Raw genomic sequence first — 475097 nt, forward strand, 5'->3', positions numbered from 1 at the left:
AACAAATATAATATGTAGCTAAAAAATGGTTTTGCCTATTATTGACTATAATAAGGAACAAAATGAATTTAAAAACTGAAATTAGTCCCAAGAAGCCCAAGGGTAATGACCACTATTGCACTGATAAAACTTTTTGTTTTTTATTATGTGCACTTGTTACACTGATGTTTTAATAACATAATTACTTTCAAGGAATACTTAAAATCAACAATCTTACTAGCTGGTTCAGGAAAAAAAAATCTGTGGAATTAAAAAAATACTGGAAGAAGCTCTTCCAGTAAGAGGTTTTTTGTTTTTTGTTGTGTGTGTGTGTGTGTTTGTTTTTTTTTTCCTGGCGGCAGAAACAAGAACCTAATCACACCATCTAATTTCTCAATCTTCCTGTTGCAAACCTCCAGCTCCCTTTAATGGAAGTCATTAATATTTAAATAACCAGGGTAGTAACAACACTTCCCTTTGTAAGCAGATGTTGACTCAAAGATGTTAAAGAAGGAAAGAGGTAAAACTCATCTTGTTTTAATTGACATAAATCTAATACGTAAAAGTAAGAGTTGGGTCAATTTAGCAGATCTCATTAACATTTAATCAAATAACTATTAGACTCATGGTTTCTCGTGTTGGTGAATTAAAGCAACAACATACTTCATTTCATAATTCCCATTTAACCATCAGAAATCCTGAATTGTGCTTGGCTGTCACCTCTCCTCACAAAAATGAAAGCTATAATCACAAATGGAGAAGTTTGTTTTTTTTTTCTTAAATCCTTATCAAATGTTTTTGCTTATCCTAAATTAGCCTGAATCTTATCATGTATTGAACATTTATTGAGTACTTTCTAAACAAAAAACCTGGTACTAGAAGCTATTGCCCACAGAAAGTGAAAAAAAAATAACCATACAATTTATCATGTCTATTTGAAATAATATGAAAACATTGATGCTATTTCCAGTTCAAATACATCATATTGAAGGATTCAGGCACACTGTTCCTCCTAATGTTTAGAAACATAAAAATCTAAGTAAATACAAAGCAACATTGGCAGAATTAAATAACCTAAAGGTCAAAGTAGACGATTTGCTAAAATTGTCTTACTAAACTTTAAATATTACAGTTGGCAACCATATGTCCAAAGTACAATGTTTTTCTATAAGCACAGCTATTTATCATAGTGTTCCTTAGAATAATAAAAACTGTCAACATTGCAAACAATTTAGAATAAATAAGTTGTTGTACACCCAAAAGATGGAATTATATACAGCAATTCAAATGATGAGAATATTTTGGAAAATATATTAAAACATTAGGAAAGAAGACCAATTATACTGGATATATGGTAGTTTCTCCTTAGTTAATACTTCTTTGAAATTTCTAAATTTTCTACAAGAATTACTCTTATAATTAGAAAAAATTAGTTTTTGGTTTTGCTTTTGTTAAGATAAAGTGAAGCAACTGAGAGACATGGCAAAAAATGCTTGTTCCTTATTCCTTGTTATACCTGGTTATGACCTCTTGCGTTTCCTAGGAATAAGGGTTCTGTTTGTTCTTTATTAACATTCTTCTTTCTCTAACATTCTATGAAGATGTGTCTTGATCTCCTAGAGCCATGGAACCTCAAGACTCAAAGTAAACTTTCTCTTTGGTAAATTATAGGGCTCTGCATAAATGTGAGCTGCTTTATAATAATAATTCCTATTACTATATTGTATTTAATTCTGCCTGGAATAGAGTCCGTAACAAATGTGTACATAATTGGTATTGGCATATATTTGTTGAATTGATGTGTCTAAATAGCGAATCATATTTTTGACAGATATGAGATATTAGATATTCATGTGGCCCAATTCTTTCATCTTGGAGACTAGAAAACTGGAGTCAGAGAAGTACGTAAGTGACTTAAGATTACACCATTGGCAAGTAGTAGGGCCAAGACTCAAAGCAAGAATTTATTTATGGCTCTAAATCGAATCTGCTTTCCACACTTCCATCTTTGGTCACAATTATATTCAGATAATTCTGTTATTGTCTCAATAGAAAATTAACAGCCTGTAACACTCCTAAATCCCTTTCACAGATCATTACAGCATGCAATAAAAAATAACAAATGGATAAACAGAAATATTAATAAGTAAATCTTCCTAGAGAAATTTGTTTTTTAGAAACAGTTGACCTTAATCCAGGTTTTGTCAACTAATACACTGACACTTCAGCAAGACAGTGGACTTCTCTGAATCCCAGTCGATGCTTTTAAAACCAATGGTTACTTTCCAGGATCTTTGAGAGCTAGTTGTTCAACAAAGCCATTGTTAGAAATTAAACTATAAAAGCTTACCATGTAATAAGTTTTCTTCAAAAACATAAGTAATAAATGCCTAAAACTCATCACTTCATAAGTATTTACTACATTTTACCAGAACTCCAGGGTTACGGTGTTTGTAGGGGTGGGCAGATGACATAATGGTTTGCTACAGTGCATTTCTTTCCAACTCTGTGAAGTCTTGTTGGTATCCTGAAATCTGCCATGGTGGGAGTAGTTACACCTCAGAAATCAGCAAACACCCCCACTCCCAGAGAGCTGGTTTTTAAACATTTACCTACACATGGTGATGTCATGCTCCTAATTTGAAAAATGAGCTGGAAACTACTTTCCATCAACTCACACTCCAATTCCAATTGAAGTGATCACCATTAGAGACAAGAGAGGAAAATCCTGCCAAGTTGTCCTCTGTGTTTGAAAACAAGCATGAACATGATCAGATACAAGGCTTCTAGAAAAGAAACCTGAAAAAGCCACTGGAAACTGTGGTTTAACAAGTGAAAAAAGAATCAGGAACTAAAACTCCAGAATGAGGACAAAGAAACAAAAGAGCAAATTATCAAGCCACCCCTGTTCTCTCCTTCCTGCTTCCTTCTTTTATATTATAGATTATTCCAATCAAAGGATAGGAATCGTTCACGTAATAAATGCTGTATGTGCAGTAAAATAGCTATTTGGATTCCAGCTCCATTTTAACTGTCTTTAGTAGCTCCCAACATAGTAAAAACATTCCCCCAAAGAAACAAAACAGGCCAGCTAGTAAAAGACATTTCCGTGAAATTTGTAATAAAAGAAAGGTACAAAAAAGTGGTTCCTCTACTTTAAAAAGATTTAAGCACATCTCAAGATTATTCAAGCATATCCAAAGCACCCGAATCCTATAATGAAGAGCTATTGTGCAACCCTCACCTAAATACCAAATCTAGCTCTTTTGCTAAAAGATTTAGATGTAAACAAGTGGTCTATTTATTTATACAAACAAACCTTTATCTAAAGAAACAAACTTCTGTATAAACAGACTTTTATTTTGAGGGATCCACTACTCATTTTCCTCAAGACATCATTTGAATTTCTCAAATTGATATTTGAAGTGCTCTTTTCCCAGGAAGGACATAGTACTAGACACACAAGGTGAGAGGTGATAGGCAATCTTCTGCTGAGAGGGCAGTGAGACCATGCTTATCTCCTTTTCACAGGCCACCCCTCTGGCATCAGACAGGGGTGTCTAATCTTGCTAATGACTTAGTTGTTCCCATTCCCGCCATCTTATTTTTGGACTCAAGGGAAAGGGAGTTAAACTTGAGTTATGCAGCAGGTAGAGGATGAAAAGAATTAGGAAGAGGAGGAATAATATTATCTGACACAGCAGGAGGAAGCTTTACCTTGAAGTCTCACTCCAACCAGAAGGAAAATTTGAATGGGGGGTGGTGGGGTGAGTAAAAAGTAGACATGTCTCAAAATGTTAATAACAGTTTTAAAACAGAAAGACATCCTCATGAGGCCTCGTCATAGTAATACCAGTAACAGCTACCAATCATTGAACATTCTCTATATACAAGGAAATGTGCTAATTGCTTTATATTTTTATTTCTAGCCTTCATAGGGCAGGTACTATTATCCTCCCACTTTAGAGATGAGAAACTAATCCTCAGAGAATTTAAGTTATTGGCCTAAGTTCACACCACTAATAAATGGTAGAGCAAGGAGTTAAGGCCAATTATAATCAGTCTACAAAGAATATTCTACAGTCGCAATACTGGCATCTCCCAAAATGTGCTATATGGGCCAGGGCCCCTCCCCCTTATTCAGGTAAATCTGGAAGTATTATATATTATATCCCTGCAGAATTAAACGGTTATGTTGCTAAGAAGTTCTGTTGTAAATAAATCTCTTAAAACTTTAGCCCAGTATTTCCCAAAGCAATAATTTTTGATCAGGAAAGAGCTCTTATTTTTTCGTAATAACTAAACATTTTACGTAATGCACTCTGTGACCTTTATTTATTCAACAAAGCATGGTGGTGAAACATCTACACCCTTGGCCCTTCCTGCTGGGCTAACACTTCAGTTATGGTCTGAAAACGTCTCTGAGTAGAGCTAGCTTTAAGGATACAATGCAAAAGCTCTGAGGTACGACTAAGTTTTGTTTGTTGTTGGTTGATGGGAGTACAGGCACATGATGAGTTCAGAGGGTCCTCAGGGCCAAAATACATAGAGTTTTAGCTGTATTCATATTCATTAGCATTAGGGAATATTAGGTCTAATCAGAATTGTGATATGTGAAATGATGGCTCTGGCTGGCATCTAGCAAGTAGACTACAGGAGAATAAGGCCAGGATATCAATTAGGAGACTGATATAATATTCCAGGATAGATGGCAGAGGCTCAAGCTAGGAAGTAGCAGTGGGAGTGATAAGTGTGAGCTACATTTTGTAGGCAAACCTACTGGTATTTATTAATAGACTAGATGCAATGGCTGAGGGGAAGAAAAGAAGTAAGGATGACTCCTAACTTTTTTTTGCCCAGAGCAACTTCATGGATTGTTATGGGTGGCATTGTGTCCCCAAAAAGATATGCTGAAGTGCTAACCCCAGGACCTCAGAATGTGACCTTATTTGGAATTAGTGTCTTTGCAGATGTAATCAGTTATATTAGAATGAGGTCATACCAAATTAGGATGGGACTTTAATGCTATGTAACTGGTATTTAGCAAAGAAACACACAGAGGAGAGTGCCATGTAAAGCCAGAGAAGACAGCCAAGTGACAGTGAGTGCAGAGACTAGAGTGGTGCATCTAATGAGCCAAGAATTACCAAGGATTGCTGGCAAACATCAGAAACAATAAGAGTCAAGGAAGGGTCCTCCCTCTACCTCCTTCTAGAGATTGCAGAGGGACTATGGCCTTGCCAACATCTTGATTTTGGACTTCTGTATGAAACAATAAATTTTGATGTTTTTAAGCCTATCGGTTTGTGGTACTTTTTATAGTAGCCCAAGAAAACTAATACATGGAAAGTGGGACTAATAAACAACTGGAGGCTAAGAAAAATGTGGAAGGAGGCAGGATGGAGGAGGTAAAATTTGAGTCATCAACAATAAAATGGAAAAGAGAAGCTAAATTGATTTCTTATTAAGATATGTCTGGTATTATTATAAGTCAGGATTTCCCACGGGATCCTTCATGAAATATTAGTTCAGTAAGATATTAATAGATTTTAAAAGGGCAAAAGTTTGAGAAAATTTGGGTTAAACAAACTGGTTTCAGAACATCTCAGAGCCTTTAATTTGTTACTGGGCAAATGTGTTTATTTGACTGTGGTACTATTCTTAGAGAGGTCCTGACTCCAGAGGTTTATACAAGACCTATTCAGATGAGGACACTAATTCCTAGGTAGAACAATTTTAAGTCCTGGGCTACTTTTCTTAAGCCCCCACTTAGCTATTATTAGACAATAAAGCTGGAATTTGAAGCCAGATCTAGATGATTCCAAAGTCCATGTATTTTACATGTATCACTGTAAAAATGATATAATATAAGAAAATCTGCCTCCACATAACTTTTGACATTATATGAAAGCAGAATTCTGGGTAAACTGGATTATCTCAGCATTTGCGAAACTTATAGGTGCTAAAATTGCAAGTGATTTAAGGGCATGTTTATCTGCAAAGCAGTGAAAATCACATGCCCAGAGAATGCTTTTTCTAGTGTACGTCTTTCAGTTTTGAAAACAATTTTTTAGGGGTAGCTGAAGCCCTCGGTCCTTTAGGACTTGGGGCAAAAGCACTATCTTTCAATGAGAAATACTTGTTCTGATGTAAATTAGCCCTATCCTTCTTAGAATTAGCCTCCTTTTTGCTATCTACTGTGACTAAATTTCTCAAATAAAAAATTAAGATACATGGTGTGGCAAATACAAGTAGAAGACCAGGCACAATGGATGAGAATATTTTAAATGAGGATGGTCTTGGGAAATTCTTCAATGTCTTCACCTTAACCACCGCTCCCTGAGATGACAAGAAACTGTTCCCTGATTCCAAAACAGACATATTATTGCAGAGAGTAACTGCTACTTAATACTCCCTATAGTTGAGTCTAATATTTCCTCATCTCCTTTTCCACACATTGTTTCATCTGGTCTTCAAAGTAGATAGTGGCTCTCTAACAGAGACCCATGTTGATGGAGTAGAGCTGAGGTGGACTCCAAGTTCACTGGACCATCCACTCAATAAACACATATAGTTGACCCTTTATCAACATGAAGGTCAGGAGTATGAACTCCTGGACAGCTGAAAATCCATGTATAACTTTTGACTCCCCCTCAAATTTAACTACTAATAGCCTACTGTTGACTGGGAGTCTCACCGATAACATCAACAGTCAGGTAACACATTTTTTGTATGTTATATTATACACTATATTCTTACATTAAAGGAAGCTAGAGAAAATAAAATATTATTAAGGGGCACCTGGGTGGCTCAGTGGGTTAAGCGTCTGCTTTCAGTTCAAGTCATGATCCCAGGATCCTGGGATCAAGCCCCATGTCAGGTTCTCCCGCTCAGCAGGGAGCCTGTTTCTCTCTCTGGCTTCACTCCTGTGCTCTCTCACTCTCTCATTCAAATAAATAAAATCTTATTTAAAAAAATCAAACCATCCCAAATACCTACACACAGGTAATCAAAGAACAACAAAGTCATGGACTACTTAGCAAGAACAAAGAAATACAGAACTGAACTCCTTCATTATGTATTTTAAAATCAAGTATGCATAGTATTCAAAGTGGAGACCATAGAAAAAACCCACAGGCTTGCTGATCTGGTTCTCCTGCCTTAGAACCACCCTCTACAATTATCTCTATAGCTTCTGAAAAGTAAAACAAAACAAAAAATACTATTTTCACTCTCTTCCTTGCTGCATTCTCACTTCTGTTGTACCATCTTTCCCCAATCATTAATGATTCCCAGATTCCCAAATTCAGAGATCTTTATCTTAATTGCCTTCTCTGACACATTGACATTACTGTTTTAGCAAATTTGCCAAATCTGTGTAATGTGTGCTTTCATGGGTCTTCTAGAATGTTTTCTTTCATGGTTCCCTCTTCCTCTGCCTTCCCCTTAAATATTGGGTTTCCTAGGATTCTATCCTTGGTCCACAGCTGATCTCCCTCCACACATTCTCTCCAGGGTGGTCCCATTACTCTAGGTAGAACTTCTACTGACAGTATTCAAATAACTGCTCTTCTCTGAAGTGGCAGGCTCATCTACCCAGCCGCCTGCTGACATTTTCACTCGATGCCCAATAGGTAAATTAAACTCAACTGGTCAAAATGGAACCTGATAATTCTGCTAAAACACAGTGAGTTGAACACATTTATTTCTGTTCCCTCATGAAACCGCTCTATTGTGAAATCAGAGACATTTTTTTAAAGGTATAAATCTCATGGCCAAAGAAAACAGCAAACATGGCCGATCAAAATTTTGTTGTTACTGTTAGATGGAAAGTGAACAAAGTTTGCAGAGAATGAAAGCAGAGTATCAATGGGAAACAAGCTAATTCACGTCCAAAACCATAGAAAAGCAAATGGTAAGTACCAGACACTGCAGAAGGCAAGGGGCAGCATGGCACCAAAAACAGAGGGACAGGTTGAAGTCTGTCACAGAGGGTAAAGCCTCAGGCCCCACCTGACCCTGGCAGAGGAAGAAACTCCTTCTACACAAAACTTACTCTCTGAAACATCAAGTCAGAAACTCTAGACTTCAGAATATGAAATACAGGAAAAGTTAGAGGCATCCAGTTTAAAACTAAGAAAATCTACATACTAATTGCCTCTGGCCTCTCCAACATTCAGCTCTAAGAAAGCTGGCAGCCAGGACTATATGCCTCTATCTGTCACCCTATGCAAGAGAATGAAGGATTCTTCTCTCAAATATCTAAATCTACTGGAAGAAAAGTCCTATACACACTTACTTGTACTCCAATGAAATATCTTGGACCCCACTAATCAACTTACCAGGGAGCCAGTGAACTGCTGGCAAATCCCTTCAACACAATGGAGCTTCCAATCAGCAACTTTCTCACACTTAATATAAAACTAGAATCAAAGAAATGCTGGACATTGGAAGAAAGCCTTTAATTTGAAGGAAAAAGCAAAAGAAATTATTTGAAGGGAATAAGATCAGAAGAAACAAAAACATGAGTGGAATAACTCTTCAAAAATAAAAAATATATATATCTTCAAGGAGATGAGAAGGTATTGGATTCATTAAACAATAGAATACTGCCTTATAAAGGAATGAAGGACAAGAACATGCTCCTGAAACATAAGACGGTAGCAATTTTAAGGTTTTGATAAAAGAGTGGGATAGTAAATACACATAAATCTCCTAGAAAATATAACTCAAAGGAAAAGGGCTTTAAAAAATAGGAAGAGAAAAGATAAGATAATTCGGGGATTGGTTCTGGAAGATCAGCATCCAACTAATGAGAGTTCTAGAAGAAGAAGGCAGATACAAATCAGGGGAGGAAATTATCAAAGAGAGAATACACAGACACATAGCAGAGGTATGACTCTCAGGTTTAAAGGGACCACGAAGTTCCTAGATTAAGGAAGGAAATGACACAGAACAGATTCTAGAAATAAAGAGACTGTCACCAACTTCTAGAGAGAGATAAAGAGAGAGACATAGAGATATCACAAAAGAGAATCAAGGACCAAGATGTTATTAATCTTTTCAATAGCAGCAACAACTAGCAGCTGGGAAGATATGCCTCCAAAATACTAAGAGGAAAATAATTTTCAAGTTAGAATTACATGCTCAAACTATCAAACAAGTGTGAGGATAAATCACAGAAATCTTCAGGTAGATATAAAGTTTCAAGAATTATTTCTTACACTACTCAGCAAGCTACTAGTAAATGTGTTCCACCAAAACAAAGAAGAAAACCAAGAAATAGGAAGTTGGAAATTTCACTAATAGGGGAACTAATGCAGAAGAGAAAACCCAAGATGACAGCTGAGCTACAGTGCAGGTCAGAGCAGCAAGACAGAGCAATCTACCAGCAAGATCCCCAAGGGAAAAAAAAAAAGAAAAAAGATACGACTATCACATGAGTTTCTGTAAAAAATCATATCTTTTTGTTTTGTTTTAAGTACGATTTGCCAACATATAGTATAACACCCAGTGCTCATTCCATCAAGTGCCCTCCTCAGTGCCTGTCACCCAGCTACCCCAACCCCCCACCCACCTCCCCATCCACAACCCTTTGTTTCCCAGAGTTAGGAGTCTTTCATGGTTTGTCACCTTCTCTAATTTTTCTCACTCAGTTCCCCTCCTTTCCCTTATAATCCCTTTCACTATTTATTATATTCCACATATGAGTGAAACCATATGATGACTGTCTTTCTCCATTTGATTTACTTCACTCAGCATAATACCCTCCAGTTCCATCCACGTCGAAGCAAATGGTGGGTATTCATCCTTTCTGATGGCTGAGTAATATTCCATTGTATGTATAGACCACATCTTCTTTATCAAGGGATAAAAATCATATCCATAAGGATACTACCATTCTGTCAGCAGCTTTGGACAGAAGTCCTGCTAGTGTCACAGAAAACTAAGCAATCCAAAAAGAGGCAGTTAGTCACTTGATGAAGAGTATATAAAACTGCAAGAGAAAGGCAATGCAATTAGAGCATATTACCTGGCTCAGCAAGAAGTAATACCTGCATCATAAAGTAAACATCAGATATGGATTTAGCAACAATGAGACAGTCTATAGCCAATGAACAGGGTGGGGGGCAGGGAAGTTGAGATATAAGCTAAGAGTGCTAAATTCCCACTTTAATAAGTTTATAGAAAATATTTCAAATTGAGAAAAAAAAATGTAACTCTTAAACCAATAAGTCAAGAAATAGACTGAGTAGATTAGTTAGAAATTTGGAGTTAAATACTAGAAGAAACAGATAAGAGTCAGAGGACCTGAGTGGTTCAAATTGGTTAAATGTCTGCCTTTGGCTCCAATCATAATCCCCAGGTCCTGGGATGGGGCCCCATATTGGACTGCTGCTCAGTGGGGAGTCTGCTTCTCCCTCTCCCTCTGCTGCTCCCCTTGCTCATGCTTTCTCTATCAAATAAATTTTAAAAATCTTAAATAAAAAAAAATAGAGGAAATCTTACAGATAATGGAAGGGTGGGAAGTGATAGGGAAAAGGACTAAAATTTTTTTTGATAGGAAGTGTAATAGGACTTCAATTTTTCACCTACATTTGTGTATTATGTTGATAAAAATCAAAAGCAATTAATAAGAACTCAAACACCAAACTTAGTATCTTCTTCCCTAAACATGTACCTACTTCTCTGTTTTCTGTCTTCGTTAGAAATACCGTCCAAGTGCTAATACCTTATGTTTTAACTATATCTCTCAGTTAAGCTGACAGTCTGATCCAAAGGTGGGAAGGTAAAACACAAAAAACCACAAGCACAAAATGACATCACTTAGGCCAAGTCCCCAAACGAGGGCTTAACCCATAATCTAATTACAGTTTCAACTTTCCCCATAAATGTAGTCCTAACTAGTCAGTCAGGGATTTTCTGATGGGTACTAGTGAGTCTTCCCCCATGGGAAGATGAGGTCATCTGCATGATAAGACCCCTCCCCTCTCCCCCTAAGAGACAGATGAACAATTCTTTTCTTTTGCTAATAACTTTCTTTCCCCACTCTCCTATAAAAACCTTCCATTTTTTACAGCTCCTCAGAGATCCTCTCTACTTGCTAGCTGGAATGCTGAAATTCAGAAATCACTTAATAAAGACAATTAGATCCTAAAAAATAAAAAAAAAAAAAAGGAAAGGACAGAAAGAAAAGAAAAAAATAAATACTTTCAAAGCACTGAAGCTAGAAACTCCAGATTCTTGATTTCTCTCTCTCCTTGCTGCCTTCCCACAGCCAATCAATCATCAACTGAGTTTCAGCTGTCTTTCAAATTTGCCCTCTCCTCCTCCTTAGCCCTCCTCCTGTGTCCTAATCCAGGTCCTTATCATGATTTACCTGTACCACTGCAAATCTCACAGCTGATTCATGACCCTGACCTTAACTCCTAGTTAGATGAATTTCCCCACACTCTTCATTTGCTGTTGTCTTTCCTATTTTCTTGGGCCAGGGGTTTTACACCTCTTCAAACTCTGTTACTTGGCAATGGATAACCAATACTTAAACAAGGTATCAGCATAATAGGGCAGGGGAAGTCAATAGAGGCCAGATCGCAGACAGCCTGGAAGCTCTTCAGAAACTTTATCCTCTAGTGACTGGAAACTACTGAGTGCTCTGTATTTTGAATAGAATATTACGATGGCTGTAATAGGGATGGATTTATTGAAAAGAGAGAAGGCATAGATACCAGTTAATAATGCAGAATTAAGAAGATGGATCCTAAACCAGGTAAAGGCAATAGTAAAGGGTGTGGACAGGGCAGATTTAAAAATACTTAGAAGGTAAAACTAGCAGAACCTTGTGAGTGATGAGATATTATATGTCGGAATAAAACAGAATGTACGCTGATCCCCAGATCTGACTTAGATGGCTGGGCAGATGGTGGTATAGTTAACTAAGATCTCCCACTACTCGATTTTGCCATGAATTTAACTAGCATTAGTGCACTAACAGGTGTGCATGTATATAAAGGGAGGACTGAAGAATCTGAGAAAGCGAAAATCAGCCCTTCTGATTCTCACAGTGTTCCCAACAGAACAGTGACAATGTTTCTACATGGCCAAGGCCACGCTGCAGGTGCAAAATGACTGACAATCCTTTCTGGAGAGTTGCTGCTTTCTTTTCTTTTTTTTTTAATAATAAATTTATTTTTTTTATTGGTGTTCAATTTGCCAACATACAGAATAACACCCAGTGCTCATCCCGTCAAGTGCCCCCCTCAGTGCCAGTCACCATTCACCCCCACCCCCCCCCGCCCTCCTCCCCTTCCACCACCCCTAGTTCATTTCCCAGAGTTAGGAGTCTTTATGTTCTGTCTCCCTTTCTGATATTTCCTACCCATTTCTTCTCCCTTCCTTCCTATTCCCTTTCACTATTATTTATATTCCCCAAATGAATGAGAACATATAATGTTTGTCCTTCTCCGATGGATTCATTTCACTCAGCATAATACCCTCCAGTTCCATCCACGTTGAAGCAAATGGTGGGTATTCTTTCTTAGCAACGTGTCCCCAGCCCCACTTTGTTCCTCCCACCTCCTGAACCAAGACTGCTGTGATAGTCAGTTGCTGAACTGCTTTGAAAGCGAACACCACCCCCACTTCCCTGAGCCCTCCTTTGTCTCACTTAGCACAAGGCCAAACCTTTCACAGGCCTCGTCCTATGTGCCCAGTCCCTTGGGTATATGCCCTCCTTTGCTGCAGGTAAGCAAATAAAACTAATTTTGCATCATTACAAGTGAAGACAAGTCAGAAAGACCATACAATCAAGGGGGAAGAGACAATAAATGTAGAACCTAGAGGGCTGCTGATGGCTCTATATATTATTCTGTGACAAGAAAGCAAGTCTTTGCCACTATCCTGGAATGTACAACATTTGATTATAAAAATTTTCAAGTTCTCAGAAAAGATGAAACAATTGTACAATGTATACCCCTACCTAAACTCTATTATCATTCAACTGCTATTGATTTAGTGCCTACTATTTGCCTGGAGCTAGGCTTACCTGTAAAGACATAAAAAGCAGAGTGAAATTAGGAAACAAGGAAGAGTTTGATTTGGGTGGAGCACAGAGTTTGTAAAGGGGTCATGTGACCTTGGTCTGTGCAGTCATGTTGGAGTTGCATGGAGGACATTGAATTTCAGGGTAGGAAGTTTATACTTCACCCTAGTTGTAGTCAGCAGCCACTGAAGACATTTAAGGAGGGGAGTGTGTTGTGCTTTCGAAAGCTCATTCCAGCATTGGTGCTAGGCTGGAATGGAGAGAACCTGACATCTGAGAGCTAAATTAGGAGATTTTTGCAAAAGTCCTGGGACAAGTAAAGGTTGAACAGCTAACAGAATAGATTGGAGAGAGAGGAAAATGAGAATCGATCTTTTGGGAGCTGGGTTTACCGACTCCCCCAGAGAGCCAAATAACATATGTCCAGTGGTCCTTTTGAAAGATAAATAATGGAATATATGGAGTCCCAAAAGAGAAGGGAGGAAAGGCTAACCAGGATGCCTACATAAATATTTTGACCTGTAAATAATGCTAACAATTTAAAAACAGCCACCAATTAGAATCAGCATATGGAGAAAAAGTTAAGAGATAAGTCCCAAGGATATTGGGAAGATAAGATGCCAAGAATTTGCTCTTTTAGGCCAATAGATCAAAGGACCTAAAGAATTATCCCCTCCTGTTCTCACCTCACTTCCCAAGTTCTGGTTTAAAGCAATAAAAGAAAAGTATATGGTTTCAAGTACAAGGCTATTCCTACAATATCTCCAAGGGAGACAAATCTCAATGGTCTGGTTTCAGTTCAGTTATGCTTAGTAGTTGGATTTTATGATGAAAGCACCTGATCACTGTGAACTGAGTCCATTATTGCTTAAATCTTTGGACTTGCAAATATATAGCATAAAAGTTTACACTTCGTTCCTAGTTTTGGCCAAGGTACAGTTCTTAGCACTCTGTCCAGCTTACTCTCTCCCAAATCTATGTAGATGTTAATGAGTCATTCTTCCAAAGGCACCTTTCAACCTATGAGAAACTTACCTACTTTCATTCTTTTAAACATTCTTAGTTCAGCCCATGAAAAACCCATATTATTAACCCCCTGGGAATGCTAAACTGAAATAGTCACATTTGCTCTTTAAAATGAACTACACTTCTTATTAAGAATGGGTCATTACCTGTTTACCTTGGGAATTTCAGTGTTAATAAATGGGTATCTGATGTTATCTGGGGCAGTAATTAAGCTCTTCTCTATCTTCCTTCAGTACATACCAGTATTGTATTCAACACGCAATCTTTCCTCTGACAAATCATATGCTTTCCAAAACAAAAACAAAGTCATTAACAAAACACTGTCATGCTCTTTGCTTCTTGTTTTTATTTTCTCAAGGGGAGTGAACCGCTAAGCCCTGTGAACTTCCTAAATGCTCTTCTAAGTTATTTGAACTACCTGTCAGTCAAAACCCACTTATTCCTCAGGCTATAAAGTCAGTCTAGGAGAACCCCACCATAAACTGGTTTATAAGCTAGACTCATATATTTTGTGAGACCAGTCATGCCCTTCCCAAAACCCCAACTCCTACTAAAAAAGAGAGAGAAAGAGAGAGAGAATGTAACAGCTTCTCGCTAAGAGCACTAGCATTACATTATGAAGAGTTTCCACTGGACTTAAAAGTGGCCTGGAGTACAAATCTAGAAAGCCCAAACAGCCAAAGGGTCTTGACAACTGGTACAGACTTCCACATGCCAACAAAGCCAATGTGACCTACTGTTGCCAAAAGTGTAAAGGTTTCTGAACTTTCAACTTTCTTACAACTTTCTTGAAAGTTACTTTTCAAGTTAGCAAACTACATTCTAGCTGGATGGGTTTCTTTTTTTCTTCCTTACATCTCCGTTTTTTCTCATCTCACACCAAAAATGGTAAAAAAGCTAATGGTACATATAAGGGGAGGAAAAAAGACAAGTGTCTTTAAAACGGGGAGACCTCAGCTTAGCAAACCTAAAACATTTGCTCAAAGTCACCAGCTAACAAAATGTATGGCTGAGATTTGAATCCATAAATATACCAAAGCCTTTTTTTTTTTTTTTTTTTTTTTGCCATGAGGCCAAAGCTGACCTAAAAGGTACTGGATGCTTCTATTTTGCTTCTATTTGTCTTTACGGGGTCCCACTGGCTCCTAGGAACTTCCCTGCAAGGGCTGAACCCACTTGGCTGGGAGTGTCCTGTGCACCTCAACCCCCCCCCCCCCCATGAGTTTTCTCCTAATCCTGTATTCCAGGTCTCTCTCCTGTGCTTTGCTTCCATCAGCCCAAATCCCCTTTCGTGGGGCGCTCACACCAAAGGCATCTCCGGCTTCCATTCTCCCGCAGCACCCACGTTATCAAAGCATCCCAGAGAGACGCGCTGAGCGCTGAGGCAGAGGAGGGTCCCCGCCTTGCACCGAGAGTCACGGGGGACCCCAGAGCTTCGCGCACCCCGGGCCGACTCCTGAACAGGGAGGTTTCCCGGCCTGGACCTGGACTAATCACCCCCCACCCACCCCACCACCCGCGCGCGCGAGGGCCTCAGACTGTGCAGGAGCCTTCGGGAATGTTCCCCGGCCTGGTGCACCCAGAGCCTAGTGCCAAGCATCCCGCAGTTCCCCAAGCTGGAAAACTCGGAGCCGGCGGCGACCTCCCGGTGCACGCGACCCCCGCCCCGCGCTCCCCGCCCCGCGCTCCCCGCCGCCTGGGCCGCCGCCGACCCCGCGCGCCCTCGGCTCACCCCAGGCCTCCTCGCCCCCGCCGGTCACCTCTACCCTGCGGGGCGCGGCTCTGCGCTCCTCCCGCGCCCACGTGACCCAGACCTGCGGCGCCAAAGGCCGGTCCCCACCTCCCCTCCCGTGACCCGGCCGCGCCCCCCGGAGAAGCAGCAGCGGGCACCCCAGAGGGGGATCCTGAAAGGTAACGGAGACAGGCGGGCGTAGGTGAAGCTCTAATTGGTTGGTTCCTATTTTTGGATTTTCCCCTCCCACTGTTTTAAAGCTGCTATCAGAATCCCCTTTTAAGATTTTATTTATTTATTCCTGAGAAACACAGAGGCAGAGACACAGGCAGAGGAAAAAGCAGGCTCCCCCCCCCCCCCCCCGATGTGGGACTCGATCCTGGGACCTTGGAATGGATGGAGCCAAAGGCAGATGCTCAACCACTGAGCCACCCAGGTGCCCCAGCTGCTCTGACTTTGAACATTGTATTTATTTATTTATTTATTTATTTATTTATTTATTTATTTATTTATTTATTTATTTATTTATTTTTAAAGATTTTTATTTATTTATTCATGAGAGACACAGAGAGAGGCAGAGACACAAGCAGAGGGAGAAGCAGGCTCCATGCAGGGAGCCTGATGCGGAACTAGGTCCCAGGTCTCCAGGATCAGGTCCTGGGCTGAAGCCAGGCACTTAAACCGCTGAGCTACCTGGGCTGTCCATGAACATTGTATTTAAAAGTTATTCCTCAGGATCCCTGGGTGGCGCAGCGGTTTAGCGCCTGCCTTTGGCCCAGGGCGCGATCCTGGAGACCCGGGATCGAATCCCACGTCGGGCTCCCGGTGCATGGAGCCTGCTTGTGTCTCTGCCTTTCTCTCCCTCTCACTGTGTGCCTATCATAAATAAATAAAAAATTAAAAAAAAAAAGTTATTCCTCACACTGGTGCTTGCTAGTCCTGGTGCTTGCAAGCCTGGTACTTGCATCTGGAAACCCGAGTGGTGTTTTACTGCCACTGTTGAGAAAGGCCCCTTGCAGTCACCCAAAGTCTACGCTTCCAGTTGCGCTGATCCCCAGAGCTCACAGGGTGCTGACATTGCATCAGGTGCTTTTCCCACAGTATCGCGTGGGAATCTTATATCCTAAGATATATTCTGTACTAAGATGATCTCCGTTTTGCAGGCAGGAAACTGAGACTTCGTTTAAGTGTCCCATTCAAGGTCACATCTCTTGTAAGTGACCGCAGGGGATATTTTTAAGCTCCTTCAGGTACTGGGGCACTGAGCCAGACCCTGGAGGAAGACAAAATCTAAAAAGGTAAGGAGATTACAAGAGCAAGTTAAGACAAAATGGGGGAATGTCATCATTCCCACATTGAAGTGTCCCCAAATACCCTATGGCCCAGACATGGTTATTGAGAGCACCCCGAGGCAGGCCATCTGGTTTTAAATTCTGGCTCGGCAGGCAGCCCGGGTGGCTCAGCGGTTTAGTGCCTTCTGCAGCCCAGGGTGTGATCCTGGAGACCTGGGATCGAGTCCCACGTCCGGCTCCCTGCATGGAGCCTGCTTCTCCCTCTGCCTGTGTCTCTGCCTCTCTCTCTGTGTGTGTCTCTCATGAATAAATAAATAAAGTCTTTAAAAAAAAATTCTGGCTCAGTTACTTAGCTACTAGCTCTGATCTACTATCTTTAAAGATGATCAAACCACCATGCAGCCTTGTGAGGTGTTGTCTCCACTCTTCCCATCAAGAGGTAGAGTCTGTTTTCTGTCCCCTCACTGAATCAAGGGCTGGCTCTGTGACTTGTTTTGGCCATTAGAATGTGGGCAAATGCTGGTTGCTTCCAGAAAATCAAAATACCTTGCAGCTTCTGCTTTGAGGCTGTGGCCTTGTGACCACCATGCCAGAAGCCAGTGTTGCTCGTGGGGAGTGAGAGGTCCTATGCAGGTAAGAGAAGCCATAGGGTTCCAGCACCATTTACCCACTAGCCTAGCCGAGCCCATGAGTGAGCCCTGGCAAAACCAGCAGCCGAATGGCCCAGCCGACCCACTGAGCAGGGAAAAAAAAACCCAGTTCATTGTTATTTTACACCATTTACATTTTGGGTGGGTTCTTATGAAACTAAGGCTAACTAATTTTGTAACCTGGGACAAATTACTTAATGTCACTGAGTGTCAGTTTTTTGGAGAAGCAATCTGGGGATCATGGACACTCCGAAACAAGGTTTGGGGAAATATGGATTTGTGGCAGGTGGCACACAATGGACTCAGTCCCATGGATGCCTCACTCTATGTAGAGGAGTACTTCCAGTGGAGGGCCAGAGGGGGGGGCCTTCTAAATTGTGGACCTTAGCTCAAAGAAAGCTACTGGTCAAGGAATACTGTGCTCAACATGGAGCCAGTTAAATGAAAACCAAACTGAATTTTACAGTAAATAGAAAGTGCATCATACTTATGCACATGTATTCAAAAAAAGGGTGTCATCATTTTACTGCAATCTTAATAACTTCAGAGGCATAAATGCTGTAACTTACAAAAACATCACTTGAAAATTTAATTAAACATATTTTATACTTATTCAGTTTTGTGAATTTTGAGTAACACATTTTCAGTTTTAATTTTTGTTTCATTTCCCAAGTGAAAAATGGCATACATCGATTAAAAGGAAAAAAAATTACATCTATTAAAATAATGAAAACTTAGAGCCAAAAGAAGTAAACTTTCAAATGACAGTTTTGTAACTGTGTGGCATTTATACTTCTGAAGTTATTAAAGCCTAAAATTGCACTAATGTACTTGAGGCACTCTGTACTTGAGTTTGCAGTATGTGGGGTTTTGTACTAGAGATTAGCTTAGATTTTTAAAACAAAACAGTGCGCCTGGGTGGCTCAGTTAGTTAAATGTCTGAGTTTTGCTCAGGTCTTGATCCTGAGGTCCTGAGGTGGAGCTATTGGCTCAGTAGGGAGTCTGCTTCACCCTCTCCCTCTCCATCTGCCCCTCCCCCTGCTTGTTCTCTCTCTTTCTCTCTCTCTCTCAAATAAACAAAATCTTAAAAAAAAAAGGAATAAATAAGAAAGAAGCAGTCTTCTTTAAGAAACCTGAAGTTGAGTTGGAGAGAGGAACCACTTAAATTGATCCCATAATACAATATCATAAGAGCTCTAAGGGAGGCCTATAAAAAGTACTGCTGGTACAGAGAACAGGTACCAAGTGACTGGCTAAGGAGCCAGGTGACATGAGGTGACATGAAGCTGGGCATTAAAAATGAATAGACATTACGGGGAAAGGGTGTAACACAGGCAAAGAAGATAACCACTTGTGAATTGCTGTTGTATTCTGGGAGTGATTGACTATTTGGGGCTACTGGATGCACTCAGGATGGGTTAGCAGTTGGCTAAAACAGAAATCAGAATGGGAAATATATACAGAATGGGAAAATATACAGAAATCAGAATGGGAAAAGTTTGAATGTCCAGCTACAAACATTGATGTCATTCAGTTAGTAGACTGGGAATTCAAGTTTTTTTTCTTTTAAGTTCAATGTGCCAACATATAGTATAACTTCCAGCGCTTATCATATCATGTGCCCTCCTTAATGCCTGTCACCGAGTTACCCCACTCCTTCCCACTGTCCTCCCCTTCTGCAACTCTTTTTTTTTTTTTTCCGGAATCACAAGTCTCTAATCGTTTATCTTCCTCTCTAATTTTTCCCCACTCAGTTTTCCTTCCTTCCCTTATGGTCCCTTTCACTATTTCTTATATTCCACATATGAGTGAAACCATATGATAATTGTCTTTCTCCAATTGACTTATTTCACTCAGCATAACACCCTCCAGTTCCATCCACATTGATGGAAATGGTAAGTATTCATCCTTTCTGATGGCTGATATATTATTTTATATATATCACATCTTCTTTGTTCATCTGTTGAAGGACATCGTGGCTCCTTCCACAGTTTGGCTATTGTGGACATTGCTGATATGAACATTGGGGTGCAGGTGCCCCTTCAGATTACTACATTTGCATCTTCAGGGTAAATACCCAGTAGTGCAATTGCTAAGTCGTAGGGCAGCTCTATTTTTAACCTCTTCAGGAACCCCACACTGTTTTCCAGAGTGGCTACACTAGCTTGCATTCCCACTAACAGTGTAAGAGTGTTCCCCTTTCTCTTCATCCTTGCCAACATTTGTTGTTTTCTGTCTTGTTAATTTTAGCCATTCTCACCAATGTGAAGTGGTATCTCATTGTGGTTTTAATTTGTATTTCCCTGATGCTGAGTGATGTTGAACATTTTTTTCGTGTATCTGTTGGCCACGTGTAGCTTTTCTTCAGAGAAATGTCTGTTCGTGTCTTCTGCCCATTTCTTGACTGGATTGTTTGTGTTTTAGGTGTTGAGTTTGATAAGTTCTTTATAAATCTTGAATACTAGCCCTTTATCTGATATGTCATTTACAAATATCTTCTCCCATTCTGTAGGTTGTCTTTTGTTTTTGTTGACTGTTTCCTTTGCTCTGAAGAAGCTTTTTATCTTGATGAAATCCCAAAAGTTCATTATTGCTTTTGTTTCTCTTGCCTTTATAGATGTATCTTGCAAGAAGTTGCTGGGGCCGAGTTAAAAAAGGTTGCTGTCTTTGTTCTCTTCTTGGATTTTGATGGATTTCTGTCTCACATTTAGGTCTTTCATCCATTTTGAGTCTATTTTTGTGTATTGTGTGAGAGAATGGTCCAGTTTTGTTCTGCACGTGGCTGCCCAATGTTCCCAACACCATTTATTGAAGAGACTGTCTTTCTTCCATTGGATATTCTTTCCTACTTTGTCAAAGAGAAGTTGACTACAGAGTTGAGGGCCCATTTCTGGGTTCTCTATTCTGTTCCATTGATCTATGTGTCTGTTTTTGTGCCAGTACCATGCTGCCTTCATGATCACACCTTTATATTATAAAGGAGTTTGAAGTCAGGCATTGTGATGCCCCTAGGTTTGGTTTTCTTTTTCAACATTCCTCTGGCTGTTTGGGCTATTTTCTGGTTCCATACAAATCTGAGGTTTATTTGTTCCAACTTTGTGGAACACAAAGTTTTATTTTGGAATTATTTGTGGAACACAATTTGTATTTGTAGAACACAAATAAACAAAGTTTATTTGTTCCAACTTTGTGATCACACCTTTATATTATAAAGGAGTTTGAAGTCAGGCATTGTGATGCCTCTAGGTTTGGTTTTCTTTTTCAACATTCCTCTGGCTGTTTGGGCTATTTTCTGGTTCCATACAAATCTGAGGTTTATTTGTTCCAACTTTGTGAGGAAAGTCCATGGCATTTTGATAGAGATTGCATTGAATGTGTAAAGTGCTCTGGGTAGCATAGACATTTTCACAGTATTTATTCTTCTAATCCATGAGCATGAGCATAAGCATGTTTTCCCATCTCTTTGTGTCCTCCTCAATTTCTTTCATAAGTGTTTTTTTAGTTTTTAGAGTACAGATCCTTTACCTCTTTGGTTAGGTTTATTCCTAGGTATCTTATGGGTATTGGTACAATTGCAAATGGGATCAATTCCTTAATTTCTCTTTCTTCAGTCTCATTGTTAGTGTATAGAAATGCAACTGAGGAAATCATCTTTCTTAATGAAGTAAGATAGAATAGAGGAGGTATATTAATTTCCTAGGACTGCTATAACAAAATACTAATAATTGGGTGGTTATAAACAATAGAAATGTATTGTTTAACAGTTCTGGAGGCTGGAAGTCTGAATTAAGGTGTCTGCAGAGCCATGCTCCCTCTGAAACCTGTAAGAGAAGGATTCTTCTCCCCTCTTCTAGCTTCTAGAAGCCCCAGGCGCTCTGTGGTTTATGGCAGCATAATTCCCATCCCTGCCTCAGCGTTCAAGGATGTCCTCATGTCTCTTCACATTATCTTCCTTCTATATGTGTCTGTCTCCTGTCCCAATTTCCCCTTTTGATGAGGACACCAATCGTATTGTATTAGGACCCACCCTAATGACCTCATTTTAACTTCATTACCTCTATGAAGACCTCTTTCCAAAGAAGGCCACATTCTGAGTTACCAGAAGTAAGAGTTAGGACTTCAATGCATCCTTTTTGAAGGACACAATTAATCCATGCAAAAAGGAGAGAAAATATCAGAGCAAGTCATGCTTTGTGACACTTTGTTTCAGTGTATATGTGTGTGTGTGTGTGTGTGTGTGTGTGTCCTAAGTCATTGTATTAGCTTACTATTGGTAGCATACCAAAATTACCACAGAATTAGTGGCTGAAAGGAACACATTTATTCTCTGGGGTTCTGGAATCAGAAGTCTAAAATTAATGTGTCAGGAGGACTGCATTCCTTCTCGAGGCTTTAGGGAAGAATCTTATTCCTTGTCATTTTCATCTTCTAGAAGGTGCCCACATTCTTTGTCTCCTGGATGCTTCTGTCTATCACTCCAACCTCTTGTTTCTGTCCTCATATCTCCTATAAGCTAATCCTCCTTGCTCTCTCTTAGAAGGATCATCGTAACCACATTTGTCCCACCAGTTAATCCAGGATACTCTTGTCATCTCAAAGTTCTTAACTTAGTCACATCTGTGAAGTCCCTTTTGCCATGCAAGGTAATATATTCATAGGTTCTAAGGGTTAGGACATGGACATCTTTGGAGGGAGGCATTAGTCAACCTATCACAGTCATAATGCAAGCTGTATTTGTTACTATGAGATATGGCCAAAATAGCTTGAAAGCCACAGCACTGGAAGCCTGAATTTTTTTTTAAGATGTATTGCTTATTTTCTTCTTATGAGCATAATACATTATCATTAGAGAAATATGAAGATATGCAAAAAGGTTAGATAAAATTTTTGTTGTGACTTCTCAGAGATAACCAAATGATGTATTTTTATTAAATCTTTTATCTGTACAAATATATGTTATAAACAAAAATGGAATCATATCATATGGAGTTATTTATCCTGCTTTTAGCAGTTAGCATTATATCCCAATTATTTCACACGTTGTTAATTCAAAAACATAATATTAGTGACTGTATAATGTTGAATCATATGAGTCTATTATAATTTATTCAACCATTTCCAACATTTGGTCATTTGAATTGCTTCCAATTTTTTCATATTATTAATTCACTAAGAAATATTCTCATATAAATAATTATGTGCATCTGATTATTTCCTTAGGAGAAAAATCTGGAAAGCAGAATTACTGAGTCAGAGGGTCTTTGGAAGGTTATCCAAGTTCAAAGAAGAGAACTCTGTTGGCAAAATAAAGTACATGGAGCAAAGGTGTGGATGAAGGTGACAGCCACGGGAAGAGCCGAGTTGGAAGAGTCTAGTACAAAGTACAGATAATCCCTCCAAGAGATGATGAGCTCTTGGGCCAAACTGTGTGTGGTAGTCCCTGTATGAGTTTCCTAGAACTGCTGTAGCAAATTATCACAAACTGGGTGGCTTAAGACAACACACATTTATTCTCTCACAGTTCTGGAGAAGTCTGAAATCAAGCTGTTGGCAGGGCTGCTCTCCTTCCAGGGACTTCTGAGGGAGGATTTTTTGCCTCTTCCAGGCCCTGGGAATCCTCAATGTTCCTTGTGTTGTAGCTGCAGGTCTCCAATGTCTGTCTCCTTTTTTACATAGCTTGTTTCTCTGTGTTTCTTCACGTCCTCTCCTTTTCTTGTTTTTTTTTTTTTTAATATTTATTTACTTATTTGGGGAAAAAGATAGTAGGAGGAGGGGAAGAGGGAAAGAGAGAGTCTTAGACTTGATTTTAAAACCCTGAGATGATGACCTGAGCTGAAACCAAGGGCCCAATGCTTAACCTCATCTTGAGTAGTTAGCTCTGCAAAGACTCTCTTTTTCAAATAAGGTCACAGTCTGAGGTTCTAGGTGGGCATGAGTATTGAAGGTGATACCATTCAACCCACCAGAATCTCTGTGGAAAGGAAGGTACAACTGTGGGAGATATTTAGATACACTGAGAGGATATGGGAATGGCTAAGCATGGGGTGGGCAAAAAGGATGAGTCTGTATATTTTCATTCATTAACACTTAGCCTGTCTTTCTTAACATCCATTCTTCAGTGGACTCAAGCATCTAAAGGCGCGCATCTGGTGAACCCATGCACGATTCGGTTCTGAAGCCACCCTGCAACAGAGATCATGTGTGCTTACAGCCAGACTGTGCAGATACAATTGTCAGTAGCATGAGAGAGATATTTTAATATGTGTCTTTTCATAGAGAAAAATGTCTCCCTTCTCTTCACTGCTCACTAGCATATCTTAGTATAGTTGGCTGAACGTTTCTAATGCATAATTTTACATTTCTCCCCAAATTACCATAATTGTAATCAACTTAACCATTGAAGAATCAAAATATGGAACTGTAGAGAAGACTCAAACTACTGAAAATAATATTTTTAGCTTCTTTCTTGTCCTGAGTACTCAATAGTGGACAAAAGAATGGCCTTGCAAAGAAATTGGTTAAACCTTCTTCTTTGATTGGCTTTTCTGAAAACAAAGTTTTAAAGTTGTCAGGTTGGGCAGATGAATGGATAAAGCTGGAGATATATATATATATATCTCCAGCTTTATCCATTCTTAAATTGATAATGAGCTATTAGCCATCAAAAAATGAAATCTTACCATTTGCAACAACATGGATGGAACTAGAGGGTATTATGCTAAGTGAAATAAGTCAATCAGAGAAAGACAATTATATGATTTTACTCGTATGTAGAATTTAAGAAGCAAAACAGATGAACAAAGAGGGATGGAGGAAAGACATAAAACAAGACAAAGTTAGAGAGGGAGACAAACCATAAGAGACTCTTAATCATAAGAAACAAACTGAGGGTTGCCAGAGGGGAAAGGGTTAGGGGGATGGAGTGACTAGGTGATGGGCATTAAAAAGGGCACAGGATGTGATGAGCACTGGGTGTTGTATAAGACTGATGAATCACTGATCTCTACCTCTGAAACTATATATTAATTAATTGAATTTAAATTTTAAAAATATATATTAAAAAACCACAAAAACCCAAACAAACAAACAAAGAAGCAAAGAGTTGTCAGATTGGAGTGCCTGGCTGGCTCAGGTGGTAGAGGATGTGACTCTTGATCTTGGAGTTGTGAAAGCAAGCCCCACGTTGGGTGTAGAAATTACTTAAAAATAAAATCTTTAAAAAAATAATAAAGTGTCTTCACTTGAACTTAAAATAATTAAAAAAAAAAAAGAAAAGATTGGGTTCATCAATCCAGGTGACTTCAGGGTTCCCCCAAGCCCTTGTATTCTATGCACTCACATATTCTGGGGAGACTCCAGTTTGTTAAGCCCTAATGGTTTAGAACATGAGTTGGACCCAGGTTCAACTAGAACCTGCCATCTGGTGACCTCAAGTAAGTGACTTCATCTCAGTTTTCTCATCCATACGTGGCAAAAAATAGTATTAACTCCCTTGCAGTGTTATTAAGAGGGTGAAATGAGATAGGGTACATAAATACTTGTCATACAGAATGGGCTCAATAAATGGTAGCTATAACAATAATAATGATGATCACACAGGCTTATGACTGTCATTCTTTCCAGCTGTCTCACCCAAGATCCTGAATTGCATCCTCTCTCTCACTGTATTTCAGTGTATCTGGACACCACAGAAAAGCGTGCCCCTCCCTGACCTATGGCCATAGCTTTGCAGTGTGCCTTATATTCCAATTAAGAAGACACAGAGAGGAGCCCATTTACACGCCTCCATCAGGTAAATACAATTCCAGTAGTCTAGCTTCGGAGCTTTGATTTCACATTTGTAGCTGCTGCCACCCAAGATAAATGTGGACCTGTAATGAAAACAAGGGGAATTGATTAATCTTGTAGACAATCATGCCCCTCTTACAAGTGTCTGTGTCTCTCCCTGCACTTGTCAAGGCTTCTGCCATTGTTCCTTTTCAGTGTTGTTACATATCTTCGACAGGCAACCCACGGCTCTGAAAACAGCTCATGGGAAAGAGGAATGTCACAGCCTGCACACGGTATTAACTTATTCAATAAACCATCAACTATACTGCTTCCGAAAAGAAGCTAGATATGTCACATTCACAAAGTTGCAAAAACATCATCATGCTGTTGAAAAGGAGGGGAGCAGAGATGCAGCTGATATGACCCCATGGTGTTTCTGCACCTCACCCATAGCCTTGAGAGGTAGACCCAGATGGCCCTGACCCCACTGTAAGACGCAGCTGCTTGCCCTGGAACCTTAGGGAAGGGCCTCAGTCTCCTTACACTTTGGTAAGGAAGGGCCACCTCCTAAGACTAGCCGCAGGCTACAGACCCAGGGAAGTTGTGGCTAATTACATGGTAATTACGTATAATAAGTGCTTCTGCTCCCAGCATGATTATTCTTCCCTGGGTTGCTTGCCTCCTTGTGTCTGGTTTATGTGGGGGAACAATGCCCAAATTAATCTAAGTCTTTTGTGAGTGAATCAGTTTATGTTTTGATGATCCAGCACCCTTTGGCAGCAGGTGTTAAGCCTTTCTAACAAAAGACATATTTTTGGTTTTCCTTTGGCTGTGCTGAAAGCCGGGCAAACAAGACTTTGGAGGATTAAGGATGAATTATGGGATTAATATAGACTTGGCCACCAAGGACCGTAGTGCTAGCCCTGTGTAAAGCTGTGAGAAATCATCACAGTGAACCTTTGCAGGGCTTCATGGTTTACCTAGCACTCTTCCTATATATCATATCTTTAATTTGCACAGCAGTCCTGCAAAGTATATATTGATATTATGATGAACCTGCCCGTGTGCGCAGTATAATATCTGATTAAGGGCACAGCGAGGCTTTAGGAGTAGACTGGTAGGGATTTGAATTCTAGCTCAACCACTCATTAGCTGTGTGACCTTCACCATGTTAATTAACCCCTCTAAGCCTTAGCCTTCTCATATATGGAAAGAGGACAGCCCTACAGGGCTGATCTGAAGATTTAATGAAATTATGTATAGAGCTGTTAGCACAATGTCTGGCCCATAGCAAGCAGGCCATTCATTGGTTGAAGGCAAAAAAATTTGTAGATGATAAACAGAGATCAAAGAAACTAAGGGGGAAATGGCATGTGACATCTCTGCTTTTTTCTTTCATTCAAATTTTATTTTCTTTTCCTCTAATGCAAAGAGTGGTTAGTCCAGGTGCTCTACTTACTAATAAAATATTAAGCCTATGATTAATTGGATGATTCAAAGCAGAGTTGACCTAGAAAAGTGACTTTGCTGGTTCTGTTGTCTCTTGAGTCTGTCAAGAACCTCAAGAACTAAGTAGTATCACCAGATAAAGGAATGCAGATAAAATAGGTGAAGGATAGTCCTTGCTAGGAATACCTAAGCAATTACCTAAAACCGTATGTTGTATTTTATGTATGGTGGTTCAGGCTAAACTGCTCAGACCCTCCTGCTTGGCTAACTTCTATGGATTTATTTATTTTTTTTAATTTTTTTTTATTTATTTATGATAGTCACTCAGAGAGAGAGAGGCAGAGACATAGGCAGAGGGAGAAGCAGGCTCCATGCACCGGGAGCCCGACGTGGGATTCGATCCCGGGTCTCCAGGATCGCGCCCTGGGCCAAAGGCAGGCGCCAAACCGCTGCGCCACCCAGGGATCCCCACTTCTATGGATTTAAAGGACCATTCCCTGACTTTGAAATGGCTGCGCCATAGTAGCATACAGCAGCTGGGTGGAGAGGAAGACCAGTTCCCAGCTCTCTTCCTTTTCTAGTCTTTGTCCCTAGCTACAGTCTTTCTCTCAACCTTGGCTTCCTTATCTGAAAATGGAGGCTATAACACATCTCCTATTCCATCCACCAACCAGCCCCTTGGCCTCAGAGGCTGGTGAAGCATAGGCGAGATGAGGGCTATTAGGGCACTAGGCAGACCGCCTAGTGTATGTCGTGTGTGGCACAGTGGTCACCAATGTGATGGAAATTGCCTGTGCTTAATTTGTATCCCCTCCAGCCTACCCAGAGATCTATCAGGAAAAAGAGTAGAAAAGGAATGATGCCTTCCTTCTCTTAAACAGACTCAACACCTAGGTCTTAAATTCTAGACTTCTTTGCACCAAGATGGTTGGAAGAATTATTAACCTCACCTTTCCTCTTTTTGTGCACCCAGTTGTTCATTTCTCTCAGGAAATTAAAAAAAAGTTTATTTGTTCATTTGAGACATATATATGTATATATACATACATATTTACATTTATATATACATCAAAAAAGTTTATTTGTTCATTTGAGATATATATATATATATATATATATATATATATATATATATCCCCAGATATGGGGCCCAATCCCAGGACCCTGGGATCATGTCCTGAGCCGAAAGCAGATGCTTAACTATCTGATCCACCCAGGCACCCCTCTCTCAGGAAATTTTTGACAAAAATGAGCGAACTAAACAAAAATACAGTCTATCCTCATTGTTTGTGGATTCTGGATTGACAATTTTGCTTCCATGTTTTAGATAACAGGGCCCTCAGAATTCCTCACCCACCTGTCTACAAGAACTTGCTTCCAGAGCCTGCGGAGATTCATTCTTCACCTGGTTGGGGAGGCTCCTGCTATGGGGGTTGGATATTCAGGCTGGGCTGTGCGGGAGCAGGACAGGCTAAAAGACTGTCCAGCTCTATATCACCGTGTTCCAGCATAGAACCTCAAGGAGTCTCAAAATTCTAAATTCAAATCTGGTTCCCCAGGTTGTTATAATGGCATGTTTTTCAAGATAAGAGGGTAGAACATATTTCATTTAATAGTTTGTTACCTTAGTTTGTAACTTCTAAATATTTGGACACTTGGCATGTGGACCTCCATTTATACTCTTATCCCAGGTCTCCCAAGAAAAAAGCAGACTTGGAAAAAAATAAAATTGTTGTTGATTTAAGCTGCTAATATTTGGGGCCTGTTTGTTACCACATCATAACCTAGCTTATTCTGACGTTTGTAACTGAAGAGATGGTGGTAGGTTTTTCAGTTAGAGAAGCTTTAAAGCCATATGTTCTGGAATGTTGACATGGATGCGAGGAGGGACTCAATCCAGGGAGCAGTCCTGGGAGACTCTGAGAGCATTCCTGTGGTCTGTGGTACAGACTGAGGGAGGGGTGTCTGTGTAATTTGCCTGGGGCGGGATGCCAACGGATGAATGAGCATCAGTCAGCTGCACTGAGTAAGTGAAGGAAAATATGGGCAAGGGAAATTGTGAATCTTGGGGATCAGGCCCCTTCCCGTTTATATGAGGGCATAAGCCAGCATGGGTGTCAGATCTAAATGAGAAAGCGATATTCTCTCTCTCTCCTCCCTACCCTCTGAACTAATCGATTTTGGACTTCTTGCCAAACTCCACAACTGTGAACTCAAATTGGATTTTTTTTTCAAAAATATAAAAAGATATGACATTTCGTATACTCCAAATGTCACAAAATAGTACACATTTGACCAATCTATAAAGTGCTATTGTTAATACCTTAACTTGGTTTACACCATTTCAGAAAAAACAAATACATTTTCATGGCCTAAGAGAAAAAACAATTCTCATAAAAAGTAAATCTCTTTCCAAAGCTAGAAGGAAAGACCAGGGCAAGAGAAGAGAAAGGAATAAGAAAGATATTGAGCTTTTACTATTGGCCAGAAGCCATGCTAGGTATATCATACGTGTGATCGCACTTAGACCTCACCATATCTCTACATAGTTGTCATTACATTCTCCATTTGAGAACAGAAGTAACTAAAACACAGAGATGTTCAAAGTTTGTCCACGGTCAGAGAGCTACTAAATGTTAGAATCTAGATTCAAACACATTTGATCCCAAAGCCCTCATTCTTTTCAAAAGCTTCAAATAAAATTTGGGCTTTTGACATCACCACTCTGCTTCTGTTTCCAAGCCCTGTCCCTTTAGCAAGGTCAGCAATGGGCAGTTCTCCCTCATTTGGGACCAGGAAGTTGGGCTGACTGGAGGGGAGCAGTTGACAAATGTCGTCTCTGTGGTGGCTTTCTTATACGTGCAGGGCAACTGAAGAAGACAGTCCCTAAATATCCTCTATGTCCAGACAGTATTAGGGTTTCCTGTCAAGGTCTGGGCGCTGGGTGATGAGTCCTGAACTAAAGGGTCCAGAGGAGGCTACATGGCTCCTACAGAGCACACCAAGCATTTATCCTTTGGCTGTTGGTTAGAAAAGTTATTTTTACATTCAACCATGTTTTTCTCTCCTTAAATCTGAAGAGGCCCAAGGGATGGAACAGCAAAACATGATGAGGTGGAGAAAAGTTTAGATAATGTGTATAAGGTTATTCCTAGACCTCAGAGGGAGGCAATTTGAAAATAGTATGTTTAACTTGAGTTTTTCTGACTTCGAGATCTTTTCTATCTTCCCTTCCTTCCCCCCTGGACTAGTCTGTTTTTCTCCGTTTGTAAATCCTCATGTGGCATGTCACCTTCCTTGCAGATCTGTGACAAAGTAATCACATCTCAGTGTTAGGTTCCATGTTCTAAAAATGTCAAAACAAATCTCAATGATTAAATGCCATGAATTAAGCTTGTTACTTACTTCTCTAAAATTGATATGAAGGATACATTTTAATTAGAAAATTATAAATCTAGGCTGCAGTACCACCAAGCCAACTGCAAAATCGGTATGAAGTTCTAACCCTGGGGAAAAAAAACAAAACACAACAGTTAAATCCTCTCTAAAGACAACGATCTTGTTAAATAACCAGCTGCATCTCATCTTATTTCATTTGGGTTGAAATTTTTCCCTGAGCTATGTGAGGGTAAGATATCTCTTATAAAGGTCATCTATGAGTAAACCTTTGAATGTTTTCTCTTTAGATGTCTATAAACTCTAATTAAATCGGCATTTGTCAGTGTGATTTTTGACCAGGGAGCTTTTCATTAGTATGGAAGTGACTGTTACTCTCCAACATAGCTTACACAGAGCATTACACTAAATTTTCAGACCTTTTATTCTGTGTAGCTAAAGACAAAGTCCAAGAAGTCATAATTCTTTATCAAAACTGAGAAGCGTTTTGTGCATCTGGGGATTTGTCCAGAGAACCCTGCTCTACGTTTTCAACATTAAAATCCTGCCACTAGCTGCCACTAGCCCCATACGTTTAATTTTAACACGAGAAAGGACGTCTAGCAAACATCAAAACAAAAGCTGCCCTTCAAGCTTAATTTTCTTTTTCATGCATTTGGCCACCACACCCCTTTGGTATCAGCAGGAAGTAATCTCACCTATGGAAAGGAAGCCAGCACCCTAACTGTACTGACAAATTGTAGGGAAGTGAAAGGCTTAATGACTGCTGAATGTTATCCCTTTTTATTTCCACAAGATGACTAACAAAGACGTGGATGGAACTGGAGGGTATATGCTGAGTGAAATAAGTCAATCGGAGAAGGACAAACATTATATGGTCTCATTCATTTGGGGAATATAACTAATAGTGAAAGGGAATAAAGGGGAAAGGAGAAAAAATAAGTGGGAAATATCAGAAAGGGAGACAGAACATGAAGACTCCTAACTCTGGGAAATGAACTAGGGGTGGTGGAAGGGGAGGTGGGGAGGGGGTGGGGGTGAATGGGTGATGGGCACTGAGGGGGGCACTTGACGGGATGAGCACTGGGTGTTATTCTGTATGTTGGCAAATTGAACACCAATAAAAAATAAATTTATTATTAAAAAAAAAAGAAGACTAACGAAGAGCTTTCTTTGCTCTCACTTAACATCCTAATCGCCCATGTCTTCAGTTTACACTACTACTACCCAGGCTTCTGCAGGGGAAGGAAAAATAAAAGAGAATGAGATGCAGCCCCTCCCCTCCCTTGCCACACCCATTGAAACCTGTCGTGCATCCTTAATCAATCCCCCAAATTGCTGTGGGACTGTACAGTCCTCCCCCATCCAATGCCCAGCCCCTGCTGGTGTAGGGAGCTACACAGCTTGTGGTAAACTGCTATCCATTATTCCTCTATATTTAGAACTTCTCTAGAGAAATGGCATTATCTCAGTCACGAAGCTGAAAGCTACTTAAAGTTAGTTTTCCACAATTATTTATCCACAGTCGGCTTCCTGCACCCTTCATTCACCTTGCTTACAAAAATATTCACATCGATGCCCAACTACAGAAGCCCAAACTATTGAAATATCACCTCGTAGAAAACTGACAATGATTTGCATTTTGCTAATGTTGGAGCAGGTCTGAACGTTCTTTCTCTTCTCAATAATGTTTCATGGAAGGTAAATACTACCCCTTCCACCAGTGAAAGGCTGCTCAATGACCTGAATAAGATCTGGTGATAGAAAACATATTTTCAGTGATACTGAAGTCATTTTTCTGCCAGAACAAATTAGTCAGTAGGTATTGAGTATGTCACAGAGATTTTCAAGAGGCACTTAGGAGGATGCTAAAAAAAATATATTCCTCTATGTAGATTATTAGAAATGTCATGGTGCTAATGTAAAAACGTGGTGGTAATCTTTCCGTTTCACTCTTCCCTGTGAAAATACCGTTTCTCGCTTGTAATTCTGCTCCTGAAAGAGAAAATGTCGTTTGAAAATGATTGCAAAGAGAACAAGAAAGGAAATTTTATAATTTAAGCTGGAAAAGCACAAGATGGAGGGGTAATCAGATAATGGAGGCAAAGACACAATTGCACTATTTCTCTAGAGTTCCCATCTCTACCTAGAACTGAATAAGGAAGGGGGCCTTGGGCTGGATTTCTAGGGAGCTTTCCTGGGGAAGAAGTGTGTTAAAAACAGGATGAGTTCCTGAATGAATGGATTTATAAATGAATGGATGACTGGAAGGCTATGATGGAGGATTGTCTTCCTTCAGATACTCTGGCATTTGAAGGAAAGGCAGTTTACAGCACACATAACATCTGGGACCTCAGATCCTACCATTATATAGTAGAGCGGATAACTGCTACTTTTCTGGGCATTGAAACAACTAAATAAGATAATGTGAAGAAAGCATCTAAAGTGATGTCTCGTCCATAATCATAGAAAACTAGAGTAATGTGTCAGGCTGTGATGCATGTGTGGGGTGGGGGTAGTAGTTAAATCCTGAAAATTCAGGCAGAGGGGCTGACTTTCTTTTATTGTGTAGCCCGGTCTTTATGTGAGAGCATTACAATCAGAGTTTGCCAACCCTAGAATAAAGGGACTCCTTGGCATCCTCTACATGATCCATTTTCTCATTTGTAGAGTTGACTGTGTGCTTGTATGGACAATTTAGGCATTTCTCCCAACTCTGCTATAATTTGATATTAGATATGACCATAGGGTTAACAGTTTAACATCATAGTGTTGTCTGGGATTTTGCTGGTTCCTTCTGGTTTCTACTCAAACTTAAAAAAGTATTAGTAGTAGTATTTGTGATTCACCATTTTCAGTATTTACAGATGCTTAACTCTTGGTGAGATTCTTTGACACTCTAACAGATTTAAACTCTACATATAAAACATTCCTTTGGGGACTTTTATTTTACTCTGATAGTAAAAACTTCCAAAGAATGTGACTTTAATCTGATTTCCAAATGAAATCTTGTCTAGCAATCGAAATATCCTATGTGTTTATTACCCTGCTGGAAAGTACACTTTACCCTAGGGTATGTGCTATAAGTGAAAATTAAAACCTAGCTGTCTATATTAAAGCCCCCTAAGTCATTTGGTGGCTGCGTTCTCCTGCTGGGCTGCAGCCTTCCCAGAGCTGGTTGAGAAGGAGCTCCTGCAGCCTCCCACAAGCAGATCTCTTTATCCAGGAATCACAGTGTTGAGATCTGCAGTGGACCTTGGGCATCATTCTCTTCAGTTTCCTCAATCCGCAGAAGAAGAAACTGAGCAGAAAAGAGCTTACATGGTTTTTCTAAGATCCATAGTTGGTTAAAGAAAGAGTCAGAGTTACCCCCCAGAATCCCTGCAGCATTTTGAAACTGCAGAGCCCACCTGGTCTTGAAGATGAGAGGAATTATTCTAGGCCAATATGCTGTGGTTGATGGAATTAGAAAACTATCCCTGTTGATGGTTGCTTCAGATGGAATAAAAACCTATTTTTTAAAGTAAAATATTTAGAATATGTTTTACTTTGTAACATACAATGTACTGCCATTGATCCTGGATCCCACAGTGTTGTGATGTGCATTTAATCTATGTTTTATATTTAAAAACTTCCAGTGATCACCCCCTTAAGACTAACAGTTTGGAAAGCAAGGTAATTCAAAATTATTAATTCAATTCTTTTGAAAATGCACTCTAGCTCACAATAAATGTCTCCTTCAAAGAAGCAGAAAGTGGAATCTGCGTTAGCTTGAAACTCTTTGGAGTAAAAGGATTTTAGAGCTAATCTATCAATCTCTCAATCAATAGACCCAATTTATCAGCCAATGCAGCCTTTTGTTTTACAGAAAAGAAAACTCAGCCCCATTGAGTTTACCAAAGTCACACAAACCAATAAGTAGCATAATTGGGATGTATAGACTGTGCTCCTTTCCTGTTTAACTGAAAAGTCTCACTTAGAGCAGGGTAGAATCATGACTTCATAAATATTTTCTAAATTTGTATAAAATTTATAACTTAGATCTTAAAAACAGTTCGTTGATTCAGCTTACTTGTCAGGGACTGATCATTTCCGTGGCATTGTCCTGATTACAATTCTCACAAATAAACATTAACTAGAAAAGACATATTAATGTGATAATAACCAGCAACAATAAAATTAAGGAGATTCATCCTTAATTACTTAAATGCTAGTGCTATATTTTGGTGTCAAGTGTGAGATGGCAGTGAAATGTAAAATTGATATCAAAGGGAACATTGGAAATAGGCATATGGAGACCCCCAACTTTGTTTCAAAGAGAAGCAATGGCTCACTTCCCTTCAATATAGAGATTATCTCAAGCAAAGGTTGGGAGACCCATGTTTCTAGAAGTCTGGAGGCAGGGAAGGTCCCTCTGTAGAATGGAAAAATGGGGTGTCTAATATTAGGTAAACTCTTCCCACAAGTGTTCTCAAGGCTCTCCTTCACCCCCTTCAGGATTCTGCCCAATTGCTACCTTCTCAGTGAGATAGCCCTGACTACCCTATTTAACCTATCCCCCTATTTAACCAATCCCAAACTAGGACTACTGATCCCTTTTACCCTGCTCTATTTATTTTCCCTAGTACTTATCTCCTGCTCATTTACATGTAACTCACTCATTATTATGCTAGAACATAAGCTCATGACCACAGGAAATTGTTGTTTTTGTTCACTAATGTACTAGAAGTGTCTAGAACAGTGCCTGACATATAATAGGTTCTCAAAAAATATTTATAGAAGGAGTTAATGGGGATCCCTGGGTGGCGCAGCGGTTTGGCACCTGCCTTTGGCCCAGGGCGCGATCCTGGAGACCCGGGATCGAATCCCACATTGGGCTCCCAGTGCATGGAGCCTGCTTCTCCCTCTGCCTGTGTCTCTGCCTCTCTCTCTCTCTCATGACTATCATAAATAAATAAAAAATTAAAAAAAAATTTTTTTAAAAAGAAGGAGTTAATGAATTGTCCCCAAATGGCCTTCTTTGGATTTTGAAGACTTTTTCTTCTGATTGGTGGTTTGCTTCTTCCTGGGTATGCACTGTCTGTCAGCATAGTAAGGGTAGACAAGCAGGCTTGATTATTATCTAATTTAGTGAAAGATAAACATTGTTTCTCTCTGGCTTCCTTAATATCAGTGTGATATTTCAGCCTTCGTAAATATTTCTACATGTTTAAATCCTACTCAGTTTGCTACCTTCTATATTCAGCTATTCTAAAATGTGTACTAAGCACTCACAACGTGCAGAGTTGGTGCCAGACATTCAGTGGTGACAAGCAGACATGAGGGGAACATTGTGAGACTTAGACTGGTGTTGCCTAAAGCTTCCCTAATTTCCTGATATTCCCCTTGTCTATGCTTTTGTATTCTCTGTGGCAGACAAGATTATTACTTGCTTATCTATCATTCATTCTTCCTGTTTTCTATCTCAGTTTAGTTTGGGCAACAATGTGCCCAGAGCTGAGTCATGCTGGCCTCAGTTAGTCATGGCATCCACTTCCTTTTTGCCAGAGATTGTTCTGCAAGTCGGTATATAACCCAGTCCTGGTCAGTGAAATGTAATGAGAATTCCAGTGGAGGGCTTAAGAAAGATTTTTTTCTCTCTTTTTTCTTTTTCTTTTTTTAAATGCTACTATTATTTTTTAAAGATTTTATTTATTCATGAGAGACACACAGAGAGAGGCAGAGACACAGGCAGAGGGAGAAGCAGGCTTTATGCAGGGAGCCTGATGCAGGACTGGATCCCTGGACCCTGGGATCACAACCAGAGCCCAAGGCAGATACTCAACCGCTGAGCCACCCAGGCGCCCCAATTTATGGTTTTTCTTGTAATCCTATGGCTCTTAAAAAACCTTTCTATTTTAGAAAATTTCAAACATATACAAAAATAGAGAGAGTAGTATAATGAACCCTCATGCAGCCATAATAACCCAGTTCCCACAATTATTGACTCATAGCCAGTCTTGTTTCACCTGTAATCCTCATTCATTCCCCTTCCCTGTAGACGACTTTGAAAAAAATGCCAGACAGCATGTAATTTCATCTATAGGTCTCTGAAGATAAGAACTCTTTGTTATTTGGAGACTCAGCTTTGTATTCTAATCCATTCTATAAAAATCAAAGTTTTGGTGATTGTTAGAACATCATAAGGAAAATTAACTCAAATTATGGCTTGATTTTCATCAAGAAGTAAAGAAATTTATCTCACAGGGAATAAAATGTGGGCTTTTCTCTTTTACTCATTTCAGTTTTCTTACTTACATACCTATTCTAGGTAATCTATGCATCGTATGTTCAGCACTGTTGTTTTTTAAAGGTACTTAACTCAAAATATATGGTTTTGTGCTATGGATAAAGGCATTACATTGTTACAATTATAGAAGAATCTGGAAAGAGCATTCCATCATTCAATCCCTTCAAATGCATCATCAAATTACATCTTGTAAATTATTCATGGACAATGTATTCTGTCTCTCAGAGTTTAACAATCTCATTTGCATACCTCTCTAAAATGGTGTTTTTAATTGTTATTTTTAAGCAACACTTCATTAGTGATGTCTGTTTTTATAAAAATGTCTAAATACAATGATTTTCTGTTAAAAAATAAATGCAACTGTTTTATTGTTATATTATCTTCCACTTAAAAGGGAGGAAAAGAAGATTAAATAGCTGGCTGTATATTGAAGAGCAACTGAAGAGAGCAACACAGGATCACTGGCTTTTTCTGCCTTTTCTCCTCTGGTTTCATATCCTTGGAAGGCTGGGATTGTGTGCAGCTCTGTCTCTTTTCCTGAGGGCCTGCTTGACACATTTGATCCCACAAAGGTCCTCCCTTCCCTCTGATGCTGCTTGCTACAGTTGCTGTGCCTGTAGCTCTCCTTGCCCTCATTCCGTGGTTGTCTGACAGGGATAAATATGATGTCCTTTCGATCCTTGTATTTGACCTTCTTGATTCATCTGGCACTCCCAGACTTCCAGCTGACGCCCATTCTCTGGAGTTGTACATACTCCCTAAGAATCTTATGGAGTAGAAAGAGTTCTCAGAGCTCTTGCACCTTGGCCACTAGGTGCTCTCTTGGTCACCTTTTGTCTAGCAATCGACCACTGCTGATCTAATTAAACTCTTCTTTTGTTTTAATATCTGACATATTTCTCTCCAATCTTCATTACCAGAGCAACTCTCAGGAAGAGGGAATCTTCAGACAGGATTTTATATGCTTCTGTTTAAGTCAGGGTTCCTCAGAGAAACAAAACCAATAGGGTATGTATATAGATTTGTTATGAGGAATTGGCTTACACAATTTGAAGCCCAAGAAGTCCCATGATCTGCTGTCTGCACGTTGGAGATCCAGGAAAGCCAGTGGTGTAATCAGTATGAGTCCCAAGGCCTGTAAACCAGGGGAACTGATGGTGTAAATCCTGGTCCAAGGACAAAAGAAGATAAGATGGGATTCACCAGTTCAGCAGTAAGGCAGGTAAAAAGGGATAGATTTCTTCTTCCGCCCTCTTTCATTCTGTCCAGGCTCTCCGTGGTTTGTATGATGCCCAACCATGCCGGGGAGAGCAGTCTTCTTTACAGAATGGGCACCAGTTCAAGCGCTAATCTGATCCAGAAGCACCCTCACAGTAACACTCAGGAACAGTGTTCAATCTGGGCACACCGGAGCCCACTCACATTGACACAGGGAATTAATCAGCACACTTTTCTTCATACCAATGTTCCTTTTATCTATATCCTTGATAAAACATTTGTTCTCTTTGATCCAAGAGATTTGCCTTTCCTTTAATTAATTTTGGGTATTGTAAATATTAGGCACCACCTCCACCATGCATTGTTCATATTTTCTCCAATTATTCATCCAATGGCTCATTTAAGCAACTTGTACCTATCCCCACTTTATAGTGGCGTTTGCATATTTAATGAATATTTTGAAGAAAGACCATCATTCATGACAAATATGTGTCTTCTAGCACCTTTGTTCACAAGCTCTGTGGAATGCTTCTGAGTGACTTTCTGTAATATCTAACCTCAGGCAAAAGCAACTTACACTGCTCTGTGACTCAGCTGGTCCATTTCTCTAATGGATACAAACCCACATTTCTCTTTTTGAAAATGACTGTTTATGAGGTTTGTCAATCAAGATGAAGGGTGCTGAACATAATGAACTGTCGGTTTGGCTCCCAATTCTGACTCCTGATTGCGTAGTCCTGCTACTACTTATATATGCACTGCTTCTTCACATGAAATAATGGATGACACCACCTTACAAGCTCCCCGCTACATTCTTTCTGCCACACTCCTAGAAACTAAAAAGCCCTTAGGAGTACCCAGGGGATCTCACAGATCTGTAAGAAGAACAACCTGTTAATTGAGCTTGGTTATTCTATGGGGAGATCATCCAACATAATACATGCATAATGGAATAACATACAGCATTAGCCAGCTCTGAGCCCTCAGGCTGAGCTTGCCAGAAGAAAGAGCACCATGTCATGAATAAGCAAAGAGGGTGGGGAATCCCAGAGGGAATGGAATTTGCCCAGAATCCTCCTCAATTTAGCCCTGAGGTTTTTATCAAGGGTCTTCTGTGTACAGAACGTAAGGTTAGAGACTTTTAATATTTCTTTCACTTGTGGGCAGGGGAGACAAGCTCTAAGACCTTATGGGATGCCATTTAATAAAATTCCACAAACTAAATATTTGCCAAGAGACAATTCAGAACATAGAATTTGTTGCAGCCAAATCCAGGCGTGAGTTATAATTAAGAAAATGGCCAGTATGTCTCCAAATAACACTATTTCATTTTTCCATGTAAACACACACTAAAAAGGACTAGGCCAATAGCAGGTTCAAATGCCAACATTGCTATTTTAAAGATAGCCATTCTTTGATTTGGAAAATATAAATATGGTCCCATCTCTCACATGGCTATTGTCTCCAGTGTATGTAGTATGACAAATAGTGTGACAGGAAAACAAATAGTATCTACCAACAGTGCAGAATAACAAACTGGTGTTACTCCTTTTCCAGTCAGAGTTATAAGATTTGGTTTTTTTTTTAAGTACAAATATATGAGCAGCACCCTATCTTTTGAATGAATGGAATGATAATTCTCTTAAATAAAATTTAAGGGATACTTATAAATGGACAGTCCAAAATGTTTTCTCCATATTTGTATTACCGTACCTGAAATTCACTACATACTCTTAGGAACTAGCATATCTTTCAAGTTTCAATCCCTAATATTTTTAATGAAAAAGATAATTCATGAGCACATTAATCAACATTATCATCCTACTGTGTAAGATTTTCCACGGAAACATGTTTCCTTTTTGGGTCCTCAGAGTTTGAGATTGGAGAGAGGAGAGAGGACGATTCACCTAGAGCATGAAGTTTTCCTTGGGAAGGACCACAAGATAAATAAAACTGGTATTTGAGGTCTATTATGTTCCAGGTATTGAGCCTGAGGCCATCATGATCAGCACATGTCCCTTATGATCCTGAACACTGATATTTTCTCAGCCAAGCCTCTTGTAGTGGCAGAGAATGAAATGGAACTTAAAGGGTTGTCTTTGTTTTAGTTTTTTAAGTTAGATAATTAAAAAGTCTAGAAGTTATTTGTTTCAGATACATCTGGTTCTGGGTGCTTGAGCTATGCCTTTAGAATCTCTACTTTTTTTCCTTTTTCTTCTGAGATTTTCTTATTCTCAAGCAGGTTTTCTCCTACACAGAGGATCTCCAGGTTTTCATGTCCTGTCTTTTGGTTTATCTTCTCAAGTGGAGAAACACACTCTTTTTCTTAACTTCTGTTAATCCCAAATAGAACTTATAAGGGACTTGAATGGGCCCTGCTTAGATTTGTGTTCACCTCTGTGGTAGGGCTTTCTAGACCAACACAAGAACCCATGTTCCACCAGGAGACCTGGGTGGAGTCAGTACTGGGCAATTAGAGTGGGCAGAGACATGAAAACAGAAAGCTATGTTAGTTTGTACCAGTATAACAACATACCATAAATCTGATGTCTTCAAGCAACACAAATCTATTAGTTCATAATTCTACAAATAAGTCTGATCTGGGTCTTACCAGCCCGAAATCAATGTTGTCTACAGGGATGCATTCTTTCTCAAGGATCCAGGGAAGACTCTGTTTCCTTCCTCATGAAGATGTTGACAAGATTCAGTTCCACGTGGTGATAGATCGAAGTCCTCATTTCCCTGTTGGCTATTGGTCATGGTCACTCTCAGCCTCTGCATTTGCTTTCTCATGGCCTCTTTCATCTTCAGAGTCTGCACCAGTGGGTCAAATCCCTTTCCTGTTTTGAATCTCTCCTGCTTCTTCTTCCACTGGATTTCTCTCACTACAGCTGGGGAAGGTTCTTTCTTTTAAGTATTCTTTTGATTAGGTTGGACACACTCAGATATTCTAGGATAATCTTCCCATCTCAAGATCTATAACTTTAATCATAACCACAAAGTCTCTTATGCCATGTAGACTAACATATTCACGCGTTTTAGGAGTTAGGATGAGGACATTTTTGGGAGGCCATTATTTAGCCTGTCAGAGAGGGTAGGAAAATGCCAAAAATAAATTATCAAATCCTTATTTTTAAGGAAGGAAGTATTGTAACTGAAGCTTTTCAAGTATGCCCTCGAATATAGTTCCTACAATTGGAACTTAGCTGATTTAGTGGGAAGCCCCCAATTCCTGTATCCTTGACTATAAAGAACAATCAGTTCCATTTGAAAGGTTGTCCTCCTCAACTGAGTACTCGGTGTGCACAAGAGAAAACCCATGGATGATGAATGAGGAAGGAGACAACCATCTAGTCAACCAGTCAGCCAAATCATGTTAACATACTTGGATAACATTGCCGCCTAAATGGAACTCAGAAGTACATAGGACTTTTTTTTTGGGGGGGGGGGGAGGAGGATTTCCTGCAATGATTCTGTCCTTTAATGAAACATCTTAGTTTAAACCATTAAAACTTGGCATCAGCTTTTCTCCAGGATGCAGTCTCCCTGTAGTCTTAGTAGCATAGGTGTGTAGGCACTTGGCTGATTTCTGTTATTTGATTGGTTACATCTAATTGACCAACTTTCTGGCCCAGCAATGCTCTGACCTCTAAACTCAGACTCACCTTTGGTTATGATAAGATCAGTGTCTAAAGTTTGCATTAGTATACTATAACAACCATCTATTTATTAATCTGTATATCTATCATCATGTAACCATCCATTCATCATTTGTCAAAAGAATTTTGTTAGAAAAAACTAAGCTTTTGGATTCAGAAAAACTCTCAAAATCAATTTTATTTCTCTTGCAGTTGGAAAATGAATTTTAAATTATTCATGTTAACACCCTCCAGATAAATTGAACTTCTAGAGTATTTAAGAGTATTTAAGAAAAGGTTAGTAAAGTCAGTCTTTTACATTAATGGATTTCATTTTTAAAATATTAATTTCACATTAACCATTGCTTTTTTACTTCTGCAGCCGTCTCATCAACAATTTCAAGAATCATTAATGTTAGTAAGTAAAAAAGTAAATTATTACAATTTTAGCATTATAAAACTTTTTTTTTTCGACTTTTGTTTCTGGCTAATGACTCACTAGCTGTCTGGAAGAGCCGTTCTGTTACAAATCACCTAAAAAATACTGGATAACATAGCTTCTTTTTTTCTTTTTCTTTTTTTAATCATAGCTTCTTTAACAACAAACAACAACAACAACAACAAAAACACCTTTTTAAATGCATCTTTGAGCTTATAGGAAAATAAGGGAAATCCTCCCAGGCCAGCAAAATAAGACAACAGGAACCCAGAGAGGCACTGAGCCCTGCAGCTGGCATTCCCCTGAAGGCATCTGCCAGGTGCTTGTGGCTTTGAGCTCTGGCCTTATCTTCCATGGCCATGTAACTTATCCCACAAACCAGTGTCTGCAAAGTGAGAGGTGGTGCTGCTCATAATAACGTTCTTGCTTAGGATACAGAAAGCTGCAGGAGAATGGAACTCCCATCTTCATAAGAAAATATAGAACAGTGTACAAAATCCTAACTTTCCTGAACTCATCAGAAGGCTGAGGCCATAAGGCAGTCAGGAAACTGAATTTCAATAGATAAAAAACAAAAACAAAAACAAAAAACAACCCTACCGCCACTTAGAGGAGAGTCAGGGTGCGTGAATTGTTTTGCCTTTGACAGTGCATGGGAGGGAGAGACAGCTACCATGGAGTAGGGAGGAGATATTTTTAAAAAAATGAATTGCTAAAGGTTGAGTATCAGTTTAGAATAATCGGGTGCCCAGACACAATGGGAGTTGTACCCCCTACCAAGTTCCAAGTTCTTGAGAAAAATTGGGATTGGCCCGGAGGCTGGAGAAGACCCCCTCTGGGTGGCACAGAATGCAGGAAGAAGTTGCTACTGATGTGCCTTCCTGCTCCTCCCCTAGGAGGTGGAAGTGCTAAGCTATTGGGGAAGCAACAGCAAACCTCTGGTCTTCAGTGTTGCTGAGGAGGAAACAAGCAAAACCACATGCCTCTGGAAGGACACACCCTTTTCCCCATATCAGCATTCAAAGACTTACTATTCCTGGGGAAAGGTCAGAAGCAGAAGCCATCTGCCTTCTGGGAGACGCAATGAAATTCTTTTGGGTCTGACTGCTGCACAGTAGCAAGCAGAGATCTGCCAGGCTTTGGGGGAGAAGCAGGAACCTCTCTGGACAAGGGACCCCGTCTGTGTAGTCCAGCTCTCAAGCTCTCAGGGCACAGAGCAGGGTGGATTATGGGGAAGGGGGGATTTAGAAGGGGCAGAAAGATCATTAAGATGATTAAAAGAATGTGGGAGAGAATCAAAAGTTAAAGGACCAAGACACTGAAAAACAGCCCAAGAAACTTGAAAAATCATGAGATGAAATCCTAAAAAATGAAATATTAAAGAATTGAAATTATATATTCAACCAAGTTGATAAACAGCAGATTAGATAAATTGATATTTACTTGATGGATAACCAGCAGAAGAGAAAATTAATGAAAGGGAAGATAAATCACCTACAATAGAGCACAGGGAAACAAATAAATGAAAAATATGAAAGGCAGGTTAAGAAGCATTGAATGGGAAGGTTTAACATATGTCTAAATCGCTGAAGGTTTTGAATAGGTAATATTCAAAAAGTTAACAGCTATTTTCCAGAAATGAAAAAAGACATGGCTCCTCAGATTCATGTCAGTGAATCCTTAATGGAATAATGTCACACCTAGACATACTGTAGGAAAACATCACAACCACCAAACAGACAGGGGAAAAAAACTTTTAAAAGCAACAAAAAAGAGAATATAGCCAAAAATAAATAATAATTAGATTAATAGTAGACTTCTTTTTTGGCCAGAAAACATTGTGTTTGTCAGAACACAATGAACTATTTTCAAAGTGCTGAAAGAAATTAACCTTCAGCTTGTATTCTATACAAACCTACATTTTTATTTGAAAGAAAAGACCAAATTAAGACATTTATAGACAAAAATTGAAAGGAATTACAACTAAGAAATTCTTTTTTTAAAGATTTATTTATTTATTTATTTATTTATTTATTTATTTATTTATGATGGACACACAACGAGAGAGAGAGAGAGAGAGAGAGAGAGGCAGAGACACAGGGAGAAGCAGGCTCCATGATGGGAGCCCGACGTGGGACTTGATCCCAGGACTCCAGGATTGCACCTGGGCCAAAGGCAGGCGCTAAACCGCTGAGCCACCCAAAGCATATGGTTTAGGAAGAAGGAATACAGAAAGAAAGTCCAAAGGACAACAAAGAATTGTGAGCAAAGAAAATCAGAAACTTCTGTTTAAATCTAAACAGCATCAATGCAAAACAGCAATAACAATGTCTAACTTCCTGTGTTGAAAAAACGAGATTGAGCTAAAATACTAGAAGAGCAAAACCTAGGGAGCCAGGTAACTAGAGTTAAAGCAGATTCGTGCCCTACTATTGATGGTCTGTATGGTAAGGATGTAGATTAATATTAGGCTTTGTTAACTCAAATGTGTATCTAAAAATGTCTATGGCATTTTTTAAACAGATAGCAATAGTTTATAACTTCCAAATGAATAGAAAGAAAAATGGAATGAGAAAAATTCAATTAGTGCAGAAGAAACCACCAAGAAATAAAAATTCATGGAAAGAAGAGATAAATATAAAAAATTATCTCCTTGAGGTAAATTTTTTTTTAGCTAGCAAACATTGTCTTCAAGCACAGAGACAGTAAGAAATGCACTCACTGTGAAACTTATTCCTTTCTAATCTTCAGGTTGTTTAAAGTTATTCATACCATTGGGGTGCCTGGGTGGCTCTGTTGGTTAAGCGGCTTTTAAAAAATATATATTTTATTTATTTACTTGAGAGAGAGAAAGCACACAAGCCAGAGGAGGGGCTGAGGGAGGGGGGGAAGCAGGCTCCTCATTGAGTTTATATTATTTTTTTATATTATTTTTTTCTACTTTATAAGATGTTTAAGTAGAGTTAGTGCACATGAAGATTTATTTACTATTTCCAGCCAATTAATTCAGGAATTACAAAAATTACAAACTTTATCTAATCACCATCTTATTTTGAAAATATTAAAATAATTTTACATTGTTAAACATTTGAACAATCTTCTGTTATTTATTTGTCTTACATTTTCAGTTTATTGTTTTTCCCTGAAGACAGTGGAAACACCATTGAGGATTAAAATGTCCCTTCATTAAGTAGTTTGTTTAATTTCCACATAATCACATATCATGGTTACATATGTTTCATTCTTAATATTCCAAAGTCAGTCTTTACTCCAATAGTTTATTTTTTAGAAAGGAAAATATCATTTCACACCAAGCATTTTAATTAATACCATGATTCAAATTTTAAACATTTAAAAAATATGACAGAAGTCTAATATACAAGTCAGTAAGTTAATATGGAGACTTAAATCTATAGTACATCACGTTAAGGCAAATAATGAGCCAAGAAAAATACCTTTGCCACAAATTTGACCAAAGTTCATTATAATTACTATACGAAGAGTTATGACAAACCAGTCATAGAGAACACTGACATACTAATGAAGGAGCACCAAAATCCAGTGATAAAGAACTCAGGCTCTAGAGGTAGTTCAAATCCAAGTCCTATCAATTGCTGTGAGATCTTGGCAAGATCCACAACTGCCATTCACCTCTTAGAGTTCTAATTTATATTACAGAGGTACTAAAACTGACCTCTGCAGTATAATTGGGAAGAATAAATAAGATCACACACCTACAACTCTTGGTGCTGTCACTGGGACTCAGTACTTATGATTATTCTGGCAAAAGATGTGAATAGGCAACTTGCAAAAGAAGAAATATAAATGATTAATAGGCATAAGCAAAAATTTAAATATCACTATCAATCAAATAGATACAAATGAAAACAGCAATATGAAGCCATTTTTTCCTCACAAATTTGAATTTAAAAATATTTCTAATTCTCAATTTTGATATGGATGGGGTGAGTCCTGGGAATGAGTATAAATCGGGACAATTTTTTCAGAAGGCAATTTGGCAATTTTTATCAAGGCCTTTAAACATTTTCATAGTCTTTGACCAAATCCAGTCATTACTCTACTGCAGCGGATACCACTCACATTGTGTTTTGAATTTGCACCATTTGTATAGGATGCACTGTGTCTGTTGCTCTCTAGCTGTATTCAGCTGGTGGCCCTACCATTGACATGTTCAAGTTATAGCAATCAAGCCTAAGAAAATAAGCATAAAGTCACCCACGGATTTATGTGCAAGAATTTTTATCCCAGTATGAATCACAAAAAGCAAAATCTGTCCAACAGTTTAAATTTCAATCAATAGAGGAATAATAAATTAAATTATATACAATGGGATTTCAGATAGCCATTCAACATCACATTAAGAATATGTAATGATGGGCAGCCTGGGTGGCTCAGCGGTTTAGCACTGCCTTTAGCCCAGGGTGTGATCCTGGACACCCGGGATCAAGTCCCTCATTGGGCTCCCTGCATGGAGCCTGCTTCTCCCTCTGCCTGTGTCTCTGCCTTTCTCTCTCTCTGTGTCTCTCATGAATAAATAAATAAAATCTTTATATATATATATATATATATATATAACAACATGGAGAAATTTTAATGACTTCATTCCAAAATGAAGGTAGATTTCTCATGGTCTCCAATTATAAAAGTAAAATATAATCATTTAAAAATTTACACAATATAGAAAAACTAAAGTAGTTATAATTTTTTCAACACACAAAGATAGGCACTTTTGATATAGGTTCTAACAAGGTTTTTTTCTACATGTATGTTCATATTCCTACATAATATAAAATGCAGAAAACAAACTAAAAAACTGCTAATCGCTCCAGGGAGAAAAATATGACAACAGCATTAATGTATTTATGCATGCTGGTGGGAATATGGACGTTTTTATTTTTACTTATCTCTCTTTCACCTCTAACATGCCCACAGTTAGCATGAGTATGTATTTTATAAGAAAAACATTTTAAATAACATATATGCAGTAAGTGATTTTGATATTAAGCTACCTTAGGACTATTTTTTTCAGTACTCTGAATAAAAAATATAGACATATTCCTTCTGTGAAATGAGAAATAGCACTCATTAATCATTTTGCTGTCTTCCTCTTAATGAAGACATGCAAATGCATATGCAAACAAGCTGAACTTCTATTATGAGACTATGACAGGGAGCTCTGAAAAAGAGAAGGTAATGATACAGTTTGAAAAGTAGGAGGGCAGAAGAAGGTTAGCAGCGGAAAAAGATTTCTACTCTGAATGCCTTAAAAGAACTGTATAAACCTGATAGTGTTCTAACAATAATAAAATAAGATCGCAAACAGCATTAAGAGACGAAAGCTAGTCATTAGGGTATCACACATATAGTTGTAACGGAATGGGGACATGAAGACTCAAATCAGAATGAAAATGTAGAAAGTTGTAATATTGCTCAGTCTTTTCCCAAAGTCTTGCCAGATCATCATATTCAACTACTTGTCAAGTTCCGTCAATATTACCCATGTATAACTCTAGGATATTTTTATCCAATATCACACATTTGGATCAAAACTGAAAAAATCATTTTAACATTGAAACATTTTGTCTACACAACTGCATGTTCTCACGTGTCAGGAAACACAAATTGAGTAAACTCGGTTTCCCCCAAGATCATTAACTTCCAATAGGAAAGGCCTTAATGTCACAGGAGGGTAGGAAGCATTACGCTTCTCGATATAACTGTCCCAAAGAGAATTGGAGCTAGGCTTATAGAAAATTAAATTCCTTGGACAGGGCAGAAGACAGTATCAGAAAGCATCCTATCATGTTAACTCTGCTTCTGCCCTTTTGTGCAGAAAATCAGGACAGCCTGCCACCATCAGATGGCTTGGGAAACCAGAACAAAGATAAACACTCAATTGAATTTTACAAACTTTTTTGAAATTCGTTTACAGGAAAGATTGTTGGGTTAGGGAAGGGAAATGTAAAAATGGCAAAACACCCTTGATGCCCTCCAGAATCTTCTCATCTCATGAGAAAGCCAGGTGGAAAGACAACTGCAAAACGCAGCAGAATTTTTTAAAGGGCTGAATTGGAGGTATAAACACAGGAAGAGATGAAAAGACAGTTCCGTAGAAAGGGGCTGTAATCTCTCTTACAATGATCATGGACCTTACCACTCAAAGGATTCTCAGAGTAGCATCACCCAGGAGCTTGAGAGAGAGGTAGACACTTAGCTCCCACCCTCGGACCTCATGAATCAGAATCTCTGAGGGTGGCACCCAGTCTTAACAGATCTCCAGGTAATGTTTATAGGTTCTGAAGTTTGAAAAGCAACATTGATGGGAAGTAGAGACACTTGTGATGTAAGAAGACATGCGCTTTCCTGTTGCTTGTTTAATAATGCATAATTTTAAAAAATCAATGATTATATATGCTCACTGTAGAAAAATTGGAAAATCTGGAGGGATGCAAAAGGCGAAAAAAATCACCCTTATGAATTATTAGGATTCTTCAGAGAAATAGAACCAATAGGGTATATAGATAGATAGATACATACATACATACATGTCTATATATACATGAATGCTCATGGAAATATATATTGGCTCATGCCAATTCCTCTGTATATGAAGGCGCATGCATGTAGAGTCTGGTAAGTCCCAGATCTGCCGTGTGAGTCAGCAAGATAGAGACTTAGAGAGCTGATGGTTTATTTACAGTCCAAAGCCCAATAGATTTGAGTCTCAAGAAAGCCAGTGTTTCAGTTCAAGTTCAAAATCAACATAAGAGTGGATGTGTAGTCTGAAGGCTGTTAAAAAAAATTCTTTCTTACTCAAGGTAAGGTCAGCCTTTTAGTTCTAGTCATCTTCAACTGACTGGATGGGGCCCACCCACATTAGGGAAGGCAATCTGCTTTACTCAGTCTACTCATTTAAATGTTAACCTCATCCAAAAACTCCCTCACAGAAACACCCAGAATAATTTTTGATCAAATACCTGGGCACCCTAAAACCCAATCAAGATGACACATAAAAATTAATCATTATACCTGAATTAACTGCTCTAAACATTTTGGTTTATTTGACTTGCCACCTTTTTAGTTTCAACCCCGAGGAATGGGAGTATATGTGGATGGGGATACATTTTTTTGGCTATAAGGAGTCAGCTAAAATACTTTGTCTCTCTGCAGCAAACACCACTGGAAGTGGAAGGCAGGTGAATTCACCTTTGATACCACCGCCTCCTGTCCAAGCTGAGAGCTTCATTTTCATATATTCATAACACATAAGAAGTTGAGGGTCTTTTTTTTCCCTAAAGCAATTTTTTTTAGCTGTGGTGTGAAGTATTTCTCTGGCATAAATATCACCCTTCAACCCCATCTGAGCTGAAAATCCCATTTCTAATCTTCTTTCTGATTGAGAAATGATAGAGTGGATTTGCCGGCAAACATCTGCCTCACTGACAGCTAGCTGCTCCTAGTGGGAGTGGCTCTGAAGTAAGTGAATGCTTATTCATTGAGAAATATATTTTAAAAATTATAATGTGGACAAAATTTGAAGATGAATTGTCCCATGTTGATTAAGAAATTCTTTTTTAAAGACTTTATTTATTTACTCATGAGACACACAGAGAGAGAAAGGGAAAGAGGCACGACACAAGCAGAGGGAGAAGCAGGCCCCATACAGGGAACCTGATGTGGGACTCGATCCCGGGACTCCAGGATCACACCCTGGGCTGAAGGCAGGCACTAAACCGCTGAGCCACCCAGGGATCCTGGACCCTGATTAAGAAATTTTTGTGTGAGGGACGCCTAGGTGGCCCAACGGATGAGCATCTGCCTTAAGCTCAGGGCATGATCCTGGGTCTGGGATCAAGTCCCACACTGGGCTCCTTGCAGGGAGCCTGCTTCTCTTCTGCCCATGTCTCTGCCTCTCTCTGTGTGTCTCTCATGAGTAAATAAATAAAATCGTTTTAAAAAAATCTTGACAAGAACTTGATTCTTGATCTCTCCTTTTATGAGCAGAGACAGTCCTGGCAAAATCACAGAGCAATGTTAGCTCCTGCCATTCCCTGTTGACCTCTTTGATATTATTATCTTTTCTCTACATTCCATCTTTCCTGTCAGTGGTTCCAAACTTTAGCAGTATGTTAGAATCACTTGGAGGTTTGTTTGTTTGTTTGTTTGTTTAAATACTGATGCTTGGTTCCCACCCACTGGGATTTTGATTTGTTTGTTTTGGGGTGCAATCTGGGCATTGGGATTTCTAAAGGCCTTCTGGGTGGTTCTGATATGCAGTCAGAGTTGTGAACCATTGTTCTAGGACCCTCGTTACTCAAAGTGTGCTGATGAACCATTTGGCATCACCTGGGAACTTGTTAGAAATTCAGATTCCAGGTCTGCCCCACATCTGCTGAATCTGAATCTTTATTTTAACAAGACCCCCCCCCCCGGGCAATCTATAAAAGTATTAAAGCTTGCATACCCCTGTCCTATGTGTTGGTTTTCCCCTTAGTATTAAAATCAGCTTTTGGGAAAAAAAAGAAAAATCAAAGAAAAATAAAAAAAAAATATAATCAGCTTTTGGGATAAGGAAACTTACTCAGGTGAAAATAGTTATTTGGTTTAATGTCTTAGTTCCCCCCAAAATGATTGATTATAGCATTTGTTCACAGTGCTGTTTAAGTCAAAGCAGTGAAAGTTCTAATTTTGGAACTTCCAATATCTGGAAGCTGAATATGATGGAGTTTTTGATCAGAGAGCATTCTTGGTTCCCTGAAATCCCCTCACTTGGGCAAACACCTTCTTATTCTCCCTAACACTATGCTGTTATGTTATATGTTAGGACTTATGTGTCAGAACATAAGTCCTGCAAAGTCTCCAGAGTCTGGCCTGCCCAACTATTTGTGCTTTAGGCAAGGAATGACAGTATCCTTCCATGAAAAACATGAAGCAAGGAAGATGTATTTTAAAGATTTCATTTCTCTCCTAAGTAAAGGCTCACACAGGAAAACACTCACCAAAAAAGCAAAAAGAAACTTCTAAAGGTAATGTTTTTTTGAGCATGCTCTGAAAAAAATCAGCCAAAGCTGGGTTTGAATTAATGCCTCTAACCTTGATCAATTATTTACCCTCTCTCATTTTGGTAAAGTGGGGATGATAGTACCTACTACCAAGGTTGTCGTGCACGTTGATTAAGATGTAAAGGATGGCTTTTGGCCTCAGTTTCCCCAAAAGGAACATGAAGATCATGATTTTCCCTTCAGGCTGGTTGTGAATATATGAGAAGGTATACAGAGTGCTGAGCGTGGTCCTGGCACACTGCAAATGGTTATTATGTGGCAGGTAGCAGTACTTAGAGGGGTAATAATACTAATGGCAAGGGACGCCTGGATGCCTCAGTAGGTTAAGCGTCTGACTTCAGCTCAGGTCATGACCTTGAGGTCCTGAGATTGAGCCCCACGTCAGGCTCTGAGCTCAGCTAGGAGTCTGCTTTTCCCTCTCCCTCTGCACCTTTCCCCACTTATGCTCGCTCGCTCTCTCTCAAATGAATAAATAAAATCTTTTTTTTAAAAAAAGTAATGGTGGTAATAGCAAGTCATCAGATGTTGGTTTTCTTCCCTTTAGCTTATAGATATTTGGCAGAGAGATTAAGTAACCTGTCTACCCACTGTCACTGTACCATACTTTAACATTCTATGAGGATTCTTATCCAGGGAAGCTGGTGAGGAAACGTCTCCATGTGAGGCATTATCATCTTGTGTGGGGTGTGTGTGTGTGTGTGTGTGTGTGAGAGAGAGAGAGAGAGAGAAAGAGAGAGAGAGAGAGAGAGAGAGAGAACCTGAGTGTACTTTCTTTTCTTATATTCCACATACTACTCCCTGGAGATTCTGAAACACTCTGCCCTAGCAACACGCACTCATTCCCCAGGAACAGTTATAAAGTACTTGTATATTAATATTATTTAGGACACTCATACATTGTCTTTTATATAAAGATGAGGCATTTTTATCCACATTTGAACAGATAAGTACACTAAGAAAGAGCAAAAACGAAGCTCCTTATCCAAGGTTACTGGGTGGTATGGAGCAGACTCAGGATTTGAACTGGATTTATCTCCAAAGCCCAGGCCTCTCTCCTATGTCATAATGTCCTCTCATTCGAGTGATCTAACAAGCAGGGGTAGGTGGAGGTGAAAATGACTTTTGCATCAGACCATTATTCTCCCAGCCGGCTCTGGGAAAGGCTGTGTGAGCACACCATGCTTTGCTCTTAGGCCCAGACACCCAGAACTCCTAACCGGGCTTCTATGTGGCAGACACGATACTACATCTACTTTTTCACAAATTCTGTGAATTAGGTGTTATTACCTCATTTTAATGATCAGAAAACGAAGATAAAGTAACTCGCTCAAGGACACAGAGCTAATAAATAAGGAACTGGGATGGAATGGGATCCGTCTGACTCCATAGATACACATTAAACTTTTCCGAAATCATTTCTTCATGCATAGTTTTACAAACCAATCCGGAATATTTGCAAAATGCTAAAATATGTTTCCTATGCCAGAAGACTGACCCAGCTATTTTGTCTCTTAGCTTTCCTCCAATGCCCACTTACCTTCCCTCCTTAAAAAAAAATTAAAAAGATTTTTCTGTTTTGTTATTGAATCTATAACTGCCACAGGGAAAGAAATGAAAATATTGATTCAGAACTTTTTCTGGAGGGTGAAGGCACAGAACGTTCAGAGTATCTGCTTGGTTTCCTGAGCTGACAAGCTAAAATCGTGGATGAAAAAAATACCAGTTATCTAGAAATAGACTTTGAGTCTTGGAGGTTTTATTTTTTAAAATATGCTGAAAAGAAAGCTGATACCAGAATGGATAATACCTGTATGTCCCCATTAGAGTTCATTTCCATAACTTGAAACCTTGTCCCAGCAAAAAATGTAAATGTCCAGAGGTGGAGGGGATCGTACTATAGAATACCCCAGGGCAAGGATGTAACAATCCTGTATCTCTCTTCCTAGGACCCACTATACTCTCTGACACATAGTGAGTGCTCAGTAAACATTACTGAATGAATTACTGAATGCACAAATTCAAGAATAGTTAGCAGAGAATAAATGCATCGAATACTTTTATGAAAGCAGTTGTTGATAGGACAAGAGCATCAATCCATAGGTATCCCCTAGATGATAATGAGAAACAAACTCACTGCACGCTTCTGCCCACAGGAGACTTAGAGCACTCTTCACTTTAGTTTATCCTAGATTTCTCTTAGGACATTGAAGGCAGAAAATATTTTTGTGATCTAAAATGTCAGAGAACAAGCCAGAAGATGCAGCATGCAGAAGAAAACATACTTCATGAGTTTCTGCATTCTCTCGTGAGTTTCTAAACTGATATTTTTTCCTTCGGAGAGAAAGAAAAGCTCACTTCTTTCTTTCTCCATCTTTCAAGTCCAAGAGTTGTAGCTGATGGTGTGACACAAATGTAAGTCTGTGTGTTTACACGTGTGTGCCTGTGTTTGTGTCTGATCCTCCCTCCTCCCCAAGTTAAGTGGTTAAATAGGAAACTCGGGGGTGATACCCCAGGCCCCTCTGCACTTCAGTGAGGAGAGTCAGAACACCTGTGCCTGTGGCATATCTGTCGCCACTAGGGGTCCCCAAGCAGCAAGCGATGTGAATTGGGAATTGGGTAGCTGAGGCAGTCTCCCTTTGTCTGCACCCCAGGTGTGGACTCCTTTTGTTCAGAGGCTAGGCTGCTACCTGCAGCGCGGGAGCTGGCTGCTGGGGAAGCCCCCCCTGGGCTGCCTGCACAAATCTTCTGAGGAAATGAAGGCTTTCTCAGCTTCTGCCTCTAGTTATGCCTCATGTTACTCCCCAAGAGCCAATGTTTTTCTCTTTAACAGAACTAGGGATCTTTGTATTAGAAACACAGCTTAAACTACAAAGGGGAATGTTTCTCACTACAACAGGGAGTCTATCGATATTGAGATGTTGAGAAATTGATGGCAAAAAGACCAATTTCTAGGGTACAGTAGAGTGTTTGCCATAAAATATTTAAAGCTAGTTGACAAATAGCCCCACTATTCTTCCTTGAATGCCGGCCACTGGATTAATCTTGAAAGTAAGGAATATTTCATTCTGTGCTTAGCACAGAGGGAAGGAGTGACCTTCACAAAGAAACACCCCAGAGTGCCTGAAACATGGGAGCCCAGCTCCAACCACGACAGTCACTTCACCCTGTGGTGTTTTCTTGTCTGCTTTCAAACTTCAAAGGAACAGTAGAGCAAAAATAAACAAATTACAGCAACATAAGAGCTACTCTGTAAACAAGAAATTATATCAGTTGTAACAGCTGGTGGTTGGGGGTGGGGATTACAAACAGTCGCTCCATCAAAATTGTATGCCTCTATTTTCACCATTTCAGTTTTTCTTGTTCATAGCAAAATAGTGTCATTACACGCCCCTTAACTTCTTTTTGCGCTCCAGATGTGTTACTCATCCTGTTGCTTGGTGGTCAGAGCTACTGATGTGAAAAGTCCCTGGAGAACACGAGACCCATTTATGGATTTATTAGTTCCTTGGTTTACTCACTCCACAAATATCTCCTGACTACCTACTGTGGGTAGAGCCTGGTAGAGAATACAAAGGCTGGCCAGACAGGGATCCTGCTCCTGGGAAGCTTCTAATAGAGAAAGGAGATAAAATACATGTTCCAAGATTACCATCAAAACAAACCAGAGCGTCTGCCAATTGAGAGGTATCACGGAAAGACTAGAGGGATTCAATAAAAGGAAAGCTGGTTTCTGGCTTGGGGATCAGGGAAGATTCTCCAGGAAGGTGCATTCTACTTACCTCCTCACAGCATAAGATGCTCAGCAGGGAGGACATGGGAAAAGGCCAGTGTTGACAGCCCTTGGTTGTACTGGGCACCGTGAGAAGGGGTCGCAGGCGTGAAGGGGAGAATAGGAAATACATATGGAGAGGGAAGGTGGGAAGGCTTTAGATGCTAAATTAGCTTTCATGCTAACAAAATGGTAATTGCTAATAATCCTCAACAGACCAAAGTATTAACAAAAATTCTTTCCCCGCCATAAGCCTTTTAATATTTGAAGAAAGAGTAGACATATCTTTTAAAACTCCTACTTTTCAAACAGGCCTAAGATGTTTGCAGCACCAGTATTCCCTTTTCCACTGACAAATAGGCATAAGCTAGAATTAATACCCATGAGTGAATGTATGAATGAATGAAATATATGAATTGATATCCTTATTGTCTCATTTGGAGAAATGCTTTGGAAGGCCTACAAACAGGTGTGTGAGCCTACTGAAGAGGGGTTAGCATCTTATTTCAGCAACCTTTTCCTAATTTACTGATATTATAAACATTTTTGCAAGGAACAGCCAGCCAGCCTTTAGGTCTCTGAAGCTAAGAAAAATGATAGTGAGGGATCATGCCTGCTGAGTTTTCTCCATTTGTTGGGGCTTTAACAATCTAAATTATTGATCAACTTTCAGATTTTAGTTCTGAACCTGGAGCTTTCCATTTGTTCTTCAAAATAATAGGACTCTCATTTATGGTTCATCTCGTACCAACAAGCTGAACTTCCCCAGTCATCCTGTCTTTATTCAGTGAGCATATTTGTTGGCCTTGTATCCTTCTTCTGGTCTCTGAACCCAGTGGAAAAAAAGCGAGTCTCTGTTTCATTCTACTTTTGTACAGCACAGGATGGCGGTGGGGTAGTACCTTCACAACAAGTGCTCCTTTGTCCCTTTCCTTCATATTATCTCCAGTCAGTTTGAGGTAATAAAAGCAATCTACTTCACAAGGCCATGCTTTACTTTCCCTAACTAAAGACTGCAAAGCTCTGTGAAGGTAAATAGTATCATCAGACTACAGGAATAGAGCTTGACATCCTTTCGTGAGACCTCAGGGATGAATAATGAAACCTGTTGGGTATTGCCCAATTTGGAGCAAGAAAGATATAAACCTCGGGCCAAAGATTAGACATTTCCTCTGGTAGAAGAAGTCACTGCTGATTCGTTATCTCCAATGCAATGGAGAAAGCAGAAGTTATTTGAAGCAAAGATTTGGCCTTTCCGGTACACAATTTATAACCACCTATGGAACACAAACTGTCTGCCAGGTACACTGTGGCTTTATACACTTCATTAAGTCTTTATAACACCCTACATTATCAGGATTTGGGTTGCAGGTGGAGAAACTGAGACTCAGTGAGTGTAGGTAATTTGTTTAAGGTCACGTAACTAATAAATGGTGGAACCAGAGTATGAATTCCTGTGTTGTTTTTCTTCTTCTTCAAAGCCCGATAGGTGTCAACTCTATTGGGTGACAAAGCCAAGCCAGTCTACCTTCTAAAGATCTGGAGGGATACATGGATTGCTAGTCAAATAGTAGATGTGTTTTTGATCAGAAGAACTTTGGGAAAGCAGGAAGTCAGTTGTGATGGAGAGGTCAGTGTGATGGGCCATATATCCCTGAAGGATTCCAGGTTAGCCTGCTTTGGGGGTGCATTGTGCAAGAAGAGAAAAAAAAAAAAAAGGACGAGTGTGGGTGCCTGGGTCTCCTTATACCAGGCAGGGATGTTCCAAGTTCCATGTAGATGAGGGTCAGGAAGATTCAATGTGGCTAAGGTGGGTTCATGAGCCCTCAACTGTTGAGAAACCTGCATTTAAGAAAAGAGAGAGAGAAAGAGAGAGAGAGAGCTTTTTATTGGGAAGGTGAGCTGGGATGGCATCCTGAAGGGAATTTTTTTAAAAAAGTTTAAATCAACTAGAAAATGTGACATGAGTGCATATTATGATTATTCAACATTTATCATTCACTGTACATTGGATGCGTGGTTGATGTGAGCCCCCTAGGACTGTCTGCTGTTCCTGTGTCACTCCTGATAATTTTTAAATTGACTCTGTCCTTTTAACCACGTTTTAAAAAATTGAACTACCCCAATGTGAACACTTTCCACTTTGCTACATAATGAGAGTACTTTCGTTCCTTTAATGTTTGCGTTTTCCTTTGATCTAACAATTTCTCTTCAGATTTCACAGTTTTCTGTTGCTTCAGGATTGAAAGCACCGATTACCCTGCTGGGAGCGTGAAATAGATTTTTTTTTTTAAATCCGTATGATATTTCCTCCCAGTGAAATTAATTTACGTTTAAATACAGGGGAAAGGTACACACCGTGCGCTCAAGTCTCTTTCTCTCTCGCACAACCTCAGCAAGTCCTTATCCTGAAAGGAAGGGCTCGGGTGGACCTGCTGCCAAGTCTTTTGTGAGGATCCTTTACCAGACGAGTCAGAGAACCTCTTTCTTTGGACACCCGGGCTTTGTGTGGGCCTGATGACATATTTGGAACATCTCTATTTCTTTGAAGGGCAACCCCAAAAGCCCAGTGGAGTGTCCAGTGGCTGGGGCGGGGGGGGGGGGCGGGAGGAGGAGGAGGGGGGCGCCCCCGGAGAGGTGTACTTAAGCGCCTCTGGATTGGGCTTGCTAGGGTGTTTGCAGGGTGTTTTAGGAAACACACCTTCTTGCAGGGCAGGGACCGCAGCTGCAGAGTAACAAAGGACAATTTGGAGGGGGGTGCAAGAAGCGCTCCAGGGCCGCTCGGGCGCCCCAGGGCCCCCTTTGCCCGGCACCGTGTCCCCGGTGACCTCGCCCTCGCCCTCCGGACCCCCCACCCCGGCTGTCTTGGCCGGGACGCGGGCGGCGAGCCCCTCCGCCGTCTCCCCACTCCCGGGTGCCCCCAGACCGCGGAGCAGCTCCGCGCGCGCCCCGCGCCCCCCGGCGGCCTCCCGGGCACCTCGGGGTCCCGCCCCCCGCCCCCCCGCCCCGCAGCCCCCGGCCTCCTCCCGCGGCCCCGGGTCTCCGGAGCTGTCAAGCCCGCGCGGCGCAGAAGCAGCCCCCGAGCTCCCGCGTCTCGGCTCCTTCCTTTGTGTGCGCGCGAGCGGAGCCGGGGCCGAGGGAGGGGGGGAGGTCGCTCGGAGCGCCTGGCTCCCGCCGCCGGGCCCGGGCCGCTCGGGGCGCCGCCGGGGAGGGTGCGGGAGCTGGCGGGGCGCCCCCGGGCCGCCCGGGCGCGCGCGGGGGAGCGCGGGGCCCCGCCGGGGCCCGGCTGGAGGCGCACGGCTCGCCCGCCCCGGCCGCCCCCAGCCCCGGCCTCCGGGCGCTCGCACCTACCCCCGGGCCCCGGAGGGAGCGTGCACGGGCGCGGAGAGGGACGGAAACCACAAATAAATAGCGGCGGCAGGAGCGCGTCATCTGGCGGAGCAGGAAGTGCGAGCCGAGTCCGGAGGCTGGGGCTCGGCGCGCGTCCCCAGGACTTTGCCATGGGCTGGGGGCCGCGGAGGCTGCGAGCGGCCGGGCCGGGGCAGCGGCGGCGGCGTCCGCACCCGCAGCGGGGCTGAGCAGCAGCGACGCGCGGGGCGCGAGATGGCAGCGTCCAGCAACTCCAGCCTGTCCGGCTCCTCCGTGTCCTCCGGTGAGTTTCAGCCCGTGGGACGCGGCTGCCGCGGGGCTCTGCCGCCCCCTGCCCGCCCCGCGCCCCCTGCCCGCGCCCCGCGCCCCGCGCCCCGGGATGGGCAGAGCCTACCTGTGGCCGCCCCCCGCCCCCCGTCCCCCGCATCCCGGGCCACCCCGTCTCTCCCGGGGCGGGCGCCCGCTGGGACACTTGTCCCGTCTGCCCGCTGCGGCACCGCGGCGCCCGGCCTCCGGCAGGCGGAGGTGGGCGAGCGGCGGCGCCCGGGGGTCCTGGGGGCGCGGCGGCCGCGACAGGCGGAGGGAGCCGGAGCCCCGCGCACCCCGGCGCCTCAGGAGCCCGGCCCGAGGGGCGCGCACGGCTCGGGGGCGCGGGGCGCACGGACCCGCTCGCGGCGCGGCGCCCGCCAGGCCGGGGGGGGGGCCCGAACCCGAGGCTCCTCGCACACTTGATTTTCTTTGTTTGTTTCAGAAATTAGCTCCGTGGAGACACGAGCGCGGGGGCACGGTTTGAGACCCGGGGAAGGAAGGGACACGTACTGTCGCTCCGGTCCTGATTGAATTCGGGCGACTTAGAGGAAGGAAGGTCGAGCCCAACCTCTGACAATCTGCCGCTTTACAAGTGTGTGTGTGCGTGATTTCCCTCTGTGGCCTCTTGGACATTTTCTTATGATACTCTCTGTAATTTCACTTTCCAGGCGTACATTGGGTTGTCAAGTGGGGCTGAGCAGAGGGAGCGCTTCTTTCAGCTTTTATAGGGTTGGTCAGCAGGTCTCCTTGAAGGGGAAAAAACTGCTAATGAGTCTGAAGGACTAGGGATCAATAGGAACGGACCCTCTGGTTCCTGAGTATGACAGGTTTCTAATCAGAATGATGCATTAGGTAGGATTCTTCTACCACTCTGGTCGCTGCAAACTTTAATGACAGACCCTAAAGGCACAGCTGAGAAGACATTGGAGTGTGGCGAACAGCGTTCAGGGGTCTAGATGGTCTTGAAATCCTAAGGAAAATCCTCAGTATGTTAATATGGCATTAAATCCTAGTGTGTGTGTGTGTGTGTGTGTGTGTGTGTTTGTCGTTGTTGTTGTTACAATTACTCAATCATTAAACTCAGGTGAAGAATCACCTGGTTGGGACCATGGGATGGGGCAAGCCTGTCCTAAATCAGCCCAATCTATAGATGTGTAACTAACGTAACCATAAATAGGAGGGGAGTTTGACTAAGGTGCGATTGTGATGGGACACAAGGTGATCCCTTGAAAGCCATCTGTTATCTTTTTTGGCAGGTTCAGTCCCAGGGAAATAGCACTTCCTTTCTTGATCACTGCCAACTAATCAAAAGCACAGTGTTGTTAGGCATATGATATAGTTCAAGTTTCTGGTAGTAGCAGCCAATGGGGCAGAACAGTCATATCTTATTAAGAGCAGCAACAAGTTGACTGCCTGTGGTTTTAATTCTGAGAACTCAGCAAATGCTACAGCGTATTTTTAGTGCCCCCAAACCACTGCTGCTGCTTTTCAATTCATTTTGGTTGACTAACGTTGAATTTAAAGTACAGTGATGTTGGCTTACGATTAGCATATGGTTATTCCTCTCAGAAGACTGCCCTCTAGAAAAGGGACTGGTAGGGGAGAGGTGGCAACGGGAAAGAAGAACGAAGAAGAGACAAGAAGTCAGTGTTATCACATGATTTACCGATGGCAGAAATTACAGATGCTGTGGCATCTGAGTGTTCAGATCTTGGTGTAGCTTAAGAGACCTGATTGAAAAATTGAATTCAGGCTTCAGAAAAATACGTGGGTTTGAAGTCACACAGAACTCGCTTTAGATGATGGCAATTGCTTTGCAGATAGGATACGGGGAGCTTAGATGGCTCTCCTTCCTGCGGGAGTTACCACGATTTTAAATCCTAGTGGCAACTGGGAAATGACATGGGCACCGACATTCAAAAAGTGGGCAGGGATATATGGTTTTGGCGTGCATCAGACTGGCCCATGAGCTTATGTTTTTCAATATACCAATTAATGAGACCCTTCGTCTTGAAAAATACAAGAAGCTGTAGTTCTCTTTTTAAGCACATTTGCCCGTGGTGCGGATCATGAATAATTCAGATGACACAAGCAATTCACACCTGTGAGAGGTGTTGGGCACTAAAGAATAGAGCCTGTTTGTGGTGACAGCTGCGGCACTCCATCCATCAATTCATCACCGTTTTCACATAGGGCCTACTATGTGCCAGGAAGTAAGTTATAACCCTCAGCTTCAAGGAGGCTGAGTGAGGAAGGTAATTTTAGGATTCTGTCTAGTTTTGAAGTTCTAGGATTATTGTTCTTGCATTTTGGCTGCATCATTCACCAATAGGGTCAATTGGAGAGAGTCACTCCACTTTTCCCAGCTTCAATTTCCTCATCTGTAGATAAGGCTCATGTTAATAATGGGACCTACTCATAGGAATGCTGTGTGGATTCAATGAGATAATGTGTGTGGAGCATTTAGCACAGGGTATGGCACTCAGGAAGTGTTTGGTGTGAATACATTTTGCTCCCTTGAGGAATGAAATAGAAGGCCCTTCATGGCTCAGACTTCAGGTGCAGAAAGAAATCCAACACACATAAAATTTGCCTCTTACATTGCATGTTAAATTTGTTCTTGAGGTTTGAAGTCTATTAAATAAGCAGTTATTAAGCGTATTTTAGGTTTTGGGCATTGTCCCAAGTGTTTGGAATAGAAAGACGAATTAAGATCCTTTGCCTCGTCACCCAGCAGCAGAGATGGACAACAAAATAGTAACGTAGGGGCAGCCCGGGTGGCTCAGTGGTTTAGCTCCTCCTTCAGCCCAGAGCCTGATCCTGGAGACCCGGGGGATCGAGTCCCACGTAAGCCTCCCTGCTGGGAGCCTGCTTCTCCCTCTGCCTGTGTCTCTGCCTCTCTCTCTCTCATGAATAAATAAATAAACTATTAAAAATAGTAATGTATATTCCTGTTGGATAAAATGAATTATGTGGAGGAGAGTACAGGGAAGAGTGATTCCCTCAGTATGCAGGGGTCAGTGGAGGTGACCTGTGAGTTGGGACTGAAAGGATGAGTGGGTTATTTTTCCAGAGAACAGAGGGGGGAAAGATATTTCAGGAAGAGGGAAGAGCTTAGGCAAAGGCCTGGAGATGGGAAGTCCAGAGCCTCATTTTCAACTTCCTTTCTTAGGGCTATTGATCCATTTTGTAGGGGGTATCTCTTCCCTGAACAGTTAAGCTTATAGATTCATTAGCATCATGCAGAGAGGTGTTAGATCCCTTGGTGTTACTGCTGACGGTAGGTAGGGGGTTTTCTTTCCATTCAGGTAGCTGTGAGTTTGATGGAACAGCTCTGGAAGCTTTAGGACATACTGGGGCAACTGAGCAGTATAAAAGGAACAGTGGATTCTGTAGCGAATAAGCATATGGAGAGGTGAACTCGAATAATATGGGTTAAACCTCTCTTGGAGAAATAGATCTGCAAGATTTAGGTTTGGTTGTGTTCGCACAGAGAGTCAAGATCTAATAATTCACTCAATATTAAGCTCAAAGTTATCTGATTTTCCTGAGAATATGTTCTCACTTGCTGTTGTTGAACAACAACACCCAAGTGTGTCATTTATTCTACTTTGCAACTGAGACATAACAAATGAAATAATCAGGTTAAAATTAATTTTTAAATACATTTTCTAAGAACTGTTCAGAAATTTTCTTCTGGAATATTCAATTATGTGTAGAAGAAATTGCTTTGCCTTTGTTTTAATGATAACTACTAGTAATTAAATTTCACAATCACCTAGATTGGCAGGAAGGTTTGATTACCTTTATTATTTTAAGTGGGAAAGAAATCACTGTCCTTAAGATTTTACTCTAGCCTGTGGTACTTGATTGTACTCTGAAATAAACAATGGTTGATTTGCAAAATAGTTTTCTTAATAATCATGGGTTGTATTGGCTTTTGTAATTGAAATAAGAACTTTTTGCATTTTAGTGATGTGATTGCCAAATGGGTAATTTCACAGAAAAAAAAAAGAAATAAAAGAAATAAACTCAGGTAAAGTAATAAATAAAAAAGCTATGAGATGTTTTCCAGTAACTGAACAAGGTAAAAATTAAATATTAAAGGGACCTCCAGGATAAGAAGTTGTTAAGATTTTAAGAACACAAATACACTGTATTATAAAAATTAAATCAACATAGACTTTTTAAATTAACATGCAGATGAAAAAAGATAAAAATCAGTATTTATGTGTAGAGTCATTGAAACCTTAATTGGGAAAAGAACATTCCTAAATGAATTGAGGCATTTATTTCTCCAGATTCTATGCAGTAGTAATGTGGACCAAATAAATAATGCTATTTTGTGCTGTCACACTGGCTTGATCCTAGAAATGATAAACAGGAATTTTCATTACTCATTATTGGAGGGTCAGAACCAGTGACGTATACAAATCTTTCATATCCCTAGATACAGAAGGTAAAACTGAACTATAATAATTCTGCCAAGACATATATATATATAAAATTAGAAACTCCATGGATCCAATACTACAAAACAATATCTTTGTTAAAACAGACACTCACACTTAGAAGTCTTCTCTTGGACCCCTGAATTATTCAGAAATACTCAATACCCAATTTTGTGTGAAAGAAATGTCTTTACCTTTGTTTCAGTGATAACGGCTGGTAATTTAATTTCATAATTACCTAGAGGGTCGGGATGATGATTTTTGTCGTTTTAACTCACCCCCAAAAATTACTATTTCAAAAAAATTGCAAATTAAAAAAATCACAAAGCCAAAACTAATGCTCTGAAAGAAATCATTCACTCGGATGGAGGGAGTATTGTTCTTTGCTATTTTTCTGGTGACCTTCCCACATCTCCTTTTAACCTATTAGATTTTTCACTGGCCCTTTGAAGTAACCCAGATGAACCCAGCGATAGAGAATCTGAGAGCAAAGACTTAAGCATGACTGCATATTTGCTGTGTTTGACAAGGGCCCACTGATATGTGTACATTTGCCAAAATGCCATATCCCCCCCCCCCATTCCCACAAACCCAATGAAGTGTTTTAAAAGACCCTGCCATTTGTTCAGCTTTCGGGGGACACAAACACCAGGTATTTTCTGAGGCCGCTCCATGTGGGATTTAACTGGACAGTGTGTTCTTTGAGCTGCAACCTGGGGCTTGGCCCGGGTGTTAGCACTGCTGAGTGCCGGCTGCTGCTCTGCAGGATCTCCTGTTTCTGCACAATGGTGAAAATAACCGGACATGGGGTTTGGAACACCTAGACATGAGCAGTGTCACATATATTTTGAAAAGGAGTTTTTCTGCCAGAAGATCAAGATTCTTGCCAAGATGGTTAGAATCAAAGAAAGAGAAAGGGACCTAGTGATAGACCTATTATGATTAACAGCATCCATCTATCACCCACCCATCATTTATCTTTTATGAATGTATTCACATTTCATGACTCCTGAAGTGTGTCATTTAATTTTCAAAATGAATGGCTTTCTTTCTTCCTTTCCTTTCCTTTCCTTCCTTCCTTCCTCTCTTCTTTTTGTTTTCCTACCCGTGATTATGTTGGTCAGACTTCTATTTAGAATTTTCTTTTTCATTAACCCTGTGCTTGGTCTTACTTGACTATGAGTTTCCAAATCCTCTTCCAAAGCACCTTCCTGCTTCTCTTTACATTTGCTCATTGGAAATGGAAGCTGGTATTCTGTTTCTCACATGGATTCTGGTCAGGGGATCAGATGGATGCCTCTATCTCTGATGCAGGCTGGTTGGTGTGACCAAACACACTCATGTGTCTCAAAGTTACTAACAAAAGCAAAGGTGTTTTTAAAGCCTCCATGGCCAGAGGAAAATCCAGTTAGGAAAGTGCTAGTCCCCCAGGCAGTCCGCTCTGCAATGGGACCCATGTATCTGTTCCCTGGGATCTGAGACTGAGGACCCGGCATGTGTGCATTGCCACGGGGCGATAAAACTTTGCAGCTCTGTACCCACCAAGAGTTGTGCAAATAGCCCGCTTTTCCCCTCATTTATTATTAATCGAACACCTTTGTGGGGGCCAATCTTTGAATAATCTTTACAGCGTGGCCTAATTACAGCCTTGCCTTGCTTCAGTAGCTTGGCCTGTCCAAGTCACCCAACCTCAGCCATATAAGGAGTTATTTTAAATCATCCAATGCCTAAGTTCCCATAGACATTCTCTAATAAAGGTTTTCAGTGAATAACCTTATTTAAAATGTAATCATGTCAGGTCAGAGGTTATACAGATAAGATTCTTGGAGTTGAGACATCGTCTACACGTTATGTAGGCTGCCAATCACCCCTTGCCTTGGTGAGCCTGCTGGGGAGGACACTTTTGCAGCAAGAAAGGCTGGATGCCACTTTCCTGCCGGAATCCACTAGATTTGGAGAATCAGTCAGCTTCCTTAGGCTGGCAAGAAATCTCCCGTTCTGACATGTGTCTTCATTAGATATTGCAGGCGGAGCTCTAAACTCAGAGTCAGAAGATCTGGATGCTGAAACCTTTAACTAGCGCATTGACCAGGGCACTTAAACCCTTAACTAAGGCTCTTCAAGAGGCTTCAAGCCCTGACTGTGACCCTTAAACCATTAACCAGGACTCTTGAACCCTTAAGGAAAGTTCCCAAACCCTTAACCATAGGCCCTTAAACCACATACTTAACCAAGCTATACAACTAGCTAAGGATGTGTGACCTTTGGTAAAAATAGCCTCTGAGCTTTAAGTACCTCACTGCAAACTGCAGATATGACAGCCTGTTCCCAGAACTGATGTGAGCACTAACAGGGTAATCGAAGTATTGTCTCCCATAGACCTGGCTATCCTATCTGCTCCGCAGATGCAGATTCTTCCCCCTTCCTTCCCTCCTGCCCTGAACATCAGTGAGCCTCAGTCCTCTTGTCTTTAAACCAGAAATAGTGGTATCTGATGAATTTACCCCACAGGGTTGTCATTTCTGAAGCACTACTTGGGAAAATGCTTAGTAAACTGAAAAGGCAACTAGCAATACTGAATGATTACTATGTCTCACTCTGTTTACATGTAGTCCTTGGAGTATTTCTTTAAGGCAGACCAGGTATCCCCTTTTGCAAACAAACACATAGGTTCAGAGAGGACATGGGGCTTGGATTCGAGGTGGTAGGGTTGGAGGAACGACTCCTTAATTTCAAAGATCAGGTTCTTTCCTCTTGAAACATAAAGGGTTGGTTTGTGTTTCTGTGTATGTTTTGAAAGTGTCTGACATTAAAGTTTAAGGCTGAAATGCATGCTCATTGTTAACAGAGAAAATACAGTAATACATCTGTGCTTTATTTTGATGCCCTTGGTAGTTATCCAGACCCACACTGAACCTGACCAAAGCTTAATCTCACTACCGTTGGGACCTGGGAGATATTACCGAGTGAATACTCTGTAGAGAGATCGCCTGGGGAATTGGAATTATGGATATCTGCTCTTAAGAATAATCTCACAAGGTGAAGGGTCTATAGGTGTTCATGGTACTATTCTTGCAACTTTTCTAAGGTTTGAAAATTTTCCAAATGAAAGAAGACTGAGGGGTAGAAAAGAATAGTACAGTTTGCCTCCAATTGATTGTCTTCACTGAAGTCTTAAAAGCATTCCATCTCATGTGAGCTTATCTAGTCTTGTGATCACCTCATGAAACTCCCAGATTCTGAATCCTCAGGGGGAAGAATATATATTTCTTAGCTTATATCTTAAGCAAAAAGTAAAGGAACTGAAATTATGGAAGGCATTCAGGTAGAGCTATGCAACACTCCTACCTGAGAAAATGTCTTTTCCTTCCCAAGCTCCCTTAACTTTACATATCATTATAGGTTTCAAGTGAGGAGGGGGGCTTGCAGGTTGTTTTAGCAGATTCCAGAATTACATACATAAGAGAATCAGGGCTATTCAGCTAGTTGGTGGTGGAGCGAGAGCTGGAACTGGCAACTAGGACCCATGTTCCCAGAACATTCATTCTCCATCCCCTTTCCTGGCGCATCCTAAGGAGTAGCATTATCCTTAGAGAATTTCTTACAGCTGCTTTTTTCTGTCTGGCTTCATAAAGGCTGTTCTGTTTAATTATTTAATATTTTCAAAAAAAGAAGTCATAAAGTGCTTTGTATTTTAAATGAGCCTTAGATCTCAAGGCTGTTGTGCCAATAGAGGCACAAGGACTTAAGTGATCTAGCGTCTGCCCTAACTATATATAGCTGTGCTGTCTCATATGGTAACCACGAGCCACATGTAGCTGTGGTTTAAATTTAAATTTAAATTTAAATAAATTCAGTTCCTCAGTTGCATTAGGCACATTTCAAGTGCTCAGTGACACATGTGGTCCATGGCTACCATATTAGACCATGAAGAAATAGAACATTTCCATCATCCTGTGAAGATTCTTTTGGTCAGCTCTGGTAAACAGGGAAGGTGGTTCTAGGACAGGGACCTTACTAACGTAAAATAATAAGCTACAGATAGGAACCTTGATAGAATGTTCTCTCATTCCTGTATTTGCTTGTAGTGCTGCTTTGGTTATATTTCACTAATTTTGCAAATTGTTTTTTTTAAAAATAATTTTTTCATAACTTTGAGGGGAACTGTGGAATGACAGCTAGAGGATGATGTTAGGGAGTAATTAAAATGTTTATAAACTCTTCTAGTCTTGAAATTGGATTCAAGCCTTTTAAAAAATTGTCTCTAATTTCCCTAATGACAAATCCATCTCTTTTTTAAAAAAAAATCCCACAGTGAGCTATAATTTTGCCCTCAAAGAGGAAAAAAAAATGCCCATGTCCAGAAGTAGTTTGGATCTTATAATTGTATCTCTTCCAAAACATCATAAAGAAAATAAGAAAATTGTGAACGTGTGGACTGAGGTTGCTAGTGGCATATCCAAGCCATGCTATTTAAATTTTTTTTTTAATTTTTATTTATTTATGATAGTCACAGAGAGAGAGAGAGAGGCAGAGACACAGGCAGAGGGAGAAGCAGGCTCCATGCACCGGGAGCCCGATGTGGGATTCGATCCCGGGTCTCCAGGATCGCGCCCTGGGCCAAAGGCAGGAGCCAAACCACTGCGCCACCCAGGGATCCCCCAAGCCATGCTATTTAAAGGAGGTTTTCTACCAACTTGCCATCAGCAAACCATTTGCCTAGAAGTATTTTACTGCTGCAAAAGGCCCACATATGGGGCAAAGCAAATGCACTGGTTTTTAATTTTTTTTAATTTTTATTTTTATTTATGATAGTCACAGAGAGAGAGAGAGAGAGAGAGAGAGAGAGAGAGGCAGAGACACAGGCAGAGGGAGAAGCAGGCTCCATGCACCGGGAGCCCGACGTGGGATTCGATTCCGGGTCTCCAGGATCGCGCTCTGGGCCAAAGGCAGGCGCCAAACCGCTGTACCACCCAGGGATCCCAAATGCACTGGTTTTTAGAAAATAAAGTTAGCTTTGAGAATTAGCACATTTAATTGGGAGAAAATGAATGCAGGTAAGATTCAGAAACATGACCGTTCCTAAGAAAAGGAAGCTGCCCTCCTTGAACTTCTGTTACCATCTTCAAGGGCAACCAGAAAATGGAAAGGTAGATGGTATCTTTAAAGGGTCAAACAACCATCAAGAAAGAGGTCAATGTTGAGGCCATTGGATTCAGACATAATAGCCAGAGGCCCGTGGCCTGTATGGCTTAGTCCTTATTGACATAACTCAGATCATAAATTTAGGGTAGTGTGAATCACAGTATCACTTGGGTGGGTGATGACCATTTGCAATTCTTTTCTCTGATCAGACGCCCAGTACCTGGATTTCATCTTGCCCTCTGTACTCTCAGGACTGGCTGAGCACTGTGTTCTTCAAGGAAATAAAACCTAGCATTCCTTATTTATTTCACATAATTGCACACTAACAATATAAAGTGCTGTTTCTTTTTTCTTTTTTTAACGATGTGTGTATTTATTTGAGAGAGTACACTTCAAGCACATTCCTCACTGAACTTGGAGTCCATCCTGGGGCTTGATTTCACCACCCTGAGATCATGACCCGAGCCGAAATCAAGAGCCAGCCACTCAACCAATGGAGCCACCCGGCTGCCCCTAAAGTGCTTTTTCTTGAATAGTTTTTTTTTTTTTTTTTTTCTTGAATAGTTTTGCTTCTAAGGAATACACCCAAGAGATCAATGTTTGGGACAAGAAAACAGAAAATAGGGACTATGGGTTGAAGGGTGAATCTTCTGCAACAAATACTAGAGTGTGTGGCTGCAACACGGGCCTACAATAGTCTGACCTATAAGTATCTCAAGACTGAGGCTTGCACTGCCCACATGGGCTGTTTAGCTCTTGAAATGTGGCTAGTGTGACTGGACATGCACTGCAAGTGTAAAATACTTACCAAGAGTTTGAAGACTTAGTACAAAACAAAAAAATATAAAATATCTCACTAATAACCTTGTTATGTGGGTTATACATTGAGATGATTATATTTTTTGGATATTAGGTTAAAAAAGATATTGTAAAAACCAATTTCAACTGGTTAATTAAAAAAAAAAATGTGGTGAGGCACCTGGGTGGCTCAGTTGGTTAAGCATCTGACTCTTGGTTTTGGCTCGGGTCATGATTTCAGGGTCTTGAGATCAAGTTGGGCTCTGCACTGAGCATGGAGTTTACTAAAGATTCTCTCTCTCTGTCTGCCCTTTCTCCTGCTCATACTTGGGTGCGCGCGCGCTCTCTCTCTCTCAATAAATAAATAAATAAATAAATAAATTCTTTAAAAAATTTAATGTGGCTGCCAGATTTTTTAAGATTAGATACATAGCTCACATCATATTTGTATGGGACAGCCACTGGTCTGGACAACTTGAGTGAGAATGTTCTAGCCTTTATCAGAGAATGTACCACACGAAACCTGCCGATTCACTGCTCCATGGCTCCCATAGTTGCTGCACTGCACACTCTCCAAGCTAGAAAGATACCCTCTCTTCTGTGTGGCCCAGTTCAACCCCCAATCTCAGGTCCCTGTTTTGCTTTAGTGCCAGACATCTAGAGATGTCCTTCATTTTTCTGGGCCTGTACAGAGATTTTGAAATGAGGTAATAGAGAGAGAGATGGAATTGAGCTCCATCAGATTCTTGTTGATACAGGTTTTGTGCTTTGTTTTAGGCTTTACTACTATAATTCTAGACTTTACGTATTTACTTGTTAGATTTATGTGTACTCCTCCTCCAAAGAAAGCCTGTAATGCTAAGAAGTTGGGTGAACAAGACACATTTTTCTCCCGACCTGTGTAGGAAATTCTTCTCTGATAATGTTTGTACCGAGGCTTCTTGCCATGAATATGTATATGTGTATAAAACATGTATATGTGTGATCTATGTCTATATACATGTATATATGTCTATATGTGCATGTTTGTGTGTATACGTAACATCCAGAAAGCAGAAGGAGATGAGGTTTCAAGCAAAAGTTATTTCCAAACCAAATATATAATATATAAAAGTTAATATCAAGGGAAAGGCAAAGTCAAGCCTAGCATTACTTTTAGTAATGAAAAAAATACACTTGGGATTATGCTAATGATGTGTAGATATTAATACACATAATTCGGCTGCCTAATATTGATTTAAGTTGCTCATTCAAATTCACTTTATTATAGAAAAATTAGCCATTTTGTTTTATAGTGTTTGTCCCTGCAGACAGTGGAACTGTTAAGTCATGTTTATTGGGTAAATAACACTATTTTGCTGACTTTCATATGCAAAGAGAGCATTATCATGTCTCCCACAGGAAGTGCCCTGTGAGTTACTGTTTTCTGGCTGGGGACCTGCTTAGTTCAAGCCAGGTGTCCTCTCTGTTATCTCCCTTAGGATCAATGTTCAAGGTTGAATGTACTGTCAGTGGTCAGGGCACAGAAGTTTTTCCTCCTACGTGACGTGAACATCCGAGGCCTGAACTTTATCCACATGAGAGCCCCATGCTTGCTTTAAGCAGCCAAACTAACCCACATGCCTTTTTCCTTTTTTTTCCAAATATGAATTCTTCCTCAGAGAAAAAAAGCAATTGACAGGGGCTTTCAACTCTCTTGAAATAATATTGGATTAAGATTAGGAACATAACCACAGCAAATCCTGGGCAATTACCAGCGGAAGACATGATTTGGAATTAGACAATGTAATTTGTCATAAGAATATAATAATTGCCGTAGTACTTATTTGGTTCAGCATTCTAACCCCAATAATAGCACTAAGAGGTATTTTATAAAAATGCTCAGCAGACTTTCAAGGAAGAGATGCCCTGCAGACATCTAACTTTTCATAAATAGCTGAGTGTAAATCTGTCATTCAGGAATTCATGTAGACACGTTTCTGAGAGCATATGTAGTTTCAGCTTGTGATCCTCCTTATAGTAAGGAGTTCCATCCATTTTCCACCCCTAGAGTGGACTGGTATTTCTTTTCATTGCTTTAAATTTTCGTCTCTGAAACTTATTTCTAACATCCACTCTTGGGTTTGGTAAATAAGTGTGGGTTCATTTGAACCCCAGACTTCAAGAGTGGTATTGTGTGGCAAGTATTGGGAAGCTGAGTTGCTGGTCCAAATACCAGCACCAACTGGCTATCTTAATTTGGGTCCATCTGCAATCTCTTGTCCATAAAATGGGCTAATAATTCTTATGAAAATCAAATGGAATAGTGTCTGTGAAAGAAATTTGAACTTGGAAAACTTGTGAACAAAACATAAAAATCTCTGATCTCATGAAGTTTCAGTCATATATAGACGCTCTATTGATTCCCCTCTTGGGTGATAAACAATCACTCAGAGTTCATGATTCTCTAATATAACTTGAAAAATCTCATGTAAATATATTACCTTGCTCTTCACCAACTTTTCAAAACCTTGAAGTGTTAAGCCCATTGGGTTAGAATTTCTCCATTCAGTGTATGATTCCATTGTGCATCCCACTTTCCCATAAACATTTTAAATTAGCTCAGACAAATCTCTCATTTATACTTTCTGATCCAGTGGAGTGGCTCTTTTTAAAATTAAATTTGATGTAATATCCAATCTATGCAAGTAAATCTCTGCCACAGACATGGAAGTTATAAAGCACAGCAACAGAACTCTCATACGGAGTCACTCAGTCTAGGAACATCACCTACTTTCTCCTTTCCATCCCTGTCTTCTTTCACTCTCTTCCTGTAAAGGTAACCACTATGAATTTCTTGTTTACTATTACCTTCATTTCCCTTCTTTCTTTAAGTAATTGAAAGAAATAATCCAAAATCTATGCTTCACAAAGGCAGATGTTTTTGTCTGTTTTGCTCACTGCCAATCTCTAGTACCTAGAACAGTGTGTCGCATGCAAGAGGCACTCAATAATTGTCGAGGAATGCCACTTTAGCCCCTCTTTTACCTCTTATATGTAAATCAGTTCTGTAAGGTTCCTGTCTCTGGTTCACATTAGCTACATGCCTTTAATGATTTTTAGAAAATTAGGGGTCTTTTAAAACTCATAATATGGATTATTTGCACTTAAATGCAATAGGAGACTCCCAACAAAATCACATGGACTTCTCCGAACCAGGACTGCTTCTTAGAGTTGATTTGTAGTTCGTAAGTACTTTTCAGGAGTGAATAGTGAACCACTCAAGGAATATAAGTAGTAAAGCTAGAGCTGAACAGGGAGAGCCACAGAAAAGATTTTAGAAAGTGATACAGTGCACGTGCTACAGCAGGTGTGAACCTAGAAAATGTTATGTGAAGGAAGCCAGTGGTAAGAGACCACATATTGTGTGAGTCTACCTATATGAAATATCCAGAATAGACAAATCATAGAGACAGAAAGTGGCTAAGTGATTCCTAAAGCAGGGAAGGCTGGAGGGAAACTGGAACAACTAACTGCCAATGAGTATGGGGTTTCTTTTGGGGGGTGATGAAACTGTCTGAAATTGATTGTGGTAATGGTTGCCCATCTCTGTAATATACTAAAAGTCATTGAACTGTACACTTTTAAACAGGTGAATTGTAGAGTCTGTGAATTTGATTTCAATAGAGCTGTTGTTAAGAGAGGCAAAAAAAATTGATAGAGCAGGGCTGAGAATGGGAAAAGGTTTAAAGTGAGCAGACAGGGAAAAACCCCATAGATCAAGTCCTTCCTTGATGAATACTCATAAACAGATAGGAAACTTTTTTTTCCATATTCACTGTTAGCAACACACGGGGGTAGCCCTCCTCTTCCCATTTTTATTCCTATAGTTGTCTGTTTCTACTGACAGCTCCCCACCTCCTCAGAAGGTTCCATAGAGATGCGTTCTCTGTGCTTGGTTCCCGGGGTCAGCTCAATGATGCCTCTTTCCCCAGTGTCCTCAAAGGCTGTGATATCCTCTCTCTGGCCGAGGAATGAGGGCCAACAGCAGGTCTTCTCTGCTGATGCTGGGCAAAGCAATCAGTGCATTTCTCATGACTGGTTAATCAGATTTCTGTGCAGATTTTCAAGCCCTGGGCACAAACTCTTGACACCCTCAAAGGGGAATGTGAGTCATCTGGGAACCCAGTTTCCTACTGTGTAACCTGGGTACTGCTGAGTTTACTAGTACAATGATGCTTCTGTTGCTGCCTCCAGGTACCCTCACTAGATGGATGCATGTGCAGGCGTTTCCCGGGGTATCATCTGCTGGCTCTTATGTTGTTTCTAATCAAAGAGTGGGCACACTTTGATCATGTCAGATCACAGCATTGTACTGTAAATACTTCGTCAGAAATATTACACAGGTACAGTTGTCTTGGATGTTCCAATAATGTTTACTGTAACTCTGAACAAGTAAAGAAACATGCATTTGCTCAGACATGCTATAAAATATGAATATTTCAAATATGAAGTCTTCCAGAATCACATATAGTTCATGATAATGAATCCAACCAATCAGTATTTGAAAAATACCTGCTGCTTTGGAGTGCAAGGTTGTAGAAGTCCCTCCCCCCTCCCTGAGAGTTTAGTGACTGCTAGAATAAGATCCACTTTCTGCCTCTTAGAGGAAAATCTGGCTCTGGTGGGGAGCTTGTGGAGATAAAGATTGGCATCTTGGGGGGACAGAGTCCCTGCATGGCCACTTTCATGGGCAGGCTTCAATCTTCAGTGGCCTATAGGAGTTTATAGCAAGGTTGACTCCCCTTCAAACTATTCATGGCTTGTCCTTACTCGTCGTGGCACAACAAAGGTGGGCACCCTGCACCCCCAATACAAACAGATACCTATTGATGGGAGTGTGGAGGCAAAGCAAGTACTGAAACATCCTCTTCCTTAGGTTCTCATTTGGAGTATTTTCCTGGCACCCAGGGGAGGAAGTGAGTATGCAAGACGGTGAATTTGTTCTTTGGTGTCCTCTCCCTGGGGGAAATCTGGCTGCCTTGGGTTCCCTACCCAACAGCACATGGAGGCCAGGGGCATTGTGCCTGGTATTGGCCTCTGTACCTGCTCTGACATTTCACTCCAGGGGTGGATTTTATTCCCCGGTCCTCCTGTAGCGGTCCACCTTGATCCGTGGTTTTGCTTTTCATGTTTTCACTTATTCATCATCAACCATGTTGGGAAGCAAACTCCTGTTTCTGATGAATCAGCGGAAGGTCAATAGTAGCCTAACTCTACCTCGCAGTGCTTACGTCATCTGCCTCATCTCAGCCTGGTACAGGTCATCATCTCAAATCATCCCAGGAAGAAGGAGGGTGAGTCCAGTGCAATAACATTGAGAGACAGAGATTGCATTTCTGTAACTTTTACTACAGTATATTGTAAGTTTCTATTTCATTCTCAGTTACTGTTTTTAATCTCTTGCTGGGCCTAATTTATAAATTGAACTTTACCCTAGGTTTGTATATATAGGAAAAAAAACAATAAATATGAGGTTCTCTCTGTGGACTTAGGAACCCACTGAGGGCCTTGGAAGGTGTCTCTCCTCCCCCATTGGGTAAAGGGGGGACTGCTGTACTTTCTAACGTCACAGGCCAAGCTTTCCCTAACAAAAGGTGCTCTTCATGCAACTTTCTCTTGCTAATGTTCTTCCTCCGTAGAACATTTAAAGGTGCAGTTATTATATGGGTTAGGAGGTTTCTGCTGCAAATACAGAAATACTGCAATACAGAAAATACTGCAAATACAGAAAACACTGAAAAGAAGTGGAAGATAGGGTAACCAAACACTGTGGCATCTGACTCTGTTGGCTTCTCTACAGTTCTCTTGGCTCTGTCCTCTTGGTGGAGGAGCTTTGCCCTGAGCTTCTCTTTTCTTTTGATGTCAAGATGACAACAGTACTACCTGGCATCACCATAGAAAGAGTAAAGAAGTACAGGTTTCCCCCACTGTCTGAAAGTAGATTTCCTATGAAATCTTTTGTAAGCCAAAATGATACAAAGTGAAGAGGCATTTTTTATTAATTTATATGGAAAAATCTGTGAGCATTCCCAGGACCAAAAAATAACCTCTCTTTGACTTTTCTGATACCTTAGGATGCAAGATTGCTAATAGATGTACAAAATAAATCAAGACAAAACACAGATGCTCATAGATACCATTCAAAGCTATGTGGCTAGATGCTAAGATGCTGAGTCTAATTTTGGGAATGGAACGTGTTGGGACCATTCGCACTGCTGGGGGTCTCCACTGCCTTTATAACTGCAAAACTAATGCTGAATACTATCTTTGCTTTTCACCCCCTTTTTTTTTGCAAAAGCAAAAATCTTTTGGGGGTTTCATTTGGTTAGTGAAAATGTGGGTTAGTGTAGGTCTTTTGTAAAAGAGAAGTTGTGTAATGCAAACTTTTTTTTTAATGCAAACTTTTGAACAACAGGGGATACCTGTAATCTCTTTCTCATTGCTGTGTGAAAAGTGAGAAAGCCTTTCTCAGAAGCTCCTCTTCTCCCAGCAGACTTTCCCTTGCCTCATTGCTCACAGTTTTGTCACATGCTCATATGCAAGGCAATCACTGGCAAGGAGATAGGATTTCCATGATGCTTTCTCTCTAGTCAATGACCTCCTTCCTGGAAGGGGGTGGGGCTAGCGTCTCCCAAAGGGGTGAGGACATCTGAACAGTACAGGGTTCTGTGAAGGAGGACAGAGGAACCAAGAGTGTCTGGCACAGTAATGTCATGAAGATCCTCAGTCTTTGAAATCTCTAAGGCCACCACAGAAATACTGAGAGTTCTAAGAAACCTGGCCCCTCCCACTCAAGGGACTTATTATAGTCTAGTTGAGAAGCAGAAAATTGCTGAATGTATTTAGCCTGTAGTAATACTCACTCTGCGACCAGAATGTTTCTGCTTCCCTTCCAAATTAAAGTGACTCACAGCTTTTACTGATGCCTTGCTTTTTCACATGTTAGTGCTTTGTGAATTGAAGCACTTTGTTTTATGGTTATGGAAAAATATTGAGTGTGATTCTGGATAGATTCCTTAGCTCTGATGAAAAGTTAGACAGGAAGGACTGAAGGTTTTGATTCTTGACTTTTTTTAAAAAATATATTTTTTAATTTATTCGTGAGAGACAGAGAGGGGTGGGGGAGGCAGAGACAGAGGGAGAAGTGGGCCCCCTGTGGAGCAGAGAGCCCAATATGGGTCTCAATTCCAGGACCCCAGGATCATGACCTGAGCAGAAGGCAGATGCTTAACCTACTGAGCCACCCAGATGTCCCATTCTTGACTGACTTTAACATCCCTGGGCCTGGTGTAAGTTGGAATTGTTTTATTAGAAATTCAGAGAATAATAGTAGATAATTCAACCACTCCTGGTTGCCATGGCAAGGAATTTTTTAAAGCTTTGATTTATGAGAAATAGTGATCATTAGGAGCTCTTTGTTTTTAAAATAGAGAGCCCTGCAAATTGTCAAGCCTTGAGTGCAACAAATAGATGATTGACACCTAATTGGAGAAAGAATCTCAGGTTATTTCCAAAGAAAGAAGAACAGACAGGCTTTTGGAGCACAGATTCCCGTTTTTTATTTTTATGGCAAGCCAGAGTGTGTAAAGATCATTGGACAAGAAATCATGTGGCCAGGTCTGTGCCAGCTCTAGCCCAGTGTTTGCTTTTCATATGGCCTGGGGCAGATTACATTATCATTTTGTAACTTTTTGATGCTCGTCTGTAGAATTATTAGGTTGGACCAGATCATTTTGAGAGTCTTGAAAATTTTATGATTTTCTGACTCTTGCCTATTTCTTCTTGCCAATTTATGGTACATTGGTGGTATCGCCAAGGGAACAAGCCTCCCACCCCACACACATACTTCACATAGCGATTACCATTGGCACCATTTATTTCAGGCACTCAGGGTATAAAGCATCACTACTCTTGGGTATCTGTGCTGCACTCACATTTCAGGCCTCACTCTGAGTAAAGCCCAGAGATATTCCAAGTGTGCTCCAGGGCAGTATTATACAAGCCTTTCGGAATGCGACCCACACTAAGAAATACATTTCATATCACAAGCCAGCATATATACACACACATACCATCCACACACACATAATTCAGCATATATTTATTTATTAAGTATTACCATGTTCTAAGTGTTAGAGATATTACTGCAGTGAAGGAAAAAAAGACAAAAAATGCTGCTCCTTGTGAAGTTTCTAAATACAGAGAGATGATAAAAGAAAATATATGTAACCTATCAAGTACGTGCATCATAATTTTATATAATTATGATACAGGTAATTCATAGTTCATATAGAATGTTAGAAGGTGATAAGTTCTATGGAGAAAAATAAAGAAGGAAGGGAAATAGGAAATACTGGAGTGGGGGTGGGTCTGAATGTTACATTGTGTGATCAGGGAAGCTCTTACTGAAAAGCTGACATTTGATGGTGAGGCAGCCAGCATGCAGATATCTGGAGGAAGAGCATTCCAGACAGAGGGTAATTACAGATGTCCGGCTGCAGGAGTGTGCCTGGTGTGTTCCAGGAACAGAAATAAGGTCAATGGAGCAGGGGTGAATAGGAGGTAAATAGAACTGGGCAAGAATGGGGGGCAGATCATGGTGGGCCTTGTAGGCCATTGTTAGGATTTGGTACCGAGTGAGGTTGGCTGTCCCTGTAGGGTTCCAGAAGAGTGACATGATCTGACTTGAGTTTTAACAGAACCACTCTGGCTACCATAGTGAAAATAGATTAAATGCAAACACTGAGTATGCATAGGCACTCACACACATACAGAGACACCAGCTCTGCAAACAGGGCTTCCCCCTGTCCGTGTGAGGTGCTCTGATATTTTTTTTTCTATCATATTTGAATTCATTCATCTAAAAACTGGTCAGGGCCCACAAGTCGATTTCAGAATCCACTATAGGATGGCAACTGGCAATTTGAAAAGCAGATTATAAATTGGCTTAGAATCCCAAAGATGTAGTAGATCGAGCTTTCTTGGTCAAGGCATAGTTATAGTGTACATGGCACCCAATCGAGGCCTCATCTTCATATTTAATAATGGTTTCCAAGGAGCTTTTGTTCATTTTTTTAGCTTACACTGAATAACACTATTTTATTGAATGATCATTTAAAAGTTTCATGTTTTCCTACAGTTCATATCTTAAATAACTTTTTATATAGAACATTTCAAATGTATTTAAAGAGAAAAGTATAATGAACACCCCTTTAACTGACTTTAACAATGATCAGTTTATATCAGCTCTGGTGTCCTCTAAACTTCACCTGCATCATTTGGATTATTTTGAAGCAAATCTCAGGTCTAGTATCACTTCATCTGTAAATATTTCAGTTGCTATCTTGAAAGATAGGGACTCCTTTTTAAAAAAATGTACCACATTACTATTATCTTGCATGCGCACTCACACACATACACACACAAGTCATAACTCTCCCTCTTAGTTTGATCAGCAGTGCCTGTGTTCACTATTCTGAGGAGGGAAATACAAGTGACTTTAATGAAAGGAAGCTGTGGTCATACTTTCTCAGTCCCATTTCTGTAGATGGTGTTTCTAGACACTGCCAATACCTCTGTTTAAGAAATACTTTCTTGCTTTCAAAAATGAGTCAGTTTGATCCTGTTTCCCGTTTGTACTTTCATTTCTACTTAAATATGGCCTCCTTTCCTGTGGCTCCTGCCTAATCAATGGTAAGCTGCTTGAGAGAAGGTCCTGGGTCTTACCGTCTTTGTACTGCCTAGTGGCTTAACATGGTTCCTGGCACACAGCACCCCTCACACTTGTGTTAATGTTTTACTTCCTTTCTAAATGTGGGGCTGGAGTAACCTCTCCTTGGCCCTCTGGCCCATGACTCCTTTGGCCATAGGTTGCAAAACCTGACTTTTCAAACCCAACTTTTCTAGGAAGCCTCACCTCTACCAGGATGGAAAGCTTTCTGGATCAGTATTGACTTGTTGACAGGAGCCTTCAGGTTAATATCAATTCTTACAGAGCAGTTTTTGTCCTTTCTGTTCCTTGAGTTTATTATCCTCACTCAGCAGGGTGTGGTGTTTGTCTTCCTGTGGTATCTGCCCTAATCTCCACCAATTTATTGACCAGAGACCAATTTGATATGAGCTCCATTACTAAAAATATTGTCATTTCTGAATATACATAATAGTCATAACTTCAAATGGAGGTAAGTAAATATTTTTTATGTTTAAGTATATGGTATATATGAATCCTGTGTTGAGTCTCCCTTATTTGCCTAATTAATTACCCAAGTATTTTATCTATAAAATTGGTAAGGTAGGTGGCAGCATTCTGACATCTTCTTATCCTTGCTTTCTCCTTCCTTTTTCCATTGTCTCCGCTGTAAAAATTAAGTGCATATTTGGTGTCAGCCACCATGTGTGGCTCTGGTGACATAAAGGGATAGGAAGCAGCCTCCTTGTAACTTCTTGTTCAGAGTGTGTCCCCAGCGCATTGTCACTCCATAAAGGCAGGGACCCTCAGATCACTAGCAGAGGGCCTGCCACTTCGCAGCTTCTTCAAAACATTTTTTTGGATGAAAAATTGTATGAATGGAGACATAGACCTCATCCAAAGGTATCTACAAAGTCCAAGGTGTGGTAGTGAATGTGGAACTTTGTAGAACTGGTGAAGTCATTCTCAGTTACGAATATTTATAGCTCAGAAGACTTCCCTTAAGTTGCTGCTGCTCTTGGCCGTTGTCTTCTGAGTGTTTTGTACCCTCTTCAAGATGCCAGAAGTTCTGCATGGGGATCCTTACAAACAGGGGCACAAGTCTGGTCTCTAGACTGACAACAAGACAAGTGGGAGGCTGTCCATCGCACTCACTGTCTCCCTCTCCTGCATATGCAGTTCTGCTAGATGAAGCCCTTCCAGCTTCTTTCTCTCTGGTTCTGTAAGTGTCACAGTCTTAGGAGGCCTCTTGGATGTCCTGATTAAGGGTCTTGTTTAGCTCAGAGGCAGCCCTGTAGTTGTGACTTCTTACCACAAGGAAAGCATTTTTAAAACCATCACACAAGTCTAAGTCGGTTTCCCCAGGCTTTTTCTTCTGTAATTCAATTTTATGTTTATGCTGTGCCAGGAGACATTTACTACTGGTTAAGCAGGAATTAAAAATACTTGTTGCTATGTCATTCCAAGGATTTGCTGTGGTTAAAAGTAATGTCTTCAGTGTGTGTGTGTGTGTGTGTGTGTGTGTGAATATCTGTGTTTATGTACGTGCCAGGGTGTGTTGGTGAGTTCTGTGCATACACATGTGTGTGTCTGTGTCTGTCTAGGTTTGTGTGTGTGTCAGTGTATGTATGCCTCTTTGTGGGATGTGGGACGTATGTGTGTGTTTGTGTCATAAGGCAGATTCAATTTCCAGGGGAACAAACACATTCCGAGGACCACAACCCTATGGGACAAGTTTTTAACTACTATATTTTCTTTTGGCTTTAAGTTATTTACTCTTCTTCCATAAGCAACTGATTCTGAATATGCGAGTTCTTTTAGAGATTGGAAATGATATCATTTATCATTTTAATGGTTATATATAATTAATCTTATTATGTAAACCAATTATTCTTAATCCCCAGGTGAAGTTTGTAACTAAGCCTACATGTAATTCTCCAGATATGATGAATGACAAGTCATAGAATCAAAATTTCAGAGAAGCAGCTATTTTGGGGGGCTGGAACATCTTTTTATTTTAAATAGGCATTTTAGTTGCTTGAAAGAGTCCTTGTAGGTTTCCTGCAAAATTAAAAAAGCAAGAGGAAGAGGAAATTACAATTAATAGTCTTAAAATTCCAATTAATCTCTCAAATAGTGATTAATTTCCAGAGACATGGAAACTCTGCAGTATATCTGAGAGAAAGGAAAAGACAATTAGGATTTGGGAAATTGATAGAGGACACGCGGGTAGGTGGAAGTCCCATCAGGATTGAAGATTGCACTAGCATTGAGATAATTGACAAGGTTGGAAGCCTGCCAAAACTGTATCTTGTGTTGGCTCTTAATGGGACAAATGTGCCCATTTTGAAGCCCATTGACCATATTTCCTAAAACTGTCTATTGTCTTTTTGGAAGTACTCAAATAAGATCTGGTACCAAATTAGAGTACTTTCTTTGTCACCTTTTAGCTTATCATTTGGCTGAGGTTTTGTTCTCCACCCTTGTTCATGCTCAAGGGCATACTTGGGGCTCTGCTCTTCCTTACAATCAGCATCTCACAAGCCGGTTCAAGTCTGTGTTGGTTTAAGATAGTGGGTGTTTTAAATTGCTGAGACCACCGACATAGCTTGGAAATCACAAGGACCAGTTGATGCACCAACTTTTTCCTCTATAAATAGAAAATTGCAATTTTTTGTGCAAATTATTGAGGACAGGATAGATTGGAACAAAGGGATAATTAGCATGTTCTCAGAGAACTGGCTCTACTTATAAAAACTACTGATTTTTAACATGCAAATGCTAAGTTCAAATTATTGAGTGAATTCAGTTTTGAATCCTTTGGAACCTATTTGTATGTACCTGAAGGTTTAATTACATGTAATAAAGATGATGTTAAGTTTTTACAGTAGCATGGCTTTTGATCTGCTCTTTCTCTCCAGTCTACTAACAGTCCTCATTAGGGGAAAAAACCCTTCAGAGAATGAGACATATATATCACAGTCCCTTGAACTTCTAAACATATGCAGCACTTCACAGAAATAATGGGAGTAAACTAACCATTTGTGGTCAGCTGGAAAACTCAACTTTCAGAGGGATTTGACCAGCTATACTGACCTAGAAAACTAAATAAGCAGTTTGGAAAATCTGGTTTGTACGTATAATTATTTTTATATTATATCAGGCTGTGCCTTGCAAAGAGCAAACCACAGTAGTTATCTGACCTATTGCTCTACCCTTGCCTTTTCTCCAACACAGTAATTATGTAAGACTCAGCATGTTTTTCACTAAGTATATGTATACGGGACATTCCTTAACTCCAGCAGCCCTCTATCTGGAGGTTACTCAAGTGCTCTGTATCAATCTGTCAGTCTGAATGGAAAAGAAACCTTAAATCAGGACCAATGGTAACATTTATAGACAAGGAGGACCACTGGGAAAATAAAAGTATTTGGCACTATTAGCTGAAATGTCTCAAAAGTTGTGATGAATGAGATATTTTTAATTAAAATAGAAAATTAATCTTCAACATGAAAGAGTCCTAACAATGCTTTTCATCTGAATATAAATATTTGGGTGGGATATAGGTAACAGGATGTCTGTAGGGCCCTATAGTCCTTTGGGTTTACTGTTTTTAATTCTGGTTCTTCTTCTAGTAGCTTGGAGCAAATAACAATGATTTCCTTTAGGTTGTATGCATGTTTCTAAAAGACACATTTCTGGTAATTTACCATCTCAGCTTCAACTCTTGAGCAGCAGGCTGAAATGCAATAATTTATCCTGAATGTGAATTAATGCACATGTGCAAAGAAGGTATGTGTCTCTTCCTGGATTTGAAGGAACTGACAGTAAAGCAGTTTCATCAGTATACCCTGGATGGCTTATCATTCCTGATTAGCTAGCATTGCAATTAGAAGACATTTGCCTTTTGCTTAAAACATGACAGTGACTAGTGGAGTTCAAATATTCATAAAACAAAGCTGAGCTTTAACCTTCTTAATCTTACATTTGAAAAAAAGTTCAAGTGAAACAATGAATTGGAAGTAATTGCAAAGCTATAAAAGGGCCCTGAGTCATTTTAGTCATATTTGGGATTGTGACATCTTCCACCCACCCCGCCAACCTTTATCCCCACCACACAGCAGTACCTCTGTTCTCAGCTTCTGGGTTGGCTCCTTTTTCTTCTTTAGGTTTGTGCTACAATCATAAATGCTAGGTAGTGTAAATTATGCTTAGTGAAGGTGGGCATGAGGATTGGTGGAATCACATAATGTCTGTGTTAAAAGGTGATGTTCTAAAAACCTTTAAAGGATCAAAGACTGATCCAGTGGTTCTTAATCCTGATTCACCAGAGATAGTTTTGGAAAAACAGTGACCTAGACCATATTCAAGACCTAAAACATTAGAGTTTCCTAAGGTAAGGCTGAGTGATAATAAATCAGTCAAGATAATAAAACTACTCACTATTTCCCTAGCATAATGAATGGTGAGTCACGTAGAGTCATGTAGAGCCTGGGACAATCAAAGGGTGGTCCCTGATGCCTGTACCACCTGGAAGTTTGTTAGAATTGCAGAATCTCAGGCCCACCCCGTACCTACTGAATCCGAGTCTGAGTTTTAACAAGATCTCCAAATATTGTTTATGTACTTTAAGAAGCATTTACTAAAAGCTATTAAATAAATGAGAGGGAAATAAGATAAGGAGTGATTAGGACCATGATTAAGTGAGGAAAAATATATCCATAGAATGAAATTTTGCTAACTTCAATGAAGTTTGGGAAGCGTTTTTGATGACTTAGGAAATGCTTATACTAGAAACTTAACTGAAAAATAGAGAATTGTATCAATAGTATTATATAATCTATACACAAACATTTAAAGAATTTCCACTTTGGAAGTCCTGGAAACAATGGTGTAACTGGCATTGGACTTATCCTCCTGTTATAAAAAAAACTGTAAAAGCTGAATATAAACAACTCTTTCAAGCATTGGATGACAACCAATACAGAAATACAATTAATTGAGTGCGAGGTAGGAGAGTTCCCTAGGAGATCCCACATGCACTGGCTTTCCTTTGAGAGCATTTTTCAAACCAAGGTCCAGGAAAATAGAACCCAAATAGAACTCCTATCTCTAGGCAGAGGAAACAAAGGTCAGGCATTAAGGATTTGAGGGTCAAAGTCCCAGAGAGGAAGGAGCTATAGAAGAGAAGCCCTAAATCTATATAAACATCTCTTTAGGCTCTTTGGCCACCCCATAAACTGCATGTTGCAGAGTGAAATCAGGAAAGTTTGACAGAGAGAAGGCTGGTGGAAAAGGCTAAAGATTTCAAAGGCTGTTGGTACTAGAGAGATGTAGGAGTTTGGGCTCAGGGAGAGTGGCCAGACCTGGATGAGTACTCTCAGCATTCATCTGAGGCTCTAGAAGGCTGGTGTGTGTGTGTGTGTGTGTGTGTGTGTGTGTTTGTGTGTGTTGGGGTGGGGAGTCCTTGGGAATAAGGATTTTACTCATGCCTTGATAGGATCATGGTGACCCACAGATTATTTGACATCTGAACATACAAAACTCACTCAACCTTCCATAGAGAAAAATGACATAATGCAGTTTACATAATATTACATCTATGTTGTACATCATAAGGTTATTTCAACTGTGAAGAAACATAAAGGTGACCAATAATAAAGCAGGCATAAAAATAGACCTGGAGATGAACCAGAAGTTGAAGTTACTAGAAATGGGTCTCAAAATACTTATGATTGTTATGATCAAGATAAATGAAAATGAAAGAAAAGAAAGAAAGAAAATGTCTTCAGGTAAAAGGAAATTGTCTCAAATAGGAAAACATAATTACAGGAAGGAAAAAGACCTCCAGAAATGGCAAATAGATGGATGAGTATGAATAAATATGGTTTATAGCAACAACAACAATAAAAATTTTTGTGTTTTTTTTTTACAATTTTTGTGGTATTTATAACATCTGTAAAAGTAAAATAATAACACAAAAGATGGCAAGGGTAAATTGAAGTTAAACTGTTAAAAAGTTCTTGCATTGCTTAGGAAAAGGTAAAATTACAAATTTAAAGAAGACCAAAATAAACCAAGGATGCACTTTGTAATGTTTACAGTAACAATTAAAATGATAATTTAAAAAGGGTAGAACTAAAATGCTTATAAGGAAGAAAAAAAATTTTGAAGCCATTTGATTAATTTGAAAGGAACTGATAAAGAATGCAAGAGCAAAGAATAGATGGAAAACAAATTGCAAGATAGTAGATTCAAAAGCAACCATATTAATAATTACATTAAATATAAATGTTTTCAACATTCCAATGAAAAGATAAAGAATGTCAGGAGGGATAAAGAAAACCAACTGTAGTAGGTTTAAATTTAAGGCATTTTGTAGGGACACAGAAGGGTTGAAAAAAAAGGTTAGAGATACATATACTAGGCAAAAACTAACCAAAAGAAAGCTTATATCAACATGTTAATATCAAAGTGAATTTATTTTTTTTATGTAGCTTTTTTTAGTAATCTCTACACCCAACATGGGGCTCAAACTCATGACCCTGAGATCAAAAGTCACTTGTTCTTCTGACTGAGCCAGCCAGGCACTCCTCAAAGTAGATTATAAGGCAAGAATTATTATGAGAGATAGGAGGGACATTTTTTAAATGACAAAAGGAGATTATAACAATCCTAAATCTATAGGCACATACTGATATATTTTCAAACTATATAAAGCAAACATTGGCAGAACTCAAAGGAGAAATAGACAAATCCAAGGCCCACAGCATTCTCATTATCCAGATAGATATAGACAATCTACTTAGGCTTCCAAAGAAACAATGAGTTGTCATTACTACTAGTCCCCAAATTAACTGCTATTCTTTCTTGTCATAGATTAATTTGCATCTATTTTTGAATTTTATATGCATAGCATCATACAGTAATCACTTTTACACTCTTTTGTATTGAGATTCTTTCACTCAACATTATATCTTGAGATTCATCTATATACTGTACCTACCCATGGTTCATTCTTTTTCACTATTCTGGAATATTGCAATCTCTATATACTTACATTTTCTTTTCTTTTTTTTAAAAAAAAGGTTTTGGGGGGAGAGGGATAGAGGGAGAAGCAGACTCCCCACTGAGCAGGGAGCCCAACTCGGGGCTGGATACCAGGACCCTGGGATCATGACCTGAGCTGAAGACAGACACTTAACATGCTGAGCCACCCAGGTGCTCCTATTACTTACATTTTCTGCTAATGATAGACTTGGGTCATTCCCAATTTGGGCTTACTATGAAAAAATAATGCTATGAATATTTTGGTATGCATATACATACGTTATCTATTATGTATATGCCTATAAGTGGAGTTGGTGGGTCATGGGAGTGCATATATATTGAGCTCTACAAGATACTGTCAAAAAGTTTTCAAGAGTAGTTTTACCAGTTAATACTTCTACCCAACAGTATATGAAAATTTTAGTTGTGATATGTCTACACCACTCCCATGTCCCATTTCTTGTTCACTTGGTTCTCTAAATTCTCTAAAACTCTACAAGCAGTAATATCCAGTGCTTTTCTATTTCAAGAGCAGGAAGCTTTTCATCAAATGAAAAGTAATTACATTTGACCAATGTTAAAACCATGGCAGTAGCCGAAGTAGCAAACAAACATGACAGGAGAGACAGTCCCAAAGGATATTCTGAAGTTAGATCATCCTAAGGCCACTTTCTGAAAGAGGAACAATTAGGTGGAACTGCTCTCCCAATTAAGAAGGCCTTCCTTCTTAATCATTAACTTAATTTCCCCCCCCAGAAATGTTCCAATTATGAAAAATTATGAAGCAATTTTTGATAAAGTGATATTACATGTGAACACAGTAAATGTAACTGAAAGGGATAGATTTTTAGGCCATCATCAGATACTACTAAATTTTAACTAAGTTACTTACACAACTGATAAACATAACTAAGTTAGGATGAGAACAGACCTCACAATGCAAACACTTTTTCTATGTTTGTTGAATGCACAAATGGTTTGTTTTTAAAAACCCTGTGCTGCTTAAGGAGAGATCCCAGGAGACAAAGTCAGAAGCCATTTCTGTTGTTAAGGTGTGACCCTAATCACTTAATATCTCTGTACCAGTTTTTAAGTATCTGAGAAACAATGGAATATTATATCCTCTCTGTTTACCAAAAAGATTATTGTGAGGAGCAATTGGCATGTCTGTAAGAACTAATCCATGTGGAGATTTAAAGTCAACAAAGCATTTTCCACATATTTTCATTTTTATGTTTAACATTATCGTATGGTTGGTAAAATGCTATTCAAATGTAAGGTATGTTTTTTATATGATAAGTCATATTTTTCATATGATAATCATATTGTTATGCGTCTTCTGTCATAAGCAGAACCCAATGCAGTTTAGTTTATAAGTACATTTTGTTCATTCTCCTTTGCCTCAGTAGAAAGGGATGGAGAGTATGATTCATAATGAGTAAAACACATATCATCTCCTGGAGATAGAAAATAAGGATAAAGGCAGATTTCCATTCAGGAGAATTTATTTGGGCTTTGGAAGTAATTTAAAATGGCTATTCCCTCTGTTGGCAATTTGTAGCCTGCCTGAGTTGACACCTCCATTTTCAATCACAGCAAGATTGCTTTTAGTTGCAGGGAATTGCTAAAGCCAGAGCTCTGAAACTCAGAAACTGGACCCTTTCAAACTCCTTATAGATTTCAAGCAGAAGGAATAAAAACTTGATCTTCTTTCCTGATTGCCATCAAATGCTTCATGAATTATTTAAATTAATCCAAGATTTGTCTAAATCAAGAGGGGGAAAACACAGCCTAATTATAATATTGTCCTGTTATATCTGGACATAGTGTGTTAGCTGGAAAGATATGTTAGCTGTCAAATAGGGAAACTTTATTGTAAAGTAGTTGCTGGACTTTTTATGTACATATGAGATCTAAAAAAGACAATATTGTATATTATGATTAAGTTGCAGGTAAGTCAATAAAACCAATATATGAGAAATTTTTTTTTGTGTGTGTGTACCTTCTGATTGTCCATCTGTATGGAGCTACGTACACATATGTTTAGAGCAATACTTCCAAAGATTCTTTTTGTAAAACTGAATTAGAGTCTATAGGATTAGCATTCCTTTTGGTTTCTATCTTGATTTTCCATGATGTAGAAAATCTAGAAGTACAGCAAAGCTGGTAATCTCACTACTTCTCTAAGGTAGAAGGAGTCTGAAGCTCATCATCTGTTATGAGCTCTTTGAGACCCATTTTGAGGCATCACCACTAATCACACAGGAAAAGGCAACTTACCTCACATGGGGGACAGTTATAATTATTGAGTGGGTGTTACAGTCACTGAGCTTTACTGTAGTTAAAACATTATTCTGAGACATGTCCTACAAGCCATGGGATTAGGCCTTTATTAATAAAACTCCCCAAATGGTATTTGCAATGTGTCATTCCACTTGAGAAGATAAATAGGGCGGAATTAAACTAACACAGAAAGATTACTTATCTTATAATTAAGAACATTGTACAAGAATGAATTTTGAATTTATAGCAGTTTCTGGGTTGGCTGAAGAGACATATTAAATAACCTTCCTTTTTAAAAAATATCTTTTGAGACATAAATTCTCTGTGGGGAAAAAACATGGAACAATGAGCTGTCTTTTTTCAGTTGATTGCCTGTAGTGTTACAAATGCTTTGAAAAATGAAGGGAAATTTAACATTTCAAAATGATCTTTCAGAAATCTATTATTATGAGTAGGGAAAAATGAATTAAAGTCTTAAAGTATTTAGACTTTCTGGAAACTTCCATGATGTAAGCTAGGTAAGTCTAGGATAGACCAGCCCACAGAGTGTGGTGACATGAAAACACAGACATGAGTCACTGATTTTTATAGTCAGCTAGAAAAGAAGCACTTTTCATGTAATTAAAAAAAAAAAAGAAAAATAGACACTATTTCCTGACATGAACACGGTTACTATCTTAGTTTCTCCTTGGAAACTTTACAGAGCTTTATCCTGTTTATTTACCGTGCACGGTGACGCAGAGCATCAGCTTGGGTCTGTGATTTTTAAGATCTTGGCTAAAATGTTTTATATGTTCTTAAGCAAAGCAAAGTAGTGAGTTAAACAATAGCCCAGTTTATACCATTAAAGTAAAAATATCAACATATGCAAGTCAGAATCAAATTCATACGGGTTTGCCTATGGTATGAATTTTCAGGTTTTTTCTGGAATTATCCTGGGGATCTTAATATTTTAACTTTTTTATTACTTTTAACTTTCTCAAGATATGTCCAGATAATTAACATGAAGAAGATAGTTTTATTGTAAGGTTAGAAAATGGATTTGGATGATCTACTTTTTCTCTTTGTTCCCCCTAAAATGAATTTAAGTTGGTCTTTAATTTTCCCATCTGCAAAATGGAGGAGTAAGCCTGTCCAAAGCTGTGAAATACATAGAGGGCATTCGTGTTTTCAGAAGCAAGTTGTAATGTGTACATATGGGCATTTTCTATCATTTTGTGCTTTTGAAAGGAATGATAGGAGTTCCCCTATCTCAGGTCATTAGATCTATGGTAAGATGTGACACGATGATGTCATTTTGTTAGAATATTCTGGAACTATGTCACCTCAGCTTTACCATAGACTACGGCTGTTTTGGCAGAGATAGTGGGTCTTGTTTCCCTATTAGCTCCCTCTATAACAGCATCCCACTGGCAGCAGGAAGCTTCTTGAAGAAATGTCTCCATGCCCTACTGAGCACTGTAGCCCACATAAAACCATAAACTTTTCCATTTTCATTCTTTTGGACTTGCAGTCACTTTCCCAACTCAGTGATCTTCTTTCTGTCATTAGCCACCCGAACTCCATTAAGTTGTTCTTTGTTTCAAGGAATAGAAGCATTGAGCTTTTTGGTAAGGGTTATCTCCTGTCCAGCATTACACCTCCTCATGGCAAAAGCCCCCCAGCTTTCTTATGGGTGCCCACTTTTTCCTTTTTTTTTTTTTTTAATTTTTTTTTTTTTTAATGATAGTCACAGAGGGAGAAAGAGAGAGAGGCAGAGACATAGGCAGAGGGAGAAGCAGGCTCCATGCACCGGGAGCCCGACGTGGGATTCGATCCCGGGTCTCCAGGATCGCGCCCTGGGCCAAAGGCAGGCGCCAAACCGCTGCACCACCCAGGGATCCCTGCCCACTTTTTCCTAACCACTTCAGTCCATATAAGTCCGGAGCTTCTGAGGGTTACCTGAGTCCAGATTTACTGAGAAGAGCTTCCAGGCCTGGGCTAGAAGGGGCACAGGACCCAACCGGAACTAGTAGCTATTTACTCTGGCTTTCACTTGCTGGATTGAAACTCTGGTCATTTAGCTGTCATCCACCTGGGACCTGGGATGGACTGCACCTCTGTTGGGGCAGAGCTGAGAAATGGAACACTGTGTCCCGATTCATGGTTTCTGAACTTGAATCCAGTAGCAGCTGAAGCCTGACCCCTGACCTTTGAGCTACTACAGCTTTTTTCCCTTTAGTTTAAATCCACTGGAACTGGGGTTTCTGTCATCTGTCATCTGCAAAAGAAATAATGCTAAGTGATACAAGCCTAGAATCTATAGTCCAAGTTCAAAAGAATTTCAGAGTTCAAAAGTTTTTCAAAAAAACTTCTTTGTTTTATACTGTGTATTCCCACTAATACATCAAGGCTGCAAAACCATTCTTTGCCTGTGGATGCTGGCGCTCACCAAACTGACTGTTGGGTTTGAGGCCTTGAGTTGAACAACAGATTAAATTCTCAGCCCTGAATATATTCTAAGTGCCAAACATAGTATCAAGTTCTTTAAGATCAGAGTACCTACCAGTCCTTGTTTCTTTTTTCCTTTTTTTAAAAAAGATATTTATTTATGTATTTTTATTTATTTATTTATTTATTTATTTATTTATTTATTTATTTATTTATGAGAGAGAGAGAGAGAGAGAGAGAGCATGCACACATGGGGATATGGGAGTAGAGAGGGACAAACAGATTCTGCCCCAAGTGTGAGCCCAATGTGGGGCTTGATCTCACAACCCTGAGATCATGACCTGAGCCAAAATCAAGAGTTGGACACTTAAATGACTGAGCCACCTATGTGCCCCTACAAGTCATTGCTTCTAATTCACAGAGAAGCTGCCTTAAAAAACATATATATATACACACAGAAGTACATATATAGATGTACATATGTATATGTGTGTGTTATACCTTTAGAAACACAAGGCCAACAATATTTGATTCATTTCACCTGTTAGATTAAAAAACCCAATCTTCCCATTGGGCAATACTAGGAAATAAATACATCAAGCTAGAGGATTTGATGTGATCAAAGTCCAAGATGAGTTGGCTGCAGGCACAGTAGGAAAGGGGGTTGTTTGTCTCCTGTGACCCCAGGTTTCTAGGAGGCCAGCCCACCCACGCATGCCAGGGCAAGGTGCCAGGTGATTGAGCCTCTGGCACTGGAGCCCCATTCTCCTTCCTGCACTCTCATTTCACGCCCTCTCTTCCGTTTGCTCCCACTCTGTTCCAGTTTGGCCTGATTTGCAAGCAGAGTGACGTGCTTTGGTTTCTGGCCCATGAACTCAAGGATGGTATTAATATCCGGTTTTAACCCTTAGAGCTCCTAGGCTCCCTAGCCTGTTGAATCAACTCCTGTCCACTCTTGACCTCTTCCCTGGGCTGGGAGTGCTATTTCTGTCTTCTTTGCAAGCATCCGGTGCAATGAGGAAGAAGATTGAGATGAAAGAGTAACACATAGAGAAAGGACAAAGGTAGTATCTTCCCACACGTGTCTTTACCTTATCTAAAAATACTTCCAATAGGGCAGGCATGATGAAGAAGCCAAGCATGTGGCATATGCTTCCTAGTGTACCAGACTGAAATATTATACACTTGGATGACAAAGTCTGGATATTACAGCCATAAACATATGTAAACATTTTATGTTTTGCTAAGAAGGAAAAAAATCACTGATGATATATTATCTCAGCTGATGATGAAGATCAATTAATCATATTCCCAAGATCTAGATAGGAGGAATGACAGCCACTTTAGCACATAGCTACAAGAGTAAGTATGATGGTATTTTTTAAATTTGGCTTGATTGTCACCATTTGCTACAGCTGTGTTTTATAGATTATAGACTCCTAGTACTGGAAGGAACCTTTAGCTGAGGGATTGGAAAATGAAAGCCTCCTGGCCCAATCCAGCCTGCCACCTGTTGTTGTAAATACAGTTTTACTGGAACCCAGCCACATCCATGAGCTTAAGTATTGTCTAAGGCTGCTTTCACATATACCAGCAGGGCTGAGTATTTGTGACAGTGACGATAAGGCCAACAAAGCCTAAAATATTTATTCTCTGGTCCTTTACAGAGAAAACGTGCCGCCTTTGCTTTAGACGGTGATCTGAATTCATTTATTTTCTGGGATAATTTTTTGTTGCCTCAGAATAGTATTTTTTTAGTAGGGAAAGATTTCTGGGGATGAAGATTATATTGCCTCCTTGTATTCTGACTCTTAGCAACAAAAATTTTTTGTAAAGGCAACTTGCTTAAATCTTTCATGACACAATGTAAACCTGGTTCCTCTTTAAAAAAAAATCTAAAAAAAAAAAAAAAACAAACTTTAGTTGGGTTGTTTTGTTTCAGCCACTCAATGAAAGCTGTTTGTGTATTTAAAGATTATCAAATGGCCCAGTTTTTGTCTCTCCTCCCTCACTCCCCACCAGGATGAAATCTATACCTTTTTACATTCCCAAACCTTGGAATTTCTTTGTGTGTGTGTGTGTGTGTGTGTGTGTGTGACTTATCTATGAAAGCTTTTCAGTTCCTTGTAATGATATTTCTTTTACCTAGAACTGGACATTGTACTCTGATAATATTTACCCGTTACAAAGTACATTAAGGTGTATAATCAGTTTGCATCTTGGAACGCCTTGTGAGGCCAGCTAGTGATTTTACTATGCCCCTTGTGCAGATGAGGGGCAGTGAGGCTCAGCAGGTTAGATATCTGGCCTGGGATCACACAGCCAGGAATTGATAAACCATTTGCTTTGCAGTGAGCCTGGCAGGAGGACCTGTAACTGTTCCAAGCTATATTGCATGTGTCTGACACAATATTGCTTGCTTTGGGGGGCGTTATTTTGTCCTTCAGTGTGGGTCTACTGGCTCAGCTTCAGCTCACTGTTGTTTGTACATGGAGCCCATGTGAAGTGAGCCCTTGGTCTGCTATTTAAGTATCGTTACCATGTTCTGAGGCTACGGCAAACAAGCTATGTGTTAGTGGAAGAACTGGAGGAGAGAAGGGTTAAATTGGCAAAAATGCATCACCAGTAGGAGAAAAGGTGTGTGCTTTGCAGGGAGGAGGGTGTTCAGTGATGCAATCTTTCTCTGAAAAGGGCAATATTATTTAGGTATCTTTTCAGCATTCCTCAGAGCCAGCCTATCCCCATGCTCTAGCCATTTGTTTTCTTCCTCTGATGTACTGAATTTAGTCAGTCTGCCAAAATTACTTTGATTTTGGAGTCTAGCTTTGATGATATTCTCTGCAGTTCTCTTTTCTCATTACCATTTGGTGTTAACACGAAATTCTCTCAGAGTCATTAATGAGGATGTTAAGCAACAAAAACAAAGAGATATCTCCTTAGTAAAAATATATTGTTCTCAGCCAAGTACAAAGACAGCATAGGGACACTGCTATGGAAATATGGGGGAAAAAACCCCAAAAACAATCGTTGCTGCACTTTTGGGGGTGGATGTTTTCTGACTTATTTACTTTAGCCTTTTCGATGTTTCTTTGGGGACCAAATTATAGCCCTGATACTATCATTAGCACTTTAGATTATTGGTTACAGGGTATAAGGGAGATGTAAGCTGCTTCTTGAACATTATGCATTTTTAGTTAAATTTAACAGCATTTCCTTTTTTGGTTGTATGTTGCTTATTGTTCACCTTTTATCATGGTGTGTGATCATGATTCCTATATGCAGAGATCATCTTAGTAATTGAATTCCTCATTGTATGTCTTCAGGTTATTATAGTTTAAGTATTTATTTTTATTACTAATAATATTAGTCAATCATTTGAAGCATAAACCATTTTTCCTTACACAAACAGTGGCAAAATTCCACCTCCCCTCCCCCGCCAATGTCTTTGTTGCTGAATCATATAATACTAGTGATTGCTTGGAGCAGAAAAGGCACACTTGGACTACTGAGCCCCCCCCCCCCCCCGCAACTGCGGCTGAGAGAGGCCAGTAAGGAGGTTTATCTTTGGGTTTTTAAAGCAGATTTGTAAACCTAGGACATTTTATGAGGATGTCATTGGGAGAGAATAGATTCAGGACCTTGTCATTTTTATAGAATTAGAGTGAGATGGGACTTTAAAATAGGAATTTCTCTTTTCTTACCTTTCTTCCAGTCTCTCTTTAAAAGCTACTTTTAAAAAGAACATCATTCCTTTGTATTTCCTTAACCTTCTCTCTAGTTGAGTGGCCAGCTCTTATTCTCATCTGGTCAGATTTCTTCTCATCCTTTTATGTGTACGGCCAGGAAGCCTTCCTAAATCATTCTCCCAGACTCACAGCTGCCTTCTCCCTTTGAGAAACAATATACCCTAGCTCTTCTTCTTCTCCTCCTTTTTTTCCCTGTAGAGTTACATTCAACAGATACAATTTCCATGTCTAAGAAGCAGTCATCCTTAAATTTTGCAGGCTTAATTTCATTCTGGTAGTTTCAAACCTACAAACCACATAAGTGACCTGATATTTATTTCCATCTGAGAACAGAGCACATCTTTTTCAAAGTGTTGGGATTTGACTGAGGCCATTCCTTTCTGTCGGAGCTGACTGCGTGTCCCCTTGGTGTGCACTCACATATTTTAGACTTGTCAAATGTCCGTTGAATGCGGATGCCATTAAATTTTGCAGGCTTCTTTCTAAACTGTTATTTATGCACCCTATGAAAACTTCAGGTATTTTTATGACAGACATTATTTTAAAGGAACAGTGATGACAATGGCTATTCAATGATTATTTTCAATGAATTGTCCTTATGTCAGTAATACAGTCTTGAGTTTCGTTGTCCTTTTTTGCTTGAAGGTTTTCATTATTTCTACAATTTATATTGTTTTTATTTACCCCCCAGTTAATGCCCTTTTTCTTTAATTTTTCTCAATATTACATTTAAGAAGAACAAATGAATCATGGAGATTCAGAGCTTAAGTTCCAGACCCCCCTCCTGTTACCACACTTGTTGTATGACCTGGGCAAGAAACATCATCTCTTTGTGCCTTAATTTCCTTTTCTCTAAAATGATGGGAATAAAATTACCAAACTCTGTCAGCGGTTACAGGATTAAGTAAGCCATATAATGTGTTCAGAAAGGAGCCTGGCATATAATAAATGCTTAACAAATGGCAGTGATTATCATCATACTTATTATTGCCTCCCAAAGAGTAAGCATCAAGCCAAACACATTGTATCTTCAAAATCCCTTTCAAAATCTCTTAAAAAAAAAAAGATTTATTTATTTATTTGAGAGAGAGCGTGCACGAGAGAGAGCATAAGCAGTGCAGAGGGCAGAGGGAGAAGCAGAGTCTCCACTGAGCAGGGAGCCCGACGCAGGTCTCCATCTCAGTACCCCTGAGAACATGACTCAAGCTGAAGGTGGATAACTGATTGAGTCACCTAGGTGCTCCCCCTATAAAACCTCTTAATAGAAGTATGTGCTCAAGGAATGTGGTAAGTAACTGTGGTAGGCACAATACTAGCAAGATGCCCATATCTTAAACTCTGGAGCCTATGAATATGTTACATTACATGGCAAGGAAGACTTACGACTGCAGGTGGAATTAAGGCTGCTGTCCGCTGACTTTGGGGTGGAGAAATCATCGTGGATCTTCTGGGTGGGCCCAGTGTATCCATAAGGATCCTTTAAATGTGGAAGAGGGAAGCAAAGGAGTCAGTGTCAGACGGATTTGAAGTGAGACAGTCTCAAAGGGCTATTGCAGGCCTTGAAGATGGAAGGGGGTCACCAGCCAAGGACTGTTGGCAGCCTCTAGAAGCTGGAAGAGGCAAGGAAATGGATTATCTTTTCCCTCAGGCCTCCAGAATTAACACTTCTCTTCCAACACCTTGATATTAGCTCACTGAAACCGATTTCAGTCTTCTGAGTACCAAAACTGTTATATAATAAATTTGTATTATTTTAAGCAATCAAGTGTATGGTAATTTGTTAGAGCAGCAATAGGAAACTAATACAGTAACCAATTGACTAGGTAAAAAGATGAATTATTTAAGACAATGACACCAAAGAAAGACACCAGTGAAAAAACTTGTACATTAACAGGATATAATGGCTGGAGCCATTTCTTAAAGCAGTGGATTCTAGACCTTCATTGATCACACTCACTCCTTTAAATTATTAGTTCACACACACAAAATATTAGTTCACACACAAAAAAATATTAATTCACATACACATAAACATAAAATTTTTTTTAAAATCTTATGCGGCCCACAAACCACACTGAAGCCCTCCATTGACCCCAGATTATGAACCTGAGTTTGCACGGTATTTGTTAAGACTTAGCAAATGACAAGGTTTTAGTGATGAGCCCTTCTGTACTCATATTCTCCCTTTCTTAGGAAAGACTTATCATCACTAGAGTAATTAAACTGACGTTTTAAAATGTAATTTGAAAACGAAGATAACACGAGAGTGATGGTTACCTTCAGTATGCCTTATTTCGAAGGTCTTGTTTGTTTTAGAGCAGTCATGGAAACAAGTTTCGTCTCCATATCTTAGCAAGTACTAACGTTTAAATAGAAGATAGCACAGGTATTGTGTCCAATAGCATTATTTCGTTCATTCATTCAGTAAGGTTTGATCCAAGACTGATTAAATACTTGGTATGGTATGAGGAAGGAAGGATGCCAATGATAAAGAAGCTGGATGTAGACCTTGTTCTGGAGCATACAATCCTCTTCAGCTCTTTGTTAAAAAGTAAATACCCTCTTGGAAGTATGGCTTAAAGGTCACAGTCATTGTACACTTTATAGTGAATGAGTCTATCAGATCTCATCTTGAAAGAAAGCTTTCACTGGAGTAGGATAAGAAGTTAGATGTACACCACAAGCCTGAGGAAGAAGAGTGGGATTTCTGTTAGAAGATAAGAAAGGATGATAAGAGCATCAAGGGCCAGTAAATAATACCTTCTCTCATCTTGGATTGCTCTTCCAATAGTTCCTATTCTTTAAAAGTCTCTGTAAAGAATGTATAAGTGACAGAGAGGCTAAGGGATGGTCACAGGCCATCAGGGTGAGCCCAGACCTGGTTTGAAGCCCATCCTGGTGATTCAGTGAATACATGGGCCACACTAGTGTGTCCGGCATTTCTCACAAGCCTGTGCTGGAGCTAGCCTTGGCTGTTCGTGAAGTTGTTCTTCTACAGGTGAATAAGCCAGCCACAAAGTGAGCTATGATTTCAGGAACAATGCAACATCTTTGACCTTAGCTTGGTTGCATGAACACCTAGGACATTCTCAACCAGGATTTGCCAAAGGACAAATGTGGGAGTAAAAGCAAAACCTTAAACTCCTTTCCGATTGCTGCTCTAACAAATTACTCCAAACCTCATGGTTTACAACACAAGTGTGGTCTCTTACAGTTTGAAGGGTCATAATTCTTAAATGGGTTGAAAGAGCTGCATTCCTTCTGGAGGCTCTAGGGGAGAATCTATTTTCCTACCTTTTCCACCTTCTAGAGGTTGCTCACATTCCTTGACTCATAGCCCTACATCACTCTGCCTCTGCCTTTGCTTCTTTTCTTACATCTTCTCTCTCACCTCCTGCCTTCCTCTTATAAGGGCTTGTGGGATTATATTGGGCCTACCTACCCTGGTCATCTTGGATAATCTTCCCATCTCAGAATCCTTAACGTAATCACATCGGCAAAGTCCCTTTTGCCATCTAAGGTAACGTATTCACAGTTTTTAGGGACTAGGATGTGGATGTCTTTGGGGCCATTATTCTGCTTACCACAAGGATGACAGCATCAAAATAGCCAGAGTGCTTTGCTAAAGGCCTTCAAACTAATGCTTCAGCCCAATCCAGTTTTGGAGCCAGAAAACCTTTATAACCCCAAGATGGCCCATTTTCCACTATAATCTATGTGATATAAAATGTTTTAATGTGATTAGAATTAGCTATGTCTTATCTCACATTTGGCTCAGTGGGGAAAATGGGAAAACAGCAGATTTCTAGGCTCTGTGCCTTGCCTTTGCAGGTCTGTAAATTCCTCATTAGATTCCTGACTGTTTCAGTAACTCCTCATCCCGTTGCCTTTTAGAGTATGCTTCACACTGCATTTTTGGACAGATATGACATACCTTTTCAATATATGTTTTTCTAAAGCTGTTATGAAGATTTCAACGTAATGTTCTCATAGTTAGGTGTCATCATGAAGCTTTGTATTTATTTTTCCAGATATCTTCAAAAGTCTGGTGGAAAAGAGAAAGGGGGAGGGTAGCATTTCAGTGGAGCAAAGATTTGCCAGAAACTTTCATGGGTTCCTTTCTGTCTTAACATCTACCCTCCAGGCTTAAGCAGAGAGTAAAGCAAGTCTCAAGGCCAAGCCTGGAGGTAGGAGATCAGCTGTGAGCCAGGAGATTAGGCAATGGAGCTGGAAGCCTCAGGACCAGACAAATGGATGTTTCAAAACCAGAGAAGAAAGGAAGAAAAATGAGACAAAGGAAGGCCTGAATAAAGTGTACTGTAGAATGGACACATCTTGTGCATGAAAAATTCTGGCCACAGTCTTTTATATGCGATTCCAATGGGCCACGGCAAGGTCTAAAAGGAGCAGGCTTGGTCTTTATACTGCACAACACAGTGTTGTATATATGGTGTTGTAAGTTGCTGTCGCTCAATCATTTGAATCTGTATTACTCACTCACACTTTGACACCCACCCTTTTTAAGGTGAAAACTTAAGGCCTAATATGTACATTATCCCCAAATTTAATGTTGTCAGGCAGACTACTAAATTTTTGTTCACTGGGAATGATATGTAAGCATGCTCTTAAAAAGATATATATAGGGGATCCCTGGGTGACTCAGTGGTTTAGCACCTGCCTTCAGCCCAGGGCGTGATCCTAGAGTCCCAGGATTGAGTCCCACATCGGGCTGCCTGCATGGAGCCTGCTTCTCTCTCTGCCTGTGTTTCTGCCTCTTTCTTTCTCTCTGTCTCAAATAAATAAATAAATAAATAAATAAATAAATAAATAAATCTTAAAAATAGAAAAACAAAAAGATATATATTATATTTATATATATTCTTATATTAAAAGACATATATATTCATTTATCCAACAAATATTTACTGGTTATCCAATAGTTATTATACTATGTGTTAGGGATTCCTCTAGGCACTGAAGACACAATATTTAGCAACACACATTGAAGTCCTGTTTTTGAGGAGTTTCTATTCTAATTTGGAATAATAGATAACAAATAAAACAAGGAAATTTAGAGAAGGAAAAATAGGGCAAGGATGGGGATGTCGGGTATTGAGGAGGGTTGAGTTTGAGATGGATGATCAGAGAGAGGCTTTCTGAGTTGGAGACCTTTTAGTAAAGCCCAAAGGAAATGAGGCTGGTTGTGGATATCTAATGGGGAAGAACCTCCTAGACAGAAGAATGGCAAGTACAAACAACCTGATGGAGCACCATGCCTAGAATGTTTGAAGAACAGGTCAGTGTGGCTCAAGTGGAGTGAGTGAGAGGGAGGGAAAGTAAGGGATGAAGGTGACCTGTGTGAATGGAGTGAGATTCACAGATCATGGGAGGTCTTAGAGATTACAGCAGGGGCTGTGTCACTCCAAGTGAATGGAAAATCATTGGAAGGTGCTGGGTAGAGCAATGGTGTGACCTGACTTTCATATTCATAGGATTGTTTTGGCATCTGTGTTGAGAATGGATTGTGGGGTGCATAAACAGAATTAGGGATAGCATTTGGGGGACTATTCCAATAATCTAGGAGGGAGAATGGCTTGAACCAGAGTGATGTCAGTGGGGCTGGTGATGTGGGGTTGAATTCTGGGGATATTTTGAAAGAAGAGCTAGAGGAGGATTTGCTGATGGACTAGACATGAGGATGAAAGAATGTGAAGTTGGGGGTGACATCAAAGTTGTTAGCCTGAGAAACTAGAAGAAGAAAAGGAGGTACATTTATTGCAATGGACGAGATGGTAGGAAGAGCAGATTTGAGAGGAACCATCAGTGGTTCAGTTTGGATATATTCAGTTTGGTGTACTCATTAAACATATCAGGTCGGCATGCCAATATATGTATGGGTCTGAAATTCAAAAGAGAGATCCTGTCTGGAGATACCATAGAGCCACTGGTTCTTGTCTTCACTATTGCACTTCCTAAAAACCATTAATTCTGGCTTTCACTTTCACGGCTTTTCACAGCACCTTTACATTTGGCCTAAGTAACAAAGGTCTTAACTCTGTTGTCCCCTTGGTTCCAGGCTTCTGTCCATATTCTGGTCTGGTTTTTCTAACTTCCATCTGCTTCCACCAATGCTTGGATTTTCTTGTTGAGCCTAGACACAGGAGGCTGTGTAGTGTCCAGAGAGTTAAAGTTCTTGAGTGAAGTGGAAGACATGGTAGATTGTAGAACATGTGCCCCATTTACAGAGGGCAACACTGTTCTGCTCCCACTGGGTGTTCCAATTAGGGGACCCATTGTTGCCAATTCCTCTAAAAGTTAAGCCAGAAATCTAGTTTTTTTTTCAATGTGCAGTCTCCTAATATTTAAACATTGGCAGTTAACTCACACATTTTTCAAGACTGTGGGCCAAATAAAATATATTTGGGGACCAAAGCCAATCCACAGGGCAGTCAGCCTTTCACCACTGAGGAGCGTCTTAGGCCAATTGGCTGGGTTTGGGATTTGGCCCCAGACAAAACCTCTTGGATTGTCCACCTTGGTTTCCCCCAGTGCAGGCAGAGGGCATGAACTACCCACCTTAGGGAGTTTCCAAGGGACACTCTTCCTTGGGCCTGGCTCCTAAGGGTCCTGCTTTTTTGGGAAAGAAGACAAGACACCTTCCCCAGGACCTATCTAAAGAACATTCTGTGGCCTGTTCTCCTTCATCCCTTTCCCTTGTAATATTGTACCTCACTTCAAAAACAGAATGAGTATTGATCCCATCTTGTAGGTGAGACAGGTAGAGACTATTGAATCAGCACCTCTGTCTTAAATCGTTGATGGTAGAAAAGATTGCAAAATAGTAGTTGAATGACAATCTGAGGGAGAAAGTTAGTCTCAGGACAGGTAGAAGAAACTATATATTTTTTCAACAATTATATATTGAAAACCCGCTAGATGCCAGTTCTTTTACTATGTGCTGTGTGTACAGAAAAAGGATAGAATGCAATCTGCTCTTAGGAGAGTTACAGCCTAGTAGAGGAGACAAATATGACAAGAAACACATCCTAGCAGTATGAAAAGAGCAGCAGGACAAAGATGCCACAGAGCAAGGACCAGGAGTAGAGGGAGGATTTTTTTTTAAAGGTTTAAAGGTTTTAAAGGCAGTGATAGCTGGGCCAAATTTTGAAAAACGAAGTCTGTCATGTTGACCATTGGGGGGGAGCATCCTAGAAAAATGAATAGTATGTGTAAGGCTTGAGAGGTATGGAACAACATGGAGGAGTTTAGGAACTCTAGTCACCTCAAGAGCTTAAAATGTGAAGAAATAGGTAAAGCCAGGTGTGATAGGACAGGGTAAGAAAGAATACGAGGTCCTGGGTCCTGAGGGCTTTGTCAGAGAGGGAACACTCTTTTCCCTTCTTCACTAGAGGCTTCTGTGTTGAGCATATCTTGGTTGAGAGGCAAACAAACAAAAATCCCATTAGTCCTCCAAAATTTATGCCAAGAGGAGAGCCACTATCCATCTGAAGCCATCTAATAAAAATTTTGATGTAACTTTGATTAATTCCCATGAGACCTCATGCCATTCATATAAGACATGGAACATAATAATATCAAGTGCTTATATGGCGTTTACTCTGCAAGACATTGTCCCGAGGGTTCTATATACTGATGCATTTATGTAATTCAGTGAATTCTCAAACCACCCTGTGATGTAGTGGGTCTCAATGTAGTTAAGTGACTTGTCCAAGACAGAGCAAGCATGAAACCTATGCAGCTGCCTCTAAAGTTCTTGCTCTTAGCTATTTTTCTATAATGCTTGTGTCCGCCATGATGGTCTTTCTCACCAGAGGCTTTGGAAGGTGAACAGTAAATGTCCAGCAACCAGAGATAGGGCTGTTGGGTTTATGTAAAACCACCTCTTTGGCACTGTTGAGAGTAACAGTTATAAATGCAAATGATCAGAGATCCTGCCTTAATTCAAAGGCAGCTGTGGCTGCCCTCTGTCTACTGCTGGCTTTGGTGTCACGTCCATGTTTATATAAAACAGTGCAGCCCACAGCCACATATTCTAAGGCAGTCAGTGGTCTGTCTTGGCGGAAACAGAATCCCTCCATACTTCAGATAATTTTCTTGAAAAACTTCAGAGGGCTGGGTTCATGTGGGTAGACTCTTTAAATTGAATCCCTTATGTTCAGAAAGCATTGCAATTTCTCTTTTGATTCTTATTGTGCATTAGTTAAAAGCCATCTTGGATAAAGAAAGGCACAAGCTTACATGCTGAAATCCCAAAGTAAGATTCTTTGACCATTGTCTGAAAAAGCCTGCAGCACTGACTCTTCTTAAAAAAAAAAAAGAAAAGAAAGAAAGGAAAAGGAAAGAAAAGTGAAAGAGTCAGATGGTATGGTATTTCTATGAGGAAAGCAGTAAATGTGGTTCTCGGAGTGAATGCATGTCTTTTTCTAGCATGACAACTTTTTTTTTTTTTTGAAACCAACTTCAAATCTTCCACACACCGCATTAAAGATATTCCCATGTGTAGGGAAACAAATTCATTTTCATTAATGCCTTTACTGCTTATATAATCAATAAACAAACATGGAAATAAGTATCACTGTGGGAGCTATTTGTAAAAATTGAAAAATAGACATATTTTGTGTTTTCTGTGGGGTAGCTTGGTTATTTTGGAATTCCATTGGAAGATAATCAGTTGTTAGTATATTTTAGAAATATGGTAAGGGGAGGAAATTACTTTTCAGAAAACAGAACTACCTGTTTTTTGTTTTTTTTTTTTATGCTGTGGAGAAATGCAAAGAACAAAAAAAGTGACCTTTTATTTCTTCATCTTCTGTTCTTATGTCTCATTTTCCATAGAACACATCTAATTTTTGACATTTTTCAGCAACTTGAGATCACTATAGCTCACCTAATGTAGGTGCACTTCCCTTTGGGTCACAGGCATAATCCTGAAAAGTTACACACAAATCAGTTTCCTAAGTTGAATCATTTAAAATGCACTCACACAAAAAGAATTCTGCATTTGAAAGGTATTCTATGGAGCATCTTTTGGAAAAGGTGTAAAAAACATTTAAATGAAAATATCTCAATTTCCCTATTTTTAAAATCCAGATTTCAATATTTCAGTTTGTCATAAAGCAGGCATGTTTGTATTTATAAGTGACATAATTTTACTCTGGGTATGCTATACAGATTCTGAATTAGAAGAATCTTAAAATACTCCAGAAACTTGCTTGCAAAATATGTGCAGGTAGGTGTTATCACTTGTAGTTGTTATCACTTGTGAACAAATCACAACAGTGAGACAAGAAGAATTGCAGCAAGCCTCAAGGCTATGGAGGGAAGAGAATCCAAAATTCCCACATTTTTTGTTAGTGTGCTTGCCAGTATGTCCTTTCAATCTAAAATTATATAACTTAAGTAAGTCTGAAGTTAACTGTGGTTCTTTGCTCTCATAAATCTATTTTTAGAAACCAGAAGTGCACCCAAGTCAAGCTACCAAGCAGGGTCCTGCAGGAGCTGAACATTTAGTGCCTCCTTTTTGAAAAAGAAGTTGCCCTGAGTAACAGCACACTGGATTGTTCTATTGTTAACATTAAGGAGGGGACTTCCTGATTTTTTTCCCCTCATTTTTATTTGGTGGATTCTGAACCAAAAAGGAAACATTGAATGGTGCTTAATTTCGAGTCTATGGGTTAATATATTATTTTCTTCCCCCACACCCACTTTCCCTTTGCCCTGCATATCATAAGTGGTGAGTTTACTTATTTATGCTCTTGCGCTCTCATTTCCGAGTCTGGGATTTCCCCTTCTCCTTCTTGGTTGTAATTTTCATGTAGAAGAGAGACTGCTGGGAGAGAGAAGGTGGCATAGAGAGCAGAGGTGACCATGGTTAACCACTCTCCTTGGCTGGAGAACAAAACATCTGTAACTGTGAAGACACAGTTCACCTCCCACGCAGAGGGATGCATTAACCAAGTGACTCTTGTAGGTCACTGAAGCCTCCCCTGACATTTCCATTATTCTCTGTAAGAGTTTTTAAGTAAGTGTTCATATATTAAGACAGGCTGACTCCAGGGTGATGGCTGGTGGGTCTTGTCTTCGGGAGCAATGTAATCTACTGGCAACACATGGAGGGGTGTGTTGAGGATGGGGAGGCTCTGGTCTGGACTCAGTAGGAAAGAGTGCCCTGATTGATTAGAAATGTCTGCCTTGGGTGAGGGATAAGGAAGTGGTGGTGTGTACACTAAATAGTGTAGTCTCCCTGCTGTGGGCGTTCCAGTTCCTGACTGGTAATTGGGAAACCAGTGATTTTATCTCAGTTCTGCCCCTAAGTTAGCCATGCAGCTTTGAGCAAATTCACTTCCCTTGGCCTTCCTCTCCTGGTTTCTCAGCGGGGAGTAGACTCTATGAGCCTTCCAGTTATCAAATTCTGTGATCCTGGGCCAGGCTGCTCGTGACTGTCCATTGTTCATGAAATATATTCTCAGTCTTCGTCTTGCCCTTTTAGGTTTCCCTCAGTCTGACCGTACCCTACAGGCCATGTTTTCAATTTCCTATCCATACTGGCCAAGCCAGATACCCATGATTTCTCAAACATGCTTCATACTTTTCTCTTATGATCTCTTTTCTTCACTAATCTATCTCAATATAATGTCTGTGCCTTCCCTCTTCTCTTGATTGACAAAATTCTGTTCATTTTTTAAAAATATTTTATTTATTTATTCATGAGAGACACAGAAAGAGAGAGAGAAGAGAGGCAGAGACACAGGCAGAGAGAAGCAGGCTCCATGCAGGGAGCCCGATGTGGGACTCGATCCCCAGACCCTGGGATCACGCCCTGAGCCAAAGTCAGATGCTCAACCGCTGAACCACCCAGGCATCCCCCTACTCACTTTTTAAAGACTCAGTCTCAGAAATTTTTCCCTTGTGGAACCTTTAATGCTTGACAACCTATGTGTCTGCTAGGTTGCATATGGATCTTGTCCCAAGTTCATGGTGGGCAGAATTTGTGTCTCATGCACTCGCTGTCTGTGGCTCTCTTCAGTCTCTAGTTAGGCTAACAAAAAGTAGTAAACATTTCTTTAAAGAGCAGAACAAAAGCAAAAGCACAGCGATAGAAATAAAATGGCAAGGAGAATCACTTAAGTCAATACACTAGCACCTGCTGAATTTGGCAACATAGGATGGCAGGTACTTCAATGGGAACAAGGAAGAGTTAGAGTCTCTGCCTTCAGCGAGCATGTGGCTTATCAACCTCAACATTGTCATCACCATCATTCATCATTCCATTTATTAATATCTTCCATTTATTTAGTACATATTCTTTACCAGATCTCTTGCATACATCCTAAATTCTTAGAACAGCCATACCGGGCGTCATCGCCTCTATTTTAGTGATGAGAAAGTTTACCCAGAGAGTTTAAGGGACTTTCCCAAGGCTGCATAGCTGGTATGAGGATGCCTGGCTTCATAATCTGTGCTGATTCTAGTATATGCCATTGTCACCCTAGAAGGGAGCATATGACCGGGACGGGCAGCTTGCTAAGCATGCTTTCTACTTTCTCATCTTCAAGCCTTTGCTCATGCTCCCGGGCCACTTGGAATGCCCTCTCCTTTCACACTTCTCAGCTTGTGCAAATGCTTCCCACACTTCAAGTTCATCAGTCTCAGATATCTCCTTCTTGGAACCTTTCCTGTCTTACTCTTCTAGCTGGGCCCCTGATAATGTGGGACTGTCTACATTTAAGTAAAATTAATGGATTAATGCCAACTTCGTCTCTTTTTTCATTACAAGGGTTCTAAGGCTGAGGTAAGAACATCTAATGAAAAGTGACCAGAGAAGGCTGTTCCATTCAACGAACATCTGTTGAACACTTGGCAAAAACCTTGGTAGCATACAGAGGAAGACTCTCCCAGTATTAGAACAACTGTTCTCTGCTTTATAGGAGAGGCTGTGTTGACACCCATGATGATATCATCGTCTGGGATTTATATTGTATGGAGAGAATTACTTCTTGCCTTGGGCAGAAGCAGAGAGGTTCCCAGAGTTCTCTTGTCCTCTTCCTGGTCCTGATCCATACAGCCCAGAGCAGCGAGAGATAGGCAGTGGGGTGCAGTGGACAGAATCTTAGAAGGATTTACTTGCTGGAAGTTGCAAAACCAGAATAAGTTTCTGGAAGAGTGTTAGAGCTTCTTCCCTCCTTCAGGAGTGAAGGGTCAAAGTGAGGCCACTATTGGCAGAGTTTATATTCATTGATCTTCCTATGAGTAAATAGTGAGATTGGTGTATGGTTTCTACATCTTCCACAGGGACCATTGAGGCACTGCTTCTAAGTGCTGTGGATTCAAAAGTAAATAAAGCACAACTGTGGCCAAACAGCAGCTCATGTAGCTTAAATACAGTATCACACACATCACTTGGGTCATGATGGGGGTGTGCCCTAATACTCTTGGAGGCAAGAGGAAGAGGCAATCTGTTGTGCCTAGGAGAGTTGGAGAAGATTCCACAGAAGTGGTGACACCTTTGCCTGGACTTGAATGGAATTTTCACCAGGCTAAGAATGGGTGGGGTACAAATGGTGGAGGGCATTCTGGGAAGAGGGAACAGCAAGCACAGAGAGTAGAGTGAACAGGATGGCATATCTGGAGCTAGGAGACTGCAGGTGTGTGGTCGGTCCCGTGAGAACCACAAATTGTGGATTTTCTGTTTCAAATATTGCTGATGTTTATGCAAATAACAGAGTCACCCAAAGAAGATGCCAGAATGGGCATCTCCTCCCTGCTATATCAGGCACACAGGCATGCTGTCAGTACCTCCCTCCTCCCCCCTTCACCATTTATGAAAGTCATTGCCCAACACCCTCCAGAGAACAAGTGCCCATTTGTCTTGTGCCCACATGCTTCTCCAGCCTTCTGCCCCTGGCCAGCCTGCCCCGCTTCCTGCTCTTAGTCTGCCAGAAGGATGCAGGCTGCTGCGCCGTGCAGCTGCAGGGGCATCATGCACACAGACCACCCTGGCACCCCAGCATTGTGCTGTGCCTGTACCGTGGCCTAGAAGTGGCCAGAACTTGTTTTCCTTCCTTACAACGACTGCCAGCCCCCGAGTAACAGAAAACAAAACAGAACAAACAAAAGCCTTACTGGCCCTGATGGTACATCACAAGTCCTGACCTTTTATTAGCCAGTTTTGACCTACATCGTATCACAGCCTGATCCATTGAGACAAGAGCGTTGACACTGTTCTGTTGTTTCCTCTGCCAGCTTTCCCTTCTGTGGCTTTGCTTTCTAATTAAAGACAAGACAAGGCAAAACAAGAATCAAACCCCAAATCTTTCCCAACTTTTAATTCTCAGGTGGTCAGTGTTACACATTTTATTTTTGTTTTGTTCTTGCTGTCATTTTTAGCGAAGACATTATTTTGAAGAAAGAGCATTATTGCATGTGGAGCTGCGTGCTTGCTCTACCTTGTTCAGGCACCCATGCTTGGGGTGAACTAGCACACCATGCCTGGGGAAAGGAAAGCTCAGAGGCCAGCCAGGGGGTTTCACAAGGGGCTGGGGGTGCCTGGAGCTTGGAAAGCAGACCCTGTCCATTGCAGGGAAGCGCACTCATTGGATCTGACTTTCCTGCAGATGATGGGAAGAAGTCTGGCCGGGCATCTGGAGGGGGAGGTCCGGAGGGCCTGGAGGCAGTACTAGAGCAGGCAGTGATGTCAGCAGGAAGCGACATCTGATATCTACCCAGAGACTGAGCTCCAGACTGACCACCTGGACACTGGGCCCTCAATCAGACTTGCCTTCAGACTGCTCACCTGCTAATTGGTATCTCTATTCTGCCTCCAGCTCATTACCCAGAGCTTCCCCAATTCTCTCTAGTGTCCTTTTCTTCCTCTCCACTCTGCTGCTGTGACCTTAGTACAGGCCCTACATTCCCGCCCCCCCCCCCCTACAAGTTATCATTATTGGCCTAGAGAGATAAATTCCCTGACTAGAGACTTTGCCCATCACATCTGCCTTTGGACCCCCACCAGATGTCTTTACCTGAAACACAGCTCTGTGACCTTAGTACAGGCCCTACATTCCCGCCCCACCCCCCTACAAGTTATCATTATTGGCCTAGAGAGATAAATTCCCTGACTAGAGACTTTGCCCATCACATCTGCCTTTGGACCCCCACCAGATGTCTTTACCTGAAACACAGCTCTGGTCACATCATTCTCCCACCCATCGATCTGGTGTGGTTCCCATATTCTTAAGCTGGGCATTTCAAGGCCGTGGTGGTCTGTGTTGCTTCTTACTTCACTCCCTGTCTCATCCTCTGCTTGGAAAATGACTGCCTCTTGTGCTCTGAATATTTCCTATAGGTTCCTACTCTCATCTTTTTTTGTCCCAGGAATCTACCGAGGAGCTTGTTAAACATACAAGTTCTCCACCTTGAGGGGCACACACCGGTAAACTGGGACTGGAATCTGGGTACTTCATGTTTGAAACTCTGGCCCCATGACTGAATGAGCCAGGTTCAGCAACCAGAGCCTTTATCATATCTTCCTGTGTCCTGGAGTCCTGGGGTGCTGTCTTCCGTCGCTGGGACTTTATCAGTTCTTCAGTGTTCAGATCAGATATGACTTTCTCCTTGAAGAGCTTCATGATCCGAGCAGCCAAATATGAATTCTTCTTTCACCCTGTAGGTTGGTCCTGTGGCCTTTCTGCTCTGAGCCTTTTGTCTTTTTTTCTGGTTGATTATAAGTTCCTCAAGTGTAGGGAGTATATTTTATTCATCCATGTGTATCTTGAAGCTTTTAGCAAAGCAACTTATATTTAATAGCTGCTCTAATGTAAAAGGTGTCATGCAATTGTACAATCAAGTAAAACCCTACTAATACTACATTCACGTATGTGGTATTTTATATCTACAAGAAAAAAAAAAGGAGGATATCTCAGGAATGGTAGTGGCATGAGTATCTTGAATCAACTCTTTTTTCCTAAATTTAGAAATGTGAATTTAAACAAATAGCACTTGTAGTTGTTAAACCATGTATAAGAATTCTTTTCTTCCACCGTTTTTCCTACTCAAGAGAGAGTATAAAGCTTCTTAGTCTATCTCTATTGTCAAGACCTTACTGATGTAACCTTATATAACATGGGTTTATGATCTTACTGTTCGTCTGCAATCATTTTTTTCTGTTATATCTGCATTTGTTCACCGGCAGAAACACCAATTAGCTCAGGTTTCTGTTAACAGGCATGTTTTATGGCATTCTCTGAGATGAAAGGAAGATATCAGGAGTCAGCTGTTTATAGCTTTTATAGCAACATCTTTATTGATACATTCCCATTTTTAATATCCTTTTATCTGCATTTCAAAAATGAAATTATATATCCATTACTAAAATTAGATAGGAGATTTATTGGATTAGAGGTGCTTTTTTCCTAATCCTTAAATGAGCAAAAGGTACTTCTTTGATAATTCTATAAGAGAGTTAAAATTCCTTTTTATTTTAAAATGTTACAGATAGGAGATTAACCTAGTTAGCTTCCCGGATAGAAGGAGTGCATGTCTCCAGGAACCAGGCAAAGCCAACAGAGGTTTCTGCTTCAGGAATGTACAGAAGATATGGGACTTGCATGAATTATAGTATGACTCATTAAAGAGTATAAAAGTACTTTACAAATAATTAAATATTTTAGATCAGGGACTGAATTCCCGTTAAACCTTGACATTTCCTACTATGAAGGTTCTTCCCTTTTTTGCATGCCTGAAACTTCTTTACAGTTTAGAATATTTCCATTGTATATTAATTATGGGCATGGATGGTAAAATTGAATGACAATAAAAATAACAAAAAAAACCCACTTCTGATTTATGTACTTACTGTGCAGGGTATGTTGCAAGGGATTGTGATTTAAAATATTTGCCTTTGATAAGACCACTTTTTAGGGTTGTTATAGAAATAAGATGTAGTAAAATACCTAGCATGTTGAATGCTAAATAAATGCTAGGTTGTATTTTTTTAAATTTAAATCCAATTAATCAACATTTAGTATATTAGTTTCAGAGGTAGAGTTTAGTGATTCATCAGTTGCGTTAACACCCAGTGTTCGTTCCATCAAGTGCCCTCCTATGCCCATCCCCCAGTTACCCCAGCCCCCAGCCCTCACCCCTCCAGCAACCCTCAGTTTGTTCCCTGTAGTTAGAGTCTCTTATGGTTTGTTTCCCTCTCTGATTTCGTCTTATTTTATTTTCCCCTCCCTCCCACTCGGTAGTATTTTTAAGATAACTTTGTGTAACATAAGTGCAGAATATAAGAGAATAAGTTAAGACAATCCACACATATTAGTAATGTTTGAATAAACAGACATTTCACTTTTTCTTCATATACTGTTTTAAGATTCAAACATAAGGAAATATATCAGTATGTGTAAACTGTGAAAGTTTATTTTCAACTATGAAAGTGAAACCAAATCTAGAACTAGTAAGGTTTGTGTCATAGAAGTAGAACTTAGGGGGCCTGGGTGGCTTGGTTGGTTGTCTACCTTCAGCACAGGTTGTGATCCTGGGTTCCTGGGATCAAGTCCCACATTTGGGCTCCGTGCTCTGGAGCCTGTTTCTATCTCTGCTTCTTTCTCTTTCATGAATAAATAAATAAAATCTTTTTAAAAAAGAAGTAGAACTTAATTATATATAATTCAAGACAATATAAGACTTGGTACATGACACTTATCTTAAAGAGCTAAGAAATTAAATCAGGTGACAGTGGTTTGTTGTGTTAGCTTTTTGCAGGTGTTTTGAATTTTATATCTCAAGAATCCTACATGCTGTATGTACAGGTTTATACATAAACTCATTGTCTTTAACCTCCAAACAGCTGAAGAAAAGCCCTGAGTAAAGGCTCTGCCACTATAGGGGATTAAGAGCAACCCCCCCCCCCAAAGTTCATGTCCACTTGGAATCTCAGACTGTGACCTTATTTAGAAATAGAGTCTTTATAAATGTAATTAGCAAGGTGGGGTCATACTGGATTAGTGTGATTCCTAAATTCAGTGTTACTGATGTTCTTATAAGAGGGTAGAAGACATAGACACATAATCAAGAAGGTTGTGTGAAGACAGAGGCAGAGATTGGAGCAGCACTGCCACAAGCCAAGGAGCACCAAGAATTGTCTTCAACCACCTGAAGCTGGAAGAGGCAAGGCAAGATTTCTCCCTAGAGTCATCAGAGGGAACATGTACCTCCTGACCCCTTAATTTCAGACTTCTAGCCTCCAGAACTGTGAAAGAATGAAGTTCTGTTGTGCTAAGCCAGCCAATTTGTATGGCTCTCTTATGCCAGTCCAAGAAGACTAATATAGCCACATATCAGGGGTGCAGTGAAATGCACACTATTTTCTATCCTAAAATAGGCACAATAAAACCAACCACACAGGATTACAGGAAGATTACATGAGACCGTCTGTGTACAAGTATTCAATATGTGGCTCTTTGTTTTAAATTCTGTTCCTATGCACTGAAGTGCTATCTCTTGTATGGGATGGAATTTCACTTTAGGGGGGAGAAAACCCTATTTTCCACAGGGCCATCCAAAAATGTAAGTGACATCTTTGTGCAATCAGCTTCCCGTCATAGAAAAGATTTAAGCAGAGTCATAGGCATCCAGGGTGTTGAGGACAGTGTATTAGTTAGAGAATGCATTTTAGTCCAAATAACAGAAACCCAACCACAGTGGCTTACAAAGTAGGGATTAACTAACAAAATTCTCACATAATAAAATATCCTGAGTTAACATCCTTAGTTAGGATCAAAGCACCAGGGTGCCATCAAGGACCTAGGTTCCTCCTCTCTTTCTGCCCCTGCCATCCTTACATGTCCTTCATCCTTGCTGCTTGAAGTTGGCTGCCCTACCTTTAGCCCCACATGCTCTCATCCCAACAGAATGAAGAAGGTTGTGTCCATAGCCCACCCACATTAAGAAAGCAAAAATTTTCCAGAAATCCTCAGTACCTTCAAATTAATTCTCACTGGCCAGAATTGAGTCACGTGACATCTAAATGTGAAGGTACCCAGGAAATTCAGTTTTTAGCTGGGTTCAGTGCTACTTTGAACAAAATAGGTCTTCTATTTGTAAGGAGGGTATCATGGATTTAGGGTAGCTCCTTAGCAGAATTAGCCATAAAAGAGATTCTGGAATAGGTAGAAGATTGGAGGAGATGAGCTCTTCTAACTATAAGGATTCAAAGATGCAGTGAGTAAAACATTCCCTACCCTGAAGGCATTTATAGTATATATTGGAGACAGGTTCTACAGTCCCCTATATGGGTTTGAATCACTGCCCTAACCCTTACCACATGTATAATTCTGTCCTCTCAAAGCCCTAGTTCCTTCATCTGTAAAATAGGAATAATAATATCCACTTCACACTTTTTTTTTTGCAGATTATAGTAGTTTAATATTTAGAGTGTTAATTTTAGTGTCTGGCCCTAGTAGATGCTAAATAAATGTAGCTACTCTTTTCCCCACTAGATGGTAAATTCCGTGAAGGCAGGAATTGTGTCTGACGTGTTCACCATGATAGCTCAGTGCTTAACACAAGTCATCCTTTAACCGATCTTTGTTAAGTGAGCGAATGGTTAAGGCCACCAGTGCTAATGTGAATATAACGCACACTCAAGATAAACGAGATTTGTCATTTCTCAGGTGAGGTTTTGGTGCACGTATCTGAAGCATCTTCTGTAAGTATGGGGTGGGGACAATCTACATTAAGGGAAAAGAATGAAAGAATGAAGATAAGAAGTTGTTTTGATCAATGTTACTAGCTATAGATAACAGAAGCTACACTACCACATTTAAGCAGAGAATGGTTTATTACAAGATATTACGAACCTAAAAGAACCACGACTCCTCTGGCAGTTACTCCCTTGCTAATACTGCTTATACTCGGCTTTGGTGTCACTATGTAGTTGGACATAAGAATCCACCATAGCTGCCCCAGACAATCACACACACACACACACACACACACACACACACACACACACACACCCTAGGTCTATAAGAAGAGCCAGTCTCCCTGTACAGCCACTGCTCTACATCTACTCCTTCCAAATCTCATGTAAATGTGTCTGCTTGTCAGAGTCTAGAGTCCATGTCACATGCAGACCTGTAGCTGCAAGAGACACTGGGAAATGTAGTTTTTAGCCTCCCATCCTCTGGAGTCAAGGCAGGTTTGCTAAAAGGGGATTGGGCAGGGTACTTAGCTAGCTAAAGCACAATATCAGGCACAGAACTTGTTCTAAGCAGCTGTGTGAGATTGTCCCAACAACACAGCTTGTAGGTCATAGGAGGGTGAGGCCATGTGCAGGAGGCATTGGAAGACCAGAGGAACACAGGGAAACATTCAGGCCCACTTATCCCATGAGCTTGCAGAACAGACACCCATGACTGGACAATTGGTTGCTATTAGGGGACACGGAGAGTCAGGGGGTGAGGAGAGGTGGAAGTAGTTGTCCCTGGGCATGCATGGGTAGATTGTGTGCAGAGGAAGATGTGCTTCTGCATTCCCCTCTGCCTGGGCACTGACCCAGCTGCCCACTAGCACACAGAGCATTGGGTCCAGGCAGCATCAGCAAATTCATCTTGCTGCCCAACCAACCTCATCCATCCCAACAAAGCAGGGATGGCAAGGGAGCAGCTCATGTGGCAGTTGTACAGTGTGGCTCCCTCAGCCCTGGCCTGTTTGACCTTCCAGCTAGTCCTAAAACGTGGGCTGTGGGAAGGAATGGTCAGGAGGCAAGGAGGAGAACTTTTTGTTAGTAACTCTAGGTCATGAGGCTGGAAGGAATAAGCTCAATGATTTATCACAAAAAAAAAAAAAAACAACAACAAATACCCTAGAAACTTGATGGAGATGTGCTTTTCCTTCTTTTTCTCCTTTTGTCTTTTTTTTTTTCAATTTCAGTTGTGTTTTATAGACTTGTATGATATAGGCAGTGGGACAGCTGAGCAATTAGTTGAAATTGATCTTGTAGACAGCCAGTGTGACAAGCTGGATGATTCTGGTTCAGAAAGGATCTTTTAGAGAAAAAAAAAAAACCAAAACCAAAACCAAAAATCCAGTCATGATTTATACCCCCTGCAGCCCCACTCCTTTTTACATACTCTTTTCTTATAGGGCTTATGGAGGATTTGACTGATTTCTTGATATCATTTCTTTCTTGGCAAGTCGCGTACATCTTGGTCCTTCACTTGGTATACCTTCTGTAAGGATGGGATCTATAAATGCAACTTGCGGTATGCAAACATCATTTTCTAGAAGCAGATTCCATGTAATGCCATTAAATGCAATCAGAAGTTACCAAGCATCTTACTGGAACTCTCTTCCAAATGTACCTAATCTAATTTACCTTTCCTTTGGTATTTAAGTCCCTGACAGTTGAAGCGGACATTTCTCAGAGCAGTTTGGCTTGTAACAGGTGCCCTGTTTTATCTTTCTTTCCTCTTCTTTGTTCATTTCCTGTTAATACCTCAGTGTGCTGTTACAGGGAGCATTAACCATTGGGTCACAGTAAGTTCTAGACACATGCTGTCATATCAGAAACGTTCACTTGACTGCAGTGTCATGGGTGTGTCAGATGTTTGCTGGGTGAGTGAATGAGACACAGTCCTGTCCTCAAACCCTAAATGACTTCTCATCTTTTTTAGAATCACAGAATCTTGTGATCATGTGAGAACACTTTAATAAACCTGGAGTTTCATTACTCATCTGCACATGATTTTAGTGTTTTTCAGTTGAAAATGTTCTTTTTTAAGAAAGAAATGTTTGCACACAAACATTTGCAAAGAGGGAAAAAGCCATTTCCCATACTTTCTGCTTAAACACAATTACAATATTTTAACTCTCACCTCGTGGTTTAAATTTATGTAGAGCAACATGCCCCTAGGTGATTTAATTATCTGCTTCTGATCTCATCAAGAAGACGTAGTGGAAGCCTGGGGGAAAAACTTTTCATTCCCCAATATCTTCTGCTAGGAAGCTGGTGCTCGAGGATGATTTGTTCAAGGAATTATTTTAAAGCCCATTTACTGTTCAGCATAAATTATAACTGCATCAGGCTGGTCTAGTAAGGATGCTCTTTGATGATCTTTTGAGACCTAGATACATGAACTCTAGGGCAAGGGAACTCGAACATCTAGGAGTCAATCCTAGAGTGTATGAAGAGAAGCTGACAGCCCCTGGACCCAAATCTACCTGTAGGACCCTCCATTAACCAAAGACCTTTTAATGGTAAGGAGTTCTGGCTGCACATCCTTTTTGTCACTGACCCAGTGATAAACATAAAGGAGTAGACGTGGTACTTGCTAAGACTCAAAGCCATGCAGGTATAGGCATGGGTTTACCTTAAATACATTCTGAATAGAAGCAGATTTCCTTCAGAATTTTTGGCAATGGCTAGGACTGTCAAGTGGCCTTGCCATTAAAAACCTATGCTGGGGGCACCTAGGTGGCTGGGTTGATTAAGCATCCGACTCTTGGTTTTGGCTCAGATCATGATCTCATGGGTTGTGAGATAGAGCCCCATGTCGGGCTCTGCACTCAGCTGGGAGTCTGCTTAGTGATGTTCTCCCTCTGATCCTTTCACTCCAAAAAATGAATAAATAAATCCAAAAAAAAAAAAAAAGAAAGAAAGAAAAGAAAACCTATACTGCTTTCCCAGACTGTCTGCCCTGAAGCTCAGGCTCCCAGTCTTCACTTATTCACCTGCGGTGTTTGCATCAGACCTGAGCACTGTGAGTGAATGACCATCTAACCTCACTAAGGCTATTTGCCACAAATCTCTTGTGTGGTCCAGCCCAGGCCTTGTTTCCATTTGGCTTGGTAACATCATGGTGTCTTTTTACAGTATCTTTTTTTTTTTTAAGATTCTGTTTACTTATTTATGAGAAACACAAAGAGAGAGAGGCAGAGACATGGGCAGAGGGAGAAGCAGGCTCCCTCCTGGGAGTCCCATGTGGGATTTGATCCCAGCATCCCAGGATCACACCCCGAGCCAAAGGCAGATGCTCAACTATTACTGAGCAACCCAGGCGTCTCTATAGGTATCTTTAAATCACCACTTCTGTGGCCTGCTGTCATCTCAAAAACAGTGTATAAAGCTGACCTCACAGGATGTGTCACAATTCAGCTCAATAGTCTACACACCTTTCCTACACCAGCAGCAGCAACAGCAGCTCTGCTCTCCTTGTCACTCATGCTCATCTGTTCTGACGGCTCCCTGTCTGTCACCATCCCTTCATCTTGTTTTCCTTTCCCTTCATCCACATGTCCCTGCACCTAGATTGTAGCAATAATCTCCTCCACCCTGAAGTGCTAGAATTGGAAGGGCTCGTTTGCAGCTAATCCAATATCTTCAGTTTTCAAATGAGGAAATGGCAGCTCCAGAGAGGTTACATGAGTAGCTTTGTTTCGAACTCATCAGGTCTACTGTCTTTCCCCTGGGTCTTGTGTTCCTTCCACTCTGCCAGCTGATGTCCTGGTCACCTGCCTCCAGCCTCCCCTCCTTCTGTCGTTCTGTGTACCCGGTGCTCACATTTGCTTGGCTGAAATATTTCTTTCATCATCTCTCTCTCTCATCTGCAGATTTTTGGAGGTCTCTACTGCCAGGACAACCCTGGATATGCTTTATCATCCAAACCGGGATACTTGAGAGTAATAGAGATGCTAGGACAACAGACACCTACCAGAACGGTCCTGGGCAAACCAGGACTCGCAGTCACACTTCATATAGCCTAGATCAGAGATTCTAAATCAGAAAGACCAAACTTTGCCCTTTGGAATTGAAGGTTTTCCACATTTGGGTCCCAGTTACACGTCTAAGCTCTGTCCTCAGTAATCTACACAGTGTCTTGCTGCAGCTGGCTTGCTCATCCTTCTCCGCACACTTTATGTGTATTTCTGCTTGGGAATCTGAAGGTTTTCCTCTGCTGTCTTCAAGGGCCTCCTCAAGGCCCTTTTCTTCCATAAAATCTTCTTCTCAGTCAGTTGCGTCTCCCGAGAATGTCTAGCTCCTCCACAGTCTCGCACTTGCTGTCTCTACTACTAATTTGATCCTTACAAGTGGTGAAACGAGGTGTTTTGATTTTTTGCCTTCGTGGTGAGGATAGTCTCTCATCAGATCCTCTATAAATTTAATGTCTACTTCCAAAGAAAGAGACCCACAAAATAACACAAAAGGAAAACATGAAAATGAATAAAACATTCAAAATGGAAATCAGAATTTTATTTTACTCATGAGTGTTGGAGACTGCTCAACCTTTGCTGAGGGGACTCCAGCATTATCAAGCAGAAGTACCAGTGCAACCGCACTGCCGTCTACATGCTGTTGAGACAAAATAGGTGTAGACTCATTGTCCGGGCATTACTGTAACCCCAGAAGCTTGGAAACAACCAAGTGTCCAGCGATGGGGAACTAGTTGAATAGACTGTGATATAGCACACAGTGGAGCATCGTGTGGCTATAAAAGAGAGTGAGAAGGAAGATGCCAATGTAGGAGTATGGAGAGATTTTTAAAAAATATTTTATTTATTTATTTGAGAGAGAGAGAGAAAGCATGAGCAGGGGGAGGGGCAGAGGGACAAGGAGACTCCCCACTGAGGAAGGAGCTTTTTGCAGGGCTCCATGCAGGGCTCGATCTCAGGACCCTGAGATCATGACCTGAGCTAAAGTCAGATGCTTAACTGAGCCGCCCAGGCCCCCCCCCCCCGAAAATGGAGAAATCTGTAAGACATAACAAGTGGGGAAGAACAAGGAATTGTGTGCTACCACCTAAATACCTTTAATTTAATAAATACCGTGTTTTGTGAATTTCTTTCTTTTATAAAGTGTAAAGTGTGATTAATTTTGCTTTTCCTTCACTAGCACTATTTTCATGCTTGAATTTGAGGAACTGAGGAGCCATCCTGGAAGGGATATTAGAGCTATGCTTTAGAAAATTCTTTCTGCCATGAGTGAGCACACTTTGGAGTGAGGAAGGGGGAAGTCTGGGGAAGGCAGGGCCACAGGGTGGGATCAGTGCCCAGGCTCCCATCCTGCAGCCCTGGATTTTGCTCTGTTGACCACATTTCCTTATAAGAAGCTTATCTATTTGTTGGCTCCATATCTCACTGCTCCCCTCTTATTGCCCCTGGCCTTCAAGAGTTTAGACTTTTGTTTTCAGATGAACATTTCATTCAGCAGTGTGATTTTCCAACCGGGTAATTTTGGACACCAGACTTGTTTTATTTGGTGACTGATGTGGTGGTTTCCCCCAATAGTGGAAGCAGGGAAGAGACAGATCCTTTGTTCCTCTCATTGCGTTTCATTCCATGAAATGTAATTTACAGATTTTTAAGAATGTCATTTGGAAATAATCCCCAATTAATAAGCCACATTGCAATTTATTCTATTTTTTCCTAACAACTTTGACACTTGTGGGGAAAAAAGTTTAGGACGTGATTTTTTTTAAAGGCAGATATCTAGAATGACCTGTTGCAAGAGGACATGATGATGATGATGATGATGATGTAGGAAATAATGATTCCTCACTCCCAACCCTCAGGTCCAATCAGTTATCAACCATAATAATAGATGTTCTTGATGAAGTGCCTTCAGGAACACTCTAGTCAGCTGGCTTTTTACTTTTCTTATGTTTCATCGTATGATCTTATATTATTCTTCCAACAACTCTTTTATGAAGGAAACTGAAGCTCAGAGACGCTTAGTAACTTGGCCAAGGTCACCCAGCCTATATATGACAGGCCTGGGTTTGAACTCAGGTCTTCACACTATAGAGCTGGTGTTTGCACTGTATACACTGCCTCCCTAACTGCGCCAAACTCTATCACTCCTACCTGTGCTAGTACCTTTCACATCATTTTTCAACCCTGCTGAGAACAGTTATGAGCATCATCATTATCTCTCCCCTGAAGTAATGTGATTTCCTCTCAGTAAGGCTCCTTCAGATTTTTTTCTCTTATAACCTGAAGATCCTCCTTACCACCCTGAGTTCCATCTCCCTAAAGGACCACAAGAATCATTCCTCCACTTCATATATATTTCCAGAGTATCTACCCAATATATGGTGGACTTTTTTCCTCAAAACACTATTCCTCAGAACATAGGACTTTGTTTTAAATTTGAGTTCTTGCGAACTCTTGTTTTAACTAGAATTAGAGCTCACTTATTTAGAATCACAAACATTGTTAGGGCAGGACACAATAGCTTGAAATTACTTAAAATAAGTACCAGCATTGGATGCCCATAGGGGTCACCTAATGGAATGAAATTAAAGGAAGCAAATTTACATAGCTTTAGTGTAAATTTCATGGGCTCTGCCCTCAAAGAACTGCACATTAGATAGGATTGTACACAAGCCTTTTCAGATCATTTTTGAAAAGCAGTAAAGTGGTGATCACTTATTTTGTAGTGCTCACAAATACGTATCAATGGGCAATAAAATAAAAACTAGCCTTATGTTATATAAATGCACAATTGAAGCTGTATAAAATTTCCAGTGACAGCATCATACACAGATTCCAAAGTGCTTTATCTCAAACCAGGTGAATGGATGTGGAGATGGAGGGCTCCAAAAATCCATTAGATGATCAAAAAGTAACTCTTAACAATGACCAAGAATTGACAAAAATGTGTATCAAGAGTTTAATAAAATTGTTTCATAAAATGTGGGAAAGGAAAAGAGCCATATTTCTAAATATGTTATCTTCTACAATGTGTGGTTGTGAATATGTACATGTAAATTAAATATTATAAATGGAAAATTAACTATTTCATCCTTAGCCTTGAAAGTTTATATGTTCAAGCTAACCAGAAAGCTCTTTTCCTTATTTTCTCATTGACAAAGCAGGGAGTTGCTTTATTTTCAGGGTCACCTCATTTTCACAGATCAGCACTGTACTCATAGAAAACCAGATACAGATCTTACTCTCAGGACACTAACAATCCAGGAGAGAAGTATAGCAGTTACTATTGCCATAAACCTCCTCAAATTTAGTGACATAAAACAATAACCATTTTGTTAGGTTCATGGACTCTGTGGATCAGGAATTCCAGAAAGGCACAGAAAGGACAAATCTGTGTTAATCCATGATGTTTGGGGCCTCAGCTGGGAAGACTTGAAGGCTTAGCTGCCATCATTCAAGGGTGTCTTTACTCCCTGGCACTGGGCTTCCTCACAGCATGGCAGTCTTAAAGTATTCAGACTTCTTACAAGGTAGCTCAGGGATGCAAGCACAAAAGTTCCATCAAACAAGGTAGAAGCTCCATTGCCTTTTTCTGCCCTGGTCTTTCTCTCTCTCTCTCTCTCTTTCTTTTTTTTAAAGATTTTATTTATCTGAGAGAAAGAGAATATGAGTGCACAGGAGAGTACACGCAGGGGGAGGCAGAGGGGCAGAGGGAAAGGTAGAAACAGACACCCCACTGAGCAGGGAGCCTGATGTGGGGCTCAATCTCAAGACTCTGGGATCATGACCTGAACTGCAGGTGGACACTTAACCGACTGAGCCACCAGGTGTCCCTGACCTGGTCTTTTTCTGATAATGCTTATTCATTGTTATTCCTGCCAGTCTTTTGATTACGTTCAAGTCAAAGGTCTGTCCAGATTCGGGGGAGGAGGCCTAGACCCCACCTTTTATGGGAGGAGGGAAGCATCAGGACCACATTGTAGGAGATCACGTGGGATGGGAAATACTATTGCAGGCCATTTTTGGAAAATACGATCTGACCCAAAGAATTTTGGCAGGCCCATATGTAACAAAGAAGATAGAAAACATAGCAGAAGTGGTGTGGCATTAAAGCAGAGTTGTATGGATGAGGCTTGGGCAGGGAGAAAAAGGGGGATGTGGACACCTGGGAAAGTAGTGACAACAGTCAGATGTAGAATTAAGAGAACCAGGCAACTGGATGAAGATGTAGGGTTAGGGAATAGATGGCTAGATATTTTGGAGTCTGGGGGTCAGGGAGAAGGATGTACCTCAGGCAAAATGGGGACACAGAGGCAGACAAGTAGATGTGGGAAGGAGGAGGTCCGGCAGCTGTTCACACTAGCACTTACCATGTTGAAACTCCATCTATCTCCTCATTTCCACCCTCATCATTCTGCACCCATCATTCCTGAGACCCCTCCCACATACATACCTCTTTGTAGTTTCCTCCTAACGGCTGCTTCCATTGTCCTTTCTGCTCTCCTCACCTCTGTACGTCTACAGTATCCGTCTGCAGCCTGTCTTCCAGCAGAGCATGCTTGACTGTTTCACAGGTTCTGCTGTCTGCTCTTAACCATATCCAATGCCATTGTTTGGTGCATACATAGCATCTGACTCTGTACTACGCTTTTCTCTTAAAATCCTCCCATTTCTTGGCTTCATTTGGCTCTCCTTCCAACTGTCTAGCTGCACCAACTCAGTCTCCTGGGTTGGCTCCTTTTTTTCAGATGGCTCATTATTTTTTGGTGTTCCTCAGGGTGTTTTCTTTGGCTATTGTCCCTGCTTATTCTGCGCTCAGCATGTGAAGGTCAGCTTCTGGTGGACCATGGGCCCCTGCAATAGGATAAGAATTTTGCAAGCATATGGGAGTAGACATATATCTCTAGGGTATGATCCATAGCTTCGTCACATTCTCCAAGTCGTTTCTGAATTAAGAAAAACCAGAAGGCTGAGACCTACTGCTTTCTGCATATTTACTTCATGGCCTCAAATTGATATTCAGCTCATGTCACTCCCTTAAACTTTAGGATTCCTCCTTGGTTACATTCGAGGCTCTTCGGGGAAGCTTAAAGAAATGCTGGTAATCAATTGAATCAGAATCCTGGGTATGAGGTCCAGTGGGGTAATACATTTCAAAGAGAATGTTAATCCTGTTTTGTGTCAGTCAGAAAGATAACCCTCATGGTTAATACTTTAAACTATTTTCTCTTTACTAGGCTAAAATAAGTTACACCACCTTAAAGAGAATTGCATTATATCAAGATTAGGCTGTCAGTTTAGGTGACAAAGATCTGGACTTTTTAAAAAAATCAGTACTATAGAGATTAGATAGATTATAATTGTTTTCTTTGGGTTGACTTCATTCTGCAAACTAACTCCTTTATTCTTTGCCTAATTGTTTCTTTTATTTTTGTCTATGAAAATGAAACTTCCTTACTAAAAAGAAAGTAGATTTTATTGGGTACAGTTTTTAGTTTTGCAAAATGAAAAGAGTTTTGGAGATGAATGGTGGCGATGTTTGCACAAAAATGTGAATGTGCTTAATGCCAATGAACTATACACTTAAAATGGTTAAAATGGTATGACTCATCCTGTGTAAACCACAATTTAAAAACAATTTAAAAATTTTGAAAATGGATGAAAGAGTTGACTGTTAATTGCAAAAAAAAAAAGCAACTAGATTTAAATGGAATAAGTCATTGGCCTTTTAAAAGAAGGTTTGTTATTTCTCAGGAAAAATCCAATCCATTGAGAAATGATATCAAATCTATTTCTATTAGTCACAGTGAAATCATGCGGTTGGAAAGTACCTAGAGAATTCCACAAACAGGCAAAAAGAAAAAAACCCTGTCTCTACCTAATTCAGTTCATGCTAACCAGACCATAATTGCCCCCACCACCATGTGTATTTCCTAGACAAAAAGAAAATGAAAACTCACTGTAATTTAAGAACCAGCATAATTCCTAAATATACTTTCAGTTGGGATGGGTATATTTTAAAAAGTGATCGAGAAGTTACCCAGAGGACTGTAGTCCTTATGGTTTATGTGGTATAGTGGTTGAGCTCACAGAATCTGCAGCCAGAATGCCTGGGTTTTATTCCAGAATACACTATCAATCATCAGCTTGATCCTCAGCAAGTTGGTTTACCTGCTTATGCTTCCATTTCCTCACCTGCCATATTGGTACCAACCTCACAGAATGAAATGAGCTAGTACATGTGAAGCACTTAGGACAGAACCCAGAGTTATTACTATGTCCTCATCACATTGAGTTTTAGGGGGCTCTGATTCAGCAAACATCTCCTGACTGTTGACTATACATTGCTAAAGAATCACAGAACATACCATGAAATAGACTCTCCTTTGAGAACCTGAACATCCTCCCCACCCCCACCCATGAGGTGTCATGGCTATTTTGCCAGCACAGTCCATGATGCAACCCTTATTCCTTCCACTTGCCTAGACACCACTGAACATTCACCCATTTATCAAGCTTCAGGTTTTCTGAAGGCTCTGAGTTGCCTCCTGACTGGATATTCCTCCTCCTTCCTCTGGGCACTCTTCCTCCTCCCTTGGGAAGCTGCAGTCTTTGGGCCTTCGATTTCCTTTTCGCCAAACATCATAGAACGTGTTAGTGTTCATCTTCTTCAATGAGTTTTTGAGTCTTAGGGTTTCTGACTGAAGTCGGTTGTTCCTCTTTTCATCCATTGATGTTTTCAGACAAAGTTTATAAAAGATGTCCTCTTCATCAAAATAACATGAAAGGATTTGCAGAATAATATTGCTCTGACAAAAATGTGTCTCAGAACCTAATTGAGATTCCATCTTGACAAGAGAGAGCAAAAGTAAAAGAAGCCGCAAGTACTGGGACACAAGATAAGAGTGAACACAGTGAAGAAATCACCCATTTTCATCTGGGGAAGAGGAGGCAGCAAGCATATTATTTATAATCTGATGCCAAAGAAGACAGCACAAGTTTCATTTGCTCTTCTAGACGAACCTGACCAAAGTCCCTGACCAAACGCATAAAACCTCTTGAAACCTTGGTCTGTTCTGAGTATTACTTTTGCCTCCTTAAGGATCCTGACTGTGGAGCTAGGCAGGCTGCTAATTAACTAACAGAGCTTTGTAAACTGCTTAAGAGATGTGAGTGGGCAATAGGGACTCCTGGAGCAAAGACAAGATGATTAAATAAAAATCTTCTCTGATTAGGATAGATCTACCCTGCTTGTCACTCCCTGGATCCAAAGGATTTTACTGGAAATGGAAGGAGTCTTCTCAAGAGAAATGGAATGAAGGGAGTCTTTCTGGGTCCTGGAGCCCAGCGCCTCTCTCTAGCATGTAGGGAGGAGAGTCCTGTAGCCTGGGCAGTGAGCAAGAGCTGAGGAATACAGAATGTTGATGCCAACTAGACTAAGTACAAAGGACACCCCTTTCCATGGTGGACGAGTATAACAAGAAGGAAAAACCTTAAATTTTGAGTCAACTCATAAAGTCTGATTTAAATGATAAAAACTTGACTGCCACTTGAGTGAAAATTCACCTCAAAATTACCTAATTCAGATATTCTGCATGCCATTGGCTGGGTGACATATTGCCCAAATGACTGCCAGATGTGTGTGTCTTCTACAAAGCAAACTGCTGATACGCTTACAGCATGAGGTCTCTAAGCAGAGTTTCCTAGGAAACTGGGCCATCAGCAGAGCTTTCTCACTGAGCATTCACCAGAGGGGGAGACTCAATAAATAGTTCCTTTTTTTTCCTTAAGTTTTCCGTTCCCACCTCCTCTCTCTCTATTTTACCATCCCTCATGTCAAAAAAAAGAATGGATGATCTAATAAGATACTAAATAAGTAGTATTATTACCTACGAATGGAAAGAATGTATTTCCTAAATTTCGATTTGGCCATATTGCCTATCAGATGGACCAACAAGATAAGAGTTGTAGAATTATGCATTTTCCAGAAAAATCTATCACTGGTGTTCCCAGCAGGTGGCAAGATGATGTGAGAAGAGTCAAGTGAGATCTAGCATATATTGACTATTTGTATGCAAGATATTGTGTTTGGAGGTATAGACCCATTACTTAATGAGCTCCCTACCTGACAGGCATTGCCCTATTTCACAGTCCGGGGAAGTGAGGTTGGGAACTGAGGGTCACCTAGCCAGAAAGAGTGGAGCAGGATTTTGAGCCCAGGTTCACTCCCCAAGAGGTCTCACTGTGGCCCAACCTCCATGTGAGTGACAGGCTGGTTCTGAGTGCTGCCCTCCTGTCCCCTGCTTCCCATCCCTTCCCATCCTAACTACTGACCACACAGCCAACAACAAGAACCAGAGCCCCCTCCAGAAGCCTCTACCAATTTGAGCAGTGATATCCCTCACATCCAGCCCTGGCCCCGATGATCATCTTTTGCAAAATAACAAATTGACTATATTGGCTTTTCTCTCTGTTTAAGGTGGGAAGCTAACGTCATTTTTTGAAGTTCTTCCTATCTCTTAAGGGAAGGACCCAGTATGGGTCAACTCTGTCCATCCCCTTGATGCTTTCCTGCCTGGCTCAAGTCCAGCTACCCCTTGGCTCCAGGAGCACTTAGAACTTTGTACTCATTTGACATTCTCACAAGTGCCTCTGACCTCTCCTGTACTTCTCCATGGCAGGCATGTTGTTGGGATCCACTTCTCTGTACCTCTGTGGGACAACCCAGGACCTTCTGCCCACGAGGCACTAAATATGCATTTCTCAACAGTTTATTAAAAGAGGCAAAAAGCAAACTACTTCTCTCCAGGGAGGAACTGGAGGGATGTGAGTCCTAGCACCCAGAACCAGGCACTGGTACTCTTAAAATTTCTCTCATTTTTCCATGACTTGGGGGGCCAATGTGTCCCTGTTCTGGGAATCTTGTATTTGTTGCCTGTGTGAACAGTCTATGTTGAGTCAGGCCACAGAATCTTCCCCATACCATAGAATAAGGAGAGGCTCCAGAGCATTCCATCTACATGTGCCAGGATCACCCAGCCCATGTTTTGGCGGCTCTGTAATTTGGATGACTCTCCTTGAAGCAGGACGGCCAAATCAGCTTCCTGCTGATAACAGTAATCAGATTTCATAGCAAAGTCCCCAGTTAGGCAGGGCAAGCAGAGAGGCAGCCTGAGCTATCGATTTGTGTTGGGGAAGGTTTTTTTTCCATTGAGATGGCTGAATATTTTGTGCTAAATCCTTTTTCTTCCCCATACCCTGCATATTTTTCCTATGCATGATGTGGGACAGAAGTCATTTTAATTATCTTCTTTATTTAATTTGCTTAGTTAAAACCCCGGAATTAAGGTTTGGGAAACAAACTGTCTGTATTTAATATATGTGATTGGCTCAAAAGTGTCATTTATTTTAGATAACATGGGAGGAAGTATAAATTATTTGATAGTGTAGCAGCATTTTCAATGGTGCTTTTTATGTCTTTTGTATTTCATGCCATTTAAAAAATAGTGTCTTCCTGGGTACCAGCATTGGTTACGGAGTATGTTTTTCTTTTCTTTTTTTTTTTTTTTTCAGGAAAAATTACTAACTATGCCATGCATTTTAACTTCTCTTAATCTTTGCATTTGGAAGAGAATATTCTCTAGGTAGTTTTGAAGATAATAATAGCACTGAGAATGCACGGATGCCTCTGTACCGATTTCCAAGGAAGGCTTCTCCAGATGTGGAATGCCATGGGGAGTCAATCTGGTTTGCATAATTGACAGCTGCCAGCCTGTAATCCTCTGTGCTAAATTGGAGCTGCGGCCACAGAAGGCAACACGGCAGCTGGGCTGCTGGGAGTCAAGTCCCTGCACTTGCATGACTTTCCTCCTATCACCGTGGGCAGGGTCCCGGCCCCTAACACAGGGTGCACTGCTCAGGAAAGGAGGTGACCCTGTAACTATTGCCTGGTAAGCTGAGGGGTGGGGGGCGCTTTGATTCACTCACCTGGGCCATAGTTGGCTAATGGAGAGTTACCTTTTATTGGATTGACTTTGGCATTTTAATCTTAAATTCTTCAGAGACCAGTTCTTAAGATGAGGCAGGGCCATGGATTAGAAAGACTGAGGGTATCAGCCAAATGGAGAACACTGTTCCCTTTCAGGGAGCCATGTGGCTCCTGTTCTGGTCCCCTCCACTTAATGACTGTTAAACCTTACACCAAAACCATCTTAAGAGCTTTCTGGCCCTCTGTCCCATCCTGGTTTGTCAAGTAGGATGATACCATCTGTCCTACCTACTTCACAGGCTTGTTCTGGGATCAGAAAAGTTAATATAAGTGCTTTGTCCACTGTGAAGCCAATTTAAACAATGCACAGATGGATCAACAAACAATCTCTGGTATATATGGTCTCTGTCTTTCTAATTCTCTTCCTCTTTTGAATTTTATGGCTTCTGTCATCAATACTTCCTGATAATAATGATAGGTATCATTTGCCAAGCGCCATTCATGTGTGAGGCATTGAGGTACACGCTTTACAGGCATTATTTTTATTTAATCCTCACAATCGCTTTGCTGGTTGGCACTCATTGCTTCAGTTCACATAAGCACTGCGTTCCAAATCCATCACGGCCTTCTATAGAAGCCCATCGCACTAGCCTTTAAGCTGCTTGTGAAATGAAGGAGCTACATTCTTCATTTCCAATTTTGACAGTTTTCAAATGGCTTAACATGTTATCAATTGCTGAATCATTTTTTTTTTTTTTTTACTGAATCATTTTTTAATGTTTGAGTGCACCATAGGCCAATAAGCATGGAGTCTATTTGTGGCGACAGAGCAGAGAGAGAGAGAGAGAGAGAGAGACAAAGGGAGAGTGAGAGAGGGAGAGACTCTGAAAAGAGAAAAAGGGAGTAGGGGAGAAAGGAAGGAAGAGAAAGAATGTGTGACTGACAGAAAAAAGATGTAATTTTGGGGCACCTGGGTAGCTCAGTGGTTGAGCGTCTGCCTTTGGCTCAGGTCATGATCCCAGGGACCTGGGATTGAGTCCCGCATCAGGCTCCCCAGGGGGAGCCTGCTTCTCCCTCTGCCTATGTCTCTGCCTCTTTCTCTCTGTGTCTCTCATGAATAAAAAAATAAAATCTTAAAAAAAAATAAAAAGATATAATTTTGTGTGTGATAGGTATGGCACTTTTCTAATATGCAGATAATCCTTAAAAGCATAGAATTAATTAGTTAACCGGCTTTTGATGTTCATAGTGCAGAAGATTTGGAAGTACATGATCTTGATAATCTTCATAAAAGATTAGAAGATGCTTAAGAAAGACAGTTCCCAGCATCTCAAAACCTTGCTGAACAGAAATAATGACAGTCGAGATGGGGTGGAGCAGGTGAGAGGCAGGGGAGCGAGAAGGGAGGGGGATGGGTAAAATGGTTTCAGAGATGCTTCACCAGCAACGCTCCTTCTATCTCCTTCCTCGTCCCCATGTATTGCCTGCCTTAAATTCAGCTGCGGAGAGCAGGTCCCCGCCTGCCTCTGACAGCAAGGACACAAGTTCCAGGCACCGGTTGTGTGCTTCCAGCCTGTTACATGGACAGGTAGTCTTTAGGCAGCCCATTTTAACATGGAACCTGACGATTCCAGAGGCTACTTCAAAGATGAAGCATTCTGCCGTTGGTAAATGTTAGAATTTAGGAACTCTTTCCCTTTCCATCTCGCAGATGCCCTCTGGGCTGGGTGTCCCACTGGCTGGATGCCTCTGAAGGGCCTCTTAGGTGAAGCCTGCTTGGGAACCTGAGCATAACCAGGCCAGATGTGGGAGTTTCGAGTTGGGTAGGAAACCAGGTTCTTTCTGTCCAGGCCAACAATTGAATTTGAGGTTAAGAAATAGCATTTGTAAAGAAAAAAAAACAAAACAAAAAAAAAAAAACAAAGAGTGGCTTCTCTTGCAGAATCATTTCTTTTGTTTCAAACGTTGATTATCCAGTCTTGTGCATTATTTAGGGCTTCTGTTTCTGCGCTTTCTTTGGCTGCTTTGCCTTCTCACATTGCATTCTTCCATTCTCTCTAGAAAATAGGCCAGGTAAGAGACATGAGCTAAGACTCAAATCTGATCATTTTGCTGCTAATAAGCAGCTCCATTAACGATTTTTTTCTTGCTCCTGGAGTGCAGGGAAGGGGCATTTCTGATTAATCTTTGTACTTCTTCCCGCTAGCATTTTACCCAGGTGTCTAGGAGGAGCTCAGTAATTGTTTACAGGTGGGTTAGATTGAAGTGAATATTTTATTCTGATCTGCAGGACAGAGATGGAGACAGTGCTCCAGCCTCATTTTGTTTTTGTTTGTTTGTTTGTTTGGTATTTTTTTTATTGGAGTTCTATTTGCCAACATATAGTATAACACCCAGTGCTCACCCTGTCCAGTGCCCCCCTCAGTACCCATCACCCACTCCCCCCATCCCCCTGCCCACCTCCCTTCCACTACACCTTGGTTGTTTCCCAGACTTAGGAGTCTCTCATGTTCTATCACCCTCACTGGTATTTCCCACTCATTTTCTCTCCTTTCCCCTATAATCTCATTCACTATTTTTTATATTCCCCAAATTAATGAAACCATTTAATGTTTGTCCTTCTCCAATTGACTTCACTCAGCATAATACCCTCCAGTTCCATCCACATTGAAGCAAATGATGGGTATTCAGTTTCTAATGGCTGAGTAATATTCCACTGTATATAGAGACCACATCTTCTTTATCCATTCATCTGTCGATGGACACCGAGGCTCCTTCCACAGTTTGGCTATTGTGGACATTGCTGCTGTAAACATCGGGGTGCAGGTGTCCTGCCGTTTCACTGCATCTGTATCTTTGGGGTAAATCCCCAGCAATGCAATTGCTGGGTCATAGGGTAGCTCTATTCTTAACTCTTTGAGGAACCTCCACACAGTTCTCCAGAGTGGCTGCACCAGTTCACATTCCCACCAACAGTTCAAGAGGGTTCCCCTTTCTCCACATCCTCTCCAACATGTGTTGTTTCCTGTCTTGTTAATTTTCCCCATTCTCACTGGTGTGAGGTGGTATCTCATTGTGGTTTTGATTTGTATTTCCCTGAGGGCAAATGATGCAAAGCATTTTCTCATGGGCTTCTTGGCCATGTTTATGTCTTTTTTGGTGAAATTTCTGTTCATGTGTTTTGCCCATTTCATGATTGGATTGTTTGTTTCTTGGGTGTTGAGTTTAAGAAATTCTTTATAGATCTTGGAAACTAGCCCTTTACCCGATAGGTCATTTGCAAATATCTTCTCCCATTCTGTAGGTTGCCTTTAGTTTTGTTGACTGTTTCTTTTGCTGTGCAGAAACTTTTTATCTTGATTAAGTCCCAGTAGTTCTTTTTGGCTTTTGTTTCCCTTGCCTTCATAGATTTATCTTGCAAGAAATTGCTGTGGCCAAGTTCAAAAAGGGTGTTGCCTGTGTTCTCCTCTAGGATTTTGATGGATTCTTGTCTCACATTTAGATCTTTCATCCATTTTGAGTTTATCTTTGTGTATTGTGTAGGAGAATGATCTAGTTTCAAATTGGCAAAGAAGTCAAACTCTCTCTTTGCAGATGACATGATACTGTACATAGAAAACCCAAAAGCCTCCACCCCAAGATTGCTACAACTCATACAGCAATTCAGTAGTGTGCCAGGATTCAGAATCAATGCCCAGAAGTCAGTGGCATTTCTATACACTAACAATGAGACTGAAGAAAGAGAAATTAAGGAGTCAATCCCATTTACAATTGCACCCAAAAGCATAAGATACCTAGGAATAAACCTAACCAAAGAGGTAAAGGATCTATACCCTAAAAACTACAGAACACTTCTGAAAGAAATTGAGGAAGACACAAAGAGATGGAAAAATATTCCATGCTCATGGATTGGCAGAATTAATATTGTGAAAATGTCAATGTTACCCAGGGCAATTTACACATTCAATGCAATCCCACCAAAATACCATGGACTTTCTTCAGAGAGCTGGAACAAATCATTTTAAGATTTGTGTGGAATCAGAAAAGACCCCAAATAGCCAGAGGAATATTGAAAAAGAAAACCAGAGCCAGGGGCATCACAATGCTGGATTTCAGGTTGTACTACAAGCTGTGATCATCAAGACAGCGTAGTACTGGCACAAAAACAGACACATAGATCAATGGAACAGAATGGAGAACCCAGAAATGGGCCCTCAACTCTATGGTCAGCTAATATTCGACAAAGCAGGAAAGACTATCCACTGGAAAAAGGACAGTCTCTTCAATAAATGGTGCTGGGAAAATTGGACAGCCACGTCCAGCCTCATTTGTAAGGGGAGTTCTGAGATCCTGGAACCTACAGAGAAAGTGGCTACCTGCAGCTTTACTCTATCACAGTCTTTTCACACATGGAAGGGGATACCTGATCTGTGTGGTTCTGTCTGCCTACACAGTGACAGGCTGGCATTTTGTGTCCACCATCACAGACACGGGGCTCCCTCTGTGTGGCCTAGGCGCCGGCTCATCTCTGAGCCCCTGGGTCTGTGTGCCCCTTTCTCCCATTGTCAACCTATCGATGTGCACCTGTCACAATCCTTTTGAATCATTATTTTCTCTCCAGCCCCTGTCACAGCATTTGTTGATTGATGGTCCAGGCAAAAGTGGCAGCTCTCACACACATCTGGGCACTGCCTGATGGAGAGTAGAGTGGTTGTGGAAAGCTCCTCTCTCTGCCTTGCCAGAATTTCCCGAATCCATGTCATAGGCAATTCAATAGTACGGATTTGGGTGTAAGGCAGGTAATAAGACTACAGAGGAGAGGACCTGCACCCAAACTAAGAAGGTGGTGAGTCTGAAGCAGATGGATGCTTGGCTGGGAAGCTAGGGAAGGAAGGCATGCTTCCGCCAAGAGAAAAACATCAGGTTCTTCTGAATCCATGGTTCTCGCACTTTTTAGGTTCAGGACCTTGCCATTCTTTTACAAATGATGGATGGCCCCCAAATACTTTCTATGGGTTACATCAATTAATACTTACCATATTAGAAATTAAAACTTTGAAATTGAAAAAATACATTTCAGATCTTTTTGAACAACATGCCAATTGTATGTTAACATAAATTATTGTTATTAAAAAGTTATGTTTAAAAAAAAATAAAATAAAAAGTTATGTTTTCAAAAAGTACTTAGTGAGAATAGCGTCATTGTTATACTTTGCTGAAAAAATCTCTTTAGCATCTGGCTTAGTGAGGGACAGTTGGATTCTCTTGTCTGTTGCTATATCCTGTGTCACGTATCTTCTGGGAAAGTCTACTGTACACTTGAGAAAGAATGAGATTGAACAAGCCAGATAATGTCATAATGTTTTTAGGAAAATAGTTTTGACGTCTCAGACCCCAAGGTGGTCTTAGGGATTTCCAGGGTTCCCCAGACCATCCTTTGAGGACTGCTTCTCTAGGTGTAAACTCCCAGAAATTTACCTCTCTCCGTGCTTAACATGTGGCCATCTTTTATAATGACATTTCTGCGTTAGCAGAAAGTGGGTAATGGTGAGCCAAGCGGATAATTCTTTTTAAATCTTTTACCCTTTGAACAGTGCATGTGAACATTCCACAAAGCATCACAGAGGCCAACTAGAATAAGATTGACATTGAATGTCCTGTTGGGCAGTCTGGACAAGTTCTTGCTCATTAACTGGCAAACAAGATAATCCAGAGCATGAGACAGTCTCTTCTCTGTGCTTTTCAAAATGTGAATCTCAAATTGTGTGAGCTCCACTTGGCCTGGCCAGCACATATGTTTTTCCTCTCTACGATCATGGAAAGCTTTATAAGAGAGGAACAGCTGCTCCATGGCCTCTCTGAGCTGTGTGTTTCCAGGACCCCAGAGCAGCTTAAATCTGCTTTCTAAGTGACCAATAACTGGGCAGTTTACCGATTCATCTGGTACTTCCTGAGCAGCACAGATTCATCTCACTTCATCTTAACGCCCTTTTTCATGCGCTAATCAAGATAGTGACAGCAATGTGACACCAGCAAGATGAGCATGAATGTAAAGTGATGATTTATAGGGATCGTGATCTAGCCTTGCTTAGGCCTAGACTCTCCTGCTAGGGAAGGACAGTGGGTCCGACCAGTCTGCAGCCAATGTGCAGATCAAAGAAAGGCTGCTAAAAGACAAAACAAATCATGTTTTTATGTTCTAAAGCTGGAAGATATTTTAAATGTGTCTAGGAAAAGATTCAGGGTCGCTCTCTGTCCTTTGAGAAGACCACACTGGTACTCCCTTTATCCATGGTTTTGCTTTCGGAGGTTTCGATGACCTATGGTCAACCACGGGTCAGAAGCAGATGCTCCTCCTCTGATATATCATCAGAAGGTCAGCTGTAGCCTAACTCTATGTCACAGCCTGTGTCATTCCCTTCACTTCATTTCATCACATAGGCATTTTAGCATCTCATATCATCACAAGAAGGTTGAATATAGCACAATATGATACTCTGAGAGAGAGACCATATTCACATAACTTTTATTATAATACATTGTTATAGTTGCTCACTTTTATTATTAGTTACTGTTTTCATAAATCAAACATTGTCATAGGTATGTATGGAAAAAACATAGCATATGGTTCTGTACCTTCTGTGATTTCAGGCATCATAGGAGGGAGGGTCTTGGGACTCACCTGGTGGGTAAGGAGGGACCACTGTACATATTTCAGTGCTCAGCCCTCTCCAAAACTGGCAGAGGGATGGTTTCTGTAGATTCAGCTACAATCACAGAATTTTTTAGTGAGAAGGAGAGTTAGAGATTCTCCTGTGTGAAGAAAAGTGTGTGTGTGTGTGTACGCACGCGCAGGGGGGACAACGTAAGAACAGTGCCACCACAGCAAAGGCCTATGGATATTGTCTTTCTTTGCTGACCACCAAACCTAGTTGTGCAACTCAGGCACCACACTAAGGAAGTGTCATTATCCATTTCCCATTTTCTCTATGAGCCTGCCTCTTAGGTGGTTTCTTAACCTGGGTCTGTTTCCCTATCTATAGAACGGATGTAACAACAACCTCTATCTCATAGGGTTGTTTTGAAAATCGAAAGTCAGCAAATATAAAAATTCCTTAAAGCACTGTGTAATATACAGGAAGCACAAAATAAATGTTAGTTACCATTTATTATTATTAATTATTATTATTATTATTATTATTACTTTACATCTCTGAAACTGCAGTTTTCCATCTGCAAAGTAGATTTTCCAGGTTAGTGTAGGGATAAGTTAGAGAATATATTGCCAAGTCTTAGGAAAAAATGTCAAGTGCCCTTAAAAGTAATACACTGTATTTTGGGGGAAGTTGACAGAAGAAGTCAATTTTTGTACCTGAGTGTTTTCTCATGTGTAAGATTCCAGTCCTTGAGCAGTAACACATGACTTTCTGCACTGTTTTGAAAATAGCACAGTTAATTTTGATCAAGTGAATATATAATACCAACCGGAGTAGAAGCAGCAATATAATCTCAACTAGTAATAACGGTTAATATTTGCAGAGTGTTTATCCTATGCCAGCACTGAGCGAAGTATTTTACATGTAGTAGATTGTCTTACTTCTCACCGTAGCTTCTTGAAAGAGGTGCTGTTATTATTTCCAGTTTGCAAACGAGTAAAGTGAAGTTGATGGTTCACCAGCTGGGCCAGGATTGAACCCAGGCAGGCTGGTTCCCCAGTCAGGGTAGTTCTCCTTAACCAGTATAGTAGCAGAGCTGGGAGGTTCAGAAGGACGTGAACAGGGATTACATCCTAGTTTGGTCTCAGCTGGCCACAACGTTGTGCTCTGCAAGTGAAAGAATTAGATCATTCATCCTCCTTAGATAAGGTGAAAGATAGGACATTTTATCTATCATCAGTATTTATGAAGAGAAGGTGTCTGCTGCTTAGCGGAGTAAATTGTTACCGAGACATAACCCAGGGATTGAGCCAAGGATAGATTCGTGAGATGGAGGAGATCAGATGCAAGACTCTAAGAGCTCTGAGGAGACCCTGAGATCCTATAAAATAAGACACAGAGTCTAATTCAGGGCCGAGCCCCTGGCATGAGGTAGAACTTTCACAGGCAAAGAGGTGCAGTTTTTCTCGAGTTGACTAGGAACTCTCCTAGGGCGCATGGATATCATTTCCCTGTCTCAGTCCAACATTGTTTGGTGGAACAAGATTATGCCACAGCAGAGGCATGGCTAGCTCCTTCTGGGGAGGCTGTACAACTTAGGAAAATAGAATGGGAGCTTTAGAGTTAGAGAGGCCTGAATTTAAATCTCAGTTCTGCCATTTAAAAGCTAGGTGGCAGGACTCCTGGGTGGTACAATGGTTGAGTGTGTGTCTTCAGCTTAGGGCATGATCTTGGGGTCCTGGGATCGAGTCCCGCATCGAGCTCCCCGCAGGGAGCCTGCTTCTCCCTCTGCCTATGTCTCTGCCTCTCTCTCTGTGTCTCTCATGAATAAATACATAAAATATTTTTTAAAAATAAGATAAATAAAAGCTATGTGCTGTGCAACTATTTCATTCTCCAAGTCTATTTATTTATTTATTTATTTATTTATTTATTTATTTATTTATTTATGATAGTCACACACAGAGAGAGAGAGAGGCAGAAACACAGGCAGAGGGAGAAGCAGGCTCCATTCACCGGGAGCCCGACGTGGGTTTCGATCCGGGGTCTCCAGGATCGCGCCCTGGGCCAAAGGCAGGCGCCAAACCGCTGCGCCACCCAGGGATCCCCTCTCCAAGTCTTCATAGAATGGCTATAAAGATTAAATAAAAATTGCATGTGAGTAAATCTCTTTGCACTTTATACGCACCCAGTAAATGAAAGCCATTAGCATCAGTGTTACCAATAGGATGAGAACTTCCTACTGGCTTGTTCCTGGATTTTCCAATAGTATCAAGAGACTGTCCCTTAACCATGGCTCGACCCCCACCTGTTTTAGGTCATCATATGTGATGCCAATTTTAGGTTCAGGGCTCCGTGGGTAGGGGACTGGTATGGTTCTAAGCCTCCTTTCCTTACACATACATGTATTAAGTTCAGGATGGTATTGACCAGGCTTTTCTGGAACTGGCCACTCAGCTTGATCCTGTTCTAGCTCAAGCCTGAAACCAATATGCAGGAAAAGATGTCCTACTGCAAACAGAGTCATGCTGTGGCTGAGCTCAGGGATAAAGGTCATGGTTTACCATTTCCTGATTTGGAGAGTCACCAAATCCTGCCAGGGTTCCCAAGAACTCTGGTTATACATTTGAGGGCCCACCCATCTTTACAGCAATTGGGAGAGGTTACTAACCCTACAAGACCTAGGCCTTTTTGTGAAATGAAGGGACCACCCTACCTGCCCAATGCAGGTCATTAGCTGAGCAAGTAGCCCTGAGAATTCTGTAGCATGCATGCCCTCCACATGTTAGTTGAATGGTCGAGGCACAGATATTGTTGGAGCACCTCTAGGGGCCAGACTGTGTGCCCAAAGAAGTCCTCTGTGTGGAGGAGACCATAGCCCTCCTTGTATCACCTGGGTAAGAGTTTGACAAACTGATATCAAACCCAAACTGGCATGGAGGTCATGCAAAGGTGGGCAGAAGGCAGATATCTGCAGGGCAGGTACCTACAAATGTGCCCAGCCCCAGCATGTAGTCCAAGCAGCAGGACTTGGGGTTTGGTCTCTCACAGGCATTCACCGGACACTACCAGAGCCTTGCAAGAAGACAAACTGCTGCTGTCCATAATGTGAACCAGGGCTCCAAGACAAGGAGCCCCAGAAGCAGGAGCAGATGTGCACAGAATTTAACCATGGGATGTGTCTCGAGCTCCCCTGGACCGCACACCTGCTCATGCAGGCTGGCAGTTTAGTCCTTGCACCTGCACCGTGGCTTTTCCCAGCAATGTCTTAAAGATGCTGCTTAGCTTCTGACATGAACTTGTCTCCTTGGGCACCACATGTGGCAGCCTTGAGAGTTCCTCCGGGTGCTGTAAGCCAGGATGGAGTTAGCTTCTCAGCCCATGTCTCCCCCATCCCCTGTTCTGGCTACCTTTTATCAAGTGCAGTCATATGCCACACCACTGAGAGCTCTACCAGCACTCATCCCTCTGACCCTCCCAGCAATCTATGAGGTAGGTTTTGTTACTGTGCCCATGTTATACATGGAGAAACTGAGCTGTTGGGAGTTATGTAGGTCAGATAGCTGGTGAGTGGCAGAGTGAGGATGCAGCTGAGGGATTTCTTTCCCCAAAGTTTAAGCACTGAGTCACCCTTCCCTCTGACTTATTCATCTGAGATAGAATCTGATTCTGCGACTTCTTCAGATGCCTCTCAGAGTTGCGGCAACAGGCCGGACTAGGGGTTTGCAACCTTGGCTCCACATTGAGATAGTCTGGGAAGCTTTAAAAAGTACTCATGCCTCAACCTTGCTACCAGAGATTCTGATTTCTGTTGGTCTGAGAGGCAGCCTGGGCATTTTCTGGACCAAAGGTTGGCAAACTTTTTCTATCAGGGGCCAGATAGTACATATTTTAGGCCTTGCAGGGCCATATGGTCTCTGTCACAACTACTCATCTCTGCCTTCATAGCGTAATAGCAGCCATGAGCATGGCTGTGTTCCAGTAAAACTTTACAAAAACAGGTGGCTGGCCAAAATGGGCTTGTGAGCCCCAGTTTGCCAATGACTGATCAAATCAGGCAGCTTGTTAGTAGACACTACCCATCACCAGTAAGATTCGAATTCATCTTACTTCGAAGGATCTGGTGTCTGTGGTGTCTTGGGAGAGCGCGCCAAACACCCCCATACCCTCTCATCCACTGCCTTCCTTCAGGCTCGGTGGTGTTGGCTCACTGTCTCTCACTGAGCTTCTACAGTGGCCTCTTTTTTTGTGGAGGACCTTAACTCCCCTCTGCACCACTCCTCCCCCCAGGGTCTGAAATCTTGCCATGAACCATCACCTGTTTGGCGGGGGTCTTTTCTGGCTTGCTACACTTTTCCCCATGAGGAGTCAAATTGCCCCCCTTGATCTTGGCTGGAGGCCAGATTCTCCGTAATTAGGAAGATTAGCCGGATCTGTGAGGCTGCCACATGTTTGATAGGAGGACTGCCCCTGTATGAGCATACCTCCCCTTGCTGGCTGTCCCCCTGGCTTGTCTCCATCCAGAGCAGTCCCCAGGGAGGTCTAGCCCCCTCCTCTCCTCATCCAGAGCCCCCTTCTTTCCCTTTCCAACTGACCTTCCTTGTCTGCCTTGTGCTTGTAGCTTGAGTAATAGCATCATTTTCGCCTGAAGAATTCAGTCTATCAATTAAGTTTTTTTAATGGAGTATTAATGTAGTATTTCTGAAATTGTGAGTTGTAATTATTTACAAAGTCAAAAGGACAGCGGGAAAATAAAGCTGGTGAATTGCTTGTGGTGATTGAAATTATGCCCCAGCCTCATAAAAATATAAAAACCAAAGCATGCCTTCTTTTATCTTCCCTCATATGTCAGCTGTCCTTGGTAATGGGGTGCACAGATACCACAAACATGCCAGACTGAAAGAAAACAATTAGTAGAGGTAGCACCTAAAATATTACCAGTTCATGTACACGAAGTATCCATAAGTTAATTGTTTAGACATCGAAATGCATTTGTTCGACAAACCTTCACTGAAACCCTAATTTGTTCTGTGTGTCAGGGATACAGGGTAAGGCTCAGGTGCTAACTAGAGAGAGAGAGACCATCAGAGAAAGGAAAAACTACAAACTACAGCAGAAATCCTGTAATAGGAGCATGACATAGCTCTGTGGGCATGAGAGGATGGAAGTTTGAAATTTTAGGGAAAGCTTCTCCCTGGGTGTGTGAGGTGGGTTGGTTAGAAGAGGTTCCCACCTGGAAAACAGGAGGAAAGGCATTGTGAGCAGAGGGACCTACAGGTCTCAGGCAGGAATAGGGTGTGGTTGTGTGATGGGAGTGTGTGGTTCTTAGAATAGTGTAGGAGTTGAGTCTGGAAAGCAGCAAAGGAATGTGTAAGCCAGTCTGAGAGTTCAAGCTTTACTGGTGACAAGAGCCAAAAAGGCTGTGTGTGTGTGTGTGTGTGTGTGTGACCTACTTCAGTTGTTTTCCACTAATTTAATTTAATTCCATCTAATTTAACTAACAATATAAAGCCCAGCATGATGTAAAACTATAGTAACAGTCTTCAAAATGTTTGTTGAGTGAATTAGTGAAATCATTCCCCAAATTCCTCATTTCACCCATTATTTCTGTGTCTTTTGTGTATTTTTCTTGCTCTCTCACTCACATTGCAGGGTTCTCATCACATCTCATCATTGATGATTCTGGGCTGTCCAAGGATTTCTGATCTAAGCACTAGGAATCTTGTATGCATGGGTAGTGCTGCCTTTGTAGGTTTTTTTTTTTTTTTTTTCTGGAATTCCAGGGTGAGCCATCCATTTCATTTCATTCATTGAGCCAATGAATGAAAAACCCCAGAACTTTTCTCTGGGATTGTTTAATGTTGGTAGAAAAGAACCCCTCACTGTCTGGGGGGATCATTAAGACTCCTAGTATTTTAATAGAAGGCTTTTAAGTAGGGGATTAATGCAATCCAGTTTCTCTTTTAGAAGAATCTTCTGGTAGCAGTGGGATCCCAAATCAGAGTGCAGGGCAGGGAGGGAAGCAGAGGCCCTTTTAGGTTTTCAGCTAAGAACGTGGAGGCTAGGATGGAAAGGATCCGGAAGTATGATTCCTCTTGAGAGACTGAATTAATTGGATAAGGCAGGTGAGTGAGGATGAGTTTTTTGTGATTAGAAATATAGAAGAAGTAGTTCTTTCAAGGGGTGGGGAAGGTCATAAGCTAGGGCTGGGGCCTGTTGAGATTGAGGAACATACAGTTGGGGTTTTCCATTGCTAGGGCTGGGGCCTGTTGAGATTGAGGAACATACAGTCGGGGTTTCCCATTGCCTTTGGGTGATGAGGGTTGGAGGTGACAATGAAACATGGGTGGTAACTACATCTACGGAAGTGAATGAATTAACCCAAAGACAGTGTGAGAGAGAAGGAAAGGGAAGAGAACAGGTCTAAAGCAGAAACCCAGAGAACACCAGGATTTAAGGAACTACACGGAGGAAGAGACGAGAGAGCAGACAGGCTTTCTGGGTGAATCAGTTATGAATGGGGCAGCGTCGATTAGGGTACAGGGACCTATTTACACCTGGAACTGAAGTAAGATGTACCACTCGATGAGCTACAGTGTATTTTGAATACCCTGGGCACCTTGCCATGACTCCTACATTTAGGATGTAAGACTCCATTCATTTGTTCTTTTGTTAGTTAATTGAGCAAATATTCTGCTGATTATAGAAGCTGGGCATTGGGTGTAGACCTGGTTTCTATGCTTTATTTCTTATAGTTTAGCAAAGAAGACAGACATTCAGCAACAAATTTGGAAGCAGATATTTTCATGGAAAGCAGTAATAGTTATCCCTACAGATCAATCCCTTGGAGCCCTATCCACCCATAGCCTCTAAGAGATGGGCTGTTTTTACATGGGTGTGTGTGTGGGGGGATGCCTCTGTGTCCTAACCTCCCCTGAGTTTTGCAGATGGCCCTGGGGCCAGTGCTTCTTCCTGGTGTCAGCTTCCTGGCACACGACCTGCACTCTGCCTGGGTTTGCTGACAATCCAAGAAGCGCCACCAGTTTCTGCTGCCTGGGGCCTGAGGATGCCTGGAGCGGTGGGGACACTCTGGACTCCCTCCCCGCCTCCTACCTAAGGAGGGTAGAGACAGTCATGTTGACTCTCAGTGGCATGATAGAACCAGTCAGAATGGGAGCTATGACCTCACCTGATTTTCGCCGAGCACGGAAGATCTAGCTGATACTGCGTGTCAGCTCATTTGTCCATACAGGCTGCCTGTGTCGAACCGTATTCGTTACTACTGGTTCTTCTGTTTGTTTTGTAAACTCTTTTCGTGTTGGAGTTCAGAATCTGGTAGAAGAAAAAACTAATTAAATGGATTCATGGTTATCACTTATTGAGACATCCCCTCCATTCAACTCAGAAAAGTTCTGCTGAGTACCTACTGTGTGCAGGGCGCAGGGCTGAAATTATATTTTGCAGGACTGCAGACACCCACAGCACTGTTGGCTGTTTACGTTGACTTCTGTAGAGTGAAATTGCTTTGCCTTTTCCCTTCGCTGGCCTCTCATAGTTTTCATCAGCAAACTAGATTGCAAACCAGGAGCGATTCACTTTGCGCAATAGAAGGTTCCTGAAAATTGTTTTTGAAAATGAATTGTTACCAAATGAATAATGTTTTAACTGTACTAGGGGATTTTTCTATGAGAAGGAAGTTCAGATGCTGAATTGTTTTGAAAGGTGAAACATTATTTTCTGATTTATCTGCTTGGTAAAGGAGAAATTTTAACCTACAGGGAAAATAAGTCAAAATTTAATAACTTCAAGAATCTGAAACAATATCAAACCAAACCAAAACAAAACACAAAAAAACAATTTTTAGGGCTGAGGCATAGTGAATGCCAACAAAAGGAACCAATGTCATGTAGACCACATCTTAGAATGTCAGCTGATCTGAAGACGTGGTCTTATTTGTGGGGCTAATGGCAGCAAACGTTGCCAGCGTAATAAAGATAGGAATTATGAGAGAAGCAATGGAGAAAACTGACAGGGGGAAAAAGCACAGAGAAAAGAAGAATAACAGTAGGTGGTAGAGACACCCAAAGGGGCAGAGGAGATTATAGCCAAATGGTGAGAGTGGCAGCAAAGAGAAAGGCTAGCTGATAGGACGGAGCGCAGAAGCCGGCTCTCTATGGAACAGCCCCTGCCTGCAAGCACGTTGACCACAGGACGTCTGACGACCCATGAGTTGTCATTCCCAAGGACCCCATTGTGGATTAATTCCTTTAAGCCTCCTAGCAACCTCTTGAGGAATTGATGGTCGAAGTAACTAAGACACAGAGAGGCCAAGCAGCTCTCCTGAGATCTGAATCTGTGAGTGGAAAAGCAACGTGCGATTGGGAGACTTCTAGGGTGCCCCCCCCCAATTTCTCCTCTTAATGTGGACGGGTCTGGTAAAGATGGCAGGCTTTCACTCTCTTGATGGTATGGCAGGGAGAAAGTGATTTTGAAGATGTAAGTGTGGGCCTTCATTCGTTGATTCTGAATTAAATCAAGAGAGTGAGTCCCAGGGTGGGCCTGACCTAATCAGGTGAGCCCATGATAAGAGGGTCCAGGCATTCCCTCCCTGGAGGGAGAGAATCAAAGCAAGTGGTTCTTCTGCTGATCTTGAAGAAAACAACAGTCATGTTCTGAAAGTCTACGGAGGGGATCACGTGGCAAGAATTAATCCAAATGCCTTTAGGAGCTGAGAGTGGTTCCTGGTCAGTAGCTCCCAAGGAAATGAGGAGCATGGTCATCAGCCTCAGGGAAATGAATCTTGCCAGTTTGGAGGAGGACCCTGAGCTTGAGAAAGAAATACACTCCAGCTGACATCTTGATGTGAGCCATATGAGACTCTGAGTAGAAGACCCAGTTAGGCCCTACCTGCGCTTCTGTCCTATAGAAGCTGTGAGTTAGTAGGTACCTGTTGTTTTAAAACACTAAGTCTGTGTTGCTGTGTTTTGCACAGCAATAGAAAACTATTGCACTAGGATTTGAACTCAGGATTCCGGCTGCAGAGTGAACCTAGGTCCCCTGTACTCCAGCGTGCCTTTTAGAAGTCATGTGTCAGAATCATTACTACCTAGAACTTCAGGGTTGAACAGGAATCTTTGAGATCAGCCAGTCCAGCTGCCACAGGTCCTCTCGGGCACCTGTCACTGCCACTGACAGCCCAGGTCCAGCCATAAGTGATACAGAGATCAAATGGAATGCTTCTTTCCCAAGACAGCTTATCACATCCTTAAAGACAGTTCTCATGTTTCACATAAACATTTCTCTTTTCCAAGTAAAACATCCTCATGCTCTCCCAGGAGTTTCTTAGTCCCTTCACCGTAACAGTCACTCCTTTCCTACTGAATTTCAGGTTGCCCCTGTTTTTCTCTTGGAATACGGTCAAGGACTAAAGCACAAAACTCCTGGTGTGGTCTGCTTCACATAAAATACAGCATACCCGACACAAGCCACAGTCCAGTTGTTCCGTTGCCTTCAGGACAGCATAAGACCACATTAGATTTTTTTGGTAACCACAGTACAGTGTTGACTCATACCATGAGTAGAGTCAACCAAAACTCCTTTTTTTCACACACAGACCTGCTGAGCTGTGTCTCCACAATCAAGAACTTGTACATGTTTATTTTAACCTGAATACAAGCTTAACATTCATCACTAATCTGTCTCATCAGGAATCTGGTACATATCTTGCTTGATCCTGACTATGTCATCCAACACTATTACTCTTCTTCCCAGCATCCCCTCAACTCTTAATTATTTGACCAGTGTGCCATAAATATCCTCATGGAGATATTGACAGAATTCTGGAACTGGACAGCGCTGAGGTCAGAGTCCTCTGGCACCATTTTGATGGCCCACTTCCAGTGCTTGGGTCCTTCAAATAGTCACAAATCCAACTAATTGTATCATCTGCTGGCAGTCATCCAACTCATAAAGGTACCCTCAGAAATGTAATGAAATATTCCCTGGAGTCCAGATACAGAGTATTGAGTCTTGTTCCCCGATCTCCCAGCCAGGAGGTCCTGATAGTTCCTAGAGAATGCTCACAAACACTTTGCAGCATCAGTTCCAGGTTGGGCATCACATGCACTGACGGTGGCCTGGTCCTCCTTGGATAAACATTTCCTCCTACAGCCCCAATCTCTGTCACCTTTCTTTGTTTCCATTCAGACTCCCAAGGGAAAAGATAAAGATGATTTAGAGGAGGATAGTCGACCTTGGGGTGCCTAAACAATTGAGGCTTCAGAGAAGGACCAGATCCTAAGTGTTTTATGATGAGAAGTAGACAAGGGGTTCTGGTGTGACAATCAGGACACACGGAGAGGTGCAGTTATAGGCAAGATTGGCACCTGGGGATGGGGTGGTGAAGGAAATGAGACAGGGCTGAGTACGGTCCTGCAGTTTCCATGGGGCAGAGAAAAAGGCAGGTGTCTTTTGTAGTATCACCTTTCTTTCTCCTGTCCTTTTGCCCTTTCTCCACCAGCCCTGCCTTATATGAAAGGTGAGAAACAGACCTACCTTATAAAATAGAGGCTATGGTCTTTGGCAGCCCTGGGGACAGCCTGTACTCTGTGTGAGATCTTGGGGTGGATGAGCCCCCAATATCCCCCCTAAAGAGAAGATTCTGATTCCATGGGTTCATTGAGGAATCCTAAAACTGATGTGAATGGGCCTGGTAAAGGTAGTCCATGATCATAAATATACCATGATTGTCCTATCTTGGTTGATTTTTTTTCATATACCTTTCTTCTTTGTACAAATGAAAGTTGCCATGCGTCTTATGGAGTACTTCAGGAATGATTCCTGAAGACCAAGAGCTCCTATTGGGCAATTGAAAAAGAAGTGTTTTAATTCTTGTGGTGAAATTTTACATTGTAGTGTTCACCAGTTGTGTCTACCAGCCAGTATCCATTAACCATCTCTGTTAACTATTCCAGTTTCTCTGGGGGTGTTTGGGGGAAATGTCCACTTTCTGTCCATGTGTTTTTGGTGGGGTTGCCTCCACCTTTCCTGCTCCATGGGGGTAGGGGACCCAGGTTTGGCCAGTCAGAATGTTAGCATTCTCTTATATTTGACTCAAGCCACTGAGATGCAGGGAGACTTAGGAAAAAGAAACTCTTGATCTTTTTGGCTGGACCTTGGAGCTGTCAGGTTTTGAGGCTCAAGTTGTTTTCAGCTATCTTGCTTCCAGAAGGGGAGAATCTCAAAGAGAATTGAACCACACAGGCAGCAGAGATGAATGATAGAGGAAAATTGGACTCTGGCAATATGAAAAGGCCATGATGAAAATCTAGACTTTGGTGATAGGAGGCAGTGATGAAAATCTAGACTCTGGAACAAGGCTACTTGAGGTTGAATTGCTCTACCGTCTACCGTCTACTAATGGGGTCACTCAGGACAAGTTAGTTTCCGTGCCTCAGTTTCTTCATCTGTAAGGTGGGAATCATTAATAGCTACTCAGACAGTTGTGAAATTAAGCCGGTTGTGTAAAATACCTAGAGTAGCCCCCAGCATGGATCACATAAGTGTTAGTCACCATCTGAATTCTGTGTCAAGCCATGCCTGAAATGAGACCTACCTCTGGATCTTTCAGTTCTTAGAACATCATATTCTTTGTTTTGCATTAGCCAACTTAGGCTGTCTTTTCTGTCACTTAACCCAAAGGGTTCTAACTAGTAGATCCATTGAAGTCAAATTCTTATTCACTTTTGTGTTCTGTCTTCCTTAATAAAACTAAGATAAAAATAATCCAAAGTCAGATATTCCTTTTCTGACTGTTACCTAATGGTGAGTATGATCTTGGAACAAGTCAATTCCTTCTTCCCATTTTCTCAGTTGTGTTTGTTTGAAATTTCCTTTTCAGAAGTATTTTTTTTAAGATTTTATTTATTTGACACAGAGAGAGAGCATAAGTAAGCAGAGTGGCAGGCAGAAGGAGAGGGAGAAGCAGGCTTCCCTGCTGAGCAGGGAGCCCGAAGCGGGCCTTGATCCCAGGACTCTGGGATCATGACCTGAGCTGAAGGCAAATGCTTAACTGACTGAGCCATACAGGAGCCCCTACTTTTCAGAAGTTCTTTAAAAAATACTTCAGGTGGGTTTTCTAGGAAAACTCCAAACATTATCATTAGATTTCCCTAGCAAGCATATGCTTTATCTACTTTCCCCTGCATCTCATGCAACGTTCTAAATAGTTGATATAATAGAAAACACTGAATTGGGGAACAGGATAGTTGGCTGGGGATATGAATAGGAAGGGGAGAAGACCAGAAAACCTGGGACTCTAACTTGGCCTCAGCCAGTTCCTCTCTGTGTGGTCTGGGACCAGCCCTTCTCCCTGGTTTCCTGGTCTGTAAAGCAGGCAAGATGATGCCTGAGGTATCTCCTCCCTGCCTTACTGATTTTGCAATATATGAAAACTTTCTCAAGCACCTTCAATAGTATATTTCATTCTCTGTGGTTAAAATGATGGAAAGGAAATTAGAAAAATAATAAATCTTAATAAGGCTCACCTGTATTTTGCGATTACTTTAGAATTTCTAGGGTATGTCACAAAGTACGTCTTCTCTATTTTCCTTCTGTGTCTGAAAGGTTTTTTTTTTTTTTCTTTTTCCTACTTTCTTCTCTCTAAAACTCCCTGAGTCCTCAGCATCCTTAATAATCAATGAAGATCTTGGCTAAGTAAGCTGAGAATTGCAGCAGAGGCCCTGGGCCTCTAGTCCACTTTAATTAGCAGTCAGTTTGCAGAGAGAAACAATAAGGAACCAGAATAGAAAACAAATAGTAAACAAGAGAAAATGGAGACAAAGCAAATGACTAGAATTAGCTCGGGGAGCTGGGAAGAGGAAAGCCATAATGCTATTCTTCCTTTTTCTTAGAATGTGAAGCCAGGCCTACTGTGTAGTGGGCATCAGTGGGTGTTTGCGAAGCGAGGGAGCGAGGGAGCGAGGAGGTGAGTGATGAATAGACGTGAGTGAGCATTTGGCTGTGCGTGGACACACTGGATCCTGCCAACCCAACTAGCCTGGGGACGGCAGAGGAAGGAAATGACAAAAGAAAACTCAGGATACTCATGTACCAATGCAAGACAAATTGTCCACCGCAGACATGAAGATATCCAATGGGCTGAATGAGGAACAATGTGACATTTGAGAAAGCAAAGACGTTGTGGGCTAACCCGAACCAGTGCATCATTGCTCTTTGAAATGCGGTGCTTGTTTGCAAGTAAGTCTTCATTTCATGCCTCACTATTTGGCTTTTAGGTTGGACTTAATTAAAAAAGCTGTAGCATCTTGGAGTCCAATTTCCTCTTTTCACATAGCATCTGTCCCTGACAGCTTGTGTGAGGCTCGGCCACTTGTTGAGGCCGAGGCTGGAGGAGGAAATGACAGAGGAGAGGCGAGGTGGACAGACGCCTCTTGTTGGAGGTGGCACTCTCTGATTCCGCACGGCCCAGTCACGTGCTTAGGAAGCGCCTTGCTTTAAGCAAGGCAACAGATGTCTCCGAGAGGGGGTTGCTGGCAGCCTCACAAAGGCCAGCATGACGGAGGGTAGGCATGAGTGCACTAACAGGAGAGCAAAGGCACACATGCTTCTGCCCTCTGCTCAGAGCTGGAAAAAGAGGCCAAAATTGGATGCAAGCAAACTGTAGAACTGAACAGAGAGCAAAGACTTATTTCAAATAAACATTATCATCTGGCAGGGGCGAGGTGGGGATTAGGACCTATTTCCAAACACAAATGATTTCTATATTCAAATAGATGGCATAAAAGATAAAAGTCTATACTGGGGTTGACTGCCTAGAGATACACACCGCTGCGTGGGTTTTTTTTTTTTTTTTTTTTTTTGCAAAGGGTTGTTTTGTTTTGCAAAGCATTGCTGCTACCTGTTTATGCATTTACTTGGAACTGTGGTTTTGAGTGTGACCAAGAAAGAGAATTGAAGCTTTCTTTTCTCAGATCTGTCATTCTCATTTATCAAGAGAAGCCTATCAGTAAATCCAAACAAACTGGGATCTCATTTTGGAACAAGTAATTGAGTTTGTGGTAAGCAAGCTCTTACAGATGGAGCATGCACTTAATCTACTTTCTGTTTGATGTTTTTAGTGTTGCTTTTAAAGCAGTTTGTTTGAAGTTCAAGGTATTAGAATTTAGTTCTTTGGGGACTTCATTCTTAATTTAAAAGAATCTTTGGAAATTGCTTAGGCCTTTATACTGGGTCTTATTCTTGAAATTACCTGGAATTTCCCTGACTGTGCTGTGCTGTTTTATAGCACAAAGCCCACTCCACCAAATATGCACTGAATTCATGTTCACTTTCTGGGGTTTTTCTCATTTCTCCAATGTGCCCCACCCTTTAAGATAGATATGCTGGCTGCATTTTGTTGCCAGATAATTCCTATTGCTTTCATGGAAAGCAAGCCAACATTGACATATCCCACTTGAAGCTTGTAGTTAAAGCCTCATTCTTTGTGGTTCTGTGGGTATTAGAATCTGCTGCTGTGCTCCATTTCCTTGCCCTTGATGCCTGAAGAATATAGTCGACCTGACTGTGAGCAGATTGTCAGAGATCTATGGAAGAAGGTGATGTCTGGGCCACATTAGGGCTTTGATACTAACATAACCACATGTCTAGAAAGCAAGCAAGGTTAGGAGCCATAGCATTTTGCCAAGCCTATGAGATTTGAGTGCCACCATGAATAATGTTTAGTAACTTTTAATGATACATTTCCAACTATGAGGTTAATAAAAGGTTGCTTATGGAAAAAATAGAACAAAATACTGATGAGCCAAAAGGACAGCCTCCTTGAAAATCCTGTGTTTAGAAACAGTCACATAAATCTTTTGATGTTTATGCTTCTAATTTCCTTCTATATATATGTAAATATGTATTTTATTCTTACAAAAAGTGGTCAGACCATTTATATTATTTTTATTTCAAAACCCACTGTGAATGTATTCTAGAACTTAAGTATTTGACATAATTTTTAATGGTCATGCATAGTTCATTTGTATGGATAGAACTTTTTTTTTTAAACAGCCACCTGTTGTTAGATATGTAGGTTGATTTCAATTTTTCTTTCTAAGAAATCATTCTGTGATGATTTCATTCTTTTTTATGGCTGAATAACAATCCATTAGATGGATAGATTGATAGATTGATAGATATACCATCCATCTATTATCCATCTATTGATGGATGCTTGGGCTGCTTATAAATATCGCTGCAATAAACATAGGGGTGTGTGTATCCCTTTGAATTATTGTTTTCATGTTTTTTGGATAAATACCCAGGAGTGCCATTCCTGGATTGTAGGGTGGTTCTAATTTTAATTTTTTGAGGAACTGCCATACTGTTTTGCATTATGTGGCTGTACCAGTTTGCATTCCCACCAACAGTATGAGGAGGGTTCCTTGTCCCCCACATTCTCACCAGCATTTGTTGTCTCTTGTGCTTTTGATTTTAGCCATCTGACAGGTGTGAGGTGATGTCTCATTGTAGTTTTTATTTCCATTTCCCTGATGATAAGTGATGTTGACCATCTTTTCATGTGTCTGTTGGCCATCTATATGTCTTCTTTGAAGACATGTCTGTTCATGACTTCTGCCTATTTTTAATTGGATTATTGTTTTGGGGTATTGAGTTGTATAAGTTATTTATATATTTTGTCATTTGCAAATACTTTCTATTCCATAGGTTGCTTTTGGTCGATTGTTTCCTCCACTCTGCTGAAACTTTTTATTTTGATGTACTCCCAATAATTTATTTTTGCTTTTATTTCCCTGAGGCAAGGGACTGTTGGCATGGCCAATGTCAGAGAGATTACTACCTGTGCTCTTTTCTAGGATGTTTATGGTTTCAGGCCTCATATTCAGGTCTTTACTCCATTTTGAGATTATTTTTGTGTGTAGTGGAAGAAAGTGGCTCAGTTTCATTCTTTTGCATGTGACTATCCAGTTTTCCCAACACCATTTGTTGAAAAAACTGTCTTTTTTTCTCATTGTATAGTCATTCTTCCTTTGTGGAAGATTAATTGACTATGTAATTGTGGGTTTATTTCTGGGTTTTCAGCTCTATTCCATTGATCTGTGTGTCTATTTTTATGCCAGTACCATACTGTTTTAATTACTACTGCTTCATAATACAACTTGAAATCTGGAATTGGGATATCTCCAGTTTTGTTTTTCTTTTTCAAGATTGCTTTGACTATTCAAGGTCTTCTGTGGTTCTGTACAAATTTCAGGATTTCACGACTACATCTTGATGCATCTTTGATATTTTAATATTAAATTCTATAAGGTTATTATTTGGTCAAAAATTGCCACAATTCTTATAGAAATCTGTCATATATGCCCTTTAGGATGCAGAGAACATCTGGGTGACAAAAATTGATGATTAATGCTTCTCAAGCTAAACCTGACATATGGAAAGAAGAGAGAGGGATCTGTGGCCTCTACTCTCTAGGAAGTTTGCTATAAATTTGAAAAGAAGGACTGGGTCCTCATTTATTTTGGTTGTTCCAACCCTAAATATTAGTTCAAATGTGTTTAAAGTATGAATGACCAGGCTTGGACACTTTTTGTAATGACATTTTTACTGTGCATGTCTCTACTTTATCTCTAAGAGTATCTGTAATTGTAGTTACCAGTGGCAGAAGAGGGAGAGAAAGGGAAATCCCCTTAGTTCTTCTCTCTGTTGTGTAGAGATGCACATTTTTGGTATGCTGAAGACAGTTACTGTAAAATGCAGACTAATAGTGTTTCACTGGAGAGTAGAAAATACTTAGTGACGATGGAGTGCTTTGAGCAACCTTTCAATCCATTTATCAAAAGAGCTTATAATGGAACTCTCATTTCAGGGGAGGTCAAACACTAATAAATATTGAGAAAAGAAAGTTAAAAGGACATCAAGTTAATATTTCACTATCCATTCTTTGATCTTGGAAAGCTTGAAATATTTTCCACACTAATTTTGTGATTTATTGACTCATTCCTGACAATTGGCTTATTGGAACAGATACAGATGCCTTGCTTTTAACTACAGCTTCAATTTCTACAATGCTTTATAGTACCAACAGATTTTTATGTGTTCATTGGCCTCACTTATTGACATTGCCACAGTTCTGGAATAGTCTTCGCTAGTTAAAAACCGGATTATTGTCAGTAAAAGCAGTTGAAATGTTACTGCTTTTTGGCTTAAATGCAACAACATTTCTTGATTTTGTTGTATTCCTTTGGGTGGAAAACAATAAAATACCCTGTACTTCATTGACTCTTCCATATTTAGCTGCATTCAAAATATATTCAGAATCTGATCATTTTTCCACTTCAGCTGCTACCACTGTAGTCTGTGAAAAAAGCCCATGGACTTCTCATCTTCATCCTGGATTATTGCCATAACCTCCTAACTGGCTGCTGCTCTGCTTCCACCTTTGCCTCCCTTCAGAGCCCACATACCAGAGGGAGCTTCCAAAATGCAGGTCAGATCATGTCGCATCTCCTTCTTACTCAGCGCCCCAGACCCTGCTTGACCCACCCTTGTCTTACTCTTCTACCATGTACCCCCTGTGCTGTCCCATATTTAAGAGGACAGAGCTGTTGGAAGAGGATCTCCATGAGCTCCAGGCACTCATCTACATCCCAACCTTGGTGCTTGGATGCTTTGCTCCCTCTTTTTTTTTTTTTTTCCAGGCCATGAACTGTCCCTGTTGCTGCCTAAGATAATCCCATTCACTTGTCCACTAGATCCTGACTCTTCCAACTCTTCCCCTTGTCTCTCCAGCATCATCAATTTTCCAGTCTACTGGATCCATTCCTATCAGCCCACTAACAGGGTATTACTTCTCTCACTTAAAAAAACAGGACAAAACAGAAAGGATCAATCAAACAAAACCAGCTTTTCTTTCTTTCTTTCTTTCTTTTTTATTCCTCCCACCCAGCTTTATCTAGATATGTTGACAGATAACATTGTGTGTAAGTTTAAGGTATACAACATGATGATTGGAAATTATATATATGTAATATATATAATATATGATATATATAAATATATATAATATATAAATATATATATATATTTACCACAATTAGATTAATTAACATGCCCATCACCCAACATAGTTACTTTTGTGGGGTATTTTGCCATGAGAACATTTAAAGTCTATTCTCTTAACAAATTTCAAGTATATAATACAGTATTATAACTATAGTTGCCATGCTGTATATGTTTCTATGAGTTCAACTTTTTTAGATCTCATATGTAAATAAGATCAAGAAATGCTTTTATTTCCTCTAACTTATCTCAATTAGCATAATGCCTTCAAGATTCATCCATGTTACTGAAAATAGCAGAGTTTCCTTCTTTATGGCTGAATACCACAACTTCTTTATCCATTCATCCATTGAGGGACACTTCAGTTATTTCCATATCTTGGCTACTTTAAATAATGCTGTAATGAATGTGAGGTACAGACATCTCTTTGAGATAGTGATTTCATTTCTTTTGGATAGATACCCAGAAGTGGGATTGCTGGATCATATACAGTAGTTCTATTTTTAAATTTTTTAGTAACCTCCATCCTGTTTTCCATAGTGGCTGCACCAATTTGCATCCCTACCAACTGTACACAAGGGCTCCGTTTTTTCCACATTTTTGCCAACACTTGTTCTCTTGTCTTTTTGATAATTTTCATTCTGACAGGTGTAGGGTGGTATCTCACTGTAGTTTTGATTTGCATTTCCCTGATGATGAGTGATGTGGAGCACCTTTTCATCTACTTATTGGCCATTTGCATATCTTCTTTGGAAAAATGTCTGTTCAGGTCCTTTGCTTATTCTTAAATCATATTATTTGCCTTTTTGCTATTGGGTTATATGTGTTCCTTATATTAAAACAACCTTTCTTGGCAGCATTTCCTCATGACCACTCATTTCTCTGCTCCCTTTTTAGCAAAATGCTTTGTGGTCCATTCTTTCCCTCCCTTTATCCATTCAATTCTCCACAGTCAGGCTTCTGCTCTCATCCCTCCAGCTGATACCTTCTAGTCAGGGTCACCAAACACCTTCACAGCGTTGACTTCAAGAGTACATTCTCAGCCCTCACCTTACTTAACCCCTCAGCCATATTTGTTAATATTGATCACCCATTTCCTCCATCATGAAATACTATCTTCTAGTTGCTTCCATAATCTGCATTGTACTAATTATCCTCCTGCTCCAGCCTCCTGATTGCTGCTGAGTCTCTGTCCTTACATCTCACTACTGTCTCCTTCTCTCATTCAGCTTTAGGCATCCTGGGATCCTCACATGCCTCAGATGCATTTCAGGGCTTCTGCATTGCTGTTCCTCCTGCCACCATTGCTCTTCTCTTAGATATCTGCACAAATCTCTACTTTTCTCTTCCTTCAAGTATTGGCTCACATGTCACCAGCACTACCTAAGTTCTTTTCCTTCCTCTTATCTTCATAGCACATCTCATCATCTGGCTTACTCTTTTACTTACTTGCTTCATTCATTGTCAGTCTCTGCCCATTAGCCTGTAAGCTCCACAGCGGGTCAGGATGGGAGGCTATCTACAATCTAAGCATTGGGGATAGGATATCTATGCCTAGAACAGGTGCCTGGTGCATGATGGGTGTTCAGTAAATAGTTGTTGAATGAAGGAAAGAATGAATGAATGCTGAATGTTCTCTTTATTGTTAGCAATGCACTTGGAGAAATACTACAGTAGAACCACTTGAATTTTATACCTTATAGGAACTTAAAAGATTCCTAGTTTTCTTATAGTTATATGAGTTAGGAAAAATGAGTGTTTTGGGATGTGGAGTGCCTTTCTTGTTTTGCCAACCTTCCTGTGTACACAGAAACACTTCCTCAGAACTCTAAATTCCAAGTATAATCCTTAGAGTTTGTCTTGAAAGTGCCATTTTTGTGCCAAACTGAATGACAAGGACAGAATCAGAGAGACAGCTGAGAGTTTGCCTTAATGTGGTTCATTTTGATTCAGAGGCATTGCAAGTGCAGGTTGAGACTGCTGGAAATGTAAAGGATCCCTCCTGCCTGTCTTTGTTGCCTCCTAGCCAGGTAAAGATCTTATAGGTTGCCAGTTACATTACCTATATACATCAGTATACATGGGACATGCCTTGCGCTATCTCCACTCCCTGATTTTTCTCAGGTATTTTTTTTCTTTCTTCCAAAATCCCTTCTCTTCTATTTCTGCTTGCTGAAGTTCTATTCCTGTCAAAGCCTAACACAAACACAGATTTGCCCGTAAAACTTTTCTAGATCCTTGCCAGTCAGCTACTCCCCGTGTAGACCCTGCTCCTTAGAATAGAAAGCTCCAGTGTACCTTAGTTTAGCTGTGACCATAGACACATGGGCATAGACACACACATATACACACATATAGTCACAACACACAGACACACCCAAAACATATACACCAAATGTAAGCACACTGAGGTCAGGAATTGTATTTTATTTTTCTAGTGTTTTTAACACCTAAAAAGTGCCTTGGACAATGAAGACACTCAGCATAATTAGAACTGTAATAAAATGGACATAAGTTCCCCTCCTGCTGGTTATTTTCCTTTTCCTCTTGTTTTGTGTCTATTTAGACATTACAAAGAGAAAGCACTTGTGTACCACAACAAAGCCTCCTACTTAATCCAGGACATAACTGTACTTCTTGCCCAGCTCTGTGCACTTGTCCAGGTACCCTCAGATGAAACTACAGACAGAGGCCAATGGGAGCATCTCATTCTTATTTGGCAAAGGAAGAAACAGGTTAAGTAACTTACATAAGATTGTTTTATAACACGGAGCTGGATTTCAACTTCTGCTTTTCTGAAATGCTAGTCTGAGGGTCTAAGAATAATGTTGCATTTTTACTATGGCAGTTCTTTTTCAGAAACCACACAACTGTAAATCTCAGGAGTCTAAAAAGGTCTGTAAAACCACAAGACCATCCATTCATGGTTATTGAGGCTTTTCTACCAATATTTTCATCTGGTAGCATAGATGAAGGTCAGTGATACTTGGCTGTTGAGCCTAAATTTACACATCTCTTCATATTTGTTACTAAGATCAGGAAAAGTGAACACCTGAGAAGCAGATTATTGACTAATGCAGATCTGGCCTCAGTGGCATTATTGCCTTTGCCAGCAGAAAGGATTAGGCAAATTAACAAAGGGTTGTGAGCCAACAGGGTCTTGTGGGAGGCCTCACTGATGTCTGAGATGTTGGGCGTTGGGTCCCAGAGGAGGGAAAAGTGGCACGATCTTGGCTGAGCTGTCCATGGGCACCACATGCTATAAATTGTCTGTGTTGAAGAAATAAGCGCAAGGGCTGCAAGCGCAGAGCCAGTATTACTTCAAAAAAGGAAGGTTTATGTTTAATCATCTTTAAAAAATCTAGATATATCAAATGTATTTTATTAAATATATGCTAAAATGTTCTATATGTAAGGATCCCCAGTGTGTTGGGTAAATAGCTTGTATGCTGCTGAGTGCTATGGGGTAGAGCAACAGAGAGCTTTTGGACACTCCAAAAGGAATAAAAGAGAGAGGCAAATCCTCTCTTGGAGGATTTGCCTAACAGACTGTGCTGTGCTGGCTTTGGCCAGGGTATTTGCATGCTACAGGGCTGGGTTCCTTCCCATTGTGTACTTTTTTAAAAATGCTCCTTTCTAATGGCTTTGTGTACTCCATTGAAAAAGTGATGGACAAAAGAGGTAAAGTGCTCTAAATCTATTTAGCAGCACTAAGAGGCATAATGGAAGCCATATATTCAATGAACTTCTTATGAATTGCTTTGCAGGGATGAAGAGTGACTTATAACAGGTAAACACCCCTTGGGATACTTTGCCACTAGCCTGGGACTGTGTACAAAGTTACCTCAATGACAGGAGCTTGGCTGGAGGTGAGGTTTGCACTTGGGAAAAAGGCAAATCCAGGCAGATACCTGTTAATGGCTTCTCTGGATTAAAAAGGAGAGTCTGTCCTGAAGAACGTTATTAGTAGTGATCCTCAGTAATTTCTGTTGTCATGGGAGAACATATTCACTCGTGTTTCATCTGAAGTTTTGTTAATCTTGACCCTCATAAATCAAGACATTCCTGAGTTCATAGGTAGTGCTGTCTGGAGACTAGCGAAGGGTGCACAGTCAGGCTGAGCTTCATTTTTGTGAATCCTTTATGTTTTTTCTAACACTTTCAGAAATTCCTGTTTATCTGATACAGCAACACTGGTTTTTCCCAGCTCTTTGCTTCATATTACTCATATGTCAAATGAGGATTGGAGACGTCACCTTTTTCAGAAGTCTTGCGATAATAGGTAATAGATTTGGAAAGCACAGCATGTCCTCTGTGTATTATTTTATTATTATTGCACATAACTCAAAACTCTGACTTTTCATAAGAGTAATACAATTATAAAACAAGGTTACTGATACCACTTGGCATCCTATGATTGTTCCTGAACTTTTATTAGGTAGGAGGCATGAGGGACTGAGATACAAACACAAATAACTGACACATGGAGTAGAAAGTGACAAGCATTTTAAGAGACAAATCAATAACTCTCTCTATGAGAGTATAGATGAGAGCCTGAGTTTCCAAGAAGGAGAAACAGGGAAGGCATAGAAAATAGCATGGAGTGAAGATTTGGAGGCAGGAGCCCAGAGGGAATAGATTTTATGACAGTTCAGGGTGCATAAGAAAGAAGAGTGCAAGTTAGATTAGGAAAAAAGATTAGGGGGTTAGATTATGGAAGGTTTTCCATGTCAAGCTGAGGAGTGTGGACTTCAGAGCAGAGGCAATGCAAATGATGATGAGACTGGAGACAACACACTAAACAAAAGTCGGTGATGTCTTGAACGAGGGCATTTCAGAGAGAAGAGAATGAGACCAGAAATACCCTGAAAAGAGAAGAGACAGGAATTAGCCGTTAATGAAATAGGAGAAACAAAGGCGAGTTGGTGAGAGGAGGTCAGGAGAAGATGAGACAGTTCATTAAAGCATGAGGTCTCTCCCTGGGCCTTTGACAACTGGCTTTTGTATGGACAGTCTTGGAAAGAAAATATTGCCCTTTTACATTCTTTCTCAATTTTGAGTGATGCTCTTTTCTACTTTTGCATGTGCTCAAACCAGCCAAAGATACAGGATAATACTTTGAGCCAACAAAATAATATGATGAGTCCAGTTGGTAAAGTTTTACAAAAAGAAAGTGATGATTCATTTTTCATACTCTAAGAGCTTCTCTTTTTCAAAAAATGCCAGACCATGAAAATCTGAAGTAGATAAATTAACAGGTGATCATTTAAATAACAAAAAGTATATTTTCCAAAAGCTTTTCTTTAAGGATTCTTTAAATAGTAAGCACCTTGTCTTCATCCATTTAAATTTGATTTATTTGTAGGCATTTGATAAGACACAAGGATAAGCTTATCATATGAAACATGATATTCCTTAGAGCTACAGGTTACCACACACATTTTATTTTTAAAATGATTACTTATATATGTATAAAGTTAGATATAACCAAAGTATTCTAGGAAATTGAATGAATATATTTTCATGTTCTGTTAGCCAATTTTGATAATTAAAGCTATAATCTTAACATTAAATATATAAATGACAGGTGTAAAATTTGGTAATAATCAAAATAATTAATCTTTCATTTGTATAGTCCTCTAATAGAGTCTAGAAAGTTCTTTGTCATTTTTCTTAAAAAGTTTGCAATAAGAAAAGTTTTATAACATCAGCTCTGAAAACCTTAATGATGGCTTCCTTTTTTAATCCTTAAGAAGGTAAATTTAATTAGTTTAGGTTTTTCTAGCAGTTGCTAGTTTTCTTCTACAGAATACTTTTTAAGATTACTCTCTGCTACCCAAAAGAATTGAAAGGAAGGACTTGAACAGATTTCACATACCTGCCTTCATAGCAGCATTATTCACAGTAGCACAAAGGTGGAAATAACCCATTATCAATGGATGAATGGATGAGCAAACTATTACACACACACACACACAGGAATATTATGCAGCCTTTCAAAGGAATGAAATTCTGATTTGTGCACAATCATGGATGAACCTTAAAGACATTAGGCTAAGTGATAGAAGCCAAACACAGAAAGACAAATACCGTATGATTCCACTTATATAATTACATAGAGTGGCCAAATTCATAGAGACAGAAAGTATAAGAGCGGTTGCCAGAGGCTGGAGGGAATGGGGAGTTCTTGTTTAACGGGTTTAATGAGCTTCAGTTTGGGGTGATGCAAATATTCTAGAGATGGATAGTGGTGGACCTTCTACTGGTGCTGCACTTGATCTCAACTAAATCCAAAAATGGATTTGAGAGCAGAGCTCCATATCAAACTCAGAACTGACGAGTCCTTCACTCAGACCAAAGTTCTGGGTTTCCAGGAGTCCTTGGCTTCCTCCTATCTGGATCAGACTCTTTGGGGCCCATCTCTCCAATCTGTCGCAGTGCTGCTGCTCAGTGTGATGTCCCCAAAGGCAGCGTGCTTAGGAGTCATGCTAGTTCCCTAGGGCCGCTGTAACAAACCATAACAGGGCAGCTTAAAACAACAAAGTATATTCCCTCACAGTTCTGGAGGCTAGAAGCCAGAAGGTATTGGTGGGGCTATGCTCCCTCCAAGGGCCATTGAGAAGAAAACACACTGCCTCTCTTCTGGTTTCTAACAATGCCCAGCAAGCAATCCATGGTGTTCCCTGGCTTATAGCTTGCTTCACTCCAATCTCTGCCTCCATATTCAGAGGGCATGCTTCCCTGTGTCTCTGTATCTCCGATTCCTCTTCTTACAAGGACATCAGCCATTGGATCCAGTATGACTTCATCTTAATTAGTTATATCTGCAGACACTTGTTTCTAGGTAATGTCCACATTCCATGTGGACATGAATTTGGATGGGGGGCACTATTCCCCCCACTACAGTGGCCAAATACAGGCTATGGGGCCAGTGTGCTTAGATCTCTGTCCTGTTCCTCTTCTAGGTCTGTCCAGGTTCTGAGGGCCTCACTCAGTACCCCTCATCGGGGCAGTGGGCTGACTTCCCATTGCTGTCATGTGTTGATGCTGGCATCTGTTTCCCGGTCCCCAGTCATCTATTCCTGAGAGTCATTGCTATGTTGACCCACATTCTCCACAGCAAGACACCTTAAGGTCTATCTCTCTTCTGAACTACTTTCATGATACACTTAGTTCAGAGAAATTGTTCTTTTCCAGAGATGAAACTTTGCAGGTTGTATAAGGTTTATCTCCACTAATGTGCTACCTTTAGGAATCATTTACCTGTTCTTATTATGTGTTCTGGCATTAAGGTCCATCTGGGGCTGCCTCAGTCACTTGCCCAGGCACACCACACACATCTCCACCCTGGCATCTTCTCTTCCTTCAAACAAGGACAGGTAGGTACAATGCTCCTGGACTCATTTTCCCTAGTTCTACCAGAGGATTTCCTTTATCCACTCCTCTCAGGGCTCTTCCTGGAGATAAGTGGGTTTGTGGCTGCTTCTTAAGGACCCCAACCTTTCTACCACCCCGCGCTGGTCTACTAACTTCCTTCCTCTGGCCTGTGCAACTTGAACAGAGTTTTTCTTATTTAATACTCATCCTTCCAAATCTTCATCCCATGCCAGGCCCAAGATTTTGAAATCGAAAAGAATCTATTTCTTTATTTTCTGCCATTATGCTGTGTCATCCCTTCTCTCTAAAGTAATAAAAGCAGTAGTCCTAGCTGACTGATGGGCAAGGGTCACTTGGGACAAAATACAGAACAAACACACAAAAAGTCACTGGAGTTAGTTCCTAAAAATACTCTCCTAATTAAAATATTTCAATTTTACAGTTTAATAGAAGTTCACGGAAAAAGTAGAGAACATAAATAGTGAACCAAAGCAAATTTGCAGATGACTAAACCGGATCCTGTGATATCCCTGGGAGGTTTATATGATACGAGCCATAGCTGAGAGTTAAGAAACCAAAAATGGCAGAGGGAGCAAGTAAAAAACATATCCAGAGAGACTTAGCCAAGCTGTGATTTGTAGAGAGAGAGGATACCTCCTTACCAATAGGTAAGAAAAATGGTAAAATATGATCAAGTGAATGATCATTGTCTTGATTAACCTGCTTTGGAAATCTAGATCTTCAGGTTTTAGTATAAAATGGACTGCTTTTATATACTACTATATGAAAAAGGGACTATCTTAATCTCAGTGTTGGCTGAGCACCCAATATAGTAAATGTGCCATTTCAAAATTTGGAAAGACCACCAGACGGACACAGAAAAGACATGAACACAAGGTGGCTTTATGACTCTTGACCCCTCACCCACATCTGGGGGGGGTGTAACAAGGCGAAGAGTAAGAATTTTGAAGCAAACTATGCACCATGCTCTAAATCTGACCCTCTCCAGAGAAGATGTGGAGGGTGTCTGCCCTTTTTTCTCAAGGGCAGGGACAGTAGCTTCACTTGGCCTTTCAGAGGGTTTAATAAGTGTCCTCTGCACTTTGGGGAACGCAGTGGGCCGGGGTCTGACTCACCCCTAGCCAATCTAAAAGTCAGGTTGCTCTCAGATTGTTGCCTCGAGGGCCCACTGGGTGTCAGGGCAAAGGAGTGACTGTTTCCCATGAAGCAGATGTAAGGCAGGCTCAGGGAGAGCTGTCCAGGAGAGTCACATAGAAGGTAAAGTGACACCAAAAGAAGGTGGGCGTCCAGTGGCCGAAGGAACCCTAAGCAACCAGCATTTATTAGAGGTGACAGATCCCCAGTGATTTCAAGGGTACATGTGAAATTACCCCAGGAGAAGAGTACATTTTACAAACTTGCTGGGAGAGCACCTAAGCCTGTTTTAGGTACGAATCAAACAAGACTTTTCCCACTCCTTTTCTCTCCCCTCCATCCCTGACAGGGGACCTGGTGAGATGGAGGGAAGGGCAGGTGAGAGAATAGATTTCTTCCACCTAGGGCAAGTAGCCAGAAATGAACTGAGTCCAGACGTGGGGAAGCTCTGACTCTGAATCAAGTTCAAAATATTTCACTGGACTGAACATGTTAAGTACTCTACTTTGTTTTTATTGAGTTGAGTTGCTGACAAACTTATTATTTAAAACTAATCCAAAGACACGAGATTTGCCCTAAATATCTTTCAAGGCAGAGAAAGAGTTCACCTAATAGAATTACATTTAAGGTGCAGAGTGAGACAAAAATAAAATTGTTGATAGCCATGAATGGCTTGTTCAAAAGATGGCTACATATATCAAGGTTTCAAAAAAGATATAAAACAACTTGATCCAACACATATTTTTGAACCTTTACTATATCAGGCAATCCTGTTTCAGGTGCTAGGGGTAGAAATGGCTTTGAAAGAGCATCCCTTCATCTGCTGTTCATATTTTCCTTGCTTAAGATCATAAAACAACTATTCTGTATCCAGCATATCAATATGGACAGTCTCCTCTATGACAAAGATGAATTTTGTTTTAATCTAAAAACAAAATAGGTTCACAATAGTTCTGGCACTTATCCTGATTTATCACAAAGCTTGTGATTTGTTAAAAAAAATTGCATTTGTTAAATCTTGGAGGCATGATAAAATGGAAAGTTGAGTCAATAGCTGGATAATTTTTAGAGACCAAGTAATCAAAGCAATTGTACAGTTGGTTGTCTGGTTTGTCTTGCAGAGAATGAAAAGTCTGATAAATTTTACTTGCATAGAAAGCCATATGGACTGCCAGAAAGTAACCCTTCAGGCCCAAATTTTATTCTTCTGAATAAGAAAGCACATCTATGTAATGGTGATCTCCCTTGACTTGCCTTCATTTCCCCTTCCTTCTTTCTTTTTCCCCCGATTCTTATACCCTCCTCTCCCTCATCTCTCTTTGTCTCCTTTCTCTCTTCCACTGCTCCCCTACCCTCCACCAAATGCCTACTTGAATCTTAAAATACATGCTTACTTGAATCTTATTTGTGTTTCAGATTTCTGTGTTTCATATCTAGAGTGCTCACGTTTAGTGGGCAAAATGCAGAATTAGTGTTGAGCAAATATCTCAGGATGTTCTGAGTACTATGATCGGACTTTGGTCCCAGTGTGAGTTAGCCCTCCTTGGGATGCAGTACGGAAGCTAGTGTGTGAGTATTCACTGCTGTAGCTGGTGGCACACAACGTGAGCCAGCAAATCTTTAGTCCCTAAACTGGCTGTGTCTTAAGAAGCAGATTTGAAAGCATCATATTGTTTTATTGGTTTCCTGGGAGGGTGTTTCAAGCTTAAAAAATATAGTCAATATAAACATTTCCTGAGAAGTTAATTATAGTATCTCCTGAAAATGGAAGTCCTGGCATCATGTAAAAGAAAGAATGTTCTGATTAAGTCACTTGTTTAATAAACAATAAAGAGGATCCACAAAGCAAAAAAATATAGAAAGAGGCTAGTGATGGGAAGACAAAAATCCATCTATGATGTATCACTACAGACTGTGCTGATTGCCAGGAAGGTGGGTGTGACCTCAGGGACCTTGTAGGGAAAGGAGATCCTGGGTGCTGAAAAAAAGAAGAAAAGAGTAGAGCAGGTGCTACATAGACTGCTGTATCCTCGTCCTGTGATAAATTCACCCTCCAAAAGCAAAGGTCCAGGGAATCTGCTGATATCCAAGGTGATTTTTCAAGTGTTTTATTATTTAAATGTGGTGGGAAATCACTTAATCCAGTATAATCAATATGTAAGAACTGTTACAAAGTCCCTCCTGTCCCAGCAGCTTTGTTAGCATCCTTGAGGGACGACATGGGAATGTAATCAGGTGAGCTATGTGGAATTGCTCTGGGTGATTTGCATTCTGCAGAGTTGCCAGATTCCTGTCCTCTAACACAATAATAAACCTATCCCCCCAGAGGTGTGAAGTGTGTATAATAATTAATCCTCTGTGATTTAGATGTGATTGGTTATGTCCAAGCCTCTTAAGAATATAATTTTACTGTGATGACATTTTTAAGGGAGCAGCCCCCAAACCCTATTTTAGGGAAAACAAAAGGGGAATGTACCCAGATACATTTTATCACTGTTCATTGTTTCCTCTTCTGTTAAATCCTTTGCCCAGACCTAGGAAATTGAGATTTGAGAAGCCCAATTTTCTGTAAGTCTAATGCCCCCGATTCAGGATCACTTCAAATATTTTTTAGAGGCCTGCAAACTCTTTTTTTGAGAGAGAGAAAGAGAAAGAGCACACACAAGGTGGGGTGCGGGGCTACAAGGGGGAGAGAATCCTAAAGAGGCTCCACTCCCAGCCAGATGTGGAGCTCCATCTCAGGCCCTGAGATCATGACCTGAGTGAAATCAAGAGTCGGGCGCTTAACTGACTGAGCCAGCCAGGTGCCCCTGCAACCTCTTTTTATACATTTTGAAAAAATCTAAATGAAAACAAATCATTATGCCTAAATAATTACATAATAACTTCACTTTGTTTTGGAAATCAAATTTGGTAAAATCTTCAGTTTGGGGGGAAATAATAAAAGGAGTCTATGAGTTACACAGTTGATGACTATGGTTTAGTTGACTTCAGTTGACAACTATCATGGCATTTCTAGTGTGGTGGGCAGAATAATAGCCCCCCAAAGATGTCCCCATCCTCATCCCTGCAACCTGGGACTACATTGTTTCATGGCAAAAGAGAAGTAAACAGATGGAATTAAACTGGCTAATCCACTAACTTTGAGATGAGGAGATTATCCTGGATTATCTGGGTGGACTCCGTGTAATCACGAGAGTCCTTTTCAGTGAAGAAGGGAAGCAGGAGAGACAGGGTCACAAAGAGATTTGAGGATGCTATGCAGTTGGCTTTCGAATATAGAGGAAGGGACTGGGAGCCAAGGAATGCAGAGGGCTTCTAGAAGCTGGAAAAGGCAAGAAAACAGATTCCTCCCTAGAGCTCTGGAAACAACCCAGCCTGGCTGACACCTTGATTTTAGCCCAGCGAGACCCATTTTGAACTTCTGGCTTCCAGAACTATACAGGAATAAATCTGGGTTGTTTCAAGCCCATTAAGTTTTTGGTAATTTGTTACAGCAGCAAGAGGAAACTAATACACTTAGTGTTGTATCTTTCTGGATTTTGGTAATTTTAAACAATCAGTGCGTAGTGTCTACTGGGTACCCTGGCATACAAATAACTGGATTGGTGGAGTTGTAAAATACGGGGAAAGTAGAATGAAGCCAAACTTCTTACCACTGTCTGCAAGTCTGTAGCACCTGCCCCTCCTGTCACTGCAGCCTTACCTTATCTTGCTTTTTCACTCACCTGCCTCCAGCTCTTCCATCTTTCTGTCAGTTCCATGGGCTTCCTGCCTTGACCCTTGGTTCATGCTGCTTCTTCTGCCTTGAATGTCATTGTTCCAGGTCTCCCAGCAGTTGACTTCTACACATCCTTCAGGTCTTAGCCTAACCTTGCCTCCTCTGTTACTTAGAATGATCAATCGTTTACAACTCCAAATCTTAGTGATTTAAAAAATAAAATTTATTTGCCTTTAGGTCATCACCCAGTGTGGTTGGTGTGTGTGTGAATCAGAAATAAGAATGGGGACTTCCCTGTGTGCCACATGGCCACTTAGTCATTCCAGCACGTGACCCTGCCAACCCCTTGGCTTTCGGGGAATCCTCTGCAAGACCACCTACATTCACCTGGTGAGAAATAGGAACACATGGAGGATTGTTTAGGCCAGACCTAGAAGAGGAAAGCATTACTTGCACCCACATTCCGCATTCCCCACCCACCTGGATGCAAGAGGCTGGGCATGTCGTCTTCCTGTATGCCCAAAAGGAAAACTCACCAATTGGGTGACTAATAGTCTTATTGTGCCTCTTCTCAGAGATGCCTTCTGGAGATACCTAAGCAGGTCTGCCTCACTAGTCTCATGATGGTACTTTATTTATTTCCTCCATAGCACTTTATCCTTAATAATTTATTTGCCTGTTTGTTAATTGTGTTCTCTCCACAAGCCCGGAGCTGCATGAGCACAGGGATCTGTTCTGCCTATGACCATCCGCACAATACCTGGCAATGTCATGTCCCGCACAGAGTGGCTTACCATCCAGTAACAGTTAGCCAATGTGTGATGAATGGACAAGCCAGGGGCAGCCCGGATGGCTCAGTGGTTTAGCTCCGCCTTCAGTCTAGGGCATGATCCTGGGGACCCGGGATTAAGTCCCACGTCGGGCTCCCTGCACGGAGCCTCCTTCTCCCTCTGCCTGTGTCTCTGCCTCTCTCTCTCTCTCATGAATAGAGAAATAAAATCTTAAAAAAAAAAAAAAAGAATGGACAAGCCAATGATCGCATAAATGAAGGATTAAAAAATATAAAAAATAGTGAAAGGGAATAAAGGGGAAAGGAAAAAAAATAAGTGGGAAATATCAGAAAGGGAGACAGAACATGAAAGACTCCTAACTCTGGGAAACGAACTAGGGGCGGTGGAAGGGGAGGTGGGTGCGGGGGTGGGGGTGACTGGGTGACGGGCACTGAGGTGGGCACTTGACGGGATGAGCACTGGGTGTTATTCTATATGTTGGCAAACTGAACACCAATAAAAAATAAATTTATAAAAAAAAATAATAAAAGAGACCTTAAAAAAAAAGGAGAGACCTTACCTGGAGGGTATTGCCACTATTATAGCAATACAGAACTAATAGGCCATAGACTTTTTACAATAATACATTTTAAAAAGCAAACCAAATCTCTCTTTGAGTTAAAAATAATAGACTTTGTAGTGGGATTCAAAAGAGTTTGGAATGGCACTGCTCTTTTGGTTTTAGCCCAATTTAGCTTAGTTCAGTTCTCCAGATGAGCACTGGAGAGAAGCAGTGCTCTTTTTCTTTTTCTTTTTTTTTTTCTGTTGGCTTATTCTACTATTATATTTCTGAGTGGGGTGCAAACCCCTCAGACACCCTCCTAATTTGTCTGGCCCTTCTCCACTCACAGAAGCCAAACCACGTGCTCATTTCTCCCCGCCCCTCCTCTATCGATATATTTAGAGCAGCCCAGGGGATGGATCATGCCATCTCAGATGAATGAGTTTTCTTATCTTGCTCCTCCTTTTCCTTCCCACTGCCACTGTCTTTCTTGGCATAGCATGTGCTAGGATATGCAGCAGAGATGCAGAATGCCCAATCCGAGGCTACCCCTCCTGCACTCTGTACAGGGCTCTAAGGAAAGATGCTATGTCATGCTTAGCTCCTTTGCTGTGAAGGCTAGGCTGTTGCCTGTCTCCCGGAGGGGGACAAAGGGGAAGCCCATCTTGCCTGGCTCAGCGACACTGCCCCAGTATGGTTCCCAACTGGCCAGGCTCTGTCAACATAGCAGAGTGGGGGGCTTGAGTGCTGGTTTCTGGAACCAGTGGTCAAGCAAGATGCTCCCTACTTCAAATGAATTTCTCCCACCCCTTTCCAGCCCCTCTGGGGCAGGCACATGGCCTTTCCAGGGTGGAGGGGCTTGTGGTTGGAGTAATTCCTGTGAAGATTACAATCAACTACTTTATGTATTTACTTCACTTTCCTTCCCTCATCCTGACTTACTGTGCAGATGAAATACATGATGAACACTAAAATCAAGGAATGTGTGCAAAGATGCATCCACAAGAATGCTCAGTAATAGAAAAAAATGGAAGCAACTTAAATGTTCACATAGGGGAGTAGATAAAAATAAATTATGATACATCTATATAATGAAATACTTGAAAATCGTTAAAATTGATCGTGTAGAAGAATATTAAACGACATGTAATCATGTTCACATTTAATTTAAAAAAATCAGGCTGTAAAGCAGTGGACACCGTATGATTTCATTTTTGCAATTAAAAAACTTTTTAAATGTATAATATATAAATGATGAGAAGGATAAAGATCAAAACGGAATAGTCATTGTAGTCAATGGGATAAAAGGTGAAGTTTTCTTTTACTCTTAGTGCCCAATGGTATTTTTAAAAATCTCCTGTAATGAACACGTATTTCTTTCGAAAAAGGTCATAAAAATCTATAATGTTGTTCACAATTTAAATGACGAACTCCTCCAATAAACACTTTTATATAAAAGTGACTACTGACGGAAGACTAAACAACAAAACAAGTCATTGAGGAGCAATAAAAGGCAGCCCAATAGCCCCATTTCTGTCTTTATTCCCCAACCTCATCCTTCACCCTTTCTCCCCCTTTCCCTCCTGCCCACATGGAACAAGGGACTGTAGCTCCCCCGGGGACTGGCATTGCTTAGGCTCCTCGGCATCTTTGGTCTCCACTGTCTGCATCACTTTCCCACCACCATTGCTTTAGTTGTGTCCCGGGTCATCTTCTGATGGGACTCACCACCAGGCAGGCCTGGGCTCCCATTGTTCTGGATTATGCCAGCCTGTCCTCTGACAACCTGGCAAATGGGGAGCCACATTAGGAGACCCCCCCCAAGAGGGCAGGTGTTCTCTTGGAGTCTTTCCTGACAGTGGCCACCTCTGGTCCCAGAATCGATCCTTCTTTACGCCCCATTCTTTGTTCTGACATTTTAAATGCCTATTGCACATCTTTCTTTTTTACAAACCAGTTTACTGAGGTGTGATGAACATGCAAAAAGTTGTACATGTTCAATGTATACAACTTGAAGAGTCAGGATAAAACCATCACCACGGGATCCCTGGGTGGCGCAGCGGTTTGGCGCCTGCCTTTGGCCCAGGGCGCGATCCTGGAGACCTGGGATCGAATCCCACGTCAGGCTCCCGATGCGTGGATCCTGCTTCTCCCTCTGCCTGTGTCTCTGCCTCTCTCTCTCTCTGTGACTATCATAAATAAATAAAAATTAAAAAAAAATTTAAAACCATCACCACCCTCAAGGCCACAGTCATATTCCAAAACTTCCTCCCGCCCCTTTATCATTGTTACTGTGTTTTCAGTTGCACTTCTTGGCATTTATTTTCTATCAGGTACTTCACACATCCCCCATAGTAATTTCTGCAATCCCCATGAGAGTGATAACCCCACTTTACAAATGAGAACACCGAGCCACAGAGAGATTAAGAAACTTGACCAAGGCATAGCAGGTAGAAACTGGCAAGAATGGGGTGAAGCCCAGGAAATGCAGCTTCAGCATCTCCATGCTTAACATATTTATGTGCTGCTGCTTCTCTTACTTATGTCTTTCACATGTCTCTCTGCCCCTACCACATTGTGGAAGTGGGAACCAGGTTTTATTAGGCTTATCTTATTTTATTTTTTTTAACTTTTTTTAAAGTAAACCCTATGTCCTACATGAGACTTGAACTCACAGCTGTGAGATCAAGAGCCACATGATCTACCAGCTGAGCTAGCCAGGCACCCCAATTTTAATTTTATTTTTTAAAATTACTCAGTGTTCATCAAGGTCAGGGTACTCTTAATCCCCCTTATCTATTTCACCCACCTCCCGACTGACCTCCCTCTGGTAGCCAACAGTTTGTTCTCTATATTTAAGAAACTATTTTTTGGTCTCTTTTTTTGGTTGTTCTTTCTTGTCTGTTCATTTGTTTTGTTTCTTAATTACATATACAAGTGAAATCATATGATATTTGTCTTTCTCTGAATGACTTAATTTACGTAATGTAATTCTCTCTAGGTCCATCCATGTTGTTGAAAATGGCAAGATCTCATTTTTATGGTTGAGTAATCTTACAGTGTGTGTGTGTGTGTGTGTGTGTGTGTGTGTGTGTACCACATCTTCTTTATCCATTCAGTGGATACTTGATTTGCTCCCATATCTTGACCATTGTAAATAATGCTACAATAAACACAGGGGTGCATGTATCTTTTCAAATTAGCGTTTTCATTTTCTCTGGGTAAATATCTAGTACTGCAATTGCTGGGTCATAGGGTACTTCTATTTTTTAACTTTTTGAGGAACCTCCAAACTGTTTTTCATAGTGGTTGCACCAGTTTGCATTCCCACCAACAGTACATGAGAAAATGCTCCGCATCACTTGCCATCAGGGAAATACAAATCAAAACCACAATGAGATCCCACCTCACACCAGTGAGAATGGGGAAAATTAACAAGGCAGGAAACCACAAATGTTGGAGAGGATGCAGAGAAAAGGGAACCCACTTGCACTGTTGGTGGGAATGTGAACTGGTGCAGCCACTCTGGAAAACTGTGTGGAGGTTCCTCAAAGAGTTAAAAATAGACCTGCCCTACGACCCAGCAATTGAATTGCTGGGGATTTACACCAAAGATACAGATGCAATGAAACGCTGGGACACCTGCACCCCGATGTTTATAGCAGCAATGGCCACAATAGCCAAACTGTGGAAGGAGCCTCGGTGTCCATCGAAAGATGAATGGATCAAGAAGATGTGGTCTATGTATACAATGGAATATTACTCAGCCATTAGAAACAACAAATACCCACCATTTGCTTCAACATGGATGGAACTGGAGGGTATTATGCTGAGTGAAGTAAGTCAATCGGAGAAGGACAGTGTATGTTCTCATTCATTTGGGGAATATAAATAATAGTGAAAGGGACTATAAGGGAAGGGAGAAGAAATGTGTGGGAAATATCAGAAAAGGAGACAGAACATAAAGACTCCTAACTCTGGGAAACGAACTAGGGGTGGTGGAAGGGGAGGAGGGCGGGGGGTGGGGGTGAATGGGTGATGGGCACTGAGGGGGGCACTTGATGGGATGAGCACTGGGTGTTATTCTGTATGTTGGTAAATTGAACACCAATAAAAAATAAATTTATTATAAAAAATTTTAATAAAAAATTTTTTAAATAGAAAAAAAAAGAGAATTCCTTTTTTCCCCACACCCTCAAAATCACATTATTTCTTGAGGTTTTTGTTTTAGCCATTCTGACATGTGTAAGGTGGTATCTCATTGTGGTTTTTGATTTCCATTTCCCTGATAAGTGATGCTGAGCATCTTTTCATGTGTCTGTTGGCCATCTGCATATCTGCTTTGGAAAAATGTCTATTCAGTTCCTATGCCCATTTTAAATCAGATTATTTGTGGTGTTTTGGTGTTGAGTTGTTTAAGTTTTTAAATGTTTTTGTATATTAACCCCTTATTGGGCATATCATTTGCAAATATCTTCTCCCATTTAATAGGTTACCTTTCTATTTTGTCCATGGTTTCCTTCCCTGTGTGAAAGCTTTTTATCATGTTTTAAATATATCTTTATTTCTTTGGTGCTAAACTCAGAGCTGGCCTATCATGATCTCATAATAAATATTGATTGAATGACCGTTTATGCAACAAGTATGTTACGAGCTTCTACCACATGTCAAACATTGCTTTAAGCATTTAAAATAAATAGATAACAAAATGGATCAAGATTCCTGCCCTTAGTGGGGGATGGAGGGTGACTTAGTCAATAGTGAAAATGTCAAGGTCAAGTTGGATGTTTCAGGAATTATTTATATGACATTTTTAATTCTTATGTGACTATATTTCACTAGATTACGTTTTAAATTGGGGGGGTATGATTTGTGACAACTACAGTACTAGACATTAATACAAGCCCTTCCTTTGTCATATCAGACCCCTGCACCCAAATGTAATTGATCCATCAGTGGTCAAATCCTGACAACCTGATGTTTTGAAACATATTTTTTGAAACTTTAATGCTTATCTGAAAATATCACCTTTCTTTCACTTCCTTATGTTCTTTCTCACTCATCATTTTTACTTTTTCTGCTTTCTCCCCTTATTCTCTTGTGAAACTGTCTCATTGCCTCTTGCCATTCCTCCCTTCCTCCCTTCCTCCCTGCCATCCCTTCTTACCTTCCTTTTCCCTCCACCATGCCAGATTTGTATTCTTGAACAGTGGATCAAATTTCATACAGAACATGTGATTTTCTTTTTCAACTTGAAGGGTAAACATGGTGAGGAATTAATATGACCAAAATTTGTGTCACCAAGGGCTATAGATTTCATTTTCAGGGAAGAAGGAAGAAGAGAGGCTAGCTTTAGCCGTCTGAGGAACCTCACAGTCGAGAGATTATTTCCATTTTATTAATAACAAAGCAGAGCTTTAAAGGGATTAATTGTCTATAAAGAACATGTAGAAGATCATGTTCTACAACGTGATGCTTACCACCTTATGTAGAGAGAATTCTGAAAAAAAAAATTTCTTCTCCTGCTTGAAGAATGCGTTTTTCTGGGGTTCCATTTATTAAAATGTAATTGGGGTATTAAGGAACTCGACTATTCCCAAATAATGGCATTATTTTAAAACAAATGGAGTCTTACAGGAATAGAAATAACCTATTATACTTGCAAAACACTATCTTAAAAATGTAGCATCAGAATATGCTATTTCTTCATTTTTTCTTCCCCAGGCTCCAATCTCTACAAATGGAAATTACTCATTCCTTAGATCCTGCATTAAATTCTAATGGCCATAGTGCGGCCACAGAAAGCTTTTGCATTTATCAATAGATTCCCTGTATCTTGAATGATTGGACAGTTCAGATATCCAGAACCTTATCATTTGCAGTATTCTTTTTATCAAACTCCATTCCAAAAACATGATCAGCATTTTAACCATTTGCAACTAGACTTGAGCCTCACAAAATCAGCTCACAAGTCACTGATGACCTGCTCACTACCAAGCCTTTTGTGCTCCTCAGCCTTCTTGACATATATTCAGTTGCTGGGTTAATGCCTACATTCAGGTTTTGCCCCGAGAACAAACAGTCCCATCTTAAGAAGAGTTGGAGGAGAAATACCCACGGTCCTAGGATTCCCATGAAACAGAGGGACCATGAAATAGTGACAAAATGTTCACAAAGCAGGTGGGGCAAATGGTTTGCCGGCTGAGCTCCCAAAGGTGTCTGTTCACTCTCAGAAACATGCCCCACCTGAGGCCTTACTGTCCCCCGTAGCCCCACCGTCCTCTGTCAAGCACTCTGCAGACTGCTAAGCAGGGATGGCCCATTATTTAGGCGAGGCTATAGTCTGGGAAAGCATGCATGTAGAAAAGTGTGGTCTTTTGGACCATGGTACTTAGCCAAGCCAGAAGCAAAGATTAAGCCTACTGAACACATAGTCATTCATTACTATGATGCTCCACTTGGGAACATTTCTCCCAGAAAGTTTTGTTAATACCTGCTTCTTGATCTCTCCCTCCTGTCCCCTCTGGCTCTTCATATCTCTACCTTATTTCCACTAGGGCATAATGGGGTCTTAAGGTAGTTTATGGGACATAACTCACTATGCATGTTTTCATTTTTGGAAATTGTACCCAATGCAAGAGCTCCTCAGAGTCAGGACAGGGTCTCAACATTCTGTCCAAGGGGTGCCTTCCCTATTTGATTATAGTCATCCTGTCTAGTGTCTTCTGGGAATCCTTCTTTTTCATCTCTTATCTCTAGTACTCATTAATATATAAACCAATGTATAAATATGAACTATATATAAACTAACATGTAAACTAATGTTAATATTATAAACTAAATAATATAAAAACAATGTCAATAATATCCACGGGCAATATGATCCAGGAGTTGCATTTCTGGGTATATATCCAAAAGAAACAAAAGCAGGATCTCAAAGAGAGATTTGTACAAGCCATGTTCATAGCAACGTTATTCACAGTAGCCAAAAGGTGGAAGCAACCCAGGGTCCACGGACAGAAGAACTGATAAACAAAGGTGTTATATCAATGTGATAATATTGTGCAACCTTTAAAAGAAAGGACATTCTAACACATGCTACAACATGGATGAATTCAAAGACATTAAGCTAAATGACATAGGCCAGTCACCAAAAGACAAACACTGTATTATTCCACCTATATGAGGTACCTAGGTAGTCACATTCACAGATACATAAAATAGAATGGTGGTTGCTAGGGGCTGGAGAACAGGGAAATGGGGAATTGTTGTTTAGTAAGTATATAGTTTTAGTTTTTCAAGATGAAAAGAATTCCAGAAATTACTTGCACAATAACATGAACTGTATACTTAAAAATGGTTAAGATGGTAAAAATCAGGGATGTCTTGGTGGCTCAGCGGTTGATCGTCTGCCTTCTGCTCAGGGCATGATCCCAGGGTCCTGGGATCGAGTTCCTCATTGGGCTCTCTGTGAGGAGTCTGCTTCTCCCTCTGTCTATGTCTCTGCTTCTCTATGTCTCTAATGAATAAATAAATAAAAGCTTTTTAAAAAAAAAGATGATAAAATTCATGCTATGTGGGCTTTAACACAATTAAAAAGAAAATACAAAAAATAAAAAATAAAATAAAATACAACTTAAAAAATATTAACCTGGGAAGAGTAATTGGAAAGTTAGATCACCAACAACAAAATTCTAATCATTCACTTTCAACAAATATTTCTCAGTGATTAACTATATACAATAAGCCTGAGCTGAGAGCCAAGCAGGATGATGAAGATGAATACAGTATGGTTCTTGTCCCCACGGAGATGTTGATATGGTCTGGGGAATAAGATATGCACAGAATATTAATTGACTGAAAATTCTAAGAAGTGGAAATTCTTGTCAGGTGAGAGTTGGAGCATTTGAGATGACCATTTAAGGTGAACTAAGAGAGGTAGGTAGGAATCTAAAGACGGAAACAATTTTTAAAAATATCTTCCGGGATCCCTGGGTGGCACAGCGGTTTGGCGCCTGCCTTTGGCCCAGGGTGCAATCCTGGAGACCCGGGATCGAATCCCACGTCGGGCTCCCGGTGCATGGAGCCTGCTTCTCCCTCTGCCTGTGTCTCTGCCTCTCTCTCTCTCTCTCTCTCTCTGTGACTATCATAAATAAATAAAATTAAAAAAATATATATATTTAAAAATATCTTCCCTCGCATTGAAGGATGAATAATTAAGATTTACTGCCCTTTATTTTTCTGCATTCTTATAAACTATTCTGAGATGGTATAATTCCAGGCATCCTCACCATAAAGTGTCGCTTGATTAAATCAACATTGTGGGATTACGTGGGCATGATAGTTCTAAGTGCCACCAAATCCCTCAAAGTGATCAAGGTGTGTTTTTTTTTTTTAAAGATTTTATTTATTTATTTGAGAAAGAGAGAGAGAGAGAGAGGGAGTACAAGCAGGGGGAGAGGCAGAGGGAGAGGGAGAAGCAGATTCCCCACTAAGCAGAGAGCCTAGCCCTGGGCTTGATCAATCCCGGGACTTGGGGATCATGACCTGAGCGGAAGGCAGACACTTAACCAACTGAGCCACCCAGGTGCCCCCGAATTCCAGTTTTAAATATCAGCATTCTCGGATAAAGAAGATGTGGTTTATGTATACAATGGAATATTACTCAGCCATTAGAAACAACAAATACCCACCATTTGCTTCAACGTGGATGGAACTGGAGGGTATTATGCTGAGTGAAGTAAGTCAATCGGAGAAGGACAAACAGTGTATGTTCTCACTTATTTGGGGAATATGAATAATAGTGAAGGGGAATATAAGGGAAGGGAGAAGAAATGTGTGGGAGATATCAGAAAGGGACACAGAACATAAAGACTCCTAACTCTGGGAAATGAACTAGGGGTGGTGGAAGGGGAGGAGGGCGGGGGTGGGGGTGAATGGGTGACGGGCACGGAGGGGGACACTTGACGGGATGAGCACTGGGTGTTATTCTGTATGTTGGTAAATTGAACACCAATAAAAATTAATTTATAAAAATAAATAAATAAATAAATAAATAAATAAATAAATAAATAAATATCAGCATTCTCAATATAGAAGAATAAATTTTATAGTAACTTAGCATTCAATTGTGAAAATTTCCTAAATTCTTATGGAATTATGACTTTATCGTATTCCTAGAAGACAAAGCCATATGTTAATTTCTACTTTTCTGATTACCTCACAAGCAAGTATAGTAGATGAGATACCTGGTATCAAGTATGCTTCTAATTCAAGGATCCTCTCATAGTTCTGATGCTTTACTTTGTAACGGGTATGTCTGAGAGAGAATATGTCAAAATTGCCTGGCAAAGCATGCTTATTTTGATCTGCTCCATCTTTCTCAGCTTTGGCAGGCCAGCCCCCAAATTGCAGTTTCCCTCTCATATGAAACAGATTGCTGAATCATAAGAGTCCTAACTGCCGGCTGAAGGTGAAAATGATTCCTTCTGGGAGTAATGTATATGTACAGTCTACAGAATTAAGCTGATAAGCAATGACATTGCATTAGGAGGTTACAATAATAGGATCACTTTAAATTAAGATCCCTGAATGAATAAAATAAACCTATTACTCTGAGGTTCACTTCAGCCTTGTAAAGTGCCTAGCACATCAGAGGTTCTGGGAAAATGTCACATAGATGACAAAAAAAAAATGGATAATGCAGTGATAGGTTTGAGGATTATCATATATGATTCATTTTTTTCATTCAACTAGTATTTATTGACCTCTGGATGCTACTCTAGGTGATATAGCAGTGAATAAAAGAAATAAGTCTTCGTCCTTAGGAATCTTACCTTCTAATGGTGGAGACAGATGATTCAAAAAAATTTGTCAGAATGCCAGAAATAAAGAGATAAAGCAGGAAGGGATTTCTGGAACATCAAGATGGATGTTGAAATTTTAGATAGGGCAGTCCACATATGAATTACAAAATTTCTACAAATTTGAGCATATAAAAGATTATGATGCATAGCACCATTCAATCAGACTGCAAAGGCCATTCATGGGGGTAAAACTGGACAACTGGGTTGTCTTGTCACCCATTCACTGGGCAAGTGAATTCTGAATTCAGGACATAGTTGTCACATGTGCAGATTGGACCATGTGAGCCCCCAGTCTCTGTGAGCTCTGGAATTCCCTAAGTCTTAATGTTTCTCTGATGACTAAGAATATCCTTCAGGATCTTTCAGCTCCCCAGAATTATCAACATGAAAACCAATTATTACCGAACACATTTTATTTGCACTTTCTGGTCATTCAGATTTTGGAAAATAGGAATTTTTGCCATATATCTAATGCATGATGAAATCGAGTCACTATAGTCTGAATGTCTGTGTCTCCTCCCAAAATTCACACGTTGGAATCTTAACACCAATGTGATGGTGTTAGAGGGTGGGGCCTTTGGGAGATGATTAGGTCATGAGGGTGGAAACTTCATGAATGGGATTAAATCCTTGACAAAGAAATTCCAAAGAGCTCCCTTGTTCCCTTTCACTCTGTGAGGACATAGCAAGAAATCTGGGACCCTCACTCAGCCCATTCCCTAATCCAGTACTTCAAGCCTCCAGAACTACAAAAAATTAATTTCTGTTGTTTATTTATAAGCTACCCAATCTGTAGCATTTTGTTAAGGCTGCCTGAACAGACTAAGACAGAGATACTATACATTGTTTAACAGTTATAAAACTGCCATTCTTTTGTGATCATTTTCTTCTGTAATTTCAGGTACGGCAATTTGATTCTCTTCATTGGAAATAAATATAGAGAGAGTGCAATTTATGCAGTATGACTTGATTATAGTGCATTTTACTACAATTTAGTAGTGAGAGTGAAGAAGTCTAGTTAGAACCACATACTCACCATGACACCTATTTTCTGACACAATTCAATATCCTTAGACATTGTCAGAGGAGATATAATTATCCAAAATTCTGAGATTACTTGGTTAGACTAGCCCACATGCTATGCACCCATGGCATCTTTATACTAAAAGCCAGTTTCCAGGCAAAGTTGAATGTAGCCAGGGCTGCTGTCCCAGTGTGATATCTAACTTAACTGAATTCATACAGAGAAATATGATTTTTGCCACAATGTCAGGATCATACTTTTAACTTGCCAAAGCAAATAGCTCAGCTTTCACGGAATATGGATCCTTCCCCATCACCTTCGTATATTTTACTTCTTCTTCTTCCTGTTTGGTGGGGAGGGACCTTAGGGGAAATTGGGGGGAGGGCAATCATGTGGTCCCTGGGGCTTTGTAAACAATTATTTGCTCTGCTGATAAAAAAGTGTTTTGTTGCTATAAAAAGGAGTGTAGGTAGCCTGAAGAGAGGTTTCAATTTGGTCATTGTACTAGAGTTCTGGGAAAACAGACTGTTCTTTTGAATTTCTAAACAATAATAATTTGTTTTAGACATTTGCACAATCACGATAAGTAACACATCTTGATAAGAAAGACTTGCATTGGCAGAGCAGCTGTAGAAGGACCACACTACACAGATAATGAGCACAGTTATGTTTAAATTAAGTGGGCACTGAGGGATAGGAATAAGTAAGGAAGGAAGAAGTAATTGAAGCAGCAAATAGTCTGATGCATAGAAATGAAATGTGGATAAACTGCAAATTTTAAAGTCATTTGGTGTCATAAGCTATTTTATTAATTTCTCTAGAGTTTTGCATAGGTACAAGTAATGATTTAATGAAATGACCGTGGAAATAAATCAACAAATGCATCAAAATTGAGGAAGAAATCTCTTTGTACATGCCTCATTAGGATCAAAGGTGTTTCCTAGATTCTTGCTACTCAAAACGTGGTCTGGGGACCAGCAGTATTCAGCATCCTGGGAGTGTGATAGAAATGTAGACCCCCCTAGACCTCATTTGGGACCTACTGAATCAGCATCTGCAGAACAAAGTCTCTAGGTGATAATATGGATATCAGAGTTGAAGAAACATTGCTCTAGAGTTGTTACAACAGTCCATTCATTCAGTGAGTGTTCTTGGCAGCCTTTTCCACATGCGCGACATTAAACAATAGAAGGGAGAGATAGGAACAAACATGAGTAAGACATGGTCCCTGCACTCAAGGGACATATAATTGGAAAGGAAATATGAGACATAGTGAAAGTTGGAGTTCATAGAATTTGTGCTTGACTGGGAGATGCCAGGGTGGGGAATGTGGATGATGTCCTAGTGTTAGCACATGAGTGTTGATGGTGTGTTTACAGCTGACTAGGGGTAAAAGAGAATGTGTCTAACCTTTAAAAGTTGAGTTTTGAGGTAGCTATGGGAATTTGCAGATGGAAATATCTAATAGGCATTTGAAACTTAGAGCAGGGCTTAACAAGCTATGGCTGCACAGACCAAAGCCTGCCCTCTCTTTGTTTTTGCAAATAAAGTTTTATTGGAATACTGCCATGCTTATCGGTTTACATATTGTCTATGGCTGCTTCCATATTATAACGACAGAGTTGAGTAGATGCATCAGAGGCCAGAGACCATGTGGCCCACAAAACCTAAAATATTTTCTCTTCAGCCTTTTACAGGAAATGTTTGCTGACTTCTGTCCTAGGGCACGGTCCAGAGATCTGGGTTAGAGACAGCCATGTAGCCATAGCAGTCAAGGGGAGTAGATGAGACCATCCTGGGAGGACATTCAGTGAGAAAAGGGCAAAGTCAGAACCCCTAAAGAGACATTCTTTCACCTGCCTTTCGTGCTTGGGGTAGCTCCCCTGGCTATTCAAATTCTATTTTTCCCCTTGGCACTTGCAAATTTATTAAGCCCAGAAACTTGCAATGGTTCAGTGAAGCATCCTGTATGTAATTTATAATCCTAATAATTTAGCAGATTCTCTATGGTAATAAATAACCATTACCTTTCCATGAAAGCTGCAAGTAACATAATAGTTTGGGCCTAATAACAGAAGAATGTCATCATCTCATGAAATAGAAAGGAAAAATTTCATCTCTCATCAATTTGTTTGGTCTGACTCTTGTGGGTGGCAAGGCTTTCAGAGGTGCCTACCTCTGCTGCAAAGCCTGCCCCCTTAATATGGTCCCAGAGCTGAGCTGACCACAAACTGACATGTTCTCAGGGCTTTAGTCAGTCGTGAGGCTGCCGTTCCCCTTAGATACACAGAAGAGAGTTAGACAGAGGGGAGCTGAGAGGGGAAACAGATGCCCCGGGGGCAGGAAATTGTTTAGGGCAGAAACAGGGAACTGTGTGTGTAAAATCTGCAAATTTAAAATTCATTCAGTATCATAATCTCTTAGATATTCCTTAGGAGTTCTGCATAGGTCTTTGTGCATAAAACATTTTTAATGGAGTCACCACAAGAAGAAAGGGATTCAGGTCTCAATTCTTAACCTACCTTCCTTGGCTAAATAGCATAGACAGTGTTAAATCCTGGGCTCCAAGGTGAGGTTGAGTGGTCTCTACATGTTGAGGTGAGGAGGAGAGAGAGTGTGGAGGTGGAAATCGGCTCAGCACCGTGCAGAAATCCCATTTTGCCCTAATTTTTATACTAGCACAAAGGAGTTCTCCATATTCTCTGGGGCTAGGCATGGTGGATGGTGCCTTCACAGACACTCTGTGGTTTAACATCCTTGCTGACATGATTCAGACATAACAGAGCTGCCAAAATTGCTGACTTTAATTTGATGTGAGATATTTCTGATCAATTCCAGGGGTTCTTTCGATAAACCTAGGAGACAGCAGTAGGTTGGCATGGGATTGCAGCGCTAGGTAGAGACGCTGAGTTTGTCTGCATTTCCACACAACTACTCATTTTCAGCATTTCTCTCCAGTTCCCATGAGTGCCTAAAGCTGTCTGTTCACAATATTGCAGTGTTGGGAGTTTTGTACAGGGCGATGGCTCATCTGGGCATTTGTTTACTCTGGAACCGAGTGGCACCAAACCCTCTGTCACATCTCGCTTTTTCAGGGTGAATGAGCCAGTGTTGCAATGCCCAGCTCCTTTGTGCAACTTCCTCTCCCCTGCCCTCACCAGCCCCTATCTTTTGGTTATTTCTCCATTTTTGTGACTCTCCATGAGAAGGTAAAGAGGAGGATTGATGGGTAGAATGATGATCATCAATATTTAGTGAGGAACTGGGCTCAGCCTTTTACACCACTGAGCCCCCCCCCCCCCAGTTCCTCTGGGGTAGGTCCTATAGATTTCTCTATTAAAGAGGAAGTAATGGAAGTGTAGAGAACTTAAACAATTTGCCTGAAGTGATACAGACAGGAAGTGATAGAGTTGCATTAGTTGCATTAGAACCACATCTCATCTGTCAGACCAAAAGTGTGGCTCTTTATCACCATGCCGATGGACAACATGACTTTACAGGCTGGAGACTGGAGTCCCAGAGCCACCAAACTGTAGCTTCTGAGTTTTGCACTTTCTGCCTGCAGGGAAGATATCCATTTGTCACTCTCCTCCGCTGGGGTTAGATACACTGCTAACCAGGGGTGATAGACCCTGCAGTTCTGAACAAGGGTAACACGGAAGTTTGCCAAGGTGGCTTTTGGCTGGCATTGTCAGATTTGTGACTGAATATTTTCTGCAATTTTATGATAAAATATTCTTTTATTGAACGAGCAGAAGCCAAGTAAATATTAAAGAAATGTCGAAACCAACAGAGCAACTTTTAGCAACTGTCCTCACTAACATCTAACAACAGTTGGACAACAGACCCTAATTGGAGTAGTAGGATTTGTTATCAAAACTGTCTTGCCACACACCTAGATGCACATTTCCCTGGGGTCTGTCCTTCCCTGTGTTTCTCTTTCTCTTTCTTCCAATGCTCTGTGAATTGCTTCTTGCAGGCCGAGGAAGACAGAGTTCTCTCAGGTGGTCATCATGTGGTCTTCTCCCTCCGGCCTTCCAATGTATACCTTCTTCCTTTTGCCTCACATCCTGTTTTCAAGGGTGCGTCTCTTGCAACCATGGAGACCACATTGGTCCCATCTTTACTTGTTTTCAAACTTCAGAATCTAAATCACTTAAAATTAGACCCAATGCTGGGAGCAATTAGGTAAATTTCTCCCTTGTGGCAGAAAGTGGCTTTTTAAAAAAATTTATTTATTTGTAGAGAGAGAGAGAGAAATAGAGTGCAAGCCACCGGCAGAGGGAGAGGGAGAAGGAGACTCCTCGCTGAGGGTAGAGCCCAATGTGGGGCTTGATCTCACCACCCTGAGATCATGACCTGGGCCAAAACCAGTAGCCAGACACTTAACCGCCTGAGCCACCCAGGCACCTCAAAAGTGGCTTTTTCTAAAACTTACTGTAGAATGACGTTTCTTGGGCACCTGAGCGGCTCAGTCGGTTAAGCATCTGCCTTTGGCTCAGGTCGAGATCCCAGGACTCTGGGATCAAATCCAGTTTTGGGCTCCCTGCTCAGTGGGAAGCCTGCTTCTCCCTCTCCCTCTGCCTCCTTTCTCTCTCTGTCTCTCATGAATAAATACATAAAATCTTTCAAAGAAATGACATTTCCTCAAACGCCATTATCTCTTCTACAAAACAGCCTAGAGTAGATCCTTACAGATTACTAGCAATCCTGGTGCAAATCTTCATTGGTGGAAAATAGTGGGGATTTTTGGGCAGAAATTAGACTTCTGGGTTATCAGTGCACTTCATTTATGAATGCCTTCCTAATATTGCTCTCTGGTGCAGACAGCCCACGATCTTATGGCAGGCAAATGGAGAGTATATTGGTTTTGACCACCAAGATGAGGCCTTGCTGTGCTCTGTTGTATACGGACAGCGCAGTGATAACGGAGGCCAACAGGTGAAGCACACACCCAGGGCCAGGCACTCATAGATGAGTTCATCTCCTCCTGTGAGGGAGGGCGTCCTCTGATGAGCCCCATTTTGTAGATGGGGAAACCGGGCACAGAACAGTTGACCGACTTGCACAGAATCACACAGCTCCTAGGTAATAGAGACGGAATTTGAATCTGGGCAGTCTAGTTTCAGAGACTCTGCCTCTACCCCCTCTTCTGTACCTCCTGAAGCAAGGACAAGGAAGATTTAACACTTCCTTTACAGATTTTAGGGATTAGTCAGAGAAGCATTTGCCAATCTAATTTAAGGCATACTGTGTTAAATACCACGGTAGAAGCATAACATAGGGTGGTCTTAAGCCCTGGATATTTTCATGTGATGTTAAAAGCCATTTTTGGAACTGCCCTCTGTCCCAGAGAATTATCAACCCCTCAGATAATTGAAGAAAATGAGGTAAAATAAGGAGAAGGGTCCTATCCAAGCCTGTTTTTCTTGTAATTCACCACTAATAACGGTCAAATGGCTTTCCTCACGCTGTTTCTAACAGCTCTGCTTGTCTCTGCCAGTGGGTCCCTGCTTTCCTGGAACCAAAAGTTCTAAGCCAGTCCCTGTTCACTGCTGCTTTCAAATGTCCTGCAGAAAAGTAGAATGTAGCCTTTACTCATTAACATAAGAGATTGGGAAAGAACAAGATTACAAATTCCAAATTTCAGACTCCCATCACGATGGAACAGCCCTTGCCAAATCTCAAGCTTTCCTGGCTACAAAATGAGCAAAATAAAACTTGCTTCCTCCTCCTCCTCACCTGGTGGGAGTATTGTGAAGATAAAAGGCAATAATTGGTGTGAAAATGCCCTGAGCTCCATAGATGAAAGCTCTATATAATCCCAACATATCATTAAACGGGCTTTATTGGGATTTTGATACAGTTCTGTGGCTCAGAGAAGTAGGTCTTTCAGCTGGTAGTATGAAGTCTCGAGGCTTTATTCCAGAAAGAGAGTATTTACTGCAAATACTGTCGGTAACACTAACCGAGTCAGAGCCAGCCTGGTTAGAGGATGGGTGTCCCCCTTTTGGGAAGCACTGTCCACCATGCCTGAAAATCTCCTGTGGTGGGGAACACACTCCCTCATCACACAGCCACTGGAGACCGTTAGAAGTGCTGCCTTGGATTTGCATTAATTCCATGTCTCTGCAGTTCTGAACTGCACAGAACATGTCCATATCTGGCCCTTAAGCTATTTGAAAACATACGCCATGCTTACTCAGAGACAGGGCTAACTCAGCTCCCTCTAACTGTGTCTTACATTGTGAGGGGTTGATTCCTTTCATTCTCCTCATTGTCCTCCAGACATATTCCAGTTCTTCCCCAATATCGTACAGTGCAGGCCCCAGAACCACATGCAACGCTCCACGTCGTCTGACCAAAGCAGATGGCCACCTTCACATTAGCACAGTCTAAGATCAGAGTTTTCTGGTAGCTTTGTGATACTGTAATGGCTACTGAAGTCGCTCCAGTTATAACCTCTGCATCTGTATCGTATGTGCTAGGTCAAGTCTCTCCAACATTGGCAATGACTTTTTTTTAATTCTTGGCAAAAAGTTACATTTATCCTCTTAAATTAAATTTTATTGAATTTGGTGCTGGACTATTCACATCTTTTTAAACCCATATTTTGCCATAATTCAAATTTCTGGATCTTTATTCCAGAAGGGAGAAAGGGCATACTTCTTACAAATATAGTGACATTTAATTAGTTCTCCTGTACACAGGCAATTTTGATAAGCTCTCGCTTTTACTTAAACCATTAATAAAAAATATTGCCTGGGATAAGTCCAAGAAATATTTTTTCATCAACCGTTTTGTGCCCTTTGTAAATTGTCAATAATCAAGTTATTAATCTGCCTAATTGCACTGATCTCTAGCCTGTGTTTTGTAACCTTGTCCAAAATGCTTTGCAAAAGCCCCTCTTAGCTACTTCATTTTATTTCATATCCCAAACTTGTGACTTTATTCTGGAAAGAAATTCCTGGCATTACTGTGACTTGGGTTGTTCTTAGTGAAACTGGATTGCCTTCTGTGGCACCTCCATGATCAATTCCTTTTACAATCCATCCCATTTATAATTTCTGGGCTCAATTTCCAAGTCAACCTCCAAATCTTGGAAAATGTTCCTTTTATCTCTTAAAAAAATCGACACATTTGCTTAATTCCTTGCTTCTGGCCCCACACTCCTGGATCATGTCTTTCTCAAAGGTCTCTGCCAACAAGTTGTCCATCCCATTTGCAGATTTCCCCGGAGCCAACAGAACAGGTATGAGATTTGAATTCAAGTATGAGATTTGAATTCATTAGGAGCAATTAGTTGTTCTCTTTAGTATGTCACACTGGGGTTCTGTTTCCTTTTTGCAGTATTTCTATTCTTTGGAGTGCAAAGCCTATTCTCCCTGGTAGGGAAGACAATGGCAACTGGCAAAGGAATTATGTGTCTTTTTGACATCCATCAGCATCACACCAGGGATGCCAGGCAGATGACCCAGGTCTTCTTTGATGTTCTTCTGATTCTAAGCCTCACCAATTTCTTTTATTTATTTATATTTTTTAAAAAAATTTTATAAATTTATTTTTTATTGGTGTTCAATTTGCCAACATATAGAATAACACCCAGTGCTCATCCCATCAAGTGCCCCCCTCAGTGCCCGTCACCGAGTCACCCCCACCCCCCCACCCACCTCCCCTTCCACCACCCCTAGTTCATTTCCCAGAGTTAGGAGTCTCTTTTGTTCTGTCAGGAGACACCAATTTCTTTTAAATGCTACTTTGAGTCTTTAAGTGACCCTCATTAAAATGCAAATATCTTTGAGAAGGGTCACCAAGGTAACTCAGCCCTTGCAGTTTCTTCCCCCACACCCCCCTCCCAGTTTCTAGAGCTAGGGTAGGTTTCAAGGGAAGCCACCCTTAACTGCTCCTTCATGGCTGGGCTGAAATATTCACCCTTTCTGAGACTCCTAACCTGGTTCCACTGAATGGAGAAGAACCCGATCCTGCTTCATTTGGGGGAGATGTTCCATTCCTAGAGTATTATCTGCAGGAACTAAAGGAAGAAGAAGTTTTGCAGAGAGATATGTTGATTAGGAGTTAGGAGACTTGGGCCATAGTCCCATGACTTGCTCTGAAATAGGCTCAGAGAACTCTGTATCATCATCTATAAAATGAGAAAGTTGGACCAGCTGAAATTCATCTGTAGGGTCATTCCGAGCATGATTCTATGATAATCCAATCCTATCCTTTCCACTATAGTTGACTCGGTTTCCTCTTTGCAAGTTGTGTCATCTCTCTGGGTCAGTTTTAAGAAGAGAGGAATGGGGCAGCCTGTGTGACTCAGCAGTTTAAGTGCCTGCCTTCCACCCAGGGTGTGATCCTGGAATGCCAGGATCCTGTCCCAGGTCGGACTCCCTGCATGGAGTCTGCTCCTCCCTCAGCCTGTGTCTCTGCCTCTCTCTCTCTCTGTGTGTGTCTATCATTAATAAATAAATAAAATCTTAAAAAAAAAAAGAGAGAGAGAGAAGAATGGCTAGTTCTGTGGTTTTCTGAATGAGCAAGACTCACAGAAGCCTCGGAAGAAGTGGGATAGAGATGGGGAAGAGGGACTTTCTGCCCACACCTTCCCTGTTCAAGCAGAACAACTCTATGTTTGACTAGTGGTCTTCTGCATAGGCTTTCATCAGAGCATTGTTGCTGCTTTGTTTTGTTTGTCTGCTCTTCTTGCCTACTAATGGGCCATATCCATACAGTATAACATAGATGACCCTGGAGCCTCCATCTACCTCAAAAATTAGATATTACACTCCTTGAAACCGGGATTGAGGACTTGTTGTCATTACATCACCATTACCCTTCGTAGAGCCTATAGTAGATGTTCAACAAATGATTGTCGGATAAATATATGATGATAATAATGATCATTCTCAATGAGTTCTCATTCCATGCCAGGCATTCAGTGCTTTAGTGGATAATTAACCCTTAGATTAAACGTACGGGGCACATATAATTTTTGTCTCCATTTTATGGATGCAGCAAAGGAAGTACTAAGACTTGGGCTGAATAGAGGCAGTACTAGAACCGAGACTCTTCATCACCTTGTTACATGACCTTGTTTATGTCTATGGGACATACTGAGTAAGCCTAGGGATAGGGAGGCTGAAAAGTAAGGCCAAAGGTAGCAGGGAGTGGTCAATCTGAACATAATACCTGGGAAGGGGGATGAGACAGGTGTATGGGAAAGTGCTTAGACCCAAGGGGGATGGTCAGTTCTCTGGAAGAGAGTCCCCCAGATGGCCAGCATGAGCAGCACTCAAGAACCTTTCAGAAATGCAAATCCTCAGGCCCTAGCCCTGAATCCAAAAAGCCGGAGGTGGGCCTCAGAATTTCGTGTGTTAATAAGCCCTCTGGGGACTCTGATGCATGCTAACATTTGAGAACATTTGAGAACCACTGCTTTGGACCAACTTGTGTTGACTTTGGTTTTGACTCTGAAGAGTGGTGAAACTTCTGTTTTTTTTCGTGGTTGTAGTAAAAGTTCTAAATTTACACCAATAGTTGCCTCTTTGGTATTTTTAGAGGAGACTGTACAAGACATTTGCTTGGACTGAGGGATTCTAAGTAGAAGATTCCTTTTCTACCTTCTGTTCTTACAGATTGTAAGCCGAAGCCCCTCCCTTAACTTCTGATTCTCTGCCTGTAAAATGTGCTTAATGATGCCTCACTCTCTTATTGGGATAGCCAGCGGGTTGTGTAATTAGTGGTTGTGAGGCACCTGGAGTGCCATATAAATACTGGAAGATAATAACCAGTTTATGGCCTAAGTGCCGCCTACAACTTGACACATTTAACATTTCTTTCCTGAATTATAAAGTTTAAAGTGAATTTAACAGTTTGATATTTGTGCTTATTTTTTATTCATTCCTTAGGCTGAAATTTTGTGTTTGTGCGTGTGCTTCCTTCAACCATCCAGAAAAAGTGGATTTTTAAAAAAAGGTTTAAAAAACCAGGACCTTCTGAGAAAATAACCACTCCAAAGCATGGTGTTTGATTGATTATCAAACATCGATTCTACAAAGCTGAAAGCAATTCCTTAGGCACAGAGGTAGCTGGTACCTATGGTAGCTCTGGTTCTTTGAGATTCCATGCTGCAGCTATATAAAGACAGTTCTTGTGTAATGGTTTCATTTCTGCTCATCTTCTTAGCAGTGACCCTCTTTTCCCTATTTAGAATCCAAGAAGTCTGAATTTTATTTTCTACATGGTCATTCTTTATTCAACTTAGGCAAATACTTCCTTTTTTAGGCAAGACTGCTTGTCCTATGTATACACTCATTTTAGATTAGATTTACAAGAGTGCAGGCTAGTCTCTTTCACTCTAGTGTAAAGTCTTTTTTTACTTTCATCTTAAGCAGATAACTGGCCAAAAAAGACCCAGATGGAGACACAGCAAAAGCATGTTTTTTGAGAGTTTGATTAGGGCTGAATTCATATGGAAGATACAAATGTGGATAGATAAGCAGAGATACGTGGATAAAAGAGGTTTTTTTTACCAACAGTGTGGTACGAACAAAAAGTCTAAAAATTTAACCATAGTTTTAATTTTGTGCATTAAAACTTTAATATTGGAACATAATTACTGGGCAAGGGAAAACCTCCACCCTTCTATTACCATTTCCTGACATTTTTAAATTGTACAGTATTATTGAGTTAAAAAAAAAAAAAAAGAGCAACAGAATAGAGATCATCCGGACCCTGAATCAATTCACTAATTCATAAACCAAGTCTCGAGTAAACAGGCTTGTTTCTCCTCATGCCTTATGCTGGAGGTCAAATGCTTACAATAGCCTAAAATAACAAGTTGAGACATGTTTTCATAATTGGAAATAAGAAATTCAGCCATCTGCTAATGGAAAGAAAAGTTTTGCAATAAAGCTAACAGCTGCTGTCATTTCTCAAGAAACATCTCTAGATTCTTCAGAAGACAGTAATGGTGCTTACGACAGCTCAAAATCATTCAGGGTGCCGTTAACTAATTATGAATTACCTGGGAAATCATGCTTGCACTTCGAAGGGCCACATGGAATCCTTTTAGAAGTCAGTCTAACTTCACAACTGCCTGAGGTCATTCACTGTAGACCAAAGTGTCTCCTTTTCAAGTTCAAATAAGTCACAATGAATTGGACAACTGATTCCCTGTAAGGGACAAAGAGACTGTGCTTTTCTTGAAAAGCACCGGCTAAACCCAAGAATGGCTTCTGTTTCCACCAAGTTTAATGGAAATTTGCTAAGCACTACGGTGAAATAGTAGCAGGGCTGGCAGATTTTGAGGGTTGACAGCAAACAGAAAGGAAGAGTTTAGCTCCTCCTCATCTTCCAAGCTGGCATTAAGCCTTCAGATAAGGCAAGAAAAATGGTCAGCCATAGGAAAGGTCTGCCCCTCATAATAGAAGATGAGCCGGCCAGCAATATTTTCTCATTTCTCTGATCACCCATCTTCTCAGGGCTTGTCTTTTCTTATCAGGTGTAAATTATTTGTTTGCTACATTTCTGAAATGGCTCTAAGAAGATCAATAGAAATGTGGTGAGGGAAGAAAATATAATTTTACTTTCCTCACTTCACTAAAGGCTGCCTATTCTCACATTGTGTAGATTTCCTGCCACCTCGGTAATAAGTAATGCAGCGTGTGTATGTAGTCTGTAGAGACTTATCAAGAAATCAGTGTATTTAATCACTGTTTGGATGATCCTAAAGCATTTTGATATTACGGTGTTGAGTCACCAAACCTCTGCAATAAAGAAAACATATTGTTTGATGGAATTGGGTTATTTAAAAGTTCCTCTTGTAATTTTTTAAAACAGGAACTGTTGCTTTTCAGGAAATGAATGTTTTTTTCTCAAGGAATCGGTTGGCAGTTTTCTGTGGTTCCTCTCTTTTTGAATTCCCAGAGCCCTCTCTGTCCAGACTTTTCACTTCTTCCCCTTCAGTGCCTATTTCCAAGGGTGGGGGGTTCTCTTTTTGTGTCCTAACCTGACCAGATTATAAACTTCTTGAGGGTAAGCATCATGTTTCATATTTCTTTATTTTTCCAAGTGTCTACATCGGTAGCTTGTCAGGCTAGAACCAGATTTTATGTATTTAATCACATTTAATGATCTGATCCATTTCTCATGAAAATAGTGAGCGCCACCTCATTCTATTTGAGTATCATAAAGTCATCTTGAAATGTAGTATGTTTGCCAATCTCTTTTCTAAAATGACCCTGGCCTTGTTCAGCATTGTGGTCTATAGTAAAATTCTTCAGTCATGGGCTCTGGAGATATAATGTAGTCTGAGTATTATACCTAAAAAGCCTGATTTGAACCAGTGTTACATAATTGAATGAGCTTTATCCCAGTGCACAGGGTCAGACTAGGTAATTTCTGTGTGAAAATAATTGGAAATGGTTGTTCCTACTCTGAGAATCTGCCATGAGTGGAGAACATAGGAAAGAGAGAATGCCCCTCTTAGGTGGATGTTCATTTATTTATTATAATTAATAAAGGATTAACGAAGTTGGCCTTTCTGAAACTTGTTTCTGGAATTTAATTTTGGCCCCTAGTTGACCTTCAGGAGACAAACTCATGTTCTTGGGTGTTGTGTATGTGTCTGTGAAAAACAAAGGAGTCAATTTAATATCAAGGACATATCATTTAAGTTCTTAGAAATCCCATAATTGCAAGTTGTGGCATGCATATTATATAAAGAAAAATAGCCACCTAAACTTTGAGGGCTTGCTTATGCCCAGAATATATCACAAAAGAGTAAAGGGGGGGAGTTGGTGATGTTGTTACATTTTATTTTTAGAAAACCCAAGAGCTCAGATGAGAGCTTCCTTACATTGAGTTACTTTAGAAGTGGTATATGGTATAGCATGGGAAGTTCATTACAGATGTGAAATTATGCAGTTCATATCAAGGGTAAATGTTTATTCATTTTCTAAATTTAACCCACCAACATTTAAATGCTGCAATTGGAGGTAAATTTACTGTTTTGGCTTATGAATTTGAAATTCTCCCTACATTGCCATGTGGAACAGAGGCATGGACACTGGAAGGATATCAAAGCTCCCTCCCCACCTTTGGACAACATTTTTAATTCTATAAAAAGTGAGTCAAAAGGCCCTACAAAAAAATAAAGACATTAATCCTGCTCAGGTCTTGTTTCAGAGTATTTTAACTCTTCCTAAAGTCTAGGGGATGCTAAAAGGTATGTCAGGATCCTGGCAAGGGACAGAAAGCATTCTCAGCTCTGCATGTTGAAGAGATGCTAATGAAGGGACTTGTTCCAGAGGAGTAAGCAGGCCAAGAGAACCAAGAGATTCTGAGGCCCCCAGGGATTGTCAGCAGTGGGAAGCTGTGAACACTCCTGGGCCTGAAAGGTTAACTGGAGAAAAACGTGTTACTGGAGCCTGAGAAGGGGAGCAAGGAGCAGAACAGTGGTCTCTGGTAGTTGGGGAGGGCCATATCTGCTGGCTACAGTGCAGTACCAGAACAGGGAGAGAAATGGAATAGCATCTCTCTTCTCCCTTTCCCCCCACTTTCTATCCAGGACTCCCATTAGCTAAACCCATTTAGAAGTCAGAAGCAAGAGAGTCTAAGTAACGCATTTCTTAGAACTTAACCTCTCCCCACACGTACACTGAGAAGACCCCTGGGAGACACAAGAGCCACTCCTGTCAGGGAATCAGTTCTTCTCTTCGAAAGTGGGGTTGCCAACACAGTGGTTTTTTTTTACTGAATTGGCTGAGGAATAGGGATTGATTGCAAGGGATGACAGAAAGACAATAAGCAAAATGTCTCTTTAAGAAACCAGGATTACGGTGATTTGAAAAAAAAATTATGAATGGTACAATATGATTTATATCCATAAAAAGGAGAAAACGAACCAAGAGCTGCATGGAGTAATAGTCAGGAATGCTTGCAAGGGATTGAGACTCTCTAGGTGTGACCCCCCAGCTTGGCCTCTTGCCAGCTGGGCTATCTGGGGCAAATTTTTCTCTGAGGGTCTGGTTGCATATTTTTAAGGTAGTAATAATGATCATGCCTACCCCATATTGTTCTTGGAAGGCTGAGTGAAAAGGTAATTGTAAAGTTCTTGGCCTGGACATAGTCAGCACTCAGGAAATACAGCTTGCTAGCTGCTAATCCAAATTACAGAGAGGAAAACTCAATCTTGGCTTGTAATTCTGGCCCGGAAGGTGTCCTTTCTTCTGCACCAGGAGTCAGAATGTGGGTGAGGAAGAGCATGAGGTATTTGTGTTTATTAAAAGGAAGCATGGGCTGCCATCAGCTGAGAAACACCCACTTGCTCCTCCATCCTTAGCACTGAGGGAGGGGCTTGCTTATCTCTCCAATGGTGGTAGGGAGGTAGGGAGCAGAGAGAGTAACTGTGGAAGGATGTGTGCTAAGGTACCTACCTGGTCAGGGTTGGACCCGGGGTATGCAGAGCACCACCAGAACTGGGCAAGTCCACCCCGACTGTGTGTCCACTTTCTTCACTGCCTTCTCCCACTGGGTCCTAACCCACTCTTTCTGAGTTCATGGCCTCCATAGCCTCATGTTGGGGCTGCTGTTGAAAGGAGTCCCAGGACCCTGCTCAGAATCTTATTTTGAGAAAACAACCACTCTTGGGAGAAGAGATGACAGGGTGTCAGTGGGAGAGATACAAGCAGCTAACAGCAGGTCAAGAAGAATTGGAGCCTCTTGAGAAAAAAGAACGTAATAGAAAAATCTAAAGATGGAATTGGGTCCTCTAAGTTAGCTGGCTTTCCATTATATTTTCAGTTTTTAAAATAAAAACTGGAAGCAAGTTGGATGAACATAATGGCACTAGCAGATTTGGGAATTAGGAGCAGAATTTTGCTCTAAATTTATGAAACCATGGCACAGTTTCATACTGAACATGTTCTATTCCCACCACTAGCATTTCCCTGGCTGATTTCTTCTCCAGCCCTAGACTTCTTTCTGGTTTTACGATTTATGCCTCCTCCCTCACCCTCCCCAACCTACCTGCAAGCCAGCAGCAACAGAGGCAGTGCCTTTGAGCAGAAATCTCTGAATTTTCAGCAGTAATGGATGAGAGTCGAGAATGAGATGAGCGCGTGTAAACTAGTGAGAAAGGACCCAATGATGATGTGCTCTGGGGCTGGCAATCCTTGACATTTTGAAGATTACCTGGCCTTTGACAATCAGTAGATTTGAGCACCCCACTCTAAGATTCAAACATGTCTTAAAAAGCCGTATGGTAAATACACTCAATCTCGTAATGACTATTTCACCATACAAGATGAGTGTAGAAAATTCTGACCAAGTTGTGTCAGTTTGACATCACAAAGCTACAATGGGTGAGGAATTAGGAACATTCTTCTTGTAACTCTATTGGGAAAGAAATGGTTTTAGAAAATGTCCATCGGATTTCATGCTTGTCACATATCTGTCTCCTACGGGTAAAGATTAAGGTCAAAGGACTAGAGCAGAGTGAGAGAGTGAGATGCAGAAATATGCCTCTGTGTGGATCCAGGAAGCCCATGCATGGGGTGGAGGGGAGCTGTATACATACTGTTTGTATTTTGTTTAAAAGGCAGTATTGACACCTTGCGTCATTTACCAAGTATGAGAGATAAGTTATCTTCATCAGTGGATACCTTTTAAGCATACTGTGAGTGTAATAGCTTTGAAAATATTGGTGATATTAAATGCATTTAGAAAGGTATTTAAAGGGGATCCCTGGGTGGCGCAGTGGTTTAGCGCCGGTCTTTGGCCCAGGGCGCGATCCTGGAGACCCGGGATCGAATCCCACATCAGGCTCCCGGTGCATGGAGCCTGCTTCTCCCTCTGCCTGTGTCTCTGCCTCTCTCTCTCTCTCTGTGACTGTCATAAATAAATTTAAAAAAAATTAAAAAAAAAAAAGAAAGGTATTTAAAATTCCATAGTAAAAAGCTCAGTGGTGGTCAAGATCAGAGGATACCTTCTTTCCGCAATTATTTATTCAGGGCAGTGGTGCTCACAGGAGTGGAACAATGGAGTCCTCTGTCACTATGGTGGCACATAAGGAAAGCCTATTACAAGGTAACAGATGAATCCTCAAAATAGAACCAATTCCTAAGAAGCCAAAGGTTGCATATGAAAAACCCACAAACAGCTCCTGCTGAAGGCTGAGCCTCTTGACCCAGCAAATTAGGACTAGCTTGGCACAAGCGTCTGTTAGCACACAGAGGAACACCCACTTCCTGCCGGAGGATACACATCTCTGGACATGGGGAGCTCCCACCAACTGCTTGGACCCAGACGCTGGAGATAAAGGATCTTTCACTGTGTTAATTAGGGGCTCCAGATCTAGTCATTTCTGGCTGATTTCTTTGCTTCTTCCTTTTCCAGTTTTTGAGTTCTGACAGCCAAATCCTAGCTGCACTAGTTAGTGGTCTTTATTAGAGGCAGGTAAGGCACTCTACAAATCCTAGCTAGGAAGGAGACTTCCAACATGCTCAATTGTTGTTTTCCTTTCGAGTCCCGTCAGCCAGCCTGTGACAGGTCACATGGGCACTGTGAACAGTGGAGATGATTTGCCTCGCTTGAACCTTGCCCTGCAAATGCAGTGCTAATGGCTGGAATAGATGTCCTTGAGGAGCTTCTGATTTTTTTTTTTCTCTACTTTGATAGTGGCCACTCGGTCAGTCAAACAAGCATGAACTGAGCACCTGGTGTGTACAAAGCTCCACTTTGGGAGGTGCTAAAGAGAGTAAAGCTGCAGGGGAGCATAGGGTTTGGGGGACACCAGGGTGACTTTCCCCTGGGGCTCATGTCTCGTCTCGATCTCACTCCACTGAAAGCCAGAAGACACTCAGTTGGAGTGACGATGGTGGAGGTTCTGCTGCAAGCCACAAGAGTGAAATGGGGAGACGGGTTGTCTTTAAAGAATTTTCCTGTGACCCTTTCCTTGCCCCTTAAGAGATTGCAAGTAGCCTTTCCATTCGAGTCTGCTGGTCCCTCTTGTATTTGCCCATGCATTACAGGCAGGGAGAGATGGCTTTTGTTAAGGCACAAACTCCACGTGGAAATGGTTAACTAGCTTTTGTGAGAAAATATTCCTTTGTCAGAAACGCTCACCATACAAGCCAAGAAGTCTCCTTCCTTCTCAGGATGTCTGAAGCAAAACCAATGTCCCAATTGTTCCCTTTTACCCCTATCTTCCTCGCCTTCCCCGTAACACAGCCTAGCAAACTCCTACTCATCCTTCACCGCCCAGCTCCAATGTGAAGTCCTCCTCATCACCTTCGTTCCCCGCTGCCAAGGGCCTGGCTCCTTCCTTTAGGCGCCCTTGGCACTTGTACACATCCATCCCACAGACACCATTCAATTCTATTCCCTCTACAAATGGGAGCTGCTTGAGGGAAAGTAGTTTGTCTTACTCATCTGTGTGCACCCAGCACCTACCCTGGGCTCAGGAACAGAGTGACGGGGTAAATGTTTGTTGTGGGTACACATTAGGGAATTGACAAATGATCTTTGATAAAGGCACAGGTGTGTAAATATACTATTCCTCCTACGACAATGCTGCTGAAAATAGATAAGCAGAGTTTGCAAGTATGGACAGCCTCAGGCAGGAGGATAATATTAAGGAAAGATTTGTTTTAATATTTGGTTTCTGGTTCTGGTAGTAGAAGCAGGAACTTTCACATACTGTGATTAGGAAGACAAACGTGCCACTGTACAAACAGCAAGAGGATATGACCCTCCCGCCAGCACGTGGTACAGCTGTCCCAAGGGCTGTGAAGACAAGCACCACTGAGATAACAGCGGGGGACGGAAAGGGGGGATCTATTCTTCTTGCTCTGTTACGTAATGTAAACACTTTCTCCTTCAGAAATCATTGGGACCACTTTTTGTCTAATTCTTAACCCTTTCATTGTAGACCTGCTGGTGCTGTCACCCACCGTGCCTCAGCAGTGACAGGAAGGCCCTCCTCCCTGCACGTATCTGTTCACGCACTCCATACAAGTGATAAATCCATGCTCATGCAGAGTTTCATGTTGGACTTTAAATTAGCATCTTGCAGGTTGGGAGGGATTGGTTGGACTCTCAAGGGTTCGCTCTTGTCTCTCTTTCCTGTACACTGCAGTTGCACTTCCTGCGCTGTTTTCGTCGCTGTGTGGTATGGCTGATGAGATGTCTGAGGTGTTGCGTGTGTGTACGTGTGTGTTTGTGATCTTTAGAAATATTTTCTCTGTAAGATGTTACTTTTAAAGCAAGTGATAAGAAACCACAGAGCACTGAAACCCAGGAGAAAAGCAAAACTTGAGGTTCTTGTTCTCAGGAGGACTCAAGTATCAGCCCCACTAGACAACCTGACTGGGCCTCATCCATGTTTACCTGGCTGACAGGAAAAGGTTGAGTTTAGGTTAGTTATACATGAAGACAGAATTAATATAACCTTAGACCTACTGCAAACAGGTTTAATATTGTAAAGCAGATGTATTTAATTCTTGTGGTAGAACATGATGGGTCCACCTTCCCAACACAACCGTTGGGTATATATACACAGTATTGTTTTTATGAGGTACAAATAAGTTGGCCAGTTTTGGGCAAGGTACAGTCCTGTTGGTCCTCAGATTCCATATCTGTAAAATGGAATAATAATACCCACCTTTCAGTGGGAAATCCTGTGTTATAATATTTCTGAAAGGCCCAGAATGTAGCAGGGATCAGTAGGAGAAACAGGATTCTATCATGGAAAAAGCATGGTTTTCTGAGTTGAACAGACCTAGGGTGGGAAAACTCAGCTCTACTATTTATTAACCCTGTGACCCTCGGCATCCTCACTGCTCCTCAGTTTACTCACCAATGCGACAGGACTAATAATCCATGTTTTATAAGCTTGTGAATATTAAATAAGACCACACGTGAAACACCTAAGAACATCGTGTAAAGAAAGCCTTGTCAGTAGCGGTTAAGATATCTCTCCGTTTCTGATATAGCCCCAAAATTATCTCTCAGAAAAGAGGGTGTCATTTGAAATTTTATTTTATACCAATCTCTCTTATTATAGGATTTCTCTCTCAATTCCTTTATTTTGAACACCTAACTACTTTCTGAAAAGGAGACCCTAGACCTGAAATCACCATAATCAATGATAGTTTTACCCACTTGTAAAGGTCCCTTAATGCAATCCTTTTTTTAAAAAAGAGGCTGAGAAATTTTGTCCTTGAGAGAGTCCCAATTACAAATGTTAAATGTAATTGTACATAAACCTTTTAAAAGATTTTTTCTTTTTCTTTGTAATCCCAATGATATAAAAGGGTTCACAGTGAGAACCAGATCTCCCTGCCTCTCCTGACCCTTAGTGCCCCGCTTTCTTCCTGGGACACACCAATCTCAACCTGTTTCTTCCAGAGCTGTCTTCTGCTGTGCACATTCTACACTGGCTGTACCTTGCTTTCAAATGTAACATCTTAGAGAGCCTTCCATATCCGCCATCTCATTCCTTTTAGCACCTTCGTATTTTTCCATACACAGACTTATTTTTTTTTATTTTTTAAAAAATATTTTATTTATTTAAGAGAGAGAGAGAACGAGCAGGAGGAGGGGCAGAGGGAGAAGCAGAGGGAGAAGCAGGCTCTCCGCTGAGCAGGGAGCCGACCTCGGGACCTGAGCCCAGGACCCTGGGATCATGACCTGAGCCCAAGGCAGATGCTTAACCACCTGAGTCACCCAGGTGCCCCTACAGAGACTTTTTATTTTTATTTTTTTTAAAGATTTATTTATTCATGAGAGACACAGACTGAGAGAGAGAGAGAGAGAGAGAGAAGCAGAGACACAGGCAGAGGGAGAAGCAGGCTCCATGCAGGGAGCATGTGGGATTCGATCCCGGATCCTGGGGTCATGACCCGACCGAAGGCCAGCACCCAACTGCTGAGCCACCTGACTTTGGAGTCCCAAACTTTTTAAAGATCACTTTAAGAAGCAGTATGGCCGGTGGGTGTGTTGCGGAGACCACCTGCAGGATGAATAAAAAGCCAGGTAGCTACTCGCATGTCATGTGAACACTTGGATGGGCTGAGAAGACATCCAGTGGCATCATCATATATGGACTTTTGCAGTTTTTACTCTGAAAAGGCTAACGTGAAAATAGTATGATGTACTTTGGGAAAAAATATCTTAGGTGACTCAAAAAGTGCCAGAGATACATATGAAATATTTATTTTTTTAAAAGATTTTATTTATTTATTCATGAGAGAGACAGAGACAGACAGAGACCCAGGCAGAGGGAGAAGCAGGCTCCATGCGGGGAGCCCGATGTGGGACTCGATCCTGGGACTCTAGGATTACACCCTGAGCCACCCAGGTGTCCCCACATGGAAAATTTAAATTGTTGTTCCATAAAATGCAAATTGATGAAAACAGTATCTCTAAATCTGTGGATTATGTTATACCTGATTTTAAATATGCATGTATAATTAAATGAATGAATTAAATATTACAGGTAGATACCTGACAATTTCATTGATATCTTTATAAGTTTAAATATTCAGAAAGTTTGCGGGGCAGGGTGTGGGGGGGGAATCTTCTCCTTAGGAAAATGGAGGCTGCCTTCTGCTACAGGTTGCTTGAGGCCCAATATTTAGCAGTCCTATTCTAAACAAGCAGAAATAACAATAGGCACGGGCTAAAATGTCGCCTTTATTACCAGGGACAGACAGGAGGGTTGTTAGCTAACCACTGAACCCCAGCAGCAAGCAGGCTTCCCTGTCCCCAGGTACTATAGAGCCAGACCACCAGTAAGGCAGCCCTCCTCCTCTAGGGTAGTGCTCCCAAGGGCTGGCACAAAGCCAAGAGGCAGATCGCTTCCATCTCCCCAGGACACAATACAGGCCCAGAGAGAGCCCAAGAATTCACTTACTGAGGGACTAGGCCAGGAGTAGAGAGGGGGCCTCCCCCACTGACATGGTATATTGGGGCATCTATTCCTCTAGACTAATCCTCACCACTTCTACAGGGCACGGAGGTTGCTCTATGGCGTGTGAAGGGTCCTCTCGTTCCCTCAGGGCAGGAAGCATGTCTTCACCAGAATTGTTGGCATCAGCATCCTGCTTTTGACCTCCAGGTCAAATGAACAGCTCTGATCAGAGAATCCGGGGCAGCGAGATTGCAGCTGCTTCATGATTGAGAATTTAAGAGATCTTGCAGCGGCTGCACATCACCCAGGAGACTGAGAGATTGGGGACTTTTCTCAATTATAACACTTTCCAGAGTTTATTTTAATTACTTGTTTAATGTTTGCCTTCGTTGCTGGACTGAAGGTGCCTTGAAAGCAGAGACTGGGCTTGCCTTGCTCGCGGTGTCATCTTTATCATGCAACACAGTGCCTGGCACATAAGTATTTGCTGAAAGGATGGATGGATGGATAGATGGGTGGGTGGGTGGGTGGTTCGATGCGGAATGTGCGGAGAGATGATTCAGGAAAATTGTAAAGATTAGAGATAACGCATATAAGGGACCCACCTCAGAATCTGGAATGTACCAGGCACTTAAAGATCCCTTTTCAGGTTTGGTAGAAAACCTCTCTTCCTCCTCTATCTCTGCACTAGGACTTTCTCTATTTGACTCTCAATATAATACAGCCAAGAGATCTTTCTTTCCCAGCCAGTAGTAACATTGCCAGGACCATGATTTATGAGCTGCTTTCATGAGAATTTAGTCTATCACTGCTCCAACCACTATTTTTCCGAAGAGACACAAATGCCCTGTTGTAATAACAGAAGAAAGTGGCTCTTCTAAATGATAAGAGTGGATCTGGCTGGACGTATAGCTAACTTGTCTTCTCTAAGGAAGAAGACATGCCTTCCTCAGGAAGGAGATGAATATAAGAATAATTGTCAAGAAATAACCGAGTGCAATAATCCCTTTTCCCTGACCATTTCAACAGCACTTTTTGATCTAACTTTGCTATGTAATGTGCCACTTTTCTACCTTGTGCCCCAGTTACACGCACCTGTGGCCAGGAGCCGGATGCCCAGTAGGCAGGCAGTTCACATTTGTTGAATGAATGAATGCGTTGATGTCTTTATTTCATCTCCCTAACTGATTCCTTGTGGTTAGATTCTGCATCTTGCCTTCATATCTACACCAGTATCTAGTGCAGTATTTTGTGCCAAGTAGGCTGTAAGCTCTAGGTAAATATTTGTTGGATGAATAAATGAATGCCCAAAAGGGCTTCTGGAGGAAAGCCAAGAAGACATTCCTCTGATGAAAAGAATTTGTAAAGAGGCAGGCAGATGCTGGAAGGGAGAATGTGGGGGTGGGGGCTGGAGGAGGAAAGACAGGCCTCTAGGCTGAATGGAGGTAGTGGGCGTGGGGTGGTCTCTAAAGAAATGGCAGAAAGGGAATGATAAAGGAGGAAATTATCCAGTAGGAAACAGCTCCATCATGCCGGGAGGAAGCTGCATTTTGTAGAAACTTAGGGCAAGGAAGTAGGGAGAGGGCGACCCGGGACATGCGAGTGGTTTGGCAAGAGGTAAAGGCTAATGATGTCCAATGCTATCCAAATTACAGCTCCTCCATCTTTTTCTTTCCCCTGGCCCTTGGCTTGGCCCCTTACTGGAGAGAGCTATTCACCTCCATATCCCTGCCATACCTGCCTGAAGAGCTACTCATACTCACAGATTCTATTCAACAACTTTCATTCACTTACCCCATTTCACCCACCCACACTGCTTTGCAGGGTCATCAAAAACCTCCTTGTTGCTGAAGCAGTGGGTCCTCGTCCTTATCTCACTCAAACAGCTTCTGACACTATTGGCCTCGTCTCCGTCTCTAAATGTCTCTGGCCTCGCCTTTCATGTTAGTCCATCTCGTGGTTTCTCCCCTATCTCTCTGGTCCCTGGTCATTCCCCTCTTCCTCTAATCCTTTAACTATTGGTGCTCCTTGGAGGTTCTGTCCAAGGCCTTCTGTCCTCACTCTGAATGCTCATCTCAGGTCATGTCGTCTACTTTCAGGCTACAGCAGCCATCTGCATGTTGGGGCTTCCGTTTCTAGATCCCCAGCCCAGTTCTCTCTTCTGAACTCCACACCTCCCAGATATGTTCACTTGGCAGTCTCATGGGCGTCTCTTTCCAACAGGGAAAAAGCCAAATGCATCACCATCTGCCAGGCCTACTTCTTCTCTGGTCTGCCCTGTTTCTGTGAATGGCATCACTCTCCATCCAGTTGTTTATGCCAAAAACATTTGTCTTCTTCTGTCCAAGCCCAGTGTGATTTTCTCTCCTTTCCTCCTCTGTTCACATCCAGTTCATCACCACGTCTTGTGGATTCTATCTTCTCAGTGCCTTTTGAATCCACCCCCATTTTCTCCATCTCCATTGTCACCATTGAGTTGAAACCACTAGTGTCACCCATCTGGGTTGCTGCCTAGCTCCCTCATCACCCACCCACCCCCTCTTTTCTTCCCTCTTCTCATCTTCTTTCCTTCTAGTCCTATTTCACACTGCACCTGGAATGGTCTTCTTAAAGTACAATCTAGATCCTGTGTCCTCCCTGTTTATATTTCCCTTTCCCTTTAGAACAAAGGTAAGCCCTTAGCATGGTTTTAAAAGCCCTTAATTATCTGACCCCTACTTATCTCTCTAATTCTTAGGTACTCTGAAACCTTCACACACACACACCCCATAGTCTATGTTTCAGCCAGCAGGCTAAACCACTTCTAGCTGTGAATGCCATGTTCTCTTTAGCCTCTGGTCCTTCCAGGCCATACCTTGGTCTGTGAGTCATACTCCATGAGCCTGTTTGTCCACAAAGGCACTTTTTGCTATTGGCTACTGTAGTAGATGTCCAGGTGATAGAGCAACTCTCTGACTAGGCTTAATGTGCTATGGTACCAGCAGTTAGTTATGTTTCTCTCAGTCTTTGGATCCTATAAGCTTTCACATTAAACTCTACTCCCCTTGGACTATTCTTTAAGGAGATCTGGACAGAGCTGCTGAAGGCCAGATGTAACTGACCAAGGCATGGGAAGGGCCTAATTGCCCTAGCCCCACTCAGCCTTCTAAAAATTGGCAAGTTTTGCCACAGACACCCTCCTATACATCCTCTTGCTGTATGATTGTCTCTTTATTTATCCCTTAGCAGAATTCAAGTTTTGAGTCAGGGAATAATATCTGTCTTTCACTTATCCACTCATTATTGAGCATCTATATATCCTGGGATACAACATTTAGGTTCATTCCTGTTGTGCTGTCTATGCCCAGCCAAGGGATGAGTTGGGGCTAAACTCAGCCTGGACTCTCCTCACCAGGCCATGTGCTCTGTCTCAGGGCTCTGCCTCCCAGAGGAAGCATCTTTCTCACACAAAGGTGCTGTCCAATTGCCAAGGCATTGCCAAACCTGCTTGAAAAGGATGCCTTTTTTAAAAAATTTTTATTTATTTAAGATAGAGAGAGAGAGAGGCAGAGACATAGGCAGAGGGAGAAGCAGGCTCCATGCACCGGAAGCCCGACGTGGGATTTGATCCTGGGTCTCCAGGATCGTGCCCTGGGCCAAAGGCAGGCGCTAAACCGCTGTGCCACCCAGGGATCCCAGGATGCCTTTTTCTAATCACAAAAGGTACTTTATAGGCTAATGGTGACCCAGGCATCAGAGAACAAGATAAAGCACAAGCTCTTGCTCTCATAGTGCTGTCTGAACAAAGAAATAAACACATAGTAAAATTAATTCACATGGCAAAATGACTCTGCAAAGAATTAGGGGCTATCTGAAAGACACCTTTAGATAACATGGTCCAGGAAGACATCTCCGAGGAGCCAGAACATTTAAGCTGAGATCCAGATGTTAATGAGGCCAGCCATGTGGAAATCAGAGGAAAGAAATTGTATGAGAGCTGTAAGACTGCATTGATCTTAATGGATTCAAGAATGGAATGAAAGGCCAGAGTGGCTGAGGTATAGTGAGCAAACAAAGAGAGAAATGAGATGACCAGGGAGAGGGCCAGGGGCCACATGACGCAGAGCTCCATAAGCCTACTTGCCTTATTCACTGAGGTGTCCCCAGGGTCTGGGTCTTCATTGTGTTCAGTCAATACCTGTTGAATGGGAATCTCCTCTTGCTCTGTATAGCAAACTAGTGGCCCAGAACTGAAGCTCTGTGTGACCCCAGTGCCCTCTAGTGACCACAAACTCCAGCCCAAGGCCCTCAGTAGCTTCATCGTCTTCAGAAAATTCTCAGCTTAGCGTTGTCCTTGGGACCCAGCCAAGTTTCTGGAATTTGTCTTATTAACTTACTACTTTCTGTTAGTTTCTGGAATTTGTCTTATTAATTATTCTCTGTAAGTAGGACTAAATCGGTTACAAAATCTCTGACATACAATCCACAGTAAGATTGACACCAGACCTTCATTCTTTACCCAAGCAGCAGTTTTCAGAGAGAATACATGGTTGTCTAATTTCTCAGGGGAATGCAGGGAACGTGTACAGCTGGCAAGCATTAGAACACATTTCTGTATTCCCTAGCCAGTGTGACAACCAGAAAGCTCTGCAGCAGCCTCCATATCTCAATGTGTTGTGGCAGTTAGGATGATCTCCAGGCCATCATGCGGCTCAGGTGTGGCAGTGATTGGCTAGAATGGCCTGACAAGACCACAGCCACAGGCTACACACTAGCTTTCACATGACTTCTGAAGACCCAAGCTTGGGCATAGCGTGCATGTTGAGGGCATATTGCAGCGTGTGCACAAATGTGACATACTACTCATCCTGTCGTCGTTCAATTTCATTTGGATCCCAACCCACTCTGGGCCCATTAAGCTAAGCACCCAACAAATTTTGAACTGTGGTCTCATTGCAAGGCTGTCCCATGTATGATTGAAAAACCTGTTTTCCACCCAACTTCCCTGGAAGGAGCTCACTGACTGCAGCCTATTTGCAAATGTGTGCATCAATTAATCAAAAGCGACAGCAGAGACCTGGCTCTTCTGAGAGAGGGGATGGCAGAAGGAGGGGGCCAATCTTTTCACCCTCTGTTTCCAAATAATCCCCCCACTGCCCCATGCAGTAACTGATGCAGATTGATTTGAAGTATCCTTAAGGATGGGTCATTTCCAGCTTTCCTGGTAGATCATTTTCTCTCTAAATTGGTGAATCTTTCACTGCTCACATTTTCCAGAGGCGCCACATGTGTTTTTCTGTTGGTCTAGTCATACACCACTGAGCCAACCAAAGGAATCTGGCTCTCCTTGATGTATACAGGTGTTTCCTCCTTAGTTGTCACTTACTCAAGTGTAGCACATGGCGTTCTCTAAATTTTCTTCATTAATCAGTCCCCAAATTCCTTTACATTTTCTCCTCCGGTGATTCCACCAAGTCAACATATTTCTGGAGCTGAAAATGCCTGGAAGATTAGAGCCTTCCAGCTGCAGCTACCAAAATAAATGGGATTAATGTGTTTCCACCTCACTCCATGGCCGTATGTTTCCACAGGTTCACTCCCAGGAGCATTCTCTGCTTCCATTTGCTTCCCTGCAAATGCACACTTAAGCTTATCTGTGTATTTTCTAATTGAGTCTTAAGTGCATAAAAATTGAAATGTATACTGATGATAGCCAGTGTTGTTGAAGGTGTGGGAATACAGGCATTTGTTCACACGTTGTTGAGAGTTCCAACTGATACAACTTCAGAAGGCCTTTATTTATTTATTAGGGCGGGGGGGGGGGGAGAGAGAGAGAAAGGACAGTGCCAGAAGGAGAGAGAGAATCTCAAATAGACTCTGAGCTAAGCACAGAGCCCGACTCAGGGCTCCATCTCAGGACCCTGAGATCATGACCCAAACGGAAACCAAGAATCTGTCACTTAACCAACTGAGCCATCCACGGAAGGTTATTTTAACAGCTTTTGAAACAAAAAATACAGAGACCCTTCACTCAGCATTTAACATATCATTGCAGCTTTGTTTTTAGTAATGGATACTTCAAAGTAGCCTAAATGTTCATCAGCTGGAAACAAGCATAAATGAATTAAATACATTTGAGTATACTCATAGAGTGGAAGACCAAGTCACAGGTTAAAAAAAAAAAATGCCAATACAGATCTCTGTGTACTGACGTGGAAAAGATGCCTAGGGGATATCATCAAGTTTAAAAGCAAATTGCAAAACAGTGTATGTGGTAGGAGACCATTTTTATAAATTTTTATTCCAGCCATTTATAGGACAAAATCTAGGCAGAGTCATAAATTGATTAACAGTACTTTTTGTGAGGTTGATGGCTTTCTAAGATATACATTTTTCAGTTGTTGGAATTTTTCTGTTTTTCACCAATATGTATTCCTTTTAAGTTCAGTAAAAACAGTGGAGATCTTAAATTATTTTTGTGATGCTTTCAATCTAGAAAGATGACTTTTTATGACAAGTGCTCTGGATGGCCCCTGTTGCCCTGTCCTTGGGTCTCAGTTGTGGAGGAGCTTTCCATGCCCTGACACCAAAATTCTTTGTCCTTCCCCCAAAGCTCAGAATGGCAGTGCTTCTCCTCAGAGTTTAGTTACTTATGTTACTTATTTAACAGGATTTAGTTACTTTAGTTAATTAGCTCAGCACATAAGTTTTTCTTGATTACTTCCAAGTTTTAAGGTGCACCTCCAGGTCTCTTTAACCAGCTCTGCTTTGCTTTTTGTTTAGTATGTTTGGATTATTTATTGATTATTTCATGTGAGTGGTCTTATGACCTGTTTTTGTAAGATTTTGGTACTTTTCTAAAGATCTATCTTTTTTCTCTCCTTCCACTCCCTTTCATGAGAGGAGATATCTGCTTCCCAACCTGTTTAGAATTGCTCATTAATATTTATTTCACAAATTCTTTAAAAGAGGGCCAAGGGGATTTGGCATGGCCTTCTGCTACAGAAGCCCTTGTCTTGTTTCTTTTGCTTTCACTCTTAGCTCTTCCTGAACTAAAACTGTACATGCTGCCTGTGTTATTGTAAGAATTGTTTTTGTTGAGTCTTTTTTACTTCTCCTTTATTTTCAGAGTGGTGATTGATTGATTGATTGATTGATTGATCTGAGAGAGATAGAGAGTGTGCATACTTGCACACATGTGTGGGGAGGGACAGAGGGCAAGAATCTCAAGCAGATTCCTGGCCCAGGGAGGAGCCCGACACGGGGCTTGATATCATGACCCATGAGATCATGATGTGAGCCAAAACCAAGAGTGCCACATTTAACCAGCTGAGCCACCCAGGTGCCCCTAAAAATAAAATCTTAAAAAAAAAAGAGAAAAATCACCTGGCACTCCAGTGAATTTATTTCTTATTTATTTACATTTTTATACAAGCAATATAATCAGAAAATTAGAAAATGCAGCTGAAAAAAATGAAGAGAAAAATAGAAATCACCTATATTTTCACTATCAGTCATAGCAACTGTTAATAATTGAGTTTATAGCCTTATAGATAATTTATATATATACCTATCTTTTCTAAAAAAAATGGGATTATACTTACTAAATTATTTTATAACCTGACCCTCTTTGTTAATATTTTTCTTTATTTTGTCTTTCAAGCTTCACACGAATCAATGTAACAAACCTGCTATACAATGTGTATTTTTCTTGATTCAATACATATAAATAGGGGTGGGATGCCTGGCAAAGTTGTCTGATGGGTCAGAAGCCTGGAAGACAGAAAGCTTCCGGCTTTTATCCCTCTTTGGCCTCTTCCTTGTTTATGACCTTGAGAAGGCCCACTTGATCATTCTGTGTTTCATTTTCCTCATTTGCCAAATGAGGAAGGTGAACTAAATGACCTAGAAAACCTATTCCCGGTTTGAAAAAAGAAAAAAAAAGTGTCAGGCTATCCCAGTGTAAAGTAGAGCTTTGAAAAGTATTCCATGAACTCAGAGCAAATGTGCATGCTGGTAGGGCAGTGTTGGAGGCAGTTTAAGATGTATTTCAACATATTAAAAATATTTTGTGCCTTGTCTCTTGACCCAGGTCTCGTAACAGTGTGCTTTAGTGGTTTGCGAAACATGTCTCTAAGACCAAGGTAATTATAGATGTTCCACCGAAGCATGACAAATGGTCTCTCACTTTGAATTCTTTAATGGGAAAGAAAAACCTTCCATGACAACAGCACTGGAACTTAATTACAGGCTCCAGATCTAGGGGTAAGAATAGAGATAGTCGTGGCTATGGCTTAGGGACAGAAGACAACTGGGAAGAACCAGGAGAGGGGTGATGTAACACTGACAACACAATGATGACATCAGTGGGGCTACATGAAGAACTTGCTATTTGCTGGGTGCTGTCCCAAGAACTTGAAATCCCGTATCTCATTTAATTCCCACAGTGACTCTAAGAGATAGATTAGGAAGTAGGCACTTTTAGTTCTTCTGTTTTACAAAGATGCGTATTGGGAGGCTCTTAAAGAAGTTAAGTAACCTGCTTCAAGTTATTCAGCCAGTCATTTCAGAGGTAAAATTTCAACCTTGAGAGTTTTCTTACTTAACACATGCTATTTGAATGTCTGTTACATGCCAGGCACCTGTCTTGGGGCTGCAGATGCCAAGAGTGAATGAAGCAAAGTTCCTGTTTACATGGAGTTTGGCTAATAGTGGGATGAGCCCAGTAATAACAAGCCAACAAATCAATAAATCATTTCAGACAGCAATAAATGCTATGAAGGAGAGTGACCAGAGTTGGGGGAAGGCAGCTTTACACAAGATTGTCGGGGAAGGCCCCTGGGAAGTGACATGTGAGCTGAGCCCTACATAATGGAATAAGTCAGCCATGCAAAGATGTATTAGAGAGCATTTTATGTGGAAGGTCCACAAGAGCAATGGCTGGGGACTTGGAAGAGCTTGACTTGCTCTAGAAATAGGGAAAGTTAGCATTTCTGGGTAAGTGTAAAAGGGCAAAATGTCTGCAAAATAGGCAAAGAGCCAGCCAGGGACCAGATGACCCAGGATCTTGTAGACCACAGTAAGGTTTGTATATCTTATGCCAAATGAGGAAGGAAGACATTGCAGAATTTTAAGCAGGGAAGACCTATGATCTCTAGTCTCTGTAGGTGGCCTTCTTCACCTCTATGTAATATTGCTAACAAGGAGCAATTAGAAAGGAATAAATTGTTCTGTAGCATGCAGGGCAGCCTAAATGAAAGTTATAAAGTTCAGAGCCAGTGTTTCAGAAGAAACAAAATGCTAGGTTTTTCACAAAACAGCAAGACTCTATGGACAGGGAGAGATCCTTTAATCTAAACTTCTGACTTTAGTTAAGAAGACCTTTGGGGCACGTCGGTGGCTCAGTCAGTTAAGCATCCAACTCTTGATTTCCACTCAGGTCATGATGTCAGGCTCTGCATCATCAGGCTCCATGCTCAGTGGGGAGTCTGCTTAAGGTTCTCTCTCCCTCTCCCACTGCCCCTCCCTCCCTCTCTCTCTCAAGTAAATAAATAAAGCTTTTTAAAAAGATAAGACCTTAGGAGATCTATGTGGATCATGTGAGCTATATTTAAAACCTACATTAGGAAGACTGCTGCTTCTCTTTGGGGACCTTCCCTCAACATGCAGAGAATTGCACTCTAGGTACTAAACATTCTTGACCACATCTTGGTCTGGGGATTATGCTTCCTCACAGAACAAATCTCATCCCAAATCATAAGACATTATAGCTTTGTGTAGATGGCATCTCAGGGATTTACATTTCTATACAATCTGGGGTGTGTGTGTGTGTGTGTGTGTCTGTGTGTGTAGATCTTTATCTTTGAAAATGTTGGAGGGGAAGTGTGGGGGAGATGGGATAACTGGGTGATGGGCATTAGGAGGGCACTTCAAGTAATGAGCAACTGATGAATCACTGAATTATACCTCTGAAAACAATAGTACAGTATTTGTTAATTAAAATGAATTTAAATAAACAAAAATAAACTCACCTAAAAAAAAATATTTTTGAAAGTGCCATCAACATTTTAACATACAAGACCTGACTTTTCTGGTGAGGTGACCTTGTATAGATGTTTCTATTTTTTTGTAAACTTGGCAACTTGATTTATTTCATTTGAATGGTTTTTATAAACAAATACTCAGGTTACTTCATTAAAGTTGGTTTCTGTCATATATAGGGTGAAATTAGTGGCCGGTTTGGGGTAAAAACTCACTATTACAAGATATTGTTCTACTTTGATGAAACTATGAAGCATTTCACTTTTATGGGCAAATTAAGTTTGAATAACAGCATAAACCATTATTAATGCACTGTTTTTGAGTGTGCACTTATGTGGCTGATTATCCATAGTAAGTTCTATACAGACCTAACAATATGGATTTATTTGAATGAAACTGCATTTGGAGGCATTTAGTTGCCTCTGTGATTGGGTGGGCCCCAGAGAGCAAGACATTAATTGTGAAAGAATTTAATTTAAGCTACACAACTGTAATTAAGTAGGATTTGGGGAAGTTCACCACTCTTGCATTAGCTTTTCTATAAATAGCATATTTGTTTCTCAGGAGGGGAAAAATTCTCGAACTATCTTGGTGCATGAAGTCAGAGAAGATCTAGTCCTTGGCATGAAAGTAGTATGTGACAGTAGCACAGGGACAAAGGTGGTAGGAGGATGGCTGTCTGATGCCTTGGGGGTACAGAGTGACAAAAACAGTTCCCTCATATAAAGGTGCTAAATTAGAGAACTCTTAAGGCTCCCCTCAGCTCAGTGTTCTGATTTGAGGGAAAGGATTCTCCCCTCTGGCTGTTTAGGCTAAGTATGTTTTACCAAGGCCTTAGCTACATGTTCAGGATGGCTCTAATAATTCCGTCAGAATTATAAATTCAGCTGTCAGCACTGGGATTGTTGAATTGACTGAACAAGCAGATTTTCTCCCATTGTCTGTTTTCTAGATTGATGAATAACAATTTTATCCTCTCCGTTTTGTTGTAACTCTTTCACTCTGACACTTCTGATTGCTGAGAGGTGTTCTAGAAATTTCCTAAGTCACATATTGGAGTAAATTCAAGGAGATAATGCAATTCCAATTGAATCATCAGTGTCTCTGCTGTCAGACCCAGTCATTTTAGGAGTTCAGTTGGTTGAGTTGCACAACTTCCCAGATTTAATATTACATACTTGCCACTTTACGTCTTGCCCTCAAGTCTTAATAAATGGGCTAAAGGTCTGATGGGAAACTGTGAGATAAATTATATGTTTATTATGCCAAGTTAAGTAAATACTGTTTGAAAGGATTACTGGAGGGTACAATCAAGTTAATTGCTTTAAAAATCTTTTCTGATTTACTGGGCTCTATGAAAATGGTTAAGCAATTGATTTCTGTCGTGGTAAGTGATCTGAAGAGAGTGGTGTTGAGTCCACCAGGGTTGCCATGCGCATTTCCTTCCTCATGGCTGGAATTGTCCCATAAATGAGCAGAGAGGGCCCCCTGGGACCAGAATGCAAGTACTGCTGACAGACTGTTGTTCCTCCAAAGAAGACACATGTTGACAGTTTGACGTTCAGGATGACAGATTGATTTTTTTTTTCTTTTTTATTCTAGATGCTGAAGAATACCAGCCTCCAATATGGAAATCATACTGTGAGTATTTGAAATGAGAATCTCCCCAGAAGTCTTCAGTAGGTCTGCCTTTTGAACAATTCTTGCTGTTGATTTAATGCACACAAGGAATCCCACATCACGGCACTGAAAACCCAAATCTTTCTTTTTCCACTAAGGAGAGATTTTAGTCAGAGTGAGCTGTACAGCACTCTCCCCTGGCCAGGACCCCAAAGGGCAGGCTGCCTGTGACCCCCTTCAGGAGTACTTAGGAAAAAGAAATATGCATTCTAACTCCCTGCCTTTTGATTTGGGGCTTTCCTTTTTTTTTTTTTTTTCCCCAGAGTTGGTCAACAAGGGCAAATGTGCTGACTTCCGTGAATTACATTCTTAGCTGATCATCCTATAGCTGTAATATCATATGACATTTACCACAGAAAATAGCAACAGATAGTAAAGAATAATATTTGGTCACTCAGGGTGACACCTTAGAAACAGATCATATCTGGTCATCAGTCAGCAATTCAGCTCCCTTCAGGAAGGCAGGCAGTTGTCATCACATCAAGCTCATTTTCTCTTTCCTTTGTATAATCTGCCTAAGTCATTCTCCAACAAGAGAGAGAAGGAGTGTGGTAGATGGGAAACCCACTGTGCTGACAGCCAGGAGACACATGTCCTTGTTCAGGCTCTGATTCTGGACAGCAATAATAAGAATAATTATTACCATCATTATTGATGTTACCATTGTTTCTACCACCCATGAGACCTGCCCCGTGCCAGCTGCTGTGCCAGCTGTGTGCCTGAACTCTCAAATTCTCACCACAGCCCTAAGCGACGGCTGCCATGATTACCCCTGTTTCGCATACAAGGAAACCACAGCTCAGGGAGGTTCAGTAACTTGGCATATGGTCTGCATCTCTGAGTGCATGGGACTGGCATGCAGAGTGAACCCAGAAGCAAGCCTGACCCACAGCCTACAAGTTTTCAGGACTTTTTTTCCCTTCCAATTAACTTTTTAGAAAAGATTTATTTATTTAAGAAAGAGAGACAGGGCGCCGATGTGAGGGGGGCGAGGGGCAGAAAGAGAGAATTCCTAAGCCAGCTCCTCACTGAGTTTAGAGCCCTTCATGGGGCTTGATCCCATGACCCTGAGATCACAACCTGAGCCAAAACCAAGAATCATACTTATAACCCACTGAGCCACCCAGGTGCCCCTCCACTTAAAATTTTACACATCAGGGATCCCTGGGTGGCGCAGTGGTTTAGCGCCTGCCTTTGGCCCAGGGTGCGATCCTGGAGACCCGGGATCGAATCCCACTTCGGGCTCCCGGTGCATGGAGCCTGCTTCTCCATCTGTCTATGTCTCTGCCTCTCTCTCTCTCTCTCTGTGACTATCATAAATAAATAAAAAAAATTTTACACATCAATATATGCATACACACAGAGACACATATATACATATGTTCATGTATAAATCTGTTACAAAAGCAAAACAAAAAAGCAAAATAGACAAAACATTCCAAAATGCATAAAGCTGAGAGTGAAATGTGTCATAATTGACAAACCAGCCTCTACCCCATATTCCATGTCTCCTTCCTACTTCCCCGTCAATTTTGGAAGGCATATCCTTCCAAGTGTTCAAAATATATTTGCCTAATATTAAGGCATTTTGCTGTTGTTCCCTTTTGAAAAAAAATGGGTTATGCTGTACTTGGTGTCCTTCAACTTGCTTGTTTCACTTCACAAATACCTTGCTTTTATCTTTCCATGTCAGCATATATAGAGGCACCTCATTCTTATTACATGAGTCTGTTCTTCCATCTGTGAAATAAAGGGGTTGTGCTGGGTCTCTAAGGGCTCTTCCAATCTAATGTTCTGCATTCTGATCTTCTATTTTAAAAGGCAGTGCTAATGACTTAGTAATTGGATGTTTTTGTTTGTTTGTTTCCTAATGGAGTGTGAAGAGCTCTGACAGTAAATCAACAAAATATCTGTAGTGAGAGGCACTGGGTGTTCCATGACTTACTGTGCTTTGCACACTGCTTTGCACACAGCCTTGCATACATTAACTAGCCAATAAATATTTGTTGAGTGAATGCCACCGCAGAGAGCTCTGCTGAAGCGAAAAGATGGCATTGGCTCAAATTCATTTTGCCTTTTGCTAAGAAGCTTTGGCCACCCAATACACCTCTTAAAAGTGCTGCTGTGTCCTAAGGAAGGTAGAAAACACATTGCTAATTACATGTTTACAATATCAATTTCACCCTAGTGTATTGGTTTTAAGTTTGATCTGGGGGTCTAACCGAGTTGTGCTTTTTTAAAAAATTATTTGCTCTGAAATCACAAAACTTTAGACAGAAGGGATAGTTGAGACCATTTAATACAAACTTAATGGCATATATGAAACTGCTTTTTATTACATCCAAGTAATAGTCATCCTGGCTCTAGTTAAGGGCCTCTAGTGATGCAGAACTCCAAAACTGAAAGGAGTATGTGGCCAGATGTACCATTCATGGCATCAAAACCACTTTGCCTAAAGGTATATACAGAGCATCACTGAGAAAGAACTCTCTTTTGGCTGTCCTGGATCCATAAATTGAGTTTGAGTGCTGGGTCACTTATAAATTCACCTGACCATATTATTCCCAAGCTCATGCTACTCTTATTCCCAAGACTATCATCCATTCATTTGGTCTTTCAGCAAAGAACAGGAGTACCTCTTGCATGTTAGAGCATAAGTATTAGGAATCAAAAATGACTAACTTGTGATCCATACTTTTCTCCAGTTTACAGTCTTGTAGGGGAGGCAAATATAAACTAACTATAATGCAAATGGCTTTAGTAACAATATACTACTCCTCCACTTCCTGGAATTAGAGAAGGCTATAAACAGGTTATATTTGCATGTGGGTCTTTTTTTTTTTTATTGCAAATAGGCTCCACACCTAACATGGGGCTTAAACTCATGACCCTGAGATCAAGAGTCACATACCCTATCTACTGAGCCACAGACGCCCCTGTATATGGGTCTTGAAGAATGAACAGAAGGAGGAATCTTAGGGGCTTGCAGAGCTTCATGAGATACTTTTCAAATTCAAATATACTAAAACTGTAGCATTTTCCTGATCTGAAAATCCAAAAAATTTCAGAGTGTGATATTTGCTTTATTTTAAATAACCTGCTGTTAAACCCATTTTGAACTTCAGGAATCACCAAGCCTTTCTCTTTGAAATGTTCACAAACCATCCTTTGAAAGTTAATTTTAGATATTGATGTCAAACTCATTAGCGTATCATTTATGGAATACACGTTTTTCCATCACACACACTTTGTTTAAACTCTAGTGATTATTTGGTCCTATGAAATCTTTCATATATTTACTAGAGGCAGTACATTTTTACCATATTATAGGACTTCATTCTAAAAATTATGATTTTTAATTGTTATAGAAGTGTTTAGGTATGTCTTAGATTTTATTGCCTATTATTAGGCATAACTTTCACTTATTTGATATCAGATTCTTAACATGAGGTGCTAGTCCCAATTATGACATTATTCCTAAAGAAAATTCGTCTACTTGATGACAATCCACTTTAAAAAGTGGTTTCTAAGTTTTAATGCTAATTGCAATGCTCTTGGTTGCAAGTATCTACAGTTTACTTTCCTGATACTTTAAGCGAAGTCTTAGAATTGAGTCTCAGTCTCGACTGACCTGCGTTACCCATTCCTAACTCCAACGCTGTGGTCAAAGAATTGGAATATGCTGCTGCCCTGAACTAATCAGGGATGAGCCATATGTAATCCACATAACTGGAAAATTATGAGTACTGTTGGGATGGGAAAGATGGAAATGGATGTTGGGAAGGCAACCACAAATGTCTGGCTTAGAAATTTAGAGGAATAGGAACCTTAAAAATCAGCTCTCTCACTATTTTATTTAAAGTAGATTGTTCATTCATCACGCATTCAGCAAATACATATTAAGTCTTTGCCTTAAGCCAAACACTGTGCTTAGAGTTGTGAGACCAAAGGGATGGATAAACCCCGGTCCTGACTCAGAGAACCACGATGTCATAAGATGGTGTCCTTTAACTCCCTGCATTCTCTGCTCCCTTTCCTTTCTCAAAACCTAATGCTATCACTTACTGAGCTGTCTCCATAAGAATAATTTTGTCCTAAAGTATCATATATCTGCAGCTAGTCCTTAATATTCAAGACCAAACCTCAAAACATTGATGAAGGCCCTAAGAAAGTTTTGGTATCAGTTTTTTAAAAGAAAAGCTATCTTCAAGTTCACTTTAAAAAAATTAAACAAGCACATGAGAAAATGCTCTGCTTCACTGGCCATCAGGGAAATACAAATCAAAATCACAATGAGATCCCACCTCACCCCAGTGAGAATGGGGAAAATTAACAAGACAGGAAACAGCAAATGTTGGAGAGGATGTGGAGAAAGGGGAACCCTCTTGCACTGTTGGTGGGAATGTGAACTGGTGCAGCCACTCTGGAAAACTGTGTGGAGGTTCCTCAAAGAGTTAAAAATAGTTCTGCCCTACGACCCAGCAATTGCACTGCTGGGGATTTACCCCAAAGATACAGATGCAGTGAAATGGCAGGACACCGGCACCCCAATGTTTATAGCAGCCATGTCCACAATAGCCAAACTGTGGAAGGAGCCTCAGTGTCCATCAAAAGATGAATGGATAAAGAAGCTGTGAAAAAAAAAAAAAGAAGCTGTGGTCTATGTATACAATGGAATATTCCTCAGTCATTAGAAATGACGAATACCCACCATTTGCTTTGACATGGATGGAACTGGAGGGTATTATGCTGAGTGAAATAAGTCAATCGGAAAAGGACAAACATTATATGGTGTCCCATTCATTTGGGGAATATAAAAATTAGTGAAAGGGAATAAAGGGAAATGAGAGAAAATGAGTGAAAATATCAGTAAGGGTGACAAAAAATGAGAGACTCCTAACTCTGGGAAATGAGCAAGGGGTAGTGGAAGGGGAGGTGGGCGGGGGGTTGGGGTGACTGGGTGATGGGCACTGAGGGGGGCACCTGGCAGGATGAGCACTGGGCGTTATGCGATATGTTGGCAAATTGAACTCTAATTAAAAAAGTAAAAAAATAAAAATTAAAAAATTAAAAATAAATAAATAAATAAATAAGTAAATAAAGCCACATTCTAAACTTCAAGCCAGAAATGCATGAACTGTACATCCTAAGCAGAGACGTTCACAAGTCAACCACCCTGAGTATACTCTGAAAAGTTTTATTTTCTAGGAGGCTGAGTGCCAATTAGACAGCAGATGCTGGCTGGTGCCAACAGCTTTCCCAGGAGACCCTCCTGGTCAGTAGGTCAAGCAGTCACAGCTTGTGCCTATTTTCCTAAAGAGGAGTTTAGAACCTCAAAACTCTGCTCCACTAAGCCTCTGAATCAGAATCTCCTGGGGGGAATATTTATAATAACAAATCATCAGCCCTACGCCCCCCAATTTCTGAATCAGAAGAGTGGGGGGGAATCTGCAATTTATCACACCCCATAGGTTTTTCTGCTGCACACTTACACCTGAGACCCCTCATTATGAGGCTACATAGCCTCATCATCAGGTATTTCACAGTGCCATTAGATGAGAGGAGAACTTGGTCCCATTAAGACTGGGCATTCTGTTAGCAAGATTGGAGGCGGGGTTAAGACAAGAAGACAAACACCTACTATTTCTCACTCACACCCATGGGTTTTTCCCATGAAGACTGCGTAGACATGGGCAATGATCAGGGTGGAACTGGCTCAGTGTCACAACCAAAAGGCTAGGTTGGACTCCTGGATCTGCATGCCTTCTTTAGAAAGAAGTGGCTGTTAGAGGCCGTTCTTGAAGGGTCTTTAAGGAGCTGATAGGTGTGACCTGGACTTTAGCCTCACCCAGGCCACAGGCTTTCACTTGGCATCCACAGGAAGTGGGGTAGTTATTGTTAGAGGAGAGTGAGTTGTTTTGTTATTGAAGAAAAAGTAAAACTTTCTTTCAGTGAGCTCTGGGTTTCTCAATGTGCTTCCGGTTGCTGGGGGAGCAAGGACTCCTCTTCCCCACCTCCATGTTCTCCAGTGACCACGCCCCCCTGCCAAACAGCTTATTTCAGCGCTAAGAATTAATCATGTGCAGTAGAGTGCCCAGGGCTGAGGAGTTGCCTGGAACATGTTTGGAACATTGCTACAGCAGCAGATTCCATCATATCACCTCTTAGCCCACAGAACCACCCAAGAAGTGACATACGTCATCGCATTTTGCTTGTGATATGTGTTTGTTGAATGACAACAACAACAAAAATTCAAAAAGGGACACTTTCAGATTATGTGACATGTTCCAGTTTGTATTCAATGTGCCTCAGAGGTTTTTTTTTTTTTTTTTTTCACGGATGGTGGTTTTGTTATAGCTAACCTTGAAATTGAGGGACAGAGACCCTCACTCAAAGCTAGGATAGGATATAGGGCCCATTTTTTATATGGCTACCATTGCAGTCGGTTGCCATCTCATTATCTTTATAGAGACACATAATCCAGATGGTTAACAGGCTTCTGTGCCTATTTGCCAACTTCTGTTGCTTGGAGCGGCACCAAACAGATCGGTTCCTGAGACCTGCTCTCTGAGAAATGGTAATCAATTGATGATGTGTGCTGCCCAGGGACCAGGAAGGAAACCTGATGTCTCTGCTTTGAGAGGTTTGCAGGGACCCCCTCAAATTTGCCCCTGCCTCAGACTGTTCCTGGTTTTGAGACTGGCAAACTACAACATTTCTTTTTAAATCTCAGAGGATGCAGCGATGGACTTTAGCCTGTCCAGAACCTGTATCCTCTGTGACTGTTAATGGCATCACAGTCTCTCATTGTTTCAAGGTCCTTCCCTCCAGGCAATCTGTCATTCAGCCCTGTCCATTCTCCTCTGCATTCAACTCACCTTCTTATCTGCCTTTCTACCAGTGTTGTCTTAACACACATTTTCATGATCTCCTTGATGTACAACTAAAATACTGTTCTCTCTTGATTCCCTGTCTCCACGGCTCCTCCTCTGATCCTTCCTTCAGTGAGGCAAAGAGCAGTGACCCTACTCCTGGCTGAGCATCAGAATCTCCAACAAGCTTTAAAAAAAAAAAAAAAAATTAAAAAAACAAATTTGGGGGCTTTTTGCCAGACTGTCAGAGTGAGTGTTGTCAGTGAGCAGCCCCATTCCCACATAGGACCCCTCTACCACATGCAATGGGGAACCACTGGCAAGGCTGAAAATTACAGGCCTTGGAATCTGGAAATCAGGCTTTAAATCTCAATTTCATCATATTATCTGTGTGAGCTTGAGCTTCTTCAAAGCTTAGCATCTCCACTACTTTAGTAAGGGCAAAATAATAGTTACCTTGCAAGTTTGTTGGAAAGATTAAAAGAGAAGATATAGATAAGGTATCTGGCACATAGTAGGTGTCCACAAAATGGCAGTTTCTATTATTCCGAATAGTCTTTTTATTATTATTATTATTATTATTATTATTATTCTGAAACAGGCCAGATCATGTCATCTCCCTCAAAAAATGTCACTGCCTTTCCGCTGCAGACAAAAGAACATCCATGCTCCTTGGCATGACCTTTAAGAGTTAGCTTTATGTGACCTCCTCCTCCATCTTTCCATCGTGGTGGAACAGCCACACTGGACTCTTACTGATCAATAAACATGCTATTTATTTCCTGCTGGGGCTCTTTCTTCACCTATAACTGCTTTTCTCTTCTCTATGTTCAGAACTCCTCTAATCTTTCAAGAAAAGCTCCGTGCTTCCCCCCTTGGGAAGCCACCCTGGCCACCTGAGTAAAAAGAGCTACTTCCTCCTCACCCCCTCATTAAAGCCTTTGGCCTACTCTGATTTTGTTTCTCTATACAAGTTTCTTTCATTGGATCAGAGTCTCTTGGAGACATGAATTGTGACCCATGAGTCATTGGTTATGGTCCATTTGTTCACCAGATATGGCATCAAGCATCTACCATGTGCCAAGCACCGCTCTAGGTGCTGGGGGTACCAGTGGACAGACCAAATCCCTATCCTCAAAGAGCTTACACTTTGCTCAAGGGAGATGGTACACAAAATAAATGAACAAAATGTGTTAACAGTAATGAGTGTTGTGAAGAAACATAAAACAGTGTAAGGGAGCAGGATAAAGGGAGGTAATTTTACACCAAGTCAGCCAAATCAGGGAAGACCTGAATGAAGGGAGAGAAGGAGCCACAGAGATATCTTGGGAGAGAGCAATCCAGGTGGAGGGGAAAGCAAGTGCAAAGGCCCAGGAGGCATGGAAAAATAAAGAGGGCTCTAGACTCGAAAGGATAGCTGGATGCCCCAGGACAAATGTTTAACTTTCTTGCACTTGTCTGCTCATCTAAAAAAAAAATGATAATAATACAACATTCTTTTTTCTGAGTTCTCCTGAAGATTCAATAAAATATTGTTCCTGGCATATAACAGGCACTCGATATGCTGGTTCCCTTCTCTTCTCCCCTTCTCTCCATTCATCATAAAAGCCTCCATGTAATGCTGACTGTGGTATCTGGCCTATAGCAGATGTTCAAATATTTGCTGATATGAACTACAAAGGCACACTTAGCAAAAAAATGCTTCTATCTTACAACACATATACTTCCTTTGTCACCACCTCCAAGGAAGGCATTAAAATGGTGTCCAGTGTATCCCCACATTTATCTGTTGGCTTCAAGAGGCATTAGCAATGGGAAGAGAAGAAGGGGCAGGATTCTCTGGATGTGGGTTCTACAGTTGCCCTTGGCTGGAAACTCTGATTTTAGGAGTTGGCCTATTTGGGTCCCATTACAATCATTAATAGGAACACAATTGAAAATCAATGAGTAGGTGTCTGGGGCTGATTTGAGAGGTAGAAAGGATTCCATGCAGCCTCTCTCATGATTTAAGGAGAGCATGGGCACTACTGGGATAGTTAGTGGAATGTCGACAAGTATTTCTCTATCTTTGGCCAATTCTTCATGTTTCTTCTTTGACAAGAGGCCTGCTCTGTCTCTACCTGCCATATGTGGGTACAGTTGTCCTTACATGACACAGGCATTATCATTAGTGTGGGCAACTCATTAGAAATGTGGCCACATTAAAACATGTACAAGAGGGTTAGGTAGTTTCTTCTCTGTGCAAAAGCTGGGCAGTCTACCCTTAATTAGGTAAGAAAACAACCATGTTGAGCTAAAGGCATTGAGAAGCCATAATTACAAAATACATCCCATCCTTTCCAGCACTGTTTCCACATGACCATCTGCATTTCAGTTAAAATTTCTTCTTTATTTTTAGACCTAAGAATAAATCAGAAAATGTTGCTTATCTTACTTATTGCATTTTCTAGAAATACTTTATATGATTGAATTTTAACTTTTCATAGATTTATTCCATCTAAAATGAATTCTTCCTTCTTTTGAATATTGAGGATAACATGATCATGGTTTTCAAAGAGGTAGAGCCCACAGGTACCTGCATAGGGTGGCTTCCTTCTAAGAAAAATAACCAGACTAGCTGAGCAGCAGAAAATCACGCGTTATAGCCCAAAAAATCACAGATAAAAGGCTGAAAAATTTTATTTTTATGTAAATTACCTTCATGTCCAGGCCTGAAAGTCTGTCTTTAAAGCAGGATAAAAATAAATAAATAAAATAAAAATAAAGCAGGATATAAGAGAGTTATTATTTCTTAAGATATTAAGGGGCCCAAGAAAGAGGAATGCCAATGGGTGGAGACTAGTCACGTAGATAAGAATGCATGGTGATAGGGCAAAAATGGAACTCATGAAAAGAGAGGGGAGGACAGCCGCATGGCTCAGCGGTTTAGCGCCGCCTTCTGCCCAGGATGTGATCCTGGAGTCCCGGGATCAAGTCCCACGTCGGGCTCCCTGCATGGAGCCTGCTTCTCCCTCTGCCTGTGTCTCTGCCAGCCTCTCTCTCTCTCTCTCTCATGAATAAATAAATAAAAAAGAGAGAGAGAGAGAAAGGACTCAGAGTTTCACTCACAAAATCAGTGGTGTCTTGGTACAGAACTGTAACATTTCGAAGAATAACATTCTTCTGCAAATGCCAGTCTTTTGCTGATATGTCAGAAGACATCAACATTTAAATTCAGAAATCCTATTATATGATCTTACTGCTTAGGTACTCACAGGTAGAATTCTGTTCTTAAAATAGGAGAATTTTACTCCTACCTTCCAAGAAAGCCATAAAATGAACAATGCCAGTAACAATTATGAAACTAAATTGGCCTTGTAAGAGAATAAAAAAATCAATTTTGCCAGTTTACATCCATGGTAACTAATTTCCATATAAATGAGCTGACTTTATTCAGTCTAAAAATGTGCCTGTATCCTCTTTGTTTTTTCGTTTGAAATATTTGCAGTTCTTCAGATGCACTTAGGTGGGACTATTTGAAGACATTTTGGTGTGTGTTGTACTTTCCTAATTATAATTATCTTTTTCTTTTTTTTCCTTTGGCAGTGTATCAATTACAGCAAGAGGCCCCTCGTCCCAAGAGGATCATTTGTCCTGGGGAGGTCAGTACTCAGCTATTTTCAACACACCTTGTTAAATGTGATGAATTGTCAGTGCTATGTTGATATTGGAGGGCTTTCAGGTTTCCTGGAAGTTGACTTGTATTAACGTTTGTTAGAGTGTCCCCAAATCTAACACCTGAATAATCCATATTCTGAAATCAAGTGTTATTTTGAAAATATTCACAAACTAACTTGAAATCAGAGGTCTCGTGTTTTTAACGATTGCAGAGGCATATTAAGCCTCCCTGTGTAAACCCTCTAAACTGCACATTTTGGTTGTTTTCCTTGTTTCTACTGTTTTGATTCTTTTATCATTTTTTTTGGTATGGAATGCATCTAACAGAATAAACACAGAGAATAATAAATATCTGGGTACTCTCAACACTCATATTTAACAAACCTTTATGCTCTGTCACATTTACTTGACATTAAAAAAAAAATCTTGGGGATCCCTGGGTGGCTCAGCGGTTTAGTGCCTGCCTTTGGCCCAAGGCACGATCCTGGCATCCCGGGATCGAGTCCCACATCGGGCTCCCTGCATGGAGCCTGCTTCTCCCTCCTCCTGTGTCTCTGCCTCTCTCTCTTTCTCTTTCTCTCTCTCTCTCTCTCTCTCTCTCTCTCTCTCTCTATGTCTATCATAAATAAATAAATAAACTTAAAAAAAATATAAATGAATAAAAAAAATCTACAAGGAGGGTGGCTATGTTTTTATTCTTGGAAATAAGCTTAAAAATATATCGACTCATAAAAATGCTTAGCAGCCCAGAGAACTTCCCCCAGTCATCCCTCACTAATCAGTCCTTTTCTCATCTGGGATGCCAGCGAGACTGAAAGGCAGTACTACGGCTCTATTTTCTACTTTTATACTGATCAGTTGCTGCAATAGTCAAATTAATATCATTCACACAAAGATCCATGGGTCCTTCCTTATTTTTGATTTTATGACTTAGATTAAATATAGAGTAGCAGATGCCTTTTAAAGTGTCACATCTACCTTATCTGGAGGAAGAAGGCTCCAACTCCAACACTCTTGAGATTCATCCTTGAACATCAGTACTTTTTGGCTACCAGACTTGACTGGATCTGGTTTTGAACCTGTCTCAAAGACTTAGGTACATACCTACCCACACTCAGAGGTGACTTCTCACTGGTAATAAATATTTATACAGAAAATTTTACTTCTGTTGAGGGACACTGAAAATTCATCAAGTAATCTGAATATTAACACAGAGTAAGCATCCCATCCCAGGAATATGGCTTGAGAAGAGAAACTATCTGATCCTTAAGGAAAAATCCAGTATGAGGTCCACTCTTTTTTTTTTCATTAAAGATTTTATTTATTTACTTATGATAGACACAGAGAGAGAGGCAGAGACATAGGCAGAGGGAGAAGCAGGCTCCATGCAGGGAGGCCGATGTGGGACTCCATCCCAGGACCCCAGGATCACGCCTTGAGCCAAAGGCAGATACTCAACCGCTGAGCCACCCAGGCGTCCCTGAGGTCCACTCTTTATCTGATACTCTGATCTCGTCCTGCCACCAATCCTGATGACTTTTGTCCTTTTTTATTCAACAATATCTAAAAAAAAAAAAGAGAGAATAGGATAAATAGAAAATATTTAACGAGGTGCTTGGACTAGAGTGTCTGGGGGGATGAGTAAGAAACAAATTCCTTTAATCCTGGGGTGCCTGGGTGGCTCAGTCAGTTAAGCATCTGACTCTGGGTTTCAGTTCAGGTCATGATCTCAGAGTCATGAGAACAAGCCTTGTATCATGCAGTCTGCTTGAGATTCTTTTCCTTCTGCTCCTCCCCTACCTGTGTACATTCTCTCTCTCTCTCTCTCTCTCTTAAATAAATCTTTTTAAAAAAATTCCTTTGATCCTATTTTACATTTAGTATTCCTCCAGGAGAAAAAATAGAGCTTGTGCAGGGAGCTAGAAAAATTCAAATGTCTCCATGAAAAGAATGTTTTATAAAATTAGAACACCTCTAAGGGCTTTTCCTAGGGTTATTAATAAAAAGTCTCCAGGCAAAGTTGGGTACCAGAACTGAAACCCAAGAGGACAGTAAATAGTCATTTGCTCATTTATTCAACAAATGTATATAAAGAGGCTACTGTGTTCTGACTTTCATCTAGGTGTTGGGAATATAGCAAAGAACTGGGCTATTAATACTTTGAGTGTCATATCAAAAGAAAACAAAATCATGATGTATGTAATTAAAGATAGATCTAATATTTTATCTCTGCATGTGTGTACACATGTGCATATGTGTCTGTATGTGTGTGAGAGTGTGTATGCACTTTTCTCTTTCTCAAAATCTTTGGAACCATATCAGTTGTCCTCTAAGCCAGGTGGAATGTTAGCAGTGGAGATGGGTAGATTCAGATTAGCTTTACAGAAGCTCTTCCTAGGGGTTAGCTGAGACTCTTCAGAGATCTAATGGGATCTGAAGGGACCACAGATCTCTTTGCTGTTGCACTTGCATTGGAAGGCAATGCCACAGATATCTTAGCAAAGTAGAGCTGTGTGCCACAAGCCATCACCATCTGCTATAACTAAAAAACATAGTGCACATATAGCTTTTCTTTCCCCTCTTGTCTGTCTCTAACCAGCTTTTCACCTTTTTAAAAAAATTTTTGAAGAATTTTATTTTTTTTATCTGAGAGAGAGAGAGAATGAGCAGGAGGAGGAAGAGAGAGAAGCAGACTCCTCCATGAGCAGGGAGCATAATGTAGGGATCCCAGGACTCTGGGATCAAGACTTGGGCTGAAGGCAGCCACTGCACCATCCAGGTGCTCCAACTTTTCACTTTTTGAACTTTAGTAGTTTGATTCATTAATAAGTTATCTGGCTGATGCTAGACTCAGAGGTTGCTTGCCTCTAGAAATTCCACATCCCATTTCTACTATGAAACCTTACGTGCAATGGATATTCATCAGCTCCATTTCCTCAGCAGGCAGCATGGGGCCCATCCAGCCAGGCAGGTGTCAGGCAATAAAGGGTCACATGTGCTGGGGGAACAGGTGCTGCTTAGATGAGTGCCAGCAGGAGCAGCTTCAGCTGCCTTCGTCTCCAGTGCAACATTAACTGCAAATCACTCCTGCCCAAGTTGCTTGACCTCCCAGGACTTGCCCTCCCTCAAGTGAAGGCATGGCCTACTCTTGGACACTGAAACCACTGCTTCTGCTACAGGCAGTATTTGAGCAAATGTCTCTTTGCCTTGTGCTGCACCTACGTACTCAGGGGGCATGCCTAATGAAGTCAGAAAGCCTTCGGTTTGAGTATGTGGCCAGAGATTGAAGCTTTCTTAACACATTTACATAACTCCATAAGCTATTTCTTTTGAACAATGAGATAATGACCTTTTTGTCTTTGCTATCTCACCCCTGGAGTCCATGTTTTCTTTCTATACACAGTCCTGCTGCCCTCCTTCTTAGTCTTTAGCCTCTCTGTTGTCAGCCACCATGTCCCTGGCAAGCCTGCACAGCAGTGTATTCCAACATACTCCATCTCTTTTGCTTCTCTGATGGCAAATAATGTCCCAGGCTAGGGGCGCCTCTTGGGTTAGGATCCTCCCATGGAATATGATAAGGACTTGCAAGAGGGCACCAAGTAAGTCTGTAGTCACAGAGATATAGAACATTGCTGCTCAAAGGTAAAGACATAGGCCAACATGACTTAAAGAAAGGCTTGCTAGTTATCAACACCACCTAACAGACTTTGCTGGGGAGCTGGGTGAGTGGAGGACACAGCCTGATTCAGCAGGCAAAAACCAATGAGCTTTGTGAACCCAGGCAGGGGAGCCCAGCTAGAGTCAGTTGGACTTGTTTTGAATTCATGCTCTACCACTTTCTAACTACTTCACTTAGAGCCAAGCACTTACTTCTCAGGGAGATGAAGGTCTCCTCTACTCCAAGGGCCAATATCTACTTGATGGGGTGCTATAAATGGGATATATGTGTCAAGTGTGTAGAATAGTGCTACATAATAGGTAACTCAAGGTCCATGATTCAAGACAGATTCAGAAACCTACAAAGAGGAGGCTCTGAGATGCTCATTAGGGACAGAGTCAGAGCAATGACAGTGTTCTCTGAATGAGCGAGCCGAAAAGACAATGATCAAGAACAGCATGATACATGGATCAGGAATTAAACTACCAGGAAAAAAGATGTTGAGGATGTGGAACAGAGGGTACAAGCATCTGAACAACAGCTCAGGCGCCAATTAAGCCAGGTATGGTCAGTTAGTGAAATAATAGTTCATTGCTTTCTTGAGATTCATTACTGTAAATTAATATTTATCGAGCAGCCTCAGCACCTGGCACTCTACTAGCATTTCCTGAGCACTCCTTGCCAAGAGATTCAAAACATCTTCCAGTATGCAAAATTCTCTCTTGCCCTTTCCAGCAGTTATCAGTCAGTCATTTCTTAAGCAATTTGCTAATTATGGAATGTGTACCTGGGGGATCTCGCAGGAACTATGGTTGTTGACTCTCAAATGTGTACCTCTAGCTATGCCTTCTCCCCTGGGCCCCAAATACCTCGCTCCATCCATCTCCTTGACCTCCTCAAGTAGATGTCCCACCCCACCCGTAGCCTAACATTCAAAATAGAACCAAACCCCCTACTCCACTAAGTGGCATCTAACTTCGGAGAACCGGATTCCTCTCTTCCCACCCTCACCCTTTTCTCTAGCGATTGTCAAATTTACCTCCAACTGTATCTTGCACTTGTCTACTTTCTCCTTCTCCATGAATGCCACGTGGTTTGGGTCACGGTCATTTCTTGCCTGGATTATCGCTGTCAGCAGCCTGCTGGCTGATCTCACCGCTTCCACTGCTGGCACTCTCTCTGCAGCTCACCCCCTCCCCCCCAACACACACACCATTCACCAAACAGGAGCCCAAATCATCATTATTGAATATAAATCTAATGGCTTTAACAGCTTCCCATTGCTCTTAAAAATAGAACTTCTTGCTATGCCTTTGAGCCATTATGGGGCTCCTGCACTGGTCACTTCCCTGCCTGTACCATTCTTCTTCTTCTTCTTTTTTTTTTTTTAAATTTTATTTATTTATTCCTGAGAAACAAAGAGAAAGGGAGAGATATAGGCAGACGGAGAAGCAGGCTCCCTGCAGGGAGCCCAATATGGGACTCCATCCGAGGACCCCGGGATCACGCCGAGCCAAAAGCATATGCTCAACCACTGAGCCACCCAGGCATCCCTCTACCATTCTTCTCAGAGTGCACTGCCCTGTAACCCGACCAGCCTCTGCTCCCATTCAACAAATCACGGCTACTATCTTCAGATCTGCCCTTTACTTGGAATTTTCCAATATTCTCTGCATGTCCAGGCCTCAGATCAAAGTTCACCTAATAACAGAAGCCTTCCCTGAACCCCATAAAAATTAGCACTTCATGGCACAGTGCTCTCTTCTGAACACAAAGCTGGCACTAGGTGTTGCTTCTGCAACTACCCATTGCCATTGATGGTCGTTGTTCTCCTTTGGGGAGAGTAAGAGGGAGGAGGACCCAGTCTGAGTGGTTAAAAAAAAAAAAAAAAAAAAAAAAGCACCTCCCAACCGTCAGATCTTCTTTGTCACATCATCCCATTTATTTTGTTTGTAATACGTAATATACTATCTAATATAATTTCTATTGTATTTGTTTGCCTGTCGCTTATACATCTCCCTCCAGGAGAATTCATCCAGAAACTTCATCGATCATAATTGCATGGACTCCTCTAGAATTGAACCCAGTGCCAAGCAGCAGTGGGCAATCAGTAAATATATGGTAAAATGATGAAAAAAAATAGAGAATGCTAACATAAGGAATTTAGAATTCTCAAACGATTACTAATAGCATATCAGATTTACCAAATGCTGTTATTAGGGTAGTGACTTGGACTTTTGGCAGTTAGGGCTCTTACTTAAACACAGGCTAATATTTTTTTCCTGGAAATATTCTAAATTTCTTTTGGCCTTTCTAAAAGGCCAAAATGTCAAGATTTACTTGCATGACTAATTTAAAGTCAAGTTCCACTGGAACTACCTAAAGAGTATACAATAAGTAGAAATTCTTTTGTGACTAAATGATTTGCTGTCATTTGTCTTTTTTGAAATTGCTGGAGTGAATTTCAACTCAAAAAAGTAATTTCAAAAAAAGGGAAATAAAACTACATACCATTATTTCAAATCGTTCTCCCTTTAAGAACCTTCATTTCCTCTCCATCTTCGCTATAGAATACTGTATTTTGGAAGATTTTTTTTTTAAATGCAAAAGTGATTTGTAGAACTGAGGTTTCCAGCTTTCACCTAGGACAGTGGCCTATCTTAAACTGCAATAACACCTTATTTTACTTTCTAGTGAATTGTATTCACTTTTTAAATATCACTTTAAATGTCCCATTTTCTCTAGTTGTTGGTGTCCTTAAGTATCTTCCCATTCCACTTTCTTTTACCTTTATTTGTAAAAACTGTTCTTTTAAGCTTACAAAAGCATTTCACTTTATCATTATGCTTTTAAATTTTTGATTCGCCATACCTGGGTATCCTGCAGTCTTATAGTCTTGTAGCTTGAGGCATTTATCTTGTCTTAGGCATATCTGGAAGATCTTAACAAGCCACATTGATTGACTATGTCATTTCAACTAACTCAGTACATTTCAAATTAGATTTAAAGTAAATTTTACTATTCTACAATCCTCCCCCTTTTCTTATTTTATTCATTGAAAATAAATGTTTTTAAACATATATGCATTGGGGGAACATGATAATTCTACTGATTCAAGACATTTGGACAAGGTATGTCTCTAAAGTAATGAGATTGATTTTGCAAGCCACAAACAAAAATCAATCCCATTACCTTTTAATTGGCTTTATGTGTAGTAATCAGGAGGCTATTTCTTCTCTGGTAAGGAAAATTTCTGTTCTTTTTATCCTAGACTTTCCCCACAGATCTCCTTCTTTTCCCCCTTCATATTGACACAAACTAGAATAAAGGGCTTTTTCCATCATATTTCTCCTCAGCTTTCAGCTCATTCTGTAATGTACTCAGGTTTTTACTTAATGTGATTTCATCCTGAGCTTGACTTGCTTTGGTTGTAGACCTATCATTACCATAGTCAAGGGGGAAAACCTTCCAATAAAACAAATGTCAGAAAAAAAAATTTTAGACAGATGAATTTTATTTTTTTCCAAATATAGAACCGAAAATTTTGCGATTTTTTTTTTTAACGAAAACTCTCTTATTGACAAGTACTACCAAAATATATGGCCCTCCAAAAAAGAAGTCACTCTCTAGAATACTTTGAACTTCTTCTAATGTAATGCAGACCTGGCATGTTTGCAGCTATAAATATTTAGTCATTTCCAAGTGGTGTCATAAGCAGAGGATAAGGGGCTCTTGAGGACAAGCTGTTACAGAATTCAGAGACTCAGGAGCTCTGAGCCAAGGGGACAGGTGGGCTGAACTGGAGAGAGCCACCAAAGAATAGTATATATGCTGAAGCATAAATTGAGGCAAAAGTTGAAGGTTTCTTCTTAAAAGAGTAAGGACAATGAAGGGGGAGATTAAACAGTGATTGATAATAAGTAAAATTTCTTGGGAATCTTCCTTGATCTCTTTAGGTGATTTTTATCTCTGAAAATCAAACTTGAAAATGTATATTCCTTTATATAATTACTTGAGGTGAAATACTACATCGTGTAGTTAGTTGTTTTAGGAAAAAAAGAACAATAGCATCTGGCATTACAGCACATGCTCTCTTACCCTTAGTTAACCCATGACAGCTATAACCCAAAATACATCACTCCCTGATAAGGGGCAGGAGTTGGGTGGTCCAGGCTGCAGCACAGTAGATATGAGGAGGTGCTGACTTTCATAGGGCCAACCTTATATATCCAAACAGGAAGCACATATCTCACCTCCACAGCAGTTGCTATCTAGCTCTAGCGCAGCGCACAGTATGTCTGCTCTGTGACTCAGAGGTCAAGTCCAGCAAAATCTCAGGTGTGGCCAGGTTTATCCAGGAAGGAGAGCCAGGTACAAAGCACTGGGTGCATTAGTGGGGTTTTAAAGATAGGCTTCTTGGTTGCTCACCTGGTTAAACATTAACTGAGAAATAATGCTGATAAAGGTTAAGCCACACTTTGCCTTGGGCAAGGCTTGTCTCTAGAGTAGTAAGGCCTGGCTAACCAAGCAGTGAGAGGTTAAACAGATTTGTAACACTGACTCTACTTTCCGTCAGAAAAATGTGGGTAGTATAATCTCAGAGCATCCCAGTCCAAAGGGACTACCCTAAATGATATTGCCGAATTATTTACCCATCAGTCTTTTCATAGTAATGAGAATTAACACACTTGGAGTGTTTGCTGTGCCCTGAGTGCTGGGTTAGTTTTACACAGGTCATTCCTCATGGGAATTCCAAGAGGAGATAAGACAAGCAGCGCAGGAGCAGCAGAGTCTGAGTTACACCCAGACCAAACCTCTAGCCAGTGGTTCTCAGCTGTGGTCCCAGGACCAGCAGCAACAGCATCCATCTGGGAACTTGTCGGAAATGCAGATTCCCTGGCCTACCCCAGACCTTCTGAATCACAAACCTGAAGATGGGGCCCAGAAATCTGGGTTTTAACCAGATTTAACAGTTTTAACAGTCCTGCAGGTCATCCTGATGCTCACTCAAGTGTGAGAATCATTGTTCTCATTCTGTCTGTTTTTTATGTCCTGCTGCTTTCCCTGTGCTCTAGGATAGAAGAATCAAGATGCTCTGTCCCCTAATGATGCTTCCTGTTTGCCTAGCACTGTGCAAGACTCTACATGGACTTCAAAGTAGATGCCAAGTCACCCCATAGCCTTCTTTTGTTGTCTACACATACTTCCTCCTGGATGTTATTTTCCATCCTTTAAAAATATTTTGCTTTTGCCTTTCTTTGCTATGTCTAGCTTTCCCATACCCAAGAATCTTGCAGAAGCCAAATAACGGATCCTTTTACGAGTGCTTAAGTTAGTACTTAATTGAGCCTAGTTTCCTATACCCACCCCACCCCCTACTCATGTTTGTTCATATTCAGTATATACTATTTTGAACTCCAGCTGTTTTTAGTTGTTTTTCTCTTTTTGTGACTAAAGACAAACTCTTGATTATTCACCCTTGCTTTTAATGGACATTTGCATTAATGAAAATCACCAAATCCATTATCATTATGTCAGGAATACTTTGAATTATATTTCTATATCCCAAGGTGGTAGTCCCTTTACTCAGAGGTCATCTGTGTGCTTCATGAGCATTTCCCAATTCAGGACTGTAGGTGGCTAATTTACTAATAAAAGTCAGTCCGCACTGGTATTCTCCTGGCCTCGCCTCCTTGCCTCAACCTACCACTTCCCTTCTCATCTCCAGGTCAACATTGAGCCATTGGTAATCAATCACCTATGGCTGTGTCCTTTAACAAATCACAGTGTCACTTGACATTAGCTCTAAGTACACTGCATCTCTGTCTTGTCGAACAGAACAGCAATCTTTGCTTCAGCGATGGTATCTCTCTCTTTCTTCCTCCTTATTTACATAGCCAGTGTCATCACCTCATTCACTGTGGAAGGAAATTGAATAGGCTTGGCATAGTTGGACAAAGGCATATTGGTTGCCATCCAGCACCTTGTGTTCTTCTAGGTAATTACACGTCAATTGTTTGAGGAATTGTTCTCAAATTTCCCCAGCTATTTCTACCAAGTCTGTAACTACACTTTTCTAGGTTGTCTTTTTGCTGTTGTTGTGGTCCTCAGGGTTCCATGATTTCTCAAAGACCATGCTTAATGATATTTCCACAATATCTTTCATTTCAGGGATGCAGGTCAGGTCCCTTAGTGCTTTGGGCTTCTCAGTCTGTTTAACGGTATTCTTCAACCATGTTCTGCCTTAGTTCAGCTTGATTTTCAAGTTGGCGCCAGTATCTCATGGATTAAAAATTAATGATTCTCTCTTCCCACTACGGTAAGGGATGGAAGGGCATGAATACAAAGAAATGATTTGACCCGCCATTAAACAAAAAGGCCCTAGAGGCATTGGTAGGCTCTGAATGTTGAGCTAACAATAAGATGTCCTGACACGGATTATAAAGAATGGACTCCAATATTTGTTAGTCTAGCAGAGGCATTGGCAAACTATAGCCTGTCAGCTCTTTTGGTAAATCAAGTTTTGATGGAATACAGCAATGCTCATTACTTGACAAACTGTCTATGGCCACTTTCATGCTCCCATGGCAAGTGGAGTGCTTGAAACAGAGACTGTTTCAACGACAATGGTCCTCAAAGGCTAAAGTATTTGCCATCTACACCTTGCCAGAAATAGTCTGGCAGCCCTTAGTTTTGCACTACAAGTAACTATGAAGAGTGAGTTAATATATGTAAAGTTTCTGACAGTGCCTGGCATTTACATATGGGAATTATTGGTCTTTAATTTCTACCATCTCCCAAGCACTATAACAATGTTAGCAAAAGAGAGGGAATTTTAGAACTGTTATTTGATGAATGAATGGATGAATTTGATCCCAAGCCATTTTCAGAAACATTTTGGCTTTCATGTTTAACACATGTAAATTGATGGACACGGCCAAGGCAGTGACAATAAGCAGGTACTCTTTCACCAGCTTTCTCATGGCCACTTTTTTCTCATCAAGAAATGGTAGCCTGTTAGAAATGGTGGCACACTCCACAAGCAGGAAATTAAAAAGGTATGTAGAATCTGTTGACTCGAGAATGACACCTGAACATGTAAACAAATTTGCTTTCTTTGATTTCAAGAACAAAGCTGGTATTATTCTCCTATGAAAAGTCTATATGTTATTGAATTCTGACTAATGATTTGCACGCTGAAGCATTTGAGGGAAAGAGTGCTATATCTGCAACTTACTATGAAATACATCCCCTAAAAAAGTTGAATTAATGGATGGATAGAAGAATGGATAAATAGGTATATCATAAAGCAATTATAGTGAATATTATAGAATCTAAGTGGTGTATATGAGTGCTTGCTGTAAAAGTCGTTCAGTTTTTTGTGTATGTATGAACATTTTCATAGTAAAAAGTCAAGAAGAAAAAAACAAGGGTTGTTTGTGCAAGAGGAGTAATGGCAGGATGTGCTCTTGCCCAGGGAACAAAGACAATCTCTTGGGTGTACAGCCCTGAACAGCAGGAGAGTGTCTCATGTCAGGGCTGCTGGAAGCACCATAAAGCTAGCTCAAGAATTTTTAACATGGACTATTCATCAGAAAAAGAATTCAAAAGCAAGGACACTTATTAATAAGGCACTTTCACTCTTATTTATTACCGTATTGGGAATTATTTTAGGGGGAGTGCCTCTTTCAGAAATGCTAAATTAGGTAATTTTTAAAAATAATGGAGAACAAGCTTCCAGATTTTATGGCATCGTCACCATATAGAGGAATGAGTACTGGACCAGAAATCAGGGACTGTGTTTCCTAAATCTGCTGTTAGCCCTGGGTAGGACTGTGAGCAAGCTAATTTACCACTCTGAACTGCAGCTTTCTTGTCTATTAGAAGGAGGCAAAGATACATATTCCACATTCCTGTAGGGAGAACAAATGTTAAAAGCATTCTGAAGGCCACAATGATTTCACCAGACAATGAGTTCTCAACTGGGGTGATATTCATGCTAAGGGCCAGGGGGGCACATCAGTTCTTAAGGGGGCACACTCTTCTAATGTGTAAAGCACATAGAACATAAAGATATGTGTAAAGCAGAGATACACATATAGAACATAAAGATAGATATATAGTCTATCTGTAGTATTAAAATTCCATTTGGGGGAAATGATTAGGAAGAAAAAAATGTGTGAAATGGCTCCAAAGAAAGATTATAATGCAAAAAATATTGAGGACATTTCATTAGAAAGTCTTTCATTTCTATCACCTCCCAGGTTGTTTCCACCTTTCTCTTTCTTGGGGTAGATTAATTTTATTCATCAGTTGGAACACATACATTTGAATACTTACACTGAATACTTACATTTAAATATTCCTATTCTAGAAGGAGGAGGGAGGAAAAAAACTGAGGAAAAGAAAGAGAATGATGGGCTTTCTTTGCCTTTTCCAAAGTACATACAGGACCACTTAACCCAAACACTATTAAGCTCCGAAGGAAGGAATTTACTAACAAGAATGAGGAAGTAAATGAATATACTCACCCAATCTTTTTTCCCCCTAGAAATTTAATAGAAGCATTAAGTTTTCCTTGATTTGATTCAATTCTGTTGGTTACTTCAAGCTTTTTGAACCTAAGAGGTATTTGGAGAATTTAAAAAGAGTTCCAAGGAGAATAATGAAGATGAATTAAGGATTGGAAATAAGATCTATTAGAAAAAGTTAAAAGAACAAGAATTATTTAGTGGGAAGAAGAACAAGCAATTAAGTAACACAGAGATGGCTTTTAATAGTGGAAACTTTATCCTATAGAGAACAGTCTCATCTGTACCAAAGACCAAAGGAAGGGGGAAAATGTATTTTGAAGCAAGAAGAGTATGAGATTAGATGTTAACCTAAAGTTTCTATTTATGATTAAGTCTTGCATTTTTATTCTCCTTTATGAGATTTTTTAAAATATGGTGTCGATCTGTAGAAAATATCAGGAGGATGGACAGATGGACCCATCATGTTTGATTCTCCTGCCCTGGTGGGAGGCCGATCAGCCAGTCTGGCCAGTATCACTGACCTCCATGGGATTTGGCTTGATGGGAATAAAGAGCCATTTTATGTGAAGCTGTGGCTTCAGGATGCCAGAGGATGAATACAAAGCTCTAGCCAACAGTGTCAGGGCAGAGTACAGTACACCTAATTGGGTTGTCCACACAAGGAGAGCTCAAGGTAGATGGTGGGGGCCAACACAGGAAGCCAAGAAATGAGTACCAGGGAAGATGTAGCAAGGAAAACTGAGTCAAAATGAGCTGCTAGAAAGATGCTCTGGGCCAGCCAGAGGGATGAGTATGACCCATGGCGAGGCTTTTGAGTATTCTTGGAAGCCTACAGTGGGAGTAGGATCAAAATCCACATAGAATGGGTCAAAATCCACATAGAATGGGTCAAAATCAATATAAAAGTGTTAAGGGGGTGCCTGGATGGCTCAGTTAAGCATTTGCCTTCGGCTCAGGTCATGATCCCAGGGTCCTGGGATCAAGCCCTATGTCTGGCTCCCTGCTCGGTGAGGAGTCTACTTCTCTCTCTCCTCTCCAGCTCGGCTCATGTTCTCTGTTGCTATCTGTCTCTCTCTCAAATAAATTGATAAAACTTTTAAAAAATAGACTTTATATGTATATACATTTATAGACTTTATATGTACATACATATAAACTCTTTCCCTCAAATGCCTTAGCATGCGAATACACACACACACACACACACACACACACACACAAAGTCTTAGGAAGACATTCCAAGCTTCCAGGAAGGTATTCATTCCCTCTGTGTTTTGGAATTGCTGCCCAAATTTGTGCTTCCCAGTACTGATATGTGTGTCAGAATCTCCTGTGGAGCTTGATAAACTTTGTAGCCACTCTGCCTCCAGCCTTGGAGATTGGGATTTAATGGGAATATCATTTAGGATTCTGTTGTGAGCAATAGAAATCAATTCTGGCTAAATTCAGAGAGTGAAAAAAAAGATGGAGGATGGAGGGTAGTTGGAAGGATATGAATAAATTACCTTTATAGAAAGAAAAGCTGAACAAAGAGCTTTGGGAAGGATATGTGAAGCAGGACATCTCCAGGGATCCAGGAAGCAGGAATGATGCACTTCCAGACAACAGTGTGATGGCTAGGGGCCCGAGCTCCAGAATGATAAGGCTTATTTTTCTACTCCGCTTCTCTGTGCCTCAATTCATCCTTTGGAAATGGGTGTAATAGATCTTACCTACTGGATACTCATGAGGATTGAATGGATTAATACATGTAAAGAGAGTGCTTATGACAATGCTTGGCACATTAAAAGTTCTTAATAACTATTAGCAATTATTACTGTTGTTGTATTGTTGCCATGCATGCAGATCAACTTCAACAGAGCTGTCTTTCAGACAATCAGTTACTTCCACTGAAGCAGAGCTCTGTGCAACAAACTCTGTTGGGTACCAGGACTAGAGAAAGACAGGAGCTTTTCCCTCAGGGAGCTCATTTCTAGAGGTCACAAAGGCCAACAATCCTAATCCCACTAAGATTATGGCCTTAACTCAGGCCTTTAGTTCAGAGGGAGGATAAGAAATAATACCTAAACTGGTTCAAGGCAGCCAGGAAAGATTTTCCCAAGATGGCAGCATTTTACCTCATATTTATTTTTTACATTTATTTATTTATTTGTTTGTTTGTTTTAAATATTTTATTTATTTATTCATGAAAGACACAGAAAGAGAAAGGCAGAGGCATAGGCAAAGGGAGAAGCAGGCTCCAGGCAGGGAGCCTGATGTGGGATTCAATCCCAAGACTGCGGATCTCGCCCTGAGCCAGGGGCAGGTGCCCAACCGCTGAGCCACGCAGGCATCCCTCATTTATTTATTTTTACTGAATTATAGTTAACATACTCTTACATTAGTTTCAGACATATAACATAGTGATTCAACCCGTTTTTCATTATTCTATGCTCACCACAAGTGTAACTACCATCTCTCACCATATAGTATTGACTATATTTCCCCTGTGCTGTACCTTTCATCCCCGTGACTTATTCATTTAACAACTAGAAGCCTCACCCATTTTGTCCATCCCCCCACTCCCCTCCTTTCTGGCACCATCAGTTTGTCCTCTGTATTTATGGATCAGTTTCTACTTTTTGTTTGTTTATTCATTTGTTTTGTATTTTAGATTCCACATGTAAGTGAAATCATATAGTATTTGTCTTTCTCTACCTGACTTATTTCACCTAGCAAAATACCTCTAGGTTTGTCCATATTGTCACAAATGGCAAGATCCCATTCTTTTTTGTGATTGAGTAATATTCCATTGTGTATATATAATATATACATAACATATGTAACAAATGAAATAACAAGCATTGGCGAGGATGTGGAGAAAAAAAAAAACCCTCATCCACTATTGGTGGGAATGCAAGCTGGTGCAGCCACTGTAAAAAACAGAATAGAGGTTCCTCAAAAAATTAAAATTAGAATTACCATATCATGCAGAAATTCCATTACTGGGTATTTACCCAAAGAATACAAGAACACTGATTTGAAAGATACATGCACCCCTATGTTTATTGCAGCATTATTTGTAATAGCCAAGATGGAAGGAGCCCAAGTGCCCATCAATAGATGATAGATAAAGAAGACGTGGTATACATACACAATGGAATATTACTCAGCCATAAAAACAATGAAATTTTGCCATTTGCAACAACCTGGATGGATCTAGAGAGTATAATGCTAAGTGAAATAAGTCAGTCAGTAAAGACAGATACCATGATCTCACTCATATATGGAATTTAAGAAACAAAACAAACAAAAAACAGACTTTTAAATACAGAGAACTGGTGGCTGTCAGAGGGGAGGTGGGTGAGGACATGGGTGAAATGGGTGAAGAGGATCAAGAGCACACTTATTGTGATGAGCACTGAGTAATGTGCAGATTTGTTGAATCGTTATATTGTACACCTGAAATTAATATAGTACTGCATGTTAATTATACTTGAAAAATAAATAAATAAATAAATAAATAAACAAACAATTTACCTCTTATTTTTAAGATCAGTGAGATTTTGTCAGGTTAAGGCATAAATGGGTTGGAGAGCAAGTATTAGAATTCCAGGCAGAGGAAATATCCTGTCCAAAGAATGATCGGAATGTAAGACTAAACAGGATGTGTTTCAGAAACTACAAAGATCTCTGTGACAGGAATGTAAAGAATTGGGGAACAAGGATGTGGAGGGCAAGAGTGTGTGTGCTGGTAGGGACATATTCTGGATACACAAGCAAGACCATGCTAGGAAAATTCTGCATGTCATTCTTTTATTCACTCCCCAAATATTTATTGAGTACCTACCATGTGCCAGCTCTGTTCCAAACTCTAAGGATAATGGCAATAAACAAAACATAAAAGTTTCTATCATTGTGTAGTTTCCATTTGAAGGAAAAAGATTGGAAATACACACACAAGTAAAATACATAGTGTCTCAGATGATGACAAGTGTGATGGGAAAAAATAAGCCAGAAAAGAGAGATGGGGTATGCCAAGGTGAAGAGGTACCACTTTTAAGTGGGGTGGTCTGGGATTCACTGAGTTGTATAGGTTTGACTACTTGGCAGTGGAAGCCAGTGAAGAATTATGAGCAGAGAACTTGATGAGATCCACATTTTCTGACTTCAGTATGAAAGACAGATTGGAGGGCAATAAAAGTATAGAGAGGAGAACCTGTAAAATGTCTATTTCAATGGTTTGGGTGAATAAATAGCCCAGTGGACATGGAAATAAAGACATCATTTCAAGAGTAAGGAATTACATGGACAGGATTTAGTAACAGAGTACAGGTAGGATTGGGAGAGAGGAGGAATCTGGGATGTCAGTTTCTAGCTTGGACACTGGGTAGATGATGCTCTGGTGGTACCATTCAGAGGGATGAAGAGTAATGGAGGTTGGCCATCACATGTGATAGAAGATCTGCTGGTAAAAGTCAGCTCATGCAGGTCTCCAGAATGGGCAGTTTTAGGAGTTTAACAATTTTGGAGTCAACCCATCTATTTATTATAGCAGAATCAGTGTTTTTCATGAGTACGTCTCCTCTGTTGTCTCCTGGACGATTTCCCTTCCTTTTAGTGTAAAAACAAGACTACGCACTCTGGCATCCATAAGATGTTGGTTTGGATCTCATCTCCATGCCACTGTATGATCTTCAAGTAATCTAACCATATGGAGTTTTCTCTCCTCATCTGCAAAAAGGGAACATCAATTGCAGTGTGACTTGCCTCTTGGGAGGACTCTAGCACACACACTGAAGGTGCCTGTTAAGTGCTGGATCCTTCTCTGCTCCTTCCAAGCTCTGCCCTTACCTTGGTTCTGTGTCAGTGTCAGTAGGTCTGAACCTGGAGAAAATCAGAGTGGGGAACAAAGGACTGATGTGCAAAGTGGGGTATTTGAATGTGTGTATCTGGGTGTAGTTGCCCTGCCATTATTTTTCAAGTCCAAATACAACTAATTTGGGCAATTCACCTTCCTCTTTTATGATGAGTATTTTGTATGGTTGCCTATAAAATGAAACCTAGGAAATCGGGACATCACTGAGGTACTGCACAGCCAGCCGTTTCAGACAATGCTTCAGCTCCCTGGGGCAGAGAGGTTCCTCTGTGACTGGGGGGAGCCATGTGTGGTGGAAGTTTCGTTTCCAACCCAGTGATCAGGGCAGAGTTTCAAAGGAACATGCTGTGAGGGATGAAATCCCATAGCAGTAAGGGATTTAAACATTAGTTCACATGTATGCATAGCATGGATGGTTACTCCCAAGTAATAGCTTAAATTTTTTCTTTAGTGTTTTCTATATTTCGGGTTCTTTACAAGTTTTTCAATGGGAAAAAGGAGGGTTTCCTTATTAATGTTATTGAGATTTTGGTCTGTTAAGTTTGGTATTTATGTGAGCTATTTCCCTGAGTAGTTGGAAGTGTCTGTCTTTTCTTAAAAACTACTTTTATAAATTATCAGTGTTCTCATAAATACATATTCCCTCTTACCTTCCTTTTACTCTATGTTGCTTTATGTATTTAAAGCACTTATTGCTTATTTATATTTTAGTCCAAAAAGTTTTTTTGAATAACATTTCTTGGGAATGCTCAAGAGTCTAGAGTTCTTTCTCATCTAAAACAAGGTTTCTCAGGCTCAGCGCCATAGATATTTTGGGTGGAATATTTCTTTGTCGTAGGAAGGCTGTCTTCTGCATTGCAGGATTTTACCAGCATCCCTGGACTCTATCCACTACATGCTAGTAGCACCCTTCCCTTGTGACAATCAAAACTATCTCCAGACGTTGCCAAATATCCGCTGGAGAACAAAAACATCACCCACCCTGCCAGTTGAGAACCACTGGTCTAAGAAAATTCTCTTACTTCTTATTTGTTCTAATATTATCACTGATTTTTAAATCACAATTCCTGGAAAAATCTGAAGAAAAAAAAGGAGACAGAAAACAAACCAAATGAATGGGAACTGCTTTGGTCCCGAGCACCCCTAATCTGATATATTGTGTATGTCTATAAATTAGCAGAATTTATTCATGCTAGGTTACTAAATAAACTTGTATATACTTAACAGAACTTTGAAAAGCCATTGGTGACCTTTTAAGGAGGTTTATTATGGAAAGACTGGCCAGTAGATATTTTTATAATACGTTGCAATCAAGACAGGAAGGAATTTACCTCATCAGTGCCCCATCAGGCTTCTGCCCTGAAGCCTTAAAGTAATGCCATAAGGAAAAAGAAGGCCTTTGGTTCTAGATGAAAAGAAATAGGAGATTTTAAAGTTTGCTCAGTTTTCATTCTATCTATGCACTTTGACTACGAGAATATAATTTCAGTACTTGCATTTTCTTTCTGTCCTTTTCAATAGAGAACTTTGATTTTTAATTAGAAAGGAATTATCCATATTTATTTTTTTCTGGATAGAATTGCCCAATATCACCAATATAAATCCCGCCATCAAAGCCTTTTCTTCTGACCTTGAACTGTATCTCAGACAATTCAGCAGTCTAACTGTCCTGTGTAGGAGGTTGCTAAATTAGGTTTTAAAATTATTTCTATTAAGTAAGAACTTAACATATACCAGCTGCTAAGGGATTATAAAAGCTTTGTTTTTTCAATAATTGGAAACCTTGTTTACAGAGGACTCACAATATTCTTTAAATGTCTTTGTGTTGAATATAAAGGAACTTGTGTTTATCTAGGCAATGATAATCTGACTATAATGCAAACTCATTTAAGGATTATGCTTCCTGTCTCTCACTATGCAGCTGTCACCCTACTGTTCTCTCAAGCTTTGCAAAATTCTGAGAATTATTCCTTAAAATTAGAAGAATAAATTGGAAAATAAACCAGGTAGCTGGGAACACAGAAAATTTTAAATTACAAGGAAGTAGTCGAGAGACCCACCATATCACTACCTGTAAGCAAATTTATGACAGATTCCTCCATTTGTTATCTCATTGACAGAAATCAGCTCATTCCAAAGAGATTTTAGAGGGTTCAATCCTGGCAAAGAAAAGTTAAGAGCAATTCAGATAATCTAAGATTTAACCAAAGTGGAGACTTGTGTGCTTGCAAACAAAGGCACCAGCATTGGCTGGTATCTGCTAGGAAGAAGCTGGGAATCACAGTGGTTCAAGGTGTCTGTGTTGGATCTGAAGCTCCTTACTAGCCCCATGACCTCGGGCAAGTTACTTAGCGGCCGTCTGCAAAATAATAGCATTCACTTACCTCATAGGCTTGTTTGGGGACTTAAATGAGATAAACATGTGAAACTCTAAAGACAGTTCCTGGCAGAGAGTAGGCACTGGATAAATGTTAACCTATTACGGCAATGTTTTTACATGCATTATCTCATCTGAGCTTTATTAAAATAGTAAATTTTTATAACTCCAGTTTTATTGAAAATTGAGGAAAATGAGATGCAAAGAAGTTTAATAACCTACTCAGGGTCACACAGCAATTGAATTGACATCAGGCCTCTGCCTTCTTAATCTTTGCCTCATTCTGCAAACATGTAATGAGCACAGGCATCCTTTGCTCTCCAAACACTCACTATCAGAATATATGCTATACCAACTAAACAAAAGATTTACATCAAAATCATTCTCCCAGCTACAACCCTGCTGTAACAAGTTCTCACCTGCTACGATAAGTTCTCACGTTCCTCGCAGCTTCTCAAACCATAATGTGTACATGACTTCCTTCGAAATGCAAATGCACTATTTCTAACAAGCTCCAAGGTGTGGCCAGTGCTGCAGGTCCCAGGATCACACTTTGAATAGCAGGGAGCTAGGAGATGGAAGGGGGCTTCTTGCATATCTTACCGTTTTCCTGATGGACCTGGTTTTGTGTTTAAGCACACTGCACATGATATCCATAATTCTACTTTTTCCCTGAGGGTTTAGTCCCTTGGTATTTGTTTAGGGCAGATACCAGGGGGCATTACCAATGCAGGTCTAATCCAGATGGTGTTTTTTTATGGTACCTGCTTAGTATAGGAAAATGAGGTTCCTATCCTCTTCAGCAGTGGACTGCACACAACTCTATCTGCTAATTATTCGATTAAGTGTTAAACGGTTATGTAATTGGGCTTTAAATGTTTTATACTAGGAGCAACCTTTATCAGATTATTATATAGTTATTTAAAGGCATGCTAGTAATATTTGAGAAATCTATATTTTTGAATACATTATTTTTTTCTATTTAAAATAAGGGAATATAGGCTCTTGCTGTTTGACACTTTGGTGCCTGACACATTTTTAGGAGTAGGTTAGATTCAGAGAATGCAGGCTTACACTCATTCTGTGCCAGACCAGAGGCAAAATCCTGGGAATGTAATGATGATGACCAAAATTACTGCTTCAAAAAACTCATAAAGTAGTTACAGAAGAAATGGGCAGGTATATATTTAAAATATAAAAAGAGTTATGAGAGCACAGAGAAGAATGGGCCTAATATAACATTATATGTCAATTATACTTGAATTAAAAAATTAAAAATAAAGAATTTTTTTAAAAAAAAGAATGGCCTAACTTTTCTTCCTGTGCAGGGAGGCCCTTTCTGGATACCAGTAATAGCTTAGCCCTTTATCTGATATGCCATTTTAGCTAATAAACATTGGATTGCTCTTTGTCCCAACCACTGCTACAAGTATGCTGCACATATATACTCATTTAATTATTACAACAATTCAGTGAGGCAGGTGTACTTTTATTATCATGTCCACTTCAAAGATGGGGAAACAGAGGAACAGAGAGATTAGTAATTCGCTTATGGATTTAGCATCAAAGCCAGTCTGAGTCTATAGCCTGCCCTCTCAACCATCATGTGATCTGCCCCTATTTTACTAAAAGAAAATTCAAGACTTTAAGAACACGTGACAAACATGGACTTATTGGAGAGAGCAAATTATAAAACTGCAAGTAACTGTTTCTTTGGAGCATAGGACAAATGCGGCGTGAGGAGACCATTTGGTGGGAAGCCATAACATTTGCATTGGGTGTAGATAAGTAAGAACATGGTGTGTGGAGGGTATAAACAGGACTAGACAGGATTAAAGCCACCAACAGTAGTCACAGTACTGGCAATTATTATATTTGAGGTGTGACTATAAAGTCATAAAATAGATTTTGTGTTAACACATGTATTATGTGAGTGTGGTCCCTTTCCAACCCATCTTGGGAAGCCGTGTTTTATTTTCTGCCAAGTTCCCATTGCTCAGAGCATGTTGGGAATGTCTCTTCTAAAATATCTTCAGAACAAGACACAGTGCAGATTTTACTATCTTAGGGTCATGCCTCTTTTTTGTCTCAAATCTATTTCCTAGTTGGATCACTTCCCTTTTTTACTGAATTTGGCTTTGAATAACTTCTACTTGTCTGCTGAAATAATATCCACTCCCAATTCAAGAAACAAATATATAGTTTCCATATAGTGGTGACTCTGACTTTAGTGTACACTTAAACATTATCTATGGGCTTAATCAAATAATATATTGTGGCGCCCCCTTCAGGATTCTAGTTCAGTTGGTCTGAAGTAGGGGCCATAGTCGATTCCTAATCGATAATCTTTAATAAGCATTCTGAAGTTTCTGTTTTCAATGACCAGACCACACTTTGAGAAAGGCAGCTCTAAGGATATTCAAAAGAAAGCGTGATAGGTCTTTAAAAAGTTCCAAAAGAGAAATTCCAAAATATTATGATCAACACTGACATTGATGGCAAGTATTGCCCACCTTGGAAAACTATTCTCCCATAGATGATGCTTACCTAGGATAAACTCTTCAATTATGTTTTTTTTAATTTTTTTTTAAATTTTTATTTATTTATGATAGTCACAGAGAGAGAAAGAGAGAGAGGCAGAGACATAGGCAGAGGGAGAAGCAGGCTCCATGCACCGGGAGCCCGACGTGGGATTCGATCCCAGGTCTCCAGGATCACGCCCTGGGCCAAAGGCAGGCGCCAAACCGCTGCGCCACCCAGGGATCCCTTCAATTATGTTTTAAAAAATAATCTGCATGGGTACACCACATATACCGAATTCACCTGTGCTTCTGGAAGAGCCATTTCATGTGTTTGTTTGTTCACTGATGGTCTGCTCTGTGTTCTTCCTTAGAGAGAAACGTTCCTTTCTGAACCAGGTGGATCACCTAAGGATCCAGTATTTTAGGGTTCAGCACTATATCTACAAATTATTCAATTTTTTTTTGTTTTGTTTTCTTAAAATGGTGGGCTTCTTTCACTTCTTGGAGTTGGAGCAGTAAGTCCCAAGAGCAGGCATTGCAGATCCAGTTTCTGTTAGTTATATCCACGGTAACCAGGTTCACCAAGGTTATGGGCTGTTCAACTCCAGCTGTTATCCTGAGATAAGCAGTAACAGGAATGCTCCAGAACCAACCTTCTTTCATGTTGGGATATGTCACATTTTTGTCCCTTGCTGAATCCATGTGACTACCTAAAATTAGCCCTATATTTTTTTTTATCAAGTTCTTGATTTTAACAAATATATTCTTCAATGAGAATGTGAAGAGCTTCTGAGCTGCCTTACTTTTTATTTATCTACTGTCTTCTGTCTTGATCACTGAAGAGAATCTCGTACAATTGGAAACTGAAATTTCATGCCACATCTTCCTTAATCAATCCGCATTTCACAGGTTGGCCCAGCTTCTACCCATGGCTTCTACCCAGGGCCTCACCTGGGGACTGAGTCAGGCTTCCTCTGGGCATTACTTGGTCACAGTGTCGAGATAGCTAGACTGTCTAGTCAGGTCCTTTGTTCCCACAAGCCCTGACACTCAGCTGACTGAGTTTTGTCTAGATATGAGGATTCAATATTATCCACTGAAAATATGTGGATGTTCTATGATTTTTCTAAGGCCATTTAACTTAATTGAAATTCTTGACAAGTTAAAAGCTTAGTGAAGTGTGGAGAGAAAGGCTATGTTTAGACCCCTTTGAGCAAAAAGTTTAGGAAAAGAATAGGTTTTTGTTTGTTGTTGTTTTTTTAAATCCCAGCCACTATCTCTCTACCTTTAACAAGGACAGCTATATTATCTTTAAGAAAGGCAGAGACAACAAAGGAATCCAAGATGGAATCAGATTGCTATCAAAACAGCCCCAATCAAGGGAAGCAGTGACCTGATGAATGACCACATCCTCTCTCTTCATTGACTCTGACTTCCCCCTTCCCCTCTTCCTAGGTAGAGTTGCCAGATTTAGGAAAAAATAAAAACTGGATGCCTAATTCAATTTTAATTTCAGGCAAAAAAATTCAGTGTACATTCATGCAATATTTGGGACCTATTCCGTGGCTCTATTTCATGGGTAGTCCATCCCACACAATTCAGTGCTTTTGTATGTTCTTGTGGTTTTCATAAGCAGATTTGTCCCTCAATTAGATCAAACTGTCCTCTAGGCATGATTATTCGGTATCCTTCAAGGCACCATAAATAGTGACTTTTCTATTTGGGGCCTATGTTAGATTTCTCAAGTGAGTTTCCTCCTGCTGCAAGTGCAGAACAGCCCTGAGCTCCTCTTACCTTTCTTCCCCTACATCTGTGAAGTTATTTCATGAACTGTGACAGGGCTGAGCCCAGAGCCCTGAACACAGTAAGAGTGCCGTATATTTTTATGATTGATTAATGAACTCCAAGCAATTTGTTTTTTTCTTAGGTGTCAAATTCAACATTCATGAATTACTTCCCTGCATGCCAGGAGTTAGTAGTAGGCTCAATCTTCTATGCTGTCCATCTGAGAAGTTGGATGAAATTACTCTTTCTTTTTGGGGAGATAAGAGGAGAGAAGTGGGGAATGGACTAAGGAGCTACACCCAGATTTGCAAACGTGTTATGGTTCAGCCAAAAAGATGGAAATAGAGTTGTCCTTACATATAGGGAATAATTTCAAAGGAGTGGAATATTGACTCTCAAAGATTGGAGAACTATCTTACCCATTGCATATTATTTACTTACACGGACTTCTCTAGTTTAAATTTCTTCTATGGCATGTTGGTGTTGCAGACACATATCTACAGTATCATAAAAGTCAGAGAGAACTTTGAAAGCTAACAGAATGATATAAATGGCAAAATATTCAACTCATTAAAAAGCCTACCAGCATGTAGAGTAATGATACACATCAGATAACAAGGTGTCTTTTACACACTTTGTGCTTCTATTAATGAAATTATTTAGATCTTCCTTTGTAAATGACACTGAGCAGATTTCAAACCTTGAAGATTAAGAGCTATGAATACCCCTTCTTGGTTCAGTGCTTTTCAAGTGTAAAATGCACAGAAGAATGAACATATATCCAGACGTCTAGATGATGAGTTTTATGCCAGCGACGCTTGTCCAAGGCTAACTTGTGAATATGGTCCTTGACTCTCCCTTTTTGAACCTTTTCCTTTGCTCCGTGGCTCCTGACTATACTCTCAGACCCCCTGCATCCTTTGGAGGGTGGAGGGAAGCCAGGAAACTAACTGCCCAGTACCTTGAAATCCCACCAGTGTGCCTATGAGCCCTGCTGAGAAAACTGCCTATTTGATTGTGGACAGAAATGACTACAAATGAAATGGCTGCCAGACTCCCATTCTGATCTAGTAAATAAACAAACTTGCTCTCATAACCCTCAATGAGAATCCTTAATTTAATATGGCTCTACTGTATTTTCAGTGTCCCTGGAGTCAGGTTAGAAGACCAAAAGCTGAGCATGAGAATTCATGTTAATTTCTTACCAACTCTAACACCATGAACACAAAAGAAGTGTTCTTATCAAATTAGATTATCATATATATGTGATAAAAATCCAATGTAATAATCTCCAAGCTCAAACTGTGATTGAAAAATATTTTCTGGGATGCTTATGATTTTTAGTCAAGTCATAAATCTTGTCCCCTGTATCTTGTACTTCTGATGTCAAGTGAATTTCAGACCATTAGCCATTTGTTTAAAAATAAGAGTATTGATTTTATCTGGAAACAGACCAAATGAAACTTTAAATCCAGGTGCACTTCTTATTTTTATTGTAAATACATAATGAAACAGTTGGATGAACATTGAAATAAATGCTTAACTTACATTTTACTCATTTTTTAGGATGTTGTCTTGTAATGTCTTTATAAATTTCTTATTATTTTCCCTTATTTCCTTTGAAAATCCTTTTATTGGGTGATTGGGTTTAGGTGGGGAATGATCCTGATGATTAGAGAAATATGATGACTCCACATCATTCTATCCAAGATAGAGGAATGCATTGGCCAACTCTGTGATTTCATGGATCTGTGACTTGGGGAATAAAAATCATAAAAAAATTACTACCAGGATTAGCTATGTTCATTTGAATAGCATTTTTATCTATCCGATTTGAATTCAAATGCATTATTAATATTTTTCTTTCTCTTAATATAGGTGGAGAACAGACCAAAATATTATGGAAGAGAGTATGTATCATGCTGTTCTTTGTTTAATAATGTAATAAGTAGTCATTTTGTATGTCGTTTAAATATTAAATCTCTTCTAATATATAGTCTTCATCAAATGTCCATTGTGCAAGTGTTTAATAATGACAAATGCAATCAGACCCTTTTGTATTGAATTTCCTTTATAAGACTCAGGTGCTTGGCTTCCATGAATGTGGGAGGGAAAGTATCTTTTATAGGAGCCTTGTCACTGAGCGCCTGGCAAGTATTTGAAACTTAAGGCAGTATTGTCCATGACTGAGGCTCTGTTAGTATTTGATTTCACTTTCTACCTTGATACTATATAAAGATTTAGAGTGTCAGGCTGTGAATTGCCTGGCTAAATTCCTTACTTTCACATACCTCAGTAAATACAATATGGGGAAATCACTCCATTTCCCTGCGGTCTCATAAAACCAAAATGATGATTTCTCTGGACTTGGATATATTAGCCAAATTGCCTCAATACCATAATGATTATTTCCTCCCATTTTCCTCTTAATTTCAACTCTTGGTTTGTCTTACATTCCCCAGAAGCCTACCATAAAGCAAATATGCATCCCATAGAAAGAGTCCTCAGTCTCTGTGGTGCGGGGAGCAGCTTACAAAACAAAAGCAGAACAACCTGCACTGGAGTCAGGTGCACAAATCCCTTTTTTCTTACGTCCAACCTGGAGGACTTAGGAGCCACAGTCTCTTTGAAGTCCAGGTCTCCAGCTCTCCTGGTCAATCCAAACCGTCTTCTTCTATTCCCTCCCCATCAGAGACTCACCTTCATTATGAATGACCCTCTGATGTGTCCCAACCCGGCAGTGACTTCCTAGTGGCCACGACTGCATTTCTGAACCTTCCTTTCCAGCCTTGGGAATTCAAGGTATTCCAGCAACCCCTGGAATACCTGCTGAGGAATGTTGGCCTTTGCTTTCAGCCATCCCCACAGCCCTAGCATCTCAGTTAGTCATGGGATGCTCTTTTTTTCTTTAGTATACTGACTTGGATTTTTGCTCACAGAGAGCACAATTAATGAGAAAGAAAAGAAAAGAAAAGAAAAGAAAGAAAGAAAAGAAAGAAAGACCTACCAAATGGGACGCTTTTGCACGTGAATTCCCAAAGGAGCTCTATTGTGCATTTTCTTTGTTGCATAAAAGTTTTGTTGAGTAACCTTTAAGTTCTCATTTTTCAACCCCCCAGTCCACACAAACTACATAGTGAGAAGACAGTAAAGAAACATTTTCTTAACCACAAAAAGGGACTGTTTTGTATTAGAGGGAAATTAGCTTAGAAATTTCAGATTCTGTGTTTCCTTTTTTAAAAAATAAAAGGTTTTTGGTTCCATTTGAAAAGTAATAACATGTTTCTCTTCAGGAAACGTACTTTTTTTCCCTACTAGGAATCACAAGAAATGTTGACAATGGATACCTTGAGGGGAAGAGTTTTTCTAGCCTGTACTTTTTACATTTTTACCTCTTCTGTACCTTTTAGCTTTTGAATTTTCCCACTGTGCAAAGATTACTTTTATTCTTAAAACATGAATAAATTAATATTGCTGATTTGAGAAAATTAGAAAATATATAGATACAGAAGGTGGAGAACATCCTCAGCTCACTATAAAAAAAAAATCATTGCTAACCTTTCCCCTTCATCTCATCCCTTCTGATGTTTTTCTGTGCATGCTTTCTTTCTACAAAGAGGGGATCATAAGATAGATGATAGATAGATAGATAGATAGATAGATAGATAGATAGATAGATAGATAGATCATGGATGTTTTTAAACTCACACATAAAGGAGGTGTTGAGCCACAGGCTAGATTCACAGAACCAAAGTTTTCTTCTTTTGAACGATCGAGTTCAACTTGGTTCTTGACATGTTATGTCTGCTGCTGATTATCAGCTAAACTGTATCAAGGGAGTTAAGGCTGAGCTGCTTTCAGGTTAACTGCCTGTTTGGGATATCCCTCCTGGAGAGTGGCCTGTGCTGTTCTGCTGAATGTGCCTCGTCCTGCTGTGGTCACCACCGCCCCACCCCTGCCCCTGGCCCACAGTCAGGTCGTGTCCTGGATATCCTAGCCACAAACTTCTCATGGCATCAGCTTTTGTCCTTTCTGACTCCAGTGTGGGAAACTTTTTGACACTCAATGCCCCTCCAACCCTCTACCATGTCCCTGTCATCACATGTACACACATGAGCACTCCCTCTCTCTCTCTCATGCACATTCTCAAACACACACTTGCTCTCTTTCTCTTATAAACACACTCACATACATGCTCTCCACACATACTTCCCCTGGCCCAGTGTCTGCAAGGCTCTCTCAGGTCTCTCTGCCCATGCTGTTGTCCAACCCAGCTCCTAATGCATAGGAGATGTCCCCAAGGGGTTCACAGGAATCAGTGGCCACATGCTCAGTCAAAGCTCCAAACACCTCTGCTCAGCTCTGGAATCCTATAAATCCATCTAGGATCCCATAAATCCACCTGGGATCCATCAGTTCCAATCCTGAGTCTGAGCTCTGTCTAAATTCCTCTAGGTCTCCCTCCTGCAAGAACTGGAGACACTGGTCTGTTTTGGGGCAGACAGGTTGCTTGTATGCCTCATACATCCTCACTTCAGAAAAGTGCTTGTTCCATGATCTCCACATGTTGGCTCTTGAGATTTAAAACTAAAATTTGGAAAGCAGAAAACCTCCTCCCACCCTATCACCTCATTAGACTTCTGAGAGTTGATTTTGGGACTTGAAGCCACAAGCTTTTTCTGGCCTCTCTCCCCTAAGACATAAGTTTCAGTTTATAAGGTCTACTTGTTAAGAAGGACAGAAGGGAATTAGGAAATAAATATGGCAATAGTCATCCCCCCACAAACTATTTTCATGCTACATTTATCCTCACTTAAATCTTCACATTCCTGGGGGGAAAAGGCTAAAACTTGTCTAAGCCAACTTCCTCTGCCCTCTTTTCTGGTTCTAGGAAGGTGAAATGGGGAATCTCTGTCCAGAAAAATTTCTTCTCTAGTTTATACCCCCAAAGATCTTCAAGTTTGGGTAATCCTGGGCATCGAGTATAATTCCCTGTCCCAGGAGCCTGGGGTCCCTCAGCACTGGCCTCAGCCCTCAACCCAGCTCCCCCACCTTCTTATGAAACATGGGTTAATCAAATATCCGGTAAGTGGTGGTGACTGGGAGGAAGCTGTCTTTGCTTCAAGGCAACAGAGAAAGTTTCCGGGAGTCACTGTCCACTCTGTAGGGCTCAGGCGTGTGCCTCTAGAGCAAAGCAGTCATTGGCCAAGCCTGCATTCTTCCCAGATATGTTGTGTTTTCTAGATGCATGTGTATTATTTTTTAAATTGCAGAAAAAAATAATAAACTTTATCTTTAAAAAAGAACAATAGTAACATTAAAAAAAAAAAAACCATATCCCTAAGCAATTGCTCTCAACATTATAAGGAATGGGAGAATGTTGATGATAGCTGGCTATTGTTTCCAGAGAAGGAGCCCCTAAAATTAACAACACTCTGCACCTGAGGTAAGCACGTTGCTAATCAATAGTGTTCATTAGCAATCCGGACAATGCACAGTTTCTGTGTTTGAGCTGAGAGCTAAATTGGTAACTGCTCTTTTGTTACTCCTCATCCTGGCTTTTTGTTTTGACTTTAGCTTTCAGGTTGAGAGCAAAGACAGGAGCAGAAAGCCAGGTGGACTGGGCGCTCTTCATTTGGTTTGGCCTACCTACCTGAATATGAATACTTCTTACATGTTTGGGTGCATGCGGAGAAGGGTTCTAGCTGCATCTTTATGATATATGGTATTTCCGTCCCCTCTTCACCCAAGTGGGGGACACAGTCAGTTCTGGGTGGCCCCCTTTTTTAGCCTAACTCTTTGGGGTACATACTTTGTATTGGTCTGCTGAGAACAAAGATGGCCGGTCTCTCCTCAGGTTTCACGGGATCATCTCCCGGGAACAGGCAGACGAGCTTCTCGGAGGCGTGGAGGGCGCCTACATTCTTAGAGAAAGCCAGCGCCAGCCAGGATGCTACACATTAGCTCTCAGGTGAGCTTGATCTCATCCACTGTTGCGGCCGCTTTACAGGGGACCTTACTTATTTCTCCACCCCCCCCTTTTTTATTGCTGTTAAATACACATAACATAAAATTTACCATCTTAACCATTTTTAAGTGTGCAATTCAGTGGCATTAAGTACGTTCTCAGTGCTGTGCAACCGTCTCCGCTATGTGTAGGCAGGACTTCTTCATTATCCCAACCAGAAACTCTGTACCCATTAACGAGTCACTGCCCATTCCCCCCCTACTTATTTTTTATTGTCGCTTTGCTTACAGAGTACCGGTAGCCTATTAGAGGCTTATACACTTCCCAGGCCACAGATATTATCAGTAGGTTGGACACAGAGGCTCTGTTTAGGCACATATGGTAAACTGGAGAATTAGCTGGAAAGTTAGTGCTCCTGTACCCCCTTCTGCCTAAAACTGAGCCAGCTGTGGGAGCAATCCCTCTGCCTCAGTTAGTTCCCAGGAGCCCTGGTCAAAAGTCTTCACCTCACAGTGTGTATGTGTGCCTGGACTGATGTGAAGTTTTTCATGGGTTCTCTCTTGGGGTTTATAACATTGACCCAAGGGTCACATTGACTCCCAATGGCGGTCATGACGCTCCATGCCAGCAAGCCATCAGAGCAGAGTTCTCATGAGCCTTTTATCACAAAATCACAAGAACTGGAAATCACAGTGCCAGAAAAGCACTGCATTTTGTGCACTTTCCTAAACTGGATCAAATATTTGATGCCATTTGATCCTTATGGCAATCCCATAAGGCTAGAGGAAAGTATCCAAATCCAGAATCAAACTGTCTTCTAAAGTTCACTTATATTCTTTGGAATTGGGAAGGCTTTTCTCCATAGAAGGAATGATATCAATGGAAACACTTTCCAGGCCAGCCCACAATGATCTACATCTCAATTCTGTATCTGTAAAAGGATACTTCCCAAGTTGCACCTAGGGATGGCTTGGACACACATCTTAGATGATGTCATTATAAGGAAGCACTTCAAACGTTAGTAAGCACTCTAGGTATGCAAAGTATTTTCCTGTCCCCCCAGCCCTACAGCAGCAGTCACAGGCAGTCCCAGTGGGGAACCAAGCAGGGGCTGTGAGATATAGGACCAAGGTCAAGAGGGGGCAGCCAGTGGTAAAGCAGGAGGACCTTAGAGGTTAGATCCCTGGGATGCTGGCAATAGCAGCACCAGCAGGGAGCTTCCATCAGCTTCCTTCATCTCCCTGCTGTGACATTAGCTAGGGTGGGAGGCATGAGGTGCTCTACTGGCAGTGGTCAAAGATGTAATAATAAGGGGACTCAGGGCCAGTGGTGGTAGTTCCCCTTGCAGAGGCGATTGCCAAATATAATGGACAGGTAGAGAGCTGTGGCTGGTTTTCTTTTTTCTTTTTTCTTTTTTTAACATTTTATTTATTTATTCATAAGAGACACAGAGAGAGACAGAGACACAGGCAGAGGGAGAAGCAGGCTCCATGAAGGTGCCCGATGTGGGACTCGATCCTGGGACTCCAGGATCATGATGCCCTGAGCCAAAGGCAGATGTTCAACTGCTGAGCCACCCAGATGTCCCAAGTGGCTGTTTTTCATCAAGGATATTTAAAAGTAAAATATGTGGAAACAAGACTCTATCCACTCACATTTACAAATGAAAGTGATAAGGATTCAACAGCATTAGTGATTTCTAGGATCCAAAGACATCCTATGACTACCAGGTGTTAAATCCCACCCCTGCCTCTTTCCAGGGGTGTAACTTCAATCACATACCCAATCTCTTCAAATCTCAGTTTCCTTAGCCATAAAATGGGGATAATAATTCTACCTGTCTCAAAGCCTCTCTATGATAATTAAATGGGAGAGGGGAGGAATTCATGCCAAGTGCCTAGTTCAGTGTCTGACATACAGTACGCACTCAAAAAAATGTTACCCGCTACTGTTCTTCCATGTTCTTACTTCTAACACCGTTGTGATTTCTCCTTCTCTTGGGGACCAGATTTGGAAACCAGACTTTAAACTACAGGCTCTTCTATGATGGAAAACACTTTGTGGGCGAGAAGAGGTTTGAATCGATTCACGATCTGGTCACAGATGGCTTGATAACGTTGTACATAGAAACAAAGGCTTCTGAATACATTTCCAAAATGACAACAAACCCCATTTATGAACACATTGGATATGCCACTCTACTCCGAGAAAAAGTATCCAGGAGGCTGAGCAGGTCTAAAAATGAATCAAGAAAAACAAGCGTTACAAATGAAGAACACACAACAGTTGAAAAGGTAAGCTACGTGTGTGACAGAAACAGTCTCTGTTTTTAATTTATGCTGAATAACTGCTTGATTAGTATGTGTGTGATTGGCCAGAATGTTGGTAGAGACCCACCCTCACCCAGAGAAATCTAGAATTTTCTGCTAGGGAAGACCTTAGAAATCTTCTGGTTCAACTAGGCCCGGAAATGTGCATTGATTTGCCCAAACGCATACAGTCAGAGCCAGGGCTTCACAAATAATTATTTGTGGGTTTATTTGGAGTTTGAAAAACAAAAGTTTATTAATGTTTTATGATATAAATAGTCCTTGGTTTTCATTCCATTTGAGGCTCTACTGGCTGTCTCCAGGTCCACCTAGCTATGCAAAATATGCAAATATGTGGTACTTGTATCTGCTTCTCTTAGGACCGAGTCACCATGTGTGATGCACAGGTCAGCCCTCTCCTGAATGTGGTCTTACCTAGATAACAGCTTTTACTGACAGAGATGGGAGCATTATCGGTGATGATGGCTATCTCTGGGAGGCTTAAAAGATGGGCTGTCCTTTGCCCCAAAGGAAGAGCTATCATGCCTCGCCGAAGATTAGAAACTCCCAAGTGGGCAATGTTCAAGCTGCATGGGTGGTGGCAGGATGTAGGGAGGGAGCTCTGATTTTCCTCTCCAGTAAGTTGCTGTTTATTTGAAAGACACCACCGCAGTTTGCTAGCAGATTTTTTGGATGTGCCCCTTTAGGAACCATCTGCTTTGCCTGGTCCTATCTATTTTCCACTGAAAGAAAGTGACAGCCAGTCACACTGGTCAACCCCCCTGAGTCTGTACTGAGTCTAGTGTCAAAGGCAAGCTTGGACTGGGACAGATATAAGTAAGGGGAGCAGAATGGTGGGTAATGCTCCTTCTGATGATTGCTAATCCTTAATTAAACCAGAACGGCACCCCCACACTCCCCTGTTATCCAGTGAGAGCATAAAGCAAAGGAACCTCAGGTTGATTGGCTGCCTTGGCTTTGGGACAAGGACACACCAGAAATCACTGGAATAGGGAGGAGGGCAGAGGCAGGCAGCATGGTCCTGTTGGCAGAGACGGGCATGATCTTAATTGATTTGCTGATTGAATTTTAGAGCCTAGGAGAACCTTCCCCAAAATCACATCAGCTGAGCAGCTGGCCTATGAAAAAATTATTTGCCATTTTCTCTTTTATAACTCTGGTGTCTCCAAGGCACCTGTTATTCTTTTACAAATAATTGATTTGGGAAATGGTGGGTTTTCTGATTGTTTGAATTTTACCAAGAGGGAGGGAGGGGACATGAGCCCCAACTTTCAGAATCTGTTCCGGTCCAGGCAAAAGCCATTCCTTAGTCTTTTTGTAAAATCTGTTCAAAAGTAATTTAGAACAGAAAATCTGGAAGCTGACCTTCCCAGCCATGACAAATCAGAAGATGAATTGTAAAATAAATCCCTGAAGCAGTGTTTATATTTCCGAGTCAGAGAGTAATGCCACCAAAAAGGCAATACACTGCAGGCTACACACTAGAACATTTCCAGGAAAAGAAGTGAGGACAGAGTGTCTCTTGCACGTTTGTGATGAAAGTTTACATTTTGGGTACTGAACTGATACTTCTAGAGCCTTGTCCTTCGCCAAGAGGGAAGTTTGGTCATGAAAAATTGATATTTCTAGGTGATATTCCCACAAGGAAAACTGTGGGACAAAATATGTCCTTCGTTGTAGATCATTTTTATGTATTTATTAAAATTAAATTTGGGGGGAAATTAATAATCAGATTAATAATAACTTTAAATGAGCTTCCCAGTACACTCTTCTTAGGTAAATAAAGAAAATATTGAAAGAAGTCATCCAAACTCAGGGAAGGGTTTGATGGACAGGTGTGTTGGTGGCATGGATTTTCTTGGACACTAATGATGCAACGTTTGAATTTCCTGGGGCAAACATTCGGAACGCTGGCTCTGGTCATTTGCTAGAGGTTGCTCATTTTGTTAGTAAGTTTGTTAAGTAACTGGGTACAAATCCATCTCTTTCTCTCTGACCTGTATTGACAAGTGGAATTATTAAAAGTCTCATTCTTGCCAGAAATTCTATTTCCCCTAAGGGCAGGTCAGTGGACGGTTGCTATGGAGGCAGTGACTAGAAAAGAGGTAGCAGAAACTTGAATGGATTTGCTGAGAAGTGCCCGGGGCACCTGTCTGCTTCGATAATGGTGCATCTTGAAGGTTTTAATGAGTGAAATGGGTAGGGTTTCCTAATAATTCTCAAATCCAGACAGCCTGGCATTTCATTTTCCAGAGTACTTAAACTCTGTTCACCCATTTATTTTATTGACCATCTCCAAATGAACCCAGAGCGACTGTGTCACCTGAAAATCCGAGAATATTATCAATGTTAATTGGCCTAGAGATATTACCTACCCCATCAGATCCGAGGGGTTTCCAGATTTATCTCATGTCAAGGTGGTTAGCAGTGAACTTGATTTTAATAACTATAGATGAGACAAGGAGGTGGGAGGGTGCAAGAGAGAAAACAAAGTTGTGGTGGTTAGCCAATAGCAGTCTCTTTCCTTACTGATTCATTTAATTGATTTTTAAAACATTATGATATATAAGGGCCACCATTTGGTACATTTAATTAAAATGGTCATGCCTGGTGTAATTTCTTTTGTGAAATTTATTTCAGAATTGATTCCATAGATGGATTATCTACTGACCTCCAAAACCAGCACTGTAAGCAATAGAATGACAACAGGATTTACATTGGTTCAGACATTTATGGTTTACAGATTTCACACATGTGAAGTAATTTCCCATTTTATCCTCAGAGCTACTTTGCCAGGTACACAGAGCAGGAATCATTGTCCCTACTTTACTGAAAAAGTCCCAATGGCAGAGTAAGGAATCAAACCCAGATTTCTGAGCCCCAAGTTCAGAGCTTCTTATACCTACAGAGCAACAAGGTTCCATTCTGTTCTTATTGCCCTTATTGCTTTAAGCAAACACCCTTGGTTCTCCCCACACCCAGCCAAGTGATGCTAAGAATCACTTATTTATGTCATCTGTTTTGAAAAACCCACTACTATCACTAGCTGTAATAACTAAGCTTTCTTATGAAGGATACTTTGCTGAGTCAAATATATGTGACAATCGTGTTTTCCATGGCACATGTTTATTCAATAAATGCAGCTTGCCTGAATTAAACTGCATTTACATTTTACTGGAGAAAAACCATCTGTATCCTTGATATCGTAAAAGCATAGTTTAGAATATATTATATCTTACCAGTTTATTCATTTCACTAATTTTTCTAATAGCAAAAGTTAGAAAATAGCCTGTCTGTCCATCAGTTGGGGGCTGTTTAGATGAATTAGGGCACACCCATATGAAGGAATACCATGCAGCCACAGAAAAGACTAAGAATACTCGTACGTGCTGACAGGGAAAGATTATCCAGAATTATTAAATGCCAACAACAACTTGCAATGTAGCATGCATAATCCAATTTCATTTGTGTGAACCAGAAGAAAAATGGTTTTACGTATGTTTTTTCCCCACAAAATCATAAGCTATCCCTTGAAGGATACAAGAGCTGGTATCACTGATCGCCTGTGGGGAGGGGAGGTGGGTATCCGGGAGGTAAGGGTGGGAAGGAGATTATTCCCTGCTACTATTTCATACTCTTTCAATTTTGAACCATGATAAATGCAGCATTCTATTCCAAAAACTAAAGAATAAGAAAAAAGAACACATTAGATTTTAAATTCACATATGTTAGAGCAAACCCTGAGTGAAACGTCTTCTGCACTGAAGGTGTCACACACACATACGGAGAGAGGGGAGCCTCTGGATCCAGGCTGTTTTTCCCACCCCTTGGCACAGGTTCCCTTCTCCATCCTGAAAGCTCCCTTTCCTCTTCATCTCTCCCTTGGATGCTTAACAGAGTCAGTGTGTAGCAGCCTATACGGTTGGGGCCCGAAGAGGGTAAAGGACCAAAATCACCATGTAAAGACTTTGATGTGACTGTCCCTGGAAATGGATTAGCTCTTGCTTGCCTCCTCACTAGCATTGCTGCCCTGGGATCCTGCCCAGCACTCCCCCAATTTTCCATGCCCCCACCCCCACCCCACCTCTGCTTTCTGAAGCTGTGAAGACCAGCTCCCACATTCCACTCACTTTCCAATAGCAGCAAGAAAGCCCTCTTTGGTTTCTGCTTGTCTTCCTGTGAAACCAGGGGCATGAACTTTTCTCTCCATTGAAGGACTCTGGGCCTGGTTAGGACGTCCTTCTCTACAGATGAGCTGTTTCAGACAGGAATGATCTCTCTCCAACCCCAATCCACCATTTTTGTTCTTTCTGAAATAATTCTCTTCTTCACATCCAGGGGGATCCTCTCATTGTTTATTTTGCTATTTCCACTGTAAGAACCAGCTAGCCTGCCAGAGATCTTTCCCCAGCAATGATACTACATTTCCCTCCACTGCCTGGGAGCAGGAGGGGGTAGCCACACCAGGAAATGGATCTCCAGGCCCCACTGACCAACAGAAGCCCCACAAGTCAGTTAGGCTGAGACTGAATGGTTCTCTGCCCCAGTCCCACAGTGGTACCTAAGTGTTAGTGACCTTTGGTGACTTGTTCATCAGAGTGTTGCTCTTGCTTTTGCTGTTTTCATCTTGGAAACATGATTTGCTTTGTCTGCAGGACAAAGTCCAAATTCCTCAGCAGAACATTTGCCGTTCATCTGAGCCTGAGCTCCCCTAGAAGCAGAGCCTGAGACAAGGGTTTGGTACATTGGCAATTTGGGAAGGCATCCTAATGAGCAGGAAGGAGAGGCCAGGGAAATGAAACAGATAAGAAAAGAAGCTAATAGGAATGGATATTATTGAGTTGGGGATCTTCTGAGAACCCATGTAGAACTGCTTCTTAGAGAAATTGGGGAGGGATGCTGTTTATCTACCACCTCCTGTCCTCTATTGTCTGATGAGTGCCTGTGAGCTGTTAAGTACCTCGCATACCAGGCTATGCATGTGGAGAGCCAAGTGGGTGCCCATGGGCATTCCAGACAGTCATGTCAGGGATCTCCCAGACAAAAAGCAATAGGTACACAGTGAGGACTGGGTCTAACAGGCTACCAGAAGGCAAGTACCACAGCAATCCCTGGTGGTTAGGGACACTCAAAATGAATGGAAGTGTCCACTACAGCACAGCTCCACCTCTCCCAGCCTGTCTCCCACTGCAGGCCTCCCTCATTGGCCAGTGATCCACAGATATTCCTGTCCTCGCACTTCCCCTCCCCCACACCTGTGTCCAAAAGCATTTCCCTTCCTGTGATAGGTTGGTTCCTGGGTTCCTGTCCATCCAGCACAGCCTCTCTGGTAAAACCTGTTGGGGCTCACCCTCCTTCACAGACTCTCAAGGAATTGCTTCCACCACAAAACAATCCCAGAGCTTTATATACTCTTCAAGATAATTTAATGTGTTGCATCCTAAGTGGTTGATTAGACCAGTGGTTCTCAAAGTATGACCTTCAGGAACCCAGGAGATGGATTAGAAGCACCTCTGCTCAGGTGCCCCCCGCCCCCACACTGCTAGATTTGGAACCCTGGGGGTGACACTTCTGTGTGAGCCAGCCCCCGGATGGCTCCAGTGCACACCCTGTGCCACGCACCCTCTATTTGGATGCCTCTCCTCCCCAAGCAGTTGACTTGCCTGAGGACCAGGTCACCCCAAGTCTTACTCCCTAGCTCTAAAGCCCGGCCCATGAAGGGCTCAGCAGAGGACACACTGCCTAATGAACAGCAGATAGCTAACTTTAAAATGGAACACACTATATCTTATTCACTCTAAGGAATATGTATCTCAAATGCACCAACACATGTGGGTATCTCACACCCTGTGCCCTTCCCTCTGGTGGGCTCCTTCCTCCCTGGGCTAATTCGACTCACTGGGCGTTAGGAGAAGCCAGAGCCTGGAAGAGAAGGGTCTTGGAGACCATTTTGTGCAGCTCCTTTGTTTTACACAACAGGAAACTGAAGAACCCAACTCATTAGTCTTGGAGTATTTCAAAGACATCCAGAGGTCACGAAGGCTTAGATTAAAAAAAAAAAAAAAAAGGCTATAAAGTAACCTGCAACTTAGGAGTTCTCTTAAAATTAAGATCTTTAAGGATCTTTAAGGAACACAAGTTACACCTCCAAGACTTCTATGTGAATGACTGAAAAGTGAAAAATGAATTCAGATTATAGTTAGTCTAGAAGGTACCCCAGTGATCAGAACCCAGCAGGGAATGGAAGACGTTATCACTGGGATTTTGAAGAGAATTTGATTAACAGGGGATTTTTTTCCAGGGACTGGTAATAGTGGGAAGCAGTTACCTCCCCAGTGCTGCAGGGACCTGAGAAAGGCACTGGGGTCAATAGTGTCTGATGAGAGCTGGAGTGGGGTTTTCTGTAGGAGGGGGGCTTGCATGAAGAAGGGGCTCCAACAGGAGGGTGGAGGGCTCCCACAGAAGGCAGGGCTTACATAATAGGAGAGTTCCCACAGGAGAGAAGGTTCCCCCAGGAGGGGGACTTGCATACAGTAGGGAGATTCATACAGTAGGGGGCTACATACCATCAATCAAGGGTATAGCTATGCAGCCCCTGAACTGCCATATTACCCAAAAGGGAGGGGGTGGGGAAGAAATAACCCAACTTCTCTCTCTTCTACCCTTTGCTCTCCTGCCTATACCCCCCATTGGACAAACTCAAACAGAAACCAGAGAGCAAAAGCCTGGGGATACAGGCCACACGAGTCAGTCTCGTGAATGAATTCACGAAGGAGGGGAGTAGAATATGGCAGAGAAGAATCAATGCAAGGAATGAACACGGACCAGTTCCACTGTTAGCACTGTTCTCATTACTGTATCAAGTTCAGGTCCAGACACCATAATTGGCATTAATGCAAGATAATGAGGTAGCCCTTTTCCTGGAGAGGCTCCTGGGCCATTATAGAAAGGATCTTGGTTCTGGAGGGCAGACAGACTTTGTGACTTTATTAAGGACAGTTGATTCAAACATAGTAGTGCTCAAAGTCCTTCACCAAGCAGAGCTGCTGCTTTCATTTGCCAAAGACGCTGAATTGTTCATGTAGAAAGCGTCAAGGAACTGATAACGACCCGCTCATATTTACAGGGTCTGGAAAACCTGTAGATCTGCCCCACAGGAGGTCCCTTGGAAATAATACGTAACTGATATAACCAGTCTTTTCTCGGGAGTCAAGGATAAATGGAGATGAGCATGACTTAGCTAGTAAAAATGGCAGGTACAGTAATGACTCTTCCTACCTCGCACACACAGGGTCATAAAATGGAATGGGATGTGATGCTGTAAGAATGGATTTGAACTTAGATTACATTTGCTCATGAAACCAGGTTTTACAGAGTCTTAGTTTACATGAGTCCCCTAATGCTGTGGGATTTATCGTGCAGTCTGAAAAACAGTTGATTTGGCTAGGTCAGTGGTCCTCAAACTGGCTGCATCCTAGATTCACCCTGGGAGCTTTAAAAAAATACCCATGTTTGGCCTCTCCTGACTTCTTGAATCAGAGGCCTCCCACCAGTAAAGTTCAGGCATCTCTATTTTTAAGGCCTGGACGGTGATCCTAAAGTTCGCATCCCTTGGTTAGATGAAAGGTGAGACAGGAAGTAAGGGTTATCAGATACTTGGGGGAGCACTTTCTCTTAGTGATATCTGTGCTATCTCTTCTAATGCCTCTTCTGTGTCCTAATTTAGACGATGGGATTCATCCTCTACCTTCACCTACACGTAAAAAGTCCTCTGTGAAAACATGTTTTAAGGTAGTAAAAACTCTGGTGGTTCAGAGGTTTGCTTTGCTCCTTTCTTCCTGGCTCCTTTTCCCAAATCATTGGCTAAGATTTAAATGAAAATCAACTGGAAAAAGATTAAAAGAATTTAATGAAGGGACAAGGAAAAATCAACACTTCTTCCCTGTAGGCCAGCTGGTAGTTTCTTAATGATACAGTTTATAGGATTATGATTCTCAACCTTGGCTGCCCACTGGAATTTACTGGAGAGTTTTCAAAAATACCAATTCCTGAGTCACACTCCCAGAAAGTCAGATTTAACTACTGGCATTGGGCCTGGCACCTGGAATTTAGATGCTCTAGGTGATTCTGATATGCAGCTAAAGCTGAGAGCCCTTGCTTTAGAAGAATAAGTCCACTGGATTTATCTTTTATCAGAAAGATCCCCTTTTTGCCAGTCCCTCATTATCAATGACCTCAAGGTTAGAAATTTACAGAAACAAAAAGGAAAGTTATCCTAGTACATTCAGGATTTGTCAGAATAAGATGCGCCAAACCCTCTTTATTCATCCCCGTCCAAAATCTAGAAAACAGCTAATTCAGAGGCAGGCCTGGCTCAAGCAATTTTGTGTAAGCAGTGCCATCTAGTGACGTAGAGGAGAGTTACATGCTGGTGACAATCTCGAAGGACTACACTTACCAGATGTGGGAGTAATGAGCAAGAACAAATTTTCAGCAATGAATGCAATGAATCATTCCCATTTCCTCAGATTTTATAGCACAAATCAGGTTATTCAATAGCTAGAGGGTGTCCTTTTTCTGGTTTGTGCTCATTCTCTGTGCAAGCAGGTAGGCAGGTCCACCAGCTTGGGACACTTAGATGTAGAAATGGTCCCAGTGATCTGACTCACTGGGATTCTGGTCCAGAGGTGTCCAAACTTTTTGGCTTTTTTTATATACTCTTTAAAATTTCTAAGACCCCCAAAAAGCCTTTCTTTATATGACTTGTGTCTCTTTATATTTACTCTATTTAAAAGTAAAACTCAGAAAAATGTTAAATATTCTTTTAAACATAACAGTAATAGGTTCATTGTGTATTTATGTAAATAGCATATTTTTTTGTGTGAAAAATAACCCTATTTCCCAAAACAAAAACTGGCAGGAATATTGGCATTGTTACATTTTTGTAAATCTCTTTAGTGACTGGGTTTAACAGACAACCTATGGATGCTCACATTTGCTTTTGTATTCAACCTGTGATGAAATATTATTTTATTTGAAGTATAGGGAAAGACTCTGGCCTCACACAGAGCTGTGTCATTGAAAAAAGGAAGAATGTGGAGAGTTTTTGGTAGCCTTTTCAAGTAAATGTGATTTAAAAAAAAAAAAAACAGACCAAAACTTAACAAATGAGAGTTTCTTTTTTCTTTTTCTTTTTTTTAAAATGATATTTTCTTAAAGGATTGTTGCGATGTCTATCAGTGAACAAGACAATTCATAAAAATAGCTTGACCACACAGATTCTGACAGTTTCTTGAAGTCCCTCACATTTTGAGAAGTGCTGTCAGCAGAACTCTGATGGATAAAAAGCATACCTTTTAGAGAAGCTTATATTTGTATGTCTGCAGGCAGGTGTTTGAGGGGAATCCGTATGCCATTTTCACCACCTTTGACTCTGGGTGCTAAATGGTGCTGTCATCTAGGACTGCTGTCCACCTGCAGTGGGTACTGCGATGCTTGCCCTGACTATGACCTCTGAGCTCTTCCTGTTGGCTTTCACTGAGGGTGGGCAGCAGAAATGACCCTGGGTCAGTTTGAAACCACTTTCCAGGTAATCCTGATATATTGTCCCAAAAAAGAACCCTGGATCCAGTCTTACATTCTTCCCTACAGATGTGAGAAATAGGCCCAAAGCTCGAGGTGACGTGGTGATGATGAACACTGGTGGGAAGAGACACAACTTTAGGGAATCCCACTATTTCCTTTCTCTGTCCCCCCCTTTCTTACTCCTCTAGTGCTTCCCCTTCCATCATCTTTGCATCTCTCTGATCAAGATAAGCAGTCTCTCCCCTGCCTCTCTTTGGTGAGTAGCTCTCATCTTTGCCATCTAGAACATATGAGCCCTCTTTGGGAAACTGCACCCAGAGCTGTCTCCTCTCCTACTTTCAATTTATGTGCTTCTGGTAGAGTCAACCCCAGCCCCACTCAAGACTGAGCCAAGGGGTCACATTTCTCTGGCCACTGTGGTTGGTTCACGGGTGGGTATGTGGTCAAGTCAGAGCTACTGGAATCAGTAGGCTATCACTGTGAATTTCAGAATGAAGGCCTATTGCCCTTTTTTTCTGCCAAGTTGGTTTCAGCAGGTGTTAGAGTCTGTGTGGCCAAAGCCTTCCCTCTGAACCCAAGAAAGTGGAGCTGGAAAGGGAGAGAAACTGAATCCTCAGAACTTGATTTGTGGCTGCCGCTAGAGCCTGCCACCCTCTGCTGGATATTTCCAGTCTGTCAGTTATGTGAGTCAATTAAATCCTGTATAGCATTTTAGCTATGGGATTGGGAATGTTTGGGTTGAGTTTAGATGTCTACTATTTTTATAGCCAGAAGAACTCAAACTCATACCACCCTGTTAGTGCCCCCCACACCCTCTTTTATCCTGCACTTACTGCCCATCTTACTTGTCACCATTATTGAGAAAGCAAAAGCTCAAGTCTTCAAATTCAGGTTTATTTTAATTTTGATCAAATGATCCACACTATTCTTCTTTAACATGATGATGTTAAATCAGAAAGGGGGACATCTAGTGTTTACTGAAATGGGTAGGAATGTAGGACCTGGGTTACCAGATGGACACAGGAAATAACCCCAAAACCATTTCTGGAGTGCATTTCTCCAATCTTCTTGCCCCCTGGCTCTGCCATAAGCGTATCTGTAGACTTCTTAATAATTATATGCACTTAAATAAGATTAAGGCAAAATGTTAGAGTCCTAGTGAACTCTGATAAACCAAATTTTTATCTATTCATGATTTTTCCAGGATTTTTTTTTTAACAAAATGGAAAGAAACACTCTAACTGGAGTGTTGGATCTGGTCAAAGAGAGCCTCTGTTGAACATGAGATACCCCTGTGCCCCACTCCCGCCCCCCCCCCCCAGGTTATCAGCAAAACAAATGGTATAAACTGGAAACCTGCAGCAAAAAGTTATCAGTAGTATTTATGAATTAATCATCTATAACAATGTGTGGGTTTTTTCCCCAGCTGTGGGGAAGAAGAAGGATTTTTGTTTCCTGAATAATTTCCATTGACATTAATGGAAATGAAATGATCAAGGCTACATCTTGGGTTGTTTGTTTTCATTGTCTCTGGAGCAGGTTGCAGGACTGGCATTACTCATTTCTCAATAATGAAATGTCTGGCTGGGTTTTATGATGATAATTTATAAATGTCCCAATTGGTTTTGTCTGTCCTTATACATAATCACTTTGAAGTTTCCAGAAAGTTAATATTTCACTTTGTACCTAGTCTCTATTTATGAAGCTAATGAAGCCCAACCATCAGAAGAGTAAGTTAAAGTTTACGAATGCAGCTTTTACAGTCCTCATGTGACTTGGTGGCTTTAAAAAAAAAACGATTAAGAAGCCACTTCACTGTCACTTGCAACAAATCCTTTGTTAACACTCAAATTGAGAGTCAGAAATATGACGCATAATTATGAGCTATGCGTGTCCCAATGTGCCTTTAACAGAGTCAGGGTAGTTACACCGTATTGCAGTGTATATAAATGATGTGTAACACAAATCAGGATATAAGTGATTTCTATTATTTTTAACCCTGAATGATTTTAGGAAAGTTGGAAAAACAACATTAGAGAAACAGCATTAGAACATTAGAAAAACAACCACAACAACAATGCCAGCTCTACATTTATCAAGCATGGCTTAGTTTTTAATCCATTATAAACCAATATTGTTTCACTCAGCTTCTTAAAAATCTTTTAGTCTTGGGCTCCTACTCTTTTCAGCAAGAAGCAAAAAAAACTGAGGGTTGGAGAGAGCCAGCGATTGGGCCAGGGTCAGAAAAGTAGTAACTTGCAAGTCATATAACTAGTAACTAGTCACTACAACATGGCTCGTTTGGCTACAAAACTTCTGTCCTTTCTCCTCTACCACACTGAAAAGGAAACTGATATGCTTCATGCCTAATTTTAAAGCTTCTAAACAGAGAATTATACTGGGAATTATTTCCCTCCTCAAATATAAGTTCTCCATTCTCTCTGTGGATGATTCTTTTTTTTTTTAAGATTTTATGTATTTATTCATGAGAGAGGCAGAGACATAGGCAGAGGGAGAAGGAGGCTCCCTGCAGGGAGCCCAATGCGGGACTCGATCCCAGGACCCCAGGATCACACCCTGAGCCAAAGGCAGACGCTCAACCTCTGCGTCACCCAGGTGCCCCTCTGTGGATGATCCTAATCGTCTTCTGCTCTTGACTAACTTGTTCATATGAAGAAATATGTGTGGCTGAGGGAGTTCCTTAAGAAGACAAGTGCTCATTACAGAGAAGCATGCCTATCTGTGTGATTTCTAAAAGAAATTCCCTGTGTGCATCTTTAGCCTGGAGCTTATGTGAGTTTAAAAGGATTTGGCAATATTGAAAAGCTCTATATACCTTCACTAAATCCCAAAGTGACAACTATGATATGTATGTTTTCAGCTACAAGCATCTCACTTCTAATTGTGATGGGAAAAATCAAGGTGAGAAAACTGAAATCACGGTTATCCTCATGATTGTCAAGAAATAATGTGAGACCCAGGTTCCACTCATGGTAGCTTCGAAACACCAGCCGAACCCTGGGGTTGTAGGAGGATATACATGGGGATCCCTGGGTGGCGCAGTGGTTTGGCGCCTGCCTTTGGCCCAGGGAGCGATCCTGGAGACCCCGGATCGAATCCCACGTCAGGCTCCCGGTGCATGGAGCCTGCTTCTCCCTCTGCCTGTGTCTCTGCCTCTCTCTCTCTCTCTCTCTCTCTCTCTCTCTCTCTGTGTGTGTAACTATCATAAATAAAAAAAAAAAGCTTTTAAAAAAAAAAGGAGGATATACATGGAGATTGTAATGAACTGGGTTTGTCTTCCCCCGGTGAGTTAAATGTAGAAATCCACTGGATCACAAGGAGAGGAAGAAACCGGAGAATTCACTGAGTGTCTGCTAAGCACCAGGGCTATAGGGGTGCTTTCCGTTGGTTCTGTTCAGTCCTCACAACAGCTCTGAGAGGGAAGAATTGGAGTAGCTGGAGTAACTTATTCGTGACCACTCAGTTGGTGAGCCAGGACCCAAACCCTGGGGGGTCCTCACTTGAAAGCCTCTTTGAGAGCTCCTGGCTACCTGAGAGTGAATTTCTCGGGGTGGCCTTTTATGACCATGTCCCCTCGCCCTAGCACCCTGCATGCACGTGTACACATCTTGCCCTCATCTACTTCCTCCCCCAAGCTGTGTCCAAGAGCCCAGCACTGCTGACCCATGGTCGCTTTCTTAGCAAATGAGCTGCTTTCACACCCTTCAGCCTTCACCCAACACCCCCCCCCTTCTCCTGTGTGCATCCTCTCCTCTCACCCAGCTCCCTGCCTTGACTTAGGGAATGCTACCTATCTTTCCAGACCAAGCTCAGGCATTTCCGGACCTGCAAAGTCTTCCTCAACTCCGCCCAAGCCTTCCTGGACATGCCTTCCTTTGGCTGCCTTGCTGTGGCTTAGATATGACTGATTGCACTGCACTAGAGGGGTCGTTCAGTCACTTATTCTTAAACTATTAATAAATACTAATGACAACTAAGTATTCATTGGGCACTTAATCTGTGCCAAGCACTGTTCTTCTCATAGCAGGCCAGTCATACTTACAAGGACTAGCTCAGGATGGACCCATGTCACAGGCACAGAAAGTGAGGCCCTGGGTCTCTGCTAGTACAATTAGGGAAGAGGCATGTTCTCCTTCTGAAGAGGGTCATTTGAGCAGTTCAAGCCTGGGTCTATGAGCCAATATTTCCCTTCCTTTTTGTTTTAGTGCTAGTTTGGGTAGAGTTCCTGTTTCCTGCAGCCAAAATAGCTCTAATGGAGTCCCAAAAGAAGGCAGGCCCGTGTCTGGGAGAGAAGGACCTTCTAGAACAGGGAGGAGTGTGGTTTGGCAGACAAGAGGGTCAGGTAGGGGAGAGGAGGCTGATGAGTTGGATGAGCTTGAGAAGGGACACGAAGGCAGGCTGAGAAGTGGGGACTTTATGTCTGAAAGCTTGAGGAGCTGCCAGAGATTAAGTTGTGGAAAAATGACTTGATGTTAGTCAACATGGCAGATGGTTTGGAGGGGAGAGACATCAGGGCAGCATAGGAGGCAGATGTGGGAACACTGGCACATCTACAGCTTCAGGTTCAACAGCCAGCGGCTTTTGGCAGTAGCTGTCAGCAAGTTTTTAAAAGCCAACCTTTTCTATTTTTAAATGGCGGCACTTTGACCAAAGCTCATGATCATCCTACTCTTCTGATTTCAGAAAGCCCAGGTGTGGTAAATGGTTTCTCACAAGTTTCTCTAGGTTTGGGATGCTAGGAGAGAACTGGAAACCCATTATCACACTTTTGCACACAGTTTGGGTCCCACAAAGCTGCATTGGCCCAAAGAGCTTATCTGTTGAAGATGTGACCCTCTATTCTCAAAGCCCTCTGCCCATGGCTCTTCAACATACGCTCCAAATAAGTGTTTGTTAAACGAATGAATGTGTTTGTATTCATCCCTCTTCCCACTGTCCAGTAGCAAAGAAAGAAATAAAACGTGTGCCTTTCTTTAAATACTGTGGACTTTAAAAATAACCAATATTGAATTTGATAATAAAATAAAAATACTCATTAACCTGGACTTCACAAATCCTGACCTTTAATACCTACAGAAAATTTACCAACTAATTAAATAGTTTACAGGATATTAAAATGGAAATGGTTATTACTTAAGAGAGCAAAGGTTTCCTTCCGACTCCGTGAGAGTGTACAGCTAGAAATGAGGGTAAAAAGAGGTCAGCAGTGTTCAGGCTGCTAATCACATTTTCTCTAATCCAGTGCTTCTCGGATTTTAGTGTACATGAGAATCCCCTGGAAAGTTTGGTAATACACAGATTTCCAGGCCCCATCTCCATCTGTACAGATTCCAGGCCCCACCTCCATTCGTACAGATACAATAAGTCTGAGCTGGGGCCAAGCTTTCCAGGACATGAGGGATGACACCTTGAAGCCACTAGTCTAAACAGTACAAGAGGACTGTTATTAACTAGATAAATAACTAGATTAATCAATGATAGTTGATTAACAACACACATAATTATTATACATTTATAATTATTATATATAATTAATTATCATGTTGCCCTAGTCCCAGAGTGCTTTATATATTGTATAATGTATTATTATATATCAATATATTTATATTATATATAATACATACTTGTTGAATATTATCAGTATAATATAGTGTGTGTGTGTGTGTGTGTGTGTGTGTGTTCCCAGCATTCTTTATTCCTCCCCTTCTAGAACATAAGCAGGTATTCTCCATTGCTTTCGTGTGACTTATTTTCTTCTGTTACGAGACTTTCTTTGGTGGCCTCTGAAGGGCATCTCCTGGTAGAGGAGGTGCAGCACAATGGTCAGAGTATGGGCTCCAGACCCGTGGCTGGCCGTACGGCCCTTGGCAAGTCACTTCGACTCCCTGTGTCCTCAGGGGAGAAGGATTACAGCACTAGCCTCGTGTTTCTCCCTTCATGGTGACCTCTGAACACCCCATGCACGTTCCAGCCACTGCGGCACTGCCTACCATGAGCCCCTCTGCCAGCAGCACGCTCCCCATCCTGAACCCCACCTGCAGCTCCTGCCATCCCTGGGATCTGCATCCCAGTCTTCCTTCTCGCCTCTGACACTGCGTGGTGCTGGCCCAGAGCAAACCCTTAACCAACAGAGGGCCTGCCCCACCCTGGGGCACTCTCCCCAGCCCCTTCTCCTTCCTTACACGCCCGTCAGCATCCTACCCACATCTTCTAAGGAGCCCCAGCTATATTCTGCTGTTAGTTGTTTGGGGCAGGTCTCCCCTGCTCTGTCAGGAGAGTTAAAAGGGCCACACCGTAATCATTTCTGCCACCTCGTAAGACCTACTACAGCCAACAGACTTTTGTACTTGCTGGACACTTAGTGTTGAGGTGAAGGAAGAGAAGGAAGGAAGGAAGGAGGAAGGCTGGAGGAGAGAATTTTCCCACACTGATCACTGTCTGTGTAATGTTTTTACTGTAACTTTTGAAACTAGAGGAAAATCTATTAGGTAGTAAGCCTAGAAAGGATTTAGGTTGAACTATATGAAACTGTTGATGTTTGATCTTTTTTTTTTCCTACAAATAAGGCAGTTTCATGGGGCTCGAACCAATACCTATTTTTTTAAAAAAATATTTTATTTATTCATTTGAGAACAAGAGAGAACGAGCAGGGATTGGAGCAGAGGGCGAGGGGCAAGCAGGCTGTGCTGAGCCTGGAGCCTGATGTGGGGCTCGATCCTATGACCCTGAGATCATGACCTGAGGTGAAATCAAGAGTCAGATGCTCAACCAACTGAGGCACTCAGGCGCCCCCAAACTGATATCTATTTAATAGAAGTGCTTTGATTGTAGTAAGTATAAAAAGTTATACTTGCTCAGCATATACTCAACACACAGAATATTCATCAATAAGTCTACAACAAGAACAGTGATGGACTGAAATTCTGGGTTCTGAAGGGCCAGATGGGATGATTTATTAGAGTAATAGAAATCAGTTGGCACTAGGTGGCACATCTTTTAAAAATTTTTAGGAACTGGTAACTGTTACACCATTCTGTGTGTGTGTGTGTGTGTGTGTGTGTGTGCGAGTGCAGGTGTAAAACATCTGTAGAAAACCCAAAACCCCTCTCAGGGTCAGACATCTTAAAGGTTTGTTTGTTTATTGGTTGGGTAGAGAGTCGGAAACACTCACCTGCCTTCTAGACCCATCAAGGTGTTCTTTTTTAAAAAAAATTTTTATTAAGATTTTATTTATTTATTTATTCATGAGAAATGTGGTGGGGGGGGCAGAGAGAGAAGCAGGCTCCATGCAGGGAGTCCAACATGGGACTCAACCCCGAGTCTCCAGGATCACGCCCTGGGCCGAAGGCAGCGCCAAACCACTGAGCCACCCGGGCTGCCCCCATCAAGGTGTTCTGAGTCTACGACCATATTAAAACTCAATCTGCAGAAGCAGACAGGTCCAACACCTTCCCTGTGCTTTCTGTGCAGATCAGCTTGGGTTCATTTCTCTCACACAGTAATTGTTGTCCTGCCATAATCGCTGAAGGCTGACCCGCAGCCTGAGACCTGCCCCCATGCACAGTCAGCACCGCTGGGCTGTTCAGGAGCTTTTCAGTCTATTCAAGGTGGACTCCCCAGGTTATAAATTACCCCTGCCTTCCTGCCTTTGGGCTGTTTTACTGCTTCTTAGACATGTCACCAGAGGAAAGGCTCCGGAAAGAAGTGAAATTCAAGGCAGAGCTTGTAAAAGATTTTGTGCAAAGAGGAAGCTGAGGCCACTGGTTGAAAATCAGTGGGTTTCAAGGAGCAGTGCTCCTGTCACCCTAACCACATGTCATACAAGTGAGCACTGGGGCGAGCAAAGTTCAGGAGTAATTAGGCCTCCTCCAGCTTTATTTCCTCAGCTCCAAAGGGGCTTGTTTTGACGAGAACATTCTAACTTCAGGAATGTGACCTAAAAATTAAAACTAGCAGTTTGGGGTGAGCAGAGGGGAGGCGAAGGGAAAAGTGCTGAGAAATGTGTACGAATAGGACGCATGCAACCACCTACAAAGGTGATTGCCTGTGCATCTGACCCACCTGGGCAGGTGCTGGGAAAAGTCATCCCAGTGGGAGCACCAGGTGCAGGTCCACCGTCTGTCTGAGGGCACCCCTGTCCTTGCCACAAGCACATAAGGAGAAAACAGCTATTTGAAAACCACCCAGTATTCTGATCTGCGCTTTTGGGAGAGAAGACCTGAAAGACCTCAGGAAAGTAGACAGACAGCTTTTCCAGCTAAAATGCTGTCAGGCAAGCAGAACGCAGAGCTTTCTGTCAAATGTTTGGTGACTGTTAACGTGGAGAATGCTCAGTAGAGACATATGTTTATGCCCCATATGGACATGAAATTCCCTGCTGTTGCCGAAAAGTGTGTAGCGTTCTCCGAAATACCTATGGTCAGTTTTGTTTAACTCAACAAGTACTAAAGGTTGGGGTTCACATACTATTTGTATTCATTCCCCAAGTGAGCATTTTTTTAAGTGGCTTTCCCTTCGGAGCTGTGTTTGCTAGCTTTATTTTAATCATGATTTTATCCCTTCCTTGTGGTTACTGATCCATTTTAAAAGGATGGTGTGACGTGAAGGCAGGGGAACAGAGCGGTGCAGCCAAGAGCCTGGGCCGAGGAGCCACACTGCCCCAGTCAGATCTATCCCTTCTGGCTGTGTGGCCACAGGGTGTGCCGCTGACCCCCCCTTTCCACCTGAGCATCCCATATGGTGACATCATGTAGGGAAACACATTCAGATGCCCCAGCTGCCACCTAACCAGGTGTGCTATGAACTCCAGCCACTCTACCGCTAGCGTAGAAGGCAGTTCCAGAACCTTAGTTAAAAAAAAAAAAAAAAAAAGGATCTGGGTGATATTTCCTATATGGTTAAGCTGAAATTTTAAAGTCGTTTTCACATCTACTAGATGGCCTGTCTCCCGCTGTGGCTAAATGTAACTGACTCTTCATAGTTAGAGAGAGAGCCTCAGCCAAAGCTGTCCTCCTAAAAAAGACACTAAGGGAGGCAGGATACTTCACATGGTTACTGATATTTTCAAAAACGAACATTTACTTAGGGAAAAACAACACGTTCGTAAACTGCTTGCTTTATACGTCTTAATGCTCTGGAGTCATGCAAGCGTTTCCATGAGATGTGAAAGCTATTAGCTGTGGTCACGTGTTTCTATTTTACAAAGATGAGTAGGCTTCTTTTGTGCGGGACTGCTCCATAGGGTTGCGTAGGTCAGGAATCCCCAGGAAGGATCAGAGTATGAGTGGTTCCCGCATTTATCTGCCCACAGAACCCTTTCCATGCCAAGCATCTCTCAAGAGTGATGTCCTGAGAACATGCTTTTGGAAAAGTGGAACCAAAGGAAATGAATGGACGCAATGTTCCCATGATCAAGGACATACTCTGTAACTCACAGTTATGGTTCCTTTCTACACATTTCCCTTGTGAATTCCACTTCCTTCTTCAGTCTGCTGCAGGCGATGTTCCCCACACGGGCCTGTCCATACAAGGCTCCAGCTATCAAAGTATTCAACAAAATGCTATGGACAAGACCTTGCTATTGAAATGAATGCCTCAGTTCCAAGCATCATAGAACTTTGGCCATGCAGAGGGGAGAGAAGAAAGCAATGAGTCTGGCATTTATTTTGCTGATTACGTACCAACCCAGGGATGGCCACACTGTACAAAGTGATCTCACTTAATAACCAGTGGGCGCTGTAATGTATCACCCATGGGCCCCATCAAGCCCAAAGGGCTCATTCCTCAGTTGTGAGTATGTTCCTGCCAGAAGCCTTCTGCTGAAGAAAGGGGCTTTGCCCAAGCCCTTTGGGACAGCCCATACCCCATGACCTTGACCTGGCAACATGAAAGGACAGACCTCAGTTTCATTGCCCCAGTCCAGGACACCACTGAAGGACCAGGCTCACCTTAGTACTCCCTGGATCAGCAGAGTCCTTCTTGAGCTTGTGTCCTAGCACCTACGGGCTCATCTGTCCAGTCCTGCTTCTTTCCCTTCTCCAAAGGAATGGATCGTGAGACTGCCCCCCAAAACCATTCTGTACCTTATGCTCACCCCAGAGTCTGCTTCCCCGGGAACCTGACCCACAACAACATTACAGCCTCGGATCTCAGGCTACACCCTGGAGCCTGGAGGTAGAAAGGAATCACTCGGTCTCCTTTTAAATTGAATTTAATTTCCACCTCAAGCTTCCATTCTTCCTAATAGTGATGCCTTAGTCTTTGTCAATTCAGGGGTCCCCTCTCTCCTCTTCTTTGCAAGTTTACATCTTCTTTTCATGGACCTCAAAACTTGTCATTTCTCTGTGCCGGCATCCACTGAGACTCCCATCTGCTCACTAGTTTGTGGTCCACACCACGTTTGCAGCTACCTGCTTCTTGGCTCAGCTGTCAGTTAGTTCTCTCCCAGCTGACCCCTCCCAGTGCCACATCCATGCCACTTGCAGCTGCACAGGAGGGGACAATCTGTTGCCTCCCACCGTGCTGGACTACTTGAGGACAGTGTGTGGTGGCTGAATTTGCTGCTATAGAAATCATTCTTGAAGGGGAAAAATGTGCCATGTGGTTATAGTTCTACTGTTTAGCATAGAAGATTCCATTCAAAGTTAGCAATTTAGATTTGTGCAGAATGTTCTAAAAAAAACAACAATAATTTTTTGTTGTCTCTGGGCAAAAAGGTGCATCACATGTGTTCTCCTTCTGCAGAAATAGGTTTTAAATGAGTTCCATGCAACCTCCCACATTCCTTTAACATAATTTATCGAGCACCTTCCATTTGCTGGACCTCCTTCAAGATTCTGGAGACACAGTGGTAAACAAATACAGGCAAGTCCCCTGGTGGAGTTTAGAATTTCCTCCGCCTTGAGTGTTTCAGGTGGGCATTTGGAACCTGTAGAACCAAGGCATCCTCAGCAATGCTTTCAACATTGAGGTCACCAATGAGGCCGCATTTGTCCTTCACTTGCCCTGTCGTAGTTGTGTGAAATGTCACTTTCGGTGGCCCTCTCCCCAGGGGACATCAACACTCCCTTCTGCTCAGTTGACTGTCACAACCGATGACTCTGTGAGGAGTCAGCAACATCAAATTTCTCCATGAAATTGGCAATCCACAGGCCACATCTGGCTGACAGACATGTTTTGACTGGTTTTCACATTGTTTTTAAAAATGTCTTAATTTTGGAAATTTTACAGATGAACCCGGATTTCCAGCTTCTCTTCTTGAAAAAGAGAAAAATCGAAATATCTAGTAGTCCAAGGTTAATAGTCTCCTATTGCAATAAAATTATTGAAAGTTAGAATCCCCCTTCCCCTTCAGAGGGGGCAGACATTTTCACAGTTTGATATAGTTTGGTCAACAAGCCATCTTCCCTCATCTACTTTACCTCCCTGGCCACTGGAGAGCTGTTTCTAGAGGATTTTTACCTTCACATTTACCATGACTGACCAAGCTGCATCCTGGGTCGTATGAGATTGGCCTCACCTAGTGTGCTGTGTACCTATCTTTTGCATGATACTTCCCACCTTTATAGAAAGAGTGTATAAGAAATGGTCATAGGACACTCACTCACTATTAACTGGGATATGCTACACTGTGTCACATACTTTATAATGACCCCTGTGGTAGTCATTAGTACCCATGTGAGATATTGCCTGTTCACGCCCCTTTCAGGCAAAAATAGGATGTTCAACTTGGCCCCTTTTTGGTTAGGTAGGGCCACATGGCTCTTCTGGCCAGTGACATATAACAGGAAATGATGGATATCATTTCCAGAGCATAGCATTATCGGGTGTTTTTAGACCCTCCAGAGTGCTCTCTCCTCCTGTTATAGTAACCAGAAACATCTGAGATGGTGGCTGCTGCCAACTTCAGTCCCCCCCAAAAAATGAGACATGGAGCAGAGCCCCCAGCTAAACTATAACAAAAGACATACGGCATGAATGAGAAATAGATCTTTGTTGATAAAAGTGACTGAGGTTTGGGGATTTTTCTTAATGCTGTAGCAGACCCTAACCTATATTGAGTGATATAGCCCATAAAAGAGATTTCTCTTGGAGAACTAGGAAAATTCTTCATCTTCTCAGAAACTGATTTTCTTTCATCTTATGGATGCTGGGAAACTTTTTTAGCTTTTGAGAGTCTCAGATCCATCTCCTGTGGAAGTCTAGGACCTTGTAACCTTATGACCTTGTGACCTTGTGACCTTGGTGTATAATCTAACTTTTCCCCTAAACTTAATTTTATTTTTTCTACTTCTTATCTTATGGTAGGGAAGACCATAAAAATCATCTTTTTTTAAAAAAAAAAAGAAAGAGCAAGACATAAAAATAAACAAATAATTGTTTCCAAATGGTTTACTTCCTTTTTTTTAAAGATTTTATTCATTTATGAGAGAGAAAGAACAGAGCAGTGGGGAGGGTCAGAGGGAGAGGGAGAAGCAGACTCCCCACTGAACAGGGAGCCCAATGTGGGTCTCCATCCCAGGACCCCAGGATCATGACCTGAGCCAAAGGTAGACACTTGGTGTATTAATATTTATTTAACATAAATAAATATTATTTTATAATATTTAAATATATTATAAATACAATTATTTAAATACATTATTTTAAAATATTATATTATTAAATATTATGTTAATGATATTTAAATATATTATAAATATGATTATTATAAATATTTTATATTATTAAATGTTATTAATATGTTTATATTAAACTGACTGAGTCACCCAGTTGCCCCAAATAGTTTACTTTCAAATGCATCTATATGTCTCCCTTGAAAAAAAAATTAGTATATACTGAGATAAAAAATAAAAGCTCTGAGAATCTGCTGCACACATTTTACAGGGTCTGTGCATGAATGTGGTGTTTAATTCTGGGATTTTCCAAGACTTCTTCATAAAAGTGGACCATAAGAGGGGTGTCTGGGTAGCTCAGTCAGTTAACCATCTGACTTCAGCTCAGGTCATGATCCTAGGGACCTGGGATTGAGCCCCAGGTTGGGCTCTCTACTCACTGGGGAGTCTGCTTCTCCCTCTACCTCTGCTGCTCCCTCTGCTTATACTTTATCTTCCTCTCTCTCATTCTTTCCACCAAATAAATCAATAAAATATTTTCTAAAAAAAAGAGTGGACTATGAGAGAGGTGAATGGATTATAGGACTTCGAATTTTTACATCAGAAATGTTGCCTTTAAAAATGTCTTTGCTTCTCTGGGTTTATAATAATAAACTACTATGGATTACTAGTTTTAAAGTTGCCAGTGGTAGATTGAAAATATTTATAAGAAAATATGTGGCTTGGGTTTTTTTTTAATTCATTTTATTTTTGTAGGAAAACCTGCTGGTACTTAGGATTGTTTGTCACTAGTCCCTAGGAACAGAGACAAAAGCAAAGGCATTCTTGCTTAAGCACATACCTTGAGGCAGATACAATCTCTCTTGAATGCTCTCCCTATTAGTTTTGTATTGCTTTGTAACAACTTACCAAAAATTAGCAGCTTAAAACATTCATCTATTAACTCAAATTCTGTTGATCAGAAGCCCAAGCAGACTTTTCCCGGTTCCCTACTCAGTTTTGCAAGGCCCACGTGAGGTGCGGATAACTGGGCTCTTCACTGACAGCCCTGGGGAAGAATTTATTCTTCACCTCATTCAAGTTGTTGGCTGAATTCACTTCCTTGCATTTGTAGGTCTGAGATTCTTATTTCCTTTGCTTGCTGTCCAGTGGGGTGTGGTGTTTGCTTCTCGGGATCACCTTTAGTCCTTCTCACATAGCTTCTCCATCTTCAGACCCATCAGTGAAGCATCGTCTCTGTCAAACTTCATATCCTTCTGACTTCTCCTTCTGCTGCCAGAGAAGACATTCTGCTTTTAAAGGACTCACGATTATCCATCAAGATAAGTTCTCTATCTTAAGGTGAATTAATGAGTGTCTTTAATTACACCTGCAAAATCCTTTTTGCCTTACAACGTAATCATGCAACTCAACATCATGGAATATCATTGGGAAAGTGACAGCAAGTAGCAAGGTCATGAGGTCATCTAGACTTCTGTCTACCACACCCCCTGATCACTGTACTACCTCTCTGCTGTAGTATTCAGGAACTCCTTTTCACTTATTTCCTACCATCTCTCATCTCTTCTGCACAATCCCAAACTAGCTGCTATCCATATTCTGTGGCAAGCAAGCAAGTCATTAGTGCAAAGTACATGTCCATTTTGCATGTCTCTGTTGCTTGGCTTAATAAGGTGGGAGATGGTGCTGGGAAGCACTTAGGGGAGGGTGGTAGGCAGAGCGGTGAACTCTGGAGCCAGACTTGTTTACTAACTGCAAGACTTTGTATAATACACTTTACTTGTTGGTGTCTCAGTATCTTCACCTCCAAAATGGAGACTCTAAAAGCAACCCCTTCATAGGACTGTTAGAGGATTGAGTAAATTCAACAAAGCCTTGCACAGGGTTGCCACCACATGAGTTAATGTTTTCATTAGAATAATTGCAAGCTGCTGTAACACATAAATCCCAAATCTTAGTGGCTTAATGTAATCAAAGCTCACTGTTCACTTGCATTATGGTTCAGTGGGGGTTGTTTCTGGTTGTGCAGCCTTTCATATGGTCAGTAAGGAGCTGAGACTCCTTATGTCCCAGGGCTCTGTCTTTCTCTAAATCGCTGGGTCTCAAAGCTACAATCCAAGGACCCTACAGTTCCTAAGGCCATTTCAGACTATTTTCACCCCCCCTTTTCCAGCTCTTTATCTGTGAAGGTCTGATTTTTTTGTGTGTGTTCTCCAACCAAAACAATGTAACAGATGGAATATAGAAGCACATATGAGAATCCAGCTGTCTTCTATTAAGTTAGACAGTAAAGAGGGTTGCAAAAATGCCACTTTTTCATGAGATTTTTTTTGGAAGGGGCCAATATTGTTAATTTTCATAAAAACATTATTCAAGCCAATATTTAAGGTGTATAGTATTTATGTTGTTTATGTTTTTTAATGAATTAAGATTTGAAGAGTTTCTTGGTAAGTCTTAATAGATGTACCTCATATAAATGAAAGATTTGGGGGTCCTAAATAAATGTTAATAGTGTAAAGGGGTTCTGAGACCAAATATCGGGATGTAGATCATAAGAGAATCCTCCGTTCGAATGGCAGAAGGAGCTCAGAGGATCATACTGGGAGGTGTCTACAGGCCAGTCCTGGAAGTAGCACATTATCTCCCCTCATATTTCATTAGCTGGAACTCAGGCGCATGGCCACACCAAACTAAAGGGAGGCTGGGGAATGTAGCTGACTTGCTCGGGAGAAGGTGGAAATGGGTTTGTTCACCACCTCAAGAGTTTTTACCATATTTGATTGTTACCAAGGGCTTATTGAATCTTACCCTCCAAAATGTATCATAAGCATCTTGTTTAGGCATTCTCCAAGAGCAATAATATTTGGCTAAACATGCTGAGACGACTTCAAAAAAATTTACAATTGTAACATGAGCTTATTTTTTGCCTCAGCAGTGTAGAAGTTGGCAGAGATTTATCTGAAATAGCAATGCATGCACTTAGCCAAAGAAGTAAAAAGAAGGGATATCAGTCTTTTCAGAACCAAACCCAATCAGGTGATTAAACAATAACAGTGAAATGTTCTATAAACACTCCTGATCTCTTTGGAAACGAACAGCAAGGGATAGCTGGAGCTAGACTGCGAGGTTCTTTTGGCTTGGTTTTGTTTTGTTTGTTTTTAGTTGGGTTTGGTTTTTGCTTTGATATCTTACACCACTCACACAAAATCTACTTTATAAGTTGAGAAATTGATGACCTTTGACAACCTACATGATGGATCAGCCATCTCACATCTTTTGGAGCAAAACAGGAGTTACGCACATGCACACGCCTCTCTCAGAGTTCAGTTGCCTGGAGTGTGTGGTTGAGTTCCATAGCACTACATCATTAAGAGCATGACTTGGGTTGATACTAATACAGGCTTAGATAAAATTTTAAGGCGGAAATTTGATTTTTAAATTTGTTGTGACTAGATGAAATTTAGATGTTTGTATTTCATATAAATTTAGAAATTCACATGTAATATTAGATATATTTTTGTGATGTATGTGAACATCATATATTAGAGGTCCTTATGTAATCTGCATATTGCATAATGATTTGTAGCTGCACCTTTGCTTTCATATGTTGTCTGTGCTGTAATTTATTGGTGGTATAAGATGTTGATGAGGTCTTGGTAAGCATGCCGTTCCTAGTAGAAAGTAAATCCACTTTAGGATTTTCCCCTTTTGTGAAATCACTTCCATTGTGTTTGGAAATAAGCAAGCATTGCATAAGACATATATTTTAGTATTTTCTTAGTGTTCGGAGATAGCAATTCTTTGTAACTACCAGAGTCCGGCCAATGGATTTAAACCTTTAAGACAAAAAAAAAAATAAAAATAAAAAAAATAAACCTTTAAGACATTTATTGTTTCCTCAGCAGAAAGGCCAGCATAGGTGGTTTTAGGATGGGTTGGGGCCGATGGTTTCATCTTGGACCCAGGATCTTTTAATTCCTCTTCTGTCAATCTCAGCACATGCTTTCCTTCTCAATTTGGTCAAGGAGCACATAACAAGATCACTGTTGTGTCACAGGCATCACATGATCGTGTCCAAAGCACAGGACAGGGGAGGTGACAGCAAAAAGAGACTTCTCCTTTCTTCCTTTCACTGGAGAAAACCTCTCCCCAGCACTTCTTTCCATCCTGTCTCATTGACCAGTTCTGGTCCCAGGCCCTCCCATAGACCAGTCATTGACGAAAGGAAACAAGATTCCAAAACTGGCTTGGACCAGCCTTGATCGGTTCTTTGGGTCTGGACACATTGCTCTCCAAACCAAGTCAGGGTTATGTTGGCAAGTAAGAAGTGGGGAAAGCCACCGTCAGGCAGAAAATCAAGGTGATCTGCCCCAGAAAGAAGCCAGCGTAAGTGTGCATGTGTGCGGAACAAACTCAGCTCACAGAGATGATTGAAGTGCAGCTGCCCACTTAACATCTTTATAGTTGGGGACATTTTTCTGCCACTCCTGGGATTAGTGCTGCCACTCCCCCTGAGGCATCTAGCCACTTGCTACTGATAAAAAGCCCTACTACCATCACTCTCAATCCCAAAACAGTCTTGTTTTAGTAACTAGAATTCCAAATCCTGAATAATAGTTGAAAATCCTAATTTGACATAAAGGTAAGTCTCTCTCCCCACCAAGCCGTGGCTGACAGAGAGGATGCCCACCACCAGGCAAAGGATTGTGATCAGCTTCCCTTCTTCTGCACTCTTGTTCCCAGATCACTACCAATAGGGTAAGGATGCAGAGAAGTGGGAGAGTTCTTATTTGACTGGTACTATCGTAAGAATGCTTCATACTCAGAACGTGGTAGGCACATTTATGGGTCACTAGACCCCCCAACTACAGCTATTACCACAGGGGTAATGTGCGGGTGACCATGTAACTCATCTTCCAAACCAGACAGGTAAAGTTAATGTAAACAGAGTGAGGACAGAGGTGCAGTCATAATTTTACCAGGCCAACAGTCAAGAACTAGGACCATTAACTCGGGCAGTAAGATGAAATGGTCCAAGGTCCACCTTTGTCATGCACTAGTGTCTTCAGTGGCCACTCCCCTTCAGCCTCTGCTTTTCCAGCTGTCCCCTTCACTGACAACTCTCTCTTTAAGTTCCCTTAAACTTCCAGATGATGAACTTCCTGAATTTGAAAAACTCCTAGATAACCCTCTGCTGTGTGACCCACATCTGGTTGCCCTGAGTTAGATGGAAATGCTATTTCTTCCCAGAAACCTTCCTCTGATCTCGCCCTGTTGAGCCCACAATCACAGGGTCTCACCTTGAGAGGATTCAGGTAGGACTGATACTGGTCAAGTACCCTCCATGCCTGTGGGATTCAGGGGTGGGACTCACACCTGCCTTAGCCAAAGTGTCTCCTCATGTATTCCTTCCTACTGTTCAACAATCATCTATCTTCTTAGCTGGCTGGTGTGTGTGTGTGGGGGGGGGTGGAAGAGTTGTGAGCTGGTTTTCCCTGGTTTCTTTCACTCTCTGCCTTCAAGTAGTGTGCCCTACTTGGAAATTCCATATCTATCCCTAAGGAGAAATGTCCAGTGATAGCATCTTCACCCAGAAGCATTAATTATATGTTTTGCTACAGTACTCTGATATCCCAAAGGCTATTGGAGTTCTGTAGGGCTGCAAGTTCCCTTAACAAACAGCCCCAGGCTAGTGTTTGCTGTTCAGCCCCTATTGTCAGCTGTCAGGTAACCACCACTGCCCTCTTCCCATAAATTCATTGTCTACTCTACTGGCTAGAGCAACCCAGAAAGAAATGAAGCTTTTCAGGTTAGCCAACTAAAAGATTGTGACTCAGAAATCTCTATTTTACTCATCGTCTCAGTCAGAAGTACAGTGTGTCTCATTTCTCAGAGCTGTCATCTCCTGGTTTTCTTTTGTGTTCTGGGTACCTGAAATTGTTTGAACTCTCATCACCACAGAACTAAGGCATAATTACAACATGATACCTTACCCAATATGCAAATAAGTCACCACGAATTTTGCTAAGATCCTTGCATATGCAAATGTGATTGATAAATTCATTCTTCTCTTTAATTGGGAAGTCTACAGAAGAAATGGGGGGGCTGTTTGTGTGAATGTGGGTGTGAGAGTGTGGGTATGTGTATGTACTGGAAGGAACCAACACTATTAGTAAATATATATGGAAATGTGATAGATTTAGCTGTACCTGTCAGTTAACCGGACCAATGTTTAACTAATATTTTAAAATTGGAGAACGGAAGACAAAAAATAAAAAATCATTTTATAATAGTCTTGGGAATATTTTGGATTAGCTTTGCATCATGGGTAATCCTCATTTATCTCTTGTTGTTCTGTTCATAGTTAGGGTATTTTCAGCTGCTATCCCTGGCCTTTTGGATATAATTATGTTTTTCTCGTGAGCTATAATTTGGCTGCTGCAACCAGAAGAAAAAGGCTTGTGTGGAATCAGAGCTGACAAGTGGGAGGCTGTAGCTCCTACATTCCTCTGTTGGCTGACAGCTCTGTAACTCCTAGTATATAAAAAGACATTCCAGAAAACAGTTACCAAAAAGAATTGCAGCCCTTGCACCGATATAGTTTTTCCATCAGAGAAACAACTCTTACTGGCAGACATGTTTTATTTAGTAGCATTTCTCCTATTTAGTGTTTAAGTCAGCACATATTTATCATGCACCTCTAGTGCTGAATGCATGGTGCTGCATCCTGTAGAAGTGGATTTTTTTTTTTAAGTATACTTTGGCAAAAAGTGATGTATACACAAAGAAGTAAAACAGTCTACAGTTGACTTATGCTCTGCAGTTCATAATAAAGTCCAGAAATCCAAGAAGGACCTTTGGAGTATCAAGAAAAGCCTTGCAAGTGAAATGAGATTAGGAAGATGGGTAGAATTAGGAAAGATGGGGCTGAGGGCATTGGCAGGAACCAAAGTCATGGATGGGGGGAAGCACGAGGTTATTTTCCTTGTGTTGACCATAAATGATCATTTATACTAGTGTGACTATGTAAGGTATACCCAGACTTTTTGGAGTGGAAATGAGACATAATTTACAGAAGTAAACTGGAAGTGTCCTGGACAAACTTTAGTGTCTCTTGATTTAGAATGAACCTCACAGTTCCTGTTAACCCCAACAACTAAAAGACACAAACTGGGTAACCTGTCCTATGTGTGCAGCAGGCATTGATTCAACACGGAGACTGTTTCCTCCTACCTGTCTTTTCTCTTTTTTAAATCTGACACCTTATTTTTCTGGTAAAATGAGAAATGTATTAAGGTAGATTAAGTGGTTAGAATTTTGTACCACACCAGAAAATTCTATGTAGTTTTAACCTTACTTTTTAAATGTCTACATCCTTGGAGCATCTGGGTGGCCCAGTCAAACAGGTGTCTGACTATTGATTTTGATGTAGATCATGATCTTGGGGTCATGAGATGGAGCCGCATGTCTGTGGCTCCATGCTTGGTGGGGAGTCTGCTCCGCTCCCTCTCCCTCTGCCCCTTCCCCCCAGTGCTCACTCACATTCTCTCTCTCTCTCTCTCTCTAATAAATATTTTTAAAAATAAATAATAAATGTTAACATCCTTTGCCCTCCAATACCACACCAGTCAGCTCTGTGGTTCCAGTTACTCTAGGACTTGTCTACATCTCAGAGAGTTACTGACCATGTGGAACTCATATTCTTTGCCTGGAAAATGCAAGGGTCAGTATCAGCTTCCTGGGGCTGCCATAACAAAGATCCATGAACTGAGTGGCTTAGAACAACAGAAATTTATTTTCTCAATTCTGGAGGTTAGAAGTCCAAGCCAAGGTGTTTGCAGGGTTATGATCTCTCTGAAGGACCTAGGGGAGGATCTTTCCTTGCCTCTTGCCAGCTTCTGGTGGTTTCCAGCAATCCTTAACCTTCCGTGGCTTGAGGACACATCACTTCAATCTGTGCCTCCATCTTCACATGCCTTTCTCCTGGTGTGTTGCCCAGTTCAAATTTCCCTCTTCTGGTAAGGATACCATTCATTGCATTAGGACCCACCTAATCTAGCATGCCGTCATCTTAACCCAGTGACATCTGCAAAGACCCTATTTCCAAATAAAGTCACAATCACAAATAGAGGGGTGACCATATCTTTTGCAGGGGACACTATTCAACTACAACAGGCCTGAAGACATAGTCCATGCCCTCAGGAAATTTGCCATTTGCAGTCCTTGGAAAAGATTTAAGCAAACTATAATGAGAGAATGAACAGTAGAAACCAGTAAGCATATCTATCAGTTGGTCCATCTATCCAATCAATTTTTTTTAAGGCCACATGAGAGAAACCAAAAGTTAAATGGTCTAGGAGAAGAGGGAAGTTTCCAATCTGTGGTCCAGGGACCAACAACATCAGCATTGACTATGAACCTGTTAGAAATGCAGCTTCTCTGCCCATCCCTCCCACCCTACAACCTACTAAATCAGCACTCGGGGAGTGGGGCCCAGCAATCAGTATCTTCAGTCCTCCAGGTGACTCTACTGCAGGCAAAGGTTAGGTAGGAACCACTGGTCTAGAACTTCAGAGAATTCACCCCTCTCAAAGCTGGATGGATAAGACTTCATGTAACACCTACAGAAGCCATTCACTGAGAGAATTCATGCACACTTCTCTAAAACCTACTGAAAGAGTCTACCGTATATTTTCATGTTTTGAATTATAGTGAGGGCTAGCCATTGGATTGTTTAATTCTAGGATAGAGTTAATTAGACCAACATATTAACTAAGATGTGGAATGAAGTGGTCCTCTATCCCTAGGTTCTACTTGTCCTAAAAATGTAGCATCCATACTGGAAGAGGAGCATGTGTGCCAAGCCACGGAGTGAGGCTTGAGTTGGAAACCACAGAATACTAGAGTGGTGTACCTCAAGCTTTCCTATTCCTACCAGTCCTGGGAATCTCCTGAAAGACAGATTCTGATTTGGTGGGTCTGCTCTGAGTGCAAGATTCTGTATTTCTAACCAACTCCCAATAATGCTGAAGCTACTGGGCCCAGGGGTGCCCCTGGGATGCCCTAGTGGGTCTTGGACATTAAGTCTAAGCAGCATGTGAAGGACCCCACTATTTATTCACACTTCTTAAAATGGGTAAATTAGCTTTTATATGTCTGGACTTGTATTTGAATATTATGTTTAAATGTTGAATTTTATATAATATATTTGAACGTTGATGAAACAAAGCTATCAGTTTTTAAAGACTCAATAAGCATTTGTGAAGGTAGAGTTTGACCTCATTGGACTCAATGCCCATCCTCACTTGGCCCTGAGAAGGGCAGCCTGACCTTAGGATAAATAGAGGCAACCCTGCCTTCTGCCTCTGGATGGCACTTGGCCTTATGTGCCCAGAAGGGTCATATGTGATACACACCATGTAGGATACAACCAGAGGACACATTCGAGTTTTCTAGAGAGAAACTGCAGTTAGTAGCATTTATCCAGGGAGTTGTTAACCAATTGTATCTATACAAACCAACAAGGTTCTAAAGCTTATGATTCTCTCTTCAGTGGATAGAGAGAAGGTATTTGAAGCAGCTACTTTATTTCAAGTGGATATGCACTGCAAAGGGTTTTTATGTATTGGACTCTTTTTTTAAGATTTTATTTATTTATTCATGAGAGACAGAGAGAGAGAGAGAGAGAGGCAGTGACACAGGCAGAGGGAGAAGCAGGCTTCATGCAGGGAGCCCGATGCAGGACTCGATCCCGGGACTCCAGGATCACACCCTGAGCTGAAGGCAGATGCTCAGCTGCTGAGCCACCCAGGTGTCCCCATATTGGACTCTTAATACATGCTCAGAGTAAATTGCCAGGGTTTCAGATGCTTATGTCCCAATCCTAACTTTTATTTTTAATGTGAAAAGTACTACTAATCTAAATTTTGATTTCAGATAGTTGTTTTTTTGTTAAAATTAATAATAATAAGGCTTACTCTTTGATCCTGTTGTTACGTAATACTCACTGAGTAATAAGTAGGAAATACAGAGAAGCAGAAAAGATGATAATGGACATTTTTGTAATCCACCACATGGGGATACTATTTATTTCCAATGTTTATGTAATAAAAATACTGTACTTGCCTTTTCCTTTAAAAATTAATTTAAATTTAAAAATAAAATTTTTCTTGCAAAATAATTTAAATATTACATTTTCACTGCATACAAATTGGAAAACATAAATTTTAAAAAACATTTGTGAGCATCCATAACCTGGCCTTACACAGACATCTACTATTTTCATCCACCCAGCACTTATAACATTTAAAACTGTAATAGACCACAGTGGCTTCTTCCTGCTAAGGAGCTTAGCATAATTTCTGTCCTGGGTAGATAAACCTTTCTTTAGGAAAATACCTTTATAGGTCATTTATGAAAGGGAAAGCTCTGAGGGGATGGTCAAAAAAGAAAAAAGGCAAAGTAGAAAGCTATCTTAAAGCCTTTTGGAATATATCATTGTTTTGGGTCATAGAGAAAAAGACCCAGAGTGCCTAGATTGTTGGAGGTGGGGGCGGAGCAAGAGGAAGAGCATCGTGGGGTTGTCAAGACCAATGAGAATGAATCAGGACCTTCAAATAACACAGATGTCTATATACAGTTCTGAGGGGTATGCTAGGTGGCTTTAGAAATCCTGCCCCCCTCCATCTCCTATCCCCCCTAATCTTTGGTAAAAATCTGCTATGCATAGTTTTAGACTAGAATATGTGGGTAATAAAGGAATTGTAGCAGTACTATAGCATCACCTGGGAGCTTCTAAGAACCCTGATGCCAGGCCATACCTCAACCAATTACACCCAAATCTATGGGTAAGGAACAGAAACAAGCATCATTTTTTAAGCTGTCAGGGTGATTTCAGTGTATACCCAAGAGTTAAGACTCACTATTCTAGACTAACTCTTCAGGCCAAGATATGGGTAATAGGAATTAGATTTGCCTTCTAAAATAGTCATAAATGGATGGATGGATGGATGGATGGATAGATAGACAGATAGATAGATAGATATCAGTGGTTTATAAGACACTAGACATCAGGCAACAAAGGATAGCGTCAAAAAACAAACAAGATGAACCCTGCAGTTGCTGCTGCTTACTACCTTAAGAGAGTTCCAGGGAGAACCCAGACGACTCACTGAGATGGGAAGATGGAGCCTAGAGTCCAGGGAGAGCAAGGAACTGAGTTCACGGGACCGAGTAAGGGAGATGAGAGAGCTGCACGAAGAGGAAGCTGGAGATCTGGTAGGTTCCCTGGATTTCAGCGCAGCCCATTGAAAGGTATCAGGGCATGCATGTGAGGAAACTAGCCGAGGCTAAGGAAAGAATCAGGTGAGAGGATCAAAGGAAACAGTGTGGATGCTCACACTGGGCCAGGAAAGTGCCTCTTTCCACCAGGCAAAATGGAAAGTCCCATAATTCATGGACCATTGAGTTGAAAACTCAAGTTTTCCTGCCTCAGGAGTGGGGCATAATTAGCCCTAGACTGAGCCCTGCACCAGATGGGCTGAGAAAATTATGAAAACAAGACATAAAAGGACTAAACTCTTTCCAAGCAACTTAACTGCATCCAAGAACAAAGCTGAAGAATATTTATAGGAATACTAAAATAACCAGCACTCAGAAAGTAAAATTCAGAATGTGTGTCATCTAGTAAAGGATGACAAATATGGGAAGAGGCAGGAAAACATAACCCATAATGAAGAAACTTACCAATCCAGAACTATCAGAGGTATTAAGGTGACCAGATAAGGACATTAAAATGGGCATAACAACTGTATTCAAACTATATTCCATATATTCAAAAAGTTATGTAGAGGAAGAGGACATATAAAAAAATCCAATTCAAACTTTTAGAGATGAACACTACAATGCTTGAGAGGGAAAATACACTACATGGTATTAACAGAAGACTAGAAATTACAGAAGAAAAAATAAGAGAAATTAAAGACAGAAATATAAATTGTCTGAAAAGAAATTATTTTTTAGAAAATGAATAAAGGCTTTATGTGTGGGACAACTTTACATAGTCTGTTAGAGGTGTAATTGGAGTTCCTGAAGAGATAAAAGAGAAAGAGAAGACAGAAAAGAATCTTTAAGGAAATAATGGCCAGAAATTTTCCAAATTTGATGAAAACTGTAAACCCAGGGATCCAAGAGTCTCAACAAAGGCCAAGCACCAAAATCTACACCAAGATACATTATAATCAAATTGCTCAAAACTGGGGCTCCTGGCTGGCTCAGTCAGTGGTGTGTGCAACTCTTGATCTTGGGATTGTGGGTTCGAGCCCCACATTGGGTGTAGAGATTACTTAATAAAGATCCTTTAAAAATGCTCAAAACCAGTGGTAAGAGGGAGGGATTATCAGAGAATGCATGGAAACTTTGGGGTGATAGATAATGTTCATTTTCTTAAAAGTACTGGTAGTTTCCTGGATGTGTATATTTCTTGATTGGTGATATGAATGATAAATGAAAAAATTTTTAATTATATACTTTAAATATGTACTGTTCATTATATGTCAGTTACTCCTAATTAAAGCGGATATATTTTAAAAAGCAAATAAACAAACAATAACTCAACCCTGGCTACACATTAACATCACCTGGGAACTTTGTAAAAATGTAAGACTCTATCCCAAGAGGTTCTGGTTCAGTTAGTCTGGAATGAGGCCCAAGATCTGTATTCTCAAATCTTGGCAGTCAATTCTTATTGGCAAGCTTTTTTGAGAAGCACTGCAAGCAGAGAATTTTAGAAACTTCCCCGTTAACCCGATCCAGTGGCTAATGACCTTTACTCTGAATAAGTAGCTTTATATTTCAGGGATATGGCCATTTGATACACAATGTTAATTTCTGAGCTCTAGGTTTCCTGTATCTAGACTTTTTCTTATAGGAATCCGATTCCCTTATTTTATTAAAGGATAGGATTCTGATAGCTTTTTCCTTGTTTTCTAAACTGGGAATTTTTTTTTTCTCCTTGGAACATCAACAGCTTCTGATACTCCCAGAAATTCACACTGTCATGCTCCCATTGGTCCCTTTGACTTTAGTGCTAAGAAGTGATTCCTTAGAAGCATATTGCTGGTGTTACAGGTCATAAATGTTTAGAGCGAGGACTTTTAAACTCTCTTAAAGAAGCACACAACAGCTTTACCTTAATTATTTTATTAGTTTGTACCTTCACGTTTATATATCCTATCATGCCACTATCCTGCTTCAAGCCTTCCTTCACCAGCACCCACCCAACTCCAAACTTCTAGATGCAATCCCGTCTTTCTTGGTATCAGGTAAGATTGAACATGACCGGATGCATGCCTGCCTCACTCCTTGACCTTTTCATTTCCAGTCATTCTCATGTGATGGATCACCCTCTAATCTACGTCCAACTCTTTGCAACCTGTTCCCTCTCCCTAGAAGATGCCCTGGGCTCACTCTCACTGCCCGACTCTCTCCTTCCCACCCTTCAGGTTTCGGGTGACCTATCATTTGTTTGGGGAAGTCACAGAGGTTTCTGGGGTCCCAGAGCACACTACACCTCCCCCACCTGAGCCATTTCTATGACTGCATAAATTATATACAATTATATATCTTATATATATATAAAACATGCTATATAATTCAAAATTATATCTTGTAAATTATGTTTATATATAATATATTATAGATAAGTATAGATTATATAAATATAATTATATTATAATTGCCTATTAACTTCTGTTTTTACCAACCTGACTATAAACTTCTTGAGGACAGGAATCGATCCTAACTTCTGGCACAGGGGCTGGACTGATGATTCGTAAATCACAAATGCTAGGTTGGATAAAGTACTGGGTTGTACCATTTTTTACAGTACTTTCCTGATTCATAAATCCATCTGGGCCCTGGAAGTTAACACTAAAATCCAGCTATGGGAGCTTCGTACTACAAGAGGCACTTGATAACTTTGGGAAAATGTGGGATTTTTTTTTATAGCAAGCCTAGCAGAATAAACCCAGATGGGAAAAATGAAATTATACCCCCTTATTTTACGCAGGGAGTTCAGAAGACAACTTGAGAACTATAGGAAAAACAGGGGTCTCTAAAATATTAAGTTTTATAAAAATTCATAAACTCAGTGAGTATCTGAAAAATAATCTAAGTGTCAGGAAACCTGGTTTGGAGAGGTAATAATGGAAAGCAAATTTGAAGTTGTCCTTAAATCAATAGAAATGGTAAAACTTCTTATGGTGAGAATAAGAATCCGTTCTTTGGACCTAGGGCAGGAGTAAATAAACTTCGTCTTGTAAATAAAGTTTTTCTGGAACACAGCCACACCCTGTTGTAGAGACTATGATTTCCGTATAGACAATGGCTGTGTTCATCCACAATGGCAGAGCTGAATATGCTGGATGGGACAGAGAATTTATGGTTTGCCATCATAGCACACTTACCACAGGCACTTTGCAGTGGCTGGCCCTTGGCCTCGGAATGAATGATTCAGAATGAATGAATGATTCTGAATCTCTTATGGAGCCCTGCAATGTATTGAACACAATACCTGACATGCAGTCAACCCCAAAAAACACTGGCTGCCATTGATAGTATGGTTGGGTGGACACTGATGCACCAACGCTGGGTGCAGGTAAAGCTCCAGCTGTGCTACAGGAGGCAGGAACACAGATGTTCCCAACATGTGCAATAGTGTGGGCAAAGGCCAAGCAACCAGAAAAGGACTACAGGTGGGTGGTAACCTAGTGTTTATCCCGCTCTAAAGAAAACCACTCTTGGGACATGTTTATATCACTCCCTTTTCTCTTCCTCCAGAGAAAATGATCGAGGGCCAAGCTCAGTTTGTGGTTAGTCAGTATTCCACTCTGAGTTTCATGAAGTGGCTTCCAGGATCTTCCCCACTGGGTAGAGGAGAAGTTTATGAAATTTAGGGCATAGGGGCACCTGGATGGCACTGTTGGTTGAGCGTCCAACTCTTGATTTCAGTTCAGGACATGATCTCATGGGTCCTGGAATCCAGCCCTGCACTGGACTATGTGCTCAGCAGAGAGTCCGCTTGAGATTCTCTCCCTTTCCCTTTCCCTCTGCTCCTCCCCCACTCATGTGCTTGCTCTCTCTCTCTCTCTCTCTCTGTCTCAGATAAGTAAATAAATAAATATTTAAAAAAAAAAAAAAAAGAAGGGATCCCTGGGTGGTGCAGCGGTTTGGCGCCTGCCTTTGGCCCAGGGCGCGATCCTGGAGACCCGGGATCGAATCCCACGTTGGGCTCCTGGTGCATGGAGCCTGCTTCTCCCTCTGCCTGTGTCTCTGCCTCTCTCTTTCTCTCTCTCTCTCTCTCTGTGTGGCTATCATAAATACATAAAAATTAAAAAAAATTAAAAAGAAAAAAATTAAAAATAAAAAAATAAAGAAAAATTCAGAGTATATTTTACTTTGTTTGACGCATGTCTTTAAGGCAGATAGGAAGGTTTGTTTCATCTTTTTGCAGAGCACCCGTCTGCTTGTGAGCACCGATCATGCCTCCCCACCATGAAAGCTTGCAGGAAGGTGCAGACTGTGAGTGAGTGAGTGGTTAAGGACGTTGTGGCAGGTGGAATAAGGGGGCTCCAAAGACAGCAGGTCTTTGTCCCTGCAACCTGTAGATGTTATCTTAATTTGGCAAAGCATCTTTGTAGGCGGAATGAAATTAAGGATCTTAAAATGAGATTATTCTGGATTATCCAGAGGGATCCTAAGCACCAGCATGAATGTCTTTCTGAGAGAGAGGCAGGAGGGAATGCACAGATGGGCACAGAGGGGCCATCAGTGTGAAGATGGAGCACGGGGAGATTTGAAGAAGCTGGAAGGGCACAACCACAAGCTGAGGGATGTCAGCTGCCCCCAGAAGCTGGAAAAGGCAAGGAACAGATTGTCTCCTAAAAGCTCCAAAGGGCTGGGATCCCTGGGTGGCGCAGCGGTTTGGCGCCTGCCTTTGGCCCAGGGCGCGATCCTGGAGACCTGGGATCGAATCCCACGTCGGGCTCCCGGTGCATGGAGCCTGCTTATGTCTCTGCGCCTCTCTCTCTCTCTCTCTCTCTCTCTCTCTCTCTCTCTCTCTCTCTGTGACTATCATAAATTTAAAAAAAAAAAAAGCTCCAAAGGGAGCACAGCCCCTGATGTCAGCCCAGAGAAACTAATTTCAGACTCTAGCCCCCAGAGCTCTGAGAGAAAAAAACTGGCATTGCTTTAAGCCACCAATTTTTTTTTTTTTTTTTTATTCGTGAGAGACACACAGAGAGAGGCAGAGGGAGAAGCAGGCTCCATGCAAGGAGCCCGACGTGGGACTCGATCCAGGGTCTCCAGTATCACGCCCTGGGCTGAAGGCGGCGCTAAACCAGGGCTGCCCCTAAGCCACCAATCTTGTAGTCATTTGTTATTACAGCAGCCACAGAAAACTGATATAGATGAATTAACCCAATGAACAGTGTGTGCATGATTTCATTACCTCGTGCATCACAGTAAACCAGAGAGAGAGAGAGAGGCAATAGGCCCCCCACTTTTTCTTTATCCATGCAAACACAAGTAGAGGCAGATGATCAATCCTACAAGTTACTGAACTGGGGATGGGGGTGGCCGCTGGGGAAGAGCCTGAAGCAGAGAGAATCAACAAAACGATGGTGGAGGCCTGGGAGGAGAAGAATCCACCGAGGCTTTAGATATCTGGGCAGAGATTCATGGCTCAGCCATAACCCCTCTGCTCTATGTTATACAGTTCTATTTATTTTATAGATCTATATTTATTATTTTATATATTTATATATGTATACTTTTATACTTACATGAATTCTATAAATACATATAATATATAAATATATACATAAGGTAATGTAATATATTTAATATATAATATATATTTAATATAAATGTATATCTATAATATATAAATGTATATTCTTTATTATGAATATATACTTATTTATACATATTTACATATATTCACTTGTTTAATGTCTGTCTCTCCCTACATGACAGCATAATTTCCATAAGGACAGAGATTTTTGTCTATTATGTTCACTGTGTCCCCAATTGTGGGAACAGTGCCTGGAACATGATAGGTGTTCAGTAAATAGTTACTTAATACATAAATGAAATCAAGTCAGATAAGGTTTCAAATTAATTGTGAGCTTGTAATTGTATCGAGACCCCAGAGTAATGTCCTGATTAAAGTGTGGCAGGCCTGGGGCACCTGGGTGGCTCAGTCAGTTAAGCATCTGCCTTTGGCTCAGGTCAGGATCCCAGGGTCCTAGGACTGAGCCCTGCATTGGGCTCCTTGTTCCCTTGCTCCCTCTCCCTCTGCCTACCCACCCCTCGCTTGTGCATATTCTCTCTCTCAAATAAATAAAATCACTTAAAAAAATTCTGTGGTAGGCAGACAGATCTCTATCTGAGAAACATTTGTTATCAATCCATGCTAAAGTAGTACAGAAGTCTTCAGAATTTTATCTTAGTGCTTTTTTTAAAAAATCCACTGATTGACTCTCTCTGTCAAATAAATAAATAAAACTTAAAAAAAAGAAAAGCAGTCGTGGTATCAAGCCCCAGGTACGGCTCTGAACTCAGTGTGGAGTCTGCTTCAGATTCTCTGTCCTTCTCCTTCCCAGTCTCTCTCTTTCTCTCAAATAAATAAATAAAATCTTTTTAAAAAATCTACTGACTGAAAGAAATAGCACAGTTGATACAGAGCTACTGTTAATTCAGTATCTTTTTAAAGATTTTATTTATTTATTCATGAGAGACACACAGAGAGAGGCAGAGACACAGGCAAAGGGAGAAGCAGGCTCCATGCAGGGAGCTGGACGTGGGACTTGATCCCGAACCCCGGGATCATGCCCTGAGCCGCAGGCAGATGCTCAACCACTGAGCCACCCAGGCATCCCTAATTCAATATTTTTAAATGAATTTGTATTTTCATTAACCACGACATATTTACCTCATTTTAAAATGGTCATTTATATGAGGAAGAGACAATACTTTGAGGGAGGCTGTACTTATTCTAGATATAGGTAATTCTCCAAGAACATAGGTAATCATGAACCCTGAGGAATCCGTAGCCTGAAGGTTCAAAGTTATAAGCCAACCCAAAGGGGGAAACCTACGTGTAAAGGCAATTCTGTGATCGGCCCAAGGTATTATAACCTACTTAGTGTCTTGAGGACAGGACCACACCCAGGCCTTCTATATCCCATCCAGGTACTATTTCAGTGGCCACTGATGAGATATCTCCATAGTTTCTTGGAGGTCACCTCCTAGGCAACTGGGTGTGTGCTCATAGCTGAATGTGGCTAAGGGAGGATACCTGACCAGGGGCCACACCTACAGTGGAGGACAGCCAGGTAGTTAGGGCAGGCACCGGGCTGGTTTCATGGGTGTGAGGCCCATGCGGCCTCCCAGAGCCCGGCGCTTGGAAGGCCCTCACTTAGTTTAATGTTCTTCTGTCACCTTCTTGAAATTCTTAATCATTTTTGAAAAGGGGGTACACATTTTCATTTTGCACTGGGCCCTACAAATCCTGTGGCTGGTCCTGTCGGTCAAGACAGTTTTATTTCTAGTTTCCTTCTGATCTCATTCTGGAGATACAGCTTTCAGTTTTGCCCCTCAGGATCTGATGGACCATTAGCACTGGGATGGGGAGACTTGGTATACTGAGGCTGGGACTTGGGTGAGGCAAAGGAGGGGGCCAGGGCACAAAACGGAAGAGGTGCCCACTCATGGTGTTTTTACAGATGCAGCACTTGGGAGTGAGTGCCCCTCGCTTGCCTCACCCGGCCCCACCGTGCGCTACACCTGCGCCACACTATACTCTCCTGCTTCCTTTGTCTTTGACAATGACTGTGCACATCTGTGGTCACTGAATTTTCATCAGCTAGGTCAGATGGCACACGGAAGCCTACCAGGTGGACTTTTTCTGAAAGTGTTCTCTATGTGTTCAGACTTTGTTGAGGGAGAAAGGTATTTCCTCTTTCTCTGCAAGACCGGCCGTGGTTGGCTGGTGCACGCTCTCCTGTGTAAATGTAATTTGATATAAAGCTGAAGTCAATACCACGACACATTTTACAGGAAGGGTGTAAGAGTGGATAGCACTTGTGTCACCAGAGAGCAAGAGCAGCGAGGTGTGAAGTCAGAAAACCTTGCTTCTCAAGCTGAGTCCACTGCATATGCTGTATGACCTGGGGCAAGGCTTCATGCCCTCTCAGCCTCAGGTCTTCGACTATAAGATAGGGAGAATAAAGCTTTCTCTAGATCCCACGATGAGCGTGAGGGGATGATGAATTGATACACCTGAATGTGGTTTGCAAATTATAAAATGCTTAGCTGGTTGTTGGCGCTATTATTCCATTTTTGGAGGGGTGTTGTTTTGCAAGATGGGTCCATTCTGAGTTGCCAGCTGTCATCCACCAGGATTAGGGGTGAATTCCACAACATCACACGATAGAAGTTAGGCATTGGAATAGGCTTTACAAGAAAAGAAGGAACTGTGAAAGCCAGGGTCAGCCAGATAAGAGAGGATGGAAAGGCCCACTGAGACTATGCCCTCCGCTGGCTGGATTTGTGTTCCAGGCAAGGAACATACCCCCACCTCTGTTTATCTCCCTTTTCATAGGGCAAGTGTGAGAGGAATTTTGTCAGTGGGGAGATAATGAAACTACATTGGCACCAGGCAGTCTGGATTTGGGTGCCAGCAGTTTACAAGAATTATCTGGCAACGCAAGGTCTCAGCACCTGGGGGCCTTGGGTTGCTACCTGGAGGGAGGACACCTATCCCATGGGAAGAAGTGCTTGGGTACAGCCTCTCCATCTGTGAAACAGATTTAGGATCCCACTCCCACACCCTTTAACCAGATAAACTAGGGTGAGCACCTAGAGGCACTTTCAAACATCCTGCTTCTATGACATCAGGGAAACAGAGTCCATCATACTAACCCTTAAAACCTAACTAGGTCATGTCAGGGTTTAGAGATGGTCAGTTTAGATTTAGTAGAGAGATCAGGGTCTTCCCAGGCTAAATCCAGATCCACCTGTTAATGAACTATTTTAAGTGGATGCTGTACAATTTTAAAAGACTCACTTGGGCCTTTGGTCTAAAATGCAATCACGGCTTATTCCTTTAAAGTAAACTTACGTTCTTTGCCTTCCCGGAATGTTGTCCTCACTCACTGTCTCCTTCCTGGCCTGAAATCCCACCCTATATAAGCACTGCAGTAGGTGCATAGTCCAGTTGTGGTGACAGATTGGGGGGACCATAGAAGTAGACAAATAACAACAGGACAATATACATTTTGCGCTAAATCTCTGGGAGCTTTGCAGAGGAGCAATATTAGAGAAAGGGTTAGGGACACTTCAAAAAAAAAAGATGACATTCCAGCTATATCATAGAGGATAAGTAGGATGTTTTTGGATGAAGAAAGGGGAGATGGGCACGCTAAATAGGGGAAACAGGGAGCAAAGATATACTTCAGATGAGATAACTGCAAAGTATTGAGAACAGTATGTGACGCATAGTAGATGCTCAGTAAATGGTAGTGGCAATAGTAATATGTTCAAGGAGTTTCAGATACTCCGGATGGTTGGAATATTGGAAGGAAAGATCTGGAAATGAAACCAGAGGAGGTAGTTTGAGATCTTTTTTCCATGAAGGACTCTGCACAGTATGCTAAGATAGTAAGATTTTTTTTTATTTGCAGAATTTTTAAGTCAACTTATTTACCTGCTTTGTCATTCACACAGTCATCACTGTCCCAGTGGGAATGCTCTAGGTTAGGATGTGCTAACAGCCCCCAAATATCAGTAGCTTAAAGGATCAAACATTTATTTCCTACTCATGTTCCATACCCATTACAGTCTATACCTAGTACTATCCTTTTTCTATGATTGCTGCTTCCAGCTTCTATCTGAAAACGATGCTCATTACCAGTTCCATTTCGTTGGCCAAAGGAAGTCACATGGCCATGACAATTTCAAATAGGACAAAGCAGTGCAGTCCTCCTATATGGTCACAAGTACATGACTGTGCACATATGTCAAAACTCACAGAACTGTGTACTTAAAATGAGTGAATTTTACTGCATGTAAGTTATATGTTAACAATTCTGACTTTAAAAAAAAACCTTCCGTGTATTTTTTAAATAGCCAGCTATAAAAAGTATTAAAATCATGATCCAAACAATCACTTAAAATACTATTTTATTTCTAAAAAGTAATTTTATGGATCCTTTTAGAAACACCATAACCTGTGTTATGCTCCTAAATGTTTAACAACCTGGAATGTTCTCCCTGTGGGAAAATAGAAGGAATCCTGATGTTTGCGTATTTACCTTGTGTTCATGCTCTTACCAAGGCTGATTTTCAGCTTCCAACATGATGTCACTGAATCAAGCTAGGAGGAGATGCACACATTTGGAGCCAATTCAAGCACACTACTAAAAATAATAAAATATACTATAATTTGGGGTGCCTGAGTGGCTCAGTTGGTTAAGCATCTGCCTTTGGCTTGGGTCATGATCTCGAGGTTCTGGGATCTAGCCCTGCATCGGGCTCCTTGCTCAGTGGAGAGTCTGCTTCTCTCTCTGTGTCTGCTCCTCCTCTCCCTGCTCCTGCTCTCTCTCTAAAATAAATTAAATATTTTTAAAAAATTAAATTTAAAAATATACTATAATTTAATTATAGCATTATAAGATATTATTATAATAAGCAGCAACATAATGACTGTCTTCATGATGTTCCAGGACTCCCTTGTACAAATTCTCAGTTGGCTAGTAATGCAGAATTAGTAGTAACAATAATAATAATAATAATGCCAATTAGATACTGAAGTTTTGAAAAATAATCTGGTAGACGCATAAATTTAAAGCTACCTGGGCCTTAGAGATAATCCAGTCACTTCACATTTGAGGACATGCAGAAAGGTAAAAGACATGCCCAAAGTCACCCAGCTGGCTGGTGGCAAAACCAGAATGAAAACACAGGTTCCTGACTTCCTTTTTAATATCTGTGTATGGTTTTCCCCCTTCACTGCAGGAACTGTAGGATTTCAGTTTTTGAATGGGTACCATTGTTCCTAGTCCACTTTCTGATATCCATCTTACAAGTATTATTTTTAAAAGCTCAAACATGCAGCTAAACCATGCCTGTGGTGAACAAGTGGCAGAGACCGGGGGGAGGGAGGGGTGTCAAGTGTTATTCAATAGCTGTTGGATCCAAACAATGCATTTCACCCCAGAGAGAATAGAGGATAATCTGACACCTTGTCTGAGGACTGTGGTTCACCCCAACCCACATGGGAGCCAAGTTTCATGGGTTTCCCTGACAACATGCCATCCTAGCCTTTCTCTGCCTACCCCCCATTTCACCCCGAATTCAGAAGAGGGCAGCCATATGCTCAAAGCTAGACCACTAAACATTTTCCCATCTCAATTAAACTTTGACTTTGAGAAGAATTTTCAGAAGAATGAATCCATTCTGTAGGTCTCAGGGTAGAATCAAAACCCATAATAATGAAACTCTTATCAGAATAATGACTATTTGGGGGCCATATGCCAAACTTGTGATATACTTCAAGCTTGTGTGGTTCTGGTTGTACACTTTTTAAATGCCTTTTCCTTCTTTCTTAATCTAATAAATTCTTGCTCTTCCTTCAAGATCCATCTCAATGTCACTTCCTCTTTGAAGACTTCTGATCTTGAACCTGAAGTACCTCCCAACCCCCCTTTAAGTTTATTATTTTTTCCACCCTACTCCTGGGACACTTTGCACCTACCTTTACTACAGCTTAACTCATAGTGTTTTATGATTACTTGTTCAGAGGTCTATCTCCTCAACTAAACCAGATATTTGACCCCTGAAGCAAGGCCCATCCATGTCTTATTCATCTTTCATTTCCTGCAGCCTCATAGTGCCTGCCTAGACTGTAGTAGACACGAAAGAAAGAGGATGGGGGAGTGAAGGATAGAGGGACAGAAGAAGGAGCCTTCTGGAACTGAGAGCAAACTCTCTGGGAAAAGTGAAGTTTCCCCGTGCCCATGCATGCTCTGAGCTAGCGGATGACCATATACACTCCAGGAGGCCAAGTCTCAACCTTACTGTGCATGAACATCATGAGACATGTATAAAAAGTGCATTCCCGCCTTCCCTCCCCTACCTCTCCTTTGGTTTATAGATGTGAGAAGCAGGCCAGAAATATGATATGTTCTTCAGATGATCTGCAGGACACTTTTGTGAAACCCTGGTCAGATGATTTCAAGAATGCTGACAAGATAAGGGCCGGGGAAAGCTGCAGACTCCAGTGTAGTGTACATACAGTCCTTGGGGCAGTGCTCCACAACCTTCCCTGTTTCTCCAGAATCACAGAGAACTGTAAGAGCCTCGGGGAGTCATCTGTAACCCAATCTGACTCACTCATGCCACAGTCATACAGAAGCAACATGGCATACCTCTTGGTCCAGAATATTTGGCAGACTTTAGGCTCATTAAGGGCACATCTGAAGATTTTATTTTTTTAAGATTTTATTTATTTACTCATTAGAGACACACAGAGGGAGAGAGCACAGCAGAGACACAGGCAGAGGGAGAAGCAGGCTCCATGCAGGGAGCCCGACGTGGGACTCGATCCAGGACTCCAGGATCATGCCCTGGGCCGAAGGCAGACGCTCCACCCCTGAGCCACCCAGGGATCCCTGAAGATTTTCAATTCTAGTATGTTATTTGATTATTCTGGCCTGTGGAATAGCTACCTGGGGTCCTAGTGCTAGTGATGGTCTGGCTCAGGAGCATGAGATGTGGCCCTGGTGTCAAGGACCTCCCTCGAAACAGTGACTGTGGCCAGTGCCACTGTTGGAGCTCTTCCTGGCCTGATTGTGGGCCTCCTTCAAGCTGGCCATCGTGCCCTGGCCTCAGCAATAATAGCACAGTGCCCTCCTGTCAATCATGCATAACTCTTGAAGCTGCCACATGCACAGCGCCAGCAGCCACCTCTGTCTTTGAAGCTGAGTAATAATGAACCTGTCACTTCCTTGGAGAGGGCTGTTCCCAGCATTCTCAGCACCTGAGAGCTTCTCTAAGTCCTTCACACTCCTGGACACCCACCTGAGCAGATCTCAGAACTGAACTCGAGAAAGATCTGACAAGTGCTGAGCAGTGCGTGTCACACTCATTCACATCACAAAGTATATTTGTTTCCCAGAAGACGATCGTTTTACATTCCTACTCATTAAGTTACTATAATTATACCCACATGGGGTATAATTGATTTTAATTTTCACTCTGAGGTAGCTCCGGGTTACAGCCATGAGTCTCTCACCTTGGAGAACTCGCTCCCTTTAGTTAGCATTTAAATGAGTATCAGGAGGGAAACACAAGAAGTAATTATGAGGAGAAACCAAGTGTTGAAAGGGGCAGTTTTTGAAGTGCTTGGACGTCCTGACATGGCAGTGCATGGTTCCAGTTCAGTACGTGGGAAGTCAGCGGGGTGGCCCAGGGAGCAAGACACCCCAACATTGATGAATTGTGCAGCTGTACTCGGGGACCCAGCCTTCCTCTCTGTGCTAGAGTTATTACAGTGTGATGCCTGCCCGTGGCTCAGTAGCCTCTGCTCACAAGTTAGCACGGATTTTAAAAATCACATGTTTTACTCTACCTACAGTCTACAAACAAATGATAGTAATGCTACAATTTCAATTGCCCACTCTTTTTTTTTTAATTAACAATTTTAGTGTGTTATATTCATAGATCCACTGTTAACCTTTCAGAGTCCGGCCTCCTGTATGTCCCAAAAGACAATGTATATTTTTTTCATTTCTGTTTAACTTCAAACTTTCCCCATGATGCACAGATACAATGGTTGTTACCACAGGCTATGATTAGTGGTCTTTGTTGGATAAAATGGAAGCATAAGTCCCCATTTATTTTTTAGATGGTGAAGATTCTAGAAGTAGTGGGGTGTATTGGTTCTATTTGAGTCTCTAAACTATGAGGCAAATTATACAAGTAAATAATTAGTTTACTAAGGGAATACCACTATAGCTGATGGTGTAGCACATACACACACACACACACACACACGCATCACATAGGGTTCTGATGTTGGCTGTCCCATCTCTGTTCTCTCATGGCTTCAGTATTATATCATTATCTGGTTACTTGTCGCATCCCCATCCCTCACTTTAACATTTCAAGAGCATCTGTGGAACTAATGTTAAAGTTAATGTCTTTTGAACATTTGAAGATGGAAAATGGTTTCAGCTAATTCCTCATTTGAAAGTAAGGAAACTGAGGCCTTAATACATCAGGTTTCTTGGCCGAGATCTTAGCGGTCAGGATGAAAAAAAACAAAAACAAGTGCATGTGTCATAAGCAGGAGACTTCTCAATGAAATCAAAATATTTATCAAATATCCCCTCTCAGAAGTCTTAGTTTCCCTCAATCACTTGGATATGAAAGGATGTGCTTTAGTCTGGCAAGTACGCCCAAGAAGATAAGTCCTATTGCTTTGGCCTTTCGCTTCGTCAATCTCATCTGCAAAGCTCTTGGTGTAATGATCCGGGGGTGTGAAAAAAATATCAGAATTCAGGAACAGACAGCTGTAATGCCCAGAGGACACACTGGTGAAATTCAACCAGCTAAGAACTCTGTTGCCTTGAACTGGACAGTGATTCTTTCACAAAAACGTCTCCCCTGCATTTGAATTAAGTTACACAAAACTGGGAGAGACCAGTTCCCTGTTTCCTTTTATGTGGTTTCAGGTTTGCCCAGGAATCTCGCATCTCTCCCGTTGCGATGCTCCTTGCCAGGAACATGGTGGATCAGGAATCAGGTTCTCCCCCACCTCAGAGGGCCCTGAAAATCTCAGGTCCACACACTGTAATTTTTATTTATTTATTTATTTATTTTTTAAAACAACTTTTATTTATTTTTATTTATTTTTATTTTTTATTTTTTAATTTTTTTTTATTTATTTATGATAGTCACAGAGAGAGAAAGAGAGAGAGGCAGAGACATAGGCAAAGGGAGAAGCAGGCTCCATGCACCGGGAGCCCGATGTGGGATTCGATCCCGGGTCTCCAGGATTGCACCCTGGGCCAAAGGCAGGCGCCAAACCGCTGCACCACCCAGGGATCCCCGCACACTGTAATTTTTAAAACATTTTTTTTTCTCACATGTCTTTTCAAAGACTTGTAGGCTTTTTGGAAGAATTGTCATATTTCTTCTTTCGTGTGCTTTTTATCCTCACTTCTTTTTCACATGGTACTAATTCCTTTTCTCTTACTGTGCTTCCCCATCATCTGGTTTCACATGTAATTTGGAGCTTTCATTTTTTTTTTTTTTTTTTTTGCCATTGAATGGGGAAATGTCACACTAGAGAAATCAGCCCAAGGTGATCCTAGCCTGCCCTTCTCCCTGTACAGATCAAACTTTTCCAATTCACCCCAACTCCAGTCCTTTCTTAGGTAAGATTAGGTAAAACCGTGGATCAGCCAGGAAGGCCCCTGTTGCCTCAGGATACAAACCGTCTGGTTAATTATGCATTGGGAGAGGGAACAAAGAATTCCTTTCTGAGGTCAACCTCCTTTCTCTGTCTCTAAGGCAAATCACGTACAGTTGCCTCCTTTCCAAACCAGCAGCTCCCAATCTCACTGCAGCCCTTAGTGTTTTTTGAAGCAAATTTCCCTTGGCACGTGCACATTGGAACTACCTGAGCATCTTTTAAAAATGTCGATGCCTAGCTTCTGCCCCCAGACATCCTGATTCAGTTGATCCAGGATGGTAAGTAGACCTCTGAGTTTTTAAAGCTCCCCAAGCATAGTTTGGGAACCACGTCATTCCTAATGCCTGCGCCTCACATACCCTCAGAGCAGATCTTGGGGACAGGCCCCACTTCCTCCAGGACACCCTTACCCTATTGTAACAATAGAAATATGGGGGCAAATTCAAATCCAGCTGATATTTACTGAGCATCTATTATATGTCATGCCCTGCGCTGGGAATTTCTTATGCTTTGTCTTGTATCTTACAGGGGGATTAGGGGCAAGTGCCCATTTTAAAGGCAAAAAGCTGTCTTGTGAAATAAGGGTAACTGTCTGATCTTCATGATCTATGGCTTCCTGCTTCCAGTATGCTCCTCAGATAGAGTGGTTTACTCTGTGCTCACTTCAAACTTGAGGAAGGATGGTTTTACAAGGCCAGAAATGGGGAAGAGAGTGGGAAGGAGTGAAGACCCCAGGAGTTTGTCCCATCTGCATTCAACTGAACCATGTTTACCAACTTTGAGCAGCTAATTTTTCTATGAAAAGTACAAAAAATTGTGTAAAGGTAAGAGATGTGGGACACAAGCCAGACCAATTTTGGCCTCGAAAGCCAGCTCTGTTCCCTATTAGCTGTGGGGCAAGGCAAATTATTTATCCCCTAAGCCTCTAAGATTCTACTTCTTGGTATCTACCTCCTGGGTAATGAAGTAAAGGCGTGTCGCGTAGAGAGCATGATGTCTCTAGAAGCATAATCTTTGATTACCAGTATCATCACCCTCAGTATCATAACATAGCTTCAGGGAAGTAAATGTTGAAAATGGTCATCAACTTCTTAGCCTTATGAACAGATAGATATATGCCTTTTTTTTCTTTTCTTTTTTTTTTTTTTTTTAGGTTTATTTATTTCAGAGAGAGAGAATGCAAGCGAGGGAGTAGAGTTGGGGGAGAAAGAGAGAGAAAGAGAGAGAATCCTCCAGCAGACTTCCTGCAGAGTGCAGAGCCAGATGCAGGGCTCAATTCTGGAGATCATTACCTGAGCCCAAATCGTGAGTTAGATGCTTAACTGACCGAGCCACCAGGTGCCCCAGCATATGTGCCTTTTTCTACCAATCTTATGTGCTTACTCTTGCACACCTTAGAAGTGTTTACTAATTAATAGCTGTGATTCTCTTCATTGTGACCTTTCTTTACAATATGAAGAGAAATGACTCAGCTCAGTCTTTGGCCCAGCTCAGGTACATTGATGGTTTGTACCTGAGCTGTGTGCCTCCTGGAGGAGCACCAGAAATGTTGACTTGGACCAGAATCTTTCAAAAATGTTAAGATGCTCTTATTATTCTCCTTTTCATATTTTTAAGCCTAAAGCTAATAACCCAAAGCTCTGGAGAGATATTCTTGTTTAAGACATGAAACTCCAGATATCATAATTTGATTTTTTTTAAGGTCAAGAATGATTTATTTTAAATCATCTTGGCTTCAGAACTTCTTATTAGAGCATTGATAAATCTTAGATTCCAAAACCTTTCCCGGTATAGCTTCTTTGGATAGGATCATGCTCTGACAATGGGAGCAAGCAATGGTTGCTAATGGCAGGGAGATGAAGTAGAAAGAACAGTGGATTGGGATTCCAGAAACCTCGTTCCATGGTGCTATTTTGCTACCAACTTGCTTGGGAACCTAGAACAGACTCCCGCATTGCTCTGAGCCTCCATTTCCTCATCTGTAAGATGAGGAAGTTGCTCTAATAACTGCTTACCAGAAACAGTAATTGATCTCGTCTCACTGTATTGTTTCATCTTATGATAATGATTTACTCTACCTTGTAGAATAAATTGTCATTCCATTGTGTTCTCATGCAGAGTAACTAAAACCATACTACTTCCTCTAGATTCTTAACCAAAGTAATAAATTGCAGGGGAAACTCTGTGTTCTAAGCAGCCTGTCAAGTATATATTTCCCAAGAAACTGCTCTCAGTTTACTTGCTCATCTGTTTATTCATTCAGAAGTATTTATTGAACACTCTACAGACAGACAGTGTGCTAAAGGCAGGAATACAGCGATGAGCAAGACAGACATGGCCATTTAGGATTTAGGACCAAACAGTGCCAGAAGAAAAACAAGTACATAAATAATCGTCTGTGCTAAGACAGACACAGAGAAAAGCTTTCTGGGGAAAGTGATGAATGGCCCGGGGGAGGTTAGAAGGCTGAATAGGAGTTAGCAAGGTGAACGAAGAAGAAGGACAATGTCAGATGGGACGGAATATATCCTGAGGAGGTCCAAGTTTACAACTGTGGTCTCAGCTTACTGGGATTTTATGCATATACTTATATAAGCGCTCATTTTAAGTTATGTACTTAGCAGAAGAATTTATTTTCAGGCAGTAAAGGTTCGTATTCTTAGAACAATGCCAACTATGGAGATTACTCAAGACTAAGAAATAGGCCTAGAGGGAGAGGAATTTTCAGATGTGAAATACAGCGGTGATGAACGGCACAGCCCTCTCTGCATATGTAAAAATTCCTGGGCTATATGCCCTTTTCTTAGTCTTTGAACTGCCTTGAGTGAGAACAAGGACTGGATCTTATCTTGACTTTGGGTGCCCAGAGCACCTAGGACAGAGCCTAACACTTAGGGGGTATTCACTTAATGTTGGTCAGTTGTTTGATTGATTTGTTGGTTAATTGGTTTGTTGTTTGTTGGGTGGATGGATAGATGACAAATGGATGGGAAGATGGAAGGAGAAAGTGGTCAAAGGATGAATCTGGATAGATAGGTAAATAGGTAGGTGGGTGGGTGTGTGGATGGTTGGATAGGAGACATAAGATACGAAATGTCCAAAATGGTGTCATACATACATAATAAACTGTTAATTACATATTTCTGTTATCCTATAGCATAGAAATAGTGTTTTTCATATTCATTAAAACATTTGTGCATCTATAAATTCCCACTCGTTTAACCTATTTTTATACTGTTTGTGGAAGACTTTTTTTTCTCATCATGGAAAAAAGTATACCAGTTGTTTCACATTTATTTTATTTGTACAGAAAAACTAAAATACAAATGCATTATGCATAAAGCTTAGCACCATATGTAACAGTGCCTGCAACAAGGCAAGCAAGCCCAAAGCAGTGATACCCCCTCAAGCTTCTACTCACCCCACATATGTACTACTTCTCCTTAGGGTCCTGGTGGTTGGTTTTTGGGCTTTTGCCAGAATGTAACAGGTTTTGGAAGGATACAGAAAAACAGGCAGGAGGGCAGTTTCCTCTAGATTCATATTGTTTAAGACATGTCATGTGGGGCTAAGAGACTGTTCTTATCCATCAGAGGGCTTTTGAAAATAAGATGAGTGGATGCCAGGACCTTGTGTCATGGCCCAGAGATCCTGGGAATTTCAGACTAACTGGCACCAGGGAGCTGAGAGGTCACAATGTGGAATGCTAGGATTCAGATGGCACCCTGGGTTCCGTCCATTGGGACACCACAGCAATTCTTAGGGGCCCATGGGAACCAGCATGTTGTGTCCAAGTTCTGCTGGTATACAGACCCAAGAATAAGTGCCCAAAAGTGGTGGTGCTTCCTGCCCTGCCTGCCTGGATCTAATGTCCCAAAGTGCTCTCTAGGCCATCAGCCATCAGCTGTGGCCAGACATCCTGTGCTTTCTCTTCCTCATGTTTTCTCGTCCACTGGCCCTGAATGACTCATCCTGTGGAAGAGAAAGGACATGTAATGCCCCTCTGCACTCCCTACAATGTCACCCAGGTTTCTTAGGTGTGCATCATTCAAGGATATAGCAGGACCACTAGCTAAGTTTATTTAAAGAGTACTTGTTATTAATAATAGTCATAGCTAATCATAGATTATTAATAGTAATCATTATTAATAATAGTAATCATCATCATCATCATATTCAACCTTTACTGAGCCTTTGTTGTGTTTGGGGCACTGCAAATTATGTGCACTATTGGTTTGAATCCTCAGAACGGTTCTAAGATTTAAGTGTCAAGTATTAGTTTCCCAAACACTAGTATTATTAGATACTCATTAGCCTTACATGGTTACAACTAAGTGGAAAATGCTGATACTTCTAAACAATAATATAAATAGTAATTTTCTAGGAAAAGGACATATGTAGAATTTTTTCATTCTTTAAATATAGAACAACTGGAAGTAACTAATATTATAAGGAATACGAGTCTGAAACCTGAGTGGATGGTATAGAAGGGGGTCAGCACAAACTATGCTTCATGTCCTATGAGTAGTCTGAGAACAATTAGGAAGTAGGTATAAGTCTAAACCATCACAGCTGGATTTGATGTGACTGTCTTTGAAAATGGTTACTCATAATACATACCAAGGGTGGCCCAGTGATTCCCAAGAGTCACTGAGGGTGTGTTTTTAGAAATGTGCCCTCTGCTCTATGGTACTCAGAAAAGTGCTCTGTCACAGGAGCAAGAACTCCGTCTGCTGCCAACACCCAGTCATATGGGCAAGGTAAGGAAGTTGAAAGTGAAGATTTTTAGCCCATTCACATTTTCACAGGCTGCCCTGCTGCTGTTCATCACATTCCCCAAGAGTCCAAAAGGCTCTTTCCTGAGTAGCATGCTGGAGCCCAGGACCAAACTACCAGTCATGTTTCCATCCAGGACCAATATAAGCTCTAATTTCTTACTCCATGCTGTTTGCTTTCTATAAACTCTCCCCCTACAGGGATCCCTGGGTGCCTCACTGGTTTGGTGCTAGCCTTTGGCCCAGGGCGCGATCCTGGAGTCCCAGGATCGAGTCCCACGTCAGGCTCCCAGCAAGGAGCCTGCTTCTCCCTCCTCCTGTGTCTCTGCCTCTCTCTCTCTCTCTCTATGTCTACCATAAATAAATAAATCTTTAAAAAAAAACTCTCCTCCTACAATATACCCTTTGTACCATTTTTCCTTCTGATATCAGAATATTTTGAGATACAAGCCTGTTTTTGCAGCATTTACACATCTTCAATGCAACTTCATACTCCCTGTACCATATGCCAAGAAGAACTGTCCTTTGTGGTCAAAACACTTCCACCTTAAACTCAACTCTCTGGTGATTTGGTCAAATTAAAATAACCCTATGCTTTTTAATCATGGCTGATCAGAAAATGATTTTTTTGCCATATACATAAAGGTAGTCTTAGTTATACTCACATGTCAACACCTTCCTAAGATTAGGCCTTACTTTGAAAGCATCACCTGCATAATCATTAAAGTTAATTTATTCATTAAATTATATATGCATGCATACATATAAAACGATGCCAGGCCTAGATCTGAGCAATTTACAGCTTACAACTTAAATTGCACACTTAATCATCTGTGAGTACCTACTATTATTATCTACATTTTACATTTGAGGAAATGAAGTACAAAGAAGTTTAGTGACTTGGCATAAGGTCACCAGGCTGAGAAGGGTTGGAGCAGGAATCTGAATCCAGAGAACTTGGCCCCAGAGTCTACTCATAACAAGGAACTCTTAGCAAAACAAACTTTTCACCATTTTTAGAGTTTATTTACCATTTCTCTGACCATGGGGTTTGATAACCACACAGCAACACAGCATTTTCAGCTGAAATAGCACATTGCCAATGACAGTGGTAGCTTCTTAAACATTCATCAGGAGATGGTGGGAAACCTTTAGTCATTGATAAAAATAAAAAATGGAGCTGTGTTTCATTTTTATTATGGTAAAACTGAAGTAAAAAAAAAGGTTAAACTAGAAAAAATTTCACTTATCTCACATAGAAGTTCCACTACCCCAAATCATTACTGATATATTACAAAATCTAAATTCTTATAGCTATACTATACATGTTAAGATGTCATTTTCTGAGTCTAAAATGTATTTAGAGAAAATCTATGTTATACAACCATAGTTAGTCTTTATTCCTTTGGTACCTGACTGCTGTTACAAACAGTATCTATGACAGAAGCAGAATTTCTATTTTAAAACTTGCATTGCTCTTGGCTCAAGGTCAAAATCTCTTCAGAGATTTAACCTAAATCTTGTGTTTTTATAGAATAATGTTCTCATGTATTTGGGGAAAATTTTAATTCATATCAGTAAATGCCATTAAATGGCACGGTTTGGCTCCATAGAGAGTGAATCCTTCCTTAATACCTGTTAGATGAAGAGTTTTCATTTCCAATAATGTTACTTAGCCACTTATGCACATCTGAGACTTTCCTTAAATACAGCTATGAGATCCACAGAAGACTCTAAAACTTTATATTCATCCAGTTTCTAGTTATGTTTAAAACCAACCTAATTTTTTCTCCTAAGGTAAATACCTCCTGGTACAAAATGAAACTGATGCAAACTGGAAAAAAAATTTTTGTCTCTCTGTGGCAAAAGTTTTCTTTTTTCTCATCCCAGTCATAAAGGTAATATAATTAAAGGAATTTTGAAAGATAAAGAAAATACAGACATCAGTCTATTTCCTTGCAGCAACTTCCATTTGGATTTTTTTTAAGATTTTATTTATTTATTCATAGAGACACACACAGAGAGAGAGGGGCAGAGGCACAGGCAGAGGGAGAAGCAGGCTCCATACAGGGAGCCTGATGTGGGACTCGATCCAGGGTCCCCAGGATCAAACCCCAGGCTGCAGGCGGCGCTAAACCGCTGCGCCACCGGGGCTGCCCCATTTGGATTTTTAAATATATTTGCAAGCATAGTACATTTATAATTTTATATCCCACCATTTTGCATAGCATATTATAGCCAAATTACTATAAACTCTTCATAGACATCATTCTTGATTGTTGCTTGAATCTAATACTTGTTTAGCTATTTCCTAAAGTTAGGTTATGCTCAATATATTCCATTTTTAATATTAAAAATAATGCTGCTCTGAATACCATTCTGTATTTAGGGTCATCTCCTTAGGATAGATTCTTAGAAATTGAATTATATAAACTTAAAGAAATTAATATATTTTTTAAAGATTTTATTTATTTATTCATGTGAGGCATAGAGAGAGAGAGAGGCAGAGACACAGGCAGAGGGAGAAGCAGGCTCCATGCAGGAAGCCTGATGCGGGACTCGATCCCGGGACTCCAGGATCACACCCTGGGCGGAAGACAGGTACTCAACCTCTGAGCCACCCAGGGATCCCAGAAGTTAATATTTTGAAACTCTTGATGTGTATGTCCAAATTACTAAGATGATTTTAACGATGTACATTGGCTGACAGTGTCCTGCCTGTGTTTGATAGGCGTGTGTGTGTGTGTGTGTGTGTGTGTGTGTGTGTGTGTGGCCTAGCTTGTACAGCCTGGGAGAGCATGGGCAGAGACCAGATCTGCTGTAGCATAGTGGAAAGAGCTTGAACCTGCCATCCAGAGACCTGGCTTTTTGTTCTGGTTCTACAACTAACGGGCTCCGTGAAGCTGTGTAGCTGACTTGCCATCCTGCTGTTTGTGAAATGGGAAGATTGCCCCAGACACATTCACTTATTTAGAAACCGTGGTTGAGTGCTCTTGATAGTCCTTTTTGCCAAAGAGATTAGAAAATATGGATGCAGTAAATCCTTCCTCAGGACATGGCGCCCTACTGGAGGACAAAATGTGGAGGGCGAATCACATGACCTTTAGGAGGAAGAACTACTGAGCAGCTGCTCGGTTGTTCAAACCTGACTTCTTAGTTGCACGAGGATAGAGTAGTGAAAACCCTCTTAGCTTCGGTTTCCTCGTTTACGAGATGGGGATGATACTACCTATGGCATGAGCCAGACGAAAGGAGGCAGTGGTTAACGGGCCTGGCACAGTATGTGCTCAACGGTTGTTAGGACTCATTTTTTCTGTTTTGTTGCTGATGTCATTCGAATATATTTGGTAAGTTTTGAGTGGTGGGGAGCATATTGCAGAGGCGTGGCTTCACAGAAGCATATCATGTGTTCAGAGAATGGGTCCCAGGTTCTAAGCATTGACACAATGTGGGAAGCAGGAAGAGGCCCAGCCTGCGAGGGAGGCCACTGGCCACATCTAAGGTGCTTTCTGGTTCTAATAGGCTATGGAGGCCACTTCACAGAGGGGGCATGGACGCCCCACCCAAAAGTCGGTTTGCTGTTGAAACTGATGATGCCACATGCCCATCAAGAGGATATGAAAAGTATAATTACTCACATAATGAGATTCCCTGGGGCCAGCAGGATAGACTCTCCAGAAGCTTTAAAAATGGCTGGAGAGAGCTTAAAGGGACAACTGGCTTAGGGTTTTAGGGTGCCTAGGGGGAGATTTGCATGGTTTTGACTTCTCACTGGCCTCAAGGGACGGGGTGTGGGGGCCTTCTGAAAGCCGTCAGCAGTCAAACACCAAAAATGGAGTCAGGTTCTTTAGTACATGGCTGTGGTGCATTTATGATGGATGAAGAAAATCTCAATAGCTTTCTTCCCTTCTTAAAAGGAAAAACAGTCTCTCTGGATCCCACTTCTCCCCACCTCTTTCTGCTGCTCCCCTGGCTCTCCGTGCTCTCCAGTACTGATTCTACAATATTCTACTCCAGATGTGCTCTCCCCATTCTCTCCCAAAGCTTCTACAATCAGGTTTCCCCCTATCACTCCTTAGAGACTGCTCCTGTTAAGGTGATCACTTGGTCTCTCATGGTGCTAAAACCTTTGGTTCTTTCTTAGTCTCCATCATACCTGGCCTATCAACAGCATTAAATACAATTGATCATCTCTTCAATCAGCTTCCAGAATATCAAATTTGCCTTTCTCTTTTTCTTTGGTCAGTTTCTTCTGAATTTCCTAACTTCATAATAGTTGGAGTGCCCTGGGGCTCAGTCCTGGGGCCTCTGCTGTTCGGTGTCCACTGACTGCCTTGCTATAAATCCATCTCCCCAGGGTAACTCCCAGGGGTGTATCTCCAGCATCTATCCACCCCCCCCCAGAACTCCAGGTTCTTTTTTTTTTAAGATTTTAATTATTTATTTTTAAAGGGGAGCAGAGGGGCAGAGGAGAAGGGAGAAGGATAACCAGACTCGGCTCTGAGAGTAGAACCCAATGCAGGGCTTGATTGCATGATCCTGAGATCATGACTTGAGCTTAACCAACTGAGTTTGAACTCAGGTTTCTAGGCCTACTTCATATTAAACACACCAAATAGAGTTCCTGACCATCTCCCTCACTCTTGCCCCTTTCGTGATCTTCTTCCTCTCATTTATTTTTTTAAAGATTTATTTATTTATTTGAGAGAGAGTATGCATGTGAGTCGGGGGAGGAGCAGAGGGAGAGAATCCCCAAGAGGACTTCCCACTCAGTGCACTGACCCCATGACCCATTAGATCATGACCCTAGCCGCAACCAACAGTCAGATGCCCAACCGACTAAGCCACTCAAGAGCCCCCTTCTTCCTCTCATTTAATGGAAACTTTATCTATTTAGTTGCTCAGGCCCCAAACTGTACTGTTATCCCAGGGTCCTCTTTCTCTCTTATACCTCACATCCAACCTGTCAGCTAGTCTTATGAACTCTGCCTTGAGAAAATACGGAGAATCTGACCACCACACACCACCTCCACCACCCCTACCCTGGTCCAATCCACTGCCTTCTCTTCGCCTTTGAGTTGCCTCCCAGCTGACCTCTCTGCTTCCACCTTCATGCTCCTGTGGTCCTCAACACAGCAGGCAGAGCAGTGCTTTTTAAGAGTAATTCAGATCACACCACAAATCCATGCAAGGCCCTACAGTTGGTGGTCATGCCACTCAGAGTAAAAAATGGGAGTTCTTACCCTCTTCCACAGGGCTCTGGGGGGCTTGCCTCTTCTAGCACATGATATGCTAGCCACTCTTCATTTTTGCTATTTATTTTTTTTTTAAAATTTTATTTCTTTATTCCTGAGAGGCACAAAGAGGCAGAGATAAAGACAGAGGGAGAAGCAGGCTCCCTGTGGGGAGCCTGATGTGGGACTCGAAACCAGGACCCCGGGATCACGACCTGAGCTAAAGGCAGATGTTCAACCACTGAGCCACCCAGGTGCCCCTATCTATGCTATTTCCTGAACATGCCAACCTCACTCCTCTCTCAGGTATTTTGCATTTGCCATACCCTCTGCCCGGAAGGCTTTTCCTGCAGATATCAGCATGGCTCACCCCGTTACCTCCTGCCAGTCTTTTCTCAACTGTCACCTTTTCAGTGAGCCCTCTCCTGATGATTCTGCTTTAAATTGCACACTCCACAAATTGCATCCTCCACCCCTAGCCTATATTCTCAGTTTATTTTTCTTCATGGCACTTATCCCTTTTTAGAATAATCTATAATATAAGTTTTGTTTGTGTCTGCTGTCCAAGAGAGTGGAGATTTTTGTCAGTTGTTCACTACTCTATCCCATTGATGTTAAACAGGGTCTGATATACAATCAGTGTCTAATAAATTTTTGTGGAAGGAAGGAAGGAAGGAAGGAAGGAAGGAAGGAAGGAAGGAAGGAAAAAACTATGTTTGAAACATGTCCAAGAATAATTATGTTGCATTAAAACGGAGTTGAGGTCAAAGTGGATGTGGTCGTTTCATACTGAGCTATCCCTCTGCAGCATGGGTGCTTACACATGAGCATGACAGTCTGTCTTCCCAGAGCTGGCACCTACTGGTGGAAGTGTCTGCATCACCCCACATACTCTGACATTGCATCTGGGAAGGAGCTACAGGGTCATGTTCTTGGCATAAGGCTGGCCAACACACAGATATGAGGACCAACTGTAGAGTTTGAAAATCCCAGTCACACAGAAGAACAGAAATAAACTTCAATTCACATTTGGAATTTGCAGGCATCCATATTTCAAACTGCTGGGTTCATAAATAGCCCCAGGAGCTATATCGGGCAATATCAGCTGCACAGCTGTGAATGGCGTCAGAGACTATTTTGTTTGGGTGATTGCTCACTGTAAAAGCCCAGTAGGGGATTTGAGATTTTTTTGTGTGTGTGAAAATTTGAAAAGCCATTTAATCGGAGTCTTTGTCCTTTGCAACATAGGAGAGTTTGCATGCAGAAAACAGCTGGTCAATTCGATTTTTTTTTTCTTCCAGTAAAGGTGCGCCTTTCCCCAGTTGTTTACCAAAGTACCTGGTGAAAAGTAGTTTGGGACTCTCTTTGGCACATTTTGCTCTGCAAATTGCCAGGCTGCAGTATGACGAGAGAATGTAATTCAGCAAACCTATAGCCTCTGGCAGAGATTTCTCAGGCTCAGCTGGGTGAGCTACAGTGGCGAGGAAAGTGTAAGAGGAAGTACAGTTGGGTTCTACTATACAGTTGGGTGCCATAAGCCAGAAATGGAGCATCTTTGACTTTTGTAATAAAACACATAGGTCGATCATTCGGGGCAACTGCTTCTTTGGCCTGATGGGGGGAAGGTATATGACAGCAAGGGAATACAAAGAAAAGGAAATGAATGTGGACTTTGAGAAGAGGAGGAAGACAGCAGCTGGGAACTTTGTAATAGCAGCTTCTCCCTTAAAATATGTATTGTTTCTCTGGGTCTTAGTTTTACAAAAGGTTACCTAAAATATTCTAAAGCAATTTTAAGGCACTTGATTCAACAAGTGCTCCATTCTCTCAAAAATAACCCAGCCAGACCTTCTTAAACTTGGCATATAAGAAATCTGAGAGAGATCCCTGGGTGGTGCAGCGGTTTAGCGCCTGCCTTTGGCCCAGGGCACAATCCTGGAGACCCGGGATCGAATCCCACATTGGGCTCCCGGTGCATGGAGCCTGCTTCTCCCTCTGCCTGTGTCTCTGCCTCTCTCTGTCTCTTTCTGTGACTATCATAAATAAATAAAAATTTTTAAAAAAAAGCTTAAAAAAAAAGAAATCTGAGAGTCTTAAAGTTCTCGTTTAAGTAAATGGATGACTACAGTGATGTATCCACTCTATTCTTCCCTCTTTTAAAAACTGGGCGCAAAAACAGCAACAACTATGGGTTCAAATGTGTGAGATGCTTAACACAACCTAGAGAGTCTGTCTCTAACACAAAGGATTTTTTGTGTCCACCTCTGAGGCGTCTGTGAGAGACATCAGCAATTAGCCAAAATCGTTGACCTCCACCCCAGTAAAACAGCTGGAGAAGTGATGCAGGGAGAACAGCGATGATAACATTACACACTCGGTCAACCCAGGAAGTATCAGATTATTCAGCTGCTTCCAAACAAGGTGTTTTGGTCCGTTTTAGAGACCACACAGGCCCTTCAGTTTGGGGTGAACACTGACTGCTGTGGATGAGGGGAAATGAGTCGTAAAAGACCGGTCCTTCAGCCCTTTTGTGCCTCTCGTATTGAGAGTGGCCATCTGTCCCTGGAGAACAATTGGAGTGGCAGCTGGGCATGTTGTACCATCAGAGATAAAGGCTCCTTCTCCTCGGACCAGAGCACAGCCGTTTTGGAGGTCACCGGCAGTTTTAGGAGTCAGCCAGGGCAGCCCTCAGTCCCTGGTGTTTTGATGGACTTGATGACACCAGGATTCTGCAGCTCTGACCAGCACGTGGGCAGGAGAGATGGCAGGGTCCCACCTGCTGGTCCCACCTGCTGTCTCACATTTTTTTAGCAGTCATGGGATAAGCTTGCAGCTCAGCCACATCCTTGTATTATCTTCCTCCTATTTCAGGGCTTAAAACCAAAAGCAGAGAATATAGCAAACACTGCTGGGGCAGTTCTTAGGAGGAGCAAGGAAGATTTATCTGGCATTGGTAGTGTTCAGAGTACATGGGATCAACTAGGCTGGGCTTAGTGGCATTAATAAAAGGAAACCATCCCTTTGATTATCATTCAGGAATCTGGGCTTATTTCACTTAAAATTTCTGATTTTTTTCACTTGTCATCAGGAATAGAGAGGCACATCTAGGATGCCACAGCAAAAATTGTAATTCCTGCCCCATATCCACCAGTCCTATATGTGTATGTGTGTGTATGTATACATATAATGTATATATGTATGCGTGTATATATTTTTATATTTTTTGTTTTGAGCTGACTAGATGCCTGCAGCATTTTACTGAGTGTCTCTGGGCAAGGTTTAATGTTTTGTGGCTTTGGGGAAATAACATGCAGCCCAGACTCATCACCCAGACATATGTGTGGTAAGTGAATGAAGGGTCTAAGAAAACTATAAGAACATGCTGACTTTTTGTAAAATTATAAGTCATTTTGATAGAAGGCAAGGAAAGTAGAAATACTGCGAAAAAAGTGGGTACTTATTTTTATGCAACAGAGTTTTTGTGAGTGCCAAGCTAGTGTTGGTCTCATGTTAAACGCTGGAGATATGTTCATGGAAGAACTTTGGGGAGTGCCCCATGTTAAAAGTTTCTAAAGAGCCTCTGGGAACAGAGAGGAGAGATGAGTCCTTGTGTCAGTGAGCTGTTAGCCACCACTGCTGATCTGCCACAACCGAAGTGTCAGGCATTCCCATGGAAAAAGAATCAAGACACTGGATTCTATTCCCCTGGACATGCTGTTAGCACCTTGGTTTCCTTAACTGTAAAGTGAGGATACTGACACCCACTCTACCTTCTTGATACAGGAAAGAATGTGTATAGTGTATATGTTATGCACTATAACATACCCCACAAATATGCGATGCTACTTTTAATATTACTCTACTGCCAAACCTGGTTGTATCCTTCAGGGCCTGACCTGCAGGATCTCCCCATTTCCAGGGCCTCATCCTGTGACACAAGGGATCTGACCGCTTCATCAAAAGAAAACCCTAAGTGCATGGCCAGTGGCTTTTATATCAGAGACTCACAAGAGTACGACTAGATAAGCAGTGATGATGATGATGAGCCTCTGTGGTGGTCCTTTGACCTCAAGATACTTTATGGCCATGGACATTCATTGATTCATTCATTCAGCAAAACTTAGTAAGAGCCTACTTTGTGCCCAGTGCAAGGTATGGCCTTGGGATCTTATTCGTGATGAGAGCAGACACAGCACCTGATGTCATAAAGCTAGCAGTCTAAAAAGGGTCATGAACAATAATTTAAAAAGCGTATCAATAGTCTATTGTTATAAATTCTCAAGATGACAGGAAGAAAGGGAAGGGAAGCAGGGCTGGAAAGGTGGCAGGGGCCTACACAGACCCCTGTAGGCCATGGTTTGGATTTTTGCTTTTAGCTTAAGAATCCATGGAGGTTTTAAGTAGCACAATAGCAGGTGGAGGTGGGGTGGCATAGAAACATGATCACATGTTTGAAAAGATATTGATTCCTTGTGGGAGGGGAGGATGCTCAACAGCATTTAGCACTTGGACACCTCCATCTTCTCTAACAATTTCCCTGGATTGAAGCCCTTGAGACTCGTACAGCAGCTTTCAATGCCTGGAGTGTATTTGAATCTCCTAGAGGATTTCTTTTTTTTTAAGTTAGGAGTCCATCCCCAGAAATTTGGATTTAAGGGGCCCTAGATGGAGCTTGAACATGGCTTTTGTTTTGTTCCCACGTAAATATCATCAAAGTTGAGACCCATAAATTCGATGGAAAGCACAAAATGGGTCTTCAAAGTGTGGATCAACATGAGCAACACCTGGAAACCTGTGAGAACTACAGATTGTTAGGCATGCTCTCCCACTGACTGAGTCAGAAATGCTGGGGCTGCCCACGGTCTGTGTTTTCACAAGCCTTCTGGGGGCTCTGAGGCTAGCCCCAGTGTGAGAAGCACCAGCTATTGACATCTCACAGGCAAGAGAACCAGAGCCTGGATCTGGTTCTAGATCTAGTTGTAGAATAGCCCTGTGACACGTGGGAATGGAGCGGGTGCAAATCATGAACTTCTCAGACCCTCGGTTCTCACCTGTAAAAACGGCAGGCAGGATTGGATGAGCTCAAAGGTCATCTATGATGTTATGGATTTATTATCAAGGCACACTAAACCCAACAAACTTTTTATAATGTACTTTTACAAAATCCACATTTTTATATAATGGAAATAGAATGTGATCAATGTAGGAAACTCCAAAATTAATGAATAAGAAGAAAGTAAATGTCAGTTAAAATTGCTTCACCCAGAGGTGACTGCTGCTTATCTCCAACAGTTTGGTGTGTTAGAGAAGTTTTTTCTAATATTTCCTGTGTCATCAAATTAACAAAAGTGGGAATCATAGTATAGATGGTTCAGGAGCCTACTTCTTACCAAACTTCATTATATCAGGAGCATATCCCTTCATCATTAAAAGTCATTTTAATCATCTTTGTTAATATGTATATAATATTCCGGGCAGCCCGGGTGGCTCAGCGGTTTAGTGCTGCCTTCGGTCCAGCGCATGATCCTGGGGACCCAGGATCGAGTCCCACATCGGGCTCCCTGTATGGAGCCTGCTTCTCCCTCTGTCTGTGTCTCTGCCTCTCTCTCTCTCTCTCTCTCTCTCTCTCTCTCTCTGTCTCTGTCTCTCATGAGTAAGTAAATAAAATCTTTAAAAAATATACGTGTATAATATTCCATGACATGTTTACACCATAATTCAACCTCTCCCCTCTCTTGGACATGTAAGGCTTTTCTCATTTCTCATTAGTAGTGTTAGGATAAATATCTCTTTATGTATCTTTTCTAACTAATTCATCTGAAGATCTTTGGTTGGTTGGGTGTTTTGTTTTGTTTTGTTTTGTTTTGTTTTGTTTTTGCGGGGTAGAGGCCAGGGGAGGGGCAGAAAGTGAGGGAGAAAGAAAATCTTAAGCAGACTCCGTACCCAGCACACAGCCTGACACAGGGCTTGATCTCATAACCCTGAGATCATGACCTGAGCCAAAATCAAGAGTCAGACGCTTACCTGACTGAGCCACCCAGGTGCCCCATGTCTGAAAACCATAAGAGAATCCTAGAAATAGAATCATTTGATCAATGCACATGAGACATTTGATCCATGGCCAGCTTTCTCCCCAGACACGAGCTACCTCATCCAAACACCAGCAGTACATCAAAGAGCTCTCCTCAGGACACCCTCCCAGCATTAGTGGTATCGATTTCCATTTCCAATACTTGCCATGAGGCAACAGCTGCCTGTAGATGCAGGGTAGAGCTTGCAGCCGGGGTGGAGCTCAGGCTGTCACCCCCTAAGGGGGACTCAGACTCAAGGGACAGAGAAGCCCAGGAACACAAGAGCTGGGGCTGGAATAGTGGAGAGAGACTCTCCAGGGACGGATGATGACATTTTCAATGAACCTTCTTTAAAATGCAGAATGGGATTTACTTGAAGTCTGTGGAAGAATGGGAGGTTGATGATAAATCACCCTTTCTAGAAATTAGTACTAAAAAGGCAGAATGTCATGGTCTCCTAGAGATGGGGCTGCCTGAGTCATGTGGAGAGAGGGGGCCTCTGGTGGACGAACTTCTGAGGTCCCGCTGGGCTTATGATGCTAGATGACTAAAGTCAGCACAGAGGGAAGGGTATTCCTCTTTCTCCCACCGCCCCTCTCTCCTGAGCACTCTGCATGCACATGAGCACCCCAGTGGGCTTCCTTTTTCCGCATCTTCCTGCCCCCCTGCCCCACCCTTGCCTCTTTGTCTTCACCTGACACCCTTCCACTGCCTTCTTGCTACCTGATTCTTGGCTTCAGGATCCTCCTCATAGAATGAAGGGCAGTGAGAGGCTGTAAAAAAATAGAATCCAAACCTTTAATTTATAAAAAGGAAAAAGGAAGTGGTGAGCTATTTCACTATTTATTTATAGCCCCACCTACTTCCAAAAGCATCTTAAGTAGCACCTGCTCTGGAAGAGGCTTCAGGGAAAACAAAAGTCTCCTCTTTAAAAAACAGACGAGGAAACACCAGCCCTGGGAGCTGCTAATGGTTAACAGTGGGGAAGAGAATAATTTGGGCCTTTAACCTCTGGATATTTTTAAATGTGGACCTTATTTCAATGAGGCCATTTCCAGGGTAGATTAAATTAAAGATTTATTGTACATCCAAAAGAAGTGAAACTAAGTGTTCAAACAAAAACTTGTTAGCACTATTCACAATAGCCAAAAGGTAAAAACAGTGCAAATGCACATCAACAAAATGTAGTGTGTCCATACAATGGATTATTATTCAGCAATAAAAATCAATGAAATATTGGTACGTGCTACAGCACAGATGAACCTTGAGAACATTTTCCTGAGTGAAAGAAGTCAGTCCCCAAAGGCCATATATGGTATGATCCCGTTTATATGAAATATTCAGAACTGGGAAATCCATAGAGATAGAAAGCAGACTTGTGGCTGCCAGGGACCAGAAGGAGAAGGGGATGGTGAGTGACTGCTTAATGAGTGTGGGGTCTCATTTTGGGTGATGGGAATGTTCTGGAGAGTTGTAATGATTCCAGAGCATTAGTGAATGTGCTTAATGCCACTGAATTGCTGAAATGGTTCAAATGGTAAATTTTATGTTACGTGTATTTAATCACAATCAAAAACAAACTTGGTGTTATGCTGAGTGAAATGAGTCAATCGGAGAGGACAAACATTATATGGTCTCATTCATTTGGGGAATATAAATAATAGTGAAAGGGAATAGAAGGGAAGGGAGAAGAAATGGGTAGGAAATATCACAAAGCGAGACAGAACATAAAGACTTCTAACTCTGGGAAACGAACTAGGGGTGGTGGAAGGGGAGGAGGGCGGGGGGTGGGGGTGAATGGGTGACGGGCACTGAGGGGGGCACTTGGGATGAGCACTGGGTGTTATTCTGTATGTTGGCAAATTGAACACCAATAAAAAATAAATTTATTATTAAAAAATTAAAAAAAACTTGTTCATAGCAAAAAAGAAAGAAAAAAGCATAGACCTAGTTAGTTGTGCCTGGGTTCTAATCTCAGCCCTACCACTTACCTGCTGTGTGACCATGGGCACATCACTTAAACTCTCAGTTCCCATTTCTTCATCTGTAAAGTGGGGATCATTATAATAATCCCTACCATATAAATCTCAAATGAGTCAATGTATGTAAAGTACTTAGTACCACACCTGGCACATAGGAAGCATGCTGATAAATATTTGTGTTATTAACCTAACCCAGGTATTCCCCACTGTAGGTAGTTTTGCCCCAGAGGAGAAAATTTGCCAATTTTCTAGACATTACTCAATGTCTAGAGAGATTTTTGATTACTACAGTTGGGGGGTTCCATTGGCATCAGCAGGTAGAGGCGAGGGATACCACTAAACACCCTACTGTGCACAGGGCAGCCTCCCACAACAAAGATTATCTGGTTCCAAATGTCAGTGGTTCCACGGTTGAGAATCCCTGATTTACATGGAGCATGTAGGGAAATGTGCTTCCTCTAATGAATGTGTAGACAAAACTAGGTCAGACAGAAATTTTTGCTAGAAAGGACTGTCAGCAAAACTATTAAATGTCCACCGTGTATAGAGAACATGGCTCAGTCATTATGGGGGCTATAAAAGAAACCAAGGCGCTATCCTTGAGATGCTTGGGCGAAGAAGAGCTCTGTGTGACGGAGTTAAGAGAGGAATTTTACCAAGAGATGTTTGTAATGGTTTTTCCTGTAGTAAGAGGGTGATGTGGGGTCATCCACACTACTCACAATAATGCTCACTCAAATGCCAGCACTTCTGGTTCCTTGTAAAGATGCATCTTAAGTAGCCAGTGTGTGGTTCCTTCACGTGTCTGAATGCATCTTGTGTTTGGGTAAATTCTATGGAACAACTATCTGAAAAAGAAGCCAGTGTCACAAATAGAAGTAAAAATTACTTGTTATAAGTAAAGGCACAGACACAAGAGAAAATATTAAATCTCCTTGTGTTCAACCACCCATGTACCAAAAGGCAAAGGAGATCCTTTTTGCCCACTTTCCATTTAAGGAGTTGTTTTATTAGATTCTAAAACCATACATCCATATAATTAGCCTAGTTTAGTTCAGAGAATCCATTTTACACAGAATGGCTCACCACCAAAAGGCCTCTGTGGACTAGCTAGCAGTGAAGGTTTGGGAAGGGACGCTATTCCGTCTCTCTCCCTTTCTGCCTTTAGGCTAAAGATTACAAGCCTTTCAAAGATATACCATGTTTCCACTCAATCCCATTGAGTGACAGATGTCCTTTATGATTAGGTGATGAGCAGTCTGGTGGGGCCCATCAGCAGATCGGCCCAAAGCAGATCACTGGAGGTTTAGGTCCTAGGAAGCTAACGCATGGTGATGGGGGATCATAGGATAGACAGGAGACCCTACCCCATACAGTCACTTTTGCACAGCTTCCTCCACAATGCTGGCTTCCCATAGGTACAGGTAGTTCCTGGCAACTTATATTAATTCAGTGCCTACCATGGCAAGGAATTTTATTAGGTACCTGTGAAGAAGAAAAAGGTGAATTAGACAATAGAGCGTGTCACGATGATTTCTCAATGGGGCAGGGGCAAGCATAAATCGCTGTCATATAAGTTAGAATGCGACAAGTGAAATCAGAAAAATGTGGAAAAGGCTATTTGGGATTTCAGAGGAGATAGCCGGCCTCCAGTGGGGAGTTTAGAGAAGACTTTTTGGAGAGGGTGGCATTTGAGTTAGAAAGTGAATGTTGTTGAGCCTATCAACATGTAGAATGATACTGGAAGATGCTACAAGACAGAGGCAGCTACTGAGGTGAGGGGTGTGTCAGAGAAGAGAGGTTTTGTAGGATTTATGGAGGGGAGTGCCGGCAAATAGATGAGCCGGGTAGATTGAGACAAGGTCATGAAAAACCCACAATGCCCCCAACATGGTTAGGCCGTGGAGAATCACTGACCTTTTCTGAGCTGGTGCATCCAGACTATGAATACTGTGCCGCCACGTGCCGTGTGCTGCGGAGATACTGTGGGGCAAGACTGGGAAGAGGGGCAGACTTGGCCAGTATTTCAGATCAAGCAGGACACAAATGGCAGGAAATGGCACCATATCAGCTTATCTGGGCCAGGACCTGGTGTTCAGGAACACAGGCGCTGGACACAGATACTTTGGGTTCGAGTTCTGGGCTGTGCCACTTAAGCCAACGGCCTGTACTTTACCTCTTGGTGCCTCAATCTCTTCATCCAAAAAAAAAAAAAAAAATGTGAGTCAAAGTCTTGTTTCTCATACACATGAGCTGAAAAGTAAACACGTAAGTGCCTTTAACACATTGCAGATATCACCCTGCACAACGTAAGTTATCGTGCTCAGTAGTTCAATGTAAACATTGACTCTTAAGGGCGCATGGGTGACTCCGTTGGTTAAGCGTCTGACTCTCTTGGCTTCACCTCAGGTCGTGATCTCAGGGTCATGAGATCGAGCTCTGCATCAGGCTCTGGGGGTGTGTGTGTGTGTGTGTGTGTGGAGTCTGCTTAAGATTCTCCCTCTCCTTCCGCCCCTCCTTGCCCGTCCCCCCAAAAACAAAAAAAAATTGGCTCTTGTTACCCCTGAGAGTAACAAGGGTGACCTGAGAGAATGCACTTCTGAACTACAGTAGGACGATGGTAATTGTCAGGAATAAAGAATTCCACAGGAAAACAGCAACCTCGCTTTATTCTCCACAAGGCTGCTTGCAGGGGCTGGAACGTGGGGCCCTGTCTCAGTAGAAGCCAGGATGGCACCCCTGGCCTGTGCATCTACCCCCACGGCCTGGCTACCTGCATTCTCCCCACTTTCTAGTTCCCACAGCATTGATTTTACTTGCGGGCATTAGCTGCATTAAACCTTGTCAGCAGACCAGGAGTTCTCCCCAGACATAATGATTTCCTCACTGCTACAGTGACGAGACTTGGGTCCAAAACTTCTGGTCCCAGGGGAGCCCATCAAACAGATGATGCTTTCAAGAAGCATCAGGCTTGGGGAGTATCAGGCTTGGGCGCTAACAGAATGAACATGCAAGATGTCATATTTAAGATAAAGGCAACTTTGACGTTTGGGTTTTAGTTAAGGAACACCTGTGTCTCCAGTGTGTGTGTGTGTGTGTGTGTGTGTGTGTGTGTGTGTGCGCGCGCGCGCATTGGTGGGGAGGAGAGAGACTAGGAGCAAGACATCCCATGTCTTCTGTTGAAACCCTGGCTGTAGAGCTGAGCTAAAATGCCATGCTCTTTTTCCGTGCCCAGTCACTGTTCAGACTGCTCTGATTTAATGCATGCATAAGAATAAAAATTAAGCTTCAAGTGCTAGGGCAGTTTTTTTTTTTTTTTTAAGCGAGGCAGGCTTTATCCCCATAAGATTAAACAATCATCAGGGTTTAAAGGTTTAATCTGGTGGAGTCCAGCCCCGGATGGGGTTCAGAGCCCCAAAATAATTGGATACAGCCCCAGGCTTTGAACGTCAGAACGAGTAGGGGTGTGTGTGTGGTGTGTGTGTGTGTGTGTGTGTGTGTGTGAAATGTGCACACAGGCACGAGGGGTCTGTCCTGTGGCGGGAGCCCTGAAGCCGCCTGCCCCTGCCGCCTCCCCCGGGGCCCGGCGGCGCCCGGATACAGCTTCTGGGGCTTGCTGTGCACATGAATGTGCGCTATTGTTCAGGCACACGTCGGCCCTAAGAACTAGCACCGAACAGCCCCGTCCTTATTCAGACGCAGAGCCCCCTCCATCACTCAAAGCAGCCCGTCCAGGTCACATGCCCGGGGCCGCTGCCGACAGGACGCAGCTGCCTCGAATCTGCTGCCTGACATTAGCCGCGGTTCGGAAAACCTGCCAGCGCTGAGCCTTCACGGGGGAATCTAGAAGGATGTGGGGTGCAGGCACTATGTTCTCCGAGGAACTGTGGCCGGAAAATGAGAAAAAATGTGCGGTGCTTCGGAAGCCTAAGCAAGGCAGGAAACGCCAGGAGCTGCTGGCCGTGGCCTTGGGGGTGAAGGTGGGAGTCAAAGGCGCCTTTCTCTGGCCCCCTCTCAAACTATTTGCCTGTTCGCAGATCTCGTCCCTGGTCCGAAGGGCCGCCCTCACGCACAACGACAACCACTTCAACTACGAGAAGACCCACAACTTCAAGGTAAGCAGCCGCTGCGCTCTTCCTTCTGGGGTCAGAGGGGCAGGCCCTTGGAGGGGTGCCCTTGGAGGTTCCCGGCTCGTCTTGGGTTGTGAAGCACGGAGAGGGCACACTGCTCAGCTTTCCGCGTCTGGCCCCGTGCATGACCTCGCACCGTTGCTTTGTATCCAACTGGAGCCCCCACCCAGCAGTGTGCTCCGTGCTGACACCTAGAAACACCTTCATGGGGGTGACATGAGTTGCGGGCAGCTGGGCCCGTTGCCGCTGCAAACCGCTGTCCAGCCGAAGAGCGGCAGCGCGGGCCAGGCCGCGGGCATCCGGAGGTCTTCTGGAACGTCGGGCAGTACTTTTCCACTCAGGGTAGCTCTAAAGACTATTGCTGTCTCTGAGCAACAGAAAACAGTTGCCCATTTCACAGTCTGTGTTCCGTCTTTGTTTTCAGGGATGCTAACTCCTTTGGTTTATGTGTCGACAGCTGTGAAAGCAAACGATGACAGGAGATACCATCCAGTAGCTTTTGTTTGCGCTCCAGGTCCAGGGGGGGCACCCCCCCACACACACACCCCGGGCAGCCTTGCCAGGCTCCCTCCCGGGGCAGCCCTGATCCTGCTCAACAGACCAAACAAAAAGATAACGGAAAGCTGGTGGGGGCTTTAGTGGATCTTCCCCTGTGTGTTTATAAACTGGAAACACTGCCGTCTTCATTTCGGACTAGCGCTTGTAGAAAAGGGCCTAACGTCAGAAATCACGGCCTATTTCCTTTGCCCTAATGTGTTTTCCAAGCAGGGCTGCTGGGGGAAGATTCTGATGCCACATTGCCTGGCCGGGGATGCTGTGGAGTGGAGGAGGGATGGGATGGAGTTTGAGGTTTGACCCCAATTATCGGCAAATGGGCTGACAACTTGGAAGTTGGAAAGTGTGGAGATGGAGAATCCAGGAAGAAAAGAAGAGGCGGGGGCAAGCAAATTATGAACTGCTTTTTTTTTTTTTTTTTTTTTTTTTTTTGTAGACTTGCTTCCTTTAGGACCAATAGCCTGAGTAACTGTTGGAACCAGAGGGCCCTTTGTCAGAGGTGACCAGGGAAACCTCTTTTATTCTTTCACTCTGTCGCTTTCCAGTTCTTCATAAGGACAAATATGTGTCTATTAAATATACATTCATGTCAGTTCAGTCTGTTTGCCCTGCTGCTGTTTTTAGAAAGTGAGCGGCTCGGGCATTTGCATGCTATAATTGAGCTGAGGAATGGAATTATCCAGCTCTCCATATTTAGCATGAGGATGAAGAATTGCATTATATAGATCCTCATTGATGCCAAGGCTCTTGATATTTCGCCCATTGCTGAGTAGTGATGGGCCTGATTGGGGACATAGGAAGCCGTCTATGTTTTTTCTCTCTTTTCTCATTTCTGTATTTATCCATATTATTTTTTTTGCCCGAAGAAAGTATTTTTTCTGACTTTGGGCAGAAATCCTGATTCTTTGCATCCTGTGGATGCACCACTATGGACTGGGAAGAGGGATCTTCTTGGACTTGCAAATTCTTGTCCTTCCTCTTGAAAATTCCACCTCTTCTGGCTTTAAGGAGCAATTGGACCTATGCGTTTACTGCGATATGTGTTTGCGTGGGGATAGCTTCTCCCTCTGTATATCACGTCTGAGCTTGTGTGCAAAACACACAAGCATATTTAGTTGATTGACAATTCCAAAACCGGTTTCAGTTTCTTTCATCTCGGATCTCTGAAGGGGAAACGAAGACATCTGAAACAAAAAGAAAGCTGAAACTCATTTTCTTAAATAGTGCTGTTTCTGACGCGGTCTGTACTAATTATTTACCACTGGAATCCATCAACGGTGTTTTCAATGTTTGCTTGAAAAGTCCATGTCTATTTGATGTGATCTCTTCGAACATAGCTACCGAGGAAGAAAAGGCAGAGAACAGACAAGTTGTTAGAAGAAAATACATAAGCCAGACAAAGCGTTTCTCTTCCGTGTTTTAAATAGACATCTTTGAGGCATAGCAGGTCCTCGAGTCTCTGTGTCACTTGATTGTGGCTTTCAATGGTACTGCTCGTGCCACTATCCTTAAGATTGAGTGGCAGGGCCAGGAGGGGGTGGTTCCCGCTGTCACTCCTCGCCCCTGCCACCATCATTCAGCCTTCTCCTCACCCCCAACTAATTTTAAGTGGGAATTTTGCATGGTCTTTAGAAGAATACTCTAAAAGCTGGTCAGTGCTATAAATAGAGCAGTGGGGTTTTAGTGGCACTACTAAATCAACAGAACAAAGAAAACTCTTATCAAAGGCCCCCTGCCATCTGCTTGGAATTAGTGTAAAATTAAGACCCAAAACACAAACTTGTTCTCTACGCTAACATCTAATAGGCTTTATTCGGAAACTCTCTTGATTTCTCTCTCTTAATTTGGGTTATTTGAGAGTACTATGTAAGGCATAAAGTAAGTATTCAATAAAAAGAACAAATAATCACATTTTCATGATTATCAGCAAATAACCCTTGCTAGGCCCTATCTGCACTCTTGCCCAGGAGCTCCTATGAGAGATTTCAATCTGCCAACAGATCTAAATGCCTCACCCCACAACAAGATTTTTTGCCCTGTTAAGGACTACTTCTCCAGGTAAAAAGCCATCTCCTGGCTCTCCCCCTCCCCAGGAACTTCATCAAGAGGAATGAATAGAAACTCCCACCCTGGGGGCACCTGAGTGGCTCAGTTGGTTAAGCATCTGCCTTCAGCTCAGGTCATGATCCCGGAGTCCTGGGATGGAGCCCCACACTGAGCCCCAGAGCCCCACACTGGGCTCCCTGCTCAGCGGGGAGTCTGCTTCTCTCTCTCTCTCCCTCCTCCCCTGCTCGTGTCTCTCTCTCAAATAAGTAAATAAAATCTTCAAAAGAAAGAAAGAAACTCCCAGCTCTTCCCAGTGCTGCTCCTTAATACCTACATACTCTCCATGTCTAGAAAAAGACAAAAGTTAGCTCTGGGAATAAGAACTTTTGGAAGCAAAGTAAAGTTATGCTTCATCTCATACAATAATTATGTACTTTCAACACTACATGCAAATGCAGTTGTTGCTCATTTAAATCCTAAATTCTCTGGGATTACTTGCACATACCGGAATCGGGAGGTGTTTGTTGACGAAATTATGAAAATGACAGGATCCTCTCTGAAAGGAACACTCTTTGATAGACAGAAAAAATGCTCCTTTATTTAACTTATTTTACATCTGCATCTCTTTATCTAGTTGACTGGAAGAGACACTGTCCTGTAAGTAGAATAGCTCTCTTTGAGATGCTCCACCCTAATGACACCTTGTGGCTAAGCTCCAACATCTTCAGGCTAATGAACTCCAGAGCCCCAACAATCTGGAACACTGTCCTTCCTTCCTTCCCCACTTAGCACAGCAATGATGTTGGGGTGGCCAGCTTGGTTCTCCTGGCCACAACTTGACTTTGGGTGAGGAGTTCCTGCAGCCTCAGTTTCCCTATCCGTAGAATAGGAGTGTTGTAAGATTTAAGGAATACATGTGAATCACTTACGGTCTATGGCATCCAATTGGGTTAGCCTTGGTTATTATTTTGCTATTCATCTTTTTGTCTCACTCCTCTCTTGTACTTTTGTGTTTAGCTTTCTCTGTTTCTGTATTTATTTTCCACCCTTAACTTCTTCATGCCCTTCCTTCTTTTTACCAGCATCTGTCTCTTCTGTCTCATTAATGACATGGGATAGAAAGATGCAAGAGTGTTCTGGGCAATGCAAATGACATGAGTGAAAACTTGTGGTCAGAAATGAGCCAGAAGTGAACAGGGTGCAGAGAAGAAACCATTGAGGGGGAGAGGTGCTCACCTCACATGTGGGGTAGGCCAAATCGAAGCAAACTGAGGATCCTAGGCATTTTCTCTGCTCAGCCTGCTTGGATACTCAGCCCAGTATACATGTGCATGTACATCACTCCCTCCTTCTACTGAATTCTCTCCTCCACCTAGGCCTGGCAGGACACTCCTCTTTCCTTATATGGAATGTGGATGGAGAGCAGAGGTCCAGAAAGTTCTAAAAGTTGAAAAGCAAACCACTGGACCCCCACCTTATCCCATGTTCCCCATCCCCTGTCCATCTCCCTGCCGCTTCCACATCCATCCTCTTCATATCCCCCACCCAGCCCTTCCCCACCCTCCTACCAGCTTTACTTTTCTCCATAGCACCCACCACTGGCACGCTACACATTTACTTGTGTGCTTGCTTTCCCTTTACCAGCTGGAAACACTCACTCCTGGGGCTGGGGGCAAGGATTCACACCCCTATGTCCAGAGCAGGGCCTGGCCCAGAGCAGGCCATCAGTAAATACTGCTGGAAAGCATGTGTAGCAGACATCGCTTGGCCCTGCCTGAGACTATCTCCCCACTCGCCACCCCACCGCACAGTTTGACCTCGGTCATGGCTTGTCCCACTTTCGTTTGCTGTGCTCAAGTACTTCCAGGTGCAGGCCCTCATCAGGGTCACCAGATTGGGCCAGGGAGGGGGACCATATCAAGGTACACCAGCCATTCCCTGTTTGGCCAGTGGGTCAGGCTGAGCAGTGCTACCCAGTGTCTTACACATGGGGGAAGTGGAGGAGACACATGCCCCGGCCTACTCTTCTTGTCTCAACTTCTTGTGCGGTGACTCTCAAAGGTGGCCCAGTCTTGGACATGAGTGAAATGGTTTCCCAACACACCCTCTGATGCCTCCCACTCTCCATGGACCAAGGCTGCACAGTACACCCTATTCCCAGGTATGCCACGTATACAAACATGCTCCTGCACCAGGTTCCTTCGGTGCATGCCTACCCACCCCGTAAGATCCTGGGTTCCAAGACCAGAAGTTCGGGAGGCTGAGCATGTCCTAGACCTACAGCCGGGACACCTGTCCAGGGTGTGGCAGCACCACCACCACCCCATGTGGGTGATGTGGCCTGTTTCCAAATTCTCTGATTATCATTGCCCTTTTTTTTTAGTTTTTTTTTTCTTTGAAGATTTTATTCATTGACTCATGAGAGACAAAGAGAAAGAGAGAGAGAGGCAGAGACACAGGCAGAGGGAGAAGCAGGCTCCCCACAAGAAGCCCAGTGCAGGACCCAATCCCGACCCCAGGATCACACCCCAAGCCGAAGACACTCAACGGCTGAGCCACCCAGGTGCCCCATGCTTTTTGCATTCTTATCAATCCAGTGGTCATTTGCTTTGGAACAAGACATTTTTGCTTTCCATATGCAAACCCCTCTCTTTGTCTCATCCTCCTTGGCCTCATAAACATGTGTTAGCCCTTCTTTGTCTCCACTATTTTGCCTGTCTTTCCAACAGCAGAGTCTGGTGGAAGGAGGATAGATTTTTGACAGCAAACCCAAGAGGGACTCCTTGCTTAGGCCACACACCAGGGAAATGACGTGGTGACACTGGTCCTTAAATATCAATCATGTACTGATGAGTCTGATCAAGTGCATAGCTGTTATTAATTTTATCTTTTGTTTCATGCCAAAGGACATATAATTCAAAGGGGCTATTCTAAATGACTAAATGGCTGATTCTAGCATTTTAAGTCCAGAGAAATACTCCTTTTGTGTTTTGTGGGAAGAAAAATAAAAGCTCCAAAGATTACTGTACATATTAGTTGGGTATTTTTCAAAGTTCTAAGAAGAGGAAACTATTTAGACAAGCATTTATTTTTTTATTCAGCAAATATGGACTGAGGGCCAGTTATGTGCCAGGCGCTACTAGGTACAAAACAGACAGTTGGTGACATAAGAATATGAGCTCTTCTTCTAATGGGCAGTTTTTAACCAGAATGGTTTTGCTCCTCTTTGGGCATCAGGCAGTGTCTAGAGACATTTCTGATCCTTACAACTGGGCTGTACTAATGGGGTATCATGTAGAGGCCAGAGATCCTGCTAAATATCCTACGGTGCCCAGCACAGGACCCATCACAAAGAGTTACCCAGCCCGAGCATCAGTAACACTGGGGTTGAGGAGACAAGCACTAGACAATGGAGGAGCACTAGAAGTTTTTAGGAGGGTGGGCAGGGAAGTGTCAGAGGAATGTTGGCACTGATACCCTCATAAACCTGAAAGGAAGTTAGTGCAAGAATGTATCACTCTAGGCAGTAGGGAGGATTCCCAGAAAGTTTTGTGGCAGTGTTTTAGACATTAGATCCTATTTTAAAGATAGGAGAACAGCTGCTGAATAGACAAATCTGGGAGTGAGTGGGGCCTTGGTGGAGAAACCCAGCTCTCTGGCAACATCTGCTGAGCAGGCCTCTCAGGGCAACCCAGTCTCCTGTCACAGACTGAGCAGTTCCCCTCGGCTGTTTCCCTTACATCTGAAAAGTTTCACTTTAAGGTCAGTATTTCATCTGATCCTGCAAGAGGGAAAAGTCCAAAGTTTAACCTAATTTCTCATGAGTTCAATGTCACATGATTATGGGAAAAGCAGTAAAGGACAGGAAAGACCCTTGGCTGAGCTCGGGAGGCCAACTGGAGCTGACCCTCCGGGTGACCACAGACAAGCTGCCGGCCCTCCAGCCCTCCGGGTAACTAGGGCAATGACACCCAAAACCCAATGACTTGTAGTTGGAAGTGACTTTAGCCACCTCTGGTTTCCTCTTTTGTGCATATAAAGGAGCTAAGACAAAACTGCCTTGGACCCAGAGTCCTGATTTTTACATCCAAGTAAAAGAATAAAGTTAAAAATGACCAACTGAGGTGATAGGGTTTTAGTTTATACCAGTGACTGTCTGTCTATCAGGGTTACTTTTGCCCTCCCCCCACCCCCAGGGTATTGGCAAAGTCTAGAGGCATTTATGGTTGTTCTAGCTGAGGGGTGCTCCTGGCATCCAGTGGGTAGAGGCCAGAGGTGCTGCTAAACATCGTCCAATGACAAAGATTTATCCAGCCCAAAATGTTCATAGTGCCAAGGTTCAGAAATCTCGATGCTCCCTGACAAAGAAAAGCAAAATTTCTCAACTGTAGCACATCACAAATAGCACTTTCTTTTACTTACAGTCTAGAACCTGGTTTGAGCTGATTACACACTTGGATGGTGTCTACATTGACCCATCAAAACATGCTTGTTATGAAACCATCAGGGAATACCGCCTTCCAGATTCAGCAGATGTGAGACAAATAACATCCTGCTCATTTAGAGTCAAGTCAGAGGATACTCGCTAAACGCCTGAGATTTTTCTTCACAACTCTGGCTCTTGTTTTCACTAAGTGGCCATTCCTGGGCTATTTGTCAAACATACCTTATCTCCTGTAATATCATCTTTTTCTGTTTGGTGTGGTTTTGGAATTCCAGGCAGACCATGCCCAGTATAATGGTCTTGGACAGACATTCTTCCTGTCTGGGGTATTTTCTTCCTGTCTAGGGTATTTTAGTTACTGCCGTAAAGTTTGCAAAATGTTCTTTTTTTTTTTTTCTGAAAAGATATTCTTGAAAATCAGTAAACTTCACAGAATGGAAAAAGCAGATCAGTGATTTTTCAAGATATGGGGTATTTCATCGGGAGAGTCGCCATCATAACTCAACCCCAAATAAAATGCGTTCAGAGAGTGACCTCAGCTTTACATGGAGCCTACTGTTTAGAGATTGTCCTTGTGGACTCTAAAGAAAATTGAACAATATATCAGCCATGAAAATAAACAGTGGCCCATCACAAAGAGGAAGTTAGGCAGTGGGCCTAAAATAATGTTTAACTAACTTTACGTTCCCCTCGGTCCCCATTTTTTTTTATTTCTGTGGGAATGTGGATTTGTGGGGACACAGAAGTTATTGGCTATTCAAAAAATATCTGTCTGCGTTTGGCTGGAGAAATGAGATAGAAGGCAGTAGGGCTATCTCGATGAGAAATGATGTTGGGAAATATGGGCAGGGCTAATAAGCATTAAATGCAATTTTGATATGCATAATTATTTTAAAAACTATTGACAAAAAGTGAAATTTTAGGAAATCTATGGCTGGAATTTCCTGGATTTTTCCTGAAGCAGTCAAGAGCCTAATTTCTATTTTGTCTACATCAAGTAAACATTATAGCTAGTCTCCAAATTTCTAAATATTGTTATTTTCATTTTTACCCCAAAGTATGGAGATATTTCCCATGCAATTTGTTATCCACTGGTGATGTTCCAGACAAAAATTCGTCACTCCTTTTTTGCATGACCAGCAAGGAAAGAATGCCTTTCAAAAACCAAAGCCACCCTCACTGGCCTCTGGCCATGCCATTTTCTCTTCTTGTGATGTCCTTAAGTCATCTGCCACGCCAGTCAAAACTACTTCCCCACCAAACTCCATCATTCCCAATCTGGTGAACTCCTATCCATCCTCAAAAACCCAGTTCAATCATCATTTTCCCCAGACTTCTCAGAAAGAATGTATTATAATCTCCATTAGACTGCCATAGGATAATTATTTAGGTTGCCTGTTGATTCTTATCGATGAGATCCTTGAGTGCAGGGAGGTCTGTGCTCCCCTGATTTAACTTTGTATATCCAAAGACTAGTACAGTGCCAGGTTCAAAGTAGGCAATCAGCAGGTAAGGTATAGAATAAATGAGTGAATAGTGAGTGGGTGGATAGGTGGATGAAATAAGAAATAATTCATCTCGCCGACATCCATTTCCCACTGATTTGTAATGCCGCTTCTGAGATAAACCAATTCTCCACATATGTGTGACTTAGTCCCTGACTTTTCTGCTCTTTACCACTGGGTCTGTCCATCCTGCAGTGTTTTACTTTTTTGTAACTATAGAAGTCTCGATATATGGTCAGATGTGTTTTCCTATATTCTCCTCCTTATTCAAAATTATCATGGCTAGTCTTTTGGCTTTATTCTTCCATGTGAAGAATAGGGCCATCTTGTCAGGTGTTGTGAAAAGCACCGTAGAGATTTTGACTGAGATTGTATTGGATTTATAGATTTATTTGGAGGATAATTGACATATTTATGATATTGAGCATTGCTATACATGAATATAGAATATTTCTCTTCTTATATTGTCCTTACTGTGTTTATTTTCTAGTTATTTTAGATTTTGTTTAAATGGAGTCTAATTTTATTGTCAGTAAAATGAGTTATTGCTCATGAATAGTAATACTGATTGCTTCATATTGCTCTTGAATATAGTAAGCAAATTTGATGCCCTCTTTCTTCTTTCAATTATATATTTCTTTGTCTTGTTTTATTATGCTGGCTAAACTCTGCAGGGTAATGCTCAAGAGAAGCATACATAGACAGCCTTATCTTTTTGGTGACTTTAAAGGAAATTATTCTAATGATTCCTCTTTAAATGTGATGACTATTATGTGTGTATCAGAGATACCTCTAATCAACTATTTTTAGAAGAGTTCCTCTATCCCTAGTATGCTAAGTACTATTGTTATGAATAGATGTTGAATTTTATTGACTGTTGGTATTCTGATTTTTGAAATGATTAGGTGGTTTCTCTCTCTCTTGTTATTGTGGTGAAGTCTAGTGATATGTCATCTACCTTAAATTCCTGAAATAAGCCCCCCTTGGTCATGAGATTTTAAAATAATACTGCTGCATTCAGTAGGATCTCTCTCCCTCTCTCTCTCTCTTTTAGGATTTTTACATTTATGGTCATAATTGAAATTGACCTATAATCTTACTTTCATGCTCTTGTATAGTTTTTGAGTCAAGATTGTATCCATAAAGTGAATTCTGGACCTTTTTTTTTTTTTTTCTCTCCAGTCTGGAATAATCTATATTGGTTGGAGATGATTCATTTGTTAAGGATTGATAAAATTAAAATCATTTGGGACCTTTAAATATTTGAGGGTAGAAGTTTTACTATAGATGTAATCACTTAATGGATGTAATTGAATTTAGGTTTTCTATATTATCTGGGGTCATTTTTTATAACTGATATTCTTCTTTTTTAAAGGTTTTATTTATTTATTCATGAGAGACACAGAGAGAGAAAGAGGCAAAGACATAAGCAGAGGGAGAAGCAGGCTCCCTGCAGGGAGCCCAGTGTGGCCCTGGATTCCAGTATCACGGGACTCCAGTATCACACCCTGAGCCAAAGGCAGATGCCCAACCACTGAGCAACCCAGGCGTCCCTATAACTGATATACTTTAAGAAAATTATCCATGTCATAAACCTTATAATTTTGTTAGTATTAAGCTAGTGTTCTCAAGATTTATATTTCGTATCTTCACTGTGTTTGCATTAAGTTCTCTTTATCACTTGTGTTTTTCTTCTTGATCATTCTTGCCTAAGGTTTGCCTATTTTAGAAATCTTTTAAAATAACTTCACTTTTAAAATTATTTTTATCTTTTCTTCCCATCTCATTATATTTGGCAATAATGTTTATTATTTTTTGTCTCACTTTGTTATTTTTCTAGCTTCCTAAATGTATACTTAGTTTGCTAATGTTCAACCTTTAAAAAAAAATTCAACCTTTATTTTTTAACATATGCACTTAAAGTTTCTGTACCCCATAAGGAGTGTTTTATTTGTCTTTCAATTTCAAATATTTTGTCATTTCTATTAAGATATTTGTTGCTAAATTTTAGAATTATTTTAAGTTTCCAAATACACTTGAATTTGGCTGGGCTACTTTTGGTCTTTAATTTTATTGAATTGTAGTCAGAACAGTCCATCTCTATCATATTGATTCCTTCTATATGTTGAGGCTTGGTTAGTGGTCAGTTTGCATAAACATTTCATGCATTGTTTTAAAAGAGTACATATTCTATGAATTGTTGGGTATGAGGTCCCTTTTACAGCCAGTATATTAACTTTATCTATTTGATCTATTAATTTCTGTGAACAGATGTTAAAAATCATTATGATTATGGATTTGTCAATCTCTCCTTGTAATTCTTAACACTTTTGCTTTATATTTTTTGAGACCATGTGCATAACAGGTTAGGATTATTATACCTTTACAGTAAAATTAAATCTCTATTATATAATGACCATCTTTATCACTAATAAAGGAAGTATATTTTTTATCAGGATATTTATTTGGAGTTTCTGTGGACTAGCATTTGCTACACGTTTTTTCTCTTCACTTTCAACATTTCTATTATATTATGTATTGAGTGTGTTTCTTGCAAAGATTTTTTGAATATCTGAAAATTTCTGTCTTTTATTTGATATTAGAGCCATTGATATGTATTATGATTAGAAATGTATAAGGAGGGACGCCTGTGTGACTTAGTTAAATGTCTGCCTTCTGCTCAGGTTATGATCTCGGGGTCCTGGGATCAACTCCCATATCAGGCTCCCTGTTCTGCAGGGATCCTGCTTCTCCCTTTGCCTCTCTCTCTCTCTCTCTCTGTCTCTCATGAATAAACAAATAAAATATTTTAAAAAGAGAGAGAGATGTATAAGGACTTTTCTTCCTTTTTCCCCCTGTACTTACTGTGCTTTTTTATGGCTTTGTTTTCTTCTTCCTTGCTTTTTATTGGCACCATCAAATCTATTTCTTTTCTCTTATGCATTTTATAGATTCCATCCCACTCTTTCTGCATATACTCAAAATTGTAATACATGTGTAATTAACTTAAAATCTTCCTCAATTAGCAGCTTTACTTACATACTCCAAATTATGAGAACCATAGAATGCTTTAACATTTTTAAGCCTCCCCAGTCTTTCATGCCATTTTTTCAGTTTGTTTTTAAGTCCCCTGAAATTAGTTATCTTGTTATTGTTTCATGCAGAGCTTGATTAGATCGACCCTTATTGCCAATTTCTTGCTCACCATGGCTTCTTGAATCCTGTTCTTTTCCACAGGTTCAGTATGCTTCCCTCAGACATACATGTTTCATTCTGTTTCTCAGAATGAGGATCTATGAGTGAACACTCATGACATTTGTCTGGAAAATATCTTTACTTCATCCTCACTCTTGAATGGTAATTAGCTGGGTATAAAAGTTAGGTTTGTAGTAATTTTCTCTGAGCACTTTGCAGAAATTTTAACATAACCTACTAGCTTCTTTTTGCTGAAGAGAACTGTTTTCATCATAATTGCTGTCCTTTTACAAAAATAACCTGTTGGGGTTTTGTTTTGTTTTGATTTTGGTTTGGGGTTTTGTTTTGTTTTGATTTTGGCTTGGGGTTTTGTTTTTTGTTTGTTTTTTTCAGACTTTGCTTGCACTTTAGTATTCTACAGTTTCTATATAATCTATATAGGTTAGGTTATTTTTAAATTTATTATGTTTGAGTCTCATTTAGCTTTTCTGAATCTGAAGATGTGCTTTTACTAATTCTAGAAAGATCTCAACTGTTTCTCTTTTTGAACATTGTTTCCATATATGACTTAAACCCTGCATCTCTCAGCTTTTCAAGATCATCACTCCTTCACTTCCCTCTCTTCTTCATTTCCAGTCTCTCATACATATTGCATCAATTCCATCCACAAGTGAACATGCCCTGTCTCCCATCTTTTATTAAAAAAAAAAAAAACCTCCCTTGACTCCATATCTCCCTGAGGCCATTTCATTGCTCTGCTGGACATCATAGGCAAACTTCTTAACAAATTTGCCTCCACATTTCTCCACTTCCATACCTCCCGTTTATTCTTCATGTCACTTAAGTATGAATTTTGCCCTCACCAATCCAGAGAAACTGCTTTTACAAAGGTTAGTAACAACTTCATGTGTCTGAATCACTGTTCAGTCCTCATTTAACTTGGCCCTCTTCCCAGAATTGAACATGGTTGACTACTGCTTCCCTAAAATACTCTTCACCTTTTTCCTTCTGAAGCACGTGACTCTCTTGCTCCCTAGTGTTGGAGCTCAGAGGACTTGGTTTGAGCTCTATTTTCTTCATTTTCTACTCTCTATTCCTAAGAATTTTTATCCATTTACACAATTTTAAGTACCATATTTGTCAGGGGTGGCCAGATATAAGCCTCCAGTCCTCACTCTTCCTCTATTAAATTGTGTGAATTCCTGCTCTCAACACATTTAAGTTTAAACTGTGCAGAGCTGAAGCCTTGAATTTACCCCCAAAAGAGTGTCCTCCTTATCTTAGCAAATGATATCCCCATCCACCTGGTTTCTAAAGCTAGAATCTAGAAGTCATTCTTCATTCCTTTTTCTCTCAAAGATTCATATTTACTTTATTATAAAGTCTAATGAAGTCTGTCTTAAAAATATGCCTCAAATCCATCCACTTCCCATCTCCATCTCCAGCAGCCTGATCTTGGCCTCTATCATTTCTCAACCAGAAACTACTATCTAGTTCCTGAATCCCTGTCACTATGAATACTCTCCTATCCATTTTCAACATGGTGGTCAGAACATCTTTTAAAAAAAAATATCTTCCTACTTAAAGTCCTTCAAGAGCTTCTTATTGGACTTAGATTAAAAGAAAATCTATACTCCTTAATAAAACCTTCAAGGCCCTTTCCTTCTTTCAACCTCAGCCAAATTCTCTCCTCTCCCTCTAGCATTCTGGCTACTCTGGCTTTCCCATTCCTTAGTCACACCAAGCTCTTGGTCCTGGAGGGCCCCCATAGATTCCTTCTGCCTGGAATGTTCTCTAACTCTGCCCCTACCAGACTGGCTCTTCCCCTGCTTCATCAAGCAGCATGAGATCACCTTACAAGAGAAGCTTTTCTGACGACTGTGGATAACATAGGGCCTCTCTTGTGTCTCTAGTAACAACTTTTTTTTTTAGCTCTTTCCACACATTGTTTCCCTCTCTTTCAGAGTTGTATGATCTTATTTTATTTTATTGGTCTTGCAATTTCGACAGTATCTTAATAGTCAGTTTTGTTGCCATAATTAACCAGCCCCATCCCTTTAGAGGCTTTCAAGTAAAACAATATTAAGAAACCTTTGAGGGGATCCCTGGGTGGCTCAGTGGTTTAGCACCTGCCTTTGGCCCAGGGCATGATCCTGGAGTCCTAGGATCAAGTCCCACGTCGGGCTCCCTGCATGGAGCCTGCTTCTCCCTCTGTCTGTGTCTCTGCCTCTGTGTGTGTGTGTGTGTGTGTGTGTCTCTCATGAATAAATAAAATCTTTTTTTAAAAAAGAAACCTTTGATTGCTAAATTTAGAAAATGTTCAACTGCCAATAGAACCCCTTACTGAGGGATTCTTCTAAGACCACGTTTAATCTGAGGGGGCCTCTAAATGAACCATGGTATCTTGGCTCTCTGCAAGTGCAAGCACTCGCTGGGATAGATTCTCTGCATTCCTACAAGAAGGCTTTGTCGTATCTTAGTGCCATTTCCTTACAGCACAATTAGCCAATTTTAGTAAAAACAATTCTGAGAGGGTTTTTTTTTCCATTGTTTTTTCAGAGCAGAAATAGTATACTGGACAGTTTGCATGTGACAAACTAAAATACCAAAACTTAGTTTTGCTGCAGAGAAACCATGGTTATAAGTTGTTTCTTTTGATTTTTTTAACTTGCTTACTCTCTCTGCTTTTACAAATCTTTAAGTTCCAAAAGGAGGGAACCAGGTCTGTTTTGTTTGCCACTTTATGTATATAATTAGTGGCATACATAAATAAAGATCTCAAATTGATGCTTTTTTTTAAGTAAAGCTCTGATGAGCATCTTCCCAAATTGCATCTGTAGTTGTCATCCTCCTATTTTTTTTTTGGTTAAGTAAAAGTAGCATACTGAATTACTGAACTCTACCTCTGAAACAAATAATAATACACTGTATGTTAATTGAATTTAAATTTTAAAAAAATAAAAATCTTTTAAAAGTAGCATACTGGCCTCCCAGTCTGTGAAAAAGATAATTATCGTCTGTATTTCTTTTATTTGTTAATGGAGGCTTAAAACTTTGAAAGTCCTTAGTAATGGCTCATAATGTTTCAATTTTGTAAAAATTCAGAACATTTACACATGGGTTTGTATGTTTCCAAGTAGACTGCCTTGGTGGTTTTTGGCTTACCATGGCCACACTTGCTTTCAAGGAATCTCCTAGTCTGTGTCTTGAAGCTCGCTGGTGCTAGAGATATGTATTTTTGTTTAGTTTTGCTTTTATTTTAATTCATGACTTAATACATGGTCTTGTCACAAGAGGACCTGTATCTGAATAATTAGAGATAAAACCAGCCTTACTTCATAATACTCAAAATATTTAGCTGGCTAGGACACCAACCAATGAGACTTGCACCTGGGCCAATCAGAAGGGACTTGTCGGTTACACACCTATTGGCCACACCTACAGGCCACACCTGGTGTGCTGAATCCAGACCCTGTCTCTGGGGAAGGAAATTCAATAGACCTTACTGGTGGCTTTCATTTTAGCTAACTCCCTCATTTTTTTAATGCCTGGTTTTTGGTTTTAGGTTTGGTTTCATTTGTTCTTTTTTGGAAGTGATTCAAAGCCTTGGAACCTTCTAATTTTCCCATAATCATATCTTATTTATACCTGTCTGGATCTTCTACACAGGGAGCAACTTTGGTCAAAAGGATACAGTAATTGAGTTCTGCTTTCCAGAACTTGCTGAGTTAAACGCAGGTTATGGTGACCGGCCGGGGCTATCTTGGGTTTGTCCACACAGTGCTTTGTTTGGGGTGGTGAGAGTCTCATTCCTTAGCTGATGGCATGGCCCTATAATCTTACTGTTGCTCCACATTCCTTTCTGATTCTGGCCTGAGGCATGGTGGATCCGTGGAGGATTTTCAGAGATCAAAGGATATCTCTGTTTTCTCAGGTCTGTTTGTAACTCCACCTCACTGGGAAAAAAAAAAGGCCCAGTGAGGGATCTCACTCCCACTGAAGTCCTTGTTTCTTGATGTCATCTATGTGTTTCATGTCCAAGGCCACCTGCCTTCAAATAAATGGATTTTCTGACATTTTTCTTCTTTTTGAATCACAGGTCCACACATTCCGAGGCCCGCACTGGTGTGAATACTGTGCCAACTTCATGTGGGGGCTCATTGCCCAAGGGGTTCGGTGCTCAGGTAGACACAGAACTTTCTTCATCCTTTTCTATTTATATCAAGTGACATAATGTTGAGCTGGAGATCATTTCTCCAGAGGTCGGAAACAGATCCAGATTAGTTCAAGAGTCTGGCTTTCTGGAAGGTTCAAGTCATCTCTGTGCTTAATGGAGAACTGTTCTAGGTGTCTGCTGAAACAAAAAGGAAATATCATGTTTATGCAAGAAAAGAAAAACATCCAAGCAAGTACATTTCCTTATGAACCTTCCTGCCACCCAAAATAGGCAGCAGTCCTTAAAAGAAAAAGAAATCAATTCCAATGGAATGGCAAAGATAGAAAAACCACATTTCTTTCCCATCCCTACTTTATTACAAAAGGCAAGACATGAAAACAGAAATACTGGTGAACCTTTGCCACACACCAGGCATTGAGTTGAGCACTTTCTATTTATCATGCCATTTAGCCTCACCAACAGACCTTAAAGAGATACAATTATTCTCCCCACTGAACGGATGAAGAAACTGAGGCTTAAAGGTAGTTGTTAATTGCTCTTGGCCACATAGTAAGTGGTGGAAAATTGATTCAGCTCCAGAACCCATGCTCAGAATTTCTCTGCTATCAGATTAGCTGTGCAACTAAAGACCTTGATTGGATATCACATATTTTCAAAGCATTTTGAAACCCTGGGTGTTTTTCTACCTAGAACTGGGCACACACACCCGGTGTTAATGGCACATAACACATCTTATTAAAATACAGCTAACAAAAGAGCAAAGAATTGCCAAACTAGTGTGTAACTAGTGTGGCTTCCTAATTCATCTCACCACACTTTTTCTGGCAAGCAGTCCTGGCCAGGAGCAAGAATTGCCTCCTGTGCTATACTGATTGGGTTTCCACCAACACCATGATTGATTTCTTCCTTGCTAGGGAATGATTTTTTAAAAAAAATTCTTACAGAGCATTTAAAATAAAATAAGCTAATGATACTACGTTAAGATAATCTATTTTACCATACTGCCCATTTTGGTTCAAAGGACTGTGAGACCTTAAATCCTTTCTCTGTTCAGAAGAAGCCACCTTAGCTTCTACTGTGTAGATACAACCGGTAGTGGTACCTGGAGGTTCAGGTATTGGTTGTGTATGTGGTTTACCGCTACCTGCCCCCATCACAGATGAGACAAGCAGCAAACAGGCTCAGAGACAGCCTCTCTAGGAATGTTCCAGATACCCCAATGAACACAAAAGACTTACTCACCTGGGAGTTACGAAGCATCTCACAGCTCAACCACTGATTAAAATGGTAGACCATCTGAATCACCCAGTGGTAATTAATTCAGGCTGTCCAGATTATACCTACCAGAAATATCCTCATTGCGGATATTAACCAAATTGAGCAGCAAATTGGTCCAAAGAGAACAAAACTCTAGAATTTGGATTAGCTGTGAATAGCAACCTTTTCTGGGATAAAAAGTGTTTGTTTTTTCTGTTTTTTTTTTACTTAAACATATTCTGAGGTTATAATGTTAATATTCTCTAGTGGCCACTGTTTGGCCTCACAATTTCCTCTGAGCAGCAGGAAAATCAAAACCTGATCATTGTTTTCCATATTTTAAGTATTTTTTAAAATGAACTAGACTTTATTTATAGCATATGGAGTTATAGTAGTTTGCAAATACTGAATATTTTTATATATTGTAAAACACATTAATTTTAACAAAATGTCATTATTCAACTCTAACAAAAAATGCTGCTGCTTCAGATCTTAAAATGGAGTTTATATGGAAATTAAAAATAGAATCATCACATAATCCAGCAATTCCACTTCTGAGTCTCTATCCAAAAGAACTGAAAGCAGGCACTCAAACAGATATTTGTCCACCTGTGTTTATAACAGCACTATTCACAGTAGCCAAAAGGTAGAAGCAACCCAAGTATCCATCAATAGATAAAACAAAATGTGCTATGTCAATACCATGGGGTATCACCCAGCCTTAAAAAAGTAAGGAAATCCTGTCATATCTTGTAATACTAACGAACCTTAAGGACATCCTGCTAAGCAAAATGAGCCAGTCACAAAAGGACAAATGCTAATGATTCCACTTATATGATTTTCACTTTCCAGTAATCAAATTCATAGAAATGGAAAGTAGAATGTGGTTGCCAGGGGAAGGAGGGTCTGGGGAGTTACTGTTTAACGAGTAGAGTTTCAGTTTTGGAAGCTGATGGTTCTGGAGATGGATGGTGGTGACAGTTGCTCACAACGTAAAGGTACTTAATGCCTCTTGAACTGTACACCCAGAAATGGTTAAAATGGTGAAATTCATGTTAGGTATATTTTATCACAACTTTAAAAATTTTGTCTTCAAAGACACTTATCAGAACTTAATAAAACTTACTAAAGGAAATAACAAGAATAGCTGGCCAGGTATCCTTATATTTTCTCACAAATTTGTTTTTTTTTTTTTTAATTTAACTCTTAGCAGGTAATGTTCACTGCACTTCAGAGTTTACACAGATTATTCAGTTGATCCTTATAATAATCCTAGCAGTAGATGCTAATATCATCCCTATTTTATAAAAGAGAATCCAAACAAGAAAACAAACCAGTTCTATTTGGTTCACTTTGCCCAAATTTACATATACAAATAGATCTATCAAAATACCATTGAAGTTTACTTGAGCTGTGTTGAATTTCTCATGTTGATAAAACCAAGATGATTTAGAACTGGTTTTTCCTTTGAAAGGAGGGTGGACAGAACTCAGCCTAAAAATTACACGAAAACCATGTAATGATTTTGCAAAAATTTTTTTTGATGATTTTATGAAAGTTTAGATTTTCTCAAATCCTTGGTATGGATGGTTAAGTGCTTTTTTGTTATTTGTTAAATAGCTGGTGACAATATTCATTATTATATATATGTAATATATATATATATATATATGTTTTGAATAGACAGCACATCAACTTTGAACAACTTAAGCATTAAATTTTTATTTTCCAGACTGTAGACTGTGTCTTGTCATTATTAGAGAAATTCTGTCAGTGGATACCAACTGCTAACAAGGTTTTTAATGTGTTCATTGAACTTAAAAGTACCTTTTTAGCTTTGGATCTTGATATGAGCTTTATAAATAATTAATCATCAAGTTATGTGGCATTGTTCTGAATTGTAAACTCTCAGGTACCCCCACTGGTGTCTAGTTAGACATTATTTCCACTCACAGGTGTCAAAATAAGGCAAGTAGAAAGAAAAATGGCCAAACCAAACTGCCCAACAAGGAGAAGGTACTAGAAACTATGGGCAACTCTCCAGGAAATGGGAAGGAGATGCCAATGGTCATGGGTCCCTCAGACCAAAGATTAAAGATTCCTACAGAGAGAGTTATCATGTCTTCCACAAAAGGAAAATCTAAGACTTTAGGAAAACAACCTAGCAGAAGTCCTAAGTACCCAAATATGTGGACCCAAAGTTTCCAGTCTGAAAAGAGGGAAAAAAAACATACAGATAACCTAGCTGATTACCAAAACGATCTCAGTGAAATGTTCTATTATTTGTTCTATTATTATGGTCCAGCAACAGAAAAAGCTGAGAAAAAATGGAATTATTTAAGTTTTGTGAGTAAAGATGGATCTCATGGAGAGTATCACCTCTACGTGGGATAGGTGTGTTCCAGAAAGATACAGCAAACCCTTGGGTGTTTTCAGTTTTATTTTTGGTAACCTATCATTTGTGCTGGGCTTTGACCAAAGGGCCGGGCAAGGCTAATGTGGCTTCTTTGTTTACAGACTGTGGATTGAATGTACACAAGCAGTGTTCCAAGCATGTTCCCAACGACTGTCAACCTGATCTCAAGAGGATTAAGAAGGTGTACTGTTGTGACCTCACAACACTTGTGAAGGCTCACAATACTCAGAGACCCATGGTGGTAGACATATGCATACGGGAAATTGAAGCAAGAGGTTTGGAAAAGACTCTATACTTATAGTGATTTTGTTTTCACTGTTTGTTTTTACTGTTGTCAAGGAGACTTTTTTATAATTGTTAAATTGACTCTCTCTCCACTATCGATGTTGGGGAGACATTCTGACCCAGCATACACACACACCACACACACACACACACACACACACACACACATACATGCATACACACAGAAATAAGCTAAATCTAGCCATTACATCAGTTTCTGTTTTATACCTAAACCTTGCATGTAGGTATTCAACCCATGTTTGCTAAGCATTTATTATGTGCTACACATTGAGAATATAAAAGTCACAGTTCTCACCTTCCAGAAATCCATATTGTAATATGCAGAATCAGAGGGGTCAGTAAATAAATGTTATGGGTGTGTGCATCCAAAATACCATGGAGTCATAGAGGAAGACATTTCAGTGTTATTTGAGGACAATTCAGGAATGGTTTATGGCAGAAGTAAGATTTGAATTGAGTCTTAAAAAGTCACCCCACTAAATAAGGAGATAAACTGTTGATCAACACATACATTTTATACCATAGAGAAATTCACTGCCAGTATTGGTTCTGTTTATTTCAAAGAAGAGAGTTAAAAGAGTAAAAAGATCTATGCAATGAAAAATAAAGAAGCCATTGAGGAAGGGCACCTGGGTGGCTCAGTTAGTTAGACATCTGACTTGATTTCAGCTTGGGAGGTGATCTCATGGTCTGGGGATCAAGCCCCATAGCAGGTTCCACTCAGCAGGAAGTCTTCTTAAGATTCTCTCTCTCACTCTCCCTCTGTCCCTCCCCTCCACATGCTCTCTCTTTTTTTAAAAGATCTATTTATTCGTTTGAGAGAGGGAGAGATAGAGCAAACAAGCAGGTGGAGGGGCTGGGGGAGAGTAAGAATCCTGAGGCAGACCCCATGCTGACCACGGAGCCTGATGCAGGGCTTGAACCTAGGATCCCAAGTCCTTGACCTGAGCCAAAATCAAGAGTTGGCAGCTCAACCAACTGAGCCACCCAAGCGCCCCAATGAATAAATATTTAAAAAAGAAGAAGGCACAGAAAATAGAAACATTTCAATGAAAAGGTTCTCTATAGTATGCTTGAGTCACCCTTCCTTTATCTATGTTTTGTTTGGCTACTCCTCAGTATCAGAATGTTCAGTGAGATGGTGGGTTGAGTCTGGTTGGGGAGAACTTGGATTGCTGGATATAACTTGGATAATTGGACCATGTATAAAGCCCAGAGGCTTTAACCATTTTTGCCATGTAGGTACTCTGCTAGAGTTGGTATCCATTATTGTGTCCAAACTGGTGTAATGTATTCTACAGATTATTTATGCATTGGCTAACTACTACATTCTTTCCAAAAGAAGACAAAAGAGGACATTATAAGCTTGTTATCCCAAGCCTTTTAGAGACAGGAAAAATCCCTTTTCCGTGCAGGATGAAAACCAGAGCTGTTCTGTCCCCTTCAGATTTGCTCATTTAATCTCAGATTGTAAGAAGTGCTTGCTGCCTTTTGACTGCTGTGCCTGTCAGCTTAGTGGGTGCTTTGGGATCTGGTGAAGGTATTGCTGCAGGGCCTGGGCTGAGTAAGAGTTAAGACGGGGTGCCCTGACCCTGGGTGAGATGCTGGGGGAGTATCCCTGGCTCCTATCATTGAGAGGGCTCTGCAATTGGGGGTCAGATGATCAGCCTCCCTGGAGCCTCAACTCAGGACCCCAGCTTCTCTGGAGAAGCTGGGATCATCTCATAATGATCCTCATCAGAAGCGACTGATAGATAACTCAGGCAGAGTTACCACCGTGTCTGACATCTTACGTGTCCGTGGGGAGCACGGCATGAAGCATGCCTGGAACAAGAGCTAGAATGGCACAGATCAGGAATTTATGCCAGGGGACTGAAAGCAAAGGGATTGGAGCTGCAGGCATTAGCATCCTGCGCATGTGAGCAGAATCAGAGAATGGGCTGGAAGAAATTCACATGACTCCCATCCTCTGCCTCATTGCCACCCCTGCCAAAGTCTTACCTCACTTCCATCCATGGCAAATTCCTTATTGTTCTGCAAATGCTCTTTCATGGCCATTTGTTTCTGCATGATGTGGCAGGACGAAAAGATCACGGACGTGGAGTTAGATTCCCAGCCCTGTCTCACACTCACTGTGGCACGACCTTGGCCAAGTTACCTGCCCCATTTGAATATGTTTTCTCACCCATAAAGTGAATGGAATCAGTCATAAGCTGACTGTGAGAGTTGAAATGAGTTGATCCATATAAATGACCTAGCACAGGGCCCAGCATAGAGGACTCAAACTATGTTCTTCCTTTTGCCTTTTCTTGGAATGGCCACCTATCCTAACTCCACCTCCAAATGTGTCTGTCTACCACCTTACTTCACCCATGTGTCTCAGTGCTATCACAGAGACCCCAAACCTTAGTGTCTATAACAAGATAGAAATTTGTTTCTCTCTCCAGTAACAATCCAGACACTGGGAGCAGTCTAGGGCTAGGTGAGCAGCACCCCAGGGGCAGGAGCCCAGGCCCCGCAACTTGTTGCCTGCCATCCTCGTGAGCTGCTTTCATCTGCATGGTCCCAAGTGGTTACCACCTTCTCCTCTGCATTCCAACCAAGGGCAGAAGGGCATGCTCTTTCTCTCCAAGTCCACAACCATGGCACTATATACATCACTTCTGCTCTCTTTCTATTAGCCAGAATTTACTGGCCATGGCCACGGATGTTGTTCTAATCGAAGGTTCCATTGCAGCTGAGGAAGAGGAGAGTTGATATTACAAGGAGAGCTGGAAGCCTCTGCTACTCTGGCAAACTCTAGTCCATCTTTCATGACTCCTTGAAAGATTAGCTCTTCTGTAAGACCTTCCCCACAAACAGTCAAGGATTAGTGTTCACAGTACTGTGCTCCCATGTGCCATGGCATCCTCACCCATGTGCCACGGCATCCTCACCCATGTTGCATGCACGCATTACATGTACTGAGGCACGCTTACATGTACTGCCAACTAGAAGAGGATGACTCCAGGTCTTCTCTTGTGGGCCAGCCAGTTGATCAGTATTGGCAGCCTGGGCAACTGTACTGAGTCGAGTTCTGAGAGTGAGTGGGGCTCAGTGGGAGATGGAGCCAAGGTCAGGGAAGGTCTCTTACAGTCCCAGGAGGAAGAGCAGCGGGGTTGATGCTGTGCAGTTGTTCTCTGATGCAGACCCTTATAGATGGCAGATAGCATACCCCTGATCCATGTTGCCCTAATGAAGAACAGAAAAGTGTGTTGTTAAGAGCTTGACAAGTGTATACCGCACCAGTTCTATCAGCTATTTGTTTGCTTGTTCTTGCTGTAGCTGGAGTTTGATAGTACCTGGCTTCTGACCTGCTAGGTCTGGAATCTGGCCCTCTATCCCTTCTGATGCTTTTGGGACCTGGCTAGGCCTTAGGACATTTCTTAATAAATCAATAAGATCTAGGAGCAGAAACAACATTTCTGTCTCAGCCTAAGTATACAGTGGTCATGTTTCCAGAATCATCACTAAAATTTTATTTTTCTCTAATGTATGAACATTTATTTGAAGGTATAATAATTAAATCAATCGTATTGAGTTAAACATTGAGCATATTATCATAATTATAATTAAACATAAACATAAAAGGCTATAAAATTCAGATTGTTTCAATAAAATCAAGATAGTATGCAAGCATCCACGTATGTATGTGTTCCTAGCACAGCCCTGCATGCACATGGGATAAGATGATGCTGGGGAGGAAGCAGGTTGATGCCTGGGGCAGTGAAATCTAATCCAGCAGCCTGATGAATGAGGAAGCAGGAGACCATGGTTGATGAGAATCTTAAACAGGCATCTAGTTTGCAAAGCCAGGCAGGAAGAAGACCAGAGCCCTGAGGTCTCTACTGCACCACAAGCACATCCAGACAGACTTGCCTGGAAACTGAGATGGACAAGTCCACTTCTGACATGATCGTGTATAATATACAAGAGCCCTGGCTCTCATTTGCTCATTTCCTGATACTGTACAATGTAAATACAGAATTAGAAATTAGAGTCATTTGTAGATGTTTCAGGGAACTAAAGTCTCTTTTTATCAACAGGATTGAAGTCAGAAGGCCTTTACAGAGTCTCTGGGTTCACTGAACACATCGAAGATGTCAAGATGGCATTTGACAGAGGTGGGCTTGTGCTTTTCTGAATGCTGGGTAACCTATCCTTAGCACCCTTTCTCTTGGAACCAGACTTTATTCATAGTGCAGATGGGTTTCAGAGCTACTGAGAGCTATTCCTCAGGAAGCCAAGGAATAAGTGTCTCCTTAAAAGTTTTAGACCAGGGACCAGATGGAAATGTGAGTTTAAAATATGGGATGCCTGGGTGGCTCAGCGGTTAAGTGCCTGCCTTTGGCCCAGGGAGTGATCCCGCAGTCCCAGGATTGAGTCCTGCATTGGGCTACCTGCATGGAGCCTGCTTCTCCCCTCTGCTTGTGTCTCTGCCTCTGTGTGTGTGTGTGTGTGTGTGTCTTTCATGTATAAATAAATTTTTAAAAATCTTTTAAAAATTGTATTAAAATACTTCTTGGATGGGCAGCCATCATTTGGTGCCCTTATGATTCTTGATTTGGTGGCCAAACATTTATGGTCAGTCCACGTGGCACCAGAGTGTCCTTACACCCCCAACCATGGATCTCTGTGACTCTTTTCCTTCTCCCAAAACTCCAAATAAAACAGCATAGGATGGCAGTATGCCCAGCACTGAAATAAGGGAAGCCAGGGGAAGTTTAGAAGGTAACACCTTAAAAAAAAAAAAAAGAAGAAGAAGGTAACACCTTTTGTTATTTATTTATTTTTAAAGATGCTCTCTAGGCCATACTATCTCTTAGGTCAAAGAACTTGGGAGCTCGTTAAAAAATGCAGATTGCCAGGGGACTCATTCCGAAAGCTGAGCTCAAGAATCTGTATTTTCTTATTAGTTAATTTTTATTCAATTTATTTTTTTAAAAAATCAGCTCACCCATTTCTCTCACCCCTCACAGCTTGTCTCCTGAAACCACCAATCTGTTCTTTGTATGTATGAGCTTTATTTTGTTTTGTTTTGTTTTAGATTCCGTGTATAAGAGAGCTCATACAGTATTTGTCTTTCTCTGTCTGACTTCTTTCATTTAGCATAATTCCCTCGAAGTCTATCCATGTTGCCACAAAAGGCAAGATTTCTCTTTTTCTTATGGCTGAATAGTATTCCATCATTTATACACCACATCTTTTCTATATTCATCCATCAGTGGACAATTAGATTGCTTCCATATCTTGGCTTTTGTGAATAATGCTGCAGTGAACATGAGGGTGCATATATCTTTCCAAATTAGTGTTTCTATTCTATATTTCTACTGAATAGTCCAAATAATTGTAGTAAAGCCAATCAAGGGATATAACCCCTAGCCTACTAGTTAGAACTTTCACTCTGTAGAACAGTAGACAGGTCTCTGATGATCTGGCCACCCTATCTTTTCAGGCTCAGGGCCAATTTCTCTGCCCTGTATACTTTATGCCCCAGATTTACTGAAATACACCTCACCTGTTTTCATGAACAACTACCTTGGCTCACATTGGACTGTCCATCTAGAATGTGTTCACATCCCTGGCAAACACTTACCTATTGATCAGGTGTCCACTCAAGTCTTTCCTCTTTTCTGAATCCTCCCTGAGTACCTCAAGCTGACCTAAGAGTCCCATTGCCCTTTCCTCTGTCCACTTCCAGCCCCTGTGTTTTCACATATCTCCAGCCTAGCAAGCTTCCCGTTTCCTTGTAACCGTGGAGTTGCATGCCTGACTCCTAGACAGACTAGAGCCATTTGAAGGGAATATATCTTTTCTTCTCTGATTCATCAGAGCTTAACAGTGCCTGGCACACGGTCCAGTCTCAATAGATATTTGTTAAATATGTAAATAATGGGATCGGATAACCCATCTACCGCACTCACTGTTTTCTGTACACCAGCTTTTTTTTTATCCTTAGAACCAAATTTGCTAAGACGTTTGTACTTTATTTCAATTCTCTATGTCAAAGAAAATGCTAACCATCTCAATATGATTGAAACTACCGTATCCAAAAACTTTAGTCTGTGACAGTTAAGTTGGACTGATTTTTACTAATGGTAAAACAAAAAGTCAAAGAATGTCTTCAGAATGACTGCAAACACGGTTAGAATATAACGTTACCCATACCTGAGGGAAGGTCAGAGTTTCCCAGATTAAAGCCTCAGGGACAGAAGAGAAAGAACCAAGATAAAAGTAAAACGTCAGCGAGCCTGCAAGAGACGAGAGAAACTGAAGACATTGGCAGTTATGTTGTGTATGTGATCTTCAAATCCAAATCCAAAGAATACTGGTGCAGCTATATAAAAGCTTGATTTTTTATTATTATTTCACATTAGATTGTTATTCTCTTATGAACGTTTCTGTCTCAAACATAAAACTTACTATGCTAAGTTTCTCCCCAGCAAATTACCAGAGGCTGAGCCCCCAAAGAACTATAAGAAGTTGATTTCACACCCTTTTTGGCTTCGCTTACCCTCAGACCCAAAATCACTCTCCCCAAACTTCTTTTTGTTACTTCCCGCACGTCGGTGTTATTAGAAGCGAGAGGAGTCAGTTGGGACTTGTCCGGGCACATTGCATTCACTGTAGGATCTTTTTTTCTTTCTTCCTGGGCATGCTTTCACTTGGCGAAATAGGTCCTAATTAGGAATTGGATCATTGATTGTTTTTCAGATGGTGAAAAGGCAGATATATCTGCCAACATCTACCCAGACATAAACATCATCACTGGAGCCCTTAAACTATACTTCAGAGACTTACCCATTCCTGTTATCACCTATGACACCTATCCCAAATTTATTGAGGCAGCAAGTAAGTACTGAGAACTAATTTTTTATTTGTACCAAACTGTTAAGTATAATGCTTTTAACTTCAAGAAAATTAAAACTCAGAACTGTTTCATTCATTCCATGGGCACTGGCTTTGCCAAGCAAGGGCACAATGGTACAGCTAAGTGAAAACCAGTCAGAGTCCACCGGCTGAGTTGAGCCAGTACCAAGCCGACTCCACTCGGCCAAAGCTGGGCACTGGGCAGTTCTCTCTCCCCTTTGTCCCTTCCATGCTGGGAACTGGCACAGTCGGGGATACTCAGTTATATGTCAAAAGCAAAAATGTTTCTATGGTAAAAAAAAAAATCAGATATTCTTCAATGAGGACCAAATAGATTGGCTACTTTCGTCCATTAAGCACACTCATTGGTAATCAATTAAAGTTATACCCCAAGATTTGTCCACCAATGTTCAAAACTGGTATTACTATGTCAAGTACTATCCAGGACCTCTCAATTATATCCTCTAGATTAAGCTTCTCATCTACCTAGGGGGCAAATATCGTAATCCCATTTCACAGGGCAGGAAAGCTAGTCTCGGAGAGCTGAGCTCATAGGGCCGGGGACAGAACATCATCATTGCTGGTCTTCTTTCAGACCATGGTCGCTCATTCAGTATTTGGCACTTGGGTTGACTGCTGTCAGGAGAAAGGACCATATTGGGATGGGAGGTAAGGGGTCAGAGGGTGGGAAGTGGTGTTGCACTTTGCCCAGGAAAATGGGAAGGAAAGGGAGAGTCAGATGCTAGAATGCATGACACAGAAATCAAACACACTTTGAGGAATTTTTTTATGAAAAATATCATTGAAGGTAAATATAATAAGATGCCTGATGAGGATAAATGTGGGCCAGATGGGATTAGTGCAAGATGCACTCTCCTGATGAGGTATGGCCCCACTTCCTGGTAAGAGCATACTTTCCTGGGTCCTGGTGGTCCTAGGTGAAGAAGGTTCTGGCAGGTGGGTCTCCTGTGCCCCAGGAGGAACAGCAGGAGAACTTTCTTTGAATGGCTGCCAATACCTATCAGAGACCTAAAAAGCAGAAGCATGCATGTTTCCTCCCTTTGTGAATATGCTTAGTATCTACTTCCTAACCTGGACTGTTAGCGGGGTTCAGCACTTTGGTGAGAAGTGCCATTAACGCAAGCTGAGTTGGTAGGCTCATGGGCCAGAGCCCTCATGTTGTAGAGTGTATTCAGTTACGGAGCCTTCCAGTCATACAACTTCCAGAGAATGCTACCAAGTGTGATCTAGTTTAAAGCTCGTGATAGTGAGATCTCTAGCAAGTCCAGCATTCAGAAGATGGGCAAAGCAGTTTGTGCCACTGGTAAACATCTACAGGGCTGCAGATTCCTGGCGGGGGAGAGGGCGGGGGGGTGACTAGGACTATGCCCACCCTCCCATCATCCACCCAGCGGACGTTCAATACATGTGTGGTTTCCAACCCCAATCATTTCTGGAATAAGGCAAGACACAAATGGATGGACTAGTTTAAATGAAATGTTACCCAAAATTGCATGAACTTATTAAGACTTCCCCTCCATCTGTAACCAGAACAAACCAAATTTCTTGTTACTTCACTGAAAACTTGAATGTGGCAGCGCTGTATCAACTCCTTATGTGTATTCCTACAGAAATCTCCAACGCAGATGAGAGACTGGAAGCCGTCCATGACGTGCTGATGCTGCTGCCCCCTGCCCACTATGAGACCCTCCGATACCTGATGATCCACCTCAAGAAGTAAGCTCACACCTCCTTGACACGTCTTCTGTCAACTGCGCCTGCCTGGGACAGTGACTGTGTTAGGAAGAGTTCACAACCCTCCCTCACCCGCTGAGAGGACAGACTCTCCTTTAGAGTGAACTATGCTGCCTTTGCGAGGCCTGCCCCATTCATAATTGCTAGAACACTCGCTCTGTGCCAGCAGGTGCACCACACAACTTTATATGTGTTGTGTCTGTGAGGTGGGTATTGTTAGGGGCCTCATATGACAGATGAGATTGCTGACATTTAAGGAAGTAAAATAACCGATGGGAAAAGAGGTAAAGTGAAGCCAGGATTGAAATCCAGGCAGTCCAAACGAGAGCCCATGCTCTGCCTTAACCATTCGTCTACGCTGCCTCCGTATCTGCATCTGCCTCCCACATAAGCCCCATATTCTGTGTTCTGGTCTTCCTCTTTCAGCTCATTCTAGTTCCAGACTCCTGAACCTGCCTTCTTCCGGGCAAGCACATTCCCATTCTAATCCCTTGGTTTTCTTGATGTATTGGTGACCTACCACCAAGTAAGAAATTGTCCCAAAAGTTGGAGGCTTAAAACAATAAATATTTGTTATCTCACAGTCTCTGTGATCAGGAACCCAGGTGTGGCTTAACTGGCTGCCTCTGGCTCAAAGCCTATAATCAGGCTAGGGCTGAACGGACAGCCAGGCTGCAATCTCATGTAAAGGCTCTACTAGGGGGCACCTGGGTGACTCAGATGGTTAAGTCTCTGCCTTTGGCTCAGGTCATGATCTCAGGGTCTTGGGTCAGTGGAGAGTCTGCTTCTCCTTCTCCCTCAACTAGCGGACAATGCTCTTCCAAGTTCACTCATGGGGTGGCTGGCTGGATTCAGTTCCTCGGAAGCTGTGTGACTGGAGGCCTCATTTTCTTGCTGACTCTTTGCTAGAGGCCACCCTCAGTTCACTGCCATGTGGGTCTCCCCATGGGCAGTTCACAAAATGGCAGCTGGCTTTCCTCAGAGCCAGTAAGCAAGAACACCCAAGACAAAAGATACAGTCTTTCTGTAACCCAATCTCAGAAGTGATATCCAGCTGCTTTTGCTATATTCTGTTGGTTAGAAGTAAGTCGCTACTGTCTGGCCCATGAGCTCGGGGAAGGGTTTATATAAGAGTATGAATTTCAGGAAGCAGGAATCACTGTGAGCCATCTCAGAAAGTATCTACCATGGAGAGCTATCCACTACCTTATGTGTGACAGCACCTAAGACAGGTGGAGATGTTTGGGTATTTACAGGACACTAGAGCCTCTGGTTCCAAACTCTTTTACCCCAACTGTGGATCTCTTTCCTTCACTGTACATATATAATGAGGTCAGTGAGTTGGTCTTTGAGATATTGGAGGGCTCAGGGCATTTCTGTGTGCTCTCCTCTATGTTTTTAGAAGACACATAGCAGTGGCCCATTCTTAGAAAAATGAACCAAAAGTTGTCTGCACTGACTACAGATCCATTCAATAAATGAAAGGAAGCAAGTTGATAATACTGTATAAACACTAGGTGTTAAAGTTTTTGTTTTTTTTCCTTTATAAAACATATATTGTTGCTTTTATTCATGGTGATCAGAGCCATAATAACATTTAGCTCAGAGACTTTCCATTTTGATTAATTTATTGAATTTAAGAGTATGAGTAATTTTTGGATAAGTAACAGACTATGAATGCCAGCCTGGCTTTTAATTAGCTATAAATTATTTCTTTAGGAAGAAATTAGTTCTAATTGTTATTGTTTGGAAGGCAAAGTATCATTATTAGGGAAAATGCTGATATGTCCCAGTTGATACTTTAATGCCAATAATTTAGTATTTTTATCATGGAGGGTTTGCTATCCATCTTGTTTGGCCAGGCATGGTGCCTGACTTAACGGGAAGATGTGAACTCTTTGTGAAGAATGTTCCTTTTTCCTACCTCCTTAGCTTTGCAACATGAAAATAATGCAAGCTGAATTCCTAGAAGAATACTTCCTAAAGTATTCTTCCTAAAAGAATACTAAGTAGCCAATCTTAATTAGCTCCAAGAAAATAGAAACAAAGGGATGACCTTCTTTGTAGAATCTAAACATGTTTTAATTATATTTTTCCCTGCTACAGAGAACCTATAGTCCTTTAGATCTATTACAAACATCCAAAAAAACCTCAATTCCTTAAGAATCTAGGAGACTGTAATTTTATCCCACTAGGAAGGTATTAAGCCAACTCTGGAGTTTGACTTTTATTCTTAAAGGCTTTGCTGTTCTCATCTGGATGTTGAAATGATGATTTTCAATTCCAACAATAATTACTGCTCCAGACCTCATCCTGTGGGAACTAGAAATAATGTCCAACTGCTTTCCTGTTTGGCCACATTCCAGCCATTCCCCTGTCCCGTGATAATGGTCTGGCTATTCCTACACTCGTGGCAGCCCCATCCTACAGTAACCTTGCTCCTTGGACGCTGGGCTGCCAGCAGACCAGGAGTCTGCAATCAGCTTCCCTGCTTGTGAGCACGCAGACCAGTGGGAAGAAGCTATGGGAAAGAGAAGACTTCCACACAAGCTTAGACTAAAATCCCTCTGCACTATGGGTCAGCTAAGAATCTGCTGCCCCTTCCAACCAATATTCCCCTAATCACAGTTCCACATTTCTGTAGTAAGAAGGACTGATTTTCTCTTTTTACATATATTTTTAAAATGTTATTTATTTGAAAGAGAGAGAGATAGAGAGGGAGAGCACAAGTAGGGAGTAGGTACAGAGGAGAGGGGAGCTCAATACAGGGCTCAATCCCAGGACCCCGGGATCATGACCTAAGCCCCAGGCAGACACTTAACCAACTGAGCCACCCAAGTTGTCCCTGAGTTTCTAATTATAAATATGTGTCTATACCAGATTCACTAAGTAATTCATTTCCACTGCCTAAATGCAATGTCAATAATCTAAGAAAAATAAAGTCACCTTTAAAAAAAAATACTTATTTTAGAAAGAAGAGAGCATGTGAGAATGTGAGCAGGGGGAGGGACAGAGGGAGAGGGACAAGCAGACTCACTGAGCCTAAAGTGGGGCTCCATCCCATGATCATGGAGGAGGTCATGGCCTAAGCCAAGATCAAGAGCCATGCATTTAACTGACTGAGCCACCCAGGTGCCCCCAGAAAATTATCTTTTTAAAAATACTTAAAAAAATTTTTTTAAAATTCATTTGACAGAGAGAGAGAGCACAAGCAGAGGGAGCAGCAGAGGGAGAGGGAGAGGCAGGCTCCTCGCTGAGTGGGGAGCGTGGGGCTCCATCCCAGGATCCCAAGACCGTGACCTGAGCCAAAGGCAGACAATTAACCATCTAAGCTAACCGGCCCTCCCCCACCCTCACTGCCCCCGGAGTGCTTTTCTATAGTTCTGATTCTTAGTCTTCTTTTACAACTTACTAAACCAGAGAAATTGGTGGGAGCATACGTGCATAATCAGTATATCAATTTGTCTGCAAGTCCGTGTAATGTGTCTGTGTATATGTCTGTTTTGCAGGGTGACTATGAATGAGAAGGACAATTTCATGAATGCTGAAAATCTGGGGATCGTGTTTGGGCCCACACTGATGAGGTCCCCTGAGGACAGCACCCTCACCACCCTCCATGATATGCGGTACCAAAAGCTGATCGTGCAGATTTTAATAGAAAATGAAGATGTTTTGTTTTAGTCCTCCAGGGAAATGAGCCTCATGGCCCCAGCCCCATCTAAGTTGATAAGGCTAGAGGAGTAAAAACATTTCTTACACTTGATTCGTTTTCCAAACAAATGAGAGAATTTCCTGGACCACAGTGGATTTGTCAAGTCGGCTACTGTGTCTCATAGACACTCGCCTCCTCCACGTAAGAACAGCAGGGGTGAGAGTGACCAAAGGCCTCCTCTTGGGTCTTTGCTGTGCCTCCTACATATGCCTGTTTTGCTGGAAGAGTGATTAATAAATCTTTCTTTAACTTATTAAAAAAAAAAAGCCTAGATCTTTAAGCTTCCGTCTTATCAGTAATTAAAGGGAATTTAATTCATAGAGGTACTTGATACAGTTATACATTTTCCACTTACAGAAAGAAGACAATTCTATGTTAAATGTTAAATGAAACTTATATTGTAAAATGTATTTTTATTTTAGCTGCAAGAATGTTACTTTATTTCAGCAAATAGAACTCAATGCAGTGCATTGATTATGACCCTGTGTACCTTGTCCTGCTTCTTGCTGTGATCCCTGAAAAAGTTTACCATGAATGCAGTATTATCTTGACATACCTCTGTCCTTATCAGTGCTTTGCAATGAAAGTTCACCGGCCACCTGTGTCCCTGCTTTTGATAGGTTTTGCTGTTGAGCACTGGCATTTTGCAGTCGTACGGTATATGTTTATAGCAATTGTAGGATGGTCTGAAACATCCACAGATTTTCTTTCCTTAAACATTTTGTGAAATCCCAAAGTATGTTTTGGCTTTGGTCAGAGTCTCTCTGTATCACGTGTGTATATCCCAGAACATGCAGAATGTGGTCATTTTACATAAAATGATGCGGGATGGTTAAATCTGGGCCATGTAAAAAGTTAACACTTTCCCTACGTTCTTTTCGGTCCAGCACTCTGAATTCACCTATTAATGACAATTGTATTTTTGTCACATTTCTGTATTTGTGAAAAGTGAATCTGCAGAAAAATTACTGATTTTTTTCCATTTTTGTTTTATAAACAAGCCTATTTTTAAAAGTAAGAATGAGCAAGTTTGGTTTTTACAAATATTTGTTCCTCCTTGACAAAAGTAGCTCTGTATGGATAATTTAATATGATTTTATCATGATAGTTCCATCTTCTTGGTTATATTTATCTTAGCATGAGCTTTTCACAGCAAGATTTCTATATTTTGTAACATAGGTAAAATTTTAAAGCATCAAAAACTGTAAATCTAAATTTTTTTTCTGAAATCCAACCACAATGTCTTTTCCTCTGATTGTCTAAGATGATCCATGTACTTACTCACTAGTCTTGTTTTGGAGTGACCAGAAGAGAATTACTGTGTGATAAATGAGCTGGAATGAGGAGGGCAGTGCAATTGTTGTCCTGGACAGTCCCAAGGGCTACGCGGATGGACTTCGTTGGCACACCGGGGGGGGGGAGTTAAAATGGTTCTGCTGGGTCCCTGCTATTATTGTTCCTCCCAACTGTACAGATTTGTTTGTTGTAGCTTATGTACTTCTTGATACTGTCAAAAAATTATCTGAAAATGGTTTTATTTTGTGAAGTGAATAATACTTTGTAATTTATGATAGTGTAAATGGAAGGAAAAGCATTAAATGTATTAAATTCTTCTGTCTATCATCCTGGAGTGTGCAAAGAAAATTGGTGTTGGGGAGTGGTGGGGTGGGGGAACAATATTTAAAATATTGCTCCCAGATGGGTTTTGGCAGGAGAGTTTCTAGCATCACCAAAACACAAGGAGGAAACAGAAACATCCCACTGAGTCCCCACCTTGCTGACCAGCCCTCCTCCAGCATCCCTCTGGAGAGCCTGCTTGAAATTAGGATTCTAATGCTCCACCTTCACTGTCTGTAAGACCTGCTGCATTTATGTTTTTTTCATTAAGAGATAATAGCATTTAAGGGAAATCCCTCTAGGTCTTCTGCCAGAGAGCAGAACAAGAGTTTTGCAGCCAGAAAGACTGGAGTTCAAATCCCAGATCTCCCTGTTAGCAGCAGCAGATGACCTTGGGAATTAGTTTGTTCATCTGAAAAACTGGGGAAAATATTCTGGTTGTGACATCTTAGATGAAGTGATGACCTAGAGTAATAGTAATAGTATAGTTATTGCTTCTTATTATTATCATTATTAAGAATGATAACTTAGCAAAGGGAAAAGATATTACCTGGTGTAGAAGGCAGGAGCATGAGACGAAAGGGGCTTGTCCCAGGTTAAATCCAAGTTCAAGTAATAATAAGGGGTATTATAACAAGGTTCTATAATGTGTAATGAGGGTCACCTGACTCCTTTTCTCGAATGTGATTACAACACCTGATCCCATCTCCCTTGCTTTAGTCTGAAGCCTGCTCACCCACCCTTATCTCCCCCACCATCTGGTAGCCTGACATGGCTCCTCTTACCTGGCTTGAAATTCCTACCATTGGAATAACTCTAGTAGTTAAGACCTGAAAGGAGGCAGCATTGTTTCCAGAAACGTACTGCTATTTGTCTACAAGTGGGTTGTGGGAAGTGAGACAGGGGCAGAGTGGGTGGGAGAAGAGAGTTCTGAGGATGGGAGGAGACCCCTTTTCTTTCTCCTATTAACATAAATGGGCACCTGACCTCCACAGCTGGGAGGGGGCTGGTGCTGAATTGCAAGGATAGCAGGCTGGACGGGCAGAGGGAGGGAGGCAAGGAGAGCACAGGACAGTCACAGTCCCAAACAGCTCACCTATTGCCTGGGCTGGCCTGATTCCTACCAAAAACCCACCTCCGTTAGCTTACACATTCTCAAGATCTACCAATCCCCAAATTTATAGTTAATCTTTTGATTTTGAAAATATAATGTTCATTAATTTTCAACAAATGTTTATCAAGCATTTATTAATGGGCCAGACACTGAGTACTTGGAGATAAGGAGGAGGCTTGTCTTGCTAGAGGAATTATTTAATTTTTAAATAAATTTAGTCTTGCTAGAGAAAGAAAGCCGCTCACGCTGAGGATTTTGGACTCTAACATCAGGGAACTGGGTGCCACTAATTTTTTTTTAAAGATTTATTTATTTGAGAGAGAGAGAGCATATGCACACAGGAGAGAATTTCAAGCAGACTCCCCAGTGAGTGCAGAGCCCAGTGAGGGGCTCAATCCCACCACCCTGAGATCATGATCTGAGCCCAAAATCGAGTTGGACACTTAACCAACTGAGCCACCCAGGCACCCCCTAATTTTTTTAAAATAAACTTAATTTTGGAATAGTTTTATATTTACAGAAAAGGTACAAAGATACTACAGAGTTCTGTGTCCTCCTCAGTTTCCCCTAGTGTTAACATCTTATGTAACCACAGTACAGTTCTTATCAAAACTAAGAAATCAATGCTGCCATATTGCTATTAATAAACTCAGAAGTTATTCAGATTTTCATGGGTTTTCTACCAATATCCTTTTCCGTCCTGGGGTATAATCCAAGGCACCACGTTGCACTAGCATTAAAGGATTATAAGGGACAGATGACACAATCTAGTTTGCATTTTTAAAAGATCACTTACCTGACTGTGGATCCATTGGAGAACATGTGGCAGCTGCAGGCAGTGAGGGCGGTTGCAGTTAGGTGTCCTCCTTGTCATAAAGGACCACGGTTGAGGTAGCCTGCATCCAGGGTGGGTAGCAAGGCAGAGACAGTTAGAACTGGGTCCTACTGAAGAGCAGAGTTGAAAAGGTTTGGTTATAGCCTGGATTAAAGAATCAAGGATGATTCCCAGGTGGCTTGACTTGACAGTTGGATAGTATCTACCCAAAAGAAGAAAGAGGAGCCTGTGTCTCTGCCTCTCTGTCTCTCTGTCTCTCTGTCTCTCTCTCTCTCTCTGTCTCTCTCTCATGAATAAATAAATAAAATCTTTAAAAAAAAAAAGAATGAAGATAAGCCCTACAGTCAGAAAAAGAGATGAAGCTCTCTTTCTGTAGGCTTGTGCACCTCATATATGTGGTAAATCATCTATGGGAGCACAGTTTTCATTGCTGCCCAAAAAAAATTATTGCCTTAACGTACTTTCCTGAAGAATTATATACTTCAAAATCTTCATAAAGAGTTGACTGAGTATTACTGGAACAGATTTTTGGTCACTCCAATTAACCAAACATGATACCTGGTTTTTTTCTACATCCTTATCTGTAAAATGCATATAATCCTGGTTTTGTTCTAGTTCCCTAGTCTGAAATGGGCATAATAACAGAATATCTGCTCTTCCCTCTCTATCAGAGGGCTTCTAAAGATCCACTGTGACCTTGAATGGGAACACGGAAGGCTCAGTATAAACTGTATAGCAATGTACGGATGTTAATTATCGCACATACACAGGACCACCCTTCCAAAACCAAACCTCTGTGGGGCAAGTCCACATTAGTCCACTAATTGGCAGGGTCGGAGGACATGGAGGGGTGAGATGGAGTGGCACATTCCCATGAGGGGCACCATGGGGTTGCAAGAATCAGAGGTGCAGGCCAGCTAGCCCAAAAGAAAAGACTTTAAGACCCCAAAATCCATGCAGAGAAGACCTGTGGCAAAACAAAAATAGACCTCATCAAACCCAGAATTCAGGGCCAGGGACCAAGTCAGGAAAAATGCACATGCCTCTGTGGGGAGGGGGCAGTGTTTGAGAGAAAGGGGTTTGGGGCTCCTTTCCAAAAGGTCACTGCTAAAACCCATTAGGTCTTTATGGGCCAGCAAGTTCATGACTCTGGGATCTGCCAAACTGATTGCCCCCCACGTCAGGAACAGTCCCAACCTGGCAAGATCAATATAGTACCAATAACCCATAGGACTGCTTCTTGAGCATGGATTCCTTATTTCTGATAATGAGATAATCACTAACCTATAAGAAGTACTAAATTCAACAGTCAGGAAAATGACAGCTGCACATCACATAAAACTCAGATACAAAGGGCTTGACAGTAAGGACAGTAATTCTCTCCACAAGAATCCAACTGTAAGGCATTTCCAAGGCTGGTGCTGTTTTTCTACTCAAGCAGGACAATGTCATTCTTTCCATGTGTGTCTTGTGTGTCCCATTTTACAGCCAGAGAATCTTTTTCCCCCAACAAACATCCCTTTGCACCTGACTGGCCAGAAGTGCAGTACATGCTTATGGCTAAGCCAGGAACTAGGAAAGGAAAAGAGATCATTCCGGTTAGCGTAGACCAGCGTTTCACAAAGCAGAGTCCCGTGGCCAGCAACATCGTGACCTGGGTCTTGTTAGAAATGTCACGCCTCAGGCCTGACTCATTGAACCTGGGGCTGGGGTCTGGCAATCTGTTTTTAACAGGTCCGCTGAGTGATTCCAGTGGAGGATAAATTTGAGAAGACCTGGTTTAAAACAACCACAGTTTCACCTGAACTGGAGATAAAGGCACCCTCTCCAAGGTGTTTGACTACATGCAGCAAATCAAGATTTGTTAACAAAAAGGGGGCAATGGTTTTGCAGTATTGGGAAGGTTGTTTGAACTCTCATAGGTTGCAGAGGACCTTCCATACCCATAGACCAAGGTCTCCATGGGCCTCACCCCCATAACCATAGAACAGACTCTAATAAAATATTGTCTCAACTGGAAGCTTCTGGTCCGCTCTGCTCACCACTCTACCCCAGCCCCTAACTGGCACTGTGCCTAGTGTACAGTAGGCATGCAAACCTTTTTTTAAAAGATTTGTATTTATTTATTCATGAGAGAGAGAGAGAGGCAGAGACACAGGCAGAGGGAGAAGCAGGCTCCATGCAGGGAGCCCGACATGGGACTCGATCCCGGACTCCAGGATCACGCCCTGAGCCAAAGGCAGACACTCAACCACTGAGCCACCCAGGTATCCCATCACCTAATCTTTACCATATTCTTTCTTCTTCTGTCCAGTAGGAACAATCGTGAAAATAATTCAGTTAGGAGACTCTGAAAATCTAAGTCTTTAGTTTAATTGTGGGTTATACAGCAAATGGTAGCTCTCTTTGGCTAGGATCCAGGGCAATGTAGACTAGAGGAGGTCGGGGCTGCGTCCCTGTGACCCCCTGTGGTTACTCCGAGCTCTACCACTTTCTGAGTGTAACTTAGGGAAAGTTCTTTTACTTAATTAAGCTTGTTTCTTTGTCATCATAATGAACTACTATTGGCACCTATTCCATGAAGTTTGTGAGACTTAAGGTCATCTACATATAACACTCACTATAATATCTAGGGCATGGAACAAACGTTTGTACGTACAAACGTTTGTCTAAAAACTCAACCACTTGGGGAAACTCTTAGGAGAATGCTTAGACCATTAGTATCCTTTCTTCTACACTCTCAAGCACTATCCCTTATTGCTGCCTAGCAAATTAGAGGCAAGGAATTTTAGCCAGTTACTGCCCATGAGTTTGTAAAGTCAAGCCACACCTGGCCAGTGGTGGGATGTGGTGGAAAGACAGCATGGTAGCCCTGTAAGAGCACTGGATTTAGAGCCACAAGGCCTGGCTCGGTCACAGATTGAGGCTTTTAACATTTCTGAGCTTCAGGTTTCTCCCCTTTGAAATGTGAAAACTAATGCCTGCCTGCCTGCTTGACCCACCAACCTCACAGGGTTATCGGCGAGGCCAGATGGCGTGGGAGCAGGTGCAGAGGTGCCGTCACACACCTTCACACCACCCTGTCCAGCTCCAGTGCTGCCCCCGCCCCCAAGCGCTCTCCCTGGAGCCCCAACGACCACCCTAAAGCTTCAGGTTTCCACTGACTGGGCTTCTCAGTGGCTGGCACAGTGGACCACTCCCTTCTTCTCAAACCCCTTCCTTTCTTGGCTGCTGTGATACCACCCTCACCCCCATCCTCTGCTTGGCTCCTTTGCCCATTCTCCCTCTTAACTGTCCAAATCCCTTGGCATGCCCGCCAGCGCTGCTTCTTGCCCTACTTTATCCACAGTCCATCACAACCACTCTGGCTCTGAATGCCATCTGTCAACAAATAAACTAATCCCGAAGATTCAATAACTACCTAGTGGCCTGTAACAGATCCCTTCTGCTAAAGCCGGCTAGCATGTGATCTACTGCCCATAGCCAAGGCTCCTGATGAACACTCCCAGGACTCCATCACTCAGCTCTTTAAAATCTTCACTTCCACCATATTGGCCCTGCATCAAAAGAATTTAGAAATTCAGAATAAAAAATCAGTACAATATAGTGATCCAACAAGTCTCTATATTACTCAGGGCTCATCATGGTAAGTGTGCTCTTATACCCCATCACCTATTTCACCCATGCCCCTACCCACATCCCCTCTGGTAATAGTTTGTTTTTTATAGTTAAGACTCTTGGTTTTTCATTTGTCTCTCTTTTTTCTTTGCTTGTTTTGTTTCTTAAATTCCACATATGAGTGAAATCATATGGTACTTTTTGTCTTTCTCTGACTTATTTCACTAACATTATGCCCTCTAGATTCATCTATGCTGCAAATGGCAAGATTTCGTTCTTTTTTTATGGCTGAGCAATATTCCATTGTGTATAAATAACGCATCTTCTTTATCCACTCATTTGTCAGTGGCACTTGGGCTGCTTCCATAATTTGCCTATTGTAAATAATGCTGCAATAAACATAGGGATGCACATATCTTTTTGACTTACTGCTTTTGTATTCTTTAGGTAGATCATAATGGCATTACTGGATCATATGGTAATTCTATTTTTAATTTTTCAAGGACCCTCCATACTGTTTTCCACAGAAACTACCTATATAATTTTAGGAAAACTTTTATCTAGTCATATGTATTAATATGATGCTTTAAAGAACTGTACATTAGCTCACTCTTTTCTATTTTAGAATTTTACATCAAGTCTTACATGTGAAATTGAAATTGCTCTATAACTGTCATTGCTTGACCAGTCCTTATTCAATTTCCTGTCTCATAAGTAAAGTGACATAACATTATTTTTTTTCTCTGAAAGCATTTGAATAGGATTCATAAGGTAGGTAGTCTTAGTTTCAGCTGCAAGTATCAGAGAACCCAAAGTACAATGGATTACATGAGATGGAAATGTATTTCTCTGTCATTTAAAATTCCAGGTGGAAGCTCTGGGTCTAAAATGATAGCTGCATACTCACTGAGGTCCCGGGTTCCTTCTATCTGGCTGTTTTAGCAGAAATCTCCCATTGGCTCCCTCACACAGCATTGCCTCCTCCTACAGGATTCATTAAACTGCACAGTGCTAGTTTCCCAAGGACCCCACCCCCTGCCCTCCCAACATCTGTCTATGTTTGGATCACTAAGCCTGGCTTGGGTCCCTTGCACGTCTAAGCATTCCTGGAGTCCCATTTAGCCTGCAGAAATGCATGTGCCTCTTCCACATCATTGGTAGAAAGCAGATCATTCCCCTCACCATAGCCCTCTCCTTTTACCTTTAGCATCAATCAGGTCATTTAAAGTCCCCAAACTCTAGGAGACACACATTAAGCTCTCAGAGGGGTTCTGTGAAATTTCCCCAAGTTTAGTCTTTCCTTCACCAAAGAACATTCCCATAGCACTCAAAAGTTCTCCCTCTAAATAAAATCCTATTAAACCTTTTGCTCATCTGGGAAATACAAATCCAAACACAATGAGATACCACCTCACACCAGTTAAAATAGCTAAAATTAACAAGTCAGAAAACCACAAATGTTGGCGAGGATACAGATAAAGGGGAACCCTCTTACACTGTTGGCGGGAATGCAAGCTGGTGCAGTCACTCTGTAGAACAGTGTGGAGGTTTCTCAAAAAGTTAAAAACAGAGCTACCCTATGACCCAGCAATTGCACTGCTGGAGATTTACCCCAAAGATACAAATGCAGTGATCTGAAGAGGCACCTGCACTCCAATGTTTATAGCAGCAATGTCCACGATAGCCAAACCATGGAAAGAGCCCAGATGCCCATTGACAGGTGAATGGATAAAGAAGATGTGGGATACATACACAATGGAATATTACTCAGCCATCAAAAAATGAAATCTTGCCATTTGCAACCATACAGATGGAACTAGAGGGTATTATGCTAAGCAAAATAAGTCAATCAGAGAAAGACAATTATCATATGATCTCACTCATATATAGAATTTAAGAAACAAAATAGAGGAGCATAGGGGAAGGGAGGGAAAAATAAAACAAGATGAAATCAGAGAGGGAGACAAACCATAAGAGACTCTTAATCATAGGAAACAAACTGAGGGTTGCTGGAGGGGAGGGGGTTGGGGGTTGGGGTAACTGGGTGATGGGCATTAAGAAGGGCATGTGATGTAATGAGCACTGGGTATTATATAAAACTGATGAGTCACTGACTTCTACCTCTGAAACTAATAATATACTATACGTTAATTGAATTTCAATTTAAAAAGCTTCTTCCTCACTCCTCTATATCCCCCTATATATACCCACCAAGATGGGTGCTAAACTAAGGGTCACAAAAATTTTTCTTATTCTTAGCATTCTCTGCACCTTTAGGCTATCATCTATTGTTCTCAGTCTTTGGGGCCTTGGTTGAAACTTGGTGACAACAAGAAAAGTCTCATTCAAAATCCTGTAACATATATATTTTCAAACAAAGATATATTACTCTGACAAACAGAAAAAAAGGCAGATTTTGAAAATAAATATTTAGCAGTTTAAAATAGATTATCTAGTTGTAAGAAATAAACAAAAGTGCAGATTCGCCTGACAGATTATTATCTATTGTCAAAGGCTATGAGATCACTCGATTTTTTCCAGAATTCACCATTTCAGGAAAACTGAAAAATAATATAATGCCTATCAACAATGGATTTGTTAAGTCACCCATGGCATTGCTACCTAATGGATACTACTCGATCATTAAAAAGAATATGTTCCTAAGTTTATTAACTTGGAAATGGTTCACAGTAGCTGACTTGAAAATAGTTCTCAGTATTGAGTAATGAAAGAAAATACAGACTTTGACTCTATAACTATTTCTAAAAACCCTCCCAGTGCTTCTAGCTCATGCAACGTGAAAGGAGTACACTGACACTGTCATCCCTGACTCCATTCTTCTCACCTACCACCAACAGAATAGCAGGGAAGCCTATTGGCTTCACATGCCCATAACCACCTCCTAAGTCAGCTTTTTCTACCCTTGCCTCCGGCTTGCAGGAGCCTATCCTGGTCCAACAATCAGAGGGATCCTGTGAAAATGTGAGTTCTGGTCCCCACATTGCCTAGAATCCTCTGTTGGTTTCCCCACATCACTTATAATAAAAGCCAGTCTTCACAGTGGCACAAGAGGCTTACAGAAATGACTTATCTGGATTCCTATCAGTGCTCTGATCACCCCTCCTGCTACTAATGCCTACACTCACTGCATTTCAGACCCAGACATGCTAGGCACACTCCTGCCTTGGAGAGTCTTGGCAGTGGCTCTTCCTTCTGCCCCATTTGTCCACCTGGCTCCCTGCCTTTCCACCTTCAGGTCTGTAGATCAAAGAGCTTGGGCACACACCAATATGCAGTACTTAGAATGGGCTGGAACTCATGGCAAGAAGGATTAGCAAGAACAGAGTCCCCTTCTCCAAGTACTCAGTAGAGAGACACCTTAAGTAGAGGCCCAGATGAACACAACACTGTGTGTTGAGCTGCAGGGCACCCTTTTATCGGGAAAAGGTAAGAATGGCCTCACGTGAGAGGAAAGAAAATTTTAGATTCAGGCTGCAGCTTGCCTAGCACGTGGACTTCCTGGAGGCTCCTGGTCCTGTGAGAAATTGAGTCCTGGCACAGTCTTTCCCACTATGGGAAAGAGAAAGAGCCCTAGAGCCATCACCAGACAGTCCTGCTTTTCACTCCACTAGGTGCTGAGTGTTTTAAACTTTTTATTTTTGAAGTAATTGAAAGTTAAGAAACAAGAATCTGAAGTACCATCCTCTCTGCTTCCCCAGTGGTGACATCTTCTATAACTATAGTTCATTTACCAAAACCAAGAAACGGAGTTGACAAGACTACAGACCCTATTCAGCTTCCACAACTGTCTAAGCCCACATTTGTATTCACATATACATGTGTGTGAGTGTAGCTGGATGCAGTGTTATCCCATGTACAGATTTGGATAACCACCACCGAAATCAAGATACGATCTAACTTCTTCCTGCTGTCTCTTTGTACCCATGCCCACCCCCAGCCCACTCCCCAACCCTGTCCCCTACAAATACCTGTTCTCCAGATCTATAATTTTGTCATTCTGAGAATATTAAATCAGTGGAATCAAACAGTATGTAACATTTTTGGCATTGGCTCCTTTCACTCTGCATAATTTTCTAGAGATGCATCAAAGTGGTTGTGTATATCAAGAGTTTGTCCCATTTTTATTGCTGAGATGTATTCCATGGTATGGAGTTACCACAGTTTTACCCTTCACCCAAAGGAAGGACATCTAGATTGTTTCTAGTTTGGGGCTATTACAAATGAAGCCATATGAACATTCACGTACATACAGGTTTATGTGTGTGTGAATGCATGTTTTCACTTCTCTGAGATAAATGCCCAGGAGTGCTACTGCTGGGTCACATTGGCATATTTATTTTTTTAAGGCAACACCCAACTGTTTTCCCGGGAAGCTACACCATTTGACATTCTATCACCCCCAAAAGTTTTCTTGTGATCTTTTAAAATCTCTCTCTCTCTCATTTCCCTCCCTATCCAACTCTGTCCCATATATTAGGTTGCATTTCCTAGAATTGTATACAAGTGAAATCATATAGCATGTACCCTATTCTAGTCTAGCTTCTTTCACTCAACATCATTATTCTGAGATTCGTCCACGTTGTAGCATGTATTAAGAGTTCATTTCAATCTCTTGTTAACAGCGTTCTGAAGTATGGATAGACCACAGGTTGTTTATACATTTCCCTATTGATGGACATTTGGTTTTTTTCCAGGTTTTTGGCTACTGCTAGAAACATGCAAAAAAAAAAAGTGATTCCGTTTCTCCACATTCTCACCAGCATTTGGTATTGCCATTATTTTATATTTTAGCCATTCTGATAAGTGCATACTGGTATCTCATTGTGGTTCTAATTTGCATTTTGCTAATGGGTAATGATGCTGCACATCTTTTCATGTGTTCATCTGTCACCTGTGTCTCCAGTTTAGTAAAACATCCGTTCGTGTCTCTTGCCCATTTTATTTATTTTTTTTAAGAGGGAGAGCACATGTGGGGTGGGGGTGGGGGGGCAAAAGGGTCAGAGGGAAAGGGAGAGAGAGAATCTTAGGCTCCATGCCTAGCACAGAGCCCCACAGGAAGCTGAATCTCACAACTCTGAGACCATAACCTGAGCCAAAATCAAGAGGTAGATGCCTAACTGACTGAGCTACCCAGGTGTCCTAATGCCTATTTTATAACTGGATTTTTTTTACTATTGAATTTGGACAGTCCTTTATATATTATAGGGATAAGGCCCTTGTCAGATATGTGGTTTGCAACTATTTTCCCCTAATCTGCAGTTTGTCTTCAGTTCCTCTTAACAGAGTCTTTTTTAGAACAAAAAGGTTTTTAGTTTTGATGAAGTCCAATTTAGTAATTTTTTACTTTATGGATCATGCTTTAGCTGTGTCTAAGAATCCTTCACCTTGCCCTACATTGCAAAGAGGTTCTATATTTTATTCTAAAAGTTGTATAGTTTTACATTTAAAAATCATGATCCCCCCCCCAAAAAAAAAACCATGATCCCAGATGAATGGATAAAGAAGATGAAGGGATATATAATTTTTGGAAACACACCTTCCAGAAAGAAACATTATATATATATATATATATATATATATATATATATATATATATATGTGTATGTGTGTGTGTATATGAGTGTGTATATATATATATGTATATATATCCCCCACATCTTATATATATATCTCCACAATGGAATATTACTCAGGCATCAGAAAAGATGAATACCCACAATTTACATCAATGTGGATGGAACTGGAGGGTATTATGCTGAGTGAAATAAGTCAATTGGAGAAAGACAATCATCATATGGCTCCATTCATATGCAGACTATAAGAAATAGTGAGAGGGATTATAAGGGAAAGGAGGGAAACTGAGTGGGGAAAAATTAGAGAGGAAGACAAACTATGAGAGACTCCTGACTCTGGGAAACAAAGGGTTGCAGAAGGGGAGGAGGGTGGGGGGGGGGTGACTGGGTGACGAGCCCTGAGGAGGGCACTTGATGGATGCACACTGGGTGTCATACTATATGTTGGCAAATTGAATTTGAGCAAAATTTTTTTAAATGACAAAACTAAAAAATTAATATAAAGAAATAAAATCCATGATCCATTTTGAATTAATTACAGTGAAATGGGTGAGGCAAGGTTCACTGAGTGCCTTTGCACAAAGGAACTCTCCCAAATAAGGGTGGAGGGAGGTCCCAGGGGGATAGCTGTGTGCAAGGCACAGAAGATACAGTCCAGGCGGAAATACATGAAAGAGACAGCCATACTGAGGACTGCCATCACCATGCCTTCTGCAGCAGCACCATCTGACCATCACCAAAGCCAGGGAGTCCAGCAGGAAAGAAGGCACTCAAAGTCCAGGAAATAGGAAATCCAACTCAAGGCATTCCCAGGAGGAGGCAGTGAAGCAGGCCAGAGAGAGAGATCGTTTCATATGGAAGGAGATGGAGGTGTCCAGGAGTGATACCTTGGGGAAAACTAAAATGGAGCACACATATATTGATTTAATTAGACTTGTAGAAAAGTGTACTAAAAAGCCACTGAGAGGCATAAGAAAGAATTAGAAAGAGGACCCACTGAAAGGGAGGAAGAGGGCCATTATTAACTTCAGGAAAGGACATAAATAAGAAAGCAAATACAGTGATCTGTACACTATAATGCTCGGTCTGAACAATATTTATACGGGCACAATAATATAAACATGGAACAGTTCACTGAACAAAGCCTGTAATATGACTCTAGTGGGAAACTGGGAGAGGGAAACAGAAGGCACAGTATAAGAGAACCAAGTCCTCAAATACCATAGTAAGAAACTAATAGAGGATGTCAAATATTGATAAATCAAAAGAGAGCATTATATACATATTATTTAGAAATACAGAGATGTGTTAATGCCAGGAATGAAAAGCCAAAATTGTTGAAAGTGGTTGGGGAAGGGACCAAGGGAAGGAATGAGACAAGAAACTCCCATAATTGGCTGGCTATAAGCCCTTTAATAACATTTGGCTTTTACCCTACAAGTGCATGTGTCACTTTAATAAAATAAAAGCTAATTTTTGCAAACAAGAAGTAGTGCCATGTTGTCTAACACAGCAGAGGACACGATGCTCTTGTTCTTTCCCTCCTTTGGGCACGACTCGCTGATGCAGGTTATATATCAAGATTCCAGGAACTAATGGGGCAGCACATGTGAAACCTATTCCTTGGCTTGTGCCCTAGCCACCGCCTGCTAGTGACCTTACTTCTAAGGATTTTGTCTTATGATTTGCTAATCCTTTTCTGGTAACATTGCTTCCAAGCTTAACTGAACACACTTCCTTCTTTAACTACAGGTAGTGCAATTTCAGTGCAGACAGGATAAAGAGCATTCTTGAATCACACACAGAAAACTTCTGCTAGGTTTGATTTCATCATTAAGTGTGTTCCTGAAAAAAGTCAGATTCAGAGCAAATTATTGTGTATTAAATACTCTCCAGTAAATTTTAACATTATGTTCTTAGGAGGGGGAGAAAAATCTGACCCCAACCAACAAGGATGACAGTGCTTTCTCAAGACTCTCTATAATTATTTTCAAAAAGCCCTTAGAAGTGATTGATTTATACAGTTTGTTCACATAATTTTCCCACACAGCCAATGAAAGAAATTAGTCAAGGAGAAACTAACATTTGCTGAGTGCCTATTATATGTCAGGCACTGTGCAAGAGACTTTAATAAATGTATTGTCTACTTTTATCTTGGCAACCACCCAGAGAGGTAGATAGAATTATCCCCACTTTACATTTAAGGAAACCAGAGCCTAAAGATATTAAGACTAAAGATTTTCCCAAAGCCACACAAGCTAGTAATTCAAACCAACCATCAAGTCTTTTCACAAGAAATGTATGTAATTACAATTCCCAGCGTTAATTTGAGCTTTGAGTGCTCTGTGATTCCATAGGGCTTTAATATTTAAACAGCCACATATGATTTAGCAATTGTTCCAAGCGGGAAACTCAGAAGACACTGACCTCATCAGAATTTTTAAAGTATGACAGTCTCTTTTGATGTAATAGTCTTGAAACCAACAAATATCTATTGATCTAATGATCAATTAAAAGGCAATATGAGATTCAAATAGCAATATGAGAAGAACACTGTTTTAGGGACAGAGTAACTAAAACCAAATCAAAATAAAAAGTCTTGTGACCTTGAGCAAATCGCTTCAGCTTTGTGACAGGATAAAACTGTCAGACTTACCGGAGCTATCCTCAAGGTTCTTCTGCCATTAAAAAAAAAAAAAAAAAAGTGAAAAGAATACTATCCACTTTTGGATAAGCCCACAATAAAGTGAAAAGCCCATAGCAGGAATTTCAAACTTGTCACTGTTATAAAAGGTTCAGAGCTGCAGTTTCATCAAATTTCTCCCACTACGTAAATGAAATGACATCAAATGGATAAACCTAAACACTCACTAAGAATGTGCAGTGTGAGATTTCCCTCTGTGAGCACCGAGCAGAGCTGAGTCCCAAAACTTTCCTCCTCTGACAGCCTGACACTGATAAAGGCAGCTGTTTCTTAGCTGTTTCTTTCTAACTATGTAAGTTTGACACTGGCCTCGATGCAGATGGGGAAACCAAAAGATTTACCTCCTGCGTCATGTTACCCTTCCATCGCATATTCACCTTCTACCTGTATGCGTGACGTAATGAGCTGACCCACAGACAAACCACAAAAGAGAAAATGTAACCTGGCAAATGGAGCATAACCAAACCAACCCCTTGAAAAGAGAAATTAACAACAGCCAATAGCAGGTCGCCTTTTAGGGGAGCTGGTTTACCCCAGCCGTGACCTGGAAACAGGTGACCAGCCGGAGAACATTATGTTGGATGGTAACACATGATTTTTATTTACATGAATGATTTTCTAACAAACAATAAAGTTGAATTACCTTTTTTATTTCCTGAGTCAGGATGTGCTGTGGAGTCTTCCTTGTTTCAAGACGTCATGTCCTCTAGATCATTCATTTATTCCTTAAATACAATATTTAATAAAATCTCAGCAACCATCCTCTGGTGTTACATCACTCTACCCCATTCATGTCCTACCACCTAATGCATCTCCTTCAAAGGGTTGCAACATGAGAGTGGTCTTCCAATTTTGTAACAAGAACAACAAAAACGTATCAGATAATTGGGTCTTCTCACACTACTCACATCTCAGAATTAAAATCAGGTTATTTTTACATGTAATAGCCGATTGATATTTTATTACATTGCCATTTTCATAGCATTTCTTTTTATAAGTCAGTCATATTACAACCAACAAAGCATTTATATTTATGCATTTGAGGGTCACTCCTTCAACAATATCAAGAACTTTTATTGCCCGGCAACATGCCACGTCCTGAAGTTTCATTAATGACATGTCTTGGCGCTCATGCAGAGACACATGGCACAGGGACTACTAGTTCGGTTCCTGGACTGTCAAGCCAAGTTCCCCAGGGTCAAGTGCTGTCTCTGATGCTTACCAGCTGGGTGACTTGGGGCAAGCCACATAAATGCTTAATGTCTCAATTACCTCGTCTATAATCATAACGGGGCCTACTTCACAGGGCTTTGGGGATTAAGTGAGTTAATAAACAGAACTGTACCTCATACATAGGAATTGTTATGATCACTATATAAATGATCATTCAATAAAACGGAATTCCTTTTCTAGCAAGGGAGTCAGACACAATAAACAAATAAGAAAATTATACCTAATGGTGTGAACAAACACCAAGGAAACAACTTACAATATAATTAAAACATACCCGTTCCTGTCAGAAGCAGCTGTTATTTAGATGAACTCCCCTGCTAAAAACAAACTGGGCACCGAAACGAATTCAGTTTTTGATAGCCTCATGCAACAAAAGGGACAGAATTATAGGCATAGGGCTCACCCAAAAGCAGAACAATCCTTCTGTTGTTCCCTAAAGGGCCATAACCAACCTCAGGGCTTGGGCCACTTAGGAGTAAGATGTCCCCATTTTTCCCACCCTCCACAGGTCTGCACGGACAATCAAGCTGCTTTAGAACAGGAGAGATCTGCTAGGGGGATCTGTTTAGATCATGAATGCATTTGTTCCCAGAAGGTGTGTTCTTAGGGCTCACATAGATCCCTGGCTTTCATCGCCCCAAACTCCTCAAGCCATGAACTTAGTGCAAAGGAATCCTGTCTGGTAATGCCCCTAACTAAAACCCTAAAAACTCTTTCTATAAGCCGCCTTTGCTTTAGGCCTTAAATCTTCATAGAAAGAGTTTCCAAATGAAAATGAGGAGTATACAATAATATCCAAGAATACAAAGAAACAAGATTGACAAGTAGGAGTAGGAAGTTAGGAAGAGTCAGCTGGTGTTGCTTGAATTTCAGAGAGAGGTGCCACCGTACTCATCGGCCTTGCTCAGGTCAAGAATAAAACCAAAGGGACTAGTAATATTTTGTGACTTGCAATTTGCCTACTTCTATGATATGCATTCGTGTTAACCTAGCAGGGTACAGGACGAGACGCTACAAAAAGCGGATCCCAACTTCAGGCACAGGTGTTAAGGCCCACTCTCTGAAGTTTATAAACTAAGTCCAGCAACACTGATGTGAAAACATGGAAAGGAGAAAAGGAATATCAAACTACCAGGACACTGGTGATTAGAAAGGAAAAGGCCATGGGAGATGAGCATCTAATTTTAAAAAAATGGAAGCATCTGTAAAAGAAAGGAATGAAGGGGGGCATGTGGCTGGCTCAGCCGGTTACACATCCAATTCTTGATTTCGCCTCAGGTCATGATTTCAAGGTGCTGAGATGCCCCCCAAGACCCAGAGGGGCTCTTCACTCAGCAGGGAGTCTGCTTGAGATCCTCTGTCTCTCTTTGCCCATCCCCCTTTCCCCTCCCCTTGTGTGCACGCCCACACAAGCTCTCTCACTCTTTCTCTCTTTAAAATAAATAAATAAATCTTAAAAAAAAATAAAGGAATGAAGGGAGGGAGATGAAAAGAGTAAATGTAAAAATAGGGGCAAAAATAAAGAAGGACTAAGCTTACCCCAGTGTTAACTGTGTTAGTCCTGGATGAGAAGAATTATAAATGATCTTTATTTTCTTCATTTTGATTAGCTGTATTTCTTAAATTTTCTCATTATGTGTTTTCCATTACCCAGTTTCCACTATAAATGCTTTAAAGGAAAATAATCAATTTTCCAGCCTCCAAAGGAATGCCAGGTTTGCTAGGATTGCAAAGGCCAGGTTTAACCTTGAAAGTTCTTATTTTAATTTCTAGTATGCAAATCTTCCCCTCTAGGAATTCATTCTCTTTTGCGTTTGAGTATTATCATTTATTGCACTTAAAAGTGCACCTGAGAAAGAAGCAATTTAATTAGAGAGAAAGTTTATATAAATAAATAAATAAATAAATAAATAAATAAATAAAAATAAAGTTAAAAAAACTAGAGAGAAAGAGAAGGGGCGGGGCAGGCTGGGGGGGGGATGCGGAGAGAGACGGAAGAAAATGTCCTTACTCAAACCATCAACACATTTTTGAAAAATAAAAAAATGACAAAATAAAATATTATTAAGAAAAGTAAGCATACTTCTAAGCATACTTAAATTCTGTATTCAGAATTTAACAGTGTATTCGGTTAAATTCTATAGCATTAAAAGTCACCTACTATTCACTGGATAGATAAATTAACTTTTCAATCAAAGTGGCTTATTTTACAGATGCATTCCCTGACTCTATAAGCTTTCCCATTAAACATTTCACTGAATCCTCATTCCATGAAGAACTTTCCAGACTGGTCCGAAAAAAAAAAGTGACAATACTGGGGCACCTGGGTGGGTCAGTGGTTGAGCATCTGCCTTGAGCTCAGGTTGGATCCCGGGGTCCAGGGAGCCTGCTTCTCCCTCTGCCTATGTCTCAGCCTCTCTCTCCAGGTCTCTCATGAATAAATAAATAAAATCTTTTTTTTTTAAATGTGACAATTCTACCTTTTTTCCCCCTTTGAACAATATCATTTTCTTCTATACCTCTAATAGACTGTATCAGGGAGGAATACTTTTTGGCTGCTAGTAACAGGAAACTGTATTTAAATCTGTGCTTAAATCATAGGAATATATATTATCTCACTCAACTAACAGTCTGGAGTTAGATGGTTCCAGGGTTCTTTCAGGGGCTATTGATATCATCAAGACCCAGACACTTCTCACATTCCCCTGCCATCATCCTTAGCATGTTGGTTTTTATGCCCATGCCTGTTGCCTCACTGTTGCAAGACGGCTGCTGCAACACCAGACATCACATCCTCACGCTGTGCTTAAATGTAAGAATCAAGGGTATAGCACAAAATATTCCTCTCTCAGAAGGCTCTCCCTTTATCCAGGGAAGAAACATTTCCAGAAGTCTTCTTTTGGCCCCCAGAGTCAGAATTGGATCACCTGGGTACTCCCAGTTACAAGGGTGGCTGTGAAAGTATCCTCTTTTTAAGCCTTCCTCCTCGACCCAGTGTCTTCATCTGTAATGGGGTGGCACTGTGATGACTTATCCTGTCCTCCCCTCCCAGGGGGGTGGCTTGTTTCAGTCCTGGTGCCCTGACTGAACGCTTACTCTCTGAAACTAATTGCAATAAATAAGCGAAATTGCATCTCTTTCAAATATACACTGTTGTGCATATCATTTAAAAATCCAGGAATGGGGATCCCTGGGTGGTGCAGCGGTTTGGAGCCTGCCTTTGGCCCAGGGCGCGATCCCGGAGACCCGGGATTGAATCCCACGTCGGGCTCCGGCGCTTGGAGCCTGCTTCTCCCTCTGCCTGTGTCTCTGCCTCTCTCTCTGTGTGTGTGACTATCATAAAATTAAAAAAAAAAATCCAGGAATGTTGGGCAGCCCAAGTGGCTCAGCGGTTTAGCGCTGCCTTCAGCCCAAGGCCTGATCCTGGAGACCCAGGATCGAGTCCCACGTTGGGCTCCCTGCATGGAGCCTGCTTCTCTCTCTACCTGTGTCTCTGCCTGTGTGTGTGTGTGTGTGTGTGTGTCATGAATAAATAAATACAATCTTTTAAAAAAATAAATAAAAATCCAGGAATGCTCAATTAAGAAGTTAATGATATAAAGTATCCATACTTTAATATTTCAGGCATTGAAGTACTCTACAAAAATTTCTTTCCACTAATTCCACATTGTCATTATTTCTTTCCACTTATTTCCACTAATTCCAAAGGCATTGTCATTGCCTTTCATTATTTCTGTGCTTCACAAAGTCCTCAGAACAAAGATGCCCAGACGTCGGTTGCTCTATACCCACCCCTTGGAAGGGAGGAGTTTCCCAGGACCTCGAGGAACATCAAAATAGTGCTTTGAAAAAGAAGAGCACCCCAGAAGCTGGTGCTGGTTGTACCTCCGCCTTCAGGAGTGAGAACGACCTACAGCAATCAATATTTCTGCCCAATCAATAAGCAGCAGCCCCGGGTCCCCAGGAGCCAGAAGCCTCCGGAAGCCCTGCAGAAGCGCCCCGGTTCGCTTGCCCCAGCGGCTCAGGGCTGCTGCGCGCCCCCCAGGTGGAGTGCCGTCCCCCGCACTTCCAGACCTGAGCGAAGCAAATGCACATCCTCACTTAGTCGTTTTGAGAGCCAGAGACCGGTAGGCTTGGGTCCAACGGGCTAGTGAAGCCCGCGGGAGCTGGAGTCAGAGCTCCTGGGTTCAAATCCGGCTCTGCCACTCACCAGGCACGCAACTTGGAGCTACCAGTTAGCTTTCAGCGCTGGGGTCTCCTCGCCTGTCCAGTGCGGATGACGGCAGCCCCTGTGTCCCTAGGGCTCCTGCGAGGAGTACAGGAGTTCAACCCCCTACCCCGCCCCCCAGAAAGCGCTGGAAACAGAGCCCGGCTGGCACGCAGCGAACTAAGTGCCTGCGGCTCCGCAACATTTTGCCCGGGTCTGAAACGGCTCCTGTGCGTTACGAAACTGGAATCCTGGGGGCTGCGTGGCCGAGGCTGGGGCCCCGGAGAGCAAGGGAGGAAAGAAATGAGGGCAGGGGCCGGGGAGCCCACCTACAGCTTCCGTCTCCCCGCCTGCCGTCTCCAGCGTTTCTTCTTCTTCTTGGAGGAGCCGGACGGGCGAGCGGCGCCGCGCAGCGTCCCTCCAATCAGACACCCCAAGGCCGGCGCCACGTCCGCGACCTGATCCAATCTCGTCCCCTGGAGGGCGGGAACGCCAAGTTCCTACCTGCACCTGTGGCCGCTGTGGCCGCCTCCTCCGTTGTTGTTGTTGCTGTTTTTTTTTTTTTTTCTCCACCTCCTCCTCCCCCCCCACCCCCCACCCCGGGGTTCTGGTTTCTCGAATCACTTGGCGAATAACCAGCAGGTGGGCAGATAGATGCCTTTTCCCCGTGCAAGGGACCGACCAGAGCGAGCCTCCGAGGGGCCCCCTCCCCGCGCCTGCCGGGCGGCGCCAAGCAGGGAAGAGGGGCGCGCGCGAGGATGAAAGGCTTAGAGACCCGGGCGGCCTGCCGGGGCTTTCACCTGCGCCGGTGAGCCCCGCACCTGCTCGCGCGGCGCCCTCCGCCCCGAGCCCAGCGCGCCGCGGGCCCAGAACGGCCGCCACCGAGGCGGCGCGTGCAAGTTGGAGGAGCCAGCGGAGGCCAGCAGCGGCGACCGGCTTAGCTGGACTGCAGAGATTTCGGCCCACACACCTTCCAGAAAGAAGCCCGACCTCCCCAAGACCGCGCGGAGGGACGCTGCGCCGGGCTTCCAGGTTGTCCCCAGCGCACCCCCTCCGGAGTCGTGGGATCCTGGGAAGCCGGAACAGGTGAGCGATTTGGGGTGATCCCGCGTCGGCCAACACAGACCCCACTCCGGGGTGTCAACCTGGGGTGCTCCCCCCACACACACACCCCTCCTCCCCCACCCCGGCTGGGGGGTGGGGGGGGGAGTTGAGAGCCGCAGGCGCTCTGCGTACATTTGCGTAATTTGCAGTCTTTTCCTTGCGCAACTAGTGCAAAGCCTGTCCGCGCACAGTTGGTTGTGGAACAGAGAATGCAGGGTGGGAGACAGAAGGCAGCCATCAGGACCCCCCCCCCAAAAAAAAACACCAATAATGGATAACTTGGGGGTACTTCTCCGAGGCGCAAGATAGAGGGAGCGGGATGTTTGCAAACCCAACTGCCCACGGTGCCAGGGGGAGTGGGCGCCTCCTGACGGGAAGAACTTTCGGCGGGTTTAGCTTCTATTGTTTTCAGGTCGCAGCTCGAGCGTGCCCTCGGGGCGTCCTGGGGAGGAGCCCCGGCCCCGGTCTCGGCTGCGGAGGCCGCCGCGCCGCCTCGCGTGGGCGCTCCAACTTTCCCCGCGGTTCCCGGAGCAGAACCTCCAAACACCAACACCTCCAAAGTTGCGCGGCCCGGCGCGCCCGCAAATCCCCAGAGCGCCAGGCGCGTGGGATGGGAAGGAGCCCGGAGGAAACCTGGCAGCGCCCCGCGGCGCCCCGTTCGTCGGGCGGGCGCCCAAGACCCAGCCCAGAGAGCGCGCGCGGAGGCCGCTTCCCACACCCGCACGCTCAGCGCCGCCCGCCGCCCCTGCGCCCCGCGCCGCGCGGTTTTTAAAGCTGGGATGAAGCACAAAGGTTCGGAGTTCCAGGCTGCGCGCAGCGGGTTCCTCTCTGGAGGAAGGAATCGCGCAAAGAAAGAACGAACGAACCAGGGATCTTTCATGCGTGACCCAAAACCTCGGGAGTTGAATTGCGTGGAACACACAAGACCCACCTCGTGCGCCTTTTATTTTCTTTATTTTTTAAAGGTTTTATTTATTTATTCATGAGAGACACAGGGAGGGAGAGAGAGAGAGGCAGAGACACAGGCAGAGGGAGAAGCAGGCTCCATGCAGGGAGCCCGACGTGGGACTCGATCCCGAGTCCCCAGGGTCACGCCCTGGACCGAAGGTGGCGCTAAACCGCTGCGCCACCAGGGCTCCCCCCGGGGCGCGTTTTAATACAGAACTCAGAGGAGGGGACATTTGCCGCCTGGCCTCGTCTCGGCCATCGGTGGGGGGGAGGGGGGCGCTTCAGAGGGACGTTGAGATTGGTCTCTGGGGAATAAAAGGAAGCGTGGGGTGGCGGTTTTGGTTTTCAAGGGAAGCTAAGTCTACGCATGCTTCTCTGAAGGCGACAGGTAGACGTTGTCAAAAGCATAATTTAAAAGAAACAAAACACCATGAGCTTGCCTCCTGGCGCTTAGGAGCACGTAAGTCCCCCCCCCCCCCCGCCACACACACACACACACCCTGCGAAGAATCACATCGAGAAGGATCCTGTAGCAGAAACCTATGGGGGGAGAAAAAGCCTTCGGGGGAAATTTCTGGAACTGTTGATGGGGGCGGAAGGAGGGAGTCTAACATTCAGGGCTCACCTCCGGCGGGGACGTGCTCGCTGTGGCGCGCCCTCCTCCCAGGTGCGCATCCGAGAGGAGGCCCCCCCGGGCGGCCCCTGCAGTCAAGGCCACAGGGCAGGCCTGCTTCCCTCTGGAGCAGGTGCAATCCAGACGCCCGGGAGCCTCCCGGGGGGTGGGGGGTGGGGGGTGGGAGGGGGGTGCCCCGCGCGCCGACCCCCTGCACCGGCCCCGGGCTTGAGGGACGGGAGTGCCAAGCTGCCTGGAGACCGGACGGTGGCGCCCTGCAGGCCGCTGGTCCCCGCGCCCTCGGGGGCGCAGCGCCGCGGATCGGGGCGGGCGGGGCGAGGGGAGGACGCGCGGCTCCGGGGCGCGTGGCCTGGGCCGACCCAGTAACCGAGTTGTGCTTGCTTCCCCCGCACAGGCCGCGGAGCCCCGCGCCGCCCCCCCCCCCGCCCCCGGCCCGCGGGCCATGGCCGACAGCGGCGGCTCGGGCGGCTCGGGGCCCTGGTGGAAATCGCTGGCCAACAGCAGGAAGAAGAGCAAGGAGGCGGCGGGGGCGCAGCCGCCCGCGCAACCTGCGCCCGGGGAGCCCGCGCCGGCCGCGCCGCCCAGCCCGGACTGGACGGGCGGCTCCCGGGAGAACCAGCACCCCAACCTCCTGGGCGGCGCCGGCGAGCCGCACAAGCCGGACAAGCTGAGCGGGGAGAAGTCGGGCAGCAGCAGCCGCCGCAACTTGAAGATCTCGCGCTCCGGGCGCTTTAAGGAGAAGAGGAAGGTGCGCGCCACTCTGCTGCCCGAGGGCGGCGGGGCCGCGGAGGAGGCCGCCTTCCCCGGGGACCCCCGCGACGACGCGCAGTAGCGAGCGGGGCGCGCCGGGCCTGCCCCTCTCCCCGCCACCCTCCCTGCCCCCCAGCTCTGCACCGCCCCAGTACCCCGCGTCTCCGCCCGCCAACCTCAGAGGCGTGCACACGAGGCCTCCACGCTTTGGTTTTCCTGGAAATTGAAGTGTCCGCTGAGCTTTCAGTGTTTCAGGACTCAAGGAGGCATCGCGTGTTTATCTGTGCTGGGAGAAGGGGCCTGCCACAGAGCAAGTTGGCATCATCATCTCTATCTCCCCCCCCCCAAAGTTCTCCCGTGGCCTCCATCCCTTGTGCCACCCGGGGAGTGAGAAGGGCCCTTCTTCGAGTTGGTGGCCCAACTGGGACTGCGCAGCCGGGACACCCAGCCCTGATTCAGGACTCGCTCTCCGAAAGCGAATCACAGTGGCTGCTTTCAACGCCAGGGAAATGCACTTTAGACGTACTTGGGTAGCATCCTACTTTAAGTGAAGGGACGACGGACGACGAGAGAGGGCAGGAAACCTTCTTAGGTAGAAGCATTTTAAGTAAGGCAAGAGATTGCTTGTAAACGTTGAACCACAAAACTGTACTGCCTGTTTTCGTGTGGGCTTATTAAAATTGTCGCACTGTAAGACTTAAGGTGACTTTGGTGTGTTTTCCATGGCAAGACTGAAGTCCATCCTACTTAAAAGCTGGCATACAGAGGCCAGACTGACAGAGTTAATCATTTGCCACACGACATAACAGCTACTCTGCGATCTTGCTAGAAGGAGGAGAACATTTCTGAAAACTAACATCACCCAGGCTGGAACCAGTTGGCGGGACATCTCTATTTACTAGCTAAATTTAAGGAAGGGAGGGAGAAGCCCTATAATTACTCCCAAATTCTCTTTGTTACCTCAGTACATCTTCACACAGTAGAGGAGCTCACACTGCCAGTACTAATTCTTTTTAAAAGTATCCATCATTACCGTTGCTAACAATTGTCTGAAAATACTTGCTGGAATAGATGGACTGAACTCTTGGTTTGTGCAAAGCCGGCCTCTCTTCCCACCCCTTTGCTTCAAAAGCTTATTTCTTTAGTCTGACTTATGCATTTATCTGGTTTCAAAGCCTTGAGATGTACTAATCTGAAGATTCTGAACAAAAATCTACCTGTTTGCTTTTGTTACAAACTTCAGGAAAAGGAGTAAATAAATCCCACTTGCTTTCAGCAAATTACAAGGGAGTTATTGTAGTTGTTAAGGGCCACTGGGATCATTCCCACCACAATTCCATTCATTTATAATCATCCAGAAACACATAGCAAGGAAATTGTAGTGGTCAAAGTGTACATGTATATATAGTTTAGATAATTACAAGCAAGAACTTAACTGGAGCTTCTGAATGTGTTATATAGAAAGAGGCAGGTTTTTCTTTCTCTCAGGGTAGCAATTTATAAAACAGAGAAACATTCATTGGCTAAAGAGATTGAACAAAACCAAACTTGCTGAAAATAGCTAAAAGGGACTTAAATTAATCAAGTTTGGGTACCAGCACAATAATAGAATTTACCATTTGATACATGAATTTCCACATACCAAAGGCATAAACGAAATTGTTTGTATGAGGATTACAAACACTTTACGTTAAAAGAGAAAAATCTATGAGTTTTTTTCATCATGAAAAGACTTTTTTGTTGTGTATTTCGAACTGGGAATATGTGACCAAAGTCTCATCAGTGTGAGCCTCCTGGCCGAGGAAGACTTTATACCGGTTTTAAGTGGGCCTCCCATCTCGAGGCTCTGATGAAGACGAGGGAGAGGAGAATCTGCTGGGGAAGTTCACAGTACGGAGGGAAGAGCAGGCTGGGAGCAAAGCAAGCAAAAGCTGCCAAATAAAGCTTTGAAACACAATAAAGCTCCACTTTCTCCACTTTGTAGAAAGTAATCAAAATTAGAGTCAATAGCTATCCAAAATACTTTTCCCCTTCCAGGAGGACCAATAAATTTATAAAGTTAAACCTGCAATTGCATACTTCTAAAATTTTACAGTAACTCTTTCATTCATGGTTTTATTGTTTTAAAAAAAACTTTTTTTTCTTAAAAATTCCTTTTGATTCATGAAACATTGGCATTTTCCCAAGTTCTGTATCTTGTTTGGGATCCCATCCAAATCTATAATTGCTGCAGATAACCCATAGCAGATACATAACAGTGGAACTTATTCACATGACATCTTTACCTCACTGTTCTGGAAGAATTGAAAACCATGCTAATGGCAGTTATGACGGTGAGTGCAACACACAATCCACAGTTGAGGTTTGTAATTACAGAGTTTTAAAGCAGTCCTAATTATGCAGTGGGAGGGATGCACTGATTTAATCCCAACTCAGTGAAATCAGAAACCAAGCAAAATTGGTGGGATGAAAAGATCATAGGTAAGATGAGATAATTTGACAAAGTATCTTGCTGGGATTTATATGCTTTACAGATGATTAATTACATTCTTGTAACATGTATACAGATTTAAATTTTTTTAAACCTCAAGATAATTTATAGTAAATTGAGGGAAAGTGTTAAATTAAACTTGGAGTTAATTAGATTAGAGGCTTTTGCTTTCTTTAAACCATCTTACAAATGAAATTTCACCCACACGTTTGGAAACCATTAGAGAAATTTTAATACCATGGTTCCAAATGATATGGAGGGGAAAGAGATAAAAATCTAGTTGTGTGTTTGCTAAATGCTCTCATAACCATGATAATTATACCCACAGGGTAGTTTTCGCTTCTGGACTCTCCTTGCCGAGCAGTGACTCCTATCACGGGGTCATTTGAACATCCCTTTGTGTTCATACTTCCATCATTCATCCCATTCTGACTTGCATTTCAAGAGCATTTCAAGAGTTTTGTGGATGTAGTTAGGACATTCTGCTTTAGTATAACACTGGGAAGTATAACGTGCCTTGAAGCATTATGTGAATTCAGCAAGCCTGATTTTGCCGCATACTTTGAAAGGAACTAATAAACCTAGTGAACAGTAGCACTGGCTAAAGCTTTGTCAGAAATAGTTCTCCCAAGATGTTCAGAAGAAAATGTTTGTGCCTTCAAATAAATAAATAATAAAAAGTGAGCAGAAAAAAATTTCAAATAACAAGTGAATCAGAGGGGATCCCTGGGTGGCTCAGCGGTTTAGCGCCTGCCTTTGGCCCAGGGCGCGATCCTGGGGTCTCGGGATCGAGTCCCGCATCGGGCTCCCGGCATGGAGCCTGCTTCTCCCTCTTCCTGTGTCTCTGCCTCTCTCTCTCTCTCTGTCTATCATAAATAAATAAATAAATCTTTAAAAAAAAGTGAATCAGAAAGGAGGAAGTAGGGGCACCTGGGTGATTCAGTGATTGAGTGTCTGCCTTCGGCTCAGGTCTTGACTCTGGAGTCCTGGGATCAAGTGCCACATCAGGCTCCCTGTGAGGAGCCTGATTTTCCCTCTGCCTATATCTCTGCCTCTCTTTCTGTGTCTCTCATGAATAAAAATATAATTTTTTTAAAAAAAGAAAAGAATAAGAAAAAGAGCGGGATAGTAATATCCAGTGATCACAGGACCCGTTTATGAGGAAAACAGAGAATATTACTTTTTTCCTAGCTGAGTCATGCCAACCAGACTAGAAACTCACACTCAGAAAGCTGGCCTGATAAATACAGTAAAGGGAAACTGATCTTTTAAAAATGTATTTGGTTTATGGAGCCTTTCATTATAATTTACAGAAATGTAGGAGATTCTTTCTTGGGATAAGCTCAAGTTTATCTCCATGGTGAGTAGAAAGTGGAACGAGAGATATTTTATACCGTTTTAGTGTCAACATACAAGCACCTTAGACTGAAACAAGCATGCAGCCCCGGGCAAACTTTGTCATTTTTGTCATTGAGAAGCAGGCTGTCCATTAGGCATTCTTCCTCTCATCTCTTCTCTGTAGTCGCCCACCCCATACCCACTTTGCCTTGGAGCCATTGCACATCCATTTCCACTAAGCTGAGTCATAGAAGAAGGGGTGCCAGGAGGCACAGGGGTCTTCCCTGGTCTCCTGCAGGCAGAGCATGTTGACAACCACTTTGTCCAAAGATGGCCCTACAGATTTGGATTATGGGAAGAAGAGCGTTCATGATGAGAGAAGATTATCACGGAGATAGGATGTAAGGAAACAAGACAGGCCTTCCCTAGCAGAGGACAGCTGACCATTTGTATAGAAATGGAAATAGCTATAATCCACGATAAGTAAGAGGACATAAGCGATCCTTCCACATGTTCAAACCAAGAAATTCAGCCATACTTCCAGACCAACTGCACTATGAGTGACACATCATGAACTGGTAATTATCCTGTCAGAGTTGTTGAAAAACCTCATGCAATAAAAAAGATCCATGAGGAAGTGTCTTGATCTGAGATGTGTAACAAGATTGTTACCCGTGAGACAGAAATGTCTGGCCCTAAAACTAGAGAGCATCATGTTCAAGAAGCTAAAGGTCCCTATCCATGAAAGGAGCCACCAGTTGAACTGTCTGTTGAGTGGGGACTATGGGGCCCATCTTGCACCTCCTCATGCCTTTTATGAAGGGATTTTCCTTGAGTTACAATACCCTGGACTATTAATTTCTTTCTAGTTCCAGTCAACAACTGCTGATTCATACCCTACAAGGATGGCAGCAAAAAGTTCCCGCAGTTTTCCAAGATGCTTTTTTTTTTTTAAGATTTTACTTATTTATTTGAGAGAGAGAGAGAGAACACACACAGAGAGAGACAGAGGAGCAGAAGCACACTCCCTGCTGAGCAGGGAGCCTGATGTGGGACTCGATCCCAGGACCCTGAGATCATGACCAGAGCCGAAGGCAGATGCTTAACTGATTGAGCCACCCAGGTGCTCCTCCAAGACAGTTGAACATAGTTGGCTCTCTGACTTGTTCTTGAGTCTTTGACAATCCGATGTCAGTTTATTATACTGTAAAATGATGGGATGGAGTCTATATTCCAGCTTTAAAACTCTCTTGAGGGCATCCCTGGGTGGCGCAGCGGTTTAGCGCCTGCCTTTGGCCCAGGGCGCAATCCTGGAGACCCGGGATCGAATCCCACGTCAGGCTCCCGGTGCATGGAGCCTGCTTCTCCCTCTTCCTGTGTCTCTGCCCCTCTCTCTCTCTCTCTCTGTGTGTGTGTGACTATCATAAATAAATAAATTAATTAAAAAATAAAACTCTCTTGAGTATTCTATTTTGAGCAACTGGTTGTAAAAGTAGTTCACATACTCACTGTTTACTATAAAACACAAAGGCACCACCTTTTCAGTACTGATGGTCAGGTGGGAGCCAGGGAGGAGAATTATAAACCATGAAAAGGCTACCTACCACCTTAAGGTGTGGTGCTACCAGAACCATGACATCATCTGCCCCAACAGTTGGGGTGATTCTGTTCTACAGGAACATTGAGGCTCGTTACTCATGTTAGAGTCAAATATTTAAGTTTGTCCTGTTACCTCTGCTTGGCATATCCTTTGCTCACCACCTGCCTGGCAAAGCCTCAATATACCTTCAAGCTTCAAGAGTCTCCTTCCCCCAAAACACAGATATTGGGAACATCTATGAGTGATACCGTCAAGCCCATGTTGCTCACCACCCACCACTGACCCATATTAGGTGGATGTGATCATGTGTCTCCCTGTCTCTTTAGTCAGAGAGCTCAGGGAAGCTTGAGGGGCCATACTTATTCTTCATTCCCCTGCATGAAGTCCTGGATAACCTACTAGGACATGGACCTTGCAGGTAGCCTGTGCAGCTAGCATGTAGCTCTTGACAGGGCCATAATCTTTTCTCCTGTAAGGAGGCTATCTTATGTCTTCCTGGTATAGAAATAATCTGAGTGTTATTAATCGGTCAGAGTCTAATCAGGAGAGAGAAAACACAGAGTAATTTAAACAGGAAGCATTTAATATAAAGAATTATTACCCATAACAGGGATGGCTAATAAGAAATAATGAGATTGGCCAGTAGGAAGTAAAAAGAAAAAAAAAGAAGTAAAAAGAATCCCCCCCCAAAACACAGGAATAAATAAAGATACGGGGCAGCCACCACCCTGAAGCTGAGATAGTTTGCTCTTCCTTCCAAACCCCCTTTCTCTCCCCCCCCCCCAACCTTAGTGGAAAAAGTATGGCTATGAACCACTGATAGGCAGAGAAGTCGCTGTGGTGCACACCAGCAGAACTTGCTGGAAATATACCTTCTAGAACTGCTACTATGTGCCAGTGGGCACTAAAGCACAAATCACTAAATTATTGGAACCCCGTGGATAAAAATGCAGGAAATATCACTGCATTAATACAGTGTGGGAAGAAATTTAGGTTTCTGTAGGTTGGCTACATTAGTTTCAAGAGGGCAGGTGCTTGCCATAAAGTGCTTTTGCAAAGTGAGAAAAAGTTACTCCTTCCTCTGGGTGGACTTCGGCCCTGACACATTCCCATAGCAGGTACCCTTGTGCACTAAACAACCTACACAGCTTTACAGGGCAGCTTGTGGGTCCATGAATAGATGGAACTATGCCCAAAAGGTGATAGGATCCAGTAAAGGATAGATTGGCCTGCTTGACAGGAAACCCAGGTTCTAAGACCCAGTTCTCTAACCAGTAGTTGTGTGATCTCAAGCAAATCACTTGCCTCTTCTGGGCTTTCATTTTTTTTACTTATAAAAATGAGAAGTTCAGATACTGCAAGTTCCAAAATTCTATTATTGTAATGTGTATATAAAAGATGTGGTGTCTACCTTTATATTTAAAATACAGATTAGACCAGGGCACCTGGGTAGCTCAGTCCGGTAAGTGTCTGCCTTCGGCTCAGGTCATGATCCTGGGGTCCTGGGATTGAACCCTGTGTCAGGCTTCCTGCTCAATGGAGAGTCTGCTTTTCCTTCTACCCCTCCCTCCTGCTTGTGATCTCTCTCTCATGCTCTTTCTCTCTCAAATAAACAAATAAAAACAATCTTTAAAAAAAATTAGATCTTTAATACCTGCAACAAATTCCAAAGAAGCATTGCAATCAACATGGTGCCCCTCACCATTGACTTACTTGCTGAGCAGGGCGGGGAGTGGGGGGCGGGGGGAGGCTGTGATTAGATCTACCTGTATCAGCTCTTCTAGCTACTTGAACTCTCCTCCTTTTATACAAAACAAATCATAATATAGCTCCTACTCTTCCTTTCATTTTTAACTATGATATTGGATGCTCCAGTAAGAGCCCTCGGATAGAATTAGGTCCCCCCACCCTGTCTGGTTTCCTTCAGTGGGCCACACAGAATCCTATCCCACAGACAGTACTGTCCCTTCCTCCATCACCAGATGGTAAGATGGTAAGCTATTTCAGGGAAGAACTCTGAATCCTGCTGGCTCTGCTGTGTCCAGCCCCATGCCCAGCTCATAGGACTCACTGATAAACTCTTAGTAAATATTAACCATTATTATTATAATCAAAATTCAATTATATTTAAGCAATATTTGTGCAGGGGGGGGAAGTGGGAAGGTAAAATGTGCTCGTCCCAAGCCCCATGTAACTTTGAAGATCTTGAAGCAGCTTAGAAGTTCAAAGCCTTTCCTATAATTTTATAAATCTGGGATGGCTCACGTGAGCTCACTCTGACATCTGATCATCTGAAACAGCATCATCTTTAGAACCATTTCCATGTTAGGAAGGAGAAGTCACAGCTGTAATGGCCTTGCTGATCTAAAAGGAAAATCAGTTCTCAGGATATAGCCGGAGTCTTTTTGTTGCAGTCTTCAAAGAGATGATTTTCATTTTGCTGATTTTTTTCTTACCATGCTATTAATACCTATTAATACATATCATCACCAATCCTTTAGAAAATGCTAAGTAAAAACTTCTCATTACCCCACTACCCAGCCTAAGCCCCTCTGAGTGTATTTTCTTCTACTCATTTTTTAAAGCATCTATTATATGTAGAAGTTTGTAAATGTATGTAGAACCCTGAGATAAAGCTTTATTTTTAATTTTTTCCCCCAGCAGTGTGAGGGCTGATGAGGAAGGAGAGGTGAACACCAGCCTACAATGACTATTGTGTGATCATTATGTTGTCCCTTTGGAGACCAAACCATAAAAAGCCTCTGTGCAGCACTGAACCCTGTTGACACATTTCTCCTGCCTGCGAGTCTCCTGTGAGCACCTGTCACTCAGCCTATCCAGAATTTCCTCCTTCTAGTCACTCAAGCCAGAAAACTGGAAATCATTCTTTGTTCACCAAATTCATCAGTCTGTTCTGTGTTTCTAATAAACTTTCTCCAATCTGAACCTCTCTCTCCATCTCTCCTACCAGAGTGAAGGCAAACACCCATTTCTCATGTGGAGCCCAGCCCAGCAGCCTACTCACCGGCCATCTGTCTCCACTCTTGCCCCACTGTGCTCTGTTCCCCAACTCAACCTGGAATGGAACTTTTTAAAAAGTTGAAGTCTTTTTAAAAAGATTTCAAAATGTTTCCAAATAGAAAGCTAAACCAACGCTTTCTCTGTTTAATGCTCTCTGATGAGACAATAGCCTCAGAATAAAATCTGAAACCATTAAAAGTGCCTTAAAGCGCCTGCCCTGCAGGATGGAGCCCCCCAGCCTCCCTTGGCCAGTGCTCTCTGTCCGTCCAACCCTCTGAAGCAGGTCTGGTTCACTTCTTTGAGCAACAATCTCTCTTCTATCATCAGGTCCTGGATCATGGTCTCCCAGCTGCTGGGAACCCTTCTGGGGGTCAGGTTGTTCAAGGACCCACAAGCTTGATGAACCCCCTTAGATCAGCTTTTTCTTTGCAGACTTCCAGTGCTTCAGAGGCTACTTCTGCTGCTTGAGCAGCCACACCAAATAGAACTCCAGTGGGGTTATCGTCCCTCTCTGGCTGCTTTCCTTGTGAGTATGTGGAAGTGACAATGCCACTTTGTGGTGTTTTTGCATGAACTAAGTCCACATAAAGTACATCTCTGACAGATAAGCTGCACAGCTCAGAGGAAAGCCTCAGTCATATGGACTGATGTATTCTTACTGCTGAGTGGTGGGTTGAGATGGCCTGGAGGCATTATTGCAGTGGTCTTCCTTAGAAACTGTCTGGAATGTGGAGACTCTCCACATTCCCAAGGGATGTGGAATTCCATAAGGGAATCCCAAGAAGTCTGTGTTCTAGAAAATTGTGCTTATGTCCTTATTCCAAAAATTCAAGGACAGATGGGCATGGGAGAGGGGCTGGGCGATGGGGAATAAGAGAGAACCCCTAGAGAACCTTTAGGCCCTGAGATGAGGATTCTGTGTCACAATCTTTATATACAAAGATGTACTCTAAACCCGGGATTATTTGGTGAAAGCATTTACAGTATTGCCAGACCTCCAAAGAGGGAGGAAAATCAGAAAATGAAGAGGCAATTAGCTTGGTGAGATGCAATGGTGAGTTTCAGGAATGCAGAGGCATGACTAGGGTGCCTGTGGGGACACCACTTTGTGAACAGCAAAATCCCTAAAGCCTAGGGAGTGACCATTCTCCCTGCACTTCTGATTTAGGAGCCTAGGGAAGGTGAGGAAGCAGCTTCATCCTCATGAGCCACAGGGTTTACTCAAGCTATCCCCTTTGTGTAAATACAGTGGGGGGGTGGGAAAAGAACACCTGGAACAATTTTTGCACAGATGACTATGCTGGGAATTTGGAGCAGGCCTCAGGTAGCTCACTGGTGGTTCCCTGGAGGGTTTCAACACCCCTGAGCCTCAGCTGATCATCCCTCGCAGTAAATCTCTGTCTGAGTTTGCAGAAGGATGTGTTTTGATTAAAGGCAGCTATTCATACCTGCACCCTTGAATGTATTCTAAGTTTCTTTTACATTGAGGCCAATTCTCAGGAATTAGATAGAGAGACTGAGATGGGGTCGGGGGAAGGAGGCAGAAACGGCCACAGAACAGGAGAAAGAGCCTCATGAGGGTCCCAACAGGCATAAGGGTTCTGAAAGGAACTACCTGACGTCCCCCAGTTGATCATGATAAGAATATGGGTGTGGTCACCTCTGATCCTGGTGTAGCTGAAACCTCAGGCACCAGGAAGGGAGGAAGACAGTTCTTTCCAGTCTACAAGGGCCCAGAGCTATGGCTTTTCCTTCTTTTCAGGAAGGGAAGGTTGGATTTTACCCAATGCACCTTCTAATTCTGAGGGCACTTATCTGTCTTATTTTTGCAATGTAATATTTAATTGAGGGGATCTCGAACTTCTGCACCAATCAATAACTATTTATTGTCTACATCCTACATGCAAACTCCTGTATAGGCCTTGAGACAAAAAAAAAAACAAAAACAAAAACAAATAAGACACAGAGGTTTTAGTGCTTCACATACTTCATAAATGTAAGCCCTGGTTGTGCCCTTTCTTTTTTTCTTTTTCTTTTTTTTTTTTTTGGAAAATGTGTTTATTTATTCATCAGAGGCACACACAGAGAGAGAGAGAGGGGTAGAGACACAGGCCGAGGTAGAAGCAGGCTCCATGCAGGGAGCCCAATGAGGGACTCGATCCCGGGACTCCAGGATCAGGCCCTGGGCTGAAGACAGCGCTAAACCACTGAGCCACCCAGGCTGCCCCAGTTGTGCCTTTTCAATAATTAATTACCTCCATAAATATTTATTGAGATCATTCATTCTTTTATTTATTCAATATGCCTCTTAGGTACCAAACAATGAACTAAACTGCAGATGCAGAAAGAAATAGGATCTTAATGTATACGTATTTATAGCCTCAGTGCAATACAGTGTAATACAAACAATGATAGTTCAGAGACTGGTGTTGGATCATTGAGGAGTCATCCAGGATATTTTGTTTTTTGTTTTGTTTTTTTTTTTCATCCAGAATATTTTGATGAATTAATTACATGTCAGGAATTGTGAGTAAACTGAAGGTGTTAAATATGCTCACAATCCTGATTGACTGACCCCCTCTCCCTTTGCTTCTAGATTAACATCACTGCATATCTGAGCCAATATATAGGAGATGCCACCAGCAGATGTGACATTCTGCCTTTTAAGTCCTCAAGTGTGCAGAGCTCCAAAGAGGTCAGAGTCTGAAGCAGCCCTTGTTGGGGCTGGAGGGCTCTTCTGTGAGATCTCAACCCCTTTGACTTCTCAAGATACACAGATTCACTTCCTGGGAGCCAGCATGTCTCCACCCCACAACAGAGCACCATGTCTACTGTCACCGACACACAAATCCTGAGATGTGCTGTCTTGTATGGTTTAACCTTTTCTCAGTTCGAGCAGAAACACCAATCAGCCAGACCATCGACCTCGACAGAATTAGCGTTATCACAACTGTCAGTTGGATTGCTGCTTGTAATTCTGTGCAAGGACAAGGGATGACTAGGGAGTTGATGATGTGCTCTTCCTTTGGCAGTCAATCTATCATGAAGGAGGGCTCATGAATGCAGATGCAGTCTCAGGAGCAACTGAGTGGATTGCAGTGGGAAGAGAGTCTGATGCTACAGCACAGACCTGCCCACCCCAGCACATACCTCTCTGACTCAACAGCCACCTTTTCCTCTTGGGCTCTCAGGGAGATAATGAGCCTGGCTAAATTCACTGAGGCCAACCTGATTTGCATCCTTCCTTTCTACTATACATCCAGCCATCAAACTTCCTGTTCCTGAACTCATTGATTGGGATACTCATTCAAATATTTGTTTCCAGGCTTTTCAAGCTATGAAAATGCTGTCTTGCTTTCCCAAACCATGGCTACTTCTCTGGTTAGTTTTAAGAATTCTAGGACTCCTTCATTAGGCAATGACTTTTACTAACTCCCCAGGAAAAATGTACTACTCAGACATATCTACCTAACCACGTCACCTTGTACTTAAGAAACAGTCACAACTACTGCCAAGCAGGACAAGATGCTGAGGATAGTTAGCATTTATACAGGGCTTCATGACTGAGGAAGCACTTTCATATCCATAATTTCATGTGATCCACACAAGAATGGTGTGTGGCAGATGGTTGAGATTATTATACCTATACCCTTGCCCCTCTGATATGTGACTTTGCAGCTCCTCCCATCAGGATATGGAGTCCACTTCCTAGCTTTTTGTCTTTGGGCTCATCTCTAGTGTCGCGCTTTGGCCAATAGAGTATGGTAGGAGTGACATGCCACCAACTCTAAGACTGTCATAACAAAATACATTGGACTGGGTGGTTCAAACAACAGAAATTTGTTTTCTTACACTTCTGAATAACTGATCACAAAAAAATAAAATAAAACAAAAATAACTGAAGTCCAGGATCAAGTGCCATCAGAGTTGGCTTCTGGGAAGATTTTATTTCCTAGCTGCCTCTACACTGTATCCCCATATGGCCTTTCCTCTGTGGTCCTATGAAGATAGGGAGATCTTTGGTGTCTTTGCTTCTTCCTAGAAGCATTAAGATTAAGGCCCTTCCTTCATGACCTCATTTAACCTTTATTGCTTCTTTATAGTTCCTATCTCCAAATATAGCTGCACTGGGGATTTAGGACTTCAACATATGAATTTAGGAGAACACGGTTCAGTCCATAGCACCAAGACTAGGCCTCCAGGGGCCTTGTGAGGATAACTCTCTTTTGGGACCTGCTGCCTACTTGAAATAAGTCTGGGATAGCCAGTTGGAAGAGATACATGACATGAAGCAGAGATAAACTGTCTCCCTAAGGCTACCTGAGACCAGATCACCACCAGGAACCTGGGCACTGACTGCAAATGCAGGAGGGAGCTAGATGAGCCCAGAACCACCCAGCTGAGCCCAGTCCAAAGCAGTGACCTGCAGAACTGGGCACAAATTAGTTGTCAGTGTTGTAAGCTACTAAATTCGGCTTTGGTTTGTTAGGCAGCAAAAGCTTACTGATATGGCAGGTATTTCTTCTGTCCCCCAATTTGTTGAAGAGAAATGGAATTGCAAAGAAAGTAAGTGATTGCTCAAGGCTTAATGAGTAATATGTAAGAGAGTAGAGATTAGAGTCTTCTGAATTTGAATCCTTTGTTTTTTCTACTTCAAGAAGGAGGTATTGAGTCTGGAAACACAGATACATTGCTATGGGCTTTTCCTAATAAATTGATGTTTAATGGGCTGCACTTTAGAATAAGGGTGTATGTGAATGTATGTGTATTGTGTATGTGTGTGTGCATATATATACGCCTGTATTTCCTCTGAAGGGTACAATCTGAGTGTTTATCAGGTTTTTGTTGTTTTGTTTTGTTTCATCCCAAGGAAATAGCTTTATTTGGCTGTGATGAATCCAGGCCCTGCATATCCAGGCTGCTGCATGAGATGCTGGAGACTACTATAGAAACCGAGGTCAGGAGGAAAGCAGGGCTGCAGAGAAACACTCACTGGGTTGGAATATGTTTGCTATTTGAGGAAAATGATGGACAAGTGCCTCAAAGGGGGGACTTGACTCCTAGGACCCCCCATGAGGACTTCCTCAGGACTGAGCTCTATCCCTACAGTGACAGTCATATTCTCCAGCTTCCTAATAGCAAAATCTGTGGTTTATTTCCAATATTTTGCTCTTTATGACAATGTGCTAGAGGATAATTTGAACACAGATCATTTCACACCTATATAGATTTTTCTGTAAAATAAAATCCTGGAAGTAGGCATGCTAAATCAAAGAATGTGCATTGTACAATTTTTTATTTTTTATTTTTATTTTAAAAAATATTTTATTTATTTATTCATGAGAGAGACAGGGAGAGAGAGAGAGAGAGAGAGAGAGAGGCAGAGACACAGGCAGAGGGAGAAGCAGGCTCCATGCAGGGAGTCTGACATGGGACTCGATCCCGGGTCTCCAGGATCAGGCCCTGGACCAAAGGTGGCGCTAAACCACTGAGCCACCGGGACTGCCCTGCACAATTTTTTAATATAAAAGTTTTATAGATGTCCAATTGCCACTGTAAAGGTTGTACCAATTTACACTCAACAGCAATGTATGAACTGATCATTTCTCTGTAGCCTCACCAAGAGGCTATTGTCTAACTTTTGGGTTTTACCTACAAATTACATAAGAAATGACATTAATAGCAAAGTAATTTCAGTTTGCATTTCTCTTCTTATGAGCAAGTTTAGTATCTTTTGGGATATTTAATTCATATATTTTTATGTGAACTCTCTGTTCATATCCTGTGTCCATTTTTCTACCATGATATTGTTTTAATTGTTCTTTCGCCATGAGATATGCTAGTCCTGTATCTCTAACCAGATTGCTTTTAATTATATTTTTATGTGACATTACTGAACTACTGCATTCTTTAACTGTCTTGAATTATGTTGGATTTTTTGTGAAATTGTTTTTTTCTTTTTTCTTTTCTTTTCTTTTTTTTTTTTAAGGATTTATTGTGAATCTCCAATCAGTCCATCAATTCCCTAAATATAGGACCCATGAACTGCATTTATTTCTCATTTATTCTGTTCTAGTGTAAGTCTAAGTAATAGTTCACCACCAGTAAATGTTGGCATTACTGAATGAGTAAGAACGGAAGAACTGAATGTTGTCTGGAGGCTGGGATCTCAACCATCATGGGTTGAATGGTGGCGCCTACAAAGCGTCTGTCCTAACTCTCAGGATCTATGAATAAGATCTTATCTGGAAAATGGGTCTTTGCACACTCGGAAGTTAAGAATCTTAAGATGAGATCATCCTAGAGGATCCAGGTGGGCCCTGAATCCAATAGTGTCATTGAGACACACAGAGGAGGAGCACACTAGAAAAGGAGGAGAGAGAGGGCCACAGGAAGAGGGAAGCAGAGATTGGATGCAGCCGCAACCCAAGGAACACCAGAAGCCACCAGAAGAGAGGCGGGAAAAGGATTTCCCCTAGGACCCTCAGAGGTAGTGCGCCCTGCCAACAATTTGATTTCAGCCTTTTGGCCTCCCCAACTATAAGAGAATAAATCTGTGTAGTTTTAAGCCATCAAGTTGTGGAAGCCACAAGGAAACGCACCCATCAACCTTCACTCCTTTGGTGTGCTCTCTTACCACTTTCAGGAAGCAGGGCTCACTCAGCCCCTACTGTGAGACAGGGAGAGGGCTGCAGGAGACAGAAAAGCTTGGGAGAGGAGAGGAGGGGACACACAGGGCGGGCAGTGCTGCCTGGAGAATGAGGAGAGAGAGAGAAAAAAAAAAAAGAAGAAAAGAGGACAAATTGAAGCAAAAGAAAAAAACAAGGTGAGAATGAGTTGGCCTCTGCTCAGACACTCGCCTGTGTCCCCATCCTTTCTCTAGTCTCTCTCCTTCCCTCCCTCCGCATCTCTCCGGCCCTCAGGCATTCTGCTGCACTAAGCTAGTGCATGTTTGTGCTGCTTAGAGTTTCTGTCCTGTCCCACATTTCTGGTTATAATCTGCAGGCACCAGTGAGAGGGTTAGAAGCTCGAGGAGAGGCACATGCTCCCCCAGGGAGCACCTGCTCCACCAGCCCACGTTGACCCTAACCCAGCATGCTGGCATTCAGGGTCTCTTGCGCCCAGACAGCACCCTCCAAACTTAACTGTGGTTCCAGCGTCTGCCTGGAATGCTCTGTGGGCATGCCTTTCTGCCCACCCTACCTTCCCCCTAGCAGGAGTGCATGAAACAAAGGAAGGAACCCAGAATTGCAAATTGTGCAGTTCCAAAATTTCCAAAGGCTGGATGGAGATTGTGGTTATTTCTGCTGTTCACATTCTGGGTTTGCCTGAGGGACTCTAGTCGTCTCTGTGCTGCCTCTAGTAGTCACTGGTAGTAGTGTTCCCTACAGGGTGTCCTGGTCCACAAATTTCTCACCTTGTTTTTAAATTTTTCCATGTGTTTTTTTATTAAGATTGTATTTATTTATTCATGAGAGACACACAGAGAGATGCAGAGACACAGGCAGAGGGAGAAGCAAGCTCGCAATGGGGAGCCCGACATGGGACCCAATCCCAGGACCAGTCCCTGAGCCAAAGGCAGATGCTCAACCGCTGAGCCACCCAGGCGTTCCTCTCTGCATTTTTATGTAGGAATTTTATTTAGGATTATTTTTACATAGAGAAGTCTTAAAAGCATTTTTAAAATTAATTCCTTTTTTTTCCTTTTTGCATATTTTTAAAAATCATTTTAAAATTTACATGAGGTTCAATTCCCCTCTTTCAGTGTACAGATCTGTGAATTTTGACAAATTATAGTATGCTAGGGGATCCCTGGGTGGCGCAGCGGTTTGGCGCCTGCCTTTGGCCCAGGGCATGATCCTGGAGACCGGGGATCGAATCCCACATCGGACTCCCAGTGCATGGAGCCTGCTTTTCCCTCTGCCTGTGTCTCTGCCTCTCTCTCTCTCTCTCTCTGTGTGTGTGTATGTGTGACTATCACAAATAAATAAAAATTTAAAAAAAATTATAGTATGCTATAACAACCATCACAGTCAGGATACAATTCCTTCACTCTGAAAATCTCCCTCATGCCTCAACTTTGTAATCAACATTTCCCCTTCACTCTTAAATCATAGTAAACAACCTTAGATCTTATTTCTATCCCTACAATGTTGTTCCTTTCAGAATCTCACATAAATGGAATCATACAGCCCTTTTTGAACCGCGCTTCCTTCACTCAGCATAATGCATTTGATTGGCATAATGCATCCATGTCGCTGAGTATCAACAGTTCATCCCTTTTTATTCCTGAGTAGTGTTTCATTTAATGGATGTACAACTGTTTATTTATTCAATTACCCAAAGTAGGATATTTAGGTTGCTTCGGGTCTTGGCAATTACGAACAAAACTGCCACAATTATTTGAATTCAGGTTTTGGTGTGAGCATGAGTTTTCAGTTCCTTAAGATAAATACTTAGGAATAGGATTGCTACTATTATATGGCAAGTGTATGTTTAATTTTACAAGGAATTAACAAGTTGTATCCCAGAGTAGCTCTCTGTTTTCATTCCCATCAGTGATATATGAGAGTTCCAGATGCTCTACATCCTCACCAGGACTCGGTATTGTTAGTTTTTGGTTTTGTATTACACATTTTAAAAGGTGTGTAAAGGTATTTCATTGTGATTTTTCATTTGGATTTCACTAATGACTAGCAATGTTGAGCATCTTTAATGTGCTCATTTACTATCTATATATCTTCTTTGGTGAAGTGTCTGTTCAAATCTTTGCCAATCTTTTAGGGTTTGTTTTCTTATTGTTGAATTTTGAAAGCTATTTCTATATTGTGGCTATAATTCTTTTGTCAGATACGTGATTTGCAGATATTTTCTCCCAATCTGTAGCTTGTCTTGACACTATCTATCACAGAGTAAAGTTTATAATTTTGTGAATTACAGGGGACACCTGGGTGGCTTAGTTGGTTAACTGTGCCTCTGTCACCATCCTGGAGCTCTGGGATCAAGTCCCAGTCGGGCTCCCTGCTCAACGAAGAGTCTGTTTCTCCCTTTCCCTCTGCCCCCACCACCCCTATTCGTACTCTTGCTAGCTTGTTTACTTTCTCTCTCAAATAAAATCCTTGATATCTTCTCTAAGAACTCTACCAATCCAAGGTTATAGAGATTTTCTCTTATGTTTTCTTCCAAAAGTTTTGTAATTGTATGTTCTACCTTTAAATCTATGAACAATTTTAAGTTAATTTTTATGCAAAGTATGCATTAGCATTCATTTTCTTGGCATATTTGTATTCAATATATATATTCCAGTACTGTTTGTTTAAAAACTATACTTCTTCCAGTAAATTGTCTTTTCACCTTTGTCAAAAAATATATTGGACATATTGGTATGAATCTATCTACCGACCTATATTCTGCTCATTCATCCATGTGTCTGTCCTTTTGCAAATGCCACACTGTCTTGATTACTGTCATTTCATAGTAAGTTTTTATTTTTTATTTTATATTTTTAAAAAAGTATGTATTTATTTGAGAGAGAGAGAGAGAGAGAGAGAGAGAGTACACTATGGGGCAGAGGGAGTGGAGGGAGAATCTCAAGCAAACTCCCTGCTGAGCATGGAGCCCAACACAGGGCTCGATCTCATGACTTGAGATCATGACCTGAGCCGAAATCAAGAATGGTCACTTAACCGATGGAGCCACCCATGTTCTCCCATAGTAAGTTTTTAAATCAGGCAGCATGAGCCTTCCAATCTTGTTTTTTTCTTTTATAAAATCATTTTATTTATTCTAGTTTCTTTCACTTTGCATATAAAGCTTTATATGTAAAACTCTTTATATAAAGAATTATATTTTCAATAACTAAAAAGAGTCCTGTTGGGATTTTTATTGTTATTATAATAAAACTATGCATCAATCTGGGGAGATCTTCATATTTAGTCTCCTAGTACACAAACACAAAATATCTCTTATTTATTCCTCTCTGATTTCTTTTATCCGCATTCTGTAGAATTTAGCATGCAGAGTATGTAACTATTATATTATATAAGTATTTCATTTTTTGGAGCCATTGTAAATGATGTTTTTAAAAATTTCAACTTATAATTGTTTGTTGCCAGTATATAGAAATATGATTAATTTTTAAAATATTAACCTTGTAGCCTATGACTTTTTTCAACTTACTTATTATTACTTACTAGTTCTAGGAGTTTGTTTTTTTTTAACATATATCCCTTGAATTTTCTACATATAAAACTATGTTGTCTGCAAGTAGTAGTAGTTTTCTTACTTCTTTTATATATGTAGGTTTTATTTCTTTTCCTTGCCTTATTGCACTGACTAGGACTTCTAGTATGCTGTTAAATAGGAATGGTGAGAATCTTGTGTCAATCTTGAACTTGTTCTAATCTTAAGACAAAAGTATTCAGTCTTCATTATGCATAATTTATAATGTATAATTTGTAATGTATCATGATGTATAATTTAGATTTAAATATTTAGCAGATGCCTTTTATCAACCATAAATAATTCTTTAAAGAACTTAAGAATTGATTTAAAATACATTATTTTATATTTATATATTATTATAATATATAGCATTATTTTTTGTAGGCCAACGTTTTCATCTGGTAACATTCCCTTCAGCCTTGTTCTAACAAAAAGTGTAACTGGAGTCCCAGAAGGAGGAAAAAAAGAGAAAGGACAGCTTTTATTTATTTGAAAATACCCTCATTTCACCATTAAAGGGGAGCAGAATAAGCCACACCAAGATGTGCCACTTTGGCAAGTAGATTGTTCTGAGCTGAAGGCAATCAAGACCTATCAGATTCAAGAAAAACTTCACCTCCCCTAAACTACCTAAAAAATTTAGCTATGAGGCCTGGCCCAGAAAGGGAGCTGGGGGTAACTTTTTATCTGAATGACCTATCTGTATGGCCAGGCAAACATCTGATTACCAGACACCTGCTCTTCTCTTCCTCCTATGAATTACCCTCCTGCCCTTTGGAGCCTCAGGCCCTTAACCCATTCCTTGGCTCAGCATAGCATACAAGGCTCAATTGTTTGGTTTGTTCTTGAGTCTTGTGTCTTTGAGCTCCCATATATATGTAATTAAACTTGTCCTTCTCCTGTTAATCTGTCTCATGTCAATTTATTAGATCAGCCAAAAAAACTAGAAGGAAGGAAGGGAAAAATTTTTCTCCCCTACATTATCATTTTAGAAAAATATTTTCACTGGATATAGAACTCTAAAGTCTAGTTATGGGTTGCTGGGTTGGATTTTTTTTTTCTTTTAGAGTTTTTTTCCTTTTGGCATTTTAAAGATGCCATATTATTATACTTTGCCTTAAGTTTTTAAAAAAATATTTTTTAAATTATGGCAAATATGCATGACATTAAATTGACCATTGAAACATTTTTATGTGTACAGTTAGTGGCATTAAGTACATTCACATTGTTGTGAAAGCATCACCACCAGCCTTCCTGATAAAGCTCTCTGCATAGCACTTATCACCATCTGATATTTTTGTTTATCCTTAGTTTATTATCTGTCTCTCCCCACTGAAATGTGAGTGTACTAGGGACAGGACTTTGTTCTATTCACAGCTATATCCCAAGTGTCTAGAGCATGATCTAGTCCATCCATAGTAAGTATTCAGCAGGTACACATTGAGTAAAGGAAAACATAGCAAGAAAACAAGCAAAAACACTATTCTCCTGTATAATTTTTTTAAAGATTTTATTTATTCATGAGAGACAGAGAGAGAGAGGGAGGGAGGGAGGGAGACACAGAGGCAGAGGGAGAAGCAGGCTCCCTGTGGGGAGCTGGGTGCAGGACTCAATCCCAGGACCCCAGGATCACGACCTGAGCAGACACTCAACCTCTGAGCCACCTGGGCACCCCCTCTTGTATAATTTAAGGAAGGTGATTTACAATGACAGGACTTTGAAGTGTCTTTGGCCATATGAAGGAATGTGATATTATCTGGGTTATTACTGTTTTTTCTCTGAGCATACCTGAAGGACACAACCCAAGACAAGACGGTGAGCCTCAACTAGAAGGGATGCCCCCGCTGAGGAGAATATCAGAATATGGAGGGAGGAGCAGGACTCAGGTGAGAGTTTATGGTTTGAGAAATCCTTTCAGGTGATAAAGCTTTTCCAGGGAAGCATGTTCATGGCCCTCTTTCCCTGAGCTCCTTCCGTTCCTACTCACAAACCCCATTTAAAGAATTCCGACCTGTTCTCACTACTTACTTTTAGACAGTGACCCTGAAAGGTTAAAGATTTGCCCAAGGTCAAGCAATTAATGACAGAGCTGAATTAGAATGCAGGATTCTGATACCATTTTATAGATTCAAATAAGGAGCAAAGAAGAAAGAACGTTAAGGTCCATGTCCCTGGGGAAGAATTCTATAGTGATTAAGAGCAGAGAATCTGGAGCCAGATCATCCTGGGCTCAAATCCTGTCTGTGTAACCTTGAACAACTTAGTAATCTCTTAAATTTCATTTCCTTCTGGATTCATTTGAATATCCAATGGCCATCTAAAACTCAGCACAGGGAAAGAGCACTAAATGTTCTATTTTCCCTCACCCCAAAACCAGCTCCTCCTCTTCTATTCCCAGTTAAATGCCAGCCTTACCTCCCCAGAAATCTATGGCTGATAATTGACAATACCGCTCTTCCTCAAGTTCCCTCACTAACACCGAGGCCTACCAAATCTGCATCCCAGACGCCTTGCCAATCAAATCACATTTCATCCTTTCCCATTGTTTCTCCCCTAGCATTGGGCTATCATCATCTTTTTTTTCCCAAATGACTTCGAGTTGACTAACTTCCTTTGTGACCAATGATCTTGCCCCCTCCCATCATTTACCTGCACAGTAACAGCATAATCCATCTAACATCCCCATCAGATCATGACATTATCCTCTCTGATCCCAAATCTCCACTCCTCAAGCATGGCTTTGATGAGCAGCTCAAACTTCCCTTCAGAGCTTGCTTTTCATTATCTCCATGTTTGCATTCTCTGCTTCTCCATATTGAAAATTTTTCAGTCCTCTGAAAATGTTATGCATATTCTATCCTTTGGATACATCTTCAGGCTTCAAGTTTTCTTCTGAGAATATTCTTGACCTTCTTTGTGTGGCCAACTCATACCATTTTGATATCACTTCATCCAGAGAGTCTCATGTGACCCACAGCTTTTCCTAGTAAAATCTGAATCTGGCATCACTCCAGTGTGCTTCCATGACAGCCTGTACTTCCCCATCACATTCCCTCCACCCCATATGTTGATCTATCTACACCTCATCACTAACCCTAAACTGTAAATCCAGGGACTGTGCCTCATAGATGTACTATTGTACGTCAGGGGCCCAGCAGTGCTAAGTACATAATGGCTGCTTAACAAATGTTAGCTATTCTCATAATCATCACCATAATGATTGAATAAACTCATAGTTTCAAAAAGATGCTAAATATGATGTACAGTTGCTAGTTCTAAATAATACTTTTGACTAATATTTTTCCTCATTTTTCCTCCAAAATTTAACCTTTCTGAGCTCATCTATTATAACAGAACTCAAGGAAAAACACAATCACATCTCTTTGGCATCTTATCATAAAATAACAAGTAATAACAATATAAAATATAGAACATCTACATGTATATATATATATATATAGATGTTCCAGTGATATTTTCTCCTCAGATTCACTGATGTTCTTGAAGAGGAGCCAAAAACTTACTGGGAGTTCTCTTATACTTGTTGACTCAATCTAGTAAAGGTCAAAGATTACTTTATGTGTTTAAAAAATTCTTTCTGTGAACAAATCATTTAAACTTCAACCACACCTAACTATCCCAAGAACAGAAACATTCTTATTTGATGAACAGCTGGTAACAGGCATCCTGATCTTTCCTAATTCTCTTCTTTGAGCATAGCATTGAATGGCAAAGGTCTTGTTATGAATATTGCTCCTCCTTCTATAAAGTTGGGAGAGGCCAGTTAATTACGATTGAATTTTAAGATAATACAAGATCACACACACTAAGGGACTCCATTTAAAATGCTGACTTTCTGAAGCAGAAAAAAAAATCAGCAAAATTATTCAGCACAATCTTATTTTCTTTGTACTAATTCTAGAAATACACTTAAGACAATTTTATTTCTATGGGAGATAAAAACTTGAAAAGACTACTAATTTTCCTTCTGGATAAATTTTAGAAGGAACTGTTGATTTTGGATTCACAGTGAATGTCATAGAGGGTTTTTTTTTCCTAATTAGCAAAATTAAATGAGAACAATGCATCATAAAAAGCCATTTCTATACAAAACTCATTTACTTTATTTCACAAAAAATAACGTGTTGAATATTAATGTTATATTTTTTGTTAATTTGATTCCATGAAGTAAGGTTATACAGATATATGGTCATGTTCTCTCTCTCATACCTGGCATCTTAAGCAATTAAAATATTTCTGTGATAAAATCTTAACTTCTGTATTTCAATACTCCCAGGAAACATTACTTATCAAAGCTATATATCTGTAGATATATCCCAGTGTGATAAACTCTAAGTTAAGAAAAATCTGAATGTTCAAAGCAGATGAGTTATAGGTAGAAATTATTTTTTATTACCAAAATACTCTACTAAAAGATTTGTTAACAGTATTCTTGAACTCAGAAATAAGTGTTTGTATCAATGTTTGTAAGAGCAGAGAAAATGCAAGGGAAGACTGAAGATCTGAAATAAAGTGGAAGGTAAATTTATGAGCAAATAAAAATGGTTTGACTTTACAATGTAAATTGATGGAAAATATATGATTTGCTTTGTCAAGCACTGATTTATATAGGAGATAGTATAAAATCTAATAAAAGAAAATGCAATCCTTTACCTAGCAGATTACATACTTGGAAGATTTTGCCTCTCAAAAAAAGATATTTTACCTAACTTCAGTTAGAGTGAAATATAAACAGACTAGACAACATGAGCTAAATTGATGCATAGAAATGCCACCAATGTTAACTAAGCTAATCATTTATTTCTACCTTATCTCATTTCACAAAGAGTGTTGAAAAGCTTATAAAAATAACAAAAACAGTAAAGTAAATATTTAGGCACCTGGAGCAAAAGAAATCATAGCTTTATAGTAAGCTACCTAAGAAATATTTTATATATTTTTTAAGGATTTTACTTATTTATTCATGAGAGACCGAGAGAGAGGCAGAGACACAGGCAGAGGGAGAAGCAGGCTCCATGCAGGGAGCCCAATGTGGAACTCGATCCCTGGACTCCAGGATCATGCCCTGCGCTAAAGGCAGACGCTCAATCACTGAGCCACCTAGGCATCCCACCTAATAAATATTTTAATAAGTACTTAATCTTAAAATCTTAAACTTAATAAACATTTCTGACTGATTTGATAATTGATTACCAAAAAGAAAAAGAAAAGCCCTTAATCTCTAGGACAGAAGTATGAAGGTGAGCCAGGGGTAGCTGCTTGGGGGGAGGAGGAGTCGTTTTTAGGGTCCCTAAAATATTTCTAAAATAACTAAAAAACATGATCCCAGTTAACTCAGCTTGCCACACACAATTTCTTGTATGTAAAATATAGATGATTCCATAGTTTCAAAATAAATAGAAAAACATTTCTCTCATTGCTTAAAATGTTGAGCATATTTTAAAAGAATATAATTTGATAAGGTATTGAATTATTAACCTTAAAGCACAGAATTATCAAACTCTTATCTTGGTTTGACTTAAATATGGGGACCATATCTTGTTTTTTATGTGCCTACAACACTGTGGGGCCTCAATAATATTTGTTGAGTGCATGATCTAACAAATTAACAATACTTGTGATCTCTGAGGATCACATGGAGGAAAACTAATATCTTCAGCCAACGGAGACCGAATGGGCCAGTTGTCAGGTTGAATGTGAAGTGTTATGTTTGTTTATGCATTTTGCAGGATCTAAAGCACATAGAAATCTTCCTAAAGTCAAGATGATCTAGAAAATCCCAATATTATCCTGAATAGTCCAGCTCAAAGCATAGAGTCTAGGTATTGTTCATCTAAAAGGGACTCTAAAGACTGTTCTTACGATCCCTACTTTTACAGATCAGGAAATCTCTGCCTAATTGAGTCATTTGCCCAATCAACATAGGTAATTAACAGTCTCAATGGAAATTCCACAACACTGGCTGCTTTTATAATTTAATTAGAGTGATGATCAAATAAAAAAAAACAGCAACTTTGTCTTAGTCTGTACTGTTTCTTTTTACTAAATTTCTTCCCTAAATTCAAGATGCCTTGAAGCTGGATCTGAGCAAATGTGGAAAACAGGGAGATTCTGGGAAGCTCCTGGAAGCAACTGGGGCAGCAAGATAAATGAAACTGTCAAACACCTTTCTTCTCTCCCACATGGTAGCAGGAGGGGAGTGGACTTAGGGAGGATTCAGGTTTGCCTTTGAAAGGGTCTGACTCAGTCAGTTGTTCGTTAAGGATACTGTCTATGTTGACATAGAGAGATCTGGACAGACTATTATGTCCAAAAGTCCATTTATCAACTAGATAACAAACTCTTGGAGAGATTTCTGAAGTAAAAAATGTTGCTTGGAATGTAGCCGTATTCCAAGTAAGTGCTCTTGCAGTAACATTCGCAAACCATTATAACCCACGTGTCCTCGCTCTTCCAAGCAGTAGCTGAGCAACATTATCGTGCTGGTGCAATCAAATTATTGCTGATCGAAATTAGTGCGGCAAAACAAAAGACCAATTATAGGACCGTTAAGCCCTAATTAAGAAAAATGTACTTTATTGCATGGTAACAGTTTTCTCCAAGTATCATTTCCCACTAAATTATACAAAGTTTTCAGGGCCTCAGTGAATTCAGATAAGGTACTGTACAAGTACACACACGTGCGCACACACATATGCACACACATACTATGTATATAAGCATACAGCTAGTTCTTGTTAGTCACAGTAGTGATGGTCTATGGGGTCACCATGAACACTGGATTAGCATATATTGACCCATTGCTCCTTAGGAAAATTCAGGGGTAGGTTCCTATGGGCCTCTGGGCACAACACTTTCTTGAATTGATCAATACATGACCTTATTTTCTGTTGATTCTGTTTAAAGACATTTTATTTAATATATAGTGTTGCTTTATTAATATTGAACTCAGGATGAACAGTACTAAAACTCATACCTGAATGAATCTTACCTAACACATGTATTTTCTTTAGAGGGCACATCACAGCCCCATGTATACTGAGGAGGTCATTATAAACAGCAAAACTATCAACAAAAAGCACATAACAAGCTACTAAATAGACCATGAAAGGGACACTTGTTTATCGTAAGAGAGCTGAAACAAGGAGCCAGCCCATCATCCTGTTCAGCCTCACTGGGAAGAAGGTGTGTATCAGGTGACTTGAATTGGTTACTGCTCTCTGCCTACCTGTAAATAGCTACCAAAGTGCCCTCAGTATGGATTTGAGGGTTACAGATAAATTTTAGCAAATAAGTGGATTCATGAATACTGATTCTGTGAAATAATGAGGACCGACTGGACACAAACTACGTGCATCCATGGTGTACGTGTATGTATTGGTGTGGGCATTTCTCTGATGATCAAGTAAGTTTAGTCCAATGTTGTTGGCAGTTGTGACTCTTAGCAATCACAGTGTCATTTCTAAAATGTAACAAGACCATGTTATTCCTACATCACAGGTTAAATATGTAGGAAACCCTGTGTTCTGGGGACAGGGGGAGAGGGGAGTTTAGGCGGCTCTAAATTTTCCATCCTTCTTAGTCTACAGAGTTAGAACTGTACCTTTTCTTGAGCCTTTCAAAAACCGCTTTATTTCTCTTTGTTATGCTTGAATGAGACAATATTGTGGTTCTTATTTTGTTGAAAATAGAAGGAAATTGGAAACTTGGAAGCCTCCCCTATCTTTCTGGAGGAGGGAAGAGTGTGAGCCTCCAGCTCTGCCCTGGTCGACAGCAACTTGGCACAAATCCATGTAGAGAGGAAGGGGTATATAGACTTTAGATCTATTTATTGCCTGGCTCTCTTATTTTCTGTGTGATCTGCATCTGTAAGATGAAAATTATAGTGTCCACATCATGGTAGTGTTATGAAATCAGTAGAAATCATTTCTGTTAAGGACTTTGTGTTTTGTTTTCATTATCATTAACAGTAGCAATCATCATTGTCATGTGAAACATGGAGAGCATAGCAAATTCAACCCCAAAAGAGATACAAAGGCAATTTGACAAAATCAACATCTCCCCAGTCATCCTAGATTTGAAAGTAAGTCTACCGATATGAAAGTAAGCACAGCTGGTATGTGTCCCTAGAGAACCTTGTCATGATAAGCTTGACCCTCTGGCGGGACTACTTTCTCCAAAACGCTTGTGTGCCAATCACTCCGGGTTGTCCAAGCCATCAGCTGTCCCAAGAGCATTAATCATCGCCCCACCCTCCGCAGAGCTCTGGTGTTCAAGGTCCACGTAAATGATTCCATAAGAGAGCTGATCTTAGCTTAAGGTCCTTGATTTTGCTGTGATTCTCATCTGCTACTGCTAGAACATAAAGAATAGAAAATTTTGAGGCTAAGGAGCTGTGATAGGGAAAGAATGTTGCTTGAAAAAAAAGATAGAAATCAGAACAGAAATGTATATAATAGGCATATGTTAATACTGCATGTATTATATATGAAATACTATATGTGTAATATAGAGAGAGATCCAGGCATTTGTTATAAACAGTTATCAGAAAACAAAAGAGCAAAACTGCTAAAAGTCACATTTTCCTGCACAGAAAATGGTAGAGATCCACAAAATCACGAGCAGCTTTAGATGATAATGAGTTACCTAACACTTGAGATGACCAGAAAAGACTAGGTGCGCAAGTTGTCGATCATGCAGCAATGAATGCTGGCTCATTCTCTCATTGAACTGGTCATCAGTCACAGAGCTCCTGTGGGGTGGCAGTCACTGCAGGAAGCAGTGCAGTCTTTGCTTCTGAGGAGCTCATGTCCAGGGGCATCATTCAGAAGATTTTTTTAGAGACTGCGCCTATCTCTCAACTCAGGGATTCTATAATTCTATTTATGTTCGCAGCTGCCACATAGCAGGTATGCCCTAGGCTATTAAGATATGGAAACCCTATTGGCTACTAAAATACTAAAATTTTTCCATTCTTGGTAAACAGCCACTGTGGCAGCAAATTTAACAGAGGACCGAATGAGAGGACTCTGTGGGCTCTCGAGGAGGAGTGGGAGAGCCTTACTGTTTTAAAGACTCTTTGCTGTTATTCCTCCTTACTTTGAGGGAGTAACTGCAGAATTTTTCCTTGGAAGTGATTTTTCTTTTTTAATGGGAAAATGCTTTAATAGACTTTACACTTACACCTAATCTGGGCGGGAGTAGTTTGGGCAGAACAAGGCCAAAATTTCTCTATGTAAAAATGCTACCTTCCTTGGACAGTGATGCACATCTGTTGTGCTGTGGGCTTTTGGGTAAGAGGCAGCACGGGAGACCAAGGAGCAGGGACTCAGGGAGAGGCAAAGATGGGAGAAGTGGCTCTGGCTTGCAGGAAGTAGATGCCAGTGATTTGCAGGAAGGCGCACATGGGCCGAGAGTGGAAGTATCTGTAATGGTCATAAGCTAAGACCCTGCTGCCTTCCACTGCTCTCCTTTTCTGCACTGCTAACCCCCCCATGCAAACCTCCCTTCTTTAGTCAAGACTGTGATGCCATCTGCCTCGCTTAGTGATCCCTGAGGGATTAGGAAGGGACTGGGGAGAGAAGTCTTCAGCTTGCAGGTGATGACAAGGACACCAGGGGTAACCAACAGGAAATCTGGAGCCACTGAGCCGAACGAGACAGGGTGGGTGGCAAGCAGAAGCTCCTGGGAAGAACTTCTGCGATGAGGGCCAAGGCAGTGTGTTTGGATATGAGAGGCTGGAAAATGTGGCAACTTGAAACAGTCCCATTTTCTTGGCAAATATCAAATTGTAATAATCTTTAATAACTTTTTAAGGAGGTTACCTGTTGTACATAACTAAATTCTTAACATAAAAGTGAAATCTTTGGGGGTATGTATCGCTCACCCATAAATACCAAAACCATGACCAAAATAAAAAGACTTGCTTTTGTTTGTATCAGCAAGTGGGGTCTCTTGGCCTCCACCCCTTGCCCTGCCCCAGTGCAGTGTGGACCCTCTGGTCTATATGCGGGCTGCCAGCTGCCTGCTTTCTCCCCCCACCCACACCTCCACCATGGTCTTACAGACAGTTGCATCCGGACTTAAGGAGCCATTGTGTTAAATTAACATTTTTCAGGTGCTCACCACCAGTGCCCTCGAGGCACAGAACAGTTACAACTCTTAGAGATCAGTCATAATCACAAAACTATAGCTTTTTTTGTTCATTCTGACTACATAAGGAACTGTGCTTTATAGTAATTCTGGAAAATACTAAAATTACCAAGAAAATTTTAACGTTACCTATAATTTCACCCCCTCAAGTCACCTTAATATATGTGTGCATTTCCACCTCCCAGACTTTTTTCTATGCATTAAAAAAAAAAGACCAGGATGATACATTATATGCAATTTTATATTCTGTTTTATTCTCTACTTACTATGTAATGAATATTTCCATCATTAAAAATCCTTTGAAAATAGAATCTATAATGACTACACAGTATTTTTGTATGAAATTTACTAAACATATTAGAAAAAAAATTTTAGTGTTATAAACACACCCGAAAGAAAAATGTGCAAATGATATGAACCAGGAGCTGGTAGGATTTAAAGTCTAAATGTCCCACAAATACAAAAAAGATATCTCAGTGTGTTAATATTAAAGAACTGCAAATTAAGCACAATAAGAGAATATTTTTCCTTATAAATTGCAAAACATTTAAAACACTTGATAACCCCTCGTGTGGGTGAGGACACAGAGAAATAAATATTCTCAAAAAAATAGCATCTTCTAGGGTATTATGACAATTGCAGTATTGTTTGTAACATAGCAAATTGGAAACAACTCAGATGTCCACTAACAGAGGATTAATTCGACAAATTATAGTAAGTTAATACAAAGAAATGTTATGGAGTCTTTGGAAAGAATGAGATACATTATGCACATGCCAACATGAAAGATGTCCAGTATGTATTGATGTTTTATAAAGTTAAAAGTTCAGGGAATCCCCGGGTGGCTCAGCGGTTCGGCGCCTGCCTTTGGCCCAGGGTGCGATTCTGGAGTCCCAGGATCGAGTCCCACGTCAGGCTCCCAGCATGGAGCCTGCTTCTCCCTCCTCCTGTGTCTCTGCCTCTCTCTCTTTCTCTATGTCTGTCATGAATAAATAAATAAATCTTTTAAAAAAATAAAGTTAAAAGTTCAAATAATGCTGCAAAATACTTTGGACTCTATACACATATTCTGTTTAGTGTGGGGAGACTGATTAGTTTCTGGAAATGGGAGCTCCCTTTGAGTCAGACGGTTATGCAAGTCATTACAGCCCTGTACTTTGGGAGCTGAATTCTTACATTCAACATTGGCGATGGCTTCTCCTTGCTCAAATTCCTTGAAATAGTTGCAAGATACCAGCTACAGTTTACGTAATTGGAGGCCCATTCTTCCAGGCTAAGGTGTTATTTATGACGGCTTTCATAATGTCAAAGTGTTCCCAGAGTCACCAATTGCCTGTTAATCTTTATCCTCTGCTTCCTAGACCACTGTCATTAAATGTACCATGAAGGTTCAACACTTTCATTTTAACTACTAGCATGATTCTCTTCTTTTGTTTCTTTGGGCCAGGTGCAGCACCATGGATACCAACAAATGTTTAAGCATTTACTGTAAGTATTAAGCACCAGTAAACCTTTTGATAGTCAAGAGTAGCTTAAAGTTTCTTCCAGAATTCAAAACAAATAGTAGAAAGAGAAGCCCAGGAGCACAAATAACATGTATTGCATAACAACCTGTGGGAGACCTATGGAACTCTCATTAGTTAAGGGCAGTTGCAATCTGGAGCAGAAACCCTCACTGGCCAAAAATGTGTAATCGAATCAGCTCTGCTGGCTCTCACTAGGGTGAGAACAGTACACAGTATAGAGGAAATATGTGGCAGTAAACTGTAATCATATACTAAATGAATATGTATTTTGGATAATATTCAAGGGACAAAAGATGGTATTTCAAATCATCATCATTTAGGTGAGTTAAATGAGATGCTGCCATAAGCCCATTTTTTTTTTAAAAAAAGAGAAATATTACATGAGTAATAATGCTGATATATGCAAAGAAAACTATTTGGAGGAAATTATAGCAAACAATCAACATTTATGTCCAGAATATGGGAATATGAGATACCTGTAGCTTTTTCATTATCCATTGCTATACGTGCATGCATGTCAGGACAATATCATTTCTGTATCCATGAAGAGAAAAAGTTATTACAGGGGAATGAATCAGATTCATTAGTTTTACTTCTGCTGCACTAAATATCAATAAACAATAGAATTCCTAGAATTTTGAGGTCGTGAATTTAAAAAAATGTATATCTAGTCAAGTTGTCATTGGTCTGGAAAAGCAATAAGTATATGCAAGAATTCCATAAACGTCTCAACTGAAACAATTCCTTGAAAATGACACTCCGAGAGATCACAAATTGAGAACTCAAGCATAGAAACTCAATACCAAGAGGTTAGTGGTGACCTTTGAAACCCATGAAATCCTAAAGAGTCATTGTACAAATCAGTTACAAACAAACACAAAACCTTAAATCAATTCTTCATAAAGAAGATATATAATTAAAAGATATTTTAATAATGACACCCTAGGTTTGAGATATACATATACATATATATATATAGCCTTCATATAAAAGAACAAATAAAACATGGGGGAAAAGACGACAAGATAAAATAAAATGATAAAAAACGGTGTGTCTTGATAGAGCCAGTGTCAAAAAGCATCATTTTGGTAATGAAATTATTATTTCAAGAGATATAAATTAAGTAATATTGCTACAACTATTAGAAATTTGTAGCTGCTAGAGTAGATTAAAAACAAACAAGATATAGTTTGTACAGTAAAATGACCATAAAGAACAAAGAAGTATTAAAGAAAAACAGAAAACAGTATGATAGCAATAAAAGTAACCCGAATGATTGCAACAATTTATATAAACAATAAATATAAATATAATAGATTTCAAGAAATCTAATTACATAGCAAAAACTGTTAGTTTGGGTTGTTTTGTGTTGTTTTTAAGAGAGATAGTACAAGCAGCAGAGAGAGAGAGAAACTTAAGCAGACTCCATGCCCAGTGCAGAGCCCCACTCGGGGCTCCATCTCACAACCCTGAGGTCATGACCTGAGAGCCAAAATCGAGAGTCGGACCCTTAATCAACTGAGCCACCCAGGCGCCCCAACAAAAACTCCTAGTTTGAGTTTTGAAATGCAGTCACAATTACTGCTTCGAAGAAACTCAAAATGACACAGAAGAAAGAAAATTCTCTAAAGCAAAGTTAACAATATAGAGGAGGCAATATTGTGGATGCTGGTTGATGTTCATAGGCCCTGACAAATTTCTCACATGTTCTTTTTTTTTAAGGATTTTACTTATTTGTTTGTTTGTTTATTCATGAGAGACACAGAGAAAGAGAGAGAGAGAGAGGCAGAGACACAGGCAGAGGGAGAAGCAGGCTCCATGCACGGGAGCCCGACGTGGGATTCGATCCCGGGTCTCCAGGATCGCGCCCTGGGCCAAAGGCAGGCGCCAAACCGCTGCGCCACCCAGGGATCCCTCTTTCTTTCTTTCTTTCTTTCTTTCTTTCTTTCTTTCTTTCTTTCTTTCTTTCTTTTTCCTTTTTTCTTTCTTCTTTCTCTCTTTCCTTCTTTCTTTTCCATCTGGATGCCAAATTTCTTTATTTGAAGGACGGGACTAATGAAAGAACTTTAAGTAGATGTTTCGAGATGGTCATTTCCTAAGTTTCAACGAGGGATGGAGCAAGGTAGTATCAAGATTTCTAGGCATTTCAAATCAACAGTTCTCTTCCTTTGTCTTGGAAGTGAATGGGTCATCCTCTTATCTGACTTTGGTGTATCTGTCCTGGACCCCACCTCCACCCCCCGGAGAAGCCTCGGAGAACATTGGCATCTATGGATATAGCTGTCACAGATTAAATACTGGTGATTTTGGCCTTTCTTCAGCCATCCCAACGGTACATGACACATGGAAAGCTGTCATTTGACTGGGGCACAAATTCGAATTGTCTGCTACCAGGCTGGTGTGTGGCAGCACTAATACAGCTACTGAATGAACTGGGTGACCGCCCAGCACTCACATCCCCGTGACTTTGTTGTCTGCTCCTCACTAATGAACACCCAGCATTTCTGCTGAAATGACTTTCTTTCATTGCTTTTCTTCTTGGAAAAAGAAACTACCAGTAAGTGAAAGAGAAACGTTTTAATGATGGTTGAAATGGCCTGAGATGTGAAGTATGCAAGCAGAATATGTGAAGGGAACATGCTGCATGAGAAAAATAGGAGCCTGCAGAAACATCTTTGTAGGTGCAAAGTTAGGTATTACAGGAAACATTAGGTCCAGATGCTGAGGGTCCACCACACCATGTAGCATAGATCCAGTTAAGTTCCTATTAGTTATTCCGAGTGGAAGTTATGGGAGCTGTAAATGTTTCGATCCAGTTCCACGGTTGAGGAAGGCAGCAGCGAATAACGTGTGAAAAGAGCAGGTTTTACCACTATTCTCATCACTACCAGTTATGGAACCCTTGCTAAGTCCACAGCATGTGTTAAACTCAATTAACTTAATTCTCAAAAATATATCCATCAGGTTTGTATTAGGATCTGCAGTTACACATAAAGAAACAAAGGCTCAAGCAAGTTAAGTGTCTTTCCAGGGCCACCCAGCCAGACAGGAGCACAGTGGAAATTTGAACTCTTCAGGACACCTGGATGGCTCAGTGGTTGAGCATCTGCCTTCAGCTCAGGTCGTGATCCCGGGGTCCTGGGATCAAGTCCCAAATCGGGCTCCCTGCAGGGAGCCTGCTTCTCCCTCTGCCTGTGTCTCTGGTTCTCTGCATCTCTCATAAATAAATAATAAAATCCCTAAAAAAAGAAAGAAAAGAAAAGAAAGAAAGAAAAGAAAAGAAAGAAAAGAAAGAAAAGAAAAGACATTTGAGCTGTTCTAACCATGACATCTCATGGCCTCCCTCCGGGGTACTAACAATAGCCTTTAAACTATACTCCTACTCACTTAAGGGAAGAATCTGTAATGGGGGCTCCATTTTAGCTATAGGGCCAGTAAGAGTAGAGAAAAATGTAGTGCTTCCTAAGAGTAGGGTAATTCGTCTTATCCAGGCTACTTTGCAACAGACCATCAGAAGGAATGAGGTGACAGGGCCTGGAATGGTACTTGCCCTGGTCCCGGATTACACACAAAGTCTTTTACTTTCCCTTTTCCTATGACACAACTGCACCCCACTGTTGGCTCTCAACACAGATGTTGAGAATTATAGAGCTGGGAGCAAATTTAGAGCTCCTCCAGGGAAGACCATGTCATGTTATGGGTGAGACAATCAAGGGCAGAAAGATGAAGGAGCGGGTCCAAGGCCACAAGGCGGTTAGTGAAACAACTAAGACTAGAACTCAGGCCCCACGGTGCCGTGTAAACAGTTGTGTAAAGCAGCCCTTTGCTCTGTTCTACCATTGACGTTTTCATAAAACCCGTGCGTCAAGTGAACAGCGAATTGGTTCATTCTTCTTCGCTTTTAGCGAGCAACATTCTCCCAGGACCATTTTCCAATCTCACAAGGAGTAAACGGAAGCCATAGAAATCGAATGGACAATTTAAAATGAGACATGTGTTAGAAGAAAAAGAAAAGGCTCATAAGGCTCTGTAAAGGAACACACGCCTATAGCACACAGGGTGACTCAGAGGGCGTGGTGAGGGAGCAGAAAGAGAAAACTGCTAATCACCGGGCAGGCCAAACAAAGCGAATGCCATGGAACCTCTATTCTTCTTGCTCAGGGACAAAGGCTAATAGGCATCTGGTGCTCCGAGGCTGGTATTACATCCCCTGCAAGGAAGAGGTCATGGACAGGAGAGCTGAGTGTATGTAGCTGAGAACACTGCGCTCACACCCTCCGCTGCCCTCCTCTCCAACCCCTTGGCCCTGCTCTGGTGTAGGCCTGGGCTCTCTCAGTTGGAAACGGCCTCCATGCCACGTCACTGACTGCAGGGATGTGTCAGATTCATGCCAATTTGTCAGCTCAAGCCAGGTGGTTAATACCTCACTGTATCCTACAGGACAAAATCTAAGCTCTTTAGTTTAAGACTGGCAGTAATCCAGACCTTGGCCAGGTCGGGTGATCTCCTGTGTTCTGCTCCGTGAGTCCCCATCCTATTGGTTGGCCTTCGCAGTGTGCCCCAAATATGCATTATACATTTCCTACCTTTACTCCCACGACCTGAAATTCTCATTCCTTTCTCTCCCTCTTTCCCATGTTTTTCTGCCAATCCCAAACTACCAAACCCTTCCTGGAGCTTTCCTTGAGCATCCTATACACCACGTTAGTGACTCTTGGGGCTGCCACTGTGGTTACAAACAGATAAGACACATTGCACGTCCCTATGGCAGGCAATGTCCATAGTGCTTCCCGATGAATTATCACATTAATCTACACAACAATGCCATGTGGTGGGCATTGCTTTCTTGGTGGTGAGTGGTAGGAACTCCAACTCAAACTGGATTAACACATTAAAAAGTTATTGTCTCACCTAAATGGGAAGTCTAGGGACAGAGGATGACTCCAGCGATGCCACCAGGAACCAGGCTTTCTTCAGGTCTTGACTCAGCTTCTACAGTGTGGCTTCTTTGTAAGGCTCCGAGAGGGAATGTGGAGCTTCAGGCTCTCACCTCTCAACACCCAGTCCAGTGGAAGGCAGTGGGAATCTTTGCCAGAATGTCTCACAAAGGTCTCCTATTGCCTCCATGCTAAGAAGAGGTGATTTGGCCATCTCTGAGCCAATTGTTATAACCAGAGGAATAGGATTTGAGCCTGGCTTTGCCCAGTCTCAGAGGTCTCCTACCACCCCCACTAAGCACACAGGCCAAAACTGGTGAAGAAATGCTAGTGTGGGGGATCCCTGGGTGGCGCAGCGGTTTAGTGCCTGCCTTTGGCCCAGGGCGCGATCCTGGAGCCCCAAGATCGAGTCCCACATTGGGCTCCAGGCATGGAGCCTGCTTCTCCCTCCTCCTGTGTCTCTGCCTCTCTCAGTCTCTCTCTCTCTCTCTCTATGTCTATCATAAATAAATAAATCTTTAAAAAAAAAAAAGAAAAGAAGAGAAATGCTAGTATTAAAGGAAACAGTTACCAGGAAGCCAAAAACCACACGTCACATGGGAGTTCATGAGACATTTTGACAGTGAAAAAAATTCTGCACATTAAAAATAAAACGGGTTCTGTCTATCTAGACAACATGGGAAATATCTTTATTAGTGAATCTGAATGACAGAAAACCATTTGGAAGTTAGCCATCAGCAACTATTTTCTGAAGTTGTCTTTGGTTAGACCAGAAGATGAAAACCATGAACTCACTTTTCAAGTCACCTCATAAAGCATTGTTTGAAATCTGCTACCATAAGATTGCATTCTATTGTTGGAACTAATGCAAAAATGAACTTAAAATGTGTTCATTTTTTTCTCAAAGAATTATTAGACTGGCGATCTGAGTGAGTTTGCTATTATTAGTTCCAACCAACTCAGATATTGTGGTAGCCAAGTGCTTGCTGAACGTATATCTTCATGGCTACTTAGCATACGGTGGTTGCAAGGCAAATTTACGTGCCTGAGTTTTGCTGCTTACTCTTGCCATGAGACAGCAGCTCTTTCTTCTCTTCTTGTGTGCACTTTATCATCTAGCTAACTCAGCACTACAGCACTTCTTGAGTCCTTTTGTATCTCACTGTACAATTGTTTGTCTCTGCCTTGCAAATTGCCTTTCAAAATCAATAGTAGGGCAGCCCCGCTGGCTCAGTGGTTTAGCGCCGCTTCGGCACAGGGCATGATCCTGGAGACCCGGGATTGAGTCCCGCATCGGGCTCCCTGCGTGGAGCCTGCTTCTCCCTCTGCCTGTGTCTCTGCATATCTCTCTCTCTCTCTCTCTCTCTCTCTCTGTGCCTCTCATGAATAAATAAAATAAAATCTTTAAAAAAAATCAATAGTAAATTGACCTCTATAAGAATGCATAGAAATTATTCCAATGTTCATGGCCTGGTATCTTCTCTAAACCTCCTTTTGAAATATCACAGAAATGCAAAAGAAGTTTCTTACATTATAATAATGTAACACTAATAGGTCTGTGTCAGGCACTGGACAAAGTCTTTTATATTATCTAATCTACTCCTTACAGGTGCTCTGTGAAGCATGAACATAACTTGGCTCCATCTAACAGATAAAGGAACTGAGGTTTGGTGAGATTATCAAAGTCAGTTACCCAAGGCCACTGAGTCAAGATTCAAACCCAGACGGTTTGCCTGCAAGCTCCTTAACAAAGATTCTAGAAAATGTGTTATTGACAACTATGCAGTCTTTCGCTATAGTGAACATGCACTAAAATAATAATAACGGTGAGGATAACGCTGAAGGAAAGAAGCACTTTGATTATTCATGCAGTGAGGCATGTTTTCCCTCCAACCTCAGGAGACCAGGTACTCCGTGCTCTTCGACTGAGTCAATTGCAAATATTTAGTTAGATTCACATTCTCAAAGTGGCAAGTTCCCAGTTGGGCTCCCTTTTAGCTTTTCCCCCACTCTGTGGACCACGCAGTAAATCCCAAGCCCTCCTCCCCTCACCCACCCCAACACAGAGGGAGGTGAAGTCTGCAAATGTTGGCATCAGAGGCAGGAATGTGTACATCTTGCCTTGAATGGTTGCTGCCTCATTCCCCATACCCTCCTGCAGCCCCAGATTCAGACAAAATGGGCGAGATGTGGGCAAGGCCTGCCACAGCTAGTCTTGTTTTCCATGTTTTTGAGAAACAAGGTGGCATCAGGAAGGAGTCTAAGGGTCATCTGGGAGACCCTCCTGCTCAGTGGGTCAGGATACCCACCCAGCACACCCGCCCTGCCCAGTGGAGATACCCACCCATCCCCAGCATCTGAACAGGTCAGTATTTAACGTGTGCCTGACTCCTCCCAGCGACAGGCAGCTCACTGTCTTAAAGAATCAACCTGGAGCCTCAAAAGGGCTCATGCCCCATGAATAGCCCCTTCCTTTGAATATCAGAGTGAAAAACCACAATGATGGGTACCTTTCCTCGTCCTCCAAACCTCCCAATAGCCTTGATTTCTGTTCCCCCTTATCCTACTTCTGCAAGAGAAGATACCTTTGACAGGTAGAAGGTAAGTGGGGGTGGTGCCCATCTCTGCCTAGGTTTTATGTACCTCCGGCATGCAGAGGCTGGCAGCCAGGAGCATTCACCAGTTCCGTGGACTCAGCCCTCAGAGCCTCTTGGTTTGCAGAGGAAAGGACAGATCTCTTGGCTTCAATATAAGAAATAAAAATAAAGCCTTCTCCCTTTTAGTCAAATATTAACTCACTTCCCCTTTCCTTCTCCCAGCCTCAGGTAAACATTGAGGAAATGAGATGGTGAATTCCCAGGCGCTTTTAAGTGGTTGCTGCAGGATTCTCTGAATTAGCCCCATCTGGTGGTTTGCTGGAGTATGATCCGCAGCCCTAGTTTCTCCCCAGGGTCAAGGGCAGAAAGGGGAGAAGCTGAAGGTAGCGCTCACGCTGCGGCAGCCTGCACTGTGCTGGGCAAGGTTATGTCCCTTATTGTCTTGTTTAATCCCCACAACCCCACAACCTTGTGTTGGAGGTGTTATGCTCTCTCTGAATGAAGCACCAGGGGATTAAGCACCAGCTGGGCCTGGGACCCTAATCCTCACCTGCCTGACACCAGAGCCAATATCCTTTCCATAACACACCCCAGAGAAACCATCAAGCAGCATAGATGTGGTTTATAGGATTCGGAGACCAGAATTTAGTAGGGGTAATATTGAGTTTCTCATGATTTTGAGTAGACTTTTTAGTTTGGGGTGGGGTGGGGGAAGGGAGTTGTTTTGTTTTTCTCAGTTTAGACTTTAGGTTAGATTTTTAATAATTTTTTTTAATTTTTATTTATTTATGATAGTCACAGAGAGAGAGAGAGAGAGGCAGAGACACAGGCAGAGGGAGAAGCAGGTTAGATTTTTAGATTTAGTAGATCTTTAGTTTGGAAGAGGAAAATTTCATAAATTAAAAAGTCGAACAGCAATACACATTTTAGATATGTGGCTTTCTATTTCCATAGTTGAAACCGATAGAATTTATAAGATCCACTTCTGTTTCCATTAAGACTATTCTTCCCCTAATTCTTTCATTTTCAAATGGGAAGAATGTTTACATATCAGGTCCCAGAATTGTGTCAAGTTCATTTTTTTTATCAACAGTAAAAAGAATATAACACCTCCATTATCGCGTTTTTCAAGACTGAGAAGTTCAATTAAATGTCAACATTTACCACAAAATAACCAACCGAAAACAAATTTTGGGTTGTCTTGATGTAATGTCATTAAAGTTCATTAAATGTAAACATCAGAATCCCCTCATGGAAATCCACAGAAATAGAACTGGAGTCACCTCAGAAGACTGCCATCCAGATGTGCTGATGGAGTGTCCAAGGTCACAGTGGTCATTGAAATAAACCTGATATTCATTGGTCCAGGGGACTGGTCTCAGTTGAAAAGGGACACTACATACGTTCTAGTTGCCATCATGTTTACCTAAAGGCCTTTGCCTTGAGTGCCCATCTCTCTATGATTGCATGGAGAAGCACCATTCTCTGTGGCTGCCAACAACTTGATTCCTTTGGCCCCATCCTGGGAGACAGCAGGAATGGCTCTTCCTCTCAACCAGCATCATGCAAGCCCTGCTAAGTTACCAGTACATATTTATGACCACCTCTTCTCCCACTATGGGGGAAAGAGAAGTCTTCCTCATTGTGTTTTTGTCAAGAAAGCAGAACACTGGAGCCTACCACCATGGTTTTTCTTGGAATGGAGATTCACTGTCAGTCATGTGAAAAGTCCTTATAGATGAACTTCTCTGGGGCTCTAAGTTTTCTGAGACTCCCAACCTGAGTGATGAGAAGGGTCTCAGAGAAGACTTTGGTATATAATGAAATGAAGGTGAGCAGGTCACTCCATTTTTCTAAATTCCTGTGAAATTTAGTTCTGGTTTATTAATGATCCTACAATGTCTCCTTTCAGATTGACCACGATACTTGAAACAAAGTTCTCCAATTTCTCTCTCAGGTATCAGAAAGAGAGAATCCAAAGACAGTAATCCAACTGACTCATGATATCCAAAAACAGTCTTGGCAGGAATGGGCATAAAGAAAATGCCTTGCACCTCTCCCAGTCCTCTAGGGCAACAGCTGCTACATGTTTATGTTGAGGATTCATAGAGACAGGTACATCTACCTGGGCACCTGGTGTATCAGCAGCTAGTTGGAAAGCCCTTGAGCAACTTTTGGGTAAAGCCTCCACATGCAGAAGTGGGAGAGAGAGAGAGAGAGCAGAGGAGGAACAGAGACAGGTGGGAGACCTGGAGGAATGGGGAGGAGGAAGAAAGGGAGGGGGGTAGGAAGGAGGGAAAAAGGAGAGGATAGTATGAGAGAGAAAAGGAGGACGGGAAGGAGTAGGGAGACAGAGCCGAGAAAGAAGACAAAGGGGAAAGGAGAAGCAAGGAGTGAGCCAAGGCTCATGACATCCATCCTTCCAGGCTCACTTGATGAAGAGACAGTCTTCTGAGCTGCATGTCATGAAGCCGGGAGGATGAGAGGCTCTGTGTGCCCGGCTGGGCTGTCTCCGGTTTCACAGTCTGGCTGGCCAAGCCTCTGGGAGCAGGCATGTCACCTGGCACCTCCCTTATTCCGTTTGTGTGCCAACCGGCCCTCCTAGGCCGCCGGATGGACAGTCCTTGGGAAAGCAGTGGGAGAGCCCCCCCGGGAGTGGGACGTGGCTTCCCACTGCACTGTCAATGCCGTGAGAACCTCAGGTGCAGGTGTCAGGTGTCCAGCCCTTGGGAGGATGGCAAAGAGGGGGAAACACAATGGTGAGGCTGGCCAAAGGGAAGCTTCTGTGCTTTGCCAGTTCTGTTTTCTTCCAGGCAGTGAGAACTCCTCTGTTCCTTTCAATCTGCTTTGTCCCAATAGGGGACAGATGCTGCTCCACGCTGGGATATGTGAAAACAAGAACTTTTCTTTTTCTTTTTTCTTCCCATGCCCAGCCACCCCCCACCCCCAACCCTGGCTCGACAATTTACAAGAAAGGTTGACTCTAAGCCTTTTGGAAGTTTCTAGAAACCCCAAGTGGACTGTGAATCAGAGAAAACAAAAGACATTAAAAAGAAGAGAGGTTAATTAGAAAGAGAAAGAGATTTTTGAAAGGGTCAGAAGACACAGGTCATTTACATTTCTGGTATGAGCTTTAGCCCCCTAGAAAACAAAGCAAGAATAGAGGGGGCACATTTTCCTCCATCTGTGTCTCCTGTGCGCACAAGATCTCCAGCTACTGTCCCATCAGAATCTAAAATTCTCAAACTGAAAGTGACCTCAGAGATCATTTATTCTAATCTTTTCATTTTCAGGATATAACAAACGAAGCCGGTGAATCAAATCCCCTGTCCCAGGCTGACCAGCCTCTCCGCGAAGAAGCTGGCGGTGGCATGGGATGCTCCTTTGTTGCACCAGCCCAGGCGACTGAATGGGTCACTGTGCCGGGGACAATGGGGTTGAATTTCTACAGAGAGCACTTCCCGCATTTGATACAGGCAAAGGGAAGAGGGAAAGGCTGGCCTATTCCCCGGGGCTTTTTTATTTAACAGCAGAACATCATGAGAATCTGCCTACACTTTTGTAGTTGGACTGTTATTATTTTACCCAACACCGTATCTGGTGCTAATGGAGGTACAGAAAGAAAAGAGGAGGCATCTCGTGCTTTGTAAGATCCCTTGGTGGCAAAGAAAATACTAGAACCACTTTCTGCAGCATCTGACCTTGGGGAAGGCGCCTAACATTTCTGGCTTCAGTTTCCTCATCTGTAAGATGAAGCCGCTGGAATTCCCGCATGGGCAGGACTTTGTTAAATTGATGTTAATCCAGGACATGGCCCCGTAACTGTTGTAAATACTACACATTTCCGTCTCGGTGCTGTTACGTGTATCAGTGTTGTGAGGCCTGTTTTTATCTTCTGGAACCAATAAATGCTTGTGGAATAGAGGAATGAATGAATTTTAAACTTCCTAAGGTTAAGTCTTTCCAAATCATACTCTCTTGCTTGTTGAGACCTTGAATATAACGAGTGTGCTGCTATCTGGGTGTCCTCACAGGACAAGTTGGCATAGGACAAAAATTATAAGAAGATAGAGATCAATGCAGCCTCCATGGAGTACTCCTTTCTCACTAGAATAAAACCCGAAGTCATGAAATGACTTACAAGGCCCCACATGATCTGCAGGGCCTCCACCTTGACCTCCCAGCCTGCTCTTTCTTCTGCTGCTATTCAAGTCACTCTGGCTCCTTGGGCACATCAACCAGGCTTCCACCTCAGGGCCTTTGCACATGCTCTTCCCTCTGCCAGAAATTCTGTTTCCCCATTCACTCTTCTCCGTCACCTTCAAAAGTCACATCAGTGATGCCTCTCAGGAACGTAAGATTTCAAATGATCCCACCCTATCCCTGCCCATGGCACTTAATGTTCAGTTGTGAGTCTCCTCCAACTGATATACTATATATTTTACCTCTTTATTTTGTCATTGGCCCTTCTGCCCTCTTCTCACTAGAGAGCGAAGAATTTTGTCTATTTTCTCACTGCCATTTCCCCAGTACCCAGATCAATGTTTATAGCACACAGTGGGTACTCAGTACACATTTGTAGAATTAATGAATCTTGTAATTTTTTTTAAAGATTTTATTTATTTGTTCATGAGACACACACACACACACACACAGAGAGAGAGAGAGAGAGAGAGAGAGGCAGAGACACAGGCAGAGGGAGAAGCAAGCTCCACGCAGGGAGCCCAGGTCTCCAGGATCACTCCACAGGCCAAAGGCAAGCGCTCAACCACTGAGCCTTAGGGGATCAGATAAATAAATAAATATAAATAAATAAATAAATATAAATAAATAAAGTTCTCACTAAGCACTTTCTAGGTGCTTCTAAGTACTTTCCATATGTTCATTTAACCCTTAAGACCTATGAATGAAGAGCCCTACTAATTAAGGTCTGTTATTTCCATCTGCTTGGCTGGTCCCTCTAATCACTCGTGGGCCTTAGGATCAGTCTCTGAGCCTCTCCTATTCTGTGACTGTACTCACTTGCTAGGTGCTCTCATCCCTTCTTGTGACCTCAAATATCCTCTACGTCCTGACTCTTAATAAATGTACACCTCCCACCCAAGACCTCTCCCCCAAACTCCACATCTGTTTATCCAACTGCCTACTCAGTACTCCTCCTTCTTTGGATGTCTAGGAAGTATCTCAAACTTAACATGTCTAAATTCAAACCCTTGGACTGTAGCTCTTCTCTCACTCTGAGAAAGGCAATTCTATTCTTTCGGTTTTTCAGGCAAACATTACAGGATGGTAGAAATAGTCTTTATCGTGATAGTGGTGATGGGTTTACGAACTATATGAAGTTGTCAAAACTCATAGAGCTATACAGCAAAAGAGTGGATTTAACTGTATGTAAATTAGACCTCTGAGACCTAACTTTTTTTTAAAGATTTTATTTATTTATTCTTGAGAGACAGAGAGAGGCAGAGACACAGGCAGAGGGAGAAACAGGCTCCTCAGGGAGCCTGATGTGGGACTCGATCTCAGGATCTTGGGATCATGACCTAAGCCAAAGGCAGATGCTCAGCCCCTGAGCCACCCATGTGCCCTGAACTTAACCTTTAAAAGAGGGCTGTAGAGAAGCTATGACTGAAAGACCTTATTTTGAAAATTGTCCTCCTGTCTTAAATTGATGGTGGTTTCTGTTGTCCTGAGAGCAATATGCCAGTGTGTCTCCTCACATTTGCAGTAGGAGGGGAGCTGCCATCAGGGCGGTGTTATGACTCTCGCGGGCCCCCTCCTCCATTAGAAAGTTACTAAAGATGACATTTTATGACTGTGTTGATACAACTTTTTTCTTCAGATTTTAAAAGAAATTTACCTTTAATTTAAATAAAATGACTGGATTTAATTTAAACTTAAATTTTAAAATTTTATTTTATAGATTTTCTTCAGATTTTAAAAGAGATTAAAACTTTTCTGTGGGCCCCTAAAAGTGTCATGAGCTGTGGGCATTGTGCCTAATGGAAAAGTTGGCTGTGGGTGTGACCCAAATCTGCCGGAAAGGAAAATCAGGCTAATCATTTCCTACAAGTGAATGACCAGGAGTAGAAATTATGTATTTAATTCCCAGTGCTGTCACTGGTTTTCCAATAGTTTCAAACAAACGAGTTACTCTCTCTGGGTCTCAGTTCCCCAATGTGCAAAAAAAGAATATCAAACCTAGTAGTCACTTAAAACCTGCTCCTAAGGTCCTAAATATTAAAAGTTCATCCAACAACAGTTGGTTCTGTATCAGTTTCTGCGTGGTAGATGAGGAAATCTGAGATAAATCCCATACAGCCCCTAACCTCGGCGTGTTGCTGAATTCCCATGAAAGAGCACTCATTAAACATGCACAAAACAGAAGATTCTTGAAAAGGCACTTGCATTTCCTTCGTCTTTTTTTATATTCTCCTTCCAAATATCGATTACTCTGCATATCTAACCAGTGAATGGCTTGTAACCACAAGGGTTTAGTTACAAATATAAATTCTGAAGAAACCATGCATTTCTACTGGGAGATCTCTAGCAACACTTCTCAAGTGACATCTCAAGTGACATTTCCTGTGATCTTATGTGTCTCCAAACTGTTCATAAATGTCTCCCTAAGTCAGTACATGCCACTTTGAACTTTTCTTTGACTCCACTTTGAATACTAAGTTGATGACGGTGATGGTGGGCATATGTAACATGGCATGATTAAAGGAAAGACCTCTGACCAAGAAACATCTCTCCTGCTAGTCTTTTACCCATGCTTGATGGCCAACTGCAGACTTTTCCTTCATTCTGGTTATTTCCTTTCCCCTATAAGATCTCTTTAAATTTTCACTTACCCCCTTTGTTTATGAAGTCAAATGGCTTTCCACTGGAGCAATGCAAACTCTAGGGATTAGGTAGAGAGAGCAAGACCAAAAGAGGAGAAAGTGCATGGGAGGAATCCTCGAGACAACCTCCCACCTCACTCAACTCCCATTATAATTTCACCCTAGTCTAGAGAAATTCCCTGCCAGTCAGTCAATAAATATGTATCTAGTAGCTCCTGTGCTGAAGTCCTGGGCTGTGAGGGGAAGTGTCCGTGTCAATCTCGATTAAAACTTTGCTGTCAATGTTGCAAATACCAAGCCACCTCAAGTATCATCCATAATATGTTGCTCTGTTTTTAGAAATGTACTATGTATGCACTTCTTTCCCCCATTTCATTTGTGATTTTTGTTCTGGCAACTGTGGACTCAGAAGTACTTTGAGTAACACCACACAATTTTCCAAACAGGCAAGACTTTGAATAGTACTCATAGTGGACTCTTTCATTTTCCTAATTTTCTATTAAATTATTTTTCTCTTGGTAACTGATCCCTTTTAAACTAATAACTTAGATACATCAATCACTCACTTTAAAATTATTCTTTTCCCTGCCCACTATGTTCCTCCTTCCTTGACTGCTAGAGGTAAAATCGGATGTTACTGATGCCACTTCTAAGGGTTTTGTTACACATTCATTTCATGGGACTAGATATTGAAACTTTCACCAAGAAAAAAAAATCAAAATAATGTTTTTCATCAAAAGAGTTTTATAACCGTAACAACTACAGGAATACACGTTTGGCTCTTTCTCCTTAATATAATGACTCTTAATATTTCTCTGTGCTCTTCCCAATTTTCAGGCATGTGCATAGTTTTTACTTCTGTAACACAAGCTTCCCAGGTCATACAAGACTGGCCAGACAATTCAGAGGGTGTGACTTACTCTTAATAGAGTCCCTTGCAATCATATCCCTGATTTTGAGCTTCTTCTCATTCCTTTCCCTCCCCAGAAGAATCACTAGATACTCCAGCCCTTCTCCCTAAATCCATTGGTGTCTGAGAAGGGTCCAGGGATGAGGCTGACCTGTTCATGGGCTGCCAGTGGAGGTCTCCCTTCGAGGGCTGGTGACCAATATTTGTTCTCTCAGTCTGACAGCTATGAAGACAAGCAGATAATGAGACTGTCAGCTGCTATTGAGGGGCTCATTAATCGTTGCATAAGACCACTATCTAAAGAGGTAAGTATAGTCAATGATGCAAGGCCTAGACCACATATTGGAACAAAGCAATGATGTGAGTTTGGGGAAGGAAGGAGATTATGGCTTGGGGATGCTGGAAGGCTGAATAGAGGCACTAGGTCATTGAGTAGACCCTAGTCAGAAGGATAAACTGGGTAAAACCACTGTGGACCAGTAGTTCCCAACCCTCATTAGGAAACATTAGGGATGCCTGTGTGGTTCAGTGTTTGGGTACCTGCCTTCCGCTCAGGTCATGATCCCGGGATCCAGGATCGAGTCCTGCATTGGGCTACCTGGGAGGATTCTGCTTCTCCCTCTGCCTGTGTCTCTATCTCTGTCTCTCAGTCTGTGCCTCTCATGAATAAATAAATAAATCTTAAAAAAAAAAAAAGAACATTAAAATTACCTGGGGAGATTTCTTTTTTAATTTTTTAATATCAGTGGAGGCAGGACTCCCCAGAGCTTTCTATTTAATTAACTTGTGTTGGGGCCCAGACAAGGACATTTAAAAATGTTCCCTAGGGAAGGCTAAAATGAAGCCTGTGATGCTGGATTAGAGTTGAAGGTATTAGTATGAATTTGTGTTTGTTTTCATATATTTGCAGAAACATATAGAAATAAAAGTATATATGTATTCCTGGGTTATTATGCATCCATTTCCTAGTTCTGTCCACTGAGAGGGCCTAGAAGCAATGACACCCCACTAATAATGAACACACCTAACATAGAACCTTAGATTCTAAATAAAAGGAAACAGGGCTCTGGACACCTGGGTGGCTCAGCGGTTGAGCCTCTGCTCAGGATATGGTCCTGGGATCTGGGATGGAGTCCCACATCAGGCTTCTTGCAGGGCGTCTGCTTCTCCCTCTGCCTGTGTCTCTGCCTCTCTCTCTCTCTGTGTGTCTCTCATGAATAAATAAATAGAATCTTAAAAAAAAAAAAAAAGGAAACGGGGCTCCTCAGAGAAATGATGAACTCTAAGGCCTGAAGCAGGGAAAATACAAGATAAACTTGGAGCCTACTTGTAGCACCAGAATAAGAAAGTGTTGTTTAAAAAAAAAAAATGGGGGTGGAGGGTGAGGGGAGCTTGCCTTAAGTACAAAGGGGCCAGCCTGAAGGAGCCCCCGGTGGCCAAAGCTGGAATAATTTACAAAATAAAGGTAGGATTAGATTATAACCCAAGGCATAAATAAATACCCTCAAGTTCATTTGCAATTGAATAATTAAATAGATGGGGTGAAGGGGAAAATCTTCCTTACATAGAAGTCCAATTAATAAATACAGAAGAAATGAGGGATACAGAAAATCACCTGGAGAATACCAGAGTAACAATTGCTGGAGGCATGACGCATAGATGGACGTGAAAGTCAAGTGGGCAAACCTTTACAGAAAAATAGGATATTTGCATAGCTTTAAAGTAATCCCTCAAAATATTAGTTATTGTGGTGGTTTTAGTGGTTTTATGGTTTCATGGCCATATTTTTGATGTACTTTTCCCTCCAAAAACTGAGGGTTAATTCCCTTACCCTGAGTGTAGACTGAACTCATGACTAATATGTACAGAAAGAGAAAAACAGTCACAGCACAGTGGAGAAATCTGGTAGACACCACTTTGACCAAGGTCAACATCATCATGTTGCTATTATGTGTCCCCTGATATGAAGCAACAAAAAGAGCATACAACCTCTGTGATAGTCTTCTCCCAAACCCATAACCCTAGTTTAATGATAAGAAAATATCAAACAAACTGGAGGAATTTTCTGCAAAATACCTGACTCGTGTGCTTTACAAGCATCAGGTTCCAAAAAAGCAAAAGAAGAAGAAGAAGAAGAAGAAGAAGAAGAAGAAGAAGAAGAAGAAGAAGAAGAAGAAGAAGAAGAAGAAGAAGAAGAAGAAGAAGAAGAAGAAGGAAGAAGAAGAAGAAGAAGAAGAAGAAGAAGAAGAAGAAGAAGAAGAAGAAGAAGAAGGAAGAAGAAGAAGAAGAAGAAGTTGTTTTCACAGATTGGAGGAGACAAAGGAGACATGTCATGTAAATACTATGTGGTTCCCTAATTTGGGTCTTTAATCAGACGAAGGATGTAAGCGGAAAACAGGTGAAATCCAAATGAAATCCGTATTGAGTTATGAATGAACCAACGTTGATTTTTTAGTTTTGATAAATGTAGTGTGGTAATATATGATGTTAACACTAGGGGGAGCTAGTGATGGGCATATAGGAACTTGATGTACTATATAAATCTTCTATAAATCTAAAATCACTTAAACATTTTAAAATTTGAAATATAAGCAAGTGAAAAGGTGTTGTCAGTGTTCTCCAGGTGATGTTATTGGGTGCCCAGGGTTGAGAAACCCCTACTCTAGCCAAAGGTAGAAACTTCCGCTGAGCCACAAAGTGATAAAATGAGCCAAATGATGATATGGTAACATTTTTTGATAGTGTACATAAAAAGGGATGGTGGGGAATGAGGGGAGAGAGTTAGTTGGGTCAGATTATAAAGTCTTTTTACCATGCAGGATAAGAGATCGGTCCTTTACATGGTAGACCTTGGGAAGTCATATTGTCTTAAGCAGAGTGAAATTGGAAGTCATATCTGGGATTAGTTTTAGATAACTCTGGTGTCACTTAAATGTTTTATAAGAATAGTAATTACATAAAAATATCTTGCAAATCTTATTTTATTTTATTTTATTTATGAAAGACAGAGAGAGAGGCAGAGACACAGGCAGAGGAAGAAGCAGGCTCCATGCAGGGACTTGATCCCGGGACTCCAGGAGCACACCCTGAGTGGAAGGCAGATGCTCAACCGCTGAGCCACCCAGGCATCCCAATATCTTACAAATCTATTAATTGAAGGATGTGGAATTGTGTGTGATGCCATACAAAGTTTTTTTTTTTTAATGTCCACGTGTTTTCCTTTGCGTATTTCTGCATTATGCCACACACTCCCTAGCTAGGCATTCTAGTCAGAAGTGGGAAGAGCTAGGATCCAATAGCAGAAACACAATGGGAAAAGTAAGAGTTAGAGGTAAGATTCCAATGTGCAAAGTGGAATTTTGCAGGAAGTAATTTGCAAACCAGTCTGAGTCAGGCCTGATGGGACAGACCATGGAATTCCTTGCAACTGTAACTCCAGACCTAAAAGAAAGAAAAAAAGGCAAGTTCAGCCCTCCAGCCCCAGAAGTGACCCTTGGGTAATTTTAATTTTTTCCAGAACTAGATCTTAATTAGAGGTGATTCTTAATCAGAATCTTCAGGACAATGTCCCTGTGGGGAGGGACAGGATTGTCTGGTCCGTGACCCTATGAACTCAGATTGCCCAGAGTGGGGTCACTGGGGCCAGGCAAATTCAGCTTCGAAGGAACAAGGATTCCTCTGGCAGCTGGAAACCTGTTTCTTCAAGGGTTGCTGAAACCTTCAGTTGGTGATGTCAAACAACCCATTGCCCAGTTTGGAGGGTCACCCAGAGTGCTTTGTGGCTATGTTCCCAGAGCGTATTAACTGTATGGGAGGCATTCTTTGTGCTGTAAGAAAATAGACAACCAAGGGGACAGAGGATCTCCCCTAAAAACAAACTCACAGCTGCGTTCACCCTTGCCCTGTGTAGTTGATAAAAAATATCCATCAAAAGGGGCGCCTGGATAGCTCAGTTGGTTGAGTATCTGACTCTTGATTTCAGCTTAGGTCATGATCTCAGGTTCCTGAGACCAAGCTCTGTGTGGGGCTCCTCGCTCAGCAGAGAGTCTGCTTGAGAGTCCCTCCTTCACCCTCTGGCCCTTCCCCTTCATGTGTGTGCTTGCTTGCTCTCTCTAAAGTAGAAAAATAAATCTTTAAAAAAATATATCCATCAATGAAAAAACAGTTAACTAAATTTTGGAACAAATATGCGATAGGATAGTATGCAATCATTACAGATGATGACTGAGTTGTATAATTTTGACTTGGAAACCTGTCTATAATATCTCAAATGATAAGAAATAAATTCAATTTGAGCATGCTCTAGTCCATGAAAATAATATTGTGTAAGTCTATGCATGAGAGCGTGTGCCTGCATGTATGCACAGAGGATATTGAATATGGAAGGATGTTCATTAACTTAACATCTCTTTTATCTCTGACAGCTGGTAGGTTTTTTATTCCCTTTTGCTTCTTCCTTTGGGTTTTCTGCGTTGCTTCAGTTTCTCATTTTAATTTTTTTTTCAGGATGATTTGAAAGTTATCTAGGTAATTTGGTGGGGACAGGTGACTTGGGGACCCTACTCTTCCACCATCTTGCCCCGCCTCCTCCATAATTTCATATTTTATTTTTTTAATCAGAAAAATAAACTACTTTCATTTTGAAGTAGAATAAAGTATTTGTTACACCTCAAAAAGCTCATTATTCCCTGAATATTCCTTATGTTGCTAATTACAACTTCAACTAACTACCAACATTTTGGAAAACTAAATTAATAATTAGATTAAAAAATAAATAAATAGCTAAAGGAGAATATTTTCTGGCTACACTATAATTTACATAAGATTAGTCTAAGTTTGGAGCATTGGGGTCATTTCAAACTTTTGATAAATTAATGAATAAATATCTTGATATATAAATCCTTATACTTCTGACTAGTTCATTAGTAAATGAAAGAAAATTTACTGAAGCAAAGTAAAATTTGACAAATATCCCAAAGTGCTCTATCTGATGACTAGAGCATCTTTGCCGACTTACATTTGTGTCTTGTCTTTTTAACAACTCTTTGCCATTTAATAATTTAAAAGAAACGATCTTGTTTTCATTTTGATCTGGTTAGTTCCTAGGGAGGCTGGTCACTTTAATATATTATTTGCTATTTTCATAAAATGCTAAATTTATAAATTGCCTTTTCATATCCTTTGTTCATTTTAATTTCATTAGGGGGAGAGGTTCTTGTTAACAAGTACAATGAGCTCACCTCTATAATAATTTTGTAAATTTTCAATTTTATATCTTTATTTTGTTTGCCTTAGTTGTCAAATATGCATACAGAGTAATATGTATTCTACGTGGTCAAATTATTACAAACTTGACTTTTTAGATATTTTTCCACTGACTTTTGTAGTTGAGAAGTCCTTTCCCATCCCAAACTCAGATAATCCATTACTTAATTCTTAATTTTATAGCTTAGTCATTTACATCTAATTCTTTAGTTCATCTGGAATTTCTTTTGATGTATGAGGATCTGAATTATTCTTTTTCCCAAATGGCTAACTAACTATTGCCATACAAAATGAGGACATCCACTAAGATCTGCTACTTAAGTGTTGAACCAGGTAGAAGGGTCATTCTTCCATAATTATTTGAGGCAGCTTGTGGTTCATTGCTTGCTAAAAGTAGTATATAGAAATGAAAACCTCTGGCGGCTACCATTCCACTCACCTTCCCTGGTTTTGCACCTCTATTCCCTTCCCTCACCTGACTGCTGGTGAATCACGGCTCACGCTTGTCCTCCTCCAGGTGCATTACTGAAACCAAACCTCAGGCCTGAGTACAAGCAGAGAGAGAAGTGTTGGTCTGGGGTGAAAGAAGTAACCACCAGCTGCTCACCTGTAAGGCCCCATATCTCTGGAGCCTTGGGATACACGGAAACTTTCTTATAGCATCCTGAACATAGCATCTTATAGCAGGAGCCTTTTGAACACTTAGTTAATAAAATTTCTCCTGGAGTGATTCCAAGAGTTTGACCAATGTGTTTAATCCCCAAGGTGTTCATAATTTACAACTGACTTTGCGAATTGTTTCAAACAGTGTGTATTTTTGGGAGAGGGGGTGATAAATCAGGTATCTTACTGCCTAGCAGCCTTCTTAACCCAAGTCTAGTAATTATTTCTATACTTAAATTCTTTCTTTCATTGGAATCAACCCTTAAAAGGAGGATTTCAGACTTACCAACCCACTGATTATATAATAAATTTGTAATGTATATAATATATGTAAAGCATCTTATAGTACTTTGCCTCGCTATCTGCGAGCTTGAATTTTTTTTTTAACCTGGTATTTTTACTTCAAAGATAAGTACATTTTAATTCCTGCAGCCATTGTCATGTATGGCTAATTACAGCAGAGAAAAAAGAGAAGAGTTTCAACTCAAAGGGATAATATATTTTATTTCCCACAGTCTCCTTTCATCCAAAAACTCTTCACCATAAACTTTCCCTAAACTTTATATTTTGTGGGAAAAAAAATATGTGCTCTGTTTTAATGCAGGTCTAATTCTTTATGTGTCTTCAATAATTGTACCTTATTCCAAAATACGTTGCCAAAAATAACCCATTAGCAGCAGTGGCAGCTTTGTCTCAGCAGGATCTCCCATATTTTATGGCTACTTTTATTCTGGGAATAGCACACTCTTTCCTTAGTGAATTAATCTTTTAATGGAATTTCTTCTGCATTATTTAGTGAGACGACCCCACTCTGGGCTAACCCCACCCTCTATAAGTAATTAGAGATAAGTGTGTTTAATGCATTTCTGAATACTTTAATACTCTCCTTCAGTCACAAATAAGCAGCTGAATCAACCCACCTTTGGGGCTCTTGAGTCCAGATTTAAAACTACACATATAATTGTGTGGCACCTAATCCACCCGATTGTGCGGTGACTCAGATTTGCCTTCTGAAGGGGCAGGCAACAAAACAGCCAGCAGGCTGTCCTGACATTTTGGATCAACTCTGTGTTTCCTTCTTCCTTCTACCAAATGTTAAACTTACCTGAGCTAGAAAATTTGCTTCAACTACTCCCTCGGGCAATGTTCTATCCTTCCCTAACTCCTAATTAGGGTTCAACTACATTTTTTTTTTCCTGTTCTGGCTCCAGTTGCATCTCCATGACTCCATCCACCCCCATTTAGCCTCTGTTCCAGAGTTGGGCTGGTCACCCACCCATGATAGTCTGGCTCTGCCAAAGTCAATCCTAACCCTGGTAAAGAGGCCAGAAATGATGCTTATGGCCTTGCTGCTGGGACCACAAAACATGCTGAAGCTAGATTATGATTCATTTTAAAAAATAGATATTTTCAGGGGCGCCTGAGTGGCTCGGCCGGTTAAGCGTCTGCCTCCAGCTTAGGTCATGATCCCAGGGTCTTAGGATAGAGCCTTGTTGAGCAGGGAGCCTGCTTCTCTCTCTCCCTCTGCCTACTGCCCCACCTGCTTTTGCTCCATTCTCTCTCTCTCTCTCTCTCTCTCCCCCCCTCTCTCTCCCTCTGTCAAATAGTATATAAAATCTTTTCCTAAAAAATAGATATGTTTATTTCCCACTATTTAGAAAAGAAAGAAAATTCAAAGTATGCCCCAGGGTTGGCATTAAAAGAACCCATAAAAAAAGCTGTAGGACTAGATTTGCATCATTTTCATTTTCTCAACCCAGGGAGAGCTTTGCATAGATCCTGCTGTTCTGGTCAGGGATAACCAAGGTGCCTCATTGTTTTTCAAATTACATTTGGGATCATGGACATATTCCTGTGAACGCTTTGGAGAAGTCCCGCTCAAAGTAGGGTCCACAAACTTATAATTGTCCAAGATGAGAAAAGTACAGAAATTGAGACATGATATGCACTGTTTTCAGGGATGTGGAACTCTCTCTCCTACATTGCTGGTGGGAATGCAAAATCACAGAGTCACTTTGCAAAAACAGTGTGACAATTTCTTGTAAGGTTAAGAAACTTTGTACACTCGCCACACACCCCAGCATTCTTGTATTGGCAGCATTATTTACAGTAGCCAGAAACTGAAAACAACCCAAATCTCCATCTGCTAGTAAGTGAGTAAATAAACTACGGTATAAACGTATCATAGAATATTATACATCAAGAGAAAGGAATGGTATGATACATACAACCACATGGATGAATATCACAAGTACTATTTTAGGTGAAAGAAGGCAAACACGAAAGACAACACACTGAATGATTCCATTTATGTGAAATTCTACTAAAGGTAAAACCGTGGGGAGAGAAAGCAGGCTCGTGGTGGTCTGGAGCCGGGAATCAGGGTAGAGGGAACTTTGCAAAAGGACAGGAGGGAGCTTTTCAGAATGATGGAACTGTTCCACCTGATTTGGGTGGAATTTGAATGACTGTGCACAGTCATCAAACTTTATCAAACAGTATGCGTAAAGTGAGTAATTTTTTTAAGTGAGTAAATTTTATTGTATGATAAACCTCAATAAAATGAGAGAAAAGGGAAGGAAGGAAAGGAGAGAAAAAGAAAAGAAATAAAGAAAGCAAACCAACAAAAACAAATCTTCATTCTGAAAGTAAATGAAATGATTTGAAGGGAAGAAAAAAAATTTCATTGGCAACCCCCTCCAAAATACAAGTTTGAGCCACAACCACTGAGTCTGAAGTGGAGGTATTTTTATTTTATATCATTCACAATGATATAAATGATATGAGTTTTTTTAAAAGATTTTATTTGTTCATGAGAGAGAGGCAGAGACACAGGCAAAGGGAGAAGCAGGCTCAGGCTCCATGCAGGGGGCCTGACGCAGGACTCGATCCCAGGTCTCTGGGATCAAGCCCTGAACCAAGGGCAGATGCTCAATCAATGAACCACCGAGCCGTCCCTATTCACAATGAGTTCTGAGATTCCTCTGACCAGGGTGCAGGGGGACAGGACCAGCACCCGCCCATCAGTCTTGTTCCATCATGTGAGCTGCTGAACCAGGAAGCGCTGTTAGCCCTGGGGTGCACCTGAATCTTTGCAATAACGAGCTATGCACACCCTGGGATCAAGCCTTCAGAGTGTGGTCCACTTCCTCTAAAGGCAAAATGCCATTCTTATTATAACATTTATTTTGTTTTCCTTTTTACCAGCACCTCAGGGAAGAGCATCAACAGTTTCATGTTTACTTCAATGAATCAAGGCTGTTTCCATAGCAACGCCTCTAATCTCTGGGACTGCCATTTTATGTCAATTTACTATTAATGGAAGATGAAACAAAAGAAAGCACACAGAAAGAGAAGGCTTAGTGCCTAAGACTGACAAGCAGAACGAGGGGGAAGGGGGGGAAATGTGTCATTTGCAAGACTTCTAATACTTTGTCAGCTGTGAGGTTATTCGACAGATAACAGATAACCATTTCGTTCCTCAGGTTTATATAATGATTTCATAGAACCGTAGAGTCATTGGGCTAAAATGGCCTTAAAAGCTGCCTGCAGACCTTATTTTAGAGTCCAGGACGCTTGGTCCCAAAAGCTGTAAGAGATTTAATGAAGGTTGTTTAGCTGGTAAGGGGCAGAGCCTAGAGCAGAACACAGGACATAGAAGAGTCTGGGGCTCTTTTTAGGCACATGACCTGTTAGTCTACTAGCTTAAGCTCAGCTCAGTACTTTTTGTGGAATCCATTGTACTAAATCCAAAGAATTTCACTACCTGGCCTATCAACAAGGAAAGTGAGACCGTCGATTATGGCTACCAGGGCCATTGCTTGTACCTGAGAAGTAAAATCAGATGCGGTGTAGCAAGCACGTCTCCATCACCAACCAACTGCAAGAAGTAGAGACCACCCTAGGGATTTTATGCAGAACATGACTTAATACAAGGAATCAGGTCCTTCGGAACTGGCGAAGGACTGGAGGACTGCACTGTGGGCTAGATCTCCAAGAATGATGCCCAGAACGATGTGGAACTGACCCACCAGGGAAGCTTTCGTGTGTGTCCCAACCAGGAAGGTGGAAAATCAAGGTTACCACTGGAACTATTGGGTCCAAGAAAATGTCAGTGTGGATAAGATCCAGAATTAAGTAGCGGGGATCCAGAAGTCACTGGTACTCTCACTGTCTACAAATCTGGAGATCGGACACTGGACCACTTCTGGAAGGAAGAAAACACTGCATTATATTACCACATGTGACATCACCAACAGCCCCCAAAAGCAACAGGCAGGCCCCTCAACCTCATTTCCACCTTTAAATTTCCAATGAATGCATCTTATTGGCAGGACCTAATTTGCACCCAGCACTTAATCCAAAGGGAAGTGTAAAAATGCAGGGTTTTTTTTTTGTTAAAAATGTATTCATTTATTTGAGAGAGAGAGAGAGGGAGCAGGGGGAGAGGAGAGAGAGAATGCTCAAGCAGTCTCTCCACTGACGAAGGGTTTGATCTCATGACCTCGAGATCATGACCTGAGCCGAAATCAAGAGTCAGATGCCTTAACCAACTGAGCCACCCGGGCACTCCAAACTGTAGTTTGCTTGAAAAGCTTTCCTATTTCTGCTGTGCTGGAAGATGAGCTAAGATGAGGAAGGATGGAAGGCTGAGTGTCGGTTGACCGTAGACAGGTCAAGGAACTCATTAAGCCAGGCGGGTGATGGGTATTAGTACGAATCCACAACAACCAGGTGCATTATTACACTGGGAGGCAGAATACTTTGGTGAAAGTGGGTAAACGAGTGCCCTAAAACATTGCCAGTGGGGCAGAAGGAGAGGTGGAGCAGCCACATTACATAGGATTTGACAGGAACATTTCAACATTTTCAAGCATGTAGCTTATGACCCAATAATCCCACCCATTCTTTTTTAGCCCAGAGGAACACCTGTACATGTGCACAAGGAGGTATGTATGAATATTTGATTTCCAATCATGTGCAGCAGCACAATACTTAGAAGTACAATAATATCCATCACCAGGATAATGACTGGATAAACTGTGGAAAGCCTTCCTAGGGACCTAAATATAACAGTTAAGAAAAATAAATAGGATGATCTGTACTGTCATTGAAGGACCTTGAGGACATACTGTAGAACATTTTCCGGTTGCATAATTTAGCTGTTGGAATGATTGAGAGACCATCCCATATGGACAAGAAATGGTTTGCACCAATTCCCAGGCTTTTCACCACCTCAGACAGATGAAGGGTATAAAAAGAGGCCAGAGTGATGAGAGAGGGGATTCCTGAGATGCCTTCAGGAAAGATTTCCAGGAGAGGGAGGATTCCTGTTACCTTCTATTCAGGTCTAATGAGAAGAGCTCAAGGGAAATCCTGGTAAAGTTGAGAATGGGACAGGATGGTGTCCTGGAACAAATAAAGCCATTTCCTCCTGCCACTGCAAGGAGTTGTTCTTGACCGGGTCATCATGGCCCCTGACCTATGGATCTGTGCACCCAAAGGGAGATTGCTTTTATTTAGTTAAGAGTTTGGAAGAAGTGCTAATTTAAAAAAAAAAAAAAGGTTTTATTTATCCATTCATGAGAGACACAGAGAGAGAGATGCGGAGACATACACAGAGGGAGAAGCAGGCTCCTTGCAGGGAGCCTGATGCAGGACTCGATCCCAGGACCCTGAGCCGAAGCCAGATGCTCAACCACTGAGCCACCCCAGTGTCCCCGGAAGAAATGCTCCTAATTGCATATCGCATCACTATCTCATGCCTCCATTTCTCAATTATATTTACATTACAGTTAACGACTGAAAAAATAAAGTCAAATTGAAAGATGTAGCAACATGGCTTTCTACAACACAGAAAAAGAAATATTAAAGATACTTGAAGAGGCAAATGTGTTATCACTTTTCAACTATATAAGCTATAGCTTTATTTTGCTTGTATTTATTTTTTAAATTTTGTTTATTTTTTGTTATAGACAGCAGCCAGATATTCTAAGAGCCTTTTTAAAGTGTTTTTCTTGGTATAGACAGACAGAAAATCTATTTTGTGCAAGTGGCAGCAGAGGGCACTCTTCCTACAGATTTGTTTCTATCAGGACTTTTCTTCCTAAAGGAAAACTGTTAAAATATCTGTTAATAAGTTTATGGCTCCTTCTAAATATGCACATATAATTTTATTTATAAGTGTATGTGTGTGATTTTTTATGTATTTATAAATTATATAAATATGTATTTATGAATATTTTTAATATGCAAATAAATATATTTATATATTTAAATTACATATATATATGTTTAGAAAGAGCTATACACTTAACATATACAAATACAGATAGGTCGGTAGATTATGGTTTCTCCCTACCCATTAATACTAAAACCACACGTGATTATGTTCCCTTAACTAATTACCATTTTTTTTCTCCTTAGGCATGCTAAATTCCTATTTCACACTGGGGACTCAATTCTTTTTTTAAAGATTTTATTTATTTATTTGACAGAGAGAAGGAGAACACAAGCAGGGGAGCAGCAGAGGGAGAGGGAGAGGCAGGCTCCTCACTGAGCAGGGAGCCCGATGCAGGGCTCTATCCCAGGACCCTGGGATCATGACCTGGGCCGAAGGCAGGTGCTCAACCAACTGAGCCACCCGGGTGCCAACTCAATTTCGAGCACAGAAAATTGGGACTTTGGGGACTTTCTCTTGTAATGGCTTTGGGTATACTCTGCTGTGAGTGGGCTGCAAACTGCTCCAACACTCCTTCCTTCCTTTCTCTTTTCTTTGTCTCCCCTCCTGTCCCATATCCCTGCTCCACCAAGCCTTTTTTCCTGATTACATGCTTCTATCATTCTCCTCCACCTCCAAAGCCATAAGCATCATGGATGCCCACTCATGGTAGCCAGCCTCCAGGATGGTCCCAGTGGTCCCTGCCTGCTTTGTATCTACATCCTTAGTATCCTCTAGCACCCAGCAGGGCTGATCTGTGTGCCCACTAGGATATTGTGGGAATGATGGGTGTGTGACTTGCACAGTTAAGGTCACAAAAGACATGTGGCTTCCCCCTTGCTGTGTCTTGGATCACTGAGCCAGCTGCTATGCTCTGAGAGGCTCAAGTAGTTCCAGAGAGGGTCCTGGTTTCAAGGAACTGAGCAATCCTGCCAACAGCCAGTAGTGGTTTAGCCATGGGAGTGAGCCACCTTGGAAAGCAAATCCTCTAGCCCTAATAAAACCTTCAGATGATGCAACCCTGGTGGCCATTTGACTACAGCCTCATCAGGAACCCTGGGCCCAAATCACCTTAGTCACTTCCAAATTCCTGACCCACAGGAACTAGGGGGTAGTAAATGTTTATGGTTAAGATGCTAACTGTAGGGCAATTTTTTATGCAGCCATAGAAGCTAATACTCCTCTCCTCGTGCCTGATGACATGGTTAGCACTGCTGTGTTGTGGTTTCACCTACTGGTGGTGTACGCTCACCAAATCTCATCATCAATTTCAGGATAAAATCCAAATCCCTGACATGGCCTGAGATTAAAAGAGGACTTCAACTACTTCCATTTTGACCTCAGTCTGTGCTTTCTAACTGATTAAGTTCTTCTTTCTAGTTTATCTCTGAACTTGGGCAAAAGACCCTCTAGGCAAAGCATCTCTTAAGGGGAATGGAAAGTACCCTCTCAAGCAGTAAGGACAGCCAGCAAGCCTCAGCCTGACTGACTCCAATACAATGAATGACCCGACCTTTATGCCCACCTGCACGTATCCAAGAACTTTGTCCCACGGTTTCCTCATACAAACCTGGAAATATTTTCAGCACATTGGAGACCATCTAATATGCTAGTGCGCTGTCTGTCCAAGTTGGCCTCACTGAAATTAATTCCTTTCTTGTTTCACCACCATTCATTTCTCCGTCTTGGATTTTGTCAGCAGAGAGCGGCTGAACCTGGTCTGTCTGTCTGTCTGTCTGGGACCCCAGGGCCCGGTGCTCCTGCCCTCCTGTGCCCTGGCTACAAGATCTTTCACGATCCGGTTCCTACCTGCCTCCCAGCCTTACCCACCCTTCCTTCCCTCCACCAGCACCAGCTACACGGAAACACCTTCACCTCCTTACTTGTGGATGGATATAGCTGACAGTTGAAATACAGATTGCCCAGCTAAATTTGAATTTTAGATGAGCAACGCATGATTTTTCTTGTTATACCTTATTTGGGACATACTTATGCTAAAAATATTGCATGGCACATACTTATTCTAAAGGGTTCTTCATTGTTTATCTGAAATTCAAATTAAATGGGGCATTCTGTATTTTTAGTTGCTAAATCTGGCAATCCTACAGAGGTGAAATGCTTTCTCTCAGCTCCTGCTCTTCCCCCTGCCTGGATTGCTGCACCTCCCTCTAACTTTCCGTCCTGCAAGCCTCTCATCCCCGATATCCATGCCTCTAGAAAGCCTATGCTGACCGCCTCCACCACACACACACCTAGAATGGGCTAGATGTACCCGCTGCAGGCTCCCGCCACACCCTGTCATCCCTCTCTGCAAACCACACACATTACAGTTATTAATTTTCCTCCAGGGCTAGACTGAACTTCTGGAGGTCAGGCACTGTCTTATTCACCATGTAGCTTCTGCGGCAAAAATATAAAACGATCACAGCTTATAATCATCAAACACTTATAGTAAGCAGGTCACTATTCTGAGCTATTTGCATGTATTCACTTATTAAATCCTCACATCCATCTGAAGGGGGTACTATTAACATTTCTTCGGTTTTTATTGGTGAGGCAACTGAGGCATGAAGAGGTTGTGCAACTTCCCCAAAGCCGCTCAGCAAAGGCAGCAAGGTTGGAGTTCAAACCCAGGAATCTGATTCCCCATTAGAATCCAGCACACCCAATGCTGAGCTAGCAGCAGTGCTTCTCTGAAGTGTTTGATGAGTGGGGCTTTTGCGGATGCGTACAAGAACTAATTATCTAGCTAAGTGTTTTCAAATGAGATAATTTTCTCCAAACGGGGACCATGTTAAACTTGGTCCTCTCTGTCTCTGTGCTTCCTTGCTCTCTCTCCAGCCACCATCACCTAGCCCAAGGCATGGTGCTTTCATTTTAATAGCAAAGAATCCTTCAGATCTGTTTTTCTCTGTTCACATCCTGACCACAAATCCAGCATGCCAGTGGGTGCTGCATTCCCTAAGGAAGAATGGACGCAGCACATGCCTTAGGGCTAGAAGCTGACAGGGCACTGTGGTTAACAGCTTGAGTTCTAGAATAAAGCTTCCTGAGTTCCCATCCCAGCTCTCCTGCTTATTCGCTGTGTGGATTTGGATGAGGTCCTGAGACTTCGATTCTTCATATTTGAAATGGAAACAATGATAGTTTTCAATTCATAGGGTGTCACGGAGGATTGAATGAGATTAAAGGGGGGAAAATGTGCAATGCCTGGAATATAGCATGTGCTCGATAAATGTCAGCTATTACAACTGCAATGATTATTCCACTCATCCCAGTGATAAGCACGTGTAGGCCTGGCACTCCATGAATTTTTGTGACTTCCTCATCACCTTTCCCCTGCTCAAAATTTCAGACGGGATTAGAGAAGCAGGTTTGCACTGATAGTCTACAGGGTTTCAAGGCCTGGCCTTAGATATCTAAATTAAGAACACAAAATCGGAGGAGTAAAGCTGGCTCCACAGCCCAGAGGGAGCTAGACTGAAGCAAGAATATCCTCGCTGGCCTGTACTTCCTGTCCCACTATGTGGAACTGGGTGGCTGGTCTCCTGACTCAGGTCAAGAAGCAGTTTTGCTTCTGGACAACTACCCCAGGAGAAGCCACAGTGAGTTCCAGGAAATGATGCACGCTCGTTCTCAGGGTCTGCAGCCACATAACCCTGCACATCTCCAAGGCACCTGTCTGAAGGAACACTCTACTTTCCCAAGTGGCCAGAAATATGCAAGAAGCTTGATGTATTTTCAGGGAGTGGTCTAAGCTCAATCATAGAGGTGACCATGACGAAATTGATGGCTAACATTTTTGAGCACTAACTACATATAGGTCACTGTTCTCACAGCTTTACATATGTTACCTCACTTATTTGCCACAATACCATCAGATTTGCTACCAACATGATACTTATTTTACAGATAAGAAAATGAATTAATCTGCCCAAGTCATACAGCAAGTAAGAGAAGAACTAGATTTTTAATTCTATGTATGGAAATAGACTCTTCAGCTGCGCTCATCCCTATGGCTCTGTCATGGGACTGGGTCAATATTTCCAGTAGATCCTTAAGCTATAATACACTCAGAGTAGTAGTTCCAACTGCACATTAGAATCACCTGAAAAGCTGATTCACTGGACCCTCCCCAAACCAAATGAATTAAATTTTCTGGATGGTAGAACCAAATCATTGGGGGTTTCATAAGATTGGATGATTCCAATGGGCAGCCAGAGTTAAGAACCAATCTCCTGAGGGACAGTTTCAATGGATATACTCAGCTTTAAAAGAAATTCCTAAGACTCTCAAATCAGAAATCTCTCTGGAATAGTGTTTGCTCCTCCCTCTCCAAGGAACAATCTCTGAACAAACTAGAGGTGAGGACAAATCATGGAAAGTTTCAAAAGTTTTTGTTATTCATCTATGGTGCCTGCATTATGAGACTGGTTCACTTAATGCAGAAGTAAATGCTACCCTCAGGCCTTGAGGGGAAAACTTTGCCCAGGTGTCTGCCCTGCACTTGCATGAATCTGAGAGTGAGCATCTCCTGAAACTTTGCCCTCTGGGCAAAAGTCCTCGACTCACCCAAGTCTTGACTCTGGAAGAAGCTCTTATCATATCCTGTAATGTGTAAGACAAGGAAAAAAATGAAGTGGCTCACACCAATGTATAATCAACATCATCACCTCTATTTGTATAGCACTTGTTCTAGTTGTTTATTTTCAAGCAATAGAAACCAACTGTGATTAAGAAAATAAATATTTAGGGCAGCCTGGGTGGCTCGGCGGTTTAGCACCACCTTCAGCCCAGGGTGTGATCCTGGAGATCTGGGATTGAGTCCCACATCAGGCTCCCTGCATGGAGCTTGCTTCTCCCTCTGCCTGTGTCTCTGCCTCTCTGTCTGTCTGTCTGTCTCTCTCTCTCTGTCTCTCATGAATAAAAAAATAAAATCTAAAAAAAAAGTAACATTTAAAAAGAAAGAAAGAAAGAAAATAAATATTTGAAAACACATGGAGTGGGTCACAGAATCCAAGGAAAAGCAGTGGCTTCAGAAGAGACAGAAACCAAGGTGCCCATAAGGATTGAGGATACAGAAATTCTTCAGGAAACCACCTTAGATGTGTTAGCTTCCACCATCTTGAGATCAGATGATCCTTCTCTCAAGATTCAAATCCGTTGTAAGAGGGTCTATTCGGTTCATATGACTGCAACTTAGCACCATCCAAGAACACTATTTCCAATAGGATAGTTTCTCAAAGCAACACTAGCACCCTGTTACAGAAGGTACCAGTAGGTGTGCAGAAACACAGCAAGGAGGGGATGGAGCCAGACAGGACCCTCAAGTTTAGCTCCTGCTTATGCCACCCTCTTATCAACATCCTGTCCAGCTTCCAGGACAGGCCATTTCTTACACTGATAGACAGTATAGCTAGTAGTTAAGAGCATAACTCTGGAGCCCGTCGCCGAGATTTAAATCCAGACCCTGCTACCTGGTGTGATTTAAGGAAGATGCTCGCCTCTAAGCTCAGTGCCCTCATCTGTGAATTAGGCTTAAGAATAAAATAGCACCCACCACATGGGAGTGCCATAAATATTAAGAGTTATTAAATCCTTTGTTCAGGGGCACCTGGGTGGCTCAGTCAGTTAAGCAGCTGCCCTCGTCTCTGGTCATGATCCCAGAGTCCCGGGATCCAGCCTCACATCAGGCTCCCCACTTGGTGGGGAACCTGTTTCTCCCTCTCCCCAGCTTGTGCGCTCTTTCTCTCTCTCTCTCTCAAATAAATAAATAAAATCTTTTTTAAAATGTACTTTGTTCAGAATCTGGCCCATGTAAATACTAACAAGCATTTACTACTATAGTTCACCATGGTTTCAAAGCTATTGTTCATGGAAAGAGCTTCTGGAAGATAACGACTGGCCTATTCCCATGTATAATATTTGGATCTGCTTCAGAGCTAGCCCTTTGCCTGGGTCATGTAATGGAAGTTCTCTGGGAGTGGAGCGTGGAGTCATGGTTGCTCTTTCCTTTGTTCTTTGTTCACTCTTCAGCCCATCCCATCTCCCCTTCTTAGGTGGCAAACATGAAAATCCCCAGTTGATCCGAAATGACAGTTCACAGCACAATCTGCTTATCTGGGGAGACCAGCTGGGAGTCTGCTAACATGATCAACTTCTTCTGCTTTGGTGCTTTCATAACTCAGAAGTACATGTACCCTGAGGAACCCTGAGAACTGTGTCCTCCCCTCCATCATTTCTTGGCCCACGCTTTTGCCCGATTTCTTCATCCACCAACAGGTGCTGTATTCATTAAAAGGAAATACAGGATACCCAGTTAAATTTTAATTTCAGGGACACCTGGGTGGCTCAGTGGTAAGCAGGGAGCTTGCTTCTCCCTCTGCTTATGTCTCTGCCTCTCTCTCTGTGCCTCTTATGAATAAATAAATAATATCTTTTTTTAAAAAAAATCTGAATTTCAGATAAACAATGATTAATTTTTATTTGCTATTTATTTGAAATTCAAATTTAACTGGGTGTCCTGTATTTTATCTGGCACCCCAACTGCCGCCCACTGTGAACACACTTGCTGCGAAGCTTCCTAACAACAGCCTTGTCTAGCCCCACGCCAGGACCCAAGATGTGAACAAGATTGCTTCTGTTGAGCCAGCTATGCCAAGGCAAACACAAAGTACATTTCCTGGCAACATAAACCCGCAAGATGCTTGCAAATTACAGATCCGTGCTTAAATACGTTGGGGAAATTCTACATTCCCTTCAACTCTAATCACTTCCATCTCAGTTTAGAGAGGATTTCTGTCTAAATATTTTGGCTCTTTTTATTATCTCTATAATAATATTATTATGTATAATATATTACATGTAATATTATATATAGCACAATATAGGTAATACTATCTATATAATAAGGGCATATTTCAAATATTAATTTTATACATGAAAGTTGATTTAGATTTATCACCTTTTTATTCATGAGAGACAAGGAGAGAGGCAGAGACACAGGCAGAGGGAGAAGCACGCTCTCTACAGGGAGCCCCACGTGGGACTTGATCTTGGGACCCCAGGGTCACACCCTAGCTGAAGGCAGACATTCAACCACTGAGCCACCCAGGGGCCTCTAGACTTATCACCTTTTTAAACCAATTTTCTTGTTCACTATTCCTTTTTATATCTGAGATCTTTCCTCTGGGATCAGTTTTCTCTTCCTAAAGGACATCCTTTTTGTGAAAAAGAACCAAAGGTTCCCTTTTAGTGAAATCTGTCAATGGCAAACTCCCAGTGTTTGTGTGTCTAAAAATGTCTTTGTTTTACCTCTTTCTTGGAAGACAGTTTGACTGAGGATGCAATCCTCCCTCCTGGACAGTTACTTTCTCCCAGCATTCCATTCAACATTCCACTGCTTTCCAGCTGTGGTGTTGCGACTAAGAAGTCTGCCATCATGCCATCAGTAACGGACATTTCTCTGTATGTAATTTGTCTTTTATCTCTGACAAGATAAATGATCTTTTCATTGTTTTCATAGATTCATTACAATAGGTTTGGATATCAGTTTATTTTTACTAATTATGCTTAGGATTCACTGTTATTCTTAAACCTATAGATTTGTTACATAAGTTCTATACTATTTCCTGCCACTATCTATGCATGTATTATCTCCTCTCTCTCTCTGTTCTTTCCCCCAGAACTCCTATTGTACATAGTTACTTCTGTACATTTTCTGTTTCTTTTAAACTCTCCATATTTGTCTCACTGTGCTGCCATCTGAATAATTTCTTCAGATTTATCTTCTAGTTTACACATTCCATCTTTAGCAATATCTTATTTGCTGCTTAATCTGAACATTGAATTTTAATTCCAATAATGATGTTCTTATTTCCACAAGTTGTTTCTTTTTCAAATCTATCTGTTCTTTTGTAAAAGCATCTTATTCTTCATGTTTTTATTCCCTCTTTCCTTTATTTAAATAATTTAAATACTTTTTTAAAAGATTTATTTATTTATTCATGAGAAACACACACACACACACAGAGAGAGAGAGAGGCAGAGACACAGGCAGAGGGAGAAGCAGGCTCCATGCAAGGAGCCTGATGTGGGACTCGATCCAGGGTCTCCAGGATCACACCCTGGGCTGCAGGCGGCGCTAAACCGCTGCGCCACCGGGGCTGCCCCTTAAATAGTTTTATTTTATATTTCATATCCAATAATTCCACTATCTGAAATCCTTGGAGGTAAAATTCTGATGTTTATTGTTTCTGCAAGCTCATAATAGTCTATTTCTTTATGTGTTTTATAATTTTGAATTTTGAACTCATGTTCTGTGGACTTCAGCTATGGAAATACTGAAAGGCCTGGGTGGAGGATGAGTGCCTTGAGAAAGGAATTTTGTTTTGCTGTTCAAGGAACACTAGAGCATTATAACCTGAAATTTTTGTAAGTTAATTTTTTTTTACCTTGTGATTTCTCAGATGATAAAGGGAGTCTATTATTATGAAATATAATGTAAGACTTTTTTTCAGTTTTATATCTTTATTTGACAATCAGCGATTAGTTCTCATCCACATTAACAGTCTATAGATTTTTGAAAGTGGTGACAGGTACGTAGGTAACCAGCATGTAGAGCTTGTTCGGTGAATCTTCATCCTCGTTATGTTTTCTGACAACCTCACACAGATACGGTATGGAACATTCCTTATTCCTTTTGCCCAGACAGCTTTGTTGAGCCTGGTGTCAATGCACACATCTGGAGTTCCCATCTCCTTCATGGCAAAGTTCCAGATCTCTTGGAGTGCCCGAGGGGCATGCTTCTTGAAATCCACTCCGTGGATATGTTTGTGAATGTTGATGGTGTATTCTCTGGTCACTACCTCGTTGATGGCAGAACGGCCCTTCTTCTTCTCACCACCCTTCTTTGCGGGAGCCATTCTGCTGGGCCCTAGTTGGAAAGGACAAGACTTTTCCCAAATAAATAACACAGCCCAAGATAGAAGTATTCCTTATCACCTCTCTTTTCTTGAGTGGATTTTTTCCTCGTTTTTCCTTTCATCTAACAGAGTATACATTTGAAGATCCAAGCTTAATGGAGGTTTGGCAATTCTAACTTCTGTCTCTCATGCAGCTGTTAAAACTCAGAGTGCTATGGTGGCAGGATTGGAAAATGCTCCCCATTCAGGGGTGGCTTTAGCCCTTCCTTGCTGGCCTGGTTTCTCCTTTGAATTTTTGCCCCTGGGGATTTCTCTAACTTTGCATGTCTGTGCATTTTACTTATATATTTCATCCAGAACTTCTAGGTGTTTTGTAAAGAGAAGATTTTTTAGGATGTCTGGTTCACTGCATTACTAGAAAATGGAGTCCGCAACTGAATTCTCCAACTCACTCTTGGAGATTCATATTGCATGTCAATCAGCTATTCGGAGTACTTAAGTAAATAAACCAATGAAGACTTGTTTAAATCAGTGTTTCTGGATTTTTTTTTTTTTTACCCTAAAACCCATTGTTCAAAAAGTACTTATCGTTCAGAGCTAGGAATTCCTGGAAAACTCTTCTGGAAACAGTGGTCTAATAATTTGAATAGTGATAGTGAGTGAGAGTTGGTCTGCTGGTGAACAAAAGCCCTTCTTGATAAACTTGGGGAGTGGCCAAGGAAAACTTTACCAACTAATCATCCTTGCATTCCTGAAAGATTTTTTTGCTTTTTGTTTTGGGTCCTATAGGGAAGCCAGAAACACTGTATGTTTGCTCCCTCTGCCAGCACACAGAGCTAATGTTGTCTCTCTTTGCACAAGGAAAGAAGGGAAGTGCTTTCCATTCTAGCTCTTCTCTTCATGCCCAGAGGTTTCCAGGTTATTATCCTGGATGTTGAAATTTTCCAAACCCAGTGACATGCAGGTGGAATAGTCGTATAAAATCTGTTCTGCCATTTCTGAATAAGGAAACTTATTATATTTATTTTTAAACCATAAAGTGTCTGTTTTTCTGACAGCCCAGGAACAACCAACATTGGAATAGAACTTTGCATAGAGCTAATCCTGATGGAGGAACAGTAGTTAAACTCATTCTCCAATAGTTGAAAAAAGTTTAAATGAGTTTAACATAATCCTATGTTCGGTTGAGTCGCAGTGAATTAAATGGACATGTCACAAAATTCCTTCATATCAGATTATAGACAGTCTGTGTGCTACTTCTGGAATAAGATTTTTCTAAGTTATGGAGTTGCATAGTTAGGAAAATTCAATCTGTATTTTTAGAGACTAGAAGAGTAGAGCATGGTTATGGAAATCATAGTAATGTAGCATTAAAATCAAACTTTATATAGGAAGTAAATAGAAATAAGATTTCTCTAGGAAATATTTTCATTGTCTGATTATAGTAAAAAATTTATCAGAAGACTGGGGGAAAGAATTGAATCTTTTCCAGCCCTAAGGTCTGTCTTTAAATTTCTTTTACCGCTTTAGAACTACAGATTTACTAGACAGGCTTTTAAAACAAATAATCCAAAACAAATAATGGCTATATTATTGGCAATACCTTTCTAGGGTGACTGGAAGATGTTGTACCATGTAATTGGGAAGAAAATCTGGGTAAAGGGGTTATAACTATGTTCTTATCCTCCCCAGAGAATTCTTGACATTGGTAGCAGAGGCTGAGGATGTTAATGTTGCCATTGGAGTTTGGGGCTTTGCAAAGTGTCATATCTAATTCCCATGGAACAAGCAGTATTAGGTTCAAGGAAAAAGCAGAAATGGGCTTGCTCACCTCACAGAGAAAGAGAAACCAGTCTAGAAATCATACAGTGCCAACCTGAGTCTGGTTCAAGGTGGACCGTCTGTATCAATTTGACCTTGACACCATCTACCCTGGGGATAGGAACAGGATTGTCTAAAGCCAGGGCAAGCAGTTGTACCACTGCTAGATGGAATCGACTCCTGTACCATTGTTTGAGGGAGCAGAATATTGGTAAAATCCTTTGTGTCTAGTTCAAGTTAGGGATGATATAGAGATAGGCTTACACAATAGGCCATTGCCTGAGACATCCACAAAGGCTGTTCTCCATGCCTTAGCCATATCTTGGATGGAACAGAAGAAGAACAGTTCACCCTCTAGTGCCATCATCTTTCTGGGTCAGACATATTCACTTCCAATCCTACTCTCACTTTATCCACACCATCTGAACTTTTCCCTCAGCAAAAGCTCCATGGGAACAAGGAGGCATCTTTTTGCTATCGGGCTATCTTCACAGACCTACAGCAAAGAGGTGATCTGCTCCATGGTGCTTATGTCATAGCCATGGCCACATTACAGAGGAATAGCATGATGGAAGCACAGAAAACTCAACACAAACTGTCAGGGTTGGCTGCCTTGAGCAATAACCTTGAGATGACTTCACAGGGGTGGAAAGCACTCAAATTCACATCCATGAAGCTGTTCCCAAACCAGGCAACCCCAACTGCCAGGCCACACAAAAGGGTCAAATGAGGTATGAAAAAAGGAGGAGAGGGATTAGGTATAGAGACTCACTGGTTCTGACATGCTCAATGGGTTCCTCATACCTAGATTGGTCCCTGCACCCAGCTTTGTGAAGTTCATCGGCCAGTTGTGAGCTGGTCTGATATACATGACACTATGCCACATTCCTCTCAAGCTCCCTTGTAAGAGCTCCTGGTGGGTCCTGATGGCCTTGAACATATTCTCATGTATTGAAGTCCTATGAGCACCCAAGCATAGGGGAAAAAAAGGTAAAAATAAGTAATGGGAAGAAAGTTAACTTAAAAAAAAAAAGGTTGACTTTAATTTGTTTACAATTAATTCATGAAGCTAATGGTATGATGTTTACTAAATTTTATTGTGAATGTTGATAGTGTATTCTCAGCTTTCTCAGAGAAGAATAGCTCTGTAACTGCCAAGTTTGATAGCCAAGCAACAGAAAGACATTTTCAGAAGCACTTCAAATTCAACATTGGTAAATGGAATTCATCATTTCCCCCTCAAAACTCTCACCCTTCTCTGTGTTTCTCTTTCATGAATGGCATTTACCATATATCTTTTTTTCTAAACCAAAGATCAGAAAAGCTTTTTGCTTCCTTCCCCTTCCTCATGCCCCATATTCAAATACCAACTTGTGTTACTTCTACATTCTAATGAACCCATCCCTCTTCCTTTATCCCCAATTCCCTCCCTAGTTCAGGTGACCATCAACTCCCACTTGGAGATTAGCATGACCTGTAGACTGTCTCTCTGATTCTACTGTTGCCTTTCCTCCAACCATCTGTCAATGCAACCTACTCTTTCTCACCAAAAACCTTTCAGGGACTCCCTAATATTCTTTAAGGAGTATCTAAACACTTTTTCTTGGCCTATCAGCCCTGCAGGATCTATCATCTACCTTCCTCCCTAGATACTTTTCTTGCCCCTTTCCCATTCACTCTGTATTCTGGTCATGCTGTCTTTGAGAGTCCTAACACACTGTGCTCTTTCCCATCTTTGCACAAGATTTCTGGCTGGTTTCTCCTCAACTTCTGGTCTCTGCTTAAATATTCCTTCTTTGAGGAAGCTTGCTTGAGCCTCTAAGTCGGGTTAGATAGTACTCTATGTAATTCTATAAGACTCTGTATGTCCATCAGAACACAAGGTTTTTATTGCAGGTTACTGGCCTCTTTTCCCCAGAAAGCAAGTGCTATATAGTGCTGATGCCTATATGGTGACCTAAACAAATTATTTTGAATGAATAAATAAGTAAATGAATGAAGGAATGAATTAATAGATTTTCAACTACTTGTAAGACCTACCTCTTCTACACTCTTTTTGGAAATAATTATTTAAAGATATACCTGGGCTAAATCAGAGTTAATAAAGATTAGCATAGTAACAATGGGAAAGTTGTAATTCAAAAGGATAAAAAGAGCTCTCCTTATTCAGTGTTCATGCCAACCTTAGGAATTCAGTTGAATTATGTATTTCTAAGTGGATTCAGCAGTCTCAGGATAAAGTTTGACCTGTGCTCTTTTAGTTAACTAGTCATTGTATTCCTCTCTTCCTTCCCCAGTGTAATGCTTCTTGAGCCATAAGCTCCATCCAACCAATCAGATGAGATCTCTTGACTTGTTTGATGACTATTTAAAACAATAATTGTTATTGTTCTCCAGGACTTGCTAACAATGGCTAAGTTTTTCACTTGGTGGGAACACTATGCCAAAAGAAATACTTAACAAAAAGTATCCCCCCAACTCACCCTCCCACTTTATAAAAGCAGACTTACATAGAAAAACATACTAGACATTTTTATGGCTGAGCAATTTGAATAATAAGATTTTGGATCCTTTAATCTTATTTTGAATGATTCTGAGTTTTTTTAATTGGGAAAATCTATTAAACTGCCCAGGGATAGATAATATTCGCCAGATCTCTCTTCAGAGCATCAAGATTTGCCAATATTCCTGGGTCAACTGGACTTTAAATTCATATAATACGATCTTGACAACATGTTCTTGATTATGTAAAGTTATATAGAAAAAAGCTTATAAAGAAATATATCAAAATATACGAAGAGATTATTTCTATATACTGGGAATCTGGGAAATCTGAATTTTCTTTTTTTCTACTTTTCTATATTTTTGTGTGAGCATTTTTTTGTAATCACTTAAAGTGGACATTAGTTTTACAAAAATCAGAACAATTTACCTATGTCCACAATAGTAACTAAGTGAAAAAGAAATGCATAAAGAGAAAAATGTCTGGGAGAATGAATAACAGAATTTAACAGTTTCTATATGACTTCTGTTTTCTGACTTTTTACGTATCCCAAATTTATTATATTTAACAGAGCACATACAAGTGTAAAAAAAAAAAGAGGACATACAAATGCAAAAAAAAACTTAAGTAAAAGGTAAGTGATTAATATAAGACAGTAAATTCTATCAAAAAAGGTTCCAATAGTAAGCAAGATTATTGGAGGGGAGTTCTCTGTGAGTCATATGCTAGGAATGGCCTCATGGGAGACAGAGCTTTTGCTAAGCCTTAAAGTATGGGCAAGTGTGACTGGGCAAAGAGGAAGTGGGGAGGCACTTTAGGCCTGGAAAAGAGCCTGCTTACAGAGTGGAGCCAGAACATTCTTACTCAAAGGAAGAGTATAGGGCAGTGGTGGGTGATGAGCATGAAGTTGAGTACTACTCAACTAGGGAAGGCTATCCAGTGAAGAACCTTGAGGTTAGTCTGCAAGCAAAACATCAGCATTTTATACCATAAATGCCCAAAGCAGCCCAGGAGTTGATTTGCAATTATAGTTGAGCAACACAAATTTGAACTGCATGGGTCCACTTATACATAGATCTTTAAAAATAAATACAGTAGACTATTGTAAATGTATTTTCTCTTCCTAAGGATTTTCTTAATCACATTTCCTTTCCTGTAGCTGTCTTTATTGTAAAAATCTAGAATATAATACATATAGCATGCAAAATACGTGTTAATCAACTCTTTACATTATTGGTTAGGCTTCTGGGCAACGGTAGGCTATTAATAAAGTTTTTAGGGAGTCAGAAGTTATTCATAAATTTTCAACTACACAAGGGTGAGGTCAGTGCCCCTAACCCCCGTGTTATTCAGGATCAAGTGTACATTCAGATAGGTGGTTGTTTCTACCAACCATTGGCCCAGTTATAAAGTCATCAAGACTTTCATTGGTGTCATCCTCTTTCATTTTCTGACCTGTATTCCACCTCCTGCTGCCTTCTTTTTAATATTCTTCCTCTCCCCAAATGCTCTTGATTTCCTGGCAACTTTCCCAAACTCCCCTATGTAGAGAGTTCCCTATTGTACAAAACCATCCCACATTCTTCCTCCCATCCACCCTATCCAAGAACATTGCTCTTCTTCTGGCGTTATTGATAATGGTTGAGAACTTATCTAGCTATAGTTATTCATAATAAAGGAGAAATTACCTATACATTATAACATTTACTTTCAAGGTGTATTCACATTTTAAAAGAGGTCCTTGTTAACCCATTGTAATTAGAACAATGGAGGAAGGAAGGTAAACTTTTTGAGATACTTGCCTCATTCTCAAACCAACAAAGCCAATGCAACTTGCCAGAGCCAACAACTTTGGGAAAGTTGTCAATCTTTTTACATGCTTGTAAATGCAAGACTGGAAGCTGTAGGAAGTAAAATCCAGATGATCATTTGAGTTCAGGCCAATGTCAGGAAGTGTCGGTACCAACAACAGATGACATTCTCCTCTTACTACACAGATGGTCAATGTAGGTGAGTGATACAAGTGAGTGGTGGTTTCACAAAGACATGCCTGCAGTCTAAGGACAGAAACAGGAATTTCTTTGACCCCCTAGAGTTGGATCACATGTTTTCCTGTTAATTCTACTGCCCTCCTATTCAGGGCACAATCAACCTGAGCCTGTGCCCACATCCAAGAAGGAGGAGAAGAGGAGATATGCATGGATAGCACTCTGTGAGCTGGAAAGGGGGAGGTAGGGGGATGATGTGTGGAACAGATGCAAGGGCTGGTTATTATTAGTGCCCTTGGTAAACAGGAGAGCAGCTTACCCAAGGATGAAATCAGCTGTTTTTGTACTGGGGCAAGTTCCAGAGATGACTGCCTCTGCTCTCTTCCCAGCTTGATATGACTCTCTGAAATTTGAAACTGCTTTTCCTGCTTTTAATTTCTTCACTCTCAGTGTACTTGTTGAAGCCAGGTACATAATAAAATAATGATAATGACGATGATGATAAAACAATTATTGTAACTAACCATCCAGGAACAGTTCTAAGACTTCATACATGTAAATTGAATCTTTCTTACATCCACCCTCTGACAGAGGTGCTATTGTTGTCACCATTTTAAAGATAAAGATCCTGAAGCTCAAAGTTGTTCAAAAACAAAATTCAACTAAGTTTAAATATCTAATCAGCTCTATTGAATCAATTCATGAATCCAGCAGCAAACCATTTAAATGGAAGGGAGATCTGAAGAGCTGTACAAAAGGGAAGGTTTTAAAGGCAGAAAGGAGCTAGGATAAGGAAGTCAGAAACAGAAGAAAGAATTATTTCAGGCAAGGTCACCTTCTTTTGTGGGGAGGGCCGAGACCTATTGCGTAGATTACCTCACTAGTGCTGATCAGTAATTCTTGGTTGACTGGTTAAAGGTCACATACCAGGGAGGGGCTGAAACTACAATTAGGTTAAGTGTTTTTAAGTCTTGAGTTGCTGACATGGGTCTCAGCACAAGTAGCTCCATTTGCTGCCTGTAGTTTCTTTGTTGACAGAGTGTAAGTCATTGTTCAAGGTCACCCAGCTGGTAAGTGGCAGGGCTGGGGTTTGAACTACTCCTAACCATTCTGCTGCACTGCCTTATTTACTGGTTATCTAATCATTTTGCTTAGTGGCTTCTCCCAGCAATGACTTTTGAGTTCTCACTGTAACCCACATTATCAGTCCCCCTGCCACCTGCCTGAGTGCCCCCTGGTCAGTGTTTCTAAAACTTAAATGTACTTATGGATCACTTTGGGGATCTTGTTTACATAAAGATTCTGATTCAGTAGTTCTGGGTGGAGCCTGTGATTCTGCATTCCTAACAAGCTTCCACGTGATGCCAATGCTGCTAGCCCGTGGAGCAAACTTGGATAAGCAATCTCAACATAACACCTGACTGAGTATACCAAATACCAGCTCCATTTTCCTCTCTGCCAGCACTACACACATATGGGGCTGCTCCAAGGCAGGTCTGTCCCCTCCCTGGAGCTACCTGATGCACCTGTGAAAAGTCTCGCATTTGCAAAAAAAAAAAATCCACAATCCCAGTGGCTGCTCCCTCCTTCTCCAGCTGCTCATTTCCCCCTCTCTTCCTCTCCCTCCCTCCCTCCCTCCCTCCCTCTCTCTCTACTTGTCTCTTCTCCCTTTTCCCCTTTGTATCTCTTCTCTCTCTGACCCATAACAGCTTCAACTGAGTAAATGTCCCTGCGGTTCTTGTTATTGGAGACTTCTCACTAAACAAACACAGCATGTACTTCTTGCCACCCAGAGATTCTGCAATTATAATCTTTAACCAGCCTGAAGGCTGCTCACTGTCGTGGGATGTGTGTGCAACACAAAGAGGAGAAACGTGGGAAGAGAATTAGGAGAAAAGCTTGGAGGAACATTCTGTACCGTATATGTTATTTACAAGGGGCCTTGATTATTTATTATGAACATTATGCTTCTTCCCCATAATCACAAGAGAAAAGAAGACCTATTGTTTAACTTGAGGGGTATTACAGAGCACTGGGAAGCCTCTAGGAGTTCACAAACAACACAAGCAGGACGGCTGTCACATTCACAAAGCCTGGGGAGGTAGGGAGGGCACCACATGCTCCCACCGCTAAGCCAGTCTGCCCACGCCTGATGGCCAGCGAGGCCACCTCAGGGGCTCCTGCTTTCTCATCATCCAACACTGTGACTTTTCTATTTGGTGGAAACTTTTCAGTAATTGGAACCTAATGAAAAGGAGGGCCTTTGTGCATATAAAGGCAAAGGGAAACACCAACTCCTTAAAATTTCAAGACTCCACAAAGACATGAAAAGGGGACCCTAGATTAAAAACTACCCATGTGTTATGGACTGCATGTTTGTGTCCTCCCAAAATTCACGTGTTGAAGGCTTAGCTTCAGTGTGGTGGTATTCAGATGTGGGGCCTTTGGGAGGGAGGGAGTAGGTTTAGATGAGGTCATGGCAATGGAGCCCTTATGATGGGACTGATGCCCTTACAAGGGACTGAAGGGAGCTCTCACTCCCCCATTTGAAAATACAAAGAACAGTCAGCTGTCTGCAACCCAGAAGAGAATACATACTGAACCCAACTATGTGGGCACCCTGATCATTGGACTTCCAACCTCAAGCCTGTGAGATAGAAATTGTTATTTAAGTCATTCTGTTACGGCAGCCTGAGCTAAGATCTCATCTAAGAAAAGCATATTAAGAAAGATAAGTGCTACAGAAATTGTACAGAAATGAGAGGTGGAATTGTTTAGTGCAAAGGAGTACAAAGAACTTCAGTGTGGATCTAGAAGTTCCAGATTCACATGCCAGCTCCGTCATCTTTAGGACTGTGAATTTGGGCACATTACCTAACCTCTCTGAGGTACTGATACTTATCTCCCAGGCTTGCAGCAAGGATCTAATGGACTGAAGTGCGTGAAAGTAACTTCCAGGAAGCAGGCACGCAGTAAGTATTGGAGGAATGTACCACCCTGCCTTGGAACACAGAAGAGGCTTCTAAAAAGGGTGATTCCTTCGCAGAATAAGAGCAATCTATGCTTTTGGGTCCACGTAAGAGAGGCTTTGTGCCCACACATTCCCATGGCTGTTGACCAGTTCACAGGAAGGGTTGTCTGCCTCACTTGAACAGGGCAACACACTTTCCACAATGTCCTAAAAAAAACACACCTGTAGTTAGACTGTCCTCTGGGGCACCAAGGAGCTGAGGAAGCCCAAGGAGCCTGAGAAGTTGCTTACAAGCACGATTTGAAGCACTTATATGCCACCTCCAGACAATTGTATTTCTACACTGAAGGGTTTTAAAAATACTTAAAATCAGAAGGTCAAGGCTTCAAAATGCAAAGCGACTGGCTGTTTATCTTCATTCCTATCTGCTTCTGGTACTTTTGTGAACATGTTCTGACCTCACACTGTGGGTGGAAATGCAGGAAGAATGGTGTCTGTACATTAGTGTGAGCCTTGAAACTTGTCGGGAGCACTTCTGAAGCCCTGCCCAGATGACATAAATAGACATAGATTCTCTTCCTATCTCAGCTTGAAAACAACACTGTAATTCTTGGAATTAAAGGATTTAAGTGTGCTCCAAATCATGTGGCAGTTATTACTAGAAAGAGAGCTCGTGATGATTAAATGATAAAATTTGAGGCAAATCATAGACTTCAAATGAAAGCAAACCCAATCAAGCTTCTGGAAGAAATTAGAGACCATCTTCATGACCTTCAAGAAATGCAAAGATTTCTTGAATAGAGCACAAAGAAAACTAATCATTAAAAAAAAATTGAGAGATGCCTGAGTGGCTCAGTGGTTGAATGTTTGTCTTTAGCTCAGGTCATGATCCTGGGGTCCTGGGATCGAGTCCCACATCGGGCTCTGCTTCTCCCTCTGCCTATGTCTCTGCCCCTCTCTCTGTGTCTCTCATGAATAAATAAATAAATAAAATAAATAAAACCTTTAATAAAAGAAAAGAAAAAATTAATAAAAACATTTCTCTTTAGTAGTAAGGCCATTCTGTCAATCAAAGGACATCATTAAGAGATAAGAGGCAAACTGTGAGATGAGAGAAGATATTTGAAGTACATGTATTTAAGAACTCCTATCCCATGGTGATAAAAGACTACTACAAATTGAGTTTGGTGTTTTTTAAAAGATTTATTTATCTGTTCATGAGAGACACAGGCAGAGGGAGAAGCAGGCTCTCCAGAGGCAGCCCGATACAAGACTCCATCCCAGGACTCCAGGATCATGCCCTGAGCCAAAGGCAGACGCTCAACCAGTGAGCCACCCAGGCAACCCTATAAATTAAGTTTTAAAAGGTAAAACCAAAAGTTTAAGCGATCAAAAGTCTTGAGCAGGCACTTTATAAAGGAAGATACCCAAATGTCCAATGTGTGCGTAGAGAAGTGTTCAACATCCCTAATCAGCAGGGAAATGGGAATTAAAAATCACAGTGATACACCACCAGCCATTAGAAAGCTAAAATAAGGGATCCCTGGGTGGCGCAGCGGTTTGGCGCCTGCCTTTGGCCCAGGGCGCGATCCTGGAGATCCGGGATCGAATCCCACGTCAGGCTCCCGGTGCATGGAGCCTGCTTCTCCCTCTGCCTGTGTCTCTGCCTCTCTCTCTCTCTCTGTGACTATCATAAGTAAATAAAAAAAAAATTTAAAAAGAAAAAAGAAAGCTAAAATAAAAGACTGAGTGTGGGAGAGGAAGTGGAGCAACTGGTACCCCCATATCCTACTGGTGGGAATGTAAATTGCTTCAAACATCTTTGTGGGTGACCCCTATGAAGATGGGTACTCCTGAGATAGAAGACACCTAGTGCTATGGATAAAAATAAGTAAGTGTGGCTGGGAGGTGAATAGCAAACCTGTCTTAGACTTGAGGCCGCCCTATCTACTGGTTGGTGCCCTTGGGGACTCCAGCTGACCTTTACACAGTTCTCCTCTTGTTGCATGTTTCTTTCTCTCTTTCCCTTGGGCTTAGATTTCTAGGTCTGGGACCATTGATGTGATTCTACTCTCACCACCATCCCCCCTACCCCCCAGTTCAACAATTTTTTATTGCTTCAGAGGGATAAACAAAGAAATAAGTAACAGTTTCAAAGATTTACTTCCTATTGTTGCAAAATGCCTACCTGTACAGCCTTTTGTCACTGACAAGGTTTTGTCAAAAGATACCTAGGTTTACTGTAAATTGAAATGTAGTCTTTTTTCCTGTAATTATTCTTCATTAGGTGCATGCGTGCTTGTGTTTATCATCTTGTTTAGTAAATTTTTCTCGATCCTTCTTCACACTCATTGCTCAGTAATTCTGTTGTATTCCTGGTGCCTGATTCCTCCTCCCCCTCCTGGTCCCCAGCCCTCCTACTGTGGCCTTTTCAACTTAACACTGCTCACAGTTCCATGAATTTCTCATTTAGCCAATGGCATCATTTTCCAAGAACAATTTGTGAATATTGGATCACAGCCTTCTTTCACAGCCTGTGAATATTTCTAGGCTTGAAGTTAATGATACAGTTTTAGGGTGGATGTTTAAATCCAGGCTAATCTCGATTTTCTTTAGATTTGGTGTAGAATGCACTAACGTTCATGAGAATTATTTTTCTGGATGTAGTCTGATATTTGGGCCACTAAATTCTTCCTTTTGTGTTTAATTCAAGTACTCTAAGGAAGGACAGATTTGCATGTAAGACCAGTCCTAGGAAATTTATCCTTGAGGTTCTTAGTAATTTTTTTCAGTGGCATAAACCCTGCTGATCTCCATCAGTAACTGGAACTTGCAGTACAAATGGAAGTTTCTTTTGTTTTGCTCCAGCCAGAATTATATGAAAGGGCTCTCTTTCCATGGCAGACACCACTTATTGCCTACCCAGTATTCATTTTCCACTCCCACCCCATTCTTTTTCTGGATGCGAAACCCTGGTTTTGCTCCAGAGAATACTCAGCAATGGATCTACGTGAGCCATTGGTATCTCATTCCCTCTGACCTGTGATTGGTCTAGAGATGGCCATCTGCCACAGTTCAGCCAGCGAGATGTAAGCAGACATCTGCTAGGTAGAGTCTTAAAATAAAAATGGCTGCCTTCCTGGTAAAAAAAAAAAAAAAAAAAAAGGCCTTTTGCCCCTCTACCTTTACTTTCCTCCATCTTCCTTCTTCCTACTTGGAACAGAAATGTGATAGTAGAAGTGCAGTAACCACCCTGTGAGCAAAAGGAAAAGGCCAAGAAAATTGCAGAGACATCAGCATTAATGTTGTTAAGGTGTTTAACTAATATCAAACAACTGTCCATCTTTGCTGTTACTTGCAGCCAAAGACACTCCTAGCAAATGCTTTCCTTTATCATGGTGAGGTAAAGAGAAAGTAACACTTACTCAGCAGCTTCTGTATATCAAGGATTGGTCTGATTTAAATATGCTAGCTCATTAGCTCTTCAGACAACCCTATAAAGTAGCTCTTAGCATCTCTGTCTTCAGATGAGAGCATTGAGTTCTAAGAGGTTGAGGAAAAGACAGATCCAGGATGAACGCCAGGCCTAACTAACTCCAGTGTCCAGGCTCTTGTCACCCCACCACACTGGCTGCCAACCGTTCAGTAGAGCAGATGGAAGCTTGTACTGTTTTAGCTGAAGTATAAGCCCTTGGGTTGTTTGAAGTAGGAGCATCTGGTTGTTTGTTTGGATTTGTTATTGTCTTTTTTGTTAATACCCTTAAAACAGTGTTCTAAAAAGTGCTGGTCTAGAAGAGGTTTATGATCCTACCACTCTCTTGGCCTTGTATTCAAAAGTCAGCTAGTGGGCAGCCCCAGTGGCGCAGTGGTTTGGCGCCGCCTGCAGCTCAGGGTGTGACCCTGGATCGAGTCCCACGTCGGGCTCTCTGCATGGAGCCTGCTTCTCCCTCTGCCTGTGTCTCTGCCTCTCTCTCTCTCTGTGTCTCTATGAATAAATAAATAAAATCTTAAAAAAAAAAGCCAGCTAGTGGAATGTATGCCAATAAAGGTAGGCAAAGCCATAGGCTTTCCACTTGAGGAAAAATGACACGATTGTGTGTCACTGTCAGTTATTTCAAGGAATTCTATAGGAGAATGGAGAAGTCCAGTTTCTTAAACATGAGTAGAATTAGCCCTCCTTTTCCCATCCATTCCATGTAGGTAGAAGGTAGGATTTAGGATCTCACTCACAGCCTGGGGATCTCCACCACAGCCTGATAGTCTCAAATGGTCACCATTAAAGCTACAAAATGATGAGACAACAAAAACCCCAATTAGAAGAAGCACACCTTACTTTAGAAATTGCACCTCCCCACCCCTCCTCCAACTCCTGCTCTTAACACATTGCAAATCAGTTATTCAGTTAGTAGTCACAAGCAAAAAAGGAAAAACAGTGGGTGGAAAGTAAGAATGTGTCACAATGAACCGAGGTACATGTGTGTGAAGCCACAGAAAGAGATAAGAGATGGAGTTAAGACATTGTACCATTAATAATGCTTTCATTCATTCATTCATTCATTCAACAAATACTTGAGGCACTATTCTAGGTGCTGTGTACAGAGCTGTGAATAAGATGGTGGCCTCTGTCTTCTCAAAGCTTACATACTAGAACATAGATGTATATTTTTAAAAACATAGATCAATTTATTTTACCCATATATTTTTCATTATCTCAGTGATAAACATCATGAAAAAAATTTTAAAGGGTTACAGATAAAGAGCAAATGAAGAACAACTCTAGTAATTTCAAAGAAGTCGTAAAATCTTCCTTGAAGAGGTAATATTTGATCAGAGTCCTCAATAAGAAAGAGGCCGCCTATGCAAAGATTAGAAGTGGGGTGGGGAGTTCAGACAGCATGTAGGAATAGCATGTGCAAAGGCCCTGAGATGCAAATAAACCCGATGTGTGACTGTGGTTTGGGCATAATGAACGAAGAAGTAGGAGATGAAGTTGGAGAGGCAGGAAGGCCAGAGTGTGTAGGTCAGTGGGCCTTGGAAGAGGATGGAAGGCATTGGAGGGTCACAGGTGAGTGACCTGGTCGGGTTTACTGTTTTTAAAAGAGACTACTTTGCAGCTCTGTGGAGAATGGACTGTAGGGAAGCCAAGTGTGGAGGCAGGGAGGCCAGTTGGGAGGCTGTTGAAAGCAGAAAGTGGGAGATGATGGTGGCTCAGATCCCGGGGGTAGCAGTGGAGATAGAAAAAGTGATGACACTTGGGGTAACTTTTGAAGGCAGAACAGTGCTTGATTTGGATTCAGTATAGGGGCTAAAGGGAAGAGGAGTCAAAGATAATTCCAGGCCCCTTGTGGGATGGTGGTTACCCTTTGGTGGAAGTGGAGAAGGCTAAAGTGGATGATTTGGGGGAGGATACTGTGGAAGTGGGTGGGTCTGTGAACCAGGAGTTCCATTTTGGACAATTACATTTGAGAAACTTATTAAACATCCAAATGGACTTGCTGAGGGGGCAGTTAAATAATATGGCAACAACCATAACAGTAACTATTGTCATTAAGTAGCCACTTGTTATGTGCGAGTGTCCTTATAAATGTCATCGTGTTTGGCATTCAGTCTTACAAAATAGGTATTATTGCTATTGTAACCCAGAAATCCAGATAAGGAAAAGGAGATTTTTCCAAAAGTCAAGTTACTTGCCCAAGATTCTACATTGGGTAGGTGGCAGCCAGGCCATGAACTCAGAGTTTGTGATTCCAAGGCCCATGTTCTTTCCCCTGAGTCCACCCAGCAAAATGGCCTATGGGAGAGCTTTCAAGATCCTTTCTGAAGCTATTGTGCAAATCGAGGGAAGTGGGGTCTGCTTTGTAGGAGTGGGGCTTCCCTAGGCCAGGCCACTAAGTTTCTTCAGGGCTCTTTCCCTGAACAACCCCAATCCCCTCTTGGGCTTGGATCTCTAGGTCTGGGACTGAGGAAAAAAGGAAAGAGGTTTTTCATGGACTAATGAGATGTCACCTTCTGTCTAAGCTTATTAAATCTGAAAAGCTCTCAATTTTCATGCAAAGATTGATTCTTTCCCCATCTCCTCTCTCAGGGCTTTTTAAAAGTCTGACATTACTTGACCACATAGAAAATATTCTCAAATGCACTTGTCGTTAAGGAGAAAGGGAACTACTCAATTTCTGGGCTAGAGAAAGGGCAGCTGCCAACAGGAGTGCATTAAGGCCTCTGCCTCTGGTTATTTAGCCTATAACGATTTCTTTAAAAGCTCCCAAAACCCTGTGTGTTGGAAAATGGTGAATCCTGTCATTACTCAAACTGAAAATAAACCACGATACCATCTTCTGAGGGCAGTCGAGCAGTGATATTAGCAAAATAAGGACGGATGGCAGAGCTGGGAGCCTCTGCCAAGGTCCTCAGAAGGAGGAAACTAAGACTTCCAGGAAGAAAGAGGAAGGTCAGACCCTGTCTTGTTTCTTAACACAAGAGGGTTTGAGCAGGTTCTTGTGATCTTGTAGGTCCATCAAAGCACACTGGGATACACTTTATACCACACAGTATAGTAGATATTCCAGTATAATGACTGGGAGACACCAAATTGGGCAGCATTTGAGGCTTAGTCTCAAGGAACATTTTCTTTTTCGAATCCACATGGGGACACAATCCAGATTTTCATCCTCTACCTCTGTCTTCCTCTGTTTTTCTCCCAGATAATTTCAGAGGAAAAAAAAATCTGGCTCCTCCAACAGAATGCAATAAATGAATGTTCTGATGAACAGAGCTTTGTTTTGCATCCCCACTCCCTCTCCATATTGCCTTTTGAGTTATATTAAACCTGACATTATCCAAGGGCTTTTGCATTCACTGCTTTTGAAACTTGGTGCAGTTTGTGAACAATTTCAATAATGTGCCCGATTCATTTTTGCTGGAATCATGAGAACCCAGCCCACTGGACAACCCTGAAGCCGCTGCTCTGTCCATCTTTTCTCTTCTCTTCCCCTGCCCTATTTCCTTAAGAAAAGGGATAAAGAATAACCCTGACTATTTGCTGGGTTACATGCCTTATTTCTCTCTGCCCTCTTCTCCCACCAATGAACTTCAAATCCAGAAACAGTCAAGCAGCTTACAAAAATCACTTGCCACTGTTGGCTCAACCAATTAAACCTTCCTCCTGGAATGAGAGTGAGTGAGGAAACCTCCCAGACTCATTGATTTTCAACTTCCTAAAGCAGCTGGGCTCATACCGTGTGTGAGTTATTAGTTGCAAATTGACATCCCCCCAAACAACCTTAAGTGTGTTATTAAGATGGAAACCTAGAAGTTTCGATCCTAAGTGAGTACTTGAGCTTTAGAAAGGGCAAAGTGGGACTATTGGTCTGGTCAGCTAATTTACTGTTGCCTCCTCACCTAAGTAGAATTTTCTCATGCCACTAATTCAATAACCTAATTAACACAAAGACCCTTTTTTTAAAAAAAATTCACATGTAGTCTCTCATTTCTTTATCATAACTGCCATGAGCTAGCTTTATTGTTACCGTTATCATCTAAATGGGGAAAACAGGGTTCATGGAGCTACTGCAAATTACAGCACAGACCAAATTTTAGGCTGTTTGAATTCTACATGTGCTTATCCATTACAGGGTATGAACCAGATGGGGTCTTAAACTTGCCCTAAGAGTCTTTTATGTTTTTAAGAATTTTTAAAAGCTCAGACCAATAGCATGATGGTTGGTTTCTTCCTTTAACAGGTGGAATCCTCTGAGTGCACACCTACAAACTACTATAGTTAAATACTAGGAGAGGAGGGGTACTGAAAGGTTTATCGCACCTGGAAATAGCACACCTCCCTGCACATAGTTGGTGACCTATCAATATTTAATGAATGAATAAATTTCTGGGTAGTCATTACAAACTACAGTTAATCGATTTTGAAACAGAGTTGGAATAAAATTATATTCCAGTTTCAAAACATGTATTAGCAAGTGTGTAAGGAAAATAACCAAGAAAAATATATACCACACCTTTAATGTCTGACAAAACATAATTAAAAAGAAAAAATGAATGAAAAAGAAAACAATAAACATTAGAGCATACTTGCGCTATAGTTAGGAGTTAGGAGTGAAGCCCAACAGACCTACCTATTTATAAATTCCAGATCCTCCGCTGTCCATGACATGATTTGGGACAGGTTACTTAATTCCATTATGCCTCCTTTTTTCTTACTTGACAAATGGAGGTGATAAATAATGTGCATTTCATAGTACTGCTATAATAATTAAATGAGACAGTGCTTAGCACTCAATGACCTATTCTTACTATTGTTATCATTCTTTTTTAAGATCTTATTTATTTATTTATTCATGAGAGAGGCAGAGACATAGGCAGAGGGAGAAGCAGGCTCCTCACAGGGAGGACTCGTTCCCAGGACCCCCGGGGGATCACCACCTGAGCCAAAAGCAAATGGTCTCATTCATTTGGAGAATATAAATAATAGTGAAAGGGAATATAAGGGAAGGGAGAAGAAGTGTGTGGGAAATATCAGAAAGGGAGACAGAACATAAAGACTCCTAACTCTGGGAAATGAACTAGGGGTGGTGAAAGGGGAGGAGGGCAGGGGGTGGGGGTGAATGGGTGACGGGCACTGGGGGGGGGAGCACTTGACGGGATGAGCACTGGGTGTTATTCTGTAAGTTGGCAAATTGAATACCAATAAAAAATAAATTTACTATAAAAAAAAAGCAAACGCTCAACCACTAAGCCACCTAGGCGTCCCACTATTGTTATCATTCTTATTCTCATTTTGCCCCAATTCACATTTCTGTGAGCCGAAATTCACTGTATCATGACCCCTTTTATCAGCAGATATCATGCAGATCAGGCTACAATTGCAAAAAAAATCAATAGCACTAATTATATGGAATGTGGACCTAGAACATTGCTTTCCCCATCCTTCTTTCTCAACCCACCAAAAAATAAAATAAATGAAAGAAAATATAAAAGAAAAGCAAGCAAGCAAGCAGGAATTGTTGAGACAATAGTTACAGAGAAGAAAAAAAGGCAACCTGCCTTCAACCCATCTGGCATGTACCAATAGCAGATGGATGGGTGGCACAAGTGCCTTTTTCTGAGTCTCCATCCCTGTCTTCTTCTTTTCTGGCTCCTGGGGGAGGAGAAAAAAGCTGTCTGCATTTTACCTACCAAGTACAGTCTGGGTATTTAATGGTAGATCATTGTTCCCTAACTTCCAAAGGCAACTCAGGAGAGAGGGCAATAACAAGATTTAATTTTTTTTTTCAATAACCAAGAAAGTCAACCAGAGACATTTCAGCCCTTACACAAGAGGCCCTGTGGAGGACAGGGGAGACAATGAGGGATTGAAAATTGTAGGAATATATGTAAATCCGCATACAGAACAGCAACTTTCCCTCTCCCTTACTCAGATCCCAGAATTTCCACAGCCAGGTTTATAATCTTCACACAAGTGGTGAGAAGATCCTTCTTTGGAAGAAGTCAATAAACAGAGAACTATCTTCAAATGCTGGAGATCATCCAATGGATGGGCTGTCTCCTTCCTGACCCTCTGCAAGGGAACCCAGGGGCCAGCAAGCTTCATCCATGAACAGAGAGCTTCTGAGCAGGGATGAACTTCTAAAACATGATTTGACAACTAAAGGTCGAAGTTTCTTTTCCTAACGTGGAAAAGAAAGACTCAAACAAACAGCAAAAGGACTTGAAGACAACGGAGACAGTGCCAAAATCAAGAAAACTTCCTCCTCAAAAGTACAGAGATAAGAGAAGATACTGCATCCATGAAATAAGAACAATTGCAGAAAAAGATAATTTTAAAAAATGAAAGCCAAAATTTTAAAAAAAAATCAAGTTAGGGGATTCCCAGGTGGCTCAGTGGTTTAGCACCTGCCTTCAGCCCAGGGCGTGATCCTGGAGTCTTGGGATCAAGTCCCACATTGGGATCCCTGCATGGAGCCTGCTTCTCCCTCCGCCTCTCTCTCATGAATAAATAAATAAAATCTTTTTAAAAAATCAAGTAAGATTCCAAGAAAGTTTAACAGAAAACAAATGAGAGAAAACAATATTAAAATTAGAATATCAATCCAGAAGGTCTGCATCAGATAAGATTAGGTTTGGCTACATTTAACAGAAAATGTAAAATGCTAGAAGCTTAAATGTGCAAGGATTTATTCTCTCTTAAATGGAAATAGGCATACTAAGGTTGGTATGGCAGCTCCAGAGAGACTCCCAACTTTTTACTCCGCCTCTTTCAGCATGTGGCTTGTACCCTCAAATTCACATCATGATCCAAGACAGCTGGTAGAGCTCTGGCCATAATGCCTGCATTCCAACATCAGGAAAGAGGAAGCCAGGAGAGACCAAAGGTATTCTTCCCAGCGAAGCTGGCTCCAAAAGCAGTGTCCCAATAAATCCTATGCCAACAATTTTCATTCATTGATATCTCATTGGCCAGAACTTAGTAATTTGGTCTCAACCAGCTACAAAGAAATGCAGGAAATGTGTTCTCTTCTCTAGATACTTTACCGCAACGAACCAGTGTTTTCCTACTCAAGAAGGAGAGGATGCAAATATTTAGGTAGGCAACCAGCAATCCTCATTACAAGGTCCAACTTCTGATTAATAAGAAGTCTATGAGGGGTAAACAGAGAAAATGGATAGAGGAGATTGTTCAGGGGTGCCTGGGTGACTCAGTTAAGTGTCCAAATTATGGTTTTGGTTCAGGTCATGATCTCAGGGTTGTGGGATCAAGCCATGCATCAGGCTCATGCTCAGCAGGGAGTCTACTTGAGGATTTTCTCTCTCCCTCTCCTTCTGCTCCTCTCCCTGCTCGGTCTGTCTCTCTCAAATAAATACACAAATCTTTTTTTTTTTAATTTTTTAAAAGATTTTATTTATTCATGAGAGACAGAGAGGCAGAGACACAGGCAGAGGGAGAAGCAGGCTCCATGCCGGGAGCCCAACGTGGGACTCGATCCCAGGACCCCGGGATCAGGCCCTGAAATGAAGGCAGACGCTCCACCACTGAGCCACCCAGGTGTCCCCACAAATCTTTTTTTAAATAAAAGGAAGAAATTGCTCAGAATTAGTACAAAGAACTCATGTCTCCATGTTGCTGAACTACCAATTACCAAGCATAAAGAGTAAGAAAGGACCCCACCAAGACCCATCATTAAGATTTCAGATTACTGGACATAAAGAGAAGATCTAAAATAAGTTCACAAACAAAAGACTGGGGCTAAGAACAGCAGTGTACTTGTCAACAACCCCACTGGGAGCTGAAGACAATGGAGCAGTGCCATCGAAATGTTGCGGAACATAACATTCATCCTAGAGTTTCATACCTGCCACAACTAACAATCAAGTGTGTAAATTCTCAACCACTAAAGAAAGTGCCAGGCAAAAAACTGAGAAAGAAGAAAATATGAATTCCAAGCACCAGGAGATCCAGCAAGGAAGGAAGGAAGGGAGAACTCATAGGAGGGCAGCTGGTTGGCAGGCCCCAGGAGCAACCAGCCCAGTTAGGAGGAGGAGAATGAGAAGGATGGATTATCTGAAATTTGTACTCAAAACCTATGGGAGGTGTAAGAAAACTTAGCAATAGATTCAAATAAAACTAAACAAATAAAAAAATACACAATTACAAAAGCTAAGTCCTTATCTACTATAATAAAAGTTAGATGATTGTGTCTAAAACAGATTAATGGAGCGATAGCACTTAATGCTTATTATTAAAGTATCGACAGAGATATAAAAAAGAAAAATCTAAAGGAGTTGGGAGAGGTTGCTTCTGCCGAAGAAGGAAACTGGCATAAGGAAATACTTTTTTATAAGCTTTTCAGCACTATTTTTATTTTTTTATTTTTTATTTTCTTTTTTTTTTCAGCACTATTTTTAAACTTACATGCATTATCACTTTGATTTTTAAAAATCAGTTTTTAAAATATGAGAACAACTAACCATGTCATTGTCCTTTTACTAAACTATCCAAACTACTTCAGTGGTGTCCTTCATTGGAATTATTGAGAAATATATATTAAATGGAATAACTAGTAGGTTAATCTGTATTAATTTATCTTTATGAGAAACTCAATACCTCTATCAACTGATCCTATGGATTCTAGAAATCGAAGTTTCTATGTTCAAAGTCTATCTCAATCTCAGCACCTACAAAAAATCCCATTTTATTCAGGAAGGTTAACACCACACACACACACACACACACACACACACACACACACACACACGGCATTTCCATCCATGTTTCACTGATTCAGTTTGAAGGTTTTAGAACAAAAGATCCACAGGAATGGCTTATCAAGTTTCAAACTGTTAAATTCCTGAATCTTTAGTTTAATTGTTTAACTATTGATTAAAAAAAAAAAAGCCAAAAAAGCGTTAATGAGATAAACTGTGGAGGAAAAGAATCTGTCAAACTGCATCAGGAAAGGAGACAGCTAACATAACACTTCTACAAAGATAAGTATTATTTGAAAACTCATTGTGCAAATTGTTCACCGAGACCTCCAGCTACTCAAAGCATTTTCCTGGGCTGATCAAGACAAGAGAATGTGTGTGTGCTTTGTTATAGTGCTCAAGGATCCCGGTGTTCCCTTTTCGTTGACTGAAGGGTCCCAGGAAGTTTTTCTCTCCTTGGTGATAAAAAACTGGAGGACTGTTAATGGGCCTTTAAAGTGTGTATGATGAGGTGAGCAAAATAAAAACCATGTCTAGCCTCTCTCCTTGATTCTGCGCTGCCCCCAAGCAGGAGAAAGAGCAAGGAGGATTTGATTCGGCCAACATGAACTTGTTGCCTTTCCTCTTTTGACTCACTTGTGATTTCACTCCAAGTGACAGATGCAGACTTTTCATACATTCATGGCTGCTAGCCCTCAACTTCACTCCAAATAAACAACTGGATTTGAAAACCCAGCTGCCCACAAGAGTAATGTCACTTCTGGGCTGACCCATGAAATGAGGAGTGAATGACAACCAAGCTTCAGATGCCTGGGTCCCTGCACTCCTACCACTGGACTATGTATGTAATGACAAGGAAATTCACTTCTGAGGTAATGTTAAGTGAAAAAAAGCAGAACATTTGTATGTCCATATGTTGTATTATACGGACAAGTGTGTGTGTATTTCAGAGAAATACATTAAAATATTACCTCTGCTTATCTGTGTTGTAGAATAATTATGAGTTCTTTGCAAATTTTCTTCCTTGTGATTTTCTGTGCTTTCCAAATTTTCTTTATATGGAGCCAAGAGCATACATTACTTTATCATTAAAAAGAACACACTTAAATAGAACTTGCTTCTTTCTATTTAAAGCAAAAGGAACTTCTAGCATATTTTCCACCTGTTGGCATCTTCTATGTTATAATGTCAGCTGGTTGACAGACGACACAATTTTTGGATGTGTGGAGATACACTCAGTTATACCCTGAAATTCCCATGCACTTTTTTCTGGGCTGGACCCTATGGCCTTTAATCTGGCTTCCCTGTTGGGGTTCTTCAGCAGACTTCCGGAGAAGCGCCTTCCTCCATCTTCACCACGTACTTCCTGACTATTCGCTTGAATAGCCAAGAAGAATAAATATTTTAGGCTGATTAAAATGAACCTGATTTAGAAGCATCTCTTTTCAAATGTTTCTGGGGGCAGACTTTTATTCTTACTAAGCAGTAGAGAGCTGGTAGGCAAGACCCTTAGATAAGCATGACATAATATCTTCCTCCAACCTGATGTCATCTCAGATCAAAATAAACCAGCATTGGAAAGAAAAATAGGAATATCAGTCTGTTTAATGACAGGGAAACACAGCTAATCTGATACCTGAACTTGTTACCTTATTGATGTGGAAAGAGGAAGACTAAGGTTTCTTTTTCTTTTTTTTTTTTCTTTCTTTTTTTTTTTTTTTTTGAGAACTGACTGACCAAGGCCTGGCTGTGTCACCTCGGTGACTGACCTTTCAATCTGAGAAGCTGTCACTCTCCTTTGTTGCCACAAAGTGACAGTTTAACACCCTGTCACATGCCACTCTCTTGTTACCATCTCAATATGCAAAATTCCAGGACTTTTGAAAACAGTTGATTCTTGATCATCCTTGAGAACAGGGTGTCTGTTTAGGCAATATGAATGCAATTAGCCCAAAATGGCAGGAGAATTTAAAGCATGTCTATTTAATCTTGGGCTGCTTTTTTGTTTTAACATTTGAAATGTATGGCTGTTTTTCAGAAGTTTGCAACATTTTATTTTATTTTATTTTATTTTATTTTATTTATTTTTAAAGATTTTATTTAATCATGAGAAACACACACACACAGAGAGAGAGAGAGAGAGAGAGAGAGAGAGAGAGAGAGAGGCAGAGACACAGGCAGAGGGAGAAGCAGGCTCCATGCAGGGAGCCTGACATAGGACTCGATCCCGGGACTCCAGGATCGCCCTGGGCTGAAGGCGGCACTAAACCTCTGAGCCACCCAGGCTGCCCAGTTTGCACCATTTTAAACAAAATAACAAAGCTACAAAGCTGAGCTCGACTCAGGAATTGCTCTGAAACTGTCTTTCTTATTCTCATTCCATTCCAACCTGGTCCATGATTTCACACCATAAGGGTTAACCAGAGTCCTTTCTCACCAAGACAGAAATAAAGTACCCACTTCAGCTGACTTATCACCTCTAAGCTGTTATCTTTCTGGTGTAGAATAGTCCCTGGACAGGGATCCCTGGGTGGCTCAGTGGTTGAGTGTTTGCCTTCAGCTCAGGGCGTGATCCCGGGGTCCTGGGATCGAGTCCCACATTGGGCTCCCTGCAGGGAGCCTGCTTCTCCCTCTGCCTGTGTCTCTGCCTCTCTGTCTCTCATGAATAAATAAATAAAATCTTAAAAAATATATTCCCTGCACAGATGAGAAAAGGAGGGCTAGATATTTTTTGAATAACTAATGAATCAAACATTTATCGAGTACTGACTTATTATAGGACATCTTATGTGCTAGGTGCTGGTGGTATTGACACAAGGATACCATTTCTGCCCTTAAAGATGTAAGCAAATAATCCAAGAGCTATGACACCATAATCTGAGTGCTTCAGTACAGATGGAGAAAGAAGGTGCTAGATATTCAAAAGAAGGGCTCCTGGTCTACACTGAGGTTCAGAAAGCTTTGCCAAAGTAAGTGGGCATTGATATTGAAGAATGAAGAGGAGTTCTCCAGGTAGTGAAGAAGGAAACGGTATTCCAAGACAAGGATATGGCTTGGGTGAAGGCAGAGTCAGGAGCACATATGGTGAATCCAAGGTCTTCCAACTCCTTTGGGATAGCTGGAGCGTAATATGAACAAGGAAGATGAGGAGTGGAAGATGATGTGGGAGGGGCAAATCTTGGAGGCTTTATAAGCATATTAAGTTATTTAGGCCTTATCTTGAGATCAAAGAAGAACAATTGAAGGATTTTGAGCAGGCAAATTAGATGATTACATTTTCCCTTTAGAAAAATCACTATGGATACAGAGTAGAGAACAGTTGGGAGCAACGGGAAGAACACTGGAGCCAGAGACACCAGTTTGGAGATGATGGCACTAGACCAGGCCTGCACTCAAGAAGGTGTCTGGGAGGCAGAATGGACAGGGTTTTGTGATGGATTAGGTGGTGGTGGTGGTGGAAATCAGGGGGAAGGTAAGGACGAACCAGGATTTGGGCTTGAGAGAATCAGTGAGTTACAGTGCCTTTAACAGAAACCAGTAATCCAGAGGGATGATAAATTCCACTTTAAAGGGCTTTAAGTATGACATAGTAGCTCTTATCAGGATGGAGGTTGCACTGGCACAACTACCCAGAGATGGTGATGAGTCATTCCTGTAGTTGTGCATTCACCGGATGTGCTCTGTACCAGGCACCATGCTGGGCAATGAGACCAGAGTCCTGTGGCACAGGATTCATTTCCTTTCACAATTCTTCCTTACCAGCCCTGAAACTCTCACAAGCCCATTACCTTCTGAGTTTCCATGTCAACATCTCAAATATGATGATCAAACCCTCAGGTTGTTTGGATGATCATTATGATAATGCTGGGGAAAGCCCTTGGTAAATCGTAATCACTAGAACCTGAATGACGATTTCAACAAGGAAGCTGAAAGCAGAGTGCGCCTTGTAGGTAATGGACCATGTTGGCTACAGAAGAGTCAAGAAACAAGAGGTGAAGAAAACGAATCTTAGCAGTGTGACAGACCTGGATAGAACATGAGAGACTCCTGACTCTGAGAAACGAACAAGGGGTAGTGGAAAGGGAGGTGGGCGGGGGGTTGGGGTGACTGGGTGACGGGCACGGAGGGGGGCGCTTGACAGGATGAGCACTGGGTGATATGCTATATGTTGGCAAATTGAACTCCAATTTAAAAAATTAAAAAAAAAAAAGAAGTGAGGAAGGGACTCTGAGGGCCCATCATCCCCTTGCTACACCACATCCACTGCCCCCTGCACCCACAGCATATGGGGAGGTAAACCTTGGATAAAAGGAAATACTCTAAAAAAGCTTGGGGGAGTTTGTAAAACTGAGAGCAGTTGTCAGCAACGTCACCCTTTTAAAAGATAATTACTTTTAGTTGGTATTTCCAATAAGTACAGGTTAATTTAAAATATGGTACAGTAAAAGAGGTAAGGTTCCTTATGTTCCAGTGGCCCTTAATAGTAAAAAAAAAAGGGGGGGGAGTTTCCAATTTTACAAATTTCATAGAATTCGCGCCTCTTGGTATTCTGTTAATGACTCTGAGGCATGGCAGAAATTATTACATTCATTTTGTAGATGAAAGAATATTTTGGGGATCTGACAAGTCAGTGAATATCACATAGCTAGTTGATGAAACCTTGAATCCACATCTTTGGTCTCTGAGATGAAGGTTTTTAATATTGTTTTATATATTTACTTAGAAGGGTCAATAGTTTTGAAAACTTTGTGAAATATTGTTTGGCAAATCCCTTCTCAGTTTTTCAAACAACAGGTCTAAGAAGATATTTCAGAGAGTTCCTGGCTCCATTGCCAATTTCTCTTTCCTAAATCTTGAAACTTTCTTCTCTTTCTCCTATTCTAGATGTGATTCCCCTCCTCACCTTCTCTTCTTGGCCAAGATTTCTGAAAACACTGGAAGTGTGTTCTACATTCCCCCAGCTTTTCTGTATTTCAACCCACCAAGATCAGGCTTCGCCTTGGCCTAGTGCACTAAACTAGTTACTAGGGTAACTCATGACCTCCATTGTCACATGTTCCCTTGAATGTGACATTCATGTAGTATGACACTACTGACCATGCCCTCTCTCTGCCTGGTTTCTGCACCCCTTCTCTCCAGGCTCTTTCCTTATCCTCACCCTTCTCTCCCCATCTCCCTTGTGGGCTGGCTCCTCTTTCTCTGCCTGTTCAGTAAAGCCCTGTGTTCTTCATATACCTTGACCTTCCTCTCCTCTCACTCCACAGGTGACGAAGGTAGATCTCAACCTTTTCGTGTTTGCAACACATTCTGGAACAGCAGAATTTGTGGAAGCATCGTGATGGAATTTAACTGCATTCAAGATAGTGAACTATCCCTTTGTCGCCCTTTGGCACAGTCTAGCTGTTTAATGGCATCACTAGAACTGTAATAAATGCTGCAACAGGAAGTTACACAGGATTATGAGAGCTTATAATAGGAGAAAATGGCCTGGTCAAGATCTAGGTTAAATTTAGTTGAGATCTGAAAAATGAAGGGGAGTTCACCTGGGTGATGTTCTTTACAAAGAGGAAATAGCATGTGCAAAGGGCCTGTGACAAGAAAGAATGTTACCTGCTCAAGGATCTGAAAGTAGGCCCACATACTTGGAGTAAAGAGACAGGGGGAGAAGCCTGAGCAAGTAGTGCCGGAGACTGTGAGGGCCTTCAGACAAAGCTCAAGATCTTAGTTGTTATCATCAGAGCAAAGGGAAGTCACTAAACTACAGATAATGGGGGGTTAATAAGATCACCTTTGGATTTCGAGATAATCTCTCTTGCCACACTGTGGAGAAAGGTTTGGAAGAGAGAAGCTGCATGTTGCATAGTGACCGGCTGGGAGGCTGCTGTGGGAGCACTGGAGAGAGGCGGCACAGGGGCCCCTGGGTAAGACCAGACAGACCCAAGAGACAAACTCCACCTGGGGGAGAGGTGATGAGGGAAGGGCAGCTGAGGAAGCCGCTGAGTGGTCCAGCTGGACAGGTGGGCAGATGCGCGACACCCAGAACGGGGTAGGTTTGGGAGGAAGACCACGAGTGTGGTTTCAGACATGAGGAGTTTGAGGCTCCTGGATGACCAAGCTCCGTCCGTCAGACATTCTCTTCCCTGAAATGGGGTCCCTTCCCCAGTTTGTGACAGGGCAAACTCCAGCTCCTCCATGGAAGCCCAGCCCAGGTATTACTGCCTCCCTCCTTCCCTGAACCAGACAGAGCTCATTGTTTCTTCTCCTCTATTACCCCTCTGTCCAAGGCAAACTCCTCTCTTGCACAGAACTGCAAAACTCTATTTGCAAGCTCATGCCCTCTACTAAGCTGTTCGCTCCCTGGGGACAGTGCTGGGAATTCATCTTTGCGCCCCAGAACCAGTCCATTATCACCATCTACTAGCTGCTCATAAACACTTGCAGGGTTGATGTGGATACACGTATAAACATTTACAATTTCTATAGTAATTTTCTCCCGACAAGCTCAGGAAGTCACAGCAGATGTAAATACACGTTTACAAGTAGAGGGTATGAAAGGTGAGCTATTTCAGGCACTTGTGAGCAATGGGAGAAGACATCCTGCCCTTCACCAGGTCACTGTATCCATTGGGAGTACATTTGGCTGCAAGGAGCAGAAAACCCAGCCTCAGTGGCTTAAACAAACAGGAACTATTTTTCTCACACAGCAAGAAGTTCAGAGGTGGGCTGTTGCTGCCATTGCTTCCAATGCCCAGCGGTGCCATGCTGACTATTGTTCCCTCGGCCATCCTAGTCATATTGGCCTTGTGGCTTCATGCTCATTGTCTCTTGGTTGTCATCTGGTTGCAGCACCCGTAGGCATCCCATTTGTGTTCGGGAATAAGGAACATGGGAAATAGAATGAAAGAGCCAGCGGCCTATCCATTCAAATAGCTCCTGCTTGGGCCACTCAGCAGAAGACTCGATGGGTGCGCTCTGGGCTCATGGAAATGTCTTCTCCGCCAATCCATCTTTTCTTCCTTTTGCATTAGAATTTGAGTGGTTACGTGTTTAAGGAGAACAAGCATTAGGGATTCGGAGGACAGTGTCTTGTCTGGTTATGTTTCAGATATTTTTTAAGTAGTGTTCACCTGTGCAAAATCATTTATGAATTTTAGGTTGAGCAGTTTTTCAGACTGCATGCCAATGATCATCTTATTGGTTCTAAAGGAGGAAAGGCAGGCCAAACATGGACAAATAGGCAGGAAGCAAGTACCTCATTGGCTTCCACTGACTACACATACACCTTTATTCATCTCAATGTAACAGAAACCCATGTTCTTGACAACCCACGAACGACATCCGGAGTGAATTATTTATCCTTCCTATGAACATGAGTAATTAAGAAACTACTAAGGGCTGCGTGGGAACATACTTTGACGGCAGCTCCTCCAGAACCTGAACCCGAAGAGAGGTTGCAGCCCATGTGTGAGATCCTTCCTGTTGTCATTACCTGCTTCTTTTCCTGTGTTCCCGTGCACTTCATAGAAGCCTTGTCAACAGCGTGGAGCACAGGTCTCTCCTCCCTCCAGCCCAGAAATTCCTTTCGTGTTAGAGACCCTGCCCCCCTCACCCCCACGCCTTTAGTGCTCTGCAGAGGGCATGGCTTGTGGTCCATGTTCAGACACTGAAGGGCTGAGTGAAGGGTCCGTGAGTATCCTCTTAGCTCCTCCTGTCTGTAGAGAGGTCCAGGCCACGGACGATAGGAAACCCTCACCTAGAGGAACACTCCAGCCTCAGATACAAACTTTGTGCGTGCACCACGGTGCCTGAACCTGAAATGCGACGGGGAGTTCTTCCGGCTCCAACATTTCAGTTTTCAAAACACAGTCCGCTCCCCGTCTCCTAGGCTCCAACTGGGGCGGTCTACCTGCCCAGGCCCTTGGCCAGGCCCCTGCACCTGGCTAAGTCCCGGCTCTGAGCCATCACCTCCTGGGGCGGCCTTGCCCTGACCTCCCCCAAGTGTGGATCGGGTGCCATCCCCGCTGCCGCACCCTCCTGGTCCCGGACTGTACTTGCCCTGTAGTGTCCCTTCCAGATCGTGAACTCC

The 475097-nt window shown here is 41.5% G+C and overlaps 2 protein-coding genes, 1 long non-coding RNA gene and 1 pseudogene across 4 annotated transcripts; 3 read left to right on the plus strand and 1 right to left on the minus strand.

The window, feature by feature from the left end:
- The first annotated feature begins 58077 nt into the window (after positions 1 to 58077).
- On the plus strand, positions 58078 to 356045 carry CHN2 (chimerin 2). The gene is made up of 13 exons (XM_055314524.1): positions 58078 to 58424; positions 208554 to 208592; positions 219089 to 219144; positions 244773 to 244804; positions 248752 to 248865; positions 250871 to 251156; positions 322051 to 322128; positions 337988 to 338072; positions 341840 to 342013; positions 346130 to 346207; positions 348798 to 348935; positions 350585 to 350690; positions 354218 to 356045. Exons 1-13 carry the CDS (start codon positions 58376 to 58378, stop codon positions 354387 to 354389), a joined length of 1407 nt encoding a protein of 468 aa, XP_055170499.1. The 5' UTR covers positions 58078 to 58375; the 3' UTR covers positions 354390 to 356045.
- On the plus strand, positions 224567 to 224687 carry LOC129503001 (small nucleolar RNA U3; annotated as a pseudogene).
- On the minus strand, positions 338084 to 348773 carry LOC129502761 (uncharacterized). 2 transcript variants are annotated; one of them, XR_008663023.1, is made up of 3 exons: positions 348598 to 348773; positions 344046 to 345275; positions 338084 to 338242 (listed from the first exon to the last, which is right to left on the minus strand). It is a non-coding gene; the product is annotated as an uncharacterized LOC129502761 (long non-coding RNA). The 2 variants fall into 2 exon arrangements; XR_008663022.1 differs by lacking the exon at positions 348598 to 348773 and adding an exon at positions 348252 to 348348.
- Positions 356046 to 376298: 20253 nt separating the features above from the next.
- PRR15 (proline rich 15) lies at positions 376299 to 379484 on the plus strand. Its single transcript, XM_055314525.1, has 2 exons — positions 376299 to 376428; positions 378423 to 379484. The coding sequence occupies exon 2, from the start codon at positions 378471 to 378473 to the stop codon at positions 378858 to 378860; it is 390 nt and encodes a 129-aa protein (XP_055170500.1). The 5' UTR covers positions 376299 to 376428; positions 378423 to 378470; the 3' UTR covers positions 378861 to 379484.
- The last annotated feature ends 95613 nt before the right edge of the window (positions 379485 to 475097 follow it).

The sequence above is a fragment of the Nyctereutes procyonoides genome, unplaced genomic scaffold (genome assembly GCF_905146905.1).
Source record: "Nyctereutes procyonoides isolate TBG_1078 unplaced genomic scaffold, NYPRO_anot_genome, whole genome shotgun sequence".
In the NCBI taxonomy this organism is placed as follows: Eukaryota; Metazoa; Chordata; class Mammalia; order Carnivora; family Canidae; genus Nyctereutes; species Nyctereutes procyonoides.

Coding starts and splice junctions, on each gene's coding strand:
- CHN2 (XM_055314524.1), top strand. CDS start 58,376: ATGGCAGCGTCCAGCAACTCCAGCCTGTCCGGCTCCTCCGTGTCCTCC. Junction 338,073..341,839: donor CCAAGGGGTTCGGTGCTCAG/GTAGACACAGAA, acceptor CTTTGTTTACAG/ACTGTGGATTGAATGTACAC. Junction 350,691..354,217: donor CTGATGATCCACCTCAAGAA/GTAAGCTCACAC, acceptor TCTGTTTTGCAG/GGTGACTATGAATGAGAAGG.
- PRR15 (XM_055314525.1), top strand. CDS start 378,471: ATGGCCGACAGCGGCGGCTCGGGCGGCTCGGGGCCCTGGTGGAAATCG.